The sequence below is a fragment of the Calypte anna genome, chromosome 6, assembly GCF_003957555.1.
Source record: "Calypte anna isolate BGI_N300 chromosome 6, bCalAnn1_v1.p, whole genome shotgun sequence".
Lineage (NCBI taxonomy): Eukaryota > Metazoa > Chordata > Aves > Apodiformes > Trochilidae > Calypte > Calypte anna.
Genome location: NC_044252.1, coordinates 22,898,523 through 23,330,100, shown reverse-complemented (window position 1 = coordinate 23,330,100; position 431,578 = coordinate 22,898,523). Strand labels below are relative to the sequence as shown.

The window sequence follows — 431,578 nt, the reverse complement described above, 5'->3', positions numbered from 1 at the left end:
ATTTTATTTTCTGCAATTAGAAAGCAGGGGAGGAAATGAAGGCAGGAGAAAATGGTGTAAGAGAACACTTATCATAAACAGCTGAACACATTTATATAGAGCACAGTAATATCTATATGCTCTTCCTGTGCCTTCGTCATACTATCATTTAACTGTTCCTCTGTTCTGCGGAGTATTTTGTCCTTTCTTAAAGACCAGTGCCCTGAATGTTCAAATACAGCTGCTAAAGTAAGAGTTGGCCAATGAAATGTCTTTGAGGATCAAAAAGTTTAGGGATAATGTAATTGCCTCTTACCCAGATGCTGTTACAAGTTGATGGAAATTGTCCTGAAAGAGAAGCTCCCCTTGTCTCAGAGGTGATTTCTGTGTGCCTCAGTTGCTAGAGCAGTTCCTGAGAAACAGTCCTGTAGTGAAATGGTCTTTTGTGTTGCACCCCTGGTACTGCATGGCCATAGTTTAACACATGCCTGGATCCAAATAAATGCCTAGGATTATGTGGATTGTGTGTCTGCTCCAAGCTGAAGGGCACACCTACACAAGGCCCTCCAGAAGAAGCCATAGCTTTGCTTTCCATGAGAAATTCTCTGGCTTTGGATGGTTTCATTCTTTTTTCCAAGCAATAAACATCCCACAGGGCATTTGGTTTTCAAGTGTATCCACTATTGCCCTACAAAGTCTACCTGGGAATGAATGGGCAAAAAAATACTATTTATGTCTGTCCATGGGATGGTGTTGCTGCTGAGGGGATCAAAAAATGTTCCTCCTTAAGAAATCTCTTCTGGGAAAGCCATTTTGCTTTTGCATGAAGGTAACTTAAAAATGAATGCACCCCACTGCTGAGCGGTAGGGGTTGCATGTTACAGATTTCTCCTTACACTGTCAAGCTTATGCTGTTTTTCATCTATAGTCTAACTGCAGTTCCATGACTACCTTCTCATAAGGCTTTATTGATACATTTTTACAATTCACAGCCCATCAGTCAAATGTTTTCTGGTTTGAATATTGGCAGTTAAACTCCTCTGCACATCTCTAGGGGATGTGCAGCCAAATAAAATGACTGTTTGGTTTCAAAAGGGATTGAATGAGTAAAAATAGTCAACAAGGAAATTCAAGTTTAAAAATGACTTGGTGGAAAATTTGAATCTGTTAATACAGAGGACTTAGTGTGCATCTACATACTTAGAGGTAACATGGGAAGAAAATGCAAAGAATACTTCTTTCTAGACTGGTTTTATTTGTAACAAGCCTGCATTTTCAATAATGGATTGCCAATGTTTTTTTGTGGAGGATGAGGCAGAAGCCAGTCTAAAAATGTGCTATTTTGAGAACAGCAACTGGCTGAAGTCAGGGAAGAAACCTGGGGAATCCCAATTGAAACCTGAGATCAGTTTGATAAACTGTCTCAAAGGTATGCCTGGCACATATATAATATAAAGAAAAAGCAGAAAAGTATGGTTTCGAATTATTTTTGATGTTGTTGTTGTTTTGGTTTGTTTGTTTTTTAACCATGTTAACAGGTATCTATGAAGCCTTTTAAACAATGGAAAAGTACAGGGTGTATTTGGATAAAAAAACAGTCTGCAATTTGCTTCTACTACCTTAAACAGAGCATGCAATCCACATACCATGGTTGAAAATTCTTCATCCACAACTCTGGTAAGAGAAAAGACTGAAAAGAGAAAAGACTGAAAAATAACATTAGCTATGAAAGGGTTAAGATGTAAGATAGCTGCTTCAAGAAAAAGATAATCTATAATTTAAGTCAAGAAGGCGAAGCAGCTCTTTCATAATGTACGTAAAAGCTGTTATGCTGCTGGGAAAGCATGTACACTGCTAGCAGGAGGAACGATTATTTTGTTTTTTCCATTATACTCGATTGTACAGTGGGGCTGATAAAGCAGCAGTCTCTGGTGAGGAGTCTCTGGAAGGGGCAGCTACTGTGCTGAGGCAGAGGAGGGTGTGCTCTCCCAGGACTGCAGCTGCTTTCTTAGTCTTCCTCCTATCACGTTAGGTGGGCCTATTTAGCTCCAGAGTTAATTTTATTTGAAAAGTAGTAATTTCCCAAGAAGACGAAATGCAATTGGCTTTTAAGAATTAGGAAAAAAAGATCCCATCTTGCTTTGCTTTTCAGAGTTTGAGGTTTGAATGCCAGACTATTCTTATTGCTCCTGTCAAAAGATGTGCATGTTGAAACGCTGAGGTGGAAGGACTGCATGGAAAGCAGCTCTTTTAAGAAGCTGAGGTTTTCTAAGTACAGAAGCTGAGATGGGAGTTAACAAAGGCTCTGTGTTGTGCTGTTGCACATCAGAGCCAAAAAAACCCTAAGGGGCACATCTCTAGTACCATGTCTAGCAGATTATGCATGCAACTCTAGTTGCCAGTAATGAATTGTGTAGCTAATCTGTCATGCACAGCACTGAAAATCTCCCCTTCCCCCAAGGGGCTGAGCTCACCGAGCACTTTGCTTCCCCTAGGGGGCTGAGCACCGTTAGAGCCTCTCCTAGCTAATGGGACAGGAAAACACTGTGTTCGACCTGGCTGCTTAGCCCTCACAAACAGAAAAGCAAAACCAAGAAAGAAAAGTAATTTTTAACTGCAACTTGAGCCACTCTACCAGAATCAGAAATGGCCCTAATGAAGTACAGAAAAGTCTGTCCCTTGTTTTGTTTTCTCACTGATTTCATGATCCAAGTGTTTTCAATTTACAACTCAAATGCTTATTTACAAAAAATTTGACAGCATGACAGAGTCCTCTTGAAATATAAAAACTCAAGTCATGCTCCTGCTCCGAGACAGTCACACACATTCTGTCTTGCATCAGCTTTTGCTGTAACTGGAGCAGAGTCAAGGCTGCTGGGCTGCAATCCGTGAGGCTAATGTGATTACCTGTTTGGTGAAAAAAAAAAAAAAATAATTCTTTGCCCTAAAACCTTCCTAGTAAATTAGTAGAAAAAAGCTTTTGAATTGGCTGGCGTATCTCAGTCTTGCGAAGTCTGAATTTCACAGGGTGTTTCTCAGGTGAATTTTACTGGATACATGAATCCTTAAAGGTGAAATATTAAATCATCTCTTATTATCAACATAAATATATGTATTAAAATTGTAAATAATAGCAGTAATATTCTCATGTAATTATAGGACTTCAGTAGTGGAGACTTAAAGAAAAAAAGTAGAATCACTAAGAAATTTAGAATTAAAATTACTTCAGTAGTGGAGACTTAAAGAAAAAAAGTAGAAACATTAAGAAATTTAGAATTAAAATTCCTTGAGCTCATTATTGTTCTACAATCTGTGGTACCTTGGCCTGTGTGTTCATGGTCCTTGTCAGGTACCAGTTCTTCTGCACGTGGGGTCAGTCATCCAACAAGCCTGCTTTGTTCTTCACTGCAAACTCAGTCTTTTTTTCATCAGTCCCAGCAGCCAGAGCTTGGCTCTCCAGAAGGAGGCTGGGAAGCACTGTCAGCTTAATTTTCCCAGCTGCTGTCTAGGAGGAGCAGATTTTCCCCAGTCTGCAGCATAATAAGGGGTTTCAGTTATTTTTTTATGCCAGTCTTGCAATACTCTGGGGTTGGACTCCCACTAGACTGGGTGTTGTACATATTTTAAAAGAACAATCCATGCCCCTAGCAACATACATTTTTCCTGTGTAGACAGAGGGATGCTGCAAACAAACAGGGAGAGCAGAAGGCAGTGGTGAGCAAAAAACCAGCAGATGATGGAGGAGAAAGGGAGGCAGATCTGTACAAGGGCTGGGCAGGCTTCACAACTGGAGGTTGTTTAGTGTTGGAGAATCAACTTGTCTTGAATAGAAGAAAAGTGGACGGTGGGCCAGATGCTATGAAAGTACAAGATAGACAGAAAGAGAGCACAAACCTCAAGGCACTGTTTTGACTGAAAATAGCAGCTCCTTCCTGAAAAGGGCATATGAGAAGCATAACAATAAAAAGATGCCAGTTAGTAAGAATGTCAGGAAGGATGGGGCAGGGTTTTGGAAAGTGATGCATTTTATCTTTTTCCCTCCCAGAGACAGGTTTTGAAAGCAGATTTAAAATGAACCCCAAGTTTTTTAATGATGGGGGATTTTTTTTTTTCGACAGGGTGATAGGAGGAGGGGCTGGAATATATTGATAGTGGCTCACAGGACAGAGGCATCCAACACCAAAAAGGGTGGCCATGCCAGGCATATTTTTATCAATGGGTTATTTGAATATTTACATTTTCAAGGAAGAGTGTTCTTTGTTTGCTCAGCACACCAGGGACTTCTTGGACAGCCTAAATAAAGGTTTCTAATGTAAATAATTGCACTGCAGTCTGGTGTCATGTATGAGGATTAGAGTTGGAAAGTCCCTCAAAGAAGAGGGAAGCGGGTGCTCTGAAGGAGAAAAGATAAGCCTGAAAAGTGACAACACATTAACTTTTCCCCTCTCTCACCCTCCCCATTACCAAAAGCTGGTCTCACACCCTTAGGACATACTGGTGTTTTAGCGTTTGATGTTAGTTCACTAGTTTTGCTAAACTGTGTAGTAGCTGAGGACGAAGGACAAGGCTGGCTCAGAGCATCTTTCCCTAGTATTATGAAGCAGCTGCTTGATTTCCTGCTGCCAGCAGTCAGTAGCTGTGTGCTGATGGAGCTGCTACTGGTTTTCCTTTTTCATTGTAGCTGCTCATCAAAACTACCTATAGTTTGGAACCAATCATTTTCAAATGTAATCCTTCAGACTCAACTAACTATGGCTTTGTGACTCTCTCATGACCATTGTTGAAGGGCTAATCAGTCTCGTAAAATACATTTCTGTACTCCTAGGCTTGCAGGTCTGTAGCTGTCAGCATTACTCTGTAAGCTTGCTGGAAAATCTGCATGGGCTGCTGCTGTTGAAGAGGCTTCAGAGGAATGAAATATCTTAGTGACTTCAGTTAATTTGGTGAATAGCTAATGAATGTCATGAAATGAGCTGAGGGCTGGAAGATCACATGTAAGTTCCTGTTTCTGATGTAACTTTCAACTAATCATATGCAAATGATGCATTACTGAGGAAAAGAATAAAAGCAAACTGAAATTTCTAGGGCAAACTCTTCTTCAAGTGTGACTGGGGAAGAAGATGCTCTTTTACCTATATATATATATATATACACATAAGGGCTGAAATGGGTTTATCACTCCAAAAGCCCAGATGACAAGAGTCTGTGTGACCTTCCTTCAGCTTTGATCTTCCGGTGGCCCCGCACCCAGGGCAGTGTGGAACTCCCCAAAACGTGGCCGGCCTTGAGTTCCCGGCTGGAACCTGGAGGGCTCGCGGGTTTCCAGCATGACCTTAGCAGGCAGCTCGGGGAGACTATTTGGGACACTTTCTGCAGGCCCCGGAGGCGTCCTGCCCTCCCCTTGGGTCTCCTTGAGGCTGGCCTGGGATGTCTCACCCGCCCCGGCCGAAGGCGGACGGTGGGGGCCCGGCCGGGCTTGGGGGCAGCTCCGAGAGGGAAAGGGCCCCCCCTGCCTTTGCCACTACCCCGCGGGGTGTCAGGGGTCACCCGCGGGGAGGCCGCGGGCGGTTGCCACACGGGGGCGGAGGCTCCACGTGCCCCTCGCGCCCCCTCCCGTCCCATCCCGTCCTGCCGGCGCCCCCCGGGGGCGTGGCTGCCGGCCGAGCCCTGCCCCTCCCGCCGCCGCCTCAGCTCCAGTGGCTGCGCAGCCTGAGGCAGCGGGCAGGGCGCGGAGCCGGGTTGTTGTTGTTGTTGTTGTTGTTGTTGTTGTTGTTGTTGTTGTTGTTGTTGTTGTTGTTGTTGTTGCCGCTGCTGCTGCTGCCGCCGTCGCCGGGAGGGAGCCAGTGTCGCGGCAAGGGGCGGAGCCGGCACCGGGGCATCCCTTCTTCCTCCCTCCCGCCCCCCCTCCCGCCCACCGCGCCGGCCGGCATCGCAGCGGCGGGCAGCGCGGCGGAGGGTGTTGCCAGCGCAGGGAGGGAGCGGCGGAGCAGCCGCCGCCGCGGGCTGCGCGAAGATGCTGTCCTACAGCGTGCTGGACGCCAACGTGGTGGACGTGGAGAAGCGGAGGAACCCCTCGAAGCACTACGTGAGTGGCGGCGGGGCCCGGCCGAGCCCACCGGTCCGGCCCGTGGGGAGCGGTGCACGTGTACGGGCGGCGGGCCGGGCCGGGCGCGGTGCTCGGAGCGTATCCCGCCCGGCGGGAGGTGCTGCTCCGGGGAGCCGTCCCCCTGCCTGAGTTCGGGCGATGCAGCGGCCACTGGCAGCCGCCGCGCCGCCCCCTTTGCCCCTGCGGGAACGCAGGTGAGGGGCTCCGGGCGGCAGCGGGGACCCGAGCGGGTGTGCGGAAGGGTGGCTCACCATGGAAATGCATCCCTTTTCTTCACCCCCTTTTTTTTGGTTTTTTTTTTAGTGTCATCATTTTGAAGTTAGTTTATCTCCTGAAGGTGAATCTTCTCTTCTTTGTCACAAAATCCAACATAGGGTGGGACAGGTCTTTCTGCTCCCTAGTTTGTCTCCATCCCTACCACGGCACTAAAGAGTGCCTGGTGGGGAGCCCAGCAAGCCTCTCAGCCTCTCCTGCCGTAGAGTCAGTGATCCAGAGGTGCTGAATGCATCCGTACTCATTTTCTTTCGAGTTTCATTAAGATCTTTTCTGAGAGGGAGCCAGTTTGCGTGTTTATCAAGGCAGACTCAGCGATGGGATCTCTTTCATCTCTCTTTTGCATGCCTTCTTTCGCACCTAACTGCCAACAGAACAGCATCACAGGATTTTTAACAACCTTCCCAGACTCCAGTATTGCAGGGTGTCATGTGGAAGTGTCTTTGCCTGCAGGAGTTTGCAAGCGTGCAGTGGAGTAGATTTGTGCATCCACGTAAGTAGAAAAGGCATGTTTTCTTCCCTCTTTGGCTATTCCTGGGGTTTAGTCACACCAAGACTTTAACTCTTTCCTCATAAGACAACCTGTATTTTAATACAAAGAAGGTTGGATTTCATGTATAGGGAAGATAGATCGTTCAGCTTTGGTAAGAAAAAGCCTGAGGGGGTGTTACCAGATGTAATCTGGTGTGAAATCACTCAGAGTATATTGTGTTTCCTGGCATTGCGTGTCTGCCAGATTTCTTTAGAGCTGGTCATTTGAATGGATTGCCTGAAAGATAAGGCCAAAGATTGGATTTAAGGCTTTGTATGAGTATTTCATATCACTGAGCTATTTCCTCTTACGAGGAAATACGGCTTAAACCATAACCCAGCTTAAGGCTAGAGGGCACTATGTTTCTGAGAGATGCTGATCTGTAGATGCAAAGCTGGAGCTCTCTACCATTCTATCATGGAATTGAGCATCTTGTGCCCAGTTCACAACCTTTCAGGTTGCCAGCTGGACCTGTGAATTCAGTCTATTTATTACTCATTCACTGCTTCCAGGTGGGAAAGGCTGCTTGAGCTTTTGCAGGCTGCTGCTGTTAATTGTGGCTGACATCACCTGAAGGGTGGCAGCAATTCAGCATCAGGGAAATACATCTGCCATGCACAAAGATAAACAAAAGAGCTGGTAACAATTCCTTCCTGATTGCCAAGGGAAATTTACATTGTTTATTTTATAGTTGTTGGAAAATAGCCAGAAAGCAAGGATTAAATCCTGTATGTACAGTTTTGAAAGAAAATGTTTCCCATGTTGTCCTGCAGAAACACATCTGTATTTCTTTGATGATTGTTGTCATTGCATTTTAATAACAGTAACTTAAGCTGTTCTAAGAAGGTCTCTAATGTTTCTAGTGGTAAATCCTTTTCTTCCCTTCCACCCTTCTCTCCATACACCTTTTCTAATATTGTCTTCTGCACAACAGCTCTATGTTCCTGTGTTTCCAGTTTTTGCCCCCCAAAATCACAAACTGAACAGTTTGTTGCATGATTAGTACTGTGTCTGCCTTTTGTTCCATTTACTCTCAATCTCTAGCTCTGCAGTATTCAGCACAATAAGGTTTTGGTTCACAAAGAAACATTGGAGTAATTAAGTTAAAAATAATAGTCACCCGTGTCCCTTTGTATCTCTTCCTTTTAGATGAGTGCAATGGTCCACTGATACAAAGATCTTGGGCTCTTTTTCATTTCTGAGGTTGCAGTTTGCTGGAGATGCATATGCTGCAGCCTTTCATCTGGCTCTGGCAGGAGTAACTCACTGAGGCCAACCCACACTGTCAAAGCATTGAATTCCCTGGGTCTGATCCATTGGTCACTGTTAGTTAGCTCTGTGCTCCTTTTTAACATGAAACAACTATTTTCTTCTGAAATGAATGTAAACATGGCTTGGATTTAGTTCTCCATGTTCCTTGTAGATAGCCTGGAGAGTGCAAAGCTTAGTGGTCTCTGTCTTATGTGGCTCTGTAATATCAAAAGGCCTTTCTAGATCCCAAATCTGTAAACACCTCCATGCCATGCCTTAAGGTCACATGATGCATACCTTGACATCAGATTAACGATGTGTTTCTCTGGTGTATAGTGACTACATATTGTGGCTATATATTGTGAATCCCATTCTTTCTAATTGTGATTTTTCAGGGCCACGGTGGAGCCTGGAGAGATGAAGGCAAGTCAGGTATTGTGGTCTTACAGAGAGGGCTAATTGTGAGTAGTACATAAGCCCCTGCATTGCTTGGCTTAGATGCCAGGAACCATTCCCTGGAGCAGATCTCTTTCGTGATATGAGCATAGCTTTTGTGAGCTTGACTCAAGAAAGTAAAAGAAAGAAGGTGGCTTTGCATATCCTCTCCTATGATCCTTGTGTGTTGAATTACTAAAGACACTAATACCTCACTGGAAGATTTGTAGGGCTCTGCACATGGGAAGAGATTAAAAACTTGAATCCACTGCTATTTGGTAAGCACCCAGCCACCTTCCCCATCTTGGAAATTGCTGGTAAGAAAGGAATCTGCAATGCCTTACTCTGCATCCTTGTGTCAGGAACTGTGTAGCACTAAGCCACTGGTTGGCTGGGGCCTGGATGGCAGCATGTGAAAGGATAAAGTTTGTATCAATAACCACATTCCTCTTGTATGGTATCACTACTATAAGCTCCTTGGAACTTTTGACTTTCCAAAGTAATTCTTATATTCTTTCTTCATCCTCAGTCTTCTCAAAATTGATCTGTGCTTGATAATATTTCAAAAATGGTAAATCACCTCACTTTCCCCCTTCCCTTTTCTTTTTGCAAGAACAATGTCAGGAAGGTCAGGTCTGGGTTTGTTGGAAAGATCCTTGGTGCAACAGGGATTGTACCTTGGCTGAGCAATGCTGTGATGAAGCTGAATGGATTAGGGCCTTGTAATGGCTGAAATGTGTCAGTTAACCATTCTGAAGAGAAAAAGCTGGTAACAAACTGCAAATCCCTTTTCCAACCCCTGCTAAGTTTTGAATAGTCTGGAAGTCTCTTTTCTCCTCTGTTGAAGTTTGAGCTGTTTATGGGGCAGCTTCTCTGGCTTTTAGTCTAAAATTGTGGTTGTCTGAATTAAACGTGAAATGATTCCAAATCAGAAATCCATTCTCTTAATTACACATGCCCACTGTTGATGCTTGTCTCCTTTAACCATCCATTGAGGAGCTTAAACACGACACCTTCCCCTCTCTGTGTTCCCAGGTTATCTTTAGGCAGATAGCTTACCCTTTACCCAAATGTCTGACTCCTTTAGAAGCCCTGCAGGCAGTATTGGCCTACCAGATGTGTCTGATCCTGCTCTCAGGGCAGTGAGAGAGGGTTAGCACCTTCATCTCTTCACAGCTCTGCAGGACCTGGGTGATGGCAAGGATTCATTAGAATCCAAAAGAATAGGATCCCCCACCCCCCTCCCTGACCACTTGCTCTTCTGCAGAGGACTGAGTAGTTACTGATGTGCATTATCTCTAGATGTTTTTACGCCTCAGGTAATTTCTGAGGTCTCTAACTGTGCCTGTGCTAACCCAAGGGCAGGGATGATCAGCACATTTCCTTTTTCATCACTAGTCTGCTCCTGTTGTGGTTGGGCTTGTGTGGATTTCAGCTTTGTACAGCATGGAGGCAAGGTAAAATGCTCTTGCCTTACATTTGGCTGCCCTGTCTCTTTCCAGTTAGAGTGCATTGCTGATTTTAATCCCCTGAGATGCCTGCATACTGTGCTAGTGCCTTCCAAGGATAATTGTTTCCTAATGCCATGTCTGAGATTGCTCTTGTAGGGATCTCTCTGCTGCATGGATATGGTTCCTAACCTCCTTTGGGCACTGGCACTGCTGAATTGTAATGGATTGAGTCCTCTGTGCTGGAATGTGAGTGTGCTTGTCACAAGTGACCTGTTGTGAAATGTCAGCATGCTATGAAGAAAAAACTTGTACTGCTAGGGTCAAGTTCTGTTCTTCATATCTTAGATGCTTCTGCTTTCTCCTTAGTTAGGCTCCTTAGTGACTCAAATGTGACTGGACATCTTCATGGCTTTGTATCTTTTTGTTGCAAGCAGTTGGTTATACAAATGCCAGCACTGACAAGGAGTGTCTGAGCATATGGATTTAGTGGCAGAGATCTTTGTTCCTGTGTTGGTCCCTCATGCTACCGTAGAAGAAGGAGATGCATTCCCTCTGTTTCAGTCATCAAATGGGTTGTTCAGTGTGGCACTGCTTGCAGGTCTGAGCTGAGGAGCTCCATATGCCACCTGTGCTAGGAGTACCAGCAGTTCATGTGTAAGCTCAGCCTGGCTTTCCCCCTCCCCTCCCCCCTACTTTTATTTAGCAGAGCTGGAAACCATGAGCCAGATCTCTTCCAGAGCGAACAGGATGTGACATAGCTGGAGCTCCCATGGCCTGTGGATAGAGTGCATTGAGGAACATGAGTGAATCAGAAGGTAGTGTTAGATTAGTAGGTGGAGTACCTAGTTAGGTTTAGAATCCATTTTCTGTTCTCCCCTTTTCCCCATCAAGACACCCTCTGTGGTTTTCCTTCCAACCTCCATGATCCAGCTTGACTCACTGGTTGTAGTTATTATTATTGTTACTATTTGCCTGAGGTGCTGGAAAAGAGCCAGAAAATTAGCAGACTGCTCTGTGACTTCATAGTTCCTCAGAACTGAACTCCCATGCATTGGCAAGGGTTGTGCCTGCATGTTTTGGAGATCTTTTCTATGTTAACTTAGGAAGTGCCCAAGAGAGGCACAGTCCTTTGACTTGTTCAAAGAAGGCTTGTGAAGTAGCTCAGACACTTTAGAAGTCTTCCTGCTTTTCACCATGTACTGTCTGCAGTTACTGCCTCTCAAGGCTTCTTCAGCAGGCAGTATGGTAGCCCAGCAGGTAATGGAGCACTCAGTCCTTCCAGCAGTGTTGCAGGTTGATAGCATTTGGCCAGTAGACAGTAGTATCAACGTTCAACAGTTTGCAAACAGCTGCCCTTACCCTTAGGAATGGAATAAAAACCAATAGAGAGCCAAGGTAGTTATCCTGGTTTGTTGTTGTCAGGCAGAATAAAATAGTGCAGGAGACTTTATATCCTGGCAGGCTGCAGCATGCTGGGAGAAAGCTAAGAGAAAAGTTGTCAGCAAGCCCATAAACTGGGGGCAGCTCCAAGGGCCTCCAAGTTCCATTTAAAAAGTGATGAAGATACCATGACTGCCTTTCACTGGGGTTTGGTTACCAGGGAGATGGTGACCTGACAGCACAAATGCTTTAAGTTGCTGCAGGTGACCTCTGGCTTCATAAGAACCCTGGATGGATGGGTGGGTGCTGGGGCCTGCTTGTGCAACAGGGCTCAGTGGGTTGTAGTCAAAATTATACCAGTCTCACTTTTTTGAGGTAAAAGGGAGAGGAATGGAGAGACCAAATCTGCCCTTTTCCAAGAAGGGTGCAGAAGAACAGGAGAGAGAGAAAGAGAGAGAAATGAACAGGTATTCTAAGGAAGCAAGTGATGGAATAGGATGCGGAGCCCAGACTTCCTGCATCCCAAAGCAGACTTTCTATTCATCCCACCCATGCACACAGCCCTTAGAGAGATGGGCAGCTCCAAAGGAATCACCCTTCTCCCATCCCTGTGAGGCAGAGTGTGTGCCAGTACCCTCATGGGGAAGATGAAGTATAGAAAGGTTAAGTAGCTGGGCGAAGGCCACCTATGAAGCCTGTGGCAGCATTTTCTATATTTTCTTTGGCTTCCAAAGCAGTCTTGCAATTTATCTGATAAAAGTCCACAGCCTGAAAAAATACTACTCCTGTATTCTGTCATTGTCTTCCTCAAAACCCATTTCCCATTTTATATGGATTAAACAGGAAGAGGGATTTAATATGACCCTACCTGAGACAGGAGGTGACGTACAAGCCTCTCTAATTCAGTCATTTGGGAGGAAACAGCTGGACCTTCTAATGTGAGATGATTTTTTTTTAATTTTCCTTTTTTTGTGCTGTGTCCTCTTAATCTGTCCCTGGTCACACAAAGGAAACTGGTCCCCAGTAACCACGGAGAAGAGCAGGATCATTAGAGCAGGCTGAAGGCACCATGCATCATTTAGCATTGTGAAGCTGAATGCTTTCTTGTAACTAGAGCTGACACCTTGCCTGGAGCATACTGTGTAAATATTATATGAAGAAGGCAGAGAGCTGCACAGTAGCATACTGTTTGAAATTGGTGGTGTCTGCTGCTTAATCAGGTATTGTCAAAACCAAATACAGTCAAGTCAATGGAAAAAAAAACCTCCCACTTACTTCCCTGGGCCTTGGCTCACATCTTTAGAGAGATGCTTTATTTAAAGTTTTACTGAGAAGTTTGTAATTACTGTGGTTTTTATGTAGTGCATCTCCCTTTGTCTTTACTATAAAGGAAAAACATATTTTCCAGGATCTTTGTTATCCTCTTCTAGGCAGGGACAACATCTCATTTTGGGCAGGGGAGAAGGCAAAAGAAATCCAGGTGGATTTCTTCACCCAAAAGGATTTTAAAGTGGAATATCTTGCAACTGATTTAGAGCCTTTCCACTTTAACTTGCTCACTTTGTCTTTGCACCACCTTCTAGGTGAATATATAATAATAGGTGAATAATATAATCCAACCAGTTGTTCACATTCACTAAATGTCAGTGGTATGTATATATTCACTGTATGTATTTATAAATATTGGGGGTGTTTTTGAATGAGTAAGTGCCTGTATTACAAGGCAAGCACTAAACATGCTGACTGTCTTGAAAGGTTTCTGTGCTGGGCTGTTAAGATAAGTGATGACACACATATGCAGGCAGGTGGGGGCAGTGAGACAATATCAACCAGCTGAGCAGGTAATCATCTCAGCATACTGGTAACCCTGGTTACCAGGTACTCTCTGGTGGTCATTTAGACATCATTGCAGAGAAGGGGTATGAAAAGGGATAAGATAATAGCACTTTAAATTGCCCTAGGGTGAAGGTAGAGCAGAGAGAGATTCTATTTGTTGTAATAGGCATAAGTGTGTGAATGGGATAGTGTTAACTGCTGCTCTCATGTTCAGGTGACTATTGTGAAGATTCTCTTATTGATTTTACTTAGCTATTAATTTCAGCAAAGTACTTTGTATTGCAGTTTTTGGTAGAGGATCTCAATGTGTAGGTAACTAACTGGCTGGTTAATTGGTTAGCATTCTGGGAGCATTCTACTTTTGTGCGTAGAATACGTAGCCCCAACTCTGTGTCTTCATCAGAATTTCACATATTGCACTACTGTGCTGCAGTGTATTATTAATTTGTCTTAATAGTCATTGACAACTCTTAACACAGGATCTGGCTGTACCATTGCTTCACAATGAGGCTGTAATGTTGTGTAGGAACATTCATTATTATAATTCAGCTTCTTTAGTTTTTGATAGTTGACTTGTTGGATGGAATAAAATATTCATAGACTATGAGTGTCCATAAATATGTGTGTGGCCTCATACATACTGGGTTTGAAACCTAACTAGCAATAATTTTGTTTTGATATGTTGCTGGTGCTGTGTTTCTGAGTAATGGGGTGTGTGTTTTTTCTCCTATAAACCAAGCTAGCTAAACACAGTGATGCACTAGGCTCCTGTGCTCTCAGCAGTATGATTTTACAGGCTTGGTGCAAACTTGTTTTCAAGGTAAATCTCCCTGTCTGTGTTGATAGGGAGAAATATGCCAAACCTCTACTGTAGCTGTATTTAAACAGGTGTGGCATATTACCATTCTGTCTTTGGTAAAGAAGTCTTCCATAGCTGCCTCTGAAATACTGAAGTGTGGTTCTCCATGGTCCAGGATATGCCTATAAGTGCAATCTTTAATGTGTAAAGTTCATAGATCTTCCAGAAAGGTCTGAACTAATGTCCAGTGTGGTACACTCAAGATATTGTATAGTGTAGAAGAGCTCATGTGTCCTCCTTAATGGTATTGTGGCCTTGGATTATTTTTTTAACCTCTTTGGATTTGGGTGTGCTCTGCTGCAAAGCCATCAGGATTTACTCACCTTTTACTAGGTGTAAAGGTGCATGTGTTACCTAAAGGCTGACTGCTAGCATAGGCTTTGAAACTCCCGAGTTTAGGTCATACTCCTCTACCAGGAGGCCCACAGGGTCAGACCCTTGCTTTCCTAACAGCATTCAGCAGAATGAATGCTGATGAATGGGATGGTAGGAAAGCTACGTGCCAACCACGCTTGCCAGCTGTGAGCCTGTTCCTCTTGGGCATTTCTTCCTGTCTTGGAGTCCCAGGGTCTTGGGAGGTATCTGAGGTGAGGCATGGAGTATGGTTTATCTGGGAGCAAGGCACTTGGCAGGAGGCTGCTATCTGCTGCTGTCAGATCTCTCTCCATGTCTCTGTATCCTCTGTCAGGAAAGATCACTGGCAGAGGTGAAATCTTTCCAGGCATTTTGTACCCAAAGGAGATGATGCAATGAAGAGCATATGAATTACCATTTTCCTAATTCTGTGAAGATGAGATTTCTAATTACTCCCTCAGCATGCACAGAGATTTTTCTACTTGAGCTCAGGCTGTTATGTTATTATTTATAAACTAACCCATGCCTGCAGTTCTGTAGACAGAAGATTATTCCTGATTTTCCCATCTCCAGCTGGTGTAATCCTGCAGTAAACCCCCACGACCTCTAGTAAAATACTCTGTAAATCAATGTTAAATGTTTTTTCCATTCCTTTGCCCTGTGACTGCTTTACTGCACTGTCTCTGAGCTCAGTGTATTTCCTTTCCATGGAAATTTGGCACATTCTGACACCTGCCTCATCTCAAGTAGCCTCAGCTGAGGGACAGGGGGATAGGTGCTGCAGGAAGCAGCTGAGCTTCTGGGCTTCAGCAGAATCAGGGCAGCTTCTGCTACCCTTATGTTCACATCCCCTGCTAGCGTGTAAGTGGGAGACCTGCAGATTCCCAGGCATGTCGCTCCAGCACCTTTCACTGGCATTAAAATCACTTAGAATTTAAATACAAAGAAACAGGGATATGTGATGTATTTTCCTGGAAGAAAGCCATGGAGACCATATTAAGTGCATGTCCCTCCTCCCATCTCCCCAGCTAGTTACAGGAAGAAAGACTGGAATTCAGCATTTTTCTAAGTGGGATTAAACCAGGTGCTGGACCTGACTTTTGGGGTGGGTCAGAGGAATGTGAGAAGGAGGGAAATTTTGTGTATGTGTTCTGTATGTTAGGTGAAATTGTCAGAATCCCTGAACCAGCATCGGTGGCAATATCTCTTTTCATTAACAAAAGAGCCATCTATTTTCTGTTAATGACAAGAGATTAGAGGTGTTGGCTGAAGCAGAGAAGAATAAAAAGTGCCTGATACTTGAGGAACATCCATGCTAGTTTTCCATGTACTGAGGCGTAGCAGTCCTGTATCTTCTGCATTTTACAAGCCCGGGACATCCTTAACAAGCTCTTTTCCTGACTCTAGATAAGTTTTCCTCTAATGGTTCAGCAGAAGGTGTTTTATAAAGGCAACATTGGATGTTTTACTCAAAGGGAAGCCAGCACAGTATCAGCCTTCAAAATACTCTCACTTGAGGCATATGGAAGAGTCTTCCATCTGTTATTACTCAAGAAGAGATTTTCTGTTTAATCTTTTGCTGCTGTCTTTGTGACTGTAACAGTCTATGTCAAAACTGTGGACTGTTCTGAGGAAGCAGCTTTCCACCTGTTTCTGAGCTGGGCAGCTGTAGCTTGCAATATCATCTTTTAATACAGACATCCTCTATTTGTAAAGATAAGTATAAATAGTTTGGTTTACACTAAAAATATTTTCAGAGAATTTGTCATGGGTAACAATCCTTGGAGATTGCAGTAGCCATTGTCTGGACTGGGGAATCCATTGGTCTGTCTTTAAACCTCCCTCTGTCCTTTTTGCATAAGGACCAGTGGCTTTTTGTATCGCAATGGCAGTTTGCTAGTGGCACTGGAGAATGGTGATGTGTTCTGGTGTGTGAGAGGCACCACTGCCTAAGAGAGCAAAGGACTGAGTCTCTGGCTCAAGTGAGCCTGAGGATGGGAAGAAAGTGTTGCCACTCAGACCCTTGGCCTCACCAGTGAAGGTGTTGGTCAAATTCCTTGGCTGTCACAGTGTTGGATTTTCTACTAGTCCTTTCAGCTGTAACACTGTGTATCTGTGTGCAGTGGTGTTGACCAGGATGAACATTGCCATTACTGTTTTACATAATTCTTCATGTGCTGGGGGGGAGTGTGCAAGTGTTTGGTAGTAACTGAGGCTTTGATGTGAGGCTTTGTGTGTGCATACCTATGTTTTCTTGTTTTAACTTCTGTGTTGCTCTGCGTTTGAGCAAGAAGAGGGCATGGTCAAAGAAATGAGTTGGAGAACAAAGATCTGCAGAGGATCTTTGGGTCCCATTGGAGCTGATTGGAGTCCTGGACAGACCCTATGAATACTCTTCTATTGCTTCACTTTTTCCCCTTCTGAAAGCTCTAATCTTGCCCACAGCATGGGATTATTTCCTATTGTCTTAATTCTGGAGTTCCAGGTCACCTTCCAAATATAGTAGGGAGGGACTGAAGAATATTTTGTGGATGAGCACCAGGGCCTTCCACTGGCTTTTGAGGGATCTGTTGGACTGAGAGTATAGCATTGATGTGCTTACTGCTGTTTTTGCAACTGAGGAGAGGTGACACAAAGCTTTCCCTGTCTGCTGAGTGCTCAGTGGAGCTCTGCCCACCACATTATGCATATGGTGATGCTAAGCCATAGTGCTATAACTTATTTGGTGAATGGAGATAGATTGTTCTCTGCCTGGCACTGGCATTTCTTGAAGTCCAAGTATCCTGGTGCTGAGATCCTGTTGGTGAAGAGCTGAAATGTCTTGGTTTGTTGTGTGTGAAAAGTATTGGCTGGCTTATGATACAGACCTTGACACATACTAACTTGAGGATGAAACTGACCATGTGATTTGCATCACAGGGGACTTGAAAACATCTTAAGGAGCCACATGAGGAAATTATGTCCATTGTTCCTATTTGTAGAAAGGTAGAGGCTGTAGTTAGTATGTGCTATATCTGCCAGCACCCTGTCCTGCCTGGTGCTTTATCAATCTTCTGCATCTGGTTAATGTGAGCTGCAGCAGATCTGTGTCAGACCCCTACTGCTGAAAGGCCACCACATTGTCTTTACTGCATGTTGGAACAGAAAGGGTTAAACAGAAGGTGATGGTAGCTAAAAGCTGGCTTTAGGCAGTAAGAAGTGGTGAATACTGAATGACATGGGAACACTCTCTAGCTGACGTCCATGAGAGCCTTTTGATGACATCAAACTCCTGGACCTTTTCCAGCCGAGTTTGGCCTTGCCCCAGTGACAATAGATGTTAATCTGTTGGCTTGTCAAAAAAATGTGTTAGTGGTTCTTTTACAGATCCATTTCCAACCCTCAGATTTCCCTGCTAGTAAACACAGCATTATGTCATTGTTTCACCAGGAGCCAAGTACCAAAGCCAACTGTACAGTGCTGTCATCAGCAAGCGTCCATTCACTTTGGGGTTTTATCTGAGTTCCCAGGCTCTTTCATTCCCACTGTTACTTGTGTTCTGGTCTCTGTGTCCATCAAAATCTCTGAGTGCTTTATGGGAAACATCTGTAGGGTCTAGCAACTGTGGCTAATGCTTTCCCACCATTTTATCTTAGATGGGGCTTCTGTACCTGCTCAGCAAAGATGCGTTGGTTTGTAAAGCTGCATCTTCTGGTGACTTTAGCCAAGCCAAACTGTTGGATTCATGAGTTCCTGCATGGAAAACAAGGTGAAGAGATTTGCAGTCCAGCCTTGCTCTCCTAATTGATAAAATATTAGCCAGGGGCAGTGCCCTGCCCACGCTGGCTCCTGTATATTTCAAAATGCAGTAGCTGCAGCTGTATGAAGAAGACTGGTTGTCAAATTGCTAACATTATAAATTACCTTACTTAGCTTTCAGAAAAAACCACACACAACACAAGAAATAAAGCCATTTATAACATTTTTCTGACTGTTGTATACTGTTTTGCCTGTAGACTTATTTCCTCGGTCTCTCTGCAAAGGATATAAAAATAAAAATTTATAAGGTTTCCCTCAGTGGTTGGGAGCTAAGATGCTTAAAGTAAACAGTCCTCCCATCCCTACCTCTTGTTCGTCTTCCTGGGGCTGCCAACAGTCCAATCCTTCTCATACAGAGACTTGTCTGAAACGATAACCCAAATCAGCTGAAGTAGTCTAGAAACAGAGGATAGAGATGCTCATCTGAATGCAGCTCCTGAATTCATCTGATACAGGCACAGGTAGATAAGAGAGTTGAACAGGTTCAACCTCTTGGCAGTGGTGCAATAATGATGACATTCTTGGGGATGAGGTGGAATAAAATAAAAATTTATTTCTCCACTGTGTAATTAAGCTGTACAACACCTTGCTGAAAGGTGATATGAAGGATGAAAGTACAAATGTTTCAAAAATAGAGTTGACAAATTTCTGGGGCAAGGCTGACTGCTGTTAAGTACAGCAGTCAAGGTATGTGGTTGGATCTGAATGTCTGTAATTTACCAGTTGCTAAAGACTAAGCACACTGTGTTCTCTCTGCTCCTATTTCTCATTAAAATGAGGTGCTGAGCTTAGGTGTAACTTTACTATTTCCCAGCTTGGGTCTTCTGATGCTTTCCCAAATGCCACTTAAATGCATGGCACCAGCTCAGAATTGTGAGACTTGATACATATTGGTAGTATTGGTGAGAGCTGTTGACTCTTGCCCAGATAAAGTTAGGAAGAAGAGTGTGTGCAGTGAGGAAGTGAGTCTCCCATCATCACTTCCAGCTTCTTCTTCTTTTCTGTGCCTTTTTTTTTTTTTTTTTTTAAATTCCATCATGCGTTTTTTGGGCTAGTGTCACACATGCAGGTCACTTACTGCTTTCCAGCCCTGGATCAAGTGGCAATTTATTTTTGTAGAGGCATTAATGTCAATATTACTCTTGGTATACGTTCAAGCTTTGAACTTGCCTGATGTCTTTCATCCAAGGATCCCCCAACACTCTGTGAGTTAGCATCTCTTTTCCAAGGTAGGGAAAGCAGTGTGTGTGTAGCAATATATATCCTGATAGAAGTGCTTTCTTGGAGCCCTCTACAAGGCTAGTTAATAATATGGATAGATGTAAGAAGTTTTCTGTTATGGATGAAAGTATTGGGACTGTAGAACGTAGACCTGGGAAATGTTTCATTCCTACTTAGGAACCTTCCAGGTGGTTGGGTTGGCTTGACTGGAAGCCTCAGACTTCAGATGGCTTGTAAATTCCAGTGTAGATATTTTTATTCACAATGTCACTATTGTCTGTTTGCATAAAAAGGTCCCATCACCTTCACTTTGATTTGACCTCCTGTCTCACTTCTCTCCACTATTTTGTAGACAATATTTGTGTCCTATCTTAGCCTTCAATCTGCTGAACTGCTCTGGGGGCCTCTTGTAGAAGAGGCCATCCTCAAAGGTGCATTGCAAGTAGGTTTTCCTGCCCCTCACTTCTCTCAGTCATTGCAGACTCAGCTGTGAACTGTTTAGCCCAAGCAATGACAACAGTTCAGTCTAGGGAACTCCAAGCATGGAGTGGGTTAATTTGCACTCCTGAGAACAGCCTTGCCCATGCTGTCCAGGGGCCAGATGAAGAGACCTGGGAATAGGTTGACCATGGTGGGGTGATTTGCTAGATGAAGTCAGGTATGATTTGGAGGAGACAGGCTCCTGGGTCTGTCCTGTCCCTGAGCTGTGTTCTATGTCAGCATGAAGGAGGATGCTTTTTGGAGAGGAACTTAATGGTTCTGTCATGGCTTTGTTTCCTTTCCTTTCAGGAGTTTGAGAGCTAGTGCCAAAGCCTTTCAAGTGACACTCCACTTACAAAAGCAAAGAAGAGAAAATGTGGCTGATTATGTTAGCTTTAGCGAGGGTAATATTAAGCAGATGATGCTTATTTAATGTTCTGAAAGCACAGATAAACTGGTTTTCAGCAGGTCTTGGGAACTGAGCAGGAGAGATACAGGGCATCATTTTAGAGGGCAGCAACATGCTTGATGAGATGCTTGGCAGGGTTTCTAGAGTGCTTGGGTTGAAGCTTTCTTTTTTGGGCAACCCCTGTTTGTGGGGAGGACACGCTCAGGTGAGAGGTGAGGTGGCCTGTGGTTTCTGTCTGAACTTCAACAAGAGTAAATAATTCCAGATTGACATTGTAGAAGTGTGCTGTTTTTGTGAAGGGAAGATGGGGGGGAGCCAAACATAACAAGAGTTCCCAGTGCTTGAGGAAGAGAGCCAGGGTCACATTCAGAGCTCATAGAGTTGGCAGGCACAGAAATGACAGTACCACATCAAATGTGTATTGGTGGAGATAGCCGGGGGGATTATCAGCAAGCTGCTTTGTAGGTTGATTTGTGATGTTGATGATCTGAAAGTGATGCTGGGATGTTTAAGACAAACACTGTCTTTTCAGCTTCCATATCTGCTATTTTTTAATGTTTTTGGCATTTGCCTTTGGGGTAAAGAACAGGCCATAGCAACCTCTGGGATTTAAATCCCCATGAGTCCAAGTTATGCAGTTACAGATCTGCTGCCATTAAAATTGGCATCACTTCAAGTTGTCCTCTTTACAAAGCTGGGTGCTGACTCTGCTCCAAAGTACTAAGTTCCCTGTCCAAAGCATCCTTGGCCCTGGTTGTTTGGCCAGCTATCCTTCTGGCTGGGGTCTCTCCATCTTGCTTTTCTGGAGAACATTCCCAGGACCTGACATGGGGATTTTTCCGTGTTTTCACTGTCATGATCAGTGCCAGTTTCAATACATCTTTTAGGACTAATTTGTTATCAGTGAACTAAGAAGGCTTTAGGATGGCTTCAGCTTACTTCATCAAAGCAGCCTGAGGGTCATTTGCCCTTTAGGTGTTTAACTCTTAAAGTCTGGTTTCTTTGAGAGACCCAAGAGAGTGAGCACAGTTTTGAGGCAGTAGTTTTCACACTGAAACTTGTGGCCTATTTCAGCAGTACTGACAAAATAACAACCTAAATTCACTGTTCAGTGGATGAAAAATGTGCAGAGATCACTTATTAAATTTATATATGACGTATTTACCATACCTTTCATTTGCATCTCTCCACAAGCATCAGTGAAACTACAGAGGCACCTTGGAGCATGTGCTTACCCTGAAAGAGCTGGGAGTTGGTGGTGGTGTATGGGATCATGAGGGAAACCCTTCAAAGTATTTAACATAATTTGCCAAAGATAAAGCCAGAAGGTTGCAAGATATCTTTCTGGATTGAGTGAGATGTTTGTGCAGGGGTAGTGGTTGGGTTAGTACAGTTTCTGTGGTGAAGATTCCTATGCAGAGAGGGTGAAAAATGTGTGGCAGGGAGTAACCAGGGCTGGCTACTAGTGAGACCACTGTGATAGTTTGTAGTTCTACCAGGCTGCTTATCTGACACTGGTGAAAACCTCATACACAGCATGTAAAACCTCTGTGCAGCTCTGCAAGGACAATGACACAGATCTGTCTTAGGTTTTTTTACCTGCAAGATGGAAGACCTGGAGTGGCTTGCTAGTTGTTGCTGAGCAGATCAATGGTGAAATTAGGAACAAGAGGCCCTGAGAAAATGGATTTGAGGGTTGTTTGGGGTTTTGAGAGGACTGTCAGACTGTTTTCTTAGGAGACGCTGAGTGTCTGTGTCCTAGAAACCAGACACTTCTTGAGTTGCCCACCTCAACATCCCATCTGCTAATTTTGGCCAATATCAGGTAACCCAGGCTGTCCATGTGCTGCTCTAACTACCAGAATATGTCCTGGAACAAGGACAGGGATTATCCTTAGTTCTCTCTAAGGTTTTTTCTGAGTACTTTAAAGAGCACATCATTTTACCTTCTAGCCTGAGGGACTGGGGTAAGTGCTTCCAACTGGCCAGGCGGGACACAAGAAAAGACATCTCCTGGGCAGTTGCACAGCTGGGACTTCTCAGTGTAAAATGAGCCATGTTGTTATCAGATGTGAACACATGCTCATGGGTCAAGCAGCTGATACCTGACTCCCTCTCCAATTACCTCAGATGTGCCATGAAGGAATGGAAACAGAGTGCAAAGCATCAAGGCAGGACAACATTAAAGATAATGCATGCTAGATACTGGGCCCATTTCCTGAGGCCATGTTACCTGGTTGGCAGATGGGATTAGCAGGAGGAGCTGGGTTGAGGGAATTGTCAGCAGCTGTCACTTTCTTTAGAAAAAGAGGGGCTGACATTCAGCAGTATAACTGGCTATAAAATACTGACTATGCTTGTTTTTGCTGTAATACTTTAATATTATACAAAGGAGTTTTCAAGTTAAGAACATTTATTGCAAAACTGTTTCCTCTGCAGTCTTTTTTCTGGGGTGATTTTTCAATAATTGATTACTTCTCTTGCACCAGGAGTGTGCAGCTGAGGAAAACACCAAATTCACTCTCACCAGTTAACTCTGCTTGATGAATTCCTGCTTGAGTCCATGGGGGTCTGTTGGGCAGAGGAACTGAGGTTCCTCATGCTTGAGCAGTGAGCTGTAAAAGTGATTTTGACTCCACACATTCAATACTGATCTTGCAAAGAGATGCTATTGCCAGAATTACAGAGGTGGATTTGGTCTCCCTTTGATCTCAGTTTAAATCACACAGGCAATTTACTGCAACTTAATAAGTAACAGTGCATGAGTAGTGGGGTGCTCACTCTGCCTGCAAACTCATAGTCTGGACAAACACGTGGTGGAGCTTTCTTTGTAGCTGAACTGAGTCAAATTGTCTTGCAAGGCAAGTTAAGGTTTATGAAATGTTGCCATGTATTGGCTTATGAATATAATGAGGAAAATGGGAGCTCTTTGGTAATATATCTGATCAATCTGTTGCATGATTTAGTGAGCTGTCTGAAATAGCTTCAGGGTTTGGGAGCTTTTGGTTGTGTCTCTTCAGTGTGGTTTGGTGTTTTCTCAACATGAAAGAATTCATCTGGTGAGTTCAGGGTGAATCAAAGGTCTCTTTTGCAATTCCCACTGCTTCACTGGGTTTCCTAGGAAGATCTTTTGATTTCTGCCCTGGTTTAATTGATCTTTGTAAAGAAACATGCTAATGATGTTTCTGGCCATGGAATGCTGTGGATTTGCCAGCAGAGAAGTTTGTTACCACAACTAGAGATGCCTCCCTCTCTCAAGTTACAACTCCTAATTTGTTTTATTTTGAGTGTGTTTGTATTTCAACAATCTGTGGTTTTATTATCCTAAGTTTGTTGCAGTCCTCTTGGAGTGTGTGTAAGAGGTTTTTTTAGTGCTGGAAGTAGGAGGGATGGGATATATATACTGTTTTCATTACTGTTACTGAAAATTGGCCAAATTTCCAACACACCAAGTGTTTCAGTCTTATTTAGAGATACAGTATTATTCCAAATGATGCCCTAAATCTTCTTTAAGGAAACATGTTGTTAGCTCACTAACAATGTAATCTTCTAATAAGCAAGAATTTTTAAATTGGAAATCAGCAACCCCCAGATAGAAGAAACCAATGCTGATAGAAATTACATGGGCTGGGGCAAAGATTTGGGTGACAAGAAACTAAAGTCACTGGAGCAACTGTTAAAAAAAAAAATTGCAGAATGCACTGGCTGGGTTTCTCCTGTGCTCTCAGCTGGCTCTGCATCTCTGGTGGCTTCTTTGGCACACACCCACTCCTTGGCAGCTCAGCTGTCCAGGGACAGCACTGAAGCAGAGAAAAGCCCTTGTCTGGCTTTGTTAGTGTAGGGGGCTGTCTCAGCAATTAAATTAATTTTTATTTTTGGAGGCTAGGTGGATAGAGTCATGCTCCATGCAGTGCTAAATCAGAGGATGAAACTGTGGCCATGGGTGCATGTATGTCTGTTCTTCTCCCTGTAAAGGAGACTACAGAGGAAGGGCAGGATGAGTGCTTCTCACACCCAGGCAGTGCCTTTCCCTTTGTCCCACCAGCTTGGCTGACATGTGTGATGCTGGTCCCAGCCTTCTGCCACTCTTTGGAGCTCATTGCAGTAGGGACTAGCAGAGCATGAGAGGCTGGTGTCACAGGGTGGGAACATGGGATGGCTTTTGGTCTGCCCCCAGTCTGCGTCTATTTCTGCAGCATCCTTAAGTGGGGTAGAAAGGCTCCTTTGGAGATGAAAACAAGCTAGTTTTGGAAGCTGCTCTGCAGCGAGGCAAATGCAAGGGGAAGGAAGAAGGTATCAAATGAATGTCAGTAGAAATGGGTCCAAAATTCTGCACAGGAGTCTAGAGACAGCTATAGTTTTAGCCATCTCTAGGCATGTCCAAAGCTTGCTGGTTGCTAGTAGAGCTCAGGTGGGCAGGGGAGAAGATCTTGGTCTGAGCCACAAAACCATGCCAGTCCTGCTCCTTTGTAGAGGAGGCCCCATGTATTGGCCCCAGCAAGGCACCATGTATTGCAGCACCAAAGCAATGTCTATGAAGCACCTACTCTGCAGCTTTGTGTGTAGGGGTGACTATTTCCTTTGTACCCCTTCCCTCAGACTTGTTCCAGACATGTCTCTGACCTGGGCTGGGGAGGGTTGCTCCAAGGACCCTGACTCCATCTGCATTGCTGATGATGGCTTTTAGCCCTTCAATTTTATTGTTTTGCTTCAATCTAAACTTGCAGGGGTACTTAGGAAGGTGTATGTACCTGTCCTTTCATCCATTTTACTGGTTTGAGTGACATGAGGTTGTTGCTGCATATCCAGAAACATGGTGTATGTCCCTTTTGTAGTACCCCATGCAGCTCCTGCCAGAGAACCAGATGGGTTTGGGTCACAGAGCCAGTCAGGCTACTTACACGTAGGGTGACAGTAATGCTGAGCCAGAGGCAGCTGCCTCTGAAAGTGCATCCCTGGTCCTCTTCCCTGCAACATCTTTGTCTTGGCATTTCTCTGAGGCTGTGATTAGCCAATTCAGGGAGCAAAAAACCTACCAGATTATTTCCTTTTTTGGAAGAGCAGCTTTTCAGTCAGACTCTGTCAGTCAGAGACCTGGGCCTGTGCTCAGGGACGCTATCTGTGCTGGGGTAACGTGTCATCACTTCCAGCTACTCTGGGCCAGAGGTCACATCCTCCTGCAGATCTGATCCTGCCTTCTCCCAAAGCAGCAGGGATTAACTAGAGCCCATTTCCTAGTATAGTTTTTCTCATCTGTATTTTCAAGGGACAGCACTTCTGGTCCTTCTGGCAGAGGTGAGGTGGTGGTAGCAGCTGGAGGGAAGGGACAGCGATGGGCAGAGGTGACTGGCTGCCTCCTGCACCTGCCCAGCTGCTGCTCGAAGCACGTCTGAGCTCAGCTGGGCAGTGGTCAGCAGTCTGACTTGCCAGTCTCTGTGACACACACGATGTTCAAAGAGCCTTTACATATAGGAAGTAGTTTAATCATGGTTTTGTTCCCTATTTCAGCAAATCTGACCAGAGTCTGCATTGTTAAGTGTGAATGTCACACACACAAATATAACAACATCTGGTTTAAAGTGAAAAGAGTGAGGAAATGGATGTTATGGTTAAAATAAAATCTGCATCCTGAGGTCATTCTTCCACGGCAAGGTTTTGTTTAGATAGAGTGAATGTAACCTGTAATATCAAGACACAGCTTGTACATGGAGAAATAGAGCAAAGGCTGAGTGCTGGCCATAGCCCTAAACTTTCTGCCCAGGTCATAAACATTTTTGAGAAGATTTTTCCTGTTTCTGAACATCCTTCTAGCAAATTCTCCTTCATGTCTCACTACCCTTTTCTCTGGTGTGCAGGCCAGTAGGGATATCCTCGTTGAAGTCTGCCTATGATTTACACTGTTGGTATTAACTGAATCGCAGCCCATCTCGAATGATCTTTTATTGAGAAAAAAGATTTAAACTGCAGGCAGCACGTGGGGCCAGCTGCCTCTTGAGGAATTTAGTGCTGTATCTTTGTAGCTGGGTTATCCTCCAGCTTTTCCTGTTCCTGTAGCACACTGTGAAGGAGCATACGAATACCTTTTCCATAGGTCCCTGCAGTTCTAGCAAAACCTCATCCTGTTATTGGCAGCTTTCAAAACTCAGTGCTTGCTCCAGATTTTTGGCTGTCTCTGGTGTCTGTGGGAAATGGAAAGATTTTTTTATTTTGAAAGTTGTAGAACAGATATGTTGTCACACTGTGCCAAAGTTTAAAAGCATTTTCATATGTCTAGAAATTTTAATTTTAAAAACTAAAATGGGAAACAAGTGAACTTCCTTTTTATGGCTTTAGGACAAGAAAGTTTTGGGTGCTTGAATCTTTCATATTAGAAACCACTTGATACCACTTTAAAGGATGCTAGACATGTACACCAATTACATATTTATCATTTAGAAAGAAGTCTTGCACTGCCCTGCAGGCCTCTTTTAAACTCAACGTTAGCTTGGAAACACAATATATGAATCCCTATCAATGCAGCCTATCAGGATATATAAATATTATTCATGGAGCAAAATATTTCCCTTTCATTATGAAAATAAGTGCTCTCTGCAGTGTTAAGCTTCAAGCATGTTGTTCAAAAGATGTGATCAAAACATCAAAGAGAGGAGAATTATTAAAATAGCAGGAACTGAACCAGCTGCCTTTCCTTCAGTAATTAAGAGACAGTCTCATGCATTGCCCTGCTTAAATTGCAAACTTTTTTTCCCCCTGAGAGCTGTGTTCTGAAGTGGGAGTAATTTTACCCCCTTTAAAATGAGCTGTTTAATTTTACAGTCATTATAAGGCTTATCAAGAGGCAACAGTCAACTTCAGCATTGCCCGATAATGTAGGTTATTAGTCCTCAGAACAATTGAAAAGGTCAATACTATTTTCTTCTTTGTTTTGATGGGACGAGGTGTCAAGGTGAAGGGTGTCCTTGGTCCATCTGACTTCAGATGTGCAAAGTCTGCACACAGGTTTGTCACACTGAACAGTCTGAGGGAAGGCTTTCCTAGTGCCAAAAAGTATGATTGCACAGCTTCACTAGCTCCCTGGTTAGCAGTCAGAAGCTCTGGCCCACTCCATGGAGGTGTCAATCCAGATGAAATTAAAAGGTCTACCTCTGGGAGCCACTTCTTTATAAACTGGCATCTTTTGAGTTGCTCCTCCTTCACGCTTCAGAGCCATGGATCAAGAGATGAGATAGGAAAGTAAGTGCAAGCTCTGTGTGGGCAGTAATTTAATGCATCTCTCAAATTTGGGGTTCCCTGCCTTTGCACACCTCTGGGGTGACCTGAAATGGTTTGTTGGACTCTCTCATAACCCAGTCTCATGAGTGCTGAGCATTAGAAGTCATCAGCCAGTTTTGAGAAAATCTGACTGCTTTCATTTTTGTTCTTGGCAAAGAAAGCGAGGTGTCTAGGTATAGCTGAGCTGGCTGTAGCCCTGGGTTTGTGTAGCTGGGAGGGCGGAGGGCTCAGAATATTTTCCTAGCTTCTCACATGGATGTTGTGATTTGTACTTCGGTGTCGATCCTGCCCCTTTGAGACCAGCTTGGGCCTGTTTCTTACCTGTGTCAAGGCTGCCTGTCCCAGTGTCATGTTATAGCACTATGGTCCTCCAGTCTCTGGGATTCACAAGCTGGTCCACAGAAGCAAAATTCTGTGCTCAAAGCCTGCAGTTGGATGGGCAACCCAAAGTATAGTGGCTTTTCCTTCTCTGGTGTGTAGTCTGTGGCGGGCACATGAAACTGGCTCAGAACCAATCTCTTTGGTTTGTTAATGCTCCCCATTAAGACAGAAGCAGCACTGTCTCCTCCAGGTAGCAAGAAGAAGAACCTCAAGATGAGTTTGCATAGAAGGGCTCATCTCCTTTGAAATTTCAGCCCCTTGAAGTGAGGGATATTTGAATTAAGGCTTCAATAAAAATTTTTTGGGGGAGGAAGGTGTGGTGAAACATCTCTTAAAGCAACTTGGTCAGCAAGTATGGTTTTTGTCCTCATCCTTGCTGCAGACAACCATGTGACCATGTTGGCAAATCACTTGTGGTCTGGTATTTCTCTCTCTCCCTCTTTTTTTTTTTTTTTTTTTTTTTTTTTTTTTACATCACTAATTTTGTTAAAAAAAAAAAACTACCTTCATAAAGATGATGGTGACCACTGGTGTTTATTAGCTTGACACAAGCTACTGCCTTTTCCTTGTCCCTTCAGTTTTGGGAGATATGATGGTGTTTTTCCATCTTTGTTAGACATTTTCATCTTGGCATATGGCGGGTGCTTTCATGGGGTTGTACAGGTGATGTGTGTGGTCACAAAAACACAGTACTTGAAGGTTTAGTACTGATCCCTGCCCAGGTGTCTGTGACTGAGGATGTAGCAGCAGTGATGGGCTTCTGGAGCCATGTGTTACAGCAATCTTGGGATTTACTAGATATAAAGTATCTCCTGGGATAAAACTACATCTCCTTTTAACAGAAGGGTCATACCCCTGCTTTTTGTCACTGGTAGCAGCTGAAGTTTCAGGGAAGGGAGAAGGTGAAAACCACTCTGTAAAAACTGCTTTTTTAAAATGGCCCCATCAGACAAGCTGTAGCTGGGAGCAGAGATACCATTGCAAGTGCTGTTTGTAGCAGGTAGTTAATTTGTTCCTGGAAGAGTTCCTCTTCGTGTTTTCTTCCCCAAAATTACTTTCCACTTCGGAATGATACAATCCCATCCTCTCTCACAGAGTCACATGTGTTTCAAGGCAAGCCCTGTGGGTCAGACCATGACAGGAAGGAGAGGAGATGACACCATGAGCCCTTTAAAATTCTGATTAAGAGGGCAGATAGATCAAAAGAAAAATTCAAGTGGGAGCTGGGGCTGCCTGGAGGAGGTAGAAATATTGCTTCTTTAATCAGAATTACAGTTTGCCCAGGGCAGTGTATGGAAGTGATGTTTGCTGCCATGTTGCTGTGTTTTGGGGCTGAGCTGCAGTTTTGGTGACAGAGAGAGGTGTGTGGGAGTTGAGCATGCTCAACATTTTTCAGGATGAGAGTTTTTTGGCAGCTTGTGTGACATAAGGTCAAAGTTTAGGGACATAAATGGTGGCTGGTAGACAGCTCAAACAAGAGGGAGCAGGCTTTTCTCATTTTATTTCCAGTCATTCCTTCCCTCAGTCCTTTGTTCCAGCTGTAATTGTGTTATGTGCAAATTGGTCACAGTAACATCTACTTAAGAAAAGCCTCCATTGTGCATAAAGTAGTCTCCAAATTGTCCTTAATTCCTACTGCAGGAGAGCTTCCCTCTGCATTCAGAACCACTGTGGCTAAAATAGCATGCACTTTAAACTTGTGTTTTAGTGAAATAACTTGAACTGAAGAACTGTCATTGCAGTTTATGTTCATTCAACACTTTATACCTTAAAGGACATCTTTCCTGCTGAAAGACAGGTGGAGAAAGGCTTTATTTGAATCTACATCCTCTAAAAAATGCTGCATTTTGTGCAGAAACTAAAAGCATTGTTGAAAAACACCTAATGCAACAAATAAGTCATTTTATTTAGTAAAAAAAAAAAATTTGGAAGGAAATCACTCCCAGTTTTGATCAACCTTGCCACAGAAAAGAAGAAATTATCTGTATGTGTAACATAAAAGGGAGCTTAAAGGCCAAAATAACCAAGCCAAGGGAACATCCAGTGCTTAAAACAAACAGCTTAAGCTTTAAGCTTCTCTCTGATCTCTTCCATTAAAATTCACTCTTGGAGACTATTCGATAGGGAAGCCTCCTGTCTCTTTGGATAAAAGAGAAATTTATCTCAAAGTACGGTCTGCCCTGGACACCCTGGCTCTGCAGCCATGCAGAAGGGTACTGCAATGCCAGGGGCTGTGTCCTGCTGGAGTCCTTCAGCTCCTGCCAGGCAGCAGAGGAGATGCCACCACTCACCAGTGCCCCCACCCCTCTCCCTGGCTGAGGTGCCTGTCATTGCTGCCTCCTGCCTTGTCAGGATGAAGGTGACAAAGGCACAGATACCCACAGGGTGAGAAGGTGTCCCTGGTGGTTTCTAATAAAGCATTTCAGCTTGGAGCTACTGCAAAACCCTTTGTGCTCTGGGCTGCAGCAGTGGCAGCAGGTAACATCCCAGCTATATAACCACCTTGTAACCCTGTAGTGGCTGTGCTGGCTTTTTGGGAAACCAGCTGCAGTCAGAGCAGGGCTTCCAAGCAACTTGCCCAGGATGTCTGTGCTGCCAGGGGTCATGGAGGCAGTTGCCATGGGCAATGCTGGGGTCAGAATTTCCTGTTCTGCACTGGGTGCCCTTTTCCCACAAACAGTTTCTGAAGCAGCATGAAGGAAACCCTTGGTCAATCAATCTCTGATGCTGCTGCTTCTACTAAATCCCTTGACAGAAGTTGACCTTATACTGAATAAATTAAAAATATCTGTCTTTAGCCCTCTTGGTAATAACCTGAATTCTACCCAGAAGGGAACCCTTTTCTCCTGATGCTTGCACACTCCAACCTGAGAACATCACCCCCTGGACAATGCCTAATCAAGGGATATTTGGAAGCACTGTGCTGCTGTGGGGAACAGCCCTGAGAGGGGCTGTGTTTGTACTAGGGGACTGAAATAGTGATGAGAGAAGGGCACACAGACCCAGTGTGTGTCTCTGGGTGATGTACATGACTTGAGACAGCTGCAGACTCTGTTGGTGCTTGGTGGAGAGGGTTTAGAGACTTGATACCCTCCCCACCTGAATGGGGCCAAGAAGGAATCTGGCTCACAGGTTTCAGCATGACTGCTGTCTGTCTAAAAAACAAACGTGTTTTTAATGCCTGTGATCAGAGGATCCTGTTCAGACCAGGTATCATGCTATTCACTTCAGCCTGGTTAGTAATCCTGGCACTGAGTTTGACTCTTAGGTTTTTGTTTTTATCATGTGCTTTGATACGGTTGTAAAAATACTGAGTGGCTGTCCGAGCTCCAGGGCATGGATTTATATTAAAAAAACTGTAAAACGAATGTGCTTAAGGTGCTTTTGTCCTTCAGAATATTGTCCCTTTTTCCCCCATAAGATTATTTTAAACCTCATGTTCTTGCTCCTGGTGACATCTCTGTTGTCCTCTGCATGTTGTGCAGAGCAGGTTTGTCCCAGGATTGCCTTTTCCCTGGGCCTTAAACCTAAACATCTGGAAACAGACGGCTTTTATGCAAGCACTGCCTCAAGTTCCATGGGAGAGGAGATAGAGCAGGAGGTGGATTTGGGACCTAGGGAACCCTCCTTGCCCATGATACTGCAGCCTGTGATAATGTCCCCATCAGACATGAGTAGTGTTTGAACTTTCTAAAGCATCTGATGCAGGGATATCCCATCCCTACTGGGTTGGGAGGTCATGTGTGTCTCTATGCCTGCACATGAAGGGAGATGAGAAGTGTTTTAAGAGAAAATCCCTGTACGTGGCTGAGATGCTGTCTCCCCATGCTGGGCAAGTCAGTGGACTTTTTATATCCCAGAGAATTTGTGTGCCATAAAGAGGCTCCAGCAAGCTTATTCTGCAGCTTGGAGGGCAGCTTTGGCTGAGTGGGGTGCAATGCTGTGCTGTGGCTCTTCAGCAATGCACTCCCTTAATATCTGTCCATATTAGTTTTATTTCACAGTGTTCTGAAAGGTTGTTAATTTAAGTATATACCTGCCCTCAATACTTGCTTCACAAAGCTGTTCACCCTTCATTTCTGTGGTTAACTGTCTGTTGATTCCTGCATTATAATCACTGCTCTAAGGTCCCCCTAGAATGGGTTTTACCTGGATTTAGACTTTGGTCTAAATGGTGCTGCTTCCATATGGGCTGGAGAGTAGTTCAGTCTCTCAGGTACTGCCTCCCATTTATGTGTCCAGTCACTGCTAAAGAAATGCAGGGAATGTACTTTATGTTTGGTTTGTGTAGGGAAATTACAGATATTGCTCTGCCTCATTCCTGCCAAAGGGCAACTTCTTCATTGCAGATGGGCACTGCATGCCATGAAGAGTGTACTTGCCTATGAAAAAGTGTGTAGGTAGAACTTACTATTCCTTGAAGCTAAGTACCCGAAGAGAAGATCTTTTCTTGGCCAAGATAGGACATAAAAGTTGAGTGAGATGTTATTAACCTTGGGAATGCATCACACCCTCTGGCAGGCAGCTCCCCAGCACACTCCTGAGAGCCTTCTGCACATTCTGCTGCCCTCTCCTCAGCATGGGCAGCTGAGCTGGAGACCTCAGTCCTGATCCTTCATGGGGCAATGTACAAACAGCTGCTGGGCAGGGACTGAACCCTGTTGGATTCTGCTGTGGTGTCTGAATTGTTCCAAGTGCTGCTAATAATTAGGCAAATAAAATTATTAGTTAGAAAAAGAATTCAGTTTATTGGGAGCATGTTCCAGGAAGGTTTTATAGCTCTGACATAGTATCTTGCCAATCAAATAAGTATTGCAGAGTTAAGAGGAGCACAGTAGCCAGCTTGGCAGTCAGTAGGAGAGCACTGACTGCAGCCCAAGGCTTGAAATAAACCTGGTATGAAAATGCACTGGTTTATAGCCATGTTGCTCTTTTCTTCTTAGAAAAAATATATCTTGTTTCCCTCCAAAACATTTTTACTTCTGTCTTGGGCCTGGCACTGTGAAGTTTTCCTGCCCCACCTGTGTGTGCCAGTGCTGACATTCATGATGGATTTTTACTCCTGAATTCCCTCTGCGTTTCACTTTTTCATGGATCTTTAAGACCTAAGTGCTGTCTTTCCCTGAATCTTTTTCCTTGCCTTCTTGGAAAAGCCTCTACCACCCCTCTCATGTCCAGTTGCCATTCCCTATACCTTTGAGTCAGTGACATGGTCATGTTGGTTCTTGCCATGAAGCTTCCAAATGTGTTTGCAGCAGTGACTCCATTTCAGAAGCTTTGGTTCAGTTTTCCTCTGGAAATGCTATGATTTTTTTAAGGCCATGTTCTCCAGTTTAGAAAACAACTCTGTTGATTCCTAAACACAATTATAGTCCAGGCTAAGCCTCTTGTGGTCTCCATCCTCACATCATCCCACTGGCATCTATGGCCTTTGGCCCTGTGCTCACTTGATGCCAGGAATCAACGTTGAGTATGGGTTGTTCTGAGCCCTACCTGTTCTTGTGGTGAGGAGGTTGGTAAGGTTGCTGAACCTGCTGTAGATATCGAAGCCTATTTCCCCAGTTCCTTCTGCGGAAAAACTGGTTTCTTGTCACAAGGACACAAAGTTGGAAGAGATTTGCAGCTCATGTAAACCTGAAAATAGGAAGTGGTGCTCTAGTGGTCTAGACATTGCTCTTCTAAAGAGGTCACAAATGTGCACTCAGAAGCATGGACACTGCTTGAGTTGGCTTTAGAAACAGATCTACAGGCTCCATATCTAGATGTGTCCATACTGAGACAATTGTTACTGGAGAATTTCTATGTGTGAGGTGGGAGAGTTGTCTTTACTTTTCTGAAGGAGGCTGTAAGTGTGCTTCAGTTTGCAACTGGCAGGGGGTGTTTTTGGAGCAGCAGCAACGGAAATGGCATTTCCTACCCTCTGCAGCTACAGGCTGATGGTAGCAACTATGTTTCTCCATGGGAGAAAGGAGAAGAAAAGGGGATAGTAGTCCAGCTGGTTGGACAAATGCTTAGGAGCCTTGTGTGAACTGACTGCATCCCTTCTACTCCCTGGTTAGGGAACAGAGACCTTTGGAAAATGTTGCTGGTCTTTTCCCTGGGATGAAGGAAAAATGAAGTATTGCATGCCAGATGTCCTTTCATGGGGAAAGAGAATAAAGTGACATGGCTGGGTTATTATTTAGGTTGTTTTTCAATGTCACACCTTGATGGAGTCTGAGGTTATTAACTGGGGGATTGGCTCTCAATATTGTGGCCAGATGCAGCAATTGGCAGAGCTCCCTCTCTTCAGAGCTCACTTTTAAATCATATTTTGATAATTTATCCTGCCAAGGAGATTTGCAGTTCAGTGTTGGATTTGAGTCAGTTTTTGAGCCAAGGAGGGGTTGCCATGTCAGTGAGAAGTCAGCTGGGCCTCCAGTTGGCCTGGAAGGTGTTTCCAACCAGACCTGTTGAGTGGCCAGGTCTGGAAATGAAAATTGGTACCTCTCTCCCATAGATGGGGTTTCTCTGAACTCCTAAAAAACTTAAGTGTCTCTTGCCTGTCCCACTCCTTAAATCCATGGGACAGAAATGGGGCTAGTTGGCTAGAAGCGATGTGACATTTTTTCTACTTTCTGTATTTTTGCATGCGTGATTTCTCACGGTAATAGCGATTTGCTGACTGGGAGGGTTAGTGACACGCTTGCTGGCTGTGGCTCTTTGTGGTGGCAAGTTCAGAGGCAGTGCAGCTGACAGACCAAAGCCACATGGCAGCCTCTCCAAGGAGTCCTGGCTGTTGAATGACTGCAGTCATGACTTGGCTTTCTTGTCACCATGCAGGGGCTGCTTCAGAGCCCTCCTGGCACTGCGTGACTGTCAGTGTGGCATCCACAACTAGAGCGGTTTTACAAGGGTTGGAAATGTGTGCAGACTGCTGCAGCTGTGGCAAGAAATGAGCCAATCTGGAGAGGATTCAGTCATCTCAGCCTGAAGGTTGGCAGGATGTAACTGATGTGTGAAATGAGGGTATTGGAGCAATTCATGTGTGCCAGAGTTGGGGAAATGTTGGGCTGGATGGTTTCTGTTCCTCTGTCAAGGGCTGGAAGAGCATTGTCATATTCTGTCAGAGTTGCAGACCAGCTGCATAGGCTTGGATTTTTGGTAAAGCTCTAAATTATGGTGGAAGGAGAATAGTTGCCAAAAGTTAGGATTTTCAACAGTGTGAAAATGAACAGTTGTACAAGTCCATGGACTGTAATCTGTCACTTCTTTAGGCAAAGCAACAAAGAGGAAGACCTTGACAGTCACAAGCTACAAGTGATCAACAGGGTTAAGAGAAAAGGTTTAGGCCCCTTATTGAAATGCAGCATGGCCTTCAGTGCCTTGGCAGGCTGAGCCTTTAAGGGATCACTGTTGTGACCATTCAGTCTCTGCTCTACGCTTTTGAGGAAGATTTCCTTTTCTGAGGAGATGACATTTATCCACTGGACCAAAGTAAAACAGTTATCATCTCAGTGTTTCAGGGGAAGATCTTTTTTGTGACTGAAGAATTGCAAACGTCAGGCTGCCATTTGCCATCAGGGGAGATTTCTCTCCATGTTTACAGGTCATGAGGTATTGTTTCAGCTCTTGCTGGTTGAAGAACCAGCTCTTGCTGGTTGCTGGTGAAGAAGTCTCGTGAGCACCTTGAGAAATTGTCTTCTCTGTAGCACAGGCAGTGTGTGTCCCAGGCACGCAGGCTCAGGTTTTGCTCTTGCCTGTCCCATCCAGGGCAGTCCTGGGCTTGCTGAGACACTTCTGAAGAATGCTGATGGGAGCAGTGGTTTTGCCCGGTGGTCAGCTATGTCTCAGGCCTGTTAATTACCTTCCACCAAAACTACTGGTCCATTTTCCAGCTGGTCTCTTTCACTTACCCTCAAGAACAATTTGGATGGTTAAGAGAAAGGAGAGACTGTGGGAGCCCAGTGGTATGTCTGTGGCACCCAAGCCTGAAGCTTTTGCATCTGGAGGAGCTCCTGCCTTCATTCTGTCTGACTTCGTCTCTTCCCTCAAGTGGGAGTAGCCACAGTGTCTGTGTCAGACAGGGCTTGATGTGTCTTGTGGGAGACTTCCTCCCTGCTTGCTGATTCCAGTGGGATTTGGTTGACATGGGAGCAGATCCCTGCTCCAGATTTTAATCCTTTTTTTTTTTTTTTTTTTTTTTTAAACTTTAGAAACTTTCTCAACAGGCCTTCAATGAATGGTCGCATCACTGTGCCCAGGGGGGTGTTTGAGATGTCCATTCCTTCTGCCTGAGACAAACCAGGGCAAATTGTAGAGCAAGTGGCCCAGTGGCATTGCTGAGGGCAGTCCCCTATATAACAAACTTCATCTGCTGGTGTGTGTGGAAGAGTTTATTTTTTCCCGGGGGCCTCCAGGGCCAGCTCATGTCAGCAGGCTACAGAGTTGGGCCCATGGAGACTGCAGGACTTGAACCCAGAGACCTGGGATGCTGTGGCTTTTACCGGAGTCTGCTGATAGCACCCTTCCATGGATTGGGTGATTTTACATCTGTCTTCATATTGTTCCAGGGCAACAAGTGGTTTATATTTGAAGCATATTAATTTAATGTTATTGAAGCCTTAAGAAAAGGCCCAGTGAGCCAAGCCCTTCTAGTTTTGCTCACGTTTCACAAGGCTGAGCAGGGTGTGATTTGATCCTCCTTGGACGTATCTCTACTTAAAGGGTGGTTGCGGGGGAGAGAAAAAAGGCAGGGGAATTACAACACTGAAAAGAAATCCTAGCTCTGCCCTGAGCCCTTTTGCAATAAGACACTTCAGGGCGTGAGTTATGATGCTGTAATTCACACCTCATGCATTTCGGGGCATTCAGCCGACTGCTTCATGTCCTGCACACGCAGTGTGAAAGGTTTTGGCTCAGTTTGCCCCTGGTCAGCTCAGCCCTCCAGTGGAGATGGCTGCATGGAGATGGCTTCAGGGTCTGGCTCTCCCTCCTCTGCTCTTTATTTTGTCTTTCCGTTCACTGTGGCTTTTTGGGGCAAGCCTTGCATCTCACTAATGCAAGCTAATTTTGCATTAGGATTTGTATATCCTTACCTGTAAGCAGATCCCTAGTCGTAGCAAAAAACTAAGGACATGTTAGGTACTGTAAAAGCTTCACGTTGCTCTGATGTGTCTGCACAGCTCATGTTACCTGCTGTGGAAACCTTTGAGACATGAAGGGTTGGTGCTTGGGAGCAGCAAGTGAGGTTTGAAGTCTGAAATGGTCAAGAAGTTATTGAGCACATCTGTCTTTATCTCAGTTTTCTGTTTCAAATCCACTCTGTAAGAGTGAACTCAGAGAAAGGATTTTTCAAATCAGATCATTATTAACAAAAAGCTTGGCAGGATACTCACTCATCCTGCAGCTCACTTCAGGGATGGAGTAGCCCAATTACTGCCCTGGGGTGGGACAAAACTTATTACTTGCTCTCAGCTCAGGACACCTGTGGGGTGGCAGAATGTTTTTGTGCCCTTCAGCCAAATTCCCTGTCCAACCCATCAGCTCCATCATAAACCTGTGCCTGGGAGTGTGTTGGCAAAGCAACTGAATGTCTGTCTAGAGCACTGCTCTGAAGTTGGCAGCCGAGCCAAGACAAAGAGGAAGCATCTCTTAAAAAATGCTTGTCTTCTTCCCAGACTGCATGAGCACAAGTTACTGCCTGTCCAAGGTCATTTAACACATGGGCTGACTTTGATCCATGCTGTGCCTGCCCAGGCTGTTGGTGCACTGGCAGTCAGGCCTGGCCTGCTGTCAAGATGCTGTTTCATATTATTATCTTTGCATATCTGCTTCATAGTAAATTATAGTGGTTCTTCCATCTCCTTCCTGTGTTAGCACTTCATAAATTGGACTTAAAATCTCTCTGGGGACCCAGGTTAAAACCTTTAAATTTTCTGAATGTGAATTAGAGTCAAATTCTCATTTTTTTTAAAAGGGTCTAGTACTTGGAACTCTTCCATCACTAGTAGCTGGACCCAATGGCTGTGATAGAGATGTATGGTGTTCAGGAGTCCCACCAAACAAAGAAGCCACATGCAAGTGGTGCAGTGCTGGGAGTAATGTGCCCTACAAGGACATGGGACTCTTGTCTGTGAGTGGGACTGATCCAGCCAAGCTGCTTTGTGGACTGTCATGGACTGATAGCACTGCTGCATCACGGATGAGACACGGGACAATCTGGGCATCTCTGAACCATGGAGACCTTTCTTTAATGTGTATCTACCTTAACTTCAGCCTTTTAGACATCAGATGTCTGTCTAACATAGAATCCTCTTGCAGACAGAGGAAGAGGCACCTCCTGAGGTGGATGTCTGTCTAAGCTACATACCTAGAGAAGGATCCTAGCAGAGTAGCTCTGACCAGTTTGAATCTGTAGAACTGAGTTTTTCCCAATCCTGCCTGGCAAATTCCTGCTCTCTCCAGATGCTGTATATGTCAAGTACAGCTGTATTAGTTCTTGAAAGTCTGCTGTTAAATACAGTGATTTTTCTGGGGTTTGGGTGGTCACTTAATCAGATTTAATAGAGTTTCTCTCTATGGAACATTAATAATTCCCCTTAAGTGGATAAGAGTGGAAGAATATTCAGGCTGGAGGACTGAAGAGGTTTGTTTATTGTTCCAAGGCACTGTAAGCCCTGAATCTGACAGAAATGTAAACGCATACAGTCATTTTGCTGATTCACATTTTATTACTGGTTTTGATAGAACATATAATATAGACATGGCCCTAAAAGGCTTATTTCTAAGGTGACATATGCTGACTTGCAGCTGCACACTCTTGTTCCAGAAATGAGTAAGTCCCAGGGTATGTGTGGTTTGTGACTGGGCTGTGATAGGTAAACGAGAAGGAATTAGTGTGGTTGCCATCACTGCCACCCCAGCAGCTCTGACAGGGAGTGCATTACCACACAGCAACGTGTCTCCCAGAGGAGATGTGGAGCTTGCTTTGGGGAGGAAAGCTGCAGGAGTGATAAAGCCCAGCCTGGGGTCACTGAAAATCCCTGGGGATGTTAATCTCTCCATCACCAAAAGGGTCCAGGCTCACTGCAGGGAGCTAAGGCAATGGCTTGAGGCAGTAAGATGAGCCAGGCATGGAGCTGATTTGGTCATTGTGTCCTTTGACAGTATGGTTACAACTGCTGATGATAGCCACATCCATGAATTTTGCATCCTTTTAGGGGTCTATCCCTTTGTACCTTCTGTACAGGTTGGGGAGAAGCTGGTGGTTTGGTGGGCAGTGCAGGTCAGTATCACAACTTTGGGATTTTCTCCCCTGGCTGCAGTACAGTCTGGAGACTAGTTTTTTAACTCTTCATCTGGGGACAAAGTTAAACAGTGTAACTGTCTGTCTAGCAGCTATACCTGTACCCGGAAGTTTAATATATTTTCCTAATGTATGATCCTTATATTTGCACCTTTTAAAGGGGAAGTAACTTTCTGGGTATAAATGGCCAAAGCATAATATTGCTCCAGGCTGAAGAAGCATTTCTTCATATCCCTGTGTGGCAGGAGGGCAGAGCAAAGCTCACCTGTCCACAGCCAGGTGTGCCCAATAAATGTGATGTGGAAACCTGTGAGGATGTCTGTGTGTGTCTCTGCCTGTGTGTGGCCCAGGCTGCAAATTGCAGAGTTGGAGACGGATGGGTTTACACTGTCCGTGATATTCCTATATGTCTGGGGTGAGAGAGGGTGTTCCTGCAAGTGAGAAGGCAGGAAGCCAAGTGTGGGAAAAGGAGGGAAAAAGAGAATGATTGTGAGACGAGTGGGAGGAAAGGAAAGGGCAGAGACAATAGTTCAACTTAGCAAAGAGGCAGTGACTGAGGGCGCAAGGATTTGGCACAGCATCTTCCTGAAAGCCCTGAAGTTCCACAGGAAGAAGTTAATTTTGTGTTTAATTCAGTGCAGTGCCCTGATGGAAGGGAATCTGTTTTGTGTAGGACTTCTGCATCAGTTTTCCTGCCTTGGCCAGAAGGACTGAGAGAATAAGGAGTGTTCTGCATTTGCCTCTTCACTGTCATTTCACAGTGCAATTCAGGCATTCTTCGCAAGACTAGGAGACAAAATAGTTTTCTTCTTTCACCTGTTTCCTCACAAGAAACAGGGATTTCTCCAAAGCCTGAAGTCAAAGGTTGCTGAAAGACATTTTGCCAGTGACTTCAACACAACTTCTTTCTGGGGTTGTGGAAATTTGTTCCCCCCTTTCCAAGAACTGTTTTCACATTGTGAGGTTTTTACTGTAGAGAACAACTATATTCAGCCATATGTATATATATGGTCATGCAGTATAATCAAACATCTCCATGCATTGCATGTTTATTGAATGGTGTTTACCTTTTGGGGATTAGGTCCATTTTTCAGTCACTCCAGTTGTAGAGTTTTGCAATTAAATGCAAATACTCATCTGTCAGCATGTTATGCTGACAGTTCTGTCATGCTTTGGTTGACCTGGTTAATTTCACCTCAGGTTTTATCCTTCAGTCTTGCATAAAAATGTAGTTGCACAACCTGTATTGAAATTAACAGAGTTAAGAAATTTTTTTTTTCAGGGACTTCAGATCACACTTGAAATACTGTAACCCTCAGGTCTGGCTTTGTGAATCCAAGAGTCTCTTGGTTTACATGAACTTTTTGTTTCCCTCTACTCAAAATGAGAAGAAAAAAACAAATCCCACTGTTCTATGGCAAAATCCCTGGAGAATTTCCATTATTTGGACTAAGAATGTCCCAGAGCTTTGTCATTGTTCTGGAAGGGCCTGGAGGAGTTTTTCTCCCTTTCCCAGGCCCTTTACTGTTCCAGCACTGTGTCTGGGGGTCATATGTAAGGTTACAAATCAAAGCCAGAAGATTTGCATGCTGTTATAAACTACATGCAAGTGTTGGTGCAGAGCAGGAATCCTGAACATGAGAAGCCAAAAAGAAGGTTGAGTTTTAACTACGCCTCTTGGCAATTGTAAATGCTGACTGTGCAGGGAACTTCTGTCAATTGTGTAAGTAAGGCTACATACCTACAGTGTGAAAAATCTCCTCCGTGCCCATACATGAAACAGGTTCAGAAATACCATGGTGTGCATCTCCATGTGGCTGCAAGCTGTGTGTGCTCTAGCACTGGGTACAAGCTCCACAGTTGGGAAAACACGTAAGTACAGCCCTGTCGATATAATGTAAATGGGCCCTTGTTCTCACAGCAGAGAGAAAGGTACTGGGAGAGATCTCCCACAGGTATAAATAACTGTGCAAACTATGCGAGATTTGGCATTAACTGGAGAACAATGATTTCCAGATCTTATTTTTTGACTTTGTGTTTCATCAGTCTTGATGCATTTAACCCAGTAGCAATCATATTCTTGTTCTTTCTCCTTTGACTGGGCTGTTCCTGCATCCCTGGCCCCAGGCCATTCAGTGACAAAAATCCCTTTGCCTTAAATAGGCAAATCCTGTTTTGAACATCCCCCAAGTCAAATAAATCTTCTTGTATCAGGATCAGTTCAGCTGCTGTTCTCTCAAATCTTTCTGATTTGGCAGAATCCTTCTCATATTTTGACAATTCAAACTTTCATGTGAGGTTTGATCCAGCACCAGGGAGGGAATGAAACTTTTACCATTGGCTTTCACGGGTCTGATGACTTCGTAATGGCAGTCAAAACCAGGTGCAATTGTGCCCATTTAGACTGAGGCTGAATTTAATTTACAAACATTGCTCTCATCTGAATGGTGCCAGTCACTGACTGGACAGCAGAGGTGTCTCTTGCTTACAGCTGAAGCTAGAAAGATGAGTTATAAAATAAGGAGAGATTTTAAAGCTGCTCATAGGTGGCTTCAGTACTTCCATGTTAACATTAATTTAAGTGGAAGCAGGCTGAAGCCAGTTTTGAGTCAATTTTTAAGATCTGATCCTGTGTAGATGGTTAAGGGCAGGAGAATGAAATTATCTTCATTGTTGAAAAGAATTTTTTTAAAGTGCCTTTTCCTCTTTATGTCTCTTCTTTACCCTGTGACACTGCTATAGATGAGAAGTGACTGGCTAAAGGGACTTCCACATCCAGTGCTGGCACTGATGACTTCTACATTGAGCCATATTCCTCAGGGGTGATATGTTTCTTTTCAGAACAATTTAAACTACAGATCATTTTCTAAAGTAAATTTAGTGAAATTGATGCAATTTCTGTATGCAGAATCTTTCAGTGAAACTTACTTGAAGGACTTGAGATTCAAGGATCTATTTTGTGTGTTGCTTTTCCCAATTCTCTTTATTTCCAGCGGAATGTTCTCATATTTTGGGGTCTTCATGAAACACCAACCACCTGCTGGAGCAAAAGAAACAAGCACTGAGTTAAAATTATTTTTTAATTCAGGTGGCATTCAGATTCAGGAGTTGATAAACTGAAAATTTTTGAGTGCAGATGAATTATTTTCATTTGCTTGCAAGAGACAGACTCTTTCAGACCTAGGTGTAGGGTATTTGAGAAGGTCACGAGGGAGCCTGGATTCACAGAGAGCCTGGATGTTTCTGGGTTTTTTTATGTTTGTCACATTACTATTCTAATGCTCTATGGACTTAGATGTTTGTTTTTTTTCTAATAATCTTCAACTCTTAAATGACAGAAACTCAGTCCCATGGGTTATTCTGCTTCACAAATAATTCTATCACACAGGGAAAGTAAAGGGAAGTGGATAGAAACAGATTGGAATCAGAAATATGAGTTCACATTGTACTCTGCCCAGATGCTCTCCGTCCCTCATGCATGTATGTAATGTAAGGTGTGGCTGTTGTCAGCTTCCCTTGCCTGCTCTTTCCTTGCAGGGAAGCTGCTATTCTGTTTCCTGACATGGGGAGGTGACCAGTCTTTACTAGCCCTGTTTCTTTATTCTCTTTCTGTAAGCTCCAATTATTTGGTATGTTGGAGATAAGATAGGAGCATTGACAGGTCTTTGATGTGACCCAGGGTATTAGTTCAAAAACAAGCAAAGCCCTGCTAATGCAACACAGATATTGCATGTCTGCAAGAATTAGACACATCATATTCTGCTCACCATCCATAAAAATGAAGTTAAATTAAGTAATCAAACAAGCCCAGCAAGAGGCTCAGAGGTGATTTGTAGCTAAACTGCAGGGCTCCCAGATCTTCCAGTTCTGCAGCTCTCTGATCAACTTATTGCCACAATCTGTGGATGCAAATTCCACTTTTTACCTTTTACATGCCTCTCGTAGCTGTGCAAATGACCACACAAAGAAATCCAGAAGAGAGTTTTTTCCCCTTTTGGTTTATTGCTCTGGTTATGTGGAACTGCCTAGCATCTTGACAAGAAGGTGCTGGGGAGGCTTGAATTCAGTTCTTAAAACCCCAAACTGGAAAATGCCATAAACCTGAGGTGTGAAAATTAAACTAAATAGAAATTTGAACCGTGGGTTTTTTTGAAGCCTCATCAATGTATGGAAAAAAAAAAAAAGGGGGGGTGGGGGGGGGCAGGACACAGAGGCTAAGTATTGTCTCACTCTGGGTGTGTAAACACAATGAGCTGGACTGGTCATTCAGACACAGCCCTGTTACTTGTCTGCTCCATACCCCTGAAGCTAGGAAACCAGCAAAAACATCTAGCCGGTTGCCTCCATACTCAAATGAGCTCCTCTTCCTGTGTTCCCAGGGATGTCTGCTGGCTGGCTTGAAGCAGTTGTTTGCTATTCTCATTTGCTTAAGTACCAGGATTTGGCGTAGAGAAATGAATTTCATCCTGGTTGATTCTGCACCAGGAAGAAGGGTCTGTGCCCAAACTAGAAAGGAACTAGAAAGGACCCAGCTTGAGTCTGAGTTTGTCTGGACTCAGAGCTAGAAACAAATTTATTTTTCTGGTACACAGCACAGTTTTGATGTGATATGGCTGAAAAGATAAGTGGCAGTAATCCAGCATTAATCCTCTTGCATTGCATCCACAAAGGAAAACTGTGAAGAAAAGAAAACTCTCCTATCCCTACTTATTTTCTTTCTTTTTCTTCTCTCCCTGTGTGTTTAATTACATTGTAAATGAACTTGCAAATTGTGATGTAAACTGGCATTGCTGTGTCCTGCTTAAATTGCCTGTCTGGTGACTGCTCACAGATGAGAACTGGCAAATGCTGAGTCTGTCCAATTTTTCCCCCTCCCAGCATTCTGCAACTTTGCTTTGCTTCCCAGACTTCGGTACGTGCAGCATTTGTCCCTGAGGCGCGTGGTCGTTTTGGCTTTTTTCTCAGTTACATTTTCCCTCTTGGTAATGGAAACACGAGCTGGGTAGAGGGTTGTCCATGAAACCACATCTGCTTCATGAAAAAGCCAGACGCCCCGCACCTGCCTGCGGGCTGTGTCAGCCCCCGTGCTCGGGGCTGCTCCCAGGCTCCCTGCCACTGCAGCAGCCGCCCTGCCAGGAGCTTTCCTGTTGGCGGCTGCGTGGGTTTCAAGTTTCTTCTGAGCCTCATCTCTGTTTCTCAGCTCAATCTTCAAATTCCTGGGGCGGGAACAGCTCCAGACTGGGGCTGAAAATAGCTCTTCCTTGGCCCTGCCTGAGCTGAGTTTTGGTCCCTTGGAGACTGCCCTGCTGAAAGGTGACATCATTGCAGGGCACCGGTGCTGGACTCATTATGGGCTCGGGTCTGACTTCACCTCGGTGGGAATTTCCCAGGTCTCTCAGTGCTTTTCAGAGCCTTTTGGATGCTGGTGAGCTGGGCAAGGAGCCCATGCTGTGCTCACTGGGTCCAGAGTCAAACACACTCAAAGCCAAGTGAAGGGATGGGTGATGTGTGCTGGGGGAGGGTTTCCATTCACAGTGCTTATTCCTGGGGTGGCTCTTCTTTTTTAACTCTTCTAGCTGCCATGCTGGTTCTTGTGTAGGGCAGGAATTAAAGACAGTGGGGGCCCTCACCCAGGGGAAAACCTGACTACTGGTGACAGCATCTTGTGGGGTTGGAGGAAAGTGCCTAAAGTGAACTACTCTGCTTCTGGAAGGTGAGAAGCTTTGCTGCTTTGGCCTCGTGGGTACCAAAACTTCTCTCTAGTCTGTTGCCGCTCCAAATCTGTGTCTGAGACAGCATGGATTTGTGTTCATCAGAACATCTTTGACATCAAAATGGTTATGCAAACAGTAAGTCAGTGCAGTACCCATACTTGGGTAATTCAGGACACAGATGTATGGTGACTTTGTGGAGGGCTGCTGCAGTTTGAGCTTTTAATGTGTATTTCCACCAGGTAAATGGACTACCTGAAATTGCTACAAGCCTTGCAGTAGTTGGGCTGATTTTGGCACTGAAATGGACCAGGGAGCTTTTACCTGCTGAGTTGTGCTGGTGGAGAGTTTCCAGCTCATAGACAGCTATAGCGTTTGAATACAGGGGGAAAGGTGCACATTTTCCAACTCAGTCATGACTCACTGGAGGACAAACATCACACACTTTATTACCAAACAGAAGAAGCTAACATTCGCCAGGATAAAAGGAGCTATCGTGATGGTATCTGCATACAATTTGCACTATAGCATTGTTTTTTGCATTCATAAAACTTTCTTAATAGCTGGTAACTACTTATTAAAGGTTAACAGAACCCCCTCTTATGTGTGCAGGGGTATTTCTAGAATAGATTCTTCAATCTTGCCTTTGCCAGTAGCTCATTTATTTGTGGATGTTCTTATCGTGGTCTCATCAGGCATTTATCTTCCACTCCAGCTCATCTGGCTGTAGAAAAAAAAACCATCAGCCTCTAAAAAGCCAATTGAAAAATCAGTCACATGAGAATAGCCTGAGTTCTTTACCTCTGGATTTTGTGCCAACTGGAACTGGATATTTTCCATTGAAAACAAGACGTTCAATGATGAAGTCATGCCCAGTGCACTGGAGTGAGTGTTTCTTGTAGTAGGAAGTAATCTCTTCTCATTGCTTGTGGTAGACAGTAAAGGGAGAGCAATAATTTCAATTTGCAAAAAATTTTCTGCTCTGTGGTGGGTAAAATTGGAGTTTCCTAGAGCTAGAATTAAACAATAATTAGCAGCTGATAAAATCCCCCAGATGTACTGCACCTTCTTCCACACAGCATGAATATTAAGAGCTTCTTATCAAGCTCAGTTCCTCATTACTATTCTCTAGTTTGTACAGGCTTGCTTCTTCATTCTTTGAAGAATGCTTTATTTTTAAATGCAAAAGCTAAAACAAGACTGGATTTGTGAAATTAAAAAATAGACATTCTTACTGGCTTAAGCACCCAGTGACTGGGCAGTGAGGTGTTTGTAATTTGTGCAATTATTATTTATTGTTAAGGACTTTTTTTTTGTTAACGATTTTAAGTTAAATCTTTTGAATAGCAGCTGCATTTTGACTCCTTTAAGGTCATAACCATAGAAGATACTTAAGGAAGATTTTTTACCGTAAGTAATTGTTGTAATAATTTGTAATTTGCAATTATGATTAAAGTTTAGTTCTCTGTGTGTATGGACTGCAGAACTGTACTCATATGGAAGAAGTTGATTCAAGACAAGTGAGATGCTTTGATTTTATCTTCTTTTATGAAGAAGCAGAACACTGAGGGCCTGGGACTCTTCCATGGGCAGGACCAGCTGTGTGCTGAAGTGCTGGCTTTGAGGAACTGTCTCTTGCCTCAGAAAGCCTCTCTCAAGTCTGCAGGCTGCTCACAAGGGTGATGCTGGGCCTGCTGGGTGTTGGAGTGTGGGATGCTTCTCCATATTTCTGATATTTCCTGCTGCCTCCTTGTCCCTTTGCATTTGCATGACCTCAGGCTTCCCCAGGACTGCATTTCTCATTCTCCCCAGGGATGCTGCTGGTGAGATTGCTTTCACAGTGACCCTTTTTAAGATGTGAGAAAAAAAAGAGTCGAGGTAAGCTGATGTAATGTTTGCTGCTCATGAAAAGGTTATGGATCTGACTAAGGCAGCAGAAGTGAATAATCACCAAACTCTGATCTCTGAGGGAGAGAAATTAGGTATGTCAGAGAAATAAGATATGTAAGTATTAAAACTAGGCTTTTAAAATTTGATGTTTTACTGATATTTTCTGAGTTCAAGAAAACACTGATTCCCTCTTTAAATAGTGGCTTTCAAGAAGCAATTTGATTTACACAAACAAGTAAGGAAAATCGATAGCCATTTCAGGTTTTGCATCTGTGTCTCAGTATGCAGAGTTTGACCCCATTTGTTTCTTGCTTCACAGAGCTCTAGGTTATGATTAAATGCCTTTCTTCCTGCTATGATCTTCTCATGAAATAGAAATCAGTGCCTCTGCATGATGTCTGATTCACCACTTGCTGAGCCTGAAGAGACCTAAGGATCAAAAAGGTTTCATTGCTGTTTTAAATGTGCTTGACAGAAGTCAGTGGCTCCTTCATTCTTGCAGAGCCAAGGATTTCAGAGCTGGAACCATATTGGTATTGTGCACTGGGGTCCTGCTCCAACATCCACTCCCTGCACCAACAGCATCTAATCTCTTGCCCAAAGTATCCCTTCATGCCCAGCTGAGCCCCAGCTCCTGTGATGGGCCCATTGTGCCACTTCCTGCACCAGTGAGCACTTCTGGACTCTTAAAACAGGATTAACTCCTGTCTGGGCTGGATGTCAATCAAGCAGACTTGCAGGCTGTTAAAAATTATGGGGACATGAAGTTTTTGTGTGTTCTGAAGAGCAGTCTGGGGAAGCCTGAGGTGCCTTAAAATTCAAAAAGCCTGGATGTCTCTGGCACATGTTTTTTTTCTAGCTTCTGAAGGAAAGCTTCAGATCTTGAAGGTCTTTTCCATCCTAAGCAATTCTGAGAGTCTATGATTCTATACATATTGAAAGAAAAAATACAATTTTTATTTGTGTGTACAATGTTTCTTCTCCCTCTGTCTTGTCCCCTTTGTGAGAACCTGGGGCCTGAATTACAGTATCCAAAGTTGCTTTTGGATCCCAGTCAGCTCCCATCTGTCATGATCTGTTTTTAATTGAATGGGTTTTCCATTTGAAAGTAGCTGTTGGATAGGGAATGAGTAGAAATATTTGTGTTGTGAATTAGCTCAGAGTGAAGCTACAAACTTTTTTTTTTTTTTTTTTTTTTTCCACAACAAACACATGGAAAAATATGCAGTGTAGTGTGGCTGGTCTGCAAATTGGCAACAGCAGCTTCCTTCCCCGGCTCTGTCTCCTCTGGCTTGTCTGTACAGAAAGGATCCTTAAAGAGGACCTGAAATCTTCATGTTAGACAGTCTTATCTTCTCTTTGAGAAGTAGGACAGTGCTGCTGTCAGCCTGTGTATGCGGGTAGTGTGGGAAGGTCATTACTTGGCTTGGTTTTCCAGTAGATATACGAGATGTATTAGAGGAATAAACTGGGTTTGCTGAAGGTTGTGCTCTCACCCCTGGACAGTCTTTCCTTTGGTCTCTGTTCTGGTCTTGATGGTCTCTGCTGTGGTGGGAGCAGCAGATAAGTTCATAATGATAACTGGGTCAAACTCAGGCTCTTGAGTCCTTACCCTCAATGCTCTACGAAAGGTCTCAGTTCTCCTTTAGCAGTCTGTGCTCAGTATATTCAGTTCTTAAATACCATGGAACTGGGTTGCAGGAGGTGGGAACCGAGCTGCCTGGGAACTGAATGTGGTGGTAACAAGCAGAGAGGAAAGTGAGGCTGCAGGACCTCAATGGTTTCAAGGTCATCAGACGATGCCTCTCTTCTGCTGGGAAAGAAGAAGGGGAAAAAATCCATTGGTTCTTGAAAAGCATTAAGACTGTTCTTCAGCATCTCTTCATGCAATACGTTTTATTGTTAAAAGCACAGAATCCTGTATCAGGACCTTGGAAGATAGGCTTGAGTCCTGGGGGAGATGGAGAAGAGGGGAGTGCTTATCCATTCCTTGTTGCTGGAGAGAGCTTCACATCTGCACCCATGACAGAAGGAAGAGCTCCTGCTGCATCACTGGGGCTGAGGGAGGAGGGATGCTTTCCTGTTTCCTTTGCCAGATCATTATCTCACTCTATTTGTGAAACCTGGAAATTGCTTTAAAGAGCGAGGAGCTGGCCTAGCTGTGATTTCCATTATATTGGTCATGTGTGGTCACTCTCAGCAGTCACCTGTGTTGGCTCCTGTGTTTGCTGAAGTCTTGTATATCTGTAATCAAGGCAGCAGAACGAGCATTTGACCCAAAAGCCAGTGGATGAAAGTGCAGAATCTGGGCCATTTTTTACTTTTTTTTTAAAAATGTTTGGGAGGTACTTATGTCAAAAGGAAACATTTGTGTGTTATCTAGATGTGTATGTGTGTGCATCTGCGTGCAAATAGGTTTTTTATCACAGCTTCAGGCAAAACAGTGTTTCTGTAAGGTGATTGTTTTGGGCATGTATTAAGGCTGGACAAGGGAAATCCAGGGCTTGTTCTGGGCCTGTGTTGCAGTTTCTACCAGTGTAAGAACAGTGTCATGCTCACTGACCTGCTTTACCTTTGAATCAGCCTGATAGGTGCCCAGGGTGCTCTGTGGTGTGACTGTGACTCGTCAAGGGCTGGGTGCTATGGGGTTGAGCTGTTGTTGCATGTGTACAGGTGTGTGTAAGTGGCTGAGTTGCATGGCTGTCATCCCACAAATCCCCTGGAGCTGAATTTCCTTGTCTTGCCTGGGGAGGGCCAGAGTCACATCTCCATGTACAAGGAGAACCTGGAGCATGAGTTTGGAAGTCAGTAGCCCATGATGGGCTCTTACTTCAGGAGTAGAAAAACTCTCCTGACTGTGTCTGCAGTGTGTCCTGGGGCCCTCCAAACAGGCAAAGGGCAGGGTGTTATATCAGGGACCAGAAATCATGCTGACACTTGAGTAAAGCTTTAATCTCAGGGAGAGCAAAATCAGTTCAAGCTGATGATGGAGACAGGTGGGAGAACACTGGGTGCTCTCCTGAGACCTCTGCTAAAGGCTGCAGCAAGGCAATGGCTTTATTTTAGGCTAGTCCTGCACCCAGGGTTATATTCCTGGTTGTGACCAGGAGTAGCCAGTGAGATGCAGAATTTACCTGTACTGACATTTCAGTCTTTGGAGGGATCCTGTGCTTCAGAGCCCACCTTAACTTGTGTTTTCTTTTCCTTGAACAGGTCTATATCATCAATGTGACATGGTCTGACCTGACTACCCAGATTATATACAGGAGATATAGCAAATTCTTTGACCTGCAGGTAAGTCTGTCTTATCTAATATAAAATACTATTTCTACTTGCAAGTCTGTTCATGTTTCCAGCTGGGTTAATAGTGTCCTATTAATAGTTCATAGTGTTAATAGTTAACAGTTAATAAGACATTGTGCTTGTTTGGCCTGTCACATATCATGATCATGAAACTTAGCAGACTCTGTCTTTGTAAGGGTGTAAGTGGGTAATATGCTCACAGTGAGTAACTTGCACTGTAAAGGCATTTAAAGCTGACATTTTCATGAATGGTCCCTATTGAAGAGGGCATCTAATTTTAAATGCTTCAGATGCACTTACAACAGAAAGAGAGCTACATCTGTGGCCCCCGGAAACTACTTACCCAAATTGCTGGAAACAACAGAGCTTTTGCACACTCCCACAGCAGTTCAGTAATGGAGATGATAGTGGAAACCTTTCAGACCCTCCTCCTAACCATCTATCCAGCCAGCTGGTGTCCTGACTCCTGCTGTTTTGTACAGCTCCCTTGCTGTATTCTGTGAATGTGTATTTACATTTCATTGAAAGCTTTCTTGCTGGATAGCTGCTGACCCAAGTCTGAAGCTAGCAAATGGGTAAAATCCAAATTATAAAGATTCAGTGTGGCCATCAGCTACTTCATTTCAGGTACTGCTACCATCTATCTGCACCAGGTAGGGGGAGTTTACCAGCTGATGTCCTGTTTAGCAGTAATCTACATCCATTGAGACCTTTGTGCCATCATACCTTTGTGGGCAGCAAAACTGTCATTGCCTGGGGTAAAAACAAAAGCTTTGGCTTGACTGACTCCTGAAATTTGGGGAAAATGTCAATTTTGAGTTGGAGCTTGTGGTTTGGTCTGGGCTGTAGTTAGAATATCAAGCAAATCCTCGCAGCCAGTGTTAAGGATGTACACAGCTAAATAACATTTCCTGGGAAGTAACATTGACCCTTTCTGACATGATAAATTAGGAGAAAAAGGGTTTCCTGCTTTCATATCTGATCTGAGATATCTTGAAGAAGTCCTAGTTTCAACACTGCTCTCCCTTTATGTGTCACTTTAAGTACGTGGACATCTGAAGCTTCCCTGTTTTGCAAGCTATATGGTTATGGTCTCCTGTTTTTCTGGTATGGTCAGGCCTGATTTCTATGCTTGCTGCATGGCTGGAAATCAAAAGAAGGATGTTCTTATGCTTCCTCTTGTGCCTCTCTCCAGTTCTCACTGGTCGGAAGCACCAGATCTGCCAGTTCCACTGCTGTGAAGAATATGTCAGCAACTTCCCTGTGCCAGATGTATTTGCTAAAGATGCTCAGCTCCATACTCACACTTATCAGCATGTGGATAATGGCCAAAACTATTCCTTTCTCTTTTTCCTTTTTGCCCCTGTTCTGTTTTCTTGTGTATGTTCTTCTGGTACTCCTGGCGTTTCCTGGTAGGTTTGAAAAGTTCCCATCAAGTGTGGAGTTATCAATGGGGTTAGTGTGTTGGACAGGAAATGATGTCTCAATCAGGGAGTGAGTCCTGAAAGGTCCCATTGATAAGTGCAAGGGGGCCTAGCGCCAGTGGAAAACTCCTGCTTGCACAACACTTCTCCCCCCATGACAAAATACGACAAAAAATTAACAAAATTCCCTTCCTTAACCCTTTTCCCTCCCAGGGATCTCTGTCAGGGCCACCACCACTCTGTGAGCAGTGCCAGCCCTCTGCTACAGCCTCTTTAGATCTTGCCATGTGAGGCACAGAGTTGCTGAAACTGAGGTCTTCACCTGAGGTTTCCATGGCCTTGTCATGTCTCTGTAAGCATGTCACTGTGCTGCTCTGTGCCTCAGTTTCCCAGCTGTATGATGGGGCCAGAGTCAGGCTTGTCTTAAGGTGTTTTTAGACTCCAAAGCATGATATTTTTAAAATTTTTTTTTCTATTTTTATTTCCTGGGGTTTTGATGCTGCCAGAGTATCTCCAAGGTGAGGAAAAAGAAATAGATTTTGGGTCTTGAATTGCAGCTTAAAGCAATGTTTCCAATGGAAAGCCCAAAGCAGAGCCTTACATGATGAAAGTTGGGGAGCAACGTGTGGGTGCCAGCATGCATTCCCCAAAATCTTTGAGGGGCTGAACCTATCTCTTGGGTGTGGCCATGTGGAAGGTGTTGGGATGCCATCTGCTTGTTGAGGACCAAGGTAGTCTCCTTAAATCCCCCTCACTTTGCTACAGATAAAATGACATGTTATTTCCAGACATTTGGTGGAAGCTTGAACTTCTGACCTAGCACTGGTTGGACCTTGGTTTTGCAGCATGATATCATGCATGGTAATCTGGCATGATCAAGTCTACTTTGGTAATGTCCCTTCCTATCCCCTGGTGGTCCTTTCAGCAGAAAATCAAGCAAATGCTCAATGAGTAAATCTTGGCTGATTTGGGGGCACCACTCATGTACAAAGCAGCTGGATTCTGCAGGGCTCTGCCAGCTCCACTCATCTCACTGTGTCCCCAGCAGAGCTGCAGCTATGGCTTCCTAAAGCCTGCAAGTGTCTTATTTGCTCTTGACGAAGGGGAGGAACAAGGGCTGACCTTGTAATGACATAAGTCAGGGCTTTAGTGCCTGGTGTTGACAGTGGACTGGATAGGAGCACTGGGGGAAGCCCTGGGCGGCTGCCCAGGGCCAAGGAGGGGGGAATACAGATAATTAATTTCACTACTGAAATTTCATGTTTCTTTAAAAATGAGAGATCCCACCTTCCCTGAATGGCTGTCTCGTGGGGAAGTGGCTTCAGTGGTTTTGGAGAGCCCCTTGCATTAGTAGACTTCGGGCTTTTTGAAAACACTTCCTAGCAAATCCTCCCAGGTGCTACTGGCAGTACGGAAGACTGGTCTGTCCCATGGACGCAAATCCCAAATGAATTTGGCTATCTCAGCAGTCCATACGCTTGAAATATGTTTTCAAGATGAGTAATAGGGCAGGAGACTGGACATACCATGGGATTTTGAAGCTAGAGTTTGCCCTGTGAAGGTGAGAGAAGTACAGCAAGCAGAGTTCAATGCAACAAGCCAAGTGTTGACCCTGGGCTGCTTCAGTGGGGGTGGGAGATCTATAAATACAGGCTTTAATTAAATCAGGGAGTTGCTGCATCATTTATTTGTGCAACCAAGTCACATCTGCTGCTGAGTGTGGGTCAAATGATGGCAACAGAATACACATGGGTGCCACCATTTTAGTAAATAGGATTGAAGTATTGAATTAACTCTGCATAGATTAAAGCATTACAGTAAATTGCTTATCAAGTCCCATTATCTTGTCTTTCACCCTGGAGAGGCACTTGCACCTGAGCACCATATGGCATTGAAGCCACCTCCTAATGTAATATTTTTAAGTTCTGCTTTCTCATGCTCTCTGCATTTGGGTCCTTGGCTCTTGCCTGTGATGCAGAAGAGGGTAACCTGATGTACCCATCACTGAGAGAGATGGGGATGTGGACATTGCCTGCAGCTAATGCAGTCTCCCTCATGGCAGACTGGTGGCTCATTCAGGCACTTTCCCTGGATCCTATCTGACAATTTCTACCATCATTGGTGGATTTGGTGGTGGCAGAATCTTCTCCTGAGTTCGTAATTCAGGCTATCAACGTGGCTGTTGCCCCCAAAGATGCTGAAAAAAGACACTTTTACTGGGATAGCAGGAATAACTCCTGGCATTTCCACTATGCATGAAGGACATCTACAGATGTAAGGCTTGTGTTTTTCTTCCCAGGAAGTGCTTTTGGAGGCTGTTGGGAGGATGGGGATTTACGTTTGAATGTGTGCATAAATAATTACCCGAAGTATAAGGTGGAGAAGTATGGGGATGCAGCCAGCTCACCCTCCCAGTCCCCTGCTGGGCTGGGAAGCAACAACAGTGTTTGCAGCCATCGAGCGTGAAGGGTGGCCCTTAGCCCTCTGCCCACCTCACCCAGCCCCATTCCCTCAGTCTCACTTTGGGCTTTTATACAGATGTTATGACCCCACTTGGGTGCTGCTCTTTCCTGCTGAGAAACTCTATCCTCAGCAAAGTGAGCAGGGAAAATGTGACCACGCTGTGCCTGGCATCTTAGAATGGATCACCAGCAGCTCATTTTCTGCACTTTATCCAGTAACTCCAAATGTTTTGGTCTGATTTCATGCCCTTCTTATTCGGTGCCAGGAGTCAGAGTATGAGCAGGACCAGAGCCTTGTCAGAGGGACCAAATTCTACACTCAGATACCAGCCTCTCCATTGCTCCCATGAGGATGGCTGGGTCTCAACGTGCAGAAGATCCTTGCTGACAAGAGCAAAATGCAGCTTCTCCAAGGCAAACGCAGCCAGCTGGTTTCAGTGGTGTGCTATAAGCCCAGGTTGTGCTTTCTGGCTGTGCAAGAGGCAAACAACAGCCCTGCTGGAGCCGTGGCAGGAATGTTAGGTAGGCATATTGCTGTCTCTCTGCACAATAACCCACACAGACAATTTGGCTTCAAGGCGATATCTGAAATGTCACAATTTTGAAAAGGCAAATAAACAAGGCTCTGTTTAAGCATTTACTTTGTGTATCAGTTAGCAAAAAATTATCTGCCTGATGCGGTCTGCTGATCTAAGCAGGTTTTCTTCAAAGTGGGCACAGAAAGAGGAACTCACTAGCAGCCAATTAGAAACATTAAAAAAAAAAAAGAATAATCAAGGATTTTATTAGGGAGCGGAAAGAGATGGAAGTGTTTCCAGGCTGATGATAAAACATCAAGAGGTTCATTCGTTATTGCTAGGGTCCATCCTGATGTTTTATAGTGCTGTAAATGGAGTAACTGAGCATTGAAGGATATTAAACAATATTGTTGCTATAAACCCCAGTAATTTTAGTCTGTATCTCAGCTTCTCTTACTCTGACTGGAGTTCATCTGAACGCTTCTGCTATTGATTGTTCTTCCATCATGTGCTCTTCTGTACAAACATCTCTTTCTTTGCTACCTCAAGCTTTGTCAAATATTGTAACATACACTTTCATTTCCACTTGGGTGGTTGTTTAACTGTGCTACATGCTAGGGACCCTGTATTTCAGTGGGTCACTGTGGTTTGAAAGAGGACCTGGTGGCTTCGGGGTGGAGGCTTTCTGAGGCAGAGCAAAGGCAGAATTGACACCTATTTGTAGGGTAGGAGCCTGATATGGTTCTGATTGGAACCATTTATTCAGTCCATTAATTAATTTTGGGTTAATTGCCTGAGTGGAGACTTAAAGTCCTAGATCTGATGGTCCAATGCATTCTAATTCAGTAATGAGTGTTTTTGTAGGACCTGTGATACTTCAGTTGCAATGTTTATCCTGTTAGCTCTGCAGAGTGGTGAGTGGGCAAGCTCAAGCATGCAACTAAATTTATCAGTAGTAAATAGTATATAAGTAAGAATGCAATGGGGCAAGCATGCTCCCGTGTTTGCAAAGGCTGTCTCCTAACCTTCAACCTGCCAGGCCTTTTTAGAAGGATGGGTCGAGTCACCACCTGATCTTCTCAGCCACCCACAGCAGCCGGGTCACTGCGGTGTGTGATGCTCTCTTCCACAGTGCCATCCACATGTAGGTCCTGGCACTGTGGGAAAGGAAAAGGAAGGGAAGGGAAAAGGGGCTGTTGACACAGCTCTGTGCATGATGGGGCTTGCCCCTCCCGCATCGTGGGAGGTTTGTTTAAAAAGAATTCCCAGCCTATGACAAACTCAGGGAGTGCTTCTGCGGGCTACGTGTGCACATACAGAAACAGGCAGGAAAACTGGAGAAGAAGGTGGGATAGAATAGGGCATGGGAGGAGGTGGGGAGGAAGCAGCGTGGCAGGGGGTTGTTGTATCGAGCTGTGGTATGATGTACACTGAAACATAAGGCAAAGGAAGAGAAAGGGAAGATTTTACTTACTGGTGTTGCTCCTTCTGGGCTGTATTGACAGCAGGGAATCTGGGTTCTGCAGTCAAAGTATGTGCCTCTTCTGTGGGCTGTGCTGGCCTTAGCTAGGATGGCAAAGCAATTCTTTCCTGCTCCTGTTCCCTCAGTGTGGGATGCTGGGCCTTAGCTTTCCAGCCATGTTATAGACACAGAGAGCTGCTGTGAAATCCTCCTCCAGACCAGGGGCCTGGCTCTATACCTGACCTGTGAGATTAAGACCCAGGGCTTGGCTTCAGGGCCATCCCTCATAGTAACAGGGCTGTGGGGATGGAGTTATTCCAGCAGCTGGGATGTAGGGTTTGGTTTGAAAAGAGCTTCCTTAAGAGCAGGACTGAAACTGAAACAAGCCTGGGAAAATTGAGAGGAAATCTGAACGTGGCTCTGTCAACATGTCTGTTCTCAGAGGTCAGCTCTGGCTCCTTGGGGAGAAATGGCATGTCCTTTCTTCCAAGTAAACACCAGCCAGTTGGCTGCAGCCACTATTCTGGACAGTGTGTGGAGAGGCTGGCTGTGGTAAGGTTTGCAGGTTATGCAGAATACCAGATTTCCAGGAGCAGCCCCCGAGCTGCTGGCTCTGAGTGCAGCCCATGCCTCCCACTTTTGGGCAGCTGTGCTGGAGCTCCCTTTGCAGCTGTGTTTGCAAGACTTGGCTCTTAGTAGCAGAGACCTCTTGATGCCTGCTCTCAGAAAAATAACTCAGCAGCAAGCCTGGTGGTAACAGGGCTTGCGTGGGAAATTGAGAGGCCTCTGGAAACAAACTGAATAGCCAATACAGCTATTGAGGTGGGAATGGTTGTCTCAGCTGATATAATGGCTATTTAAATACCATTTTCCTTCTAGCACTCACTTAGTGCCTTAGGATACCAGCTGGCTTGGGGCAGTATCTTTGTCTTCAATGAATAAATGGGATTGTTTATAATGCTTATTTCCATCATTATTTAAATGTTTGCTTCGTGAAACAATCTGTTCAGCTTCCAGTATTTGTTTCTAAAAAGACTTTACACATCAGACAAAGATGAGAGCCATGATTGGGAAATGGCAAACTGCCTGCCAAGCTACAATAGAGACCACATTCAGTGAACACAGCATAAAAACTGCAGTTGGGAAAGCTCTGGAAACCTTTCCCTTCGTAGTTCTGCATTTGGGTACTGTGGCACTTCAATATCACCTGTACACCACAGCATGGGTATCCTCTGCATGGTGGCTATGGGATAGTACTCGCTGTTCCACATCAATTTAATATATTTCCCAGCCTGCCCCATGTCCTGGTCTGGCCAGAGCATAGAGTGAGCATAGCAAATGATGTGGTGGCTTACCTAGATCCTCAGGGTGTTTTGTCAGCAAGATGAGAGGTGATACTCACAATATCCCATCTCAATGGTCTGAAGATTCAGTAGAGATGCTCCCCTGTAGAGATAGTGAATTGATTTTGCTAAGGATTAAGAAATTTGTTTTCTTCATGGGCTGTTGTGGGTCAGTCTGCTGCTGGTGGCCCATTGTACCATCCTAATCTCTCACTGTGCACAGAAGATAGTACATTATCAGGAGCGCTTACAGGAGTCTTGCACCTTCCAGACAAGGTGGCAGTGAGGTTTTGGGGCTGCTGTTATGTTGTCCTGACCCATTGTGGGAACAGGGATATCTGAAAGATGCATCTCTGTGGCTTGTGCCCTCCTCCATTCCGTTGCTGCACAGGACTGGAGTCTGGATCCCATAATAACATTGGTGACTGTGATGGAAGCTGTGATGATAGCTTTTCTTTAGGCAGACTCTTGAGCCTAGAAGTAAAACAAAATTTAATTAAGCTACAGACTCTATATGTAGTTAGATGGATGAACGAGATTTTTTTTTCAGAAAGAGTGGAAGCATCCCAAAGAAGCTGTTAACTTTTTTACAGTGCTCTTTTAACTACACACAATCTCCTACTGTTCTTCCTCTACCCTCTTAGAGGGCATCTTCCATCCTCACTCTAGGGAGAATATGTGTTCTACACACAGACTTATGCCTCCCTAATGGAGTAAATCAGAATTGCTCAACTGTGTGCTTTTGACCAGCAGATAAATTTTACTTGTCAAGAAAAGAACTTGTGCCCCTGTGGGTTTCCAGTCTGCTGCTTCACCTAAGTGCCGTGCAGCCACAGAGTGTGGCACTTGGACTGTGTGTGATCTGAGGCAGGCAGTGCTTTGAAAGTTGCTGTCTCAGATTCTCAGGATTCTTGGATTTTGCTCTGCATGATTTCACAAGGTCTGGATCCCACACTGAATGCCCTGTTAATGTGACTGTGGTGGGATGGCAATGACTGCCTGCACCCCTTCATGGAGGAAGGCCTTTGGGGGCTCAGAGAGGAGTGTAGAGTTCAAAAGTGGCTCTGATTTCAGGTGGAGAGCAAAAGCTTGTAAAGCAGAGTTCTTGCAGGAGGTCTGATTTCCAAAACAGTGGCTATGGGATGGAGCCTGTTTATGAGCCCCCAGTAACCACTGTGAGCCCAGGCAGCTGAGCCAGAGCTTCCCCTGGCTGCAGAATTACAGGTACAGTCAAGGAAATACTAGAATTAAACAAATGGCAAGGCTCAACAGTGATGAAATCTCACTGCTTATGAAAAGCACAGTGGGCTGGGATTTTTAGAGGGTGAGTATGACTCTCTGTTAGGCTTTTAGTATGTGAGAAGAAGAATCCTGCACTGGTGGCTCTTTATCTAAAGCTGTGTAAGCTTTGAGAAAGATTTGGGCAGGTTCAGCTGTGGTGCCAGTTTCTGGTTCAGCTTCTCTCTCTGGTTTGAATCTGATGGCTGTGAAGTAATGCCATGTTTACCAGATACATATTTTTAGAACAAAACAAAGACTGAAAAACTCTATATGGATATTATTTATAACCTATAAACAAACCACTTTGCTGGCTTTTTTTGTGCATGTATTTTTAATGAATTATCTAGAAAGAGTTTAACTTGAGCAGGTTTGTTAAACCCAAGAATCTTGAAGAAGTGCTGCAGAACTCTAATACATAATATATTTCCCAGAATATGAATTCACATTATCTGGAGTGAGAATCTGACTTCTAAAAGATTAAAGCCACTCTGCTTGGGAGTAGGAAGGATAACTTATATCCTACTGTCAGATACTCTGCATCCATCTTGTTACACATGAAAATCCTTCAAGAAATACCTGAAAGGTGTCAAACTCTACTTCTAGGTCTGTCTCAAGCAAAGAAAGCAGTGAAATCAGTCAAAATGGTTATTTGATGGGAAATATTTCCTTGCTTTCTAGAGGTTTGTTTTGTGTAAGTTGTTATTGGTACCTACCTCCCATGCCTATCACTGACTCAGATGCTGTGAGGATGGTGGGGACTGTGATGTGGGAAAGGTTCTCTTGGATACAAAGAAGAAAAGCAGCAAGTTCTCTCAAATGAACCAAGTCAACTTACATCAGCTGAGAAAGATTCAGACCTATTTCAGAGCAGTTGGCTGCTTTTCTTGTTAAAAATTAAAATGTATCAGGATGCATGAGTTCCTGCAAGGTTGTTGTGCTAACGGAAAATATGCCTGAAATTGCCAAAAATTCTGAACTGTGATGAAAAAATTTGGTATTGGACCCATGCCTCCTTGTTTTGTCCCTAGGTGATATGTCATACAAGGGATTATGCAGAATCAAGGTAAAACTGGACTGAAAGGCTTTCTTCAGCAGAGCATGTCAAGGCTCTGTATGTACTTCCAGTGTTATCCCATTGCCATTCATCTTCATTGTTCTGGTGTTGGAAGGTCTCATCATAGCCCATTAGGTCTCCACAGCAGGATTTAAAGTTCAGCTTTGGGAGGAGCCCGCTTCTTTGTTGACCTTGTTCCAGGTTTTGTTTGCTGGAAAAATAAAACCCAGGAGAGCAGTGGGACCTGCCCCAGCCAAAACTGCAGCTCTGGGGCTGCTCTCACACAGGCAGTGAATTCTCCAAATGCTCCTTTATTAGCGTATCTTGTCTTTTACCAGAGATCAGGATCAGCCTTTTTTTTTTTTTTTTTTTTCTGAAATCTCTGTGAAAATTAAACTCCTCAGCAGGATTTTTCCGTGACATTCTCTGCTGAAGCACCCAAGCCCAGAAAGTTCAGGCATGACAATTCCACCCCCACCACCACTTCACCACTCTCCCCTAATCATTCTCAGTTTTCAATTATTTATAGGTGCCAGAAAATCGTGTGGAGTTCACACCCCCAGCCCCGAAACACAATTCTGCTTTTGTGTGGAGAATACAATCCTTCACTTTCATTAAGTGTGCGGAGACCGAGATGAGAAGTGCCTGTTGTGTTCGCATCCCTTGGCTGACGATGAGAGGAGCTGGTTGTTTTCTCAAACGTCCTAAATAACCCTGCAAGGGTTACGGGGAGTTTATTTACATTATTGCATTTAAGTGCAAATAGAAAATTGCCCAGCCATAATGGAAGGGTTATGCATGGCTTAGTTAGGGATCTTTTTCCCGCCACCTTGCCCCTCCCGGCTTTCTGTTCCTACAGGCTCAGATGTGGGAAGTCTGTGTCTGGAAGGCTGTGTCTGGAAGGAGCTGTAGCTCTTGGTCCTGTTATGCCAGAGTTTGCTTACAGGACAAACAGAAGCATCAACTGGCATCTCTTTCACTGTGGGGTGTGTGTAGTCCTGCCTGCCGTAGGAAAGGGTCCTGGTCAGGCTCACCCCAGCCTGATTTATGAGCATTGGTGCTATTTACTTCTTCCCTGTAGCACCTGAATAACTGACCTTTTCTGTAGAAGTAGTGTACAGAGAGTGAAGCTGGGAGTTTGTTTTCTGCCTTATTCCCTTCCTCCTCTAGAATCATGGCATGCCTATCCTTTTCTGCAGCCAGAGTGGTTTCACATCTCGTGCAAACACAAGTTTTCCCACTGCAGAACTGTCTTGCAATTTCCCCTTTCCCTCTGTTAGGGGAAGCATCAGTGAGTCTCCAAGTGGAGTGCTCAGGGTGGTGAAACCCACAGAGGACCCACACTGCAGAACAGATGATAGCAAGGTCATGCAGAAAGCAAGAGTCTTCCTGCAGCCTCCTTCCTGGGTGCCCTGTTTGAACACCACCACCAGGCTGAAGGCTTTCTTCTCCCCCTTTTGCCCTTCATTTAACAGGAGAGGTCTGCTCTGTAAGATCTGTGCCGGAGAGGGGCATGTGAGCTCTTACAGTATATCAGATCCTTTATCATCACACCTAATTTTCTGAAGTTACCCCATTTAACTGTTGGCAGAAGCTCTGTACAGGCTCAAAAAGGACTAAGCAGAGCCTCAGAAAAGCATCTCTGGTAATTTCTGTAAATCTGCAGTGTACACAGGGCTGTCTACTGAAGCCTTTCATGAGGCACCAGTGTTAGTGCAGAGATGTCTCTGATTCACCGGGTGCAGTCAAGGGCAGATCCTAATTGATTTAGTGGTGTTTTTGCAAACTGAGTGAACATCAGAGCCCTGTGCCTGGGCCTTGATGCATTTGTTTTTTCTAAGGGTGTGTTAAGAAAACCTGTGTGACTTGCTGAGCTTCTACCTTCAGCCAGGTGTTTTGTGAGAGGTGAAGAACAAACCATAAAAACACTATGTGAGACAGAGAGGAAAATGCCAAATGGGAAGGAATTAGCAAAACAGAAAAGGACTGAGTAAAATGACAACAGGGAAAAATTCTTTTGGAGAGCTAAGGTAAGTATGATGGTCAGAGTTTTGGATATAAGTTAGTGTTTCTTATCGTCTGGAACAAAAATAATTTAAGATGCTTTTTACCTTATTTGGCTAATCTCTGATTTCTGACAGCCAAGTGAGTTGGGATGTTTTGGCCTCTCTGTGGTCTGGAGAGCTTTGAAATCCATGTCCAGGCTCTTCCTGGTCACTACAGTGATGTGCTCCTGCTGGCTGAGCAAAACTGGTGTGTGTGTCTTTCTGGTGAGGAAAATGTGGTATGACACAGGGAATGAACACCTGCATCCCTCTAACAAGTCTGGGTTTGTCTTTAGTTTTTGGGGCATTGTTGGCTGTTGGTACAGCTTTACAAAAACTGGTGTAGTTGTCTTGCTGTGCTCATTGTGCTCCTGGGTTAAAGGGTGCTGGTCTCTGACACGTCTCATTTGCACATAAGGGTAGGATTTAGCATTTGATGGTTCAGCAGGTGACAGAGGTTTGGTTGCCATTGCAATATGGTAGATGGAGCAGTGAAGGGTGGCGTGTTCCACAAAGGGGTGTTCCCTGGCAATTTTTAAGCAAAGGGAGACATTTACAAAAAGCATTTTCAAGGGGGAAAGAAGCCCTGAAAATTTTTAGGCTTCTTCTAGGCGTGGGACAGCCTGAGAATATACAGCCGATCAGGGTGTGCTGTGGGCTGTAGGAGCACTAGGACTGTAGTTTCCTGCCTGATGCTGTTAAGAAACCTCATGTCAAATCCTGTTCAACTCTTAGGTCAACTTTTATATTTCACTGCCTTAGCATGGGGTTGTTTTTTGTGTAATTAGAAGCCAAGAGTCTGTGGTGTGGAATGAGGAGCAGAGAACTGCTGGTGTGGCAGGGAGGTTATCTGGAAATACCCACCCATAAAATGGGGTCTATAATCAGCCATCCTGGAGAAAGTTTATTTGTTAATGTTTGTAAAATACTTTGACGTTTTCAGCTGGGAGTCTTTTTAACAGAGCCAAATGTTAGCTGAGTTACAGTAGCTAAGCCAGACCCTAATGACCACATTCCTTGTCCTCCTCCCCCTGAGCCCCTAGCCGTTTCTAACAGGGTTTGGTGAAGAAGTGAAATGTCAGCAGAGTGGCCAAAGAGAAGTGAACTGCTCAGCAGAAATATAAGTAGTGCTTTTCTGTCTTGGAATTATGTCCTGGTCCCACAGACAAAATTTTTGCTGCCAGGAGTGGAATTTGTAGAAAGGTTGAGGAGTTTATTTCCAGGCTTGTATCATGTTATCCTGGCTGGTAACTGATTTAGGGTCTGTCTTAGTATTCACTACTGCCCTTTGGGTGGTTCAAGTCATGCTAGCTTGTCTGGGTGGGAAGTCACCATAGCAATACTGGCCTGCTGGGATGGGAGGGAGCTGTGGCTGTTTATGGGGTGCACAAAGTGCAGGGAAAGCTGGGCAAAACAATGAGGCCCCGTAGCAGGCTGCAGGGAAAAGCTGGTTTTATGGAGCACTCATCTCTGTCTGCCCATAAGTGCCCCTTGCTCCATCTTGTCCTTTTTCTTCATCATTGCCTATTTCCTATTCATAACAGAATAACATTTGCATTTCTATTTTCTTGATTTCAGCTGTCAGGAGCTGGGGCTTGGTGATGTTGTTGGTGGCAGCAAAGGCTGTTTTCTTTCATATGGAGGAAATAGGGCAGTGTCTATGGAAGGGATTGCAGTGTGGGGGTGAGCAGCTAAATGGTTGTGCCAGGAGCTGTGGTATGAGGACATATCCCAAAGCATGAACTGCTGTTATGAAACTGTTCTCTGGGCTTGCACCCATTTGCTCTGGGTGGCAACTGGGAACATCTTATTAGTGTGGCCTCATGTGTTGTGTGTTCAGATGCAACCAATAAACTTCCTGGTTGACTCCAACCCCCCAGTTCCTTGTGTATTTGTTCCCTGGCCTCTGCCAAGGTTAGGCTGGGATGGCACCCACCTCAGAGACTGCGTTGTTAATCCTTGCCTGAAGATTTGAGTTGCCCACACATGCCTTGGTGTGGGGAAGGCTGCTCTGTGTTGGGATGATGGGTGTCAGCTGGGTGAGAAGAGACATCTCCAGCCCACAGGCAGAGCAGGCTGTGTTGTGTGCATACCTGCATCCCTCCTGCCGGGAAGGCACTTTGGGCAAACCAGAGGAGCCACTGTCTTCCCCAGAAACCTGGCATTTCTGGTGACTTGTCCTTCAAAAGCATCCCCTGATCATGGAACTTGCGGCCAAAGGCTGACCCAGCCCTTGCTTCTAATCTCATCTTTCCTCTTTGACTCCAGTCCCTGGAAAGATGCAGCTCTCCAAGAAGACATTCCAGGGGGGTTTAATCACTGTGCTCACTGCAGCAGAGCTGCGCTTGTGCTCTAAGCACCTGCTGGTTCATTTAATTAGTAACAAATGAGAGGCGTAGGCTGGGGGGAAGAGAGAGCAGCACCCTGGTGAAGTATTGGCTGCGATGTGATGTATTTTATTTTGGGTTCGGAACAGAGGCTATGAGGAACATTTTCCAGAGGGTTCCATAAACCACCTCCGCTCACAGGGTGATTATTTGAGGAGGGGGTGGGATGTGGCTTTAAATCAATGCTGCTAATTTCTTCAAACAGCCATATTATTTTTAATTCATACTCCAGACTCCCTCCACCCATGGCTTGATGTTAGGAGCTGTGAATTTTCCAGAGTCCCTCTATAAAAGAGGGACTTTAAATATGCTTTAAAAAATTGATTTCAGAGAGATCAGTCTCTCAAGTAAGTCAGTCTTCAGAAAGGAAAACTAACTCCTCTTTACTTCCCTCATGGCGACCTGTTAATTTGTTTGTATTTCAGTAGCACATACCAGCTCTGAGCAGGGTTTGGTCTCTCTGGTGTTAGGGGATGGAAAATGCATGACAAGCTGCAAGCCCTGATGACTATAAATCAAAAGAAATAATCCCTTTGTTCGCCATGGTTAGTTAAGCTCAAGAGCTCTCTGAGATAAAAGCATTGGATTGCTAGCAGTGTTTTACTGATGTGGAGAAGGGAGATGGACAACTGGGATGAGATCTGAGGATTGAACCAATTGTGCTGAACACTGGCTGTGCCCCTGCCCTTGGGACATCAGCACCTGGAGCTTCATACAGGTGAGGTTACAGCTGTAGCTTCCATGTGCTCCAGCCCACCAGTACTGGGGGCTCTTTTTTTACCGTGGGTGTGGCAAGCATAACAGTGATCTCTCATACTTCCACATTGGGTGCAAACTGTAATTCATAGTCTAAAGACATACAAGGTTTATTCTTCTTCTGTCTTACTTTCTTAGGATGGCTAAAGCACCAAAAGGGCTGCAAGGAAGAACACTGTATTTAATATTTTTTTGTCTTGCCCGGACTAAAGTAGAAATGCTGTGTTTTAGCGATTTGGGATTTGGATTCCATGTTCTGCAAGAGCATTCATTTACCATGGATTTTTAGAGGATAAATTAATCTGTGGCCATCAAGTACCCAGATGAAGTGAAGTGGTGACAGGGGTCATGATAAAAAATCAGACTTACTGTTTTGTTCTCATGTGGAGTTATAATTCAGTCCTGGATGTTGGCTCCTGGTCCAAGAATAGTAGAAGGTTCACACAAAATTCTCATGAGACTGTCATCATCCTGAACACCAAAAATTCCTAAATCATTGCTGTATGTCCATTCTACAGTACTAGAACAGGGGTGGGATGGGATGGGATAGAGTAGAAAAGAAATAGAAATAAAATAGGAGTATTTCAGTTGGAATGGACTTGCAGTGATGATCTAGTCCAACTAACTGACCACTTCAGGACTGACCAAACATTAAAACATGTTATTAAGGGCATTGTCTCCTAAACACTGACAGGCTTGGGGCATCGACCACCTCTCTAGGAATCCTGTGCCACTGTTTGGCCACCCTCTCTGTAAGGAAGATAAGGCAGTTTGTAGTTACTCATTGCCTACACAACCCCACAACCCTGTGAGCCCCATGCTGTCAGTGGCACAGTAGTAGCTCATGGGGACTCTCCAATTCTAAAGACAAATGTGAGAGAGGTTGCCCTGGGAAGGGAGTTTGGTTGTACCTGAAAATCCAGTGGCACTGTGGAAAAAAGAATTGCCTTTTCCTGAAGTGGTCTTTCTGCAACCTAAAAATGACTGATTTTGCAGAAATTGACTCTTCCTCTTGCTTTTTTGAAGTAGTTTCATTACTTTCTCATCTGCTTGCAGGCCCGTAGGGCAAACCTCCTGGATCTGGCACACTCTGCAAATCAGCATTACTCTGAAAATCAACACCATGACACCTCAGCAGTATATCTTCCTCCTCTTAGTTTTTGCTCCTCTCTCCATATTCCTATGTTGGTAGTAGGTTCTTTCTGCTTGGATCAGTTCTGGAAGGAATACCTTGAGGGACACATTCAGACTCAGCAGATAAAGTTTGGGGTTCTTTTTCCACCTTCTTTGACATCTGAGAGATGCTTTTAAATAGATGGGATACTATTACAGTGTCAGCCCATCTTCTCATTAGGAGCATTGATGTTTGAATCATATTCTTCTTCTCAGCTTTAACAGAAAGGCAAGAGAAGCAGTCTGGCAGTTTGCCTCTTGCATGCCTCAATATGATTAGGAAGGGAAATTTGTTTTCATTTCAAACCTCTTGTTATATTTGCACTGTTTAATGATATGCAGTCCCACATCCAGGCACAGGGATTGCCTGCCTGCATTGCTCCTGCTGCCTGTAATGGAGAACAGCCCCTTTGCTTGCCCCTTCATCTGCTGGTGCCTGCTTTCGAAATATGAGCATCTTCCTCCAGCTTCAAATCCTTCTCCACGTTGATACTAATCTTCAAGGTTCAAAGCAGGGGTGAGATTTCAAAGCTTCCTTAACTGTATGAGATCTACAGTGTGACGCTCAATCCATGTTGAAAGTCTGTGTGTTGGAGCATTATATACTCACATCTCTGCACCTGTTAGAGCGGGGAAAATTTCTTCTGAATTTTGTTTCTGTTTATCTTAAGCTGCTCTCAGGTTTTCCGCCATTCCTGGCTGGTGTGAGGTTCTTCTGTGTCTGACCTCATGAAGAGATGTGCATCAGCCCCCGTTGAAGGGCTAAAAACAATCATCTGCACCTGGCTGAGCAAAATGTGTTATTTGTGTGTATGCATGTGTGTCTGATAGCGTAATTTATTTGTTCAGTTACTTGAGCCAAGGTTTCCATCCCAAAGGAAGCCCTAATTAAGTGAGATAACTGCATCTGGGTTGCTGGCAAAGTGCAGCTCACTGTGCTTGCATGTGTGCTGGTTCCTACACAGGTGTGTAGTTCCTTGCCCTACATGCTCTTTTCTGTCTCTGTTTGATAACAAAGGGAGGTTAGCAGTAGCTGTGCTTTGAGGCTGGCATCTTGTTTTCTAATAGAAAACAGGTCATTCTGTATTCCAAAATAGTGTATCGTATCCTCAGCAGGGTGCATAAGTAAAATCTAGTTTTCATAGTTGTTTATATCCTGGTAGAAAGCAGTTGGTGTGTTATTTCTCCTCCCACCTTGTCCCTAGTCCACTTCTTTTTGGGGATTCTTTTTATTTAAAAGAATCAAATTGAAGTTTTAGGGCTTGGTTCTGCAGATGGCTGAAGAGGTGGTTCCCTAAAGAAGCTGTGCCCTGATCCCTTGCAGCTATAATGTTGAGACAGTAGGAGGTGATCAAATAAATAACCCTATGGATCACATGAGGACCATGCAGGCTCACAAAGCCAGTAGCCAGGCCAAGATACTGCAATGCCATCAAACAGCTTGGCTGTGGCTCATAAGGGAATTATGGGGCCTGGACATGACCAGAATCTCATAGGTGCAAAGTACTGTGTTCCTGGATGCTTTCTGTGACAAAGCATCATCAGGTAATTTCTGGGGGGAGGGGTGACTGTGAAATGTTAATTCCTTGCCTGAGCCAGGGGCTAGGGCAGAAGAGAGGTCTGTGCTACCTTCTGCTTTTTGGTTAGACTTGGACTTTCCAACACATCTGCAGGGATGTTTCCACAGTCTGGGCAACTTTCTGATGTCTCTATTGTGGCTTTTTTGATGGAGAGGAGGATGGAATCAAAAAGTGCTAACCTATAGGAAGGATGAGAAATAGCCCTGAATACCTGCAGAGTGCTCAGCAGTCAGTGCAAGATGACAGTCATGCTTGTCTGGCCTCCCTGTCTGCTCCTTCCAGCTTCTAAAGCTGGTTACAAAAGGTGGAAAGACTTAGAAATCTGCATCTTCACTGGTCTTGTTCTGGATGACATCAGCCTGGCCACCAAAGTAGCTCATAAGTCACCTTCCCCTCAAATGTCTGAGAGGGAGTTGCTAGTTGGGATGAATCGTGGCTGCTTATTCCCTGCAACTTGCCCTCCCCAGGCCTTTTCCTTGCATCACCCATGCACAGCTGCAGTATATAAATACCCTATCACTCACCTGGCCAGAGCAGGTTGCATGTGTGTCCAGATAGGCTGGAAAAAAACGCATGTTTCCGTTTTAGGACAGAGTATGTGCCCAGTGATATACGAACAGTCCCTGCTGGTGCACTTCCCCGTGTGTCCCTTGAAGAGCATCTGCCCGAGGAGAGTAGGCATGGATGCTCACTGGCAAGGTGGACATGTAGCCAGCTGCCTGTGAAACCAGGGGTGCTGGTGTGCAGCCCAGGTAGCTCTGTGGCTGCCCTCAGCTTAAAGCTCAGGAAGCCACTTCCCTGGTGGGCATGGGAGAGGCTTCTTCTGCATGGGCACAACAGCTCTGGCTTTAAAGATAGTGCTGTGCTCCCTCTGGCAGACAGCAGCATACCTGGGGCCTCCTGCACCTGGTGCCACTGGCCACAGTCCCACCATCAGGTCTCGCAGATGCCACCAGGCAGGGAAACAATCTGGAAACCTCCTGATGGGAATGTGGAGCTGGAATGAATCCTCCTCCTGGATGCAGGCATCAGCCTCCATGTGCTGTTTGTCCCTCACAACTTGTAGCGGTTTTGTCATCAGCAAGTTTGGAAAAGTCACAGCACTGACAGTATTTCTTGACAATGTGCCTGCAGCACTTAAAAGCTACTGAGATTAAAAAAGACCAAGCCCCGCCAGTCCCCCAGTCCCCACAACTGTCAAAGACCTCCATCAGTGCTTTTAATACCCTGCCAAATACTACGTGTGATTAGTTGGTATAATACATGGAATACCATCTGGTTTGTGAGCAGTGCATCCAGGGGTGGATGATTATTATTTGAATGAAAATCCTGGAGTAACAAACAAGCACAGAGAGTGTAATGCAGAGGCCCTGTAAACACTCAGTATGCCCGCCCTGCTCCCAGCCGTGTGCACGCAGCCGCCGTGGCCATCATCCAAACCCATCTACTTTGCCAGAGTTTGCTTTCATTCTCAATTAAATTAACAAAGCTCCTCCAGCAGACTTGTACTTAGAAAAATAAGGTTTCAGTCCCAGCCTCCTTTCATAGGGGGCTGGGTTGGGTTTGTCCTGTGAGAGGTGTCCCTCCTTCCAGGGTAGCCTTGCATCATGCTCTGGTCCATCTGCAACGTTCTTGAGGACAACTGCTCAGATCCCCTGGGATCCTTCTTCTGGGCATGGGCCTTAAAGGATCAGATGTTACCCATATTCTCCTGCCCTTTTAAAGAGAGAACAGTGTCTGTGATGACTGTGGGCAGGGATTGGAAGGAGCTGCTGCAGGTCTGGATGCTTAGCTAAGGTGCCTGCATTGTGTAGTTGTGCTAGCAACGAGATTTCTCTTTGAAACAGCTTTTCTGATACCCCTGTCCAGAAATAAATCTGCAGAGAAACCCATCTGTGAGATGCCACTGCAATACGTGCTGGTCAGAAGCAGAGACTGCTGCAAGCCTAGGTTTGTTCTTCTTGTCCAGCACATAAATACTTCCTTTCCTCTACTGCAAGCCCAAAGGGGAAACCACAACTTGAAGTCTTTTCTTCCTGTGCCCTGGACACCTTTGCTGTCTTTACTTATTAGATGAGCATCCTGGGAAGATGCCAACACCTGTGGCTGGACTGTGACTGAGCTGAAGGGCTCACAGTGGGGCTGACAGCTTGCAGCTGGCTCTGAACTGTTGGAAACTGCCTGTCCTGCTGGCTGCTTGCTTACCTGCCTCAAGTCCTGGAGCTAGGTATCTATTACATGTGAAGCTCTGTTTGCCCACTCAGACAGTGGGATTTGTTGTCTGTACTCCTTTCTAAATCCCCATAAAGAGAGGAGACGTGTTTGGAACCGGATATGCATGCAAAACATCTCAGAGTTTGGAGGTAGGGAGAGAGGGGGAAAAGAAGCCAAAGGAGTCTTCTCCCAGCATGGAGTTAAAACCTGTGGTTATGTTTTCCTTGGCATGCTTTCTTCATTGTACTGAGCTGGGCGGTCGTTCTCCACCATCTCCCCAGAGCTACAAGCAGTGTCCTACAGAGATGAGTAGATACCATTTCAGATGGAGTTTCTGAAGTAAAATGTGCCATTGTGTTCAGAGCTATTGTTTCTGTTTTCAATATTGAAGTTCTTTGTGGTTTCCAGGGGACAATACATCAAGCAGAGCTAACAGGCTGTAGAGAAGATGTAGATTATGAAAACAGAGGGATTAAGTTTCATACATTTGGAGCTAAAGTCACATCTCTTTCATGGTAGTGTAAGCAGGGGTGTAGTCTCGCAAAACTCTACCAGTTTAGTTAAGGGTGTGTTTTTAATCAGGTTTAGTCAAAAATGTGGTCACCACTGTGTGAGCTGCGGAAGTCTAAGGATGGATGCTGTGGTTACAAGATCAATGGCTATCCTATGTAGAAGTCAGGTTTCAGAGCACTCCTGCATAAAGGCTTTGCTGGTTCAAAAAAAGTCAGTTTGCATAGATGGACTGAGTAAGATGGGGAGCCCCAGCCTAAAACACTGGTGAAATACGTATGAGAGAGGAGTAAGGAGGGGTAGAAGAAGGCATTGTACAACAGATGTGATTCTCTAGCCCCTGACACTCCCTCTTCCTCCGGGGAACCAGCTGGACTGAGGGGAAGTGGGGCTGGCACATGATGGGACTCTTAAATGCAGAACCAGCACTTCCCTCACTCTCATGAGGTGCTGTTCTAAATCTGTGATGTTGTAGAGCAGGTCAGGAGTTTTAGTCTGTGGATAATCTGACAGTGCTTGACAAAACCAGACTGAGACAAAACCAAACCAGCTTGGAAATGGTGTGACCTTACTTGGTGTGTGATTTGTGCTAACAGCAAGTATGTAATTAATAGCAGCACTCTGCTGATAGGCTCCGTGCTGCTTTTAAGATGCATCTTGATACCAGCTGCAATGCTGCCAGGGTTTCCTGAGGACTAGAGGGTTTGAAGACCTGTGGCCTGCCATCAACCCATCCTGGTTTTGTGCTGGGCAGAGCTGCTAGGCAGTTTCTCCCAGGCAGGATTTAGGCACTTGAAGTTTTTGCATTGTGAGGCCTTCGGAGTAGCTGAGGAAGGTTAATGCACCCATAAAGACAAAAAGCTCAGTAGGACTGTGCTGTATTTCAATGGTTGGCTTGAAAAGATGGAAATTTAAAGAAGGATGGAAGGTAAATATTTTTTTAAACTCCCAGGTGATGCAGGAAGCAGTGATTAATGGAAGTGACCTTGGCTTTCAGTGAAACTCTTCAGAGTTGTCATCATATCTAAACATGGAGCTTGGCTCTGACAGTGCTCTCAGATGTAGTTCTGCTACTGTCTGGATGCTGGCATTATGGGAAAGCTTGGTCCTGCTTCCCTTAATATCCAAGAGCAATAGTCACCATTGCTGCAGTGTCTCACTGGAGCACTCCGGTCTTCTGCTGCTTGTGTGCACCTCAAGGCCAGTGATTTTTGTAAGGATAAAAACTTACAGGAGGAGAAGGATGCTCTACATTTCAAGCCACTGATCCTCCCCTCTGGATTTTCACTGTGACCTGCAGTGAGCCTTTAGGACATGCCCAGGTTAAGCAGCAAGCACCTAGGCTGGCTCTGGATGTGCTAGCTCCAGAAAAAAAGTCAAAAGCACTTATACTCCTCATAAGCTTGGCTAATTGACCCAGTGGGGCACAGCACCAGGGTGGCTCTGATACCCCTGCACAACCCTGCTGCTGCTGTGCCGCATAACTGCAGCATTCATCTCTCCATGCCTCTCTAAACCAGGCATTATGGTGTGGCCTTACCTCCCAGGGATACTGTTGGGACAAATCCACTGTAGATACCACAGTAACAAGGGACACATAATCGCCATGGAGAGATGGAAAATTATGAAGTAGCCTTTGTCCAAGCATCTTCCAGTGCGGTTAGGTTGGATGAGGCCAGTCTAATTTAGCACTGGGGAAAGAAAATGCATCTGGCAGCAGGCATCAATAGCTGCTCTGTGAGCAGACAGTGTGGGCTTTCTGAGAAGCTCTTCAGAGATGCACCAAATACCTCTCATCCCCAACCAGTACCTCTGAGTGGTTTGCCAGTCTGTGTTAGCCACAAATGCTGGGCTCAGGTTTTTTTGAGCCTTTAGAGAAAGCTGCATTTCTGTATGAAAAACATCAAATGTCTCGACTGGGAGACAGCATTCCCTCTTTTGATGGATCATGTTGGGGAAAGACCCGCAGTGTCTGCTTCCCCCTCCCCCCCTCCCTTCTCCTCCCCTGGCTGTTTTAGTTGGATACTCGAGAGATTTGTAAGATTTCCAAGAATTCTGGTGGAAATTTTCAGACCTGAGAGAGGCATTTTTCCTCTGGGGATTACACCATGCTGTAAATGTCTGTTCTCCTTATTTTATATGCATTTTCCTGCTTTTGTTTGACTTTATCACAGATTGCACTTTATTTAATTCAGAACATACCCTATAATGCTGTAATTGTCAGGCATGTCAGCCTGTTATCTGGGTGGGTTTTGCTTTATTTTTTTTTCTTTCAAAATAAAAGAAAAGCCAGTTGCTGCTGCTTCTCAGAGACTGAATTAATGTACTTCTCTTGCATGCTGTGGCATCATGTAATTCCAGGAGAGAGCTGGTGTCACTGGTTGCCTGATATAATTATTCCTGCTGCATTGTGAAACTGGTTACTGCTTTACAAAGAGATGGAGTTTCACCTCCTTCTGCTGCTTAGGTGTCAGTTATACACGTGAGCAGCTAACAGATGGGCTGTGCTGTGCTCAGTCTGTTTCATGCCCTCACCAAAAATCTCCAACTATTTTGCAAACTGTTGCTAATTGATATTATGCTCAGGAACAGCTCTGTTTTGGCTGATTTAGAAGGGGTGGGAGTTAGGCAGACCTCCTGCTGTCCTGTGTCTGTGAGACCAAATTGATTTGTGGTTCCTGTGAGAAGGTGAAGCAGAGCAGGAATAAAAAGCTTAGTGTGACCCACATCCAGGGGAAATCCTTCAACTGATGTATCCTGCAGAGGGATCTGTCCCAAGGCCAGTGGTTTTGTTCCCTGTCATGCATGTCTTTCTGTCATTGATCTCAGCAAGTACAGTCCTGGGCTGGAGTAAATTGGGTCTTTTTACTTCTGTCGTGTGTGTCCTATTGATTGACCTTAGCAGAAAACCTGTCTTGAAATCAAACCCTTGGAGAAGTGATCTTCTCTAGACTGTCATATAGAAGCTAAGATTGTGGAAATGGGCTCTCATGTTGTCCACTTAAACGGACATTTAAATGCTCAATCCATTTAAATGCTGACATGTTACCTAATGGCATGAGATCCATTTGCTGCAAATGGTGGCTAACCATCTGTCTTAAGTGAAGGACCCCCTTGGATGCTCTGGTTAACCAGGATTTGGAATATGCTACAGATGGACATGGCCACAAATGAGAGGATAAGTGTATCTGGAAACCACCAATGATATTTCTTTTGCTTCTGTCTTGTTGATGTTAGATGAGTACAGTCCCTCTGAATTCGATTTCTGATTCCTGCTTTGCAGCATAAGGCTTAGAGCATTTGATGGCTCTCCATTAAATCTGATGCCACGTTTAACTAATAACCCTTCTTTTATTTTTATATCTTACCTTATTTTTATTTTATTTTTATAGTTTACCTCTCATTTTCATCTGAGCTTTTGTTATCTATGTGAGGGACTTTCAATATCTTCTGAATTGCAGATGCTATGAATCCCTCCTGGTGAGGGTGTGAGTTTCTTCATCCCCGGTTTCAAATCCCTGGTGGCACCTTTGCTTTTCTTCTAGTTTCTTTGGCAGCCTTGTCTTAGAAGTGCTCACAGCCCCCACACAAATGCCTCCTCTCCTCTGCTCCATCCCTCAGTTGGCTGTAGCCTCTCATTCCTTCTTGGGACTCTGAGAAGGCATCACTGTACTTTACCTTTCAAATCCAGTAGTGGCTAATTGAAAATTATTATTGACTTGCCTCATTTTTAGTGAAAAATATATTTTCTAATGAGGACTTGGGAAATGGGAAACTAACATGATTTATGGCCTTCAACCAGAAAAGAGATATAGGAATATCTATAGCCTTAGGACCACTTGAGTGTCTGAGACTAAGGTGGCAAAGTCACTGAGGTCTCTGGTGGCACCTTGCCAAAAATTTGCTGCTTTCAGTCTCTTGGTCATGGATTGATTTTCATCCACTGTTTCTCTGGGACAACAGTAAATTAGACACTCTGCAGAGAGAGATGGGGCCTCACTCTCTTTCCAAGACATCACAGTACTGAATCGATTTGCAGGAATGGATGTTGTTTTCCAGGCCATAGTGAGGGGTTTGGATGAAAGTCATTGTCAAAGCCTTTGTGTGTTAAAAATAATTATCCTGTGATAGCAGTGCTGAACTCCTTCCTGCGGGGCTTTGATTTTCATCTGTGCACATGGCAAACCTACATCCACTTGAAAAAGAAACAGCAAGATATGCACATTGATATGCATGCTGATAGAAGATTATGTGGGTGTCCTAATTTGCTCCTTTTAAAAGGTAGAGAGCTTGACTATTCTGACTGGGGCAGAATTAAAACTGCTGCAAGAAAGGAAGGGGAAGAATTAACAACCCATCAGGAAACTGCATCTAGAGTCTGTGATGTAAGGTGTAGATGTAGGTCAGGTAAATGTCTTAGCAAATAGAATTCAGGGAGTTAGATTTGGTCACAACTTTTCAAAACCTTGAGACCAAACCAGGAAGAAAGTTCCCACTAGCAAATGTCACAGGATCAGGCCATTAAACAGTTCATATGTTCATGTCTCCTGCATAGGTTGTCCTACAGCAGGGTAAAAGCCTCTCTTGGAAAAGAGAATTTACCATCTCAAGTGCTGTAAGTCCTTAAATCTAAAATGGAAAAATATGTTATTTTATGAAAATCTGAGCAAGATAAATAAAATGTAATAAGTAATTGTCAGGAAGATGTTAGGCTTCTCATCATCAGAGATGCTACCTGTAGCATCTCAAGGGGTGCTTGTTTTTCTTAGATTTTTAATCAGCTGGTACAATCACAAGGCAGACAGTGGCTGAATCTTTTATTTTCACAGCAGAACTGATGCGAAGTGACCATAGATGCTATCAGTTAGTGGTTGCTGAGCCCAGATATTTGTTGTGCAGGAGCATCTGTTTCTCTGTGACGTATTTGCATTTTTAGGTAAAGGTGGCTTGAAGCAGACAGGATAAGAATGACGTAACAGCTTAACTGTAGGTGAGGATTCTGGCTACGTCACTTATTTCCCACTTATGAGGAAACCTTCCAGTGTGAGGAACCTTCCAGAGCCCCCTACACTTATGTCAGAAGTTTGGAGACTTATTTTCTTTTCAGTTTCTGTACCTTTAAGAATGAGCTTGGGTCGTGTTTGCAAATTTCTGCTTTGCACCATAAATGCTAGACTGGTTTTTGTTTGTTTTGTTTTTACAGTGAATGCTGATTCTCAAACAGTTGCTCACTTCAAAGAGCTTGAACTTCAACAAAAAGGCCACTTACTATGAGAGTTGATACCACTGAAATCTTCCTTTCTTGCAAGTCAACTGATTTCACATGTATGTGCAAGTAGTGGCCAGTGCTCTGAGCCTGCTTTCCCTTCATTAAGCAGCAGCTCACAAGGGTAGTTCTCTTGATTTGCAGTGAGATTACTTACATGATCATTTGCTGACCACTGTAAGGAAGCTATAGTCTGGCAGATCTTTGAAGTGATTTTAGCACAAAAGCAAGACAGAAGCTGTTTGGAGCAGAAGGTGGGACTCCATTCAGGACTAACATAGGAATGCTGTTGGCAAACCTAGAGCAGTTTGGAGAGACAAAGCTTGGGGAGGTGGTTTTGGTGATGAGTTATTTGTGGATGTGCATCTGTTGTGCCTGAAGCAGGATTGGGATGTTTGTTCAGCCTGATTGCAGCCATGCTGACCAAGTGGGTGGGAAGCTCACTTCCCGGTTTCCATATATCCTCCCTGTTTCCAAAGAGATCCCCCACCCTGTGACATGGTGACATGCTAACAGATTTAATCATAGAATCATAGAATTTCCAGGGTTGGAAAGGACCTTTAAGATCATCTAGTTCCAACTCCCCAGCCCTGGGCAGGGACACCTCCCATTAGATCATGTTGCTCAGAGCCCTGTCCAGCCTGGCCTTAAAACCTTCCAGGCATGGGGCTTCCACCACCTCTCTGGGCATCCTGTTCCATTGTCTCACCACGCTCTTGGTGAAGAACTTCTTCCTAGCATCTAATCTAAATCTACCCTCCTCTAATTTGAATCCATTCCCTCCTAGTCCTATCACTACCTGACATCCTAAAAAGTCCCTCCCCAGCTTTCTCGTATCCCCTTCAGATACTGGAAGGCTACAATAAAGTCTCCTTGGAGCCTTCTCCTCTCCAGACAGAATAACCCCAACTCTCTCAGTCTGTCCTCACAGGAGAGGTCCTCCAGCCCTCTGATCTTCCTTGTGGCCCTTCTCTTGACACACTCCATCACGTCCATGACTTTCTTGTAACAGAGGCTTCAGAAACTGGATGCAGTACTTCAGGTGGGGTCACACAAGAGCAGAGTAGAGGGAGACAATCACTTCCCTCGACCTACTGGCCACATTTCTCTTGATGCAGCCAAGGATCTGGTTGGCAAGTGTACACTGGTGGCTCCTGTTGAACTTTTTAGCCACCAGCATTCTCACACCATTTCTTTCTGCTCATCACATAAATTGTACAACGGGAGGCTCCCTGTGGTGGGGTTCACATACTAATACTTGTAAGCAGTTGAACTGAATGTGAGCTCTTCTGGGTTTGTCAAAATGCATTGCCCACTTGTTTTCTCATGTCTACTCAAAGCCAGCTACAGCCCTGACTCCATCCTTTGGGGCTTCTCCTCATCCAGACTGCTCTGCTCTCCCTGTATGCTGGGATGGTTTTATTCCAGGTGACAGGATGACTTTGTCATTCAGTGAATCTTTTCCCTGATACAAATATCACATATGAAAAATATGAGTGACAACTTGTTAGGACTGTCCATGTCTGAGCAAAATAACTTAGGCATTAAGTGAAACATTTTTATGCTTCATCATATGTATATTTGCTATAATAACAATAATGATTTCCTTTCATGGGGAAACATTTACCACAGACTAGAGTTTTCAGCTTTCAGGTGCACTGCAGGCAGCTAGTTGAGTGAACTGAAAATCTGTTTATTGGTCTTTGGCTGCTAAGCATCTGGATGGGGAAAGTGCTGTGACTACCAAGAGGAGTTTGGATGGTTCAGCTTTTAGCTCCCTTCATTTGCAGTTGCTCCATTTATCGCCATGGTTAGTGTCTTCTTTTACCTGAGACAGAATGTTAGGCATTGATTTAGGGTACCCCATCATATCTGGGGGATTTGGGATGCTTCATTCAGGCCTTTTACTGTTTTTTTTTTCCCCTTGCATACATCTCTTCCTTGTCTTCTGCTTTGCATCCTTCTCCACGGGTGACAGTATACATAATCCTGTTTTTTGGGGATTCTGGATCTAACTTGTACTGCCTTTGAATGAGAGAGCTGGGTGTAGGGAAGTGCTAAGGAAGGCTCCATGCTCCTGCTGCTCTTTGTTTGGTTTTAAAATCCTGAAGGGTTTCCTGTGCTGCGGAGCCAAAGGTAGTCATTACCTTCCAGTCTGTGTGGCAGCTTCTGTGTGTTAGTACTCATCTCTAAACAATCATTCTGGGAGTGTGTTTTTAGGCATCAATGAAAACAGCTGGGCATAGAATCCGGGGTATAGCTCCTGGGCTACAGTTATATCCTTGCTCTGATCCTTTTTAGGTATTTCTCATGTCATTCTTGAGACGGTTTCCTCCTGGACCTCCTGCACAGCTGCCCAACATCAGCCTGTCCCTCTCGCTGGGGCATTGCAAGAGCCAGACTCCACTTTTTCGTCCAGGGCCTGATCCACAGGCCAGTGACAAGTATCTTCTGAAGTCAGGAGCATGGAGAGGTCCATCTCCATGGGACCCAATCTTGTACAACCTCTTGAGGAGCTTCGCTCCTTGTCTTCAGTTTTGCACAGATGTGTGCACTTTGCCCATTGGGAAATTGTCAGATCAAAGAAGATGAGAAATATTCCATTCCTCCTGGGGACTTTGCACTGAGACAGGCTGCATCCCCATAAATTTCATCAGTGACCTCCCAAGCTCCTCTGCCTCCTCCCAGCTCCCTGGCATCCAGACCCTCCCAGTGGAGGCAAGAGCTGGGAAGGAAAGTGTAGAGTAGGAAATTTTAGCCAAACTCTTACAGCTGCAGTTTATTGTATCTATTTTGCTGATATCCACCCTTTAGATAAATAGTGCTAAGTTATACACGTTGTGGCTCTCTTGATGTGGTTAAAAAGGCTTGTATTAGCCAAGCTAATCTAACTCCAAGAATAACCATGGGAATTTGACTGTGTCGGTTCCAGCTTGAATCAGTCACCATGTAGTAAAGTGAGAATTGCCTTCCTGGCTAAAAGTATAGCAACAGGGAGATTTCAAGTCAACTGGTGAGATTTTTCTCCCCCTCATTTTCTTTTTTTTTTTTACTCTTTGAACAAAACTGCCCATGCCTGACTTCAAGCACCCAGTCCTCTACCTACAAGAAAACAAAATTTCCCATTTGCTATAAAAAACTGTGTCTCCATAGGCAGAAAAATGAATTAGGTAACAATCCGCAAAGCTACGGTCTATTTATTTACCAGGCTGACTCCCTGATGGGGAAACATGTGGGATCTTTTAACTTTTTCTGCCACACAGATGTTCCTTCTACTCCCGAGTTTCCTCTTGATCTTTGGTTTGCTGTACCATATGGTGAAAATGCTGGAGATGATGTGTGTGGTGGAAGAAGAGAAGGATTCTGTATGCTTAAAACAAAAACAGTAAAAAGAAATATTTCTGACTGTTTTTTTCCCCATGTTAGCAAAAAAATATTTTTAAAAGGAAATCTGTTGAGGTAGCAAAACCACTGTTAACTTGCACACCCTTGCTGTTGGACTTGTAGCATTGATGAGAATGAATGCTGATTGACAGTCCCCCTGCATGCAGCTTTTGCTGCCACTTTAGGTATTTGTATTGAGCTGTAGATCCATTTCAGGTGAGGAGATAGGGGTTCTTCAGGGTTAAGTAATTGGATGATTTACTTTCCTTCCTTGCCTTCCTCAGGGGCCACAGGGCTTGTGGACTGGGGGTTGGAAGACATCTCTCCTGGTCTGTTAAAAAGGAGTCACTGTGCTAGCATGAGCTTTGGTGTTCCTCCAGCCCAAGGGAGCCAGAGCTTCTCTGTAGAAACAAAAGGGACATAGAGCATTGCATTGCACATCTGAAACTTGGAAGAAAATAGCATATGAAGATTTGTGTGTTTATCCTGGTACTACAATAGGCTGAATGGCAATGAAAGGGTGCAGAGGGTGAATAGGAGAGGTGAGAGCCTCTGGCAGTTTTCAGGATTGGGGACAATCTTTCTTGTGCAGGTCCATGAAGGTTCCACTGGAGCAGGTGCTTCTTCCTTTCCAGCTGGGGTTCTGTGTGTCCTTTTGGCTGGTGTTCAGCCTCAGAGGCATTGGGCCATCTGGGTTCATTGCCCAGTGAGAAATTGTAGGGCTCATGTAGGAACTCAGCATACTGTTTTCCTTGGCTTGCTTCCACTGAAAGTCACTAGTGGTCAGCAGTCTGCTCCATTCTATAAGATGGCCATAGCCATCAATACCCCTTGGAGCTCTTAAGGTGGAATGCTGGTTGTGGCTCTGTGATACAACAGTGTCCTGAGAGTGGTTTGCCCTTAGGTGTGTGTTAGATACAACGGTTGTGATGAGCAGGGCTTATGAGCTGGCGGGGCAATATCTTAGCTCATATGGAGCCTTTCTGAAGGCTCCCTCCTTGTTGCCCTTTCTCTGCTGCTGTCCTCCATGTAGGGACTGACTACAGTGGTAGATGCTCCCCCAAACACCATCTCTCTCCCTGGGAAAGCTGGAGTGCTCTTACTGGACCAGGGCAGTGGGCAGTGCCTTACCAGCAAGAAGCTAGAGTGGGTGTTTTAGTAAAAATGCTTCAATCTGCTTGCTTGAATGACATTTTTAGCCAGGTGGGTGGTCTGTCACACAGATAGGTAAAAACTGTGTCTCTACCAACACGGGCAGAGTGTGGATTAGAGTTAAAGCATGTATCTTGTAGCAATGAACCAGAGCCTAATTTTAGAATGGTGGCAAGACCAAGCTTGGAAGTCTGGCTGGGCCCTGTCCCAGCTCGTGTGTGCTGCCAGAGACTTGCCCTCCCTTCCTTGGAGTGAACTGTATCATACCTTTCTATGTACAGACACCCCTGCAATGAGGCAGAGTAGTTCCTGCAGTTGCTTTGCTTTGCTAATCTTCTAAACCACACACAGACCAAGAGTTCCCCTGGCCCCTGTGCAGCCAGTCCATGTTTTCCCCCTAAGGCATTTATTCTGTTTGCTTTGCAGATGCAGCTTCTGGACAAGTTCCCTATTGAAGGAGGCCAGAAAGACCCCAAGCAAAGAATCATCCCATTTCTACCAGGTAATGCTGTGGGGAAAGCCCTAAATAATTTTAAATGAGTGAGAGCAATTGGGGACTGCAGTTCATTAGTACTTTTTTGTGACTGCTTTTACAAATGCCTTTTGCCTGGCAGCTCATATGTGCAGCCTTGTGATACCAGATCTCCACCTCCTCCTAAAATAACTGGCATGGTGTTTACAGCTCCCAGAGGATCTTGTATCAGCTCTTGAGGTTCAGGTTGGCTCATGCCCGGCCACACAAAGTGATTTGGTGGCTTCTGGGGGCTGTGCCTGTGGGGTGCAACCAGATAGCCTGAGATTGGGCTGCCAGCTGGGAGGCCACCAGAGACACTGTCTTGACTGTTTCTGGATGCTGTGGCTCTGCAGACACTGTTACTGTACAATAAGGAATGAATAATTAGAGTTGCCACTAGGATATAAAGGAAACAGACAGAAGGTTAAATGCGAACAGGGATTTCTGCAACACTAGCCAAAAAAGATAAGTAAATACCTCTTTGGCCTGAGCCAATGTCCCTCTGACAGCTTTCAGAAAAGGCCTGGATATGATGGATGTCCCCTCCTCAGGGTAATGGCACACATTTCCACACAGGCTCTTCCAGCAGTGACTGCAGGGAAGGCACAGGGGAGATGAGCCAGAACTGCAGTGTGCTCTTGGAAATGCACACTTGGGACAGCTCTCTATTGTCTGACTTCACAATTCTGGCTGTTGGTTTAAAGTTTGGCTCGCTGCACTGCCTGCCAGAATAAATGGAGTATTTTCAGCCTGTTAAAAGTCTGTTCTGTCTTTAACTGTAAAAAGGAGATCCCAGCTCTTCCCCAAAGGTCTGCAAGGAGAGGGAGGGTTTTGTCCTCTCTGGGAGAATGCTGTGGTCCCCAGTGCTGTTTGCAGGCAGAACAGCTGCTCCAGATGTGTGGTGAGCACAGCTCCAGGGCTAGCAGGGAAGCAGGGACTTGGAAACCAGCAGAGCAAATACGTGACCCAAGCATCAAAGCTGCAGTAGGACAGCACAGCAATCTGGCAGCACCCACAGACCTTCTGGAAGGCAGCCCCAGGATCAGGGTTTGCTTTCATGCCGTGCTCTATGCTGAGTCTGGGTCCTCTGTAGCCAAGGAGAGGTGATGCTGCCCTCCATTTTAAACCTGGGTTGAGGAGAGGATTCCAACTGTGGGCTTTTTTTCTATCTGTGCCACCAACAAACTCACAGACAAGTCAATTTGTGAAACTTCTGTATGATGAGGATGGATACTGCTGGCCTGCCTTTCTTGCTAAAAAAATTTTGATATCCTTGAAGAGCATTGTACAGGAGTGCAAATGACTTTGGTTGAGGTGCTGTAGGAAAATCTGTTTGCAGGTAGCAGTTATTGACTGTCAATGGCCCATTTCTTTTATTTTGTCCTAGAAAAATACTGGCTGGATGCAGGTGGCTGATGCTCAGCCTCTGTGCAGTTCTTAGGGATGGATGTCCTCATATGAGTGGGTGATGCTTGTGGAGGATGAGAGATGTCCCACATGCTCATTACAACACTTCCTACCCTTCCCACCTTCCAAGAACATGAGGGAGATGGTACTGCTCCATGTCTTTGAGGGGAAATGTCATATCTGGAAAACATTTGGGCTGATTGAAGTGTCCCAAAGAGAGAAGCTGCCAGAATAGGATAGACCTCAGCTGTATTGAATTTAAAATTTCTATGATACATGTTCTACTTTTGATATTGAATCTCTGCCTATTTCTTGTTCAGTTGCTGAAAGCCCTTGTTGCTTTACCCAGGAACAAGGTGACTCAGCTAAATGTCAAACAACGTCAAACTCTGTTAATACACTAACTGCCATAATTAGAATATATATGGCATTTCTGCAGTCAGAGCTGTGGATTACTGAAACAAATACCTAGCTATAAACTGTCTTAATTAAAAACCATCAGGGCAGATGTTTGTAGTTAAAACCTACTTTTATGAAGATGCTGTGATCTTGCTTGCTTATTATGGGCCTGTTTCAGCCAAGCTGGAGTTCTGAGTGCCAGGTTCTGAATACGCAGGATTTGCCCCTGCCATCTGTAGGCTTGGGTGACTTTCCCCCATCAGGTCTGGTTTAGGAGGAAGTTGACCTTTGCCAGCCAGTGACTCCCACTTGCCAGCATTGTTGTGGTGCTATCCTGAGGTAAAGGTATGAGCTGAGCCTGGGAACTGAGCAGCCAGGCAGTGGATGTGTTATTGGACTGGTGGACAGATCTCCTGTCGCGTGATGGATCCACAGCCCATGCAGTGGCTGCTCCATAGGCAGAAGTGGGTGGTGGCACCTTGAAGAAGTGGGTACCAGAAGTGGTAGCAGCACCTGAATCTCCTGCTGCAGCAAAGGGTTGGAAAGAAAGAACCAAAGGATGGTGCAGCATGTTGGACCAAAAAACCACCCAGCCCTGGTGGGAGTCTTTTCTGCCAGGCCCAGCCTTTTCTGGGTCTTGCAGGAGTACAATCCCCTCCTTTCTCCACCCTGACTGCTTAGCAGTCACAGCAGGGGTTGGCTGTTCCAGGATGCTGAATATGGAGAGGGAGAAGATGTCTAAACCTAGAGATGAACGGCCCTTTTGATACCCTCCTGTTCTATCCATCATCATTTGGACTGGGGGTAGGGCATGCAGAGGGTCTTGTTAGGTCAAAGCAAGCTCCCACATCTTCTTATGGAAGAAGGACTAGCATGTGCTCATCTGTCACTCCAGTAGGATCAGGAACACAGGTCAGCTCTGTGTCTAGAGCAAGAGGCTGGACAGTCCAGGTCCTGTTGCCTGAGCAACAGCCATACTGTTTCTCATCTTACCTTGCATAAAGCAGGGATGGTGGTGCACAATCCTGATTTATGAGAACAGCAAAAATTTCCCCTCTGTCCTGTTCAGCTCCCAGCTGTGCATCTCTCTCCCTCCCATTTTCTTCACAGATTGTAAAGTCCCTGGATACTAAAAAGTGTTTCTCTGCAGGCTTCATCACTACCTGGGTGCAGATGGCTACTACTTTGTTAATCTGTTATGCCTTGGCTGTGATTTTTGCTTTATGAACAGATGATAGTCCCCTTTGCCCTCACCACTGTTGGTCTGAGGTGGTTATATGATCGCAAATCACTGGGCAGGGTGCCTCCCTGTTGGGGAAATCAAGCTTTAGTATTCAAGGTGAGGTAGAAGAAAACCACATAAGAAAACCTGTTTGTGGGGTGACTAGAGCATGTTTTTTAAGTTGGTGGTATGAAATTATTGTTTGGAAGAATGGAAGGAGATTGCAGAACTTTGAATAAAAGTTGCTGCAAAAACCCTTTCTAGACCAAATATGGTTTGTCACTGTAAGAAGACAGAGATGAAAATTTAGGACTGCTGGTTGAGCCTATTTGCAGTGCACTGATGTGGTTGTGTCTTCGTTTCTCTCCCAGTCCATATCTGAAGAGCAATTTTTGGAGTGTGGACTCAAAGCTTTGATACTTTTATATCTGCATCAGCAGAGAGAAGAGATTGTGGATTTGGGCTCCATTATTTCTGGGATCTTGAGGTAACTAATGGAGAAACTTCAGCTGGAAGGAGAGAGCAGGTCAGTTGTGCTTCTGGAGAAGACATGGGCAAACACAAATGACAAAAATAGGTTGGTGCAGCCCTGGGATTGACAATTTTGCAGTGGCTCACCCGAGACTCCAGGACTTGCATTGTTTTTCTTTTCTCTTGGCACTAAACGGAAATGCTATCTGAAGTTTCTGTCAGCTTCTCTTGCTCCACCATGTCTTCCAAAGCATAGCCTTGGGGAGAACGCAATGCCTAGCATGAAATCATCCCATCACCCTGGCTACAGGGATGCAGATCCCTGCTGTAGAGAGGGTTGGACTTTCCATGGCATGGAGGGCTGGGCATTGATGATAATCCTTTCTGTCCAGATTCCAACTTGATCCTCAGATGGACTTCAAACCAGCTTTGAGCCCTGCTGAAAATATAGGAGATTTTTGCATAGGCTGTGCTGGAATGGGAAGATTCTTGTGGGGTGCCTGCTCTGCAGCTTCCCTGCTACCTGGAGAGGAAGGCATCCTGCTCCAGGAGACTGCTTTGTTTGCCTCATTTCTTTTACCCTTGGGATGCTATCTCAGGAGACCGGGAGGGTCAGTGCAGGCTGCCTTACAAGCTTGGTCAGACAGATGCAGAAGTATTTCCCCAGCCTGTTTCCAGTCCCAGCCTCCAGCACATGGTACCCTCTGCCAGAGTCACCTTCCCTCTTCCTTTATTTCCTACTCTGATTTTCCTCCTCTTTTGGTGAGGAAAGAAGTAATTGGCTTTTTAAGGGCATGTTCTGCCAAAGGAGAAAATGCTGTTGGTGGCTGTGTCCCAGGGGTGATGCTGGTATGGTGGATGAGATGTCACCAGCTGATGTCTGTATTGCCATGCTCTGGTGACTTGCTCTCCACCCTGGAACCATTTCAAAGGGGTCTCTTGGGCTTTCTCTTTCCCTGGCCCCAAGGCAGTGGGAATGCACAGTGTCCCTGCTGAGACATTTTAAGGGGAAGCAGGAAATACAGGGCAGCAGGAAGAGCCCTGCAGGTAGTGCAGGTTTGGCCCTGTTTTTTGCTCCCAAGCTGTGGCATGTGGCTTGTGGCAGTGACGGTGGGTGGGGAGTGGGGTAAGCAGCTCCACGCCAAGGGGGCTTTGCCCGACTCTCTGATCTCTGGGCAAGACTCTCAGAACCCTGGGGGGAACCACAAGCCCTCCTCCTCAAGGTTTGCTGGGGGCTGTTCCACAGGCAAAGCAGGACCTGGAGGCAGGGCCTGGCCCCACGTGTGAGTCAGGAAGGCTGAGCAGGGAGAGGTGCGGTTGTTGAGGGCGCGGGAGGACATCCCAGCACCGCCCAGATACCTGGGGCTGGTTAGGGGTGCTGGCAGCAGGCAGGAGCCTCCCCAGTTTGCACAATGCAGAAGGACAGGGAATAACTTCTCACCAGAGCCAGCCAGGACCTTCCTCGCCCCCCGTTTCTGCCACTCATAGGCTACAGTGGGGAAGGAGATCTCCTGCCGATGAACTGCATCCCAGGTGGATATGTCTGCTTTTCGGGTTGGGTTCGGTGCGTTGAGGTGGTTGTCTTTTTCCCTTCCCCTTTTCAGTGCTGGCTCTGGGGAGGAGAAAGCTGTTGAGAAAGGCTTAAGCAGGTTTGCCACAGCAGGATTTTGTCCATGGTGATCAGAGCAGCCTTTTTTCTCTCAGTTGTGTATGTTCCAGCACTGCTCCTTTTGCTTTGCTCCATGCTGGAGAAGAAACAGCATTTTGTTCAGAGATTCTGGGCGGTTATTCTTGCACTGAAGCAGAGATAATGGGCTCATCCTCACAACCAGCACCTCTGTGACCTTCCAGTCCAGCACCTCATGTTCCACCTGTATAAATTGAGACCAGGATCAGCAAAATTAGAATGTGCTGTGTGTAATTTTGTCAAGAGTGTTGCATTTCAGCGGTGGTCAGTGCAGTTTTCAGTGTTTATTCTGCAGGGGTACAGTGACTCTGAGGAGTGTGGTGGCTGAGTATCACTCTTGGAAATCTCAGACATATGCTTATTGTAGGCTATTTTCTCCTTTGGAGAGGTGGTTGCTAGGTGGAAATTTAAAGGAAATACATTCCTTGTCCTGATTCTTAGCTGGATTTTATGTGCAAAAAACATATGTAATTTCAGACTTGTTTTCCAGTTTTGATTATCCTCCCCTCCAGTGTGCTGATCTAGGTGTTACTGATTTCAGTTTTGCTTTAGAGTAATTTTGAATTCCTGACCTGCACAGAACTGAACAATGTTGCAGATATAAAGAGACAGTCACAAAGTATCTTAAAGTTTAGAAAAAATAAAGGAGAAATCAGATAAAGTTCTCTTTATCTTAGAACCAGTGATATCTTGCTTTTTAGATTAAAATATGAATTATCCTAAATTATGTTCCTTTAATATGCAGAGGTAATCTTGCAGCACACATAGGAATCTCAGATGTTTGATTTACTGAGCCTTACCTTTGTAATACAAATAGCTGAGATAGTCTGCTGTGCTTTCCTAAATTTGAAGCAGCAAATTTTCTTTCCCTCCATCCTCTTCCATCTACGTGCAGTAAATCAGCATTGCTGTCCTGTGTCCCCACCTCAGAGGAGCTGCCAGGAGCTACTGTGGCATGGGATGCTTGAGCAGCTATGGAGAACTTTTTGGGGGGTGTGCCATGATACAGTATAATTTCGTCTTAATACAGATATTTTCAGTTTTCCTGCCTGCTCTTTGAAAGGGGAGAGTGCTTCCAGGTTTAAAACTTACTTATGTTTGAGCCAGGGCACCGTGCAAGCGAGATGGCGAACAGGTCCTTGGCTTGTTTCCACTCCAGCTTATTTAGGAGTTGGGTGATGCAGAACCTCTGGTGAGTTGCTCTTCAGCAGCTCCTATTGTTTGAGAAAGTGGTTCCTATTGTTTCTCTCTATTTTCTGCCTTGCTAGGAGAGCTATTGCGGAAAATTCATCTCCTGTCTCTCACAAGAAGAGAATGGATTTCCTGTCGGCTCTGGGCTTGAAGGGAAAGAAGGGGCTGCCGGGAGGAAGCGGCGGGAGGATTGATGATTTCAAGAGAGGCAGGCAGACGTATTATTTTCTTCAGCTCCATGGAGATATTTTTAGGGTTTAAGTCTTTTCTGGCTGAAAGATGAAGCCATCAAGTATGAGGTCATAGGATGCCCCTAGGCTGCTTCCTATTGAAGAAGCTGTGGCAAAGGCAGCTGCCAGCGCCTGTCGGCTTTCAGAGCTGCCCATGGAGGAAGGGATCATAAAGAGCCCCCACATAATGAAGCACAGGAGGGGCTTTTAGCTTGGCATGCTGAGCCTGTTTAACAGGCGTTGTCAGGCCCTCTGCAGGTCTTTGAGCATTCATAGGGCATGAGCCAAAGGCCTGACTTCATTAAAAAAGGAAGAAAAAGTGGTGGAGAAATGATGCTGATGTCTGCCCAAGTACTTGATCCTTTTCCCTCTCCTTCAGTCTCCTCTGAGTCTTGTCTCAGCATACAGATCCAAAAGCAACAGGCTGACAGATAAAATGAACGACTGGAATAGGAAAAATCAGATTATTTTCCTGGGGCTTGTACCTGCTCCTCTCACACGGGTTAAGAGCTGGCATTCCGCTCAACAAAAAAGCACCTCTGGGCAGAAATCAGCATTTGCAGAACATGGTGTGCCTCCAATTAGATAATTTGAGTCTACTGATGAGGAGTTTGTAATGATTAAGCCACAGTTTCAAGGGAAAACAAAGAAAAGAAAGGGGTTTTGGTTTAGATTTGCTCGAACTCAGAGCCAATGGGGATTATTTAATTTTTTTAATGTTATGCTAGACCAAAAATGCCAGGGCAGGTTTTCAGCTCAGTGTAGCTGCTTGGACTCCTTAGGGAAATACACAGACGTTTTTACTCAGAAATTAGTTGGATTTTGATTCTTGTTTTTAAAGACAATAAACAAACAGGGTTATAGACTTGAAGAACAGTTTGAGCTGCATTGGGCTTGTTGTTTCCTCAGGCAGCTGTTCCAGATGAGTGTGCCCTCTACTACTATAATTATTTTTTAAAAATAACTCTGCAAGTCTGTAATCTAAAGTGGGTGGTATGTAGCAAGTCTGAGAGCATTCTGCATTCAACCCACAGGCTGGGGAGAGGGTGACTTTATATAGAGGTTTGCTTGTCTTCCTCTCTGGGTTGAAATCTGACTTTTTCCCACAATCCATCAACAAATGTCCCATATAATGAAAGTACTTTTTAACACGGTGGTTAAGCTTGCCAGGGACTCAGTTGGCTTTGCAGCCCCACAGACTCTAGATACTCCCTGTGTATGTTACTTCTCTCCCTGATTTTGTCTCTGTTGTATTCAGATTATAGCTGCCTGGGCAGTAGAGGAGAGCAAAGCCTAGCTGAGATTCACAGCTAAATAATAGTCCAGACCTCTGTTTGAATCTGTTTTTATCCCACTTTGCCTTTTGGCTGGCCCAGCTGATTTATTTATATATTCACATGCTTAAAATAGGCCATGATTATTTTTTTCCTGTGGATTGGAAACAATGAACCTGGGACTTCGCTGCTTGATCACAAATGATTTCTCCTGCTTTATTTTCTATCTGTTAAGCTTTTTGGGTGTTGATGTTCTTAAATGTGGTGTGCTTGGAGGACCTCCCTGCTCCACAATGCAGCTATTTTCAGGCTCTCATGAACATGTTTGTCCTTACTTATAAGGGGATCTTTATGCTCAGGAGCAGAGTTGAGGGGATACTGCAGATAGGGATTTGCCAAACTGAATCTGTTTCCACTGTAATGAAATACCCCATGGTAGTGTCAGCCCTTCTGTGATTTATTTTTTTTCTTCAGAGTTGTAGTCCTGTTTAACGGGAAAGCTGAAGTGGAGAGAGGGAAATAATGTGGGAACAGGAAAGAGGAAACCAAGGGTAGGTAGATGAGGAAAACAAAGTAAGTCCTGGAAACAGGAAATTCAATCCTCTTGAGCTTCTCCCATTCAGAAAGGTGCTAATGTAGGCCCTGGGCTTGTACTTAGGGTGGAGGTAATTAATGTTTGCTCTCAAATTTCCTTGGGTCTGAAGTTAAGCACTTTCAGCATGTAATTTTCTATCAAGATTTTGCCACCTGTAAATAAAGAGCAGAAAATTATATTCCTTCTGCTTTTATACATCCTAAGCATCAGCAAGTTCAGACTTGCAGGTTCCTTCTCTCACATTCCAGGCTCTGAACAGCTCAGGACCCAGAATAAGCAAAACATTTGCAATCTAGTTTGGCCCATTCCAGGGTTTTACTGGGAGTGTTCAGGCTGGTGGGCAGATCTCACTTTCACACTGAGTGAACCCTTAGATGTGAATCTCACCAGATTCTTCCAACTCTTTCCACTGAGCACACCATAGCCTGCCTAAAGCAAGCAGTAAAACCATCAGACTGAAGTACAGGGTAAAGGCATTTGTGCCTATTCCCACTTGGCAGTGTCCTCACTGCTCCTTTATTTAAATCATTAGATGTGGAGAGCAGAAGGGAAAATGTTCCTATCTTAATCCTGGCTCCTACAAAACAGCAAATGCAGAATTGTGTGTTTAGCAGATTTCCTCTTGGGAAGAGAAGTCTTCTATAGATAATAATCCTTTTAGCAACATCTCCAGTGAACGAAGCTTTGTCTGAAGAACAAAGAAAAAGTCGCAAGCTTGAAATATGCCTGAGTTTCCTGAAAGCGCTCGCCGCTGTGTGCGGGCAGGAAGCTGTCTTGGTCTGGTTTGGATGTTTGCTCTGAAGTGCCATAAACAGTGTCAGATCTCCTGAGATCCTAATCTGAGCTGTGGACCAGGAGATGGGGGTTCCTCTAAGCTTCAGGTACACAAAGGACTCCCATAGTTATGAAGCTCTGTGCCTGTGTCTCTGACTGTGTTGTTTCCATCCATCCCCTGATAATCCAAGGTGGATGTGGGAGCCAGCAGCAGAGATGAGTGGTGTAGCCACAGCAGAGCCAGCACACATGGGTGTTAAGCTGCCAGCCAGCGGGGAACTCATTTCCTGCACAATTATGAAAACAGCTGATCTGTGACATTTTAAGAAGGAGGAGAAAATACAGGGTAGGGGAAGGAAGGCCCAGGCTATATAAATATTTACTTTTGCACAATGTCCCAGCCAGGGGCTGGCAGAAGAAGGGTTGCTTGCTGGTGGCTCTGGTACATGGTGACCAGGGATGGGAAAGCCAACAGTGGGCTGCCTGCAGCTGGAAAAACCATTGGATCTGCCAAGCAAAAGCTGCTCTGCTGGAGTGTGATATGGCCCTGCTTGACCCTCCTGATCCTGGCTACATCCCACAGCCCAGGGATGTGCTGCTGGTCCACCAAGAGCTTGACTGAACCACCTGCTGGGGCCTCTCTTCCTGCTCCTTGATGTTGCTTTAATGAAGTCAAACTAGTGAGGTATATGCCTGCTTCTTACCAGAGAAAAGCCTTGGGAAGGGGGCTGGGAAAATGAAGGCACAAACCTTTCCAGGGTAGTTAGTGCTGCTGGAGGCAGATGAGGTGTTGAGGACTGCAGCATCTATTGTGATGCTATCACCATGTCACATATCCACTGCCAGCCAGGTATGGATCATCTGTGAGCCATATTGTATTCAAAGCAGACACTTATTAGAACTGATTGGAAAGACCCTTGGACATAGGTCAAAAAAAGGTCCTCAGAGATGGGGAAAGGATCTCCTTTCGATCATCGCATTGTTCAACCTGGTACAATCCTGGTTTTCAATTTCTTTCCCTCATCCTAGCCAAAAAACATTGTTTTTTCAAGCTCTTTCAAAGAGGATGAACTGATGCTCTCTGGTCTAGAAATGCTGCTCAGTTGCCCTTTCATTAGCCCTCATCAGCCGTGCCATGCAGATGCTGTGTAGGTTTGACATGGTACCTGACCACAGGGGCAGCTCCAACGTGTGTGTGCTCAGTGGGTGGAAGGAGGGCTGTGGTGTGTTTTGCCCCTTAGGTCCTGTTGGTCTGTCTGTAGCCAGGACTGCACTGCCTGAGCTGTATTTCTGCAGCAGGGCAGTGTGCCATGGTTGTGACAACACAGGGTGATGTGTGTAGGGAAATTCAGTGAGTCCCAGTAACAGTGACACTGATCCACTGGTAGGCCTCCGTGTGTTTGGCTCCCCTGGTGCTGTCTATGAAACAAGAAGAGTTGGAGTAGGTGGGATTTAAAGATTTGCTTCATGCAAGTGGTTAATCTGGTAACAGAGGTACCTCCAGTCTGTTCCCCTCCACGCTTTCATCCAGAAAATATTGGTTAAACTCACTCCCTAGGATATGCACCATCACTCAGTGAATAAACACAAGGGATTTGTGTTACGGGGTTAATTCTGCTGCTGGAAATCAAACCCCATCCATGGTCAGATGACATCTTTTTTCTTGGAAATGGACCAAGGTTAAGAAGACAAGGAAGGCAGGTTAGTTAAAATATGTCAAAGTCTCTTGGGTGTAAGTAAAGATTATAAATAAAAACCTTTTAACTTGGAAAAGAACTTTACAGGGATATGGTCAGGTTCAATTTAGTCCAAATATTGCTTTATGCCATTAAGCTGTTATCAAGTTTTGGTTCAATTGCAATAGTTTTATGGCTTCGGTGCAGTGGGAACAGTTGTAGCCTTTATGCAAGTAAAGAATTTCCCCTGAAATTCTGGCAGTGAAGACTGCTGTATTGTGAAAGAACCTGGGAGTAGAACTGCTTGAAAATGAATAGCCAGGGAAGTGACCTTCTTTACCTCTTTTCTTTCTCCATTCTAGACTAACTACACAATATGTTGATTTATATCATGAACAATGAGGGGATTTAAATGAGGTTTGGTTTTACATTCTCATTAATGACTCCTCAAACTTAGCTTAACATTTTGATTTGTTTCCTCTTGTGCTGCAAACATGTCTGATTCAGCAGTGTCTTGAGATGATTTGTCAGGATGAGAAAATAAGTCACATCCTTCTTCCTCTTGGGATTAATAGAGAACTAGAATAATCCTGTATCCATAATATTATTTCAGTTGGGTTTGCACAATAGCCTGGAAATGGTTATATTTGATGCAATACTTTGTAATGATGATGTTTCATCTTTTGAAGTTAGGCTAATTCATGTCACAGTGTTAGATCGCTATGAATAATACCCACAGATACAGTTCTTCTTAACTAGCCCTCATTTTCTGGTCCAGGTTTTACTATGGTTGATTAGAAGTGAGTAGATTTTAATGCTGTTTCTGCTGATACCCAGTACCATCACAGACAGAAAAGTATTCTCACATTTGCAGTATTTACATGTCAATGTGGCTGTGGGTTAGGAAGATCCTGGTGTTTCTAAGGAGTCTTGCTGTGTGCATGCCTGTGCTCAAAAGTTCTGCAGAGCATGAATAATTCCACCAAAATCGTTGTAGCTGACCCTTTCCATCTGCCAAGGTTTTCCACATGCATCATGACCCTTGTTCCTGGCTTACATTAGAGAAAGTGAGAAAAATCAGGCCCCCCATGATTACTTACAAGCTGCGAGCAAGGCACATATGTAAATATTTTCAGGGTCACAATTTAGGTCTTTATTTTTAATATACTTGTTGTTAGTAATCACTGTTGAAGAGACTGAAAATCCCACCCATAAGTTTCTGTAGCATCAGTCCTACTCAGCCTTGACCTCTGCTCCCTGTGGTATCATTGGATTTACTGTTGACCTCAGCAGGAGCAGGCACAGTAGGTCTTAGTGCTTTTGAAAGCCCTTTCCCTGTGTTTTTCTGTATAAAGCCCATCACTGTAGCTGCCAGATTATATGACACTAGGGTTTAAAGCAACTTAAGAATGAAATCAAACTGATAAGGAGGCTAAGATGTAATAATGCTCAGCAAAGTAAATTGGCTTTCTTTCTAAGACAAAGTGACTTTCACAAGGTTTTAGTTTTCTCTGGCCCAAGTGGAATAAGAATGGGAGTTGGTTCAGTCTGTACGTGCATGCTGAGCATGTGTCAATACTGCGTTGCAGATTGTGTCCCACGCTCACCACCACATGTAGGCTTACTCCCTCGGCATGTGGGAGCAGGTGATGGGGGCTGGAGCTCACTTAGGGGATTCAGTTTCAATTTCTCTCTGTCCCAAACCACAGGGTGCAATCTTGGGAATCATCAGTGAAACCCACATTTAATCATTAATTCTGAAACAGGCTCATCCCTCGTTTTCCCCACTGACAGAGTTGCTTTTCAAATAGGAAGCTGAAGATCTGGGGACTCAGGTGGGATATAGTGGGTCCAAATCTACCCCCAAACTCCATGCACTTCTTTTATTGGGGAAAAAAAGAGACAAACTAAAATTGATGTATCTCCCTGTGGTGTTAAAAGAATAAATCCATAAAACATTGTGCAGCACTCAATATTGCAAAGCTAAAGTACTTCTGTAATTACCTCTGCCCCTGAGTTCTGCCTTTACTACCATGCTTAAAGCCTGTGTGCTCACATCTGTTTGCAGATGTCCTCTGGAGCAGGGTGGTCTCTTGCTGTAACAGTGATGATAATACTTTGCTCTTATGGATTAGATTATTCCTCAGCATGTTGTTCTCTGTTTTGCTGGAGGTCAGATATACTCATCATCTGTTAGGATTTTTTTCTCCTGCTACCTCCCTCCCCCCCACTCTCCACCCTCCCCCTTTTTTTTTTTTCCTTTTCATTTTAACTAGCTCCTTTGTTCTGTGGTGTCAGCAGATAGGAGTGCCCTCCACACAGCTGTGAAGACAAAAATGTACAGGCAAGGGTGTTGCCTCTCTCTGTGACTTTCTACTCATCTTGTCCCATTGCCAGCTCCCCATGCATGGTGCTTGCTCTGAGAGGTGGTTGTGCCCTCTCCATACCACCCATTACCCATTACACCCCCTCTTGAAAAGACTACAGACATTATAATCCTCCAGTAAACTCTAAAAACTGTCAAGATTTTTGTGTTTGTTTCCCTCCTCTTGTTTTATTTTCTTAAGCCTGTAGATTGACTTTATTTCTCTTAAATGTTTCTAGGCTGGGAGGCTGCTATTCATCCGCTTTTAATTAAAGCAATATAGGGAATTAGGCCTTGCACAGGGGTGGTGCTGGTGATGGCTGAGTGTTTTTGTTAGTTTTCTACCCTTCTGAACGAATGCTTGGAAGTGTGAGTTGGAGCTTAAGCCTTTTAATTACCGAGGAGTAAAATTACTACATTGTGGTGAAGTGATTTCCTTGCAAAGGAAAAACTGTTTCTTGGCTACTGCAATGTTCAAAATAGCATAACTAAGAGAGAATGGGTCACAGCTGCATCTGCAGAGAGCAAGGGGGTGGTAGGTGAGAGAAGGAAATATGATTTTGGGAATGAAAAGGCTGGGGCAGTTTCTGGGGCAGCACAGGGTGAGCAGTATGGTGTCAAGGACAGGAGATGGTGGGAACCCCGTCCCTTGTCCTGGCAGTTCCCATCTGTTTCCCACAGGAGTTTGGTATTGATTAGGCTGCCCAAGGCACAGTTTCTCTTGATGTTGGTACCACACTAAAAGAGCATGGATGCGGGGCTGAGAGCATCAGGGACAGCAAAGTCCTGCTGTTCCCAGGTGATTTTCAGTCCCTCACTCTCCTTTCACCCTCCATCCAAGCAATGCTCTCGGTCTCTCTTGTGATCTCAGGATCACAAACTGGACTTCTTTTCTACATCTTGGGGAAGGCATCAGAAGCCTTCTTCCCCCAAACATAATTATTTTGGATGAGTATTTGGATGAAGGATCTCAAGAGCAGGTCTCCAGCTGACCTAGGGAAACAGCTGGCTTTTCCGCCTGGAGGGTTCAAATTATTTCAGGATAGTTTTACAACGTGAAAGGATCCAGCAGGAAATTTTCTTAACAGCCCAAGTGCCATCTGACCCTGACTTCTGTTTTCTGAAGTGTCAGTGTGTTCCTGGTGTGTTTGTGTGTGTATGTTTGGAAATGTGACTGCTGTTTCAAATTGGTTAGTTATTTCAACACAATGGAAGGAAAGCGATTACCCTCAGTGTCAAGTGCATCAGTAAACTTGCAGGAAAACCTGTATTTACCCATAGGTCCTCAGGGAGAGGGGGTAATCCTTTTCATTTTCATTAACTGCTGTCTCTTGCTTCTGTCATTCTTGCATGTTGCTTATTTCTGCACAAGGACACAGCTTCTCTTGGCTTCCTCAGCCCCAGTGGTTCTCATGGTGCTGCAAGAGTAACCACCACGTGTATTTGTCTCTTTCTGAAGTCTGTTGGGTCCATCTTAATACTAGCTTGTGATGAAGGGACTGTCCCCACCATGCTCCTCTATCTTCTTCTCTCATGTACAGGCTGAAACAGTTTGATGTCCCCCCGAGCCTCACAGATGCTGCATGTGTTTCTAATCTTGTGGTGTAGCTGGGCTGGGATCTCACTTACAGCAATGAGACATCAGCTCCGATGTTACTCACTTTGGTGCTGATCTATGCTAGTCCCAGGGCCAGACTCTGCTCTCATTCATGGCTTTTTCATTTGGAAACATGTACTTCCCTTTCTTCAGTGTTTCTCTATTGCAATGCCTAGGAAAAGGCCAAGTAAAAATTTTTCTCTTCACCATTTGTGATGCCTGGGGTTCCTTGGGGTCTCTGGGTTTACTCTGTGGTTTGTTATTAATTCAGGCTTCCTGGGGGTTCTAGCATGGTCTAAAGCAACGTGACTTTGTGAGCTGAGTCAGAAGTGATCATCCTGAAGTGCTCCAAGGCAGCTGAGCTGTCTGAAGAGTTGACTGCAGGGGACTGAGCTCCTTGTTAAAAACAAAATATTCTGTATGTCTTCAAAAATATTAACAATTCCTTGTTTCGTGAGTATTTTCAAAAAGGTTGTTTCAGCACCCTCTTTTTCAAGTAATAGTGATTTAATTAAACTCCTATGCAGTATCTGAAATGCACCTGTCTTGGAACCTGAACAAGAAATTAATAAAATGTGAGTTAAAATGTACAAACAATGTCATCAAAATAAAAATTGCAAAAAGCCACAGTCCTGAACTACATAAAGAAGCACCTGTGAAAAAGTCTGTTCTAGTACTTTTTCTGGCTAGATAACATGGAAAAGAAGATACTTGTAATAGGATTTGTGTTTTAACTCAGATTGACTTGTGGATCTGCTTTCATAGAAAGGAAAATAGGAAGGTTTGGGAGTACATATGGAATGCTCAAGGTGTGTGTGTAAAACTAAGGCTTCACACAGAATCAATGAGCGAATGGATGAAGTCCCTTTAATTCCCCTACACTTGTAAGGAAGATTAATTCAGAGTGTGTAGCAATTGGACATGAATGGTCAGTAGGTTGTGGCTGTACAATTTTGGCCTCAAAACGAGGTATGTTAGTCTACTCAGTAGTAGACATGTTTTCCTAAACTACTCCAGGTTTTCAGTCCAAACTCCATGATTTCTGGACAACACCCCTCTGATTTGTAAGTGGCACCAGTATAATTCTTGTCACCACAACACTGGTCCCTCAGTTGAACGTGCTCTTTGAAGTGTACACATATGAATATTGCATTCAGAAAATCTCGTGTTACAGAGCAATCATTGTAGCAGTAATAAGAAATACTTCTTGTTTCCTCCTCCTTCTCTTCTCTGTCTATAAGAAAAAAGCCCAATATTTTAAATCTATGTGCAACAACATCATTCTCTGTAACACAGCAGGTAATATTCTCTTGTGCATCTTGCAAATGAGTGCAGTGGAAGGAGGCTGCATGTTGTGGGTATCCAACAGGATACCTGAGGAATTTCTTGGCTGGTCCTGCTCCCTTCCTCTCTCCATCTTCATGCCTTCATCCACAGGATGTTATCAGTGCTTGAATCTTGCCCAACATTGATGTGGCCAGTGCAGCATCACCAAACTACTGAACCTTTGCAGTGCGATAGTTCTGAGGTGTGACCTGGGTTTTGTTTTGCACAGTTACTCTGTGTTAATTCAGGTGCTCAGCCCCTCTCTGCTGTGTATTAAGGTGTTTAAAAGCCCCGTGTAGCTGAGTGTTTTGGTTGTGATAAAATCAATCTTGGGAGCTGTCTTGTGTTTTTACAGTGTCTGGGATAGTGGGTTTCTGCTCTGGGAATAAATATTTTGGAAAATATCTTCAGGCTTCTTGCAGTAGCAGTGCTCCTCTGCAGCCAGCTCCCCCTGTCCTCACACCTCTGTCTGGGATGTGACATTTCCACCATGCTGGTCCCAAGAAGGGACCCACTCTTACCCTGCCCAGGGAAAAAGTGAGGGCTCATTCTGCTCGAATCAGCATGGAAAAAATATTACATGGGGCGAGGCTGAATTCCATCCAAACATTAATAGAGTACCATGCCCCAGAATATCTTTTCAGTCTAAATCTTGCTCAGCAGTCGTAAGTCCCAAGTACCAATAAAGTCACTGACTAATGTGCATTACTCAGTTCATTTGGGTGCCTGCTACAGGCACTCATATTTTCCAGTCATACGATTACTCCTTTTTACTTTAACCCATCCTGTTTTCCTTCAGTCTTTCAGCCTTAGAGAAACATTGACTAACTATGTGTTCTGCTTCTTAATGGCAAAGTCGGGATCACAGAGACACAGATCATGTTGGCCTCCTTTCCTGCTAGCAGGAAACACCTTCTTTGTTTCTGGTGCCAGCTGAAGTGTTAATTTTCTGATTTATTTCCCCTCATCCTTTCTAAGTCTCTCTTTCTTGCCCCTTTTCCACTGGAACAGAATGCAAAATTGGGATTTTCCAAGCAGAAATGCATCTCTGAGAGAAGATGGAGAAATTAACCAATAGCAAGACATTTGGTGTTGGCTCTTCACACTGGATTTTTGGTGAGGAGACAGGAAGGGATTAAAATCCAAACCTGAAGAGAAATTTGGCAAATTATCTCAATAAAAACATTAGGGAAGTCCAGCCCAGTTTCTGGACAGTTCATTCTTGAGTGCTCATGGAGATACAAAGAACAGTCAGCCTCCAGAATAGTCATTAGTCTGGCACCTTCAATTCAATCCAATTCCTTGTGGTCTCTTGCAATTTACCCACAGGAATAAATGTCTGCACTGTACATCTGAATGAGACCCATGAGTTCTTGAGTTGTCATTGATACCTTGTCTTGTGTTATTCAGAACTGCATCATGGCCCCAGGGTTTAGTGACCTCCAGTATATAGTCACATCTCCATGGACTTTGTGTCACACAGTGTGTCTTTGGATGGGCAGTGGTTTTGCTGAGAGTCTTGCACCCCTGTACCAAGTGGAGCTGTTGGTGTTGTGATTTCAAGAATTGTCTTAGCTACATTCATTCCCATTAGATCACTGGGATAAAGGTACATATCAGGGGGATGACCATGAACATTTTATGTATTTGTGTGACCCAGGAACACATTTTGCACCTTCTGATCAAAACATGGCTTGAACTGCATTGCCAGGTGCAGCCAGGAGCTAATCCACACCAGCCATTTCATCCTGGCCTGGCTCCAATTGGGGATGTGTAGGTCCCTTGGTAGGGAGAAGTGTTTTGCCTGCTTCCTAAATCTGGCCTGTATATTTCTACTTCATAGAAGTAATGGCAGAGTCCAATAGGTTGGACTGTAGAGAAGCTGAAATTGAAATTTACTTGGAGGAGGGGTTCTGCAATATTATTTACAATACTTGACATATCCCACCATTCGATTTTGTGCCATGCAGTTTTATTTGACTTATTTAACTGTGGGAATGGCTTAGAAGCCAGTGAAATATCTCCATCTTTGAAGTCTAACAGTAAATTTTGGACAGCAACATTATGCCTCAGATTGTGAGCAAGGATAAAGAAGAATCCCACGTGCAATTGACCATGGCAAATCCAATTCAAAATGCAAAGGGATATTTTTCTTCCCATTAGGCAGAATGTGATTAATTTCCCATGTGGAAAATTGTTCAAGACAGTTGTGCTTGTAAATTATGGCATAAGAGATCCTATTACTGGAAGCTCCATCAAAATCTACTGTGCCTCCCAAAATAGCAATAAGAAGATAATTATATTAACACCCTTTCTTGTTACTTGATGTATGACTGACGTAGGGTGTAAGCTCATTTTCTGCCAAACTGGAGCCTCCATTTAGGGGTGGATGCTTTGGCATTTATGGACATCAACAGTAATCCTTGATTTCTGACATTTGAAATAAAAAATGTTACAGGAAACTTTTGAAAATATGGGATTGAAAGCCATCAGGTGCAAATGAGCATACAGTTTAAAGCAATGCATCCACTAGGGCTGGAGACATAAACTTCATATCCAGAAAAGAAATACAGTTTTACCAGCAAGGATTCTTGAGGGATCTGTTAGCAAAAGAGAGTGTTAGAGATGTAACTAACATCCCAGCTGGGTTCTTGCCCTGCAGGCTCAAAGGAGGCAGGAGGAAGGGTGCAGGTCTGGCTTTAAAGTCAGTGCAGGGAGGTACCAAAGTGACTGCACTGGTCAGATTCCCAGTATGTGTTGGAAACAAAACCACCCATCTCTCTTCTCTTGTGATACACAGATCATGAAATTTACTTAGGATACTGAAATTTGGAGCCAGCTGCAGAAAGTTGGAGCAGTATCTCATGATATTCAAGGTAAAAAAGCAGTTTGGTGTTGGTAAGCACACAGAAGTGCTAGGGTGGGGGTGGGGGTGTCATTGCAATCTTGGAAGGAGATTTCAGTGCTTCTGAGGGTATTTCCATGAAAACTGCACCTCATTGACCAGCAAGAGCTAAAGGAGGTGTTAAAAAGAATTAAGCAAAGAATGGGGAACAAAACCCGGAGCTTCAGCTGCAGAAATCCATGATTTCCCCACATTCTGAATACTGTGTGCTGGTCCTGTCATTGCCTCTCAGAAAGGGTGTATAATAACCTGAGGTGCTGAGAAGAATGACAGAGGTGATTACAGGGGTGAATTGGCTTCTGTATGAGGAGAATAAATAGACTAAAAGTTTTTAGTCTGGAGCAAATGTGATGGTTGGGATAGAGTAGAAGTTTGTGAAATCACAGAGAATTTGAGTAAGAGGGACATGATTATTTATATTTCTCAAAATGCAAAAACCAGGTACAGCCTGTGAAATTTGGAAAGCAAGCTTAAAGTGAACATAAGGAAGTATGTAATTACATGCCACATGATTAAATCATGAAATTGATTTCCAGAGAACTCTGGTAGGGGCCACAATATCTGTGGGCTCAAAAATGTACTAGAGCAGTTTCTCTAGCACTTTCTATCCAACATTGATTGCTAAGAATTATTTTCCAGTTCTGAAAATCTCTAACCACTAATGTGCAGGAAGGAGGGGTGCGTATCAGAAAGATCTCATTGCGTGTGTCCTGTTCTTGAATTTCTTGCTTATTTTTTACTGGTGAGTCTTGTAGACAGGGAGCTGAATTAAAGAGATCCTAGACCCAACCAAGTGCAACACTTATATAGCTGCAACGAAGTGAGCATTATTTTCTGTCCCTCCTTAGTGTGTTACCAGTGAGGCTGCATTCTTGAATTACAGTAGCTAAGCACATAGGTGGTGATCCTCCATCTGCAACTGTGAGGAGATGGCATCTGTCCATTCATCTGCTTGTAGACCACAAGTCTGCAGGCTGGACCACCTCAGAAGGGTTATCTGAGGTACCCAACAGTGGGACTTTGTACCTCTGGCCAGCCCTGTTCAGTGTTGCACACCAGGACACAAAGGCAAACAGCATTTGGGGAGCTGCCATTCCTATGTGGTGGCACAGGGAAAGATCAGTTTGTTTGGTGGTGTGGATTATGTTAGCAGTCAGTCCCATTTGGCTGCTCAGTGTATCCATGGCTTCAAAGGCAATTAATCCGGGCCCAAAAGGATAATTACTAGCTCACATTCCTAATTCAGATTTCTCTGCTTATTCATGTTACTGTTTTTTCTTTAAGTTAGCAATATAATTGGGGTTATTTTCATTTTTTATGCTTCAGGCCCAACAATCCTTATTAAAAATAAAAAATAATGAAATGTTAGTTTCCAGTCCACTTTTATTTCTTCTCCCTGGGAAATGAATAAGCCATATTTACCATGAGAAGGAAATGAAAATTACCATAGTCCTTGGGTCCTGCTGTCACCTTGGTTGAATGCACTTTTCCTTTCGTTGGGCAAGTAATTGCTAAGAGCATTAATACCTGAAAGGGGCATTTTATTCTGCAGTGGGGAGAGCTGATGACATCTGACAGTGCTGTTTCTTTCTTTGATTGTACACAGGCACCTTGCTGAACCCAGGAGAAGGTGGCCATGCAAACCTCAATACCCGCCACCCTGAGCTCCAGGGCAGCAGCTCTGTCCTCTGGGGTGCTCTCATACCCTTAAGGCTGCATTTACTTGCACATGGAGGAACCGAGAGAAATTTTTCAGGCAATTTGTCCTCAGCTGTCTTCTGGTGTCAGCAGGCACTGCTGGTGCCAAGTTGCATGTGGGTGTAGTTTGGATTAAGTGGCCTGAGCTGGAAATCACTGAAGTGCTCACATGTGAAGGAGCCGGGTGTGAAGGAGGTCGGTTATCTGATAATTATAAAATAATTTCCCTGTTCCTGTGCATTGGCTACAGCATGGTAACTGCTGGTGTGAGTACTCTTAGTCGTTCAGCTGAGGAGGAGCAATGTCTCTGAGCTTTGCTGTCCCTGGGAGGCCGAGTGACTGGGCACTGGCTTGTGGTGATGCAGGCAACGTGTGCCCATGTGGATCACAGTGTCCACTGCCTGCCCAAAGGGTGGGTTATCCATTCATCCATCAGCTGGGAAGGGGCCATAGGGGTGGTTTCATGGTCAAGAGTTAAAGATGAGATGCTGCTGGGTGACCTGGCCACAGCCCTAACCCAAAGAGTGTTTTGTCAGGAGATGTTGCTGGATGGCATGTTCAAGCTGGGTTATTGCCTTGCAGGCTCAGAGGAGGCAGGGAAAGGGGTGCAGGTCTGGCTTTAAAGTCAGTACAGGCAAGGTACCAAAGTGCCTGCACTAATCAGACCCCCAGTATGTGCTGGAAATGAAAGCACCCATCTCTCTTCTCCTGTGACACACAGAATTCAGCCACCCCTGTCTTAAACCACACACTCATGAGATTTTGAAAGCAACAATAGCTTTATCAGGGATCAGAGCAGGCAGGGAGGAAATTCCTACCAGGGAGTGCCTTAGTGACACAAAAGGTAAGAACATACTAAAAACTCTGGTGCCTGTGGTTTAAGATGGTGTCTTGGTCTGCAGATGAGCTTCCTGACTTGGAGGCCAGCAGCTTTGGTCTGTTTGTCATTTAGCAGCTTTTGTGCCTGTCATCGTCTACCGAAAATTCATCTTAAATCTAGTCACAAGTTTTGCTGAGAGGACTCCAGGACAGCATTTCCCTTTGGAAAGAGAAAACAGTGTTCTGTGTTGCAAAGCACAGGGGATTTTGTTTCTGAATACTGCTCTCTGAAAACGTAGCTGGTGAGTTCCAGCCTCTGACAGGCACAGACACCTAGTTGTGTTTGCCACCACGGTTTTTGTTTGTTTAATTTCTGTGTTAATTGGTGCCTTTCAAATACCACAGCTGCTCTGAGGAGCACTGTCCCTGCCAATCTTGACTGCTGAATTTCACCTCCTGTTATGCAGGATGTGTACCTGGCAGCTGACCTAATTGAGGTCTTCTACAGAATTTTGCTTCATTTGTGAAAGAAGTCAAGGAGTTGTTTTTTATTAGAATAAATGTTTGATCAGAACAATCTTCTGGCCCCAGATGGCAGGGTAGATGTATTTTCATCCTGCATGCTATTAGCAGAGGGATCTAAGGACTGGCTTTATTGCTGTCATTAGCGTGTGCTCATTTTGTGACCTTGTGAAGCCACTTTTGCATCCCAACACCTCAAATTTCTATCTGCAATGTCTCTGCAAGAGTATATGCTGTAACACTGCATTATTGCATGGCCTCCCGCCTAGTAATAATAACTTTGATCTGTGTGGTGTGAGTGCAAATATTATTTTATCCACAGCTCCCGTTCTCAACCAGCTTAAAGGTGCAGTCTCCCAAGCAGTGTTATTGCCAGTCACGCCAAAGGATGTGGCTAGGACCTTACTGAGCTTTTCCAGTGTAGTTTGGCAAGGGTGCAGTGCAAATCTACCTCCCTCCAGTGACCTTGCTATGAGGTCTTTGACCTGGGTGGATGTAGCTCAAAGGTTTGCTGTTAGGGAGCCTGGCCCTGGCCCAGTGTCTGTGAGGTAGAGTCTTGGGCGTAGTGTCACACCAGCACATGCATTAATGACAAGTCTTATAAGAGCTTATAAGACAATCCAAATGTTTTAATAGGCTCAGTTAGTTAAGGCTCCTGCTTTAAAAGATTGAGGTGGAACCATATGGTACCACTGAGTGTCAGCAGAAAGACTGCTATTGACTTCAGCAGACCCCAGTGATTAAGGTGGTACCTGGCATGGCTTTGGAAAGAGCAGAGAATGAGTTCAATTAGTGTAGCTACAGGAGCAGCCTTTCAGGAAGAGCATTTTTAATGAAAAAGGTGGCACAAAGGCATTTGAGAGACTCTTTCATTTTCCTTCTCTGAGGGGTAGAATGTGTAGTAGCTTGGAGAATAGAATCATGTTCACTAGCAAATACCTGATGTTAACAGGGGCTGCTGGTTCCCAAACTTATTGGACCAATGTAGTGATCCCCCTCATTCCCACACTGCCTAGGAGTGCAAGTTACTTTTGAGTATAGCTCTGCAGACTGTGGACCACTAGTGATTTGGAGATCACAGGTTAGGACCCACTGTCTGCCTGGGTGAGAGAAGGACACTGATGTCAGGTGACACAGGAGGAAACCCAAATGTTTTTTGAGGATGTTCAACAAAATGCAGGATGCAGTGAAAGTTTAAGTGAGCAGGTTCATAGCTTAGCAGAAAAGTATGCATAGGCAAGGGAGGCATTTAGATGCTTTGGATCTGCATAGGCTTTCCTGTTTTTCTGCTTCTTAGCAAAGGAGCTCCCAGCTTAGCAAAGACTATGCAAAGAGGAGGAGACGCTCCTGCATCCTCTGTGTGAGGAAGCCGGGCTGTTTCCTATGGCAGTGTTTCTCGGATGTTTTGAGAATGTGACCCTCTTTTAGCTTCTCAGTTTTTGAGACTGGGAATTCTTATCAGGTCAGCTCCTCCCAGTGAGGGTGTGCCAGCTGCCAGTATTGTGGCTGTGGGTACAAATACCCTTCTTCCTCAGACAAACAGGCTGCTTTCTGCCATTGTAAGCAGCTGGCTGTTTGTAGCTAATGTATCACCTACAAGCAGTAATTGCAAATCAGTTCACTTTCCACCTTGGGGAAGCTGAGCTGTGTAGTTCAAAAGGCACCGATTTCACTGTAGAAAGTGTAGACTTTGCTTGCTGAATCAACACTCCTAACATTTTGCAAACACTCACAGATGGGGATTCAAGGGATCTGGGTACTTAGGCTCAAGCTGCCATCCTCTTGTATGACATAGATGCTTTACTGTACTCTGTCATTAAACTGTGTTTAAGCAGCACGGTGGATCCCTTTTGGTTTACACATTGGACACAGACCAGTGTACAGAGAGCCTTCCCATAGTAAGAAAATTGAAATTGAAAAGAAGATTGAAATCAATTTTGTAACTGTTGCCTGCCTTTTCCAGACCAAAGGCTGCATAATTCACATGCACCACAGTTCCTGCCTTGCTTTGATGAGGTGGCAGATTTCAAGCAGGGTCAGCTGAAGAGAAGGTTTCAGGAGGATTGGGTTATTTGCGTGATAGCAGCAGGACAAAGAGCAACATGAGGTAGCCCTTGGCTTATACAAAACACAGTAAAGTAGAAAAAGAACTGTTAGTTTGAGATTTGCACTCTGTGGCTCCAAACCGCCCCTCCTGAATTTCAGCATCGGTGTTCATGGCTTTTCTCCTTCTTCCAGTTGTGTTTGGTGTTTGAACTCCCAACATCTGTACTAGCAAAGTTGTTGCAGAGGTGACACTGCTGTCCCTGGAGGAGAGCAACCCCCCGTACAGACAGTAGAAAGCAGCCAGGTTCAGAGATAGCTCTTTGCTGGTGAGGAACCCAGCTTCACCTCTTGTCTTTCTTTGGTTTCCACTTGTAATTTTTCACATAAGGGCATATTCTTGCTTATCACTTCTAATACAGGAAGATGTCTCTTCCTGGTGATACTCTTTTTCACTTAAGCCATACTTTATGGCTTCTCAGTGATTATATTTAACATTGCAACCTCTGGGTATAAAAACCAGGATCCAAATACTGAAGGACACCCTGCTCATCCCCCAACCCATACATTGTTATTGCTTCTGTTGGCTGCCCCATCTGTCGCTATCATCTCTTGTCACCTTCTATAGTAATTCCTGCTGATTAGCAAAGGCCTTTATCAACTGAGGCACTGCAGCAGCCAAGTTCAGCCAACAGTACTGACTCTGTCACAAGTTTCTAGTTATTAAAAAAGTCCTTCTCCCTCCCACTAGTGGAAACAGTATGAATCACTTCCCCCTCTTTCTTTGTCAGGAGCAAATGCCATCAGTGTTAGGACCCTGGCACTGGCTGTCTGACTCCAGGAAATCATGGATGAAACAATCCATGGAAACTGAGATCCCCATGTAAAAGTAAGACATTATTTTTTAAGGAACACACCTCTTTTTTGGCAGCTGTCAGATTGCCATCTAGTTGACAAGCACATGTACTTCCATGAGTAACATAAAATTGTTCAGCTATTCCCATAGTGTTGGGCTGTTGAATTATCTATTTCACATTGCAAGGTGGCAATGTGTCTTTAAATGCTCCATTTTGAAATTACATTGTGTGACAGGTGCCTGAGAGTTCCGTGCAGGATCTTGGGGTCACAGCTTAAATGGGTGGAGGGAAATTCATATTGTATCTGATTGCACATCTGTGCTTCTTCAGTCTATAAAAATAATAATAGCAGCCATGTGCAAGGAGTGGAAGCCTTCATAAAAATACTTGAGCAACTGAATGGATTTAGTTACACAGGACGAAGCTGCTTAGCCCAAGAGGAGAACCTGTAACTATGTGGGGGCTAAATTCTTTTCTCCTTTTCGTCTATGCAATCCACTATAGCTGCAAAAAAAGTCTGACCTCATCTTGCTAGTGGGCCTTGTCTCTCAGAAGTTATCTTTTGTTGAATACATTGCTTAGCGATGATACACAGACTTGGAATCTCCCAGGTTCTCTGGTGAAAAGAAAAGCAAGTAACAAGGGCAACATGAAAAGATAGAAACAGGATCTCTTCCCTGCTCTTAGGAGACAGCTGGCCGATGGAGCTTCTGCAGCTGGAGCAGTTGGAGGCAGCATATGTCTCTTTTAAACATAAATCTGATGAGACATTATAGTATTTTTAATGTACTCACTAGCATTCAGGCTGTACTCTGCTGATTATTTATCATACAGCTTGCTTCACTTACTGCCCTCTGAAGTGTGCTGATGATACTTGAAGTAGAATATTAAATGGGAATATACATTTGTCCATTGCCTCTTTGACAGGAGTTTGACAGCAAACCTTTGACAGATGTTTCTGGCTTGAAGCAGTATGTGTCCTCAGAACAATCCATCACCCAGACTTGTAGTGAAATAAGACAACCAGGTGCCACTAATTGCCAGGTAGTGGGCATGAGCTTGTGTTAATCCCACCTGTGCCTGATTAGGGTGGGCCCCCACTGCACATGAGCAGGATTAGGGGGCCAATAAAAGGTTAAGGCTCAAACTCACAAGCTCAGCTCATGCTGGAACTTACAACCTCAGCATGCTTGGCTTTTACTGCTTCTATGAGCACCACACTAACCTGATTGCGGCCCTGGAGCTTTGTCTCAGCACCGCACTAACTTGGTTGTGCCACTAGAGCTCATCACCATTAGGGTGAGGCTTAAGTGGCGCAGCGCTTAGCGCACTGTACTTATAGAGCAAACCTGAGCAATGCTGAGGCTGTGGGTTCGAGCCTGCTTGTAAATCAGGATGGATTTGGATAAGTTTCTATGGGCAGTCTCTCTCCCCAGAGAAGACTGGGCATTAGGAATTGTCCCTCAGAGGTGTTTCAGTACCCCTGGCAATGAGGCTTTTCTGCCCAGGGTTTGTGAGGGAATCCCTCCTTGCTGCCCACCAGAACTGGATGTGCTTGAAGAATGTTCATGTTCTTCTTACTTTTTCTTTATTCCCTGCTACTCTAGTGCTCTAAACAACTTGACTTTCTCCAGATCTCAGTCTTGAAAGCCATATTGTACTAGGAAGCTGCAGATCATCTCCACAGCAATCATCAAGTCTTTCTTTTTCTGAAGGGATAAAAATGGGAGCACCTTCTGGGCTTTGCTTCATCCTAACACCACAGTTATCCTGGTATTTTCCATCTCCATTTAAGGACTGAATTAAGACTCATCATATCCTGGGGTCTTTTTTGTACTCTGTGTTTAATAAAACATTCTTTATTATATTTATCTTGTTTCTTATGTTTGAGTCTCACATTTATTATGTTACTTTGAAGACTGGGCCTCCCTGTAAACTGTCTTTTTAGGAAAGCTGAATAGCATTTACAGGAGATCTTTAATGTGTTTGTCTTTTGATTCCTTTATGTTTTTATATGGTCACCAGTTTGACTTTCAACTCATGGCTTGAACTGAAAACAGGAAAGCCAGAAAGTGAGAATGTTTCTAAAATGTTGCTTTCTCTTTGCAGTATATTTATAAAAGTTGAAAAGAAATACCAAGATCTCCCACACCAGCATTCTGGAGCACTGAGAAAGGAGCTAGTCTTTTCCCTACAGCTATCCCCACACTCCTTTCTCCCCTCCCCCCAGAATGTAGCTTACTGCAGTTACACAGTAAAAGTAAAGTGTGACTCTGAAGGCTATCAAAAATAGTAAGAAATGTTTTGTAATTGCAGGTAGTTCTCCCCATTTACTGAACAGAGGAGCAGGGAAACAGCAATGTTCTGGCGTGTCCAAAGTGGGTTGGTGCATAGGGATGGAAAGGCCACGTTTCTTCTCCAGCAGCTTTTGTCTAAATCACTCAAGCTCAGATGAATAGATCAGAACCTACTGAAGCCACCCTGTACTGTGTGATCACTTGGCATTGCATCCTACAGGGGTGGCTCAACACCAGCTTTGTAATGAGATAACCATAGGGAACCCAGGGAGATAAACTTATGGCATTAGGAAATGGCTTTACCTCACAGGGCAAACTGTTCTGCTGCCAGAATTGAGGATGGAGATAAATCACTTTCTCATGTTTGAAACAAAAGGCTTTAACACCTTCCAGATTAGCAGCTATGGAGGGAAAGGCAAGCAAAAAGGGCAAAGCCTAGGAGGCTGAGCTGCTACTGAGCTGTTGAAGGTTGCTGTTTCATTAACTTCTCAGCTTAGGTAATCATGAAAAAATCAAAGCCACATATTCAGATTTTGGATCTGATTTCCTTTCCTACTCTATTTTCTTATCCCATGATCTATAGATGAGTATCTCATTTGCCTGTTGGCAGAAGAGGTTTGGAGAAGGAGTGGTATACAAGTCAGTGGTTTTTGTGTAGACATTTCATGGACTAAATAATGCTGGCAGATACCATTTTCTTCCACCACAAGGAGAACATACAATTTATTCTTGTCTCATTACATTAAAAGAAATACAGCACAAAAGAAAAAGGGAAGAAAACCACCAAAAAAGGATATGAAGATATAATCCCTTCAAGCCAAGAAAATAGTAACTCCATCACATCCTTGTGTGTGGGTAAACTCAGTTCCTAGATTATTTTGATAAACTTTGTTACAATCAGGTTCGCACAAAACCCAGCCATTTATTTAAGCTTAACCGGCTTGGAGAAATGTCATCCAGTAGGGACACAGAAGTTATTATTATTATTACTTTCAAAAAAAAGAGAGTTGGTTTATTTTTCTTCTTTTATTTGGTTTCCCTCTGTAGATTTATAAGGGCTGTGTCACCAACAGCCTAGTCTTTGCTTGTGAGCAGGCTGTGTGGTTTGTCTGCCTGCAAGGGCAGGAGCATCTGCAGTGGGAGATGACTGAGCGTGCAGGCAGGGTGTGTGGATGGAGCCTGAATCCCATCCCAGCGATGCTCCCTGTGCTGTCAGCATGGATAAGCCAAAGCAGCACCAAAGTAGAAGGGAGTCATAACATAGTGGCAGTCCAGTCCACCATAAAGCCATCACTAAAAGGCAACCAAAACTTTTTGCATTGCCTGCAGGATGAAATGAGAAAAAAGCCCCTCTGCCCCTTGAGTCTCTGTGGTTGCCTTTCAGCGTCTCACACACGTGTGACTTCTGGGGCAGTCACTGAGAATTCACAGAGCAGCTGTGCCTGTGGTAGCTGTTGGCCATGTGCTGCATCTCCTGTGCAAACTTCAGACCAGTAGTATCAAACCTTGAGAGGTGCCACGCACACTCCTGCAGCAGCTGTTGCTCTGCATCCTTCCATTACCTGCCTCACGGTGTATTTCTGTGCTGTTTGCTCTGATGACAGGAGCAGATCTGCTGCTCACCTCCTCTGAGTGTGCTGTCCTGTCTGTCTGGTAGCAATGGGGGGTTGCAGTCACACGAAGATGCTGCTGCACAAACCTCTCCAGTACTGGGACTATTCTTTTGGGGGCATAATGGAGCTCAGCTACTGGCACTGCTGACAGCTGTGATTGGAGATGGGGATGAAATCCCATCTGCTGATCTTTCTGCTCTGTGCTGTTTTACCTGTCCCACGTGGCAGGCAATGCCCCTAACCCTCCTCTTTCATCTGTTCCTTCCTCAGGCAAGATTCTGTTCCGAAGGAGCCATGTGCGAGACGTAGCTGTGAAGAGGCTGAAGCCCATTGACGAGTACTGCAGGGTAAGAGCTGTGAGGGGGTGTCTGGCAGCCCTGCTGTGGGGGGATTTATGGCCACCACCAGCACTGTGCTTTCCCTGATGGATCCTACTGAGAATGTTATCTGTGTTAAGTCCATCAAAAAGAAGGATGGTCCTTCCCAAATACCACCAGGACTAACAGGGCAAGTGGAAAACAGAGACCACTGTTTCTTCCCAGGGTGCTCGCATCGTTTTTCCCTGCAAACTTTACGCACATGTTTGGTGTCTCATTTACTCAGTGAAGGCCATAACCCTCCTCTGTTCTGAAAGTGGATTTTGTTTCTACGTCAGCTTTGATGAATGCAGGAGCTGAGTAGGCAGAAAGGCACAGCTAAGATGGAGTCATCTTCTGTTCTATGCCCATCTGTCCCCCAGTGCCACACAGAGGACAGTTCTTGTAGGGGTAGCACTGGGGGTGGACCGGTGGCTTCCAGGCACACTTCTCATGAGGAGTGAAAGCCTGGAAATTGATTGCAGGATGGAAAACCATGGCTGTGTTGAGAAGAAGATTAAGTCATCTAATCTTTCTTTTCTAGTTTAGAGTTCATGATTTGATGATAATTGATCCTCTGACAGTAGATTAAATGTTGTTTCTAAGGAAGGTGTATAACCAGTTTTTGTAGAGATATTGAGCACGTCAGTGCATAATTTAAGCCCCAGACTTCCTCTCTTATTTCCCCTGAGGTTTTCTTTCCGTTTTTAGAAAGCCAGAGGAGCAGGTGGAGGGGAAAAAATACATTCTCAAGAACTTCTTCAGTCAGACATTTGCTCATCCAAAATTGGGAGCAGATCACCAAAGTGCCTGAGGCGTGCTAGGGGTGGGAGTGATGAAACTCATGCCATTTGCATCCCCTGGGCAAGGAAGCTGCCATTAAAGTCATATCTCATGAGATCAGACTTTCTTGTGTGACAATTAACACACTGTCTTCCTGCCAGCAGACTAATGGCTTTCTTTAAAATATGTAGGGTTTCCCGGCGTCCCCAGCCACCCTCCTTCAGACAGGAACTGCCTGCGACAGAGCGGTGAGGGCTGATGTCAGGGTTCACCCAGCAGATGGGCGGTGGAGAAAGCAGTGACTTGCACTGATGGGGGGGCTGGGGGAGAGGGGGAGAGGTAGCTGCTTCTCTGGGACCCCTTTGTCTGAGCCCCAGACAGACCTGACCTGACCTGGCCAGGCTTGCCGGCGCCCCGCCAGTCATGGCTCAGGGACATGTGGCGTCGGCCACTGGCATGTTCACTGACACCGCAGTGCTGTGGCTGCCGCCTTCCTCCTCCTTCTCCTCCCTTCCTTTCCTCTCTCCTGGAGAAGTCTGGCTCAGCTCACTCTGGTTCAGATGATACAAGGGAAGATTTGATCCTGTTGCCTAGTTTGGAGACATGGCTGGGTGCTTTCCCAATACCAAGCTGTGTCCTTAATCTATGTATTAATAGGCACTGCTTCTTTGAGCATAGGCTTAGAGCATGAATTTAGACCCCATTTTCCTCCAGCCCAATGTTTCCCAACTGCAGCAGCAGCCACAGTGGTGTCAAGCAAAGAGTACGAACCCTGTATAAACTGTAGTGACTTCTTCAGAATATTATCCCAGCTTCCAACAATTTCTGGCTCACAAGTTTCTTGTGCCTGATGTAGTGTCTTTTTATTTCATTTGCAGTTTACAGTAATTGCCTCAGTACTTCACAGCAGAACATTTTAAAATCTGGATTTAAAATTGGAGTCTGAGGTTTGTAGACACTGAAAAGTTCAAGTGGACATTGCACCTCATGTCTGTGTGAGTGTTTCAAGAAGGCTACATCCTTCATAGTGTCTTTCTGCATGTGGTGTCAGGTCTTGAGGAAAGAAGGCCCTGGCTATCTCATCCATCCCCCCGGGTTATGCCCTGTTGGAGCTTATATGACCATGGTTGTGTCTGAACAGCCTGGGCTGGGTGTTAGTCAGGTGGGTGATTGCTTTGGCCAGTTCTGGGAAGGAAAGCAATGCAAAGCTTTTTTTTCCATCTCCTGCATTTGACTCTGAACCCATGCCCAGGCAGTAATTTATGTTCAGTGTGGCTAGTAGACAAGCTTGTGCCCACTCTTCAAAGACAGTGTAGCTCTAGTTATGATGTCCTGCCTATCATCCAATATGGGCTGATTTTATTTTCTGCTTCCACTACAGCCTCCTTCTAATGAAAGGGAGTAAACTGAAGCTGGTAGTTGGTCACACCAGTGCCTGGCACTGGAGGTACCCTATCATTCTTGAATCCCACAGCACGTGTTTGGGAACATGTGTAGCTGAGCAAAGGGACCTGAGGGTTGCAACTCATACCTCTCCCAACCTTTATAAGTCTGCACATTTTATGAGAGTAAATTTTTCTTTTGGACATTTAGGGTTCATCCCATGCATTTATTTAAAGAAGGATTGTCCTATGTTGTTGCTGTTACAAACCCAGCCCAAGGTATGGAAGTCCACAAGACTGAAAATAATGATGAAAATCGAGCAGTGAACTTCCAAAGTACAAAGAATTTAGGGAAGCAGCTTGCAGAAGGTGAGCTTCTCAGTACAGTGAAGTCAGTGGTAGTTTTGTTAGTGACCATCTTCAGGGACAGGATTTAATTTCTGTGGCTTAGCAGAGGCTTAAAATTCAGAAATGCTTTCTTGCTACTTTCACTGGAGGTCACCACATACAAAGTTTTGGGAATGTGACTTCCATAACCTTACTGCAATCTTTCCATCCCAATGTGATATTAACCAGGAATGACAGAAAGCTGTGAATAGGGAATAGAAGATTAGGAGATTAGGTGGTGAGTCTGAACCAGAGTGGCCTCCTTTCACCAGCCTAAACAATACACAAGGTCTCTTTCCATTCAGCTATAACTACAGAAAGAACCTGAGTGACCTGCTTAGCTCTAATGCTAACTTCTAAAAAGCTGAAGTGCAATGCAGTGAATCCCCTGTTAGTGTAAGAAGGGAAATTTGGGGGGGGGGGGGTGTTGGGTTTTTTTTGCTGATACAATAGTGTTAGTCACTACTGTTCCCTACTCTGTAGCAGCTACCGGTGCATGTGGCTTCAGAGTGGGATCATAGTGGACCTCTTTGGAAGTGTTAGCTGTGTTCTGCATTTCTTCCCATGTCCAGTGGATATTATAAATCTTTTGAGAATTGTGTGAACTGTAGAGTATGAGATCCATTTGACAAGTTCAGTCTTGCTTCAATAAAAGAAGCTTATGTTTATGCTTGTCCTAAAATGGGTAGGAAGACAACATGCTTAATTTTTAAAAATATAGAGAATTGCTCTGGAATGATGTGGGTGAAGTTGATGGAGAAAAGGTGACACAGGATAGTTAAATGAATAAATGAGGCAATAGACTTCTGTCTGCTGAATGTGAGGAAGCAGAGGAGGGAAGCAGGTTCAGGTGCAAAGTTTGTGGTAATGTTTTTGCCAGATGAGGGTTCTCCATCTGTCAAGGGTCACCTGCCTTAGAAAGATAAAGTACAGATGAGCCCTGGCAAATGAGCAGTGCAAATGTTCAACCATTTGTTGTTTTGTTTTTGCAGACTGTCTCTGGTAGAGCATGGTGATTTGCATGGCTGAGAAGCATCTCTGACTTATTGTATTCTGATGTCTTATTGTCTCTGAAGTATTGTGGTTCCTGTGCCTGGCACGGGAGCAGTGACAGGCAGAGGCTGTCTGAGGTTTTTTGGGACACTTGGCAGAATGTTCTATGTCAGGAGCATGAACCCTCTGCACCATACAGCGTGGGCTTCCTGACCACTCATGCCTGGGCTTGTTTTACCTTCATTGTGTTTTCACAGAGGTAATCAAGCTGGATTTTTTGCTAAAGCTGTGAAAAGCTTTGATGTTGCAATGGAAAACAGAGCAGTGGGACTTAGAGGGGAAGATTTTCAGGACTTTTCTCATCTGTAAACATGAAAGTGCAGGGCTTGGTACTTACTGGTAACCTGAGCGAGTTACCAAACAGTTGGTGTTTTGCCAGTAAATATGTGCTGTCCACTGGAATTGGTATCTCTGGATGATTTCCCTCTTAAGCTTTGAATTAGTTTAGTGTGATTTAAGGTCCTGTGTGCTCATTGGGCCTGTTTTTCTTAGTTTGTTTAGGAGGTTTTGCCAAAATGAAAGAAAGAGCAACTTCATAGCCTTGCCTTCCCAGGGGCATTTTATTTATTAAGCTTTTGATCTCCCAGACACACCTCTGGTGTGTGCTTGTCCATTATGTGGTGTCCTGTGTTCATGAAGGACCTCTCAGGTCGATGGCTCACAAAACCAGCACTCTCTCCTTACTCAGCCCTCTGGGGAGACTCAGGCCAATATTTGCAGACTTGCATCTTTATGCTTCTTGGTCCTAATTGAGGGAAACATCTTTCTTCAGCGGAACTCTTAAGATGTGAAGTCTCATTGTCATAAACACTTCCCTGAATTTGTCATACACCTTCATGCTGTCCTGACTGGAGGTGGATTTAAGTAGAAGCTTATGGGCTTTTCTCTAGGGAGGGTTGAGTACCCAAATGCACGCCGCCTAAATAAAAATTATATGAGCAAGTCACACCAATGCTAGGAAATATTGGTTATTCTTTTATTAATATTCATAATTTGAGAGACCGTACTTCAAAAACGTAATTACCTCCCTCTTGGTCTCTCAATCCTATCTCTCTTTTCAAGGTTTAATCCTTAAACCTGTCAAGACAGATACACATACATTTCTTTCTCTGTCCATTATACAACTAAGCTAAGTGCTGATTGAAGATGGAATAATAATCCTGGTCAAGAATGAAAAAGTTTAAGTGAAAAACTCTCAATCTTTATCTGTTTTGTTTTTTTTTTTAAATCTACTTTTCATAATCCTAACACATTTAAATCCAGATGCAGCAATGAGAGTTGCTTATTTGCAACAACTCTCAGCCCCTGGAGTAGAGCCCTGCTTTACACTGTGTTATGGTCCTTCTGTGCCAGAGGCTCAGTACTATGTCCCAGGTACTGCCCAAACTCTTCACCTTCTTTTCTTCCTCCCCACAGCATTTATTCTCCAGCATGAGTCACTACCATGCACTCTTCATCCAGCTCTCTGACTGTCAGTGTTTGCTATCCACAGCTTTGGGTTCCAGCTTGGAGTTGTTTCCTGAGGCTCTCAACAAAACCAAAACAGAAAGTGTTTTAATGTAGATGAAAAACTTGTTTCTCCATTTTGGGAAAAGTGCCTTCCCCTGCTGCTGGATTCATTGCCATTCCCAAACATCTGACACTAACGATTAACAATAATTAAAGGATGCTTACTATGAAAAGATAAGGACTCATAACCATGCAGTACTGTCAGTTGGCTCTGTGTATTTGTGTGCAGAACTGGGACTGACCCCACTGGACATCAAGGCTCTAGAAACTCTTTATCTAAGAGCCTCAATGGGCTGTGGGGATAAACAGTCAGTGATTTACCCCACCCAGAGCTAGACATCCATGATGAGGTAGACAGAGCAGTCCCTGAAGGTGCTGGTATTTCTTTAGCTATTATACAAGTTGATAGGCAAGTGTGACCAGTCTGTCATTCTGGACACAAACTTCAGTGAGGTGCATATCATTCTGTGCATGTATACGCATAATGCCTACACATGCACTGTGTATCTCTACATGTACTTGTCTGTGCGTCTGTTCTTTACAAATATGTCTGCAGAAATGAAACACATCACACCCAGTGCATCCTTACCTTATTGGCTTTATACCCATATGCTTGTATTTCATGGAGCCTTCTAGCTGTAATGTAGTCCCAAGATGGGGTTCGCACTTCACATAACCTTAGGTGCTGAGCCCCTGCCTGTGCCTGGTGCTCTGCTCTGCTTCCAGTGCCAAGTGGGGTGTGCAGCAGCCTCCTGCCAGGTGAGCTGGTGCTGTCTGAAGAGATGGCCATCCCCAGAGACTAGGGCTGCTTGCTCACACCCTGCTTGGACTCACAGCTTTCCTAATAGCCTTTCAAATCACCCACTTTCTGACACTGAAACCTGTAATATAGAGGCAAACATCATTATGGGCTTAAAGAATGCATAAAAGTGTATCTCCTAAGGAGTATGTGAGGGCTGAGCAGTGCACATCCGCCTTTGTGTGCTGAGCAAGGAAACATGCTATTACTGATAATACTCAGTGATTGTGCAACACTGAATTCTGCTCACTGACACTTTTTATCTCTCACCTTTCCTGTGCAAATTCCTTGCCCTTTCTGGATTCTTACTATTTGTATCTGTGCAATTAGCTCTGGTATCCACATCCTGGAAAGAATGCCACATGCCTTTCCTTTCCGTTCTTTTGCCATCTGTTTTCCTCATTTTCTTTGCCTATCTTTCCTCGACCCTGTAGTCTTTCCTTCAGACTTTTGCATCTCTGCCCTGGAACCATGTTGCTGGAAATGCCAGAAACTTGCATTTTCCCCTTGCAGTGTGACAATGGTGTCCCTCATCTCCTCAATGCACTTTTTGTTTAGTTGCTGGAATCACTTTGGAGTTGGCTTGCTCGCAGGTGGATGTTGTGTGTTTGCTGAAGAGATGTTTGTTTTTCAGAAAAGTGTTGCTGCTCCTTGCCACTGTCCAAAATCAATAGACTGACTCTGCCTGTTTTTACATCCTTGTTTGCATTTTCTTACCCTTTCTAGGTATTTTTTTACCCCTTCTTAATGTTTTGTTCTTAACAAAAACAAGTGAAAATTGACTGGCTGCAGACTTACACCTGAGTGCCCCAAAGAACATGCAATGGCAAGTTACTCCTGGGTGGATTTCATTCCACCTCTGTACACAGGGCTGAAAATTACAGCACTTTGGGAGGTGATTCAGAAAGCAGGAGAGCCAGCCCTGCCCCAAGGCTGCCATGTCCATGAGGTGGGAAGGGGGATGGCTGGGTGTGGAAATGACTTTGGATGATTTTTATCCATGGCCTGTAAAAACTTGAAGTCACGGAGGTGCTTTTCAGTTACCTGCCTTTGGCCCAGCATGACCACAGTGCTCCAAGGAATTTCCAGGCAGGGGACCACTGATTCAGGGGGGTCAGATTTCCTAAAGCCTGTAAGGATTTAGAAACACACATCTCCATGGCAGCTTGAAAGGATTTGTGTTTCTCCATCGGAAACCCACTTTGTCCTACAGCTCAGAATTGGCATCTGGAGCCTGGCTTTTGGGAAAACTAAAGGTTTTGCAACTTACAGGGAACTGATGACTCTTTGAGAGGGTGATTGATGTCCAGGGCCCCCTGCGATAGTTATAACTTGAATATTTGTGTTTCTCTAGTAGTGATACGTATCATTTGCAGTGCTTGCTCCTACCCCATTGACTCCACAAGATCAAGCCCTTTGAGATTTCAAAGCACGCTGTAGATATTAAATATCTGAGCTTCATAACCTTTCTGCAGATTACAAAATGCTTTCTCTCAGCATTGTAAATGGGTAACTGAACATATATCCCTGCTGTATTTGTTGGATTAATTAATTTGTTGGGTGAATTTGAAGAGGTTAATTAACCTGGCCAAACTGAGAAGGGCATTAATAACAGAGCCATCACTAACTCTCAGCCCCATCCACTGTTCCTTAGACAGCATTGCTCCTCTGTGTGAGTCTGTCTCCTGCTTGAGACAGAGCTGAAGAAAACATATTTTAATGTTGTTTGTGTCCTCAGTAGCCTGTGCTGGTGAGGCATTACTCTTTCTCTTTCAACATGCTGTAATTGTTACTGTTCCCAGACAGTTCCTGACTTGCCAGTGTTAGTCGTGATTTGCCAGCTGGATATTTGCATTTATACACACTAGAAATAAGGGCAGAAAGCTCACAGCTTTGTTGCGCTTCTAGGTGAGACTGAGTGGATAGCGGTGGGGACCAGGGCATCTTTTGTTTAAATTAAAGCACTTGAGTTTTCCACTTGCTATGTTTCATCCTCCCTTAGTGCAGCAACTTCCAGTGCTTTGTATGCTTCCCCCAGCACTTGGGCCTGCCAGGCTGTTGCCCAGCTTCAGCCTCTTTTTTCTGCTCTGTAGTGTTGCACATGACCAAAGACCAGTGCCTTATTCTTCACAAACCTGCTAATACCAAATGGATTTCTCCTGTTTTTTAATAACATCCCTCAAATATTGAAGGAGAGCTATAAGTCTGGAAGCACTTGGCTTCAAATCTCTGTCCATCTCAAAACCAGGACCTTCTCACCTAATGCTGGAGACTTGCAGTTTCATAATAGGATTTTTTTCATTGTTTGGCTGTTTTCCTTCGTGTTTTCAGAAGTGGTCTTGGAAACAAATCTGCTCACTTCCAAAGCCTGGTTAAAAACAACTGTGAGGGTAACCAACTGTCCTGCCTTCTTGCTTTGCCTTGCTTTTCTGGTATGTCTGACCAAAATCAATCAGATGTCTCATGGGTTAGTATAACCAGTTTGTCCTAATGCAACTTCATTTAGCTCTGGTGCAGTTTTTCACCCATCTTTCAAGATTGTTTGTCCTCCTTTCAACTGGCAGAAGAACCAGACAATCTCATTTTGTCAAACAGGTTTACAACAACTCTAACAAGCTTGATCTATATATAACTTGTCGCCTATTTTCAACATAGCGCAGGAGGAGGTGAACTCCAGCTTCTGGTCGTTTCTGAAAGCACTCTTAGAGTCATGTCTCAAAGAGCTGCTGCCCCATTTCTGTGTGCTGGGGATGACTCTTTGCTCAGGCTCTAGAAATTCATAGCATGTTTCTGCCTTGTGTGCCTCATTGTGTTAAGTCTTGCTTTTCTGTACAGATCAACATAATGTGTTTGCTTCCAAATTGTACTTAACTTTTTGAATGTGACAAGCACTGTGTACCTGTACCTTACAGGCTGCATGGATGTTGTTAGAATGTGCTGCAGTGAAGCACTCTTCATGCAGTAATAGCCTCTCTGCCTTTTTTTGTTTGGTGTTTTTTTTTTGGGGGGGGAGGCATGGGATTGTTACTCAAGTTTCCTTTCCTGTTAATGTAGGAACAAATTATTTTGTTCCGTGACGTTTGTTTGGTTGTTTTTTTGTTTGGTTTTTTTTTTTTTTGTGTTTTTTTTTTTTTTTTTTTTTTTTTGTGGGCTGAGGGAAACTCTGTTTTTTCTGTTAACAGTGCTTATGAAGCTTTAATGAAAACATTAATCTGTTGCATTAGTGGGTGTTGAGTCTGTAGATTTTCATTGCCTGAATTTGTGTGCATTGATATAGAGCCCTTAAGCCCTAACCAGTGTTTGAGCTGCTGTACAAACACGTCACAGAGACTGTCCCAACACAGAATACTTACCTACTTGAAGTTATTTTTTTCACATGTGGACCAAATCCTGCTCTTGTACATATGGCAGAAAAATTACATTGACTGACTCTAGGTACCACTGGCTGTCCAAGTTAATTGGATCCTCTTTGACATTTGCAGTCAAGAACTGCTGTTTCCTTTCTTCTTAGGTAAGTAGCCTGGGCTGATGCTTTCCTTTTGTATTCCCTTCTCCCTGCCATGACTATTTTGCCTCTTCTTGCTTGGTAGTTTAGGTGTTTGAGGCCTTGTGTTGAACTTGACTTTTCTAAGTGCCTCTCCCTCCCTGTTTGGGTTTTTTTTTTTTTTTTTTGCAGGCTCTGGTTCGGCTTCCTCCTCACATTTCCCAGTGTGATGAAGTCTTCAGGTTCTTCGAAGCTCGCCCAGAAGACCTTAATCCTCCAAAAGAGTAAGTGTTGTGATGGATTTCCAGTGCTACTCAGTCCTTTTTTATTAGCTAGAAGGAAAAGGTCATTTGTTTTTATTATTGCTGTAGTGTGTGAACAGATTTTTTATCTTTCAAGCACTACCTAGAAAATGCCCAGCAATTATGTACAATCTTTTGGGGGTGTGGAGGCCAGGGGAATCAAGCAACCCTCAGACACCATTTTCAACCATCCTCTGCCCACCTTTGCATGGTTTCTTGCTGATGGTTCTAATGAGGGGACCTCCCCTGGCTTGTGGGTTTTACCTGATAATTATCACCAAAGAGTCATTTAATTCCCGAAAGCATTGGCTCAGCAGCAGGGGGAAATCCTGCCAGTAAGCACTTGGCTCATAATTACCAGCTTCTTCTTTAAATGTACTCCTGCCCAGAGATACTTAGTTATCTGAAGGGAGCAAGATTGTGGTCCAGATCCAAAGTTGTCTGTGGAGAGTCTATTCTTTCTATACAGGAAGCCAAGAAAAGGCTGGGGAAAGAATTCTCTTTGAACACGAAACAGAATTGTAACCTCCACCTTGAAGCAGACAGGCTGATTCACATTGATGCAGTCAGAGTTCAGAGGGCTAATTTATCCAGGAAAGTGTTAGCAGGGTAGTATTTACAAGCAACTGTGCTTCCTCGCCTGAGATTTCCTTTTTGCCTGCATACTGAACAGGATATATTTTATTGTGCTCCATAATAAGATTTTTACTTGGTCCCATTGTGTTTTGTGCCGCTTTGTTGTATGATTTGAAACTTGATTGCAGGCTGTGTTACTGTAATTTGCTTTCTCCAGTGGTTTCCCAGCCCACTGGGTAAGGGGAAATGAATGTAAAGCTTTTAGGTTCGGGGCACTTCAGCACACACAAGCCTGTAGTTAGCAGAAACATTTGTATTGGCTTCAACTGAGTGTTCCCATGCTGGTGAACCTGAGAAGACCTTTGTAGTTTGTTTTCCCAAACCTTGTCTCTTGCACATACTTGATTTTATACATGGGGATGTATTAGCATTTGTACTAAAGAAAATGCTGCTAGCAGAGCTGTCAGCAAAGTCTTTTTTGATTGAGAAAAAGAACAGTTTTTAAATCAAAGGTCTGGAAAAAGAGCTCTTGGTTTTGTTGTTGGTTTGTGTTTTTTTTCTTTCTAGCCAGCCTTGTTTTAGAAAAACATCTAGGGTGAATAAATACAGTTGCATGCTCATTGTTAAATATGTATTGCGAAATTAGAAACCATAGCAGCAGGATATGCCTATGCTCTGAGACCTGCTGACCACCACAGTTTCCATTTAGGGTCTGTAAGGTTTGCCTTCTGATTCAAGGAGACAGCCTTGTGGACCAGGCAGAAACAGACACCAAGAAGAGGAGTGAGGTCCTCAGAGTTATGGGAGATTTCACCTGAAGGATCTCAAAGGGACCTTAGCAGTCTGCTTTAAATGCTGTTTAATGTTCTTGTCTGCTTTCTCTGGTGATACAGACTCTGCAGCATTAAGAGTGAATAAAATTGGGTCAGGATTGGACTTCTGCAGGCAGGGAATGGAGACCAAGGTTCACTCCTGGGCTGGCAGTAACCATTATGACTTTCTTTCTCTTTTCCCTCCTGCTACAAGTTGTTGAGGGCTTTTTGCTGAGCTTTCTGCTTGGCAGCCTTGTACCAGTTTTCAAGTTATCCATTTGCTCCCCCATGGAAAAACAAAAACGGCTAAATTTTCTCAGCCCAAGCCTTGCATCTTATCCCAGCCTAGTAATAAGTGTGATTTATTTCCCTGGAAAATGTAGAGCAATAACCTGATTAAATCTCACTTCACTAATGTCTGCAAGACATTAATCTAGCTGGGTTTAAACAAATCCTACCTCATCTTCTGTAAGCAAACAGATCTTAGGGAAGGTGTCTAAGGTTTCTGCTGGGAGCGCTTCACAAAAGATGTATTGTTGAAACTGAAGATTAATGTCTACAAAAAGATGTTGTAAAAGCCAACGGAAACATCTTGGTGTTTTTCTTCTGTGAACTGAGGGGGGAGGGAGGAGATCTGGTGCTCACTGGACCACTGTGTAGGGTCTGGGGGAAGGACACCTCCAGGGTGATTCTCAGCCTCAGCAGTCACTGCAGGAAGGAGCATGATCAGCCAGAGAAATTCCCAATTTATTCCTTCATTCTGCTACTCTGCCAAGCCCCTCCAGAAACAGCAAACCAGTGATGCCCAGCCCTATGAATTCAGTTTTCGCTGGAACCTCATGGTCCATTGTTCATCATACTGGGGGTGGTAGGGCTGTAGCCTGGGGGCAGCATTTAGACTACTCTAATTATTTTATGTATTCAGCTGCTTCTTTTATCCCTCAGTGCAGAGGTGGCTGATATATTAATATATCAACATAGACATGGTACTCAACTGTCAGGGTTGAAGGACAACAAACACTGCCAAGTTGAAGGACTCAGCCACAAAGGGATAGTTGAATGGAGTTGCTTGTACTGCCTTCATGTCTTCTTTCTGTGTACAGTGAGATGGTTTTCAGTTTTATGATCATCTGATCTGTCTTCAGCAGCTCAGCCTCATAAGATAAGCCTGACCTAGAGTTTAAGTAATAAATTTGCGGGAGTATATCCTTAATCCCAAGGCCACTTGGGTTGTTGAGCCCAGAGGGTCCATTATTTCGTTGTATGCCTGCAGAGCAGTGATTGAGGATGTGCTCCCAACCAGAAAAACATGGAAGCTTAAACTTCTAGGGAGGAGGCACAAAAAAGCCTGGTTTGCTTTGCAGTTGGGATGTGCATGTATCCGTGCCCTTAGTTGCTGAGCCATGACTTGTGATGATGCACATGCAGTAATTTATGTATTACTGCAGTAATTCAGCTGTGAAGCTGTACCCTTCGCTTTGTTCTTATTGTTCTAAAAGAAACTAACTCTTCCCTGTAGTCCCTTAGGCACTTTTACAAATGTGTGGCTGGACTCTGCCTTGTAACTCTTCATCTGTCCTACCCTTGCCTCCACTCTGCTTCTGTGTACTGTTCTTTCTGTGTTGTGCAGTGTTTGGCTTGCAGGCTGCTTCCCTACAGGGTCATTTCCTACTGCTCCTGTGATCCAATTGCCTGCAGTGCTGAACAACACACAATCCAGTTATAATAAAAGCTGGGATTTCCCAACACTCTTATAATCCGGCCAATTTGTTCAGTTGGATTCGTGGTTTAGGTTTTCTGTTTCCTGTTTTGGTGATGGTCCAGGCTTTTGAGTCCTGTGACAAGAGGCAGAAGGTATTCCTTTCAGACCCATTAAACCTCTTCTGGGTACCACAGCTTACAAGCAGATAGCTGGAGGGATGTCTCAAGAAATCATAGCTTTGGAACTGTCTGGCACTGAGTCTGCACCTGCCAGTGGAGCCAGCTACCAACAGCAGCTTCCTGTGTTCTGAGAGGGAGAGAGCATAGGAGGACACTAAATGCCTCTGTGGGACAATCTGGGAGCTCTCTGGGACTGTTTCATGTGGTGAAGGCAAGGCCACTGCCAGGGGACGGTTTGGAGCTCCAGTGCTGGTGTTCCCAGGGCAGTCGCTTCTGCTGTGCTTGTGCCACTCTGCTTCTCAGCTGCAGAGAAATGAGCTGTAGAGAAAGCAAACCATCAACTCTGGTACAAGAGGAGCATTTTGCAATTGCTCAGGTTTCTAATGCATGGAATTTTAGTGTTTCAGCAAATGCATTCGTATATACAGGCAAGTGGCTGGGCTTTAATCTTTTACCATGCCCACGTAAGGACCAGAACCTGCATTACTATGGGAGAAGGTGGTGTAAGAAAGAAAGAGTTGCATTTTAATTTATCCATTATTCTAAGTTAAAACACCATGTCACTGAAAGCTATTAATTTACTGAATACTTCTGTTAATAATTATAATTACTGATAACAAAACCAAAGGTAGATTAATTTCAGACTTCTACTGGGGATTTAAATTCAAGGCTGAGGTCAGGCCAGGGCTCGTAGTCAATAAACAAAATCTCAGAAGCCATTTTTAAAACTGTTCTTTTTGACTAGAAATGACAGAAATACACAAAGAGTTAGATTAATGAACTGGAAATTTCATATGATCCACTGCTTTTGGGTCTTTTTTGCAGTTAGCATCAAAATATCAGACCACTCACGTGAGAGTTCGATTTTTCTGGGTCTGGATCCAGTCTAAAAAGCAGACCAAGAGCCAAAGATTCTGTTCTCCAATACTTGCCCTGCAGACCTGCATGCAGGCTCAAATGAGATTTCTGTTTAAACCACCACTGACAATATTAACTGAATTTAAAGCAATGATCAGTATGTGAGAATATTTTTCTTGTAAGAATCATAAAGTGATTTTCAAACTAAATGCAAATTCAGGAATTATATTAGATATACTACTTTGTATTATGAGAGTTGGCACAGAAAATGGTTTTAATGCTGAAGGTACCTTTACTGAAGAACATAAATGCTTTCTTGTGGTCTGTAGCTGTGAGCTTTACTGATCATACCTATCCTATAAATACTAATGTAGCACTTGGATATTCTGATGCTAGGCAGCCACTGTAAAATAGAAGCAGTTTTCTCTTTATCCTTCATGTACTACTAATTCTGACAAGGAAACTGGAATAAAGCTGCCAGGGTAATGCAGTGGCAATGTTAAAGAAGTTTAGTTTATTACTAAACTTCTTATTTATTGCTTATTTATTGCTAAAGCACAGTTCCCCACTACGCTATTTTCTATCCACAAGCATGACTGCATTTACACAGGACTATTTCTTGACATTTGATAGCTGAGTCTCTAAGCAAATGTGCTATGAGGAAAGCTGTCAATCTTTTTTGTGGTTACTCTTTCTTACAGTACAGATAATTTTTACATCATTTAGGAATATGGTCAGCACCATTTTCTGACTATTGATGTTACAGTCTGCACTTGGCAGTGGTGTTGTTACTGCTCAGTGCATGCATTTTATTAGGGAAATTCATTCCACTTGAGAGGAATTAATTTCCCTAAGAAATGCAAAATCAGAAAAAGATGAAATTTTTGGTTTTCTGTGATTCATCAGCAGGGAAGTAAACCATCAAACACAGCAGGAAAAACTCTGAATAAAGGTGGTGGTAGAATAAGGCAGTTAAGAACCACTCTTCTGAAGGGAAGAAAAAATTAATATTTTCAGAGAATTACTTAATCACCCTCAGTGAAATTCAGGATGCAATAGCCTGTTAGGGCTGTGTTTGACAAGAGCCTTGCTTGACTACTCCTAATTAGTCATTCAGCTCTCATTGATTCCAGTGGGAATTAGGTACCATGGCTCTTTGAGCATCTGATTGTACTAGAGCACTTACGTTTGGTTTTTCAACTATGCCTGTTTTAAGGCTGTATTTCATATGAATATTTGGCTTCAGCACCTAAATTTTTCACGAAAATGGTCTTCAGCGTCTAAATCGCAGAAGTGCTTTACATTGTCCTGTTTCTAGTGTGAGACTATCATAAATCTGTGGCTGGGAGGCCAGGAAGCCTTGAGCCCCAGAAACAGAGAAGTGGGGCTGATACCCAGTTGTGCCCTCTCTAATCCAGAGAGCAGCACCTCAGGGTCTGTGGCCTGGCTGTTGTCAGGTGGGGCTCCAGATACCCCAGCAGTGTATTCTGCCTTTCATTCATGCATATTGCCATGATCTTTGGGAAGGTCTCACTTGGAGATTGTTATCTTAAGTAAACTAAGCCAATACTTAGTTTGAAGAAGTCTCTAGGAATTTCCATGAGGAAATAACAGATGCATTACTCGTCCTTTTCTTTAGTTTCATGTGGGACTTTTGCTTTTTTTTTTTACAAGATATAAACAGTTCGGGCTAGCATATCAAGTACAGGATACTGAAATTTGCTACTGGCTGCAGCATCAGTAATACCAGCAAATAACTCAGCCTTCCTCAGAGAAGATTTGAATCTTTTTGCTACTGATCCAGAAAATGAAAAAAGAAATTACATGTAGATAAATATCAAACCTGGGGGAAAACAGAAAGCATGTTACATTATGTAGGTTCAGGAACCACAAAAAAAGGATGTAGAAGAATGGCAGTGGAATGGCACATGTTACTGCTGCTACTGTACAGCAAGAGCTTTTTTTTTTTCCTGGAATATCACATTGGGTTTTGCTTGTGCTTTGTAGGTCTGACTGTGAAAGGATGTGAGAATGAAAGAAGCAAAGATAGTTCAGTGTACTGACACTTGGCACTGGTGGCTAAGTGTACAGAAATAGTTTTTGCCTGGATTGGTTATGAGTGTGCTGCAGGGTTTAAAAGTGCCATGCTGTCATGGGCACGGGATGGATTAAGAATAACCAGAGTTATCAAAAATTTTTCAGAATGTGACCAAGATCAGAGCCTTGCTGACACGCTGCTGCTTTAGCAGTGGCACCAGGCACTGCCTTGCTGCGGCCAAATGCAACAGTAGTGTCAGTGCTAGTAAAAGTTTACTGTTTATGAGCACAAATTCGAGACAATTTTTTTTTTCTTTCTCTGTACAGGAGTTGGGATTGAAGAGGTGTTTTGAAATACAGAGATGTTGTCTTTAGAAAAACTAAATGCCAGGCCTGTTGGCTTGAGGGCCTTTTCTTGTCCAGTAATTTTTGTTCATATCCTAAAGGAACAATCACTGCTGATAATTTGCCAATGCCTGTTTTGTAGGAAAGCCTGTTCTGCTGGTGCTTCCATGTGCAAAACCAGTTAGGGAGCCAGAATAACAAATTTATTCCTCTGGCAGTGGGAGAAACCTGGGTTAATGAGACAGGATTGAAGCAGAACCAAAATAACTGCATTCAGGGGTTATCAAGCTTTTGTCAAGTATTTGGGGCACCTGTTAACTGTTGCCCTCACTTCTAGAATTTTTAGGCTCTGTGCCACAAGATCTTCTGAAAGTCTCTGTTTAAAGTCTGGTGATGCTTGGTTTGATCCCACAAAATAGGGGCATCCCATAGGGTTGAATTGCCCATGATGATAAACACAGAAGAGATCTTTAGGTCCATGCAGAAGGGAAGCATCCAGTTCTGCTGAGCTATGTGGATAAGCATGGAAGTGAGGAGAGGAAGAAGGATGGGGGCTTCTGCTGCTTATCTGGATTTCTTGTTCTTAGTGAGCCCCTGCTAGCAGGTTAATTGCACTCACTGAGGTATCTGTAACTGTTTACTCATAACCTGCCAGGCAGGAGAAGATGGGGTGGAGTTTTCTTTTCACTATCATGACAGAAGTGAATATAGCCTGTCTTGTCCTCTGTATGTCATGTCAAAGCAAAATAAGAATAGGCTGTATATGTTACAAATATAATTATATCATGAAGAAGAATCCATCTTGTCATTGCTACATCTATATTTAATACAGTTGCACAACTGTTAAATGAAGATCTTTTACCATTCTGAAAAGGAGGGCACTAGGGACAGGTATGTTTGATGTGGTGTTTGCTGTCAGGGTGATAAAGTATTGCCCAGTGGTGCCTGAGATCAGATGGAACTTTTCAGTGCTCTGCATTTCCTACTGCTAATCACTGTGTAATTTTGACATGGTTTATCTGGAGAGTCCCCTTTCTTTTTAGGGCTGTTGAGGATCAGTAACATTGCTGGTTATAAAAAGAGCTTTTTTCTCATGTACATATACTTATTGCAAACCTATATGTGATTCTGAACTGTTTGGGGGACAATGCCAGACATCCTATTACATTTGGTAAGGTTATAGTAGGCTGTACTGTAAGTTACAAGGAAGGAATTGCTAAAAATATGTTCTAATGCTGCTGACTAGGTCAGGTGGAGTTGACATCTCACATTTATTTAAGGTGGAGCATTTTGTCTAAACAGGGGGAAGCAGAGGTGAAGTTCCTTGGTAAACAGGACTTTGAACTCTTGAGTCTCTGCATCCCTTAGTTAGCATACAGCATTTGCCACTGAAAAGAGAAGAGGAAGCATTAGCAATCAGAGTGCTGAACAACAGGTAAAGCAAGACAGGTCTCTCTGGAGAGCCATTGACTCCTGCTTTGAGCTAGGAGGAGAGCTGGGCTTTTTTTCTGGCTTGGCTATATCATAACAGCATGTTAGACAACTATTTTTTGATTGACTTCACCTGTTTACCTCATGTCATCACAGGATTTGCTCTGGAGATCCATTTCATTACATGCATAGGCTTTGGTGTTCCTAGTCTACAGAGTTTTGCATTCAGCTCCCAGTTCTGTTGCTGTTTAAAATCTTGCTTGTGGCAAGGCCTGAAAGAAAAAACATAGTGAAGTAGGGAAAAAAATAGGCACTAGAGAACCATCCCCTGGCATGCTGCATGCATCTGGGTTGATCTGTCGTGCTGTGTCCTTTTCTCTAAAGGAATGGGGTGTCTTCTTTAGGAGTTAGGATGTATAAAGAATACCAGACCTTAAGTGGCTCTGTTTGTAGGACACATGGATCTATTGGTAGATTCATTTCCACCCTTTCCATCTTCTTGACTGGTCAGCAGCTGACTGTCTTTCATGCGTTCCCAGAAACACAAGCAGAGGATCAAATAACAATGTGTTTTGACTCCAAACTCTGGAGTGAGTTATCATGTTATCAAAGCTTTTGATTTAATTGAAATTTCACAGATAACCCTAGACCTGCTTTTAAGTGCAGACTCAAGTGCCAGTGGGAATTCAATTAAAACCCTCTTCTCCCCCCTCCTCCATTCCTCCCACTCTCCCCGCTCCCCACCTGCACTTCCCTGCCCCTTTTAATGCTAGCATTTTTCTTGGGAGTTTTATAGAAGGGATTTGCTACTATTTATCTCTAGCTAGACCTGTGTGTCTGCATTCAAATATACCCTTTGCCTTTGGGCCACTTTCTTTTTGCAGTTATGCCAGAGTTTTATCGGAACAACCCTGCTGACAGTAATGGACTATTTTGAGATGTATGCTGATGTAAGGATTGCAGAATTTGTTGTGTTAAAAGTAGAATTTTTGTTTCCATTTACAACCCTTAAAACCATTAATCTAAGATTAGGAAAGATGTTCATTAAACAGACCTCAGATATACTCTAAATAGAGGATTGACTGGCTTTGCAATACTTTAGTCTAATCTAATAAATGCTGGTTATATGCTGGATTCTTGCAAGCTGTATTTGCTTCCCAGCTCCAAGGAGTTCTAATAGCCACTCCAGTAATGCTGCCTGCAGTGCATTGTGGTATACCTCAGAACACTGTATACGTCTGATTACATTTGCTTTCAATTACAGTCTTGTGGATTTGAAAAATCAGAGCAGTTCAGGTTCACTGAGAAACCATTGCAAAAAATCACTAGTAATCTGAGATACCTCATGCTTGAAAATATAAAAGAAGAAAATGCTGAATGTTAGGGGCTGAAAAATGTCTGTTTTGCTTTATGAGAAGACACCCATTCCAACACCTGTAGGGTTAAGATGGAAGGGGCACCATATCTAACAGATAAACCTTTTCCTTTCCCATTCAAGTGTTCTGGGAATAAAGTGTGAATGAGTCATAGCAGAGACAGCATTCATCAGACTTGAAGCTCTCCTGGTTCACTAGTGAATTAGGAATGTTGCCATATTTGCTGCTCCCTGTTGAATAGGTTACTGGTCTGGGTCCTTTTTCTAGTAAAGAGGACCTCACCAAAGTTGTCCTGTCATGCTGGGGGACCCTTATATGTTTTGAGGATGTTAAGGTTAAATGAATCTAATTTACATTTAAATGCAGCATTTGGTGGAGCTGTTGATTATCCTCTAAATTTGGCTAAGGGAGGAGCTTTTTTTCTTGTAAACCTTTTACCAAAAATGAATCTGTTGGTTTGCATTGAAACTTGATCCCGAACCCCACGATTTGGATAGTTTTCATCAACCCTACTGAGCAGCAGGGGGGCTGCAGAGTGAACAGATGTGTACAGACATCTCACAGATGACTTCATAGGTCAGCCCTTCTGCAACTACGTTCAGGTTTTTTGGGAGCTGTGTAGTTGGGACTTCATGAGCCAATTGCAGTGCTGTGATGGGTCTGGTCCTGCCTACTTAATGCCTCTCTCTTTCAGCAGGCAGCTGAGGAATAGCACAGTGCCGATCTCTTGCTTTTCTGCCAGCTTCTGTCTAGCAAAGCCTGGGCTCTCAGACATTGAAGAGCAAGGCCTCTTGCAACCCTTGTTTGAGGCATTACAAATATTTGCTAAAAAAAACAGAGGAGCAGGGAAGGTTTCACTGTTAAAAAGGCCAACCACAGCACTGTGACACCAGCAATGGATGCAGAGAATTTTTACCCCAGCTGAGAGGAATGATTTCAGCTATTATGAGCTTAGGACCAGAAGGTCCTGAGTAAGGCTGCCATCAACCCCTTGAAAATACAGTCAAATGCAAACAAGATATGCAGACTGAATAACTGGGGTAGCTTTTACTTTATTGGGGACCAGTACACGTTGCCCATGTTCTACATTTCTTCTCATGGAATGGGACACCTTAGTAATACAGCTCCCAAATTTGAGGCAGCATGTGGGTAACAAAACTGAGCTCCTTCCTCTCCATGCTCCCAGTAATAAGGTTCTTCAGCTTGCACACAAATTCTGCAGTCCCTGTAGCTGGCAACCTGAATGCAGAAGCATCTCACGGGGTCTGGATTAGTTCCTTCACCTCCATACCTATCTTTATAGTGAATCTAAGGGCCAGGAGCAACTAGAGAAAGGTGTGAGAGTTGTTCACATCCCTGCAAAGGGTCTTTAAACTCTTGCAGGAAGAGGTCAGTGGAAAAATATCTTATTGTTTGCCGAGTCATTTCAATGCACAAAGCAGAGCTCTGTTGGGTGCACACTAACAATGTTATTAATGTTCATGATGCATCAGTGTCATCCCCTGGGAGGAGAAGGAACCCCGGTGGCTGAACTGCACAGGCAATACCAGCTGATGAGATGCTCTTCTTGCCAGGCCTGACATATAAGCTTCTGATAATCTTCATTGTTATCATTTTCAAGCACATCGGTGTATTTGGGACATTGGTGTAGTTTTTTACTAATGCTTGGCTGAAGGATGGCAGGGTGACCCATGCCAGCTAATGATGAGTGGGCTCTGAAGATGAGCTGGGAGTTTAAGATGAGGCAGACATTCATCAGATGAGGAAAAAGCCTTTAATCCATTCATTAAAGTAGTATGCTGGAGTGAGTGCTTGCAAGATATAGGAGTTCTGCAGAGGACAGAGATAAAAGGAGGCTTTCAGGCAGGAGAGAGGATTCCTGCCTTTTCCAGATGTAGCATTTGCATTTGGAGAAGAACTGCCAAAAGGCTGGGCTGATGAAGGATGCTTTGTGATGCTTCCAGACTATGAAAAAAACACACTACTTTTAAAGTTAGGTGCCTTTGGATTATTAGTCAAGGGATGAAATAGGCATTGTAAGAGGAGTCCCTTTCCCCCTCTTTTTTTTTTGGAAGGTTATATTTAATTACTACCTTTTTTCCTTCCTTTTTTGTCTGCTTTTTCTTAAGTTTTTTGTTGTTTTTTTTTAAATATGCTCTTGCAATAATGATTCAACATGCTCATAAATCGGAAAATTTTATTCTTTCAGATTTCTGACAAGTGGTTTATATGATAGGTGTATAAACTACTGAGCCCTGTTTTACTGCCCAATAAGTCCTGATCCCTGGCAGGATAAATAATGTGTGTGAGAAAAGATTGAATTAATATCAGTGAACAGAGAATTTTTTTCTCTAACGAACAAATGCTGATTTCTGGCATGATTTTGTCTGTCCTAACAAATGCTAAGAAGATCTCTAATCTTATTTCCACTTCAGCTATGGTGAGTTCAGATATACTCAAATACTAGGGAACTGTGTATATAGAAGATGTGACTATGAATTTAAGAAAGCACTGATCCAAAGCAGATCATTTAACAGCTTGGGACTCTAATAGTCTTTGACAAGTTTCCCAAACAAGTTTTGGCAATTGTGTCTGCTTCTTCTTCTAAGGCTTTATTTTCAAAACACCATAGCAAATTTCTGATTTTTAATTAAGTAGGACACAGCCTTTCAGAGATACATGTCAAAAACATTTCACCTCCAGAGTGGAGTCCAGCCAGATAACACTAAACTTGCTGCCAGCCTCATCCCAAAGTGGCCCTCCTCCTTCAAACATTTATCCACATGGGTAGTTTTCTACACAGTGAATGACTACATTGAGTTCAATGGGAGCACACATGCACCCAAAGTTATTTGTATGTGTTTTCATGTGTATGTTTGCTTGATTGAAATGAAAAAATTATGGAGACTGCTGGGCTATAAAGGAGTTTCATTCATCAATAAACCCCTCTGCAAATCATTTAATCATTAACTCTTCACTTTTGCCTGGAGATGGACATGTATGGAGTACATGCACGCAGGCTTTGGGGCCAAGACAACAAATTTAACTTGAATTAAGTCACCATCTTTGAGGCAATAAGGGTAGGTAATGTCTGTTCTTTAAAACTCATAAATACAGATGTCACACAGCCCTGAATGTCCTTTTTATTCATTTAATTATACTAGTATTTCATAAAGAAAACAAGAAAGGACTTGAAGGCAATTAGCCGTGTACCTTTATCTGTACCTTTGAGGAGACCTTTTAATTGTGTAGCTGTAAATGCAAGGGAGCACCAGTACAGTCTCCATAAGGGGATGCAGCCACTCTGAGACAAAGCAATGAGCACAAGGCTATGGAGAATACAGCTCCCTGTACTTGCTATGAAATCCTACCAGCTACCATTTTCACTGTGGTTTGTGCACTTCATCTAGGGCTTACTCTACAGTCAGAGGGAATTCCATCATCAAACAGTTCTCATTGCAGTATAAAGAACTAGGTCATTGCAAGCTGTCTAGTGGGTATTGCAGGCAATTGACTGTCTCTTATTTTACATACATACATAAATCTCTTACTGGACATTTTTAAATTGTACCTTGTTCTTATCTCTTGCTTTCTTCTTGCTTTCTTAGTAAGCCTGACTGCATCAGCTTCTCTGCCTCATATTGGCACATCTTTTCTGGTGTCATTTTTAACTGTCTCTGGTTTTTTTCATTATCCTTACATCCCTCTGATATTGTTTTCTTCCTTCTCAATAATGTGTTCTGACCTTCTTCCCCCAGCATTGCTACACTCATTTCTGTGTATCCTACTGGTACTCTGCATGTTGGGTTTATTTGCTCTCTGATGTATTTCTCCCTCCACTTTCTCTCTTCCCTCTATCTTTTCATCCCCAATCTCACATAATAGATAACAGAGGGATGATAAGAGTGTCCTGGATGTAGGCAAGATCCTGTGTTTGAGTGTCCCTGATAAGGAGCCCTCAGCAATATGGAGAAACCTGCTTTTTTTTGCAGCTTGTTTTAGGAGAAGTGATGGAAATCTAATTTGTCAGGAAGAAAATCATCAAGGTCTTGTGCTGGTTTGTAACATGTAACTTTTGTAGAAGTTCTCTCTGCGGTCCTCCAAACAGAAATTCATCATCTCTGGCCTGAAGTTCCTGGGTAATTAATCTTCTCAGTGGATAGTGCAGGCTGAGTTTTTGGTCTGTAGGCCTGGAGAGGTATGAGCTAACCCGCAGCACTGCTGAACCTTTTCTCTATCCCCTACTTCTTCATTTTCCCATGACCTTAGGAAAAAAAAAAAATCCACACTTCATAGGTCTTTTTTTTTTTCTAAATCACACTTTATGGAACACAGTTTTAATACTGTACAGTGCGTGTTTAATGATGTCCATATGGGTTTGTGGGTACAGGAATTAAATACGTAACGATTCGCGATGACATAACACGGAAATGCAACTCCTGCAGTGCTGGTGTGTAGGCTATAAAGGGTTATTAATAAAAATGAAGGTTTTAAATAGAAAACAAGCTTAGCAGCACCATTTTGGCTTCAGGCCCATCTTTGAGTGATGGAAAAAAAAGAGGCTGGAATATATGGTCTTTCCTCAATACATAAAAATAAATACATTTTACCTCCATCCCCTGCTAAATGTTTCAGAGAGAAGGCTGCAGGCCTGATGCATGGCATCTCTTTTCAATCAGAGCCTGAGCTCAGGGAGGTCTGGAGGGCATATTTCAGCAGGGTGCAGAACACATCAAACAAATACTAAGGGGGAGATTGATGCTTTAGATTATTAAAATGGGGTAAGACCACAATGTTTTGATTGGCAAAGCCTTTCAACAGTTGGACATTAGTGTTTCAGAAGAGCAAACCACTCTGTTTGTGGGTGAGCCAGGAAAATAACAACTCACACAGTCTGGGGGGAATGACCTCAAGGAAATCCCATCCTGTCTTGTAACCAGAGTTGCTGCATCAGTAAGCTAGGGAAATTGCATAATGTGCCTATTAATATTATATACAAACAAAAGCAAATTTAATTTCTATGTTCAGCCTTGTCCTATCTGCAGTAGCCTCAAAACTTTTGTTTTAAGTCTTCAGAATATGTAACACAGCAGTGGATGATGTGCTGAGCATCTGCCTCTAAAGATGCTGTGTCTGAGACATCTGTCACTGATTTCCCACCAGTTGTTAGCGACAGTAACTGTATGAGCAGAACCAGCACAAACTGAATATGGTCCTTCTCTTGCTTAGTTCTTTATGCAATTTTTTTGCTGGAGTTTGAGATACTCCCAATGCAAAACACATAGATCCAAATGCGCACAAACTAAGTCTGGAGCCTATGGCTTGGGATTTTACATGTTGCAAACATGTTTAAATTACCTCTAGGTTGTAGTCTGGACCAAGGTTAATGCGTCACAGCAGCTGCATGAGGGTCAGGATGTGCCAGAATCAGAAGTGACCCTGCCCTGGTGCTCATGTTATGAAATCCCAGCTGCATCCCTCTGCTCCTTCTGTAGTCCCTGCTCTATCTGCTCACATTCTTCAGCTCCAGCATTCACCTCAGTCCATCCTCACACCTCTGGATCCCAGCAGATGGCCATGGAGGATGCAGTGGGAATGCAGGAGGAATCAGACTTTCCTGTATTAGCTGGGGCAAATTCCCACTGTCTGCTACTTCCTTGCTGCCTCTAACTGCTATTTGATGTGAGACAGATGTTGTAAGCTCAGTGGCTTCTGTCCAACCACCAGATACCTGAGCAGGGAAGAACTCAGCCCATTATATGGGTTTGCAGTTCATGCTGAATACATAGCATCACATTTTTCCCACCTGCCCATAGTCAGGACAGTGAACAGAAATGTAGGAATGTGGGACAAAATACTGTCCTTGCACAACCAGTCCTGCGCTTTGTTCACCCTTCAACTCTGGCTTAAAACCAAGATCATCCTCTAAAAATTGGTCAGAAAAACTGCTCCCTGCTTGTGATCTGTCGGAGAGACGGCTGGGCTCTGTCCCACAGGGTGTTCCTCAACCCCTTCTCCCATATGCTGGGTCATCTCAGGCACACCTAAAGCTTTTGGAAAATGATATTATGTGTCTTTTCCCAAGTTTCTTTGTGCTGACAGAGGTCAGTTGTTTGTCTTCTGGAACTGGTCTTTTCAAAAATAGGTGTTATGTCCCTTTAAATAGCTAAAACCACATGGAAATGGGATTATTTTTGTCCCTAGCTGCCTATAATTTATCTTCTTTCTTTTTTTAATGAAGCCAAAATCTTCCCAGGGGTTGTTCCTAAGAATAATACTGAGAAGAAAGCATCATGTGAATCATACAGTAATAGCAATGGCAATAGTTCTGCATTGCCTTTCTTGAGAGCTACCTCACCGTAGACCACAAGGTACAGCTCAAGCATGAACCTGCTCTTTTAGCTTCATTGTGAAATATAGGTTTTATTTTAGAACTGGGGAAGCAAAAGTATGCAAGTGGTTTTGAAAGGTCACCAAGGCTGGAATAGGAGCCTGAATTTTACCTTCATGTTGTGAGTCTCAGGATACTTCCCATTACTTGTCTTTGCAAACACTGCTACCACAGAACAGTTTTGCTTGCTGATATGCAGCTCCCTGGATCTGCAGAATTGGGTCTACTTCCATATCAGTTTTTGGAAAACAGTGGCAACAGTGAAGCAAAGGAAACATGGAAGTAGTTTGCCCTAGGTTACAGTGTGACTAGGATTAAGGATGCCTTTAAATTCCCTGCATCAACCCAGCCCTCCAGTCCTCCAAATGAACATACACTCATCCCTTGCTCATAAGCATGTGAAGGGGATGCTCAGCTCAAGATCAACCTCACCCTGTTGTCTTTCTAGTTCATCCTGTGATGAATTACCTTATCTAAAGTCATTCCTCTGAGATGAACAGCAGATACCTGTGCAGAAGAGAGACTGAGACCAGCCCATGCTTCTTTACACAGCAGGACAGCACAGAGAGCAGGGTGGGCTGTAGCTGTGATGTGAATGAAGCATCTGCTTTCATGCACAGACTCTGCCCTGAGGCAGTTCTGCATAAGATCAAGTGTGATCATGGAGGAAGGGAGAAGGCCTTATGGTTTCCTTGGCTTCTCATTTCTTCCTGATTCAAATTTCAGCAAGTACTGGGAGCACAGTCTGCTGTAGAACTAATTGCTCAGGAGGCTAGACTGTTTCAGCTCCAGCACATCAGTCCACTAGGGATTGCAGTCTTGGCTTTCTGTAAAACTTGGCAAGGTTATTTCATCTGCAAGTCCTTGTCCACAATCATCCCTGGTTGTCTCTTGATGTCCTCTGCTCTCTGCTTTGGCTGAGAGCACTGTTTGTCCTGTGTTCCTTAGTGCAGCATTTGCTGATGATAACTGGTGTTGGAGATGCCCCTGTCCCCATAGGGCTGTTTGCTTATGGAGATTTGGCTGGGGCTGTTCAAACAGTCAGGCAGCAGTGTATTTTGGAGCTTGAGCAGAGCTTTCCTGGTCCTAGTTACCTTCCCGAGCAGGTGGAAGAATGATTTGTCAAAAGTGCGTTGCCCTTCTTGTTGGCTTTGTTCTCTCCCTGCCTGCACTGTCGTGTGTTGCCCATCCTTAATTCTTGTACTTGTTGATTTGTGAATTAACATGAGCACACCTGCCTCAGATAGACTTTTAACTGCCTGACTTTCCCCTAAGGAGCTACTAAGATTTTCCATTGGTGTGTGCTCCATTACCCACACCATCCTGGCCCTTTCTTCAGCACATCTTTTCCTGTCATGAGACCCTTTACTACTCTGTGCTTTCTCACTGGATTTTGTGGTCACCAAATGTGTGGTCTTCCCAGAAATTCATACCATGCAGCAATCTCAGTGCAGGCCCCCTGCTCTGTTGTCCTCTGTGGCCACTGGTGCTGAAGATAGATCTTGTCCTACACAAATCTGTCCCTGAGCATGCCTGTGCCAGTGGGTGAGAGAATGGGCCCTTGCATGTATCTTTTGTTCTCAGTGCACAACCCACCTCCCAGAGCAGCAGATAAACACAAACAGCCTTTTTGTGCAGTTTAGTAAGCAAACAGAACAGTGCTTCTGAGCCAGTTCTTTAAGAGGAAGGGCATCTTCACGTCCTGAGCCTCATGTAAGTAAATCTGTTGTCACTCTTTAGTCTTTTTTCTGTACAAAACCTTTTGTAGCAGCTTGTCTTAAACTTGTGAAAACATTTTCTGGGAAATTATGTGTGGGAGGTGGGCATCTTCTTCCATGTATTGCCAGCTAATCTGTAATACCCGCCTTCATCATAACAAACTGCAGGTTTCTCAAAAGCAGTGTCTTATACTGCTCTTATATCTCTTTCCTTTTGCTTTAAGTCTGGAATTAGGGTTCTGCCTTGGATATTTTTTAAAGCACAAAATGCTAGGTCAGGATCCCTGTCTTCTGGTTTTTAGCAATGGATGCTCATGGCTGTTCTAAATCCTGCTTGTACAGTATCTTTGTGAACTGGCAGGGGCTATAGGTATGAAAAATACTGGGCTTAGCCATAAATATTATAAAATTTAGTGTAGGAAAAAAAGAAGTGTTATAAAATGCCCAAGAAACCAGGAAACTGGAACTCTTTCAACTGTTCTTCACCTTGGGAAACAGAACTTTTGCATCCCACTGGTGCCTTACTCTCCCACTATCCTGAAATGTTTTATGTAAATGAAAGCTCAAGGTTTTTGCAGATTCTTGTGACAAAATGTTTTGCACCCTCTGGGATCCATCATCATTTCACACCTCTTCACTTCTATTGAGCCATTACCCCTCTCCTCCAGACCAGAAGGTGGTACATGAGGTATCACATCATCTGTGTGGAGGAAAATTAGCACAGAAGTACCATGAAATTTGGCAAAGTACATCTCACTTCCTGCAGCAGGCATTATCTCCCCTTTAATGGAATTTAAGTGTCTAAATCTTTTCATCTTACCCTCTTTCTCAGTTCTACTGTGTGCTCTGCAGTGAAATTTTGTTGTGTTACATTTATTTCTTCTTGCCAAGATCTTTTTTATGGCCTTTATTTAAACTAAGTCCAATCAGATACAATGGAAGGCCATCATATTCCAGTCCTGAGGATGTGGTTTGGAATTACCTTTTTTTCCAAGGATAGCATCACATTTGTGTTTGTGTTGTGTGTATATCTTGGGCTTACACAAAAACTTCAGGATCTGATTCTGGTGGGTCATGTTGGCAGGTATCCAAACCCCATAAATCTGGTCACTGTGCTTTTCCAAATGTTTATTGTGCTGTTTAAGCTTTTATGGGCTCTTGTGTGTATTACACATGGTCTAAATAAATGTAACACAGTATTACTGTGCTTAACTGAGATGCTGAAGAGCCTCCAAGAGCTGGGGCAGCCCTTGCTGGCATTTGGAGATGAGTTTTTTGGTTGAGCTTTTCAGGGTTGGTGGCTTCAGCGCTGTTCTGTTGGTTTTTAATGCCACTTGATCTCAGGTCACAAGGGTGGAAATAAGAAGCAAAGAGTTGCAATGCTTGGATTCAGTCCAGGATTCGTGCAGCAAATTTCCCCTTTAATAAACAGTAATAAAAAGAACTGGATTTTGCACAGATTTGATCTATGTCCTCTGTGCCGCTGCTGTGGCGAAGTCTGCACTGATGCCAGTGGGACTCAGGAGAAGCCTTTAACGCATCAGTGGCTGCATAGTGGGACAGAACTCACCCACGTTGCTGTGAGGAAACACCTACAGACTCTTAAGTGTCAAGGCTGTATTGCTTCTTTGGACAGATGGCAAAGAGGATACTCCCTGCCCTTCTGAGCCTACAGCTTTTCTTTGATCCTGAAGATCAAACATGAGCCAGCAAGACAGAGCCATCCAGACTCCAGCTGGTGGGAGCAGAGGCAGGAGCAGACAAGTACAGAACTCGTGTGAGGGACATCCTCACTTGTGTGAGGATGCTACCTGGTCCAGGCCATCTCTCCTTGTACTGTAGCTCTGACAGCATTTGGGGAGCATGCATGCCCCTGGAAGGGTACCACAGTTGTGCTGCTTCTAACCTTTGCACTCTTCTGTCCCAGCTAGACTGAGCTAAAAGTCAAGACCTTTGGAACTTTAGGAAACATCCTGCAGCTCAGCTGTGGGCTTTTTTTCACTTGGTCAGTTGGACTTCTAGTCCAAGCTGTCCTTCTAGCACCATCACTTCAGTTCCACAAGTAACCACACTGGCTCCAGAAAAATATGGTCTTGCAATTGAGCTTGCTGCCAACACTGTCTTTCTTCAGCTCGGGCTTTCTGCCTCTGCGCTGCATGGCTATTCAGGTTGCATGTTTTGAGGCAGAAACACGCAGGTTTGTGTTTCTGCAGCGGATATACAGGCCCCAGTTTGCCCATTTGGGTTGGCAATTAAAGCTGATGTAACATGTACCATCAATAATTCCTCTCTGCTGGGAGAGATGCTGAAAAAATGGGGTCTTCAAGAGGCACAGGAGAGTAATAGAGGAGGCAGATGGAAGTGAAACTCGGAGAAATGGGGGGAGGACCAGAAGCACTGGGAATCAGAAGAGGTGCTTTGCTTCTGGAGAGCTGCTTTTGAAACTGCATTCTATTCTGATTGCTTTTTATTTTAGCTTGCTTTTTACTGAGACTAAATTTCAGGTATCCTCACTGTCTTGGTTCAAATGTCGCACCAGTGGAAAAAGAGCTAAAAATGAAAGAAGTGGAGAAAATGTGTATTTGCAGCCAGAGGTAGAGCACTCCTCACTGTAAAAATGGATGGTTTTTCCTCTTCCTTCCATGTTGTTTCAGGCCAAGGATTAAAATGTGGGTTACTGCTGCCTATGCTGAGATGAAATCTTCAGGTAACTAATGTGACTACATGGAGGGAATTCCTTTGCTACGTACCTGATGCTGGATGCCACATGCTGGGAGCAGGAATAACAGCACTGATAGCAACCTACCTGGGCATGAAAGTGTTAATGTTTGAGACCCTGATCCTCAGGAGCATGTGTGCACTGAACAGTATCACAGCATTTTGACACCTAAAAGAAACAGAGGAAGGAAAGAGGGCATCTGTTGGTCTTGACAGAACGTTTTGAACCATTTTTCTCTGAATAGAGGTTTTTTCCTATGACCTCTAAAACATGAATACATTTGGTGCAAGGTCATTTATGGAAGAAATCTCTTCTGCTGCACTCACCTCTTCGACCTTGAGGCTATTAACATCTCTGGGGTCAAACAGGACCCAGGAAGGATAAATGTAAACAACAGGTAGCACTAACACTTTGGTTGTGATGGGCTACAGCTTGCGTGATACTGACAGCTTCACTTCAATGTGGATGGTTGAATTTGGGAAACAGTAATAGGAAATAATATGAAAATAGTAATTCTGGCATGCGAATGCCTGGCAAGCCCAGCATGCACCTGAAATTCTACCTGTTCTGTGCTACAAGGACTTTCCTCAGGCCACAATGAGGGAGAGGATGTGAACTGTCTCCCCATGGGGTACCAGCAAAGTCCAGCACTTGGGGAATATCCTGCAGCAAAATCTTGCTTCAGGGGCGTCCACCTGGTGTTTGGCATTGCAAGCAGCCTGCTAGGGGTTGCATAACATTGGCAACTGTGTGCAGTAACACTGTTGATATCAACTGAGTTACCCTGGGAATACATCAGTCCTCAGGTTTTTTTGGAGGTATGAGGTGGGGCAGTCTATAAGTCAGCTTTACACTGCACTGCAGCATGCATCCTGCTTTCTGCCACTGCAATTCTGTTGGTGGTGGTCCTGCTTTGACCTGCTGGAAGGGGTTGAACCTACCCGTTTGGCCATTTGGGTTCCCCATTAGAGCCTGCTTACAGGAACAGAGGTGTTGCAAAGTGCTGATTTAGCAGCTCAGAAACCTTCTCCCTCCCCTCACTCAGGCTTTTCCCATTAAAAGCTGCAATGCTACTTCCACCTCTGTGTGCAGATGCTTGCCAAAACCTATGGTGACCCCCATAGGTTCCTGGATGGGAAAAATTAATGGTAACCATGAGCAGAGAGACTGAGGTGAACATTATCTAATTCTGAGGTGGGCTCAGGACATGGGATCACAGCAGCAGATTTTGCCACTGGAGCTGAGATTTGAAAATAGGTTTTAGGGAGACCCATTTATTGGATTGACTCTTCCAAGGTTTGGTAAGTCGGTGGTTTTGAAAATGGAAAGCAAATCCCAGAGTCCTGGTGTGTTGTGGCCACTCAGTCTACTACTACATGAAGGTGTTTAAAAGTGTATTACTAATGGGGAGTGCTACCCAGAGTTTCTTTGCTTCATGATGTATAACCTGGGACTTGTCTATATGTGAAATTAAGAGAACAGGCTAAATTCATCTAGTCTTCCTGAAAATAATGGGCTTTACTGGGAGCTCACTTGGCTATTTGGCTCCCTCAGAGCTTGGAGGTTCTGGCAGGGAAAGTATCAAATATGTGGGAAGCGCCAGTATTGTCATATGGTTTGTTGGCAGCTTCATTTTGCCTGTGATACCTCTCCGTTCCCATCATTAGTGCTGCTGAGCAGGCACCATACTTATGTTTCTAGTGTGTCTGAGAGCAGGGCAGTACGTGTAGAAGTGGCACAGAGAGGGCTTTTTTCAAGAATAGCCTACTGTCTTCCCTTTCCCTGCCCCTCCATCAAGCAGTCTCAGTGTGTGATGCTGAAAACTGAAGGTGGGAGGGACATTCTGCTGCTTCAGCCACTCAGTTCCAGTCAAGTTAAATGTGAAAACAGGAGTGAGGGCACAGGGTCTGAACACAAGTGTGCATCATGTTCCCTGAAGCCGTTTCTAGTTGCTCTTGGGCTGCTTAAAGCTGTTTATTCTTTTATTACAATTTGAAGAAGTTCATCCTCCCCATTGGGGTTTTTCCCTTGGCTGCCCAGATGAGAAGGAATGGAAATGTTATTTAGCCACTCTGCAGTGTGGAGCGTCAGGGGATCCAGAGGATCCACTTTGCAGGGAGATGTACTTGGAGAGGAGCTCAAAGTGGAGAGAGACTGCTTTTTTGCTGGCAGAGTCCTTCTGTGTCAAGCACGGGCTGTGCCGGGGCTCCCACCTCTTCCCCTCTCCGGCTGAATGTTGAATCAGCTGTTTGTGTGGCCCCATGAGATGCAGGGGACAAACTGTCTGGCAGAAGGGTGAGGAGAGAGAACAAATAAAGGATTTACAGTGGGGATGGTTTGTTTGTTCACAAACAGCCTGCTGCAGCCTCATCCTCACAAGGCAAACCAAACCACAGTTGCTCATAGGCTTTCCTCCCTGTAAGCATTTTGCTTGCAGGTTCTGGCTGAGGAAGACGGTGGCGGGGGGTGTCCTGCTGCAGGGGCAGCTTCTCCGTGCCTCATTCCTCTGCACGTCCCAGGGCTGTGACCTCCCCTACCTGCAGGGAGAGGGGAAGGGAGGTGGGCAATGGGGTGACAAGACCAAACTTCCTGCAGCGTGGCCAAGCTGCTTCTTATCGTAAGAGAACACCCCTGATGGGGGTAGGCAGAGAGGATCCCCTCTCGCTGGCCCTGCCAGCTTTGCCTGCAGGTACCTGCACATCCCAGAGAGACAAGGGCTCATGACATGGCAGCACTGAGAGAAAGGCCATCCAAGCCACATGAGAGGGAGAGGCAAGTTAGCACCAGGCTGCCAGGGAGCGTTTCTGCCTGTGGAGCTGCTCCCGCTGCTGCAGGTTTTGTGTTGGGAAAGCTGAGCCATGCCTGCTGGGGAGCTCATCGGGCTGTCTCTGCTATGGTGAGCAGCTTCACCTCCTGCCTGGGTTCCTGCCAGGATTCAGCTCATGGCAGCTTCTTGGGCAGGACCTCACTTCCCTGCAAAAACCAGAGGACAATGTGTAGGGTTGACTCTATCCAGATTTATTCCTCTTTCAGTCCTGCAGTGTGAGGTGGAAAGAGATGAGAGAGTAAGTCTCTGTGTTACCCCTACCTAGGGGGCAAGTTACACAGGACCTGTGAAGCAAACTGTGCCGGGCTAGAAGTTCTCACTGAAGGCAGAGCAGTCCCTGTGTTACTAGTCTAAGGATGGACCCCCAAGAGCCTCCTTAGGTCTAAAATTGGAGCACTGTGCCACAGATGGAGAGTACAGCAGCAACCTGAGAGTTAGAGTGGCAGCACCTGGGACACCAGACAAGGTGGTGGTGGTGGTGGTTTTGTCAGTGCTCCCTAAGCCTGAGGAGCAGTGGATTGTCCACAGGTCTTCTCCTCTAAACCTTGCTCCTGAAGATGTCCAACATTTACCCAATTTACCACTTTAAGGCAAATGCTGTGATATCTAACATGGCTCAGCAGCTTCCTTTGAGTACCCCCTTGATGAACACCTTGTCTTTTCTATTGCTTTTTTTTCACTTATTCCAGTATTTTCTTTTGTCAGTGGAGCCACAATTCATTTGGACTCCCAGCAGTCAGTGTAGGGCCACCCACAGGCACTGCTTATTGGCCTGAAGTGTGGGTGGGCTGAGGTGTCCTCCAGGATCAGTGTCAAAAGAAGGCTGATCAGTGTCAAGAGTGCTGCTGCAGGAAGGACTCATGAGAAGAGCAGCATGAAGCTGAGGAGGGTAAATGCTGTGCTTTTGGAGGCCAGGTGTGTGGGGATTAATTGGACCCTTTATGCTGGCAGGAGAGCTCAGCAGTGGGGGGGAACAGCTTTCTTTCCCAGCCCTGTGCAAGCTCTTCCAGTGTGTCCTGTCCTTCGTTCTGAGAAACCAAATTGAGACTGCAGTGAAACTGAGTTGATGTCTAGTGGCCCCCAACCCATCACTGGCATCTGTTTTATGAAGAGATTCCCCTGAGAGAGGCTACTTCACTCTGACATCTTGTTCTTCACTAGCAATGGCTGGCACAGCAAAAGGAGCTCTCAGTGGAACAGATAGGGCTTCACCTGCCCAGTGTCCTTCCCTTTCCTGAAAGCCAGGAGAGGGACTTCTCAGCACACTTCACCATGCTGGAGGTCAGCCAGGGACTGTTAACAGGCAGATCCACCCCACTGACAATATGCTCCATGTTCAGCATAGCTCCAAAAGGCAGATACTCCTGACTGGTTTTCACACAAAACTTGTTCAGAAGTCCACTGTATGTCAATAGATGCTTGATGCAGGGAATTATATTTTGTGCTTGTGTGCATGGGTTTATATGCATAGATATGTACAGTCATTCTACTACAGCTGTATCTCACCATTTCCATGAATAACTTTCTATGTAAAATTGATGGCAATGCTTGCACTTCACAGGCAACCTGCAGTTCAGCCTGGCTAAAAACTTCACCAACAAGACAAGCAAACTTAATATTTTTAGGATTTGCACTTGGTTTTTTTTGCAGAACTCCCCTATCCTCTCACAAAGCCATATTTGTTATACAGCTTGTTGCAGCCTGTATAAATAGCTTCACTGGATGACAAGGGGTTGGGCATGGGAAGGTCCTGTATTACAGACTCTGCAGGCAGCTACTGCCACGTCGTGGGGAGATGATGCTTTACATGCACACACAGCGTGTGCAGCAAAAGGCACAAGCCAAGTAGGAAAAAAATGCCTTTGGTTTGTGTGGAAGTTGGACAAGGTAATGTGTGCATTCTGCTCTCTCCAGGGATGTGCCCTCCCTTGCCTGCTTGCCACGCTCTTATAGCAAAGCTTTCACTTGGCTCTCACATCTCATGAAAGCAGGAGTTCCTCTAGACAACAGTGGGAAAGCTGTCACACATTGCTATTAACAGATATGAAATATCTTTTCCACCTTGCTTCTTATTAGGTGTTACAACCCTGTCTTTTTCCTTTGGTCTTAAGATAGTAATTTTATTTATTTTTTTTTAATAACATTGCATCTAAGGCTTGATAAAGGAGTAGGAAAGAAGTAGCCTTGCAGTCTTGGATATTAATACTAACAACTCCAGCACCACACCTGGATCAGACTTTTGTAAGCATATGGAAGAGATTGAAGATTATTTAATTGTCTCTTTAATACTTGGTACAGGACTGAACCATCTCTCCAGGCCCAGGAGGCTGTGCTGATCACTGGGCTCTCCTTGCTCTCACTTCACTATGCTAAAGAGCCAATTTGGATAGGGAAAACTTTCTCATCCCCAGCTTCAGCTGTGCTAGGGCACTTGGCAGGGTTTCAGTGTGGAAGGTGTCACTGGCTGGCTCACATTTTTTGGCTGTGAAAGTCCAAGTGACAGTTCTTCTTATGGATAGAACCTGTTAGGGGAGTTGTCAGCACCTTCTCTGGATGTTTGCTGTCATTCAAGTAGTATTGCCAGTGAGTTGCATGTGCAGCCTGACAAACTGTATATTAATGCAGGTTTTGGCTTGCTTACTTGACCCAGGAAGAATTCTATCCCAGCTGACATCTGCTGAGGCTCCCTTGGGACATCACACTGATGTCCTTATCAGAGCCCACTGAAGGTCTTTCCCTCCACAGCTTCCCAGACAGTCTTCCCTAGGTGGTAAGGACTGTTCCAGCTTGTCCTGTATGCCTCCCATCCATTCATCCCTCCCTCCCAACCTGCCCAGCACAGTGGCTGCAGATCACCTCCTAGCCAAGCTGAGTTATTCCCCACCAGGCCCTGCTCCTGCCTTGCAGGGATGAACAGCTTCTCAAATTGGTCCTATCAGCCTGGAGTAGCAATCAGGTTGGAACCACAAAGCCTTTAAAAAGTGAAGGAACAAGGGCAACTTTCCAATCAGAGTCCTCCAAATGCTAGAGAAAAGAGTGACTGCTCCTGGGGGAAGGAGAGAGGGACCTGGGACCTCTTCAACATGATTTAGTCAAATGACTTCTTATGGTTTACAAGTGCAAGCAACTGTCTGACCCAGAGCTGGGCAATTTGCAAGCCACGGAGTTATGAACTGTTGGTAAAATAGAGGAAAATACATTTGCAATTAGAACTGAAAAACCTGAGCCCCAGCTCTTGAGGTTTTAGAGCCATGTGCATCTGCCATGTCCAGATTTGAGGTCTCTGCCCTTCTCCGGCCTCTCACCAGTCAACAGTTCCTGGAGCAGTTCCCAGTTGAGCCCCCTCAGGCAGTGGCTGTCCTGACAGTGTGCCTCCTCACAGGAGAGGAGCTGGGGCAGAAGGTCCTGGGCAGGGTGCATCTGTGCACTGAGCAGGTGGGCTGGTGACCTGGGAAGGGAGGAGAATCTGGGAACAGCCCCTACCTAGAAATGGAGGTGCTGACCCAGCCTGCTGTGCTATGGGCTACCCAGGCTCTTACTCGAGTCAGCTACCTGTGGTCTCCTGGGCCTGGAAAGAGAAATACTTCAGAGAAGAGGCACCAATCTCAGTCTGGTTACTTGAATCAATTTAATTTGTACTAACTGGTTTGTTCTTAGAAGTTGCCGAGCATTCCTGGCTGTGGCAGAGGCTCCCTTCATTGCAGGGCGAGCTTCAAACAGGACATGCCTGGGCTAATTGTTCTGGATTTTGCCAACTGGAGTTTTTGTCTACTTCTGGAAAACTGTCTGGTTTTCTACCAGTGGTATTTGCAGATTGCTGGCAAAATTCCCTTCCCTTGCAATACTGCTTGGCTGCTTAAGGTGCTGTTCCCTGGAGATGTGCTTTTTTCCCTTTCAAGGCTTTTGATGTCCTTTCTCATGTTAGAAAATTGAAAAAAGTGGTGTGTGAAGCTGGCTGGGGCGGCAAGTGTTGCTGGGGGCAGCAGTTTGATCCTCAGTGGGAGTTCTGCAATAAACTTGATCATGTATTTTTCATCATTTGCTCTGTGTGCATGTGCGTGTGTCTGTGCCTTGCAGGGGGTACAGGCACTTGGTTCTGAAGCTGCACTCAGCACAGGCCTAAAATCCACTCACAGTTCACTGCTGATCCAAATCCTTCTCATCCCCAGGGTAACTTTGCCTGAGGTACCCTACATGAAATTTGACCCTGACATCTAATAGCCATGGAGCTGCTCCTGCCTTTAATCTCTCTGGCAGGGGCCTAGTCAGGGCTTCTTGAAGAATTTTTGTTGTTGGGTTTTTTTTTTTCCACATGAGCATTAGTTTTCTTTATCTGGAGTTTGTAATCCTAGCTGACCCATTTTCTTGGAAGTCTATGAGGAAGGTTGAGTTGGAAGGGAACTGGGTTTGTGATCGAAGTATGAGTTTCACTGTTAATTGTATTAGCATTAGTAATTGTATGCACATTTCCTAAACTGTCATGATCGTCACATCCTTTTAAAACTTGGGGCCATGACATCAAAAAGAGTTCTGTCTGCTTAGAGAACAGCAGAGAAGCAAGAAATTAAATTGCTTGATACCTTTAAAACTATCTTGTGAGCCATTTTGCCCTCATTGTATCAGAAGTGACATAGTATAAATAAGTCTGGAATTAGGCTTTTAAAGCTCATTAGCCTTCAAGATTTAATTATCAGGAAGGAGGCTCTTTAATGAAGGATTCTGCTATCCTGGACTTGCCAAGAACTGGGCAAGAGTTCTAGCAAGACTTATGGGATGAGTGGGAGGAAAGGGTTAAGAAGTCAGATTCTTTCTCTGCTGCAGATTTGCTTTATATGAGAAGCTTTGTCTCCCTGGGCATGGCTTAACCTGTATTCTAACTCTCAGGCCAACTCCTGGTGAAAGATATCTGTGGCTGACAGGTAACACAGTGATTCTGTGCTTTCTGATTCAGACTTTGCAAAGTCCTACTGGTGGCAGGATAACATCATGTCTGTGCCTTGGGAGTAGTCATCCTAAAGGCATGAAATATATGGACACATGCTGGATTCTCCATCTCTCATCCTGTCAGCTGGATGTGTTTATATACATTTCACTAACAGTCCTTTTGGATGACAGATTTTGCAGTAATGATGTTCTGCATGTCCAGGGATATTGACAAAATAGGTTGTCAGGGCAAGGGAAATGAAAGTGTTGCCTGAAATTAAGTTAAAAACCCTCTCGTTCCCAGAGTGCTTATTACCCACTGAACCCAACTTGCTGTGTGCATGCTTTGTGCCTCTCACAGAGTCAGTGATGGAGACTTCTCAGTCCCAACCAGAAAGTATTTCTTCACAACCCTGTGCCATGCCGTGTAGACCTCACCTTTCACATATGTGCTGCCCCTTTTATTCCTTACCCGTGTAAACCCCTGCAGAAGGGGCCTCACTTTACAGATAGTGCACGCACAGATGTTGCCATGATGCAAGCAGGAATTAATGGTGCTTGGCCTCCCTCAGAGCAAGACGCATCGCTCCCCAGAGCTCCCGGAGGATGCTGGGCAGAGCGGATGCTGCCAGCAGAGGGAGCGCGGACCATTGCACGCTGCCTGCTGCTCTTCGGAACTGCAGCACCCTCCAAGCCGGCCTCTATTCCCTTTTCTCGGCAGACTGCTAAGTGGGAACAGAGCAAGGCGATAACGGATTGTTTATTATGGAAACATGCCACTTTTAGTAGATTTACAGGCAGATTTGTGGAGCTCCTGATCACTCTGTATTTTTGTATTTAATCTGTTACTCATCCTGATGCATCATCAGTATACATCCGACCAGGGCTGTAAAAGACACTAGCAGGGACATGATGGGGCCAAAGCATGGGATACAGAAAGCAGCTGTCAGGCAGCATTTCTTCCAGGGTTTTGAGGAGTACCAGCAGGCTGTGTCAGCCTGGCAGTGACTGTTTCTCTGTGACTGACTTTATAGTCAGACTGTTTTGTAGTTCCTTCAAGGCCCCATGGTTTAGCAGCTACACAGATTTGCATTTGTAGCAAAGTGAAATAACACGAATTCCTCCCATCCTTTGCTGTCTCACCCAGAGAAATTAGCAGCCTCTTTTGGGAGCTACAAGTAAAAATCCCAGATCCAGACAGTTCCGGACTTTCAGCAAAGTTTGAAACCAGTTCAGGAGCTGAATTTCAAGTCTTACTTTTCCAGTGCCACAACCACCAGAGCTGAATACCTGACAACTATGGAGGTGGGATAACTCATAGACCACATACACTTTGAGTTTTTCATTGTCTATCTCTTCTAATGCATCAGCTCTCCCAAAATAATATGTCTAGCATGATTCATACCACAATCACCACTGAAACCTGGATAGGTTAGAAATCCATATGTGGATCTGCATCTGGGTGAGTTTGGCAGACAAAAAGCGGTCCCTGAAAGGCAATTTCTTCCTATCAAGCCATCTGCCAATTTTAACAGTTTTGATTTATGCTTTTCAAGGTTACTGAGCTCTGTGCTGAAAGAGTTGAAGGCCATCTCCACTGCTGCTTTTATTGAATGAGCCACCTCAGGAGCAAGCCTGGCTTCCAGATCATGGAGTAGCTGGAGGCTTGTATCATTTACATCTGAGGTTTCTCTGCCTGTCTCATTGGTCTCTTGCACTTCCTTAGCTCAAACAAGTGCTGCTAATTACAGAAAAGTATGTGACATATACATCAGTCGTGGCCATGTTTTATGCATTGTTTTAAATTTGGGAGGGGGAGTAGGGGGCTACTACTGTTGTTACCTGTTCCTTTACTTGCTGCTGCAGCCTAGGGTGGGGAAGAAATATGCCACGTGGGTACATAACCCTCCTGGTTTCTCTAGTGAAACTTTGCTTTTGGGATATGGTTTTTTTTTTTGTTGGTTTTTTTTTTTACTTGCTCTGAAAGAGGAAATTAATTAGACTAGTTATAAGCGTACAAGAGCTGTTTTGCGTGGGGAAAACCAGAGCAGATGAGTAGTTCTTGGAATTGCTTGGACAGTAGACGAGAGCATGGAGTAAGAGACTGACAAGAGGGTAGTTAGTTTATTTAGAAAGACTGTCTGAGTGTAGCAATCTGGAAAGTAGATCATCTTTCTGAAAAGCACAAAGAAGAAAAATAATGGCTCCAGATTAATCCCTTGTGTAATTCTTTTGAAGTTGGTGGCTTACACCAGGATGATTTAACCCCATTAATTTTAATGGGTCACTGCAGTATCCCAAGAGTTTCTTTTTGCTGTGCTCCATTCTGAGGAAGAGATATAGTAGAGCCTCAGCACTGGGGCTTGAACTCAAGTTTCATGTCCTCTTAGAGCTGGCCTGGGCCTGTCCACATTGTGGCTGACTCCAGTTGGAGAGGGAAAAGAATGCAGAAGATGATGATGTGTCTGAGCCCCCATCTCGTGACAGCTGGATGCTGCCAGGACTTCATAATGAGCCATAACCTGCTCGAAAAGTGATACCTGGTCTGAAAACCAAGGATAGACAGGTGAAGAGTGCTCTCCAGAGTTAACACCAACCCTCACCCTGCTGTGAGTCTGCTGATCCAAAGCAATTAACACATGGAGAGACAAGGAGGTGTGGAGCAGAGTGTCAAAGAAAGGAACCTAAAATAATGCATAAATCAGCTCCAGATGAGCCCTGATGGGAATCAGTGGGCAAAGAGTAGAGGTTAATGCCCCTGACACATGACAGCGACTCAGGAGCTATGGCTGAGGACAAGGATAAAGCATGTTAACCACCCATTGATCAAAGAAAGGTGGTCATAGCAGGAGCTGGCCATGCATAGTTAAAAAGCCCATGTATCACAGCAGGGAAAATTTAATCTACTGCCAAGAGAGGGGATGTGTGTTTGTCACCAGTTGTCAAACAGCTGAAAATGTGGTGTAGTGCTCAGGCAGAAATAGAGATAATGCCCCAACCTCATAAGGCAGAAGATGTCATGTGCCATGCTCAGCCTCTGTTCCTCAGGGGCCTCAAAGCCTGCCTTGTACCTCAGCTCTCTGTTTTCTGTTTGACTGTCCCTGTGTTCCTCTCTCTGTGGGACATTTGTAGGAAAATAGGATTACTGTCCTATTTTGAGGGTTGAGTCAGCTTTCACCTGACTCCCTTGTCCTTCATTTTCAGTCATTTTCAAGTCTTCCTGTATTGACAGGGCAACAGAAAATGAGTCATGAAGAGCAGATGGACCACAATGAAATAAAACTCTGGATCCTCAAGCAACTTTTCTTATTAATAGGGAGGAGTGGGAAGCCCTGTTTGGTGAAGGCTGGGTGTGAAGTTGCTCCTAAGGAGCTTTCTATTGTGAAGTCATTAAATGATCTTTAGCATCTTGCAGAAGTGAGAGAAGATGAGCATCATTGTGTTACTGGATGTTTTATCTCTTGACACACACAATTGGGCTGTGAGCCCAGGGACAGAGGGAGTGCATGTGAGTACCAGTAGGAAAGGACATACCATGTGTTGCAATAAAAGTAGCTCAGTAAACTCAGTGGCTTAACTTCTTCTGAAGATGTACTTCATTGGTCTATAGTTTTCTCCTAATGAAGTATTGTGTGGCAAACTCTATTAATCATTTCACAGCTAAAGCAGATGAGAAAATCCATCTGAATTGGCAAACTCATCTATAAAATGCTTTATGAAATAAAATTGTATCTGGTTTTGAATTCTATCTACTGCCAAAGCAGAAGGGAGGGAAACACAACTCTGAATACAGTGGTTTGTTCTTGCAAGTATGTGGGCCTTCAAAAGATTATGTCTGCTACCACCAAACACATAATAGTGTAATATTTACATGTCAATGTACCTTGTACGTCTCTCTCCCTTATGGATGAAGAAGTGCAGAGATGTGTAACTCACTTCACCAGAGCCCAAGTTATGGTCGAGATTTACCCTAAGGGCTGGAATGAGTGCTGCTGCTGCTTTGCAGCTCCAGGAGAGGAATTTTGAGTAAAAGAGGTGGAAGAGCCCCAGCAAAACCTCATTTCTGTGTCAGGTTATTTTAAGTAACCACAGAAAATCCCTTCACATCTCATGGGGATGCCTGCACGGTCCTCGTGCAGCTTCTTCAAGGATAGTACAGTCTGGTGGTGTGAAGGAGTCCAACTGCCACAAGATTCTCCAGGAAATCAAGTCATTTCCATAGCAAATGAAGAGACTGAGAAGTGCAGGTGCTGCTGAAATAACTGCCTGCATGTCCTGATCAGTGAGCAGCATCACCAGCCCCAGTCTGTGCTGCAATGTGTTATTACAGCTCACTACCACACCTCTAAGCTCCCAAGGCTGCATCCTCAGAGCATCCTATCTATGCACAATCTTGCATTATTTCCCTAGATTATGTGGCTAATAATTCTAAGTAATGGAGAACTCTGGAAAAAAAAAAAAAGTGAACTTCATTGAACAAAGGAAGTACTAAATATGCTAAGAAAAGTATTAGTTACTGCTAATGTGCTCTGCTCAATAATAAATGTGAACAGACCACAGCAGGTGCGAAGGGATGTGATACAGGATTGGAAACCTGAGGCATGTTGAGGGAAAGCCTGTGAGAAGAGAAGAAAAATGCAACATGATGATGAAATGCAAATATTTCTGCAACAGTGTTTAAGTGCAGGATCAGGGGCCATCCAGCTGTCTATTGGCCTCTTTTCAACCAAAAGAGAACAGAAGGCAGTGAATGATGTCACCCTGCACCTCCTAAATCGGCAAATCTCCTCCACAGTTGCTTAAATATCAGTTTTTCTAAGGTTATTCTTTGCCAGCTGTTTGGCAAAGCCTACTGTGGGTTGAAATTTTTCTTCCTCTCACTGCTTCCTCCTAAGGCAGGAAACAGCTCAGGTGGTTCAGATGGCTGTGGATGGGAGGTAGGACAGCCCGGACATATTTCAGGGGTTTGAAAGTGTGTCAGCAGAAAAACCCTCAGCATGAGGCCAGCTTTTGGGAGGATAGTGCTGACGTATGGCTTGCAGGGATCAAAGCCCAGGAGAAGCTCAAACAGGGCTGTCTTTGAAATGCTGGATCCTGCAGATACAATGTGATGGTTTTATCTGACCTGTGAACATCTCTGACAAGGCATCAGGTCATTAGTCTTGTGCTTGTTATTGTAACATTTGCTGGAATGAAACACTGGTATTTTTAAATCACAGCTATCAAAGTGTTTAATAAATTGTAAGCAGTTTCTTTTCCTTTGTTTGAGTATATCCCTGTGCCAAATTATTTGGTGCTCATATCTTCTAAACTGAGCATGACATTTCCAGTGAAAAGCTGTGACTGAGCATAAAATAATAATTAAAAGAAAAAAACCACCAAAAACAGAGCTGCAAACCCTCCATGTATTTGCTAAGAAAATTAATAGAAGGTGACCCCTATCTCTTAAAACAGTTCTGCTTCCAGTCTCTGATGATAACTGTGTGTTCGACTTCTGAAGTGCTAAAAAGTCTGCTTTTTCTAAAGTGGAATTTAAAAGACTGTAGCTGAAAATTACATATATATATATATATATATATATATATACACACTGTGCAGTTACTCCCACCCACAGCCTGATTTTCTTGCTTCTAAGAGCTGTGACACATTTATAAGAGGAGCAGTGTATTTTTAAACTCATGCTGTGGCATATGATGAAGGTTGGCCCAACTGAGTCTGAGTAACTGAGGGACCAAGAAATTAAGCCCCAGCCTCCACTCCACCTGTGTGGCTTCTGGGCAGGAGTTCTCTGCTCAGCTTTCCTTGTGCAATGTGGCAGCTTGTCCCTGCTTCTGAGGAGCTTCTGAGTGAAGATAGCATGGCTATGGCTGCATTAGATACTGGATTCTCTGAGGTCTTTCCAGTAGGGACTGTTCCCAGTCTGAAGTACAGTTTTCCTCCTGAGATGTCCCCTACTTTAAGCATTGAGCAAAACTGCACCTGGAGTCATATTTGCAGTTCTCTGGTCATTGTTCCTGTAATTTTTCAAGTCCTCTTGGGAGATGAACTTTGGACCGGCAGTGAGCTGCGGCCTCAGTGCATGAGCATGGTGGGGCCCATCTCTGCTCATATCCTCTTGCCATGTGCTCCAGGATGTTGGCTGCTTTCATGTCTTCCTTGCCTGCCCTTTGAAAACCTTCCAGGCAGGTGAAGGAGGGGCCAGGGACAAGGTATAATGTTTTTATTTTGGACTGTGTCTCTGCTGGTTAGAGTGGTTTTGGTATCTGTTGGGCTTGAGGAACAAGGGAACAGGGAACAGGGGCAGAGAGATAACCAAAAATCCTCCCTTCTCTGTCACCATCCCAGATTTGTTTTTATACACACAGGGCTCTAAGATTTTCTCAACATTGTTGAAAAAATATTTTTGGGGGGCTAAAACCTATGTCTTTACTGAGAGAAGAGTCTTGGTATCATCACAGCAAGCAAATGAAGCAATTTATTCCCTGTGATAGAACCTTGCATTCTTCAGCATATAGCAAAGACACATAAATTATAAGCATAGGGGATGTGCCCGATCTCTACTGTATGGGGAGTACACTCTTCCAGACCCTTGGTTTCTTTTGGACAGTGATTTAGAAGGAAAAGCTTTTATCTAATCATGAGATAGATCTCTGCATAGCTCCCCAGGCAGCACGGGTAATGGATGGGATGCACAGCAGAGCTTGAAGTTTTTTTATACTATGAGTAAAACAGAGAACTGAGTTTCTGGTGTTTCACACAGTGTTGCTAGGTAGGTCAGAGTTGAGCTTTGTGCAGGCTGTGATATGTTCATGTGGGTGATTTTGCATTACAGTGGGGGGTGTGTTACAGAGAAGAGAAGGAGGGAGGCAGCCATGGAGGGGAAGACAGGTCAAGGCCACAGGCAGTGAGGCGAGGACGGGTGGGGAGCTGGTGCTGGAGAGGCAGCCAATACAAAGCAGAAGGGCCCCATTCCAGGAATTATCTTTGGTCCCAGAGGATTATTGAGGGATAAATCATTAATAAGTAGGTTACAGGCAGCAGGATACTCCATTTTGTACGCTGATTCGTAATTCCTACTCTTGCATCTTGTGGCTGGTGTGCCCAAGCTCTAGTTTTGCATCTTGCAGTGTTTTACAGCACTGAGAGGTTATTCAAAATAGTCCTGAATTTAAACTCAGTACTGGGAGCTAAAAGAAGTGAAGATCACATCTGCAGTTTTTTTTATGGAATACGATTATGACATAGTGCAGTATCCAGTTTATCTGCTTGGCTGGACAAAGTGGTGTGGACTTCAGGATACACAAAATTCCTCAGGACCTCAGGGATGCTCTTGCCATCCTGTGGTAGATGCAGCTCTGTGGGGAGGAGCTCAGTGCCAGGCACAGCACTGCATGCCCTGATAGGAAAGGTATTTGTGCTGAGAGTGTGGTGGTGTCTTATTGTCCAGCTTCTGGCATTTCAGTTAACAAAGGGATAGAACAGTGCACAAAACCTGGTTGCAGGGCACAAGTTTGCAGAACCTTGTTAATATTCTGAGCTTGTGAATTTCTGAATGAGTGAGATCAACAGCCTAAACTGAGGGGGTGTAATGCCTGACAATGACATTTTCTCTTCGCCCACATCTGATATCTATATATCAGATAACGTGAACAGTTAGAGCAGTAATAAGCTGCCATTGGCCTTTTAGCTACAAAACCATCAAATCCTTCATGTTGCAGGCCAGAAATACCCCCAAATAAATTTGAAAGAACAAGTAATTTATCTTTTAGCAGAATTAAAAGGTAGTCTTCTATAACCAGCTGAATGGATGGAAATAATTAAGGTCATTCATTATGCCTCTTTTATGAACACAGAACATGAGAAAAGGTGTTAGAAATACCACACCCACCCACCCACCCTTTGGAGATGCATGAGGTGAATTAAAAGTTAATGTCTGGATTGAGAATTGGACAGGAGTTACATAAAAGGAAAAAGGAGAAATTTATTGTTTTCTGCATGAGCAGATCTGAACAACGTCCAAAATTGTGTCTGAACTGGACTGCAGAATTTTTGGTCTGTTCAGACATCACACTATTTCTTAGCAATAGATGTTATTCTCTGCTCAGCATACCTTTTACATTCTGCACGTTTTGAATGCTTATAAAATATCATATTTTCTTAAATTTTCCAGAGTATTTAATATTTAATGCTGGTGACTTAAAAAAATCAGTTGACATGATTTGGGATGGTTTGGGGCAAGTATATACCTATATATTTGAGCTGGGTTTTTTATTAGCCTTTTTGATTGTGGCTCAAGGAAGTTTTAGTATGGATCCATACACATCCAAGAGAAAATATCTTCTGTGTTTGCCAAGTCATTTTTAAGTTCAGTATAATAATCTGTAAGTATGTGATCAAATATCCACCAAGTAAAATTTACTAGAAATTTTGTTATATCTGTAACGCTCAGAGTGTAATTTGTCCATTTCCTAATCTGTCCATTTCCAGTCTCAGAAATCTTGTTCTAGACCAAGCTAAAATAACTTCAGTTTTCTTTGTTTGCTTCCCAGAATGAACTGAGGATTGAAACAATCTCTTACAGAATCTGCTTTTTTTTCTTTTTTTTTTTAGTTTGTATTTTCCTACCCACAGTGCAAAAATAGCATCACCACTTACTCATGTGGTACTCAATGTGTCCTTGCTCAGTGAGTCTCATACTTCCAAGGGTGGAGCACATAGGGAAGATTCGTGGTCTTTCTTTGCAAATGCCATTTAATTTAGACCTCTTGGGGAGGAGTGGAACCTGTTTTCAGTATTGGATATTTGAAAGGGGTTGTGGCCATTACCCTGGAAATTAACTCTAGTATTTGAAAGTTTTTATCTTTGGGAAGTTGTTTCTATTTTTCTGGCTTAATTGGTGTCTGTCAATGATAACTTAAAGTCATTTAATGAATTATAACAGTTATATTAGGCAAGACAAGATCAAGATTTCTTTTTTCTTTTATGCTTTAATATTACAATCAGAGAGAATGTTTTAAGACTGTCTGATGCTGGTACATAATCAGGGAAGACAAGTCTACTTTTAGTAGTTGCCAATCTAGCAAAATATACTAGATGCATTTACTAGATATGTTTTGGAGTTTTACAGTTTCTGAAAAAACTCAGTTCAAAGAACAGTGATTAGAAATGTTTGCTGGAGTTCATGAACTAGCAGTAGATCTTACATGCCATGATTTATGTCACTGAGTAGTAAATGAAAGAACCTGATGACTTGAAAGATCTTTCCATGTGCTGCTTTGTAGAAACAGGCAGAAAACAATTCCAAGGTGTATAAAATTGGTGTCTTATAGAGAACTACATTACTTTTTAGTATGCTGGAAAGAGATTAGATGTTGCAAGACAGTTAACTAAGGATGTGCTGCTGAGGCAGATTTGGGGAGCAGACATGTTTTCATCTTGCTGTTCTGACTGAAGGAAATGTAATATGGGAAGGAAAGACTGCATGCACCAGATGAAGAAGGCAGAGTTCTTACTGTGGGACTGATCTTGTCTTCCCACATGAATTGTAAGATTTTACCTCTTCTGGAAAAATTATTTACCATTCTTAGAGCCATATGTACAACAGATGCTTTGAAGAAGTCAGAAGAGAGATCTACCACTAAAAGGGAATGTAAAACTACCTAGAGCAATAGGGTATTTAGCAGTGCAAAGTAAGTGCAGATGCAATAGCCATCTGCTGTCTATGCATGCTGCTGTCTTAATCTTTCAGATCCTGCTGCCCTTGGACATGTAGCAGGAGCAGCAAGACAGAGGGGTCCAAGCAGTATGTTGCTAAAAAAGACAAATGAGTACCCAGAAGTGCTAGACACAATAAGAGCAGCACCAGGAAGGAATGCAAAATCATGCATTTAAGCATCTGGCAAGCATTCCTTTCTACTGGGAACTTGGAGCTCCAGCAGAGCCTGGGCCACGTCTGGAAAGCCTGTAGCTCATTTCTTTGCTAATTTGGAGCCTTAAAAATATCAAAAATGCCACTGGCAGCCTGCGAATTCCCTATGTGAGCCTCTGGTGTGTGGGCTGGTGCCAGTGCTCTCACCCTGCTCTGGGATGGGAATCCCAGGGAGCGATGCTGAGACCTGGCACCCACCGTGGGGTGGTTTTCAGGCTGGTATGGGGCAAAGGAGGCTGTGAGTGGGTAACCCCATGGCTTGGGAAGCCAAAAGAAGGACAGATGGAGGCTCTTCTCCCTTGCCTTCCTGGTGGGCTTCCTCCAGGGTCCTGTTGTGTGGGACTCCCCAAGGCTCATGTCACCAGCCCCTGCAGATTCATTATGGGGAGCTGTGCTGACAGGTAGCATGTGGCTTATGTCTGGGTCAAGGGGGACTGCTTGTGCTGAGGGCTTTCCAGCAGCAGGAGGCCATGCCAGACTACCGTTATTTAGGTCACTGCTTTCTCAGGTTCTCCTGCCCTAGGATGAGGAATGAGGACAAACAGGAGAAAAAAAAAAAAAAAGTTGAGTCATTTTTTGTGATTCTATTACTTGCTTGGCAAAGGGGAGGTAAAGAAGTGATCTAGTAGCAACCTACAGTTTCTTGAAGGAGAATTACAAAGACATTGTAGTTAAATTTTTGCTGGTAGTGGCAAACAATACAGACAGAAGCAATTGTCATAATGTGGTGTGGGAGATTCAAATCGAACAATAGAAGAAACTTCACAGAAAATACTTTGTTATTGCCCTAGTAGCTACCATCATTCTCTCTGACAAATGGAAACATGGGAGAGGAGTTTATGTGCTGTTTGAGATCCTTTACTTAAAGTATTTATTGGTTTTAACATCTTTGTTGGAGACATGGACAGTGGGATAGAGTATGTCCTCAGCAAGTTTGCTGACGATACCAAGCTGAGCAGTGTGGTGTGGTTGACACCTCAGAAGAAAGGGAGGCCATCCAGAGGCCATACACACTTCACAGTGCCCTCTGTCCTTCTCCTGGCATCTGTCCCCTGGTGTGAAGAGACCTGCTCTGACCTATGCCTAAGGCTGGTTGGATGCCACTGGCAGGTCAGGTCAGGCCATCAAAACTTGGGTTGCTATTGTACCCCTGAGTTACTCCATGAGCTTGCTTAGTCACCTTTTCTACATCCCTCTTCTCTAAACTTGTGACTCACCCTCATTGAATGCGCGCTTGATTTTATTAGATAGGCATCAACATGATTTGTATGCTCTCTGTTGAAGAATTGCATGTTTCTTTCCTTGAATATCTCCTGGAATCAGCTTAGGTAAACAGCCTAGCCAGGGGAAGCTCAGTGCTCATTACCAAAAAAAAATTATCCTATAGGTTGTTTCTTGTTTCTTGTTAAGTACTGGATGCAGCATATGGGAGAATTGGGAATGATGAACTATTTCCTCAAATTGCTGTTTCCGCTGCATTGAAGTCAGAGACGGTGAAGGGTCTGCAGCATTTATAAGTGATTTCCTGAACAGAGTCGCAAATTGAGATGAGAACCCTTTTCTTGTAACTCACGTATCACTTAGCTAACATAAATCAGGGTTAAAATGTTTTTAAAGGCTCACAAAACATTTCTGAAAGAGGCAGGATGAGGAAACCATTTTGCCATAGCAGAGTATGTCCCTGTGATGAGTCCTATTAAAGCTTGATCAAAGAGTCTTATTGGCTTTTCATCAGAGCCTGCTTACGTATAGGTGAAATTCAGCAGTGATTTCAACAGAATAGGCACAGACATATGCACAGGAGATAAATTTAAACAGGAATCTAGACCATGAAAGTATGTGATTAAGGACAATTTAATGTGCTGAGTAATGCAGCATGATTGGGATGTAATTTATCCTAATCCAGTCTGATCTTTTACAGGAGAATATATTATAAGGCCACAATTAGGTGAGACCAGGGCCCCATCTGGCCTCTTGTCTCCAGCTGTGGATTATAGCCAAGACAAGAAACAAAGCAAATACAGAGAAAGCTTCCCTTGTGTGTCTGTATCCTCTCTGTTTTTGGCATTCAGCAGTTATGGGACTTTTTGGGTCAAAGCAACCAGAACATGTAGTACAATAGCCACCATTTATCCTTGCTTTGTGAATTTATCTCATTGCTTTTAGTTTTGGTGATTACAACATCTAACACTAATGAGTACCATGACTGATCTGTGTTGCATGCAGAAGCTCTTCTCTTAGTTTGATTTAAACTACTGTGTTCCAACTGTTCTTCCTGGTGCAGTAATTCAGTGGCAAAAACCTTTTTGGACAAGCTATAACTGGACCTGGGACTGAGTCTTGGAAATATGTAGCTTGCAAGTTTTCTTCTTTGTCTTCCCTCTCTCCTTTTCCAAGGAGTCTCTGGGATGAGGGTTTTGGGAGTGACACTGTTGGTCTCCATGAATGCTTTGGCAGAGGTGGTGGCATTCTGCCTCCTGTGAGCAGGCACAACTTGATGAGCAGTGGGTGATGTCTCTTTTTCAGGGAGGCTATTTGTAGGGCTAGTGCCACCATGGGATGGAGAAGATAGTGGCTCTGCACTATGCATGTATCTGCAGGCAAAGTTAGTCCAAAATAGCAGAAGGAAGGTATCCCCGGAGGGAGACAGCAAGGGGACTTTCTTGTAACCCCCATTCAGGCTGTAGTTTAGAAACCCAGATAGACCATGTGTTTGCCAGAAAGTGGTTATACCCAAATCTCCTATGGAAACTAGAATTTGTGGGGCCCACCCTCAAATCAGGAAGGGCTCAAAAAAACCAAAAAAAACCCAAGATTCAAAGCTGCCTTCTTAATCTCTTAATCAGATTCCCATGATATATATGCAAGCTCATTAGCCCAACTAGTTTATAAGATACATTTGAATTTATGATTCTGATATTCAGTACTTAATTTGTAACTCTCATTTGATGAATCTTTTAAACATGTGTGTACAAATGTGTAATAAAATCCCAAATTGAAGAGCTCAACTGGAAAAGCTGCACATGAAAATGATTAATTTTTATTACCTTGTTTTTATCACTCAGCATTTATGTTATAAAGGCTGTAATAAAGTGACACATGCTTGGTCATAGTAAGACAGAGATAAATTTGGCCTCCTCACAAGGGACAAGCAAGGTCAGTTTACAGGAGGTGAAGAGCACCTCCACCCAGAGTTCTTGCTAAGGTAAATACATTTTTCTGTCCTGTGGAGAAGTTTGCCATCTGAAGGAATAAACAGGGTAAACCAAAACCAGATGAGGATGTTACTCTTAGGCAAGATGTTGGGTTTTTTACTTCTTTCCAGGAAAAAGCTTGCTATAAACATTCATGTTGTCTTTTTCGAGGCTGCTGAAGTCATTCAGTAGAGGATCACATGGCGATAGCTCATTGCCCCCACTCCCTGCAGCTTCCAGGTTGTGCCAAAATGTCTCTCCCTTGTGCTGGAGAGGCCAGTCTTTGCTGTCAGATTTCCCTGCCCTGTTTCTGACAGTCTGGTGAAATGCTGAATGTGCAGTTCTAAAGCCCTGTCTTCCTTCAGGAGGATAATGTAATCATAAAAAAAATATAATTGTCAAAAATTCATGAGGCTAGTTCTGCATTTCTACAGTCTGAGTCAAATACTGAAGTTGCACTCTGGAGCCAAGTGATCAACTTCACCACTGAGGAATCCTGGGACTTGAATATATGATGTTCCCCACTCATTTAGGGGAGGGGCAGGATGCCTCAAACCCACCTTATGCCCTCCTATACCCTTTCTACACAAAAAAGAGAAATGGTGACAGCTGTCCCCAGACACCGTGATTCTGCATGATGCTCAGCTGGTCCATGGGAATGCTGTTTAGCTTGGACCTGTCTGCATCCCCTACACTGTTGACCTGGAGGCAGAGCTCAAGTTGTACTGTGCAGAGCAGAGGACACTGGTTTTCCTTGTCTTGCATCTCCCCTTCATGGTACAAGTCCATGGATTCAGGTGCAGGGAGCACTGCTAGAGAAGAGGCAGCATACCTCTTCTTCCAACATTGGCTTTTCTATGGAAGCTAATGTTACTGGTGCAGGGAACTCTTCTGCACTTGTAGATGAGTTTCCAGTGTTGTGTTTGGAGTTTCTCAGGGAGAAGCTGGATTGACTTTTACTTTGTTTGGTTCAAGGGAACTGCCAGAAGTTATCACTAAATCCAGATGGGTCCTGGTGTGCCAAACTGGACCACCATTGTTATATGATGCAGAGAAAATCACTGCAGCCTAACCAGAAATATATAATGTATAAAACTGTGCTGTTTGCTCCATGCCAGGATTACAAGCTATGCTATGAAGACAACAGAAAGGTGGCAGGAGCACAAAACTCTCTCTTTTGTGTTTTTTTCTTTCTCTTAAGGATCTGGTTGTACAACAGTGGCTTACCCTTCTTAGCAGAAAGCAGAGGTTGCTTCCATCCAGCAAGAAATGCCTGAGTTTCCAGTCAGGTCACCAAATTTTCTTCTTGCCCCTCAAGTCCCTTTTGCTTGCGGCAAGGAATTCAGTATTGCCACAATGGGGCCCTTTCTGACAGGGCTGGAAAGCTCGACCTCTCCTCAGAAAGGACAGATTCATGTTCAAGAGAGTTCCACAATGCAACGATTTATATCAGGAAATGAGCCGAATATTTTCTATTAAAAAAAGAAAGAAAAGGGACAAGGGAAAAAGCCTTCATCTGTTTATTTGGCTTGGGGAAGAGATCAGCTGGTCTTTTATGATTTTAGAGGATGGAGTGCTGGAGTGGGAAAATGTATAGCTCTATGCATCCATACGTTTGAGTTTTTGTTCCTGTTGCTCAACATGCAGAGTTAATTTTGCTTAATTATGTATCATATGGGTCTCAGAATTCAGTGGGAATGGAGATAACTTCATGCACATGGTTAAACTTTTTCACTTTAGTACCATGAATACAAATTTAAGCCCTGCACTCTCTATATAGCTCATGTGTGCTTGTGTAGTATTAAAGTGTTTGGGTGCTCCTCTGGCCATAGGCCGTGATGACAGGAGGCACACAGTGACAGTTCTCAGTCAGGCTTAGTTTTGTGCCCTGTCTCAAATAGAAAATATCAGCCTGGCTGTTGAGGAAAATCAGTTAGGAGAGTTTCAAGATGAAAGTATATTCTCAAGACTCATGTTCCTGTACATGTAAAAAGCAGTAGCCAAGTATTCTTATATTGATTTACTTTACAAACATTATCACAGAATCGGATAGCAATGCTAAGAAAAACCAGTGAAAACTCAGTCTTCATTACTGACTGCAAACTGTATGAGTGTTGGGAAGGAGAGAGCACTTTCTTATAAAAACATTTGTGTGCTTTTAATCTGCCTGGCAAATAATTGGTGATTAAATGATAATCTGAGTTGTTTGTTTGAAATGTCACACATCTCCACCACAGCCTGCCCACACCACTGGACACTTTTAGGAATTAAGAAGCATGGGAACATAAATGTTAATAATGTATTTAAACGTGAATTTAAAAAAGCCAACAAATAGGGACCAATTCTAATTTACATATTAAAATACTTGATGAAATAAAGATTAACCTCCATTACTCAGGGTTTGTCACTGTCTCATCTCCTTCGGACAGCAAACACTGACAAACAGATGGAAAGATGATTTACTCTGCCTTTAGCTTTTGTCTCATCTGATGAAATGTCTGCAGTGCAGCTCCCCCGGCTACGCTCCTTTGTGGGTCTGACAGCTCCTCATGCTTTACAGGCACTGTTTTCTCTGGTGGTTGAAACTCACAGCTGCCTGAAGTCTGTGCTGAACAAGTTGAAGCAGAGCCTTGCTTTTCTGACAGGCAGAGGCCCCAGGCTAAAAGGTGAGATAGCTGAGGTGGAGAGGTTTATGGGCTGCTGGATTCAATGGTGAGCAAAATGTTTTCTTTTTTTGAGGACCTAAAGGAAAAAGGTGCTCTGAAGTGGGAGGCTGAAGCCTGTTTTGATCAGAAATAGACTTTTAAAAAAATCAATAAATAGCCATATTTACAGAGATGAGGTCTAGATTTTTCTTTCTGAAGTGATGCCCCGATTAGAACTGTGATGTGAGACTGTTGCTAGATCATCTGTTACTTCTACAGATTATTGCTTGCCAAGAAGAGACAAGTCAAGAAATATTGCAGCCTCAGGAACTGTTAAGACTAAAAAATACTGGCATTTCTGCTAAGAGAAGAATTTAAAAGTGCCAGACAACACGAGAGATGTCTTATTCTTGTTGTTCAGTCTTGCTTTGCTAGCAGGTGAGACAGCAGAGAGGGTTCTTGTGCTGAGGAGCCCAAGTACCAGGACAGTAAGCAGGAAAAACCCATCCTATTTTTGATCATATTCTTGACTTCTTGTCCAGTCTTCTCTTGGGTCTTGCTTCTCAGAGGCATTCATCACTCCAGTGAAAGTGCAGTCCCAAGATATCTTTATTTCTTGTGCTGCTCTTATCATCTCTTTCCTTCCAGCTTGATGTCCCCATACTCCATTCTCAGCCAGCTCTTGCTTCCTTCCAAGACTAATCACCTTGGAATTAAAATGAGTGAAATTCATGCCGTAGCTGAGAAAAGAGAAATCCCACGGTGAGCTTGTTTCGTTTTGGTCTGCTGTCCCATGGCAAAGAGGAGAAGCTTTAAAAGAGCCTTTGCATCGTGGGTACTGCAGGGATGAGGGGCCTTGACTGCATGCATCAGCTCCCAAGGGGAGCTGAGCAGGAGCCAAACTGAAGCCTTGGAGCCCCTCCGTTGCTTTGCAGACTTCTCTCATTCCTGCAGGTTTCTCCAGCCCTGCTGGATCTCCATGCAGGAGAAACCCTCTGGGCTGAACACAAAACAAGCTGAGTTAGAATTACAGCTAATGGGATAGGCACACTCCATCTCTGAAAGACTTAGTCACCTCAGTCTTCTCCTCTACTTGGAGCATTTCTTATACTTTATTCGAGAAATCTGAGGATACTCCTCATTTGTTAAACAGCTTCCCAGTTGTGCCACTACCTGTTTGTGTATATCTGTATGTATTTAGACAGATGAATACACATGCGTACACACATCAATGTTTATTAACTCACACTGACTACAGCAGCAAAGTTAGTCCCCTAAGTAAGGGTGTTCCATAAAACCTTTACATAACATTGTGAATTTCACCTTCATAATTAAATTAGGTTGCAAGTGAACTATAAATTCAAATTACATAAGATATTTTTACCTCTCACAAGTTTCCAGAGTGACTGTGGGTAGCTAAATGTGATAACCAGGCAATCGGCTGTGTAGCAGTCCTTGTGCTCTTCCTTTCACATCCATTGATAGAAGTCAAATGAGTAATGTTATCCTAGTGTAATGATGATGAGAAGGAAGATCCAGCCTCCTTCTCCTTTGTCATTAAAGCAAGAAATGTGTCCAGTTTGTGTGACGTGCTTGGCACCAGCCATATTTTAATATTGTTAACAGCAGGAAATGCTTTCCTTGCCAGTAATGAGGCTTAGTGTCAGCTAAAGGTGTTGCCCCACAGGAAGACTTTACATAAAATTGCTATGTTGTAATATGAAAAAGGCTAGAAATGTGCTGTTCTTTGTGAAAGGCATTTATTCAAGTATGGAGTGATCTTGGCTAATGAAGAAGGGACCTGCCAGTACTATTTTTAGTTCCACTTGCTGCTGGTTTCAATGCTATTCATGTAGTTATGGCTAGAAGGGAAATTAGGATGGTGGTGTCTGTTCTTTTATAGAAATGGAAGAAGAATGGAAATACAAGTGTGTGTATAAAGCTAAAAAGAGCAAGAGCTTAAGAGAAAGTGAGCTTCCCTGTGAAGCTGCAGATATGGCGTACACTGAACCTTTCCTTGGAAGGGTTTTTCTTCTGCAAGGCCAGGCTTCTTTTCTGATTTAAGGACTAGTGGTGTGCCAGGTGCAGTCTGTATTACAGGAGAAGATCAGAGTTTCTACTTGGAATTTTTTACAGTTAAGAGAAACTATTAAATTATTTATTATTATTTTTTTAAGATCCAATACTTCAGCCTCACACTAATGCTCCTCTGAAATTAGTGAGGCTGAGAGGTACTCACATTATAGACTGTCACTTGGGAGAGAGAAAAAACATCTCTCTGAAAGAGAGAGAAAAGACATCAATGAATCATGTGCAGTATAATAGACCATAAAAAATAAACTTGGAGTCAAGCAGGGCTCCTTGCTGCTGCAATTGCAAACCAGCAGCACAGGCTCTCTTCATTAGCAGAAAAAAAGAAGAGTATGTATACAAAGAGCACTTCACCCAGGCAGAGAGACTATTTGCTATACCTTCTTTGCTTTCAATTTTAGCAGTGATTTTTTTCCCCCATCCTCAATGGAAGGAACAAAGTTTTGGCTTTCAGAGCATCCAGGATGGAGGTTTGAATTCTGAGTCTTTTGTGGAGTTTGTCATCATTGCAGAGAGTGAGAGCACAGCCAAATCATCTTCTGCTGTGCTTTCCTAACTTGGGTACCAACTTTGGCCTGATCTGGTAGGCAAAGACATTCAGCAACATCTTTATCCATTTTTGGTTGCTTTTTAACTGTATCAATCCATCAATACCCTTTTTCTAATTGTGTAAATGGGGTGATTTTTTTTTTTTAAATGGCAAAGAGGAGTTAGGTTTTCAACTTCAAGGAGGCTGAAGGCTCCTTCACCTTTGTCTGCTGCAGCTTGCACCTTGCTGTACATGCTCTGCTCATCTATGACCTATCTTAGGGCTCTTGTGGGGTTCCCCCAGCACAATTGGCTGGGGGAATATGATTGAAATGGTCATCAGGCATGTGCATGATGGAGATACCAGGTTAAAGTGAATTACATGTGTGGATTTCAGCAGGAGGGTTTCACCTGCTCGCCATTCAGTGCTGTCAGAAGAGAGGCAGTTCAGGGCAGGACAAGACATAGACTTGAACACGCCAAGGGAGTTGTATTGACTGCAACTGTGAAGTTCCAAGCTGGTGTGGGAGTGGATTTGGGGCAGAGGACAACGTTTCAGGGATTGTGCCTTCCTTGGCTTGTTCTGAGGGCTTTCTGTTTCAAGCACCATATAGCAGGCATTATATATGCATCTGATATCACTGCTGTAGAAGAAGCAGCCTATTCATAGGCAGTAGCAACTTCACATCAAATACAACTGCAGACATGGCTGACAAAACAACCCTTTAATTGAAATAGAAATTACACTGGGAAATTCAGACAGAGAGTATAAAAAACTCCCAGGTAGTTAGTACTTACTGGAAGCAAATCCTAAACATGTAAGGCATGGGATGCACACAAAGTGCTGGAAGAAATAATTTATAGGTAGACATACCTCTACCCTCAAGACGTGTCATTTCTTAAGACAATCCCTCCAACTCTCCTGAAATTAAATACATAGATTGGGAAAATCCTTGGCTCATTCCTCTGGAGTGTACAGCATGCTACCCAGTAGGATCCCCAGTCCTGACAGTCTTTCCTCCCAAAATTTAGAGGCTGCTGCCTGCCCCTCCAGTGGGATTCTGGCAAACACAGCCTGCCTCTGCAGTGGGTTCATCAGGGATTTTTCCAAGTTCAGTGCCACAGGGTGCCCACACACCAATGCTGTCTCTGCCAGAGCTGTCACTGTCCAGGCTCCCACCTGTGCAGACCATTTCCAAGCTGAGTTTGAGGGGTTCCAAGAGAGCACCATGAGGACGCACAGCCAGAGTGAAGTATTTCAGTCCTCGCTTCTGCCTATCCTGAGCCTGTTCTCACAGCTCCCTTCTGTAATATCTTCCCGCTTCTGCAGCGGCTGTCTGAGCTTTCAGCTGTTGTGCCATGAGCAAAGGTGCCAGCACTCTTTAAATCGCTACAGAACAGTAAGGGTGCATTCCCCAATCCAGCAGAAGAATGCATAAAGTTTGGACTTTATTTTTTTCACTTGCAGAATACAAGTGCTTGTCAGCGATAACTAGAAAGGATCTGGAGGTAATTTGCAAATGAATTAGCCTGTGAAAGGAGAGGACTGCAAGCCTGTAGCGGCAGTATCCCTGTAGCAAACAGTTAATATTCCCTTTCCTCTCCAGGGGCATGCGAGGGGTTAATTCAGTAGCTGTGCATTTAATAGCTCAATTTAAAGGGGAAAAAAATTACACCCTTCTCCCCTGCCTTGTTGGTTGTGGATGGTTTGCTCTGTTCCGTTGATCACATGTTCCCCCAGCCCTTGGTGCTGCAGAAGTCCCAGCTGCTGCTGCTGCTGATGAGCCGGTGCTGCTCAGGATCCCTCCCGTCCCTGCCTGTCAATGCCTTGCAGCCCCGACCTCCTCTTTAAAGGAGGAACCACGCAAAATGAGCTCTTGAGCATATGGGTGGAAATTTGGGAGGCACCCATTCTCTCACCACCGTTTCCAGCTCTAACCATGTCTATTTGTTGTTGTCTCTTTTTCAGGGACTATGGATCTTCAAAGAGAAAATCAGGTAAGACACCAGGCTTTCTATGTATTGCATGCTTAGAGATGACCTTCTTCTCCCTCCCTCTCTCTACTCCTTCTCTCCTCTTTAAACCTTCCCTTTATCTTGTGTTGCATGAAATTGTGCGGCAGTTTAACTTTTTATTGCTGAAGCCTGCTAAAGGCAGACATCACTTGCTTTGCTCTAGAGAGAAGAAACCCACCTTATTTAGTATTACAGTTAAAATGACTGCTTTTCTCTGACTGTAGTTATATAGCTCCTTCTCTAGTGGGAGGGGATAATTATATTAAATTTCTCCCTCATTTTTTTCTTAAGTCACTCTTTACCTGAGACTACAGTCAAAATGCAGCCTAAGAGTTGTGGTCCTTTTCTGGAAAGGAAGGAATGCTTTTCTGTTCTGGTCTTAATTAGGATATTTTGCTTTTCCAAAAAGCTCTTGTGAGGCTTGATGTGAAATGTTTTCAGTGCCTATGGCTGGGCTTGGGCTACCTCAAAGGCTCTAGCTCAGATCCTGAATTCAAATGTCTTTATAAAACCTTGATTTGAAACTATATATAAATCCAATCTTTCCACTCCCCTTGTAGCTCTTGGTGATTTTTACAGATGTGTTTTCAATAGGGACCTGTAATTATGGGCCTCTGGGTTTGGCTGCTCTGAGATAGATGTGTGGATGTGTCAGAGCTTTCTTTTTTTTTTTTTTTTTTTTTTTTTTCTCCTCTCTCTCTCTCCAGGTGGCATTGAGCACCTGCAACTCTCATTGACTTTGTTTGGAGTCCTGGGTGCTCCAAATTGCATTTAGGGTATCCAAACAGAGGCCTTTCAAACCAATAGCAGCTCTTGGAAACCGCTGGCCTGTGTGCAGGAGAGGAAAGGATTTTTCTTTTTGCTTTTTAAGATGATGATAAAACACTGTAATGCCTTAGTGTCTGTGAAGGAAGGGAAGATTAATGTAATATACTGAACACCGATGAATGTCACTGTCTGGATTGATTTGTTAGTTAATTATGAGAGCTTTTATGCTGCAGTCCTGTAATAAGCTAAGTGATGCACTAAACTGGAGCTGTTGCTTGACCCTGCTGTCCTGTTCATTAAATGGCTGTTGCCTTTGCAGGCCAATACTAGTGGTACTCATTCCCTGAATTTCCCTGAGGTGGGTGGTGATAATGAAGAGGCAGAAATGGTATATGGTGATGGCCTGATGTGGCAAATTAGAGCACGCTTCATCTTCCTAATCTCCTACAAAGCTTTTGGCTAAGTTGCAATTAAAAAATAGGTCTTCTTAGATGCAGTTGCACTTCTAGGACCTTTTAATATTAAATGTTTGTGCACAGTGGCCAGTGAATTAAGTTGGCTGCAGAAATTTTTCTAGAGGAGCAGACCATAATGTACAAGAGACTCAGCTGAAGGCAGAGCTGGGTGGGGGGCTCCTGGCTCAGAGTGCCACATCCGAAGCACTGAGTGATTATATTGGCTGTGTAAAGATCTTTGAAAAATATTGCTGAGGTTTCTGGGACAACCTGATTTATCACTGACTTAGAACAGCATTAGCAAGCTAGGAGAGCTTTGGGCTTTGCACCAGCTGACATGCACAGGAGTTGCAGTATTCTTGCAAGAGATGTGTGGGTTGCTTTGGGAATGCAAGAAGCTGCTCTAGGGGAAAGTTCAAGCTGATCTACCATGACTTTGGGGGAAGAGAGATTGAGTCAGTGTAGCAGAGGTGCCAGTTATGGATTCTGCTCAGATGGGCTCCTTCTTTGCCTCTGGCCCTGAGCATCTCAAGTGACATGCTGATCCATCCCTAAGGGGAATGGATGCTCAGGTCTGGCTCTCTCTCCTTTTACTTTTCCCCTTCCACATGTTGCCAGGTCTTTTCTTTGGATTTCTTTCTCTTATTTCCTTCTTGGTGTTTTGCTGCTTGGAAATAGGGCTTGGAAATGGTGGGGTTTAGAGACACTCTTTCTCCACTTTCTCTGTACTAAGAAAAACGTGAGGCAGCTTGCTGACCAAATTAAGCTGCATAAAGGCACTCTGTTCTCTGCCATCTTCTTTCCTGATTCTAGAGCAGCAGGGATTGCTTCATTCCTCTGGATATTGTGGGAATAATACACAATGAATGAAGGAATATGCCAATGGAGTTGGTAGTTAACGTCCTCTAACAAAGACCAGCTTCATGACACTTGAACAAGTGTTGTGGTAAATAAGTAGATTCCAAGGGTGTGATGTGAGAGTTTAAGATAATAAATAGTTTTGAAGTGTGGTTCCCTCCATAGGTGTAGACACTGTTCTGATTTTAAACAAGAGACAAAGGTGCTTTTAAATGCCAACACTTCCTGACAAATCAGACCTGTGAACACATCCAATGTCTTGACTGAAGATGTGCTGGGAGGAGGCTTTTGGGTGTAAGCACGGCTGTTCCCCACTGTCCATCAGGATTCCCACAGCTGCTGTGGCTCAGGCATGTTCAGGCAGGACACAAGTGTGGCTGATTGCAGAAACATTTGGGGAATGCTTCTGACAGCCAATGTCACCTCTATCCTGACCTATGCCTTGCCTGAATGTGTCTGACTAGTCCTGTGCTCTCTGCTTAGAGCAGGGAGAAATTGGATAAGTTCAGAGTTTAATAGGAGTTATGGAAACATTTATGGCTGCAGCTGATATTGGTTGTAAACATTTGAGACCTTCTGAACCAAATGCAATAGCATGGTGTGTCCTTAGTTAAACAAAAGTGAATCTTTCACCATTCTGGGGCATCTCTGCATGCCAGCTCTGAGCCAAGCTTCCTTTTGTGCAAAGTGCTGTGTAAACACACAGCCCTTTACTTGGATCTGATCTAATTATAAATCCTTTAACCTGCAGTCAGCTCAGAGACCTGGAGCTTCACTGAAGCAACTGAGGATCTGTGCAGGCTTGCGTGTTTCCTGTGGCCTGAACTGCCACATATGCTGTTCCCTTGGATTTGCAGGGCTTTAGATGACATGCTGCAGAGCTGCTTCAGAAAGCTGCCTTCATATTTCCAGGCAATTGAATTGTTGCTCCATGACCATCTGTCAGCACTAAAGAGACCTCAGTACAACCCTAAGGGTTGGTTGCTGTGGGTACATGCTGTACACTAGCAACAAATGGTCTCTAGGTCTCTCCAAAGACCCTCTCTATAGTAAAAAGGAAAGGAATTATTTTTCAGACTCCTATTTGTTGGTCACATTAACCAAGTGAACAGCAACTGATATATCACTTGAAATAGATGTTAGTTCTGTCCAAGCATCCATTGTATGGTTTTCTCTTCTCAAAGCAGAATAAGGGCAGAATTGCTGCAAGTCTAGTAATGGATATTTCCATGGTACATTACAAACCACAAATTGGGTTAATCCACTCTGCAAAACCCACCAGCTACCATCTGTACATGGTGAACTAATTAACCCTTGAGACATCTGCTAATCCTAAGTGGCTTGCAAAGCCAGTTGGAGTATGATTTTTTTTTTTTTCCCCCCAAAGATGTTACACATGCACATACACGCAAACCCTTGGCTGGCTAGAGCAAATTTCAGACTCCTGGAGTAGGATGATCTTGCCCTTTTCCCTTGCTGAGAATCTTCTTGACTGGCTTAATGCCAGAGTTGTTGTCAGATCCCCAGTCAGGAAGCTGAAGCCATCATCTGGAATGATGGTTGGCCAACCTGGTGTTTAGTGGCAATAGGTAGCTCCACAGCTCTTTCACACTGAGTCTGAGTGCTCCTCGGGTACTGAGAGGGTTTCCCTTGCTGACAGTGGGGTCAGACCCACCAGAAGAGGTGTTGCTTCACCTTTGCTTTCAAAACTAAGCCATGGATCTCTGCTACCTGCCTGGTAGGTGACCAAGCCTTTGTGCTTACTGCTTTCAGTGTGCACTGGTGGGAGCACTTCTGGCCACCCCTTCTGAAAAACTGCCAAAGGCCTCACTGCTTGCTCACTCCCATTGCTCTGACTGCCCTGCTTGCTTCTGGAGACACAGCTGTCTTAAAGCTGTTGCTCAGCAGCTTTCTCTGGCACCTTGTTGCTATGATGTTGGATGCTCCTGTGAGTGAGGGGGGTGGAGGGATATTAAAAAAATAAAAATTTTATATCTCCATCAGTACTGCAGTGTCTCCTTTTCTCTAGCTGACCAGATCCTGCCTGTATCATGCTGGCTTTACACTGGTTGAGTCTGCCAGCTGAAATCTATTTAAATAATCCCTGCAACTGAGCACTTAGAATATTAACAGTTTGGTCCAAGCCAGTGTTGCCTCAGTGAGGATGCTGAGGAGGCTTGGCTTCCTCAGCAGAGGGAACTGTCCTGGTTCCCATGTCCAATTTTTGGACAAGAAGAATATGGCAGCACCCAGACAAACTCTTGTTTCTTTTCCCTCCCATAAACTAAAACTAGGAAGGATCTATCTGCTGGCAAGTAAATAAAAGCTTTGAGGTCTGTTGGAAGCTACTTCTCAAACTTTTAATAGAAACAGCTGTAATGTGATCTTTTTCCTCAACAGGGAAATTAAGTGGAGTTGAGAGGGTTGCAACAATGACAGAAGTGGGGCTTCCAAGTGAGAAACAAGAAGATCATTGTAACAACACCAAGGACCCTCATGGCTGATCACTTTGTGGGATTACTGCCTTGGGCATAGGAGTGAAGCTGACAGCAAAATTGTTTCTTTAGCCTAATTCTTCCTTATTAGGGAAATCCTCTTCTTTGCTCTCTCAGGTTGAGGATGTGTGCTGTGTCAGCATCAAGGAGATACCTTAATTGTTGTTTCTTTGAGTTATCAGGAATAGCTTTTTCTGCTTCCTTTGTAATTATGAAGGGAAATGGCTTAACAATTGGTATTTTTGTCTTCATAACTGAGCTATGCCCATCCCTTCAGAGTTTAACCTTTCTGGTGCTGTCACACTGCATGAGTCTAGCCTGTAGTTGCAGCTCCATGGCATGTCTCACTTTTTTTTTAATTTTTATTTTTATAAATGTGCTGTATTTTCTTCAGTTTGAGCTGCTGCCTTTGAGGTGATACAGAAAATGAATCACGTGTGCTAGCTCTTCTGTGCTTAATCATTCAGCAGGGTCACAAATGTGTAAGCCATTAGCTGGACCAGCAAGGCTGTGTTGCTGGAGCTGTCTCTGTCTGTTGCAGGACTGAGGTGCCAACCCTCAGGACAAAACTTTGCTGGTGCAACCAAGCATGCAGCCTCCTCCCAGCTTCATAGCTCGGAAGCAGGCATTTAGCTACTTGTAGGTCCAGGTAGAGGAGGGAGCATACAGCCTTCAGCCCTGGCAGATGTTTCCTGATGTTTGTGAGGGATGGCTGCAAGAGGAGGAAGAAAGAAGGACCTCTCCAAGAAAGGCATTATGCTGCCTTTTTTCTGCTTAGTAATATTGCAGTGTTGATGGGATGTCATCTGGAGTGGTGTATGCCCTTTTAATTTTAGAAGAGCTGTGAATGTAACTGCAAACCCATGTGCTCTGGGGATGCCTTAACTTCTGCTCAGTTTGATTTAATTTTCCCCTCTCAGCCACAGGACACGTGAAACTTCTCAATGGGTTCTCAATGGGGACAAATCTGAGAGTGTGACACTAAAGGTTTTGAAGAAAACCCAATTAATTAACATGGTGAATCCCAGCATGAGGCAAAGCATCTTTTGTCAAGGTGGTGACTGGAGCAGATGTCTTGGGGCTACCTGCATTAAGTGTCTGTGTAAAGAAGCAGGCAGTTGGTTATTGCTTGATGAATCTTAGCCCAGATGGCAGCAGGAAAGCTAGGATGAGGTTTTTAACTGAAATGTTAGTTTGAGTCATCCTGCTGTCATGGTGTTTGTCTGTCTCCCTATAGTCCATCTGAAAGGAAAGCTTCAAGCTTAGCTTGGAAGGTTAATTTTTAACTTTTTTAAGGTGGTGATTAGGGATCTCAGTTTTCCCAAGCCCATGGCAAGGTCCCAGGAACATATTAAACCATGTAGCTTGGGCTTGGTGTCTTAATCCTTGTAAGAAATCTGTGGCACGACTGATCCCTGCAGACTGAGGCACGTGCTTTTGTTTGTGTCCTGATGAATCACACATGTGTACTGTGTTCCATGCCTTGTTTTCTACAATTCTTGCAGAAACAGCTATGGTGCACTGGCTCCTTGGTGCCATTTGGCCTCATGATTGGGATGGCTGGACAAGGTAGCTTGTCAGCTGTTATTTTGTAACTTCTCAAGCATGTACTGACAGGGCTGCCTTCATCAGAAATCCGGATCTGTTCTCCCATTGTAGGATTAACCTTCTTGGCTGTATGTACTAATTACTGGATGGAATTTAAAACTAGAAGATTCTGGCAGAACATTTTGGTTCTTGCATAGCGCTTTTTAAAAAATATTTTTTATTAAAGAATAACAAAACAAAACAGGATAAAGGATTTAGTAACAAAAGTAGGATAGAGTAGTCAGAAGCATAGCAACTGAGGACCAAACAAACCTTAGTATATAATTGCAGGGGATGTACATTTTGGGCCTGGTTCTGGAAGATATTAATAGTTAATGATCTCATTGTGCATCCTCAGTTCAGTCCTTGATAATGGACGTTCCTTTTTTCATGATGGAAAAATCATTTCTGTCAACTAATGAATTTGCTAAACTATAACTTCTGCTCAGTTTATTGGCTTTTGCTTGATGCAATAATCCCCAAAATGGCTCATTTTCTTTCCTGATTTTTTTTTTTAATAAGCCTCTGAGTGTCTTTTTTTTTCTCTTAAGAAGTCCTTCATATAAATGAAGGCAGACCTCATCTCCTTGCAGCATCTGTGTGTGTATAACCCAACTCTGCATCTTTAGTCAAGATGTGAATCTGTCCACTCCAATCTCACACTCCAGATCCAATCTGTGGTATTCTGGAAGGAGGAAACTAATCTCACACTTATCCTAATACACCATATTTTTAAAGTCACTGTTCAGGCTTAAATGCTTTGGACTCCTGCCTGAGGCTACTGAAGAGAGGAGCAGATAGGAGGCTATTCTGCACTACCTCAGTTTTCTGTTGACAAGACATGGGGCCCATTAGATGTATAGGATTGTTGTCATCTTCTGGGTGGCCCATATGCTGGGGTGGGAGGAAGATGGGATAAGAAAGGAAGAGTTGCTCGTGTGTTGTGTGGGTTTGTTGTTTTGCTCCTTGATTTTAAACAGAAATATGGGGACAAGGTAAAGGATTAGGGAAAGGAATGTGTGATCATTGCCGTTCCCAGTCCAGCGTCGGGGCTGTGCAGAGCCCCGTGCCAGGGAGAGAGGGCAGGGAGGCTGAGTGAGCAGGGAGGGACTGCAAGTATGAGGTGTGGCTTGAGCAGAGCCATGGCAGAACAACCCTGCAAATACCGTGGAGAGCCTTCAACTAAGTGCTGAGGAAGCACTTGGGTACTTCAGGGGGTGTAATGGTGTTTCTTGTGGTTTTAAGAAGTTCTTTATTCTCCATCTGCTCTGGTTCTGCCTTCCTCCCCTGTCTGTCAGCGGCAGGTGGTATGAACACTGCCTGTGTGGGTTTTCCCTCTCTTACACAAAGGGAACTGTGTGCTACCAGATTTTGATTTCAGCATGCTAGATAAGGCAGGTGAGAAGTGCACTTGGGAGCTGGAGTGGAGAGTGATAATCCTCAGCCTTTGTGGGAATCTGAATGTGGCATGGACAGGTCTGGCTGGCTGAGAGGAGCAGACCTCTTACCTGGGTGTTTTAGGTAACTTAGTCTCAGGCAGGTGAGCACCTGAGACTTGAATATCCCTTGTGCCTTATGAGAAGGAAACTTGGATGGCAAAGTGTGTGTCCTTAGGCTATGAGAGCACTCAACCTTAAAATATCCCTCCCTAAGTGATTCCAGCTTTGTGTATGGTTTTATACCTGCCACGTTCTTCTGGCCTGCATCCAGGCTGTGTGACAGGCAAAATCCTCACTTGTCTGCTCTGAATGGAGTGGCTCATCTAACCAGAGAGGGCTGGAAGCATTACTTATAAGGTCTTCAGTCGGAGTTACATGCATCAGTTGGCCAGCTCAACCTTCTGCCAGTTAAAACAGGCTGTCTGGACATGCTGATGCTGCAGTACATTTTCTGTGCTTGGCAGCATGACTTCTTCACAGTTGGGATTTGACTCTTTTGAGCCATGCAAAAAGATCAACTGCTGGGGCTTCTCTGTCCTCCTCCTTGGCAATGTTGGAGACTTTTTTTTTTTTTTTCCCCTCAAGAGGTGATGCTCTTAGTTTGTACTGCTGTAGATGTGGATTAGCATTCAGATATTCTAGGCACTTCCCAGAAAAACGGGGAACTGCTACAAAAGTGTATGTGCAGGGGCCATACCACAGTGATCATGTGGGAAGCAGTCCTTTCTTGCCATGTGGAAAGAGTTAATATGAGCTATTGCTGCCAGAACAAAAACTAAACAATCCTGGATATTTCAGGGTCTGCAAAGGGGATGGACATTTGCAGAAGTAAACAGAGGAATAAACTGGGACTAAGTTTTCTTTACGTTTGTACTTTAAGAAATGATAAAGGACTATATGAGGCTGTGGAAATGCAGCTGGTGTGTTACTGTGCAGTTTGTCGAGCCTCAGTACTCCATTCTGACTCTGGAAAGGGCGCTCTGGCTGTGGATTTCTTCCCTGCAGGAGTGAGTTATCGAGATGATGAATTTCTGAGGCATGCTTGAGTCACGTGAAAGCCAGATGTGAGCATTTTCCAAGCAGTGTGTGTGGGTCTAGTGTACGCCAGGCAGCTCTGCTTACGTGGCAAGTGGAAGTGGTCTGAGATTGGTCTGCAGTGTGGTGCCGGGGAGGCAAAGAGCCCCAGCAGCTCCTGGAGAGGCCATTTCTGCTGGGGAGAGGAAGGTGCTTGCTGCTGGGCTTGTCACTGTGGCTCAGCACATCTTCTTCCATGCCCTGCACAAATGCAATGTCTCTTCCCGAGTCCAAACCCTGCTCAGACTGTCCATGATGGGGCTGGACTTGATGAACAGGAGTAAAATTAAAGGCCTTATTTAATGCCAGCTGGAAATCCTTTTACTTACGCATTTTAGCTGGATTTGTGTTTGCTAATCTGTTAGTCCAATATTTTTTTCAAGATATAACACTTTAACATACTACCTCCTTAACAGATGGCGTTAAGAGTGGAGGTGACATTCTGCATCAGATATATAGAAGAGAAGATATCTGCAGTGGTCAGATACTAGAAATTAATATATATATATTTCTTCAAGGACTATCTTGGAACACTTGCTTTAAACATGATGCATCAGCATCCCACAGACACATGACCAAGTAAAGCTTATTTAAGCTGTTCTGGTGAGGAACAGGGGTGGCTGCTGTGAAAGCAGTAGCAAATAAATCTGTCGTTGTGGTACCTAGGAGGTGTAATGGCTGACCAGACCCACCCTGGGTCAGGCACTTGGGCACAAATGTTGTTTTTGTTTAGGTCCTTCTGGAGCCTGGAGGAAGAAACATCAATGGGGCAGTTCAATGGGGTGCCTTGGGCAGTAGCATTTGAAATAGATCACAACACTTGTGACCTTTCTGTGCCAACCTCATATTTCTCTGGCTAGCTGTTGTTCTCTGCCTAACTGAATGAGTCAATTGTCTGAATCAAGAATGTGTGACTATGGTTCCAGTTCCAAGGCTCATCTGCATTTTTCCTCTTTCCAAACTGTTTTACAGTCATATTGTAGAGCTATATTAGACTCTGCATCAGAGTAATTCTCTTTTAAAAAACTACTTCCATTCCAGGGGGCAACACCAAGTATTTGTCTCTCCCTTCCCTAGTCTAGTAGTACTGTATCATACTGCCTTCTCATTTGACCAAAGTGTCGAGCCCCAGCTGAAGGGGAAGGGGACAGAAACTTGGAAACAGGCAGACAGGTAGTTTGATCAGTGGGCATGAAGGGTTTGGAGGTGACAAACAAGGCCATGAGGGAACACTGAGCCTGGTGCTTGCTCTGCAGATTGCAGCAGAAACAAGCCCCACAGTTTTGGGGCTCCTCATTGATGTTCCTGTTCTTGGTTGTATGGATGGCCAGCCTCAGCTTGTCAGAAGCAGTAAGGTGTCTCACTTGAGGACCCATAAAAAAAAACGTGGCACTTTGTCATTTATGCCAACTCTTTGGCAGATGTGACCTCCAAAATCTAGATTGAAATAGAGACTTTCTTTTTTTTGTTCCACCATACATGATGAACATAACACTGAACAAGGCTCTAGGCCACTTCTAAGATATGGACTTTTCAAAGTAACAGCCTGAGCAGCTCCCTTCTTGCAGACGTATCAAATACCACTGTTGAGATGAGAACACCCTCATTCTTCTCTTAATGGCTTTTATTTGAACAGTGATGAGTGGAAGCTTTTATCTCCCCCAGCTTCACTCTAAGAAATCTCTGCCAGTTACTGGACCACCAGTGAAGTTCTCTGAAGTGGAGTGAAGCACTTCCCTGGAAGCTAGTCTAGCTTCAGTTTACTCTAAAATTGTACTGCCTAGTTTCTTTTCATCAATTAAGACAGGAAGGTTGTATGTCTGGGAAATTAATCTGCAAAATGCTCAGCTGCACTCACCACTGTGGTCACTGAATAACTGAGCCAGTAGTACCTCATCCTGGAGAGGATTAATGACATACAGAATTAAATATTGTTGGAAAGAGGCAGTGTCTTTCAGGTGTCATAATATCTTTAGCATGACCACTTGTTTTTATTATCCTCTTCTCACTGCTTTAAGATGCACCTTAACAGATGCAAGAAGATTCCCAGGTGATTTTTGAGGTACAGCTTCATTAAAACAGAATAGTTTCACTAATTAAATGGACTTAGAAGTGCTATTGCCTGTGGAAGGCAACTTCAATAGATACCTCCAGCACCTTCTTGACCAGGACTCAGCTGGATGTGAAGTACTGATGTGAACCACGAATGTGGCATCTTCTGAATTTCACTAGCACTGAGGTCATACATTCAACTTGAGACCAACTCTAGTTTTTGTATTTTTTCCTTGAAGCTCATTCCACTCTTAATTGCACACGAGACAAATAGTCTGCTGCTAAAATGAGACAAGTGGGTCTGTGTTGCAAGTGTAAAGTGTTGGTCCTCAGCAGGCTGGTGCCTGTCCTCTTGCCAGGGATGGGAGAAACGGCAAACAACCCCATCTCAACTGGCAGCAGAAAAGCTTCTGGTGAAATATAAATAAAATCATCAATTTCATGTGTTTCATTCTCCAGAGCAATGAGCTTAATTAGGTCTTTAGAGTCTTTGACCCCCTAACTCCCTCCTTTTCTTCCTCCCTGGGGAGGAGCCCAGCTGACCCATCTGGACCTGCCCACTGCTGTGGTAGCAGCTCGCATGGTTGGGGTTTAGCAGCTTCTTCCAGTGCCTTTTCTGCTGCTATTTCTGTGCAGTGTGGCTCTGGTGGAAGCCTCCTCTGCAGTCTTCACAACCACCTCGGCCCTGTGGCTTAGCTGTAATTTATGGACCAGTGTTTCTTTTTGAGCTTTTAAAAATAATTAAAAAGAGGGATTTGTTCTGGCTCCAGCTGAAGCTGGCAGTGAGGTCTGAGGGGGGGGTGGTGTTAAAAGCAGAATAGGGATGCAGTTGCCTTAGGAGTAGCTTGCTTTGAGCAGGCAGCTTTATTTTCCCTTCCAAATACTGAGATTCCCCTCACCTCTCTAAGTCATCTGCAACCAGCTGATCTTGAGTTGTGTGGCGACTTGGGGAGAGGAAAGGCAGGAAGCAAGGGTTTGCTCATTTACTGTTACCAATCCCATTGGAAACTGGCTCCAAGACCCATGCAGAATTCCAGTAAAACTCTGTCCTAAAGGGGAAACCCAGGGCTGTTCAAAGCTTGTGTTTTGCTGCCTTGGGCACAGCGTGCTCCTGGGGCCTTTGACCTTGCCTCTGTACCCTGGCTCCCTCTGCAGCTCTTCATTTGAGCTCTCTGTGAAGTGGAATCCATCACTAATGTCTGATATTTTTATTATTTGTAGGGGGAACTCTTAGAAGCTGGTAGCAATTAGAGCTTAAATGTCTTGGAATTAAAAAAAAAAAACCAAGAAGGAAGTTTAATGCTAAGCAGATGTGCAGGAGCAGCTGAAATATGCAAGCTGTCTTCTGCTTCAGAAGCAACCTCATCCACATTTAGCTGCCGTCAGGCTGGGGCAGCTCAGGAGTTCTGCTGCTTTTCTGCTGTTGCTTGGGCCAGGGAGCCCATGCTGGGGACCTGTGAAATGGTTTACTAGTTGATACTTAGATTCCCCTTTTATTCTGGCTTAGAACAGTGATTTTGACAAAGAGAAAACTACTTCATTTAAAAAGGAATTTTCTTAAAAAAGATTGATAGTAGCTAACATAATTGGGTTTTATGTCCTTGGGATGTCTTGCAGGGTGTTCAGTATGGCTACTGTAGATCTAGGTTCAAACTCCCACTCTTCTTGGGCAGATAGAGCCATGGTAGCCCTAAGCTTGTGTTAAGTGCAGCTTATTCCTACTATCTGTTGCTGTCGGCAGTTTCAGCCTTTTGCTGCCAGCTTGGACTGGGTAAAACTGTTTGAAATTTTCCCAGTTGGTCCTGCAATGCATCTTCTGCTTTATTTATAGCTGCCATATTCAGGTTCTTCTGTCTGGAAAAAGATCTGACAGTTGCTTGAAGTTCATAATCCTGTTCCTGAAGGCAGTGGAAGTCTATTCAAAAGCTAATAGACAAGTTGCTGACAACAACTCCTTCACACCCTTCCCAGTGTGTGCCCCAAGTCTGTAATAAGAACATGCTGTATATATATTCTGTCCATAAGCCTGAGCACAAGTTACTCTGCCAGATGATTTCCTGTTGTACTCTACCAATGCAGAGCCTCTTCCTTTTTTTTTCATTTTTTTTCTTTTTTTTCTTAAATGGTAATCCAAAGTAAATTATTGTAACTTACTGTGGTTCATTTTGTACAGTATCGTGAGAGTACAGTGTGTGGGTTTTGGAGTTAGATGGTTAGAAGACCTCAGGTTTTTCTCCAGGCCTCCACTATTGAGAACCTACTGAAATGTAAGCAAAACAATGGACCCATCTGAATTCCAGTTTTGCTATAAGTCAATGAAATTTGTGTGTCTGGTTTAAAGATGGGATTTCAAAGCCTCACTATTCCTTAGTTGGAAATGCAGCGATGCCTTTGTTGGACCTCTGCTTTCCAGTGGGAAGATTTTAAAGTTTTTTCTTATACCTTGTATCATGCTAGCAATTTCTCAGTTACACACATATTAGACATCTATTACTGATTTTAGGTTGTTCTGTAGGTCAAAAGACAATAACAACTCAAATAGACAAGGCCACAAGTATAGCTTGCCCCTCTTTACAAGTGATTGATCTTCTCTGCTGTTAAACAGAGGGGCTAAAACTAGGTTCCCCAATGCAAAATAGTTTTTAAAATGCACTTTTGAGGAGTTTGTCAGAATTTAGGAAGTTAGGAAGAATTTAGGAAGCCTATTGTATAAACACCTCTCCTCATTTCCTCTCCTAGGCAATGAGAGAGTAACAGCTGTCCTTATCTCCCTCACACCACAGAAGGAGAATGTTTGCTGATTCTTATTTTGAAATGAGGGCAAACCTACTAGCACTTAAAGCATTATTCCAGTGTATTCAAGCAAAGAAACCCACCACTTAACATTTGAAGATTATTCCCAGAATCCCAAGCCAAGTATTTACACCTCATTTCATGGAGGGGGAGGGAAATCATCTGACCTTCTTGGTAGCAACTCTATTAGCTTTCTCCTTAACCAGACTTCTGCTTCATTCATTGGCTAAGAAGTGGTATTTCTAGTTATACATTGAATGTACCTTTATTGGAACTTTGTGTTCTTTTCTCACTTGGAGTATTATTTGTCTATTGTTATTTTCCTCTGTGTTGTTCCAGCATAACAAAATTCTTATAGAAACTTGCACGTGTTTGCTAAGCTCAATCTCTGTGGGTTTCCTGTTGGTCTTCTGGGGATCATTAACAGCTGCAAATACTTTTGCAGGTCTGAGGCTTAATGAATCAAACTGTCTCTTGGTATGCATTCCTTGTCCTACTGGGAATTAGTGTATTTTATTTCAAGATCTCAAAATTAGATCACTGCAGTTCAGTTTCATAAGTTCTGCTACTTCCCTAAACATAAAAATTAACTGGATAGTTCTTATGACTTGACCTTTCCCCACCATGCCAACACCACTCTTTAGAAAAACTTAGTATTTCTTTCAAAGCTGTCTTGACTAGCTTTCAAACTTCCTGATATGACTGTTTTCTTTTTTTTTTCTGATTACTTTCTCTTTTCCTGGCTGCCCTCTTCTTGGATTTCAAGTTTGGATGTCCAGTTTGTCTGAGACTCCAAAAAAGAGTGTCGCTCCAGGTAAATACTTGTGTCTTGGTGTTCTGCATGTTATTAAAAAGAGAAGTGTATAGTTCAAACTGTGTTGTGGTTCTGGAGTTGTCTTGAATGTGAGTCTCTGGCAGCAGGTATCCAGGATCTGTTGTCTTCTTGCATATTGGTTATTCATGTTGCATGTTTCCTGGGAAGGAAGAGCTTTGCTGTTCTGATTGCTGCCTCACCTTGATGTTGCTGCTAGCAGTGGATAGTAGTTTGCTGGGTTGTTTCTCTTGCTCAACACAAGGCCACAATACAAAGCAGCTTCCTCTCTGTGGTGAGTTGACCCTGGCCACAGCTCAAGTACCTGTACAGCTGCTCCCTTCCTACCTCATGTGGGATGGAGAATGGGAGTAATCCAGTAAGAGGTGAAAAATAAGCTTTATAGTATAAAGAATCAGGACTCTTCCTGAATAACCAGTGGATTTCTTCTCCAAACATTCGTCACCTAACAGAGAAGAGGTCTCTTCTTCCCCCAGACTTGGGAAGAATGTTCATGAACCATAAACGCTGTGTCTATACAGAATGCTGCACTGGTCACTCAGGTGGTTAAGACCACCCATAGGCCTTAAGGCAAGGAAAGATGGAAACATACCTGCTGCTTTCCATACCTGATCTGCTAAACATTCCTGATCATGCCATGTTCAATGTGAACAAACTACCATCATCCCCAATTGATAAGTGCTTGCTTGTCTGAGGTTTTTAGTAAGCAAGACTGCTGTGATTTCAGAAGTTGCTATCCTTGACAGAAGTTCCTTGACAGAACACTCCCTGGGAGTGTTCAGCCTAATCATAGCAGAATAGATCTAATTTCAGGGTGGTAGGTGGACATAAAAGTGCAGAAATATCTGGAGTATTCAATCACAGGATCCAGATGATGGTAGGTTGTTAGGGATTTCAGCCAGAGGAATAGAATGAGACTGAACAGGAGGGGAATGTGATGGGAAGGAGATGGAAAAGGTGGTGCTTTTTGGAAATAATGACAAGAAGCCTTAAGATTACATAGCTGAAGAGTGAGGTTGGGTTTTTCTGACTCTACATATGGTACGACTGTTTTATGACAAATGAAACACTGAGGCTTTCATCATTCTTGAAAGGCAAGAAAGTGGAATCTTTAATAGAGAGACTTGACTTTCTCCCCTCCTGCTGGCTGGTTTTAGCTAAAAATGTGTTGCTAGTTTGGCTTTAAAAATCTATGCATAATGATAGGACAAGTGATTAATTGCATTGCATGGTGCTTGAGAAGGTGAATGTTGATAACATGGTCCTGCTCAGAAGTCTTCTGGTACATCTGGCAGGTTTTAACCTCCTCATGCTGTTCCAGTTCAGGTGGTGTTTCAGTTTACTTCTCATCCAAATGAATCCCTGCTTTCCAGAACAGCTACTCTTAATTCCAGACCAACTGTGGGCTGTACTGGAACGTGGCAGGCCAATGAAGCAGACTTGAATTTGAATGTGATCTTTACCCACATTGTATGTGCCTGGGCTGAGAGTTGGAGGCTAGAGCAGAAACCAGTCTGGTGCTGCCCAAGGTCCAGATGAGGGCATGTAACTGCTCCATAAAGTAGAGATTCTAACCAAAGATTGCATGTGGTTTAATTTCCTACTTTGGAAAAAGACAGGTGCCATACAGCCAGAATCTGAGGGGTGCTGTGGTGAGACACTGGTTTGGGTCACAGCAACTGCTATTGAATTCCTTGGCTAGTTTGCTTCGTGCCTTGTGGAATAACGTGAGTGCATTGCACTGCTGAGCAGGACTAGGGCAAATGCCAGAGTATATAGGTGACTTCAGCCTGGTGGAAGACCCTGTCTAGCAGCTGTGTGAAAATCTCCAAGCAGTTTAACAGATTTGTTTGCAAAATACTTAAGTATCCTTAACTGTTGCTACCTGTAATATAGTTGGTTGGAATCACTGTTCAGAGAGCCAACTTTCCAAGAAGGAGTGGAAAGAAGACTCAAATGGTTGGGGTTTTTTTTCCTTTCACCCTCCTGCCTCTAATTTTTCTTGGCTCCCTCCTAAAACCTAGCAGATCAAAAATAAAAAATAAAAATCCTGAGACTAACAAGCCCCCCTTGGCAAAGGTCAGCACTAAATTTCTCCATTGGTCAGGATCTTGTTGGAAGTGCTACTGGGAACTGTAAAGAGGAAAGAACTGAACTGGAGTGCTTGCTTGAGAGAGTGCCTGCCATTTACTGTGGGCCAAGCTCGCTCCTGATGCACATCTCATGGGGGTTGTGTTTTGCTGCTGGTTTTAGCTGTGTGTCAAACACGTACTCCAGTGCTGTAAGTCAGTCTACCTTTAAACTGCCACTTGTCTGAAACTCTTGAAGGCTTATGCAGATCTTGGTTCTTCGAAGTGCTAGAGAGTAACACATGCACCTTAAGCTGAATTCAGGCATTAGGTCAATTTTCTGCTGCCATGGTGTCTGGCCATATTCCCTTTTTGGTGGCAACATTTGTAATTGTTTGTAGCAGCAACCCAGTAGACCAGGGGTGAAGTAATACAGCTCATGGGGTTACTACCCTCTTCACCAGGTTTCTGCATGTGTAGCCAGGAAAATGACAAGAAAGCCCAGACTTTTAGCTACGCTGCAAGGAAGCCATTGCCCAATGTGCTGAAATGCTTGCAGAGCACAAGTGCTGTGGAGATGAGGAAGGTGCATGTACAGATGCTTGGTTGTGGAGAAACTTACTGTACATTAACTGTGGCTGCTAACCTGGGATGAGAGGGTTTGCATGCTGACCTGGCCATCACTGAGTGGCTGATGCTTAACCTTATTTCATTCTCAGGCATTCTTTGTGATTTGGACAAGGTCTTAGCCCAAACTTCTCTGGCTTTGAGTCTTCTGAATTACTTAAACGGCCAGTCAGATCCAAACCTTTCCCTTTCTTCTTTACATGCTATCTCTGCCTAACAGCAGGGTGTCACTTGCTTCTGAAGCTCCTTCCTGAGAGTGCAACAGAATAGCTTTCTTCTTCCTAAGAAAACTACCTGGCTGAGCTCAGAAAAGAAGAAATGGTTGATAACCCATTTAGTAGGCTTATCAAAATACTTCTTTTCATCTATAATGAGGCAAAGGGATTTTTACCAGTACTTTTTTATTGGTGGAACCTGGACTGGACTTGTACTGAATTCCTTGTGTTACTGTGGGTGGTCCCTAAAGCTTTGTGGCTTAGGGATGCTACACAGAGAGCTGTTGATCACTGAAGTTCAACACTGCTAGGACTGGGCAGATTCCTGTCTAGCAGAAGGGATGGAGAAGCATCCCCTTTCCTATTGCCACAAGCTCTGAGTGGCCTTTTACCTCCAAGAATAATTGATGTGCAAATATAGCCTGAATTTTGATAAGTGGAAAGGGGATGAAGAGTGACAGGCTGAAGTGCAGATGAGTCCAGATGAGTCAAAGGCCTGATTGCTTGTTTAGGGCATATTAAGAAAAAAAAAACGAAAAAAAAAAGAAAACAAACAAAAATCCAAAGCAAATAAATAAACCCCCCACTGAATAGAAGACAGATCCTAGGCTTAGAAATCCATATTGTCCCCAAGGAGATTTGTAGGAGGCTTCATCAGTCTCATTCCACTGCTTACTCTAGGAACTAGTTATTTTAGGAACAGCTTTTCTGAGACCCCTGTGAGACCATGAACTCTTGTGTAATCTCTTGTGCTTACATGGTAAAATCTGGGTTTTATCTTCTGTGCATATAAGACATCTAACTCAATTCTTAGGGAGACCTCAGCTCTCTATCTTAAAATACTTGGTGATAGATCACTAGTGGAGGGTTCAAAGAAAACATGCAAATTTAACATGTTTATTTATCATAGAGGTGTGGTCCTTCTGATAAGAAAGAGCTAGTTTTTAGGCGAAGAAAATCCCTGTGTTTAGAGCTGGGCATATGATTGTTGTGAGGATATAGGCTGATTTGAGGATTTAAAGTAGGCTTGCTGCTATTCTGGGTATTTTAAAATTATTTTTTCTTTCCCCAAAAGGAGTTTTCCAGAGATATGTAAAGGCTTACCCATGAAGAATTGGCTTTAACAGGAAACCACAACTCTAGATCCAAGCTACCACAGTTATTCCTCCCTATGCACAGAAAAGTAGGAAGCTCCAACTGTATCCTATGGAAACCTGTGACACTTGGGAGTGCTTTCTGACAAACACCCCTACATGCAGACCCTGCACATGTCCACAGCAGTTGTGCCCAGGTCAGAAGACCTGTGCCAGTTGGTTGTTCAGCTGTGAATCATCCTTACAGCATTCACTGACCGTTTCTGTGGGTTTGGCTGCTTCTGCAAAACTTCCACTGACCAGCCTAGTACTAATTCATTTAGTCTGAATCTGTAAACACTAGATTGCTAATCATAAAAGGGGAATATAAAAGCTTGTGTACTATATGGATTAAAAGAGCAGACATGTTTGCAGACATGTTTATAGCCTGATAACAACAGAATACTCTGGCAAAGATCAGCAGTCTCAGATTTCCATGTCCAGATGATTTTATTTTTGGAGTCTAGTTAGTGGTTTTCATTTTTGGCTGTTGCAAAACCATCGTGGGTCTTAGCTGTTGCAACACAGGAGGAGGAGGAAGACCTTCCTCAGAACTGGTGCTCTGCACTCTTATTTAGGAGGCTTCCACAGTAGCTGCCGATCTCCGAGTGCCACGGGAGGAATGATGCTCCCTCCTTGCTGCCTCATGAGAGGGACAGGGTGCAACTGTGTCACTTAATAGTGCCAGCTGTGAGGGGCATGGACAAGATCCAATGACATTTCTGGCCAGCCTCAGGAAGGGAATAGCTGAGGTGAGGAGCGGGAGGATTGTAAAGTGGAGCCCTATGGAGAGGAGGAGGGGTATCCTCAAGACTTTAACCAGGAAACGGACTCAAGGCAAAAATAAACGGAGAGGCAAGCAAACTCTTATTTCAGCCAGCAATCTATTGTGTGCTCTGCTCTGGGGAGGGCTTGCAAGCTGGAGCTAAACCACAGCACTAATTCTGCTTTTCTGGGGGGAGAGGAGGGGATAACTCTACCTGGAACATCAGTCTTGTCTTATCTGCTGCTCTCCACTTCTGCCTGGGCTGATGAGGCTTTTAAAAAAGCGGGGCTCTAATTTCAGGGGGCATTGCAGTGTGCATGTGAGCTTGATGGGGAACTCCTGCTGCTCTGCATCCTCCTTCTTTGTTGTGCTTCAGAGTGAGCAGCCTGGTACTCTTCAATGAGATGCTGTGTCTTGTGTTGCAAATTAGACCTGAATTAATTGTCAGGGATGCAGAAGTGCCTGTGGTGGTGGGTGTGATTGGTGCTGTGCTCTCTGCCGTGTTTCCTATCCTGTTCTTTTGAATCCCCTCTGGGGGAAAACCTCTAGTCTGGTATGACATACCAGCAACATAGTGGGCATCCTGAGTGCCACTGATAAGTAATTCATCTCAAGATGCTTGTGAAGAACAGAAGGCTGAAAACACTATAACTTTCAGTTTTGTTGGTATTTTTTTACCCTACTGACTGTGCCTGAAGGGAACACAGTAACAAATTAAAGTTTAAAAGAGTACAGAGTACCCAGAAAGTACTTAAGGCTTCTGATTACTGGGAGGAGCTGTTTTTTCCTGTTTTCTTGCCTCCTCTCCTTTCTTATTTCTTTCCTCCTTTATTGAAGTCTTCCCCACAGTGCAGTGCTTAATCCTAGACTAGCATCGCTCCAGAAGCCACAGGGACCCCACCCTCCCAAAGGAGGTATCCTCTAGGCATGATCTGCTGTAGCTGTAAATGAGCAAGTTTGTTTGACCTTGGTTATTTCCTGGACCAAGGAATTTATCACACTATTTTTTTTCCTTAGTAGGAACCCTGTAACTTTTATACAAGCTTCTATTAAAACAGAATCTTAATTGTGTATGTTGCACCGGGCTCTGTAGAGACAAAGTCTTCCTGCAGCAAGTGCCTTATCTGAGGCAGGCCAGAGCAAATGGCATTGTAAAGTCCTTATGGGTTTTGAAGCCCAGATCTTGCTGGACTATTGTAAACCAACTTTCTTGGAGCCAGAGTTATGGAGCTGGGATTTGAAGTGCTTTTTCTCCACATTTCCTGGCAAGGGCGCTCCCCTGGCACATGGTCCCTGGCTCAGCCTCGGTGGCTGACAGTGGGGTGTTTGCCAGCCTATGCTCCAGCCTGGTCTTCTCTTTGTTGCCAGCAGGAACACATGCATCACATGAGTGCTTCCCCTGCCACCAAATCAGTGCTGTAGTTTTGGTTTGGTTTGGGGGTTTTTTGTTTTGGTTTGGTTTGGTTTTTTTCTTGCTCTATTCTGGTGAAAACTGTCAGGAAGATGAGAGAAAAAAAGATATTTGGAGTGTCTGTTTAGCAAGTAGCTTCTTGCATATCCCTTGTTCCATTTGCCACTGTTTGGTCCCATCTTTATTTTTCCACATACTGATTTTTCTGCTGATGCATGAACATACTGCCACAATGGGTCTTGTCTCTGATTAGAGAACTGGTATTTATTTTAAGACTGAAATGAAGTTGGGGTTGTAGGTGTTACTCACCTAAATATGTAGAAGGAACATGATAAGGCTGAACTGCCCTGGATTGGAGAAGCGACTGTGTGAGAAGCCCTGTCACACAGGAAAAGCATCTTATCACACTCTAAGTTTAAATACTGGTTTAAACCAGAACACACAAGTCAAGATGATTCATCATGAGCAGAAACATGATGCTTATTTGGAATGAACAGCTTTCATGAAAATTTTTATTATAAAATTACAGTGTTGCCAGCTCACTCTTCTACCCCTATTCCTGCTATTGGCTATGTCTCAACTATCCACAGAAAACCTAAGTCTCTTAAACACAAAGTTCCAGAGGAGATGACTTCTCTTTAAAAAAAATCAACCTATGTAACCTGGGGAGAGCCAGAGACATACTTAGGGAGCAAGGAAGTCTTCTGATTTCCTGGATTTCTTAAATCTGGCCCATAGGGAGGTATTGTGATATTGTTTCCTTTCAGGAAACAGTTGGATTAATTGCTTTTTGTTCTAGGATTTTCATTTCGCAGGATGCATTTTAATGGCTGATGCACTCTACCTCTGTCTTGGCAGAGATGCTAATTATTTGTCTGTGGGATCACTTTGCATCTTCAGCCCAAATACATACGAGCAAGTTGCTTTTGGAAGTACAGCAATGAGCATCCTGTGCTTGGCTGTCAGTCCCCTGACTTGCCCAGTGGACAGTTTCAGACCATGCTGCTTCCTTCCTGTCTCTTGTAGCCAATTTGTCATCAGAGATTCAGGAGATCTGGAGCCTGCTCCTGGCTATGCCCTCATCATGTGAAATGGGACTTAGAGCAAGTCATACATCTGCTGTCTCCCCTTTCCCTCTGTGTCTTAATCTAGAGACAGGAGCTGCCTCTTACTATGTAAAATGTATAATAAAGCTGTTGGCCCAAACCACTCTGCCTTTGTGCATGTTGCCATAGTTCAGGAAACCTGTAAAATAATTTTGCATAAAGGCATGTGTCTGGTGGCTCTTAGAAATTGTCGATGCTTTTTGCTCTGGTCTGACACTTTGAAGACTGTGTAAGTGAAGGCAGATCAAGAAACTGTGATGTGCTAAAAGTTTTCATGACTATTAGAGGCAGTTTCCAGGTACAGCACAATCAGTCTGTATCTGGCGTTGGAGCTGTGGAGGGTCTGGCCTTGCTGTTTTTCTTGCACCAGGGAGCCAAGATGTGTCTCATACAGTGAGTGGCAGCACAAGGAGGTCCTCTTCTGTGTCTGGACTGGCAGCCTGCCTTCCTCACAGCTCCACCCCAAAATACACAATTTTAGTAATTTTGACTTGGGGATGGAAAAGTCAGAACTTAAAAACAAAACAAAACAAAAACCAAAAAACAAAACCCCCAAAGAAAACAAAAAAACCCCCAAACCAAACTAAACAAACAAACAAACAAAAGAAACCAAGAAACAACTCCAGGAATGTGGAGGAAGGGAGAATGGTTATCTTGTGCCTCTTTTTTGCCCCCATTTGTGTGAGAGGCTATGCTCATTCATAAATGACATCTGACATCTGAAAGTCCTCACTACAGAGAAACTGAACTGGGGAGGTTGGGTCAAGGGCTCCGAAAAGGCACCACAGGCTGATGGAGATGGGGGTTCCGGGGTGTGCTGTGCCCCTGTCCCAATCAGGGCTGCTCCACCATGGGGAATGCGGAACTGCGGAGCTGGCGGGGGGCAGGCAGGGGGTGGCTGTGTTTGAGCAAGGATCTGGCGCTATAACTTTTTTTTCTTCTTCTGTTTCAAGTAAACACTCTTCCCCGCCCTCCCCTCTCTCCCTCCACCCCACCTCCCTCTCTTTCAATCCCGCTCATGTGTTTCTATTTAAGGGCTGCAGTGCAGACGAATATGATTGGCATCTACAGCCCCCTCTTGACTTTCAGCTCAAGCTTTTAGAGTGGAGAAGGAGCTGAGCCGCCAAGGGGAGAGCTGTTTCTTCTTTGGGTTTACCAGGGGGATGGCTCAGCTGTGGAATTATGCTGCTTCTGCCCAGGATTTTTCTCTCTGAATGGGAGCAAGGATTGTGGAAACCATGTTGGGAAGAGGTTTATTTTCAGAATCCATCATGAAACTTTGCAACTAATTCGCTGGTTTTGGCTCCTTTTTGTATTTTTTTTTTCCTTCCCTTTTTTCTTCTTCTTCTCTCCAATGTCCCTCTGTGCTGCTGGGTTGTGGGCCAGAGGAGGCTGTTTCTATATGGCCAGCCATTTGGGGATATGCTGCGAGCCAAGGTTGTTTGCTGATTCTCTTGGCTCTGGTGACAAGTTGGCCTGTCGTGAATCGGATGGACGGAGGTCGCTCTCGAGGAGCCATGGCTGGAAGCTGGCTTACGGCTTGCTTTTTCCCTTCCCCAGGTGCTGATGCTAGCTCTGAGCCCATGATCCTGGAGCAGTATGTGGTGGTGTCCAACTATGAGAAGCAAGAGAACTCGGAGATCAGCCTCCAGGCGGGAGAGGTTGTGGATGTTATAGAGAAAAATGAAAGTGGTAAGACACATTTGGTGCTTTTCTCTCTTCCAGTGGTCTGATTTTTACATGTGTTCATCTTCTTTCAGTTTCCCCATCACTGCTTGTAGCTGTATGTTAGCTCCATCTGGTACAGTTACTATGTCTGGCTGAGGATGTTGAAGTTTCTCAATGTTGTTTTGGGCTGGGGTCCAAATGTTGCCTTCTACTGTAAGAATGTTATATAGGTTTTGTGTATTAATTAGCCAAAGTACACTCATGGAAAATGAAGGTGAAGGAGAGAAGGATCCGCAGCTAATGAAGCTGATGCATACTGGACTGATACAGTTGCCCTGCTGTCTCTTTAAGTCTCTGTCAACATTTCCATTACTAACTCCCTTTTTGGAGGATTTATAGGATGAGTGTTTAAAAATTGCTTGAGATGAAACTTGGCATGACAGCTTAGCCTGTGGCCCAGAGTTTAGTAGGGAGGGGAGAGAATGTGCATAGATAAATACGTGGCCATGCACAGTTTCAAAACTTGCAGAAGGCAATAACTGGGGAATTTTGAGGCAAGGAGGCAGAACCTGTCATGTAAGAGCAAGATGAAATCCCTTCTTTTGTCATCCCTGGAATAACCACCTTCCACTTGGAAAATGAGGGCTTTGGGAAATATTTGTATAGATGTCTTTTGTGTACTTTAACTCTTGAACATCTGGCAGCTTTGAGTCAGGCAGAACAAATGCAGCAAATACAGCATTCTGTATATGTGAGTGGCTGGAGCTGGTTAGCAGCTGGTTTGAATAACTGCCTGTCTTCAGATGCTCCCCCTCCTCGCCTCCAGTGCTCCTCGTGTATTAATCCAGAGCTGTTGTCCAGGACTGGTTTCCAGCCCACTCGTGACTTGTGTGTCCTCATCCAGAGGAGATGCTGGCACTTGGAGCCATTCAAACACAGGCTGATGCATGTGGTAGCTTCACATGCAGGGCTGTCACAGCTGGCTGGCTATGGAGCTTGCTGGGCTTGCCAGAGCTTGGGGGAATTGGGACGCCCCGATCTGGGACTCAAATCCATCTTCCAAGAGATGAAGTCAGGTTACCCACAGTGATGACCATGCATTGTATTTTTTCATTTCTTTTCCTTTTAATGGAATGGTTACTTCTCCGCCATATGAAAGCCTAATGCTTCTTTGGCTCAAAGCAATGCAGTCAGTTGCTGGCCAATGATTTAGTGTGATGTCCAAAAGGATAGCATGTGGAAATGAACTGGCTAGTGTGAATAGAAGTTGCTGTCTCCTGGGTACTGACTGTATCACTTGCAAAACTAGTAGAGGTCAAAATGCTCATCTGCCCCATTTTGAAGCTATAGTTATGACTCAAGGGGGGGGAAAATATATTGACTTCTTAAACTGTCTGGGCTAGTGGACAGGCATCCTCTCCTCCAAGCCTGAGTGCTCCTCACAGTCAATAATGGGTGTTACTGCTATGAGAACAAGCCTGGTTATTGTGCAAACTGTATTCTTATCCATGATATCTCTGTCCTGGAAAATGGCTTATGGACCCAAATGAATTGGGCTGTTAAATAATGCAAGAAGTGTCTAAACTACAAATTACAATTCCTTTGTTTTCTTCTGAGGTGGCCTCTCAACAGGTAGCATCATATTGTATTGAACCGTGTGGTATGTGGTGATGCAAATGGAGAGTGGCAGAGTTTGAATTTAATTACTGGATACATAAATGCAACTCTTCCAAGGAAACGTACTTGATGGATTACAGTTCTTAGGCTCATATTTTGATGCCTAGTAGCCAGATTTCCTATTGTCCATATAAACAAGGAAGGAAATCTGAAGCCCTGAACTCCATGCTACAAACATGTCCTTTATATTGACTTAGGTACAATACTTATACAGATTTGCATTTAACAAAAAAACAACAACAACAACAAAAAACCCAGCCACCAGTTGGTGATGGAGAGAGCATCATTTGCTTTGAATGCTTGTGTAAACTGTTCTGGTGGGCAATTCATGTTTCAGTTGTTCCAAGAACAGGACTCCAACCATACACACTACCTCTCTTCTAAGTTAGGGATATCCCAGGAATTACTTCAATCCTACTGTTCTTGTATTTTCAGCTAAAACTGAGCCTATAATTGGCATATAATGAAATTTTTCCTTATTATTTGAATTGTGTCTGTTTAGTCAAGCATGCCTAGAAGGCATGGTTCCAACTTCTAAGAACATGGGGATACTCTTTAAAGAAAGTAAGATTATTGAACTTTGCAAATGTGTGGCAATTCAATTGACTGCATGGTCATATTGACTTTAGTGTTGTGAAACTATTTGTGATTGCATAAATGAGACTTGTTCTGATGCAGACAGGCAAAGGTGATGGAAGGTACCATGGATGTCACTTACAGCACGGACACTTCTGTCAATGAAAGGAAGGAAGAGTGGCTTGATAGCTTGTCAGCTGTGTGGCTGAGAAATCCTGTCAGACTGGACACTGTGCAATGTGTGTGCTGCAGGGCCAGCATCTCAAATCCCCTTATGTATATATGTGCATATAGCATATCATATAACTGTACTTTGGGGAAACAATGAATGTATGATTGTATATACTGGATAGTATGGATGACTGTGATTTTAAAGGCCTTGACTGAACAGGGTTGCATGTTGATACCTAGGGATGCTTAAATGTTGTGGAGTTTCTTCTTGTTTCCTCAGAGTGGGTTAAACTGTAACTTGGTTCTGTTGCATGTCTTGATAGGGAGGAAGCACCTGAGCTGCACTGGTCAGTTGGCCCTATAGCATACTGCTCCCCTAGGGCCTGAGCTAGAGTTAGTTTCTCCTCTGATATTTGCCTCCAAAGTGCGTACCCCACTGGAAAGAAGTAAGCTCTGCTTTCAAAGGCCACTATGTAGGACAGAGGTAGAAGAGGGGAGAAAACTGTAATTTGATTTATTGAAATCTTATCTGGCTATCGTCAAGGTACATTATATTCATCTTGACTAACAGTGTGTTGCATTTACTTTGTAGCATTATTGAGTGTTACTTTTCCATATCAGAGATGGAATTTAAGGCATATTACAGTCAGACATGCAAACCCATTTGGTGTTGTCTTATATACTTAGTTTTCTCTTTCACTAAAAATTAATTGCCTAAGGTTGTCCTCATTATGGAAGTTAAAAGTTATAATTTGGACATCACTTCAAGTGGCAACTTCTGTTCAGTATTATGGCTTAAAGGCAAGGTCAGTGTAGCATATGTGGTGATTGATTTCTGAACCCGTTCATCTCAGCTATGAAGCCCATGGGTCACTGTAACTTGACTGTTGCTGCAATTGGCATGGAAACAAACCTTGCTACACTGAAAGAAATGTGTAGGATTGATATACTTCTGAACAAGCTATTTAGTAATGTACAAGCTCTCAAACTTTGATACTTGGATTTTACAGCACATACCTATATTGGCTCAATGAAAATTGTCCTTCAGAACTTCAAATTCTGGTTATTATGAGTAAAGACTCACAGTGTGTCTGTATCTGTTGTATATTTATATCTTTCTTTTTTTTCCTCTGCTGAGGAGGAAAATATGCATGAAGCAATGGCCACAAATGCATCAGGAAGGAGAACAGAGGTTTAGTCTCTCCAGATGGTGTCTGGGAACAGGCTGTAGTTACAAGGGTTGTGTTCCTTGTTGGAAGTGACTGTGATTTGTTTAAATGCACTGTGTAACCAACCTGAACCTTCCAACACTATCTAAACATCTCTGAGCTGTTTCGGAATAACAATGTGAATAGTTGACTCCAGTCTTTTCTGTCAAGTACATAGTCTTCCTTTAAATCTTAACCAAAAAAAGCCTTGTGGAATTATTTGAAACTATTTCTATCGCAGAAATGAAATGTTGTAACTTTAAAGCAGGAATTTGACACAGATTTCTTTAAAGTAGAAGGGGGAGGGACTGGGCCAGAGCAGTTTCCCGTCTGCCAAGTTTTGCATGGATGTGGCTTGAAACGGTCAAGCTATAAACTGTGGTGGCAGTGTTTGCAATGGAAAACCTGACAGATGGTGAAGTATAAGCATACTCCTGAGCACCTCTGCAGCTGCTGTGCTCGCAGGCAGGGCAGGGATTCTTCCCTCTCAGCCCCTGGGAGCCAGGTCAGTGGTGGAGGCATCGTAGGATGGTGTTTTCAGCTGGGCTGAGCAGGAACAAAGTAATTTCCTTTGCAATTACATAACTGCAGGCCAGTTTCCATTATTATATTACAGGCAATACGTAAAACAAAGCTATTGTGGCTAGTGTAACTTTACTGAGACCAAAAGGGATCTCTGGGAAGGGAGATTGCTTCTCTGTCATTGTCTGGGATGTGGCACATGGCACTGAACTGTCCCTCTAAGGAAGGCGTCTGTCTCAGTGTCCTGGCTCAGGGGTCTTGGGACTTACTGGTTGTCCACGGTTTTGGGAGATGAATGAGTGCCTGACAATGTGCTCTGGGTCACCATTTGTTTTCATTTCTGCTGCTCACAGGCATTATTTAGGAGAGAGTCATAAAGAGGCCACAGCTCTTTTGTGACTTTGACTCCTGGGGATACAGTGGCTTTTCTGTTGTGAAATCTCTTAGATTGTGGACTTTATGAGATCGACTTTGTAGTGGGAAACATAGTACACTTTGTTTGAAGGTGTTGCTTTCTGAGGTTAAGTAGCTGGTTTTCCTTGTTACCAAGTCTGTCCAAGTTTATTTTCTTGATGAATTACTGTATCTCATCTAGAGGGATGCCATTAAAGTGGCTGAGAAAGAAACAGAGAAGTTGGAGGTTTTGCATTTCTGGGGCGTATCTTTCATCCCTATATCGCATCTGCCATACCTGCTTCTGCAAGTAGCATTGATTATTTTTGGCCCCTTCTCTTTAGTGTGGTGGGAAGTTTTCTTTTGAATTCTGTGAAGACAACTGCTCTTGTCTTACATCTTTTTTTCTGAAGCTTTACTCCTTTGTCTAGGATGTCGTCTTCATGATTCCTGCTTTTTACACAGGGAGAAAATGGCACTGTGGGCACTGCTACTGAATGTCTCTGAGCGTTAGTGCTATCAGCTTGCAAAAGCTTGACAAACCCCAGTGTGGTTCTGTTTTATTCTAATAAGTGATATTTTAGCAGTTTCCTAAACTTCAAATGTGAATGCAGCTTTATACCAAATTGCAAATGCATGTTTGCTTATGAAATGTCAATAGCTGTGCATCCATGGGTTGGATGTGTTGCCAGAGACAATGTGCCTAATTGCCAGCACCACGCTTTATTTCAGGTGCAATTGTGCATGCTGGCTTTCCCTGGGAAGCTCTTCTTTTCCTTACAAAGCATTTTGAGAGAGCATGGTCCATCAGATGTGACTCAGAACTTGCTTTCTGTTTGTACATTCATCCCTGCCCTGCTGTTTGCTCTGATAGAGCTGTCTTTACATTTCTATTTCTTCTCAGCATAGCTGTGTGTTTGAATTCTGAACAATTAAGAGCCCAAGGTCCTAATAAAAAAAAAAGCAAATACGCCCTTGTGCAGTAGACACTTCTCTTCATCAGTTTTTAAGCTGTGCATGGCATCTGAGGAGGAGAAAAAAAAAATGCTTATGTGGGTCAAGCACCTGTCCTCCAGCACTGGTGGCTTCATCCCAGAGGACAAATTTATGTGAGTGGCCACCACTAAACACCTGGGATAGCTCATGTAACTGCTTCTGTATGCACCAGTGTTCATAACTCTTGACAAGCTGAGTTGAGTTCAGGGAAAGACCATGCCAAACACCTTCTTAAAAAACAAAGGTCTGTAGGCTCCAGAGCCCTATTCTGAACACAGTGCTGCCTTGCTGTGAGTCCTGCCATTCTGGGCCTGTCACCAGTCCTGAAGAAGAGGATATTTGATCCACTTATGAATCAGTTCCTGTCCTGACGCAGTTTTCTGCCCAGCGCGCATACTAAGGCAGACAAACAGGCCATCTGAGGAGGCAGGGTGGGTGATTAGGAATTTTTGGCTAGGAGTTACTGGAAAGTTGTTTAATAGGTTTCAAAACAGAGTGTTTGTAGTTTTCCCTCCAAACAGGGACAATGCTGGCAAAGCAGAGATGCATTTCTCCTTCAAATGCTTACAGCTCAGGGGATGGAGAAGGGCTTCTCTGTGCAGGCAAAGTTTCAGAGACATCTGTGATGAGGGTAAAGATGCCCAATGGTATTTGCATGTCTCACTGCAGCAGTGCCTTCAGGCTTTTTGGAGGTAGTGATCAAAGCTGGTTGTTCTCTTGGTTTGTTTTGCAACAGTATAAGCAAACCATCCTGATGGTGTGTCTGGTTACAAAGAATTGTTTTTATTTTCAACTGTAGCTGCTTGAAATCTGGCATCTAAGGAGGAAGCCTGGGTGCCTTGTTTTAAAGTAACCAATGGAAATGGGGTCAATGGAGTATTGATAGGATGGACAGGACTCTTTGCTGGCTCCAGGGGAAGCCTTAGACAAACATAAAGCAGAGGGGTAAAACCGGATGTGATGACTTGCTCTCGCCAAGTTCTCACTGGAGATCAGCTCCTTTCTGGGAATGCAGTGCCTGACAGCAACCCTGTGAACACTGCAAACAGGCACTCTCTCTTCCAGTGTCCTGTTTGCAAAAGGTTGAATGGATGGAGAGAATTTACACTAACACCAGAAACAGCTGGGTCAGCAGGAGATGAGGAGGGCCCCTGAGAGCCCAAGGGTGGGGTGACACAGTGTAATGACTTCAGCAGCTGTATTAGGCTAGAAGCAGCCCTTGACAGCCTACCCTGACCTCTCTGGTGATTCTGTTTTGTAAGCTATTTTATGACCACTTTTTTCTTGCCTTTTCTCTAATCTGATTGTTTTTTTAAATACGTGCCTCTGCAAGGGTGAGGAGGTGGCAGCTGCTTTCTTTTTCTGACTGTTCAACTTTCAGTAGACAAATGATGGCTGAAGCCCTCATTTGAGTTTCAAGATCAAAACTTCAGATTTACTGTGCCCAGAAGGAAGCATGCCACAACTCTTCTGAAGTGGTTACCTCTGAGGTGCAGTCCAAGGCTACCCTGTACATAGACTTGGCCAATTTGAGACTGATGTTTCTAGATCTATTTGTTACTTGAGCATCACTACATCATCATCTCAGCTGAGGCTGGAAGGTTGATGCACAAAATGCTGGAATTATAAGTGTGTTGTAATATTCATGCTGCTATCTTATGATGCCTAAATGGCTTTTCTCTTCCCCACTTAGTAACTTACCTGGCAAGTGATATTTTTTTCTTCTGTTTTTAGGAGCTTGGAAGGTAGTTCTCTATTCTGGAACTAAAGCCAGTGTTGTTAGCATTCTGGTATTGGTAACTGACCTTTGTCAGTGTGGAAAATGAGGTTGTTCTCTATTGCCACACCTGAAATACCTGTTGTTTTGTGACTGTGAAAAGGGATTGAGGTGGACACCTGCTTTTCTGCTGGGAACACTTGTTCCAGTCCTGTGAAAAGGAGAGATTGTCCTTTAATTTGTACTGTGACATTTCTATCTCTTCTGGAAAACCCTTTTGCATTTCAGACATCTTTGCTTGGTTTTCCTTTGCCCAGCTTTGAACTGCAGTATGTACTTGCTCTGACTTCTTGGTGACAAGCTCATTATGAATACTTGAAATATGGCTGGCTGGTAACACTGTGCTCTTTTCAATGCCTAATTATGCTGAAGTTTTCCTGGGACACCTCCAGACTGCTCTGGAGTTCTGCAAGTAGAGGTGTTTAGTGAGACAGAGAAGTTGTTTTGTAGCTTGTATTATTTGTATCCTGTTTGAGTTAGGAGCAGCTGGATGTCAGGCTATAGTGACCTTCAGTGCATTCATAAAGCCCTGGTGAAGTGAACTAGTAGTGCTTCTCCTTAAGATCCATCATGGGAATTTTCACTGTAGTAAGAACTGAGTGACTATTTTCTAAGCATTGCTGCTGCTTTTCATTTTCCTATAGAGGGAAGAGAATGCTTAACAAGTAATAGGGACACAATAGGTGTCATATTCCTTGAAAACACTCTCCTCAATACAGAACCTATCAGATCCTCTCCATATAGTGTGTGCTTTTAAATTGTTTAAAATAATCACCTCTGCAGACAGAGACACAATAAAACTAAGCTTCCAATTTTATATCATCCCACTAAAGCATATTTTCTCAAATGCTTTAGGCTGTAGTTATGCAGCATTGGGTTTCTTTTTTTTGGTGTTTTGTTTTATTCAATCAAGACATCTGGAATCCAACCACTTTGACTTTTTGCATTCATTTGCCTTTTCTTTAACTGATGTCGTGTCTCTGTGGGATAACTCTTCACCACTACCAAATTTCTCTAAGCTAGGGTAAAGGGTTACTGCTGTGAATGGGAAGGCTTCAGATATGTTAAATACCCATCTACAGGACTGTGTTTTCCCTATGTGCTGTCTTCGAAGCATCTCACTGAAGTAAACAGGTTCCCCTTTAAACTTCCCTCCACTTGGCTTTATGTGGGAAAAATACTATCCATTTAGTTCTACAGTTCTCTGATTTCTCAAGAAATGGGAATGGGAGCCCAGAGAGAAAAACTCTCCTGCCTTGCAAGACCAGTGAAGCAAGATCACTTGCTGAGGAAAAGCCATTGTACAGGCAGGATTGAAAGAGGTACCACAAGGTTGACAGATCAGCCACAAGAAGTATGTTTCAGAGGGGGGGCAAAGTCAGTATTAGCCCCTGCCAAGATTGTCTCTTACCCATAGCTGTTCTGACTTCCCATATCCAAGGGGCTGAGATCCTTAAGACCCTCTATAGGAACAGGAGACAAGGCCTGTCTGGACTTCATATTTAGTATTTGCATGCATGAAATCTGTGCCAGGACTTCTGAGACTGCCCTTCTAGTCTGGCCACTGGGTAAAGGGTGGGATGTGACCATGGAAACAATGGACTTGAAGACTTAGTTGTCTCTAAAGGCAACTTAGCCTTGGAGGAACAGGGTGCTTCAGTAAATGCAGAGAAGACAAGACATCAAGCAAAATGCTAAGTTTGCCATACAACACAGTCCAGGTACTAATGAATAGCAGACTTTCTAGCAGGCCTCTGAAAACTTCAATTCTGATATTCCCAGCTGCCTTCAAGTTACCTCCTCTCTCCCTTCTCATCCAAACCTGCTGTGCTGAGATTTTTATACTCAGGCAGATAGTTAAATTCTCTGTTTCCACTGCATACCCTGCTTGGAGCCCAGGATGGCAGGCTGAAAAGGAAAGAATTTTACATAGCATTGCTGGTTGGAGCCTTCACTCATTACCTCCTCTGTTTATGCAGTTACTGCCAGTTTTGGGACCCTGAAACCTGCCCCAAGAAAATGTTTCCAAGGAAAATCTGCTTTTCGTATTAGAATACATAAACTTTCTAATGATTCGGTTTCCTATATCGGCCAAATAGGTCACCAGCTCAGCACTGCTGCAAGGCACTACCTGAGTCCAAGAAGATAGAAGGGTATTACTGAGGCCTTCCAGTGAGTTCTGTGGGTACCTTGTGGGCTATATTCCAGTGGATGTGACTCTTTTTAAGAAAAAAAAAAAAAAAAAAAAAGAAAACCCCACCCAAACAATAAAACCAAACATTCCTTCCCCAAGTAAACCAAGCAATTGGCCACTTCATTCATAGGTTTTTGATATAACAAATTTTCTTTTAAGAAATCATGTCACTGAAATGGCTTTAAATAAGCTTTGAAAATGCTAAACTTAATGCATAGTGACTGATGTCTTCTGCTCTTTGTTCTACTTAATCAAGAAAGCAATTGTACACAAAGGCTTTGGCTCTTGTGGTGACTTTCAGGCCCATTTTTCAAAGTAAGCAGAAAGACTGATGGTGCATTTTGTTGTGTCAGATGAGGACAAGATTAATAAAGAATGGAAGAGATTTTTTTCCCCAAGCTGCACAACAAATAAGCAGTTCTAATAATACTTTGGCAGAAAAATGGAAGATGTAATCATTAGCAGCCCTGTTTCAGTTACAACCAGCAACGTAACTCCTTACTTTTGGTTTTTATGTTAAAAAGAGTTCTGTTTCTCCACAAACCAATTTCTTGTCCCTTTCCAGATTAAAAAAAACCAAAACTATAGAAGTAATTGTCTTGCTTAGGAGTTTCATAATAGAATTAGATTTAGGGGATGGCTTGACGGAGGAGCCCACACTTTGGGCTGGGACATCAGAGTTTCCAGCATTCTTGATGGAGACTTTAATTATTTTTGCGGTAGAAAGATGTTGGTTCACAGCTGGATTAAGTGAAGCAGTTCTGGAAAACACAGTGGATGTGATGGGCTCTCTTGAATCTCAGTTTTACTGGCTGGGTTCTCTGTACTATTTTTATTGGCCAGTTTGATTTTTTTGTATCTTGAAACTATGTGACTTCATCTGAACGTTTCACATGCAATGGGACATCACTTTATTTCAAATAATACTGGACTGCAGTTACATTGGCAATGTAGTTAAACGTAAACCTGGTGATAATGCCAAGTATTTCCCAGACTTCACTTGAGTCCATATCTCCCATTTCTCCCTGCAATATGAACATGTGCTGGCGAGCCTTAGCCTGTTGCTTTGAGAAGTTGTTTTAACTCTGTTCGCTGAACCACCTCCTGCTGATCTTTTCCTCTCTCCCATCACACACACACCCTTTCTGGTAAGCATGCTGGTGGGATGGGCTCTAATGCAAGCTTATCCTCCAGCAGCTGGAGGCCAAGGGCAATGCTGGGTGTGCTCGTGCTGCAGACCTAGCTTTGCTTTGCTCCTATATTAACACAGCTGCCATATGTATGCTTAGGAATCCCAGACTGGTTTGATACTTAGATAAAAGATAAAATAAGTTGTTGCTCTTTCATGATTAGCAGCAGCTTGACTAGCTAGACTAATGCTGGCAGACATGTGTCTGCACTGTCTGAGTGACACCTCAGGATTCATGATTTGTTGTCTAGGTCTGAAGACACTGTGACTTTAAATGATGACCATATAGTCAGGTGAAATGTATCCTTAAAGGACAATAGCTCTTTGGGAATCTAGGTGACTGCATACAAAACCTGGCAACTGGAATAACAAATTTCAGAGCGCTAAAACTGAAATGAAGTTAAGGAAGCCCTGAACACCATCCCTACTCAAACATGATGGAAGTAATGGGATGGTTGCAGGGTAGGTCTCCATACAGTGGTAACCCTAGGATTAGAGGAGCAGCATTTAACATTAAATCTGAATCATTGGCTTGAAGATTGGTAAGCTTAAAAATAGCACTTTAATCTCCCACATGGGCTTTTGTAGCATTTGGATGTTATTGGAGGCCTCCCAGCATGAGGAAAACTGAGCTGTTTGGAGAGACTTGACCCATTTGTCTTAACTGATGCATAATGTGAACCTAGGAAGATCCCATCACTGACCATGTGAAACGCAGGGCAAATTTATTCAGTAACCTAGAAACAACTTAAAAGAATCTACATTTCTGGATGTGGGCAGGGTGAAGACTGCATGAACTAATTAATGGGAGAGAGGGTGAACCTTGTTTGTTTTCCTGAAAACAAGATCAGGAATCTGAGAGATGGTTTCTTTAAGGTTTTGTTCTTAATACTTGCTAAAATTCCTAACTGTTACCAAGAAGGAAACACTCTAGCAATAAGAAGAACCAAAATTATGGGATGGCTGTATGTTCAGGGTGAGTGTGCAAATTATTCTCTTGCTTCAGGTAGACATTCTGTGACCAAAATTTCCTTGAATAAAAGTAGAATGACCAGAAGTGGGATGCAATTTTCATCAGTACGCAAATGGGATGTCTGAGCATTGTAGAAAATGCCTCTTTTGCTCCTCCTGAGCACAGTAAGCAGAACTGGTTCCTTGTACTCGCTACAAGTTAAATTACACACTTGGTCATTCTATACATCTCTGTTTGTATTTTTGGAGCAAACTGTATACTTCCTGAGCTGTTAGCCTGTTGGTTTTAAAATAAGTGAGCCTCTGGGCATTGGTGTGTGAACCTTTCCAACTCAACTGAGAACTGGGAAGGTAAACATCTCTTGCAGAAGTATCCAGGTTTGAGAGCTGATCACATGAAAGGGTGTTGCTTTCATTCCCTACACCACCCCAGAATCTCCCTTGCAAACAATCCTAAATAGAAACCACTGTCTGCAGAATGCACACATGGAAAATCAGGGACTGAATGGTTCTGGGGATGGCTTACAAGATGCTTGCTGACCACTGGTTTAAATCTGGAGCAGGCTACTAAGAATTGCTGCATTTAAAGGAAAATGCTGGTGGTTTCAGGGAAGCCTTCATTACAGATGAGATGTAGCCACCCTCTGCAATGCTATGACAGATGCCATGGTGTTGAGGTTTTCTTGCATGGTGTGTTGGAGTTGCACAAGAGCCTCTTTTCCAGTCATTATGTGCAGAAACAGCAGAGGCTGGGTGCCTGGGTGTGCACTTGCCCTTGGCAAATGTGTCTTGGGGACAAAGCACCGACAGAAATAGAAACAGTGACTGAGCCAAACTCATCTGTGTCTTAGCAAAGGCTGCAAGCTGCCAGGTGAGCTACTGTGGCTTCTGTAAAATAACAATGCCAGGTCCCTTCTACATCAAGAACACCATCTGCTTCACCTGAAACTTGCCTAATCTAGTAATTCTGCACATCCCCAAACCACGTAAGCCTTCTATTTCTTCTTTGCCTCTTTAAGCAGACTCCTGAGTGGGCTGTCTGACTGGCCCCAATTAAATTTGGTAGAAACTTAATTGTGCACAGGATGGAAGGCCTGAAACAAGGATAACTGTGTGCAGGTGAGATTAGTGACTTCCTTCCTGGGTATCATTTATTCTGCAGTATTCCTTGTTCTTTTCCACTGATCTCTAACTTCTGTGGAGAATCCCATGTGATTAATGCTTTTTCATCTTTTGTGATAGCTAAATACTCTACTATTTTTTGTTTGTCAGGAGCACATTTTGATCTAAGGAAATGTAACACAGAATGTTCCTCAGTTTAAGGAATTCAAAATCCTGTGTTTCTGTGGAACTGAAATTTTACCTCAACCTCAACAATGTGACACTGAGGCATTTTTCTGTAGCTCTCTGAGCTGTGCTTTTATCATGCCTTGGTGGATAGACTAGAACTGCATAAATTAGGTAGGGCTCTGGAGTCAGACCATCCATTGGTACTTCATGGTTTTCTTGCAGTGAGTTGGCAAGAGTGAGCCTCAATTGCTGTAGGTGAACCTGTCCTAGATTGGTAAAAGCAGCCATCACTTGAGAAAGCAAATTTCACAATTGTGGTCAGCCCTGATCAATAGATCCATGCCAGAGGTCAGAACTGCTTATCTTTGACTTCTGAAGCTGAAGAGTAACTCCCCCTGGGAGAAAGTGGACTTGTAAAGGCTAATTCCTGAAGAAACCAAAGTTTCAGTTAATGCTTAAACATGGCCTACTCATACTTCAAATAGACAACTTCCACAGGTGGCATAGCAAATGACCAGAGGAAGAGTGGCAGAAGACAGTGAAATTTACAACGTGAAGTAAATTGTCTGCTTTTACTTCAGTAATATATGTACTGCTAGAATGTTTCTGTAATCTCAGCAATATCCAACTTGTAATAAGTCCTTTGCATGTTTTTGGGGAATAGGGAGAGAGAATCTGTTATGAGCAAGGCATTGTTTTCTTCCTTCTGAGATTTACATGTGGAATAAAAAAAATATATATAGGACTGATCCATCCCACAGGCTGTACTGTTAATCCCATGAAGTTTATATGAGCAGTGTGTGGCCAGCACCCTTGAAAACACTCTAGGTGAATTTGTTACCACAGGTGCTTTTTGGCCTGAAAGGCAAAGGAACATTAAACTGTCTTCCTTCTTGACATCTGCTACTCTAATGTATGCCTGTCATGCACCCCTTTCTCTAGTACTTAGTTTTTGCCTCCTGTGCTCTGTGGTGTCTGTGCTAACCTCTAGCATGGAGAAGGAAAATGAGTTTGCATAACTCATCATGTTTTCCACCACTTGTCTCTACTTTTTGCTGCTTAACGTTCAGAGATGTCAACACTCAGGCAGTGATTGATTGGACTTGTACAGTTTTGACAGTGAATGGGTGTGAATAAGGGCTTTGCTTAAGTCAGCAGGCAGCTCCTGATCCATCCTAGTTCTTATAACTTGATGCCCAACCAGGCTTGATATTTGTGTGCACCATCCTATCAGCTTTTTATTTAGCTGGGTAATCTTCCCTGAAGTGACAGAGCTGTGCCTCCTGTCACATGCTCCTGACAGGATTTTGCATTGGCCATGGCATGTGGAGCTCCAAGCCCTGCAGGTCAAAACCAGTGGGCACACAGTTGGACCTAGATCTGTTCACTGACAGCTCATGAAATTCACAAAGCAGCAGTAGCCAGGAAGCTCTGGAGTGTGTAGGAGGCAAACTGCTGTTACACAGCCATCCTGTTTTGTTTCTCCTCTATCTGGGGCTGGAGAACTTGGAAGTGGATGCTGGCAGAAGCAAAACCTTCTCACAAGACTCTTACTCTCTGCTTGGAGAACTAAAGTCACGTTGGGAAGTCTAAATTCATAGTGGAATTTGATGTCTATTTCAAGAGTCCAGGAACCATGGTAGCAGTACATTTTAAAATTAAAAATGTAAGGTGTTGACTAGTCAGGAACTATTGAGACATTAGTGGAATCTTTTGAGGAAGTGCTTTCCATTTATATTTGCATGTTTGTCTGTCCTCTTCTATTTCAAAGCCAGCAGTATCTTGTAGGTGGAATTTTGCCTGAAAGTGTTCAGAAATTACTGTTGAAGGCTGGCAAGGAAGGGAATTAAGAAGCAGAGGACTTTATGGTGTGACCAAGTAGGAGCTGAAGAACTGGCAGCAGTGCCATTCTGTTCCAGACTGGTTTCTAAATAGGTGGCAGAGATTCTGGAAAATCCAAGTGCAGTTTCTCATGGAAATAAGGAGAAGGGTTGGAGTGAAATGGGAGCTTAGTGCCTAGCCTGTCTTCATAAAAGTGGACTTTTCAGGATTTTAACTTGTCACTAAGCTATCTTTCCCCAAAACCACATCTCTGCAGCAGAAGATCCTTGGTCAGCAGCAGAGGTAGGAATATGATTTGTATTAGTATTTGCTCCAGTGCATTGCATTTAGCAGTATGTTTTGCTGATGATTCTCACTCTTTTATTTGTTTTCTATAGCATTCAGAGGAAAAAACTGTAAATGTTATATGGCTCCTGAGCTACACTTCAACAGCTGCACATGGGTTCAAGATGAGAAATTACATTTCCAATCCAGACTTTCCCAAAATAGGAGGAATACGGGTTGTGTTCTGCCTAATGTTTTTGTTTTGGATAGAAGGCTTTTGTTTAAAGTCAGTCTTGGAGGAGGAGAAAGCTGTTACATGTCTCAGGATCCCAAAGCTCTTTGTACAGTGGCTACAGCCAAAGGCACAGGAGTGTTGGGTTACTGCTGAATTAGTGAGTGACTTCTTAATCATTTGACAGTAGCATCAAGATTTCCTAGCAAAAAAAAAATGAGAGTAAGCAAAACCTTGTATGTCATAATAGGAATGTGCAGTAACAAAAATATTTTCTAAGGTGCATGCAGATACCAAATGTTAACTTGTGGCTGTCTTCCTGTTTCCAGCTTCCATATTCCTACTGAAAACCTGACTTTCCCCTGGAGTTTTAGGAATACAGCCATCCTCTTTCCCATCAACTCTTTCTCCCATCTGCTGCTTGCAGGAGTTCTACTACTTTAGCCCATAGTAATCTGCCTTAACATCATCGTGGATTTTGTGCCCTTCTGTGGAATATGACAACAGACTTGCTTATGTCCTTAGTCTTGTGTTCTTGACTGAATAGGCTGGTGGATGTTTGTGCAGGAGCAGTTCTCATACAGACTGGGTCTCACTGCAGTGAAGGAAAGTAGCCTCTTCTCCCTGAGGCTGAGGGATCTGAAGTGTCTTCTCATGGAGGGAAGCTTACTGTGAAGTGGCTTCTTTTACTGTGGCATGTATCCAAGCCATCATGGAAAATCTGTGCGTTTCTACTGATGACTTTGGCATGCTGAGGGTGAAATTCTTGGAGCTCAGGATCTTCCTTTTCCTCCCTCTCCTCTTCAAAGCCTGCAAAACTTTAAAAAAAAAAAGCCAAAAAACCAACCAAAACAAGACAAACAAACAACAACAAAAAATTTAAAAAAAAACAAACAGAACAAAACCAAACAGAACTGGGAGTGGGATAGGCATTATTCCTGGCTTCTTTCCTGTAACTAGGATATACAGTATTCTGAAAACAAAACAGAGCCATTTCCCCTACCCATCCCGTATCATATTTCTGTAGGTCTCAAAAACCTGAAGGTAAGATGTAACAGCTTCTGGCTGAAATGTCCTAAATTTGTCCTAATGTACTAAAGCTATTCATGCACAATGCCCTCTCCAAAGCTCTCCAGAAAAGGCTGAGTAGCTGTGTGCTGGTAGGCCTCCTCACAGCTCCTCCCTGCCTTTAAACCCAGGGAATGAAGGGGCAGTGCCTCTGCTGGATGCTCTGCTCACACCAAGTATTGCTCAGGCACCAACCTTCCATCCTCAGCTTTGCTTTTGCAAAGCCATGGTTATGCTGTTGGACTACAAAGCCAGAGAAGAATCAAAATCCTAATGGAAAACTTCTTGGAAAACTAAAACTACTCCTGCACATCTGTCCTCCTTTGGAAAAGGTATTACGTGCTGAAGTTATGAAATATTGTTGAAAGGGAAAGTGCTCTCTGCTGTCCAAAGATCCAAGAGCATCTAAGTGAACATACATGGGTCAGCAGTGAATTGTGGGGTTTGAAGAGCCAAATATCATATTCTCCAACTATGCAGAGAACATGAGTACAACTTTGCCAAAGGCAGTAAGCTGATACCTACTGGCTAGGAGTTGATATCAATGCCCAGCCTCATCTAATTTCATAGTGATGGGAAAAACAAAGATTTGCTCAGACTCAGTGTGACTGGCCTCACAGAGTGAAGTGGCACGTGATGTTAAATACAGCACGTGTCTTTCTGTAGTCCAGGTTTCTGTGCACTTCCAATTAATTCATTATTGTAGATGTTTTGTACCCATTTGGGATCCACCTTTGCTCATATTTAAAATTCGATTATATTGTTAAAGCACTCAAAACATCAGAGTTTTTGGGGAGGATTGTTGTACTGACTAGCCTAGCTTTGATGTACTTGCCAAACATCTGTGTGCTTTCTATATATTTTCCCCTGGCCTTCAGAAAAAGTATGGTTGTGTTTATTTGTGGATTAAATACTTTGCTAGGAATGGTTGTAAATCTGAAGAGCTGAAAATTGTCAAGTGAACTCATAGACAATAGTCACAGATAATAAGAAATTGCGGTCTGTAAACAATAAAATTTTTCAGAATGTAGAGGGGTTTTTTGTTTGTTTTGATTGGGTTTTTTCTTTGTTTTGTTGGAATTTTTTTAGTGTGTGGTTGACTTTTTTTGTTTGTGTGTTTTTCTGGCGTGGGGAGATCTAGAAGTTGGAAATCCAGCAAAGCTTCTGATTTTGAAACTTGAAACCTCTGCAAAGTGTGAATATTGTGTGGAGACTAGCACAAGGAGGACTGCAAGGTGCTGGAGTTCTTGTTGGCCCAGACTGTGCTGGTAGACAAGTTTGTTCTTTTCCTTAATGTGTCTCAAAGAACCTCTGATTTACGTGAGCAGTGACATTGCTAGTACTTGCTCATACTAAACTGAACATTGCTGTTTTACAGTTGAACATTTTACTGCTAAATCCATGAAGAGACCCCAAAGAGAGCCTGGTTTGGTTTTGGCCATTAACCTCTGATTCAACCTAATTTTTCATTATTTTCTCAGTGGGTCAATTATAAAGTAGCTAAAAGAATGCTGATATCTAATGAAATTAATAAGGGAACTCCATATTCTAGTGGTTTTTATTTTCTAATTAGCTGATACCATAACTGTAATGGTTCATGTTCCACTTTAAAAAAAAAAACCAATTAAATGAAATTTAAAACAAAAGAAAAAAAAAGAGAAATGTGACTATTTGTGGCCCTGTGTCTTTGGACAGATTGATTTTTTGGATGCAAAATATGATTGAAGTATTGGACTTTGAGGCAGGAGCTTGCCTTGGACATACAGTTGCAGCTGTAGATCTGAGTAGGCTTCTCAAGGAGCTTGTGACGCTGTTGACCAAGCACTGCCTTTGCTTGCAGCAGGCTTACTGCAAATCCAACCTCTTATTGAGCATTTAATTGTGTTTCAGAGTAACCATACTTCTGGATTGTTTTCCACAGTGGGATTTAGATAATCTGAGTTAGTGTAACAACCTTTCAGGGGTTGTTTCACAAATCTCATTCCCAAGGATCTCCATTTGCCAGCTTGGGAAGCTGCTGGAAGTGCCATATCAGTGCTCCAGAGATGAGCATTACCGGTGCCTGCAGCAGTGCTCAACAGCATTGGCTCAGCCAAGGAATGTGCCCTTAATATAGCCAGGGTGCCCCAGATGTATTTTGTGTGTCGGGACGAAGCAGAGCAGTCTAATCTTCCACAAGTCTCTCCAGCTAAGCATGTGTTTGGCTTGGACACAGTTATCCCTTCTCTCAGCTGAAGTGTGTGTTGGCAACAGGGAATCATTGTCACAGAGTAATTCTGAGCACAGAGGAGTCAAACCAAAGTTCATTTTGTTCTTTTTCTTCAAACTTACAGCTTGCTTGAGCGGGCAGGGGCACGGTGCATCAGCCACTTTTCTTTTTTGATGGTTTTTATTAATCAGTACCTCATCTCTGTCATAAGAAGTCTTTTGCTATATCTGAATGAAATGTCATGTTCCTGAGACTTCTGGCTCTGGTTAAAGACAGGCATCTTTCTTGAAAATAGGGCTTATCTATTGGTCAAATGGTATAGCTACAGGCATAGAAACAGTGCTCTTGGGTCACACTTTAATCTCTCTTCTGCATATTTATTTGTGTTCTAAAAATAAATAAAAATCACTGAAGCACTGTTTTAGCACTGCTTCTCAGAAGCTAAGGACCAAAAATAGCATGTCTAAAGAAAAGCAACAAAGCTGTTGAAGGCTGTGGAGCCCAAGTTCCATGAGGACCAGCTGAGGGAACTGGGATTGTTTAGTCTGGAGAAGAGGAGGCTGAGGGGAGACCTCATCGCTCTCTACAACTCCCTGAAAGGAGGTTGTAGTGAGGTGAGTATTGGTCTCCCACAGAGCTGGTGATAAGAAAAGAGGAAACGGGCTTGAGCTGTGCCAGAGGAGGTTCAGATTGGATATTAGGAAAAAAATCTTTATGGAAACAGTGGCCAGGCACTGGAGAACAGGCTGCCCAGAGAAGTGGTGGAGTCACCAGCCCTGGAGGTGTTCAAAAAAACATGTGGATGTAGCACATGAGGACATGGTTTAGTTGGCTGGTTGTTTTGGGTTGGCAGTTGGACTTGTTGATCTTAGAGGTCCTTTCCAATCTTAATGATTCTGGTTCTATTAAGACGCAGTGCAAATTAACTGCAGCTATGAGATGTATAACCTTAGCTATGCCAGTTGTGCTTGCAGGCAGAGCTGTCGACACCCTTTATTGACTTATATTGCTGCTCGCTGGCTTTGCAACTGAATAGGATTATCAGTATTTCATCAAAGGAGCAGTGGCTTTAACAGCAGATGAGAATTTCCCTGAACTCTGAACCTGAAACTAGTCCCAAACCTTAGCCAAATGTCTGGGGTATGTAGGTAGGATGTATTTTAAAATTCTTAATATATTTGGGTGGGAAGTGGGTTTTGTAACTTCTTCATCATGAAGGCTTCATAGTGTGATTTATTTATTTTTTTTATTATTATTTTTCCCCTAGACACCTATGCCCCTTGCACACCCCCTTTTTCTTTAAGAAAACTCAGCATGCTTACTTCTCAGTATTGAAACCTTTGTTGCTAATTTCTAGGACCTCATCTGGTGAAACAGCTTTGCTCAGGATTTGAAAACTGAGCTATGAAGAGATAAGCATCCAAAGGCCTGAGACATACTTGGAAGGAAAAAGAAAGTGAGGCTGGACATGACAGAGCAAAACTTTGATGAGTGGCTTAATGGCAGAGTGGTACAGGCATGGCCCTCAACAAAGGAACCAGTGGCTCCTTGTAGATGAGGTTTTTGTTTCTTAAAGGTGTTGCTCACTCCTTGGCTCTGCTCCTCAGCTGAGCAAAGTGCTTAAGCCTCCACTTGACTGTAACATGTGGTTTCAGGGCACTTCACTGTTTTCCTGCTCAATATCTTTTACTCAATAGGAGACTACAGCCTGCTCAAATAACCCAATTCAAAAAAGTCTCCTGATTTTAGAAGTATTTAAATGGTAGAGCAAACCTTTTGTGTTCCCAGCCCATATTATATGTCTTCGTACAAGGCAACCCCACTGACTTAAATTAGCAACTGCTGACAAACAGGTCAGTTGAAGAAAGCATGATCTCCATAAAAACAGCTTGTAAGCATAAAAGGTCTGTACTGTATCTTATCATGGGTTTGAGGAACATCAGGAGGCAGTTTTGAACCTTTAGAATGTGTAAATTACTAGCCAGAAGATTGACCAAGAAAGTAATCAGGGAACTGATGTTTCCTTGGAGGTGTCTCCCATCACACTTAATGTTGATAGTCTCTGTCAGAAGGGTATTGGGAAGCAGTGATTGTCCTTCCCCAAAATGCATGCTCTTAGTTGCTTTCTGCAGGCTGCATTGCATAATGTTTTGGTGAGCTGGAATCTGAGAATCTGATGTGTGTGTTGAAGGGCCTATGCTAACAAGGGAGCTGGGTAGATCTTGCTGAAATGGGATCCTCACTTCCTCAGTAGGGATTTAACAGCTACAGGAGAATATACTTTTCTTTCTACCTAGGTTGGGTTCTTTCTGCTCCATAATCCTTGCCTGCAGCCCTTGGGAAGGAAGTATGCTAATGAAACTTCAGTTAATTTGTCATCCTTCAATGTGCTAACAGTCCAGCTGATGTTACGGGAGGTGCACTGTTGCATAATTCTTCACATAACTATTGCAGTGAACTCCAGTTTACCCTTCCAAATGTGCACACATAGTCACTAAATGGAATGTTTTGGAGTAAATTTTCAGGCCAGATAAGTTTTTGTTAAACAATAGCATTTCAACATTGTAATTAACATGTCAGCCATCCAAAGACTTATTTACTATCCAGGGTGTTTTACATAGCAAGAGCCATGTTTCTGTGATCTCTGTCTTTTATGGCACTGCCTAAGGCCCAGATAAGATCAGGGTCCTGTTGTGCTAGACATTTAGGCCTTGTCTCCAGAGAATGGAAGCCTACATAAGGGACAGACAAAGGAAACACTGTTCAAATTTGAGTGGTAGATGACGAGAAGGGAAGTAACCAAGACTTGGAAATTGGGGAGGAAAAAGCTTCTCCCATGAAAAGAACTAGTCTGGCTCTCAGTCCTCTTACAGAGGACTCCCCAAAGATAGTGCAGCTCCCCAACAGCAGGACCATCCTCTTTCTCAGCTTCCAGTGAACATGCAGCCTCTGTTCTCTGTCACTGACCTTTCCCAAAGTAAGAAGGAGAAATCCATATATACTTGGAGAAGAAGGAAAAAAACAGAAGAAAAAAAATAATAATGGAATGGTTTGATTTGGAAGGGATCTTGAAGATCATCTACTTCCAATCATCTGCCATGGGCAGGGGCACCTACCACTAGACTGGGTTGCTCTCAAACCCCATCCAACCTGGTCTTGAACACTTCAGGAATGAGGTATCCACAACCTCCCTGGGCAACTGGTTCCAGTGTCTCACCACCCTCACACTAAAGAATGTCTTCCTAATGTCTACCCTCTGCCAGCTTAAAACCATAACCCCTTGTCCTGTCACTACACAGCCTTTTAAAGAGTTAAAGAGTCCCTCCTCAGCTTTCCTTTAGGTCCCCATAAGTTATTGGACGGCTTCTATAAGGTCTCCTCAGCCTGTCCTCATAGCAGAGGTGAGCCAGAACTCTGATCATCTTTGTAGCCCTCCTCCAGACTTGCTCCAAGAGCCACACGTCCTTCTTGTGCTGGGGGCTCCAGAACAGGACACAGTACTCCAGGTGGGGTCTCTCAAGAATGCTGTTGAGGGGCAGAATCACCTACCTCAACCTGTTGGCCATGCATCTTTTAATGCAGCTCAGGATACAGTTGGCTTTCTGGGCTGCATGTGCGCATTGCTGCCTCATGCTAAGCTCATCAACCAGCACATCCAAGCCCTTCTTCTTGGCTGTTCTCAATCCATTCTTCTCCCAGCCTGTGTTTGTGCTTGGGATTGCCCTGACTCAGTGCAGTCAATCTGCCGAGACAGACCCTGAAAAATTTAGGTTTACAAAATACCAGAACTCAAGGTTTTCTATGATGTCAGCATCAGAATGACTAGGGAATAACAGCTGTCTGTGCAAAGAAAGAACATGTCTGGAAAGGATAGCACTTGAAGGTCATTCTAGCCAGGGGTAGTTACAGGTGCTCCAGCATGTCCTTTTGGCAGCCCGGTACTGGGGAAAGAGATTTAATCTTGTTTGCACTCAGGGTAAGCTTAAGTGACTATATATTGAAAAGAAAACACTGTGCCTCTTTATCATCTGTCTAACAGGTTTAGATAATCCCTTATTGTGCTGCTTATTTATTTTAAATGGTGCTGTATCATGTAACGTGTGTGTGTGTAACGATAGGTCTACAGCTCTCAGATTTTTGCTCAAGGACAGCATTACTCTTGCCTTTGTTTCATGGTTGATTTATTCCTAATGGAAAGGAATAAGCCTCACAATGATATATTTGTCTTGTCTCAGCTCTGTGAAATCCATGGAGATTGGCAGCTCTCTGTATCTCACATCATTAATTTGCCTCACCAACCTTTATTTAGCATCAGCAGATGAGCCTCGCTGGTGATTGCCGGCAAATCTGTGCTTAGTGGCTGCTCTGGCTTTGCTTAACTAAGCTTGAGGAGACAGAAAGAAGAGTAAGGAAATTAAAATGTTTAAATATTGGAACTTTGACTTATTGCACACAGAATGGTGCCTTCCTGGAGGCAGACTGGCAACTGGCAGCTGGCAACCCAGCCTTTGTCTATGGTCTTAATAGGTCTTAATATTGCTATTGATATTCCTATAATGCAAGATCTACTCAGTGAGATATTTCTAGTCTCTTATGGCAGATCAGTTAGTTCTCTGCTCTAAATCTTGGCTGCCTTTCCAGTGTGTCGGGAACACCAAAGTGTAAATAGCAGTCTTTAAAGTCAACATGCCAGGTGAGACAAACAAACAAGTTGCAGGGAAAGTACATGCTTAGTGCTGTATATCAAAACGCCCACAAAGATGCTTGAGGAAAGTGCATCGTTACCTTATCAAGACAATAAGACAGAATGAGTAGAAACAAATGCATAGTTACCTGGCTATATGCATAGTGTTTTCTGCAACATGAGAGGAGGGTCTTTTAGCTCTGAGGGGAGTGGAGAAATTGGTATCCTGGCAGAGGTTTTTGCCTCAGTAGCTTTCTTGTATTCACCTTCTCTCATGCTGCCGATGCACGTTTTTGTTAGACATGATGGAATTGGATACCCCATTAAGTCCTGCTTACTCTTTTGAAGCCTATGTGAATGAGTTCAGTTTCCCCTTTCCTGAAGGTGAATGTCCCCTTACTTTCCACCTGCATGGGCTATTCTCACTCTCATTCTCCATGATGATTAAAGGTAAAAGGCACATCTTTTTCCCCACTTTTTTTTTTTCTCTCAGTTTTTCATAATCTGCTCAAGAAACAGTGATTCAGTTTCCTACTGAATAGTAACGAGGCTCTACGTTTCTAATGTTAGAGAAGCCTTGAAAGCCCTTCAGAAAATACTGAATTGCATTTCAGATCTCTTCTGGGGAGTGTCAGTGATGCTGCTTGCCCATGTATGTTGTTGTTCATACAATTTAGTTCATTAACTGGCAACTCACTAATGCACTGGCTGCTCTTGTAGCCTGCTATTCATCACTCTGGTACTCATTTCTGAAGCTGTCATATCCTGCAGCCCTGTGCAGGTAGATCTGTGAGGCTCATCTCTCTGGGACACTGCAGAAATGCAGCTTGACTGGAGCTCAGAAGAGCAGTGAAGTGATGTCGGACAGAGAGCGGAGTATTCGGTTTGGCTTCCATCAATATTTGTGGTACCATACCATCTGGGCTAAAATCTTGCCAGATCTAGCTAATAAATAGAGCTGGACAGAAGTTGTATTTGGACAGCAGAGCTTCAAATAACAGCCAGGATATAGAAATGGCAATAGGGGAGATGGTTATCCGAGCACTGCAGAGCACTGCACTGCACAGAGTGCTGTGTGGGCACCAGCAAACTGAGGTGTCTCTGTTCCTTTAGCAGGAGTGTTGTGGTTTGGAGTGATCCCATAGAAGTTGCTAGTAAAAAGCAGCCTCTTAATCTCATGACTCATCTGTGCTTCATGCTGAATTAATAGCATTGTTTGGTTGCTTTATCCCCTGATTTCTGCCAGTTATAGTATAACCTAGTTTCTTGCTTCAAGCTCTTGTCTCATGTTGGCTTGTTCTGTCCTGAGGTAACCAAAGTCTGCCTCAGAGGCGGCAGATGTATTTTTTGCTGAAACATGAGATTTCTGTATGATTTTTACTCTAGTACCTGTAGTATTGTTTGGTACTCTGCAAAGATTGTTCCTAGTCCATAGTTTCTTTAGAATTTTAGAATCTTTCCGGTTGGAAAAGACCCTTGGGATCATCGAGTCCAACCATCATCCCTACTCTACAAAGTTCTCCCCTAAATCATATCGCCCAACAGCACATCTAAACCTTAAACACATCCAGGGATGGTGACTCAACCACCTCCCTGGGCAGCCTATTCCAGTGTCTGACCACTCTTTCTGTAAATTTTTTTTCTTAATGTCCAGTCTAAACCTAACCTGTTGCAGCTTTTCCTGATTCTGTGTGGCTTTGAGGATTTCCCAGTAAGCAGCTGACACAGTGTTGTCTACAGACTTCAGAATAAGAAATTAAAACAAAAGTGACTTTTGTCAGTCTGTGCAGGAAATAAATATTGGCTATTCTCTGCTGCCTGGGAAGGCTGTTTCCTATCAGCTGGAGCTGGGGGTCTGTAACTTTTTTAAAGCACTAGGAAGTAATTTGTAATCTTTGGACAAGATTACTGTGAGGCCCATTTGAAAGCTTATTCATGTTTTCCTAAAGAGAGCTTGGATACAAAATGTGTTTGCTTTAAGATTAAGTCCTGTGAATGTAAAGGAAATTACTTGTGAGCTTGACTGTTGCACCCTGTTGGCTGACCACAGAAAATACACAACCCCACAACTAGTAATGACTAATAGTCTCTGGCTCCTGGGGCCAAGTTCCCCATGCCCTGTGGGGCAGAAAGCCATCTGTTTGCATGCTTTTACTGTAACCATTTGTCCCTGGCTCTGGAAAATATTCTGCAAGAACTGGCTGTGCTGGCATAGCCTTTCTAAAGGCGATGGGTGACTTGACTGCTGCCATGGGCTGGGTTTGCTCACCTGGTTCTGGATATTCTGTGCTGTGTGCTTGATTCTTCCTCTGTTCATGCACTAACAAACCTGCCTATGCTTGGGAGATTGTTGTAGATTATTGATTTATGTAAACGGTGCCTACACTGTCATCTTAGCAGGTTCAGTGAAACCTCAGATCTGTAGATTTTAACCTCTAAATGTTGGGCTGCTGGAGAGGAGGTGAGAGAGACACACTTCAAGGATTGTAGAATTAGATTTATTGCTCATCTTCCTGTTTGAGCAATGTTTTCCCAACAGTAGAAATACTAAACAATACAAGTCCTTTTGGAAGCAGATGATGCAAGACTCTGGGCTGTAATCTAGCATGAAGGAAGGAAAGTGCCCCATGAGCTCACACAAGCAGGGAAGCTGTACTGAAAAACAGTAGCAGCAGTTGGTATCCTCTCTGGTCAACTTCTGGGACCTACTGAAGTAAAGAAAAATCTTGGGGAAGGGAAAGAAGAAGGGAAGATACTGTCCAGTACTGCTTGATGCCAGAACTCAAGGTCAGAGAAGAAAGCCTATTTCCAAGCAGATCAGATGGAAAACAAGGAAAATCTTTATCAATAAACAGATAATTTTTGTCATGACTGAGTTGGTGCTGTGTGTTGGATGACAGGGCCACATTGGTCAGAAAACCAGTGCATGTCAGTGACCTTTTAAAAGCCATTAGGCTATGAGTTGACTTTTTTTTTTTAATTATTATTGAATTACTGTACAGTATTCAGCATTCACAGGCCAACAACTGCATCCAGGCTGCTTGCACAATATAGCATGCCCACCTAAAGATAGCCTTGTTCCTTGTAGTGATTGATGAGCTATTTCCTCTGAGTAAAGCACTCCCTCTCTTAGACTTCAGTATAAGAACAAAAGAAACTGTGAGCAACAAATAAGTTGGACTATGTAGAATGCAGCTCATGTTGTACTGACAGTTTTACCATTATGTGCTCTTTAAACCAAGTAAAGCAGGAAGGGAAAGATTATTTTTAGAAGGCATTAGGATGTTTGAATCTTGGCAAGCATTTTTTTGCAACTTCTTGGGTGCTGACTAGCCTTTAGAACCAACTGTCTTCATTGCTTTGTGGATCCCTTACTTTGAGTCATCTTGGGATGGTGGCCAGCACCTTGGGCCATCGTGGTGTCTGTGTTGGAGTTGGCCATGGGCAGGCTTAGCAAGTGGTGCTTTCTTCTGCTTCTGTCTTGGAGAGCCCAGGGTACTTGAGAGTTTAGGGGAAGCTGGTGACCTGGAGTGTGATGAAGTTTGATCTGGGATTTACAGGCAATGTCCTGCACAGCTGTTAGTGTTATAGGCAGTGCATTTACTTCTCTGCTTTAAGGACACAATTTGTGTCATTCCTACTGGATTATATGATGGCTTTATGATGTATGTGCCAATTCTTGAAAATGTGTTTGGCAGATTCCTTCATTCCAGCTGTGTCAATACACAAATTTAAGGGGGGTTTTTGGTTTTGGGTTTTTTTTTTTCCAATAGGGAGGGTAAGCCTGTTGGTAACAATTGGGCTACAACAAATATCTGCAGATACAGCACTTGGAATTTCATAACTATGAGTTTGTATTATCAGAAACCAAAGATAAACTGTGCTTTACTTAACTTCCTCCCAGGTCTCCACACACATATACATGAGAAGTCACAACTGTAATAAGAGATAAATACACAAGTATTTTTCCAAATGTTTACTTCTGGAAGACTTGCCACCTATGAGCTTATAAGAGTTGAACAAATAGCATAATGTGATATTTTCTAGTTATTTAATACTTAAAATGTCCATTGTCTCTACTAGTGATGTAACTCATAAAGTATTAGAGCTGAGTTGTATGTTATCCAGTTTTCTCTTTTCCCATGAACTTTTCCCATGTTCTGAACACTCTTATTTTTTCCAGAAGTACTTGTGTTTGAATGCAGAGGTCAGAGTGTGAATTTCCACACATATATGTGCATGTTTATTTATATAATGTGATGTGAAATCAATCCAAGCAATCTAGATGTTTAAAATTGGAGATATAATCTGGGACTCTGTATCAAGCACTTACGTACGCACCTAGTCAGCTGATTTTGGTCCAGGAAAAACCTGTGTGGCAGCAGTAAGTAGGATATTTATTCACTTGTTTGACACAGAGAGCCCACTACAGGTCTATAACCATGGGAACTGGAGTACAGCAATGAAGGGGAGATATGCTAACAGCACAGCTGAGAAGCCTCCACCTACCAGTGCCATGTAATTAGTAGTAGATGTGGAGTATGAAGAGAGACTATAAAGATTAGGATAGCAAATCCATAACCATATAGACTTAAAGCAACTGGTTTCCTTAATAGCTGGTCATTGCAGGACAGAACTCTATCTTCTTGTATGTCATAGCACCCAAACTTTGGGATTCACTTCTATTTTCCTTGAACTCAGTAACATCTAATGCAGTGCAAGGAATGCAATTCTCTGTGCTGCTGCTGAGTCCTAAGCATTTGCAGTTGCTACCAAATATTGGTGGAGAGAACAGCAAATTGTGGTCTCAGGTCTTGGCCCTTTGGCAAAGTATTGGTATCATTATTTGGCTATGAATATAACAACAGAGTCCAGCCTTCCAGAAATCTCTACCTCTTGCTCCCCATCTCCCTCACTCCCAGAAATACTCTTCTCAAGTGTTGTTTCCATCAAAAAATGAAGCAAAAACTGCTGCATCCTGTATTCTGATGAGAACACAACTCAGCATTCATAACCTAAGGAGGGAAAGAATGCTCCATGCGTGCTTTGTGTTGTCAGGGTTCGTATGTGATGCTTTTAAGCTGTGGTTCCTATGATGTTTTTACAGGAACTCCTGTAGATTTTAGTTGAATGCTAGAGGAAGGCATAGAAATTGCAGTTACTCTTCCTTCACTATTTAACATCTTCTCTCTTCACTGAAGAATAAAACTATCACTCTGGTTTAAATATTGAGGCTAGCTTGCTGTACAGAATACACCCTGTGGCTATGTGAATGCTGTTGAACAGCAATCAGGTGTGTGGTTTCTCATGTATGTGCTGTGAGATGTTGTGGCATATTTGGCACCAGAAACAAACTTTTTCATGACCCATATAGAAGCTTTGATTTCTCATGCTGGGCTACCAGGAAAGGAGTGACAGGTGTGACTCCTCTTTCTCTCATATGAGAAAGCTAAAAACTCTTCCTCATCACAGTGCTGTGGGACTCTTGGTGCATTTTCTTGGAATTAACCAGTAACTTGGGATGGTGAGTTTGATTCCTGAATTCCTGAAGCAGTACTTGGTACATAGAGTGCAGCCACAGTAGTTAAAAGCAAGAAAAGTGCCTTCACTGTTGACTGCAAGAGCAATTGGGCACAGACATTTGGAGTTGCCACACTTCACAGAATGAGGCTCCCATGGGAAGTGGGGTTGTGCCCATGTGAACCATGCTTCTAGCATGCAGCTCTGGGATGCGAACTGGCTGGAATAATCATGACACCTGACTGAGCTGAAATTCTTGTGTGTGGCCCTGTCTCCTTTACGTGTCACACATGAAGGTCTGTCAACCTGTGCTGTGGATCTCAATGTATTCAAGTAGGATGTCTTCCAGAAGCAAGTCTTTCTTCCTTGAGCATGTCTCTGAGCCCCTCTTCCATCTTTTACTTGAGCCAAATCCTACTTCATGGTTGAGTGGTGGCTGCAGTGAAGTCTGCAGTGCACACAGGCTTGGAAACATAGTGTGTTTAAAGATGAAAGCTGCCTTTAATAATTCATCCTGAGATGACTGCCTCAGTCTGCTGTGCAGTGAGTCACACACAGACTTCTGCACCACAAGCTGGAGTCAACTTCGTGCTAGGAAGACCTTTCACACATATCACCAAATTTTTTAAAAGAAGGATGCCTTTTCAGTGAATTGTAAGGACAGAATCCTCAGAAATGGGACACTGGTCTTCATATGAATTCAATGCTGTCAAACCAGTGCCTTTGCCAAGTGTGTGGGACTGAAGGAGCCATTTACAGAGAGCAGAGCCAGCATGTACAGTGGTGGTGTCTAGCAGCATATGGACTCTGAAGTGAATTTTTAGGAAGTGGGAGTGAGAATATGCTTAATGCAGAAAACTCCTCTTGCACAATACTACTTTTGGTGCCTTTATATTTCTGCTTCTGCATATTCTATCTGAGGCAATTACAACTGCCTTCCCTATGTGTATCAAATATATGTGTGCTGTGTAGGAAAAGCTCTAGAGGGGTGGAAAAAGTAAACACACTTTCATCTGCACAGCAATACTTTCACCTTAGCTGGCTTTTAATGAAGCAGATCACATCTCTGAAGGAAAGTAATCAGCTGTTGGCATGAAAAGGTCCATGTGTCAGGTCTGAAAGTGAATTGATTGCATCTAATACTACTTTGTAGGCAAATTTAAGTAGTTGGAACTGCCTCTTGAGGATTTTTTATGATCTAAAATAGGAGTCAAAAAGGAGCAGCTCTCTGAAGCCCATACAGTGCATGTCAGATGTACCAAAATGCTTCTTGAGTGGGATTTTTCCAAGACTCTTGAGAGGTGGAGTGTTACTTAAGTATTTGTTTAGAAGAATGCGTTGACCACTCATGCAGGAGAGATTCCCATTCCCTTTTTTAGTGTTGCTATCCTTCTTGTTTACTTTAGTTAAGGTCATAAATTTATAATCAAAGTCCACAGAGAAATTAATGGCTGAGGGGAGAATTAGAAACAAATGTTCAGCATGATCCTGCAAATTTTTTTTAAAAGAAAGCTCTTTTGTAGCATCTTACGATTAGGCAGACTTCAACAGCAATAGCTAATTTTCATGTTGGTGGAGAGAAACAGATGATTTTGAAGCATGTGTGTGTGAGGATGCTTGCAAATTTAAGCAAAACTTGCAGAAAATACAGTCCTTTAATTATGTATTAGTAGTTTCCCCACGGCATGTGTTGCAGCAAATGCTTAATTCTCTTGCTTTTTTTAAAGATTTGTGGGGAGAGTACTGGGATTACAATTGAAAGCAAAACCATGATTTTTAGAATCGAAGTATTTTTGTCGTGTATTCACTCTCCAATGTGACCAATCTCTGTTGTAATCCTCACCTTCTCATGTGTATGTATGCTGATATAGCTCCATGCTTGAAGTGCCTGGGAGTTACCAGAGCCTAGATGGACTCTGTGAGCTTAAAGACACCTTGGCTTCTGCAGTACGGAATGAGAGATGCCAGCTGAAGGACCAGTGTATGTAGGGAGAAAATTGCTCACCTACCTGAGAAGTTCATATTGGATTAGTATTAAGGCAGGATTTAGAGTAATGCTACAAAGCATGAAATCGGCTTCATCTGGGTGCAATGGCTACAACTCCCTGTGTGCCTTCTGAGACACAAGTTTCCTGTGAAATCCTCATCAGAGATGAGGGTTGAGCATTGATCTATGTGTAGGCATTCATGCCACATCAGCTTTAGAGCTGATTTTTGATGCCGGAGAGATAGAGGCATCTGTAAGGGTTAACTTGAGTTGCAAAGAGCTGCCTAATTTTTACAGATGGTGTGAGTGCAAGAATGAACCTCAGACCGGCTTGGCAGTGCACAGAGATAACTTTACATAATTCCCTGCAGATGTTGCTGCAGAATGGTTTTAATAATGAATTGTGAAGTTGAGCTCAACTCCAGCATAGAGGGAGAACTCAAAATAAATGCGATGTTTTGTTCTGTGTTTCAAAACCAAGTTTTCTAACAACATTTCTATGATATTCTGGGTTAGGAAAGATGGCAGGGGAGGGGACAAGAGATAGCTTGTGCCATTATAGCCCTGAGTTTCTGCAAACAAAGGCCAATCTGGCTAGTTCATCTATAGACCATGAACCTCTGGGAAAGATAGAGGGAAAGGGATGGGGGACCAAATGGCAGCTTCCCTATTGCTTCTAATGAGAGGATGGTGCAAAGCAAGTACTTCATGATCAGCTGGGCAGAGTTCTGCTGTTCATGGCTGTCATGTAAGGACTCCATTGTGGAACTTGTCTGCACTTCAGCCATTTTCTGCTAGGAGTCTGTCAATTCTTGTGCTATGCTGTAATTTCCTTTCTGTAGGGTTATGGCTTAGATGTGCCATCATAATTCAGATTTTCTCCTCATAAGGAGTGGACTGCCTCTGCAATGTCTGTTCAGCCACTTCTAGACCTTTCACGTCTTGACTGTCAACATCCGTTTTTGACTTTGCTGCTGGAAGTTTCTCAGGCTTCTTAGTTGTTTGGGCTGTTTAAGTAAAACTTTTTTTTCTGTGGATATGCTATTCCAATGAACCTGCATTAAAGCTTCTCTGAGAAGCAAGTTTGAAATGGGAGAGTTGCAGAGGGGAGATATTTTTTCTGAACCTGGACAGAGGCTGTTTATCTTAGTAGTTGTGTAGGTTTTTCATTTATACTGTATCTTTGCACATTGTTTATAGAGGAGTTGTTTCAAAAGAAATTATAGTTTTCACTAGCTCTGTGGAGATGATAAGTTTTAATCTTAGTGATGGCTTGAAAAATCAAAGCAGCATAAAACCTGCAACTTTAACTGTTGCATGCTCTGTCTGCATGTTGCAATAGATTTGGTTGAGTTACTTGACTGTGACCTACCTCAAATGTGACTTGACCTCGAAGTGGTACATACAAGCTGTTCATAACATCAGGGAAGTCTTGAGGTCTCCCTGCAGAGGCCTTTCAGGGGCTGGGGATATCAGCAGGGAGGCACAGTGATACAGGGGAGGCATGTGTATGGATGCCCAGGTAGGGGGGCAAGGAGTTGTCTTTTAGCAGGGACCCTGTTTAGATGGATGAAGACTTAGCTACCTCATGGCTCCAAACACAGGGGCTTAAACTCAGATCCAAGGCCACGGTGCAGCTCAGTGAGCCAAACCTGAGGAGGTTTATTGCAAAATGGGCTAGCAGTGGGTTAGCATCAAGGCTTTCCAAAGAAAGTTTAACCATGGTTTGATTTTGGCCCAAGCACACACTTCAAGTGTAGGCAAGTCCTTTTTTGAAATTGTATTTCATTTCTTTCTGCGTTTATATAAATTATTCCAATCTAATTGATATCAGCTGAAAGCAAGCTCCTCGCAATTTGTGCCTAATTATAACTGTATGTTAAACTGTGCTTGCTACCCATGTCAATACCTTACAAGTGAAATAAGGAACAACCATGAAGATGTGTTTCTGAAATGGTCTGGCAGATCCTGCGTGTTTGCTGCTGTGGGCTTCATGGCAGGAGAAGCCACCTCCTGCTGAGGAGGAATAACTAAATTTAAACTTTCCTACCATGAGTCTTGTGAAGCAAAGTTTCCAAACCTCTGCTGGGCTAGAAAATGGAAAGCTGTGTCTGAGTTTTGAGAGTAAATAAATAGAGCTACCTAGCAGCTGTGTGGAGGCAAGTGAGGGGTTTGTTGCTTGGGGTCCATTGTCTGCCTGCTGCAGGCCCCAGGGCTAAAAATGAGCATTTGTAACTACTGCCCTCTGGTAAAACCTTCCGTGACAGGACTTGGGACAAACTTGGGTGACTCTTAGGATGAACACTTGAGCATTGTTTCAGCTGGGTTTTTTGTGTTATTTTAAAGGAATGTGCGTGTTACATGGCAGCTCCCTTCCCCTTGTCAGGCCCATGGCTGCAGTCTGCTGGCTGTGGGAGCGCTGCGTGGCAGTCACACAACTTGGGGCTGTGCCCCACCATGAATTAACCAATTCTTGTGCCTCATCTGTTTACAAATCAAACAGGGTCATCCCTGCCTCTGCTCATTGCAGGCAGGATTGGGTGTCTCCTGTAACAAATGTTGGTTTCATGACAGCCATTACAGTCTGTAAACTCTTTTGAGATACATGTACAGAAATAGGTATTTTCTCAGCTCCCTCTGGTGAGGCTGAAAGACTGGTGTTGAACAACAGTTTGCTTTGTCCTGGCAAAACAACTTGCATTTTTGGAGGATACTGGGAGATTGTAGAAAACCATAGTGGAAACAGAAATTATCTGCTTTGCTTTCTGTTGTCCTGTATCTCAACTCTGACTTTACCTGAATGGGGCTGAATCTAAGTTGTGCTCATATCTGAGAGCAGCAAGCTTTTGGATGAGCAAGTCTATATCAAAACCAGTGAAGGATTCAGTAAATTGATATAGCCAAGCAAGAAAAAGAGGCAAAGATAATTATGGCTGGGATTCATCTCACCTAAACATGGCTTACCTATAATTTCATTCATTCATCCATGGATTGGACTTGAAGATTATATCTGTATAGTTTGTGAATACTTAACAGTTTTATAGATAGATAGAAACTTGGAAGTTCAGGTGGGAAGGCAAATAGCAGGTAGCAATGGCCTGAAGTAATGTTTCTGTTTGTCTGTCTGTCTTCTGTTTGGTACAGTACCTTTCAGCTTCCCAGTGCACTGAGTTCTGGTCATGTTTGTTGAACACCAGCTGTGGTGATGAGTGCTCTAGAAAGATTAATTATTCTGTATCCTATTCTGAAATCTGTGCCCTTGTACTGAAGTCCTTCCTATTTTCCATCTTCTGTGATACCTCATATTAGGATTTGTGAAACTTTTATGTTATTTCAAACACATTCACATATACATACAAAGTGGTTTAAAACTCTAGATGCAGTGTTGCAAGGCTTGCTTTGAGAAGCTGAATTGGAGAACTCAATTTGGAGCTGTCAATGATAGACCTCAGTTTTCTTAAACTGATGCCTGCTCCATTGTAACCCTTTTTTACATGTGGCCTGCCTTCATACTCTTTTGCTTCTGTGAGAGTATCTGATAGAAATGGTATAGTAGGACTAAGGCCCCTCTCCATCTAAGAGGATGCAGAATAGCTCGGACCTGCACTGAAGCTGCTGAATCTATGCTGCCTTCTTGGTAGCAGCTTGCTGTTCTTGTTCCTCTTAATGTTGACTGAGCAACTTCTTTTGCTTCTTTTTGTAGGTTGGTGGTTTGTGAGCACAGCAGAGGAGCAGGGCTGGGTCCCTGCTACATACCTGGAATCCCAAAATGGAACCAGAGATGACTCTGACATCAACACATCCAAACTTGGGGAAGGTATTGAAAACTTTTTGTTATCAAGGGGAAAACTGGCATTTGCTTCCTTTGTTTTCACGCATGCACACACGCACACACACACACACACATGCACACACGCACACACACACACACACTCAAACACACAGGAAAATGGAAAATTCTTGCTGTTAATCCAGTTCAGTAATATCTTCTTCCATCTTGGGTCAGTGAATAAATTATTGAAGAAGAAACTGAAGTACTGTGCCTATAATCAGTGCCTTTGTGACCCACTTGGGCTCTCAGGGTGATAAAAGGTTCAAAAGCTGAAATCATGCGCATTTAGCTATCCTTTAAAAAGCATACAAAAACCTGATGTGCAAGTCCAAGCAGTATTCTCTGGTGGAGGTCTTGGACTCTCATGTCCATAAAAGGAGAGAACTTGCATGGCTTGTTTGCAGAAATTATACAAGTGAGATCTTTTACTTTGAATAATACGCTTGTTAGAGCCACAAGCCATTAAAAGAAGTGATTTTTAACTTTAATAGTTGCTTCTCGTTACAATTTTAAAAAAAAAATTAATCCTTGAAATTAGTTTCACTGCTGTTTGCTGTGGTCTGGGATTGTGTGGAAAGGTAATTTTATTTGATGTGGTCTCATTTTATTAAAGTTGAGATGCCATTTGTCATGCATATGTATTTAGCTGCACTGTTTTTTTGACTAAAGCTGCTTGATTCAGATTCCAGAAATGGAATAGCATAACCTCACATATTCCTCTGTTCCATTATGAAAGACTAACCACATCTTATTGGACTTCTCATGTAGCAACTGTGTACACAGGACACTTTTATTATGATTTGCTCCGTTGCAACAAATATTTTACTAAATTTCTAGGTGCTCTTGATACAACACTTATGTAAAACGTATGTGGAAACTCATCTGACCTTTCTTTAGCACAGGAGGGAGTCTTAAGAGATGTGTCTGGGTGACCATCTGCCCATTAAAATAGTACACAGGCAAAACATAACTTTGTGCTGCGCCTCAAGGGCGACATCTGTGGCTTATTGAAATCTTTGGCTCTGTAACTCATTTTTCCCTGCTCAGAGCTACCCATATCCTGGGTCACTTAGGGTTTAGAGACAGACTGGCTGTAGACTGACAGGCCAGGAACCAGTCTGGAATGATGCAACATCTTAGCAGATGCAAAAGTTTCACTATTAGAAAAGAACAAAAACTCACTGCTTTGTTCTGAAAGAGTTGAAGAATGCTTTGTCTGTTGGTCTGTAGCTTCCTTCCTTTTCCTGACTCTTAAGTATGATACATACTTGAGAGCCTTATTGTTTAAACTGCTTTCACTTCAAGCTCTCCTTCATCTCTCACATTGACCTCTGTAGTGTACTCTGCACAAGGCTGTTGCCACACAGCAGTCTTTCCTAGGTAATGGAAAAATCCATCAAATGTTCCTTTATCTTTTTCCTCTCTTTAGTTGATTACACTGCTCTCCTCAGCCATTGTCAGCAATCAGGCTCCCTGTCTTACTCCAAATCCAGATACACTGAAACCTGAGACTGTTATTCCCTTTCTGTTCTTCCATCTCAGTGACAAATCTAACTGCATTACCTCCACAGCTGCTTTGATGTGCCTCAGCTTTTGCTTGGTTTTCAGTAGCTCACATAAGCTTAGAATTATTTTGTTCTTTGTTTGTCCTCCCTCCGGTTCTTCTTGGGCTACTCTTCTCTGAATGGTTATTCCAGAAGAGAAGAATGAACTCAAATTCACTGTTTTAAAGGAAAGTGTATAGAAGTGAATATCCTTACACAGAAAACTGCAAACTTTCAGAAGGCAGGAGAAAAGGGCTTCAATATAACTGAGGAGGAAGGCCCTTTAAGTGGATTAAGAGCCCTAGCCCCTGGATTTAGAGTTCATACAAGTTTCAGACTGACTCCTGAAGATGTTGACTTCCAGCAGCTGTGCAATCTGTGTTCTGCCTACTTTGAAAGGGTAAAACAGTAGTGTACAGAGCTTTCTGTGTTAGCCTCTTTGCCCTCTCCATTTGCAGTGGAGCTGCAAAAAGTCTGCGAGTCAGGCAGACCCAGAGGTCTGCTGTCCTGTGGCAGGCCTTTGTAAAGATAAGGAGTTGCTGAATGCAACTTACTAGTAATTCTGCCTCTACATATTTCCATGTGTCTCTGTTTAAATAGTTTGTTCCTTGAGAAAGGCAAGAGTGTTTCCTCCTTGTGTCTGAGCCTGCTCAACATCTTTTGTCTGGACAAAAGCAGACAGTTGACTGCTACCTGGGCCTGTATTTAGACCAGCACCATCTTACAAGGCTTGGAAAACACTGAGAAAGTCATCTTAAGAAATATTTGCAGCCACTGGAGCTGTTATACTAAATATCTTTAAATGGTCTCTGGAAAGGCTTAGATACTTGTTGATAAATAACCTTTCTGATGACTAACTGTGGCATGACCAGCCAAGTCCAAGTCTGGGATCAAACGGCAAAATTCAGAATTGTTGAGGAGAAAAGTTACTCATATAAAAGTATATTATTGATATAAAATGGCTATTATTGAGAATAGTCATATGTTATGAGGAGGACATGGTGTGGTGGATGTGTGTGACCCACTGTGTTCAAGGGGTGCTCCTGGATGGTTGAATCCTCTGAACCCTTGGTGTGAGCTAGGAGCTGTGGGTGACAGCTCTGTGCTGACACCTGAAGCAAGCTTCTCTTCCCTTCACACCCTACTTTCCTACAAACCTGTAATTTCAATGTCTTTCAATTCCTTCGTTTTTGTATAGAAACTTCCTATTGCTGGTAGCCTTTACTATGAATTTAGCTTTAGCTTCTCTCTGCTATAATCTATACATCTAGTGAGGTGTCCCATGTTGCCTCTTGTGTAGTGTGTGTAACCAGCAGTCTAAATGTCCTGTTGATATTGGAGAAAGCCACCAGGTTAAACCAATTGGCAAGAAAAACACTGCTATGTAAGGAAGGAAGACAAGTAGTCTGGTTTGCCACCATGGGCTACCAAGAGGATCGCTGAGTTCCTTTAGCCAAAACCACAGTGATCTATAAACTTGAAATCCAGCTCCTCTGAGAATTAATGGTTCTTCTCTTCTTTGACCCATATAGGATCAAAGGGAAAGTACAGAGTACCACAGACTAGATACTGTGTCTATTCAACACCACTCATCATACCTTCACTTAGGGTGACTAGGGAAGGTTTAGACATTAAGCAAAGCAGAAACTGAGAAGAGTGAATTGCAGAAGTCTGGTCTAAGCCCCTGAGAGATATGAAAGGCAAAAAGGGAAACACCATGTTTTAAGGATGTTATCTATTTTTTAAAAAAACTTTTTAAGCTATTCATTCCCCATTCAAATGATTTTCTTGTGCCTGTCTACAGAACATAGTTATGGAAAGCAATGATGTCTGGTTTCATACGGGTACACTCCCCAAATGGGTGTACATGAACAGACTCACTAACCAAATGGTTGTGTTTGAATCTTAGCTACAGCTTTAGGTTTGTTGCAGCTTTAAGCATCTTGCCAGCAGTTGCCAAACTGCATGGAAGCCCTTGAATGGAAATAGGAAAGTGCCTGTTTCTTGTGCCAGTCCGAGGTTTTCTGTGTCATTCACACTTTCACAAGCAGAAGGAACCAAGTACAGTTCTATGTATGCGAACCAAAAAAGAAGTGGTGTCCTCTGTGCACAGCTGCTCTCACAATACCATTTTCATAAGTGTCTTTTTTTGTTTATTTTAAGCATAAATTATTGTTTCAGTGTGTAATTCTCAGGTCTGTCCTGTTAGCTTCTTGAGCCTGCTCAGTAACTGCATGATTAAGTTTTTCTTTCTATTTGTAATCAATATGTTAGAAATTTGTATCATGAGAATTAGGTGTGGCAGTGATTGTGAGTCACATGTTGCAAGTAAGGAGACAACAGACACTTTTTACTTGGGTTCTGAGTGCTGCTGTTACAAGAGAAGCTGCTTTTACTCTTTCTCTTTTTTTTTTTTTTTCTCCTAGATTTTTCTTTAAGTGAGAATTTTTTAGAAGGTTTAGAACCATGTTGGGTTTGCTGTCATGTAATAGACTGAGTTCTCCAAAGATCATGGAGCCTAACTAGGAAATGAAACAGCAATGATGCTGATCTGTCATAGAACCATGGACTGGTTTGGGCTGGAAGAAACCTCAAAAGATCATCTAGTTCCAGCTCCCTTGAATGGACAGGGACATCTGTCACTATACCTGCAGCCTACTTGGACAAATGGTCCTCAGTTGTACACTTTGTTTCGAGGTGTGTGTATGGATTTGTGTATTTTTTAAGGAAAGCTAATGGCAATGGTGGCAATTTGTGACAGTCCTAGATGATTAATGTTGCACAGGCTCAAGAAGCTAACTTGTTCCATTGTACTAAAACAAACTTTCTGCATCCCACCTAACCTAACCCATTCCTGATAACAAGACCAGTGCTTGTAAAGACCATGTTTTGTCTATTTTGTTTATTCCTCACCCTCCCATCATATTTTTTTGTTTGTTTTTTTGTTTTGTTTTGTTTCCATCCATGTTCCAAACTAGTTTCTAAGCGGCGCAAGGCTCACCTGAGACGCCTGGACCGGCGATGGACACTGGGCGGGATAGTCAACAGGCAGCAGAGTCGAGGTGAATTAATAGCTCCCTGTGGCACCAGACCCTAAGAGTGCATCAAAAACCTCACTGCAGCTTCAGCTCTTGTGCACTGGGGTTAGCACCTTTGGCACTCTGACAGAAAGAGGCCAAAGCTCCGGAGTTCAGATGTAGATTTTGTACATGACAGCTTGAGGGTGTCTGGGAGCCAGGGTTAGGCACCCTAAGACCTGGAGGCTAATAACCAAGATTAACTCTGCAGCTTGACTCCTTGAGCTGCCTGGAGAAGCTCACATTGGTTGTGTTTTCACTTTGGGCTTTGCTGGTTTGACAGGGAGCAGGGTGGTGTTGGAGGGGAACACCCTGTGTTTTGAAGCTGCCTTTGGGTAAAGTCTGTGGAATCTTCCAAACCAAGCATGCATGAGAATCATCTTTCCCAGAGTGAAGGTGCCCCTTTTCATCCCCTTCTTGAAAGCTTGTCTGATGCAGTACTTGAACTTGAAAAGGGAAGGGGGTGGGGGGAAGCAGCATTTGCACTTCTGTGTAACTTTCAGACAACCTTACTGAGGGGAGTGAACCAAATGTAAGCAGAAGCTTCCCACTTGAGGAAAAGGTGCCTTTTCCTACTAGAGAGAGAATGTACTTTTTAGGTAGCAAATTTATCTTCTGAATTTGGTGTGTGGATTTCTGTGTGCAGACCTGTGTGTGTCAAGCACATAGAACTTTTCAGTGATCTTTTGCCTTTGACTCAAAACATTATCGAGGAAATGAAAATAACATGAGTTCTTTCTAGTGTAGATTGACACTGCAGCTACTGCAGAAGATAAGGTCTTGCTTTTTAGCCACCAAATAGACCCTGAAGGCAGCAAAAAAACCTCACCCATAAGCACATATGCTGTCTTGTGCTGGCTTGTGAAAAAGAAGTTGTACTTATTTCTGTACCCCAAAGCTTTGGGAGCTACTTATTTTGCATTGTTAAACTCCTGCAGATATCACTTGGCAATTTAACTGGGAGAATTTCTGTGAATCAGTTTTTTAAACTATTTGTTTACAAACATATCCTTTCATATTCATACAACATTGCAAAAAACCCTCCATAAAATATTAAGCTTGCATAAGTCCCTTAGCATATTCAATTGGTGACCTAAGCTGCATTCATAGGTTTTCCCTCTTGAACTCTTATGCTCACTGTTTGCATCTTCTCCACACGTGTCCTCTAACTAGTGTCACAGTGTCTTCCCTGGCAGTCTTCCACACCATAGGCTCCCATAGCCTCTTCCATCCCTGTCTTTCTCTCATTTCATAACAGTTTCTCCACATTAAGCCAAAGCAATGCTGGGGTTTTGAGTGTGTTGGGAGAGTATTTGTTTTATCTCATACTAAATCTCAGTGTTCAGAAACTGTAGCATCTCAAGGTTTGGGACACCATGGCTGAGCTGTATCTATAAGCTCTCTCTAAGGCATTTTAGCAACAGCTAGTCAGGCTGACTGAGAATAAGTAGCTTAATGTTATCTAAAACAGTAGTTTAGGCAGCAGCTTTTACAAGAGCAGACTCATTGGAAGTAAAGAAAGTTATATGAATACCTGGGGACAGGTTGGAGACTGTGTCTTCAATATTTGGCATAGCTGCAGCCTGTATGGACATCTGCCCCTTCCAAACTGCAATTGTTGAAACTAAGAGTCTTCTTGGGTGTCTGGCCCACTGCTTTCTAACAGATCTCAGTTTATGTGAGGTCAGGAGAGATTTATTTTTTTTTCTCCCTTCTTTCCCGCCCATTCCAAAAGTCTTCTAACAAGGCCAAATTTGGGTGGGTTTGCACTGAAATGACGGAATGCATGAAGTGTACACACGCACACCCCCCACCCCCCGCCAACCTTCAAGTCCCTGCTCCAAAGCACAGAACTAGAGCTGCTCAAACAGGAGGTCACCAGAGTTGTTCAACACAAGCAAAACATCTTCCCCTCCCCCACATGGCCTCTTTCTTGGAAATAAATTCAATTAAATATTTTGGCTGAAATTCTTCCCTCCCAGAGACATTCTGCTTGAGATAATCCCTGCTGTTGGAAGGGTTAGCTCCAAGAGTTCACTGGAGTTTAAAAGCAAGTTGCAAAGGATGCTTCCCTTTATATTTATGTTTGGGTGCCACTAATAAGTATTGTTACTGATTAGGTCTATAATAAAACCACTTAAAGCAAGAACTAAAGGAATTAAGCCTTGCTTCTCAAGGCCAGGATTTTCTAAGTGACTTAGATACTGAAAATACTGGAAAAGCCTGAGTGCAGAGAGGAGAAGGGTGTTTGCTTCTGGTACAGACTGCCTAATGGGGAGACTTACCAGAGGTAACATATGGCTTATTTATTTCTACCCTCTCGAAAGCCACTTGAAGAGGCTGAGCATCCCTTCACTTCATATATATGGGAGCAATGTTACCATGTCTGTGAGTAAGAAACATGACAGACAAATTATTGAATATTTTAAGGCTGAAAAAAAAAAATACACAAAGAGAACAGCTGTAGTCTGTTTCTGCAACAAGAAACAGATGACATTTGTTGCTGAACTTTTATCTTTAAAATGATCCATAGTGTGCCCAAATCAAGAGATTTGTGTTTCTTATGTAGCTGCAGAGCTGCTTTTCTTTGTTTGTGGGTCTTTTGATTTTTGTTTTTTTTTTTTTTTTTAAGAATGGTAAATGTTTTTAAATGTGGACCATTTTCTAAATTTTTGTCTATACTTTACAAAACTCCAATAATACAGATATGAATTGTGAGGAGAAGCCTGAATGTAGTTTTCCTCAATCCTGACATTTGTTAGACCTGCAAGCTGCAGAGTTCATGTTCTCTTGTACCAGGTAAAATGCTTATCCTATGCATGCATTTATTTAGAACTTCCCCTGGAAGATGACTTAAGATTGTTTACAGGCTAAATTCATGAGAAGTTATTTGTGCTATTTACAGTTTGATTGGTGAAAATCAGGCTTTGCCTGTTTTAAATGGAGATACTTGACAAAAGTTATTGCTGCATTGGTTTTGTGCCCAACACTTTCAATTGGAACTATTACAATGCAGGAAAGTCCTGTTACAGTTATTCATGTTAACAACATAGTGACAGCAGCTTTAGACTTGGTTTGTTTTGGTTTTTCCCTCTGCCCCCCTGCCTTGTCTGTTCTCCAAGGAAAGTAGTAAACGTTTGTTGCCCCTTGCTGGTAGAAGAAAGACCATATGCAATACAGAACTGTTTAGAAGAAGAGTTGTTGCTCTTTTCTATCTGCTGGCATGGCATTTTCTGGTTTTAACAAAAACAAAAGAAGGAGGTTGGGGAGAAAAGGAACAAAGGCTGAAGAGCTCGCGTCTGCAGACGAACACATTTGGTAACTGTGGACAATTGTTTTCTCTGCTGAATATTTAGACAAGTAAAACAAACTTCGTGTTGAATTAATACATCTCTTTCTGGAACAGCAAGGCTTTTTCCAGAAGCAGGTCTGACAACAGGGGTGAGGGGTGGAGCGTAGGAGTGGGGGAGGGCAAGCACAGAGTGCTGATTGAAAGGAAAGTATTTTGAAAAAAAAAATTTCTGTGGTTTGGAAGATGTAGGGTTGAGGCTGTTGCATTTTGCTGAGAAATCATTAATTGGCTAATTTTGAGCCCAGTTCCCCCCTGTCCCCTCTTCTACTGGCATTTCAAACAAAGATAGGGTCACAGAAAGTTGGGGGCATGTACAAACACCAGCTGAGCAAAGGAAATTACTGCCTTACTTGGCTGGCTCATGAAGTGCTGCAGATAACTTCCACACTTATTTATGGAGGCAGAAGAAAACTTACGAAATATAGGTGAAGGAGAGGTATGTGAAACGGGGTGCTCAGAACTTGAAGGCAGAAATGTATGAGTGCTGGCCATTTGCCTGGGAGAGACGAGACTGATTATGCAGGACTGGAAACGTACATGGTATTTTAGCTGCTTAAAGGCAAGGCTCCTGTCCCAAATAGTTACAGCCTAAACAAAGGGAAGGAGATTTGTGCATCAAAGGAGCCTGAGCAAGTGGCAATTTGTCATGCATCTTATTAGGACCGAAAAGTTTTTCACAGTGGAAAGTGATATTTATTTGGTCTTTTAAAAACCTTCTAGCGGAGGACTAAAAGTAAGCTTGTTTGGCAAGGCAGGAAATCAGGATAGGTAAGGCTTGTTTTAGGAAGGATTTTGAAAGTTTTAGGTTATTTGATACTGTCAGGAGGAGCCTGCTCAGGATGATGAGGCATGGAGACTTGCAAGAAAGGCATGGAGCTGAGTGGAAAAAGAGTGGATTTGGAGGAGTGGAAATAGACGAACAGAATATGTGAGAGTGTGTAGGAGGGTATTAAAGCAAGGCACAGCACACAGGCTCGAAAATTTAAGATGAGGCAACTGCAATGGGGAGTACACTTGGTAGGAGACTGTCTCCAGAGTACCAGAGTGCTGCTGTGCCAAGAGCAATGTGCTGAAAGGCTGGGAAGGGAGCAAAGGAGACAGGAGGTGACTGTAGTGGCTGTGCGGAAGACATCAAAGGGCTAGATCAGGGCTTGTAGAGGTGAGGTGCAGCAGTGATAGAGGATTTTGAAGATGTTGAAGAAAGCAACTGTTACCTTGGTGATAGACTAGGAAGAATCTGAAGTAGCCAATGCCAAGGAAATCGGGAGGATTGAATAAGGAAGATTTGGAAAGCGCTACCAAAGGTCTGTGTTACAACTTGAGCAGTAAAACCATGGGTCTGCTTTCCTTGACCTGACAGTAAGTATAAATCCAGACAGCCAGAAGAGGGACCAAGTTGCCATCCCAAGACACCTCATAACTTAAACGTGTAGTGTGTGTGTGTGCACAAGCACACGTGTAAAATCTGAAATTCTGGTTTAACAGATGGGATTGGAAGGAGCCTCATGGGCTGTCAAGTTCCGTGTCTTGGTCTGCCAGACAATTTAGGTGCAATCAGGAATGCATGGAGCTTCATCTTAGCTGTTGTGAGGTTCTTCCTGTGGTAGGTCTGGTTTAATGGGTCACCTCATAGGTGAAATGCTATGCCCACTGCCTAAAAATTCTTTGAGATTCCCCTTTTACTAGCAGACAGGAATATATCAGGTGAAACTAAAGAAAATCTGTTTGGGAATATTCTGGTTAAAGGGAGTGTGATGGGACTTAAAATACGTTTCCAACTTAAAATAGGTTACAGAAGATGTGTGAGCCCTCTTAAATTTTTCTAGACTGGCTTTAGATCAAATTTCATGTGGATTGCCTTAATTCTGCTTCCAGCAGTCTCAGAAATAGGAGTCTTTCCTCAAAATTTAGTGAAGCTGCACTGAAACTGGTCTGTTTTAGTGCAAAGTTTTACACAGAGTTTGTGCTGCCACCACCAAAAGGATCAGTCACGCTTTCCTAGCACCTTCCCTTCTCATTTACACATGTGCAAATCCACAGTGAACCAAGCCACACTTAGTGTCAGTACTAACTTCTCCTTGGTCAGGTTAGCTTTAAGTCCATCTCACAACTGAGTCATGAGCTGTTCAAGGAGAGATGGCCAGTACAAGGCAAGACAAAGTAAGGAGAAGGGAATGGTCTCAGTTGTTGCAGAACTAGGTGTGCAGGTTTTTAGTTTTAAAGCTATTGCTGCTTGGGTATAGGAGAGGCTCAGCTTGCCAGAGCACTGTTATGTTGCTGGAGGGGATAGCAAATGGTTGTGTTGATGGTTTGCCTTTTTTTTCTTCCTCCAAATGGAAGGCCATTAGGTGTCGGTGGCTTGGGAAGGAGCAACTGGCTCCCTTGTACTGGGTCTGCTGAAAATAGAATGGTTGTGTGTGTCTGTACAAACCACACGGAATACACAGGTGTAATGCAGGGCATTGTACAGCTCAAGTGCTTTGTCCTGTGTATATGCATATCTCAACTGGACTGCAGCAACCTCTGGTCTGATTGCTAGAGGGAAATTTCAGTTGCTAGAAAAAGCCCTCTCTATCGTATTGTGGGCTGTTATAAGGACATAGGAACTGCTGTCCACACTGTTTTTCTAGTGATACAGATGGGTGTTTGTATCATGGCCTCAAGCCTCAACTATCCTTCTTCAGGAGGCTCTAGATAGAACCAGAATTAATGTGAATCCTGCCTTTCCCTCAGGAGAAGAAAAGGAAGGAGGAGAAAGATTGATACGGAAGTGAGGTTTTGGAATAACTAGTGGGCTGAGCACTGGGCTGCCAGGGTGTCTGGGAGGGCTGGGCAGAGGACAGCTGCAGTGGATGGTATGAGTTTGGTAGTCCAAACAGTACAGAAATTCTTATTGTGCATGTTTTAAATAGTGTCTATATCCAGGGAGAGGGGAGAACGGCACATAGTATTCCTTTCCTTCCAACCTATGTATGTTGCAGTTGGATAATGAATTATGTGACAGACTTATAGCTCTTTGCCAAAAAGACTTAGCTTCTTCGTGCATGCCTTCTTCAGATTTACTTGTGCAGCTGAATTCCCAATAGAGTTACCTCCTTCATTTCAGAGAGGGAGGTATCTTTGACCTGCAAATTAGAAGTTAAGAAATGTAAAAGAAGTTGGCTAATTGAACCAGTAACAGATCTCTGGGTGCCACACATTAAGAACAGAGGTGCCTTTGTGCCATTTTCAGATGGTCTTGAAGGGGACTAGGACTCTCATCCCATTATTTCCAATGTGCAGCCTTTTAGCTGTTGAATGTAGTTAGTAAAGTCAGTGCTGCCCACTTGACCTCAGTGGTGACCTCAGCAATGGAAGCTGCAGCTGGGAAATACAAATTATACTTGTGTTTGCATTTTTTTTTTTTCGCTGGTAATTGTTAAGTCAAAACTCCATGAATCAAAATTAAACACTTTCATATTCTCTGTAGATCTGGGCATACAATTTTGGTATGTCTGGGATTATTAACTGACTGTTGTTTTATACCATTTCCTGTCATGGTATCTGAATGAAACCAGCATGGTATTTCAGATTTGTCAGTGTAACTCAGAGCAGTGTCTTTCTGCTGGCTGATGCTATGTTGATTCTCTCATGAAACCATTCATCTATACTGTCTGTCCAGTAACAATATGTATTGCTCATGAAGTGTCAAATACCTTCTCTTAAAGACTTTGAATAGAAATCTGATCTTTTGAATGCTACATTAATCCTCTTAAGTGACACATATACTGAAAGCTCCACTGCTTCCTCCAGCAATTCTTGGTTTATATGAAACATCCACTGGCTAGAGATAGTCTTTGAGAAGCAAAACAGAATTAGATTTTTGTTGCAGGAGGGCCCATAGCTCCAGAACACTGTTTAAGTTACAAACCTCATGTATGTTTGTGGTATTCCCTGCACCACTGAAAGAAACCAAGTGTCTGTAATCTTGGAAATGGCTGTCATTTTTGCTGTGAAAGCACTTTGCAAGGAGAAATTGTAATGGTAGCTTCCTGGTTTTGATCTGTAGGCTTAAAAATAGAGCTGCTAAACAAAAACATTGTGGGGGCCCTCTTTTCCAAGTGAAATTTTAACGCTTTTGGTTGTCTTGCTTCATGGAAGACATTTTTTTCTTTTCCCTTCCTACTTCCTTTCAGTCTCTTCGCTCCATCTGTGTAGGGAGGAATCATCTGAAAGATACCCTCCAAGACCAGTAGTCTCGAATTGAAAGCCATAAGACTGAAAATCTAAGCAACACAGGTACTCCTGCACAGGCTAGGACAGCGGCATCTCTGAAAAGCTTGCCTGGAAAGCTGCTCATCTATATGTGGAAGGGAGAGAGTAGGTTTGTGTGGGAAATGAAGGGATCTAATATTTGGAACTTGATTGTATTCTAGTCTAGTATTCTAGTCTAGTAGTCTAGTTACTCCCTCACCCCAAACTTTCATTTTCATTGAACGATCAGATTTAAAAATGCTGTTGTAGTTGATTGATGGCCACACTCTCAATTCTTTACACAGAGTCCTTCTGGAGTAGGAGTTTGGAAAGCTCTGTTGAAATCCAGAAGTGAGAACCTCACTTGTGGCCCCCTACCTTGTCCTCTGCAGAAGGATGGAGGTCACATCCTTGAAGAGTGAGACAACACTGCTCAGCAAAAGGAGCTGAATAGCTGCCTTTAGCTGCAGAAGGAATTGCTGTTTATGGGAAGGAAAAACAGATAAACAGAGAAACTTGCTGTAGCAAGGGTGAACTCAGCCTGAGATATAAAGCAGCTTTGGTTTAGGGGAAGGACAAAGCAGGGCCTTCTTCCAGTGCTCAGCAGACACATGGCTTAGCTCCTTATTAATGTTTTAGAAACATCCTAGGAAGTGTCTGAAGCAATTGGTATCTCAACAGTGCTGCAGCTCTGCATACCTGAACTTTCCCTGTGCCCTCTCATCTCAGGCGTAAACTCTAGCTGCCCAGGCAGCACTTCAGTTTAGTGCTTGGGGATTTGCGTTCAGTGAAACTGGACACGTAACTTCAGCAGCAGCCACTTGAAACAGAGGAAAAGTTAGTCCACCTTTACTGCACAGAGCAGAAATGCAGCTAGCAAAACAGACCTGAGACTCTGAATCTGGGTTTCATTAGCCAGATTCATTTGTTTGCCAGGCCCAGCCGTGTAGTGGAATATTTCTGTAGGTAAAGGATTGTATCCTGGTGATGCTAATTACAAACTAGCTAGAGTTCCTTAACAGTGATTTTAAAAAAAAAAAAAAAAAAAAAAAGCAGCATTCCTAAAGTGAGAGCAGGAGAGAGTAGGAAAAGGTTTTGATAGATTCTACCCCCTCAGAGTAAGAAGGATCCAAAGCAATCTGTGGAGGAAACTTGACTTCAGAAATGTAGCTTTGTTGAATTTTCTGCCATCAGATGCTCTGCCAACGTATTTTCCCCCCTTTGTGAGGTATTACCTCTTACTTTGTCTCAGTAGGTTTGGTGATGTTTTTTTATTTCTTTAAAGTTTGCGTATTTCACCCAGCAACAAATTGCAGTTGAGCCACAAAACCCAACAGATGGTTGTCTGTTTCACTCTCTCCAAAAGAGTGCTTCCCTCAAGTTGCTGCAACCTTTCCATAGCTTCTTTGTTTTGCAGTGATCAAGATCTCTGGATGCACTTCATTTCCTGCCTGTTCCTGTGGACTGATAATTTGGATTTGTTCTTGGCCGTGCCTTGTTGCGACTGCCAGTAGAAAGTGCTAGGAAGGCTAGTTGGGGTGTGGTTCATTGCTTGCCTTCCCTGCCTTTGTTCCAGCTACAGAAATTCGTGCTGTTACATGCACTGGAGCTTGGGTTCAGGAGAAGGGTCTGGGAACATTTTCTGTCTGCTGCTGCAGAGTAAGGCTGGTAGTTCACGCTTTGAATGCCAGTTGTGATTTTGAAACTAACTGAGGGAAAGGTTGACCCTGAGTGTGGTGGAAATGCTACAGTAAATGGCTCCTGGTGGATGGAGGAAGATAATGAGACTGTCTGTTCTGCTTTGCTCATTGCCTTGCTCTCACCAAGTCTACTCACCCCTGCCCAGCTGGGAAGGGGATAGCTGATGGAGATTGATAGGGATGCTAAGTTTCTGGCTCAAACACCATACTCGAAATCTAGCCTGTGCTTTTGAAGAATTTATCTTATGTTCTGGCCCTCCCTGTCTACTGCCACCCATGTATTTCTCAGGAGTGAGGTCTAGCAAAAGTATGTTTGCAAAACACTTAATGGCCCATGAAAGCAAGATGCTGCATGGTCTCCAGTCAAATGCAAAATGCTTGCATTCTTTTGTCAGTTTTTAAATGATGTTTCAAGCTCATTGCTGTAGACACACAGTGGTTGAGAGGTGCAAGGAAAAGAGTCTGATGAGCCAACCACTCAGAGTTGGGAAGGATGGGTCCCTTTCAGGATGCAGGGCTCAGGTTTCAGTAACACAATGCTTTGTGCAGCCATGTGCGTGTTCAAAGGAGCCAACTGGCTGGAGCTCCCGCGGTGACGCTTGGCTGATTTGGCAGCTGGGTTGATTCTGTCAAGTTACAGTATGGGAGTGAAGTCCAGTTTCAAATCCTCTCCATTACCCACTTGAGCAACTTGGAGGGGGGGGGAGGGGAGGGGAGGGGAGAAGGGTGGGGGTGGGGGGGGTGGCAGGAAGAAGGGGGGAAGCTCTCTGGAGACTTTAGTCATTTTTGGCATGGAACCACTTGGTGATTATCAGCAGCAGGGTAGTGGCAAGGGGCTGATTATCTATCATGTCGTCAGCATAAATGATCAGTGGGCCCCTGAGCAGGGCTCCGCCTTTTGTAATGGCCCCACGTAATCACTGCAAAACAGTTTAAAAGCAAGCAGAACAGAAAAACAGCTGGACTGATTCTGACCCTAACTGATGTTGCCTTTTCTCCCCTCACTAGAAGAGAAATATGTCACTATCCAGCCATACGCCAGCCAGGGGAAGGATGAGATTGGGTTCGAAAAAGGGGTCACCGTGGAGGTCATCCAAAAGAACCTGGAAGGATGGTGGTACATAAGGTAAAGACACCATGCAGCCAGATTGCTGCAGAACCTGTGACAATGAACTTTTCTGATTATTCACTTCATGTGTTAGCATTTAAATAATTCCTTAGAGGGGCAGGAAAGCCGAAATTGTTTATAATGCTTCTTGAAAAAATTTAAAGAAAAGGCTAAGACAGTACAATGGTGATTAAAGTAACAAACAGTGTCTGCTAAAAGCTGTGGACAATTTGAATGGGGAAATTCCTGAACTTGTAAATTATTTTATTTCTTTCTTTCAAGTTAAAAGCCTTTATCTGGGTTAAGATCTCTGAGACCTAACAAGGCTTTCTGTTATGTGCAATTGTAATGTTCTTCCAGTATAAGAGCTACTCTGCAACATATTTAAATCTAGTTATAACAATGCTGATTAGGATTCATTGAGCTGTGTGGGGCAGATAGTTGTTTTCAGGGATAAAGAGATCAGTCTGTCTGGCAGTAGCCCTTTTCCAAATTTGTTATGGTTTCAACTAATTTGACTGATTTCTGCCTGTCTACATTAGCTATTCCTAATGTCAAGGGACTGGATTCCAAGGGCAGGTGAAATTACCCTCATGCATCAGGATTTGTTTTGTGTCTGTGTGAATCCAGAAGTACTGTGACATCCCATTTCCCTTCAAACAAGAGGTGATATAACAGGTAGCTGGAAAGTGGAGTTTATCTGTCATCCAGCATAGAACATCTTTTCATCTAGTCATCTTTTTTTCCATTGAGCATGTAATTATAGTGATGACTTTCCCCCCTTTCCCTCCCCAAGCCATTTTGCTTTTGTTCGAATTTTGCTTGATTTATCCGCTATGAATGCAGGCTATGAAAATGCTGACTGAAGCACTGTTGTTGTTTTTCTTGAAGTCCCTTACTTAGAAAACTGTTTAGTTTTTTTTTTCTTCTCCCTAATGCTTCCTTAGAGGGAATAAGCTAATAAAGATAGCAATGGAGCCCAGAAGGCTCTCTAGATAGGAGGACCTAAAAAAATGCCTGCTTTTGGTCAGGTCACATTTTTTTCTCCTTTAGTCATTCACAGGAGTAGAACAGAAAGTTGCAGACTGAGAAATCAAGAGCACATCAGTTTTCTGAGGGGAGAACCATTGCAAGACATGTTTAGTGTTTTTATTGTATTCTCCTTCTGAAACGAAGCCTTATTACCAGTGTAGGTTTCCCTTTACTGTATTAACAGTTCTACTGTAACCAGAATTTCTTTTTTTCCCCATTTCCTCATACACACCTTCAGACCAACCCAAAACACACATTGTTCTATACAGAAGAATTGCATTCTGGTGACAGTGATGCTTGCTGTAGTGGCTTGAGTTGTTCCTTCATGGTGACATACTGGAAGGACAGGCACCCCATTTTGACTTCAGCAAACCCAACTTCTTGTTGAAGGGTGGTTTAGGTGTTCTTCGTGTGTGTCACAACTGTGTCTGATGTCAGCTGTCATCCTCTCTGCTGCTCTGGAGTACTATGCTGCAGTATTGCTTGAGGATTAAGCTGCTCTTAGAAACAGTTGGGCAGTTTTCCACGAGCAATATTTTGGCAAATGTTGATGCTGTGATCCACCTTGACAAGCTGGTCCTTTACAGCTTTGGTAGCTGATCTCTGGTTTCTTCTACTATTTATGAGACTTAAACTTCTCTGAATACTATTGGATGATACTTGGAGAAGGATTCGTATTCTGCAGCAATATGCTGTTCTGAGTGTTGGCTGCCTTAAAAGGAGCAACTGCTTGTGAACAGTGTGAGGGGAGAGAGATCAAGAAGATTCTGTAGCCTTGTAGCAAGAAGATCCTGTTGCTTTGTTGTCCAACAGGTTCAGTGACAGATACCAAACACACACACCAGTGTATATAAAAAAACCAAATCCAGCAGCTCGCTAATGGAATCCACCTTAAATGCATTAGGTTGTTCCACCTTAAATATGTAATTTCTCCAAATTCCTGGCCATGTACTGATCCTCATTTCCTGTCTTTTTTTTTTTCTTTTTTTCTTTTTTTCTTTTTTTTCTTTTTTTTTTCTTTCTTTTCTTTTTTTTTTTTTCTTTTCCCTTTTTTCGCCCCTAGTTTGCTTCCCTCTGGAGTAATTCCAGTGCTCTGGAGCTGGAAAGCAGATGTGACTCTCAGACTCACAGAGGCAGTTCTGACTTTTTTTTTTTTTTTTTTTTTTTTAACATTCCTATGGTTTGAATCCATTTTTTCCTTCATGTAATATTAAACAGGGAGGGTGTTAGAATAACCAAGGAACCAGATCACTACAATAATTTCTGCAACCCTCCTTCAATGCTGTAGAAGCTAGAGGCAATGTTATTGTCTTCCATTATTTTGCTGTGTGTGCATTATGTATTTTTTTTTTCTTTTTTAATGGACTCTGGAGAGGTGAAAGGAAGGCTCTGACCTTACTGTTCTACTGAATTGAGTGGATCTGTGTGCTTTTTGGATCTGTGTGCTAACAAAAGTTTTTATTTGCCTGCTTCATGTTGTGGTTTGTTCTGAGCCTGAGCTCACCTGATAAAGTGTAGTTGGGTGGTGTTAGTGGCACTGAAATGAAGAGGAATCTAGGATGGGGTTTGGAATGTCTCTAGTACATTGTGAGTATAAATGAAGGAGGTATACTTCTGGTTCAAACCTTAGATGTGAAATAAATGTCACTACCAGTTCAAGACTTCTCTGAAGCTTAATAGCAGCTACCTTAGTTCTTTCTCCTCTAAAATGGGGAGATCAAGTTGCATCTTCTAAAGTAAGGTTTGTAAAGGGCTTTGGCATTGCCAAATTCAAGGATTAAAGGCAAGCCTGTTTGACTTACATAAGTAGCTTTTATTAGTGAAGTTGCACAAATAAACTGGCAGTTGCTGGCAGCTACTGCTCAGCATTAACTTCAGGTTGAATTTACTCACTTACAGGAAGAAATAACCAGCAACAGCCTCTCTGCTGAGGCTAAGTTGCCCAGAGTTATTAAGTATCCAGCTATTGCTGCTACTGTTCATTGGGGGAAAACTATGAGATCAGAGGTGTCTGAAGCAGCAGGGTAATATGGGCTGCTCCAAATACATACAGTTGGCAGGAGAACTAAGGAGCTAGTACAGAACCTGCTTGTGGCTGCCTTTCTGATCCTAAACATGTTAAGTCCCCCACTAACTAAGATGGATGTAAACTGTTCTTTCATGCTGATTTTGCACAATCAAACTCTATTGAAAGTAACCTTTGGAAGTGCTTTGGTCAATGTGGCTTTCTCACAGATGAAAACTTTACATCTCCAGGTCAGGTGAAGTTATAAACATCCTTTAAAAAAAGTCCCTGATGTACAAGCAGTAGAATGCACTGGTCAATAGCTCTGCAAAAGGGCCATCTACTGCAAAAGCAGATGAAGCCAAAAGTCTTCAGGGCTGGAAAATGAGATATGCCTTGACACAGGGGACATGGCACATATTGAGGCCTTTTTTTCTTTTCCTTATTTTGTCTTGATTAGAGGCTTATCAGAAAAGCTTTAAAGGGGACAGGACTAAATAGATCCAAATTGTGACCTGACATAATATCAGTGGCTGTATGCTATATATTTGTTGGAAGTCAAACCAAGCCATTGCCATTTTGTAACTTGTTAGTCTCCATGTGGTAAACAAAGCTCAGAGTCTTTGGGATGCTTTGCTTTGACACCAGAATCTTTGGAAAAACTTGTCACTAAACTCTCTTAATAGGGGAAATCCTGTATCTTTGCCTTCATCTGTGATAGACAGTAAGTATGTAGAGAGAAACACCATCTTGAGTGTTCTGCCTAATCTAGATGGGAGGAAATGGCAAGATTTTGGACAGAAGGGTCTTTGGGGTCATTACTAGAAGTACAGCAGTTATATTTGGTTTGGTACAGGAAGAGTAAGGAAGAAGCCTAGGGAAGCAAGCCTACACTCCATCCTGCATTGCATTTTCCTGTCCTCCCCTCCTGTCACAGTCTTGAGTGTCTGGATTTGGTGAATGAGCCCCAGGTGTGCCCTGATGCAGAAATCTCAGAATCCAAGTGTTGGCATGACAAAGGTGCTCAGTTCCCAGAGAATGATTATCTGTTATTTCCCCACTGCCCCTGGCTCCTTTCTCTACTACCTAATGAGTCTCAATTTTCATTAGCTTTAGAGTCCTACTGTTCTAACTTTTATATTTCCTGCAGATTTCCTGAACACCAGGATTTTAATGATGCCTGCTTTCCCACTTACAGCTCAAGCGCTTGCTTTGGATATCTTGAGAGATTAAAGACAGAAAGGTTTGAGTGACTCACTCTGTAGCAAGTTAGGGTTTCATTAGGGAAAGCAGAGTTCCTTCACGTGGTCCTCCCTGGAGTCTGATTGTAATCTGCAATCCCTGCTGAGGAGTTAGGAATGGCAGGAGTTATAAAAACCATCTTCCCAAAAGCCCAGCTGTGGGAGAATGACTTCAGTTTGAAGTGCAGTATGAGCACCTCAGGCTGGTGCTCTGGGAACGTGTACTGGATTCAGGTGTCTGTTCAGATTTCCCAGTTTATTTCTTCAAATAGCCCCTAGCTTGTTCAGGCAAATAAGTCTCCATCAAAGCCATTTTTTCCTTAGTCAAATTGTTTCTCGACTTTGCAGTGCTAGAGGAAGCTGCTGTGGTTTAGGAGTCCCATATTCTTAATAGGAGAAGATGATCATACAGGATTGAGAGTTGGAAGGGGGGAAGTGTTTATTTTTATAATTGCAAAGGGAGAGGCTTGTGTGAGTACCTTCTAAATTGCAGACATACTGGGCTCTGTACACTCTTATTTTAGCCCTTTTCCATTTCGAGTTGCCACAGGAAGTATTAAAACTTAAATATTTTACTCATTTGCTTTTTTTGCTATATGGGAAAAGACTGAGTTTGCAGTACTGTCTAAACATGGCATAACAACCTGGTGAAGCCCTTTGCCTTGTGAGTAACTGTATGCAGAAGGACTTTCTTTAGCATGAGAAGTGGCTTTTAACAACAGTTCATATTTCACTGCTGACTGAGATGCCTAATTAATAAGTAATAAATGGAGACTAAGTAAAATTTTTTTTAAAAATTAGCTTATCAGATAACCAGAAATTTTGTTTTATTTTAGCATCCATCGCTTTATCCTTAGCGATTACACCTGAAATGCTTGAGAAGGATGGTTTGATGTGAAGATGTTTCCTTTTCCATCTGCAGATACCTAGGCAAAGAGGGCTGGGCCCCAGCTTCATATCTGAAGAAGGCTAAAGATGATCTTCCATCAAGGAAAAAGAACTTAACTGGGCCAGTGGAAATCATAGGAAATATCATGGAAATCAGTAACCTGCTGAACAAAAAATCATCCACTGACAAGGAAACTCAATCAGAAAATGAGACTTCAGAAACTCATATCACCAAGAAGGAAATCAGTTTGCCCATCCTGTGCAATGACTCTAATGGCAATGCTATGATGACCCCAGACAAGCATGCTTCCAAACTGGCCCAGGGATCCCCAGCAATAGCAAGGATAGCACCACAAAGAGCTCAAATAAGTAAGGCATTAAAGTAGCCTGTATTTCCACTGACATTCAATGAATCCTTGTTTTCTGCCTTTCAGGACTGGCACTGCCTGTCAGCTAAGGTTTCATGCACCCTGGCCTTATAGCTAAGTCCACATAAGCAGATCTTTTCATTCTCTGTGGATCTGCAGCAGAGACCCCAGTCCTTCATTCGCAGTGATAAAATTTAACTCACTTTATCCAGGACTGGCTGGTTCTTCTTTATCTTAGGCAGTATGCTTTTGCTTTTTTGTTGTTTGTTTTGTGTTTTTTTTCCCCAGAAGAGATTTTTTTCCCTTTGCAGGCTCCAAAATTACCCCACCTCAATACTGTGAATGCTGTGCCAGTGTTTTAAAGTCAAGGACACCACCTAAGTCTTCTCTTGCATTTGTTCTGCTCTTTTCTGGGGGCATGTTGCTATAATGTTTTTACTACTTCATCTGCAAAATGCAGATGATAACACTACTCTGTGTGAGGAATGACAAGGTAATATGATAGAGGACAGTGTGACTGTTATTAATTTAGTGGATTATTTTTACTGCTAGCGGAAAACTGTGTATTAAGCCAATTCTTTGCTGGCCAATCTCCAATAGATCTGGTCAGTTCCAACAGAAAATACAATCGACTACTTTCTGGCAGTGATTTCCTCTTAAATATGCTGGCTGAGCTGAATAGCTAAGCTGCCTTGGTATTTCTAATATACCCTCATAACTTCCTATCTTGTTTCATAGAGGTGCCTTCAATATTGCAAATACTGACTTCACATATTCTCAATCTATGTAACAACAGAGAGCTGCAGAAGAATGTGTTTAACTGTACTTAATGAAGTTAAATAAACCCTCTCCTCTCTCTTTCTTCTCAGGTTCTCCAAATCTAAGAACAAGGCCGCCCCCCCGAAGAGAATCCAGTCTGGTTTGTATTGTTTTATGGTATATATTATCAGGGAGAGTAGGTGTGTGGGTGCTTTATGAGACTTCCTGTGGCTGTACAAGGTGGGGGGTTAGCTGAGAATTCCTTTATTTGCATGCCTGTTCATTTTATTGTTTAAGAATTGAGCAGACATCTGGACATCCTAACTTTAACTGGGGATTCCTGTTTTTCAAAATACTGTCCTAGCTAAGCAGGTTTTGAACTGGAGGGAGAACATCGTAAAAGCCACTGTGTTCTGTGAATGAGCACTGTAGCCCATTTGGTTGACTCAGAAGGTCCAAAGTTCTTCTGCATGTGTTGACCACAGACTGGATCTTTTGGCCTTCTGTTGTTTTTAACAACCGGGAATGTCTCCGCTCCTTCCACTGCTGCCATCTTTGATGTGGCTAAGTTTCACTCTTGTGTATGCTTAAAATGACCTGGTATCTTATGGAAGGATGTGTGACCTCACATGATGGTTTATTCTCAAGGCTAGAATTTTGGAAGTTTGGACCAGTCTGAGATTAGGACTGTAATCTTCAGATAGGAACTATTTAGTAATCTATTTGCACAAAAGTCATGCTAATTACTTTTTTATAATTAGGCAGTTTAATCTTTTCTGTACTCTTTATGAGCAGTATGTGACTTTTAACTTCTCTATCATCTGAGATACTCCTTAACTAACTAGATTAATAGCGTACTAGCATTTTCTTCCCATTTCTCTTTGCATTATTTTAATTTAGACCTTGTTTTGGCAAGACTACTCCACTTAATCTCATGCTAAAAGTAACAGTGATAGTATATGTGTAACTCTGAAGATGTCTGCTGTTTCCAATTATCTTCATTTAATCCAAATCATCCTATTATCTGAAGGCATTTTATTATGCTGCACTTCTGCTGTATTTCAGCATTTATAGTGCAGAAACATCCAATTATAGCAATGTTAGACATGGTTCCTAAGGTGCTGTGATGCATTCTCTGTGAAATGCCACATGCTGTGCCTGATGAAACATAGCTTGTTAGTTAGAATGAGGATATCTTAGAAATGAGGGAGCACATCAATAAGGCACAGAGTGCAATTTTTCTTTCTCCCATCAATGGCTTAGGATCCTTTCATGTCTGGTTGTCCTGGGTCTCTGTGGCAGGTCTGACCCATGTTCAAGAAACCCTGACATACTGACATAACTCTTGTGTTAGAACCATAGGCAGTGAAGTGCAGGGGCTGTGAAGCTTCACCATCATCTGCTTGTTCTGTATTGAGTGAGGTGCTAAGCTGAAAAGCCTTCTATAATTAAATTTTTGAAAGGACACTTATCTCATTTATCACCTCAAAAATAATTGAGAAATCTCTAAAATGTGACACCTTAAAGGCAATTAGCTTTTAGAGGAGTTTGGTATGCTTCCAGAATGGCTGTGAATAGTAATGCCCTGCTCCTCCTCTGTGCAATTAAAATGCAGATTCTGTGGGGATAGAGTGGAGATTCTGGGTCTCTGATATGGGAAGGAACTGGAATCTTTTGATCCTACAGTAAAGTCCTTCCTTTCTCTTATCACTTTAGCTGAGCAAAGCTTCTCATTAGATACCTGTGATATTATACTTGTTTCTTGCTATAACAGATGCCCTTTAGCTCATATCACTGAATATTTCAGATTGTTTAACAATCCAGCAGCTGATTAAAAGCAGTTATTTATTAGCATTACGTTTTAAGGTAGGGTATTTGATGACAGGCAGAATATATGTACAGGTCTGTTGGAATGCAAGTTTCTACAGTTGTGGCAAGCCATCCAGAACTGAGTCAGTCTGGACAAAATCTCAGAGTAAAAGGCCTGTTGTTACTGTGACTGGAAAGGCAGCTCATTCTTTATGGCCCATCAGTAAAATGTTTTATTGTTCAAGTACAGATTATCACAGTTTTAATAGCTGGTGAAGGCGGCAGAAACAGTGCCTATTTTGAAAGACTTCTCTTTTGTGGCTGATCTCAATACATCAGTTTCCACACTGGAGAATTTGGAAGTTATCATTAGGAAGCAGCACCAGAATAAGGAAGAGTTTTAGTGAATAGAGGTAAATATTTTTCATACTGGTGTTCAGCCCACTGTTACTTTGGTTTAATTGAAAAAAAACCTGTCTCTTTTCAATAGGGTTTTCAGTTGCCCAAACCACCAGAGCCACCCTCTGTGGAAGTGGAATACTACACCATTGCAGAGTTCCAGTCATGTATCTCTGATGGCATAAGCTTTCGTGGAGGACAAAAAGCAGAGGTAAGTTCTAATAATGCATCTTGAAAAATTGTAAAATTTGGCTGTTTCAAGGGACTGTATCAAAAGGGAAGAAGTGGAAAGCAACTGGTTGAGATTATTGTCTAAATGACATACCCTTGTCATCTCCTAGGTAATAGAAAAGAATTCTGGTGGGTGGTGGTACGTGCAGATTGGAGAGAAGGAAGGATGGGCTCCAGCATCTTATATTGATAAGAGGAAGAAGCCAAATTTAAACAGAAGAACCAGTACTTTAACCCGCCCAAAAGTTCCTCCCCCAGCACCTCCCAGTAAACCAAAAGACTCTGAAGAAGGAACAAATCCTGTAACAGTTTCTTCAGGAGATAACCAGGACTCTCCCCACAAGCTGAAATATGAAGAACCTGAGTATGATGTGCCCGCCTTTGGCTTTGACTCAGAGTGTGACGTCAGTGAAAGTCATCGTGAAGAGGGCACTCCTGAAAAACGACTGTTTCAGCCCCTTAAGCCCTCTCCTGTGTCATCACTTCAAAAAGCAAAGTTCAAAGTAGGAGAATCTTCAGAAGATGTTGCTCATGAAGAAGAGACCATCTATGAGAATGAGGGATTCAGGCGTTATGTGGAAGATGTTTCATCCAATAAGGAATCTAGTGGAGACTCAGATTCTCAGAAAAGCTCCTCTCTCTCCTTGATCCGAATGAATTCTCCATGTTCCAGCTCTCCTAAATCATCACTTGTGAAGCTCAAGACAGACAAAAACTTTCAGCCTGATCTTGGAAAATGCCTCTATTCCAGGAGTGAGGAGACAAAACCAAGGTCAGCTTCAGATGTTGGCTTACGCAGTATGCCAAGAACAAGTATGAAGAAAGAGCCTGGGCAGAGTCCTTCCATTAGAGCAAAGCCAATTGTTAGGCCCAAACCCTTCCTGAACAAGGCAGACTCTCAAAGCCAAGAAAAGATGGATATCAGCACTTTAAGGCGTCAGCTGAGGCCAACTGGGCAACTCAGAGGTGGACTTAAGGGTTCAAGAAGTGAAGAGTCTGAGAGCCTGCCCCCAACAGCTTCTGAGAACCAAGATGATCCTGTTAGGAGGAGCTCAGCTGATCTCATTACAGCTCCTTCCCATGGCATTTTCTGCTCTAGCCATCCAGCCAAAGCTGAGCAAGAAAATTACTCCAGATGTTTCTATGTGACCACTGATTCATATCAAAAGGCACAGGATTCTGAAATTTGCTTCCCAGCAGGAGTAGAAGTGGAAGTGCTGGAAAAGCAAGCCAGTGGGTGGTGGTACTTGAAATATGGAGACATGGAAGGCTGGGCTCCTTCCCATTATTTGGCTCTCCCTGATAACCAGCAAGAAACCACATCAGCAGAGACCGATGCCTCATTTGCCAGGAACAGGAAAAATGAAAGTAAGTCAAACAGTTTAGAGAAGATAGAGAAAAGGGTTCAGGCTTTGAACACCATCAACCAGAGCAAACGCACAACACCACCTATTCCAAGCAAACCTCCTGGTGGTTTTTCAAAAACATCAGGGCCAGTCAAAATGAGAAATGGTGTGAAGCAACTTGCTGTCCGACCACAGTCAGTGTTTGTGTCTGCACCACCGAAGGATAACAACTTGTCATGCTCCTTGCGCAGAAATGAGTCTTTAACAGCTACAGATCACCTGAGGACCATCCGTCGGAATTCCTCCTTCAGCAACACTCGGTCACAGCCTGGGGACACAAAGGGAAAGCAGCCTGAGAGGTCAGGTACAGAGGGCTCAGAGACCACGTCCAACCTCCCCACCCAGAGGAATGGGATTCCTGTATCCACGGTTAGACCAAAGCCCATTGAGAAATCCCAGTTCATCCACAACAATCTTAAGGACATCTATGTTTCCATTGCAGACTATGAAGGTGATGAGGAGACTGCAGGGTTTCAGGAAGGTGTCTGCATGGAGGTCCTTGAAAGGAACCCAAATGGCTGGTGGTACTGCCAGATCATGAATGGTGTGAAGCCTTTCAAAGGCTGGGTGCCCTCAAATTACTTGGAGAAAAAGAACTAATATTGCAATATCTTTAACCTCCCTAATTTATGCTATTCCTGCTGTGTACATATGGAAAAAAAAATTGCTACACAAAAAGACATTTCCCCATGCTCCAGTTTATACAAAAGGGACAAAGGAGTCTATGCTGTGGACAAATCTGCCATGTTCTGGAGAGGTTTGTGGGGTTAACAGGTCGTAAGCAATTACGAGGAAAATGCAGCGTAGTCAAATGCTGTTTTGTGATGTTGTTGATAATCTTGTATGTGTAACAGGGTATGACATCCCATCTTTCCCATTATTGATGAGAAACCAAATGTGTGCCTTTTGTGAGAGAGAAATACACATGCATCTACTTGGGGAGTTTTGTGCCAAACTGTTTTACAACCTTGGCTCCCTTTTTCCTCATTCTTGTCCATACATGGAATACCCTGGATGCTTTTTCACAACTTACAGTGAGAAGTGAATTGGCGTTTTTGAAACACGGAGGGACTCTAATCCTCTGAAGATGTTCCCCTTTGGTTTTTTTTTTTCTTTTTTTTTTTCATTTTTACTGTTCTCAACAGTTCGTTGGTCCTGAGTTGGAGCCTTTTCATCATGGAGAGATTTGGTATCAGACTACAGCTGTGTTTTCTTGTTACTGATAACTCACAGGAAAAGGCAAATCACTTGGTGTTGGTTGAGGGCTTTTTGTTTCCTTTTGTTCTGTCTTGCTCTTTGAGTTGAGATTTCAGGTGTTCTAGGGCAGCAATGCCTACTGGTGCTTGTCAAAACAAACTCACAGCCCCATGCTTAAGCACATCAATTACGTTGTAGGCTCCATATTTGGTTCTGTGCCTGACTCCTGCCAGGTAATCCTGATCGATTTTCTTCCCAGAGCTGGGTTTCTCAAAACTTTATAATATTATAATGTGCAGAAGACCCTTAAGACACTGAAGACAAAGCTGTCAAATGCATTACTTCTGATTTTGCAATATGGTCCCAAACCAAGCTTGCTGACGGCTGGCAGGGCCCACCACGGGTTTAGTTAGAAATAGCCATAACCTTCTGCAACATCCGTGTTTACAATGAGGGAGGGTGGGAGGGAAGCCATCAAACTCAGTCTGCACATCCTTAATTTGTATATTTTTGGGTAATTGATTTTCTGTGTTTTGTTTTTGTCTTTTCTGTGCATTCTGGGTTTACTTCTGTGTGTGTGTGTGTTGTGTGTGTGTTGTTTTACCAGAAGAGACTTAAAACTGAAATAGGAACCAAATATGTGTTTCTGTTCCCCCTTAAATCCAAAAAGTTCATTTGTACTGGAAAGCGTGCCTGGGCTTCTCAGGCTCAGAGATTTAGTATCAAAGCAATTAGGTCTACAATGCATCTTACCAGAAAGCTGCCTCCAGTTCCATTTTTTTTGCCTTTCTTAACTCCTACTTAGAAACATGGCACACTGTAGGGGTTGTATGGTGAGAAATGGAGGAGGCAGCCATAGGAATAGGCTCTAAATATGGAGGTAGCCAGCATGTGTACTGTAAACAGCATTGGCTAAACCCATACTGTACTGGAGGAAATCATGGCTCTTGTTTTGTTCTATTTTTTGGTTTTGTTTTGTTTTTTTTTCTAATGGCCTTGTTAATCACTGAAGATCAATACTAGGTTCCTTTAAACAATAGGCAGTGTTGTAAATCTGTTTTAAGGGAAAAGGGGCAGACCATTTCACTACTGGCTTACACCAAATGATACATGCCCTTTTTTCTGCCAGAGCTTCATACTGATTTGGCTTGGGAAGTAAAAGTTATAAAGGCTCTAAAATAGCTGGGATCAATGGGCTGAGTAAAATATCACAAAAATATCATGTGTTATTGGGGATGTTTCTCTGCCAAAAAAAATTTACACAATTTATACGTTGTTCTTGTCTTTATTATTTTATGTGCGTGTGTATGGTTTGGGTTTTTTATTAATTTCCATGATAACATTGAGAGAGTTGCCTTATAGCTAGCCTGACTGATGTCCTTTTGGTAGCTGAAACAACATCCAAGTGCAACAGCTACCTACAAACTGTGCTGTGGTTAAAGCAGCTCTCTGTGTCCAATGGGGGAGGGAGGGTGTTGGGTTGGGATCCCTTTTAATTGTGGTGGCAGGAGAAGGAGGTGTATCTGCACAACAGCTCATGTCACAGTGTGTAGGGCCCTCTTTATACTTTACATCTTTCCATATAATGTATATATCCAGTTAGCTACATCTTACTGGATCTGTATCTGAGGCATTGAGGCCCTGTCTCTCATACTTCTCCCCATTTTTAGTTGTACTAATATGGTAGCAGCCATAAAAGGCTGCTGGAGCTGTTGTGAGATAATAATAGAAGTATTTTATTCTTCTGCTGGACAGTATTAAATAGAGCAATACATAGAGTTATCTGCTAGATTGCAGTACTAATAGTAGTGACTTAGTGATTCGTATTAATGTTGTAATGATTTATTTTAACAATAATGATGCGGAAGTGGTTCATTATTTTGAATTAATGCACTTTAACAATAAAAGAAACCAAAATGGAAGCCAATACAGAGAACTAAGTGCATTATTTAAAGGTGCAGTATATAATTATAATTTTCTTGAAGCACATATTTATTAAGAATTAACTTATTATTTAAAATATTCTAAAGTCTTTTTTAAAGACATTCCCACTAGGTCATCTTTTTGGGGGGATGCAAAAGCACAGCTCCCAGATCTTCTGCATTGAGCCACTGAATTCTCTGAGTATGGTGCAGTGTGATATGAGCCCCTACCCAGGAAGAGGAAAGCAGCACACAGGTGGGAGAGCCAGGACTACTATAATATTCGCACTTGCATCCAGGAAGGCCAAGCCCAGAGCACTCATCTGCTGGACTCCTTGCAGGGTTTGGAGTGGCAAAAGCCATTTTTGGCAGGCGGGTGGTGGTGCCAGGTGCCTTGCACGAGGCTGGTTCCCGGTGGATGCAAGGCTTGACATGAGGCTCAGGTTAGCGTGAGGACTTTGGGATCTGCCTGTGGAACATGGGTCAGCTCAGTAACAGATGGCAGTCTGTCCCAAAGCTCCCTTTTCCACCTACTGACCTGCTTCTCCAGCTCTGGCTTTTGCCAGGAGCTGGTTTGCTGAGCTGCAAGTGGTGCAGGGGATAGCAGACTGAGTGTGCCTGCAGGACTGCCAGGATTTTCTCAAGCAGCAGCCCAGTGCCTATAGCTCAATTGCTCCTTTATCCCATCTCAAGGGTTTCATGGCTGCCTGAGGACAGGTCAAAAGCTGTAGATGTGCTGCAAAGGTATGCTCCTGGCCTTCTTCCTCCCTCTGTCCCCACCTGCACCAGCAAAAAGGATATGGTGTAAATGACCTACTCAATGCTAGAAATGAATGTGAGCCACTGCCTGCTGGGAGAGCTTGGGTTTGGGCTTCCCTTTATTTGGTAGCTGTTCTGACTGCTTGTGTTTAAAAGGGCCCTTTTAAAGCAAACATTCCCCAATGCAGTTTTTTCCCCTGTGCATTTACCATTGTCAATGCATCTCTCACTGATGTCTTTCTTTTTTAATTATTATTCTTTCAACTGAGAGATACCAGGAAGATATTATTATTTTTCTTTTTCCATTGGCAAGCACCTAGATGTAGTCAGCTCCGCTGATACCCAAAATAGCAAGCCCTTTCCACTGTTAGCTGTGAAACAAAGAGAAAGGCCTTTAAACTAAATCAGAAAAGCTGACTGCAGGGTAGGAAAGCCTGGCAGGATGCCTCAAAGGACAATGTAGTGCTGTAAGTGTTTTAGCTCTTTCTAAAATGTTAATGTTTTCCTTAGCTTTATTTACTAAATTGTCAAAACTGACACTGGGATCAAGAGCAATATTTAAATGTAACATACACCTCAGTGAACACTCAATGCAGAAATCAATAGTACTGTTAAATTTCTCTATTTCTGGTTAATCCTTGAAGCAGATGGTTAGCAGAAGAGCTCTGCAGGCTTGGGCAAAGCCATTTGCAGGCAGAAGGGAGCCCTCCTCCGGGGGAGGAGGTGGCTGCTGACACCGCCTTGCTCTCACCCACTGTCTGTGCTTTCCAAAAAATACTGAATTTGGACCAGCAGAAATTCCAAACTTCAAAGCCAGAGAACAAAATTGAGAATGTGAAAATTGTTTGCTGTATACTGCAACTTTAATAATAATGAGCACTTCTGAGTTCGTTATTGAGGTTTATATAATGCCTGAAAAGATTAATTGCTGGTTTCTCTTGTCTCCCCTTTCAAAACTGTTCCTTGTAACAGCAAGAGTTGTACCTTTCTGTTAGCAGCCCTTCACCATGGGAGGCAGTTCCTGTTGTTTCAGCTCTTGGAAATTGCAATGGCTGGGTGTAGTCAGACACACCAGGCCTTTGCAAGCCTAATTTTTCAAGGTAAAAGAGACGACGGGCACATGTCCGGATACTTAACTGATGTGTCGACAGGAAGTTTTTCAATTGATGCATACATTAATAGCAAATACACAATAATGAAGGACTGAAATTGGCTCACAGTTAGATCAGCACAGGTAAAGCTAAAAATGGGGTTTGGCCCTTGTGGATATGCACCCCGAAGACTCCTTCTGTTATGATGCTATAAATTTGACGAAGGCATTATATAATTATTTTCATCACTTTCAGATCTTAATGAATCGTATTTATTGTAATATATATTCAATTGGCTTTCATCAGTTAAAAAGAAATTTACTGCTTTTATCTTATATGAAAACAAGGGAATTTGATAAAGCATTCATTATTTTTCATATTACTAGTATTACAGAATAGAACTAGTACTATTTAATTTTAGGTCTTCATAGCTAGCTTTTAATAACTCATATTTTCCTGTGTTGTATCCTATTATTTTTTCTATTTTTTCCCAAATACTCTGCATTCTGAGAAAAGAGCAATCCAATGTGGATAAGTGCAATATTCATAGAATAAACAGGCCCCTCATCCAGGACTTGGAGTGGAACGTGCAGTGTGAAATGTTTGCAATTCTCTATTCATGCACTCTTAGAGGAAGGGAAAATGCAGGGAAGGAGGCAGCTGGATGAAAATAGGACCCTTGGGGTAGGTAGGGACTGATAGCTGAAGTAGTTTGGGGTGGGAGTGGCTGCTTTTCATTAAAAAAGCATCAGCTGTTACTGAAAAATACAAGGATTATAAAGCATGACAGGATTATGTATGAATGTGTGTTAACATCCTTATCAGTACAGGACTTCTGAGCTATGCTTGAAACACTCTATATGTCATCGATGCATGATACTGTCTTCTGGTATGTCTGCTGCTTTACATCCTCTGTTATGCTTCAGAATCAATGATAACTTCAGAAGGCAAAATAATTCTGCTGGTTCAGAATCCCAAGTTTTGATACTGTATTGTTACTTATATTTATTGCAAGAACTACGGGAATATTTTACAGGTCCTCATTTCTTTTTCTTTCCTTATTGTTTACTTAAGAAAAGAAGTCCCCATTTTATCTGGGTTAGTTGTCACCTGCAGAATTTCACCGCTGATTGACACAGAAATCTTGGCTTCAGATTTCTTATCTTGCAAAGGTTGATCTCTCAGGTCCAAATAAGTTGACCAGAACTTTACTCTTCAAAAGACATTTTGTCTTAAATTCTGTTTTGAATGTAGGGAGAACTTCCATGGTTCCAAAATAATGTGATTTTCAGGTAGCAGCAAAATCTACTACCTTTGAAAAACTGGACTTTTTTTTCATAAGATGCAAGTGAAATGTGAAAGCATTTGATTTTCTGAGCTCTGGGAACTGCATTTCCTTTGGCTCTAGTTCATGTCCCTGAAGAGGGGGTTTTTGTCCTGCTGTTCTTAAACTTGTCAGAAAAAGCCTTAATATTATCACATTTTGCAATCAAACAGAAAAAAATGAAACCAATTCTGCAGCTGTACTAAAACTATCATTTATATTCTTTTGGAAAAGCTCTAATACTTTACAAATTAATCTGGCTTTGAGGAACCAATTTAATTCTTTCATGTGCTCTTGTCTAAAGTGTCAAGAAGTCCATGAGTGTCAATAGAGTTAGACTGACAGAAGATACACAGTGGAGCAAAGCACTTTGCAGTCTTTCAGCATGGACCATTCTCAGCAAAAGCAAGCACTGTGCACTCTGTTCCTCCACCTCTAAAGGGTGAATGGGACTGCTGAGCCTCGGTGCTGCTATGCCATGATCCACTTCTCTGCAGGTCTTGCAGCTTTTTGAAACCAACTGGAGCTTTGCTGCTATTTGCAGGTGGCTTCCCATCACTGGCAGCTCCTTCTCTGGCAACTTCAGATGCTATTTAACTGTGTAGTGAAATGCTGTGTGTAAATGCAATGTTTGATAGCTCCTGACAGTACAAAGGTAATGGTCTGAGAGCAAATGTTTAGGTAAGTTATTTTATTTTCACTTGCTTTTAGTTGCTTGGTAGAAGCAGGGACCACCTAGGTGGTGATGCATGGGGAATGTGTCTGCACACTTGAACTGTTTGGCCTTTGCTAGCTTGGCCCAATGCTTGTATTTCTCCTTCTTTCCCTCTGTGCTGCTCAGTAGTCATGCCTGTTGTGTGTGTCTGTAATTTCAAATGAAGTACTGTATGTAGGGCTGTATCCAGAAGCCCCACCAAGTCAGTTGTCTTCGGGTTGGGATATAGGTTGCTGTTGCTTTTCCTCTCCATCTTAGACCCAACATGGAGCAAAGCACAGATATCTGTAAAAGTCACCCAAAACTCCTCCTTGGGTGTCATTTTTGTGGGATCTGCATGCATTGCTAAGGGTTGAGGGAGGGGATTGTTTTCTCCTTGGTGCCCTCACATCAGGGCTTGGGTTCTGCAGTGATCCCTGGAACAAAAACTGCACTGTGTGCGGACCTGAGTGACATAGGCAGAACAAATTAGTTTCTTCCATTTTATAATGTCAGGGCTGGGCTGGTCCCATCAACAATGTTCTTCATTTGTTCTTGCATCAAGGTAGCATTAATTTTAGTTGGAGAGTGCAATTTTTTCATTTGTTTTGTGTTTGTTTTTTAATAAATAAATTTGGCTCAAAGCTTCACACTGGCGTTTTACAGACCTGTTCTTGTCAGCATAAGCCACGACTGTCCTGAGTTGAGAATCCTGTTTGTTACTGAATCAAAATAATGGGAATTATGTTGATAATTTGGAAGGAAAAGAAGAGGTATCTATATTAGCAGGGGAGGGATAAATAAACCTTGAGAAAAAAATATGTTAAGCCCATAAGTTATTTGGTGTGACACTGCAGGTGCTTTCTCTGTGTAGATGGTTTTAATACATCACTGCTCTGTGTTAGGATTTTTCGTTGTTGAGAAAAGTTGCGTTTTTCACCCTGTGATACACTATGACAATCTGCATCCTGAAGCAAATGATCCACCAAAGACAGACAAACGTGGGTTATGTGTGTGTTGGGACAGTTTGTGTGTTCTGGGAGATAGCAATACACTGAGGTTCAGCTGAGGGAGCAGGCATGAGTGGCTCTTCCAGGGCTGCCTGCATTGGCACCCTGTGGAACACCCTTGTGCTAGTAGCACTTCTGGGGAAATGCTGGGGTTTTTACACTTGGCACTGTAGGAGGATTTTCATGCTATAACAATTAATATTTAAAAGAAAATCAGGCTTCTCCAGGTACTCCCATTCAAGGCTGTGTTAGTAACTCTGTATTTCATACCTTAAATTTAAACAATGTAAGAGCCTTCTCTGTGCTAACAGTTGTCCTGGGGCTTGAGAGCTTGCTCTTGAACTGCTTCTAGGTCACCAGGGATGTGTCAATAAAACAAAATTCCATCATCACCCTTGGGATTTAGCCTGGGGGATCATCAAATTATCTTCTGACTCTGGGCCCCCTTAAATGTCCAGATTTCATTTACTTCCATCCCCCTAGAAGCAGGACAGGAGAGAATAATACAGTCAGTGTAACTTAGCCTGTAATAATTAGTAAACTGGAACAAATAAAAAGGAATTTAAAATCTTTTTTAAAATGAAATATTTCAGTGAATAGCTGACTTAACTATTTCCTGTCTTGGATTTTCATGAAGAAGGAAAAAAAGTTATAATTGTTTTCAGACTCTAGGAGGAATTTTTCTGCAGCATGTTGCATAGGATTGCTAAAAAGACTTGCTCATTACTCATGGTAGTTCAAACCTGGAGTATTGCAAAAGCAAAGTGTGTGTAACATTACAATGACTTTTTTGTACAGAGGGACCAGACTGAATATTGTGGGGTCAATAGTGCACAAAGTGGATGCATTTCTGCTGCCTGGCTAACTTCATGTGACATCAGTGCCATTTTTTTATTGCAGATTGAATTGCATACAGCAGGGCTTGTTACTCTGCTTGCAATGTTTGGGGAGAATCCAGCAGATGAGCCTTCTCAATTAAGACTCAGTATCAAATTTCATGTCAGAAGAAGTCTTGCCAAGTAGTTCCATTGATTGGTACTTATGCTAAAGTTCAGGTGCAGATAACCCAAAATGGCTATTGAAAGCAGCTCAGCTGGACACATACATCTGCAGCCATTTCCAGAGATATTAATTAGCCCAAATTGTCTCTATGAGTGGTGGAGAGTCACTTAGTGTGAGCCCAAACCTGTTGTTGAATGGAGGCTAAAATCTGAGCAACTGTGCTCCTGTCTGGTAGCAGAACAGTTGCATGTGGCTGGACTGGAAACCCCAATGGGTTTTGCTGTCCTAATTTAAAAAAAAAAAAAAAAAATTATATTGGCCTGGTCTAAGTGAGGCTTTGCAGTGGGTTTCCTGGGTGTTTGATGTTCTTAATGTGACCTTGAATATTAGATGCTGTTGCCATTGCTGTGTTGGCATAGTGCTCCATTTTCTAATGTTTAGGTGCGGTGGTGGGAATGTACCTGCTGGGAGCCTGGAGGAGTATGTTGGTGACCAGAGATAGAGAAATGTGTGGCTGGTCTTAGTGCGTGTGGTCAAGTTGGTGACACTTTTTTTGTCTTTTTTTGTTTGTTTTGTTTTTAATGTGGGAACCATTCTGTTTGTTGTGCTAGGGAAATGGTCTAGAAGTTGGTGTGGTTTCTGTTGCAGTATAAGTGAGAAGGAATAGCTGAGAGGGTTTTGGTTTTGGTTTTGTTTTCCATTTTAAGAGAGTTTATGGGCTGGAGTCCGTTCAGTTTGTTTTAGGTTGCAAGTTAAGCCAAGAGAGAAAGAAAATGAGCCTAGGGAAACTCTTTTTGGTAACAGCTTTGGACCATATTTTCTTGTGACCAGGCCAGCTCCAGTGAAGCTGATGGAGTGAATATTGTTAATAGTGCAAATGTTAGAGCTTTTGGCCAAGTATTGATTCTTTCAGAGCTGACAGCTATTTAGACACTCACAGCATCATTCCTTAATGTACCTATAGCAAATATGAGCTAGAGACAGAAATATTAGCTGCAGCCTCATGTGTTGTCCAGTTTTTGTTTAATGATTTTAAGATGGTGACTAGATGGATAAAACTGTACAGTCAACAGCTCCTGTTAAAGGTCCAGATGTGCTTGAGTCTCTGAGATGCTTTCTTAGAAAAAGAAACCACGTGTGTGATAAAACATTTTGCCTCTCTTAGTTATCCCAGTAAAACTGAAAGGCATAAAGATGACATTTTTGCATTTAACAACATTTTTGCCATTGATGGCAAGAGTTATTGTTAATGAGGGTTCACACACCCCCATCTGTCTGCATTGGCACAAAGCAGAAGACCTTTTTTGTGACTGATCCCTGAGTCTGCATGTAAACATGGTATATTTAATGCAGATTAGAGTACTAGTTAACAAAGATGAGTAACTTACATATTGGCCAGCACAAAAGATTCATTATCAGTGAGGAAACAATAGTTCTCCTTTTTGGTTAGTGACTCTGTAGAAGTGTTCCTCAACCTTTAGCACAGATCACTTGGGGACCTGTGAAGCTTTAGCTGAAATACAGGGTGCCATGGGCCTGCTTCTGTGGCTGGGACAGTAGTGTGCCTCTGCCAGTGAGAATTAATGAAATGATCACAGCACAATATTTTCATTGTTTGTCAGTGGCTGGGGGAAAACGATTCCACAAAACATTATCTTCCTCCTACTCCAGACTTGCTGACTTCACTTGACTTTAGTGCCCAGTCCAGAACTGGCTTTAGAGCTGTCCTTGTCATAGGTTGAGTGCAGCAAATGGGGGTTTGAATATCATCAGGTCAGCCTGTTGTCTGCTCATGTTACTGGTGGCTCAGGACTTGGCTGCCCTGTGTGGGACAAGGACCTTACCCAGGCTGCTGCCCTCTTTGTGACTGCTGAATGACTCCACGTGCCATGTCTAGAAAACTGCAAGATGATGTAAAGCAATTGAAGTTCGTGCTTTTTCTCTAAAGCATCACATTCTGAAGCAGTGAAATAAAACCAAATTTTGGGGGAATTTTAATGAAATTTGTCTGTAGAGGTGAAAACTCTGTGTGAGTCACACAAGAGGGAGTCAGAAACAGAAATTGTATCAGGCAACTGTACATCGGAAGATGCAGAGCAAAAATGTAAGATTGCTGTGCCTGAAAATAGATCACAACATTTCTCCTTATGCATTTATTAGAGCTGATATTATCTTTGAATTTAACAGCATTTAATAATGGTTTAAATTGAGCAGTTAAGACTGCTCAAAGAATTCTGTAGGAAAATACAAATTGTGTTCTGGACACTTGTAGAGAAGGGAGTTGCAATAAAAGTAAGATATTGCCAGGCGCTTTATGAACTTAATTTTTTTCCTAGGACTGCAAGAGAACCTTGTGGCTGTATCATGGCTCACAGCAGTGTTGCAGCAGAGCAACTGGGTATAGACACTTCTGCAAAAATTTGTAGCAATGTATCTGTGATGGGCATGTGTGTGTTGGAAGAGATGAACCTAAAAAGGGGTGGGAGTAAATGATGCTTGATAAAATAGCTCTTGACATATTCTAGGTGTACTGAAATAATGCATTTGGGGCATCTTCAGCTCCTTCCAGGCCTCTGCCCATCACACACCCTGAGAGCATGAAGGTACTGTAGTCTGCTGGGGTTTGGAGGGTGGCAAATGCTTGTGGAAAGGGAAATTCAGGATGCATATTGTCACTACCTTAGTAATGCCCAAAGTCTGAACTCTGCTGGGCCAAAGCAGGATCAAACCCCTGGCACAGTGTTTCCCATCTCCCACAAGAGGAGGCACTTTGAGAGATGTTCAGTGGTGCTGTGCAACAGATCACAGCGATGATGCTCTTTTCTCCATGTAAACCAGGGGAGGTTGTGAGGAACTTCTTGGGTTTGAGGGCTGTTTTTCTTAGAGTTGCTGCAACTTCTTGCAACATTAACCTCTAATGTTTTCAAAGACTCAGGCAGAAAGGACTTGCTAAACAGACTTTACCTGTCATCTCCCAGTTCATTGATTGCTTGGACCAAAGGTGGTGCTAAATCTGATCTTGTCTGAAATACTTGTATTTTGTTAGACTTTTTTTCTTAAGTGTTTGATAAAACAGATGCAGTGTCCTTCTTACATGAGACATTTAGTCCCAGCTTGGGACATGGCAAAACTCACTGGATCTTCATGGTCCAGAAGTGTAACTTGTTAACATTTGAGCAGGCTTGCAGTGTTCTGGGGGGAGGTGGGAAAAGGGTACTCTATCTTCAAATGCTTGCAGACTGTAAGAATTGACTTGTGATTATTTTTTGTTTGTTTGTATTTTGTTTACATTGCCTCTTATGCCCTAAGGAAAAATAAATTTTTGACCTTTTTAATTGTGATCCAGTTGGTTTTTTAATTTTTTCTAGGTTTTTTTTAAACTAATTAAATTCCACTTGTGTTTGTCAAACCACTGAATTTGTGTTCCCAGAATAACTTAGAGAATAACAACCTGAAGTTGCAAATGTAACTTTAGTTACATTTACTCACATTTGTAAGTTTAGGCTTAAATATCTAGCGCAGCTTCTGTCGACCCCTAACCCTGAGCTGTTACTGTAAGCTCTATTTTTATTTCCTTTGTATCCACAAAGTTTTATGGACTGCTCACCTCTGGCCTGAAACATGAAAACTTTTTGTCTGTACTGAGCAAGGTTTTAAGGTTTAAAATACTGTCAGGATGTTTTTTATATAAGGATGTTGCATCAGAGACAAAAAAAGAACAAACAGTGACCCTCTGGTTCTGTGATTTAAAAAGCATTGTTTTTTCAGGTTGGGATGAGCCCTTACACCCCTGCGTGCAGGCTACAGAGCAGGCCATTCTTGACCATGGGTTATTAACTTCTGACCCTGAAAGACTGCAGGGCCCTGATGGCTCCTTTTTTGAAAGGTGGAGGCTCCATATAGCTCAACAAGCAGAAATCCTTTGCTGTGTGAAGCAGCAGACATGTAAACTGGAAGAATTTCTCCTAATGTGGATCCCTGCTCCTTATGTGGGACATCTCTCAGGCATGGAGAGAGTGGTGGATTAGGTGGTATTATGGGGGAGAAGGTTGTAATAGAAGTTGTAATAGTAAAGAGGAAACAAGGTTGATTTTGAACCTTTTAGTCTCCAGCTCAGCTATTAGAGCCATCTATGAAGTGTTGTCCATTTCCTCACTGCCTGTTAGCAGTTTGTGAATCTGTAGGTGAAAGGGGGTCATCCTAGTGCCTGGTTCCCACCTTGGAAAGTAGGACTGCAGAGGGGTGCTGGCCCTCCCCAACTTTTTAGTCCTGCAACAGCAAATGACCTCGCCCAAGTGCATCCCTCATTCTAGCACGGGGCTCTGTCCCCTCTCCATGACATGGACCTCCACAAACACACTGCGGAGAAATGACTCTCAGCCAGGCCCCAAGATGAGGCAGATCTCATCAGAGCATGGTGTTTGCTAACAGTGCCCATGAGACACATCTCCATTCTGTCACACAGGTAGGGGGTGCAGGAGGAGTCCTGTTTGGGCACCCCAGCTCTCCGAAGCATGCCAGGAACTAGAGCTGAGGAACCTTGCAGTCCTGGGCATTTTAAGGCAGCAACTAGTGCCTGGGAACTGTCCCCCCTCTTCCTCTGGGTGTATATAGAGTGAGACAGCCAGCTTTGGGTTGAAACCAGTTTTCAGGTCTGGTGCAATCACCACTTACTAATGTATCCCCATGTATGTTGTAACTCACTGTTAATGGCTCCCTTTGGTCCCCATTTTTCTCTGAGAGCCACCACCACCAAAGCTGTGCTCTACTCAGACAAATTTCCCTGGACCTATAGTTATGTGTATTTGTATTATGTGTGAAAAGAAATTAAATGAACTTTAGGAAAAGGGTGTGGGGGGGAAAAAAAGAGGAGGAAAAAAACAAAAAAACAAAAACCACCCTCCCAAAAACAAGCAAACAAAAACAAAAAACAAACAAAAAACCAAGCAAAAACAAAACCACCCCCAAAAAACAAACAAACAAAAAACAAACAAAAACAAAAAAACACAAAACCCAAACAAACAAAAAAACCTAATTAGAGCCTGTATGTCGTGCCGGGTACAGAGCACCAGGTGGCGATGCTGGACCGGCTCTGCGGCTCCGGGACCACTTTCGGAGCGTCCTCTTTCCCTCCTTTCTCCATCTTCTTCATCGCTGGTGAAGCCAGCGATGCTCAGCAGGTGAGGGTGCAATGTTCACTGGGGTTATAGCACAGGGCAGCTGCAGGAGGGAATAAGCACAAAGGAAGCATGGAGGTACCTGCCCTGGTTCCCTTGCTGATACTAGAGGATGAGAGGGTTTGAGTTTGGCCAGAGCATTAGCATTGTCCTAGTGTATGGTAGTGCTTGGGCTCAGGACATAGGGCAGGGGCTATCCATTTTCTAGGGACAGTCTGTGTTTTGCAGTTCTTCCTCTTGTTCCTAAGGGTTGAAGTGGCTTCCCACTGCTGAACTGTGGCCAGAGAGGGCTTTCCAGACCCAGTAGAGGTCTTCCTGTCCCTGGGGAAACAGGATCTGGGCACAGCACAGGCTTTGCCATCTCCCAACAGCCAAGAGCTCTTCAGAGTGATGTTGGAGGGAGCTGCATTGCAGAAGTGGGTTTGCTATATCCAGCCTGGGAAGCTTTAGGCCAGTGAGGAGCTGTTAGAGTGGAATAGCTTCAGCTGGAGAGGCTGAGAACATCTCTCCCGGGAAGTCACTGACCCTTGGCAGATGAACACGCACATTGTGGATGAAGATGCCAATTTAACTATGTCCTGTGACAGGAGAGAGTGATCCAGACAGTCTCCCATCTGCTGAATAGTTGAACAAAAGGATGGGGAGAAAACCTCACATGGCTGTGTTGTAGGTGTGTTCCTGGGAAGATCCCTGCAGCAGAGGAGCTACTGTTCTGGAGGGGAGCTGGTATCCCTCTGGGGAATCCAAATCCTCTTGGTCCCTGGGAAGCATCTGCATCTGTCCCTTGGCCAGATCACAGCTTGTCCGTGGGTCTTTGCCACATGCTGCTCATCTCAGGGCTGGGATCCTCCTCTCTACTGTTGGGCTGTCATGTCTCTACAAAGCTGGCAGGGGGACATCTGGCTATATTGATACTGCACTGCCTCATCTTCAGCTACCTTGCCTGGCCCCTTCCAGGCTGAGCAGCATGGTCCTGAGCTTCCTTGCAGTACCTCTTCTTGTGCTGCTTAGGGCGTTTTTGGGTTTTTTTGGGTTTTTTTGTTTGGGTTTTGGTTTTTTTTTTGTTTTGTTTTTTGTGGGTTTTTTTGTTGGTTTTTTTGTTTTGGGGGGTTTTTTTGGTTGGTGTTGTTTGTGGGTTTTGGTTTTTTCTTTTTTTGTGGCTACAGGTATTCGGGAGAAACAGCACAAATAGTCATGAGAAAGAACTGAGTTCTCTCTGGAGGGTGTAAAGAGGCTCAGGAGTGTGGGGCTTAAGCCACAGGAAAAGCCCTTCTTTTACTTTTGTGGCTTCCTTTATTCTTTACATGTGTATGGGGTCCATCAGGAAGCTGTTCATTATACAGATGTCACTACCCACTCATCCTCAGAAAAGCATGAGCTCCCTCCACCCGGGTCCCCCCCAAGGAAGAGCCTCCCATGCCACCTTTGCTCTTACCTCAGTCTCACCTGTTTTGCCCTGCATGTGGAAGTGAGAGTACTCGGTCACCCATGCTGCTGCAGGATACTTAAATCGACTTTATTCACAATCACAGTTACCCAATTTTTCACAATTAGTTAATCTTCTCTTTAAACAGAACACAAAACATCTTAAAGTAAAGCAATGAAATGCAAATGACACAAAAACACAGAGGTACTTGGGAACCTACACCAGTCAAACAAAACAAAAGGTTAGGATTGTTCCTTACTGTTACTGCTTTTGCTGTTTTTTTTCTGCTTGGAGAGAGCCTTGCTCTCCTCCTCCCTGCTCACAGTGGGAGGCCACCTGATCTCTGTGACAGGACTTAACCCCAGTTTTTGAGCTCAGATGCCGGGAGATGCTTTCAGCTCCTGCTAACTCCTAGAGTTTGGTCCACAGTAAAACAAACATTTAAATATTAAAACACTCTGAATCTGAAGGGTGAAAATGGGAATTCACACCACTGCACTAGTACCCATGGATGGAGTTTCTTGAAAAATAAAATGTACCCCTTGGCTTGCCCTGTGTAGTGGGGAACCAGTCCCACTGGCATTGTGAAGGCTTGGGAGGCTGCTTATTGCACATTTCCCCACATCCACTAACTCTTCACCACCTTCCTACCCCTTGAGTTTCTTCTCTACGTTGTCTTTGCACTGGTTGTTGTATCATTACTAAAACAGGCTCCCTGTGTCTGCTGGTCACAGCTCTGTGCACAGGTACCCTGAGGCTTGCTGCATGGCTGTGGACTGTGAGCTCCTGGCATGGCTGCTGTGACCCCTCCAGGACAGGTGCCAACCCAGCCTCCTCCCACCCCCGGTGAGGGCATCCAGGCACAAGAGCCATGGCACTCCAGGGCTTTGACAGCCAGCCTGGAGTGCAAGGCAGGGCTGGGTTAGGGGTGAATGTGAGAGGTATGCAAAGAAGTCACATAAATCCCTGTAACCAGAATATCAGTGTTCAAGTTAGCACTGCCCGCTGTGCTGTGCTGGGGGTGGCTGCAGAGCCCTGTGGCTGCAGTGATGGTGGTGCCCTTAGAGAAAGGCTCTACAACATGTTCTCTAGCTCTTCATTCAGTTCCTGGAGAGGATATGTTTTCCAGGACCACTTGGGAACAGCCTCCACGTGTGCTCCTTCAGCCACCAGCTGCTTGGGGAGAAAATGCTTTTATTTCCATGCCATGATGTTCCCCTGTGTCCTATCAGCAGCCACATCCTGGAGCAGAGGAAATGGCATAGCAGGAGGGGTACAACTCCATGGCCTTCCCCAGCTTGGCTTGGTGGGCAACATGGAAGGGTGACCACCACTGCTGTTGTGTTCCAGCCCTGATCATCCACCCTCAGGGCCCAGACACCATCTCCAACCCTCCCTCAACCCTGGAAGGCAGTAGGATGAGGCTGGAGGGGAGATAAGCAACTTCTGCTGCTGTGGAGCCACCCTGCCTGGACACAAGGGCGCTGGGCCAGCCTGGTGGCCATGGTAGAGCAGCAGTTGTCAAAGCAACCATGGGGGCCACGATTGTAGGTATTCACCACGGGGCCAGCACGGTTCCCAACTGGGTCAGGTGGGAAGAGGATTTATTTAAATAAACCAAAGCAAACAAAACCCTTCAAGCTGTATTTTTTTTCAGCTTTCCTCTATTCCTAACACGTAAGGACAGCCATGTCCTGCCAGCGGGCTGGCTGTGAAGGGCTGAATACCACCTGACTGGGTTTGTCTTAAAGCACAGTGATAAAGTTACCAGTAAATGAAACCCGCAGATATGTGGGTTTATACATTCTTCCCCAGTGGTGCTGGGGTTTTTGTTTCTTTTTTTATTTTGTTTGTTTGTTTGTTTTATTTTTATTTTTTCCCTCCCAAGTGCTGTCTGGATGACAGGGGGGAGAAATGTGAAGGACACACATCTTCTCCCACAGGGCCATGGGGGCAGGGATGCTGCTGAATCCCTTGTACTGCATGAAGACCATTCAGGACAAGCACAGCAAGTCATTGGGGGGGGGGGAGGTTTGGGCCTCTTGTCACGCAGCAGGATGGTGACTGGAGGTGGCTGGACACTGCTGTGAGGGAGCAAGGCCAGTGCCAGTGTTAGCTGCCAAACCTTCCATGAATGCTTCTGCCAGGGAACAGCAAGTGTGGAGCAGGAGACAGCCCTTGAGGGGCTGCCATGGGGCTATTTTCTGCCTGTAGACATGGGGTGGCGTTTTCTTCACAAATCCTGGAGTGGTCTCAGCCTTTTTGCTGTGAATGCTCTCACTGCACCTGTAATGCTGGGTCAAAGCCTCACTCCATCCTTTCAAAGGGGCTTCCTACAGTCAGTCTGGTTGTACATGAAAACGTTGCTTGGTTCTCCTCTTCTGCTGCTACCCTCTGCACACTGGGTGTCTTTTGGAAGGAGAGGTGTAGCACTGACCTTTTTACTGCTTGCTGTCTCTGCTAAACACTGGAGACTTCCCTCTGCTGTGGAAAAGGGATGATCTCACTAGCTGGGTTTGTCTTGGATTTTTTTTAGGTAAATTTTAAAATCCACAAGGGAGAGTGGTCCATTGCAACTTCCCTGACACAATGGAGTTCAGAGGGCTTGCTTGGAGGGTAGAAGAGCAGCATCTAAGCTTGTCTCATCTGTTGTCCATGGAAAAGGGGATCAAGGTGGGGGAGGGTGATGGTTTTTAAGTCTTCTGGATGATGAATAGAGACCAAGACCTGTGTGGTGTCACAACCTCGTCCCCACCCACCCAGTCCTCACCACAGCATCTGCTGCTCCTCTAAGTGCTGCGGTATGTTTTGATGATATCTTTGATGGCCCGTCTGCAAATGGGGCAGCAAGCGTTGGCCATCTTCTTGAGCTTCAGCCCACATGAATAGCAGAGACACATGTGTCCACAGGAGTAAATGACTGTGTCTACTGTGTTCTCATAGCAGATGGTACATTCATCTCCCCAGGGCCCTGAGACGGACGGAGAGATGGGTGACTCGGGCAAGCTGATGGGAGAGTTGGGAGCTGTTCCTGAAACACAAAGAACAATGTCACTCATGCCACTTAGAAGGCTTCTTGACATCCCAGAGTAACTTCTGCCCTGAAGCCAGCGGCAGAGAAAGCAACCATGCCCTAGAAGAAATGGATGCTCCAGAAGCAGGGGTCCTTCCTGTGACCTACTGTCCCACTCACTGAGCCATGGTTCACATGTCAAGGCTCAGGGCAGCAAAAAGGCAGCATCTGCTGGGATCTGCTGCCCACACAGAGCAAACCAAGGGGCAGCTGTTTCCACACATCAGGGACAAAGAGCAGTTTCACATTTTCAAACCACTGTCTAAACATTAACAAAGGAGGAAAAATCAGGGGGGGCAGATTTGAAACCTCTTAAGGCCAGCCATCTGCTCTGAAAAGGGAAAGGCCAGGTGGCAGCACGGTGGCAGCATCTCCCAAGACAAGCAGGGCCAGTTCAGGGATGTTGAGTCACAGTGCCTGGCTACTGGATCTAGCTCACTGTGGGTACGAGTGCTTTGACAGCTATGAGAGGCTGCAGTAATTGTGCTCAGGGCACACCCACAATGAGGTCTCCCCAGTGAAGCCAGACTAGGAAGCAAGATAATGAGACAATTTCTACTTTCATTCCTCATAACTCATAAATCCAAATGTTTGCTGCCACCAGTTATTAGGCTTGAGAGTGACGGGTACCCTCAGCAGAACACACTCTTGGTTTGGTCAACAATGGCAAGGACTTTATAAGTTATATATCCTACCATCAATGCCTTGGGATCATGCAGGTCCCTGGGGTCTTAAAACGCTGCAGGAAAGCTTATCATTAGAAAATGCATACACATTTACCTAAACCTCACTGGAAATCACTGGCATATTAGAAATACCAATACAGCCTTCTTCTGAAGAGTGTACTGAAGTTATGTAGAGAAAGGAGGGAAAGGAGGGGCAGGAAGCATAACTATAACTTCAGTCTAAGATGGCGTGCAACATGTCACTGTCACACAGCTCTCCAGAAGTTATGTGTCACAGAGCCGTGCACATGACAGCAACTCTGCTGCCTCCCCTGGGACCTTTCATGATGAAAAGAGTTGGAAAAATATTGCTGTGTAGGCATCTAAGCAGCTCCGACATAAACCAGACTGTAAATAGAGTTTGCAGAGGCTCTCTCCCTTCCTCCCTGAGGGAGCTGAAAGGAGAGACTGTTGACCACTGTGGTTTTAGAGTCCTTCTGGGAGACAAGCTGGAGACTGATGGGAGGCAGTGCAGGGCATGCAGCGGGAGGACACAGGAAGGCAGAGGAGGGATCTCACCACACTTACCACTGATAGAGCTGCAGAGGGGGCCAGAGCCACATGTTGACAATATGGGGTCAGAGACACCACTGCAGAGGACAGTGGGGGAATTGGGTGTCGATGGGGGCGAGCTCGGTGTGGAGAGCCCCAGCCGCTCAGCTAATATGGTGGAACCTGCACCAGAAGAGAAACACACAGTTGCTTTTAAAAAACTGAGGCTGATGAGGCGCTGGGGCTGCACAGTGCTCAGTGCTTGTTAGGATTTGTCTCTTGTCAGCATGAAATCTAGGGAAGAGAGGAAGGGAAAAAAAAGCAACCAAACAAAAAAATACCTCACACACCTTTTTAAAAGCTAGCAGCTGGCCCTGCAGAGCTCCCACAGCCCCTGAAATTTGCTGGTGCTTCTTTAGCCATCATTACCTTTCGTTTCTGCCCTTAACTGTGTCTCACCTCTTTAAGTGCAGTTACTTTCCTCCCGGTTTCATGCACATGCACATATTCACCCTCAGCACTGTATCCATCAATGGGCTTGCAGCCAGGAGAGGACACAGTTTGCAGCAGGGTGGGCTGGACTCCAGCACAAGAAGGTATCACCTTGTCAAAACACCTTGTCAAAAATCACCTTGTCAAAACCCAGCACAAAATGCATCATCCCAGGGTCTGACAAATTAATGCAAAGTCACTCTAGGACTTCCCACAGACAAACACAAGGTTTTGGCAATTAGGAAAACTTAGCTGTGCTCACTGCTCTGCCTCTTTTGTAGGGTGGCCTCTGTTAGAGAAGGGAATAGCAGGTGAGGACAGAAATCTGGGCCTTCTTCAGGCCAGCCAAGAGACAAGTCACCAAAATGCATTTGGCTCTGGGATGAACAAGGACAACTCTCCCCCCTCAAACAGGAATTATTTCTCCACTCCCTGTGTGCCCAGATATGATGGCTCAAGAGTACAGAACACCTTCTAGTCCCTTCTGGGTGTCCCCAGTTTCAAGGCCTCCTGCTCTCACCGCCCACCATTGTCTTGGTATTATTGTTGTGTGCCAAAAAAAAGACAGCTCTGCCCCACAGCCTGCTTGGCACCCTCCCTCTGTCTCAGCCTCTTTCTTCTGCTGCTCTAGCAAGTATCTTAAAGACCCTACCAGAAGGGGAAAAAAAAAATGCTTGAAAGTCCAGCTGCTGCAAAGGTTCTGTAGTGCAATTTCCTTGCTAATGATGCAGCCTGGTCTTCAGTAAGACAATGGTCAGACAGTGGCACACACATGCCTGATGTGGTGTTTTGGTGGTAAGAACTCGTTCCTCTATGGTTTTAAAGTTATAGTTCCCTAGCTGAGAAGACAACCAGGCTAACTCCAAATCGGAACTAAAATGCTAAGATTTCTTCATGTTACCATATAAGGAGCTGAGAGACACAGAGGGTTTGCATCTGCAGTGTCCTCGATGAGTCGGAGCCTACTCTTCAGAGACAAAGCAGCAGCAGGAGGCCAGGAAAACCTTGTGAACCAGAAAGATCCTTCAGTTCCTATTTGCAGGGAGGCTACCAAGCCAAGGAGGATCAAACCTGGGAAGCAAAGACTCCAAGTGCCAACTGTGGATTGTGCAAAAAAACCCTAAACAAACCTAATGCAGAGCAGCAGCCAGTACCAGAATCTCTTGCTCTTTTCAGCAAAAGAAGACTGAGCAGGTGAAGTTGTAGCACAGGGACTGAGGGTGTAATTTTTGGGATGAAATCTGTTCTGAGGACTGAATAAGGGAGAATAAGTCGTTCATTGAAGCCTTCGGTCCCTCATTTTTACCCTTCTGCAAATGAGGAGCACTTTGCTCACAGGCAAAATAAGTTGAATTAGCCTCTGTAAAGGGCTTTGGAGCTCTCACACTTGAGATGCTGTAGAGAGGCACCTCCTTTATCACACAGACAGGAGCTGTGGCTGGAGTTTAGTTCAGTGAATATGCAAAGACAATGATGCAGCTTCCCATGACATCCACTAGCAATGGCCCTTCTCCTCTACTATGACAGATGACTGTAGCAAAAATCTTGCCCTGTGGGTAACACACACTATAAACAGGCCCAGCAGAGGCACATATTTCACCTCGTTCACTGCACACAGAAAAAATAGGAACACTGAGCAGCTGAACAAGTTTTTCAAGCCTTCCCTCTGCTCCCTGCAGCCTGGAGGCATTTCATCTCTTCTGCTGACACAAAGCACATTGCATTTCCAATGCCAACCTGGTCATTGCATTAAATGCAAAAGACTATTACGAGCATTTTTCTCCAGGCTAACAGGAGAACTTGGACATGCCCTAGAGTCACAGACTATGAACTGATGCATCATGCTGGCAGCCTTTCCATAGTGCAAGGAAAGAGTCAATGCAGAAACCACAATCGTCTGCAGTTGTGTCCAGTGTGAGTCCCAAAACATCCTTACCCAAGACCTAGGAGCCAGCACACCTTCCCAATTCTTTCTCTTAACACAAGGAGCTGTTCTTGACTTTTCTCTAGAATAAGTATAGAGTTTTGTTTAAAACAATCTGAGTTCACTACCAGACAAAACACACTGCTCCCTTAGTGACAGAGTAATCAACATAAGACATGTTACTCATACTGCTAATATATTGCTGGATGGTGTGCAGATACCATGACAAGGAACATGGAGTGAGATCATGTGCAGGGTGGAATGCGTGTGGCCAGCTTGGCTTAACTAAAACCAGATACATATGCTCAAGGCCAAACACGCTCATTGTGTGCACAGAGCTCCCACAAAGAGCTAGCTTTCAAACCATTTTTAAACATCAAAAAAATCTAAGTAAATAAGTTTTTTTATAAATTTATAAACATTATTTCTCTATGTAAAGTCCACAGATACTGTCTCTGTTCCTAACTTGTCTCATGCTTGATGTCAGCCACACTTGAATCACCTTTAAATGGATTTTGAATCCATTCTATTTGCTGTTTTATCTATGCAAAGTCAAATTATTAACAAAATCCAGTGCTGATTGACTCTTTCTGTGTACTTCCGTGATCACTGGAGGAGAGGTGCATATAAACAAACCTATATGGCCACCCACAAAAGGAAAGAGATTATTATACTTCCAGTAGAAGAGAGTATTACCAGGGAACGTACAGACAACACCATGCCAGGAAAGGCTGCTAGAAATGCTAAAGGTTTGTAATTCAAAATGGTCTTGCCAAACTTGAAATAGGATTAGACATAAATGGGATGGTATTCAATATGATCAAATGCAAAATGCAGAACTTAGGCAGAAATAATCAGCTAGCTATATACAGGACAGGGAATTAGTCCATTCAATTACAAATACGTCTGTCCTACAGAAAAAGGCCTGGGGATTGGTGGAGGTCACCAGATTATCATAAACCAGCAATGCCATCATGTTATAAAAAAGATTGCACCAATCCAGGGTCATATGAGGCTGGTGAAAAACTGGTGCAGGAGCCTGGAGGCACTGTGGTACCTCTGTCCCTGGAAATACTCAAAAGTTGACTGGACATGGTCTTGTGCTAACTTGGAAGTTAGCCCTGCTTTGAGCAGAAGGTTGGATTTGATAATTCCCAGGGGTCCCTTATGAACTAAAATGTTGTATGATTCTGATTTTAAGATGGCAAGAATTTTCACAGGCTGCTAAAGGAAAAAACAGTCTGTTCTTTGTGAAAGTTCTGGATAAGATAAGAAATTATGGATTCAGACTCCTAAGATGAGCCATTGTGTAGATAATGAAGGACTATAAAGCAATTCAACTTCCCAGAGAGACTATGGTATCTCCAGCATAAGAACAGGAAGATGAAGTAGGTAGTCTCCTGAGATCCCATCCAGCATTTAGGATTTTTATGGGAGTAATTATCTGTATCCAAGATTGTCCCTTTATAGAACATCCTAACAAAATAGAGCAGCTGTGGCCCACAGAGATGCTTTTAGTTCTTTCTGTCTATTGTGGTGAACAGCATGGTTTCCCAGAACACTACAATCCACTCTCAGGGGATATCTCCCAGTCTGTCCCAACTTTTAAGCAGGCATTTTTTTGCTCATCTCCTAATGGCAGCTGTCTGGGGAGAGCTGTTCAACTGAGGGATACATATTGGTAAGAAAGCAATATATGTCAATACTCCCTTAAAATTCAGAAAAAAAATTGGTAAACTCTTCCCCTTAATTAATTTAAAAAATATTATTTCTACATTTCCTTCTCATAACAAAATCATTATGTTTACCTGCTTATTACTGCGTAAGCCCCAGAGACAGAGCTGGAAAACATCCACAACAACAAAACCAGGTGGGAAGAGCAATGTGCTGTCTGTATTCTCTTTCTGAGCATGCTTAGGGGCATTTGCTACAATGGAAGTAAAACTCCAGAGCATCTCTGTGGCCTAGAGCAGGGAGTAGCTGCTGCAAGTCTGTGCTGCAGCTATTCCCAATCTATTGCTAGCAAGCAGTCTGTTAAGACACCCAGACTCAAACTACAGTTGAGGTGGAAAGAAAAGGAAAGGAATGCCAAAGAGCATGTTGTTTCCTTATTACTGTTGATGCTGGATCACTGAAGGCTGGGAAACTGTCAGTTTAAAGCATTCATAACAAATTTCTTAATCTGCTATCTATTCTTGAGAGCAGTGATAAGAGGCACAAGGCCATTCCTGGGACTTAAATAATGAAAACAGGCTGAACACCATCAGATAATAAAAAACATTCATCAGCCAGAAAGGTACACAGTAACTTCTTGTGATTTGACCAGGGCATTCCTCACACTGTCTTGGCGAGGGAAGGATTGTTCATGTTCATAAGGAGATTAAAGTTGGGACTCTACCCATTTTACTAACTCTCTGTCATCCTCTCTTATCTTTTCCCCCTCAAAATGAAATTCAACATTATCCAGCTCCATTGCATTTTTAGATTTTAACCCAAAGGGCCTGCAAGCCCAATATTTCTGCCAGAGCACTGTGAATAGAAGCTATGTAGAAGTCCAGCTTCACAGACTGCAAATATCTGCTGCTTTAAAATGTGAATGCAGTGCTATATAGTCTGACGACTTCAATTTTTAAGAAGAAAAGAAACAAATGAGGAATGCCCTATGTTTGCTGGCTGCAAACAGAAATTAATATAACCGACAAGTGCCCTCAGAATGCTCTCTGGCAATGCCAAACAACATCTCAGGTGGTTCCTTCACCCCCTGCCATTTGCATTACTTGCTTCTGCTCTTAATGACTATTTCACAAACATTATAAAAATACAGTAAAACCACTCAGTCTTCAGAACGATCATGTTTTTTCTCCTTTTGCACCCATCCAACTTAGAATTTGTTTTTTCTGGCTTACAGGATGCTGTCCATACATGACCATTCAGCTCACATCATTTCATCATTGTCACCTTTTTAATGGGCCTTCCTTATCCATACTCATCTTAAGGACTATGCCAGGATCTTAACTAAACATTGTACCTGAAATACAAAATACCTCCTACCACAGTTTCTAAGGAAGATAAAGTCTGATGCAACATAGTGACTTCCCCATGGGCTAAATAGCATATAGAGCACATTGCCAGCTCCTTCTCTTAGTGTAACAGATCTGCTGCATAAATAGGACAGGTAGTAAAGATCAGGTAATTACCAATAGTAAACACAGATTTTCAATGTTGTTCCATCCATCCACAGGACCCAGAGCATCCAGCACACAGTGGAAAACATTATAACAGCTGCTGAACTCTGGCTGCAGCCTTCAACTGGCAAACTTAAGGTTGCTCAAGAAAGCTGTGCACTTTTCATAACATTTCAGTCCAGTGATTGTCATTTAGATGCCTTTCAAAACTCTCAACTTGATTTCCCTTTGTTAGGAGACAGATATTTAAGCTTCTTCAATAAAATTACTCCCCTATCTCAAAAACTACTCAGTATCCATTCTCACATTAAACACTCTCAATGTGTCAGGGCAACTGATTTTGTTACCTACATAGGATCAAGCCTCTTTCAAAAATCTGGCACAATTCTGGGTACTAAGCTCATGTGAACATCTGCCTAGGGAGATGTGTCCTGTAACACGTGGGCTCCTTCAGTGTGAGTGAGCCATGATGTGAACAAGTCTGGGGACTGGAGGAACTGAACCCTGTAAAAGCTCATGTCTTTGTTTAACCTTATCTGCCTCAGAGCTTTGGCTTTGCAGTGACCACTGGTATGTCAACACCCTCGATAAATAACCATAGGCAAGACTGGTAGGACTGGGACCTCAGTTTTTGTGCTTACTATTATTTTACTGGAAAATCTCCTACATACATCATTTTGTTTGGTTTTCTATTTTTTTTTCCTGCTCATGGATGTAGCTTGCATGGAAGTTTCCCACTTTATTTGGAATCTTTGGTGGGATTAGTCAGCTATTTTGCTTATTACAAAAGCAAAAGCTCATACTGAAGATGCAGAGGGGAACCTGGAACACTACATTAAATGTGTATTCTCTTGACTTGCAATCAAGTGGCAGGACACAGTGTACTGGTATGTCCTGAGTACTTTTCCTCTGTCTTCTTCCAAGAAAAAGGATGAAGTTTCTTTCTTTGGATGTTCCCCAGGCACATGTCAGACTAACACCTCTCCCTTAACCATGATACTAGAAACCTTGGTATTCTATTAGTGGCACAGCCACTAAAAGGTGGGTTTTCTAAAGACAAGCTTTGCAAAAGCCAAATCCTTCCATGTTTTATTTCAGTAACTGCATTTCATTAATGCAAATATTCCATCAGCTGTAGAGAGAGTGCAAAAGCAAACAAGGTTTCAGCATGGCAGTCTCAATACTAAAATGACAGCCCTACCCATGGAGTGTTCTCATACCAGTCACATTTTCTTACCTCCAACCAAGGCTGCAGGAGAGCATTCTGCCCCCCAGGGCTACTCAGGTCTTGGCCAATAGGGACTTTTGAATCCATCATGCTAAAACAAAGGAACAAAGCACCTGTTGCTGCCTGGGCACAGGGTAGTTAAAGATCAACAACATCAGGGAAGGATGTAAGCATATCCATCACTTCTTAGTGCTATAAAATACACAGCCATTTGCTAAGTTCCCACAGTGATGGGAACAATATTGCATTGACCAGAAACCAGGGCTTCCTTCCCCTTAGGCTTGAATTTTTTTTGCCAACCATGCTCTCAGAGCCCAGCCTCTATGCTACAACTCATCTCTGCCTCTCAGGTGACCAATATCAGCTGATGACCCATGGGGCCTTCTGCATTCAAGTATTTCATGGGAGATATAAAACTGTTCAAACAGAACAATATCACATTTTGTTCTTACAAGCCTGTGAAAACATAAGGGATTTTGCATTATGCTACTGAAATGTCAGGAAATAGGTCAAAAAGCAACCTGACAGATTTTGCATGCAAAACCGTAAGGCCTGTGTTTGCAGATGAATGTCAGCCAAGCACTGTTCAGGGCACTATATTTATATAGATATAAATATATATATATAGTTAGATACAAACCACATGGAGAACAACAGTTCAGACTTTTGTGTGGATGAGAAAAGGAGTGTATTTTATGGCTTCACTGGAGCATTGCTGTCTGCTGTGTCTAGAAGGGCAGCAGGGCACCAGCACATCTATTACCCTCCTGCAGTCACATACATACTCTAGATAAGCAGGAAAAATATGGAAGCTCCACCGCCACAGAAGATTTTGATCCAGCAACTCTCACAGTCCAAGCCCAGTGTGCTGTCTGAAAGCAAAGAGCACAGTGCAAACTCATAAAGTATCTTCCCTGACTGATCAGTAAAGTTCAGCAGCTTCTCAGCACTTCATCCTGCAAAATCCTGAGGGAATGGACATCATGCAATGAACATCTAGATGAACTGAAATGAAAGGGCCTGCAATGGGGCTCCATCTCTCAATCTGAGAAATACCAGACCAACAAAGCACCTAGATCAGTACTTAGATGAGTAAGAGGCAAAAAAGAAGCCTGGATTGAGTTGCTGAACCACACAAAAAATAAGAGTTGGAGATATCATCTTGTTTAAAAAAACAAACAGAAAAAGTCTTCTAAAAAAACACAGTTATTAATTAATTACCCTGCTTCTGTTCATAACAGCACCTTTTCCAGCTCCATCTCAAAAAGGCAATTTGGATCAGAGTACCTGGGAGACCACAGCAAAAGGAAAAGTGGCCCTGTGAGCAACAAGAAAAGTTCTGCCTAACCCAGCACCTCCAAGCTCAGTGCTTCTCCAGGAGGGACATATATAAATAAAGTGACAGATGCATACAGGAAACAAATGCTTTCACTTTTCTTGGCCAGCACCACTCTGTATTTCTGTGGGACACTTGTGGATGAAAAGGCATCTGACTGAAAAGAGTTTAGTCTGCTCTGTCACTCTCACAGTAGCCAGAATAACTAACCCATGCCAGGGTTAGTTCAAAGAATAGGCAGATTTTATCTGTCCTGGCAGACAAGCTGCAATTCCAAGAGGCTTGTATATGATCCCATGTCTTGAATAATCACTGCAAGCAGGCAAAGGTGCTATGAGATAAGGGAGATCTATACATCACTTACTATGAATATCTCACTGCAGCCAATGACAGTTCATTATCCTAGTGATGATGCCATTTCTGCTCTTGTGGAGGAGAGTACAGAGAACCAGACATGGTCCTGTGGCTTTTGCTTTGAGGCGGTCCTCTTGCTTTACTCAGCCTTCACACAGGTGCTGGCTTATGCCTCAGCACACAAGGTAACGTTCCCTGACTTTTCCATGACAAGTGTGGGTTAATTATGTGACACATGATGAGACCTTTAGCTGGATGGTACTAAGGTGCCACAAGCAGGTATTAACTCTGACACTGCTGACATTGACCCCAAGGGACAAGTATTTGACTTCATCCAATTCAATTGTTCAGTTTTCCAAGGCACAAGTGCATAAGCAACCTGTCCTCTCTCACACAATAGCTTCCCTTTGAGCTCACTCTCCTTTAAAACAATGAGTTTAAAACAGGCCAGTTAGAGCCCAATCAGCTTACTGACTCCATTTTCCATACAAGTGCGAAATGTTTCAAAAATAAATAAATAAAAAAAAATGTGGACCAGAAAACTCTGAGGCACTTCTAAGTGAATTCTTGTTGGAGGAAGCATTTAATTGTATGCATTTCTGTGCAATCATGTTGTGCATTTACTTTCTTTTGTACTGCATTTAACTCAGCAATTTCCACATTACTGGAATGAACCAAGGTGAAGAAGGTTCCTAAATGTGCAACCTACTGACCACAACTGAAATCAGAGATGAGGCTGTGTAATTTACTAATGCAAAGAACTACCCAGCTTCTCCCAGCTAGGAGAAGCTTTCAAACACAGAGCTGGAGAACCAAAACCCTGGATTCTCCCTGCCTATGTGACTTTTCTACAAACTACCTGCTGTCTGCGTATGGTCAGCGTGTATACACCAACGATCATTTAAATATTTTGCATGTTCTCTTTAGTTAATTGTAAGTCCAAAGTAAATATTTAACTGCACACACAGTTCAGACCATTTCTGGAAGAGACAGATGTTCTGCCATGGGATGCTGCAGTCCTGGGACAGTCAGGGAGCAACTGGCCAGCTCCTTCTTCCTTGCCTCCTCAGTTTTGAGCCCATTGACCAATTTCAGGAAGGATGGAAACCTCAGCAACAACTGATTTCTTAATAATGTGCAATGGGCAGCTAAGTAGGAGCCCAACTCAATGCTCATGGTAGAGGAGGCGGGAGAGCTTAGCCCACACCCCCTCTGCATTTATACAGCATTGATGTGAATTGCAGACTTACCCACACCAAATGCTGGCTCTTGGGTTGTTTTTTTTCAGGGAGAGATCCAGAAAGCTGCAAAATTTTGCAGCTGTTCTGGTAGGGATGGAGTTATTGAAGTGCATGGATAGAAAGGACACAGATTATTTGGCAACTCAGATTCATTAGTATGACTGGTGATGGAACATGTTATTTCATTGCTCAAAAGAAAACTTCAGTATTACTGGAACATATGAAGTTCACAAGGGAAACAACACACACACACAAAAAAAAAAAAAAAAAAAAAAAAAAAAAAAAAAAAAGAGAGAGAGAGAGAGAGAAGAGAGAGAGAGACAGAAGAAAATGTTTTACATGGTGGTGATTCATTCCAAGACAAAAGAAAATGAAAGAATATCCCCAACCATTTGGATCCATGAATACAAAAAATATTAACTTATTGCTGTGATAGCTCTTCCAGACATGAGTCATACATTTTAAAACCTTATGGGGTCAATCAATTTAACTTCATAAATGAATTACACTACCAAATCGGACCAATGTATCCAGACTGGCTCATTTCAGCCTTTCAGAGCTGTCAGTAAAACTGTGTGTGAGCTGCAATGCTTACCAGCAAAGGCTGAAAGCAGTAAATCAAATTTATAATAGGTTGGTTTTGTAGACTGTACAGGAATGATGACTGAAAAAAAAAAAGCTATCCAAGCTAGAACTATTGGAATTCCTAAAGGATATGCAAAGACTGTTTCAATTATAAATTCCTAATGTTCTGGGTATCTGGTTGGTTGTCCTATGCACGTAACTCACTAAATTTCTGAATAAGACCAGCACTTTACATATAAAATATTTAGAAAGGCTTTCAATCTTGACAAGAAGATCTATTGCTTCCCTCAATACCTGGTTCCCGCAGTTAATTACCCTCACATATTTAATTTAAATTTGTGTTCCTTCATTTTCCAGCAGCTTGATTTTTTATGCTATTATCTCCTACATTAAAGTCCTCCTCTTTCATTTATTTTCCCTCTGTATGGTCAAGTTGCCTCTTAACCTTTTCTTTGCAATAAACTGGCATCCTTCTACTTCCCACTACAGATAAATGTGGCCTCTATAAGCTATAGAGGCAGCTGGCATTTAATTTATTTTTTGCTGGGGTGGCATAAAGAAAAATAGTGTTTCCAACCTTGTCTTTATTTTTTGCTTTTACACTTCTCCTACATCAATTATATTGCCAGTATATGGGGTCTGACTGACAAGAAGACAGAAATCAGGATTCTTCACTATCAAACCAACCCCACACTGCCCTCCTCTCCTAGAGAGTCCTAGAGATCACCAGCCTGTGTGGAGATGGTCTCCCCTGCTTTTTAGATTAGGAAATAAATGTTGCATCCCCAGCACTGGAAGAACTGCAGTCAGCAAATGGCAGCTTCTGTGGTAAAGCCACCAGCCAGAAGATAGCTAGGCTTGGTCCCTCTGTGGGTCAGGACCAAATAACTAATCTCAAGGCATGAAATGTAGTATTCAGTGATAAATACCCTGAGCCATCTTGTTCTCTGAGTCACAAAATAAACCATCTCTAGATGCAAGAATGGCATTGCTGCTCTTCACCTTCTCCATCCTCCAACTGAAACAGAAAAGCTGGAGAAGCAGGAAAAGCAGCAACTTTTTTTTTCACTGTAGTCAGCTGTAGTGCTGATATTCCTGCATAGCATTGTTTGATTACTCTAATAATGGTATGTCCCCAGGAACAGAATGACATCTGCTATTTAAGATAGGATTGGTAAAAATTATGTCTCTTGCAGTACTTGTGTCTAAATTTCTTTCAAGGATATGGAACTTCATTTCTTCCATTAAAACTAGAAAAAAATTACTATAAACATGTCTCCTCTTGTGATTTAAAGCTCAAACTACAAAAGATAGATCACACAAAATCACTTTTGTTTGCATTTTGAAGATGAAACTTGTCATTAGAAAGATGATCACTTTCTTTCTATTTTCTTTCATTTTCTAATATTATAATGACAGATATTATGGCAAGAACCATAATCTGTGCCACTGCAGTGCAAATAATGCATGCCACCTCCCTAAAGCTAGAGATGGGAGTTCATTATTTTCTTTGCTTTCTGTTCAGATATTTTTGATCTATATAATTCCTGCAGCTGCAGAGTGTTGAAGCAGCATCAGTGCTCTTCTCTGGGCAGCTGCACTGTGCTGATACGGTACTGATACTGGGACTGTGTTGTTCCCAGCATTCTTAAACTGGAAATATAGGCCTGAAAAGCTCTATTTGTATTTTAATGCTGGTTAAGGATTACAGGAAAGCCCAAATTTCATAGCTTTGAACTGGGAGATAGCAACTCTCCTACCCTTTGCTTGAGGCAAGGTCAGCAAGTCCAGATCTTTTCCCTTACATCTCACTTAAGAATAATAGCCTGTTTTCAGCTTCTCCTCCAGTGACCAAGGCCAGTAAAGTCTGTTATATGGTCACAAATACAAGTAGGAAGGAGTTTTCAAACTCGGCAGATTTCAAGTCATGGATCCAAACAGATTTTTCTAAGAGATGCCTTGAGACTGTACTGGTTTGGGCTGAAGTTGTGAGCAGGTAGTGAGGACATGCAGAGGGACCAGGAAATTATTTGATTATCAGAAGGTTTGCCCAGGATGCAGAAGGCCTTTGTTCAAGTCCATGTTCTGTTGAATTCTCTATGAGGACATAATTCTGCCCCTCTGCTGAAGCACATCCTCTCTGGCCTGTTTCTGGCTTTGTGCAAAAACTGTCAGAATTAGTGATCTCATATAAAAGGAAGCACTGGACGATGACTTAGTTTTAGCAGCAGCTAAATGACCTGAGGATGTTTTCCTTCTAACGTATGCAGGAACATTTAATCTCTTACTTTAATGGGATCTGTCTGACTTCACCTACCATTATCACAATGACATGCTGGTGGAAAGCAGAGCTAGCCATGGATTACATACAGTACACACAACAAATGTAATCAGGCTGAATTATCAGGGATTGAGTCTTGGGTTTCTGGAAATAAATTGCAGCATTACATTTGTCATCTGTGAGCCTTTAACAGCCATGAAACACTCACAGCATAGGCCTATGGCCAACTTTAAGCAAATTATATAGGGCACTTCAGACTGTGATTAAGGTGAATTGGACCAGCAAACAGATGTGTGTTCACCCACTCTCATCTTCAAAGAGGGTCTAAAAATTCTAAAAAAAGAGGTGTATGTTGGCTTTTGGTTGTTGGTTTTTGCGTTTTTTCCTGTTGTCTAAGAGCACATTTTAGCAGAATCACAGAATCATTTAAGTTGGAAAAGATCTTTAACTGGACATTAACTATGTAAATTATGTCCCTAAGTACTACATCTGCATATCTTTTACATACTCCCAGGGACAACGCCACAACTTCCCTGGGCAGTCTGTTCCAGTGCCTGACAACTCTTGCAGTGCAGAAATTTTTCCTAATATCCAATCTAAACCCCCCCGGCACAATCTGAGTCCATTTGTCACTTGCTACTTGAGAGAAGAGAACAACCCGCACCTTGCTACAACCTCCTTTCAGGTGGCTGTAGAGAGTGATAAGGTCTCTCTGCAGTCTCCTTTGGTCCAAGCTAAACAATTCCAATTCTCTCAGCCTCTCCTTCTAAGAACTGTTCTCCAGACCTTTCACAAGTTTTGTTGCCCTTCTCTGGACATGCTCCAGGCACCTCAATGTCTTTCTTCTAGCACAGAGCCCAGAACTGAACAGTACTCGAGGTGTGGCCTCACTAGTGCTGAGTTCAGGGCAGATGATCACTTCCTTGGTCCTGCTGGCCACACTACAGCCCAGGCCAAAGCACCTCTCCTCCCCCTCCCTTGCTTCTCCTTGGTCAATGGTGGCTCATCTGTACTTTAATGGAGGTCTATGAGAATTAATTTCCTGAAAAGAGCTTTGAGACTCTCAACTGAGGAAGAACACTAGACAGGTAGTTCTTGTCACTCATATCCACATACTACCTATGTGCCTTTGCATATTTTTTTCCCTTCTATAAAAGAAAAATTTTCACCTAATCCTAGAGGAGGAAGGGAGCTATTAATTCCCTCCATCCTTTCCCTGTGATGCATTCCACCTTACTGCTCTGTGCATGAGGTTTGAAAAAGGGGGTCAGACATACCCAGCAATCGAATTTGCGAGACTGCGCCGTGTAAAACGAAGAACATCCAGAGGGGCTGGGAACAGTCCACGCAGACCTGCATGCCAGTGCCGGCACCGTTGTGACTCAAATGCAGCTCACCATCCGAATTCACCATAAATCCCAGGATGTCTCCACTCTGGAGGGGCACCACGACCCGGCAGATGGCCCAGAACTCCTTTCGGTCAACCAAGGACTCAGGGTTATAGGGGAGGTCACTGGGGCGCAAGGTGCTGGGGTCGCAGGATGTCACCCCATAGGACAGCGTCCCTGTGCGCACAGCGTTGGACTTGTTGATTTTGACAAAAATTGTTTCATTGATCCTAAGGGGTCTGCTGGTGAAAACCAAAGTCCTCTCCTCCCGGGCGTGCTCCAGACGGGCCACGGTTTGGTCATCGAGGATTTTGACGTGGGGTCCCCGGAGGTGGTGGAAGCGGAGATCACTCTCCAGCTGGGAAGGGAGGAGGTGCGAGTGCTGGGAGTTGAGGGAGTTCTGTGGGATGGGACACGTGGTGGCTGTCATGTGGAAGGTCTCCTCTTGCAGGTTGAGGTCGCAGAGGCTGACCGAGAGGCGCGTGTCCTCCGTCTCCCGCCGCAGCGAGGGCCGTCGGATGGCAGTGAAGGAGCGGGGCCGCAGGCAGTCGGGAGGAATGATTTCACTGTCTGCAGAGAGAGAGAAAACAAAAAAGGGAGAGAAAATGAAACTTTCTTCAGAGAAAATTAAAACGTCCTGGAGTTTGCAAATCACTTGGTTTGACTGATATGCTTAATAGGGAAAATGAGAGGTCTACTGCCATCAATAAATTCTTCCCCTTAAAATATGGCAGCAGGGTATCATAAAATGTATTTCCAATCAATTGCTGTTCTTGTACTCTCCTGAACAGCACCACAATATTCAACTTCTGAGCAGGCGGATTCAAAATCGATGGAAAGAATTGACCAGAGGAGGATCTCCTTGGAAAGGGGAAGCAGAGGGTAAAAATCTGAAATACACCCTGAACACAGTAATCAATATCTATACAGGCTCCAAGTTTTTATGTCCTTTTTTTAATACAGTAATAATTGATCTAAGAAAAAAAAGTATCTAGCAATGCTTTTTTTTTTTTTTTTTAGCTTAAAACAAATGTCATGCCCAGTTCTAATTTATTTACATCATATGAAATGTAATTAATATGCCTCAATATAATTAATCATTAGTGTGCTGGTGCTCACTGCAGACATGGATTTCACAATGCAGAACTTGGGAATATGCAGTTTTCTATAAATAACATACAATCATTTATTATCTCCAAACCAAACTAAAAATCATATCCAAAGATATATAACAAAGAAAGATGATGTCAACACATTCAAATCCATCAATGGAAACTTTATCCTCTTTGCTATTCTCACCTGCCATTTCAAGAGCTAAGCATCAATTTATTTGATTCTTTTTCTAGGGAACATAATCACTGCCTTTAATGCCTACTTACTTTTACTTAACATATCCCTAACACCTCTGTAGACATAGAAATTTTAAAGAACAATGTACCAAGGAAAAAACCAAACCAAAACATTCTTTAAACAGATTATGAAAGTAAGCTGAGATAACGCAAAAACTTATACTGCTGTTTGACTTTCTGAACTTGGAGAAGCCGTAGCATCAAGAGACTTCACTCTGAGACAACTGAGTGTGTCAGTAGTTCTCTGCAAACCTCGTAATAAGCTATGACCCAAACTGACTGTTCCTCTGCACGAGATATTCCTGAACACTGCTGTGGCTTCAGGCCCACATCCAAAGAGCATGAGGTGGAACCACCTTTCACAACACAAATCCCCACAGCTGGCACAAAATCAACACTGCCCAACTCCAGCCTGGGACCTGCTGCAACCACACCACAAGGTGGAATGACAAGAAGAGACGGAGGAGCAGAGACTTGTTCCTAACCCACTTGCTAGGGTCTTGCAGTGGGCAACTCTTCCAGCCATGTATCCTTCAGATTTTCTTTTGCAACAACAAAAGAGTGGAAGCTCAGGTTATCTGAGGATTTTTCCAATGGGATACACCCTCTCCCAGTACTCTAGAGTAGTGGCTCTGTACTAGTATGCCAAGGAAAAATGCCAGCTGCTGAATAACCAACATCTCATGCAACATCTGAGGTCTGACTAACAGCCTTTCCTGCCCTTCTCTTCTGGGAGCACTGACAAAGCACACCCACATACACAGTTTGGCTTCAGCAGATCTCTTTGCTTTGCTTAAATAGGATTATTCCAGGCTCCTCTGTAAATAAACTGTTATTACAAGGGAAGCACAGTCTCAAAATAAAAATGAACTTTGTTTCTCCTATTTGATTTTCCCCATACTGATATTTTAGCTTCTCTTCCTAGAAGTTAACTAAAGAAAAGGAGGGATAAATAAAATCAGAAACTACCCCAAGTGATTTAGAAGTGAGTTGCATTAATGCTTTGTAATATTTGGACTAGCATTTGCATTGCAAGTGCTCCTCCTGGATAGAATTAGACTTATTTTACCCTCCTTTGGCTGGAAACCCACATGGGAGAACAAATTAATACTGGCAGCTGACAACGATCCTTTGGCGTAGGTGAATGGGTAGAGACCTTTCTGAATAGGAACAGAAGGTCCTCTCTATTTTATTCCCTGTAACTATGCATGTGCAGCTTGGCTGACAACTGTAATGTGTGGGTAGCTTGCAGCCAGGGTTTTGAAACAGCTTGTTTTCCACCAGGATACTTGCATTTCCCTTTGGCTGCTAGACAAAGTATCTTTTTCCATCTGAAAAGAGGTTAAGGGAGAAGGAGTTATTCTGCAGACAAGACAAATGGCAGTGATAGCAAACCAGGGTTACACACCCAACTGTTTTACTTAAACCCATCAGTAGCTCTTATGCCTACTTACCTAAAGGTTAAGATGTCTCAAGGATATGGGACTGACTAAGACTTGGTCCATTAATGTTTGCAAATACCTATGGAAGAAATGGTTGCAGTTTGCTGGTATCTGAAGTGGGTTTACAAAAATTTAGAGATAAGTGTCTAAGAGAGGCTCGTCTGCTCCAAGGCTTTATGTTTTTATAAATCACAAAATGCCCAACCAAAGAAGAAGAAGAAAAAAAATCCATTTAATATAAAGTAAGACAAGAGTGGGATTCATCTTTTGGGGTGGTAGGCAAGTTGGAAGAGATGTGGGACATCATTTATCCAGAATAACTGATAATGGTCAAGAGTTATGAAAGAACAATTCTAGTGAAATAGGAAACAAATTAGATTACTTTGAGCAGTTTCTTTCACCAGAAGATACCCAGGAATGAGTATCTGGAGCTTTTATTCCACTAAAGCTCCAGCTGTCACTTTTTAAACACAGAACCAACTGTTCGTGTTGGAATGGTCCTTAACACAGCCATGCTCCTGCAGAACACTTAAAACTGACCTTTAAAGCCTACAGAGGAGGGAGGGACTCTCCATGCAGGAGTGTTCAGACACATAGGTATTAGCAGAGACAAACCTGGAGTACACATCAAAAAGACGGAATGTCTTGATGTGACAAGGCTGTAAAATACAAAGTGAGTCCAATGACCCATTACCCAGGAGGTCATCCAGTTTCATATGATTCAGATATCATCCCTGTTTATCAAATATTCAAGATTATAAATGTTCTGTATAAGGCAGTTGGCAGTTGGGTTTCCTTGGGAAAAGTCAGCTGGTCAGAGACCTCCTTGGGTGAGAATAGATGAACCTATGAGTGAAAACTACAGCTCTTACTGAGTCACCAGAGCGAAGTTTAACCCAGCTGGTTGGGATGCCATCAGCGAGCTGACCATGAGCATGGGAACACAATGCAGGCTGGCCCCCTGTGACTTTCCAGTGAGGTTTTGCTGAGCTCTGCATTAGTGCAGTTATGGTTCAAATGCTGAATTGAGAGACTTAAAGTTTCTGATAGCAATATTGACACTGCCACAATGGAAAGGCTTTCTAATACAAGTTTTCTGCTCCTCAGTTGGTGAACCTGAGATGCTGATTTTTTTTTTTGTACAAGATGCCTAACTCCACAAATCCCTTTGTATCTTTTTCTGGCTTTGTTTAAGAGTAGAAGTGAGCACAGGTAGCAAAGCAGAACTGAAGGGCACTTGAGCCATTCAGCCACCCTCTTTTTATTTCTTCTCTTCAGTGGGGTTTAACCGCAAAATTAGATTTTCAGCAGTGATGCCTTACACAGAAAATTAACTTTGAGTATCTTCCTCAAACTAGGAATTTCAGAGTTCTCAGTTTTCTTGCTCAGAGGGCACGGAAGAGCCTCCTGCTTCATTCGGGTTCAATGAAACTGTAGTAACACTTAAAAGGAGAAGGTGAGCAGCCAGATAAAACTGTAATTGCTGCATCCAGATCAGAAGTATATATTATTTCAATGCCACCGATTTTTGAACTCCTGCCAAATGTTGTTGTGTTAAACATGTGTAACATGTATAATAATTACTATAGATACCACATATATGCACACTTAATGCATTTACATGCACATCCATACACAAATGCATTTCTAACCACCAGTATGCACAAATCATCTCAGCCCTGCACAAACCCAACACGGATGTGTTGCTATCAATGGTCAAATCACTATTTCCTTCCTCTTTTACTTTTTCAGTACTGTCTGTTACTGCCTGAAGGCTTCACTTTCCAAGGTCATGAGCAGCCAGTATTCACACACCTGTACAGGATCTGAGCAAACTTAACAGACATGCACACACACACGCTGGAAACTTGCAGAGTCCAGTTCTTAACTGCAAGCTCCAGGGATGCAGATTTCCTACTGATTACTACAAAAAGGAACTTAAAATATGGGGACTCAGAATGATAACCTAAGAACCTACCCTATTTCAAATAATTTTCCCTCCCAGGAGAGAGAAATGCTGAAAACACAAGGAACATTTCTGTCTTCAGCTACTGCGCAAAGAGTTAAAAATTGGTAAGGTCAGAATCTTGCTAGCATCCTCCTTCCCATGCACAGCCCCATGTTCTTTCCTTCCTTCTGTTCTTTGATTTACTTCTACACAAGTGCATTTTTCTTCTCTTAATTCCTTATTTCACTGTAGAATAGTATTTTTAATGAGTACCAGTGCTCACTGTATAATTTCTGTGACAAAGGAACTGCAGAGGTTCTAAGTTACCAAATGACATCGTCAGTGACCTCTACAAGAATATTCTATGTAAATACACAACCTTAAAAGGTTGTATGCTGTATTACTCCCATCATGATGGAGGGATTCCATTCCTTCTTAGGAATGTGGGTGAAGGCTCCTTTTCCCAACATCAGTGCTACCTACCATAAGAAATTTTGCAGGGAGGACAACTGGCCTTCCAATACTTGGAGTCTTGTACTATCTCTTCCACAGGCTGGCAGTCCATTTGACAAGACTTTGACATTGCAAGATGTATTTGCAATATGAGGCAGATGTACCACACTGTAAATTAACATTACACTCAAAGGCAATTGGGAAAAGCAACCAGTCATAAGACAAGAAATAAACCTGTATTTCTGGAAAGGTTCTGTCACTCAGCCTCGTACTCCCCACTGTGGGAGTGCAGGCATTAATCCCAGCTCAGCTGGGATTGCAAACTCTGCCCTTGTCATGCTGTGGCAATCTTTTCTCCCTTGTTGACTCAGTCCTATCTAGCTGATGTATGCTGCTGGGAACTGCCATGTCTCAGCACAGAAATAGCCAGAACAATTTCTATGTGTTGCTTATAGCTCAATTCATTATGTACTTTAGGGTGACTGAGAAGTGAAAATTCAATAAATAGAAGTAACTTACATTCTTATTTAGAACATAAGAAGGATGCAGATCATGTGTCTGTCTGGGGCCAACCAGCAACACCCATTCACAGACCCCTTTGGTTACCAGTTTGCCCCATGTGTGTGTGACACTCAGCCCCACTGGCTGAGTGGCATCACCTCCACTGGTGAGAAGATATGAGTGTGTCTGGAGGACCTTTCTGTAGCTCTGGGCTCAAAATCCACCCAAATTAAAGGGCAACTGGAAGCAGATCTTCATGCAGGCTGCTGCACTCATGGTGCTCAAGACAACCTCATCACTGTGGGATGCTCTGGTCCAGCCTCTCTCACGCTCTGCCCTATGTATCCAACTGTTTTATTGTACCAGAAGCTAAGCAAACAGAAGAGTGAAAATCGCCCTTACTTAAAATAAACAGAGGAGAAAAATTGAGAGTGAAGAATATCCAGGCCAGGCTCACAGTCTTTAAACAACAAAGCTCCACCCACAGAGCACGTCCAAAGTGCTCATGCCTGCTGGAGATATGTCTGAGCAGACACTCATAAAAAGATTTGGTTTTCTGCAAACTTGTATTCTCTATGTGAGGTCTGGAGAGGAGGCTGGGATCTGCAGTGCTCAGCATAACACTTCAGAGACCCATGCTCCTGGGTGGATGCTCTTGTTCTGAAGCTGCACACGTTTTCCTTTCCACTCCCTGATTGTTACTGTTAAATCCTGAATTTATATGATCTGAGACCACTTCATAGTGTTTATTTCTCATAAACCATCAGGCGCCACAATGCAGCTTCTTGGATGATACGAAGCCACTTTCAGAGCATTATTGTAGCATGTGGGAGGCAAATGTTTAAAACCTCTCATAGGAATGACTCAGACTAAAAATGTCCTTTGCCATATACATAAGAATTAACTTCTACAAAGCATATTTGCCTTTATGAATAACCAAGAAATCAAACTGCCAGAATTATTGCCTCAGATCAACCATTCTGTATCCTTGAAAACACCCACATCAAACCAAGGACATCAGTTAAATAAACACCTACTTATACAATACCTGCTTATGTGCTTATCTCTTATTTCATTGGCAGTATAAATATCCCATTTCAAACAGAGCTGCTTCCTTCTTCTCCCACTGCTCTGGCTCTCTTTTAGCACACACTTACAGGAATACATGCAAAAATTTAGCCAACAAACAATTTCACTTGTACCAGCTCTATATGTAAGATGCCCAGGCTGCTCTTTAAGAGACAGTAAAATCTGCTGTGGGACAAACAGCATCTGAGATCAGGACTCAGCTGCTGGGCTCTGCAGCAGAAGATGCTCCTCACCATGTAAACAGAAAGGATATATAAATGGTGAATGGGAGGCAGAAAGAACTAAGGTTTTTACTCTATAGACTGGAAACTGTGGGATGAAGCTGTCCAAAGGGATAGATTACTTCTCTGGCAGAGCTCTTAAATGAAACTTCTTGGAGTTCAGTCCAGTGAACAACAAAACCACCTCATTTTCCACAGAGCATCCTCCCATCATCTAGCTCTCCATTCAATCCTTACTCTCTACCTGCTGCTCCTTTGCTTCCCTCTGTAGATTGCTCTTCTCACCTCAAAACTCAGGCTACTTGGGTCTCCTCATCTGTTACAGGATCCCAATAATCACTATGGAAACCACTGCTCCAGAACGCCTCCTTCACCAAGATACTGTCTTGGTCTCACCACATGGTCAGTGGAGGGCAAACATATGTTTTGTGTGTGTCCACATGGTTACAGCAGGAGTTGAATGGCTACATGGAACTTTTGGCTTCTTGCTCATTGCCATCTGGAAGCCAAGCTAACTGCTATTTCCTAACAGTCATTTTTCTGCAAGAAATGTTGGGGATTTAAATTAACGGCGTGCATTTGTTTGCCTGGGACCACCACAGTCCAAATTAATTTTCTGACAGCATACTGAGGTGCTTTTTCAATATTGCTGAAAGCACTTGAGAGAATTTCTTCTATAATCAAAGGGCAGAAGTCAAAGTTCAAACAAAGGGTTACAATGAGCCCAAAGCTGGAGTTTTTCTGTGGGAGAAATCATTCATGTTTACACTACAAACTATCAGCAGATTTTGAAGCTGGGTTGAAGGCACACCATGGGCTCTGTGGAACCAACTGCAATGCTACAAACATGCCACTTGAACAGAAAGGAGTGGAAATCAACAGTGCTTAAAGAGCATCTCACTGGACTTATCTTTGCTTTCTGTTTGCATTTGCTTGGATAAAAGTCATTACTTCTTTAGGCATTTGGGGAAAGATTGAGCACTAAAGCTATTCAGTTTGCATGAATCAGTTTTGGAGAAAGAAAATGGCGTCTTAGAGATTATCAATTGATAGGTGTTGATAAATTAACTGTGTAAATCTGGCTTCATGTGGTCATTTAGCACCAAATCCTGCTTTTTGTGCTTTTGTACCATTATGTACAGAGCTGCTGGTATCCTGCCAGGAAATGAATGAATCTCAGGAAATTCTTGGGATCTGATCAGAATAGTTCTCCAAGGATAGAAATATGCTCCCCCTTGGCATACTGGGATTATCACAGATTTCTTGTCACAGTTGTCAATGCTGTACCAATAGTGCAGATTAAATATTACAGCAAAATAAACCAATAATAAACAAAGAAAAACCCCATATCCTAAAAAAAAATTATGTGAGCTCATGTACTGCCAGCCTCCTGAAATATTCATACAGTAAAAATAAAGCCCCCCTGATCTTTAGGGAACTGCAGCTTTTTTAAATCAGAATGAACAATTGCAGTTTCCAGGCCATCTTAGTAATTGAACTTATCATCTGCATATTCTTCAATAAAATCTAAGGAATGAAAGCACACACTTTCATACATTAATAAGACTAGAGTTGAAGGTACAAAGATTGAGGACTGACCAATAAATTGTAGTTTTGGTACACATGCTACTAATGCAATTATGCTCTTAACCAGTCTGGTTCATAATAAGCACTCATACAACTCTGTGTAACATCTGTAAACATATCAAATTGAACATATGAAATGGCACAAAGAGCATAACTAGCCTTATAAAATAAATTACTGCTTTCCTTAGCAAATATGAATGTTTTGAAAGAGCCTGACAGTAAATTATGGAGAACACACTTCCATATGCATGTTACAGTTGTGGAATTGTTTTCCACAAAAGCTGATGCTCAGAGTCTGCAGGATGCTGGCAACATCTGTGTTACAAACAACATGGTTTGATTTTCATTCAGAAAGGCAATACACTCGTATTCCCCAGCTGTCCTGAGGTCTGACAGATGCCTTTCACATTGAAGATGTGCTTAACTACTGTCACAAGCTGCCTCTGGATGTTAGCAACTCCATTTCTGATTCCTTTTATTATCTTCATGGATTTTCCATTGGACATTTTCTAACTCCCCACAAAGTCAGAGAAATTTGATTTGAGCAGAAATCAAGAGCCTTGGGTCTAGTGGAGACCACCTAGTCCTCATAATTCATTCTTAAATCTCTCTCCCTCAGGCACATGAAATCTCTGAATTTTACTTCCTCCCTGGTGCAATGATTTCTACCTCCATTGCCCCACACATACTGGTCTCCATATTATGCTATTATTTGCCAGCTTGAAAACTACAGGAAAATGATCATCATTTTTAGGACCATAGCTAATTTTAGGACCATTATTTTAATATCAGTCCTGACCCTCTCTGACAGTGCCTCATCTTTTATTTCCATTTTCTTATTCTTTCTCCATCTGGAAGATCTCTTATTACTTATTTTAATTACCTGTGGAAGACCTAATATTTCTGGAGACTCCCAGTTGTCGCTTTACCTGACAATTCCTGATTTTAAGATGTAAATTTGTAAAAAAGTTCTTTCTTTTTCTTCACGGGAAATTAAGGCAATAATCGCAATTTCTAGTTGTCTAAAAACTTTATAGAGCCCTCTTCTCATACCAGTAACTCCTGACACTATCATCTGTTTTAGCTTCCTTTCCTCCAAAAATTTTGACCCTCTTATCTCACCTGTTCAGGTAAGACAGTAGTTAACCATTGCATGCAGTGTGAACCTCACTTTACTTTCATGTACTGTGTTGCAAGTTGCCACAGGCCCTCCAACAACTCCATTTCCAATCCTCCTCACGTTACTGTGCAAATGTTACCATAGCATCTCAGTGCTCACAACCAATTCCCAAGCTATATCAGACACATCCTTTCATCCCCTGAATTATCTGACAGCAATTTTCTTCAAAACAAGTACTTTTTTCCTCCTTCCCATCCATCATCCTCCCTCCTGTGGCATTTCCGTATCCTGCATTTCTCCTTTTTCACTAGCTTTCGTTTCCCCCAGCATCTTTATGCCAGGCATACAGATGATGACTCCTTCTCCAACCTCTCCCCCCATTTCCAAGTGAAAAGCTTCTACCACTTCTGACACCTTTGTAGCCAGTGCTCAGGGAGAATTCAATAAATCAACCACCACCTCGTTCCTGTCAAGGTCTCCCCAGGGTATAACATCCTACCCAGCCCCATTGCTTACTGACCTGAATTAATGTCTTTGGGTCTTCCTCTTTTTCTCAGGAACCCCAGAAACACTACTGGTGATCATCTCCCTGGGTTCATCGTGGTTCTGTTTGGTCTGGCAGGGCTGTCCAAAGGCACTACTGAACAACAAACTGCCTGGACATCACAAGTATCTTGCTGTCCTGCAGGTACCTTACTAAGCAGAGCTAAGAGAATAACGTTTTCTAGAGAAGACACAACTGGTAAAAGGCAGTGACAATACCTAATACTGCAGTCAACTGCCTGAAGAAAAAATAAAATAAATTGGAAACATACAGTATTTCAGGCCAATCTGAAACAAACTGCTCTGTTTATCTTACTTCCTTTTATAAAAACAAATTAATACTGGACCAAGAGCTTCTGCAGTTGAATCCTGGGGCTTGTTTGGAAAAATTTCAAGATTAAAATGATATGTCAAGACTCAAAATTGAAATATGTGAGTGAAAGAAAACAATTAGAATTTGCCAGTAAGTGTTTCAATTTTTCAGCCATGACTAATTAAGTTTACAGATCGTCTCTCCTCTTCTAAGCTGGTTCCTCACCTAAAGATCCAACCACTGTATTTCTGAAAGAATTTACATAATGCTCTTTGTCCAGAACATTTTTGTTTGTTTTTTTGCTTAATTCCTAATATCTCTTCCTTAGAGAATTTCTAGCCCAGAGTCCAACATAAAGAAGATCACAACATTTTTCTGACTGATTTTCGACATGTACAAAATGACAGTACAGCCATTACACCTCATCCAACCCACTCCTGCTCCAGAGCTGGTGCAGTCTGCAAGATGAATTCTCTCAGCTATGCACAGAAACAGTAAATCAAGACTTTGTTTGATTAGCTTGGTTTAAAACAGCACAATTATGACAGTCTGCACCAATTCAGAAAAGTTCAACATGTGTTTATGTCTGTTCTGTTTCATATACACTGTCATTGCAAATGCCCATTATGTTTGTGATTTCTCTATGAATTATTTTGACACCCTGAGCTAAAGGAACTAAAGAGCTGAATCTTGCTACTGGAGCCTCAGCTAACTCCTTAACAAGCAAAAAGACATTTCATTCTCACCTTACCCCAGAAAAAGCTTCAACACCTTGGCTATCAGTAAAGCTAATTTAAATGCACAGGTCATTCTAAGCACAAACGAGCCATCTGAGATTCTGATGATGAAAGGGAGGATGGTCTTTCAGGGAAACTGGATCCTAAAACTGAGCCCCAGCCCCTGTGATGGACAAAGCTGTACTGTCTGATGGGAGCCAAGCACTGACCTAGAGGAAAAGCCCTCCTGCAACAATCTCACAGCTTCCCCAGCAAAATCACTGTATTACTGACATGCCAGCTACATGCACAGCACTGGGGAAATGCCTGACTTTAAAACTGGTTGGTGCTATTACTGGTTCCTGAGACCTTCCAAGGAGGGGTCAGGAAGTAGCTAGGAGAGAAACACCTTAAAATGCAGTGAGGATTTTGACTGTCTTCCATTTCTGCAGGGTGATTTTCCTTTTCTGCTTTGATCTCTTATTAAACACCTGTGATAGACGCCTGCCATTTCTCAGCAGGTTCCTTTTGCCACACGATGCCTGTCCAGGCATTTTCACTAGGTGCTAACATTTCAGCTGATGCTGGAGGTCACTCTCTCTGACTGACGCACACTCCACACCTCTTCCTTACCTGCTTGTAATGTGTTGGTTTTGCAGCAGTTTGGCTAAGTATGGGTACAAGTCTTCATTCACCCACTTGTCCAGTTGTACCCTGTGAGATTGCCCTACCTGTTTTTACCCTCTGTGTCTGTTAGTCCCTGATGCTCTACATCTTTGGTTTGGGATCAACTCCCTACTTTCTGATGGTTAGTGAAAAATAAAGTTTAGCTGCAGATTGTCATGAACAAGCTTTGTTTCAGAGATTAAATTAAACTAGGAATAATCAGCAACAAAAGAACCCATACAGCAACATGATAGGCTGATATCTCTCTTGCTGAGGTCTATATGGACTAAAGAGATAGTAACCAGTATAGGGGTGACTCACTCAAACTCCAGGATTCTTTTTCCCATTAATAAGTGAATCTCTGTTAAGCTTCTGTCTCCTTCAGCATCAAAGTTAAAAGCAATATTTTGTCACAATGTTATTATGAACCTTTCCGGACACTGAATTGTAGGGAATTATCAAACCTGTGCTACATCAAAATAGTACTATGAACAAAATCTATTCTTTTTCTTTCTTTTCTCTTCTTTTCTTTTCTTCTAATTTACAACTGGGAAAATATTCTTTGATATTCATAGATATTTTCCATTTTTCTTCATTCTTGCCTGCCACAAGATGGTATCAGGAAGGCACATAGTTAAAATTATGCATTTCTGGAAGCAAGATGAAAGAAAAAGCAGATGATGTGCTCAAATCTATCTTTATCCTAATACCTGAAGCAGAGAAAAAAGGGTTACTACTTTTTACTAAAGGGTATTTATGTTCACAGAATTGCAGAATGTTAGGGGTTGGAAAGGACCTCCAGAGATCATGGAGTCCGACCCCTGCTAGGGCAGGGTCACCTAAAGTATATTCTGTAACCCTTTTTCATATCAAAGCAAGGAAAACAAAAAATAGAAAAAAAATCCCAAAGAGGAGTGTAGATGACTTAGGCTGAGGAGAAAGCTGTTGGATATGTGCAGAACAGGCCCGTGAATCTGCACCCACTCTGCTCCAGCCCAGGCTGAAGCCATGTCACCAGCCCTGTTTTCTCTGTGTCCACAGGAGACACAAAGCACTCAAACAGCCGTTGCTATAGACACCTCTTTACATCCCAGGGTCATGTTTCCTTCTGCCCAGAACTATTATTTATAAGGTAGCTTAGGTGTGCCTGGCACCTGGAAGTTAAACAGGGCAAGTCCCATCCCAGAGGAGCTCGTGGCCCAAATCAGACATAACAGAGCAAGAAATTACAATAAACACAGTGGGGAGGGAGAGGGTCATGCCGAGATGGTGATCAGATGCTGCCTATACACCCTGTCAGCTCTTTCACTCTTCTATGGGCTTTGCGTCCCCAAGCATTTTTTGCAAGCATCTGTCTGTTCTGTGATGCTGCAGCCACTCAGTGATGCCACATCTTTGGCTGGGATGGGCTCCATGGCCTCTCCAGGCAAAGCTGAACCTTCTTCACACAGGAGCTGAACAACCCTTTGAGGAAGTGCCCAGCCCCTGCCATACCCCCAGGCCAAGTGTCATTCCTTCCGCTAGGTCGCAGTGGTGGACAGGCACCCTTGCTGCCCACAGGGACAGGTGTCTCTGGCAGCAAACCTACCATGCCAACAGGCATCAAGGGGGAAATGGGGACAGCACTTTGTCCCTGAATTGCCATGGAGAAATCATGGGGCTCATAAGGACTGCTGGAGTAGGTATGACCTTGTCCTGAGAGCAACAAGCACTTAACAGCAAAAAGAAACCTGAATCAAGCAGACTCCAAGTCACTACAGCCTTCTCCTTACACCCAACACCCCACACAAACTTTACTAGAAGAGTGGGCAGACTGATGGCACTGAGAAATTGTTTCTTACTGCTTGCTGACAGCCATCTCTGTGCATCCTGAGCCCCTGCATCCCTCATCTGGGTGAGGTCCACCCAGCTCATAATGCCAGCTCTGCTCCACCAGATCTGCCGCATTGGCTACCTTGCAGCTGGGATTGCTGCCTATAGCAGAAAAAGTGCCCTGTCTGCAAAGAAATGCACAGAGATTGCTACCATGGTATGTATCTGCAGGGATGGTGATAAATGACAACTTTGCTATCCACTGCATTTCACTGCTTCGTCCTACCAGACGCATTTCACTCAGCTCTGTTAAAGTCCATGCTCTCTCAGGCGATGTAAATTTCTTCCCTGAGATTTACAGCACTTTGAAAATTCATATTTATGGACAACATGAAGCAAACAGAATTTAATAAGAAATAACAACGGCTGCTGGGTTCACTTTTACACTGACTACAATCAAAACATTCGTGGGGTTAGCAGGTTTTTTAACTGTAGGTGAAGCTGCTGCAGAGCTGAGGGTGCCAGCTTATTGCTACATGGTGGCTTTGCCAGGGGCCCAATCAGCTGCAACACCTATGGGTGCAAGTCAGAAGGCACAGTGGCTCATGTGCTGCCCACTGCTACATTAACCCTATGAGATGCTTCCCAAGGGCTGCCGTTGAGAAGGCATCATCCTCCAGTTGTGTCCCCAGGAGGATACAGTCACATCAGCACTCATCCTCCTGCCAATTGTTGTCCATGCCCCAGCACCCAGTTTTGAAAGGTCAGCCCCAGCTCAAGGTGTCAGGGTGGACCAGTGCTATGATAGGGTTCATAGTCCATTTGAACTTAGCTGTCTGAAGTAACCTCTAGAGTCTACTTTCCCTCCAGGAAACCATCTTCTCCCCAGAAATTTGACATTTCTTGAACTTGGCTTGTTTTCCAGGTCAGCAGTCTAACTCCCTAGCACTCCAGTCATTCAGGAAAGACATGCTGAATGCTGTCCCTGTCTCTCTGCCTTTGCCATCCTCCTGAGCATGCCTGCTCCACAGGCAGCTGGAGGCAGAGCTGGGGGATCACAGATGCTCTGGACTGGAGGATGCTTTGCAACTGTGGTACCTGCCAAACCACCCCAAAGCCATCACCAGCACATATACTGCTGGTTCCAGAAACTGGCAGGAGGGGAATGATTCAAGGGACAGACACAATCAAGCCAGGCATGGCCAGAATTAGCCACTGATCCCTGGAGGCTCCTTCCCTTTACCTCCTTGGTTATCTGGGGGCCAAGCCCATGTCCATGCATTGCCTGCCTGCCTGCACTGCACAGCTGCCTCTGCTCTGCTGGAATTTGCAGACCTTGAAGTCAAATTCAAGGTTGAGCAATCCAGCACCACTAAGGAAAAGGATCATGAAGGTGCCAGGCAACACACACAGCAAAAAATGACACAGCTGCAATACAAGTACCCAAATCTCAGCCTGCCAGATCTGGGGCAGGGTCACAATGGGACTCACTGCTATCTCTAAACTGAAAAAAAAAAAAAAGTTATTTTGGCCTTAATCAATTGTACTTAGCACTGGTACCATTAGTCTGGGCAAACCATCCTGTATCGAGCCATTGAACTCTAGCCTGCTGTAGACCTGGGACAGTCTCCTTTCCCCAGAACAAGCTGCTTCTTGGTGGACCTCCTTGGTAATGAAAAAATGCTTACTTTTTCCCAAAAAAGAACAAGGCACCAGTGAGCACATGCAACTAAGCACCTTCTGTCATCAAACTACATTTCAACTCCAGACCAAAAGCTCAGCTCAGGCTGCAGTTTAAATCAAGGATCATTTCTGTCTCACGGCAGCTCATCATCACCATCAGCTTTTCCCATTGCACATGGGAATGTAAACGCTCATAACTATTCAGCTGGTTCTGTGGTTTTACATTGAAAATATGTTGCTATGGAGAGCGCAGCATGGGAGCACACAGCCACAACGCTATGGCAGAAGCAGCCCACAGCTTTTGCTGATATTTCCAGGCTCTCTGCTGCCATCCACACAAAGGCTGAAAATAGACATAAAGCTCAAATGAAGCATCTGCAACACTTCATTTCTGCCTGTCCCTCCCCAAGGCACCAAGACTTTTCACAAAAATCATACCAAGCATCCCACATACACTCTGACGTCATCTCGCTGATTTCTAATTCCTGGCTGCACACATGCCTCAAAAAGGAAATTCCTTCCAGCTCCATTTTCATTCTATGTCCTATTTTTGTCTGGGAAGCAGGTTTCCCTCTGGAGCCACCCTTCTGCTGGCACCCACAGGTGCTGTGCTCAGTCCTTATTATCTCAGTCACAACAAAGAGCAAATCCCTTGTGCTGCCCCACCTTGCTGCCCTGCTGACTGTGAAGCATTTGATTTCTGTTATTTAAACTTGACCTTGGCAAAGATCATCCATCAGCAGCAAAGTGACCTGAAAATACACATTCAGTGCACAGGAAACCCATCTGTCCTGTTAAAGGCCCAGCCTCTCCAAAATGCATGGGCTGGGTTCTCAAGGATGCTGAGCATTTTCTGATCTCACTGACATGATGAAACTTGGGAGAGCTCAGCCAAAGCATCACAGGCTTGAGCCTACAGCACCATGAATGACGAACACCTTTGGGGGTTTTCTTTCCTATGATTTTTTAAAATATCTGAAATACCATTTGTTTTCTTTTTCATATTCTGGAGGAACTGACAAACCCTCAACTGTACCATAAACATGCAGCCGTCAGCCCTTGATTTCTAAAAAGTATCTGTATTAAGCTATGAAATTATTTACAGTGGTCATAAACATCCTCCCAGCATTTGGCAGCTGGGAGTGGGCCTTGGAACTCACTAATTTACTTAAACTGTAAACCACTTTCTAATACATAAATAAGCTCTTAATATCTCACCCACAAAAAGAGGCACATTGCGTACAACACTATATTTAGGGGTCTTTTGGAGGTCAAGGATTCAGCAGCTGAATTTCTCTGAGGTTCTTTTTTTGGTGAGTGTGTGTTTATGCCCAAATTAATTGTCAGCTGAATGTCTTTATTTTGAAATCAATTTAAAATCTTCACATTTCTTTGAGTGCTGGAGAAGCAGCTGCCTGATTCTTGTTTTGCCTGGACAGGGGTCAAATTCTGATCTAAGGGGCAGACAGGGGCACTTAAAAAGCCAAGAAAATGCTTGCTGATGCTTTAAGAGTGACCTTCCTGGGAGGGATCACTGATCCTCCAGGCTTTCTCCTTTCCAGGTCAGGAGGATGCTCAATGCCAGAGCCCATGAAGAAAGGAGGAGACTATGCAGCATTGCAAAGAGGTGCAAAATGCCATGCTGAATTAGCTCTGCCTTTGGGTGTTCGTGCAGAGGGACAGTCAGGACATCCTCCCTCCTGGCTCAGCATCCACAGCCTAAGCTAAACAAGGATTCTTTTCACATACTGCTTCATTTACATGAAAATAAAAATCAAAATCAAACTCTCCTGTAACTTCAAGCAGTGCTGGTTAAATTAAAAGGTTAACTAGCAAACAGGGAAAAAAAATAAAAAAATAATTTACTCTCCATGCCCCAGACTTGAATAGAGGAAAGAATGAATCAATTATTAAGATCAGTTTTGCTTTAATCATGTGAGGTTATATTCATGGTCAGCTACAGATCTGAATGATGAATCTTAAAATACGAGCCCCAAATGTAACCAAGACCTACTGTATCACCAATGCTACATGGACATACTCCATGTGAGGGTCTGCTTATCCCATTTATCTACAAATGCAAATGGCTTCAGAGCAAATAAAAGCTCCCTCTCCTTTCCCTTACAGCCCCCATCTGCTCCAATGGGAAAGATGAATATGCACCAAGATGAAGAAACTGGACCATGCTGTCACCCACCATGCACACCATGGGTGCTTGGCACCCTTCCTTGTTTGGTGGCAACTCCCCTGTATGCCCTCAAGAAGCTGTTCCTGTAGCATAGCCGTGGTGGTCTCTAATGTCTTCCCAGGCAACCAGGGGAGAAGGGAGGGGGTCACAAGTAGCAACTCCAGTTGGCCATATAAACATAAACAAGAATACAAACTACTTTCTCCAGATGCCCCCTCATTCCTGTGGGTTTTCTGCCCCACATGTTCTCCTGTTCTGTCAGCACAGAAGCTCTGCAGAAACCTTTCTCAGAGTGAGCTATGTCTTGCTACATTTTTTTTCTAGGTAGTAATTTCCAGCCAGCAAGGCACTATTCTGGTAGAACTAGGCTGAATCTGTTTTCCTAAGAAAGATAAGCAAAAGGCAAATGCAGTGGCATCGCTGCTGGTTTTCAACAGAAAACCATGTAATTTTGCATGTTGCTATTGCAGTACTTGAAGCAGCAGAGACTGCTTGCTGTTGATCAGACAGATCTGGTGGGAAGTTGAATGAAAGAGCTGCTCTGTGCCTTCAGGAAAAATGGTCTAAGTTCACCCCTGTTGTAACACTGCTCCACTCACACCGAACAGGAACTTAGCCCTACAGTTTGGAAACTATGCATAGACAGCATGAATAAATCTCATCACCAAGCGTTTCCTGCCATTCCTGCTGAATATCCAGTCCTATTAGTCAATGTCAGGCCCAGAGCAACATGAAAAGTTGCAGAAATCCATCCTGGCTGTCACTGGAAACCAAAGGTCAATCTCAAAATCTGAGAGACTCCTTCCATCCCTGGAAAACATACACATTTCAAGATAACAAAATGCAATTGTCAAAGCTCTGCATGTTCATGGGAAACAGGAAGGAAAAATAAGACCCTGGACAATGGGACCCGGGAGGAGTGATGGAGGAATTGGGCTTTTCCCAGGAAGCCATTTGACAAAGTGTTAAAATAGAATGCGTTTAAACAATATATTGGAAAAAAGTTAACAGCCAAAAACATGTTAGACAACAGGATTTCAGATTAGAAACACTGGAGAGGTTGTCCCATGATACAAGCATGCTCTAAAATAATTTTTAGATTATTCAAGCTGAGCAAAATTAGTATTTTCTGTAATGGTCCTTTTTGTGGAGCTTCTACTTCTGCTTTCACCATTAGGCTTCCCTCCTCTCCACACCCACAACCATATGCCTCCATCTCATCCCATTCTCCTGTATCTCAATCCTCCTGTTCCCACCTGTGCCCAGAGATTCCCTCCTACCACCCCACCACCACATCTGTAGTCATTAACTGCATCATGTGAACAGGCTTTGCTTTAATTATGTTTGAGAATAGGAGGCAGAAAGTCGGGCTCCCTGGTTTCTATTCCTGTCCCTTTCCCTCCCCACAGAGCCTTCAGAAGGTTATTTCATCTCCATGATCTCTGACTTGAGTTCTCCTCCCACAAGCAGCTCACAAAGCTTTGAATACCTCCTGGGTGTCCAGGGGGAGTGAGGTCCCAGAGCCCTCAGTGATAGATCCCACGCTCTCCTTGCTAAATGTTGAAACATTTTAGAGGTTAAAAGGGAAAAAGGCCCTTTAAAGTGCTTCTCTGGGGAGCAGATGGCCAGCAGCTGAACTTCTCTGGGAAATCTGTGCAGTTTTAAGTAGGAAACATGGCCAATAAAACTTTAAATAAATCTACTGTAAGCTGTGCAGTCACCAGTGACAGTCACTTACTATTCACCCCATCCTTGCTGTTCTAGCAGTCTTCTGAAGTGCTCTCAACATACCTGTGAGTCTCCCCAAGGCTGCAGGAGACTCCTACCCCCTGCTTTTGGAGGAAATGCTGGGGTTTCCTCCCCAGCAAGCTCTCTGCTCTGAAGTTTCTGCAATGGCCAAATTTGTTGTCACCATCCAGTATCTGAGTAAAACCAGACACTTCATGTTTGATTACTCAGATGCTCAGACACAAGAGTTATCTGCTGGCTCCCCATGCAGAAATACAAAGCCCTGGTTTAAATACATTGCTGCTCAGATAGGATGGTGCTGAGCAACAGAGGGGAGACACTTGGCATGGCTTTTAAGAGCTTCTTCATTGAGGGCATCTACCATCCTGTCTTGCAATGCTTCAGGCATACTTCCCAACATGAGGGTCTACCCTGGGCATAACTGAATGTTCTGGTAGAACATCATTTTGCAATAGGTGATGGACTTCTTGCTGATAGGTAGTCATGGTGCTGAATCTTCTGTCCACATGAAAAATAAACAGAGTAGCTATGATCTACAAAACTGCAGGATGCCTAAAATTCAAGCACATCGCATCCTACTCTTTATTTTCACTCCCAGCATAGCATGGAGTGTTCACATGGAAATGTTTCATCCCATGCCAAAAGGTGAGCTGGGTGAAGAGGGGACATAGTCTGTATGAAGGTATTCGTCTTCACATTTGCTTTTGCTGTAGGAACCACTCAGGGGAGAGAGCCTGGATCACCTGACAGTGCTGAGTGTCTCCCTGGCAAGGGGCGAGGGGGCAAGGAGTGAGGGTGGAAAGAAGAATAAGAGCATGCTGCTGCATGCCCAACAGAAAGAATTAAGAGGTATTTAAGTGTCCAAAGGAATTGCCACACTTCTCCCTAACCAGAAGTTGCATCTTGTGCCTGTTTCGCAAGGCAGAGAAGCACAGGGCCAGAGAACAGCCCCATGACAACAGAAGCAACAACAAACTCACTCCTTTTTCAGATCCTAAAGTATTATGAATACATATCCTATAAGAGCTAAACTCCTTCCTTCACAGTTTTGCTTTAGAGTCAACAAGGGTAATTTTCTGCTTTTCAGAGAAGCAGAGACAAGTCCCATTATTCTGCATGATTTATATTTTCTGGGTGTACTAAAGGCCCCAGCTGACCTCTCCATCCCTCTCAGGGATGTGGTGCCAAGGATGGCACCCAGCAGGAGGGACAGCTGACAGCCACTTCCAGCTGCAACTCCTCTTCCAAGATGCAATGCCTAGGTGGGAAGCAGGCAGCTTGTTCTTACTGTTCTCCCAAGCTTTTCAACAATTCCTCCTCACTGTCTGCATGGGATCAGCAGTCCTAAGTGAATTAATTCCCTTTTCACCTAGAAACACTATGTTATTTCAGTATAGTGCTGTCTAGACAGCTGAAAAAAAAGTGGGAACACTTTAATGTATTAATTTCCCCTTGCTTTTCATGAAAATGGTGAAAGTTTGGAAGACTTCTGGTCTTTCTGCAGCATTTGTCTGGGATTGTTGTTCAAATGTTTGTTTTTATACTTACATACATAGAAAAAGTGACCTGTAAATATTTATATAGAGAGCTTCAAAAAGCCATTATTATTTTCAGTTAGTAAGAGGGATTTCTCTCACCACAAGGATTTCTATAAGATTCAGTTATTTATCTTTACTCAGATCATTCACTGAATGGTTGTTGTCCTTCCAGACAGAAAGCAGATACTATCCTGCCTCCCCATGCAAAGCAACCAATGTGCCTCAGAAACAAATAGCAGCAGTTACGAAACGCAAGAGAATGGTCCCCTTCACCCTGCTGAACTCCATCCAGTCTCAACATTTTCTAAAACTAGAAAAAAAAAGATGACACTGCAAAATGTCTTAAATAAATCCTGCTGTCCCAGAAGCCTCTGCAGCTAGTCCAAAGGGTCAAAGTACTTAAAGAAACTGGATTCTTGTGGGATTTCCAGCTCCCACTACCAGATCCCAATAATGACACAGAAGGCAGCCAGCATCACCCTTAACAAGTCTCCACCACTGTAGCAATTAAATGCCAAAATTTGTTTGGGTACCTGAGTCTCTTGCAGGAATCTTCCAATCTTTTCCAGTGACGTCTGTATAAGGAAAAGCCAGCCAGCAGCAACAGCATGGAAACAACCATAATCTATTAAACTTCTACTTTTATTTTTTTTATATAACATTTTCTAGAATTTTTCCTCCAAATACTGGAGATTAAGCAAGCAAAACTTCTTGATGTCTGTGTGATGATACTGGGGCAAGAGAGGGAACTCATGTACATCCCCCAAGTCTTGAAGCCACCAGCAAACCAGCATCTTGAGCACCAACAAGAAACCTTGCTCAGCACTGGCTGGCCAAGGACTTTCAGTTCAGCACGGGCCACTCCAAGAAACATAGGTGGAAAAAGGAATTTTTTCCCTCAACACTTGGCAGAGCAGTATATTAACTATATGAATTTAATAAATACAGAACAAATTAATTCCTCCTGCTCCACTGGAGCACCAGAGGTGCTCTGGGGAGGCTGCTGCAGCACTGAGGCTGGTGAGGATGCACATCCAGCAGCGGGCAGAGCCGCTGCTGCCATGGGGGCAGCTGGAAAACATACAAGCAGCTGCTTGTCTCGTTTGCATTCTCCGGACAGGGAAGTGCTTGAAAGAGTCCAGCGCAGAGCTACGAAGATGATTAAGGGAGTGGAACATCTCCCTTATGAGGAAAGGCTGAGGGAGCTGGGTCTCTTTAGTTTGGAGAAAAGGAGACTGAGGGGTGACCTCATCAATGTTTTCAAATATGTAAGGAGCGAGTGTCAGGGAGATGGAGTTAGGCTTTTCTCAGTGATTACCAGTGATAGGACAAGGGGTAATGGGTGTAAATTGGAGCATAGGAGGTTCAAGTTGAATATTCGAAAAAATTTTTTTACTGTAAGGGTGACAGAGCCCTGGAACAGGCTGCCCAGGGAGGTTGTGGAGTCTCCTTCACTGGAGACATTCAAAACCCGCTTGGACACGTTCCTGCGCGATGTACTCTAGGTGGCCCTGCTCTGGCAGGGGGGGTTGGACTAGATGATCTTTCGAGGTCCCTTCCAACCCCTAGGATTCTATGATTCTATGATTCTATGATTCTATGATCACAGGTGGGAGCTCCAAAAGTGCACAATCCCCACTGATATTTCTGCTTCTCCTTCTTTCCATTAGGGCCAGGAATAACAGGAGAGCGGGCTCTCCCCCAGATCCCCCTCTCCTGGTACTGGACATGGCCAGCAGCATGAAGAGCGGGGGCTGAGGAACACGCTGGAGTTACCCAAGTGAATGTTTTTGGTGACTCTGGGTGTTCCAAGTTAAGCTCAGACTGCACTGCACTTCACTTGCATGTTATCCAAACTAGTCCAGCAGGGCCTAATCCTGATGAATAGCTGGGTAGCTATTAAAATTGTTTTCTTTGAACAGCTAAATGGAAATGTGAGGGCTGGATGCTTGAGCTAGCATTTAGAATGGCTCCAGTAATCAAAACACCAGATCAGGGAGTGCTGGGGTTTTAGAGAAGTTGAGATTCAATTCAGCATTGAATCGTCAGTTTATTAGAGCAAACAATTCCTACCCCCAATAAATGAAACTAGCTCCATCTCTGTACAGAGACTGGCTGGACCTAATCACATGGGTTCACACTAGCAGCTTGTAACTTTTTGGCCAGCAGTGCTTCATGTGCAATGTAACACCATCTGTCTGTCATTCTGTCATGTCACCTCGGGATGCCACTTGGGAAGAAATGCAGTGCTGGTCATCTCTTGCTGAAGACATCTGAGCTGCCAGCATCCTGGATCCCAGCCTCCTCTCCATCCAGGCAGCAAACACCCAGTACAAATTTAGAGCAGCAAAGAGCACGAAGGCAATTCCAGTACCTGTAAATTATCTTCCTGCATACACTCAAGCTGCAAAGCATTATCAGAGAAGGCTGGGTAAATGTGACATTCTGTGTAAGTGACATAGGCAGCTTTTAACTGTCACACACCAGCAGCACAGATACGTGTTAGAGCAATGAATGAAGAGATAAAATGTATGAAATTTTTCTGCTGTGCTAACTTGCTCCAGGCCCTCTGGCATGGATGATGGTGAGAAACTCAGAGTAAGAGCTACTGAGGAGGTGACAAGACACTGATAAAATACATGGTGCAAGAGTCAGTGTGCAGGAGGAGCTGGTTTGAGAGTGGAGAGCCCCCAAGTCCTGTGTGCAGCTCTCACTCCCATCCCCTCCCACTCTGGCACTGGAATATGTGAGGACAGGCCCATAAAGATGGACATCTGTAACCATATGAAGTTGGAGGATAAATGGAGGGAAGGTGACCCCAGAGCATCTAATTTCCTGAGCATGGCAGAGCCATGTGGCTACCCAGGCAGAGCATCTCCCTGAGCACCACCATGTGGGACTGGTAGGTGGGACAGACAGCTCCAGCAAGCTTAGTGGGCACCAGAGCCACATTCCTACTCATACATCTGCCCAGAAGCACCACCAGAAAAACACTCATCAGAAAAACCTGGCTTACTACATGCAAGCAGATGAATATTTCACACAGAACAGAAAAACAGCTTGGGCATTTAAGCAAATAAACTGGCATGTATATTCATGCGCACAGAGGCAGGCATGCTACATGAAGAAAGCCATCAGACACTGAGCCTCACTGATCTGGTTTCCTGATCAGGCTGAGAACATGCTATAAAGGACACTGGGACACCTCTCCAAACCACATTTCTACAAGTAATTAAAAAGAAAAAAAAGAAGAAAAAACAAAAAAAAGAAACCACTATTTCTTAGCTCAGCCAACTCTATGTACACTTCACTAATTGTTGCTATTCTGAAAAACACTGTCTTGGTCTCTCAAACTGTCTGCAGTGGCCCTGGGTGGTTGTGGAGGGGAGACCAAAGGGAGAGATCTGCCTCCATAACCATAGCTAGTTAATACAATTTGGTACCATGTCTGGCTTCTACTAACAGTCTAACTTTCACACAATTTTTAATGCCCAGATCAGGTGTTTCTGACAGCCTGCTGTTGTGTAATATGAGGAGAGCTGGACAACAGGTAATTCAGGAGTTAAATGAGAGCAAAGGGATAAGAGCCCCATGAAGTCAATAACATTTGTGTAGATCTGTTGTACTGAATAAAAGCTGTGACACAGACTTCACCCAGAGACCCAAAAGGGTGCAAAGATGCATTAAATGCTTCTCATTTCTCCTTATTTAACCTTTACTGGATGCCCCAAGACTGTGCATGCCAGCTAAGAGCCAGGGTAAGCAAAGCCCAAGCATTGCATGGGGTCCCTCAGATGCAAATTGGGACACTATAAAGCCTACTCCATTAAGTTTCAAAGCACTGGTACCCAATGCCAGCTATGAGGCTGGAGCTCCTCTCTTTCCAGATGTGAGTGGTATGAGACACCACATGCCTTTGGGAGAGCCCCCAAAAGTCACAGGGGCTCCCCCATAATAAACGAGGGGTCAGCCATAGGAAGGCAAGGAGGGTTGTATCAGCTCTCCCTGCTCTGATTACTCATGCATGAGCTGCAGAGGCAGCCCCACACCCCAGCCCATCACCTCTGCAGCCCCCACTCAGCCCAGCAGCTCCCCGGGCAGCAGCGGTGCCGTCGAGCTGTGCATCACACAGCTCCAGAACACCATGGCTGGGGGGAGCACACACAGCAAGCTGATTGCAGAGCCTGACATTCAATGAAACCTGACAGATCCCACTGAGCTCTGCACGTGAAGAAAGAGCCCCAGGCCCCCAAGCCAGGGACAGCGCCTCAACTCTGCCCAGCCCCAGCGTGCCCGGGGCATGCAGGATTCAGCATTTGGATCTTCTCAAAGCGGGCTGGCAAGAACCCAACCCATGCGAGCTTCATCCCATCTGCAGGAGCGTGGGGCTGGCTCACAATCCACTTCTACCCTTGGCATGAGGGCAGGAATACACACATGGGGACATTCTTCACTTGTCACTCCCAGGCTTAGATGGTTTCTTTCTTTGCAATTACCTAAAGGTGAGGAGGAGCTGAAAAATGTTACACTGATAGCACTGTTGGAGCTGTGGATATCGGACCTTTCACTGCAGGCCAAGCAAACCCTCTGGAATGGCTTGGACGCAATAGGTAAACAGTGTCAGGATTGCTCAGCAGGGAGACATTTGTATTTAGATGTTATAGATAAGTGGTACATATTTGAGACATCTGAAAGTTATTAGTCCAGGCAGTTTCTAAACAGAGAATCGCAGTTGCATAGCCCCTTAACTCTGAGCTGACAGGCAGGATAATGATTTAAATTATTGCTAAACATAAGCTCTGTTTTAAGTGGATGGAATTCAACATCCATCCACTTTTAGGTAGTGGGGTAGGTTTGGGGGAATGGAGATATACTGAAAAACACATTTCCAAATGCTGGAGCTCTGATCCATGGGAGCTTCTCCACCTGCATCACCACTATTCACACTATGAAAATGGCAGCTATAGAGATCCTCAAAAGCCAACATTCCTCAGCTGTTTTCTGGATCATCACCACTCCTTCTAATTGCAACAACTCTGATTAAGAGAAATTCTTTTTTGAAAGCAAAACATATAGAAATTTTCACAGACTGTAAAACAGAGTTCAGCTGTGAGTCATCATTTTTTATAATGCCTTTGAATTACAAGTGATTTATGCTTCCTCCAGTTCAATGAGCTTATGTTTATTATGCTATCACTCTGTTTTTAACAAAGACTATTCTGATTTGTTCTTTACAAGTCATTTGAAGCACAACTACTAGGCTGTATTAAAACAGAGTACTACAATTGTTTCATCCGTGAGGAGTTTGTTTTCCAGTGTTTTTTAACATGGGGCTGGTGCCCCTGCCCTCAGCTCCCCCTGGCTCCCTCCACCCTGCGGGCACACTCAGCAGATGCTGCCATCAGAGCAGGCTTTGTGCCCCCACCACAAGCTGCTTTCTGACTTGCCAAAGGTTAAGTGTGACAGCACACACTGGCTCCACACTGCAGCCTTTACGCAGGCAAAGCTCCAACAAAAACAAACCCCTCTCTTATGTGGAAAGGAAAAAGGTCAGCATGAATTAATTTCTTGCTTATTCAGCATCTGATTGTCTCCCTGTGTGACGAGCAAGCTCACAAGCAGCATCTCCAACCTACAGCATACTCATGTCCCAAATGGGTAATTCACAATAATGCAGGCAGGAGGGTCTCACCTCTGCTCATAGCATGAAGATGCAATTTGGCCTAAAAACCAAAGCATTCACACCTTTTCTCTTAGGGGAAATTACATGGCTGATTATTAATGGATGAACTTCACAAAGGCCACCCATTCTGCTCAGCTTACTAGCATCTTACCCTAATTATCCTCACCAGTAATTCCTAGAATTGTTCAGAAATTGAGTTCACTCAGCTAAGGTTTAATAACCATTGTGCCTAGCGGGGCAGGAGGCTCACAGTGCAGTCTTTGGCCTATGCAACACAATATAAAATCGATTTGTGAAACAGTAACTCATGTCTCTGTCAGAAACATACTCTCAAGGCACAGAATTCAAACAAAGGTAAGGCATTTCTGGTGGACCAGTAGCTTGGCCTGTCCAGTTTAGCTCATGAAGAGTCCAGTTGAAACCCACAGTCCCCTGTCAGGAAGAAAAGGAGTATCTCCACCTGCAGAAATTGTGTGGTTTGTCCTGGGAAGATAAGAAATCTAAGCCTGAATGAGGAACTGAATTCTCTATCACTAAATATTAAGGACAGCTTTTGTCTCTTCCTGTTAACTATTAATTATTGACTTGATGCACTCATACGAGTGTGTAAAGGCTTTGCCCTGCAGGCTTGGTTGCTTTTCCTGCACAATTAAAACCTACTAAATATTCTTTCCTCATAAAAATAATAGACCAATCTTTGGGCATTTTTTCTTCTCTTTTAATGTGAAAAGAAACCTCCATATATTCCTAGGGCTTGTTAAGAAGCAAACAAGCAAGCTAAAATCCCAAGTGAGTACTAAAGCTACTGCTGCGTTATTTGAAGACCCCAAGAGAACCACAAAAGGAAACTGTCACAATCAAAACATGGAAATTGTTCCTTGATCCTCAAGCTGGGTATTGAATTTGTGTAGTGCCAAACCGCTTGGGGCAGGCTCAGGAGCCTTGCCTGCCTCCTGTGATCTGCAAGAATCAAAGCCTGTGGAGAGTTACAATGGTGAGTGGAAGCAGGATTTCCTCTTGTGTTTTCTTCCAAAGCCAGAGGGTCTCTGCAAGGTAAGGGAACCCACCTCATGTTTCCAAACCCCTCCTGGCCACAGCACTGTCCAACTCTGACGAACAGACTGATGGCACTCCACTCTTTGAATGGGCAGCCAATGTTGTCCTGCCCTCCAGAGAAACATGTGTTGGAGAGAATAAATGAAGGGTCAGGACTCTGAGAGAGTAATTCCCACTTATTTTTCATTCTGGTCTACTTTTAATAACTCCAGATGAGCTACTGATTTAACCAATTGAACCCAAAAGGATGCAAAATTTATCTGTCTGAAACATTTCAGGACAGTCCATTTTGGCAGAAGATCTCAGCACAATACGGCCAGTTTGAAAACCTGTCATTACTGAATTCTTACATTGTGGGAACCTGCAACTGTAAATCTCATCTGGGATGTTCTTTGGTGTCACCTCTTTTCCACCTATGGCATCAAATGATGGAATGACAAGTATTCAAGCAAAATCACTGCAGCTTTGACTGCCTGGCTTCACTGCATTCAGCAAAAGAATATTAAATATGGAGACAGTGTTGCAATCAGTCTTTCTGAGGAAATAATAACCTGGTAAATTCTGACTCATGCCGATTTGTGATCAAGGACTGTGACCAAGACACCAAAAAAAGGAACTGAATCAGATTTTCATGGCTGTGTCAGAATAAATTAATTCTCATCATATAACTGGAAAAGATTTAACATCACAGAAGCATTTTTAGAATGACAGCAGGATATGGAGGCTGTGGTAAAGAAGAAAACATGATTATTGGGATGGAGAGACTGACAGTGAGGGAAGACAGAAAAGAACTAAATATACCATAAAACAATAACTTGATCAAATAGCTGCCAATAGGCATATCCTGAGGAGAGAACAAAAGTTATGAGCTGTAAATATGCTGTTGTATGTTGCTGGCTGTAAATATGTACTGCACATGCTTATGCCAGAATAACCAACAGTGACCCATCTCCAGAAGTGATAGCAAAGTTCTGTTTAAGTCCACCAAGAACAGTTGGAGAAGTTGCTGTTATTCACTGCTGCTTTTTACCCCTCTGCTAAGGCCAGGAAGAGGGAGCTGACTGGGCCTGAGCAGTGGCCACTATTTGCCACTGTGCCCATCTCAGAGACTGGCTAAGATTTTTTTTTCTCACTTACATGATTGCCAGCAAAACTCTAAAGGTAGATCATATGTTGGCTGAACTCACTCTAATTCGAGCTAAACCAAAGTCAGCCTATTTCAATTCTAATTGCTTATCCATAGAAATAATTCAGGTTAGTATAAATAGTCCTTTTTAAAGACATATTAGCAAGTAATTTGCATTAATTTTCTAGGTTGCCCATTGTAACAAAATCCTCTGCAGGAAAACACTGCACTCAGTACACATTTTAGAGAGATGGGCTTTTTCCTCAAGCAAGTAAGCTAGAGTTGCTACCAAGTGGGAGATTAGACTCTAAAGTGCAACTCCGTGGAGAGGAGTTCATCTGGCAGCAAATTCCACAGACACAGACTGAGGAGTGTGAAATCCTCACTGCAAAGCACTGACAAGCAACATGAGTATTAATGTTTGTTACCTGCAGACTTCTAGAAGTAGTTAACTGTATGATGAAAAGAGCCACTGTGCAAAGAAAGAGGAACAGGCATTACCAAGAGCAGAACAAAAAGCCACCAGTAGAAATCAGGATGTAGGAAACACGTCTGAGTCAGATATATCCTCATGTGTCATTTTTCTCCTGTATCTGCATGATCCCTTTGAGAGAAAGAGTGTCAGTAGTATGTACTTGACCTGATAAAAGAGCTCATGTATCTTAAAGGAACATGCCAGGCATCCTCAGTGATCCATGCAAAACAGTTCAAACACAGCTAACACTGTGCTGTCCAGATACAAGGGGAAAAATAAAGAAAACCGAAGCCTTTGAGTTATGAATTATCAACACAAAGTCAAATTGCGCCACTGATTTACAAGTGTAAATTAAACCTTGTATAAGTGTAAATTAAACCTTGTATAAGTGAAGACACCAGGCAAGAAAGGCATTGTATCTCGGTGAACTGGGTTATTTTTGCCTTCCCCATCAATATAACCAGATCCCTGTTTGCCAAACCTGTCCTTACATTACTTTCAGACAGCAGTTCTCCCTGCTTCCATGCTTTCATCTTCCTGCTCCCCTCATGCTTCTGGACCCTTACTTAAACCTTCCTGCACAGAAACTACTCTTATTTTCCAAGAAAAGCAAGCATTTCTATGAGGAACCCTCACTACCTCCCCTTCAGCTTCAGCAGTGAATTTCAGCCTCCCCTGCACATGCTCATCACTCTCCACCTCCTCCTAAAAGAGTCTTTGCTTCTCCGAAAAAACATTAAAAACAGAGCCTGATCCCTGCATAGCTATCGATTACTGATTAACCACAGACCAATAGTTTTGACCTACCAAGGCCTGCACAGAACCCAGTAGCAAGCAGATGGCGAAGAAAAAGATCCAGCAAAGCACTTAAGCACATGGGCTATCTTTAGGAATGTGAATTAGCAGATTTACTCAAGCATATACCAGATTTCTGGCACACCAGATACAATTACATATGGGCAAGAGGCGGGTAAGTAGTTAACCATCCTGTTGAATAGAAGTCTTGCAGACTATGCAGTCTTCTGAGCAAATGGGAATGGGTAAACTGCTCAGTTGGGAACTACATACCTTCAAAAATGGTATTTCACTTCCCTCTTGAATTTCTCCTCCATCAGCTTTCATCCTTTACCCTGCTAGCACAGAGCACCCTCTGCCTCACCCTAAAATTGTTATTTCAACTCTTTGGCACTTGTGTCTATTTTTTTTTACGCATTGGTCTTTTAGGTCTCACACCCAAAACTGAAGCAACAGAAATTATCCTACAAAGAGTCAAATAGTGATTATGGCCTAAGAGCAAATTACTTATGAATTTCTCCTGAGTGAGGCAATTAGGCTGAGCTGAAATTACCAGTCCCTGCAGCTCTGCGGTGAAATTCTCCACCAGTTCAGTCTTCTTTTCAACTGTTACTAGCACTGACCTTCAGCATGAGGCCAATTTCCTTCCACCTGGCCGAGCAGCATCACAGTCAAGATCTGCAGACTTTATCATGATTGGAATGGAGCAATAAAAAGTGTTTTGACAAAAGCAGACAATATGAAGGCTCACCTCAGACATGATCATAGTTGAGTGTACAAAGTCCTTGAATCAGATCCTGAAAGAATCAACCAGGCCTTACAAACAGGAGCAGAAATCAACAGGACTGGGGCTTTTGACAAAAAGATGCTTTCATACAAGCCATGCTGGGATAACAGAGCAGTCTGCTGGTGCCTGCAAAAGACTCAGGAAGGTGATGGCTAATGCCTACAGATACAAAAGAGGGCAAAGAATCCCTGAATTATTTTACCTTGGGAAACACCACTGCAGCATGAGGAGGAAATGTAAATGTCTAGAGAAACATGTTGTCATTGGTCTCCTGTCCAAGACACAGCTCAGAGGTGCTGGGGTCCTATGGACTTGGTGTGCAGAGAAAGAAGGAACACAGCGCATTAAATATATTGGAAGCTTCAGATCCTTGCATGTAAGTGGCACAGTATTCACTGGCATAGTACCAGCATGGGAATAGGATTATTGGATTCTAAAGGCTTTTTCCCTGGAGAGGTCTTTATCCTCTTAAAAGAAAATAGAGCAATTAAACATTTTTATTTTTTTCCTGAAGACAATTAACTGTCTGTGAAGGGTCAAACCAGTGGCCAGATGCATCACAAGAGATTTTAATCTTCTTAAACACACCAGCCATAGCCAGTGGCACAAGATTTGATTCAGTGGCCAGCAGTCTCATTTATCAATCTTTTATCCCTAGCTACATACTAAAAATTTACCCATCTGAAACGAGTTTAATTTAAAAATCTAACAGAAGCAGATGGAATGGAAATTTTTTTTAAAGATTTCTGTAAAGGCTTTTGACAACAAAATTATGTTAATTCATGAGAACCAAAGTGACTGGACAGACTGTTCTAGCCCATATACATGGAAATCCTTATTATAAACGTTGCAAAACTCTACCAACAGTACCCTGCTGTAATTCTCATGACAATGGGAAGAAGCACTTAGCTAGCACGTGTCAGCACAAGGGATGGTATTTTCACCAAATACCACAGCATGGGGGAAACATGCAGTGCTGTCAGAATAATGTATTACAGAAATGTGACCAAGACAATAAGCTAAAAGACTGCAAGATCCACACTTCCTTAAATGTCTGAGCAGGGAGAGGATCCCAGCATCACATTGAACACAGCACCTTGCAGGATCAGCTGCACCATAAGCAGAGCTGATGATCTGAATCAAAATCAGGAGCTGATTCAACACAGGCAGCGTATCTTGAAGAAAAATAGAAGCTAAGAACAACTGAACATGAAAGGAAGGATAAAGTAACACCTGCACCTGCAGAATTTTTTTCCAAGGAAGATCTAGAGATGCTGGTCTTTGTCAGAGATGGGCCCCTGTAGTGGACCTTCAGGGAGCCAGTGTGCCTGTTCCAGGCTAAGGCCAGGACTAGGAACAAGACCAGCACACTGTGGAAAAAAGAAGAATGGTTCAAGACCAAGGACCCACACAGCCTCAAGTTTGCCTCCAGCATGGGGAGAAGCAGTTGCAGGGCAGAGCACAGATACACACACGTTAGGCAGCACAGGGATCCCTCCTTCATGCATGCCTCAGGCTCATTGGCCTGCCTTGGAAACACCACTAAAATTTTTACTTTTTAAGAAATGTCTTCATTTGACTCAGTAGATCCTTTATCTAGACAACCCCAAAGTTGCACTGTACTGTTTGTATAGGTACACAATCATGAGTTGCATTTCATATACCTCAGTAGAGGTCATATACATCTGATGACCAAAGAGACTTTCTGCCTGTGAAATCCCAGATACTTAATACCTTTGGCATAAATGAACAAATTGGTCACTCCATGTATTAGCACCATGATTTAGTGCAAAACTTGCTAAGGTCAGTTAATGGTAGCAGGTACGAGGCACAGTCTTAAACATCGTACATGGACAATAACTTTTTTATGCAAGAACACACCATCATTTAGCCACAGTTATATTGATGGCATAATTTGGTGAGAGCTTATGCTGTGGCAGATGGCACCACATACATGGCTAGGCTGGGTATTGCTGCATCCGTCCATCAGTGCTGGGAGATCAGCTTTTGGTGAGTGCAGACCTGACACACTATCAAAGATCATCTGAGTCTGCACAAGGAGATGATACCACTTGAATTTTTCATAGAATCATAGAATGGCTTGGGTGGAAAGGGGCCTTAAAGATCATCTAGTTCCAACCCCTCCGCCATGGGCAGGAACACCTTCCACTAGATGAGGTTGTTCTAAGTAAGACCCATACAACCTGGCTTTGAACACCTCCAGTGATGAGGCATCCACAACTTTTCTGTACAACCTGTTCTGGTATTTCACCATCCTCACAGAAAAGAATTTCTTCCAAAGATCTAATGTAAATCTACGCTCTTTCAGTTTTAAATTTTTGCTATCTTTCAGCCACTTATGAACAGTAACACAGACCTCAAGAGACTCATTTTTCCTGCCAAGGTACGTGGAACGAGAGGTTCTGGTCTGCACAGGTTCTCTCAGTAAAAATGCTTTGTTTTCCTCAAGAAAAGCTACGTAAGGTCTAGCAGGAGCTTCTTCCACTCAGTGTTTGGACAAAGAGAAGGGATGAAACCTGGAGCTAAATTCTGCTAGCAGTGTAAAACCAGAGTGATTTCACAGAAGACTCCAAGATTAGGCTGGTAAAACTGAGAGCAGGGTAGAGCTATAGGAAAGGGTAGACCTATAGGTAAGGATTTCTAGACATAGCCCAAAACCAACAGTTCTTATATTGCTTGGAGAAAAAAATGGAGACCCCATAGTACAATGCAATCTCATTTTTAGCTCTGCTTCCAATACGGATGGAAAAGTCCGTTTAATTTTATTAAAGGTGTCAAACTTTTTTAATAATCCGGACACCTACAGGGATAACAAAATCATCTCCTCTGTACAGTAAATTGCATGTTCAGCAGCTGTGATACCAATTAGATGAGGAAATGACAAAGTGCTATCTCACACCAGCAGGGACACACCATATTTAGTTTGATCATATAAACATTGTTTACCCATGATCTGCCATAAAGGCTTAGAGAAAAAGGCCTCCACAGCTGGAACAGCTGGAATCACATGATTACCACACTAACTGGTTATACTTTTGCCAGATGATCTACTCAGTTTATATCCAAAACTTATCTCCAGCACCAAGTGTCCTACACTAGAGTAAATGTACTATTTTTATCAAGCTAAAGAGCATAATAATTTAATAATAATATTATAATAATATATTGTAATCAATGTTATTAACATAAATTATAATACTTATTTATAATTATTAACAATAGAAATAATAATAATAAAAAAGAGTAAATTATTTATGAATGGAGAGGAACTAGCTTTCAGGATTGCAGCCCAAGGTTTGTACATTTTAAACTATTTTGCTGGATATTTTGGAGACAAGTATTAAGGAAGTTGCAAAGATTAATTCCCTGTACCAACATATTCTCTACACCTTTTTAAGACACTTACTGCTTACAGAATTATAATAGGAAACACATTACACAAACTAAGGAACATATGTGGCATTAAGTATCAACTTACTTATTAAGAGAATGTATTAAAAACCCAATATGGATACCTTATCCTAATAGTTTAAATCAAAACACCACAATCTTTGCTAACATTAGGAACTCTCTGAACTGTTTCTCAAAGAAATACATTGTTCCATTAGTGGTGTGTTATTATTCTCAAAGGAGCTGTCTATACTAGAAGCTTCTGCAAACTGACTGTAGCTGTGTAATAAATTCAATTATTCCAGTAGTTTATACCTTTAGTAAAATAAAAGAAGGTCAAAGCCCTCTTAATTTTGTCCAAACTAAAAGTTCCGCACTTCTGCTGAAAAATAACAACACTTAGCCCAGGCAAGATAAGCTTCTTAGCTTAAACCAGCAATATTTACCTTCTTAGAGCAATATCCAAATCAACCATCACAACAGATACTTAATGTGAAGACATGATTTTTTTTAACACAGAGGCCTGCCTTTGAAGTGTCTGCATCTGAACTATAGTGTACGCATACCCATAACGCAATCCACTTACAATTGCCAGTTTTCATATTTCCTTGGGCTTTTATCAGTAACATGGAAAATATTACATATAATATAGCCTTGCTTGCCTGTATTAGGAACAATATTTCAGCTTACCAGAACTTAAGGAACTTCATAAAGCACAAAATTCATTTTTTCACTGGTCTTTCTGCCTTGTTGCATTATTCATATTTCTCAGTCTGGGCAATAATAGCCAGACTAATACTTAAATTTATTCCTATCCATGTTTGCTTGCAGGTTCTCATGATCCTAATGGGGATACTTTGTGGATATAATGTGCCCAATAGCATGTTACGTGCCAGATTTTGTGCCTTTCTGTTCACCTGTAGCAATGCCTTAGCTCCATGAGCACCTTGGCTAAGGCAAATTTGCTTCAGGTGAAAGCAACAGGCACACCAAGAAGCAAGGCTGATAGAATATATGTTTGGCACACAGCCTCTGTGCAGTTCCATAATATAACACATCATTAAGACCCAGTTAAGCCTGAAATGCTGATCCCTCAAAGACTTTATTTAAGTTGGCATTTGCCATTCAGCTGTGGAGGCAGAGCCCTGGTCTCTGCTAGCGCAGGCAGCGGGAGGGCAGGGGAGATGCTGCCTTCCCCAGCCAGCCAGCCTGGGATCATGGGCACAAAGTCTCCACTGTTCACATACACAAAGAGAAGGAAAAAAACCCACTGCGTTCACGGCTTGCCTGAAAGTTCTGTGTCCAGCAGCCTCAGCTTCATAAGCAAAACAGACCTGGAGGACAGGCAGACCTTCAAGCCCAAGGAGCTGCCTTTGAGCTGGGGGCTAACTTTCGGGTACCTATCACAACTAGAAAAATACATCTCTCCAGAGGTGCTAAGGTAAAGCAGGAATTAATTAGAATGGCAAAAGATGAGTTATTTACTAAACTTTTTTCACATTTTTAGCCATGTTAATTGAGCATCCTGAAGCTGCCATAGAGACACCAACTACAGACAATAAAACTTTATGAGCAATTTCAATTCTTCCCCCCTTAGGAGATGAGGAAAAACAATGACAACTGACTGTTTGCAGGTCGTGTACATCTTGCCTTCATCAAGCAGGACGCTGTTTAAGCACATATTAATTTTTTCCATCAGATGGTTAGTCACAGACTTCCAAAGAGAGGGTAAATAGTTTATAGCTTCCACTTTCAACAGTACACTATAAAAATACACTGCAGTCATATTTGATTATCCAATTTTCTTGAGTGCGAAGCACTGTAGGCAGATCTGTCTGCTTATTTGTATGTGTCAGAATAGCAACAGAAATGGATTCCTGCTGGCAATGGAGAATAAGTTTTGGTCTTGGAAAATAAAATAGTAATAACCACATGGTAAAACTGCAGATGCATGCGATAAACTAGATTTATCATCAGTCATACCACTCACGACTGAAATTTGCCCATAAATTCACCTCATTTGAGCCTTATTTAATGTTTCTTCTGAAGGTGCCCCAGAGCTAGAGATTCAATTTACCTAAGAACTGACAGGGGTGAAGAAGGAACAACACATTTCCATCTTTCCCTATAAAATGTGAAGTTTGTCAAATATACACTAGCTTGAGTTCTGAAATGGGTACATTTGCATTCATGATCAGTTCACATTTTGACTTTTGATACTTTGCAAACATGAAGCAGTAAGAAGCTAGGAAGGAGATCTGAAGAAAGAAAATATCTCCCAAGTATCTAATATAATATACAGCACTGATTGTTAATTACTAGGATCTGTATATGTACTTATGACTCAAGTATCCATTTATACTGTTCCTACTTCAGGTGAACCTAATACATGCACATTTCAGGCATATGCATTTAAAATTTTCCCAGTTTAAATGGTCTTAATAGCTTTTCCTATATTTTATATTTATAAGAGGGGGTGAAGCTTTGCTTTCAACAGGTGCCTCTCAGTGTGCCAGTCTAAATAAAATTATCCTTGGTTTTCCAAGTCTGTGCTGGTATAAGAAAAAGATGACTTTGAAATAGTGCATGAATTAAAGAACAGATAGATGGGAGAAGTCCATGAACAGAGTAATAAACAGTAAGGGGATTTAGTTGCTAATCATACTAGTAATGAGTGGGACTAAGGCAAATGAACAGATTATTCCTCATGTTACCCCACTAAAAATAAAGGGGGCAGGATGGGGGGTACAGGGGTATGCTGAAATCCTAATTTCTTTGCAGTCACATTTTTCCATACTTTTAGAGCATATGCACTGTGCTTTGAATACAAAGACACTAGCTGGTAGGACTAGATGACCTTCATAGGTTCTTTCCCATCTTCACAATTCTGCAATTCTGTGCTACAGTGTCACTGCCAAAACAAAAAATAAGATAGTTTTCAAAACAGCACCATACAACAGGTAAGCCTGGAATTTCCCATCAAGAGGTACAGGACAATGACGAAAATGCACCTTATTCTGTAATGTACACATCACTGAGAAGCTGCCACCCTTGCTGTCCTGAAATGAATCCACAAGAAGTCTACACGAACATTTCTTACTCCATTCCAGGCTCACTAGGCAAGTGCTTGAAAGAAGCAGGCTGACGTCAGAGATCATTTGGTCCCCAGGAGCTGCCATCCTTCTTCCAGGACTCTAAAGACCCCAGGATTTAAACAGCTGCTTCTTTCCTTTTTTTTTTTTTTTTAATGCTTTATTATACCAGTGAGACAGCAGACTGCTTGTATTCCAGTCCTCTTGGACTCTTTTTGAAGTGTGAATGAGCATGTGTGTATGCTAAAGTGGTAACATAAGGCTAAGACACATTTCTAGTAAATAATAGTTTAAATTATCCTGGAATGTAAGAGTGCACTTGTGCAAAACTAGCTGCCCAAAAAGGGAAGCAGAGCTGCAAACCATCCTGCTTGCAAGTTGAGCATGTCAGCAGGAGAGTCACTGAATAAGGACATGTTTGCAGGTCACATAAGCCTGCATCTACCCTGAAACTCATGCCCTAAAAACAGAGGACATACATGCACTTGACTGCAACAACCTGCCCTACACAGGCCTTTGCTTCGTGGCAGGAAATCAGCTGAGACCTCATGGTCAGAGGAGACCAGGTTCCGAGGTGACCTCTGTAACGTGGGCAGATGTGAGGAGAGCAAGGAGCAGGCTTGCACCTGCAACCCAGCCTGTAAGCACTGTCAACCTCATTGCTGAAGCCACCTTCAAGGTGGAATTCAAGCCAGTCTCTCATTTTGAGTAATTCCAGCGGCAACAGGCAAGATGTGGTCTAAACTCCACTCCTGACCTCCCCTCAGCTGAGATGCAGGGGACCATGCAGTCCCTTCTTACCTGTTTCAGAACAAAATCAAGCAGGCAAAGAAGATGCTTAAAGGGCTCTACTTCTGAACATACAGCAAGGACAGCTGGATCTCAAAACATCTGCAGCAGCCACATAAACCTGTGCATTGACAGCAAGAATGGCGTGTGGGTAATTATCAGTAAGGCTGATGGTATAGGTAAAGCCATAAGCAGCAGGAAATGAAAAGTAACGTACAAAGCAGCTGTTTCATCCACAGGCACAATTTAGTGATGCCAAAATGTTGTGCAATACCTGTGATGCTGATAGAGAGGGAGGCAGAACCAAGCTGGGCAGCAAAGCTGATGGGATCCTTGCATCAGGTGACACTGCTGCATGACCTCTGGCAAATCATTTAACCCTCCCAGGATTTAGGCTCCCTTTTGTACAAGCCTCTTCTTATTAAATCTGTAAGATGGACAGAGTGTCATCAGACTGGGTTGTTGCCCTGCTTTACTGGGCCCCTGATTTTTACCAGAATTGCTGTTCTAGTGCAAATGAGCAAAACAAAAATGTGAAGTTTTGCAACTTGTGAATCTGAGGGGCACAAATGCACACTGTGCAGAGCTGGAATCTTGCAGTGACACAAGACTTGCTGATGCATATCTTTTCTTTGGGCCAGTCTGATTTTAGAAGTGAAATTACATTTCTGAGAGTGGGTAGGGAATAATTCTGCAATAAACACAAAGACATTCACCAGGAACTGTAAAGCTTTTGGTGAGATTCTTGGTGAAATACACACAAAAGCAGATGGAGGCAGTGCAGAGGTGCAGTATGACCCTGTAACTCAACAGTCAGTGGGAAAATAGCATGGCTCAATAACAGGGAATATGTTTGAGCTGGAGGGGGAATAAATCACTGAACTGGAATCTGAAATGCTAGGCTCTTATGTTCAACATGCCACTCCAGCATCCCCAGCCTCCAACAGATGCCCTGCATGCCATACCAAGCTGAAGTCAACCATATGTTTGTAGCTAAGCTACGAAATTCATTTGTCAAGTCCCGGCAGTTTTTGGCAAGTTGTCCTGTACTGTATGTGTGGTCCACTACACTGAAACAGGCATTCAGAGCCTGGCAGTGGGTATAGGATCCAGAGGCAACACAGCTGACAGTTTCCCTGCTCTGACTTCTAATGCTGTGTAATAATGAATGGTGATAGAGAAGACTCAAGCTGAAGATGTTTCGGCACTGTTGCTAGGCTTAAACCCTGCTGAAGGCTGCTGGAACAAGCTATAAACACGTATCCGACCTCCACACCAACTGCGTAAACTCAGAAGCCGCCTGCTTCATTCAGGGACTGTATACCCACCAGAGAGTCTGGAGCCTGCTAGACTAGAGGCAAGTCCGTGGCTGGCAAGAGTCACTGTGACAGAGATGTAGATGATGCTATGACAATGCATGGGTGGATGACGGGCAGGAAATGATTTTTGGGTGTTTTGAAAATGAACACATAATCCAGAGTTATGGGCCCTCATTAATCAGGTGGAGAAATCTCGAGGTGCCAAATCTCACAAGAACAGCCAGAGGACTTGGAGTCCCTTGTAAGCTCTGCTTAACTGAAGCCTTGGCATGACGTTTGCCCAAATTCCAGATCCCAATTCAAATATCACCACTTTGGCCTACAAACAGTTGCCTAGTAGCTCTGATTCAAGCTGATTCACAACAAAAGATAAATCTTTCTGCTTCTATAAGAAAGCAAAAAGCTGCTGAGAAATTCTTTAATCCCTCTGCCTTGTGCAATCTTGGGCTGGTAGTTCTTGCAGTAAGAAGAGGTCAGTCCCATTTCTTCACCTCCTGAACCCACATTCCTCTTTCCTGCTGTGTAGGTTTCTCCAGACAGTCCTGCCACCATATTTTTTTAATACAGCAAGAAGTGCAAAAGGAGGCAGAACTGTCAGAAAGAGGCTTCATTACATTTTTCTACATACGGCCTAAAGATGCAATTTTTGCATGAGAGGAAAAAGACAGAATCTCAGTCAAGATCATCTCATCTACAGAAGGAACTCATGAAAGTCAACAGGTACCATCTAACCTTTTCCATAGTGAAAACAAGACTCATGAAACTACTGTTATGTAGAGAAGAACAGTGATTTGTCCCCCAGTGACAATGCCTACTGTATTCTACAATGCCCCGGTGAAAAAGCCTACTCTAAGGCTGCATTCTGACACCTCTGGTCCTCCAGCAACCCAGCTGTCCCTTAGAGTTCTTGAAGACTCATTTCAGTTCTTCTATGACATAGAAACTCAAATAGCCCAAACCCTGACAGGCTGCACATTTTGGGCTAGACTAAGTCCTCGAGAATACCAGACTATATTTGTTTCAACTATGATAGGCAGAAGACACAGGCACTCAAGCACCTATTTAGACAACCTTCAGGCTCTGGAGGGCGAATCAAACTCCTTTGTGAAAGCAACATCCTGGCAAAAGCATCCACAGCTTCTCCCAGGTAGTTTGAAAGATAACTATATTTCATATCTGCCCACTAAATCAGCCAGAAAATCCCAACAGTGCCATCCAGGAAGTGTTTCATCCATAACATGCAAAACCCATTTCCCAACTTGAGCAGGGGGAAAACAACAATGAGATAAAAATAAAGTTTTACAAGGTATATGCCACACTCCAGACTATCTTCTGAAAGAGCAACACCTCTGAGCAGAAAACAACTTATTTACAGATGGATTCTAGTGCCATACTGCAGTGGTTCTTTCCCACCTCCCACTTACACTGCCATTACATGCTAAGTTTCACACTCCTGCTGATCCAGGCTGAGGTTGTGCAATGCTCTGGGCAGGAACAGAGCAGCTTCCCAGGCAGCTTCCCCATGCCTGTCCCAGCACAGCACAGGGGACAGGCAGCATCAGGTTGTCCTTTTGCTGGGAAGGGCTCAGCACCACCCCTGTGCATCTGGACCCAGGTACTCACCTAAGAGCTGCACTCCACGGGTGAGTCCATAGACATCGATCAAAGCCCAGAGGGGCTCTGCTGTCCTCACCCCACTGAAGAACAGCATCGCAGCGGAGTCGTTCACCCGATAGAAAACCCGTCCCTTCTTGTCCACCCAGAAGGCTATGATGTTCCCCTCATTCGCAAACTCTTCTGGCAGAGCCTTGGCCCAAAAACCGCTTTGGGAAACCAAGTCAGGGCATGCATACTTCGGCAGAGTGTCAGGGTTAATCCTCGATGGATCCTTGGAAGAAAACCCGAGTCGAAGAGCCCCACTCCAGCAACACTGCTTTTTAGTGATCTGCAAAGGTAACAGCAGCAGTTAACAGTGTTTGGTGCTTCAACATCTACTTATACACTACAGGCTCTATGCCATCGAGCACTGATGGTGCAGTGCAGATGAGCCCACTAGAGTTAGATAACCATTTTACCCACTGAACACTGCTGTAGCTTTCTCAGCTGCAAGCAGCCACGTTGCACACTTAGGATGCAATGCACATATTAAAAAAATTAAATCAATCAAATTACATTAATCCAGAAAGGTGAAATGTAATTACAGCTGCATCATGATTCACTTCTATTTCTACGATAATTTCTTTTGGCCTAAGAATCATCCTCTCACAAAATGTGCCAAAAAATGACCATAAGAGCTTTTATCTCAGCACCTGCAGCAGCAGAGCTCTTCTCACATGGTGTCTGGATGATGGAGTCTCTCATGACCTGAGGGAAATGCACTGGCTCCAGAATCACAGTCACCACCATAGGGTTTTCTAGGTTTGCCAGCCAAGTAGTTTGTCATATTGAATGAAATCATGGCCTTGCAGCAGAGAACTCGTATGCAGGATAGCATTATTTAAAGTATTTAGCTATATTAAATACACAGTTAGGATGCAACGATAGACGTCTTGTGATCAGGGAAAACCCGTTTATTCCAGCTGTAAGTGGTGTTTTTCAAGATATATTGTGCACATCTACACTTCACCTGTCAATACGTGGTTACTCAGTGTTTCTGGAGTCAGGAAAATCTATTATAGATTTTTGGGATGGTGCATGTGTCATATTCACCCTCCTGCACTTGGGAGACAGCAGGACAAAGGGTCACAGATGACTGTGCCAGTCATTGGCTTCTCACCCAAACTGAGTCCTGGACTGAAGGGAGCTGAGGGGAGCAGGCAGCAGGTCCTAAACACATGCTGCACATCCAAAGCACCACTTAAAAAGTCCCTGTCTTTCCATGGAAGGAGGGAATCTTCCAGGGTTGGTACAGTCCCCAGGTAGAGATGATGCCCTTGGAGATTTTTTTCTCTCATTTTGTTGTTTCAGCATGGACCTTCAGGGAACTGCTCCTTTCAAAGGGATTAGCCTCTCCAGCATTCAGACTATGGAGTGAAAGACCTAAGGATGCTGGACTCAGTGCTGATGTGGGGGCCAAGGACAGTTCCTGCAGACCAGTTGACACATAACTGATGTTTGTGTTCATGCACTAAATCTGCTGCAAACATGACAGCACTTGAGATAGTCCTCTTGCATCAAAGCCTTGGAAGCCTCGATCAATTTCACTCTCGGCTTTAGGACAAGGGCAGAAATATAGATAGGTACCACTGCCTGGATGTCACATAGAACTTGCTACCTTGCTGATATTTCTTCTTCTGCCAAAGTGCTCATGCCTGGGGTGAGTGCCAATGCCAGAGACTAAACAGTCCAGGATTCCAGGACTTTGTCCTCAAAAGCTTGGCAGCAGCCCCTTGTATCGCAGCTTGAAAGAACAGGAATTTCACTGTAAGATTCTCCAATACATTTTCTTTGGACATCTGAGTTCTCTTCTAATCACCTTTGCAAATACTGCATTCTTCTTTCACATGTTCCAGTCCAAGGCAAATCTGGAGCATGTGCCCTTGGGGACACAACAGTCTCACAACAAAGACATTGTTCAAACCCTACAGACTCTGTTTCATAATTAAAACATCTGAGAAAATAATTATGACCTTCAGAAAAGAAGTTATCAAGAGACAGGTCCTCATTTACGTGAATGTTGCTCTTTATCCCTACTCAGTCCAGCCCCGCACCTGAAGTGTTTACATGAAACACTTGAGCACTGACCTCAATCTCAAGAACCACGGGAAGCTTCTGCTTGAGGGATGGACACTGAAATGGAAGATTTGCTATTTTATGTGCCTGGCCAGGATGGGATGGGTTCATGCATATCTGCAGTGGAAGAGGTGTGGACAGGCCATGCATGTGCCAAAACAGGGAATATAAGCACACTCCAAGAAGCAGCCTGGATTATTTATTGCAGCAAATTTACTGCAAGCCTTAAAAGCTTTTGGGTTTGAGATAAATACAGTCTCATTGTTATTTGTACAATTTAGTCTTTCACAGTTTCTTGCCAATACTTCACAGCAATCACAGGCCACATGAAGTAAATAGTCATATGGTAATCAAGGCTGCACATGTTCCATGTATTAATCAGCACCTATAAACAGTTCTCAATACAGTCTGACCACAGGCAAACTAATATCCAAATTAAAATCTAACATAAAGCCTGCCAAGAATTAGACATAGCTGGACGAAGGGTAGACAATTGTGCTAAAAAAGGCAATGGTTAATGATGGATCAAATTCCCTCTTCAGCAGTCACTGCTAGCAGAAAAGCTTGGGAGGTCCACTGGGTACCAGAAAGGAGAAGAAGATACAATCTGCATCCAAACAGCTAAGCCATGGCTGCTTCCACAGGCTGCTCCTGCTTTTGTGCCACTTTTGACAACCTCACCTCACTCCTTAGCAGTGCCCTGAGTAACACAGAGGAAACCATGATGGGACATGTAACTTGGAGGCAAAGAAACAGGAAATTTCCCAAACCACACACAGCTGTCTGCCTGATGGCATCCCCAAAGCTGCAAACAAATCTCAGAATAAAACCCAAGATACAACACCTAAGAAATAGAATGGTATCTCCTGACTTCTTTATTTAGTTTTTCAAGGGGAGTTTAGAATTTATACAACCTGAACAATGAAGTTCATGGTTAGCATGTACCTGATAATGCTTAAAATGCCATTTGCTACAGGCACACGCAATTACAAGGCAATCACAGGATGGACTTTTCAGAAAAGCAAAGATGTTTTCACATTTCCATCCATCCCTAGAGTGCTGAAGCCTGTTGATGACTCCCATGAGACCTTCTCAGTAGACTCAGCAGGAGTTCTGCTCATAAATCCCTTGTGTAGAGATGGGAGATTTGCATGCCTATCCTTCACATATGTTATGCGAGCTAAAACCCTAAATACAAAGTGATTAACAAGTGTGAATTTCCTGACATAGCTACATTGTTTCAGAATGACGAATAAATAACCCAAAACATTTGCCTAAATCCAATTAAATCTAAACCAAATCAAATCTTTGATGGTGTTTTAAAAAAAAATGCTGCTTTCATCTCCTCCCAAATAATTTCTTGCAGTTGTTTGTCCAAACTGCTGGCCAGCATGCTAAAAATCCCATTAGGCATGGTGATGGAGCTGTCAGGTTTATAGCCTGAACAGAAGCAGTAGGAGCTCCACAGGAAACATAAGACTGCAGGAAGGATTTTCTCCTTCAAGGTTCTGAGACCCTAAAAAGTGCTTCAATACCTACTTGGACAGATGGATTTCTTAATCAGAAAGCAGTGTCTGGTGCACTTGGAGACATGCTGAACTTCCCAAGACAGCAGTAGCACAAGGGGCACCAACTCCATCCTCTTGGCTACCACAGACACAAAGGAAGTTAAATTGGCCGCTGCTAGTGAGAAAAATGTGATGCCTGCAATGTTTTCTCCTCTGACCTTAGCACTATCAGGTGACTGATTCAACCACCAGAAAGATCCTTTTCTTAGAGCTTTCATCCTTTCAGCAAAACCGTTTTATCTTCCCTGCCAAGCACACAGGCAAGCACCTCCATTTTCAGGTTCTTTTTGTTTGCCTTTTTACCTCCTACCTGTCATCGGTGGAGAGGCTGACTCCCACCTCCCTGAGACCAGCCCACATTGCTGCCTTGTTTACAGGAAGAAAAAGGCTTGGTTGGGAACAGAACTTAGTAACTAACCCCACACCCTCCCTCTTGCAGAGGGAGCCTACAGGACACATTGACTAGAGAGATATTGAGCCTGCTGCCTTTCAGGCTGAACAATACAGCCCCCTTTTTCTTGCTATTGTCCAATCAATCTCAACTTAGTCTGTTGTTCCTTGTCAAACATCCAGATAAGCTCTTTTGGAGTATGGATTTCCCCTTTCTTCCCAGTTTTTAAATAAGCCTCAACCGATAGCTCCAAGAACTACAATGACAAAAGCAGATGTACCAACAGAGATCTTTAAGGACATGGCCTGACTACTATGCTTTCAAAGGAAGAGCTAGAGATCTGGTGCAAGTGCCAAAGCCCAGTACACCCCACCATTCATTCCTAGCACCTCCCATGTCAAGAAGGGAAGGTATCATTTACTCACCTTAAGCCTGACTTGTTCATAAATGACAATGGGCCTGTTGCTGAAGGTAATGGCATTGCAGAAGCTAGCCTGGCGCTTCACTGCCTTCTGTGTTGTGTCCATGATGATCTGGGATCCCTTTGTGTGGGGATGGAAAAGCAGAGGGCTGATGGACAGAGCTCCACACTGTGGGATAGGGAGACAGTGCTTCTGCTTGTGGTGGCATCGATGGGAGGAAGTTGAAAACGACCCACCTATGGAATCTGAAAGCAGAATAGGGGGAAAAAAGCATTTAAAATGTGCTGTGAGTATTAAATAAAAATTTTCAAAACAAAAAAAAAAGCAGGGGTACTTCAGAGGGGAACTACAGACCAAAAAAAGAGATAGCCAAATCCCCACTCAGTAAATCACTAAGGGTTTCCAGCGCATCTTGAACAATGAACAGCCACAAGCATGCAGAAGGCTCTCATCTGGAGTGTAACAGCACAGCACACAACATGGAGAATGCATCTCATCACTGAAATCACAGGCCATTTTGAGGCCACACAATAGGAGACAAGGCAAGAATTTGGTACAAAACTGGAGCTAAGCACGTGTGAAGTTGCTGTATGAAAGCATGTCACCTTTTAGGAAAATCTTCCAGAGGACTGCCACACAACTTGACCATTTCTCTCACTCCTTTGCAAGAGCAACCCATCAACCCTTGCTTCCACATGTCCAGGCAACCTTAAGTGCCAGCCCAGATACATAAATTGCTAATTTATACTCAAGCACCACTCAGCCAAAGCCCTCCTGGATTCCTCCACCAACCACAATCCTTTCTCCTCTCTTCTCCACTGATGGGAACCTCAGACAGGATCCCACTTGTCATGAAGGCACTGACCAGCATGCTGTGATTCCGATGAGGAAAGCAAAGAGTGAGACAGAGAGATTACATCTTTCTCTATGCAAGGGCCTACACAAAGAGTCAATGCATGATCAACACAGTCACGACAGCAGCTTTGTTCATGAATGAATGGATGCGTGAGATTCTTTTCAACAGAGAGCCTGCAGCAGTTCAAGCACAAAACAATCATTATACTGAACACAAGTCATCTGCCTCCTTTTCCTTGTGTGCACATACACACTACATTATGCACATATGTTTGGGAGGAAATACTCATAGATTTGGAAACAGAGTATCAACAGAATAAAGAATTATTTCATTATAGACTCAGAGATGCAACAAAAGCAAATATGACCTTAGCAATGTGCCAGTTTGTGCTGTAAAGATGCATGACTAAATAGTATGGTTGACAACTCTATTCCTCAAACACGTAAATTATAAAAACTAATTATATACTTCATGCAAATTAATTGCTGAAAGTTATGTCTTTATATAGCTACTATAACATATTGCTTACATCTCTAATTCAGTTCTTGTCTTTGTAATATAAAGCCTGGACCCTCTTACTCCCAGTATTTGGGGCAGTTTTAGATTATAGCTACATGAAATTGTAATGTCACATCATCAGGGTGACCCTGCATAACTACCAACAGAATTTAAAATCCTGTATCCTGAGAGAACATTTTAACTCCAGCATCAGTCACTTCAGCCCTTCTCCTCTGATCTCCTTGTTGGTTTTTCCCTCCATTTTCAGCAAAAATGGTATCCCTTTGGCACAGAGCAGAGAAGCCAGGCAAACAGAACTTTAAAAACTTTCATTAATGCATTATAGGAGAGATGAATCAATTAAGAGTTATTTGATGCTAAAAACTATGTGGAATGCAAGTCATCTTCTTTCTGTTTCTCACACATAGAGGAGGAGAAATGGAGGATAATGGTTAGAGTTGGAAGGGATCTTAAGGAACATCAAGATCCAACCCCCCTGCACCTCCCACTAGACCATGCTGCACAAGGCCTCATCCAACCTGGCCTTAAACACTCCAGGGATGGGGCACCAACAGTCTCCTTAGGTAACATATTCTAGTACCTTACTACCCTCATGGCAAAGAATTTCTCTCTAATCTAACCTAAATCTATCCTCTTTCAGTTTAAAACCATTATTCCTTGTCCCATCACTACCCTCTCTGGTGAAAAGTCCCTTCTCAGCTTTCCTGTAAGTCCCTTCCAGGTACTGTAAGGTCCCTCCGAAGCCTTCCCTGCTGGCCATGCTTCTTTGGATGCAGCCCAGGATGCTGTTGGCCTTCTGGGCTGTGAGCACATACTGGTGGCTCATGCCAAACCTCACACCTGCTGCCACCCCCAAGTCCTTTGCCTCTATCCATTTGCCCCCCTCCCCCAGCCTGGATTTGTGCCTGGACTTGCACCAACTCAGGTGCAAGAATACCACGAAAAACAGAGGCTCATCTGAGCAGGCAGGTGGGGTAGAGGGAAACCCTCAGGAGGAACAGACTGCATGGAAGGAGTAGCTTGACAGACAGAAGGTCAGGATGAAGCAGCTCCCATGATCCTCATCCTTCATCCATGATCCATACCCAGCACAGTGTATCCTGGGTGGTCAGAAGACAAAACAAGCTGCAACAGCCCTGCAGAGAAAACCTTCTGAGGTTACCTCCTAAGATCTGTTTAATTAGTGGCTGTTTTATGTACCAAAACCAGGCAGCTGTGTCCTTTCCAGTACCAATAGCTTTTTTCCAAACCAGGTAAGTCCTCTATTGCCACCGCTCTGGAACCCTGCTAAGCCCTCAGCTTTAGAGAAACCATGCTGGTGAGTTCCTTGGGCTTAATAATATTTTGTAAAGAAGCATTTCCTTTATCAGTGCAAACATGATGCTATTCACCTTCACTAATGATTATGAACCAGAGGCAGCAAAAGTGGCTGACTTAACCTTGCTCCACTCCACCTCCCCAGGTGAGTCGCACTGATCCATAGGGATAAGACCACCAACAGATGGTCAAAGCAAACCATCCCAGCCTCTCTTTTATCAGAAACTTTTCGGGTTGCTGGATCTCTCCATTGCTCATCTCTTAGTTGTCTCTCTGTTTCTGCTATATCTCTTTTATTACAAGTAGGTAAACTGACTAAAAGCAAGCATCTAGCATAGAAACTTCCATTCATCCCTTTTCCAGCTTCTCTAAAATCTATGTGAAGTCACAGTGATTTCTGAAACAAGACACATTTGGAGGGATATAATCAATCATAGAAGACAATATATAGTCAAAGGATCCATAGAAAAATATCAGAAATTATTTTTCTGGATTTTCCCAGTCTTGCTTTTTTTCAGCACCTCTTTGAAATTTTTTGGGGTGCACATATGCGAAGGAGAAGATACTACCAGTGACTATACATTCAATAGATGCCAACTTTGCATCCAGACATGAATTTTGTAGCTTAAACATTTTGCTTCGCTCACCAAAACCAATTCATGCAGCACAAAGGCACACACACTAATCAATTTGATTTAATATCTCCATGCTCTAATTTTACTGGATAACTTGGCTGTGATTCTAATAATTGCTGCACCTCTCTGTAGGATATTGAGTCCTTTAAAATGCAGTAATTGAGTCTCCAAAACTGCCCAAAGCTTTCAAACAAGCTCTGGTAACAACACACATATGTCCAGAGCATCTGCTGGGTGGAGTTGCAGAGCCACAGGGTTCTGCCTGACCCCCCCAGAAGGATGCTGGAGGAAATCTTATTTGCTGTTGACAGTTTGGCATTGCTACGTGAGAAGAGGTCAAACCCATCTCAGGCCAAGGCCAACAGGATGAGTAGAGGCACCTGCTCAGTCTTATGGTTTTATAGGTTGACTGAACTTCAGTTTTCATTTCATGCCCAACAACAGAAAAACCATTGCATTCAGTACCGTGTCTGAACAAAGCCTGTCCCTAACACCATGAGGCCTTTCAAGAGAGCAGCAAAACTGATAATGTACTACTTGATCCCTGAGCCACAAGCACATGGGATGGAACTTCTGAAACCTTTAGTGAGCCAAGATGGACACACTGCACATGCAAACTGCAGTGTGAAGCACTCTGAACCACTCTGCCCTCAGGTGTCCCACTTCCACACTTTTCGGAGCCCTGTTTGGGAAACCAGAATATTGGCCCAAAGGTGTCACACTTCTCCTCCATGTGCACTGTGTGTCCCTGGCCTCCATGCCCCTGAGTGTCTCAAGGCCTGAGCAACATCCAGATGCTACATAAAAGGCAGCATTGGATGTTCTCATCTTAACAACTTGCATCCCAAAGCCTGTCAGGGGTTCTCACCAGAAGTTTCATGCTCAGCAAACATTAGGCATAATCTTAAAGGCTTGGGATTTCTTAAATGCTACAATAAATGACCGGAATTTTTTTTTTTAATACATTTCTTCCAGTTGAAACAAATCTTGACAGACACGTATGAGAATATTGTCAAAACTTACTTCATACTGAAAGCCAGCTGCAAGGTATTTAAGATAAACTTTTTAGAGCATGTGAAATGAGTGGCATTTAGAACTGAAAGAGAAAAGACTTCAAAACAGAGCCCAGGCGCTGACACATGGGGGTAATGACAAATCCTTGTACACCTGGGGGATTGGAGAGGGAAGGTCTGGAGGTGGTGAAAGAAGTACCTGTCCTGCAGGTTAGGGACAGTAAAAGGAGTGGACAGGGCAAAACACCACAATATATAGAGAGAGACAGGTTTCAAAATTATTTCACTATCAACAGAGAGTACTTTATCTGGCAGGTGGCTGTGTATATGCATTTAAAATGAAGGTTTATGAGATGAAAAAGAAAGAAATAATATGTGCAGGTGTGGGGGATGCAGGGGAAACTCTGCCTCAGGGACATACATGGCACAGAGAAGCCCTGGTGCTGAAAGAGAGATGCACAACCTCCCCAAAGCTGTGTGGCTACGAGCAACACAGGGAGAAAAAAAAAAACAACTATGAGCTGAATGCTCATAATTTACAGATTTTTGAGGTGTTCTCATAATTAGGGGAATTATGACAGTGAAATACAATGTTGCTAGTTAGAGTTATCCTTCATATTTGCTAATAAAGTTCAAAAGGAGAAAACCCACAATGGATTAATTATGGTAGGCTTTGTAAATAGATTCTTAAAAGCACACTTCAAGATACCATTGAAATAAATATGAGCTTAAAATAAATATGAGCTTAACACCAGTGCCAACCTTGCTTTCTCACATGCAGCCTGACCCAGGGCATGTGCTAAGAAGAGAGGGAACCATAAATTAATGCAAAATAAAAACTAGGGTTTCTTCACCACCTTTAAAAACACATTTTTTGTTCTAGAAGGAATAAGTTATCATGTATTTACAACCTATATCCAGCTCTCCCTGTGTCTGTTAGGATGACAGCTATCAGCTTGCTTTCATCATGGTCAACTATTCATCTTGGCATTACAAGACAGCAAGGAAACAAAGCTTTGCCCTTCTACAAACACCAACTATAGCTTTGCAAGTGTTGGGGTACTCTATGATGGACATGCAAAGAGTTAATTCTGGAGCATTACATCCAGAAGACCTAAATTATGGAGCATCTTGGATTAAACTTTAGTGAAATAGGGACATATCTACAAGGTGGATCTGAGCCAGCAGGTCAGATCTAGCACTCCCATCCAAGACTCAAAAACACGTCAAAGCCACAGCATAACTGACTTTCATCTGTGCTATTTTAGCAGTGATGAGATGTATCAAGAGAGTAGGTTTGCACATAGTGTAAGATTTTCCATTTAAATTGCAAACCACAAGACCAGAGGCAGGTGCAGGCAGACTACATGCACATGAAAGGAGATAATACTAGTCAGGATAGGGCTTGTAGTTAGTTGGCTGTTTTGTTTTTTTTTTTTTAACCAAAAACCAAAGCTCTGTTTAAAGTAACAGATCTGAAAGACAGCCAGGGTGGTTTTCACACATCTAATTTGAGGGTGATCCACAATGGAACCATCTTTCAGACCTGACTGATGGGTGATAGGGAAGTGCTTATCGATAACTTCACAGTGAAGAAACTATTTTGATTTCATAGAGAAAAATCAAACCAGTAAAAGACATGCAAAAAGTGACAATAAGGACAAAGGGAAGGAAAACAGGAACAACAGGAGAAATTTGCAGTAAATTAAATTGTGGCAAGATTTTGCCAATGGCAGAAAAGAGAAGTCTGAAGCTGCAGAAAAGAACAGAAAGTCTGTATCCCAAAGATAAGACAGAATCTGCAAGACTCAGGACACTGATATACTTGCACAGGTTTAGGAGAAAGGGCTGAAAAAGAGACTGTAATTTCCTCTGCCTCTCAGCTCTATGGGATGTTCCTTTGCCCTCCAACAGGTGCAGCGCAGTAGGAGCAGAGATGTGTCCTGTTGTACAGTCACTCCTCATGCAGAGACAGAAATCTCTGCAGAAGTTCCAGGCAACTACCTGGGTGTGAGGCTTTTGCAGCAACATCTGCTGAACCCATTGAACAAGTCCCTGGGTACATCTCAGACATGAGGCTTTAAGAATGTTTGCTTGAAGACAATGCTGAGGCTATGAGCATCAGTAAGAGCCAGAAGTGTGGCCATTTTTATAAAGGCTGTAAAAATAAGGTAAAAAAGAGCTGAGAACTGACAGGAGAATAAGAGCTTTGCTTCAGTTATAAATTATAAGCCTAAATTGTTAGTAGTATTTCACTACAAAGGCAAAAAAGAAATCAGAGCCAAAATATAGAATGGCCAAAGGAGACTTAAGTACCACAGAGAGGTGAATCTGATAACTGACTGTAGGAAGGATATAGCTGAACAAATGTTTGTGGCTGAAATCACCCAGAGAGTGATGAGAAGATGCTCCAAGGCAGAGCCTAGAGGAGCCATGGTCAGATGTGGGAAGGAAGATAAGGAAGACCCTTGAAACACAGGAGAGAGAAAGAGAGGACAGCAGAGCAGGACAGAGCAGGGGAGGCAAACCCTCACACACACATCTTCAGGAAGAACAACCCAGCTGACAACACTGCAAGCACTTAAAAATACCAAGCACCATGAAGGTGGCTGATAATGCCCTTCTTTTTGTGACAAAAAGATGTCATCAGAAGAGAGGTGTGTGAATCTATATTTTTATAAACACATGTGGGTGCCTTGAAGAAGCCCCTTCCCCATAGAGATTCATTTTCAAATTTAACTTCTTCAGTGCTGATGCCGTGTAATCATCCCCCATCCCTCGCTCCCTACTCAGGCACCGTGTACTCAGATTTCTGAGTCATTCACGGCAATTCAGTCACCCTGGTGGCATGCCAGGGAGGGCAGCTGCGAGACCTCCTGCACTGCTCCTCTTCCTCCCACCGTTTGCAGGCTCCCTCCTCACCCTCTCCTCATGCAAATCCCCCTGAGCTCCTGAGGACCATAAGCCTGCTAAGCACATAAGAACAGCAAGAGCATAAGTAAGCAGCCATATGCTCCCATCTGCTGCATAAGGAGAGGGGGTGAGCAGCTCCCTGGAAAGATGCTGGGCAGCACGAATTGCCATGGGAGCTGCGTCCTCCAGGGTCCAGCCAGGTCCATGGGAAGCAGATTGAGATCTCTCCATCAGCAGCAGCTGCTTCTCCCCATTCTATCTTTCAGCAGCTCCCTCTGATCCACAGCAGGAGCAACTTGCATGGACCATATAAATATTTATTTCTGAGAGCAGGAAGGCACTTCTGATGTTATTCTCTTTGCATTTTGGTAGTACTTTGTTATTATTTCTAAGGCATCCTAAGTTAAATGTTGTGAGTAGGAAATTACAAGATAAAAGTTAAAAATGGTGCTCTGGAAGCATCTTAAGATCTCTTTCTTGATCAGTGTTTTTCTTGTGCTGTGATCAGGTCAGGTCTGTCAGCAGTCTAATGAGAAATGTAAAAACATATTTATGTCTCCTAACAAAGAAAGCAAGATTAAGTCCAGTTCAGAACAAGATTTAGGGATGTTTTAAAAATTCTGTTTATCTTTCTCTTGCACATGTGGAGTTTAAGTATCTTCTCTTTGCTAATATTTGATGTTTCAAGAGGAGGAGGAACAACTTGCCCCAGGTGGTGGCTGATCTGTCCACGCTGCAGATGGCAGGACACATGGAATAAAAAAACCCAAAACTTTCCATACTACCTCCTCTTGATAATCCTAATCTTCTCAAAAATAAGCAGGTACACTGTTGTCCATAAGATTACATGAACTTTATAAAACTAGTTATCTTTTCTTCTCTGCCCCACTGCATTAATGAAACTGTTATCTGCCCTAGGTTCTTTTCCAGGAGCCATTTACCTAGGACAATCTAGTGAACTCTCCCACCTACAGTACTTTCAGTTACTCACCTTTTTAGTATAGATCTGAACTATGCACAGAACATTTTACACCTGTATTAATATTACAACATTCCTCTTGATTTATAATCATGTAAACTAAGCCTAAATAGATATTAACTAGGAGCAGTGCTGCAGAAAGCAGGGCCAACAGCACCTCTACCCCTCTCCTTAACCTTATTTGAGTGCACAGAAAGGTCAAACTCAGTGTCTACTCTCACCCTGCTCCTGCTGTGGGTCTGCCAGGAAGCCAAATGATGACTCCACATGTCCTCTCCCCAAATAGCACATCCCATTACCCTGACAGAGATGATGCCTGGGCTAGGCAGGTCCCAGGGTACAATACAAGTACAAACCTTGCCTCAGTTTTCAACAAAATCTCATCCTCATAAGCCTGGTGTTTTCACCCTAGTGCTAACTGCACGCTGCCTCTCCCCTTCTCCTCCTGGAATACTGGGCACAGCTGTGAGGAACAGCTAAACCACTGCCCAGAGGTTTCACTGCACAGCCCACAGTCAGCAGAGCAGCCACCCTCAGAGGGTTCATCATAGTTCAGACTGCAGTAAAGTAGCTACATAAAAGCAGAGCCCAACTGCAAATATTTTATGGCCACGTAGTATTTTCATGCGCTACAAATCAATGTAAAAGATGTTTTCTTCAAGGGGCCTCATATAGACTGTGTTTTTAAAATGCATTCTCTCTGCTAAATATAAATCAGTAAGAGTTTTTGTTCTTCCAAAAGATTAACCAGCCTCAGTATTTTGGGATCTAATTCTGGAATACTTGTAGATGTGCCAGCATTCTCTTCCAATTTAAATACAGTTTAATGGAAAGTCTATCCTGGGCACATTTTCCATGCACGGTGTAATAGCTTGGAAGTTTGAATAATGAGAGATCACCAGTAACAGAAGTAACCTGTCAACATTAAAACTGGGATGGTTGTCAGGACAAGGGGGAAAGGTGAGAGAGAACAAGAAAAAAGCAATTGTAAGAGTGGTAGAGACACTGGCAAATGGAACTGTAGAACCAAAATACAAGAGATGATAAAAAATGGTATAACCTACATACAAAGCCATCCAAAGAAAATGCAGGTTAAAAAAACCTCTGTCCTGAACTCTGATCCTTTGAGTTACCTTTGAATCACAAAATTAAAGATGTGCCTCTGGACTCAAGATGCCAAACTGGACCCATAGCAGGCAACTCACACGAGGTATTTGAAGTTAAATAGGATGTTGTTCTTTATGCTCTACCACCAGTCAAAAGAGATAGAGTTTTAAAAAGGTATGATGAGCATCTTGTCTGGATCATCAACTGGAGGACACTTTCCCACAGCTCTACCATTCATCCCAGTGCATGAGACTACATACTAGAGATATAGAACACAGTGAGAAAAAAATTTTTCTGTGGTTTCTGACCTCCCACATGTGTCTCATTTAGCACAGTTCCCTAATCAGAGACCCCTTCTCACTGAGAAAGACAATGGCTGGAGACCTTGCTGTCTACAAAAATTCTGGCTCTACCAAGTGTCCCTGGAATAGGGCAAATGAACAATAAGACCTTGGAATAGCACTGGCTCCCCAACATAAGATAAAAACATCTCTGCAGAGAAACCATCTGAAGGAAGGTAGTTGGGGTGCTGGTCATGCACACGTAGCTCCAGAGCAGAAAATAAAGTCTCCTGGGGGGATGCCTCTAGAGGGAGTCGAGAAAAATACTCCAAGACATGGATAGCATCTTTAATCTCACAGCAAATTCTAGAGTTGCACCATCTGAAATATCTCTCAGATTTTAGCAATTTAACACTCAAATACCATCAGTTCCTCAAAGCCATGAATGATTTAGAGACCAACATATGAGGTGAGCTTAGATCATGGTGAACCTCTTTCTTCAAGAGCTTCTGGGCTTAGCCACGCTGGGGATTTAGCATCTGCACATGGCTTGTGCCTTCCCAAATACCTCTGTGCACAGCACAGGAATGCCCACAGCACAGCCCTAATGTGCTCCTGTCTTACAGCAGAGCATGTTAGTTAGAACTAACATTCCTTTCAAATCAGAAATGTTGTTGACAACTTTGGACTGCAGTTGTGAAACTTCCAGTGGCTTTGTTGCTTCTTCTGCAATTTGCTATTTGAATGTATAGTAGATGTCATGTGTGCATACCCAAATTTGGCTGGACAGTGTAGATTATGTTTGTCATTCAGTACCACATACCATGAAGTTCTCAGCTGTAATACCATTTCTAAAGAGTCTCAGAAAGCAGTTTTTCTTCTACAATACATGACATTTATACTTGGAGTGCACCTTTTTTCCTACTGTGAACCACTCATTTAGAGTGACTTCAAGGTACTATAAAGTTGGATCATTTTATGTGTAGTATTTATGAAAAATGCAGTACTGAAAGTCATATTTGTTTTACAGTCTTCATCTTGAAGTTCCTCACCACTGTTCTTTGCAGGGTCTCTTGAGAGCATGCCTGCCAAAACCAGCTCTGTTTCCCATCTGTATTTAAAGCTTAGAAAGTAATTCTGAGATGCTGTGATTATTTTTCTGGAGCCCAAGCAGTGCCTTGCCTGAAGGCTCCGGTTCTCTCTTTTCCGTGGTTTCAGCATGTCTCCTCTGCTAATATCTGCCTGACAGTACATGTGAAACAGCTTCTCTCCAAACCTAAGAACCAGCACTCCCTTTCCCACAGAGCAGCCAGGAGACAGCCCGAGGTGATAGAAGGAAAATGTCAAATGACAGAGGCTTCTTGTGAAAAAGATCTTCTGTCCCTCAACTGAAACACCAACAATTTCCAAAGTGCTGCAGCACCCGTTCTGCAGCTGCATTGCTCTCATCACCCAGGGCTGAGGGTCAGTCCATGTCATCCCTGGGCAATATGAGTGGTAGAGACAAGTAAATAGACCTGTAGAACCAAAATCCAAGATATGATAGACAATGAGGGAGTACTAAGTCCTGTCTGTCTGAGGACAACATTGCTCGGCTGTGTGAGCAGGCCACTGACTCTTCTCCAAAAACCTTCTGGTGTTGATGTCTTAGCACTCAGATAATAGTCTTTTCCCCTCTGCAGACCAGTAGCTGTAGGTCCATTCTCACCCAGTACAGCTCGCCCAGCTTTTTTTTGTCTGCTTTGATTTCTTGCTGATAAATTGAAAAATGCCTTTTTCAGCACTGCTGGCTTTGTTAGGCAGCACAGTCCCCCAATTATTTCTATCCATAGCAGTTACCTAAATATCAAATACGTTAATTCTATATAAAGTCCAAAAGTAATCATAAAGAGAAGCCCTTCAAACATGTATCTGCTGAAGGTCTCCAGCCTGCAGGGTTTATTCCTTCGTGAAATGAAATACAAAGCCTTTTAGTTCACAAACAAAAAATGCACCAGAAATTTTGGTCTTGCTCCATCCTGTCTGACTACTCCCAGTGGGACTATTGATTCCAGTGGCTTCTTTTCTGACATTTGGCAGCAATAAATCCTTTAAGCATTAGGTTGCTAGAACTAGCAATTTATCAGGCAGGTGAAAATTTACTATTACATTCACTATTTGGCCATGTTTAACATTCCCTTAATTGTTTCAGGATCACAGAAGCCATGTACTTTACTTCAACTCCCCCTCCACCATTTTTCTATTCAAATCCTCTTTTCTTCTCCCCTACCTCTCCTTCTGCCCATCTCTCCTTGAGAACTCACAGAACACTGGACCTTCCCCTCTGCTTGGTTTGCCATCCCCTCCTCTCCAAAGCGTCTTCCTCTTCCTCCTCCACCTTCCTTGCCACAAGTATTGAAGTTTCTCAGACACTTCCCTTGTTCAACTCTTCCACTTCCACCATCAGCCTCGCCTTATCCACCACATTCTTCTCGCTCATTTTTACTTTTTTTCCTTTCTAAAAAATCTCTTACATTCCCCTGGCTGGTTCTCCTTAAGACAGGCATGTCTTACAAATCCATAAAAAAACAAACCACAACAAACAAACAAAAAAAAACAACCACCACCCTTTTTCTAAAGCATAACAGGTCCTAGTGATTAATCAAGGCTCCTCAAGCTCACAAACTTATAATGAGATGGATATATTTTGGTATTACCAATACCAAATTACAAATTAAATATATCTGCAATATATTCCTGCAAAGTAATACCGTGACTAAACAGTGAAGTTACAGAGTTTGTCATCAAAATTGATTTTTTTCAAGGGTATTGATGAGATGAAAGCACAGCAACTCCATACCTGAGTCCCCCTGCTGAGCTGTTAAACCTCCAGTCAGCCTGGCAGATCTGGCATGAGAGCACAGGACTAAAGCTGCCAGCTCAGTGCAGGGCACCAGCCCTTTCCTCCAGCATCTTCTTGCTGCACAAATAGAAACTATAACCAAGAATCTTTGCCCAGACCAAGGAGGTCTTCAGTAGCACTAGTAGTGTTAACCACTTCACTACTAAATAACTACTTTTTCTCCAGGCAAATAATTTAACTACTGCTGAGGCAAAACTAGGAAAAAAAGCAACATTGCTCCCTTTATGCAAGGATTTGGCCATCCACATATGCATTCCTTCATTAATCTGCACCATAATTTCTGTACCACAGTCACAAGTGGAATCTAAATCATTGACTCTCCTGTTCTCACCTGGCTCTGCAGCACATCACTTGCACCAGTATCAACATCCTCTACCAGTAATTAACCCTGTTTCTTTTGCAGATCAGCATCTGAACCTAGACCATTTAATTAAACCATAAAACTTTAACAGCCACCAGTTAGGGCATAAAGTTACAGTTTATTTTAACAAAGATAAACAGCAACCCTGGCACTTATTCCAAAGAAAAAGCATGAATACTATTCCATCATCCATCGCAGCAATTCCCATGCCAGAGTCATGAAGTTATTATTTAAAATTTTGCTATAAATAGCTGCTGGAATAGGCCGTACAGGAGCTTGTTTTCCTCAGCACCTGCTGCAACAAGTCAGTCAGTAAATAACCAAGGGTGTAGAATTCTTACTGCACAAAAACAAGAGCACATAGAGATGTTTTGTTTATTTAAAGCTGATCCTATGCACTCCCTCATGCTGAGTCTCACAGATACAGAAAAAAGAGCCAGGTCTTGCTCCAAGCTGTTTGAAATCTTCATATAAGAGAATAAACAGCAAGTAGATGGGAATAAGGAATACAACTTTGTAAATAATAATATATTATATTTGAATTTCAGTTGATTTGAATGAATCTCTCAGCTATTCAGTAGATGTGGCCAGTGCACCCCACCCCAAGGACAGTGGGGTGTGACATTACACCTCTTCTGTCACCATAACAGCACATGAAATTGCTCCAGTCCTCTGATCTGCTTAGGCAAAAATACATGTCAAATTAGAAGCAAAAAAGCCCTTTCATGACAAGCCCTCACTGAAATAATTTAAACATTCATGGTTATTTTCTTATGACTTGGGTAACAGTCGATCTCTCTAGCAATTCTGTAGAGAAGGCTACTCCAGTACTTCTTGTAAGAGGGTGCCAAGAAAGCTTTGCCTCCCACAGCTGGGAAATTGTATTAACATCAATGTGTGCAAGCTATGCAGAAGGAAACCTCCCAGCAATTCAGTCTTCAGCAATTTTATATGTTGCAGACTTACTCACATAACCAGTCACCATTTACTGGAGTGAAGTATAGCAGGTAATTGGGGAGGAGATAAAAAGTGACGGTATTTCTAAACATCTAAGGAAGAGAGATGTGCTACAGAACCAAGACAACTTGGAACAAAACACTGTTCTAAAATTTGTGCAAAAGGGCATTTTTGCATGTTGGGATATTGGTAAAACTGGAAAGAGGAAGAAATGCAATGTCATGCAGTTCACAGCATTGTTCCTGATGTAGCCACATTCATGGTGTGACTGCCTTGAAGGTCATGTGCAAATGACAAGCCTAAAGGGCTCAGGAGGCTTTATTCTCTTGGTGGAAAGACACACCATTTCAGAAGAGCAAGTAGCAATTAAGTGTAGAGGCCAGTTCATTTGTCCATTTTCTTTGCTCTTCATAGCTTGAAAAATGGTGGGAAATTCTTTAGTCTTTGTCCGGCTAAGCGATATTTCCTCTAAAAACAAAGATCACTGGATTTTTAAAAAAAAATTTTAGTATATAATTGCACCTTTTTCTCTAAGCCACGCCTCTAAATTATAATTAAATAAGGACCACGCTGAATCCCTGACAGATGCTCCTTCCTGCCAGCACACAGAGATGCAGCTGTTGAACTGGAGTCTGCAAATCCAGACCTCTGGGCCACGAAGCATTTCCCTGATTAGTTTTCTGCACCCAAAAGCAGATCTCACTGCATAATCTGAACAAACTGCTATGAATACATAATATACACAAAATACATTGTCATCAAAGTTGCACAAAGCTAAAAGTGCTATAGATCTTTATTTGTTTCCTCTGATGATGCACCAGAAAATCACTTCTCTGTAGTACTGAAGTTATTTAAGATAACTTGCACCTATTTAGACTTGATTACAGTTGCCCACACAATATTACACATCTCCTGCACTACCAGGCACATAGGCATCACAAAACTACTGCTTTTGCCACACACTAAAGACAAAATGGATAAGGTCTGCCCGCAAGGTTCGAAGCACAGATTTCCTAAACCACAAGGTTCCCAAAGCACAGGATTAAGAGAAGATGGTAAATGCATACTGTCATGTATATAGCAAATGAATCTCAAAAGTTTCCAGTTATCATATGTTAAAGAACTACTCAGTGTCAAGCTTCAAGCAACTGGCCAGTCTGGAACTGCTATCAGTTTCGTATGATGCATGACCTGGAGTCCCCAGCAAGTAGCTCTGTTGTATGAGGGTAGCAGAACGGGCTCTAAAACTGTGGGGTAACTCAAAAGGGGGTAAAGAGAGCTCAAGCAATCACTTTACAGATAATGAGATAGAAACATCTTGCAGCAAAATGGCTGAGGTTACCAGATCTCTAGTGAAGAGCATTTTAAGAACAGAAGTCATTTCTTGCAAACACCCTGAATTACTTCAGCACTCTTTCAAATCTATTTGTAGACCATTTGAAGGTTGTTTCTTTGTATTTTATCTTTTCTGCCATGGGAATAGATAGGTTGAATGTTTTATCCTTCATATGGCAAATGCCATTGCACGTCTGCCTATAAGAGATACATGGAGCTGTAATCGCTGTATCTCCATTTCAGGAATTAATTTCTAACATAATATAAGATTTTCTACTGCTTCCCTAAGCCTGACTGCTAGAAGCCATGCATATGCCAAAGAGAGCAAGATCATGTTACAGTCAGTAACCATCCAAAATCCAAGCAATAAGGTACAGAGACAACCACCCTTGCACAGGCAATAGAGCTTTAGGCTGGAGAGAAAGCAGACAGCTTGTCCAGGAGCTTGGTCATATCCATGCTTCTTGATCAAGATCTCTTCAGTTAATTTTGCAAAGCCACTGATGAACAATGAGGTTAAGAGTCCTTCTACTATGCTGCAGGTGCAGCTCCAGCTCCATGACTGAGCTCCATGAGACAGAACAGCACCCAGCAGGACTCCTGATCTCACATTCACCCTAAATACAGAGCTTCTCTCAGAATCAGAAAACAAGACAGCAGTACAAATGATGGACTCTTTCCGTTTGAAGATGCAAAATCAGAGGGTGGCACTGAATTAGTTTAGGATAACCAGGAAATAAATTGAGCAATTTTTCTTTTCAAAGTTGCATGAAATTCATAGCATCAATAATGAGTTTGTAAAAGGAATTAGATCCTTAAGGCTGTATTTTATATTTCATAATCTGATTCTACTTGGTGTGCAAAGACAGAAGTCATTTTGATCTGAGACACTTGAGCACATTAAAGGCCCCAACATATTTCTATCTTTCAGACAGACTTTTAACATTTTTTAAATCTCAGTCTCTTTGTAAGCTGCTATTTTTAATCTCTGAAAAAATACCAATTCTTAACAATCTTTGCCTTCAGTCTCCCAACAGCCCTAGAGAAAAGTAAGGTCTTATTTAAATTACTTTTAGTTGAGTCAGTGAATATTAGAGATAGACAGATCAGAGCTGAAGTTGTAGCTTCCAAAAATACCCCCCAAAAAGCCCTTTCCCCTCTCTCTCCTGCCGAAGCTAATGAAACATTTCTGCCTGTCTTTCTTCCAACCAAAAGCCTGATCTGTGCAAACTTAAATCCAGGATTTATTTCACTCCAAAACCATTTCTCCAATGTCCTTGCCACCAAGTTGCCATTGGGCCAGTTTTCTAGCATTTAGTTTCAACAAACAAGAAAAAGTAAAATCAGGGAGACATGATGTTTACCGGAAATGTTCTTTACTTTAAAGCAGCAACCAACCCACAGGCCTATGGCATTTACACCAGATCTGTGACAAATGCCTGCTAAACTGCAGCACTTAAACCACTTGCATTTTAAACAGCAGTTTGTCAAGTGATGTAAATTACTTGGGAGGTCTCTGCTCCTAGGAACATAAACATTTATTTTTTTATACTGATCACATTTTCTTTTCCATGCAGTGCTTCCAGCTGAGACTAAAATTAAAATGTCTTCTTCGTGTGCCACAAGGTGGTTTATGGCTCAATTCCCCCTCTAGGATTGTAAGCAAGGGGTAGCATCACACCGGGGCTCTGCACAGCGCTGTCCCCATCCTTGCTTTGCAGGTAGAAACCTCTCTGCAGGCAGAGCTCTCACAGGCTCAAACCCGTCCTTGAGGCTACACAGCTTCCCTCTGGCTGTTAATACAGGTTTGGGGCTTGCAGTACCTTGAGGATCACTTGAACTTCAGAAAGCAAGCAAAGGGCTTGGTTGCTAGGAAGCAATGCGGGGAACAGAAGAATAGGCTCTTGCAGAATGAGTCAAAGAAGTCCAGACCTGCCAAGGTGACACTAAAACACAGGCACGTGCTTCCTTCACACCACCTCCTACTTCAATGGGAACTGCTGTTGAGGTTGCAGCCTGGATGCCTAAGCTCTGCTTAAGCCAGGCCAAAAGCCTCATCGTTCCTTAAAAAACACATTTTTCAGTCCTGGTACCTCACAGCAGGTCCTGCTGCCACTGAGAAGACTGTTGGCCAAAAACTTCCATTGACCAAGGTATCCATGCAGGGCCACGTGGCTGCACAGCAAGGTCCAGCACAGGGAAAATATGGCAGTGGAAGCCAGAGAAAATTACCTGAGATTGCTGCAAGCAACACAAAGGTTTTATCTGCAGTGAGACTAAAACGGCATTTTCAGAGCCACACTAAGCCATCTGCAAGTCAGTTCTGGGTGCTTTCTCATTAGGGCTCTGCCTGCTTCGATCCATAGGTATTTCTCTCCAGAGGCAGTCAGAGATGGGAAGTGCCTCTGCTATCCACACCGTTTACTGAGAGGTCTCTGCACATTCATCCTGCCTGGGTTAAGTGTTGGATCCTTTTCTGTTCTCCAGACTTCATCAACAAAGCCTACTGTGAGCATCTGCTTGAGCCCTGGGGATGAACCAGCTTGTCTGCGTGGGTCACCCTGCATGGACCAGTCTCCCCCAACCCCTGCACAGAACTGCCCTATTTGGGTACAATGTGATGGGACAAATTCAAACGTCACATGCTTCCCCTCTGTCTGAGGGTGCATTTACTAGTATAGACAGAAAACAGTGTAAGCTGAGCCACAAAAAGGAGATGATTTTCATTATTAAAACAAAAACAAAAAAACAAAAAAACAAAAAAACAAAAAAAAACCAAACCAACAAACAAAAAAACCCAATAAAAACAAAAAAAACCCCACCTTGCTTTATTGCAAAGGCTTCTATTAAAAAAGTGATTTTAACTTGAGAACTCCAGACTTCTGCTGATGATGGCTGCTGGGGGCAAGGCAACCAGAAACACACTGTTTACATTCTGTATTACGTTCATTAATGTATATGGCCTTCATTACATCCCCTGTTTACTCGTTTCCCTTTTTCTTTAAAATGTGTTATCTATGTTTCTATCAGGAATAATATGTTGATGCATCCAATCAATTATCACAGCTCCCTCTGAGCATACTCCCTTTGCTATCCTGTCAGACCCACAGTAAATCTCAGATAAACCAAAGGACTCCTCTCCCCAGCCCAATCAACTGCAGTTATCTTGAGTGTGATTTTTAATGCCAAATAATTACAATGTCCCTTCAAGACATAATCAAGGAAGGAGCCAAGGAACAAAAATACCGGTGAGAATAACTCATCAGGAGCTACAGAAAAGGCAGCTCTGACTCATTTTGGACCAGCTTCACTTAGATAAATATGTTTTCAAATAAACCCACTGTGATTTAGAGGGGGATAGACAGGGAGACAAATGAAGAGACAACACCACTAATAGGGATCAACCCTAGAGCAAAGCCTAGATCAACCCTAGAGCAACGTGCAGAGCTGCAGCATATGCTCTGACCGTGGGTACTGGTATCACAAGGCTTGTGGCTGGCAGCCACACTCTTATTTAGCCCCTAGGAGACAGAATATCTCCTGACCCAGCTCAGTACCCTGCTGTGCCATTAGTGATCCCTGCCAGTCCCCGAGAGCAATCGATAGGGATCAATCTCTTGCTTTCCTTTGCTTTCACTTTCCAGGAAATTCTCCTTCTTTTAGGATTCCTGTTTTTTAGATGGATCTCAATGCAACCTTCTGCATGTATGGATATCATTAATGTAAAATCCCCCAATAAAATACAAGCAGCTCTATCAGTTTTAAAATAATATGTCTAGAGACCACCTCTTCTTGATTCCTGCTACATGTCAGCAATAGTAATTATATCTGGGTTTCAAATTTATTTTATGTCATTAGCAACATGAATCTTCTGGCTTCGGGAGTATTTGTTTTGATCAAGCATGCAAATGATTCCCTAGGACATGCCAGAGAATCCTAAAAACCTTCCTGAAGAGACACCTACTACCTCTAAGTATATTGAAGAATTATTTCACCCATAATTCTTAAGAAAACAAGAATTAAGTAAGAAAAAGGTGAAGAAGGATCAGAGGTAAGAGCACTTCTACATCAAGGAGGGAGAAGTTCAAAAAGGAGACAAATAAGACAAAATCTGACAAACATTCTTTTCCTAGGTCCCATCAGAACAGACCATCAAGTCAACACAAAAAAATTAATAGGAAAATGTCATGAAATCAAAGGACAAAACAAGAATGGGAATGCTCTTTGCTCTCACCACTGCAAGATCCAACAGTCAAATACTGCCACAACTAGTGACAAGACAGTTTGCCTTTCACAATAAATAGAACCATTTTCAAGTATAAAGGTGGTTACCCAGAAAATCTCTATATACAGAGGTACTACACATGTAATTTTCAAAAGTGTTGACAGCAGTCAATACACTTTCTGTCAGCCACCCTGAGACATCGGCAGGTGACCCACAGGTCAGAGGCATGAACTGAAATAATCTCTGGAAGCCCCACTTTTAGCAAATGCCAGCCATGCTTTGGCACCCTGCCCAGGGTCTTCTGCATCAGTTAATCCAACCCTGAGCAGGATTAATTTCTCATTCGTTCTCAGGGCTCTATACCAATTTTGCTGAAAGCAGAGTGAGTTTAGAAAAAGTCTCTTTTCCTCAGTCCCGTATTTGTTCTCAACAAGCGACCATATGCAGCATATAAGACGTGTTACCCCTCTAGTGAGGCTGATCCCACCTCCAGTCACTCCATCAAAGTATTACTTACCCCAAAAACCTACACATTAATTTAGATATGATAAGAATTCAACGTCATAACAATTCACAAAGAAATCTCACTAATGTCAGATAAATGTTGTTAGGTCTTCATTTCTTTTGCTATTGCTTTTTCTTTCTTCTGCGATATTTGCATTTTTAATTAGGTGTGAGAAGCTGGAAATTGAATGGAAGGTGTGCACAGCAGTGTGCACTAGAGTACAATTCTGTTTAGTGATACTAACTGCAAGGGTGAGATATGGTATTCAGCACGGCTCCTGCAGTATAAGCAATGAATATAGTGTGAGAAACAAAGTGTGTGGCTGATTTCACCACTTCCATATAGATATACCATTCACTGTAACATCACAAGGAATTAAAAGAAAGCTTAAAATAGAGCTCTATTGTGCAAAGTAAGAATAAGTGAAGTTGCATACAGTTGCTATTTTACTCTAGGGAAATGGCCTCCTCCCTCTGCTGTTCCTCAAAGCCCTACAGCAGCTCAGCAGCTCTCACCAGGTCCGAGGGCTTCCACATCACACCCAAACATCCCATTCTTCCTGCCAACACATGGGACAAAGACCCAGAAATTGTTCTCTGGGAGAACAAAACATGGAGGAAGGACAATGCCAGTGCTTCACACCTCTTTTGCACAGGAAGAAACAACCAACCAGGTGCAGGGAAGTCTATGGAAAAAATTATCCCAACGAAATACGAAATTAATTCAGACCCCCACTCAAACTCCTGTTGCCATGTAGCATGGATGGAGACTTGCTAAACCATAACTCCTGCTTCCTTCTCGCTTTTTGAGGCACAACCACACAGCTGTGGCTGCGTTGCTTACTGGGCCTATATCCATGCAGTAAAAGGGAAAACCTGGCCATATATGGTATTTACACAGGCCTCTATATACACCACACATAAGCAGTTATTACTATTGTACCCACACTGTACAGAGCATCATCTGCAAGCAGCTTAAAAACTCAGCAATTCAGACAGAAAATCACATCTGTCAATCATTACTGCTTCCCAGGCTAAAAAAATGATGAGTTCTTACCAGGGACTTCTATGCAATTACATCGATGTCATACAATTACAGTTTGGAAAATGTGCCACAAGATACCTTTTTCCCCGCTCCTTGTAAAAATTATTCCACCTCAAAACACTGATGAATGCCTCTGACATGTGAATAATGAAAGCAAAAATAAAATGAAGCCCTGCAATGAGGAACTTATTAGTAATTATGACTTGTAGGAGGGAAGATTATTGAGCAAATGTGCAGGTACACCCAGACACACATCCCCTGCACATGAATTAATCCACTGTGTACACTCTAGCTGTTCAAAAGCCCTCTGAGGAGATGTGAACTTGTTAATCACTAACTTGTGCACATCTACATACACTGAATCCCTTTCCCAGCTTAGGGCAGCAGCTTCCTTGAATAAACCATCACTGGGTGTTAGCTTGGTTCTGAATGAAAAAGAAATTTAAAAACCCAGGTGTTTAGTTTTCTTCTCAGACAGAAACTCACGGATTTGGTTCCCTAAAATTAAGAACAGGATCTTCCACAAATAGCATCTCACCTACAGCCATAAGGAGGAGTTAAAAACTACTGCAGTAGGTGACAGTTGAATCAAACACTAACAAGAACACATGTATTATGGCATATAAATCTATTAGAGAAGTTTCAAGCATGATTAGCTAGCAAGTAGTTTAATATAAATATTTAGCAAATTCTGCCTGTTATAACACCGTAAAAAGTCATTCTTGAAGAAATCAGTCAGATGAACCACAACCAACCACATTAACATTTCTTGTTTAATATAGCATTAAACACTGTATGTATAGGTATTACTTCTAAAATAGCAAGTTTAGATCCTGTCCACTAAGGTTGTGTTACTTTTGAACTTCCTATTTGGACTTTCCTTCTGTTTTCACAGAATACTCTGGATAGAATCCCAAGGGCTTCTGTGGATGGTGGTGGGAAATAGAGGGAATGAGGAAGAGGAGCAGAGACCATCACAGTGCCAATGGCAGGGACGTAAGAGGAGACTGCACGAGAACACCTGGCCAATGCATGCCATTTCACAGAGCAGAAGAGTGACCAGTGACCAGCTCCCATATCAATAGATATTCAGCTATCAGGAATCTCCTTTCAAAAATAAAGGTGGAACAAGCCCACTGGGGTTTGTGTCTTAGCAAGGGATGAAGTCATATATGGGTCTCTCCCAGGAAACTCAGGCAACTGATGATTCAGTGACCTTGGTTCAAACATTTTTCCTTATTTTTGTCAGGTGGGAAGCTTTCCATCAGGTGATCCAGGGACATTCAGCACCCACAAATTCCACTGTTAGGTCAGACTAGCATGGCTCTCCTGCACTGCCACCATGGAAATGAGAAAGCAGAATTTTCATTCAAGGAAATGCCTGCCTATACAAGAATGCATGTATGTCACTGGATGGCTCAAATAGAATCAGCTTGCAGGACTTCACACAACAGACCCAAGAAGTAATGCAGGTTCAGGGACACCCAGCATCTCCACCACTGACCACACATTCCCAAGCATCCCACCCATGGCTTTCACCATGCCAAAGGATCCTGAGACTCCTGTGCCCCACAGGAATGTTGCATAGCTTTACTTTGCTGCTTGAAAACAGATTTGTGAGTGAAAGAGGATAAAACAATGCAAGGTGTTCCTCATCATGACAGTCTGTGTATGGCTGCACTTGACTATTACAAACCTCTGTCCTTACATCAAGGCACCCTCAGCTTTTAAACATCACCACCCTGATTTTATGGTTTTTTGAAAGGTGCCTCCCTCGTGATCCACTTCAGAAGCTTTTATCTTAATTTACTTTTCCAATCCTACCAAGGTCAGGGTGGGCCCTGGAGGAGGCAGGGACCTGACACATCACTTCCTAGGCACACTTCTGGGGAAAACTGGCTGCCTCCCTAGAACTGGCTCAGCAGAACCAGCAGCAGCCAGCCCATGCAGTATCTTGCCATCTGAGCTACATTTCAGTGAGGCTAAATTACTTAGGTGCTAGTGGAAAGCTTGGTCATTCTTGCAGAGAGGTCACCATAAATATCTAGACACAAATTTGTTTTACCTGTGCAAACAAAGGATGTTAGCTCTCACTGCTGTCAATATAGCTTCTTTCAGTATCATTACATTAACTTTCAGTTATTATTTGGGGAAAACGGTAAGGTTTCAGTTTTCTTTCCCCAGCCACTTTGAGAAACATCTGAAACAGAAATATTCAACAGAAAGATGGGACTGGAGAACACTAGCCACAGACAAACCACAAGTGCAGATGCAGTCTATTTTTGTTAAACATGCTTTGTTGCATGACTTTTTAGTATTTAATTTTTTAAAATATAATGCACATCCTTTTTTTTCCTAAGAATTGCTTTGCTAAACACAGCAGTGTATTACCTCTGAATATAATACAGCCTGTAGCCCCCCTGTATGAAGGGGGAAAATTGAGCTAATTACCCACATCTCATTATTTTCCCTCTCCCAACAAAATAAAAATTAGGGAGAACCATGTTTGCTGGAGAAGAATCATAGAAAGGCAGAACTTGCAGGGTTACTGTGCAGCACACTGCTGGCTCCAGGCAGGAGAAAGCCTCAACAGGAGTGCCAAGACCCTGGCACACACAGGAAACATATAGAGCTATTATTCTTTCCCAGCCAGTTGTGTTGCTGTTTCTTTGGATTTTTTTGTTTGGTTTGGGTTTTTTTTGTTTGGGTTGTTTTTTATTTTTTTTTTTTTTAATTCATTCAAATAATGCTTCATAGGGGAAAAGGCACTTAAATCACAAGACAGCAGACAGGTGTTTTTTTTTTTTTATGGTGACCTGGCAGTTCTGTTATTCCGTATATAGCATGTATATCACGAGATTATAGAAGAAATCAGGTCAGACCACTGATGAAACTTCGGAACACAATGAACAAATAAAAATCTCTATTCAGACATTCATGATAAATACTTTCAGGGACAAAGTCATCTACATCCTAACTATGTCCATTTGTTCCTTAAACTATAGGGTTTGGACTTGGTGGAAAATATGAAAAGAATTGGGACTATAACATGAATATTCACAGCCTGAGTGCATGTACCTTATGCATCTCTATTCACAGAAAGGATATCCAAGTACATGTGATGCTCTACCTGCATCTTTCAGACCCATATTTACTACTGTAACAAAGAAGTATTGCTGAAAACACACTCATACCACACTGAGCATACATCTCATTTACTACATCCAAAGTTAAAGAGAACATTTCAGAGCCACAAGCAAGCTTAATATTAAAGAGTGCAGTATTCTCACAGAAGTATTTCTGCCATGAGGTTTGTGCAGACAGGGCCATGGCTAGCTTTGCACATTGTCTATAGATTCAAATTCTGGCCTGTGCAGGATGTTCCAGCTCCATCCCAGCTCCCCAGCTCCCCTCTTTGCATTACCCAATGAAGGCAGACTGCAGGCTGAGCTGAACGGCTTTAGCTTCGCCTGAAACCACCCCATTCAAACAATCATTCACTCCAATTTAAAATTATCAATTTAAAATTAAATAAACCAGAATTTACTTTATGAAGAACCTGCTGATGGAAAGGGAAAATAAGGTGACTGTTTCGAGAGCTTGCTAAGCTGCCTCGTTACCATCGCTGAGCCGCTGTTGTGCCGGTGAGAGCTGTCAGACAGCACGTATACACACACACACACACATCCCGTCACTTTCTTTTTGCCCCTGACACCTCTCGGCGCGCCGGCAGCGCTGCACGGACAGGTATTTGTCCCTCATCTCCGCAACAGAGCGAGACCAGACCAGCCCCAGCCCAGTCTCCCTCCTCACCCAGCTCCCCTCCGGGAGCGGGATGCTCCAGGAGCACCGGCTGGGCCGACCCCGCTTCCCCAGCCTCACCTTTCCCAGCCGTCCCCCTCCCCCCCGCAGCGGAGGGGCCGGCGGCGGGCTCGGTCCTTACCGTAGAGCAGGCTCCTGGTCACCTGCCCCCCCATGTCGGCGCAGCCCTGCAGGGCCCCGCTCGGTGCCCGCAGCCCCCCAGCCCACGCGGGAGCCGGCAGCCCCGCAGCCTCCACCCACCCCCGCGCCGAGCTGTCATCTTTATTTACATAAGAAGGAGGAGACTCCGCGGCTTCCTGACATAGCTGCCGGCGTTTCATGGGTGCAGCGTGTGTCCCCTCTCCCCTCGCCCGCCCTACACACGGTCCCACAGTGCAGAAGGCAGCGGGTAAAGGCATCCAGGCACGACGCTGCCGTCGCCGGGGACTGCAGGAGGGGGCTGCGGGCCGGGCTGAACCCCCGGCGTTACCGATACCGAGCAATGCTAAGAGCAAAGCAAAAAGCACTGCCAATTCCACTGGGAAAAAAAAAAAAAAAATAAAAATCTAAAAACTCATTTAGGAAATTAAACTGCTTTGGCCATTTGTAACTTTCGCTACCGAGCGGTTTGGTATCCTAGAGCAAAGCCCTGGAATGGCAAAGGCGGGGGGGGGGGGGGGGGAAGAAAAAAACAAAAGTTTAAAAAAATTATTACCAGACATCACTGCACCAGAGTCTTCGACGGCCTCTGCTGGCTAATTATTAATTACTTAATAGCAAAGAAGAAGTGCTTGAAATGCAGACTGGTTTGCCACGGACTGTAATAATAAAAACATGAGCCCCGTAAACTCTTTTGTGCGAAGCTTGCAAGCTAAGCCCCGATACAATGCTTCCTGCCCTCCACCTCATTACCTCTGCTGATGGGTAATAGCCAGCGTTAATAAAAGCAGGCGCATACCGAGGCTGGTGCAGGTAGGTGCACGGGGTACCGCAGCCAGGCAGGGTTGGTCCCTCGGTTGCTCCCTGCACCTAGCAGTTCGTGCAGGAGCTTGCTCATTCCCTCCTCTCCATCTCCGGCACCGCACGCCCCTGCCCATATGCACATCTCCCTGTGTGTTTCCTATCCACTGCTCTACGGGTAAATTAACACAGCAGGCACCGAGCTGCCACAGCCGGCAACGGCTTAACCCTGCTGGCTCGTTTAAAACTAGTTCATGCATCTTTATGCTACGAGGCAGTTGCTCTTCATTCTGCAAAGAGCGGGAGTCAAACTTATGCAGCCTCGAGTGCAGCTCTGCCTCCCAACTCTTACCATGGTGCTGGGCAAATCCTGCCATCCCACTGCCTCGGCTCTGCCACCGGAAAAATGGGAAACAAGATTTTCTCTTGCCTGTGTTGTAAAGATTATTGCATAGGATGGCTGGGTGCTGAGGTATCAGCAGTTCTGGAAAAAACAAGCAGTGCAAAAAAAAGCTTAAGCCAAAAAGCAGTCAGGGTGTTTGCACTAACGCTGCGTGCGTGAGGAAAACTGTGCCCAGCGTTCCCAACCTGCGAGAGGAGCCTCTCCCGAGGCGCCCAGCACCACCGCCGGCTCACCCTCTGGCTCCCGCCTGCCTGGCCGAGGAGTCTCGCACCCAGACCCCAGAGCCAAGCGGCAGCTCTTCCCTAGCTGAGCTCCTCCCTGCCCAAAGTCACACTCTGCAGAGTTTATAGCAGCTTCTTGGCAGAAGACTCTTCCTTTTTTCTTTTTTTCTTTTGTTTTTTTCTTTTTTTTTTTTTTTTTTCCTCTTCCCCTCCCAGACGATGCTGCATCTACAGCAGCAGCTGTGCGGGTTGAGGACGCATCCCCAGAAGCACTGCAGCGTGGCCCCCCACACACCCCGATGAGTGCAGGACATCTCTTGGGTCCTACCAACCCATCGCGGCACCCTGCTCGGCTCCCATACGGCTGACACAAGGACACTGCCGGTTTTGTCCCCGGGGCGGGCAGCCCACCCGCTTGGGCTGGCAGCAAAGGGCCTGGGTGCTCGCCCCATCAGCTGCCACATTCTGCTCAGAGGAATGAAGATTGACTTGAACATTCAACCCCAAATTTTCTTCCTAGGTTTCTCATCTCAAGCTCTGCTTTCCATTCTTACCTTAATCTTGCTACAGCTCTGTGAATAATTGACTTCTTGGTTCACTGCATCAACCAAGAGATTGCTAGAAAAAAAATACAATTTCACATTGGCCCAAACCTGAATGCTTTGTGCATCTCGCTGAACAAAATGTTTCTTTAACTCAAAATGAAGCATTTCATTTTCAGAGTTATTTTTACCTCGTTTTTTCAAGTTATGGTCATTGAATCCAGCTCTGAAATGATGTCTGGAAAAAAAAAATTAAGCCCTTTGTTTTGAATATACCAAAAGAAAATTTCGAATTGTTATCTTTTTAGATTATTTTCTTTTTTTTTTTTTTTTTTTTTGCAACTTATTGGCTTTTATTTGTTTGTCTGAGGGGGAGGTTGGGGAGGGCAGACTGCCAGAATGAGTCATCCAGTTTGGCAGAAAATGATGAACAATTTCAATTTATTTTAAAATTGCCTTTTTTTTCTTTATTTGAATTTTTTCTGAAAAAATCCAGCATCGCCCTCTCCTTAACTCCCCCCAGTGCTGTGGAGCAGCTCCTGGGGGATGCTGCCCCACACTGCTATCCATGGCAGTCAAAAGCTCTGTCTGCCCTGTTTCATGATAATTCCTTGAGGGTTATTTGCCAGAGGACAAATTTTTCCTTCACAGCCATGTTGTGCTGGAACTTATTCACAATATTTTCTTATCACCTCCAAGTCCATTTCAAATCTTGCCCTTCTCCAAATTCCTCCTGTTTTTCATGTTTCTGATTTTTTTCCAGACATAAGAAAACCTGTCTGCAACCTGTTAGTATTTCAGAGTTCCCTATGCCTATTCCCTCGAAGTCTCCTTGGAGTATTTCTTTGTCCTTCCCAGTACAGGACCTCCCATTTTAGCATCAAGTATAAAAATCAATAATATCACCAGTTGTTCTCCCTTCTAAATCACTGACAGAGGTATTAGGGCTGGACCTAACAGAAACCCAGCCTCTAAATCCATTCTCATTCATGAACAGCAAGCTCTGGCCAAGCAGCAGTGCTGCTTTCCAAGCCAGGAGGAAATCTGCTACAGGAGTATTTTGAAGCCATGTCCGATCTTGCTAAATATACTTATTAACCACAAGTGCAGAATGTTGAGGCTGCAGAGGACTTCTATACATAGAGCCATGGTCATCAGGCTCTGTATTAAGACTAAAACCTTGGTTCTTGCTGAATGGCCTTGAGCAGACAACAGAGCATCTCTCCCACCAGCCCCGGACATTGGGCAGTGGGTTTGGGTGTGTAGACAAAGTCACATGAGCATCTGCATTGCTTCCCTGGTGTCCTGGTCAGAAGGCAAGCAGACAGCAAGGAGGATGCCAGAAACCCACCATGGTCTGCAAGAAGACATCCATGTGTGTGACAGCCACACAGCCCATTTTAACTTGAGAGAAAGCATCAGAGAGAAAAATGCAGGGAAAAATGGTGGGGAAAACCAGCTCAGCAGAAACCTGCCTTGCACAGGAGGAGACAGAAAAAGGTGCAGACACAGGGAAGAAGGAGAAGATGGAAAATCCATCTCATGGAGATCAAGGATATGATTACACATATACATAAGCTAGGACAGGAAAACGAAATTCCAGTTCATGCAAGCTGTATAAAACTAGAACCCTTTAGGGACTGGATTTGGCTCTATGGAGAACTGGAGTTTACTTTTCATGAGCAAGACAAAACTAGCAACAGAATCTCTCTTACAGAATCAGAGAATCAAAGAATCATCATGGCTGGAAAAGATGATCAAACCCAACCGTCTGTCCCACACCAACTTAACCACTAAATCATCTCCCAAAGTGCCACATCTACCTGTTTTTTTAATAACTCCAGGGATAGCAAATCCAGCATCTCCCTAGGCAACCTGCTCCAATATTTCACCATTCTGTCAGTGAAGAAATTTTTCCTAATATCCAGTCTGAATATCCCCTGGCACAACTTGGACCCATTTTCTCTTGTCCTATCACTAGTCACTATGGAGAAGAGGCCAACACCCGCCTCACTACAACCTCATTTCAGGTTGTTGTAGTGAGGTCTCCCCTCAACCAGCTCCTTCAGCCTCACCTTGTAAGACCTGTTCTTGAGGGTGCTTTAATGGTGCAGCAGATAGAGATATCTCCTAAGAAATGGTCCAAAAAGTTTCTTTGAATATTGGTTTGGGAGGAAAGCAGGGAACTGAGGAAATCAATCTGACATTTGCCAGGGACAGGGAATTTTCCCTATGTGATTTTTATGTTTTAAAAAGGAGCCATCAATTATTACCATTATGCATTATTATAAAGCTGCTGCTCTGGATGGAAGCCAAATCTCAATGTGTAAGTGAAAGGAAATTCAAAATTCTGGATTGAAATCCTAAAAAATCAAAATTACCACTCATACTCACAAACTACAGTAACACAACTGCTAACAACCAGCTAGTACAATTTTCTGCCAGCAAAACACGATGGGGAATTTGAGGACAGGGAAAATTTTTAGGCTGAATATCCACCTCCCATTTGCACTCCACATAAATGAGACATCAACTGCATTTGCTTTAGTGACAGGACCCTCAGCATCACCACAGTAGAGGCTGCCTCTCAGTAGGGCAATGAAGACATCAGCAAGGTGTTGTAATGGATCTCCAGAATGCAGATACGGCAGCAATATGTGAGCCCAAGGTTTCATGTTGTTGCTCAGGGGCTGCAAGCCCTGTTCATGCAAAGCCAAAGCTGCCATGGACATCCCAAGCTTAAATCTGACCCTGCCAATGCTGGGTGTTTTATCATAACCTCCTTGCACAACCATCTGGAGGCATGGAAAGGGGAACAGCAGTGCGGGCAGGAGGCTGAGCAGTGAGAAGGATTTCCAAGGCAAAGAAATGAGCATGAATAACATTTTTCTATCAGCATGCAAATGCTCTCATGAGCCCCCACTGGATACTGGGTTTATCTTCGAAGACAGCAACAGAGTGTATGAAGGTGTCAGGAAAGAAATTAATGCTCCAAAAGCCAAGAGTGCCCCTTCCTCCTTGCATATTTCAGGGGTAATATATTGAGAAAACCCTGTGGAACACTACAAGGTAGCATAATCTGTAAATCACATTTCAGTGTAAGATGTGCAATAAAGCTTTATACTGGGCTAAACAGAGTTTCTGAAAAGTAACTTTTAGATGAAACAGAAAGCTTGTGCCTGCTTTGGGGCAATATCCCCATTGCCAAAAGCCCACTCCTGACGTAAAGCCCAATGCTGTGCATGACACTGACAATGCCTTTGAATGCCTCCAGTCCTCATCTTTCTTTATATGTTAAATTAATATTCATAACTTAGACTCTCTCTGTAATTTCAGGCTAACAAGCACAACACATTTCAAAAGAATCTCAGGCCTATCCAAATGTAATGGAAAATGAAGATAAAAGTATCTCACTAGAAGAAACAATGCAATTTAGAAAAAAAAAAGGAATGCTGATTTGTAAGACCCACCTAGCAAAGCTGTCATTTGCTTTCAGAACAAGCATGAGAACCATAAACAAAACTGAAGTTTCTATCTTCAAGCAAAGTTTTTCTTTAGTCTCATGTGAACATTTTTAATTTTACTCTTACTGGTGGTGTAGCACATAAAGAGCATGGCAGGACCAAGAAATCCTTGTTTTAAGCCCACTTCCATAGTTACTAAATGCTTGGAAACCTTAAACAGTATCACCCCATGTGATAAGGAACTACAACAGCCTTTAGCAACAGAAGCATAGTATTTTTCCACACAAGAACTACAGGGAATACTGGTAGAATATATGTACTTTTAGATTATATAAAGTAGCTTGTTCACACTTTATGATAGGCAATATCCAAACACTTCACTGAAAAACAAAACTACCAGCTGAAATCATCAACATTTTTAGGCACTTTCCATTTTAACATGTGACTGTTGAGCAAACATCAAGTTTGTTTTCACAATATTCCTGCAGGCAGTGATGCCTCTCTGACTGAGCTAGGGAAGTATATTTTGAGTTTTTTGCAAAAAGTTAAATGACGACCTTAGGAGTAACAGGTTAACTCACTCTAACAATCTTCATTTGGTGCCCTCTGGAAAGAGCACTGGCAGGGGCTCTGTGAAGCCATAAAGGTAAATAAGGTAATCAGAGAGCACCAGGGTAAAAACGAAGGTTAGACAGACAACTTCCACTCCTGTGTGTACCAGCTTTTGAGAGCTTGACTTTGTAATCTTAATAACGTTCCCTCAGCACAGAGGTATAATTTCTAAAGATTTTTCTTAGCAACCACAGCATCAGGAGACAATAACCTCTGTGTTTCCTGTCCCGCCCTTTCAGAGAAAAGCCTCTCGCTCTCATGCACTGATGTTTGTAACCAAGCAAAGGCACCGTATGTTTGTGATGTAAATATTAGCCCAGCAGAGAAACACCTTTTGATTACCCAGTTGAAAGTCCTTCAGGGAGGGCGGTGAAGGGCAGTGGGGTCCAAAAGAAACCTTCTGACCTGGCAGGACGGGTAAGCAGGACCCTGACACATGTCCACAACACGTCCCTCACCATGTGTGCCCACACCCAAGTTTCAGCCTGGGCTTGGAAAGGCCCCTGGTGTCACAGAGGAAAGTCCCCAGTCTTGTCACAGGACTGGATCCCTGTGCACTCCTTGCTTATGAAGGGGTGAGCTTGAAGCTTCTTTGCCTCCTTCTTTGCTGCAGGCCTGTCCTATAGGAAATGTGATTTATTTATAAAACTTGTCCTTACAGGGCTGCTTTTGCAAGCTCTTTTACATTAGACTTCAAGGAACCAAAGAAGTTGGGGGTCAAACACTCCAAGGGCATCCTTGCAGAGCAAAGATGCAATGAATAGCAAGGACAGATTTTCCAGCCCAGGCAAGATCAATCTTGCAAACAAATCATATAATGCTTGCTACTTGTTGCTACTTGGGGGACGGCTGCTATTGGAATGAGAAATTGGTTCTTCAGCTCAGGCAAACAGAATTTAACCAGGACAAAATCAGAGCTTTAACTTCACAAAATGCCATTTGTTTTGGACCTACTTTATCAAAGTACAAATCAGATGAACATAAAATGCAAATACTGTACTGAGTAGAGTAAGGGTCATGTTCCACTCCAGCCACCCCTTCATACAACATCCTCGTTAGGAGGAATAAGAGTACAGTAGCACACAAACTTCATAAAATTACAAAATGCAGAAGAATGTCTGTATGCCCAGGATCTAAACCATGCTAATATATTCATTACTACAGCATCGAGACTGAGTGTCTCTGACCTACCACAGCTTCGTTTGATCTGCTGCAAACTTTCTCAAACCAAAACAACACTGTCTCTGCCATGGTGTTCTCTTCCTCCCATACACCGTGCCTCCCATCCAAAGGTCTTTTTCACTTCTCTTTCCTCCCTCCCCCATGCTCTGTCTCAGCATCCTCTTCTGTGCCGCCCACACACTTGGAGAACAGACCAATCTGGCAGGCTCAAGTAACAAAAAAGAAAAGAAAAAGGAAAAAAAAAAAAGAAAAAAGAAAAAAGAATGGAAAGAAAATTAAAATAAAAGAAAATAGAAGTTGTTTTCTAGCCTAGAGGAGTCTTCTGTATTTTTATCTGGAGGGAGCCATCAAATCTCTTTTCCTTTCACCAGGAACCAAGTGGAATGGCGATGGCTCCCAACATCCCACATTCTTACAAATCAGTCCTGACAAAACCAATGGGGAAAGGCTGGCATTTCTCCAGACACACAGGCACCTTTGAGTAGGAACATTCAGCTTATTTTTAACTATACCTCTTTCCAGCACCAACCGTCAGTTAAAAATTATTTTTTCTTTTTTTTAGAAAGGGCTGAGGACAAACTCTGCTGCCTGGAGGCTGGTTAACCAGCCAGGCAGTTATCGGCACTTCAGGGAGCTCTGGGCTGGCCAGGCTTGTGCCCACACACAGCACTGAGGGGGTTTGGAAGGATGCAGACCTCCATGCACAGCACACACACCCCAAGCACTGACACGGCACTGGCAATGTTTACCCATCAGGGTCCCAATCCTGCAATATCATGAGCACACGCAAAAAATCCACTCTGGCGTAGAGCATCTAATGACATTAATGGCACACAGCACAGTGATACGGTCCAGGCATGTGGAAATAATCACAGGCCCAGAACTCAGAGTGAGTGATTTTTTTCCCATTCAACATATGTTTTAATTAGATGTCTGCTTCTTCCCACACTTCTTTCTCTCAGTCTTCCAAACTATTATTTGCTTTTAATGGAACACAGGAAAACAATACAATCACACCTATACCTAGGTTACATCACACCTATCTGAGGAAAAAAAAAAGTTAACTTAGATATAAACAAGAAATTTTATTAAATTCTCGTATTCCTAATAATGGCCAGAATCTGACCCTAGCATAACTGTTCACTGAGCAGATAATTTACATCTGAAGCTTGTTCAGCATGAGGGTCTAAAATAATGTTTGTGGTTCCTACACGGAATTAGAACCCAAGAAGTTGAGTTTCAATGAGGTATAAACATTGTTTATTAGGAGCAAAGTATATGTTCCACACAATGACTCAAAGCCTCTATGCTGCTCTGTGCAGCTATTTGCTTTCTTAAGGTGACCTGTGAGCCATATCCCAAGCTAGTAAAAATCAGCAATGACATAATTACAACACCAGCCCAAACAGAGCGTCTCTCCCTCCCTATCAGGTCATCTTAACTCGGCTGTTCTTATGTCCTGGAGAGGTTTTATCTGCACAAAAGCATTTTTACCCCTGGAGCTACGTGTCAACTACAATGACTTGTGTCACTTGTGTTCGTAGCCACACAGACAAAATGCCCATTTTCAGCAGCTTATCAAAACAGTTGTAGCAATAGAAGGTTCATATACAGATTAGGGGGTTTAACCAGGTTTGCACCAACTATCCGGTTAGACTGCTCTGTTGAAAACAAATTTTCACGTCTCTTTGGAAATGGATCAGCAGACACACCTTTTGCTGTATTTCTTCCTTGTCAAGGCAAAGGTGGACATTTTCACACATTTCCTCCTGCCTTGTAACTTCAGGAGCCGACATCAAAGCTTCTGTGACAGCAGTGTGCCTTTGTCCACAGGAGATGGTTGCTCTTCCCTGGGGATTCCCCATTTCACTCTCACCCAGCCTTCACCTCCAAGGACAAAACAGACATAGTTGATGCTCAGCGCTCCCCAGCTCCAACCAGATCTTCATCACATTGTACTGTGACTCACTTCTAATTCACATAAAGGGTATTCAGACCACTGACATTTCCACAACCCTACCCCAGCTCTGACCAGGGTCTCCCTCCGACTCCAGAGACTATTTTCCCTGCTGCTGCAGAGTGTACTTGGAGTACAGAAGAATCTTGTTCATTTTTAATACAGAGTAGCTTAGAAGTACTAATCTTTTTCCATCCATGTTAAGGTAGGAACATAAGATATGGGCATGACAAGTTTAGTATCTCTGCATGTTCAGTGTTAGCAGGACAGGTCTGTGCATTACATGGACATGATGTTATTTCAGAAGACAGCCCTTTTAACAGTTACATGTCTATTCCAGATCAATGTCTTAAGAGTTTGTGATCTTTCCAGAAAAGATTTTGCTTCAAGACAAACCTAAGTTAACAACTGTAAGGGTAGAGGCTTATTTAACAGCATATCTAACAGATTTGGGAAACTCACACCACAGTGGCCCCAGTAACTCCCCTAAAATTTGGCTGCTCTTGTTGGGAGGGGGTGTGTGTTTTTTGCTCCTGTCATTCCCTCTGGGTATTGCTCAGGCAATCCAAAAGATCAATAGCTTGTATTTCTTTCCCCACAATCTACTGTATATTGCTGATAACATTTAGGTATCTGCTGCTTTGCAAATCCATGAAACATCTAACAGCCTGACCTCAAAACTCAGGCAACACACCAAAGCATCTTTATTCAATAACTTATTTCACATTCTAGCAAACAGAACTAGTGCCTCTATCACACAGCAGAGATGGACACTTAGCTGGGTAAGCCAAGCAACAGTCTGAGCCAATACTTATAATTTAGACAACTTGAGTCAAGAAGGAAACTTGGAAGAGGTTGAAATTTGTGTGGGAGAGGTATGTAAAGACATACAAAATGTTTAAAGGAGATGGGCACAATAAAGAGAATAGATATTTTTGCTGGCTCATGAAAATGAAACATATGCAGGGCTTAATTTGCCACCACTGAAATCAATAAGAATTTTGCTAGTGAAGCAAAACAAAAGAAGAAATGGAAACAACATCTGACATTTGCTATGTTAGACTCATACAAACTGCTGTAGTTAATAACCTATTAAGATGGATAAGTAATACACCATAGGCAGAGGACGATTTTAAACTCCCACTTCCACAGAATGAGAGTATCTTGATTGGGAAAGGTTTGAAGCTTGTAAAGGCTGCTTATGCTGAGTTATATTGAGAAAGAGATTTTCCATTTGGATAGTCACGCTAATCTATAAAGACACCAAACAGAAGAACATGTGAGAGGAAAAAAGATAAAAATACAACATTGAGATTCAGATGCACACTCAAGAATAGAAAAGAATTTGGATAAATTTGTTGCAAATAATGTATTGTTGAAGTAGCCCTCATAAACTTAAATTCTTGGAATGTAAAAGGCAAAGTATTTCTGTAAATTACCAGTTTGGGAACTGATCATACAAGCCCCAGAGACCAACTCCTTATCTAGTATAAATGAAAGCATCTGGCTTTGTATCTTTAAGATCATAATGAGATGTCTGCTGAGCAGTCACTATGGAAAGCCTGGTATTCTGAAATTAATTACTTCTCTGGGCCCATAACACATAATGAAGCAGAACAGAAAAACAGGACCTGGACTATCACATCAAGTCCCAGGGATACTCAGCGGATCAGTCGTGCAGGCAGCAAACCCACACTGGGAGACAGCAGAGAAATGGTGTGAGGAACTGGAGAGCAACCTACTCAGCAGCCCAAAAGCAAGAAGAACAAGAAACAAGAAAGGGGGTGGGAGGGACAACACATTTCAAAAGACTCTCAGCTCCCATCTAGCTGATAAACCAGAAGGTCATATTTTATAAAGAGCTCAGCAAGAGGGGAACTGATCTTTTTCCCAGCCAGATTTACAAATATTAAGCATCTGAAAGCACAGGAGATTCTTGGAAGTGTGGATCTCCATGTCCCACACTCAGCTTTAAAAAGTAAAGATTTTGCTCAATGCATTTTAAGCACATACATTCCTACTGAACAAGGCTTTGTGTAATTTTATTTTAAAACAACCTGAACATGAGCTACTCAGTACTTGTGTGGGTTTTTCCAGCCTTTCACATCTCATGGCTGGCAGCAATGGTGGTCTGTCTGGCATAGGCACAGAGCAAACTCCAGGACTCAGGAAGTGCCAGATGCATCACCCCAAGGGCTGCAGTTTTGCAGATGCATTGGAAACACCTAAAGACTGCAGAAGGAATGCACCCATAGAAATCCTCATCTTTCTCATCTTCAGATATTTTTGCAGTCCCCAGACACAGAGCTGAAAAGACACTGAGCAATACCCTACTTATTAAAAGTACCTATTTTGTTAGTGTTCATAGTTTGAGTTAGAAGCACTTCAAAACTGAGAATTGCAAGGCTGTATATTTGTTGACAGCCTTAAAAATTATCTGCTATATTTTTGCTGATGGTTTACTTACCAGGGGGCTTAGCTGCAGCTAGGAGCTGGACAGGCACCACTTTTAGTTAGCGTAAAGCCTGACGCAAACATTACCATCTAGTGGTAACCTTATGGCAAAAGGCTGCACTGCTGAGACATGAAGAAATCATCCTATGCTGCACAAACCCAGAATATTACCATCAATAGTTAGCAATGGTAAAGGAAGCTCCAGTCTTGTCCAGAGTATAGGATCTACACCGTGGCTCCTCTCTGGGGCACCTGTGGGAGGTAGGCAGCTGCCTTGGCTGACAGCATAGGCAACAGATCCACCAGCCAGAAGGAGGAAGACAAGTTTCAAAACAAAACTTCCCATAGTGAAGACAGATGGGGATAACAGTAAAGATGTGTCACCTTTTCCCTAGTGGTCACTTGTTCAGATGCTGCCAGTAAAATGCCATTGGAGAACCTTTATCCACATGGGCAGTTACACCAGCACAGCTCCATCACAGCAGAGTCCCTTCGGAGTCACGAAGACAGAATGGATCACAAAAATAATTACGGAACTAGATTGCTAATTTGTCCACAACTGAACAATTAAAATTCCCATTTGATAGGAACTGACCAGTAGTGCGACTCACACACCATCCTTGCACGTGCCCTTAATATATAGACTGGCCAAGGTCTTCAAGGCTGCAGGTTCTTCAGCTGGATTGCCTCCCACTGACCACAATCTTCAGGTAGGTAGCAAAGCATAATCAAGTCACCACAACTAGATCAAGGTCTACCCTTTCAGGGCAGTCAAATCCGGGGCTAGGTTTCATTCTAGGAACTGTGTTTGTTAGACATTTCTACAATTTACAGCCCTTGTGATGCAACAGGCTCTGATATCATCATTTTCTAAATGCTATCTGCACAGCAGATGTTTTGTGAGCATGCACTATCCCTCAAGCCCCTGCCATCTGTTTTTTACCTAAAAAGTCAGGTGTTCAGGTTTTTTATTCAAAAGAAGATGATGTGAGGGGTTCTCTACACTCTTGTAAAACCTTGTTAGAAATTCTTTAAGTAAATTTGGAGTAGTAAGTGGAATGATTCCCCTTTAGTCACATATGAAAAATTACAGAGTAGGGCTGTAAAGAGGGTGAATTGGCAGCATGCACGATACAGCCTGACACGACCTGGCTTTCTTCCTCCTTTTTAAATAAGCAAAGAGTAATATGAAGAGGCACCACAGAGATAGAGAGCTCTGACAGCCTGCAAGGTATAGAGGAGGAACAGTAATGCTGGATGAATGCTGATATCTAAACATGGCCAGCCAGGGATGTGACAGACAGGTCAGACCCTGAGTCCTCTGAGGATCTCAGACTACCATCCTTGGCTAGCAGTGGGTCAGATCCCAGGTGAGATGGGAGAGGGAACAAGGACCAGACCCACAGCACCAGTACCACAAGGCTTGAGAACTGTCTGCTCCTCTGCCCTTCTTCCCACAAGGGAAGTAAGCCAAGAAGCAAACAACATTGTGATGGACAGTTGCTGGTGATGGACCAGCTGGGACACTTGGCACGTTCCTTTTCTGACTACTGCTTGTGTACAGGAAGCTTTCCTGCTCCAGCAAGTTTGTTTGCTACTGCCTCACATTCAAATAGTATTTACAGAGTTAAATTTAAACATTAAAAAAAATGTTTTAAACTTTCTTTAAAGCTAACAGATGCAAAATTCAAACAGCATTAATGCCTCTACTCACTACATGGCCACAACATCACTCAAGCAGATATATATTTTGCAATGCTCTGAAACCCTAATGGCAAATATAAACCTGCCATATGTGAAAATAAGTTGCATTCACCACTGATGAAAGCACAGACAAGCAAAACTGTGCTAATAGGAATGTTTGGAGAAAGTACATGACTCATCCCAAAACAGACAGCTACAATCACGCAACCAGTAAGTAGAGGCCCTACCATTCTGGGCTTTTCTGCCCACACTCTCAGCAAAGCAGCAATTTCAAGGGTGATTTTTCTCACCTGTGAAGCAAAAATGGCCCTGTATCAAAAGCAAATCTCTTTTCTCAGGGGTCAACCACACATCAATTTTAGTCAGCACATGCTATCTTCAGCATCCAGAGGACTCTGGAAGATGACTGACTGCCAACAGCAATGAAATCTTAAAAAAATCCACAGCTGTAACCCTTGGTAAGAGTTACAGGGTTTACTCCATGCCCAGTCCACAGAAGCTAATGTATCCATGGCACCTTCTCAAATCGCAGCTCACTCGTTTCACTGTGTTTACAGCATCAGCTGTTGGCAAATCACAACTAATGCACTTTCCTAATTTGAGGTTTAAGAACAAAATGTCTCTCACAGGACAGAATCTGTTCTGGTTCTTACCAGAGTCCAACCAAGGCTGTAGATGGAGACCAGGATCTTACAGGTCATTCATCACTCCTCACTCTATGTGGAGCAGAGTACCCTCACATGTCCACCTTCCTCCAAACCAGCCTTTGCTCACCCTTCTGTGGCTTTGATGGTGGAATGGAGACGCAAAAGGTTGTCCCTACCACTGCTCTATGCACATGGGAGCCAAATAAATGCTGTGGAGAGAAGGGCTTTCTCCTCCAAACATGAGGAAGGATAGCAGTGGGAAAGCAACCACTCCACAGCACTTGCTGCTCCTTACAGGTTCCTTCTTTGAAGTTGATTGCCTTTTCCCATTTGTGGAGCAGGGCACTGTTTGCTAAGTCATGGGAAAAAAAAAAAAAAAAAAAAAAAAAAAAGACAAGGAAACTAAAGTAGCTCAGAACTATTGTATCATCCAGGGTGGGTGTGAATTACATTGCTCAGTGCCACAGTCCACTTGTACTGACAGGGAGCAGTCTGCCACAGCTCAATAAATAAGTAATAGCAAAACAGATCCCTTATTCAGCTGCCCATTAATAGAGGGAGATTGTTGTAAGCTGCACCAGAGCATCTCCCAAGGGCCTGTGCCTGTCAGAGATGTCTGGAAGAACAACACATAGATAAAAGTTTTCCTTCCTCAAAATGGTGAGCAGAGCAAGCTGTTCTGCTCAGATCCCAGGCAATCAGTTTGCTTTTTGAGCACAACCACCTTGCAATATCCAGCTGGATCCATTGCAAAATGCAAGGAAGCCTTTCAGGCCCCATGAAGGAAAAAGCTATTGATTTGGAGAGGGGATCAGTAGGGAAAATTAAAAAAAAAGAAAAAAGGGGAAAGATGTCTTGTTTGCTTCAAATTTGCTGACACTACAGCTGCTGCCTGTGTAATTACCTGCAGATGAAATGAACAGGTAGTGCTGCCCAAGACAACGCTTCATCTCACTTCTGTCCTTCACCCCTAGAAAGTTTTTAGGAAAATTACAAGTTAAATGACTTCTCCCACAAAGAAAAGGGGCCATACAAACCACTGACTCGTGAGAAAGTCCCTGGGACTACATGGGATATGCAGAGCCCTAAGCATAGGAAAGGAAGGTAAATACTGTTCACAGTCCCCATAATCCTTGTGTTAAATGCAGAAAGCTTCCAAAACACAGGGTAAAAGGGTTGGAACCTTTATGTGAAGATCAGAGAGACATCAAGAACTGCTGCATATGCAATGCACGGGGTCTCCGGAGGCAAAATGTGCAATTCTGTGCTATATAAACATAAAGAGGGAGCAGGTATTAGCCTGATTAATACCCTTCCTCTCACTTTTAGCGTTGCTGCAATCAAACACCTCGGGCACTTGGAAGGAGCCTGGGAGACAGCAAGCCCTCACCAGGCAGCATGCGAGCAGGGAGAGCATTTCCAAGCAGAGCCTGCAGGAAATGCTCATTTGCCGAAGTGAAGGATGCACGAAGTCCAGCACCATGATGTCTCCTACCCTCAGCACTGCCCAGCCCAGCAATATGCTGTCTAGCTCAGACAACTCTCACATGGCATAGTTCAGGTTTGCTAAATATACACTAACATAAAACCACACGAGTAATTCTTGTTTCAGACAGCCCCTGGATGACACTGCGAGGCAGCAGCACACCACACTGAGCCCTCTTGCAGCCACACATCCCTGGCCTGGGGCTTTTCTCCCTGCAAACAGCACAGGGAGTTCAGTGATACAGTTCATACACAGATATGCCTGGAGGTGATGAGAACACATTAGCTCAGCACAGTCTTTAATTCCTTCTATTGCCTGTAACAGGTCACAGTGCCATGGCTATACGTGTGGGAAACTAAATGACCACAGAAACGGTGTGAAAAGACGGGGTTGAGGGCTGGCTGTCAGTGATGCCCTGGTCTGTGTGCTCAGGTGCTCAGCCTCTGCTTGTGAATCAAATCCTGTTGGTGCTGAATCCTACCAAGCACTGCATTTAGATGAGATGTTTAAAAGCTCTTTGCAGAAAAAAAGGAAAACAAACAAAACATCAGAAAACATTTTAACTTTGCATTTTAAGTGACTAATCTCAGGGATGTTACTCCCTACACCTCTGCAGTGGATACCTCCATCACTGACAGCCCCAGAGCCTCTAGTCCAGGAGCTTCACTTGGGAAAGGGATAGTGAGAAGTTAGAGAGGCAGAATAGAGATACAGCACCAATGAAAAACACCTGCACTATTTCTACAACTAGAATAGACCTAGGCCATCCTCAGAACAATGAGCCATTTTTCACACTTTCATACAACTGCAAAGAACATGTACTATGGAGAAAAACAGCCATGTGTTTAGTTATATCCCACAGGTGCTAAATGTTTTACAGCTTTAAAGACCAAGGTACTCAGTACCTTACAAATATATACATGCTTCCTCAGGTGGAAGTAATGAAGACAAAAACCTACTGTTATAGCACTGAACATACAGCTTATCCTAAGCTTGTTCATTACTACTTACAGCATCTGCTTTGAGACAACCAGGACTGCAGAAGAAAAACCAGGTATGAATACATAAGAGATTATGTGATCCATCCCAATCAGAATATGATTTTTCTTATATCAGTCCTTCAAAGGCTTCAAGAGACCTGCACATTTGTTAGGTGAGCTGAGACCCTGAGCAGGAAGCAAACTTCTTTAAAGAGATTCTACTGGTAAGTAGTAAAATGCTCACTAAAAGTGAGACCACAAACAGCATCAGTTCTTGATCATTCTAAAGGCTTATCTATCTGGATGACACAGAATGTCTTGCTTTGGTTTCCAGCTTGGTTTTGAGCTTTCAGATAGGAATATGAAATCTGGCCATTGATGGTTGTGCTGCTGAAATGACCAAAAAAATGACAAGGCCTATTCATAATGAATATAGCCAAAGGGAATTCAAGAAGCATTCAACATCTAAGTCAGGAATTTAACCCCACCCCCATTGGATTTTGGAGTTAAGTGGGTATTAATTAAAGTTTCAAAGCATTCTATTTAAAAATCTTTTATCCCAGATTTCATTTTTACTCCTACTGTGTCCTGACTATGCAAAACTGAGAGAAGAAAGAAAGAAAAAAAAAAAAAAAAAAGAAAACCCAAACAGAACCTGAAAGACAGACTTTAAGCTACATGCCATAACCAAAAAAAGACAACACAACAGAATTGCCAGTCCTTCCATCAACTGTCTTTAACACAAGTCTGCTGGGACATCTTGCAGCAAAGCACAGCCGATACTTTTTATCATCTCATTTCAGCAGCAGCTTGCACAAAGGGTCTTCAGCATTCAATGAGTTCCCATCCCATTTCAGAGCAAGAAAAAACACAGAAGTGTTTTGTGGTCCAATTCTGTAACACCCAAACCCACCATCAGACCAGGGCACCCTCCATTTCAGAGATCTCTCACTCATTTTAATGAAGAGATCCTATGATGATGCTGCCCCCAAGCCTACCAGGATACACATGGGTGAATGCAGAGGGGGAGGCAGGGCTGGCTGCTTCTTTGTGCCATTATACAAATGTCTGGTAACAGCAGTGACTAAAAAGGCTGAGATTTTAAATGACTTAGTATCTAAGTGAATTCACTGGAAATAGTTTCAATCTTTTTTCCCAGTAGATAGCCTGAAGATATGCAGAAACCAGAAAGTGCACTCAAGATGCTGAATCTGATGTTGCTGTCTATTTACGTTAATACTATTTTGAAATCAAAATACTGAAGCAAATGGTCTTCCCCTGGCAGCAGATGTTTGAATGCAGTGATGGGGACCTATTTAAGAACATAGATACAATTGAAATGTTTTCATTATATCAAGGCTCCAGACACTTCTAGCAGAGATGAGCTGTGATTCACAGAAAGGAGATGACTCCACCAGAGACAAGGTGAAAGTTAATTCACTTTTCTCCAACAGTGGACTGATGGAATTTAAGACAGTATCTTTCCCAGGGAGATGCTGCCACAAACAGCAAGCCAGCATCTGGTATTTTTAAAAGCAGCAGTAACGCTCTCCAACTCAGTTGCATACAGAAGACAAAGTCTCTGCAGCTCTCCTGCCACAGAACTATTTTTCTCTTGTAGCTGGTTCCAGATTGGGCTTGAAAGTGCTTCCCTGCTTCCTAACAGCAAGTGAAACATTATATATGGAAGCAAGAAAACAGCACATTCACTGGATACTGCATCATAGGAGGATTTTCCATTTGCTTCTTACAAGTTCACTGCCTTTGCATCTAAAATACGTATTGTTGTACTATTTATGTTTCAGCAACATCTTGGCTCAAAACAGGATGAAGGCATTATTTTGCCAGGCTCTGTATATATTTATGGGTAGACAACCCTCATTCAGTTGGCTCCTGCTCTCCAGCTGCATTACAGGACAACACTGGCCAACAGAACCTTACCCTTCCCAGAGCATGCATGGGTTTAGGAGTCTAAGCCAGGCAAAGGTTTACTGCCACTGCATGTAAAGCCGTGTTTTGGGTTACACTGTGCAGCTTTAGACTGTTACCTTGCACGAGTAAATAAGAGACCATGGCAGCCTAGCAACTTAAGTGTAACAGAAGATAGGCTCAGAAGCAAACTAATTGTGGTTTTAAGAATTGTTTTCCTTCCCTTACTTGCAATCTAGTTTTCAGCAAGATGAGAAACCATGACTCAAAAGAGCTGGGTTCTATTTCCAGTGCTGGCAAGGGTTTTCTGACCTTGAGTGTCTGTCTGCTTCTAGTTTCTAAATTTACAAAATAGAGATGATAAATTTCCTCCACTTTGGACAGATTTGGAGATCTTCAAATGACAAGTGCTATATAAGAGTTTAAGTTTCTGCCAGTGTGCTTAATAGATGGTCTCTCAGATAGCAAAGCAACAGGCAGAGTAAGCAATGCCCAAGCGAGTCATACATCCTCTTCAACCAAGAACAAAGGACAACCTATCTTTTAGGTGAAAAAGAGCTCTGGGCAAGAATAAAAGGACTTTTCATCTACTCCAGCCTTTTTTACCCCAAAGTTTTAATAAGTGGGGATCCATCGGTAAATATTTTGTTGAGAGATACCAGTTGTTACTGGGCTCTCACTGATGCTCTGGCTCAGCACAGCCCTTACATTTTCTCCACTGTCATTCTGAAATTATGACAGTGACCAGTTTGCCAATGAGTTGTCTCCACAAACACATCTTCACCACCTTTTCAACAACGCTGATTTAACTGCAGTATCTTATGCAGAACAAAGTCTGTGCTTGTGCCATAAATGAAAGGGGGCTGTAAAATGAAACTGGACACAAGGCTTGAAATGACTTGTAAATTCTCACCAAGGTTATAAAAGGGCCACTTGAATATGAAACAGAGATAGTGAACAAATCCTGGAATAAGCTTTTAAAGAGAGGAATCCAGGCCAAATGGAAACATGCTAAGTATAATTTATAACGAGCAATCTGTAAAAAGCTATCCAAATCATGGAGCTCAAAATGAGAATAAACAGTGATCTTCAATAGGGACAAGAACAGATAAGCTAAGTATCTGCTAAAAGGCTGAACTTTGAGTAACCCTTGTTGAATCAGTTGGTAACACCCAAAGTCATCACTACATTTCACTAATGGCCAAAAAGGACTGGAGCAAAAAATAGTGCATACTTCAATATGGCTAACCTGGAATTCAGTATCTGTCATCATGTAAAACAGAAAGCTGCTGTTGCTGTGCAGTAAATTATGTAAAAAACAGACATGCAATCCTCTTCTGCCTACGATGAGCATGGCTGATTCTGTAAGATAACTGACTTGCCTGACAAGATGGAAGAATGCCTGCAGCCACCGAACTACTGCAATAAAGAACAAGCAAATTAACAAAAAAAGCTGAGCCTCACTCCCAGCACACATCATGTATTCATCCCCATCTTGATCTGTACAGGCATCAGCGACGGTCAGCATGATGACTTTGAAATGTGAAATGCATTGAGTGTAAACAGCTGGAAAAGTGCTGCACACTAGAGAAAACAACACAGAATGCTTCTTTAAAGTGTTTTTATACAATTCAAAGTGTTTTGACAGATCACCACCAAATAACTGGTAGAAACAAAAATCACACTCAGAGGTAAGCTACACAGGTATCACAAGGAGGCTCTCCAAGCACTTCTAGTCAGCAGTGGGGAGGGCAGACTGGGTGTGGGAAAAATGCAGAGCCTGGGTCATGCTGAGACCCCCAGGTAGGAGGGTAAACTGTTTAGCCATCATGTTTATTTTCAAAATCATGACTGCCTTTCAGTAATTATTTTGTTTCAGAGGACACAGGTTCAGTGTCCTTAGCCCAGGACAGGTTTCCTTCTTAACTACCTAAACTCCAAAAATCTAGTTATAAAATTACAGCTGTCATATGGAAAGTTTTCCCCCTATTTCAGTCTTCTCCAGAGTTCTGGAAGGAGGATGCAGAACTTTATACCTTCCCTGAGGTGAGTCAAATATTCACTGAGTGTTGATGACAACATCTCATCAGCAGCAAGCAGCCATTGTCCCCACTACAGAAATGAGGAAATGAGCAAACACACTAAAAACATGACTGTGTGTCACACTGGAGTCAGCCACCTCTCACCAAACAGATCAGTCAGCATTACTAGGAATGAACCACCCAAGGCAACAGGGCTCTTGCTGTGGTCTGTAACACCACGTTGCTTCTTCCCAAGCCTCCTAGCAAAGAAACCCAAAAGGTGAACCCCAAACAGTTGAAGACACATGAGCTCACACAAGAGCCCACTGCAATCACTAAGCATAGCAGCAGAACTTGGCCAGCTCAACAAGTATCTCAAAGTGTTTCATGCCAGGTACTTGAGTTTCCAGCAGAGACAGTGCAGCTTCTTCCAAAAATGTTGCCTTCTTAAACAAACTGGGCAGATTGTTGTGGAGATGCTAAGAGAATGTCAATCTGCTAAATGCCAGGAAGATTTTTACTAAACTAGGAAGTAAAATAGTCAGGAATTGCAGCTACATAATTAGTAACAAATCTTTAATTCTACATGTTTGGACAGCAAGGCTGATTTAGAATCAATTGCTGAAGTGGAGCAGCCAAGAAGCCAGATTCAGATCTTCTTCGTATCAGTGGAAATGCAGAGTAGCTCCACTGAAGCCAGAATGTTCATAATGCTGCAGCAGATCCATGCTTTACAGATTATTAAAAGTTAATTTCATGTAGTCTTTTTTTTTTCTCAATAGTTTTTTACCTATTCAAGAATTACACCCAAGCCCAGGAAGATTAAGAAGATTAAGTAGAAGCAGGGGCTGAGCCAGGAACAGGTTCAGGGGTGACCAAACTTCAAGTCAAGTACTTGTTTCAACATCTGAAAGCTCAGATCTGATGAAATACACTGAACAGAGATAAATGCCTTCAGAGGGTAGTTTCCTCCTTCTTGAATGATTAAACCATGGAGATGGACTTTCATGTTGATAGTGGACTTCTAGAAGGACACAGTTAAGAAGCTCTTTTGAAATGCATAAGTTTCTTTAAACTCACTAAAGAGCATGCAAATCACAATTCGTATCTAGAAGTTGTTTTGTGAACTGACACACCTTCCATTTTACCGATTTTTATGACATACAATTCCTAGAAGATGGTTAGTAGTTGACTGGCACCAAGATGCTAAACATCTTCCAGCTTAGAAATGACTTCCAGTCTCAACTGCTTTATCAACTGAATCTTGAGTTATAACAACCAAGTGAGGATGGTCTGTCTCTCTGCAGGAGAGCTGCTGTGTTTAACTGAACTAAAATGATAACTTCTACCTCTTGCAGTTGTTACTACCTACAATCCTAGACCCTCTTGTCACCATCTCTTACAAAGGAAGTTAAGGCAGAAATTTTTGCCTCCTTTCTCATGTCAGGATGGCTCTTCTTAAAACAGATGAGCAAGAGTGGTGAAGGAATTAAAAATAAACCAGAAAACATGGAAATAAAGCTAATACTAGTCACTTTGGACACACAAAAAATGTATTACAGAACTATAGCACATGCAGTCTCAGACCCTTTTATAACCTCCTCTTGATTACTTTAACATGATAGTCTTGGATAAGGCAGCAGGAGATTTGCCCAAATAAAAACCTCAGGATTGCACCCTCCAAAATAATCTTCACCAAAATCCAGAGAACTCAGCAGCCTTGATTCATTCCCACAATGCATTTTGTGTCATTCCAAAGACAAATCTTGGCTTACCCAAATTCTTTGGCTGGTTAAAACAAGAACAAAAACAGTGGTGTCTACCAAACTGAAAGCAAACAACAATCTCAAAGTCTTTATAGTAATTTCAGTGCTATGCTACAAATATGAAGTTGGCATTTGGCATTCATACCTCACCTTCATCAGTCCTCGTAGAAGTTAGAAACAGAGGCTTGGAAGGAATGTTTAAGTTGCAGACTTTGGTGGTTGGGTGTAGTGCAAGGAGATGGAGGAGGGAAGAGGGTTCTGAAGGGCACCAAAGGAGGAAAGCAATGGGATGGAGCTTGGGTTTTGACTTGTGATGAGGGTAGGCTTTATGAAGCATGAAATACTGGACAGTAACACTTTCTAAAGGGTCACTACTGACTTGTACAAAGAATATCAACTAAGGCAAGTGCAAGAAATGTCCCAGTTTCTGAGACTTTGTTCTCAGACTCTCTATAGAATTAGGGTACCTTGCATGTTCTGGGTTGAAGTATTTTGTCCAAAATCACATAGAAAGTCTAGAACATCGCAGAGAAATGATAGCATGTGTCAGACCATGATTCCACCTCCAGACCACTCCCATTTACCACATTATTCAAGATCCAACCATGTGGAAAAACCTTTCCCTACAACTGCCCAGGCCAGAAACATCAGTGAAAAGAATGGCTTTTTCCAGAGAAAGACATTAGGAGCTGCAAAATACTCCTTGTGCCAAGCCAGCTCATACCATTAAGCTTTTCCCATACCATCTCATTTGTCCCTCACTTCACATTACCATCACTTTTTATTTTTTCCACATATTTTATTACCCTCCTAAATATGTTACTGCTAGGAGGGACATTCAGCATTTCTTTAACACACACAGAGACTCCAGGGACCTAAAAGCACACAGGGCAGCTCAGCTGTACTCAGGAAAGATCTCCCTGTACACGATACTGGCTGCTGCCCAGGGCTCTTCCCTCACACCTGGCAGCTCAGCTGTTTTTACAGCAGCAGCATGGAGCATTTCAAAGCAAAGCAGCTCACAAAGGCAGTGACAGAAGCTGAGGCCACCTGGCCCAGAGCTGTGCCTAATGTCAGAAAGGGGATTTTACCCAGGCTGTCCTTAAGAGGATTTGGGAATCATCTACTTGCAGAAAACAGGAGCTGCATCTGCTGCCCCAGCGCAAGTCGCCCTCATCTGCTCTCGCAAAGCTCGTTCCTGCTCGGTTCTGACTTCTCGTATCTCGGGACTCTGGCACATAATACAGACGCTCACAAAGAACAGGGGGATGAGTACAGGTGGAGGGTGAGCGCCAGATCAGGTGCATTCAGAGTTGCTTTGTCTGTCACACAATACTTTAAGCAGCTCCACTCAGAGCAAATAAACAAAATGAACAGACCTGACTTTCAGAGGCTGGATAACCTCAACCTCCTGAGGCTTCAGAGAGGATTTAAGAGCCCTGCAGTGTGTTCAAAACTTGCAAAAATGGGACCAATTATTTAGCAGTTTAAATTTGTTAAGCTTTAAAGCTCAGCTCTGAAGTGATATCCCAAATTTAGTTCCCATTTCAGAGACAAAAATCTTAATATTGTCAGGCATACAGAGCTATAAAATCATACCAAACTGGTACAGCTACAAGGAAGAGAAAAGGAACAGAAGAAATTCATTAAGGCAAGATCTAAAACCTGCCTACTTTTCTTAGCTTCTTGAACACTTAAAGTGCATGCAGACCAGCCACCTTGATTTTTCCTTCCTTTCATCAGAAGAGATAAAATCAGCAAGATGTCTATAAATTGCTTTTCTGAATTTTTACAGATAGGAGCTTTTTCACTTTTTAGATTTTCTTAACTGAAGTTGCAATCTAGGTTTCAGCTGTGGCTTCATGAAAGAAATCCAGGATTGCCCACTTGACCTCTAAGCAAATAATTCCTAATCCTTTAATATAATACTATTCCACAGGATTGAGCACCCTTTCACCCCCAAGGTGGTCCCACCAGGTCAGGATTAAATCACTGTACACTCATCCCACTGCACTATACCTGTTGCGTGGATTAGTGATGGACTTTCTCTACCAAGACTCAACCTGTCATGGTCAGCAGGACTGGCCAGGATGTACACTCTGTGCAGGGATGGATGAAAGGAAGCTGGAACTGGGCAAGCTGTAGCACATGCAGGGCACAGGCACAGTGAGGAGCTGGACCTGGTGTATGTTGGGGAGTGTCGACCTGCTGGAGGGTAGGAAGATGCTACAGCAGAACCTGGACAGGCTGGGTCAGTGGGCTGAGGCCAACAGTATGAGGTTCAACAATACCAAGTGCAAGGTCCTGGTTTGTATCAGGACTGGTGTGGCCAACAGGAATAGGGTTTTAATTATTCCCCTGTATTGGGCACTGGTGAGGCCTCACCTTGAGTACTGTGCACAGTTCTGAGCCCCTCACTTCAAGATTGAGGTGCTGGAGTGGGTTCAGGGGAGAGCAATGAGGCTTTGAAGGGATGAGGGAGAACGTCTTATGGGGAGAGGCTGAGGGAGCTGGGAATGTTTATCCTGGAGAAGACTCAGGGGGGACCTTATCACTCTCTACAACTCCCTGAAGGGAGGCTGTAGTCAAATGGAGGTTGGGCTCTTCTCCTAGGCAATGAGTAACAGGACAAGAGGGCATGGCCTGAAGCTGCACCAGGGGAGGTTTAGGTTGGTTATCAGAAAGCACTTCCTCATGAAGAGTGTGATCAGACATTGGAATGGACTGCCCAGGGAAGTGAAGCAGTCACCATTTCTGGAGGTGTTTAAGGAAAGACTGAATGTGGCACTTAGTGTCACAGTATAGCCACTGTGGTTGTGTCATAAGCTGGACTTGATCTCAGAGGTCCTTTCCAGCCTTAATGATTCTATGATTCTCTAACATTGTCTGACTTGTTACTGAAACCATCCTGGAAACAGGCTACTCCTGCACTAACCATTCCCAGCACTTATCATAATCTCTAGATGTTCCTTCCAAAATATTTGGCTAAAATACACCACTGAGAGTGGCTGTCCCTTCCTTGCTGCTGAAAGACAGGGAATTGCTCTGCATTTTCTCACTAATGAAGATTTTGCCTCCTCAAAGGAAATTAATCCACTTATTTCTACAATTTTTCTCATCAGAAACCACTCCAACTGCCTCATTGCTCTTGTTCATAATTTCTGGGTGCTACTGAGTGTTTCCAAACCCTTCTCAAAGTGTTCTAGCTAAAACTGGACATGATATCCCAGGTCAGCCTCCATTGCTGAGGGGAGCAACCACCCCAGCTCTAAGGCTTCTGCCAATTCTCTTGAAAATAAAATTTCATTCTTTGCAGCAGGTTTACACCACTTCTTGTTGAGTTAGCCTCCCAGATCCCCATTGCACTGTTATCTGCACCCACAAATTCCTCTTTCCAAGAATAGCATTGTGCTGTTGTCTCTACTGAGTCACATTTGCTGATTTCAAACTGTTTCTCAAATTTTATCATCAAGATCATTTTGAGTTTCTAACACATAAAGCACTTCCAGGCCTGGCCTACTGGTACAACAGATACCACACATACCTTTCTCCAGATTTCACTCAAATCAAATGACTCCCTTCAAACAGCAGTGTGAACTTAAGCCTGCCTCAGGCATTAAGCCACTAAAGCACAGAGGCAGGCATTTTTCAGATAATCTTCTTTCTAAATATAGCTATTGATACAGTTGCTAATTATCAGGTTTTAAGGTCACTGAAAAAAAAGTCATCTTATTGAAATCTCCAGCAGTCATATGCTGTATCTTTGTTTTAGAGCTTAGCTGTTCAGGGTGAGATCAATATCACAGGCAAGAGGGGGGCTGCAGGCACTTGATCAATTGAGACATTTTTCTTGGGCCATTTGATTGCTTTTAAAATTATTTGTTGCACAAGTATGAACAAATATTCTTTTACTGTCGCTCAACACCATTTCTAAAGGCTGCTCTTAAAGGCTGCTTTTCTAGATAACCACTAGTGAGAAAGAAGCAGCCTCTTTGGACTGGATGGCACCCAGGATCTGAGCAAAGTTTCATAAAGGAATTAGGAATTGCTCTGCTAGGTTAATTCATTGATCCAGTTAGAGGATTGAAGACATGGGCACATAACCAGTTATTTAACTAATTACCCCCCAGCAAGTGAGCCACAATAATTTGTAATGTCCCAGCTCTCAGTCTGCTGAAACGTACAGTAAAATGCTATAGCTTCCCTGATTGTGGAAGTGAATTTATTCCTGAGGGAAGGTTTGTTAGCAATATTCATTTCAGAAGCATTGCATCAAAAACCTTCTTTGGGTGGCATCTTAATTATCACACAATAGATAATCAATACAGAGAGACTCTGATAAGTAGGCTGCTTCACCAAATAACTCAAATATTTTAAGAGTCTTCAGGAGAAGAGGAAAACCAGAAAGGAGCTTGCTGGCTATTTCTTCTTACTAGCTATTTCACAGCAACCCTTATGCTGTCAAATGCAACACTGCCCTTTTTGCACTCGTGGTGGAGCGGTGAGGAAAGCACGAGCTGAGTTCTTGGCTCCTCAAACCCACAGTGAGGATCTCAGACACTGTCATCTTGGAAAGTCATATGGGGAGAAGAAAGAGCAAATACTTTTGTAGGAAAGGTTCCAGTAGGGACAATGGGGAAGGTGTCTTTGGGGGTGGGGGCTTGGTTGGCAGCTGCTTTGGGAATGCAGAGCCACAGCAGAGTGCCTGACCCAGGCATGCCACCATTGAGGAGTTCCTACCCATATGTCATAAGACCCAAGCATTTAATTGAAGCAAAGCTGTAATCTTAATGTTTACCTTCCAAGATCTCCATTAAGGGGAGAAACACTACATCAGTTCTTACCTTCAATCAGAAAGAGGAATTAAACAATAAAAATAGTAGCAGCCAGGTGCTCCAGATCCACCCCGTGATTACATTTGGCATGTGAAATATAGTAAGTTCAAAATAGTAATTACAGAATAAAGCCTGTGAGAAAGAGACCCAGCTCATGAAAATGACAGCAATTACAAGCAAAATTAGCAGGGAAAGAGAATTAATGGAAAAAATATGACTGGTAATGGAGATATTTTACCAGGTGTCAGAAAAGTGACAGTTAAAGAAAGAAGTCTGCTCAGAATGAGAGACTTGTTTCATAAAATAAAAGAAACAGGACAAAAACCAAAATCATATTAAAAAAGCAGGTGAAATTAATTTGATTGAATTATTAAATAATTTAACAGTAATTTTTTGCTTTAAAAGCTGATGGAGAAGACTGCACATTCCATCAGCTGAATCCACTAATAGATGCAAGTGGCTGAGCTGACAGGAAGAAACCAGCAGCCACAGGGATAGCCACGAAGTATTCTAGAAATTAAATCCTACAGAACAAATGCCTTGGTTTGAGAGGAACTTTACCAAGGTATACATACAGTCATTTGAAGGACAGATGCATATCCAGTCACAACCCTTGGAAAGGACCATGGTCCACTGAGTGAAATGAGAGAACACACTAATTAGGAAATGTAATCATCAGAAAGAATTAATAAGTAAGAGGCTCTGGGAAGGCTGGCAGAAAAGAGAAGGACAGCAAACTCCAAGGATACAAATTTGGTACATCCTGAAGAAAATACCCCCCTAATAAATAAATTTCAAAGGGAAAGGAAACCTGTCCATTTGAAGAATATTAAACACTATTGAAAAGTAGATTTGATATAGATGGGAAAGAAGCCAGCATGGAAAACTGAGTCATTGCAGAGCCCGGGGATGATTATATGATGAGTGACATACGACAATTACACCTGAAATATTAAATGTTCAGTACAGAAATTTCCAGCCAAACCCATTCTCACAAGTGGAAGATCAGTAAGGATATTTATTTAGTAAGTTGAATTATTTCCACAGTCAGATGAGGGAGGCTAGATCCATATCATCCAGCTAACAATCTCCTTTCCAAGGTAAAGTCCTGTTGGGTCATGCACCATACTTCAGATTCCACAGCTTTGGGATTAGAGACAGATATTTTCCAACATGGTTGACATTTTAGCTTTCCCCTCTTCTTAGCTCTTGAAAATCCAGAAGCACTTGTTAGAAAACAGCACTGCTACAATATGAGTTCACAAGCCATTAAGCTGAAGTACCATTCTCTGGCTGCATTTTAATTTCCACACAGAAAACATTTCAAGGTGCAGACTTAAATATTAACAGCCTTTTAAAGTGTATTCAAACAGTAAAATATTTACAAGCAATGATTTTAAAGTGTATCACACAACATTAAAAGACAAAATTCAGAGCTCTGATGGAGAGAGGTGCCTGTCCCAGGGGGAATGCCAGCTTTTGCTAGTAAGCAGTAACTTTATCTTATCTCCTCTAAAGTTTAATATAAGGAATACTGTGCAATGTTAACTGACCAACATCTTTACCTTGAATGCAGGTAAACAGGGATACACAAAAGAAGCTCTTTACCACAATATCTATACAAACTTCCCTCTCTATTCACCCATCCTGTATGACTGCCCTTGATGAAAACAGAAAACCTCTGGAAAAAAGATTAACACTTCTCTGCCTTTTATATGAACACCTGCTATCCTGAATGCACAGCTCAGCTTGACGTCACCTGAAGAAGCTCCAGGGACACATCCATTAGGAAGCTCTTGAGAACACCAACTCCTTTCAAAGACCCTCAGCACTCTCCACTTGGTCATGACAGAGTTCAGTGTTCAGCAGTGACTCTACCTCATCATCTGCCATTATTTTGAAGAGTAGGCAGCAAATGAGGACAAGTGATGTTCTACTAGTATGCTTAACTTTCAGTGAAAATGACAGCAATTACTGTGTCTTAGCTTAACAAGATAAAAATACATACAAAAATGGGAACCAATAACAGTCTGACCACTGCCTGCTGCAGCCATCAGATAATCAGAGAAGTAGGAAATGGATGGAGAAAAAAAAAAAAAAAAAGCTTATAGAAAAGCCATACCAGTAACTGAAGAAAGAAAAGTGCTACAAAATATCTGTATTAAATAAGAATCAACAGAAGAAATTCCTGTTTCAGAAAGGCATCTCATTTCTGCAGGGAAGCAAACACAGTGGGCTTAAATTAGCAACACATGAAATTTAGAAGAAAATTTCTTCACCATTAATTTTAGTAGTGAAAAACGTCCAGTGGAGCTTATGGCCCAGATGTCCAGTAATTACACAGACAGAAAACAGCCAGGGAGCACACAGCAATGGCATGGACCACATTTATAGTGGACTTCTGCATCTCTCAAGCAGTGCAATAGCTGTTGGATTTGGCACTGTTGAATTTTACTATTTCATGGCAGCTGCATGCTGAACTTGGGTGACCATGAAGAGGTCACGAGAGCTTGCACAGGGTGGCAAAAGAAAGAAGCCTGCAAGCGTGGTCAGCAGGGACCATCCCCCTGGAACAGGGATGATTGATGGGTTACAAGAGCAGCTGAACACAGCAGCCAGCAAGACGTGGGGATGGCAGACAGCCAGCATCCAGCAGTCCTTCCCTGAAGCACTCCACATTTATTTTCTCTAGAGATTTTCCACACAATTTAAGAGGCTTTTAGGATTCATTCACCTATCCAGAACTAGCACCAAATTCCCTGGGCTTTGTGAAAACCTGTTGCAGCTGATCAGGAGCCTCTGATAAACCCTGCAGCAAGACTCTGCCTGCAGATACAGCGTGTGCCCAGGAAAGAGAGGGTATCCCTGCACTTACAATTTGCACTTACACACTGGATGCCCTGTACTCACGGCATAATGCCTTTTGTACACCAACAGTTATCCAGATTTTCCAAGAAAAGCACTTATTTATCTACTGCCCTTTCCTTCCCATGCCTTCAGCCTGATTGTCTCGCAGTTAAATGTGAGCACTGAAGAACATCTTACCAGCTGCACAACTGCATGTGAGCACCCTCACAGAGCGCACGCAGCCCATACTGCATCTCGCTGTGTTCTCCTCTCCTGTCACTCCATGTACTCATTAGGTAAACATAAAACAAGAGTACACATAGTAATTTTTCTTCTGCTTTATGAAACCCAACCGGTTTAATTACAGTTGCAGTGACTCTGACTATTCTTCTGTTTATACTGTGCTGGCCTGTCTCAGCATAGGAATTAAACAATTAATGATAAAATAAATGAAGTCAGCCCAAGCCAGGGAGTAAACAACTTCTGGGTACTGATCAGAAATGCAGTATTTGTACACCTGAAACACATATTCCTGACTCAAATGTGCTATGATCATGCAGCTCCCATTGCCTTTCAGCAGAAGACTGAGATCTCAAAGCGCCTTATGGTCAAGTCCCCAGTTACCCTCTTGACTGTCCAACTTCAGTACCTACAGCATGTTAAGATTTCTGGACTGAATCAATGCATTTCTCTTGGGATCTCAAAGTCTGTGTGCTGTGGTCCAATTTCAAACTTGTTCATGCAAAACCAAACCCAGGCTGCTCCCCAGAAGCAGAAGCATTTTAGGCAGGCATCAGAGCCCAGTGAGCAAGGAGGTACCAAGAATGGGAGACAGCTTGGGAGATTGTCACTGCCCTGCTACTTGGCTTAGGCAAGGCAGGACATCTGCCTCCAACCTTGACCTCCATGGGATTACAATATAAAGACTGTGTCTTCTAGGAAATAACAGGAAGCCAGGTACATGGGTATCTGCAGGATGTCTGAAGTCCTAACAGTAGACAGAGCTTTATATATAATACTGAAAAACCTTTGTATGTTGAGGGTGGGAAGTTTATTTTCTGAGGCTTCACACTACCTCATGATAGTGTCATGGCATTTCAAAAGAGTCTTCTTTCATTTGGCAGAGGAGATATAAGCCCAAAGATAATTGAGCAGGATAGGTCCTTCAGCTTTCCTGTAGAAGAGACGATGACAACCTGGGCACCTGCACAGCCTGACTGTGTGTGCTGTTCCCCTGGGGGATGCCACATCTCCCTGCCTATAGTGCTGCTGCTGTGCACCACTCCAGAAGCGATGTTACACTTGGGAAGAATACAAAGTAAAATATTTTTGCAAATACGTGAAAATAACTGAGGATTCTGAGGAAGGAAGAAGTAGAAATCTGTTAAATACCGATATAGATCATTATGTAATAGTTCACAATACCTTAGTAATTCTCCCTCCCAAAAAAGGCTTGTTACACCAATTGAAAAAAAAAAAGCAAAAAGGAAAGAAGTTTGTATTAGCACTCCAACAGGTAGTGCTACAGATAATACCACTGCACTCAAGTCACCCAATTGCAGGCTTTACAATTAAAGCATGCCCTGCAGGATAACAGCAATCGCTCTTGCTGGAAACATAAAATCTTTCAGCTAAAACCATCATATGATATAACAGAAATAAAAGCAGTATTCCAGCAAAGCTGGTTATATTTACTACATCGTTTATGCAATATAGCTCCCCATTTGCACTGGGATACCTTACAAGTGGCAGTATGGCCATAGTTCTACAGTTCACACAACAGCTGGGCTTACTCCTTCCCCTTTACTCAAGGCTGGGCTGCAAAACCTTCAGTCATGATGTTTATGTGACTTGGCCCATTAACGTGATGGGGGCAGCTTGCTGCACAGGTACATCTTACACCATCTAATGAGCTTTGCAGAATCTGGTCCTCACAGTTTTATGCTCAGTTCTTGATAACACAGCTCCCCAAGTACTCTGGAAAGCAACACCACAATGCACCCCACTCTGTGGATGCAGCAGGGATGAAGTTGGGATGCAGTAGTGTTTTGAAGGACCAAGAGCCTTGGAAGGACTCTGGAAAAGATGGAAGAAGGTTGGAAGTCACATTAGAAGCATTTAGCCCTTCCCACAACCTACTGAAGACCCATGCCACAAACTGTTCTCCGACTGGGGAACGCTAATGCTCCTCACACCCTAGCAATGCCATATTTAATGGACCTAGCATCCTCAAAAGATGTGTATTGTCTATGCAGTCACCAACCGTATTTCCTCTTCATAGGGAGAGCAAAACATCATGGTCAGAAACACATTTTGCCCTCCTGGGCCTGAACAGGACACTTGTTCCCGGGTACCTGGATGCAGCACAGCAGGGAACATGCAACACAGCTCCACCAAGCATGAGACCATCCTTTCACAGCTGAGGTCTTGCACACCAACAAGATGGAGGTTACAGACAGTAACATGCATGCAAACCTGCACCCTAACCCAAGCAGCTGCACAGCTCTATCTGATTCAGATCAGATCCACCTCTTGAAGGCCCCGGCGCGCCTAGGAGGTCACAGATCCCAGGGAAGGGTCAGGCTCCACAGCTCAGCTCTGCTAACTCCCTGAGCACTGTGTGTATGGCAGATACCACACTTGCTGTCACGCCCCGAGAATGTATCCTCACTGCTGGTCTGTTTGCTACTTGGAGTTGCTTTTCTGAAGTCACTTTTGCATACCAAAAACATTTTCTGTGTGTGATTCAGTAACATGCTATAGTAATAGAAGGGAGACAGGGAGTCTGCCCAGCTCTGTTCAGTTTTATCTCTACCAGCTGCTGCGCGAAGCACAAGCAATTCAGGAATCATGGCAAAAACATTTTTCTAAATGGCCCTATGGTCTAATGAGAGGGACAGAAGTTTATTACCATCAATGACTCACTCCCTGCTGAAGCTTTTTCCTGGACAAACTCTGTTCTGCGCTATTATGTTCCAGTAACAATAAATTAATAATAGGCGAGGGAATTCATAGTTTAGCCTCAGAAAAATGTAACCAAAGCAAGGAAAATATGGAATATGCTATAGAGATTAAGTGAAATATCTGATTACTCCCACTCCAGTATGCAAGAATTATAGCCCTTCGCAACAAATTTCAGTCTGTCTTTGTCACACAGCACGCACGAGCACAAAGTATTGAAAAGGGATTGTGTTTATACCAAATGTAACTTAAAAACAAACACAGCCAAAAAGTCAGAAGAGATCTTAGGATACCTGAGATCAACTCCTGACCCTACTAATCTTCATCTCTTTTTCCTGACAAGTTTCTCTGCCTCTTCCCCAGCCTGTAAACTAGGAACAACACTTTCAGCTCAGCAGAAAGCTGTGAGAAAAGAGTCTGTTCATGATTTTAAGAGCCATAATTAGCTATAGGGAGGCAAGTAACACCATCTTAAACCTATTGGCACCAACTAAACAAATTTCTCAGTCAAGTAAGAAGTTCACTACACCTTTGCATTAAAAGAACAGGTTCAGCCTCCTGGTTCCTATGCCAACAGCTGTCTTTGAGTTACTGAGTGTTAGTATTTATGGATCATCATGTTACAAGCTTTTGGGTTTTTTTTTAAAGTCTACAGCAATGTGGGGAGCTCTACAAAGTATCTCCAAATTTGTAAAAACAAACCCCACTTTAATACCTGGCTCATTCTGGAAACTATAGTTTCACACAGCACTAACATCACAGAGGGAAAGAAAAAAAAAAAAAAAAAGCTCATAAATCTGAAAAAGATGCTTTGCGCATCGTATCCCTCTGCATCTGGTTTGATCAAAACATGGCCTTCCTGCAAACCAGCTCAATCCTAAACTCCAACAGCATTTTGTCTCTTCTATCTACATTACTTATCCATGTTATGAGCCATTCCTACCAGCATCCTATTAATACACCAAGGTAGTCATAAGCATGTGTATGCCCTCCTGCTCTTCCAGACCTGGGAGCATCAGCCCTCCGGACTGTGGAAACCAGAGAGGAAGAGTATCTCCACCTGGTATGTGCAGGAAGAGATACAGCTACTTACTGACATCAAGGTACAACACAGGCACAGCCTATTTACAGGAATTATCAAGATTCAATAAAGTGATTTCAAATATGCCAGATGTCAGGCAGCTCTGTGTTTACAGAGAGACCAAAGCAACCTGAAGATCTCTGTAATTACTGCTTGCTCTGGAAGTGGGAGTTTTAAATGGAAAAGGTGGGTGGAAAGGAGGAATGAACTCCTGTGGCTCTGACTGTCAATTAAGAGCAAGTGTTAGTAATGGAAAGATTAAAAAAGGAGTGAATTTACAAAAGCTCATCCCACCCATCTGAGTAAGCAGACAAAAGTCAAGAGCTTGGCTTCTCCAAAACAGTGGGGGAGCATGCAGTGTGAACAGGGTTGGAGAGTGCCCCAAAACACCCCAATGCCCCCTGCCCCAGAGCCAGGAGGCCTCCCACTTTGCTCCATCCTCCAAGCATAGAACATGAGCTAATTGAAGCAATTCTGACAAAACTCACTGATTTAATAAATGCCAAATAGACAGAGTGTCTCAAGATGAGCTCTGCCCCACCCCCTAGTCCCATCCCATCTTAATTCATTCAAGAAGAAATCTTGGAATGGCAATGTGGCTGCAACCTTGGGCAGGCAGCTGCAGCACTCGCAGTAACATCGCAAGATCCCCCAGTTAATCCAAGAGTCAGGGAGCAGGTTCGTCTGGGTCTTCTCCTCTTCCTGACATGTGAACTTGGATTCACTCTCTTGTAGCAGCTACAATTCAAATATGCTCTTAAATGCTTTTTTAAATAGGGATGAGTTGCTGAACTAGATCAAGCACCTTGAGCAGGAATACAATTTATTACAGTGATTCCTTAAAAAAAAAAAAGCATTGTGAAAAGGAAACTTTTCTTCATGGCCATGAAGATTTCCATTGTCTTAGAATCATCATTAGGATGTGAAAATGGTCTGTGAAACATTTCAGATAGCATGGAAATAACTTAGAGCTAAAAACTCCATTCATGGAAATTTGGTTAGAAGACTATGAAATGATAAATACCTACCTATAGAAGAAAAATTAGCTTCTAAATATATGAAAAAAATTAATAAAAACAGCTACACTAAAACCAAGTTTATTGTTACTTCAAAAGCTTTTGTGAGGGCACAGAATTTGTTTTGGATATGAACTTGTCATTAGGGCTTTACCGAACCAAGAAAAAAATTAGCTTTATCAATGATCAATGCATAACCAAGTGTCATAATATCTAACCATCCTTAGCATCTGCCATACAATATGAGCATGCAATACAATTCCAACAAAAAAGAACAAATAAGGGTATTTTAACAATGAAATACATGGAATAAAGAAAGAGCACTCTTGCCAGCAGCAGCGGAGCAAAGGAAGGTTTCTGTATCACCAGTGAAGGGAGAAAGATAGTATTAGAGGAGACTGTAAATAAATAGCTCAGCATAAGGGACAATAATTTCACTTAAAAGACATATATAGAAATGAAAAGCACATGTTTGGGGCTTTTTCTTCTTTTGTCTAAAACAAATAGTAACCAGACCTCAAACATATAGAATGCGCTGCAGTTTGAGCTGAGCCCAGATCACCAAACCCTAATTCCCAGCACACCTTCACCAGGAGCTCAGGAAACATATTCCCACTTTTGCCATAGGGCATTATTTCAAACCACAGAAAGATGTAAATGCGAGAGGCTTACAAGTTCACACTATATTGCAAGTTACTAAAAATCTGATTGCTAGCAGAGAAAAATGAACACACTCAGTGTTAAAAACACTGACTCTATGTAAAATTTTTTATTGAGAGAGATATAAGTAAAGCAGCACGCTGGGCGGCCGGGGAGCCGTAGCCCCACCACCGGCTCGCAAGTTCGACAAGGTAAAACCGGTTCTTTTATACTTTTCATAAACCCCTTCCCCTTAGTCTCTTATCAGTTTATCATTGGTTTTCGTTTTGCGGGCTTTCCCAGCACTGGTTCTTGCTTCGCGGGCTTCGTTCTGTTGCTGAGGGGAATGGTCACGTGACGTCCCTGTTTCGCGGGCCCCTGCAGTCAAAAACAGGTCAGGTCCTGTTTTTCTGGCTTTTCTTCCTTACAAGTACGCTTAAACATACACCCCAAAAAACCAGGATACAACATGCTATCTCAACAAACTGACCAAACAAACATTATTAAATTGAAAGATATACTCAACAAAACAATAAACTACAATTTTAAACCCTTATTTTTCACACTCAGAACAGTATTACGTGCAAAAGGACCCTTCTGTGATTCTTTCTTCAGGATCAAAATCCCTGTAAGCAGTAGGGTGAGAATGTCCTAAAGAGGGGGAGGAAGGAAGGCAGCAACAGGGAGGTGCTGGGCAGGTCCGCAGCCATCCAGCCACTGCACCAGCCTGTTCATGGCCACACCATGAGGATCCTTCATCAAAGGTGGCACTTGCCCACAAGTACCTGGCTGGAAAGGTACAGCAGCTCTTCCTGGAAAAGCTTGTAGGATGGCCTTATGCCCTACAGAAGGAAAGCAGAGAAGCAGAGCTATGAAAGTTTTATGAGAAAGCCTGGCCCCACATAGGCTGTACTTTCTATCACATTTCATCTTTCTGGGCCCCACTCACTTCACAACCTGCTCCTACAAACTGGGTGCAATCCTCAAACAGAAGGCAGGACAGAATCCATCTTACCATGCTTTCTCAAGCATGCCCATCACTGCCACAGGTCCTCCAGCCCTGGAGGTACATTGTGATACATTGTAAGCCCAGCCTGACCCCCTGAGCCCCACTGGGGCTGGAGTCCCACGGCTGCCACATTACAACAGGGACTCTTATTCCAAATAAGGGAACTTGTTGCAAACTCCCCTCAAGCTGCCTTGTTCTGGCTGGTTTATGTTAGGGAGACAAGACTAAACAGACCTTCATATTTTCAGAATTAACCACTAAAAATGAAAAATTGGTTGTTTGTTTCCAGAGTGCAGATGAAGGAGAGCCCTGTGGCCAGCAGCTTCTTTTGGAAACCTCGCCCAGCACAGGATTATCTCCCTTTTCTTAAGAGTCTTTGGGACAGATTCCGCCAGGAGTAAACACGTGTGTGCCTCAAATCATACTTGGGTGTAACCACACCATCTCCCTCCACTTTCTCCCACTGTGGATCAGGGTTAACATGTGGCCCCCACAGCAGTTTTTCTGTAGTATTTCCCTTTTATTTTTTCCAGTGTACAAGTCAGATTTATTTCCATTTTTTTAAGCTTATCTATTAAACATCAGATTAGGGCAAATTTCACTGCTTTGCAGCAAATTTATACCATATACTCTGCATCTTTTAACTGCTGTAAACAATAGCACACGCTTCATTTTCCCCTTGTAATTTAAACTGTTTCAGGTGTCGTTCTAACTATCAGGACTCCTATTTATTGCAGCAAGATTTGCCCTAGGTATTTCTAGGCTGTTCTCCTTGAACAGATGCAGCCTTATTCTATCTGTCCTCTAAGCCATGTGGAAGCTGTGTAACTACTTGTGCAGTGCTGAGCTCAATCTAATATTACTGCCTCTCAGCAGAGCTTATTTACTCACATTCAGCCTAGGCAAACTGAATTCATCTCCGCCTGACACATGGACATATGCTCACATCCCAGCTGGCAGTATCTGGGTACTGCCTGGTTAACCCTTCCTTTGCTTTTTTTCCATCTCTGCACAGCCACAGGCTGTTTACCAAAACCTGATAAACAAGATAAGCCTCAGCACAACAAAGAAATACATAAAACAAAACCAAATACTGCCTCGGATGTGACATTTATTTAGCATCAGAATTTCAATGCAGTGCTTGTGGTTAACACAAGGAGGGAGAGACAGAAGACAAGCTAGGAAAGATCTCACAAGTCAAAAATGGGCACAAACCCCCTCTTTCACCAATACTTAGAGGAAACGAGTCCCCATCCCCTCTTGCGTAAATCAAGATTAAGTCCCATAAATTATTGCCCCATAATTGAGCCACTGAGAAGCCTTCCTCTTCCCAAAGCCCAGTGCAGTGGGCTGCCAGCTACCCACCCCAGATGGGAAACACTGGGGCTGTGACAGGCAGAGAACTGTTGTAGCCAGAACAGGAAGGAGACATCCCACCTGAGGACTGATTCCACTGTTACTGCTGCTCAAGGAACACAGCCTCTGTTACTGCTGGCTCCCTGAAGATCCAGGCAGAAGCCACCACATCGGTTGAAAGCCATTAAAAATAGTCTGGAGGAGCACCAAGCAGCAGAAGATGCAGCAAGAGAGCTCAGAAAGGACCAAACTCCTTATCAGCCTCCTTCCATGTTCCCAAGTCCTGTGTTGTTTTCAAAGCACACATTTAGACACCTCAGTTAGTGGTTGTGTTTAAACTGCACATGTAAATACCTTATTAAAGAAATACCCTTTTGAGCATAACTCGCCTCTTCTGCATTCCCAAGCTTATGCTCCAGGCACATGGATGGCGCAGGCATGGCTGAGAGCAGAGCCACTCACCTGGCTGTAAACCAGACTTCTTCACTGCCAAATTAAAAGCAGAATTGTGGATGGGAGAGATGCCTTTCCCCACTAGCCACCTAGCACAGAAGGAGTCTGACTGGCACAGTAGCATGGATGCAAAAGAAGCAAAAAGAAGTCAATCAAGCTCTTCCCAGGAGATTCCCCATGAGACTCAGGCTGTGCATGGCCACATGTTCCCACAAATTCTTCCCCTGTGTAGTCAGCATTTCTAATCTGGTCATGAATTGAGAAAACTCTTGAAAAACATCAATTTGCTCTTCTTAATTCTTAGCTTCATGAGACACAATGAACAGGATGACACAGGTTTGCAAAGAGGCAAGTACATGGGCTGGGATTATCCATCTGTGTGCCAGGAGCTCACTTTCTCTCCTGAACTACATTTGTATGAGGCAGGATCTAATTCAGATTAAAAATTAAATTAAAAATTAAAAATGGAGAAATTTGTGTAGGTTGGTGCTTGCTTTTATCAGAACTAAATTGTAAAGGTCAGATTTTGCTCTTTGCTGGGGGATGCCACCACTGAGGGATGGTATTCCAGTTTACATCTCTATCTCTCACAGCAGGATCTGGTTCAGTAAGTGTCACGACACATCTCACACACACACCAAAATAATAATAATCATCATCATATCGCTAGAATAGTTGCATCCAAAAGGGCAAAATGTGTACACACTGAAAGTATATCTGGACTTTTAACAGGCAGTAAAGTTGCAGCTTCAGGAAGCGATTGCTCAGACGTTTCTAACTACTCTGACACCACGGATGAGCTGAACATCGTCAGGTTTTTTGGGCAGAAAACACCCACCATCTTCCACGGGTCACGGTGCCTGTGCCGAGGGTCCCCCCTCCGGGCGGGGTGGGTGCGGGAAGGCTGAGCGATGCCACCCGGGTGTGCGGGGCGACAGTGACCGCTGGTGGACAGGAGGGGAAGCCCCGCACACCCCTATCACCCACCGCCCCGGCAGGAACAGACGCGGAACCTGCGCTGCCTGCGCGGAGCCCTGGGAGCTCCCCGGCTCAGTTATCGCCAGGGCTGCGCACCCTCCCTCTCTGAGGGAATTTTGGGTGCTAACACCCTTATGCAGCACGCACCAGACACTTCAGAGTTACCAGAATAGCAATCTTCTGCCTCACAGTCAACCCCAGGAGCAGCAAGCCCCCCCCCCCCCCCCCCCGAGATGCTTAAGTGGAGTTCAAAACCTGTTGCTGCTTCTTCCGGGGAGAAAATGGCTTTTTGAAATTGTCCTTTTTCTCTCACACACCAAGCAGGGAACAAGCTGTACTTTTTGCTTCTGATTCACAAATATTTAAATCCTCTCTTCCCATTATTGGTGACTCATGAAGTGACTCATTCACCTGTGGATAGTTTTATTACCCCACTTGGAATAAAAAAAAAAAAATAATTCCCTCACACTGTACTTTGGGAAAAATAAAATAGCCTTTTCTTTTATTCATCAACCTTGGCTTACACCACAGATTAAAATAGAGTCGCTTTCTCCCTCTGGTTGGTTGGTGTACAAAGTCACAGTTCAGTACAGGAGGATTTCTGCCCTGCTTTAACCAGGCTGCTCTCCCCACTAGAGGCTGCTGAAGCAAAAGCAACACCACAGCTCTGCTCCATGCAGCGTGGCCCTGGGTTGCAACCCACCTGCAACCAGTCAAAGCCCTAGAAATAAAATTAGAAAAATGGTGTGGGTTGTTCGTTTGTTTGGGTGTTGTTTTTTTTTCTTGGGGTCGGGGGTTGGTTTTTTCCCTTTCAATTATAGGAGGCTTTGCAGTGAGAGATTTCCAGGGGCTGTAGCTCAACCAGGCAGCTGGGTGGCAGATGGTGGGAAAAGAGGGCACTGACACCGTGTACACATACAAGTGGTGTGGCAGGAGAGGAGGGAAAGATGAGGTGCCAACCCTCCAGAGGTCAAGATGGTTTCTGCTGTGCTAAACACTTTCATTGTCCCATTGACACAAAGGGCAGAGAAAGAGTTCAAGCTGAAAGCAAGGCAAAGCAGGGTGGCTGGGCAAGAGCTCAGGGAAAATTACAGCAACATGAAACCCTTCTGGAGAGCCCACGAAGATCAACCAGGTCTCCCCACCTGTGTATCTGTTCAGTCTGGGAACATAAAAGAGAATGAAGAGGAGGTGCCACACTGCTTGCTATTCACACCACGAGCACCAAGGGAGCTATCACAGAGTAACAGGGAACATGCTAAAGGTAGGGGAGAACACATCAACCTCCTTGGATAGGATTTTGGCAAAGAAATTAAAACTTTTATCCCATTACCATGGAAAACCCAACTCCCTGCAAGGCTAGCATTGGTCTCCCAGCTGCACACCATCACTGAGCACTCCGAGTGAAGACTTACTGTACCAGGGACCAGATCTGAATCTAATCAGTATGAGAATAACTCCTTCATCCCAAACATACTAATTTTTCTACCAGAAGATTGTTCCTAAACTGTATGTTCATCCTTGCTTTCTGCTGTGAGCACTTTAAGTGAGTCTTCCTCATAGCTGCACCAAAAAAACACATTAAAAATGTATCTGCTTATTCAATATTTGCTTGGCAAGAGTACTCATATTCAGTTCTTTTAATCTTTCATCTTAAAATCAGCCTTTTCATATCAATTGATAACTATATGGTGGGTTTTTTTATTTTCTTTGTTAGTCTGTCCAGTAACCAGGTGTGCAGAATTGATGCAAGAGCCTTAAAACACAGTCAGTTGCAAAAGAACATCAAATCATTGTGCAATAAATAAAGGATTTGCCAGGGACCTGAGCTACATGCTAGACAGTTGAAACAGTTGTGGGATAATGAACATGAGAAAGCAGGGTGCATGTCACTAAACCACTGCACGCACAACCTTGTCAAGCCAGCCTCTACACCTTCATCTTCCTCTTAAGCATCACATATCCAACTCAGTTTAACAAACCAGTTGTGCAATGTGAGAAGAGGATGTGGTTTTTTGAGGTACTGGATGCCCTCAAGGGGATGCTTCTGTTAAACATTTAACATTATTAGCTAAGATAACAAAGAGATTGAAAAAAAAATAAAGAAATTACCCTGCTTGCAAATGCATTAAAGAAACCAACTCTTATACTTATTTAAATCAGACAAATACCTCGTAGCTAAAGACAGCTGTAATTTTGCCACCTCTCAGTGTATCTAGCAAAGCAGTTCTTCAGGTTGCACATCACACTGAAGACAAACAGGAGCCATAAGCAGAGACACAAAACTCCAACACAATTATATGGTTTTCATTCAAGGATCTGAATTTCATTTCACTGCTAAGTAGAAAAACCAACACCCTCAGGGCTAATGATTGTTATTTCCCTAGGTTTTATTATTCCAGCCTCCTTTTAAGTTGGTAGAACTCCCCTCCAGTCAAGCATCAGAATGCAAATATCAACAAGATTATGTTTACTAATACTCTTGCACCATGATAAGTGTTGAATGAATAAGTTTTTATGCAATAAGGGGAAGAGACATATAAAAAATAAAGATTATGTTTCCAGCAGCACACATCTCTGATTTATGACAGCTCAGGCAGCTGGGGAGCAGGGGGGACACAACACAAGGGGGAGGGTAATCTATTTTCCCACTGAATAACAGATACCACTTCTTCATTATTCTAGATTTAGAAACTGATTTTTATCACCTGAGAAAGTGTGATTTACTAGCAGAGTTGGTACGGTTGGTACCCAACACTCAGCCAGTTGGCACTCCAGGAAAACTCAAGAGCTAGGTCCAAGTTCAGAGGCTGAGCCTTGTCTCTGCTCACAAACTTGGCAGAAGACCCATCTGAACTGACAATACAGCAGCAGGCATCAGGAGAGAAGCACCAAGCAAACTTCCACATGAGAATTGGCTATCAAACAGACTTAGTAAGGCTCATCTTATGTTACTGTGTGAAGCACAAACCTCATTGCAGGGCCTGAAGAGAAAGAACTATTTAATACTGAAGGGTCATTAGAGTTGTGACCAGCTGCTTCCCTCTTCAGGAATCTGAGTAGTAAGTTTGAGAGATTCATGATTTCTGATTTAATAAAGATGTAAGAAGACCACACTACAGAGTTTGTTACTATCTTTCAGCTTCCAGACTCCAAAAGAGCTGCCAGAAAGCATTATTTTTAATGCACTCTTGAACAGGGACAGAGTTTTCAAGGAAGTTGCCAAAGCTATCAAAGGTTTGCACTTTCCCTTTCCAAGACTTTCTTAGAAAGATAGAAATAACATTATCCTACCTAAGCAGCCATTTTAATTTTGCTTTAAAAACAACAAAAAAGAAAGAATTAGGTTGAACTTCTAGGCACTTAAAGCTGTTTGCTTTGACACAGAGATAACTAAAGCTTGACAGACAAGTCATGCATGTTTACTTAAGGCCATTTTAAGAAGGATGCACGTTCTCCAAGGCAGGGCCTGCATGTTCCTTACTGCACCAGAGCACATGGACCATAAACTTAAATGGAACTTCTGGCTTACTGCAAGATAAACTTCACCACCACTCATTATTGCCCCTTTGAAAGCCAGTGCGTGCTCAATAACATGTATCACCCCTACCCAAGGAAGTGGTAGCAGGATTAGCCTCCGTGTTCTATCCTTTCTTCTGAGAAGCTTTATTTAATTGAAAACATGGCTGACAATTCATCTGGGCTACAGATGAGCTACACACTTGCACTTAAAGACAGAACTCCCGATACCTCCTTGTTGGTCAAAGCAGGCCTCTCCCTAGCTAGTCACACAAAAACATCAGTGTCTGTCTGGAACAAAAGGACATAGGTACAGTACCTCGGCTGCAACCAGAAGAGGCAATTGCAAATAAAACGCGTTAGTGGGAGGCAGCATTTCCCGGCAGCTCCAGCACAGCTGAGGGGAGAGTCACCTCTCCGGGCTGTGATACCCAACTCTGCCACACAGACCCTGCCTGAAGCTCTTGCTTTCCTCTGCTTCCATGCTGCTTGGGAAGGGAAAGGGGGTGGCAGGAGGTATTAATATGCAGACTGGGGAGGATGACTCAGCAGTCCATTCCAATTAATTCTAATTAACTCCACCCAAAGCAAAATAATTCTAAGCTTTTAATGTCACAAGGTATGCCTGGGGAAGTACAGGAAGGCACAACAATGACCTGCTGTTTCCCACATGGTCAGATGCTGCCCTTTCGTTCAGCATTTGATGTTTAGTTAATTTTGCACCTAACTCTGGCTTCTCTTGGTCATAAATAAGAACAACAAAAAACCCACACTACTGCCCAGGGCCGCAGAGGTCTTTTAGCACTAGGAAATGCTATTAATGTAGTAAAGGAGAGAGATTACCTGTTTGCTATCTCGCTCTTCCCTGCTTGTTACAGAGAAGCAATCCCCACATGAAATGGGGGAAGGAGGCCACTCTTTTCCCTACAATGAGTAAAATACATCAAGCACGAAAGTTCATGTAATAGAAAAAAAGCATTTTAAGATGGCTTAAAACAGACCCAAAGTGTGTCAGTGTGTGCTGACACACACTTGCACATGTCCCTTGTATAGGCCTGAATGTCACCCAGTGGCATCCACACACCTGACAAATGGCAGAGAGGAATTTTCTGTGCTCTTGCATTTTTCTCTTCAAGATAGATATTATCACTAAATTGGTCAAGATAGAGCTGAACTGTCACAGCTCTTCTATTATTTGCCAAAATGGTTATCAGCCAGATTGGTACTATTATATTTCTGTATCATGGAATTGCTGTAATACCCAGGAAATGCAGTATTACAGAAGTGCTGTTATTCCCCAGATTGGTTTTGCTTATCCCTTTTATGTGGATGCTTCTGCAGGAGACTGTGGAAATCAAGTTATATCTGAGGGTCTCACCCTGCATGCAGGCTTGGGGGACTGATGGCTCTCACAGCATTGGTCTCCTGAACCAGCCCCCATCCTTTTAAATATTCTTTTTTTAACCTAATAATTTAATACAGAACACAAGTTTTTAAAAAGAAAGCTTAATTTTTCCTGCAGCCATTTCATTTCCTACAATACCAGACACACACTAGTTTATTGAGCTGACTCAATGAAGAAAGTGCTCCAGTTTTCTTTGCAGAATACTAATATAGTCTTTGAAACCACAATCCTCGATGAAAGCTTACAGAGGCAGCACAATCAGGGCTCTATAATGAGATAATGAAGAACCCAATGTACTATATTTTGCAAGAGGCCCACTCTTCCATATACTGAGCAGTCTTGCCTGACCTCTGTGCAAGACAGGAGATTGGTTGCTCTGGTGGAGATTCATGGATGGAAGCAAGACAACAAGGCTTCCTCATTGGCTTTGCCTCTTGAATTCATGATTCACAGCTGGACTCTTGCTTCACAAAAATGTGAAAACAACAGCACTGGGATATTGGCCTCTGGGAGATTGTAAGGGTGCCTTGGGTTCGTGCAGTGGTGGTGGGGGTGGCCACAGGGGTGGCTCCTGTGAGAAGCTGCTGGAAGCTCCCTCACTTCCAGGCCTTGCCCCTCCTCTGGCCAAGGCCAAACAGACATGGGAAGCTGGATGTGCCTCTCTGTGAGTAAGGTATTCAAGAAAGGGGAAACGAAACTGTAAAAATATATGTTAAAAAAGGACCTGCAGAGCAGAATAGAAGATGAAGTGAGAGAGAGCAATGCCAAAGAAAAGACACTCTGGTCAGTGAAGAAGGAGGGGGAAAGGTGCCTGAGCAGAGATCTCCCTCAGCCCGTGGTGAGATGGCAGCTGTGCCCCTGCAGCCCATGGAGGAGCGCGGTGAAGCAGTCCCTGAAGGAGCATGGAGGAGCAGTCCCTGAAGGACCACAGTGGGGTAAATGTGGATTTGAAGCCCCTGAGGTGTCACAGGAGGGCAGATATGAAGCAGGATCACGGAGAGGGGCGGATGTGGATCTGCAGCCATGGAGGACCCCGTGCCAGAGGAGGTGACTGTTCCCGCAGCAGCCGTGACTCTGTGTGCAGCCCGGGCCAGAGCAGTTCCTGAGGGACTGCACCTCACGGGAGGGACTCATGGCAGAGGGTTTCAGGAAGGACTCTCTCCCATGAGAGGGACCCTGCACTGGAGCAAGGGAAGAATGTGAGAAGTCCTCCCCTGAGGAGGAGAGAGCAGCAGAAACACCATATGGGGAACTGACCCTAAACCTCCCTGCCCATCCCCTGTGCCCTGAGGGGGAGGCAGCAGTGAAGCAATTTGGGCCCGGGAAGAAGGGATGAAGGCAAAGCTACTAAGATCTGGCCATGTTTTCTCTTTCTCCTAGTAGATTAAATTAGTCTCTTCATCTTCTCAAGCTGACTCTCTGTTTTTTACCCATTACTGTAATTGGGGAATGCAAACCTCCCTGTTCTTGTCTGGATTAAGGAGCCTTTGGGTGGATTTTCTTGTCCCTGTGGAGGGTGGGTGTAGTGAAATGAGGCAACCAGGTGCCTCTAATTGCCAGGGAGTGGCATGAGCTTGTGTCAAGCCCACCTGTGCCCAATTAGGGTGGGCCCCCACTGCGCATGACCAGGACCAGGGGGCCAATAAAAGGCCTCATTTCACTACAGGTGGGGGCTGAGCAAGCAGAGTCCTGGTTTGAGTCACTGGCTGAGTCTAAACTGTGAGAAAGGGACAGCCTGCAAATCACTGCTCATAGGGTCACCTCCAGGAAGGTCGTGTTTGCACAGGGATGTCACAGGGAGTAGAAGAGGTGTCATCAGGAGGAGAATCTCCCCTAGATTGCACAAAATCTCATCAAATCAAGGCAACAAGCTGGTCAAATGACAAACCACACCCTGAGTTCAAACATGCCTTCTGTACTCAGTAGGATCTCTGTGATTAAGTTTAATTTTCAGCAAAGCTACATGAGACAATCCTTCCACTGTGGTGATATGGCTTCTCTCCCTGGCTGGACTGTCCCATCCAGACCTATCCCTTGCCTCACATCATCATGGCATAGCAAGCCTATTCAGAGAGCTAACCCAGCCAAAAACTAACCTTTCAAATCAAGAGGAGGGGAGAAGAAGAATTGCTTTTTGGTAAAAAATAAATGCATTCTTTCATGTGGTCACCAGTTCCAGAGGAAGAAATAGGGGCCTGCAGCAGACCAGACACTGATGAACTCAAACCTCCTTTGAACACACACTGATTCATTAATTTAGGTCTAAATTACGGCAGCAGGAACCAAGAATTGCTGTCTCTTTCCTGCCACCCAGTTCTGGTTAGAATTAGATTCCAATGACAATAATGCAAGTCCACATCTCTCCTTCCTTTATCCCTACGCACAGGCACTGTGAGGTGAAGAAAGGTGAAACGCCTTGGTATCTGTGTGGGAGAGCTGGGAACATCAAGTAGAGGAATTTATCTCCACCAAGACCTGCTGTAACTGGTAGACCATGCTGTCTTACATTAACAAGCAGATTTCTGCAGTGTTCAGATTCTGTTCTCCTGCAGAGATTGATGCAAAAGAGAGAATGGGGACAGAAAGAGTCTCATGGTGTTTAGGGCTGACCCCCCCACCATCACGCACACATCCAAATCAGGTGTCAGGAACAGCGAGCTGGTTCCTGCCTCCCTGCACTTCACCTGATTGCAGTGGCCCTGGCTCCCTTGGGAAACCAGATGAAAGCAGCAAAAAACCTGCCTGGTACTCCACTTTTCTATCAGTAGAGGCACAGCCATTAACCAAAAGGATTGTTTAATTTTATATGTGTTTCCAGCCACCAGAGATTTTCTGTGGTTGGATGCTGGTTAATCAAGCCATACAGCAGTCATGCAGCACCCGCCTGACAAAGTTTTAAAACTTTTTTTTAAAAAAAGTCTTAACAACAACAAAAAAGAGACTTGTACCAAAGCAATATTATAAATCCAACATGATTTTCCATGCTTCTCCTTTTCTTCCTTTCTGGTACATTACCACCCATCTGAAAGCCAAAAAGAGGCTGTAGTACCTGGTTACACATGGGTAGCCCATCACAGTAGCAACAACCAACAAGCAAAAGGTTGTTCCATAATCCTGAGAGAAGTATGATTTTTAGATTGACTGACCCATCTACCCATCCCAAAAGCCCTCCATCCACTACAGGAGCAACTTCATCAATGCAATGAGAAGAACTTCAGTGTTGCATGTCCCTGGTTCATCAGATGGAGTTATTACATCTACCTGCACAGCAAAAAGCTACAGGAAACAATTTCATTAGGCTCAGCAAGGTTGGTCTTTTTACATGCATGAGTATAGTGGAGAATAACCTGGGGCAATAATTCGAATGCATTGCTACATACATCATCTACACTACAGATTCATATTTACAGGCACAGGCTTCCACCCATCTCACCACAGCCCACACTTATAGTTTGGGGTCTGGAATTTGAAGTGTTGCAGCAGCAACACTCCTCCAGGTTCCTACTGGAGCTTTAGCCATCACAGGGACACAAGGGTCATTTCCACTAGTTCACTGCTTTCCAAATAATCCCTGGAAGCTGCCACTAGGATGTCGAAAGGCTGAAAGAGAGAACAACTTCTGATGGAAAATCAGCCCTACTTTGCTTGGTGCTTTGCAGCTTGTCTCCAATGTGACTACTGGCCCACCCTGACCCAGGAAAGGCCACAGCACAAGATCCTTATTCTGTTGAGTCAGGGTAACCTTGTACAGAATGTAGCACAGGTCTAATAATCCAACTGCAAGAGATTTTTTTTTTTTTAAAGGATAATTCAGTGTATCCATTCAGCTAACAGAAAGCCCTGTGTCATAATAAAGCTGTCATGATGTTCTAGAAATATGGTCTCAGTGCAGGAAAACACTGTGATTTTATATCCAGCTATATAAGAAGATGAGGCCAAGCCCTGAGTGACAGACACTATTGATGAAGCAACACATGAATTAAACATAATTATACTAGAAAAACAGTAAAACAGAACAATCATTAAGGCCCCCATATTGTATGGCAAGCAGTGACATTTGCATTGGCACAAGGCATTCCCATCCACAGAGCTCAAAATCATCTATGAATATCAGTAATTAAATAGTCTGTAGCACAGCAGGCTGAAGGGAGATTCTGGTGCCCCCACTTTAGCAGATGGCGAGGTGACATCCCACCATGACCTGAGGGACCTCAGCTGCCTGCCTGGCCCCATTTGCTCCCTCCTGTCTGCAGGGGCAGGGGCTTCTGCACCTCAGCTTTGGTCTTTGAAATGCCACTGTGCCCTTCACTTTCCTAGGCTTTTCCCATTGGACAAAATCCTGCACAGTTCAGCTTAACTACTCCCAAAATTCAGACCTAGGCTCCACAGCCATAGTGTCAGTAGGGAAGACTCAAGGCATTTCCGTTCATAAAATTAGATGTAAATTTAGACAATCCTGCCTGCTATAAACCTCTCTCCATACGCAACATCATCCCTATCCATATTTAATGTGGAAAAGAGAATATGGCTGGGTTTAGGAAACTGGCATTTTTTCTAGCTTTCCATGCAAGCTGGATCTCAAATCCCTTCTTTATCTCTGTTTCATAGACTTCCACTAGTAGGGTTGGTAACTAACCTGAAAATGGCAGATGGAAGCATTAAATATTTATTGGACTGGAGTGAATTGATTTCAGAAATTAACACTTTGCAAATTACTTATGTGTAAACAGTAATTAAACAGCCGGGCACAGTCCGGTCCAGGTTCTGAGTAAGCTGCAACTCTTTTTGTAAAACATATGTATACATAAAAAACATTAAAACATGATGAACTAACATTTCTCTGCTGATTTCCATCTGCACACACCAACTTCCTCTGCAATCACAAATTAAAATTAATTAAAACTTTGGAATGGTTTTTCACATAAAGTTGGAACATTGGGAGCCCTGATGGTGAGCACTCAGGCACCCCGCCAGTTCAGCTTGCAGGGAGCAGGAATAGATGATACACTGCATTAAAATACCAAAGGCTCTGTGACCTGTGTTCCCTGTGCTACTAATGCTGGGACTGAGCTGGTGGTAACAGTGGGACTGAACTGGTGCTTATAACAGGGCAAAACCATGAGAAAAGTGCAACAGATACACCCTGGTTCCTTGCAGTCTCCACAAGTGTTCCAAAAGTGAAATTGTAAATATAACAAAGCTGCTATTTGCTTTTGAGTTCTTTCATTTATGTGGGAATAGATTTGCTCAAGAGATATTGCAGTTTTATTCCCTTAAGCAGAACATTAATCTCCCACTTGAGCCACTGCACCAGCAGTAATGAGACTCATGTGGTCTTATCTTTAATAGACCCTTTTCAAAAGAAAATACGTTTTAACTTTGCTTTTAAAGTAGCTTCCTCTTCCAGAACTGCAGGTCCTCCTTTTGAACACTGTCCTTTCAAACAATATAATTACCAGGACTCTTTTCCCATTCAGTACTTGCACGCTCACGATCTCATGAAGGTAACTGTGTACTGTTCATTATGGCAATAGCTGAAGCTTCATTAAAGTTAATGGTTGCTTGTAAATCAGTGATCTGGAAGCTTTGGGTGCCATCCTGCAGACTTTCCTTCTTCACCACAGACTGCTATACACTACATTTTGTTACCGTAGTTGGATTTTTTCCATGCTCTGACTACATCACTGCTTTTTTACTTTCTCTCTTCCCCAAAAACATTTGTACTGAAAAACCCACCAGAAATGAACAAGCCCACCTACAAGTGGGGTGAAGGTATAAACTGGGGTGCAAAAGGGCAGAGGCTCCCCATAGATTCTTCCCAGGAATAAGCAGCTTATTTTCATTTTACAGGCAGTGCTGAGCTTTGCAGTGGTGGTCAGGGGGGCATGGAAGTCCAACTCCCCCATGCCAGTGGGTTGCAGATGTGTGCAGAAGGGGAGAATGTGGAGCCAGCTGCATGGCAGAGGAGGAGAAATGGGGGTGTCCTCCAGCTTAGTCCAGCCAGGTAAGGACAGAGTGCTGCTGAGAGCTTTGGAGAGGGTTCTGAGGAGCTGGGGGGTGGTGATAGTCTGCACAGACACAATCAGGAGCTGGGATGGGAGGCAGATATGCTGGCAGGGCTACGTTTGTTTCATTGTGTGCACCTGCATGGAAAACTTTTCTCCCATCCCAAGGTGCAGACTAGTTCCATGTCCACAAGAGCTCCTAGGAGCAAGTCTGCAGAAGATGGAGAGAACAAGGCTGCCAGGGGACTTTAATGGGAGCTCCTTCTATTCTCATGGTGCAGTTAAAAGTCACATAATGAAACAGAGGCTGGTTTGGTTTTTAATGAGATCTATTTATGCTTGACTTTAACTATCCTTATTCATTTTCCCTGAATCAAACCTCCACTGCTGAAATCGTGTGCATGAGTTAATGCAAAGCAGGTATAATCTGATTTACTGCATAGTTCCAAACACAAGTGCACTCAAAGGAGGGGCAGTAAGTTTTAAAGCAGAAAATCAGACAGTAAAACAGAACGTAGCTTCTCAGGTGCCTTGCAGAAAACTGAACTAATCCTGCAGACTTCTCTATGGAGGCATTTTCCTTCCATGTTGTTGTAATACCAAGAGGTTAAGGCTGCTGTGAAAGCCGGTTTTATGGTTTGCACACTAGAAGCTGGTGAAAAGCAGGTGCCTTACCAGACAGATTTAATCTGGCTGTCAGGGACACCTGAGTTTCAAAATGTCAAAGACAGAAGAAAACCACAAGAATCACATGTGACCCAACTCAGGCAGTGCAAGATCATCCAACTTTTTACCTTCAAAAATGCAGAAAAAACCCAAACAAACAAACAAAACAAAACAAAACAAAAACCTAACCCCAAAATAAATCAAGGGGGGTTGTGGCTCACTCCCAGTACAGAGGATTAAAACCAAAATCAGCAGTACCATTCCCTTGAATCCATCCCCTCCTTAAAACAGAGAAACACCTGTTTACAACACAGCTAGGTATCTGGAGATTCTCTCCTTGGAGGTAGAAATTTTGCCCCTGTCTCCATACTGAAGCTTTTAAACAAACACAGCCTCATTCTGGAGGAGCAGCTGTGTAATTAAGCCAATTTTTGGATGAACAGTGTGATTCAAGTGCCAAATACTATCTTAATTATATACATTAATATTCTGCTAAGAAGATGCTTATACATTTAAAAAAAAAAAAAAAAAGAAAAAAGAAAAAAAGGGAAAAAAAAAAAAGAAAAAGATAATTCATGTGTTTGCAACCGGAAGGCCACTAAAAATATAAAAATACCAGAGGATGGCAGTCAGAGACACAGCAGATGGCTGCACAGCCCTGGAAGTGGCTCCCAGCTGCAGAGGAATTGAGTGACAGGTAACAACCATGTCTGAGAAGAGTGGCCGAAAGTCATCTCTTGCCAGAGGTGAATACTGAATGAGGGACATGGTGTCAAAGCCAGAGTCATGTCACAGCTACCCCAGCTGCTTGGGAAGGACTTTTGGCCATGATCTCTTTTTGGTGAAGAAATTGAGAAAGGAGGATATTCACAGAAACAGGCAGCAAAAGAACAGGAGGTCAAGATAAGGGAGCTTGAGAAATGAGTCTCATGGGCTGCATTGGGCACTGGGATGCCCTCCAGTAGGGCAGTAGTAGCAGAGACACACCTGAGACCCTATCTGCAGACCACCCTGATTGCTGGGAGGTGCATGAGGAGCAGTGGGGCTGGCAGGGTAGCCTGGCTGGTAGAGACAGAGTACTCAATGCACAGGGGCAGGAGCAGGACCAGTTAGGGGCTGGAGAGCAACCTCTGTCACTGTCTCTGTCCTTCTCAGGAAGCAGAGATGGAATATTCCTCACTAGAGCCATGGTGCAATCCACACTGCTCTCCCACCTCTAACTGGGGCTGTGTTGCAAAACTGCAGTACCAACTGATCAAGAGAGAAGAGAAGGGATTTCTGTGTGGGTTAGGAAGCCACAGTGGGGTGTGAAACTCCTGATTCCCACTTATTTCTAACAAAAAAAAGCAGCACAAAGCCTCAAAAAAGCCAGAGCTGCCTTTCTTGCAGAGAAACACTGATTTAGAAGGAGTTTGCAATTGCACAACAGCATGAACCCTCTGGTTTCAAGTGCACGAGGTGAGGTTAGGGGATGTCTGTCTCACAGACTCATCACAGGGCCATGCGTTCCCATCAGCCTCAAGAAGTGGCTCCGTGTGAGAATGGGAGATCTCCAAGGAAATTTCAAGTGCTGCAGAGAGGAAGGGCTGGGAATACAAAAGCATCACTCTGTCTGCTAAACAGGCAATGTGCTGGCATTGTGCAGAGGTGCTATTTGTGATGAGTCTGTGGTGCAAGTGCAGAAGCACCTGATCTGGCTCAGGTCAAGGCTGCAGCCTGGCTGCACTGACCAGCCCAGGGGCAGGGCAGGCCCAATGCACACTCCTGAGATCCCCAGAGGTGAAAGAAGGACAGCACATGTTAGGATGGGCTGGCATTGTTGCTCATGTCACAGAAAGCAAGCCTCAGGCTGAACTCCACACTGGGCTGTGACAGACAAGAAAGTCTGCTAATGCTGCTGCTCATTTGCTAATATGCTAATGTCAGCTGCTAATGTGATGGTGTTTTGCTTTTTATGGTGTTTGTGGGAAAAAACTGCCAGCCAGTTCTTCAGTTAGACCAAATCATTATCAGGTCTATATCCTCTTGCACAGTTTCACGTTTGGTTTTGCAAAATCAGAGCTTAGTGCGTGTGTTAACATGTGTTAAGCAATAGCAAGGAGAGGTGGCACCAGGGCATTCCTTGAGAATTAGAGGGTTTCTGCCATATCCATCAGTAGTGTTGACACACATGGCTACAGCACCACATGCTCCCAAAGAAGAGTCACCAGTCCTTCATCACAAGACTCCAATATCCGTCTCAGTTCTTCCCTCCAATACATGTTTACTTGTAGACCCCAAAGCTCCATAAGAGGGCATGCAGAGAAACCTCACTTAACCCCTCTTGCCCTTTGATGCTCTCCAGAAAGCATGAGCTTCACCCCATCTCTCTGCAGCAGAAACATGCCAGGAATATCAGGGAGAAAAATCACTTTCTTATCCCAGGCTGGTTTTAAAATTACACTTACAAATGTTTAAGAACTCAGTATCCAAATGATATGTGGCAGAAACACAGCAATGTGACTGCCCTGGGGAGAAGCACTCTATATTCTTGCATGCAGCAGAGGGAAGGACGGTTTAAGGGCTGAGCTATCATTTAGCAGAGTCATTTGTCCAAATTCCCATGTCCCACAAAGCCATAGGCCATGCTGGTGAGGAACAGCTGCTCAGTCATTCTAGTGCAGAAAAATTTGTATGCAGAGACAAATTCACCTTCAAATCAGTGCCCAGACCCACTGCATAAAGGCCTTTACACTGCACAGGGAAGGCAGCAACATTTTGTATTAGCACTTACTTCTAAAACATCATCCTGGGGTCCAGTGACCCCAGTGTACCCTTCACAATGCAGAAAACTCATCAGTGCCTTCCAGTAATATCAGCAATTCCGTGAGGGAGCCCCAGAATTTCCACTTTATTCTCTAAAAGGTTTAGGAAATGCTTCTCTCAGTCAGCTCAAGTGACCTTCACCTGAATGCCCTATGGTGTAGAGCAGTGTTTTCTATTTTGCCTCTTTCAGCTTGTCATGCACAGAGCTAACAACCCCAGTGCCTACCCCTGGGAAGGGGAGATGAAAGGGCACCCATATCACAAACAAATGCTGGATTGTTACTCAACTACACGGAAGGCCAAGGTCTCATTAATTAGCACTGACATTTACAATGGAGGCTACAAGATATGACTGATAAGAAGATGGATGGATTCCAAGAGGATTTGGTAGCAAAAAAGGGCTGTGAGCAATGGTTGGGGTTATTTTCTGAGTTCTCATTGTAAAAACAGACTATTGACATTTGAATTCTCTTTTACATTTGACCAGGAAAAACTGCAGTCAGTCTTCTGCAATGTACCTAAATTGCAAGGTGCTGCATACTGCTGAAATGCAAAAGGGACCCTTGGGCTGTTCAGCCTCCAGCCTCTGCTTATGCATAGACCTGAAGGTCATACATCAAGAGCTGTTTGGCTATAAGGGTCTGGCTTACCTCTGATTCAGAGGATTTTAAAAAAACCTACAAAAAAAAACCCTACAAATGTAAAAGTCTACCAATTGTTTGCCTCTACTGAAGCAAGGTCAAGCTTATGATTTCTGGCTGAATTGGGAGACTCTGAAAGAAATTAGGGTTAAGAAGAAGGTCTACCAATTATGGAAAAAAGGGCCAACTACTCAGGAGGAATTTAGGAATATAGTTAGGTCATGTAGAAAGAAAATTAGAGAGACAAAGGCACAATGTGAACTGAATCTCACCACCTCTGTGAAGGATAACAAAAAGTCCTTCTACAGATACATCAACAGCAAAAGAAGGCGCAAGGAAAACATTCATTCTTTACTGGACATGGGTGGGAATATAGTTGTCAAAGATGAAGAAAAGGCTGAGGTATTTAACACCTTCTTTATCTCAGTTTTCAACAGAAAGACAGGTTACCCTGAGGACAGATGGCTTCTGGAGCTTATAGAAGGTGACAAGAATCTAAACAGCCCCCTTTTAATCCTGAAGGACACAGTCAGTGACCTACTGAGATGCCTGGATCCCCACAAGTCTATGGGACCAGATGGGATCTACCCAAGGGTGATGAGAGAGCTGGCAGAAGATCTCGCCAAGCCTCTCTCTATCATCTACCAACAGTCCTGGCTCACTGGGGACATCCCAGATGATTGGAAGTTGGCGAATGTCACACCAATCCACAAAAAGGGCCAAAAAGAGGACCCAGGAAACTACAGGCCTGTCAGCCTGACCTCAGTGCCTGGCAGGGTCATGGAACAGATCATCCTCAGTGCAATCACACAGCACCTGCAGGATGGGCAAGGGATTAGACCCAGCCCACACGGGGTTAGGAAGGGCAGGTCCTGTCTGACCAACCTGATCTCCTTTTATGATCAGGTGACCTGACTGGTGGATGAGGGGAGGACTGTGGATGTGGTCTACCTGGACTTCAGCAAAGCCTTTGACACCGTCTCCCACAGCATCCTCCTGAAAAAGCTGTTAGCCCACAGCTTGGACAGGAGCACCCTGTGCTGGTTTAAGAACTGGCTGGAGGGCCGGGTCCAGAGAGTGGTCCTGAATGGGGCTGCATCCAGTTGGCGGCCGGTCACTAGTGGTGTCCCCCAGGGATCAGTATTGGGCCCAGTTCTGTTCAATATCTTCATTGATGATTTAGATGAGGGGATTCAGTCCACCATCAGCAAATTCGCAGAAAACACTAAGCTGGGGGGGAGTGTGGATCAGCTGGAAGGCAGAAGGGCTCTGCAGAGGGACCTGGACAGAGTGGAGATCTAGGCTGATTCCAACGGGATGAGGTTCAACATGGCCAAGTGCCGGGTCCTGCACTTTGGCCACAACAACCCCATGCAGCGCTACAGGCTGGGCACAGAGTGGCTGAGAGCAGCCAGGCAGAAAGGGACCTGGGAGTCTGGATCGACAGGAAGCTGAACATGAGCCAGCAGTGTGCCCAGGTGGCCAAGAAGGCCAATGGCATCCTGGCCTGTATCAGGAACAGCGTCGCCAGCAGGTCCAAGGAAGTGATTCTGACCCTGTACTCAGCCCTGGTGAGGCCACACCTCGAGTACTGTGTCCAGTTCTGGGCCCCTCAGTTCAGGAAGGATATCGAGGTCCTGGAGCGGGTCCAAAGGAGGGCAACCAGGCTGGTGAAGGGACTCGAGCACAGACCCTGTGAGGAGAGGTTGAGGGAGCTGGGGCTGTTCAGCTTGAAGAGGTGGCTCACAGGAGACCTCATCGCTCTCTACAACTACCTGAATGGAGGCTGTAGCCGGGTGGGGGTTGGTTTCTTTTCACAGACAACTTTCAACAAGACAAGAGGGCATGGTCTTAAGTTGTGCCAGGGGAAGTTTAGGTTAGATATGAGAAAGAATTTCTTTATGAAGAGGGTGATCAGGCATTGGAATGGGCTGCCCAGGGAAGTAGTGGATTCTCTGTCCCTGGAGATGTTTAAAAAGAGACTGGATGTGGCACTCAGTGCCATGGTCTAGCAACTGCAATGGTGGTTCAAGGGTTGGACTCGATCATCTCTGAGGTCCCTTCCAACCCAGCCAATTCTATGATTCTATGATTCTATGAAAACAAAATCACATCTTTTAGACTCTCACCTCAGACTAGAATAAACCTATTTTTATACTTTTGTGGACTTTGCACCTTCCACTGTCTTTCATGTGCTGCAGCTGACATTACCAAGCATCCAGATTCCTTGGATGAGACCCTCAGGCATTGATGAGTGCAATTAAAATAAAAATCAGAGTAACACAAAAGCACTGGTGTTTCATATGCATACTTTCTGATTTTTGAGCCATTAGTTAATATTCCTTTTATACCTTACAGTATCTGTCTACACCAGAGGAGTACATAAAATTGAGGAGAGTTAAGCAAAAGCTAGGATTCTCCTGTAAACCCTTCAGTCCAGCAGCTAAGGCTGACAAAATCAGTTATCAAGAGAGCCAGAAAAGCTGCCTCTGTTCATGACTCTTTTCTATATGACAATGCCAACAGCAAAAACAATTGCTCTGTGTCTAAGCACTAACCCCATTTCCCACCTTCATCCTTACTGTGCTGCTAATCCCTCGGAAAGGGTGTTCAGAATTCAACAGAGAAACCCAAATTTGGTTCTGGGAAGGCAATCCACTGTCAGTGATTCCAGGCAGCAGAAGCTCAGCAGAAGGGGAGAAGATCCTGTAGTTGATCCCACCCCAGAAGCAGATCCTCCACCACCACTTCAGTCTCCACCCTTTCTCCAGCATGAAGATGGAAGGGTCACACTCATGCTGAGCTCTGGGGTCTACTTCCCTCTCCCTGTCCTGACCTGTGGGTTCAGAATTCACCCAGACATCAGTATGCTGTTGGGTTGAGGGCGGATGGGTTAACATCTGCAAACAACATCCCTGGAAAGGGGGGAGAACACAGTGTATGTCTCTGACAAATGCCATGAGTGGGCAGGGACAACACCCTCCCTTTATTTAAAACCTTATTTAAACCAGATCAGAAGGCCCCATCACCAGTGGTGCAGTTTTCCAAAGCACAACAGAGAAACTGCTGGTGAAACACCAGCAAGCACTACGATCCTCAAAACAGCTCTGCCCTCTCCTTTCACCCTCCTGCTAATGGTGATGTGTGGGGCTATAAAAAGGCACAGCACAAAAGCAGGTCTCTCATCCTGATCTGCTTCCATGTTTATAACCATCGCTTATCTAATGACACTTCGGAAGTGTTACCAAGGAGACTATTTGCATCCCACACGATGTTGCTAAAGCAACACTGCTAAATTAGATGCAGCGCTCTCAGCCTTCACCTGCTGCATTTGCATCACTATTAAAATGAAACAGTCAAAAGCTTATGCTATATTTGGGTCATTCAGTCATCCAAACCCATGAAAATAGTCCAATGGCAGCAGCTAGGGAGTTCCCCCTAAATGTAGCACATCTAGATCTCCATCTCTTACACGTGTTTCTCACTGCCCTGTCAATGTGACCTGCAGAAAAAGCAAGCCATCCTTTCTGTCCTACGGGTAACCTTCCTCCACATGCTTTCCCTGTATGTCTGGCTTTTATTTGAATACTTCAGGAGATTTTAACTGTCAAATAATTACAGCATCATCTTACTTGGTGGAGCATGGCAGAAGGCAATTTGTAAGTAGCATTAATTTTTGAGGCACAAGATGGCCCAGAGGCACTGCAAATGCGACAGCCTGCCTGAAGATTATGGGTCAGCTGCTCATCCTCACCCTGAGTCCTGGTGTAGCTGTAAAGAATCACCATTCAAGAGCTTCAAGATGGCCCATGGAAAGATTAAAACGTTAAATAAATAATGATAGGGTAAAATATGCAATAAGGAGGTGATAAGGTAATAAAATGAAAAGAATTTAAAACTATTAAAAACTATAAACAAGCAATAAAAAAAATATAAAGGCCAGGGGCTATTTTAGATGAAGTTATAGAACAAATTAAACACAAAAACAGAAGGCTACTGGTCAGAGGGAGAGTGAGCAAAAGGAAATGAGGTACATTTGCAGTGGTTTCCAAGGCAAGTAACAGATTCTCTAGAGTCTGGACATTTGTCAACATGCTAAAAGACATACTTAAAATTAAAGCAGTGCATCCCTGTGTTAATGTAGAAATCTGGATAACTGTCAAGAAGCTTTCAGCAAATATTAGACTTGCAAAACAATATATTACATGCAATTGTACATACACAATAAATAAAATTTCTTCATATTCACCATGATACCATGCAATGTCACAAGCAAAGACACAGGCCTCCCTGAACTCAACTCCAGTGTTCTGGTGCCAGTCCCCATAGCTTTCTATTTTGATAGTCTGAGCAGTATACTTTGAACACCCACACATAGTAATAAAATACCACCCTACCAATAACTAGATGGAATTCTCCATCACTATTTAATATGCTTATTCCAAGAATAACTCCTTCTTTTAACACTTTCAAATTTAACAGATAAACTCAAGCAAGCACATAAATACTTGGCATCTATCACTAAATTCAATCAGCTCCCTGAATCAGAGAAAAAAACACCCTGCTCCAGCTCTGCCTCAGTGCATAATATGGTTTGTGTGCCTCTTAATAATAAATTCTTGCTTTAGCCCAGAAGCACTACTAAAAGGCACACCTGGGAGCATTTTACTATAAATAAAACCTGTGTTCCAACAGCAAGTATGATCTGCCTGCAGATCTCATCATGAGAAGGTAACTCTCCTTCCTGCTAAATAGGCTACAGCACAGAAAGCCCATGTCTAGGAAGCATTTCACCTGCCAGTGCTTGTAATTGCTTATGACTGGGAATTTACACTGAAATACCAGAACTTGGGCTGGTACAGGATTTGCTAGCAGTATTTGGCCCCAGTTTAGCCAGGCAGGGTCAGGGATGTCCATTGGCTTTTGAGCTGTTAAGATTTAAGGAGGCTTTTCTAGGGGCTGCAGGAGAGAGAAGTGACCAGCTGATAGGTAAGAATGGTAGCTGAACACCATTGCAGGGAGATGCTGCCAGTGCTTTGCCATGCAAGGAGGGTGATGTGGGCAGATGGAGGTGAACACCTGCTCATCAATGGACTGGGAGTACAAGGGGAAGCCTAATAGCATCTCCCTTGGAGGCAAAACTGGATCCCAAGAACCCTATGGAAGCTGATGGATGATCGAAGTACAGTGTTGAACAGATGAACTGAGTCTTCCTGCTGCTGAATTGTTGTGCAAAATATAAATAAATCATTTTACCTCCTTAGACATCAGCCTATTTTAGAACAAGGGGATGGCACAAGCTATTTCCTGTCTCCTTACAACAGCCACAGTGAGACCTCAAGTTTTGTTACTGCTTTAGCTCCTCCACAAGAAGGTTGTGATAAAGGCACAGAAGAGGATTTCTGTAGTTATCCATGGCTGGATGTGTGCCCATCATCATGCTCCACCGAGCTGCCTGGACATGTGCCAAAATGGTGCTGGTGGAGAGTTTGGCTCCTCCAAGCCACGATGTGGGGAGCCCACCCCACAGCAGGTGAGCAGTGCTGGGGCTTGAACAAACACTCTTCCTACATTTTCCTAACTCCTGTCATACGGCAAAAAGAAGATAGCTCCAGTTTCATGGCACTTCGCATCTACAGATACTCCCTCATGCCTCCTCCCACAGCCACCCCAAGAAAACTTCACAACTGTTTAGAAAGTGATCTGCAGTCCTCTGTGGGAAAGAGTTATTGGTGTCCACCCACAAAAGGTGCAGGAGGTCTTTAGCTGCCCTTGCTCAAGCAAAACCTCCCCAGAGTGCAACTCGCCTCACTGCCTTCAGATGCCCCACGTGAAACTGCTGGGGAGGGCTCCAAGGATGGGTCAGAAACAAGGATTTGCATCACCAGCAAGGCAGAGAGAAGGAAGGAGAGAAGAAGTCATCCTTGCCCATTCCTTCTATGGGAAATAAGATCAAAATGAAAAAGCAGTTTTCTTTGTGCCCCAGTAAAATTTTCTAGGGACTTTCTGTTGGTTTTGGATCAGGTCCCAGACCTGTGTGGACAGAGCCCACGCTGTATGATGTGTCTCCGTTATTTATTAGCAAAAGGGTTCCCTATGCAATCAAGCATGTAGAGCACCTTATAAAAACATTATTCCACTCCGTATCTGACCCAATGGAGTTGGTATGAAGTAGTTGTCCTCACACCCTGAGAAATGCCACTGGACTGTAAATTCTCATTACTTCCCTCATCTCAGTTCCTACAATCGCCTTATCTAAACTATGTCATAAATCTTCCAGGTTTTATCTGAACTCTCCTCCTCCTAGTGACAGTCTGTACTTCTGAATAATGTTGTCTCCTTATGAGGCACATAAGGCACAGCAGTAATGCTCCAGCAGAAGCAAGGGACACAGAAGAAAAATAGCTAAAAGCTACACTGAACTGTTTTCCTACTTATAATCTTCTGTCATATTCTAAGTTGCAAGATTAGAAAATGAGACTATTTTTAGAGACATTGCTGGGTGTGTACCACAAAACTTTTATTGTAAGGCCACAGCAAGTATGAAATTTTAATTTTGCCTGCCACTGTCCCATATCACAGCTTCATTTGCAGCAAAGCGTTTTCCTTTCACAGCAGGGTTATTAACAATGGATGTAACATTAGCATTTCCAAGCCGGGAGTTTACCCTCAGTTTCTTTTCCCACCCATCACTCGGTAATTTTTCCTCCAGGACTCTGTGTCAGACTGACATCCAGAGACTGACAATATCTGCTCAGCCACCAGAGACACAGAGTGTGGGCAAAAGCAATCAGAGCTTGCTCTGTTCACTGCTACAGGTCCCACCTTGCAGGACTTCTCCGGCTGAAACTTCATGCTCTTTTTTTCATCTCTGCTCATTGCTCAAGTGCATGCCAATAGGATCAGAGAACTGTCTGAAGGAAATGCCCTGAGCACCAGGTGACCTCCACAGAGCAGAAGGGATCCAGCAAATGGTGAGAACAGCTAATGCTGGACAGATTACATGTGGAAGAGCAAAACTCTAAGCTGTCAATATTTACCTATTAATATCTCAAGAATAAACAGGAAAAAAAAAAGTAATGGATTTAAATACGGAGAACCTTTTGGACCTTTATTTTATACCTGTTAAGGGATGTACTTGTTGAAGGGTTGTACCATTAAGGCAGGTAAATAAAATATATACAGAGATGAGAGTGGGAATGTAGAAATCCATACTAATATCAGAGGTTCCCCTTGTCCTTTATAATGTGTACACCGTATTTTTTAATTTAAAAAGTAAATTATTTCAACTACTTCTCTTTCTGTATTTGCATAATAATTTAGCAATGCACATTTTCTTTTTTCCATTTTCTGTCACATCTGTTGAAGTGAGTCACTCACTCACATAATACACAGATTCTGTTTGCAACATTTAGTTCTTTGTATCCTGTCTTCTACAGTGACTCAATATTTCTACAGAAAACCATCTCTGCCATTCCTACCTAGTAAATATTTGTTAAGTATAAAAAAAACTGGCATTCATCATGAAGAAAAAGTGATCCTTCAAGATAAGACAGATGGGTATTTAAAAACACAATTGCATCAATTGCTCAAATAAAAGAAATACTGAGTTACAACAAGACAATTAAGTGCTGTATTACACAGGTATCCCTCAAAGAGGAGATTTGAACAAAACTTCTGATGAAGAGTTGGGATCTGGATGGCAAATAAACTCGATCTACACCTGCTTGGCTTATCTGACAAAAGCCTATCCAGTAGTAAATTAAGACTTTAACACCAATCTTTCTGTTAGATGGTGTTGATGCGCAGCAGAGCACAAAACACAGTCACGTCTCCATCCAAGTAGCAGTTAAAGGGAAATCAAGCAGAGCTTATACCTAACAGAGGATAAAAGATGATCAGTGGGGGTTTTAAATTTTACGTTGACACATGGGAAGTCAATGTAAGTTAGAACGAACCAAGCATAACATTATTATTTTTCTTGTCTCTGGGTCAGAGTGTGAGCTACAGTCAAGTAGGATGAAGCCAGAGGGATGTACAGATGGGCCGCTTGCAAAGACTTTCATGATCCTATTCAGATCCTCCTGTAGGAAACCAATATCAAAAAAATGCCCCTGATTAATTCCACTGGGACAAAAGATTCCAGATTTCCAGGTCTGCTAAGCATCCCGTGGTCCCTTGTCTCTCCAGAATCCAGGTTCCTCCCTTGCTGCCCAGTGACTTAGTTACTGACACTGGCTCTGGCTTGCTACCGAGCTCCCCAGCCATTGCTTTGCTGAAAGGACCGTGATGCATTTGGAAAATAACTTGGCACCTATCAATCTTAGCAAGTCCTGATGCTAGATATAGGGTGCATTCTGGCCATACCATAAAAATTATGGGGTCAGCAGTGAATAGAGAATCCCTGCATATGCCCATTCACATGTCTATAAACCCACACATGCAGGAACATCTGGAAGTGTCAGTGTTACCAGTGTGAAACCCAAACACTGAATGCAAAGGTACAAAGAACGGAAGGAGACCCTGTAAACAACATCAGTGCTTTAGAACTCATTTTGTCTAAAATTTTATTACAGGCTTTTGAAGAAAAATGTTTGCATTAAGCAAGTTTTTTTCAGATTAAAAATCTGAAAGTTTTTTTTTTTATCTCCAAGGCTGACTGAGAACTATTAACATTTACTTTTTAGAGTTGCACACAAAAATGCCCTGAGGTTTAAGCTGACAGCTTTCTATGAGCTGAGAATCCTTCCCTGTGCTTCAGCAAACAGCTGAACCAAGATGGAGAACTGTATAAATGTAATACCACCGTGGCATCCTCCACTCTCTAATTCTCAAATACAATCCTATTTTAATCCTAAAACTGGAAGGCTAAATAACCACTAGTATAAACATAACCTAGAATCTTATATAAAACATGCTTTTATCAGCTAGAGATTCCCAAGTATGAATGGAGGTTAAAATCTACCCCATCTCAATTTTAACCACACAGCTGAATCAGCCCAGACCTCAGTATGGGTAAGTATTCAAGTGCTTGCCTTACTCCCCAGCCACACAGCCAGCAGTACCCTAGTTATCCAGGTTAAAAGGTAACTCAGTTTCATACATATACATTGCAGTCAGAGCAGAAATGTTAACCATTGCCAGACCCTAAGTTTCAGTTAAAATTCAGCCCCTGTCCCCAAAACTCCTTTGGGATTTGTCAATTTGTGGCACAGAACTGAGCACCTGCGCAGTGCTGTCATTAAAGAAATTGCTTTGGGGTTTGTTGGTTTGCAGCACAGCACTGAGCACTGCACAGTGCTGTGATTAAGGTTAATCTTAGATCAACCATTTCTGATAGAGACAATATGGAAACACAGGCATTACAGACTCCAATCCTCAGGACAGGTTAGAATTGAATCACTCACATGTCCTACAATTTCAAGGCAGACCAAGTCAGAGCACATGTGGAGGCCCAGTTTGAAATAAGTAGCCACCACAAGGGTATGCACTGTAATTGAAATAACATGTACTTATGTACTTGCCATGGGCAACAATTTCAGTGATGCAGAAGTAGCTGGTTCCTGCAATTATCCTACCAGCAGTAGGTAAGAACAGCTGCCAAATCTGTAATCTTCCAAGCCTCTGCATTAGAAGCCTTCCCAGATACAAAGATATTCAGAAAAGCTGCTACTTCTGTATTCTACAAAACAAAATGAAGTTTAGGCTACTGAGGCCCCTATCACTCAGGAGGTCAATGGAAGCAAAGAGAATCTGCTTTCTCTTACTCCAAAAGAGCCTACAAATGCAAAAGCACCTGTAATTATCAAAGCCACATGGAGAAGGAGACAGTCTCACCCAAGGAACATGTGATGGGAGCTTGCACAGGGACCTCTCGTCACAATCCCTGCCATCTCCCAAATAAAGCCTGGATGTTCTTAAAGGCTGCCATGGCAATGAACTACTCTGTAAACACTCAGGCAGCAACATCAATGAAAAAGAGAATGGATTGAGCTAGAGACCAGTAATCATCAGAGCTGGCTCCATCCATCCATGCATGCATCCCTGCAATGTCTAAACAACCAAGCTTCACCTTTCTCTGGTGTGGAGAAGTCTTAAGTTCTCATTTCAGTCTAACCCTTATAATCTGAACATTCATAGCCTAGGAAATCACCCATGAGAAGTCCAGATGAGCAGGGCAAATGTGTGGTCTTTGTAGGTAGCAAACTTCAAAGGATTTCTCTTTCATGACCTCCTCTGATCTCCCATAAAAATGGGCCCATTTTAGCATCCACAACATCCACTAGTAAGGAGCTCTGCAAAGCTACACAGTACTGCAGATGGCTTCAGCCTCCTTTTGTTCAAAAGGACCTGGAATCTACCAGCTTCATCTGATGTTCTCCTAATTCTTGTAGTGGAAGAGACAATGAAGAGTGGAGCTCGGCCCCTTCACTACATGCTAGTAATTTCCTGATGCACTTTTCCACAGGTTAGAGTCCTAGTTTATTCAATCATTCCTTATATGAAATTAACCCAGACCTTTGACTGTCCTTGTTGCCATGCTCTAACCTTTTCCAGTTCTCTTGTATCTTTTTACTAAGACAGTGGAAAGCGAAGAAGCAGAACTACATACAATACTCAGATTTATACAACAACCTATTCATGGCATCTATTTTCTTCTGTTCACCTTCCCTTTTAATATCTGGTATTTCATTTGGGTTTTACAATTGTTCCTGAGTCTTGGACTACCATTTTCAGCTCAGTCACCCCACTGATGTTTTGGTTCCCACTGGTTTACAGAAGTAGCCTTTCTTGCCCTTGAAAAATAGAGGCTGTTGGCAAAGCACCAGAGAGTTCCTGGTAAATTTCTGACAAACTGCAGCATTACCTGTTCCACCAACAGACTTCAGCACCTTGTGAAAAGGATGATGGGAAAAGAAAAGTAAGATCAATAAATTGTTGTGTTTGGAGCACTGAGCAATCTTAAGCAGTTTAAATGCAATAAATCTAAGTTTGGGGAAAAAAATCTAGTGCTTAGGAGAATGTCATACAAACCTGAGAACCTCAAGCAGGAAAAACTTTACATCTACAGCCCAGACACACTGACAGGTCAGAGGGAAACGAGCACAATCCGGGACTGAATGAAAGCAGTAAAGCAGGCAGCAAGAGGCATCTTTCAAAACATTGAATGTTGAAAATTCTGACTCTCTAAGGCTGGGAGAAAATTAAATAATACTTCAAAGAGAAACAGTTATGACAGGAATGGGAGCTGAGGATATCTCACAGCATCAGTATAGGCATCCTTTCCCACTCCCAGTGAATGGCTTGCACCCCAGCTTCTAATCCCCACAATCACCAATGGCTGACGTTCTTTTACTCCTTATTTGCCTTTATCTAGCAAGTGCATAAAATGGAGCTGGCAACAGAGAGACTTTCCTGTCAACAACATACAATTATTGAAATGCCTTCACCAGTCAGATTACTATCTTCTCTGTTTATTTCAGAAGCTCATAAAACACCAAAGAAAAAAAAGTCCAATGTGCTTATGTGTCATTGGGATGTACAAAATTTGTAACAGTAACTAGAAAATATACAATCATAACTGGTATCCCCCATGGGCCAGAAAAAGCAGCAAAGCCCCTGAAGTGAAGTGCTGCACATTGAGCTGTGTTTGGGGAGGCTTGCAGCCAGAAAAGCAGAGTTGCACCCTTTGGCAAGCCCCTGCTGACTCTGACATGAGGAAGGGATTAAGAAATACTGTCCTGCAGAGGTGATAGTTTGCAGATATAATCCCCAAATCATCCCACAGAACCATTGGTATGAATGAGCAGTAAAGACAGGGGGGCCTGGAAGAACCCCACACAACACGACTCAGATCTTGATGGGAGCCTCCAGATGCCACTGTAATACAAACAATAAAGAATAACCCATGAGTAATCAGCCACTGCTGAAGAGAGGATCTCCGACTAGCTTGGGCTGTAAACTACTGCATGAATTTGTTTTCATAAATATCCTAGGTGTGCTAACTCATGAGAAAAGCAACAGGAAGAATATCCTACTTTTTGTCAGGAAAAGCTGCCTTGCAAGGCAAGGGGGGCTCAGGAAGTAGCAGTAAACCTGAGTAGGAGGCTGGAAGAAAGGATTTAAGAGTGAAGACAGTAATACTTCTTAGCTTTTATAATGTTTGATCTGCTGCCCACAGAAATGGCTAAACCTTGAAACTGAGGATACTGAGACAAGTGAGGATGAAGAGCTGCATGGGATGACATTCAGGTCATTTGCCCCACCTCTGACCTAAGGGCTAACAAAAACTGCATTTCTAGCATCCTGGATGAGGAAATTTGGGAACTACACAGTCCTAACAGGGTACACAGCTCACACATCACCATAGGAAGGGTTAAACACATCCAGCAGCTGCCAAGGATGAAATACAACAGCCACAGAGATTTGGAAGATACAACACCAGGCAAGGAGGATAATTTACCAAGTTACACTAGGATTAAAGAGGAGAATTAAGAGAGCAATTGAATAGACTGTCTTGGAAGAACCCTGAGGAAGGGAAACAAGTTGAACCAGCGATGTATGTCTTGAGAAATAATAGAAGTCTCCTTGGTTGGAACAGTTACACCCAGAATACCCTGGCACTGGTGAATAAACAGTACACAGAGACACTAATGCACAGGTTGATATTTTTTCACCTCAGAATCCAGGAGATTAGATACAGAGGAGTGATCAACTCACTTCCACTCCAAACAGTCATGCACACCTTGTTTGATAGTTATCACAAACCATATTTCAGAGAAGGTGGCTAACAAAAATTTCCCAGAGTTTATCACTGAGATTATTACCAGATAATCACAATCTTTTGTTTGGCATTAGGAAAGCACACAATGAATCACCACCCATCACCCCAGAGAAACAGCCACGTCTGGGTTATGGGAAGGGGAACACTCACAGGAACACTGAAAATAATCTCACCTCAACCTCCCCATGGTATCACCAAGTGACAGCCTCCTCCCAATTACTAGCTAGGATTTAAAGATTACAGCCCACATCAGGGCTGTGCCATCTGATCAGCGGTGGTCCTGGGGGTCTTATGTTCCCACTGACTTCAGTTCACACTGTCTCCAAATTGGTCAATCCCTGCAGGCAAAACTGTGGCACCAAAATCTGGATTAACAATCCAGACATGACATACTGCTTCGGAACAGGTAATTCCAAACTGCTCACATCTATCAGTCTTAGTGAACAGCAATGTGAACTCCTTTTATAAAGGGCTAAACACAACAGATTTTAAAGTACTGTCCTACTCCAAAATCATCAGCCCACAGTTACAGGTTTCCTGTTGCAGGTACCTTCTGTAAAGATCTGCCTATTTCAGATACCTGGTTTTAAAACTGCATCTGAAGCCTGAGAATGAAGTCATGTGCTCTTCTTCTCATACACTACCATAGGAAGCAAAGCAAGTTTTTCTGCCAGCCATGCCAGTCTTCAACAATATTTGTGTTATGCCTTCATTACTACCAAAAGCATCACACGGTCTTCAGAAGATTTGTTTAACTAACAGTGACAACTTTTAGCAGAACTAACAGAAAGGTACAAAGATTTTCAGTACATGTGGACAAAAGCTCTACAGTGTTTGGAGGTTTTATCTCTTACATAGCAGAGATGAACTCAAAATGCTCAAGGGCTGACTTCCCCAGGACCACCTTGGGAAACCTACTGCAATCATAGCTACTTCTTTAGCAAGAATGAGTCTAAACCATCCCTAGCACCAGGTTAGGAAGAGGTTATCACAGAAGGAGAATATTAGATGGTGACCAAAGTATCAAAGTTCACTGTCCCTAACACTGAGACAGACACTGAGGGAAGAACAACTGGGGACCTTCCATTAAAATACACTTTACAAAATGTTAAATGGCAGATGTGTTAGAAAACTGTGTGACATTCATACTTTCACTACTCTGCCTCCAAACCATTTTACACAAACCTGTCAGATGCAATTAGACTTGTTTATTTTGCATTTAAATGTGGGACCTGAGGCAATCTGGTGTCAAAAAAAAAAAAAAAAAAAAAAAAAAAAAAAAAAAAAAAAAAAAAAAGACAGAAAAGTCACATATTGTCCCTGGCAGTTACTTGTTTTTCACAACAAAGGCAATATCCTGTTAACTCTTTATTCCAAAGCAAAATTATTTCAGTTATGTGCTACACTACTGTCTTGAGAACATTTCTGCTTGCTGCTTCAGCACAGGTAGAAATTGCATAGGAAAGGAAAGGAAAGGAAAGGAAAGGAAAGGAAAGGAAAGGAAAGGAAAGGAAAGGAAAGGAAAGGAAAGGAAAGGAAAGGAAAGGAAAGGAAAGGAAAGGAAAGGAAAGGAAAGGAAAGGAAAGGAAAGGAAAGGAAAAGGAAAGGAAAGGAAAGGAAAGGAAAGGAAAGGAAAGGAAAGGAAAGGAAAGGAAAGGAAAGGAAAGGAAAGGAAAGGAAAGGAAAGGAAAGGAAAGGAAAGGAAAGGAAGAAAGAAAGGAAGAAAGAAAGGAAGAAAGAAAGAAAGGAAGAAAGAAAGAAAGGAAGAAAGAAAGGAAGAAAGAAAGAAAGGAAGAAAGAAAAGGAAGAAAGAAAGGAAGAAAGAAGGAAGAAAGAAAGGAAGAAAGAAAGGAAGAAAGAAAGGAAGAAGGAAGAAAGGAAGAAAGGAAGAAAGGAAGAAAGGAAGAAAGGAAGAAAGGAAGAAAGGAAGAAAGGAAGAAAGGAAGAAAGGAAGAAAGGAAGAAAGGAAGAAAGAAAGAAAGAAAGAAAGAAAGAAAGAAAGAAAGAAAGAAAGAAAGAAAGAAAGAAAGAAAGAAAGAAAGAAAGAAAGAAAGAAAGAAAGAAAGAAAGAAAGAAAGAAAGAAAGAAAGAAAGAAAGAAAGAAAGAAAGAAAGAAAGAAAGAAAGGAGCCATTAACACACACCCCACACCCTCAATAAAACAGGTGATTCATACAGAGCATCTTCAAAATCTCACATAAACCACAGATAATGGATTAAGTGGCAGTGTCCCTTCTAGCTCCAGTTTATAAATTTTTATCTGCTTAAGGTTGCTCCAGAAGGATTTCAAGCTGACAGCATGATTCTCAGGAGATAAATCCTCCCTGACAGTTTACAATTGCATACCAACTACTACAGGATCGCGTGTGCTTTCATGTTTGAATTGATAGAGGGTGATTGTTCACCATTTAGAGTTCAGCATACCCCTCCTTGCACATTTGATGTTAAGCACAGCCATTGTCTGGGCTGAGTTTGCTTACTGCTCTGTCATGGACAAAGTCAGATTCAGAACATCTCCTTGCACAGCCATTCAAAAAGCTGTGATATAATCACCCTCAGCTCATGCAACAATCACCCTCAGCTCATGCAACTCTTCCAAGTCACCCAAGTACAGAAGAAGGGAGCAGGCAGGTATAATGGAAGAATAATGCAAATATAAAAAAATTCTTCAGTATAACAATGATATATGTATATATATGAATATATACTGATACAACAGTATATACACAACAGTATAATGCCCTGTTCATCATTAACCACTTCCACTCCCCTAGACCATGCCGAAGTATCCAAAAGCTCCAAAAACATTATGGCAAACAGCAACATCTCTATTTTCCACACTGGTGGCTGCAAATTCTGCAATACACTGGGGAAGCTGCAACAAGTTTTTATCATCTGAAATGGCTGTGGAAGAAGCATCTTGCTTCATTCACTGCTTAGAGATGTCTGACATCCTCTACCCCATCATTCAGTGCCTTCAGCTATGAAAATATCCTTAGTGAAGAGTATCCAGGTAGCACTGAATACATATGCGGCATACCACTGCCCAAAAAAACCCCCTTTGAGAACAGCAGCTTATTTTCTGCTACCACGCTCCCAGCCTACTCCAAAAGGGGGTGAAAAAAAGGGCAATGGCAGAGGAGACCTTGGGTAGTCACTCCTGCTCTCCTCAAGCAAGTCATCCCCATCTGATTTGGTCCTGACAGTCCACCAGGATTTCAGAAAATTAATTTCATCCTCATGAGGAGTAGAATAAGCAAGTAAGGTGGACAAGGAGCCCCATATATGCCCTGCCCTCCTCTAAACAAGACTGACAGTCCCATGCTCACAGAGCACCCAGAAAAGGTGCCAAAGCAAAGCTTTCGTTCACCGACAAGCACTTGGGGATTCTAGTGGTCCAATTCCTCCAATGCTTTCACGGAGTGCCAGTGCCCCGGGAGACCTGTGCGCTGATCAGCCACCCACGAGGCACTGCCAGGGGAGCAGCAGCAATTTGCAAGCAGAGCAAAGGGGCCCAAAAGAGCCCGTGGTGCAAGACATAGGCCATCCCACCCCTGGGGTGCTCAGGGAGCCCTGCCTGCCCGGAGGTGCCTGGGGTGTCCCGAGTGCCTAGGGAGCTCATCTTAATTTGGAGTCCCTGGGGTGCTCTAGGTTTGTGCCCTTGCCCGGGTGCCCACTCCACCTCGGGGTGCCCAGAGCACCCATCTTGCTCCGGGCTGCGTTGCCTCCTCAGGTAACCGCGGGTTCTCGTCCTACCGGGGATGCTCAGGGGTGCTGGGGGTGCCCGCCCTGCCCGGGGTGCCGGCCGAGCTGTACCTTTGAGGTGGTGGTGGCGGGCGCGGTGCAGGCGGCCCTGGCCGCCGCGGGGCAGCGCGGGGATGCTGGAGAAGCGGCTCCCCATGGCGGCATCCGAGCCGGGCCGGGCGGCACCGTGCGAGGTCTCTCCCCGGTGGCCGTGGCGGGAGCGGGGGAAGATCGCGCTCCGCCAGCGTCTCCCGCTTTCACTCCGACGCCGACACCCCCGAGGCTCCTGCCCGCCGCCCGCCGGGCCCCATGCCCCGCCGTGCCGCCGCCCTCCGTGGGGCCGCGCCGGCTTCGCTCAGCTCCGCCGCTGCTCGGTACGGCGGGGCGGGGCGGCGGCACCGCGGCCCCCCCGCCGCGCCCGGTCGCTATGGAGACAGTTGTTCCTCCCCGAGGGGGGGCGGGGGGAGGGCCGTCGCGAGCCCTCCAGATGTGCCACCGCTGGCGCAACAGGTAGGGGTACGGGGATCCATCTCCCGAGCCTCTCCAGACCCTTCCCGGCTCCCCGCGGCACCGGCAACAGACACCGGCGATTTTCCCTTCCCCCCCTCCCTCCTCCCACCCCGAGCACCCCGCGGCTCAGGGGCCCCCTGAAACCTGGCGAATGCCCAGGACCACACGCCCCGAGGGGCAGCCGCAGGGGGCTGGGATATAATTCCTCTCCCCAGCCCACCGGGGCAGCCACCTGTGGAGCAGCGCAGCGCACCTCTACCTCCCCGCTGCTAAGCTGGGCCGCCCTAACACCTGCTGGCTGTAATACTGCTTCCCCAGGGCCAGCTCGGAACCTTTCCCAGATAGGAAATTTGCAGCTGAGCCCAGAATCCAGGCCCATAGAAGAAGCTGCATCATGCCTGAGCATCCACCCAAGCAGACATGTTGTGCTCTGATGGATTGTCCTAATGCATTTAGGATTCTCACAGGGGCAGATAAGTCAGAGCAGAACTTGGGGAGGCAAAACAGATGAGCATACAGTTCCTTCTCCAGCTCTGGGGCAGGTGGACAAGAAGGCAGTCTGAGGGGTGAGTAGGTCCTTTGCTGGTCCACAACCTGCATCCAACACTTCCCTCACCTTGGTTGCTCAAAGCAGTGATGAGCTCCAGCCAAGCTCAGGGAAGTCAGGTTTGGTAGAAATGGGGTTGAGGGAAACATCACTGGCAGGTCACTTATGGAGGATCAGGAGCTTGTACTGATGAAGTGCTAGTATGGTGCATTGCCTGCAGGTGTGGCTTCTGAGAGCTGCTGCATTATAAACATGTCCCACACCAACTACAACTGCCCTACCTGGTTGGAGACTTCTGTGCAGAAATGAGCCTCTGCACAACTGCATATTCACGTTACCTTTCTGTAGGTTCTGGAGACACACATATGCAAGCTTCACCTTGAGTTTCAGCAAATGTTGAAGATTGAGGACAGCTTCAGTTCAGCTATGTCAGGGCTGTAACATGTCTTTTTCTTTCCTTCTGTTTACCAAAAATTTAATTTTAGCTTCCCTCCAAGAGGTCAATCTTTCAATCCATCCATCTCCACCCTCTCTTCTCCCAATAAACATAAGAAAAGCCCTTCCTGTTCAGGGACCAAACATGAGTATTTTCACCTTAAAAAGAGTTACTGACACAATTTTCCCATCCAAAGAGCCAAAAGACCCTCTGGTCTCTGAAAGCATTCAAATACATAACTTCCAGAGGAGGAGGGGAAGCCTTCTAAGGTTAAATAATAAAACTTCATAAGAAAAACTGAAAACCCATTGAAACCTGACGCTGAAAGCAGGATGAAGATTTCTTTTGGTTCATGTGATGCAAGAGGCCAGGCTGAGGAATCTACCATCCTACCCAGCCTTAGATTGCAATATGGATGAGATGTGCACTATGGTTTTGCATCTTTTTTCATTCTTGCAGAATCTAGAAGGAATGACCGTGCCACTCCGAGTGCTGCTATGGTAATGCAGGGCTTGGATTCCTGCTCAAACACAAACCTCTGTGTTCAGTGCTGGTCCTGCTCTGGCTGCATAAGTCCACCAGCTGCCTCCACAGAAAGGAAGCTTGTGAGCAGAGGTGAGCAGAGATCTTAAGTGAGATTGAGTCTCATCTTTAGTCATATCCTTTGTGAACATTGTATTTCCAACCTGCTAATTACAGTGGGCCCACAAAGAAACGAGAGACTGGAATGGCCCTTAGATGGGCAAATTCATCACATCACATCACATCACATCACATCACATAATACCTTCCAACCTCCTAAACCTAATTGTCTGCAACCAATAAAAAAAAACCAATCTGTGTTCTTTCTCATTTCCTTTTCTCTAATCTGTCTGTGCCTGTCCTTGAATTGTAAGGGGTCTTGAATGAGGAATGTCACTTTTATGGGAAGCTTCCTGTTTTATGTGACAGAAAGAGATGTCATCATAAGGCAAATTATAATGAAAAGAGCCATTTTCCATTGTATTTACAAGAGATCTTTTAGAATCATAGTTTTCAGGGTTGGAAGGGACCTTTTAAGATCATCTAGTTCCAACCCCCCTGCCAATCTAGATCTACTAAATCTACCCTCCTCTAGTTTGAATCCATTGCCCCTAGTCCTATCACTACTGACATCCTATAAAGTCCCTCCCCAGCTTTCTTGTAGGCCCCTTCAGGTATTGGAAGGCTACACTAAGATCTCCCTGGAGCCTTTCCCTCTCCAGACTAAAGTTAGACAGAACTTTCCTTCACAGGTAGAAGGAAAGTTACCTGAATTTTGGATTCGAGGCATTGGGAACACTCATTTAATAGCATAGGAAACATTTCTGTGCAGCCATCCTTTAAAATAAAGGTGCTCACACATGCATCATGCACACTGATACCTGTGCCTTGTGTGATAGCTCACCGGGTGGTGGACCAGCTCCCAGAAGGACTGAGTGCTTTCCACTTCCACCAGATCCCCTCTGACTTTTAGACATGAGAAACCAATTTAATTTTAGAACCAATATTAAACTATATCCTACGTGGCTGATTATGTGCTCAACCAATTGAGGTAAAGCATAGTTACATCTATGTGAGAGGAGGATGCTGTACAGATCTGCCTCAGCAACATGCTCCACTTCTGTGAAGGAGGGGCTTCACTTTGCCTGACACCACAGCCTGCAGTTAACACCACAGGGAGAAATGCAAAATAGCACCAGGGGTTTGCTGTGATCATATCTTGGTTCTCTTTATCAAAGAGTCTTTGAATCTGCTCCTGACAGTGGTTGGAGGACTAAGAAGGAGGGGTTGCCTTGCTGTCCTTGCCAACTTATGTCAGCTCTTCCTGCAGAAGATGTTGAGTAGGGTGAGAAATATGCTCTGTGATCACAGGGGCTCATGACAGACAAAACAGGATCACACTGATTGTGGGTTTTTTGCCTTTTTACTGTACTGCAGCAACATGGAGTACTGAAACAGACTGCCAAAACTGGCAGTGAGTCAGGACATTCCTTGTTTCTTAGTGATATCAATGAAATTTGCTAAGTAGGGACATGCAATTTCTCAGTACAGATCCTGTCAAGTAGTGGGGGTCTGCTGGACAGAGGATGCTGTGTGACAGGGTGGGATGAGTTTGCACTGAATTATAATTCCTTCCACTTTCTGTATTTGTGCTGACCACCAATTCGTAATTTGTGCTGTAGACTTCATGGAGGCAATGCAGTCAATCCATGAACTTCATCTGAAATGAGCATCAGCTTTGGGAAAGCTGATCACAATTACCTGAACAAACAGAACACAAGGAGAAAGCCACTGCACAGTCACATCTCCTCATGGAACGGTGGTCTACTGCCTTAAGTCACAACACTAACCAGAATCCTCTACCTGAAAGGTGGGTGCAAGAATGAGCTCGAGCTGTTCAGCTCAGGCATATGTGAAAGAGGAGAGAGATGGGATGGGGATGAGGATTTTTGAGATAAATGGAGGGTAAATTCTACATGCAGAAAGATCTTGCTGGGAAAGAGGTGCCCAGACAGCTCACTAGATCAAGTACACCAGGATGTTTTCAGACTGGGAAGCAGACAAGATCAGATGGCACTTTTGCATCTATGAAGCCTGTGTATTTTGCAAAGATCTCTAACTCTAAAGTGCTATGTAGCAATGAAGTAAATGTAGTTTAAAATTCCCTTTGCAAAGGCTGTGTTTGTGCCCTCTAGGCACATCTTTCCTCAGGGATTACACAGGAAACCAGGCAACTACAAAAAAGACATAACTATGAAGACTCACAACAGGAATAGGAGCACACCCTGAGCCATCACTGCCAGAGACTTGGGCAAATATGTGTCAGAATTTACACCCTAAGAGGTTGCTCAGAGATGAAGGCCTGACCCAGGGATCAATTGTCACAGGACAAAACACAGAGCAGTGGCTGGACTCTGCCTTGGTCTTTTTGGCTTAAGAAATCCATGGAAGCTGGCAGCCTGGACCACGTGTTGGCATGCATGTGAGTGGGGGTACCAAGAACTTGGCCATACCCTGGCTTAACAACCTTTTACACTTACTGGAAACTTTTATCTCAGTGATAAAACAGAGGAAGGAATGTTTTCCTCATTTTTCCTGTTTTCCTCTGTCTCCAGATGGAGAAACAGAGGAAACAAACTGATTTTGGATATGTGGCATTCCAAGTGGTAAAGGTGTTGAGAATGGGGATACATAATAATTCCCTTCCAGAGCAGGGTTTGATTTTGCTGATTTCACACATCTGTTAATATAATTCTTTGCCTTATGTATTTCAGAAGGATCTGCAAAAGAATTCCTCTGTTACTTGATGTGCCATAATTAAATGCCTGGCATCGGAACTTCAACACATGTACTAAAAAAGCCACATCTATCCATGAAATCTACAGATCTGCATGCAGCAGAGGGAAAAGATCACTTGGGAGATAGTGTCTGCTCCTAATTCTTGGCTTAATCTTCTAATTTATGTATTTTTAAGTGCCTGAATTACAGTTGGCCAATGATGTTCTTCATGTGTCATGCAAAATGGAATGCCCTGCAGCCACTACATCAGAAAGGTTTGTCCCTGTTGCTATCCCCTCTGAAACCAATGCAGAGCTGGATGCAAGACTCGGATGGGAC

The 431,578-nt window shown here is 43.4% G+C and overlaps 2 protein-coding genes across 3 annotated transcripts; one reads left to right on the top strand and one right to left on the bottom strand.

The window, feature by feature from the left end:
• Positions 1 to 190,808: 190,808 nt before the first annotated feature.
• SH3PXD2A (SH3 and PX domains 2A) lies at positions 190,809 to 252,315 on the top strand. 2 transcript variants are annotated; one of them, XM_030453649.1, is made up of 9 exons: positions 190,809 to 191,169; positions 191,293 to 191,424; positions 225,875 to 225,988; positions 230,526 to 230,609; positions 240,918 to 241,035; positions 246,218 to 246,552; positions 247,421 to 247,470; positions 249,610 to 249,729; positions 249,860 to 252,315. In XM_030453649.1, the coding sequence occupies exons 2-9, from the start codon at positions 191,316 to 191,318 to the stop codon at positions 251,753 to 251,755; spliced, it is 2,826 nt and encodes a 941-aa protein (XP_030309509.1). In that variant the 5' UTR covers positions 190,809 to 191,169; positions 191,293 to 191,315; the 3' UTR covers positions 251,756 to 252,315. The 2 variants fall into 2 exon arrangements, with proteins under 2 accessions (XP_030309509.1, XP_030309508.1); XM_030453648.1 differs by having other exon boundaries at positions 190,809 to 191,424.
• Positions 252,316 to 268,757: 16,442 nt separating this feature from the next.
• NEURL1 (neuralized E3 ubiquitin protein ligase 1) lies at positions 268,758 to 426,603 on the bottom strand. The gene is made up of 6 exons (XM_030453345.1): positions 426,519 to 426,603; positions 330,629 to 330,870; positions 326,136 to 326,457; positions 284,951 to 285,631; positions 271,084 to 271,230; positions 268,758 to 269,788 (listed from the first exon to the last, which is right to left on the bottom strand). Exons 1-6 carry the CDS (start codon positions 426,601 to 426,603, stop codon positions 269,547 to 269,549), a joined length of 1,719 nt encoding a protein of 572 aa, XP_030309205.1. The 3' UTR covers positions 268,758 to 269,546.
• Between the last annotated feature and the right edge of the window lie 4,975 nt (positions 426,604 to 431,578).

Coding starts and splice junctions, on each gene's coding strand:
- SH3PXD2A (XM_030453648.1), top strand. CDS start 191,223: ATGGACGGAGGTCGCTCTCGAGGAGCCATGGCTGGAAGCTGGCTTACG. Junction 225,989..230,525: donor CACATCCAAACTTGGGGAAG/GTATTGAAAACT, acceptor GTTCCAAACTAG/TTTCTAAGCGGCGCAAGGCT. Junction 241,036..246,217: donor GAAGGATGGTGGTACATAAG/GTAAAGACACCA, acceptor TTCCATCTGCAG/ATACCTAGGCAAAGAGGGCT.
- NEURL1 (XM_030453345.1), bottom strand. CDS start 426,603: ATGGGGAGCCGCTTCTCCAGCATCCCCGCGCTGCCCCGCGGCGGCCAG. Junction 285,632..326,135: donor CCGTGGAGTGCAGCTCTTAG/GTGAGTACCTGG, acceptor CTCTCTCTGCAG/ACAGTGAAATCATTCCTCCC. Junction 269,789..271,083: donor CCTCTGCAGCTCTATCAGTG/GTAAGTGTGGTG, acceptor TTTGTGTTTCAG/GAACAGCTCCCAACTCTCCC.